The 576,716-nt window shown below is 39.5% G+C and overlaps 4 protein-coding genes and 2 long non-coding RNA genes across 10 annotated transcripts in view; 4 read left to right on the top strand and 2 right to left on the bottom strand.

Annotated features, from left to right (window-relative positions):
• rps6kc1 (ribosomal protein S6 kinase polypeptide 1) overlaps positions 1 to 6,175 on the bottom strand; it is a 170,567-nt gene extending 164,392 nt beyond the window's left edge. For both annotated transcript variants that reach the window (XM_081379221.1, XM_081379222.1), the window contains exons 1-4: positions 5,991 to 6,175; positions 4,421 to 4,456; positions 3,947 to 4,067; positions 3,595 to 3,710 (exon numbers count right to left, since the gene is read on the bottom strand). In XM_081379221.1, coding sequence (XP_081235347.1) covers positions 3,595 to 3,710; positions 3,947 to 4,067; positions 4,421 to 4,456; positions 5,991 to 6,092 — 375 coding nt within the window. In that variant the 5' untranslated portion in view covers positions 6,093 to 6,175. The remainder of the gene's footprint in view (positions 1 to 3,594; positions 3,711 to 3,946; positions 4,068 to 4,420; positions 4,457 to 5,990) is intronic.
• Positions 6,176 to 26,171: 19,996 nt separating this feature from the next.
• LOC308698600 lies at positions 26,172 to 28,729 on the top strand. The gene is made up of 4 exons (XR_014031082.1): positions 26,172 to 26,718; positions 27,466 to 27,647; positions 28,057 to 28,140; positions 28,237 to 28,729. It is a non-coding gene; the product is annotated as an uncharacterized lncRNA (long non-coding RNA).
• Positions 28,730 to 148,251: 119,522 nt separating this feature from the next.
• On the top strand, positions 148,252 to 196,948 carry ndufaf7 (NADH:ubiquinone oxidoreductase complex assembly factor 7). Of its 2 annotated transcripts, XM_081379227.1 has the most exons (11): positions 148,426 to 148,595; positions 151,614 to 151,774; positions 166,721 to 166,801; positions 167,024 to 167,134; positions 172,957 to 173,167; positions 173,258 to 173,316; positions 173,387 to 173,500; positions 174,077 to 174,220; positions 180,613 to 180,786; positions 188,337 to 188,404; positions 194,428 to 196,948. In XM_081379227.1, the coding sequence occupies exons 1-10, from the start codon at positions 148,556 to 148,558 to the stop codon at positions 188,379 to 188,381; spliced, it is 1,140 nt and encodes a 379-aa protein (XP_081235353.1). In that variant the 5' UTR covers positions 148,426 to 148,555; the 3' UTR covers positions 188,382 to 188,404; positions 194,428 to 196,948. The 2 variants fall into 2 exon arrangements, with proteins under 2 accessions (XP_081235352.1, XP_081235353.1); XM_081379226.1 differs by lacking the exon at positions 188,337 to 188,404 and having other exon boundaries at positions 148,252 to 148,595.
• Positions 196,949 to 200,574: 3,626 nt separating this feature from the next.
• Positions 200,575 to 459,168, top strand: rev3l (REV3 like, DNA directed polymerase zeta catalytic subunit). Of its 3 annotated transcripts, XM_081379520.1 has the most exons (33): positions 200,575 to 200,708; positions 200,952 to 201,097; positions 250,270 to 250,459; positions 252,016 to 252,090; positions 268,590 to 268,750; positions 283,229 to 283,343; positions 283,425 to 283,519; positions 353,855 to 353,959; positions 354,064 to 354,148; positions 354,360 to 354,484; positions 357,604 to 357,732; positions 358,161 to 358,374; positions 358,619 to 358,761; positions 358,863 to 362,724; positions 362,840 to 363,693; positions 371,752 to 371,840; positions 371,970 to 372,095; positions 372,279 to 372,471; positions 374,259 to 374,370; positions 442,720 to 442,835; positions 444,143 to 444,261; positions 444,355 to 444,473; positions 445,132 to 445,273; positions 446,935 to 447,179; positions 447,316 to 447,424; positions 448,006 to 448,212; positions 448,843 to 448,952; positions 450,812 to 450,926; positions 451,053 to 451,190; positions 452,466 to 452,656; positions 456,248 to 456,494; positions 456,913 to 457,131; positions 458,193 to 459,168. In XM_081379520.1, the coding sequence occupies exons 1-33, from the start codon at positions 200,644 to 200,646 to the stop codon at positions 458,331 to 458,333; spliced, it is 9,102 nt and encodes a 3,033-aa protein (XP_081235646.1). In that variant the 5' UTR covers positions 200,575 to 200,643; the 3' UTR covers positions 458,334 to 459,168. The 3 variants fall into 3 exon arrangements, with proteins under 3 accessions (XP_081235646.1, XP_081235647.1, XP_081235648.1); XM_081379521.1 differs by lacking the exon at positions 200,575 to 200,708 and having other exon boundaries at positions 200,919 to 201,097; positions 250,270 to 250,364; XM_081379522.1 differs by lacking the exons at positions 200,575 to 200,708; positions 200,952 to 201,097; positions 250,270 to 250,459; ... (2 more) ...; positions 283,229 to 283,343; positions 283,425 to 283,519 and adding an exon at positions 309,697 to 309,771.
• On the bottom strand, positions 459,000 to 464,625 carry mfsd4b (major facilitator superfamily domain containing 4B). Its single transcript, XM_081379523.1, has 4 exons — positions 464,026 to 464,625; positions 463,024 to 463,192; positions 462,313 to 462,429; positions 459,000 to 461,609 (listed from the first exon to the last, which is right to left on the bottom strand). The coding sequence occupies exons 1-4, from the start codon at positions 464,299 to 464,301 to the stop codon at positions 460,324 to 460,326; spliced, it is 1,848 nt and encodes a 615-aa protein (XP_081235649.1). The 5' UTR covers positions 464,302 to 464,625; the 3' UTR covers positions 459,000 to 460,323.
• An 83,258-nt stretch (positions 464,626 to 547,883) lies between these two features.
• LOC308698776 lies at positions 547,884 to 550,339 on the top strand. The gene is made up of 4 exons (XR_014031107.1): positions 547,884 to 547,914; positions 548,856 to 548,888; positions 549,559 to 549,615; positions 549,726 to 550,339. It is a non-coding gene; the product is annotated as an uncharacterized lncRNA (long non-coding RNA).
• The last annotated feature ends 26,377 nt before the right edge of the window (positions 550,340 to 576,716 follow it).

Below are 576,716 nucleotides of genomic sequence, written 5' to 3'. Positions count from 1 at the left end.
CACAACAACAAAGACGGAGAAATAAAAGTGAAGATGGAAGATAAGGTGCGGGAGAAATTGAGGTCGGGATTTTACATAATTAAAGAAAAAAAGGTGAATGATGAATTAGATGAATACAAACGCTGCTTTGTAAATATTGAAAATGTTTAAATCATTATCTTATTAATATGACCTGCTTTATGGTTCATATTCAGAAACGTCTGTTATTGCCAGTTGGCGATGTTTCCAAGCACTTTCAGGCTGAAATAAAGGCTGTTTTCATTTACATTACAATGCCTAATATGTCTATTTAATGGTCGCGGGTGCGGGGCGGGTTGTAAAAATAGATACAGTGGTGCGGGGCGGGCCGGGGCGGGCCGGGGCGGGCCAAATAATTTCATAAAAGCGGGACCCGCGGGTTGGAAAAAAAGCCGACCCGCGCATCACTAATTTCCACATCTGTTGACGATTACCGCAATTCACTAGAAATTTAATAAGAGGCGTTTGTAAACCATGTTTTCCGCCAAAATAAAAGCTTGATGCAGTTTGCGTCAAAATAAAAGATCATGTGCTTATCTCTTTCAAATATAGAAATTGGTACAACACTAATTATGAAAGTTTCCTTTATTTTTTAGTGCATTTGTTTTACAAAATTTGGCTATTACTGTCATTGGATTAATATTATAACTATTATTATGTAGTAGGTGTAATGTAAATAGACACTAATAGACCAACTAAAAGAGGTTTGAATTTTTCTTTGTTTAATTTGCACACTGAATATGGGTTGGAGCTTTTAATTTTGAACTCTCAAAGTGCACCAGATTGATGAATTTAACATTAAAATGCAAAAAAAAAACACACCACCATAGTTTTAACAAAAAATCCTGTAAGAAACACTTGTATTGCTATGCCAGAGCCACTTATAGCTTGTTTTAGGATTCACCACTGTGGAGTTATAGTTCAACTGTATTAATAAATATCAAATTTGGACTTATTTAATCTGTTAACTCTCACTCGTTCCTATACTCACTCATTACATGGCATTAGTGGTTTTAATTAATAGGAGTTGGTATGCATAATTAAGGTCGTGCAAAGATGGGTGGTGTTTATGATCATATAGTGGGCCGGTCTGGGCAAAAATGCCCGGGCCGATTTTTTGTCCCAGTCCAGCCCTGTATGGCTATATATTATACGTATAAAATATTTAAAAATGAAAACAAAAATAGTATTACATGTAATATTCACAAAGTTTAATCATTTATTGTGTGCATATATTGCACATACATGTTCCCATATAAATGTAGTTCACACATATATACACACACATTCACGGAATGAGTTACAACAGATTTCTAGTTCCCAGCATGCTTTGCTTCTGACTGTTAAAGGAGAGCAAATGTTAAAATTAAGTGTTATTTCATTTGTTTTGCTCAATATTAATATTGGGGGAGATCTGTTAGTGTTTAATGTTCTATTATTTAGGAGAGTATAGAGTAGAGTAGAGCCTGTGGTTCGGTTAACGATTGGCCAACCTCTTGAAGGCTATAATTACTGTGTTTTCAAAGTAATGGCTGTGCACTCTTCAACACAATGATAGTCTCTTGGCTAAATACTTTAGTACATGCTAAATGCTTGTGTATGCTTGTCCTTTTGTTAACTAGCTTGAAAATATGAAACATTTCTAATGTAAATAATTATCAAATATAAAAAATAGATTATACATCTCTCTATATATGTGTTTATACAGTAAATATATCTGCAATATATTAATACACATGCAGTATCATATCTTATCACATATTCATCTATAGGGATCTCCCAGTCACGTGACCCCTAGCCGCATGTCAGCCATTTTGACGGAATACTTCAGCGCACCTACATACATGAGAATGCGGATTATCACATGTTTTATGGCTGTGAATTGATTAAAATAATGAATAATGGTCACTGTATTAATTATCTTGAGCCTGCTGAAATGTTCCTATAAATATATTTTCTTTCCAACTGTGCAATCTGAATAAAAATAGGCTAAATATATTTATCCACTAAGCTGCAGCAGTCCTATGCTCGTCTTCCCATTAACAGTTTTTTTTTTCTCTTTCTGACATTTCATACCTGTTGGGTTTACATTTTTTAATTAAATTGACTATAAAAAAAGATTGCTTGTGTGTGCTGGTGTTTATTCCAGTCTTTTAAAATAGTTGAATGAATGAATGCTCGTGAGGTGCCTGTAACGATGTTAAATAGGCTAGGCTATTTAATCAATAATGTACACAGGGTAGAGGAGAATTACAGTCAACTACTTTGAATATTATAGCATTTTGGGCATAAACATGTAAATAGTGAAAAGATTGACATTGAAAAATGACACAGAATGATTAAAATGTAATATTCAAATATTTAATCCAAATAAATAAATGTTCGTGGTTCGCACTGATTTTATTCATTTGTTCTCAGTTCTCACACACTTCAGCGTCGCGGTCACTGGTTTAGACGAACACTGACCACTATCTATTATTAGTGCAGCGGCCGTCAGCTAACTCTTCACGTCATGTCATCACAAAAAGAAATATACAAGAGGAAGATAAAGGAATTAGGAATCATAGATCCATATGAAGCACCACAAGTTCTTTTTACAGGCATTTAATGTGTAGAAAAACTTCCTGACATTGAGTTCGGTGACATTTACAGCTACCTTATTCACTTCCCATCACGCTACACCGGAGCTTCATTAAAAGCATACAAAAGCTTAGCAGGCTATCGGTATCACAGCATCGCTCGGGCATGATAGAAGAATAGATGAATATTTCGTGACGAGCTGTATTATCACCAGCGGTTTAGCATTTTCTATTCCGTCAAGATGGCTGCTCCAAATGGCGTGACGTCACGCGGGACGTCCCTATATATTATGAGGTGTATTACTGAATATAAAATGACATACATTATGATATATTAGTAAATATATTGTTACATATTTTTCAATATATGAAAAGCAGCAATTGCTTATGTATTATTCAATATATTGTATTATATTAACACAATATATTATTCGGTATATTTTCAAATATACCGTTAAATCATTTAATATATTGATCCTTTATTTTTATAAGTAAATATGTTTTCTTTGAGTAGGTTGGCCTCTTCTTAGAGTTGGCTGAACAATCTGAGGAGAAGAGCCTTGGTAAGAACAAGATGGTCAGTCTGTTTGAGCTCCAGAGATCATGTGTGGAAATGCAGAAGGACACTGCAACTTTCTTTCAACGATCTGGGCTTTATAGCAGAGTGACCAGGCGGAAACCTCTATTCAGTTTTAATAAAAAAAATAAAAAAATAATAATAATAATAAAAGTTTTTTTGCAAAAGACTGCAACATAAAAAAGTGAAAAATTAAAGGGCTCTAAATACTTTCTGAATGCACTGTAGTTGACTGTGAAATAAGGCAAGTTATGCGTGATGTCCAGAGGGTGTCCTATAACTTATGAAACAGTGTTTCTCAATGAAATTCATAAAACTGCAGGCCCACAGTTAAAATGCACATGACTGTAATTGATAGATGAATAAATGTAAATATCCTCAACCTGACAGCTTTGATAGTATATTAGTTAATATACATACCTTAAAGAAATCCTGTATATATTGGCTGCCATACAGAGCAGGAATATTAGCACTGAACTGCAGCAAATCCTCTGAGCACTGTCTTCTCTTTTCAATCACAGAATCATCAAAACGACCTTAAAACACAAAAGTACAAGATATGCTGTAATGCAAACAATAAACACTTGCTTTCAGGATATTTCTGTGTTTTCAAACCTGCACAACCAGTCAAAAGTTTGGACAACTACTCAATCTATATTATTACTAATTTTTTTTACATTTTAGAATGAACATTTTATTTATTTATTTATTTATTTTTATTTAACAAATTTAAGGAATTTCCATGTATGCTGACACACACACACACACTTACCAAAGACTATAGCTTTGGCGAAGGGGGGGAAGAGCTCTGACTGGCCAAAGAGGTTTCGGTGGATCTGCCAAAGGTCTTGATGAAGCTTTTTGAAATCACTATACCTTTTCCATACTGTGATCTATTGAGAACAAGTCAGACAAATAAAGGCAGCGTGTGTTAGTAACTCAGTCCAGTGCTCAATGAACATGCTGTGCTTTGCACAGTTTCCCAAACATTGTTTCTAGTTTATAACAAAAGTCTTCTTCGGCAATGTGGCAATTTTATGAGTGAAACAAGATTTTTAAATCTATTGTTATTTTAAATTGCAAATTATTTTAATTACATTAACCTGCATTCATTACTATAAACATTCTGAGGATTTTTCCCCTAGAGGAATAATGTGCACTGATGAATCATTCACAATAAGACCGGTGACATGTATTAATATGAGTAAATAAGGTAATTTTGATTGGCTTTGTTAAGGATTCTCACCTCCTGAATGTCCTCTGGGTTTTTCCGTGAGATAACCTGGAAAGAAACAGAATAATATAGTCATCAATAGAGAGCAGCAAATAACTTTGAACTATATTATGAACAATAATGTAGCTTTAGTCAGCTCTTTATTGTGCATATGTGTGTGTTTGTGTGTAAGAAGAAAGAAGAAACAAGCAGCATCATCTAAAAACCATTCATTTGTTTTATATTAAATAACATATTTACTGTATTGACATTACATATTTTTGTTTATGTCTATTTTTGTTCAGTCACATCTGATCCGATGCTTCTATTGACATGTGTCTAAGTTTGAGGAATATAAATAAGAAAAACAAAAACAAATCACAGGTTTATGATTTTGAAATTACACTGCTGACTGTGACTGTTAAAGATGGATTAGATTTAATTGATATCAGTAAACACAACACACACACACACACACAGACATATGTATATATATGTATGTATGTATGTATATGTATATACAGTACCAGTCAAAAATTTGGAAACGTTACTATTTTTAATGTTTTTGAAAGAAGTCTCTTATGCTCATCAAGCCTGCAGTAAAACAAAAAAACAGTAATATTATGAAATATTATTACAATTTAAAATAATGGTTCTCTTTTTTAATATACTTTAAAATGTAATTTATTTTTGTGATGCAAAGCTGAATTTTCATCAGCAAGTACTCCAGTCTTTGGTGTCTTATGATCCTTCAGAAATCATTCTAATATGCTGATTTATGATCAATGTTGGAAACAGTTGTGCTGCTTAATATTTTTTTTATAACCTGAGATACTTTTTTCAGGATTATTTGATGAATAAAAAGTTAAAAAGAACTGTATTTATTTAGAATAGAAATATTTTGTAACAATATACACTACCGTTAAAAAGTTTGGGAACAATAACTATTTTTTTTTAAGAAATTAGTACTTTAATTCAACAAGGATGCGTTAAATTGATAAAAGGTGATGGTAACGATTTATATTGTTAGAAATGGTTTTATTTTGAATAAATGCTGTTTTATGAATAAATGCTGTTAACGTTTTACTCATCAATGAATCCTGAAAAAAGTATTCCAAAAAAATATATTAAACAGCACAACTGTTTCCATCATTGATAATAACTGAGTAACAAATCATCATATTAGAATGATTTCTGAAGGATCATGAGACACCAAAGACTGGAGTACTTGCTGATGAAAATTCAGCTTTGCATCACAAAAATAAATTACATTTTAAACTATATTAAAAAAGAGAACCATTATTTTAAATTGTAATAATATTTCATAATGTTACTGTTTTTTTTTTTTTTTTTTTTTTTTTTTTTTACTGCAGGCTTGATGAGCATAAGAGACTTCTTTCAAAAACATTAAAAATAGCAATGTTTCCAAACTTTTGACTGGTGCTATATATATATACATACATACATGGCATTACAGATGTGACATGACCAGTAAAATCATCCACTGACTAATGTTTTCCTAGTTTGTGTTGGTATTCCTGATAAACATTAGCGTTAGCACATGGGCACTAACGTTACACCCTGGTAAAATCCGTCGTCTTACCCGGGCCGTGACTTTATACACCGTGTAGCCTTTCTTGTGTGTCGTAGGGTCGGTGACCGTGTAGAATCGCACAATTTCGTCTTTGTTCCGCGCGGAGATCATCCTGAGACAAGCATAGCCATAGCAGAACAATTACCCGTACATGAATATGAATCAGGCCGTGCTTATGACGCTGCGTGCGTAGCAACTTTCCGGAAAGCGTCACATTTAAAGGGACAGTTCACTTCAAAATAAAAAATTCTGTCATGTACTCACCCTCATGTCTAGCCTGGTTAAAACCAGACCATTCTCAGAGCAAATCTAAATATGCCGGAAGTTTGTCTGGTTTTTCCCTGGCTTCCTTATGTCACTTCAAACCCGATAGACTTTGGTTAATCATCGAGAAAAAAAATAGAATAAAATAAGATACAGTGAGGCTAAAGGTACACCTTAAATGGATAGTTCACTCAAAAAAGAAAATTCTGTCAAGGTCAAGCTTTAGTAAGGTCTCTTATGGGCAATTTGGATGCAGCACAAATAGACACAACTGACACATACAGTACATCTGAAAAGTAATAATAATAAATTACGAATTACAAAATACAAAAGTACATAAATATATAAAAATAACATAAGACTATTTAACAATCGAATTGCACAAGGAACAAAGGAGTATTTGTATCGGTTATTTTTCATTTGTGATAATCTATACCCAGATAGCATGTAACCATTGAAACAATGTTGAGTCACGATGCGTCAAAGCTGATTACATTGAAATGACGTTAGAAAGTGATGTTGCTTTAGCATCACTCTTGCACCCTCAGTTAATATTGAAATAATGTTCAGATTTCAACCAAAAATCAATAGTGTTAATATTGCTTCAACATTACAAAGTGATGTTGTTTCAACGTAACTTTTGCACCCTCGGTTAATATTGAAATAATGTTCAGATTTCAATCACAAATCAATAGTGTTAATATGGCTTCAACATTACAAAGTGATGTTGTTTCAACGTCACTTTTGCACCCTCAGTTAATATTGAAATAATGTTAAGATTTCAATCACAAATCAATGGTGTTAATATTGCTTCAACATTACAAAGTGATGTTGTTGTTGCATCACTCTTGCACCCTCAGTTAATGGTGAAGCAATGTTGAGATTTCAACCAAAAATAAACGGTAATAGTATTGATTCAACATTACAAAGTGATATTTTATCAACATCACTTTTGCACCCTCAGTTAATATTGAAACTGTTGAACAAAAAATCAATAGTAATGCTACTGAATCAACATTACACTATGATTGATTCTACATCACCGATGCTGAATCAATACTGAAATTAACAAAAATAATCAATGGTAATATCATAGGCGTCGATTTCGGGGGGGACGGGGGGGACGTGTACCCACCAGTTTTCCTCATGAGTCATTTTGTACCCACCACTTATAACTTCCGTCCATATTAATTTGACTTTTGGTTCGATTTTTTGACAGTTTTCAGTGGTTGTGAGGAGCATGAGAGAGAAATTTGGTAATCATTGTCTGACCCAACAAAAAAACATTATAATATTCGTTTTATTTTATTTCCCATGTTCGCATTTATGAGGGAAAAAAGTTTACGGTTACGGACGTAAAGCGGTCTGAAAGCGGCACTAAAAGACTGCTTTAAAACTTTCACAGACACCTCAAACAGAACAGCTGCCTTTCTTTAAAGTGAATTTCGTTTTGTATTAATTATATCTTAATTTTAATCAGTGTTTCATGAACCAATTGCCTGGATTTAATAGCCTATATAGCTAAAAAGTAAATATAGCAGAATCATACGGTGACGCATTGCATATTATTTTTTCACCTCAATTATGTCTAATAACGAAATCTTATGTCGTTTTAAAATAACGATGCATTTTAATTGTTTATTAATGAGCTAGTCTTTTCTAAATCAGTGTAGGCTGCCTGCATACATATCTCCACATCTCCGCTGTAATGTAGCCAAGATGCGCCTTTTATACGGACAGGATTACATAATCAGATGGTAGCTACCGTATTTGCTTTCGATTGGATTTCGATTTTCGTTGGTGGACATTTTTTTATTAACTTTATTGTTATATTTCTCATGTCTGTGAGGCTTGTCTATACACTGTTTGTCAGTTCATTTTTGAGGCGCGGTCCATTTCACAGAGATCATGAAAGCGCGCCCTGTTCGTTTTCTTTTATTTTACAAAGGCACACCGTTTTATTGTTGTTGTGAGTTTACACAAGTAAACGTAGTTGCGACTGATGTATTATTATTTTCTGTATGACCAGAAATGGAGTATATTAAGTTGTTTCAACTGTTGATAGGAAAATGCGAGTGATGGCACCGGCGCCTCTATCCATGTCATATAGTGCGCGCTCCACACTCCGCACAAACACTCGGATATGCGCTTCATAACAACAAACATTTAGGTTAACGTTAGAGCGAGCGGCCATGCCAGACGGATAATCATCTTCATGTTTAACTAATCAAATTCTGTTGCATTTTCTTGCGTCTGTTTGAAAAGGGTCGTCTGAAACACTTAGCCTATAGCTACAGATAAACGCCAAACGCTGGTGTTTTTCTTTAAACAAATTCGTTTAGGCTTTAAAATAAATATTTTTTATGGGCTAATTAATGCCACAATAATTTGTTTATTTTATTGGCTAATTGTATTTTTTAATTTTTGTTTTGCATTGAATACCATTGAATATTTTCATCGAATGCATTGAATATTTGCTGTGCACCGCTATGCCATCCTCCCATAGAAAGACACGTTGAGAGCCACCTATTTTAAATAATAAAGGGTTTCTATGGAAGGAAAACGCTTAATGTATAATTAAATGCATTGCGTTCATATTCTTTATCACTGAAGCTTTTTCTTTATTATAAGGGTGTATCATTCCATTAAAAAAGGGACTGTTTATAAGGTGACAATCCGTTATAGCCTACATCTTAATTAAACAAAATAAGAATACAATGTTGTAAAAAATAAACAACTTAGTCTATGTTCTGTTAGATGTGTTTTGACTACTTTTTGTTTAATTATATCTCTAGGTAATGGAGATATAGCCTAGCCTATTAACAAAAATAAATCTTATTAGGCCTATATAATATATAATATTAAAAAAAACGTATAGGCTATATGAAATATAAAAAAGCCTATATAAAATATATTTTCAAAAAGATTAATTCATTGATTAATTTTGCATGATTGGGGGCTGATACTATTTGCTTAAGCTTTTTGAGCGTGTGATAAAGATACACATTCACATTCACGGCGTATTTAGACACATTTAGACGCATTCATAATCATTACTTTTACGAAGTGGACGAGCGGAGCGGAATATTCAGAAATGCGCTCTCCACTCTGATCGGAACAAACCCGAACCTCACTGTCTGCTGAACTTACGCAGAAACATCAAAATATAACCAGCTTTTAAAAATGTTTTTTAAAACTAAGCACTATTTTAGCACAAATTATGAGGTTATTGGCGATTTTTTTGTATAATTATTGATTATTTTTTAATCAAATTATTAATTATCAATTTTTTTTTTTATTTTTTTTTTGAAAGTTTTGGGTGGGCCTGTTGAAAAGTGGGGCCGTGTCTGAGCTACAGGACATCGTATTATAACCTGCGCGAAAGAGAGATAAAAATGAATGCGTCATTGTACCCAGCACTTCTGAAAATGCACTTCCAAATGCGTCTCTGTCCCCACCACATTTCAAACCAAACTGACGCCCATGGGTAATATTGAATCAACGTTACACTAAGATGTTGAATCTACATCACTGCTGTTGAGTCAACTCTGAAATTAACAGAAATAATCAATGGTAATATTGTTGAATCAACGTTACACTATGATGTTGAATCTTCATCACTGCTGTTGAATCAACTCTGAAATTAACAGAAATAATCTTGGGTAATATGGTTTGATCAATGTTACAATGTGATGATTCTAAATACAGTTTGTTGAAACACTGAAAATACAACTGAAAAGGAATGTCAACCAATGTTGCCATCTGATGTACCAAGTTAATGTTGAAACAACATTAATATTTCAACTACACTTCAATGATGCGTCAACAAATTCCTGACCATTTAAAAATTTGGCAAAAACCTATTAAAATATAAAATCACACCTTTTCAGCAGTTGAGGCAATTTATTTTATTCAATCAATCAATCAGGGCCGTGCACAGACCTTTTGAGGGGCATGTGCTGAAACTGAAAAAGGGCACCCCCCCTCCCTTTTTTATATCAAGATTATTTTATAAGCCTACATAAAATGAAGAAATGGTCACATCTTCATGACAAATTCAATAACACAAATTATACCATGGTATGGGTGAATACTCAATTCTGATTGGCTGCATGGTGTCCGTTAAAAAGTGATAATGGACACCTAGGAAAGGCGTCCCGTCAATTTGCCTGATGACAGTTCTAAATGATTGCGCTGGCTCAAACCAGAGACAATTTATATAAGAGACATGCCACTTCCTCAATCCTCAATAGAACGTACTCGGTTACTAACGTAACCTCGGTTCTCTCTAGAAGAGGGAACGAGTACTGCGTTCGTAGAACGCTGCGGGAAAAGTCTCTTTTCACGAAATACTGAAGCAAAATTATCCTTAATTTTCATATTTGTAAAACGCATTGCAGCAGTGCACAGCCATGGCGAGACGGCTCGCTCACTCATTGGCTGTTCTGCGGCAACTGCATGAGCCTATCGAGCGAGGGCTGATGCAATATCAGACCAATGAGAGCGCTTCGCGCGCTCCTCGTCACATCCCGCCGAAACGGGTGTGGCCATCCCCTATAAAAGGAGCTCGAGTAGGCTGATTCAACTGGTTTTCATCGCCGAAGCGAACCAGAGCGAACCGCGCGCACGGCAGGGAACGCAGTACTCGTTCCCTCTTCTAGAGAGAACCGAGGTTACGTTAGTAACCGAGTACGTTCTCTTACGAGAGTTCTCTCGTACTGCGTTCGTAGAACGCTGCGGGAACCACTTGTAAGACGCCGTGCGTGCTGGGATGAGAAAACACCGACCACTGGAAGCTAGTCCAGGTATACAGTGCATAATCACCCGGTAGACTTCGGAGAGTCTGGAGGGGGGGGGGGACAACCACCCTCAGATAGCTGCGTCCTAAGACGCGATATAACATCACATAGGCAGGGGGAGGCCTGGCTAATGTGGGAAATGTGGGTCTTACGCAAATTTTTGCCCAGATATATGCGCCCTTAGGCGCGAAACAGCGCCACATAGGCAGGGGAAAAACCTGGCTGATGTGGGAGATGTGGGTCTTACGTAATTTCGCCCAATGGATGCGCCCTTAAGCGCGATACAACGTCACATAGGCAGGGAGAGCCTGGCTAATGTGGGAAATGTGGGACTTACACACTTTCGCCCAAATAGGTGCGTTCTAGACGCGATATAACATCACATAGGCAGGAGGGAGCCTGGCTAATGTGGGAAAACATGGGTCTTACACAATTCTGCCCAGAGAACTTCGGCGGCGCTGTGCGTCTGCGATATCAGTGCCGTGTTAGACAGCTGACTCGAATACGCCGAAAACACTTGGCTTGCAAGTGCGGTGAAGTATTCGGTGGCGTTGTGCGCCTGCGAAATCAGTGTCGTGGTAGACAGCTGATACGGCTAAACCGAAAACAACCTGGCCTGCAAGGCGGGAACTTCTAGGTTGTAGAACCTTATGAATGTAGACGGCGAGGCCCAGCCCGCCGCCGTACATATTTCCTGTAAGGAAATCCCGCTAGACCAGGCCCACGATGAGGCAACGCCTCTCGTGGAATGCGCTCTAATGCCCAACGGGCACTGAAGGCCCTTGGTAGTATAAGCCATTGTTATGGCGTCAACCACCCATCTGGACAGGCTCTGTTTCGAAATAGCCGTTCCCTTGGAACGTCCACTGAACGAGACAAAGAGCTGCTCCGTCTGTCTGAAGGCAGCGGAGCGGGACACATAAGCTCTTAACGCCCTAACGGGGCAAAGACAGCTCGAGTCCCCTTCCTCGTTTGACCCCGGCAGGGCAGACAGGGAAATAACCTGAGCCCTAAACGGAGTGTTGAGGGATTTCGGCACGTAGCCGTGCTTAGGTTTGAGTATGACTTTGGAGTCATTGGGCCCAAACTCCAAGCACGTTGGACTCACAGAGAGCGCGTGCAGATCGCCTATGCGCTTCACCGAAGCGAGGGCCATCAAAAACACCGTTTTGAAAGACAGATGTTTGAGGCTAACAGATTGGATAGGCTCAAAGGGGGGGCCTTTCATGGCTGCCAAGACCGTAGAAAGGTCCCACACCGGGACTGAGGGAGGTCTGGGGGGATTCAGCCTCCTAGCTCCCCTGAGGAAGCGGATGACTAAATCATTCCTACCCAGTGACTGGCCTGGCGTTGCTGTCGAGCACGCTGCGATAGCCGCCACATAGACTTTGAGCGTGGAAGGGGATCTGCCCTTATCCAACAGCTCTTGTAGGAAGGAGAGAACCTCCGTCACCTCACAATCGAGGGGTGACAGGCCCCGAGCTGTACACCAGCTGGAGAAAACCGACCACTTCGAGGCATAAAGCCGCCTGGTGGAAGGCGCTCTAGCCTGAGTGATGGTGTTCAGCACTCCATCCGTGAGGCTAACGGGTAACCGTTGAACGTCCACGCATGAAGGGACCACAGCTCTGGGTGTGGGTGCCAAATCGAGCCCCTGGCCTGCGAGAGGAGATCTCTCCTCAATGGCACTGGCCATGGAGCGGAGTCTGCTAACTGCATCAGGACTGGAAACCAGGCTTGGTTGTCCCAGAACGGTGCTATAAGCAGTACCGGGCATTTCACTTCCCTGACTCGCTCCAGCACCTGAGGTAGGAGGGAGACTGGGGGAAACGCGTATAGCGGGCAGTGCGGCCACTTGTGGGACAGCGCGCTGTTGTTCTTTGAAAAGAACACGGGGCAATGAGCGTTTTCTGGGGACGCGAAAAGGTCCACCTCCGCTCTGCCGAATCTCCGCCACAACAGCCGGACTGTTTGTGGGTGTAGAGACCATTCGCCCGTGGGAACATTGTTCCTGGACAGCCTGTCTGGACCCAGGTTGAGTGTCCCGGGCACATGCACCGCTCTCAGCGAGCTCAGGTTGCGCTGAGCCCATATTAGGAGGCGCTCGGCCAGCCTGTAAAGGGAACTGGAACCGAGGCCGCCTTGGCGATTTATGTAGGACACCACGGCCGTGTTGTCCGAGCGGACTACGACGTGTTGGTCCTTGATGTGGGGACAAAAGCGCGTCAGCGCGTTGTGAACTGCTAGCATTTCCAGGCAGTTGATATGATGGAGCTTTTCTCGTTCTGACCAGAGGCCAAAGAACGGCCTGCCCTCGAGCAGCGCTCCCCATCCCGAGGTGGATGCGTCCGTAGACACCACTTTCACTCTCGAGGAAGTCCCCAGGCTTACACCTGAACGGTACCAATCGCCCGCCGCCCATGGTCTCAGGGCTGCTGCGCAGTCTTGATCGACTTTGAGGCGCAATCGGCTGAGTGCCCACGCTCCGCGTGGCACTCGCGCTTTCAACCAGAACTGCAGAGGGCGCATGCGAAGCAGGCCCAGCTGGAGAACTGATGATGCTGAGGCCATGAGGCCCAGCATCCTCTGAAAACGTTTGAGCGGGATAATCGCACCGCAGCGGAAGGACCTCGCTGCGTGCTGTATGCGCAGCGCGCGCTGTTGCGACAGCCGCGCCGTCATAGAACGAGAGTCCAGAACGATGCCCAGAAACGAAATAGTTTGGCTGGGGTTCAAGGAGCTCTTCGTCCAATTGATCGTGATACCAAGATTCTCGAGGTGATCGAGTAACATGGTTCTGTGCTCCACGAGCTGAGATCGTGATTGAGCTATGATCAGCCAGTCGTCCAAATAGTTCAGCACTCGCATGCCCCTGAGTCTGAGGGGGGCGAGCGCTGCGTCCATGCACTTCGTAAATGTACGGGGTGCCAGGGACAAGCCGAATGGCAGGACTGTATACTGGTATGCCCGACCCTCGAAGGCGAATCTCAAGAATCGCCTGTGGCGTGACGCTATCTGTATTTGGAAATACGCGTCCTTTAGATCTATCGACATAAACCAGTCTTCTCGGCGAATGTGCGCGAGGATTTTGCTGGTTGTGAGCATTTTGAAACTGCGTTTCACTAAAGCTCTGTTTAGTCGTCTTAGATCTAGTATGGGTCTGATACCACCGTCCTTTTTGGGGACTAGGAAGTATCTGCTGTATAGCCCCCCTTCGCTTTGAGCTTGGGATACATGTTGTATCGCCCCTTTGCTCAACAGTTTTGATATTTCGGCGCGAAGCAGGTGTGCTACTTCTGAATTCACCGTAGTTTCGACGCGCGCTGTGAAGCGTGGAGGGCGCCGACAAAACTGTAGCGAGAAGCCTCTCTTTATAATGTCTAGCACCCAGTCCGAAACCCCTGGAAGCGCGGCCCATGCGTCTGCATGGCCGGCTAGGGGTTGGATGCGAAGCGCGCTCTGTTCGCTGTGCGACGGCGGCGCTTCGGGGCGCGCTAGCATAGGCGTTACGCCTGTGACATTTGAGGCGGGGAGCGCGCATAATACAGCGGGCAACACGCTCATCCTCGACCCCGCTACAGTGTTTATCTGAACGAGGGAGGTCTGAGAAGGTCTCATGGGACTCATGCAGCCTACAAGTGAACGTGGGCGGGGACCGGGCACGTTTACTGCTTTGGCCGCGCTGTCTGCTTGAACAGAGCGGGTGCTCACAGGTCCCGTTTTTACAGGGAGCCTGTGGCTTGCCAGACATAGCGTTTGTGGGCACTGGGAAGTGGGCACTTTGACTATGTTTGTGGCGCGATCGAACTGTGTCGATCTTATGAGTACGGGCCCTGTGTGCAGGGCTGTGCTTGTGTGTAGGGATGGGCACAGGGAAGTGGGCATCAACACTACATTTATAGCACCATCGGCCTTGGCCGGGACACCAGAAAATACACTCTTTTCGGGATTTATCTGGGTAGCCGTAAAAACGGCTTTTGTGTGCAGGCAAGCGGGCAGCTGTGCGGGCTTGTGCTCTGCTGAGAACGCTGAAGCAGTCGCAATTCCTGGGACTGAGACAGCGGTGCGCTTTGGTGAGGGCCCGGTCGCAACGGGGCTTACACACCTGCGCTTTCCTAGGCGTGCTAGGACTTCTTTGGGGCTTCCGGCTTCAACACAACCCTTGGTCGCGGCCCGCGGTGAGTGGGGCGGCGGCTGGTAGAGCGAGAGCGAGGGCGTGAGCTGCGCTGCTGTCGCTGAGAGGGGGCGGCCGGAGGCTGAGGCTGTGAGCTCCGAGGGGCCTGTTTCTCACGGCCCGCTGCGGAACTGGAGCGCTTCGGTAGGAAGTGCTTGAATGCCTGTGACGCTTTCTGGGCTTCGGAAAATCTCTCCACGAACTCGGAGAGAGAAGATCCAAAGAGGCCAGCGGAGGATAGCGGGGCGTCGAGGAACGCGTTGCGCTCTGCATCAGCCATCTCCGTGAGCGTCAGCCACAAATGCCTCTCGGCTACGGTAGCGGAAGCCATACAGCGTCCCATGGCTTGTGCTGCAGCCTTGGTAGCGCGGAGGGAAAGATCCGACGCGCTTCTCAGGTCCGTGATGCAGATAGCTTCAGGTCCTATCTCGTCCAGTTTGCGGAGGAGATCGCCTTGGAACACCTGAAGCGTGGCCATGGTGTGCAGGGCCGATGCCGCCTGCCCAGCGGCGGAGAAGATCCGCGCGAGCAGCGACGACGTCATGCGGCAGGCTTTCGACGGCAGCACTGGCTTAGTCCGCCGTCCAGCAGAGGGCGGGCAAAGGTGGGCTGCTATCGCCTGTTCCACCGGCGGCAGAGTGAGGTAGCCTCGATCCTGAGCATTATCCAGGGAGGAAAATGCTGGGGGTACAGACGAACGTGTTCGTGCAGAAAAGGGAGCGTTCCAGGCCTTCGCCACTTCTTCATGAAGCTCAGGAAGAAACGGAGCGGGCTTAGACACAGGAGAAGAACGCTCACCAGGGAGGAAGCTACCATCAAGCCGGGTGCGCGAGGGGAGTTCCGGTGCAGACCACTCGAGGCCGAGGCTCGCCGCGGCCAACGCGAGTACTCGCATGAGCTCCCTCTCGATGCTAGCTCTAGCCGACGGCTTTCGGGCAGGAGGCGTGAGATCCGCAGAGCTCGCCCAGTCTTCACTGCCTGAAGCTAGCAGAGAGCAGGAATCCTTTTCGACCGACTCGACTTCAGAAACAACTTCCTCAGATGAAGCGGCGGCAGACTGCGGGCGCTGAGCATCAGGAAGTGCTTCGGGGGAAGCCGGTGAAGCTGGCGGGCGAGCCGGCGAGCTTTGTCGGGAAGAGGTGGGTTCCGGGGCCCGCTGCGAGCGGCGCTTCTTACGGCGCGGCAACGCGGCGGGGGGCGCAGGCTCGGAGAACTGTGCCAGGCGAGTCCGCAGAGTCGCCATCGGCAAAAGCTCGCAGTGAGGGCAGCCGCCGTCAGCGAGCGCGAGCGCTGCGTGTTCTTCGCCCAGACAGAAGACGCAAATAACATGGCGGTCTCCATCGATGAGCGGGGCTCGGCACGAGGATGGCATCTTGAAAAAGACGCGGCTCTTTTAGGGGTGAGTGTTCGGGAACACTGCACACACACATACACAAAACAGAGCAGATAAAGGATATGAAGCGCCGGAAAGCGCAGCAGGTACGGCAGTAGAAGGCGGCGAGGCCAGCGGCTTCGAGGGCTCGTCCCGCTGAAAAGCTTGCCTCGACGACGCTTGCTTCTCCGTGATCCAGCGATGCGTGAGCTTCGCTGAAGAGATGAAAATCAGTTGAATCAGCCTACTCGAGCTCCTTTTATAGGGGATGGCCACACCCGTTTCGGCGGGATGTGACGAGGAGCGCGCGAAGCGCTCTCATTGGTCTGATATTGCATCAGCCCTCGCTCGATAGGCTCATGCAGTTGCCGCAGAACAGCCAATGAGTGAGCGAGCCGTCTCGCCATGGCTGTGCACTGCTGCAATGCGTTTTACAAATATGAAAATTAAGGATAATTTTGCTTCAGTATTTCGTGAAAAGAGACTTTTCCCGCAGCGTTCTACGAACGCAGTACGAGAGAACTCTCGTAAGAGAACTATATAAGGAAAACCCGTAACGGCAAAGAAGGCGGTTGTATGAACATGTCCCGCCCCTCCCGCTGGAAAGCCAATCATCTGCTTTTAACAGTCAAGCCGCGAAACATTTAAACCTATCGTCTGGTTCCACTGACGCATGCGCACAGTTGAGGTTTAGCGACAGCGGAGACGATCTGGGGACAGCGAGTTGTTAGCCGTTTCTCAATATGCGTATGGCGTTCCGATCGGTTCTTTTATATGACTTTGCAACATGCAAACGTCTCAATGAACGTCTCACTCAACGTCTTATTTTTTTTTCTTTCTGCTATTTATTCCATTCATTTTAAGACGCAGACGTGACGCAGACGTCACGCTGACGTCACGTAAATCACACGTGGCAGTGAAGTGTTGAGTCAGACGTCACGCGTCATTCACGTGTGGCAGTGAAGTTATTAATTATTTTTTTCTCTAACACGTATTTAACACTCTACTCAACACGGCTCAGTGCAGTGTGCCAGCGGTTGCGATCGGTTCTTTAATATGACTGTGCAACATGCACTCGTCTCAATGAACGTGACACTTGCGTCTGTCTTATAACGTGACGTCTGCGTCTGTGATTTATATATAGGATTTTGTGTGTGTGTGTGTGTGTGTGTGTGTGTGTGTGTGTGTGTGTGTGTGTGTGTGTGTGTGTTGTTTAACCCACATTTTGAGGTCCAAATGCCCCCACAAAGATGGAAATAAGAAGAAACAAATAGGCTATTGCATTTTTATAGCTTATTGTTAGGGTTGTTATTGTGTTTTTAATTTTTTATAGTTTTAAAAGGCCTAGGCTACAGCACTTTGGTAAACTAGAAAACAGACAACTCGATAGCGCAAACACTGTTTCTGTAGATCATTTAAGAATAGAATTGAAAAATAGGCTACTATTTTTTATATATAGCCTAAGTCACCTGTGGTGAAAAAAACGACTGTAAACTTTTTTTTAAAAATAGTTTGTAAACTATTATTTGACTTTTTGTTTATGACGTTTTGCCCCTTTATTAAACATTTAAAATATTCACAAATTAATATGGATTTTTTTTTTTTTTTTTTTTTGATTTTACTGGTTTTCTAAGGCCAAATTATTTTCCCACGGTGCTGAATGAGAAGAGCCATCTCTGGAACCATACAGAGAGCTGATTTATAGGTGGTTTATAGGCTAATGATAATAAATGTGTCTGAAAAAATAACGAGGCATTTTAATTGTTTTTATTAATAAACTAGTATAGTGTCGGCTGCAAACATATCTCCATCTCCGCTGTAAAGCGGATGCGCCTTTAGATAAACAGTATTTGCTTTAGATTCAAATTTGTTCGTTTAAAATTGGACATTTCAAGCTTTATTTTGTTTCAGTTCATTTATGAGATGCGCTCCAGTTCACGGAGATCATGAAAGCGCGCCTGATTGTTTTCTTTTATTTTACGAAATCAAAACGTTTTCTTGTTATTGTGAGTTTACTCAAATAGAAGTAGTTGCAAATTATGTATTATTATTTTCTATATGACCATAAATTATGAGCATTTTAAGTTGTTTCCACTCAGGGCCGTGCACAGACATTTTGAGGGGCAGTGGCCTAAACCAAAAAAAGGGGCACTAAGGGGGTGGTTGCTTGACAAATTACACAAATTATCCAGTTATTACAAAATATACAATTAAAAGAGAAGACAGCACACGCTCAAATACATTTTAGACTTCATTGTAGATGTTTTGATAGAACATCACAATTACACATTGCTGATAATAACAGAAACTATTTGCTGTTTTACATTTTTATATTTACCTGTTCCAGTTACAGCAACACTTTTTTATTTGGTACCATGTCCTGAAAGATCTTGATAACCTATTTTTTTATGATTCACAATTACACATTGGTGATGATAATAACAGAAACTATTTACCTTTCTTGTTGGTACCATGTCCTAAAAGATCTTAATAACCTCATTTTTTATGATTGGGATGTCTTTTTCAATGGCCAGATTTGATTAGACAAGCAGCTTATTCTAAGAACATGGATATGTTGTACAAGTTGTTAGCACTAGTAGAAGACCAAGAGCAAAACATTACCGACATAAATAAATAAATAAAAATACCAAATGACTAATTTTGCAGATTCAACCACTGTCTTGCATAGCCTACCTGTTAATGCGACAGCTTTCGTGAACTGTCGTGTTCACTCTCAGTTTCAAGAGAGCGCCACAGACACATAGGGCCCTATTTTGCACCCAGCGCAATTGACTTTGTACAGCGACGCATGTGTCATTCCTATTTTGCACCCCCGCGCACAGCGGACTTTTCCCTCCACAGACGCACGTCGGTAAACTAGGAAATACACTTGCGCTCCCTGGGGCGGTTCAGCGCAAAGAGGAGGCGTGTTCCGGCGCAAACGTTCCCTGGTGCTATTTTGCAGTTTTAGAAAACAATTCCGCCACTGACCAGGAGAAACCTAGTCTAAAGTCAGTGGCACATTATTCAGATGCTATTTTAAGGGCGCATGCTTGGCCATAATGTAGCGTGTGCACAACGCAAACACACTATCCCTTTTCAAACAGTGTGATTATTATGCTAAAAAAAATGTTTTTAATTGTTTGAAATAAAGATTTCATTCATTCATTCATTCATTCATATTAACAAACGAGGGAAATCATTGTTGTGTCCATGAAGATGTGAAAAAATAGGCATAAATCTAGCTTACACATTTACCCAAATTATCATACGGCTGTTTAACCGAAGCTAATTTGGGTGGGTTTCTCCATCCCCAATGTCACTTCTCTGTGTTTTACGGCCCTGACGAGAACGTCGGTCTCCTCGGCTGTGAACCGCTCCTGGTGTGCGCCTGGCAAATCCGCCGTTATAATATCAATCCGCCATGGAACAAGCGCGCCTGCTCTTAAAGGGAATGTGAGATGATGCTCTGATTGGTTTATTTCACGTTACTCCCAAACCACACCTATGAGTAATGAAGCTACTCCAACACATTTTAGATTTGCGTCGGGCCCCGAGATCCGCCCAAAAAATTACTTGCGTTTCGCGATTGATACTTGCATTTCCAGCCTGATCTCATGGCAATTCGTACGAATTCTACGAGGTGGCTAATTCGTACGAATTCATACGACCTCACTCGTATGAATTAGTATGATTTTTGCTAAATCGTACATATTTTACGAATTGCCCAATTCGTATGAATTCATACGAATGACCTACTCCTGACCCCGCCCCTAAACCTACCCATCACGTGGGTTTAGACAAATCGTACAAATTCGTACGAGTGAGGTCGTACGAATTCGTACGAATTAGCCACCTTTTTATCACTCGTTCGAATTCGTACGAATTGGTCCCCAGCCAACATTTGTATGTGGGGCCCATATGGGTATGAAATGGGCTGAAAAATGGGCTCTGTATGGGATTGTCTGCGGGTTCCATAATGGCCACATGTTAATTGCCCAGATAGATTTCATGTAGGATTGCACTTGGTACTAGGTGGGGCCCAAGTGGGCAGCATGCACAAGACCCATCTCGGTCCCAGCTTAACCCCGCCGACATTTGTATATGGGGCCCATGTGGGTTTCGAAATAACCCACAAAAAATGGGCTCTGTATGGGATTGTCCGCGGGTTCCATAATGGCCCCATACCAACTGCCCAGATAGATTTCATGTAGGATTGCACTTGGTACTAGGTGGGGCCCAAGTGGGCAGCATGCACAAGACCCATCTCGGTCCCAGCTTGAGATAGTGTTGGCATTTCAGATCGTTAAAAACATGCGCGTAATTTGCACGGGGGTAACGGGGGTTATGACCCCCCCAAAAATCTGATCCAGCTAATATAACCCCCCCCCCCCCCATATTAAAATAAATATGAAATATTCCGAATGAATACTTTTGTTCGTTTTCTTTATTTCATTTGCCAGCAAGAAAGATAGTATCATATTTTAAATAATCTGTAATGTACTTCCCGCCCACCGCACCGCCGACTACTTGGTATTACCCAACCCGCTTTCTCTACCAAGTTTGTTCACTATATTGCGCAGTCGCTGGGATGAATGGTTGGAGAAAGCTGACGGTGCATGCTAACGGATGGAAAGATGAAAAAGGACACTGAAAGGCAGCCAGACAACGATTTTTCATTGTTGGTCGACACCATTTTTTAGTCTATGGTCGACACCAGCCAAAAAGAGGAAAAATCCTGACCAAACGGAGGTGCGTTTCTCAAAGTGTGAGGCGCGGGCGCGTGCGCGGCCCACTGCTGGGGGGGAATAGAGACATGACAAATGGGGCGCGACAAACAGGTTTTGTGCCCATCTTTTTAATTCCTTTATTTATTGACCATACACTCAAAACAAAACAAAGACACATTTAAATGTAAGCCTTGCTGAACCTTTTTACACGTAAGTTTAAAAGTAGTAGCTAGGCTATCACTTTATGGTTCCCATGGAGACGCGTCATTCATTGCTTGTCACACCGCAGCCACAATAGCGCTGAATGAATGACTGATGATCTGCTTTTATTTCTTTTTATTCAAAATTTCACAAATTTGTTAGCTATAGCAGGATATATCTGATATTCCGATTGTCAAATATGTGCAAGTGGATGTGTTTTGTTGTTTAATCACCTTTATAACGATCGCGTTAGTTGTATGCGCAACGTATTTTAGGTAAGTTATCTTAAAATACCTAAAAACAAAAATACGTAAATTATTAGGAATTTACCACCTCCGGCTCAATTTGAGATTATTATCATTATTTTTATTTTTTTATAATTTTTTTGTTCTTTTTGCAGTTTGCAAAGTGACAAAATGAATCAAAGCACAACTAGTCCACACTTTCCCAGTTTCTGAATTTGATGTTATCAGAGGCTAAATGCAAACACAATTTTTTTTTATCTACTTTTGAGTCTTATTTCATGCAAAGTGATAATATAATTGCACTTTCATTTTCTCTCTTTGAAAGTTTTTAATGCTGTTATTTGATGTTAAGTTTTTAAAATGTGATGTTAATAAAATACATTTTAACAGATAAACTTAAAGATTTTGTTAGTGGATGGTGAGTTTTGGTGATGCCCACCAATATGTGAAATCTGTTCAGAATAAAGGTGCAAGCTGCACTCCAGTGTGCCACCCTATATTGTAATATTGAGAGTTGAATTGTGCATAATACATTTGCTGCATGTAGGTGCCAATACAGTGATGCAATTGATTAATCTTTAAGTTTTTTTTTTTTTTTTAGTTTTTTTTTTATAAGATATTGAACACACAAAAAATCAATTAATTGGAAGCTGCCACTGCTGGCTAGTGCTTAAACACTGTGTCATTATGGCATAAATAGTCAAGTGAACAACTGCATTTACGTTAAGTAGCCTAAATCAGTAAAAGTATCACAATGTATTTCTAAAACAGGAACGGCAAATTACCTTTTACACAAGAAAATTATTCAATAAATAAATTAATAAATATGCAGCGAGTTTAACCCCCCCAATGGTAGACCCAAAGTTACGCCCTTGGTTAAAAATAGGGCCCATACTGTGAGTGATGCTGCGGAGCGAGCGGGAAAACCTGGAGCGGATTGCTTTTTCACAGTGGTGGGGGTGGGGAAGAGGGGCACCTCAGTCGATGAGGGCAGAGGGGCAGTGGCTCTAGCCACCGGGCCACCCCCCTGTGCACGGCCCTGGTGTTCACTCTCAGTTTCAAGAGAGCGCCACAGACACATAGGGCCCTATTTTGCACCCAGCGCAATTGACTTTGTACAGCGACGCATGTGTCATTCCTATTTTGCACCCCCGCGCACAGCGGACTTTTCCCTCCACAGACGCACGTCGGTAAACTAGGAAATACACTTGCGCTCCCTGGGGCGGTTCAGCGCAAAGAGGAGGCGTGTTCCGGCGCAAACGTTCCCTGGTGCTATTTTGCAGTTTTAGAAAACAATTCCGCCACTGACCAGGAGAAACCTAGTCTAAAGTCAGTGGCACATTATTCAGATGCTATTTTAAGGGCGCATGCTTGGCCATAATGTAGCGTGTGCACAACGCAAACACACTATCCCTTTTCAAACAGTGTGATTATTATGCTAAAAAAAATGTTTTTAATTGTTTGAAATAAAGATTTCATTCATTCATTCATTCATTCATATTAACAAACGAGGGAAATCATTGTTGTGTCCATGAAGATGTGAAAAAATAGGCATAAATCTAGCTTACACATTTACCCAAATTATCATACGGCTGTTTAACCGAAGCTAATTTGGGTGGGTTTCTCCATCCCCAATGTCACTTCTCTGTGTTTTACGGCCCTGACGAGAACGTCGGTCTCCTCGGCTGTGAACCGCTCCTGGTGTGCGCCTGGCAAATCCGCCGTTATAATATCAATCCGCCATGGAACAAGCGCGCCTGCTCTTAAAGGGAATGTGAGATGATGCTCTGATTGGTTTATTTCACGTTACTCCCAAACCACACCTATGAGTAATGAAGCTACTCCAACACATTTTAGATTTGCGTCGGGCCCCGAGATCCGCCCAAAAAATTACTTGCGTTTCGCGATTGATACTTGCATTTCCAGCCTGATCTCATGGCAATTCGTACGAATTCTACGAGGTGGCTAATTCGTACGAATTCATACGACCTCACTCGTATGAATTAGTATGATTTTTGCTAAATCGTACATATTTTACGAATTGCCCAATTCGTATGAATTCATACGAATGACCTACTCCTGACCCCGCCCCTAAACCTACCCATCACGTGGGTTTAGACAAATCGTACAAATTCGTACGAGTGAGGTCGTACGAATTCGTACGAATTAGCCACCTTTTTATCACTCGTTCGAATTCGTACGAATTGGTCCCCAGCCAACATTTGTATGTGGGGCCCATATGGGTATGAAATGGGCTGAAAAATGGGCTCTGTATGGGATTGTCTGCGGGTTCCATAATGGCCACATGTTAATTGCCCAGATAGATTTCATGTAGGATTGCACTTGGTACTAGGTGGGGCCCAAGTGGGCAGCATGCACAAGACCCATCTCGGTCCCAGCTTAACCCCGCCGACATTTGTATATGGGGCCCATGTGGGTTTCGAAATAACCCACAAAAAATGGGCTCTGTATGGGATTGTCCGCGGGTTCCATAATGGCCCCATACCAACTGCCCAGATAGATTTCATGTAGGATTGCACTTGGTACTAGGTGGGGCCCAAGTGGGCAGCATGCACAAGACCCATCTCGGTCCCAGCTTGAGATAGTGTTGGCATTTCAGATCGTTAAAAACATGCGCGTAATTTGCACGGGGGTAACGGGGGTTATGACCCCCCCAAAAATCTGATCCAGCTAATATAACCCCCCCCCCCCCCCATATTAAAATAAATATGAAATATTCCGAATGAATACTTTTGTTCGTTTTCTTTATTTCATTTGCCAGCAAGAAAGATAGTATCATATTTTAAATAATCTGTAATGTACTTCCCGCCCACCGCACCGCCGACTACTTGGTATTACCCAACCCGCTTTCTCTACCAAGTTTGTTCACTATATTGCGCAGTCGCTGGGATGAATGGTTGGAGAAAGCTGACGGTGCATGCTAACGGATGGAAAGATGAAAAAGGACACTGAAAGGCAGCCAGACAACGATTTTTCATTGTTGGTCGACACCATTTTTTAGTCTATGGTCGACACCAGCCAAAAAGAGGAAAAATCCTGACCAAACGGAGGTGCGTTTCTCAAAGTGTGAGGCGCGGGCGCGTGCGCGGCCCACTGCTGGGGGGGAATAGAGACATGACAAATGGGGCGCGACAAACAGGTTTTGTGCCCATCTTTTTAATTCCTTTATTTATTGACCATACACTCAAAACAAAACAAAGACACATTTAAATGTAAGCCTTGCTGAACCTTTTTACACGTAAGTTTAAAAGTAGTAGCTAGGCTATCACTTTATGGTTCCCATGGAGACGCGTCATTCATTGCTTGTCACACCGCAGCCACAATAGCGCTGAATGAATGACTGATGATCTGCTTTTATTTCTTTTTATTCAAAATTTCACAAATTTGTTAGCTATAGCAGGATATATCTGATATTCCGATTGTCAAATATGTGCAAGTGGATGTGTTTTGTTGTTTAATCACCTTTATAACGATCGCGTTAGTTGTATGCGCAACGTATTTTAGGTAAGTTATCTTAAAATACCTAAAAACAAAAATACGTAAATTATTAGGAATTTACCACCTCCGGCTCAATTTGAGATTATTATCATTATTTTTATTTTTTTTATAATTTTTTTGTTCTTTTTGCAGTTTGCAAAGTGACAAAATGAATCAAAGCACAACTAGTCCACACTTTCCCAGTTTCTGAATTTGATGTTATCAGAGGCTAAATGCAAACACAATTTTTTTTTATCTACTTTTGAGTCTTATTTCATGCAAAGTGATAATATAATTGCACTTTCATTTTCTCTCTTTGAAAGTTTTTAATGCTGTTATTTGATGTTAAGTTTTTAAAATGTGATGTTAATAAAATACATTTTAACAGATAAACTTAAAGATTTTGTTAGTGGATGGTGAGTTTTGGTGATGCCCACCAATATGTGAAATCTGTTCAGAATAAAGGTGCAAGCTGCACTCCAGTGTGCCACCCTATATTGTAATATTGAGAGTTGAATTGTGCATAATACATTTGCTGCATGTAGGTGCCAATACAGTGATGCAATTGATTAATCTTTAAGTTTTTTTTTTTTTTTTTAGTTTTTTTTTTATAAGATATTGAACACACAAAAAATCAATTAATTGGAAGCTGCCACTGCTGGCTAGTGCTTAAACACTGTGTCATTATGGCATAAATAGTCAAGTGAACAACTGCATTTACGTTAAGTAGCCTAAATCAGTAAAAGTATCACAATGTATTTCTAAAACAGGAACGGCAAATTACCTTTTACACAAGAAAATTATTCAATAAATAAATTAATAAATATGCAGCGAGTTTAACCCCCCCAATGGTAGACCCAAAGTTACGCCCTTGGTTAAAAATAGGGCCCATACTGTGAGTGATGCTGCGGAGCGAGCGGGAAAACCTGGAGCGGATTGCTTTTTCACAGTGGTGGGGGTGGGGAAGAGGGGCACCTCAGTCGATGAGGGCAGAGGGGCAGTGGCTCTAGCCACCGGGCCACCCCCCTGTGCACGGCCCTGGTGTTCACTCTCAGTTTCAAGAGAGCGCCAGACACATAGGGCCCTATTTTGCACCCAGCGCAATTGACTTTGTACAGCGACGCATGTGTCATTCCTATTTTGCACCCCCGCGCACAGCGGACTTTTCCCTCCACAGACGCACGTCGGTAAACTACACAGCAAATTTATGGAGTTGAAAAATCCAGAGTTAGGCAAAAAAGTGCGAAAGAGTTAGATTTGTGAGTTTATTTTTTAACTCTGACTACAGTTTGTGTTATGGGATACTCCCTGTTTGTGTTGTATTTTGGAGTTTATTCAATGGTGTTCAGAAGCGTGTTTTAACACTACATCTGGAGTTAAATATTAAGAAGTGCGCCACACGATCGAGTCACGACCCTGGTGCAGCACTAAAGGCCTAATGGATCCGCCTTGAGGTATGTAAAAACGTTTTTATTACAATATATATATATATATATATTCAAAATGTTCGATATTTTCTGACAGAAACACGTTTTGTCGTAGCTGTTGCATTATATGTGTGTGTACTAACGTCAATGACCGTGGCGAACGTGGTGTTTGAATTGAGTGGCTGTTAGCCTGTTTTGTGAGTTTTTTTCCCCTCGATTAAACGAACTAACATTAGATAGGCTAACCGTCTTTCACACCGTGTTTCTGAAAATTAGGGTTTTTTTGCCGTCAAATGGTGACTCAACTCAAGAAACCTTCTTCTGTTGAGCTTCCATACGTTAATGCCGACGAGGTAATACACTTTATACAGCCATGGAACTTTATGCCTGTTTTACAGACGTCCTAACTGCAGTGTCTACCCTGGATAATAATATATTTGAGCCGTGAAAGTGTAACGTTTGGCCTGCAACGGGTTTGAATTGTAATGATAAACGTTTTAGACTAGTGAATAGTTAAAAAGTGCGTAGTTTTTTTCAGCTTAAACATTTTTTTATTTTATTTTTTTTGCATTTTCAATCACACTAACATAACAGTTAACAAAAATTACATGTTTTCTCTTTAATGTCAGTTCACGATGTTGATAATAGTGCAACGTGAATGTAAAGCAAATTCTCTCGTCAAAGCCAGCAGGGATGACTGTGATTATGAAAATTGTATCAAAAATATTACATTACATTAGATGTCTGAATGGTTGTCTTTCCTTTTTTAATTAGATTTTGCAAGACTTCTTACTGATGTTTGGAGCAGAGGTTGCTTTAAGTTTCCTGGAAAAATGGAACACCAGTTTTAAAGAAAGTCATCCAGGAGGCCAGGAGGAACCTTAAAGAGACTGCTCTCCTAAAACAGCTTTTGAAAGCTGCACTGAATGAAGTATCTGACACTACTGATGATCCAGGTACAGTCATCATCAAAATAGTAATGTTGTTACTTGAGCCAATCAATCTTCTGGTTAAAAAGTTTTTATTGATTATTTCCCAAAAAGTCTGCTAAAAACACTTAATACACAGTTATTTCTTAATGTAATTTATTATGAAAGCTCATGAATTCATGCTTTGTGAATGCTTTTCATAAATTTTACATTAAAAAAAATCATGATGCATGTAAGAACATAGTAAGAGTAAGTCCCCTTGGCTTTGGGCATGTACAGTATCCAGTTTGCTCTCCAGCACACAATAAAAAACTACTAATAAAACTACCCCAATAATATTTCATCATTTTGATATATTATGATACACAATTCACAGGGCTAACTTAGAGATGCCCTAAACATACTTTGAAACAACTACGTTTTTTTCTGTCTCCAGAATGGGACAGCGACATGGCTTCTTTACTTGTCCTGCTGCATCTTCTCACTCCACAACTGGTGGAATCTGGTGAAATTTCACAAGGTTTGTTAAGACAACACTATCCTACTCCAAATATTGTAGTTAATGCCTATTTTTAAACAAATTGTTTATAAAGAGACATTTATGTTGTGTTTCAAGTCATTCCAAAGCCTTGATGATCATATCCTGACCACTGAAGGAAACCCTCAGCTATACCTTCTTGCCTCAGGGACTTCGAAAGCACAGGTTTTCACCTTTTACATTGTCTTGGACAAAAAACTCTTGCCTTGTCAGTCATGTACATCCTTGGGTGCTTTTGACAAGCTGTTCAAGTCCCATTTAAATGAGTTCACTGTGAAGTTGTTCATTGTTACTTCATCTGATGTATAAGTGTCTATCTCAGGTTACACAATCCTACTGCACTACATGTTTTTCTATATAATCCTGCAGTCTTGATTTTATATAATGAAGTGATGTGTTGTTGACATTGTTTTATACAATTTAATTTTTTTTAGTTGGCACTCTGTTAGCTGCATAAATGTAAATGTTTTGCTGTTAGATTTTTACAGTATTTTATTTTAAATTGTGTCCATACATGGAATTTTTAAACCAATGTATGAATTTGATCAAATAAAAGCACTGAGTTGAGAGTATGGCGTTCAGTATATCATTTTCACATAAAACATTATATTATGTTAAATATATGTTAACTCTAAGAAGTGTTAAATGCAATATTTTTTAAGCGTTGATTTTTGACACTGTTAAGGAGTTCATATTATAAATAACTAAATTTTAGAGTTACAATTACTCTCTGTATGATTTGTATTTTAACTCCAGAAAGAGTTATATTTTAAATCTGAAAAAGTGTTAAAAATTCAACACCAAGAGCGGAGTTATTTTAACTCTGCGTTGAAGTCTATTTGATGGTCACGCATGTACACTCAAATTGAGTTGATTTTAACTCGCATGGAGTTTATTCCAAAGACCAGAATTTGCTGTGTAGGAAATACACTTGCGCTCCCTGGGGCGGTTCAGCGCAAAGAGGAGGCGTGTTCCGGCGCAAACGTTCCCTGGTGCTATTTTGCAGTTTTAGAAAACAATTCCGCCACTGACCAGGAGAAACCTAGTCTAAAGTCAGTGGCACATTATTCAGATGCTATTTTAAGGGCGCATGCTTGGCCATAATGTAGCGTGTGCACAACGCAAACACACTATCCCTTTTCAAACAGTGTGATTATTATGCTAAAAAAAATGTTTTTAATTGTTTGAAATAAAGATTTCATTCATTCATTCATATTAACAAACGAGGGAAATCATTGTTGTGTCCATGAAGATGTGAAAAAATAGGCATAAATCTAGCTTACACATTTACCCAAATTATCATACGGCTGTTTAACCGAAGCTAATTTGGGTGGGTTTCTCCATCCCCAATGTCACTTCTCTGTGTTTTACGGCCCTGACGAGAACGTCGGTCTCCTCGGCTGTGAACCGCTCCTGGTGTGCGCCTGGCAAATCCGCCGTTATAATATCAATCCGCCATGGAACAAGCGCGCCTGCTCTTAAAGGGAATGTGAGATGATGCTCTGATTGGTTTATTTCACGTTACTCCCAAACCACACCTATGAGTAATGAAGCTACTCCAACACATTTTAGATTTGCGTCGGGCCCCGAGATCCGCCCAAAAAATTACTTGCGTTTCGCGATTGATACTTGCATTTCCAGCCTGATCTCATGGCAATTCGTACGAATTCTACGAGGTGGCTAATTCGTACGAATTCATACGACCTCACTCGTATGAATTAGTATGATTTTTGCTAAATCGTACATATTTTACGAATTGCCCAATTCGTATGAATTCATACGAATGACCTACTCCTGACCCCGCCCCTAAACCTACCCATCACGTGGGTTTAGACAAATCGTACAAATTCGTACGAGTGAGGTCGTACGAATTCGTACGAATTAGCCACCTTTTTATCACTCGTTCGAATTCGTACGAATTGGTCCCCAGCCAACATTTGTATGTGGGGCCCATATGGGTATGAAATGGGCTGAAAAATGGGCTCTGTATGGGATTGTCTGCGGGTTCCATAATGGCCACATGTTAATTGCCCAGATAGATTTCATGTAGGATTGCACTTGGTACTAGGTGGGGCCCAAGTGGGCAGCATGCACAAGACCCATCTCGGTCCCAGCTTAACCCCGCCGACATTTGTATATGGGGCCCATGTGGGTTTCGAAATAACCCACAAAAAATGGGCTCTGTATGGGATTGTCCGCGGGTTCCATAATGGCCCCATACCAACTGCCCAGATAGATTTCATGTAGGATTGCACTTGGTACTAGGTGGGGCCCAAGTGGGCAGCATGCACAAGACCCATCTCGGTCCCAGCTTGAGATAGTGTTGGCATTTCAGATCGTTAAAATTAAAAATAGGGCCCATACTGTGAGTGATGCTGCGGAGCGAGCGGGAAAACCTGGAGCGGATTGCTTTTTCACAGTGGTGGGGGTGGGGAAGAGGGGCACCTCAGTCGATGAGGGCAGAGGGGCACTGGCTCTAGCCACCGGGCCACCCCCCTGTGCACGGCCCTGTTTCCACTGTTGATAGGAAAATACAAGTGTTCGCTCCCGCGCCTCCGTGCCACGCAGTGCGCGCTCCACTCCGCACAAACCATTGGATATGCGTCAAAATCTTGTTTATTTGTGATAATCAAATAAAACCCTGTATTATTATTGTCTAACCTGTATTATGACTGACATATGACGAATTGCTTTGTTCCTTTTTTCGATAAAAGCGTCTTGTAAATATTGTTTGTTCTTAATTTTTCTTTATTTTTTTGTCATTGTTATAATAACAACGAAATAACATCAGAGAATCTTACAATATAAGTGCAATAAAAAGTCCGTAAAGTGCAATCCGTTATATCACTAACAATTGTATAAACAATATACTATTGATTGTGAGATGTAGTAAATAGTACAGCAATGCATTCCCAACTATTAAAGTTGTGTAGAGAGAAAATTGTGGTGTATGTGGTGGGGTGGGTATAAATTGGAGGAATATTTTTTTCGGCCCGTCCTCACTAGAACAGCAAGCGGTACGTTGTTAATTATTGTATATTGTGTATTAAGTGGAATACTTCAAATTGTCTTAGCGTGCATGCTTAAAGTGATTCTCAATTGTAGCGGGTCCAGGAAAAACGAGGCCCTTTAAAAAAGTTATATATCTTCATTACCTAGGGATCAAATTAGGGTATACAAAATACAAAAAGTAGTCAAAACGCATTACAGAACTTTTTTTAATTTTTTTTATGTGCTTATTATTTTTAACTAACGAAATGTCAATCTTCATCTTTATAACAGAAGATACAATACAACAATCTTCAAATACAGTATAATCTTCACGTATAAAGGATTGTCACCTTTAAAACAGTGTTTATCGTGTAAGAACAAGCAATGCTACAAATACATGGTTAGCATATTAATTTAATCTCTTTTTTTCGTTCATTTACTAATTAGGCTATGTTAACTCAACTAATGTAATGTAAATAACTGGATGATTACTATCCAATAAATAATAAGTAAAAAATGTCAAATAAATGTATTGATTAGAGTTGCCATATAGACTAAAGATTTTTGTAGTCAACTAGTAGTAATTTATTTAAGCAATCGACTAATCGCACGTTTATATTAATTAAATACTGGGTGCATGCATGGTATATAGCCTAGCTCAAGCGCACGCATAAATCTTGCTGCAAAGCACCAGCAAAAGTAGGCTTATTATAATAAATGTGTCTGAAAAAATAAAGAGGCATTTTAATTGTTTAACGTGTTTTTTTTTTTTTAAATCCGTGTCTGCAAACATATCTCAATCTCCGCTGCGGATGCGCCTTATAGAAATTAACCTTTACGGATTACATAATCAGACACTTTCGATTTGAACTTGTTTATTTAAAAGTAGCCATTTCAAGCTATGTACAGTATAGCCTATTCCTCAAGTCTGACTGTGAGGCAGTAGGGCCTATACACTGTTTCAGTTCATTTTTGAGACGCGCTCCAGTTCACGGAGATCATGCGGCTGATTGTTTTATTTTATTTTACAAAAGCACAATGTTTTCTTGTTATTGTGAGTTTACAGCTATTACAGGCTATTTTAAGTTGTTCCCACTGTTGATAGGAAAGTGTTCGCGCCCGCGCCTCCGTGGCATGCAGCAAGCGCGCTCCACACTTCGCACAAACACTTGGATTTGCGTCAAAATCTTGTGTTCATAGGCTATGTGATAATCTTATATTAATTTATGACTGAAATTTGACAAATTGCTTTGTTCCCATTTAGGATAAAAGCGTCTTCTAAATATGTAGCCTAGACTAGCCTGATATTAATAATGAATTATTATTATTATTTGCGTTTATACCTAACTGAGTTCAGTAGGCTAATTTTTATCATGAAATAATTTATGAATGTTTTATTTTTATATAACCTAACCTTTTACAGTTTTGAAAATGTTTAAGAAATTCAAATAATAAATAGACACACCGTTTTGTTACTGTCCAAGCAGGACGTGAACTGATCGATTATCTCTTCTAGTTACAGCATGAATGAATATCAGGATATGTTGTTTAAGTGTGATGTTAAAAATCATGGGAGAATTGAAAGAGAAACTATAGGCTCTATGTTAATTCTCTTCCGGCTTGTATGACTATTGTGCCAAAATATTTATGTACCTGTTGATACAAATCTAAATGTTTTTATGCACAAGCAAATACATTTAGGCTAGATAATAATAATAATAATAATAATAATAGCATAATAATAATAAACTGTGCTCACCTTCCTCTTAACTGTTTTTAAGTATAATTCTGATGATAACTGTCTGACCGCCTGTCAATCAAACTTCGGTGAAACTCTAAAACTAAATATTACAACTCTAAAATTAAACATTAAAAATATTACAAATTACAAATATTATTTATGTTAGTTAAATCAGCCCAAATGTTTACAACTACGTTATTTTGTGTTGGTCAAGAGACTCCTAGTGGTGAATAGTAGGCTACATACATGCTTTTTATGATTTCTTGATAAGTAGGCTATCTGTGGATATGTTGACAAGAAACAATGGCAAACAAATATTTTAACATGAACATTTGTGTAAATTCATATTTACTATTTGGAATAAAAGCTATACATAAGCAAGGTAAAATCACTTAATTGCTAATAAAATACAACTGAAGATCAGTGGGAAAAAATAATAAAGAATGAGTGTATGGAATGTGCTGGAAACCGCCCTTGCAGCAGAATATGGCAGACGCAGACGTCACGTTCGGCACACGAACCAGTCATGTGGCAGACGCAGACGAGACGTTCGGCAGACGCAGACGTCACGTTCGGCACACGAACGAGTGATGTGGCAGACGCAGACGAGACGTTCGGCAGACGCAGACGTCACGTTCGGCAGACGCAGACGTCACGTTCATTGAGACGAGTGCATGTAGCAAAGTCATAATAAAGAGCCGATCGGAACGCCATATATGCGTTCTTGTCTGTACTTGTGTTCTTGTGGACTTGTGAAACGTCATCAGTCGCTGCCCTAGTACTGTGCCAATTCAAAGTTCACATCTAGCCAAGTCCAGTTCGAATCCCCGGATGTGTTCTTGATCCGCCCCTTTTACCGAGGATGCATCAAGAGGTGACTTGTGCGGACTTGACAAGCCAGGTATCCCAGAATGCATCTCACACCACCAACCAGCAAGCGTCAATAGCAGAGGAGAAAGTTCCCGCGTAATTTAAAAATACTGCTATAAATGTGTCACAAAATGTAGTTTTAAGAGTATTTCAGGCGAGAATGTAGTTGTTTAAAGCTCAAATCTTTGGTTTATTTATAAAGATAGCGCCTATTTGAAAATTTGATCTGACGTTTTCGGAGTTGTGAGAACCAGGAAATCGGACGCTCGACGCTCGTACCCCGCCGAGAACAGCCTTTCCTCGGCTTCTGCTGCTGACTTGCCGTTGACTCGGATGTCTCTAGTCTAGTGGTATAACCTTTTACAGTCTGGGTATAACATGAGATTTAAATCGTCTTGTGTATATCCAACAGGCGATTTATTTATTTTATTTGTCTCATTAATGTATTATTTGTTCCCTGGCAAAGCGTTTTAGCTGAGGGCAAAGTGAAGTTATAGCTTTATTTAACGTTAGTCTATTAACTAGCCTAGAGAGCTGACTTATGTTTGACTGAATCGTTGGCTTTATTATTGTATAGCTTCTTATACCTTTTAGGCTACTTATACTTTTAGAATGGCTATTATTGATCATTAAAACTGACATTTAGCAAAAAAGGTTATGTCATTTTATTTTATATATTTAAAACATATAAAATATTTTATTATAATAGCCTACATGTTGCCTACATTCTCTTCACTGTATATACATATATGACACAACCCTGTCTCTTTTTGCTAAATGTTCGTTTTAATGATCAATATTATAATGTTTTTTATTCATCATATTTTTAAAATGAAAACAAAAAGAGTCAGGGTTGTGCTTTATATTTCGTGTTGTTGTAAATATGCAGTGAAGATAATCAATTGCGTTGCCTGAACCTCATTTGTGTGGCCATTATGTTAAAGATCTTTTTTAAATGAAAATGAAAAGAGGCAAAATGGTGGTTTATAACATATTTTGTTTTATTTGTAGCCTATAAAGAGATAACCGGATCCGGATAGCACACGTACGTCGGGCCGACGTTGGCCCGATGCACAAAGTTCCATCGGCACGATGTCGCTCAGAGATCGTTTGCTCATCGGCAATATGTCGCCTCGACGTCGGCCTTTGATCGCAAATGATCTCCGGCCGATGTTTGAACGATGCAAAGCTGTAAATCTTTTGGCAGCTCTGCATGGGTTTTATAGGACCTTTATTTATATAGGTCGGACCTTTCGGGCTACTCCTTACATTAGACACCATGCGCTGCTTTCATTGACGCACGCACTTACGAACACACACACACACACACACACACACACACACACATACAGAGCGGAGATCGCGCTGCAACACTCACTCAGCAGCACATAAACTGTAGTCAACATTGCCCCGAGACTTAAATTGATAAAATAGCTTTGATACTGAACACATGAAACTTTCATCCCTCTTAATGGTCATATTCAAGACAAAAAGTGGAGTAGTTTTACACTTCCATCTTACCTCGCACGCTTTCAACGTTAAACTGCTGGAATACATGCTGTTTCTGTGAACAGTAAACACCGCCTTCTATGATTTGATTGGCTATCTATTTGGATGGTCGCTGTAAGGTAGACCAGCCTAAAATGTAACTTTTAAACCTTTTTGCCATCCTAAAAACAGAGCGGAGCAAGAATTTCCCATATTGAATTTCCAGTTTGGCCATTTCTAACTATTGACATACTATTGTTATTATTGACGTATAATTATACACTGCAAAAATGCCTTTCTTACTTAGTATTTTTGTGTTGTTTCTAAAGCTAAATTATCTGCCAGTGGGGTAAGAAAAATAATCTTGTTTTCCAATTGAATCAACATTATTTTTCATACCCCACTGGCAGATAATTTAGCTTGTTTTAAGCAAAAATTACTTAAATTACTTTCTGTTCATCTGAAAACAAAATAGAATGTCTTATGTCATTTTACTTCTCTAGTAAATGCTTCTTGATTTAAGAATTTTTAGATATTTGGACTGGAAACAACACAAAAATACTAAAGAAAAGCATTTTTTGCAGTGTAGGACTTGTCCCCCTCAATGTCTATGTACATATATACAGCCCTGGAGTTACTTGACTATCCAATATGAAAAAAGTAGGCTCTACTGACATTGAAAAATATCTTCTTAATTTTTTGTGTAACTGTCTCTAGTATAATGAACAGACACAATTCAAGTTAAGACATTTTAATGACACCAGAAAGAACTCCAGGAGAAAAGGGATCAAAAAGGAACAGCAACAATGTAGAGAAGGATTCTTCCTGGCAACCTGTAACAGAGTGAAAAACATTGAGAAAAAGCAGTTAGGACTAAAGCTAAGAATAAAATTGTCATTACACTGGATAATATAATTAAACATCTAACAACAATCAAAGGTACATCAGCTGGCAAACCATTTAATAGGTTTAATAGTCTATTTAAAGGGAATGATTGTGGTGGGGAGTTTGCTCAAACTATGGCAGCGATACAGCGAATAGTTGTTCTAAAAGACGGCACCGTCCGCGGAGTGCTTTCAAAGGCCAGTGAAAGCATACTTTCAGTTAAGTTGTAAGTATTCGGATGCTAACTGTTTCTCATGGGTTCGTATGGTATTTTAAACATTTACAGGGGTAAGTCTGTGATTTTATTACCATCCGAATCCATAATGTCAGTGTTTTTTCTCACCCAACCCGCGTACATTTCTTAATTTCTTTTATAAAGAACACCGCTTTCTCACATAACGCAGTGAAGCAGCCCCTGCACGAGTGAATAAATGATTCTCGAGCCACCGATATCAGCAGATTCAGCAGCATCGCCACGGGCAGCACTGGGTAACGTCACACGTAAGAAGGAATATCTTTAGCAGCTTCCTAAGGTATGGTTCGGGGAACACGCCTATAAACGTTATACCTTTAGTTAAGTTATACCTTAAGAGTCTTCGTAGCGCGCTAAGAGACAACGTTATCGGGAAACCCAGCCCAGGTGTTTATGAATGAGACACTGAATTAATTGGTTTTAAAAGTGTTTAAATGAATGATTCAATTGAGTATCTTTTTTTTTTAATAGACTGGAACATGTTATTCTGATGTATGTTATCGTGATCTCCATTTTAAACAAAACAAAAATGATTTTAAACCAAATAGATTCTCAGTTTATCCTGAATTAGGGGCCGTTCACATATCATGTCTAAAAATGTGTGGAAAGCGCTCTCTCCTTTCTAAAAGCACTTGCGCTCCCGTCGCGTCTGTCGTTGCTATGCAAGCATGAACTGCGCTCTCCATGATGACGAGGAAGTATCAGCAAAGGATTAATTGATTTCTAGCCCTTGCATTAGCTTACTACTACTACTACTAAATATACTACTAGATATATTTATGGAGATGAGAAATAAAAACTCGCCCTGTACAGCTATGATCAGCTGTTCAGCCGAGTTTTCCATGTTGTTACGGAAAGGCCAAAGCTGATCGGTTAGTTTTTGTCACATGACCTGCGGTGCGCTTGTGGCATTCTGAAAAGTTGAGATGTTTTCATCTCGCTGTGGCATATGCATGCCTGGAAAAACGAGCACGCTGCATCGCATGCGCGTCACTTCTATTATGGTATTACCAGTGTTGTCACACTTGATTAACTGGTGGGGAAATATCCGAACGTATGACTTACAGAAGGTACAATTAACTAAGAATGTTTCAGGAAACACGTATTAACGATAAGGTACAGCTTAAGGTATAACTTAGGAACGACGTAGCGTTAAGAGGGTTTCGGGAAATCCAGCCCTTATCATAATTAATAATGTGTTTCCTGAAACGTTCTTAGTGTTGCGCTTTTATTGAGCAGGTCATGCAATAACATAAATTAGTTATTTACACCAATAATATGATGCGGCTGCTGGGCAATCTGGTGAGTTTTGGAGGTGGAGCATTGAAGAGAGGGGTGTGTTTGTTTGGGTTCATTCCAAATATCAACTATGTCCAACAGCGTTTTTGAAATATCGCTTACCCCACCTTAATATCTGGCAGTTTTTATGTCCATTTATAGTTGCCATCATCTGAAGTCTTCACAAGTGAGGCTGGATCCAAACTGGAGCTGCTATAATCTGTAGTGAACTTGCTGAGCATCCTGAGATAGAAACAGGGAAGCAACAGAAGAAAGATTAGCATAGTTGCAGTTCATATTATTTCAGGCAAAAGATGATCATGTGCACTTTTTACTATTTCATCACATATTAACTGTAAAACAAGATTATGAGATGTGTTAACAATGCTTGGCTAAAGAGATGTGTCTTTAGTCTAGATTTAAATTGGGAGAGTGTGTCTGAGCCCCGAACATTATCAGGAAGGTTATTTATGAAAGTAAAAGAGTGGCAAAACTCGAGAGCATAAAGATGTGAATTTGAGAACTTGTCCCCTGTAAAATACAAGTCCAAAGTTGAATTTAGAGATTTGCACTCGCAGAACGTGACTTAACGCACAGACAGTGATATTAAAATAAATAAATGATAACTCTGTAAACACCATACTAATTAAAAATAGACTACTATGTACAGTTAAGCGTTTTCCTCACATAGAAAACTAGTAGAAAACGCTTAAAGATCCCATGGCATGAAAATTTCACTTTATGAGGTTTTTTAACATTAATATGAGTTCCCCTAGCCTGCCTATGGTCCCCCAGTGGCTAGAAATTGTGATAGGTGTAAACCAAGCCCTGGGTATCCTGCTACACCTTTGAGAAAATGAAAGCCGGTAATAATCATAAATGTTTCTTGAGCGTCAAATCATCATATTAGAATGATTTCTGAAGGATCATATGAAGCTGTGATGCTGAAAATTCAGTTTTGATCACAGGAATTAATTACATTTTACAATATATTCACATAGAAAACAGTTATTTAAAATTTGTTATATTATTTCACAATATTATTGTTTTGAATGCTGTCTTGGTGAACATAAGAGACTTCTTTCAAAACATATTTTTTTTTACCAACACAATTAGTGTATGTTTGACATTAGTCTATGTTTGAAGTTTTACTTACTAATCATATGGTTCATAGCGCCTTAGAGATGGTGATCCGAGATGATGATCCGCCCAACTCTGCTACGGTGGAGGCCAGGGCATCAACATTGAAGGATCTAGGAACACAACAAACCATTTGTCACAGAGCCAACAATATTATTATATAATGCCAGGTTTATTACAAGTAAGAAGCTATAGCTAAGCTATATTATATATACAGGTGCTGGTCATACAATTAGAATATCATCAAAAAGTTGATTTATTTCAGTAATTCCATTAAAAAAAGTGAAACTTGTATATTATATAGACTCATTACATGCAAAGTGAGATATCTCAAGCCTTTATTTGTTATAATTTTGATGATTATAGCTTACAGCTTGTGAAAAACACAAAATCAAAATCTCAGAAAATTTGAATATTACATGAAATCACACAGTAATTACACAGTGATACCATGGTCATTGAACCAGGTTTTGGTTATTTTGGCAGTGTGGGCACGTGCAAATCCTGCTGGAAAATGAAGGAAGCATGAAGTGCTCTGGAAATGTCCTGGTAGACAGCTGCGTTGAGTGGACAGCACAGTGGACCAACACCAGCTGATGACATGGCTCCCCAAACCAACACAGACTGTGGAAACTTCAAACTGGACTTCAGGCATCTTGGATTGTGTGCCTCTCCATTCTTCCTCCAGACTCTGGGACCTTGGTTTCCAAATGAGATGCAAAATTTGCTCTCATCAGAAAAGAGGACTTTGGTCCACTGTGCTTTATTAAATCCAGAGTCAACGCAGCCGTCTACCAGGACATTTCCAGAGCACTTCATGCTTCCTTCATTTTCCAGCAGGATTTGCACCGGCCCACACTGCCAAAAGAACCAAAACCTGCTTCAATGACCATGGTATCACTGTGTGATTACTGTGTGATTTCATTTAATATTCTCATTTTCTGAGATTTTGTGGTTTTCACAAGCTGTAAGCCATAATCAAAATTATAACAAATAAAGGCTTGAGATATCTCACTTTGCATGTAATGAGTCTATATGATATACCAGTTTCACTTTTTTAACGGAATTATTGAAATAAATCAACTTTTTGATGATATTCTAATTATATGACCAGCACCTGTAAGCTACAGCAGAAGTGAAATGCTTTTCTGAGATGAGTTTCTGAATCTATTTGACCTGCATCTGGGCATGGAGTACCTATGGCCTGAGGTAAGTAGCTTGAACTGGCAGGACAAAGGATGACTAGGGTCAGCTGCCTTCTTTGCCACTCCGTTGGAGTAAATGTGTGAGAGAGGGGGAAAGTTAATGCCTGCAATCTTGCTACACGTCCTAACAATACTCTCTAATCGTTTTTTTGTAGACAAGGAACCAAACCAGCAGATAAAACAGAAGGTTAAAACAGACTCAATAAAACAAGAATAAAACATTCTCATCAAAGTGGGGTCAATGTTAAAATTCCTGTCTATGGTAAAAATGCATTTGCTGCTGGGCTTTGGCACAAACAGCATCAGTGTGTGATTCAAAACATAGCTTACTATCAATTATTGTGCCAAGGTACTTGTATTCTTGTACTATCTCAATAGGTTGGCCATCAATGATAGTGAGGGGAAAGGGGGGGGGGGGCTCTGTTTCCTAAAATCAATAATTTATTCTTTAGTTTTGGATTTCCTACCTGTAAGTTATTTCCAACTTCTCCAGCAGCAGCTTTCTTCAGAAATGTTGAAGTCGTGGAGCTTTCCCTCTGTTATGGGTTATTTTGTTGCTGCTGAAATCACAGAACATTTTTTTATCAATATTTGTTTACCATTGAGCTAGTTTCATCCAATTTCCTCACTCCATGTAAGTGACGTCACCGATTAGGTCTACATACGTTTATGTTTACGTTTGTGTAAAATAAATGAGCTCACTTCCAAGTGAAACCTTTACAAAACCTCTCATATACACATAACAGGTGATTAAAAGCCCAAACTTTCATAAACAAAAGCTCAACCGAGTTAACATTAACTTAGCTTAACTTAACGTAGCTGCTAACGTTACCTCTTCTGAAAACGGTTGATGCTAACGGACTTTTTCCGAAGACACAAAACCATGTCTATAAAAGTAAATATTCAACATAAGCGTATCAATTACAAGTAAGAGAAGTGTCAAGAACAGTTGTGTGTATTATCCGTGTGATTTTAGAGACTAAATCACCTGAAAGCAGTGAAAACAACAGCGAGAGAGAGGGAGTTTTCCTGCTTACCAGTCGCAGTGGTCCCGCGGCGTTTCCATGGCAACTCTGCGCCGCGTCCGCTCTGGACAGTGTTTGAAAGGGACTTGAAAGTTCACGCGCACAACGCGACATCGGCCTCCCGTATATTGGGCCGACCTAAAGCCGACGTAACGGAGCTGGGAAATAGAGCACTGACTGACAAGAGATCTGCCTACGCCTGGCAGTGGCCGACGCCTTTGCGATGTTATAGGGAGGGAGGCCGACGCTCGATGTTGGGCCAACGTCGGCCCGACGTACGTGTGCTATCTGGGATAGCCAGAGCGAGCTGAGTGACGCTATCAAGTACGCCGCTGTTCCATTTGCAGAATTATCGGACTTGCGTCCTCCCGTCCTCGGGAGTTCGTTCTCCTGAGTCGAACTTGACAGTCCGAACTACCAAGGACTCAAGTCCGAACTTTGCGTACTTGGTATTGAGAAACGGCTGTTGTGTGTGCAAGATCAGTGACAGGGTGCATATTTAACTGAAAGAACCATATGGAAAGGACAAGCAGAGAGGGAGAGCCCCGGTCGCGCGCGCGCACTCTCTTTCTCTCTTTCCCTCTTTCCGAAGCCAGGCGAAAGTGTAAACAAGACTTCACCGTCTCCAAATTAAGCGCTGTCTTGCTCTCTCTCCCGCACGCATATTAATCAAAATAAAACGACATGATGGTAAGAGGTCGGAAGACCAAAGTTTCATGTTGGAGCATTCGGAGATTTTTCCCCCCTGAATTACCGCTGGGTGTGAATTGTGCTAAAATACGTTGCCTATCTTCTCTGAAATGCGTTCCGCACATTCAGCTGACATAATGACTCTCTAAATAAACGAAAAAACCTATCCAGTAATGTAATGTTTTCTGTGTTGACACTAACCTTGTGGGATGTCCATGTCCTAACTGCTGGGATAATCACACAACCGTATGACACGTCCAATTTGCGAACTAATGATTCATTTGAACCGATTCATTTTAATGAATAGTTAAAACAACTGATCTATACAATACATTGTTATTACTGATAGTAATAACAAACCTGCTTATGTATGATAGTAAAAGTGCAAACCTGCTTATATTTAAATAAAGGAGAACAATATTGACATTGAATATGCACAACACCGGCATTCTGGATAGAGACGTAAATGAAGTTGGTGTCGTGAACCCTTGCGCATGCGTAGTAAAAGTATAACCTGTGGGGGAAAAGGCGTTTTAAAACTTATTTTGGGGCAAAGTCATCAAACTTTTTCAGCGATTTTTATCATATTCCACTACTGTTTCTATACATGCAGTTTTTATGTCCCAGTGACCAGTGAAAGTGCAGTTCTGACTCTCTGCCCATTCATTTAGATAGGAGCCTGGTCTTGTTAGTCCGAAATAGCTGCCCGGAGGCGTTGTCAAGATGGCGGCCGAGTGGCACGACTTGCCTAAAAGGACTTTGCCCTTACATAATAGTCTCAAAAGCTTTAGATTTATTCATGATTAATAACAACCATAATAATAATATAGATAATATAGATAAACAGGGTTTTAAGGGCTTCTTTAAACCTAATTACAACAGCAACCTTCTGTGAGCCAGCAATGAAAAAAATATATAATATAGCTGCGAGCAGCGATTACGGGCCCAAGCCGGTGGCACCGCAACCCCGGAGCCTTTAGTTACCTAAAGGCACCGGGGATGGCGGTGCCGCCGGCTTTGGCCCTCCATCGCTGCTCGCAGCTATATTTATATATATATATATATATATATATATATATATATATATATATATATATATATATATATATATACACACATATATACATTATATATAAATATATATATATATGTATATATAAATATCTATCTATCTATCTATGTATATATATATATACACACACACACACACACACATACATATACATATACATATATATATATAAGACAGAAAATATTACTTGTCTTACCTTATTCTGATTTTATGATACACTCAAAATATTCCACAACAAATCATTTAAATTTAATGTAAAAATAAAAACGAAAGTAAGCAGTGTTGGTCTCACGTCACCCTCTCATTAGAATAAAAAAATTCAATATTTGCGATGTATTTGGATGTTAAACTGTTCTTTATTATAGGCTTTGTACTTCACTCGTGTTCCAATATCGATAGAAAAAATCATCCTCTTCACACGCGCAAAAATGTGCTTGGAAACATCACAGTGGAGCTCTGCTTACTGTGAATGGTACAAATTGTACTACTGACTATTTAAACAGAGCAGTGTAATTCGTATATGTTAGGTTGACTATTTTTATTATTATATTGTATTAGGGCTATAATGAACAGGCTTGCAATTCTGGAATGTGTGTGTGTGTGTGACGCGGTTGCGGTTGAACAGTGGACACATAAAAACAAATAAAATGTTTAAGTTCATTCCTACTTCCATAGGCATACATTGAAAATGCTCGCTCTACTCAATGTCTGCGCGGACGTCTGTATTTTACTTTAGCTTTTAAGTTAGCGATTTAAAAGCCCTCAGCGGTGTCACACGTCGATTAACTGGTGGGAAAATTTTATCACAGTCACATCCCTAATATATTTATATATAAATACAATAGGCCTACCTGAAAGAGAATTTTACTTGCCAGACCAGAGTATAGCTGATTAGAACGTCAATAACAAAAAAATAACTTGGGAATCACTAAAACGAGAGATTATTCTAATTTCATTACATCCATTTTAAGTTGCAATCAGCAGTTAATAATAAATGTATTACTGATCAATGGTAACAAGGTTGCCCTGCTGAGGCTCATGCTGCTTCTCCAGGAGAATTGTAAACAAATGAGCGCAGCAAACTAAAACGCAACGCAGTTAACAACATACTGACTATAAAAATTACAAATATGGAGTTTTTATATATTTTCTAACATATGATAGAGTTAAGCAACCTCATTTGACGAGTAGGCAACTATTTCCTGAATACAATCACAATTGAAACTGTGACATTGATTTCATACAACAGGTTAATAAACAGTTACAATTAAGTCACTTACATTTTAGATGCAATATTGACTGTTTTTGTTCTGTTTCAGCAGCAAAAATAGTTAAACAAAGATCAGCAGAACCATCGCGCATCTCACAGCAACTTGTTTTCTCATTACTTAATGATTCAGCATTTTGAAACGAATCGGTTGACTCAAAGATTCAATGGTCAATCCATAAACATCTGTCTCAATCATGAATGACTCAGTCATTCGAACGAATCGTTTGAACGAATGAATCAATGACTCGCTCATTAAGATGGTCGCCTGGCGACACCTGATGGCTGTTTAGTGTTATGTTTAAAAGTATAATTTTTTCCAACGTGCACCATTATCAATGTCCGTGCGGACCTCCGTTTTTTACTTTCACTTTTATATTAGCGATTTAAAAGCACCCGCTCGTGTCACACGTCGATTAACCGATGGGAAAATATACTCACACAGTCATATACCTAATAAATTTATATTTAAATACAATAGGCCTACCTAGTAAAACGTTTTCTATACTATTTTAATATCCTTTTGGACACAAGAGGGCAGTATAGCCCTATGTTTGATTTTTTGTTGAACCAAATAGCACTAAATAGCCTGTTTTTAACTTTTTCCTACTCCTTGAATTGCAAAAACAGAATGAAATGGGTTTAGTTGTAATATTTGTATCATTTTACATAAAAATAAATGGTGTATAATTACATTTTTAGTTTCCTGCTTCCTTTTTGACATTATAATCCCTCGCCATAGCAAAACCGTTTGAGATATTCAATATCCGTTTACAATTTAGCATCATTAATATATTTTAATCATGTTGAAAAAGTTTGGTGGGAATAAAATAAACCTTTTTGGAGGAGTAACTAAAAACTCAGAGGCTGATTTAGCAAAAAATCCATATTCAGACCAAAATATCTGACACCCTGTTGGTCATAGCAAATAACTGTCAATTAGAAAGTTGTCCGGCTTGATGAGAACAATAAACCTACCAAGTTTTGTGATTCTAGGAAAAACTAAGCCCCCATTTTTGACTAAAGGTGGCGCTACTGAGGCATTTCACCACGCCCCTTTCTGAAACTTTTAACATGTCTACTGGCTAATAAGTGTTATGTGTCTGTCGAGTTTCATCCAATTTCAAGCATGCTAAGAGTCTCAAAAGCATCAAAAAAGAATATTAAAGTTTGAAGCGTTGCCACGGCAACAGTATCTAAGATATCAATCATCCTTTCACAGGTCTACATCTGCAGTGTGTCTACATTATACACATAAAGTTTGAAGCAAATCAGGTAAAAAGAAGAGGGTGATTTCAAAGCATTTTGAAAGTGACACACTTCCTGCTGCCAGTTGGTGGCGCTATAACTTTGACTCACAAAGGTCACATCCATGTGATCGGCCTCTTACAACGAATACACTGCTGAAGTTTCATCAAGATCAGTCAATGTATGCAGAAGTTATAACACACTTCCTGTGTCCCATTATTCGCCATAAATTCGTTTCCTCGCCACGGCCAAACCGTTCGAGATATCAAAAATCCGTCCGCAATTTAGCATCCTCAATGTCTTGACTTCATTCTCACCGAGTTTGGTGGCGATCGGATGAATTCCTTAGGAGGAGTATTTCACATTCCATTGTATGCGTTTTCCAAACAACGTATAATAACCGACTTCCTGTTGGGCTGGTGTAAAACTTAGAGCACGAAAGTTGTTCGGCCCGATGAGATCTATATGTGTACTGAGTTTCATATTATTACATGCAAGCGTGTTTGATTTATGGACCAATTTTTCAGACACCATTCCAGGGGGCGCTGTCGAGCCCCCGTGCCACGCCCGGGTACCAGCTTCAGTCCGGCCCTGATGGCCGCAGGTTCTGACGTGTGTGCAAAATTTCAAGAGTTTTTGAGCACGTTAAGGGCCCCAAAAGTGCCCGAGAAGCAGAAAAAAAAATTAAATATAAATATAGCTGCGAGCAGCGATTACGGGCCCAAGCCGGTGGCACCGCAACCCCAGTGCCTTTAGTTACCTAAAGGCACCGGGGTGGCGGTACCGCCGGCTTGGGCCCTCCATCGCTGCTCGCAGCTATATTTATATATATATATATATATATATATATATATATATATATATATATATATATATATATACATACATACATACATACATACACACACATACATATATATGTATATATATATATATATATTATTCAAAAGTTTGGGGTCAGTAAGATTTTTAATGTTTTTAGGAGAAGTCTCTTCTGCTCACCAAGGCTGCATTTATTGATTAAAAATACAAACAAAAACAGTAATATTGTGAAATATTATTCCAATTTAAAACAGCTGTTTTCAATTTTTAAATATTTTACATAGTAATTCATTTCTGTGATCAAAGTTGAGTTTTCAGCATCATTACTCCAGTCTTCAGTGTCACATGATCCTTCAGAAATCATACTAATATGATGATTGATGCTCAATAAATATTCATTATTATTTTCAATGTTGAAAACAGTTGTGTACAGATTTTTTTTTTCAAAATGCTTTGATGAATGTAAAGTTCAAAAGAACAGCATATATTTCAAATATATATATTTTTAACATTATAAATGTCTTTACTGTAACTGTTGATCAGTTTAACTCATCCTTCATAAATAAAAGTACTGATTTATTTTATTTATTTCCCCAAAAAATAAAATTTTAATTATTACTAACCCAAAACTTTTGAGCGGTAGTGTTTAACGTTACAAAAGCTTTAGATTTCAGATAAATGCTGTTCTTTTGAACTTTCTATTCATCAAAGACTGTACACAACTGTTTTCGACATTTAAAATAATAATGAATGTTTCTTGAGTATCAATCATCATATTAGAATAATTTCTGAAGGATCATGTGACAGTGACGACTGGAGTAATGATGCTGAAAACTCAGCTTTGATCACAGGAATAAATAACAGTTTAAAATATATTAAAATAGAAAGCAGCTGTTTTAAATTGGAATAATATTTTACAATATTACTGTTTTTGTTTGTATTTTTAATCAAATAAATGCAGCCTTGGTGAGCAGAAGAAACTTCTCTGTTATGTGCGCGCCACAGACTGCACGCACGTCCGCTTAGAGTTCCGCCTTTTGCCTTCCGTCAATATTACGTTATTAGAAAAATATTTTTTTAGAGAATCGATTTTTTGACATTTGTGAATCGATTCAGAATCGTCCACGTCCGCATCGCGATGCATCTAAGAATACATTTTTTCTCCCACCACTAGATTTCATACAACAGGTTAATAAACAGTTACAATTAAGTCACTTACATTTTAGATGCATTGTTGACTGTTTTTGTTCTGTTTCAGCAGCGAAAATAGTTAAACAAAGATCACGGCAGAACCATATATTAGCGATTTAAAAGCACCCACTCGTGTCACACGTCGATTAACCGGTGGGAAAATATCCTCAGACACATACCTAATACATGTATATTTAAATACAATATTGGCCTACCTGGTAAAAAGTTTTATATACTATTTTGATGTCCTTTTGGACACAAGAGGGCAGTATAGCCCTATGTTTGCTTTTTTGTTGAACCAAAATAGCACTAAATAGCCTGTTTTAACTTTTTCATTCTTCTTGAATTGCAAAAACAGAATAAAATGGGTTTGGTTGTGATATTTATACTTTTATATAGAAATAAATGGTATATGATTACATTTTTAGAAGATTTTTAGTGTTTCCTTTTTGGACATTATTTAATCCCTCGCCATAGCAAAACCGTTTGAGATATTTATTATCCATTCACAATTTAGCATATTTAATGTAGTTTCATCATATTGAAAAAGTTTGGTACGAATAAAATAAATAGTTTAAGAGGAGTGGCTAAAAATTCAGAGGCTGATTTTGCAAAAAAATTCACATTCAGACCAAAATATCTGACTTCCTGATGGCCAGAGCTATTGAATGTAACTTAGAAAGTTGTCCGGCTTGATGAGAACAATATACAAACTATTTTTTCTTTACTGTAGTTAAAACTAACACCCCCACTTTTGTCAAAAGCATGTTGAAAGTGACACACTTCCTGCTGCCAGTTGGTGGCGCTATAACTTTGACTCACAATAGCTACATCCATCTGATCGGCCTCTTACCACGAACACACTGCTGAAGTTTCATCAAGATCGGTTAATGTATGCAGAAGTTATTCCACTTCCGTGTTTCTCTTTTCTCGCCATAAATTCGATTCCTCGCCACAGCCAAACCGTTCGAGATATCAAAAATCCGTCCGCAATTTAGCATCCTCAAAGTCTTGACTACATGCACACCGAGTTTGAAGGGGACACGGTGAATTTTCTAGGAGGAGTATTTCACATTCCACAGCAAGCGTTTTCCAAACAACCCATAATAGCCGACTTCCTGTTGGGCTGGCGTAAAACTTGACTGGGGTAAAGTTGTTTGGCCCGATGAGATCTATATGTGTACCGAGTTTCATATTAATTCATGCGAGCGTGTTTGATATATGGATCAAGTTTTAGAACCCCGTTCAAGGGGGCGCTGTTGAGCCCCCCAGCCACGCCCGGGTACCAGCTTCAGCCCGGCCCTGATGGCCGTGGGTTCTGACCTGTGTGCAAAGTTTCAAGAGTTTTTGAGCACGTTAAGGACCCCAAAAGCCCCTGAAACCTTGATTAACAATATAAAAGCAATAGTCAAATCCCCCCCTCCCCTCACACACACACAGACACAGAGAGAGGGAGAGAAAATTCTTCAGAAAATCCACATTCAAACCAAAATATCTCTCTTCCTGTTGGTCAGAGATGGTTCATGTAAATTAGAAAGTTGTCCGTCTTGATGAGAACAATACACATACCAAGTTTTGTTGCTGTTGATAAAACTAACCCCCCCACTTATGACTAAAGGTGGCGCTACTGAGCCCCTCACCACGCCCGTTTCTGAAACTTTGCACATGTCTACTGGATAATAAATGTGATGTGTCTGTCGAGTTTCATGCAATTTCAAGTATGTTAAGAGTCTCAAAAGCATAAAAAAAGAATATTAAAGTTTGATGCGTTGCCACGGCAACAGTATCTAAGATATCAATAATCCTTTCACAGGTTTACATCTGGCGTGTGTCTACATTGTACACATAAAGTTTGAAGCAAATCTGGTAAAAATAAGACAGTGATTTCAAAGCATTTTAATAGTGATGTACTTCCTGCTGCCTGTTGGTGGCGCTATAACTTTGACTCACAATAGTCACATCTGTGCGATCGGCCTCTTACAACGAACACACTGCTGAAGTTTCATCAAGATTAGTTAATGTATGCAGAAGTTATAACACACTTCCTGTTTCATTTTTTCGCCATAAATTCGTTTCCTCGCCACGGCCAAACCGTTAGAGATATCAAAAATCCGTCCGCAATTTAGCATCCTCAATGTCTTGACTTCATGCACACCGAGTTTGGAGGCGAATCGATGAATTCCCTAGGAGGAGTACATTAAATTCCACAGCATGCGTTTCCAAACAACCCTAAATAGCCGACTTCCTGTTGGGCTGGCGTAAAACTTAGAGCACGAAAGTTGTTCGGCCCGATGAGTTCTATATGTGTACCGAGTTTCATATTATTACATGCAAGCGTGTCTGATTTATGGACAAGTGTTCGGATCCCGTTCCAGGGGGCGCTGTCGAGCCCCCCTGCCACGCCCGGGTACCAGCTTCAGTCCGGCCCTGATGGCCGCGGGTTCTGACCTGTGTGCAAAATTTCAAGAGTTTTCGAGCATGTTAAGGGCCCCAAAAGTGGCCGAAAGGTTGACAAAATAATAATAATAATAATAAATATAGCTGCGAGCAGCGATTACGGGCCCAAGCCGGTGGCACCGCAACCCCGGTGCCTTTAGTTACCTAAAGGCACCGGGGTGGCGGTACCGCCGGCTTGGGCCCTCCATCGCTGCTCGCAGCTATATTTATATATATATATATATATATATATATATATATATATATATATATATATACATATACATACATACACACACATACATATATATGTATATATATATATATATATATTATTGTTCAAAAGTTTGGGGTCAGTAAGATTTTTTATGTTTTTAGGAGAAGTCTCTTCTGCTCACCAAGGCTGCATTTATTGATTAAAAATACAAACAAAAACAGTAATATTGTGAAATATTATTCCAATTTAAAACAGCTGTTTTCAATTTTTAAATATTTTACATAGTAATTCATTTCTGTGATCAAAGTTGAGTTTTCAGCATCATTACTCCAGTCTTCAGTGTCACATGATCCTTCAGAAATCATACTAATATGATGATTGATGCTCAATAAATGTTCATTATTATTTTCAATGTTGAAAACAGTTGTGTACAGATTTTTTTTTTTTCAAAATGCTTTGATGAATGTTAGTTCAAAAGAACAGCATATATTTCAAATATATATATTTTTAACATTATAAATGTCTTTACTGTAACTGTTGATCAGTTTAACTCATCCTTCATAAATAAAAGTACTGATTTATTTTATTTATTTACCCCAAAAATAAAATTTTAATTATTACTAACCCAAAACTTTTGAGCGGTAGTGTTTAACGTTACAAAAGCTTTAGATTTCAGATAAATGCTGTTCTTTTGAACTTTCTATTCATCAAAGACTGTACACAACTGTTTTCGACATTTAAAATAATAATGAATGTTTCTTGAGTATCAATCATCATATTAGAATAATTTCTGAAGGATCATGTGACAGTGACGACTGGAGTAATGATGCTGAAAACTCAGCTTTGATCACAGGAATAAATAACAGCTGCTTTCTATTTTAATATATTTTAAACTGTTTTAAATTGGAATGATATTTTACAATATTACTGTTTTTGTTTGTATTTTTAATCAAATAAATGCAGCCTTGGTGAGCAGAAGAAACTTCTGTTATGTGCGCGCCACAGACTGCACGCACGTCCGCTTAGAGTTCCGCCTTTTGCCTTCCGTCAATATTACGTTATTAGAAAAATATTTTTTTAGAGAATCGATTTTTTGACATTTGTGAATCGATTCAGAATCGTCCACGTCCGCATCGCGATGCATCTAAGAATACATTTTTTCTCCCACCCCTAGATTTCATACAACAGGTTAATAAACAGTTACAATTAAGTCACTTACTGTACATTTTAGATGCAATGTTGACTGTTTTTGTTCTGTTTCAGCAGCGAAAATAGTTAAACAAAGATCACGGCAGAACCATCACGCATCACGTGTTTTCTCATAACTGAACGATTCAGCATTTTTAACGAATCGGTTGACTCAAAGATTGAATGATCAATCCATAAACATCTGTCTTAATCATGATCGACTCATTCGAACGAATCGTTTGAACGAATGAATCAATGACTCGCTTATTAAGATGGATGCCTGGCGACACCTAATGGCGGTTTAGTGTTGTTTAAAAGCATCATTCTTTCCCACATGTGTGTGATTTGTGTGTGCAACATTATCATTATTTTTCTTTCACTATTATATTAGCGATTTAAAAGCACCCACTCGTGTCACACGTCGATTAACCGGTGGGAAAATATCCTCAGACACATACCTAATAAATGTATATTTAAATACAATATTGGCCTACCTGGTAAAAAGTTTTATATACTATTTTGATGTCCTTTTGGACACAAGAGGGCAGTATAGCCCTATGTTTGCTTTTTTGTTGAACCAAATAGCACTAAATAGCCTGTTTTAACTTTTTCATTCTTCTTGAATTGCAAAAACAGAATAAAATGGGTTTAGTTGTGATATTTGTATTCTTTTATATAGAAATAAATGGTATATAATTACATTTTTAGAAGATTTTTAGTGTTTCCTTTTTGGACATTACTTTAATCCCTCGCCATAGCAAAACCGTTTGAGATATTTATTATCCATTCACAATTTAGCATATTTAATGTAGTTTCATCATGTTGAAAAAGTTTGGTACGAATAAAATAAATAGTTTAAGAGGAGTGGCTAAAAATTCAGAGGCTGATTTTGCAAAAAAATTCACATTCAGACCAAAATATCTGACTTCCTGATGGCCAGAGCTATTGAATGTAAATTAGAAAGTTGTCCGGCTTGATGAGAACAATATACAAACTGTTTTTTCTTTACTGTAGTTAAAACTAACCCCCCCACTTTTGTCAAAAGCATGTTGAAAGTGACACACTTCCTGCTGCCAGTTGGTGGCGCTATAACTTTGACTCACAATAGCTACATCCATCTAATCGGCCTCTTACCACGAACACACTGCTGAAGTTTCATCAAGATCAGTTAATGTATGCAGAAGTTATTCCACTTCCGTGTTTCTCTTTTCTCGCCATAAATTCGATTCCTCGCCACAGCCAAACCGTTCGAGATATCAAAAATCCGTCCGCAATTTAGTATCCTCAAAGTCTTGACTACATGCACACCGAGTTTGAAGGGGACACGGTGAATTTTCTAGGAGGAGTATTTCACATTCCACAGCAAGCGTTTTCCAAACAACCCATAATAGCCGACTTCCTGTTGGGCTGGCGTAAAACTTGACCGGGGTAAAGTTGTTCGGCCCGATGAGATCTATATGTGTACCGAGTTTCATATTAATTCATGCGAGCGTGTTTGATATATGGATCAAGTTTTAGAACCCCGTTCAAGGGGGCGCTGTTGAGCCCCCCAGCCACGCCCGGGTACCAGCTTCAGCCCGTCCCTGATGGCCGTGGGTTCTGACCTGTGTGCAAAGTTTCAAGAGTTTTTGAGCACGTTAAGGACCCCAAAAGCCCCTGAAACCTTGATTAACAATATAAAAGCAATAGTCAAATCCCCCCCTCCCCTCACACACACACAGACACAGAGAGAGGGAGAGAAAATTCTTCAGAAAATCCACATTCAAACCAAAATATCTCTCTTCCTGTTGGTCGGAGATGGTTCATGTAAATTAGAAAGTTGTCCGTCTTGATGAGAACAATACACATACCAAGTTTTGTGATTCTAGGAAAAACTAAGCCCCCATTTTTGACTAAAGGTGGCGCTACTGAGCCATTCCACCACGCCCGTTTCTGAAACTTTGCACATGTCTACGGGCTAATAAATGTGATGTGTCTGTTGAGTTTCATGCAATTTCAAGTACGTTAAGAGTCTCAAAAGCATCAAAAAATAATATTAAAGTTTGATGCGTTGCCACGGCAACAGTATCTAAGATATCAATAATCCTTTCACAGGTTTACATCTGCCGTGTGTCTACATTGTACACATAAAGTTTGAAGTAAATCGGGTAAAAATAAGACACTGATTTCAAAGCATTTTGAAAGTGATGTACTTCCTGCTGCCTGTTGGTGGCGCTATAACTTTGACTCACAATAGTCACATCCATGTGATCGGCCTCTTACAACGAACACACTGCTGAAGTTTCATCAAGATCAGTTAATGTATGCAGAAGTTATAACACACTTCCTGTTTCATTTTTTCGCCATAAATTTGTTTCCTCGCCACGGCCAAACCGTTCGAGATATCAAAAATCCGTCCGCAATTTAGCATCCTCAATGTCTTGACTTCATGCACACCGAGTTTGGAGGCGAATCGATGAATTCCCTAGGAGGAGTACATTAAATTCCACAGCATGCGTTTCCAAACAACGCTAAATAGCCAACTTCCTGTTTGGCTGGCGTAAAACTTAGAGCACGAAAGTTGTTCGGCCCGATGAGATCTATATGTGTACCGAGTTTCATATTATTACATGCAAGCGTGTTTGATTTATGGACACGTGTTTGGATCCCGTTCCAGGGGGCGCTGTCGAGCCCCCCTGCCACGCCCGGGTACCAGCTTCAGTCCGGCCCTGATGGCCGCGGGTTCTGACGTGTGTGCAAAATTTCAAGAGTTTTCGAGCATGTTAAGGGCCCCAAAAGTGCCCGAAAGGTTGACAAAATAATAATAATAATAATAAATATAGCTGCGAGCAGCGATTGCGGGCCCAAGCCGGTGGCACCGCCAACCTGGTGCCTTTAGTACACTAAAGGCACCGGGGTGGCGGTGTCACCGGCTTGGGCCCTCCATCGCTGCTCGCAGCTATATTTATATATATATATATATATATATATATATATATATATATATATATATATATATATATATATATATCAGACAAGTAATATTCTTTGTCTTGTCACTTAAAAAAAAAAAAAAAAAATATATATATATATATATAATTACCTTTTTTTGGATGCTAAACTATTGTTTATTATATGCTTTGTACTTCACTCACGTTCCAATATCGAAGGGAAAAATGATCCTCTTCACATGCGCAAAAATGTCCTTGGAAAATTCACAGTGGAGCGGTGCATACTGTGATTGTACGAATTGTACTACTGACTATTTAGAGCAGTGTAATCTTTATATGTTAGGTTGACCATTTTATTATTATATTTTATTAAGTCTATAATGAACAGGCTGCAATGTCAAGATTGCAATGCTAGTGTGTGTGTGCGTGTGTGTGTGTGTGTGTGTGTGTGTGTGTGTGTGTGTGTGTGTGTGTGTGTGTGTGTGTGTGTGTGTGTGTGTGTGTGTGTTCATGTTTTTCTGTCCCGGTGGGGACTTTAACCTGAATGCACACAGACTCATGGGGACTCGTATCACAGTGGGGACCTAAATAGAGGTCCCCATGGGTAAACAAGCTTCATTCAGAATGAGTTTTTTTGGAAATGTAAAAATGCAGAAAGTTTTCAGTGATGGGTAGGTTTAGGGGTAGGGTTAGTGTAAGGAGATAAAATATACAGTTTGTACAGTATAAAAATCATTAAATCTATGGAGAGTCCCCACAAAGATAGTAAACCGTGTGTGTGTGGGTGGGTGTGTGTGTGTGGCGTGGGCGCGTTTGAACAGTGGACACATAAAAACATACTCCGTCATTATACAGGACGACATTCAAACTGCAAAGTGTTAACTTATATTTGTGTACAGTCGCAATAAAACACAACATTGTGCTTTTGTAAAATAATTTCAAGCAATCAACCCCCGAAAGGCGCTAATTTTAAAATTAAACTAAAATGCTCATGGCTGCACGGGCATTCATAACGGTGCACATCCACGGCGAGGAACGAGCAGAACAGAGTGAATGTTTTTCAGTTAATTCCTACTTCCATAGGAATTAATTTGAAACGCTCGCTCAACCACTATCAATGTCAGTGTGGACGAACATATTTTACTTTCGTTTTTAAGTTGGCGATTCAAAAGCCCCCAGCGGTGTCACATGTCGATTAACCGGTGGTAAAATATTCTCACCGTCACATACCTAGTATATTTTTAAGTAGATACAATAGGCCTACCTGATTTTGAACACAAGAGGGCAGTATAGCCCTATGTATGACTTGACTTTTATGGGACTAAATAGTACAATTACTATTTTTAAACTTATAAATATTTATTAAATTGAAAAAAAAAGAATAAAATGGGTTTAGTTGTGATATTTTTATACTTTTATATAGAAATAAATGGTGTTTAATTACATTTTTAGAAGATGAGGCTTTAAGTGTTACTTTACTTTAGTCCCTCACTATAGCAAAACCGTTTGAGATGTTTAATATCCGTTCACAATTTAGCATCTTTAATGTATCTTTATCATTTTGAAAAAGTTTGGTGTGAATAAAATAAACCAGTTAGGAAGAGTAGCTAAAAACTCAGAGTCTGAAATATCCAAAAAATCCACATTCAAACCAAAATATCTGACTTCCTTTTGCTCTGAGCTAATAACTGTAAATTAGAAAGTTGTCCGGCTCGGTGAGACCAATATATATACTGATTTTTGTAACTGTTGGTAAAACTAACCCACCCACTTTTGTCAAACGCATGTTGAAAGTGACACACTTCCTGCTGCCAGTTGGTGGCGCTATAACTTTGACTCACGATAGTTACATCCATCTGATCTGCCTCTTACCACGAACACACTGCTAAAGTTTCATCAAGATCAGTTAATGTATGCAGAAGTTATAACACTTCGTCTCCTCTCTTTTCTCGCCATAAATTTGTTTCCTCGCCACGGCCAAACCGTTCGAGATATCAAAAATCCGTCCGCAATTTAGCATTCTCAATGTCTTGACTTCATGCTGACTGAGTTTGGAGGTGATTGAATTAATTCTCTAGGAGGAGTACATCACATTCCACAGCAAGCGTTTTCCAAACAACCCATAATAGCCGACTTCCTGTTGGGCTGGCGTGAAACTTGACAGAGGGAAAGTTGTTCAGCCCGATGAAATCTATATGTGTACCGAGTTTCATATTAATTCATGCAAGCGTGTTTGATATATGAACCAAGTTTTCAGACCCTGTTCAAGAGGGCGCTGTTGAGCCCCCCTGCCACGCCCGTTTCTGAAACTTTTCACATGTCTACTGGCTAATAAGTGTTATGTGTCTGTCGAGTTTCATCCAATTTCAAGCATGCTAAGAGTTTCAAACGCATCCGAAAAGAATATTAAAATTTGATGCGTTGCCACGGCAACAGTATCTAAGATATCAATAATCCTTTCACAGGTCTACATCTGCCGTGTGTTTACATTATACACATAAAGTTTGAAGCAAATCGGGTAAAAGTAAGAGGGTGACTTCAAAGCATTTTGAAAGTGACACACTTCCTGCTGCCAGTTGGTGGCGCTATAACTTTGACTCACAATAGTCACATCCATGTGATCGGCCTCTTACAACGAATACACTGCTGAAGTTTCATCAAGATCTGTCAATGTATGCAGAAGTTATAACACACTTCCTGTGTCCCATTATTCGCCATAAATTAGTTTCCTCGCCACGGCCAAACCGTTCGAGATATCAAAAATCTGTTCGCAAGAATTCATCCTCAATGTCTTGACTTTATTCTCACCGAGTTTGGTGGCGATCGGATGAAATCCCTAGGAGGAGTATTTCACATTCCATTGTATGCGTTTTCCAAACAACGTATAATAACCGACTTCCTGTTGGGCTTTTGTAAAACTTAGAGCACGAAAGTTGTTCGGCCCGATGAGATCTATATGTGTACTGAGTTTCATATTATTACATGCAAGCGTGTTTGATTTATGGACCAAGTTTTCGGACCCCATTCCAGGGGGCGCCGTCGAGCCCCCCTGCCACGCACCGGTACCAGCTTCAGCCCGGCCCTGATGGCCGCGGGTTCTGACGTGTGTGCAAAATTTCAAGAGTTTTTGAGCATGTTAAGGGCCCCAAAAGTGTCAAAAAGGCAAAAAAAAAAATAATGAAGAAAAAAAAAAATAATCCTTACGGAAACAATAGGGCCTTCGCCCTTTCAGGGCTTGGGCCCTAAATATAGCTGCGAGCAGCGATTACGGGCCCAAGCCGGTGGCACTGCAACCCCGGTGCCTTTAGTCACCTAAAGGCACCGGGGTGGCAGTACCGCCGGCTTTGGCCCTTCATCGCTGCTCGCAGATATATTTATATATATATATATATATATATATATATATATATATATATATATATATATATATATATATATATATATATATATATATATATATATATAAAAGACCAAAAATATTGCTTGACTTACCTTATTCTGATTTTATGATACACTCAAAATATTCCACAACAAATCCTTTAAATTTAATGTAAAAATAAAAATGAAAGAAAGCAGTGTTGGGCTCACGTAACCCTCTCATTAGAATCAAAATGTTTCAACATTTGCGATGTATTTGGATGCTAAACTATTCTTTATTATAGGCTTTGTTCTTCACTCGTGTTCCAATATCGACGCAAAAATGTGCTTGGAAACACCACAGTGGAGCGGTGCTTACTGTGAATGTATGAATTGTACTACTGACTATTTAGAGCAGTGTGATTGTTTTATGTTAGGTTGACTATTTTATTATTATATTTTATGAAGGCCATAATGAACAGGCTGCGATGTCAAGATTACAATGCTGGAATGTGTGTGTGTGTGTGTGTGTGTGTGTGTTCATGTTTTTCTATCCCGGTGGGGACTTCAACCTGAATGCATACAGACCCATTGGGGACTCGTGTCACAGTGGGGACCTAAATAGAGGTCCCCATGGGTAAACAAGCTTATAAATCATACAGAATGAGTTTTTTTGGAAATGTAAAAATGCAGAAAGTTTTCTGTGATAGGTAGGTTTAGGGGTAGGGTTAGTGTGAGGAGATAGCATATACAGTTTATGCAGTATAAAAAAAATTAAGGCTATGGAGAGTCCCCACAAAGATAGTAAACCGTGTGTGTGTGTGTGTGTGTGTGTGTGTGGCGTGGGCGCGTTTGAACAGTGGACACATAAAAACATACTCCGTCATTATACAGGACGACATTCAAACTGCAAAGTGTTAACTTATATTTGTGTACAGTCGCAATAAAACACAACATTCTGCTTTTGTAAAATAATTTCAAGCAATCCACCCCCCGAAAGGCACTAATTTTAAAATTAAACTAAAATGCTCACGGCTGCACGGGCATTCATAACGGTGCGCGTCCACGGCGAGGAATGAGCGAGGAATGTTTTTCAGTTAATTCCTACTTCCATAGGAATTCTTTTGAAATGCTTGCTCAACCACTATCAATGTCAGTGCGGACGAACATATTTTACTTTCGTTTTTAAGTTGGCGATTCAAAAGCCCCCAGTGGTGTCACACGTCGATTAACCGGTGGTAAAATATTCTCAAAGTCACATATTACCTAGTATATTTTTATATAGATACAATAGGCCTACCTTATTTTGAACACAAGAGGGCAGTATAGCCCTATGTATAAGCAGGAGTAACTAAAAACTCAGAGTCTGAAATATCCAAAAAATCCACATTCAGACCAAAATATCTGACTTCCAGATGGCCGGAGCTAATGAATGTTAATTAGAAAGTTGTCCGGCTTGATGAGTACAATATAAAACTTTTTTTTTTTTTTTACTGTAGTTAAAACTAACCCGCCCACTTTTGTCAAAAGCATGTTGAAAGTGACACACTTCCTGCTGCCAGTTGGTGGCGCTATAACTTTGACTCACAATAGTTACATCCATCTGATCGGCCTCTTACCATGAACACACTGCTGAAGTTTCATCAAGATCAGTTAATGTATGCCAGGGAACGGCAACTGGCGGCCCGCGGGCCAAAACTGGCCCGTCAGCAATATTTTCTGGCCCGCCGGATTATTTTGGCAGTCCTAAATGCTGTACAAAACTCTTCCACTACTTGAGAAAAGCCGTAGTCGTGCGGCGATTTCACCGCCGCATACTGTGTGAAACGCCCATAGGGAATAATGCGGCGCGGGATTACGTTTTAAAGTATAACTGTGCGTTCACAACGGACGTGAATAGCGCGTCAAATTCGCGCCTGCCGCGTCTAGTTATACGCTTGACCACTTTGTGTCCATTCGCGCGTCAAAAGACGGTAGCGGTCAGAACTCTGGTGTACTTTGGACGGAGCGTGCGGTCTGACTGACAATAGCCAACTCCCGACATCTTTTGACAGCGTATCCGCACTTAATTCTGACCGCCTGTACACCTAGCTCTGAGGAGCTGTTTGGTACTGAAACCATTGTCAGTCAACAACATTCTTTTTTTGCAAGGATGTTTGAAATAGTTCGACAGAAAATAGCCTACTTCATTTCGTCAGTAGGGCAATATGATTTTCGTTTATGTTGCTTAGAAACTTGAGTGATAGGCTTTGTCCTATTTAATTCATGTTATTTATATTTCATATTTTTTTTCTGTGACATTTTTTTTCTCTGCTGACAGTACAATGTTAAAATAGCCTAATATTTATACTGACACGAACACAATTTTTGTATAGCATTTATAATTATTATAGGCTACTCCAATCTCCTTCTTTCCATTAGAGACATTTGAATGTGAGATTATGGAAACGAGATCTAAATTTTGTGGACCCGTCAGGTCGGGAAATAAAGCGGGTGAACACCGAGTGTATTTTAAGCGGTTGCTGAATAGAACCTTGTGGGAGCGGGACGAAAAAAAACAGTCCCACGCAGACCTCCTTAAACCTTAGGTGTGTATGTGTGTGTCCCCGAATAAATAATAATAATAAAAAAGGAATAAAGTTCAAAAGTCGGACTGTACGGAATGAGGCATGATTGCTATTCACACCTTTATTAAAATGGCTGTAATATGTTACCACAATAGTAGCCTACTTGATCTGTTTAAAATGGTTTCCTTGATATATGCATAAGGTGTTAAATTAAAACTTAAAAATCAAAATTTAAATTTGTCTAATCCAGTAATTCATTTTTTCTATTTTTGATCTGAGCACAATCAGAAAATCAGAAAACCCGTCCTTATTTTTTTTTTTTCATTTCAGTTTAGGAAATAAATAATGGAAAAACAAGTCGTTTTTCATCTTTTTATTTTTGGTTTTAATTTGAAAAAAAAAAAAAAACGATTGAATGAATGATCCACGGACGGTGACGGACCCATCATATTCCGCAATTATAGGCCTATATAAGAGTATTTAATTTGTATCCATAGGCCTACTCTGTGTAGCTGGCCCGCCATCTACTGGCTAAAAAAAATATTGGCCCGCGGCCAAAGTTACTTGCCGACCCCTGATGTATGCATAAGTTATTCCACTTCGTGTTTCTCTTTTCTCGCCATAAATTCGTTTCCTCGCCACGGCCAAACCGTTCGAGATATCAAAAATCCGTCTGCAATTTAGAATCCTCAATGTCTTGACTTCATGCACACCGAGTTTGGTGGGGATTGGATGAATTCTCTAGGAGGAGTACTTCGCATTCCACAGCAAGCGTTTTCCAAACAACCCATAATAGCCGACTTCCTGTTGGGCTGGCGTAAAACTTGACCGGGGGAAAGTTGTTCGGCCCGATGAGATCTATATGTGTACCGAGTTTCATATTAATTCATGCAAGCGTGATTGATCTATGGACCAAGTTTTGGGACACCGTTCAAGGGGGCGCTGTTGAGCGCTGTTGGGTTCTGACTTGTGTGCAAAGTTTCAAGAGTTTTTGAGCACGTTAAGGACCCCAAAAGCCCCTGAAACCTTGATTAACAATATAAAAGCAATAGTCAAATCCCCCCCTCACACACACAGAGACACAGGGCCCTATTTTAACGATCTGAAACGCAAGTGTCAAAGCGCAAAGCGCAAGTAACTTTGTGGGCGGGTCTTGGCGCTGTTGCTATTTTCCCGGCGGGATAAATGACATTTGCGCCAGGCGCAAGTCTAAAATGGGTTGGTCTGAAGTAGCTTCATTATTCATAGGTGTGGTTTGGGCGTAACGTGAAATAAACCAATCAGAGCGTCATCTCACATTCCCTTTAAGAGCAGGCGGATTGTTCTAAAGCGGATTCCTATTATAACGGCGGATTTGCCAGGCGCGCGCCAGGAGCGGTTCACAGCCAAGGAGAGCAACGGACTCGTCAGGGACGTTGGGGATGGAGAAACCCACCCAAATTAACTTCGGTTAAAAAGGCGTATGATAATTTGGGTAAATGTGTAAGCTAGATGTATGTTTTTATAATAAATTATCTATCTATCTATCTATCTATCTATCTATCTATCTATCTATCTATCTATCTATCTATCTATCTATCTATCTATCTATCTATCTATCTATCTATCTATCTATCTATCGTAATAATGTATGATTTGCAAAAATGAAAACTGCTGCCTCTGTGTAGATGAGAGAATCAAAGTGCGCGTTGTGCACACGCTACATTGATTATGGCCAAGCATGCGCCCTTAAAATAGCATATGAATAACATGCGCAACGCGCCACTGACTTTAAACTATTTTTTCCTGGTTTGTGGCGCAATTGTTTTCTAAACCTGCAAAATAGCATGAAGGAACGTTTGCGCCGGGACACGCCTCCTTTTTTGCGCTGAACCGCCCAGGGAGCGCAAGTTCATTCCCTAGTTTAACGACGTGCTTCTGTGGAGGGAAAAACGCACTTTGCGCGGGTGCAAAATAGGAATGATACGTGCGTCGGTGTACAAAGTCAATTGCGCTGGGTGCAAGATAGGGCCCACAGAGAGAGGGAGAGAAAATTCTTCAGAAAATCCACATTCAAACCAAAATATCTCTCTTCCTGTTGGTCAGAGATCGTTAATGTAAATTAGAAAGTTGTCCGTCTTGATGAGAACAATACACATACCAAGTTTTGTTGCTGTTGATAAAACTAACCCCCCCACTTATGACTAAAGGTGGCGCTACTGAGCCCCTCACCACGCCCGTTTCTGAAACTTTGCACAAGTCTACGGGCTAATAAATGTGATGTGTCTGTCGAGTTTCATCCAATTTCAAGTATGTTAAGAGTCTCAAAAGCATCAAAAAAGAATATTAAAGTTTGAAGCGTTGCCATGGCAACAGTATTAAAGATATCAAAAATCCTTTCACAGGTCTACATCTGCCGTGTGTTTACATTATACAAATAAAGTTTGAAGCAAATCGGGTAAAAATAAGAGGGTGATTTCAAAGCATTTTGAAAGGGACACACTTCCTGCTGCCAGTTGGTGGCGCTATAACTTTGACTCACAATAGTCACATCCATGTGATCGGCCTCTTACAACGAACACACTGCTGAAGTTTAATCAAGATCAGTTAATGTATGCAGAAGTTATAACACACTTCCTGTTTCCATTATTCGCCATAAATTCGTGTCCTCGCCACGGCCAAACCGTTCGAGATATCAAAAATCCGTCCGCAATTTAGCATCCTCAATGTCTTAACTTCATGCTGACCGAGTTTGGAGGCGATTGGATGAATTCTCTAGGAGGAGTACATTAAATTCCACAGCATGCGTTTCAAAACAACCCATAATAGCCGACTTCCTGTTGGGCTGGCGTAAAAAGTAAAAGTACGAAAGTTGTTCGGCCCGATGAGATCTATATGTGTACCGAGTTTCATATTATTACATGCAAGCGTGTCTGATTTATGGACCAAGTTTTCGGACCCCGTTCAAGGGGGGCGCTGTCGAGCCCCCCTGCCACGCCCGGGTACCAGCTTCAGCCCGGCCCTGATGGCCGCGGGTTCTGACCCGTGTGCAAAGTTTCAAGAGTTTTCGAGCACGTTAAGGGTCTCAAAAGTGCCCGAAAGGTTGACAGAAAAATAATAATAATAATAATAAATATAGCTGCGAGCAGCGATTACGGGCCCAAGCCGGTGGCACCGCAACCCCGGTGCCTTTAGTTACCTAAAGGCACCGGGGATGGCGGTGCCACCGGCTTTGGCCCTCCATCGCTGCTCGCAGCTATATTATATATATATATATATATATATATATATATATATATATATATATATATATATATATATATACATACACACACACATATATATATATATATATATATATATATATATGTATATGTATGTGTGTGTGTATATAAATATCTATCTATCTATATCTATATATATAGATATAGATAGATAGATATTTATATACACACACACACATATATATATATATATATATATATATATATATATATATATATATATATATATATATATATATATAAGACAGAAAATATTACTTGTCTTACCTTATTCTGATTTTATGATACACTCAAAATATTCCACAACAAATCCTTTAAATTTAATGTAAAAATAAAAACGAAAGTAAGCAGTGTTGGTCTCACGTAACCCTCTCATTAGAATCAAAATGTTTCAATTTTTGCGATGTATTTGGATGCTAAACTATTCTTTATTATAGGCTTTGTACTTCACTCGTGTTCCAATATCGATGGAAAAAATCATCCTCTTCACACGCGCAAAAATGTTCTTGGAAACATCACAGTGGAGCTCTGCTTACTGTGAATGGTACAGATTGTACTACTGACTATTTAAACAGAGCAGTGTAATTCGTTTATGTTAGGTTGACTATTTTTATTATTATATTGTATTAGGGCTATAATGAATGTCAAGATTGCAATTCTGGAATGTGTGTGTGACGCGGTTGCGGTTGAACAGTGGACACAAAAACATAAATAAAATGTTTTAGTTAATTCCTACATCCATAGGAATACATTGAAAATGCTCGCTCTACTCCGCACCATTATCAATGTCTGTGCGGACGTCTGTATTTTACTAGTATATAGTATACTATAGTTAGCGATTTAAAAGCCCTCAGCGGTGTCACATGTCGATTAACCGGTGGGAAAATTTTATCACAGTCACATCCCTAATATATTTATATATAAATACAATAGGCCTACCTGAAAGAGAATTTTACTTGCCCGACCAGAGTATAGCCTGATTAGAACGTCAATAACAAAAAAAATAACTTGGGAATCACTAAAACGAGAGATTATTCTAATTTCATTACATTCATTTTAAGTTGCAATCAGCAGTTAATAATAAATGTATTACTGATCAATGGTAACAAGGTTGCACTGCTGAGGCTCATGCTGCTTCTCCAGGAGAATTGTAAACAAATGAGCGCAGCACACAAAAAAGCAACCCAGTTAACAACATACTGACTATAAAAATTACAAATATGGAGTTTTTATATATTTTATAACATATGATAGAGTTAAGCAACCTCACTTGACGAGTAGGCAACTATTTCCTGAATACAATCACGATTGAAACTGTGACATTGATTTCATACAACAGGTTAATAAACAGTTACAATTAAGTCACTTACATTTTAGATGCAATATTGACTGTTTTTGTTCTGTTTCAGCAGCAAAAATAGTTAAACAAAGATCACAGCAACTTGTTTTCTCATTACTGAATGATTCAGCATTTTGAAACGAATCGCTTGACTCAAAGATTCAATGGTCAATCCATAAACATCTGTCTCAATCATGAATGACTCAGTCATTGGAATGAATCGTTTGAACGAATGAATCAATGACTCGCTCATTAAGATGGTCGCCTGGCGACACCTAATGGCGGTTTAGTGTTATGTTTAAAAGTATCATTCTTTCCAACGTGCACCATTATCAATGTCCGTGCGGACGTCCGTTTTTTTACTTTCACTTTTATATTAGCGATTTAAAAGCACCCGCTCGTGTCACACGTCGCTTAACCGATGGGAAAATATCCTCACAGTCATATACCTAATAAATTTATATTTAAATACAATAGGCCTACCTTGTAAAACGTTTTATATACTATTTTGATATCCTTTTGGACACAAGAGGGCAGTATAGCCCTATGTTTGCTTTTTTTGTTGAAACAAATAGCACTAAATAGCCTGTTTTTAACTTTTTCATACTTCTTGAATTGCAAAAACAGAATAAAATAGGTTTAGTTCTAATATTTGTATAATTTTATATAAAAATAAATGGTGTATAATTAAATTTTAAGAATATATGAGATGTTTTCTGATTCCTTTTTTGACATTATTTTAATCCCTCGCCATGTCAAAACCGTTTGAAATATTTAATATCCGTTCACAATTTAGCATCTTTAATGTATTTTCATCGTGTTAAAAAAGTTTGGTGTGAATAAAAAAAAAACACTTAGCAGGAGTGGGTAAAAAGCAGAGGCTGAATTTGCAAATAAATCCACATTCAAACCAAAATATCTGACTTCCTATTGGTCGAAGCTAATAACTGTATATTAGAAAGTTGTCCGGCTCGATGAGACCAATGTACGTACTGATTTTTAAAACTGTGGGTAAAACTAACCCCCCCACTTTTGTCAAAAGCATTTTGAAAGTGACACACTTCCTGCTGCCAGTTGGTGGCGCTATAACTTTGACTCACAATAGTCACATCCATCTGATCGGCCTCTTACCACGAACACACTGGTGAAGTTTCATCAAGATCCGTTAATGTATGCAGAAGTTATACCACTTCGTGTTTCTCTTTTCTCGCCATAAATTCGTTTCCTCGCCACGGCCAAACCGTTCGAGATATCAAAAATCCGTCCGCAATTTAGAATCCTCAATGTCTTGACTTCATGCACACCGAGTTTGGTGGGGATTGGATGAATTCTCTAGGAGGAGTACTTCGCATTCCACAGCAAGCGTTCTCCAAACAACCCATAATTGCCGACTTCCTGTTGGGCTGGCGTAAAACTTAGAGCACGAAAGTTGTTCAGCCCGATGTGATCTATAGGTGTACCGAGTTTCATATCATTACATGCAAATGTGTTTGATTTATGGACAAGTGTTCGGATCCCATTCCAGGGGGCGCTGTTGAGCCCCCCTGCCACGCCCGGGTACCAGCTTCAGCCCGGCCCTGATGGCCGCGGGTTCTGACTTGTGTGCAAAGTTTCAAGAGTTTTCGAGCACGTTAAAGGCCCCAAAAGCCCCTGAAACCTTGAAAAACAGGAATTTTAAACAAATCTCACTCAAAAGACAAATCCCCCCTCCCCTCTCACACACAGAGACACAGAGAGAGGGAGAGAAAATTCTTCAGAAAATCCACATTCAAACCAAAATATCTCTCTTCCTGTTGGTCGGAGGTAGTTGATGTCAATTAGAAAGTTGTCCGTCTTGATGAGAACAATACACATACCAAGTTTTGTTGCTGTTGATAAAACTAACCCCCCCACTTATGACTAAAGGTGGCGCTACTGAGCCCCTCACCACGCCCGTTTCTGAAACTTTGCACATGTCTACTGGCTAATAAATGTGATGTGTCTGTCGAGTTTCATCCAATTTCAAGTATGTTAAGAGTCTCAAAAGCATCAAAAAAAAATATTAAAGTTTGAAGCGTTGCCACGGCAACAGTATTAAAGATATCAAAAATCCTTTCACAGGTCTACATCTGCCGTGTGTTTACATTATACACATAAAGTTTGAAGCAAATCGGGTAAAAATAAGAGGGTGATTTCAAAGCATTTTGAAAGTGACACACTTCCTGCTGCCAGTTGGTGGCGCTATAACTTTGACTCACAATAGTCACATCCATGTGATCGGCCTCTTACAACGAACACACTGCGGAAGTTTCATCAAGATCAGTTAATGTATGCAGAAGTTATAACACACTTCCTGTTTATCTTTTCTCGCTATAAATTCGTTTCATCGCCACGGCCAAACCGTTCGAGATATAAAAAATCCGTCCGCAATTTAGCATCCTCAATGTCTTGACTTCATGCTGACCGAGTTTGGTGTGGATCGGATCAATTCCCTAGGAGGAGTACATTAAATTCCACAGCATGCGTTTTTCAAACAACCCATAATAGCTGACTTCCTGTTGGGCAGAGCTAATAACTTAGAGTGCGAAAGTTGTTCGGCCCGATGAGATCTATATGTGTACCGAGTTTCATACTAATACGTTCTTGTATGTGTCCAAGATTTAAGATTGTGTTCTAGGGGGCGCTGTTGAGCCCCCCTGCCACGCCCGGGTACCAGCTTCAGCCCGGCCCTAATGGCCGCGGGTTCTGACCTGCGTGCAAAGTTTCATGAGTTTTTGAGCACGTTAAAGGCCCCAAAGCCCCCGAACCCTTGAAGAACAATAATAATAATAATAATAATAATCCTAACGAAAACAATAGGGCCTTCGCCCCTTCAGGGCTTGGGCCCTAATAATAATAATAATAATAATAATAAATAATCCTACCGAAAACAATAGGGCCTTCGCCCTTTCAGGGCTTGGGCCCTAATAAATAATCCTACCGGAAACAATAGGGCCTTCGCCCTTTCAGGGCTTGGGCCCTAATAATAATAATCCTACCGAAAACAATAGGGCCTTCGCCCTTTCAGGGCTTGGGCCCTAATAAATATATATATGTGTGTGTGTGTATGTATAGCTGCGAGCAGCGATTACGGGCCCAAGCCGGTGGCACCGCAACCCCGGTGCCTTTAGTTACCTAAAGGCACCGGGGTGGCGGTACCGCCGGCTTTGGCCCTCCATCGCTGCTCGCAGCTATACATACACACACACACACATATATATATATATATATATATATATATATATATATATATATATATATATATATATATATATATTATTATTGTTCAAAAGTTTGGGGTCAGTAAGATTTTTAATGTTTTTAGGAGAAGTCTCTTCTGCTCACCAAGGCTGCATTTATTGATTAAAAATACAAACAAAAACAGTAATATTGTGAAATATTATTCCAATTTAAAACAGCTGTTTTCAATTTTTAAATATTTTACATAGTAATTCATTTCTGTGATCAAAGTTGAGTTTTCAGCATCATTACTCCAGTCTTCAGTGTCACATGATCCTTCAGAAATCATACTAATATGATGATTGATGCTCAATAAATATTCATTATTATTTTCAATGTTGAAAACAGTTGTGTACAGATTTTGTTTTTTTCAAAATGCTTTGATGAATGTAAAGTTCAAAAGAACAGCATATATTTCAAATATATATATTTTTAACATTATAAATGTCTTTACTGTAACTGTTGATCAGTTTAACTCATCCTTCATAAATAAAAGTACTGATTTATTTTATTTATTTCCCCAAAAAATAAAATTTTAATTATTACTAACCCAAAACTTTTGAGCGGTAGTGTTTAACGTTACAAAAGCTTTAGATTTCAGATAAATGCTGTTCTTTTGAACTTTCTATTCATCAAAGACTGTACACAACTGTTTTCGACATTTAAAATAATAATGAATGTTTCTTGAGTATCAATCATCATATTAGAATAATTTCTGAAGGATCATGTGACAGTGACGACTGGAGTAATGATTCTGAAAACTCAGCTTTGATCACAGGAATAAATAACAGTTTAAAATATATTAAAATAGAAAGCAGCTGTTTTAAATTGGAATAATATTTTACAATATTACTGTTTTTGTTTGTATTTTTAATCAAATAAATGCAGCCTTGGTGAGCAGAAGAAACTTCTCTGTTATGTGCGCGCCACAGACTGCACGCACATCCGCTTAGAGTTCCGCCTTTTGCCTTCCGTCAATATTACGTTATTAGAAAAATATTTTTTTAGAGAATCGATTTTTTGACATTTGTGAATCGATTCAGAATCGTCCACGTCCGCATCGCGATGCATCTAAGAATAATTTTTTTCTCCCACCCCTAGATTTCATACAACAGGTTAATAAACAGTTACAATTAAGTCACTTACATTTTAGATGCAATGTTGACTGTTTTTGTTCTGTTTCAGCAGCGAAAATAGTTAAACAAAGATCACGGCAGAACCATCACGCATCACGTGTTTTCTCATAACTGAACGATTCAGCATTTTTAACGAATCGGTTGACTCAAAGATTGAATGATCAATCCATAAACATCTGTCTTAATCATGATCGACTCATTCGAACAAATCGTTTGAACGAATGAATCAATGACTCGCTTATTAAGTAGGATGCCTGGTGACACCTAATGGCGGTTTAGTGTTGTTTAAAAGCATCATTCTTTCCCACATGTGTGTGATTTGTGTGTGCAACATTATCATTATTTTTCTTACACTATTATATTAGCGATTTAAAAGCACCCACTCGTGTCACACGTCGATTAACCGGTGGGAAAATATCCTCAGACACATACCTAATACATGTATATTTAAATACAATATTGGCCTACCTGGTAAAAAGTTTTATATACTATTTTGATGTCCTTTTGGACACAAGAGGGCAGTATAGCCCTATGTTTGCTTTTTTGTTGAACCAAATAGCACTAAATAGCCTGTTTTAACTTTTTTATTCTGCTTGAATTGCAAAAACAGAATAAAATGGGTTTAGTTGTGATATTTGTATACTATTATATAGAAATAAATGGTATATAATTACATTTTTAGAAGATTTTTAGTGTTTCCTTTTTGGACATTATTTAATCCCTCGCCATAGCAAAACCGTTTGAGATATTTATTATCCATTCACAATTTAGCATATTTAATGTAGTTTCATCATGTTGAAAAAGTTTGGTACGAATAAAATAAATAGTTTAAGAGGAGTGGCTAAAAATTCAGAGGCTGATTTTGCAAAAAAATCCACATTCAGACCAAAATATCTGACTTCCTGATGGCCAGAGCTATTGAATGTAAATTAGAAAGTTGTCCGGCTTGATGAGAACAATATACAAACTGTTTTTTCTTTACTGTAGTTAAAACTAACCCCCCCACTTTTGTCAAAAGCATGTTGAAAGTGACACACTTCCTGCTGCCAGTTGGTGGTGCTATAACTTTGACTCACAATAGCTACATCCATCTGATCGGCCTCTTACCACGAACACACTGCTGAAGTTTCATCAAGATCAGTTAATGTATGCAGAAGTTATTCCACTTCCGTGTTTCTCTTTTCTCGCCATAAATTCGATTCCTCGCCACAGCCAAACCGTTCGAGATATCAAAAATCCGTCCGCAATTTAGCATCCTCAATGTCTTGACTACATGCACACCGAGTTTGAAGGGGACACGGTGAATTTTCTAGGAGGAGTATTTCACATTCCACAGCAAGCGTTTTCCAAACAACCCATAATAGCCGACTTCCTGTTGGGCTGGCGTAAAACTTGACCGGGGTAAAGTTGTTCGGCCCGATGAGATCTATATGTGTACCGAGTTTCATATTAATTCATGCGAGCGTGTTTGATATATGGATCAAGTTTTAGAACCCCGTCCAAGGGGGCGCTGTTGAGCCCCCCAGCCACGCCCGGGTACCAGCATCAGCCCGGCCCTGATGGCCGTGGGTTCTGACCTGTGTGCAAAGTTTCAAGAGTTTTTGAGCACGTTAAGGACCCCAAAAGCCCCTGAAACCTTGATTAACAATATAAAAGCAATAGTCAAATCCCCCCCTCCCCTCACACACACACACAGACACAGAGAGAGGGAGAGAAAATTCTTCAGAAAATACACATTCAAACCAAAATATCTCTCTTCCTGTAGGTCAGAGATGGTTCATGTAAATTAGAAAGTTGTCCGTCTTGATGAGAACAATACACATACCAAGTTTTGTTGCTGTTGATAAAACTAACCCCCCCACTTATGACTAAAGGTGGCGCTACTGAGCCCCTCACCACGCCCGTTTCTGAAACTTTGCACATGTCTACTGGATAATAAATGTGATGTGTCTGTCGAGTTTCATGCAATTTCAAGTATGTTAAGAGTCTCAAAAGCATAAAAAAAGAATATTAAAGTTTGATGCGTTGCCACGGCAACAGTATCTAAGATATCAATAATCCTTTCACAGGTTTACATCTGCCGTGTGTCTACATTGTACACATAAAGTTTGAAGCAAATCTGGTAAAAATAAGACAGTGATTTCAAAGCATTTTAATAGTGATGTACTTCCTGCTGCCTGTTGGTGGCGCTATAACTTTGACTCACAATAGTCACATCTGTGCGATTGGCCTCTTACAACGAACACACTGCTGAAGTTTCATCAAGATCAGTTAATGTATGCAGAAGTTATAACACACTTCCTGTTTCATTTTTTCGCCATAAATTCGTTTCCTCGCCACGGCCAAACCGTTCGAGATATCAAAAATCCGTCCGCAATTTAGCATCCTCAATGTCTTGACTTCATGCACACCGAGTTTGGAGGCGAATCGATGAATTCCCTAGGAGGAGTACATTAAATTCCACAGCATGCGTTTCCAAACAACCCTAAATAGCCGACTTCCTGTTGGGCTGGCGTAAAACTTAGAGGACGAAAGTTGTTCGGCCCGATGAGTTCTATATGTGTACCGAGTTTCATATTATTACATGCAAGCGTGTCTGATTTATGGACAAGTGTTCGGATCCCGTTCCAGGGGGCGCTGTCGAGCCCCCCTGCCACGCCCGGGTACCAGCTTCAGTCCGGCCCTGATGGCCGCGGGTTCTGACCTGTGTGCAAAATTTCAAGAGTTTTCGAGCATGTTAAGGGCCCCAAAAGTGGCCGAAAGGTTGACAAAATAATAATAATAATAATAATAAATATAGCTGCGAGCAGCGATTACGGGCCCAAGCCGGTGGCACCGCAACCCCGGTGCCTTTAGTTACCTAAAGGCACCGGGGTGGCGGTGCCCCCGGCTTTGGCCCTTCATCGCTGCTCGCAGCTATATTTATATATATATATATATATATATATATATATATATATATATATATATATATATATATATATATATATCTTTAATGTATTTTTATCATGTTGAAAAAGTTTGGTGTGAATAAAATAAACCACTTAGGAGGAGTAGCTAAAGTCTGACATATCCAAAAAATCCACATTCAAACCAAAATATCTGACTTCCTGTTGCTCGGAGCTAATGACTGTAAATTAGAAAGTTGTCCGGCTTGATGAGAACAATATAGGTACTGATTTTTGTAACTGTGGGTAAAAGTAACCCCCCCACTTTTGTCAAAAACATTTTTAAAGTGACACACTTCCTGCTGCCAGTTGGTGGCGCTATAACTTTGACTCACAATAGTTACATCCATCTGATCAGCCTCTTACCACGAACACACTGCTGAAGTTTCATCAAGATCAGTTAATGTGTGCAGAAGTTATACCACTTCGTGTTTCTCTTTTCTCGCCATAAATTCGTGTCCTCGCCACGGCCAAACCGTTCGAGATATCAAAAATCCGTCCGCAATTTAGCATCCTCAATGTCTTGACTTCATGCTGACCGAGTTTGGAGGTGATTGGATGAATTCTCTAGGAGGAGTACATCAAATTCCACAGCATGCGTTTTTCAAACAACCCATAATAGCCGACTTCCTGTTGGGCGGAGCTAATAACTTAGAGTGCGGAAGTTGTTCGGCCTGATGAGATCTATATGTGTACCGAGTTTCATATTAATTCATGCAAGCGTGTTTGAAATATGGAAAGTTTTCGGACCCCGTTCAAGGGGGCGCTGTCGAGCCCCCCTGCCACGCCCAGGTACCAGCTTCAGTCCGGCCCTGATGGCCGCAGGTTCTGACCTGTGTGAAAAGTTTCAAGAGTTTTTGAGCACGTTAAGGGCCCCAAAAGCCCCTGAAACCTTGAAAAACAAAGATTAAATGGAATAGACAAATCCCCCCCACCCCCTCCACACACACACACACACACACAGAGAGAGAGAGAAAATTCTCCAGAAAATCCACATTCAAACCAAAATATCTAACTTCCTGTTGGTCTGAGCTAATGACAATAAATTAGAAAGTTGTCCGGCCTGATGAGAACAATATACGTACCAAGTTTTGCGATTCTAGGAAAAACTAAGCCCCCATTTTTGGCTAAAGGTGGCGCTACTGAGCCATTCCACCACGCCCATTTCTGAAACTTTGCACATGTCTACTGGATAATAAATGTGATGTGTCTGTCGAGTTTCATGCAATTTCAAGTATGTTAAGAGTCTCAAAAGCTTAAAAAAAGAATATTAAAGTTTGAAGCATTGCCACGGCAACAGTATCTAAGATATCAATAATCCTTTCACAGGTCTACATCTGCCGTGTGTCTACATTATACACATAAAGTTTGAAGCAAATCGGGTAAAAATAAGAGAGTGATTTCAAAGCATTTTGAAAGTGACACACTTCCTGCTGCCAGTTGGTGGCGCTATAACTTTGACTCACAATAGTCACATCCATGTGATCGGCCTCTTACAACGAACACACTGCTGAAGTTTCATCAAGATCAGTTAATGTATGCAGAAGTTATAACACACTTCCTGTTTCCATTATTCGCCATAAATTCGTTTCCTCGCCACGGCCAAACCGTTCGAGATATCAAAAATCCGTTCGCAATTTAGCATCCTCAATGTCTTGACTTCATGCTGACCGAGTTTGGAGGCGAATGGATGAATTTCCTAGAAGGAGTACATCAAAATCCACAGCATGCGTTTCCAAACAACCCATAATAGCCGACTTCCTGTTGGGCTGGCGTAAAAAGTAAAAGTACGAAAGTTGTTCCGCCCGATGAGATCTATATGTGTACTGAGTTTCATATTATTACATGCAAGCGTGTCTGATTCATGGACCAAGTTTTCGGACTTCGTTCAAGGGGGCGCTGTTGAGCCCCCCTGCCACGCCCGGGTACCAGCTTCAGCCCGGCCCTGATGGCCGCGGGTTCTGACCCGTGTGCAAAGTTTCAAGAGTTTTCGAGCATGTTAAGGGCCCCAAAAGTGCCCGAAAGGTTGACAAAAAAATAATAATAAATATAGCTGCGAGCAGCGATTACGGGCCCAAGCCGGTGGTACCGCAACCCCGGTGCCTTTAGTTACCTAAAGGCACCGGGGTGGCGGTACCGCCGGCTTGGGCCCTTCATCGCTGCTCGCAGCTATATTATATATATATATATATATATATATATATATATATATATATATATATATATATATATATATACATACACACACATACATATATATGTATATATATATATATATATATATATATATATATATATATATATATATTATTGTTCAAAAGTTTGAGGTCAGTAAGATTTTTAATGTTTTTAGGAGAAGTCTCTTCTGCTCACCAAGGCTGCATTTATTGATTAAAAATACAAACAAAAACAGTAATATTGTGAAATATTATTCCAATTTAAAACAGCTGTTTTCAATTTTTAAATATTTTACATAGTAATTCATTTCTGTGATCAAAGTTGAGTTTTCAGCATCATTACTCCAGTCTTCAGTGTCACATGATCCTTCAGAAATCATACTAATATGATGATTGATGCTCAATTCATTATTATTTTCAATGTTGAAAACAGTTGTGTACAGATTTTTTTTTTTTCAAAATGCTTTGATGAATGTAAAGTTCAAAAGAACAGCATATATTTCAAATATATATATTTTTAACATTATAAATGTCTTTACTGTAACTGTTGATCAGTTTAACTCATCCTTCATAAATAAAAGTACTGATTTATTTTATTTATTTCCCCAAAAAATAAAATTTTAATTATTACTAACCCAAAACTTTTGAGCGGTAGTGTTTAACGTTACAAAAGCTTTAGATTTCAGATAAATGCTGTTCTTTTGAACTTTCTATTCATCAAAGACTGTACACAACTGTTTTCGACATTTAAAATAATAATGAATGTTTCTTGAGTATCAATCATCATATTAGAATAATTTCTGAAGGATCATGTGACAGTGACGACTGGAGTAATGATGCTGAAAACTCAGCTTTGATCACAGGAATAAATAACAGCTGCTTTCTATTTTAATATATTTTAAACTGTTTTAAATTGGAATGATATTTTACAATATTACTGTTTTTGTTTGTATTTTTAATCAAATAAATGCAGCCTTGGTGAGCAGAAGAAACTTCTGTTATGTGCGCGCCACAGACTGCACGCACGTCCGCTTAGAGTTCCGCCTTTTGCCTTCCGTCAATATTACGTTATTAGAAAAATATTTTTTTAGAGAATCGATTTTTTGACATTTGTGAATCGATTCAGAATCGTCCACGTCCGCATCGCGATGCATCTAAGAATACATTTTTTCTCCCACCCCTAGATTTCATACAACAGGTTAATAAACAGTTACAATTAAGTCACTTACTGTACATTTTAGATGCAATGTTGACTGTTTTTGTTCTGTTTCAGCAGCGAAAATAGTTAAACAAAGATCACGGCAGAACCATCACGCATCACGTGTTTTCTCATAACTGAACGATTCAGCATTTTTAACGAATCGGTTGACTCAAAGATTGAATGATCAATCCATAAACATCTGTCTTAATCATGATCGACTCATTCGAACGAATCGTTTGAACGAATGAATCAATGACTCGCTTATTAAGATGGATGCCTGGCGACACCTAATGGCGGTTTAGTGTTGTTTAAAAGCATCATTCTTTCCCACATGTGTGTGATTTGTGTGTGCAACATTATCATTATTTTTCTTTCACTATTATATTAGCGATTTAAAAGCACCCACTCGTGTCACACGTCGATTAACCGGTGGGAAAATATCCTCAGACACATACCTAATAAATGTATATTTAAATACAATATTGGCCTACCTGGTAAAAAGTTTTATATACTATTTTGATGTCCTTTTGGACACAAGAGGGCAGTATAGCCCTATGTTTGCTTTTTTGTTGAACCAAATAGCACTAAATAGCCTGTTTTAACTTTTTCATTCTTCTTGAATTGCAAAAACAGAATAAAATGGGTTTAGTTGTGATATTTGTATTCTTTTATATAGAAATAAATGGTATATAATTACATTTTTAGAAGATTTTTAGTGTTTCCTTTTTGGACATTACTTTAATCCCTCGCCATAGCAAAACCGTTTGAGATATTTATTATCCATTCACAATTTAGCATATTTAATGTAGTTTCATCATGTTGAAAAAGTTTGGTACGAATAAAATAAATAGTTTAAGAGGAGTGGCTAAAAATTCAGAGGCTGATTTTGCAAAAAAATTCACATTCAGACCAAAATATCTGACTTCCTGATGGCCAGAGCTATTGAATGTAAATTAGAAAGTTGTCCGGCTTGATGAGAACAATATACAAACTGTTTTTTCTTTACTGTAGTTAAAACTAACCCCCCCACTTTTGTCAAAAGCATGTTGAAAGTGACACACTTCCTGCTGCCAGTTGGTGGCGCTATAACTTTGACTCACAATAGCTACATCCATCTAATCGGCCTCTTACCACGAACACACTGCTGAAGTTTCATCAAGATCAGTTAATGTATGCAGAAGTTATTCCACTTCCGTGTTTCTCTTTTCTCGCCATAAATTCGATTCCTCGCCACAGCCAAACCGTTCGAGATATCAAAAATCCGTCCGCAATTTAGCATCCTCAAAGTCTTGACTACATGCACACCGAGTTTGAAGGGGACACGGTGAATTTTCTAGGAGGAGTATTTCACATTCCACAGCAAGCGTTTTCCAAACAACCCATAATAGCCGACTTCCTGTTGGGCTGGCGTAAAACTTGACCGGGGTAAAGTTGTTCGGCCCGATGAGATCTATATGTGTACCGAGTTTCATATTAATTCATGCGAGCGTGTTTGATATATGGATCAAGTTTTAGAACCCCGTTCAAGGGGGCGCTGTTGAGCCCCCCAGCCACGCCCGGGTACCAGCTTCAGCCCGTCCCTGATGGCCGTGGGTTCTGACCTGTGTGCAAAGTTTCAAGAGTTTTTGAGCACGTTAAGGACCCCAAAAGCCCCTGAAACCTTGATTAACAATATAAAAGCAATAGTCAAATCCCCCCCTCCCCTCACACACACACAGACACAGAGAGAGGGAGAGAAAATTCTTCAGAAAATCCACATTCAAACCAAAATATCTCTCTTCCTGTTGGTCGGAGATGGTTCATGTAAATTAGAAAGTTGTCCGTCTTGATGAGAACAATACACATACCAAGTTTTGTGATTCTAGGAAAAACTAAGCCCCCATTTTTGACTAAAGGTGGCGCTACTGAGCCATTCCACCACGCCCGTTTCTGAAACTTTGCACATGTCTACGGGCTAATAAATGTGATGTGTCTGTTGAGTTTCATGCAATTTCAAGTATGTTAAGAGTCTCAAAAGCATAAAAAAATAATATTAAAGTTTGATGCGTTGCCACGGCAACAGTATCTAAGATATCAATAATCCTTTCACAGGTTTACATCTGCCGTGTGTCTACATTGTACACATAATGTTTGAAGCAAATCGGGTAAAAATAAGACACTGATTTCAAAGCATTTTGAAAGTGATGTACTTCCTGCTGCCTGTTGGTGGCGCTATAACTTTGACTCACAATAGTCACATCCATGTGATCGGCCTCTTACAACGAACACACTGCTGAAGTTTCATCAAGATCAGTTAATGTATGCAGAAGTTATAACACACTTCCTGTTTCATTTTTTCGCCATAAATTTGTTTCCTCGCCACGGCCAAACCGTTCGAGATATCAAAAATCCGTCCGCAATTTAGCATCCTCAATGTCTTGACTTCATGCACACCGAGTTTGGAGGCGAATCGATGAATTCCCTAGGAGGAGTACATTAAATTCCACAGCATGCGTTTCCAAACAACGCTAAATAGCCAACTTCCTGTTTGGCTGGCGTAAAACTTAGAGCACGAAAGTTGTTCGCCCCGATGAGATCTATATGTGTACCGAGTTTCATATTATTACATGCAAGCGTGTTTGATTTATGGACACGTGTTTGGATCCCGTTCCAGGGGGCGCTGTCGAGCCCCCCTGCCACGCCCGGGTACCAGCTTCAGTCCGGCCCTGATGGCCGCGGGTTCTGACGTGTGTGCAAAATTTCAAGAGTTTTCGAGCATGTTAAGGGCCCCAAAAGTGCCCGAAAGGTTGACAAAATAATAATAATAATAATAATAATAATAATAAATATAGCTGCGAGCAGCGATTGCGGGCCCAAGCCGGTGGCACCGCCACCCCGGTGCCTTTAGTTACCTAAAGGCACCGGGGATGGCGGTGCCACCGGCTTTGGCCCTCCATCGCTGCTCGCAGCTATATTTATATATATATATACACACACACACACACACACACACATATATATATATATATATATATATATATATATATATATATATATATATATATGTATATAAATATCTATCTATCTATATCTATATCTATCTATCTAGCTATATATATATATATATATATATATATATATATATACTTATATATATACGTATATATATATATATATATATATATATATATATATATATATATAAATATAAGACAGAAAATATTACTTGTCTTACCTTATTCTGATTTTATGATACACTCAAAATATTCCACAACAAATCCTTTAAATTTAATGTAAAAATAAAAACGAAAGTAAGCAGTGTTGGTCTCACGTAACCCTCTCATTAGAATCAAAATGTTTCAATTTTTGCGATGTATTTGGATGCTAAACTATTCTTTATTATAGGCTTTGTACTTCACTCGTGTTCCAATATCGATGGAAAAAATCATCCTCTTCACACGCGCAAAAATGTTCTTGGAAACATCACAGTGGAGCTCTGCTTACTGTGAATGGTACAGATTGTACTACTGACTATTTAAACAGAGCAGTGTAATTCGTTTATGTTAGGTTGACTATTTTTATTATTATATTGTATTAGGGCTATAATGAATGTCAAGATTGCAATTCTGGAATGTGTGTGTGTGTGTGACGCGGTTGCGGTTGAACAGTGGACACAAAAACATAAATAAAATGTTTTAGTTAATTCCTACATCCATAGGAATACATTGAAAATGCTCGCTCTACTCCGCACCATTATCAATGTCTGTGCGGACGTCTCTATTTTACTAGTATATAGTATACTATAGTTAGCGATTTAAAAGCGCTCAGTGGTGTCACACGTCGATTAACCGGTGGGAAAATTTTATCACAGTCACATCCCTAATATATTTATATATAAATACAGTAGGCCTACCTGAAAGATAATTTTACTTGCCCGACCAGAGTATAGCCTGATTAGAACGTCAATAACAAAAAAATAACTTGGGAATCACTAAAACGAGAGATTATTCTAATTTCATTACATTCATTTTAAGTTGCAATCAGCAGTTAATAATAAATGTATTACTGATCAATGGTAACAAGGTTGCACTGCTGAGGCTCATGCTGCTTCTCCAGGAGAATTGTAAACAAATGAGCGCAGCACACAAAAAAGCAACCCAGTTAACAACATACTGACTATAAAAATTACAAATATGGAGTTTTTATATATTTTATAACATATGATAGAGTTAAGCAACCTCACTTGACGAGTAGGCAACTATTTCCTGAATACAATCACGATTGAAACTGTGACATTGATTTCATACAACAGGTTAATAAACAGTTACAATTAAGTCACTTACATTTTAGATGCAATATTGACTGTTTTTGTTCTGTTTCAGCAGCAAAAATAGTTAAACAAAGATCACAGCAACTTGTTTTCTCATTACTGAATGATTCAGCATTTTGAAACGAATCGCTTGACTCAAAGATTCAATGGTCAATCCATAAACATCTGTCTCAATCATGAATGACTCAGTCATTGGAACGAATCATTTGAACGAATGAATCAATGACTCGCTCATTAAGATGGTCGCCTGGCGACACCTAATGGCGGTTTAGTGTTATGTTTAAAAGTATCATTCTTTCCAACGTGCACCATTATCAATGTCCGTGCGGACGTCCGTTTTTTTACTTTCACTTTTATATTAGCGATTTAAAAGCACCCACTCGTGTCACACGTCGATTAACCGGTGGGAAAATATCCTCAGACACATACCTAATAAATGTATATTTAAATACAATATTGGCCTACCTGGTAAAAAGTTTTATATACTATTTTGATGTCCTTTTGGACACAAGAGGGCAGTATAGCCCTATGTTTGCTTTTTTGTTGAACCAAATAGCACTAAATAGCCTGTTTTTAACTTTTTCATTCTTCTTGAATTGCAAAAACAGAATAAAATGGGTTTAGTTGTGATATTTGTATACTTTTATATAGAAATAAATGGTATATAATTACATTTTTAGAAGATTTTTAGTGTTTCCTTTTTGGACATTAATCCCTCGCCATAGCAAAACCGTTTGAGATATTTATTATCCATTCACAACTTAGCATATTTAATGTAGTTTCATCATGTTGAAAAAGTTTGGTACGAATAAAATAAATAGTTTAAGAGGAGTGGCTAAAAATTCAGAGGCTGATTTTGCAAAAAAATTCACATTCAGACCAAAATATCTGACTTCCTGATGGCCAGAGCTATTGAATGTAAATTAGAAAGTTGTCCGGCTTGATGAGAACAATATAAAAACTATTTTTTCTTTACTGTAGTTAAAACTAACCCCCCCACTTTTGTCTAAAGCATGTTGAAAGTGACACACTTCCTGCTGCCAGTTGGTGGCGCTATAACTTTGAATCACAATAGCCACATCCATCTGATCGGCCTCTTACCACGAACACACTGGTGAAGTTTCATCAAGATCAGTTAATGTATGCAGCAGTTATTCCACTTCATGTTTCTCTTTTCTCGCCATAAATTCGATTCCTCGCCACGGCCAAACCGTTCGAGATATCAAAAATCCGTCCGCAATTTAGCATCCTCAAAGTCTTGACTACATGCACACCGAGTTTGGAGGGGACACGGTGAATTTTCTAGGAGGAGTATTTCACATTCCACAGCAAGCGTTTTCCAAACAACCCATAATAGCCGACTTCCTGTTGGGCTGGCGTAAAACTTGACCAGGGGAAAGTTGTTCGGCACGATGAGATCTATATGTGTACCGAGTTTCATATTAATTCATGCAAGCGTGTTTGATATATGGACCAAGTTTTAGAACCCCGTCCAAGGGGGCGCTGTTGAGCCCCCCAACCACGCCCGGGTACCAGCTTCAGCCCGGCCCTGATGGCCGTGGGTTCTGACCTGTGTGCAAAGTTTCAAGAGTTTTTGAGCACGTTAAGGACCCCAAAAGCCCCTGAAACCTTGATTAACAATATAAAAGCAATAGTCAAATCTCCCCCCTCCCCTCACACACACACAGACACAGAGAGAGGGAGAGAAAATTCTTCAGAAAATCCACATTCAAACCAAAATATCTCTCTTCCTGTTGGTCGGAGATGGTTAATGTCAATTAGAAAGTTGTCCGTCTTGATGAGAACAATACACATACCAAGTTTTGTTGCTGTTGATAAAACTAACCGCCCCATTTATGACTAAAGGTGGCGCTACTGAGCCCCTCACCACGCCCGTTTCTGAAACTTTGCACATGTCTACTGGCTAATAAATGTGATGTGTCTGTCGAGTTTCATCCAATTTCAAGTATGTTAAGAGTCTCAAAAGCATCAAAAAAGAATATTAAAGTTTGAAGCGTTGCCATGGCAACAGTATTAAAGATATCAAAAATCCTTTCACAGGTCTACATCTGCCGTGTGTTTACATTATACACATAAAGTTTGAAGCAAATTGGGTAAAAATAAGAGGGTGATTTGAAAGCATTTTGAAAGGGACACACTTCCTGCTGCCAGTTGGTGGCGCTATAACTTTGACTCACAGTAGTCACATCCCTGTGATCGGCCTCTTACAACGAACACACTGCTGAAGTTTAATCAAGATCAGTTAATGTATGCAGAAGTTATAACACACTTCCTGTTTCCATTATTCGCCATCAATTCGTGTCCTCGCCACGGCCAAACCGTTCGAGATATCAAAAATCCGTCCGCAATTTAGCATCCTCAATGTCTTGACTTCATGCTGACCGAGTTTGGAGGCGAATCGATGAATTCCCTAGGAGGAGTACATTAAATTCCACAGCATGCGTTTCCAAACAACGCTAAATAGCCAACTTCCTGTTTGGCTGGCGTAAAACTTAGAGCACGAAAGTTGTTCGGCCCGATGAGATCTATATGTGTACCGAGTTTCATATTATTACATGCAAGCGTGTTTGATTTATGGACACGTGTTCGGATCCCGTTCCAGGGGGCGCTGTCGAGCCCCCCTGCCACGCCCGGGTACCAGCTTCAGTCCGGCCCTGATGGCCGCGGGTTCTGACGTGTGTGCAAAATTTCAAGAGTTTTCGAGCATGTTAAGAGCCCCAAAAGTGCCCGAAAGGTTGACAAAATAATAATAATAATAATAATAATAATAAAATATAGCTGCGAGCAGCGATTACGGGCCCAAGCCGGTGGCACCGCAACCCCGGTGCCTTTAGTTACCTAAAGGCACCGGGGTGGCGGTACCGCCGGCTTTGGCCCTCCATCGCTGCTCGCAGCTATATTTATATATATTTATATATATATATATATATATATATATATATATATATATATATATATATATATATATATATATATATATATACATACATACATACACACACATACATATATATGTGTGTATATATATATATATTATTGTTCAAAGGTTTGGGGTCAGTAAGATTTTTAATGTTTTTAGGAGAAGTCTCTTCTGCTCACCAAGGCTGCATTTATTGATTAAAAATACAAACAAAAACAGTAATATTGTGAAATATAATTCCAATTTAAAACAGCTGTTTTCAATTTTTAAATATTTTACATAGTAATTCATTTCTGTGATCAAAGTTGAGTTTTCAGCATCATTACTCCAGTCTTCAGTGTCACATGATCCTTCAGAAATCATACTAATATGATGATTGATGCTCAATAAATATTCATTATTATTTTCAATGTTGAAAACAGTTGTGTACAGATTTTTTTTTTTCAAAATGCTTTGATGAATGTAAAGTTCAAAAGAACAGCATATATTTCAAATATATATATTTTTAACATTATAAATGTCTTTACTGTAACTGTTGATCAGTTTAACTCATCCTTCATAAATAAAAGTACTGATTTATTTTATTTATTTCCCCAAAAAATAAAATTTTAATTATTACTAACCCAAAACTTTTGAGCGGTAGTGTTTAACGTTACAAAAGCTTTAGATTTCAGATAAATGCTGTTCTTTTGAACTTTCTATTCATCAAAGACTGTACACAACTGTTTTCGACATTTAAAATAATAATGAACGTTTCTTGAGTATCAATCATCATAATAGAATAATTTCTGAAGGATCATGTGACAGTGACGACTGGAGTAATGATGCTAAAAACTCAGCTTTGATCACAGGAATACATAACAGTTTAAAATATATTCAAATAGAAAGCAGCTGTTTTAAATTGGAATACTATTTTACAATATTACTGTTTTTGTTTGTATTTTTAATCAAATAAATGCAGCCTTGGTGAGCAGAAGAAACTTCTCTGTTATGTGCGCGCCACAGACTGCACGCACGTCCGCTTAGAGTTCCGCCTTTTGCCTTCCATCAAAATTACGTTATTAGAAAAATATTTTTTAGAGAATCGATTTTTTGACATTTGTGAATCGATTCAGAATCGTCCACGTCCGCATCGCGATGCATCTAAGAATAAATTTTTTCTCCCACCCCTAGATTTCATACAACAGGTTAATAAACAGTTACAATTAAGTCACTTACATTTTAGATGCAATGTTGACTGTTTTTGTTCTGTTTCAGCAGCGAAAATAGTTAAACAAAGATCACGGCAGAACCATCACGCATCACGTGTTTTCTCATAACTGAACGATTCAGCATTTTTAACGAATCGGTTGACTCAAAGATTGAATGATCAATCCATAAACATCTGTCTTAATCATGATCGACTCATTCGAACAAATCGTTTGAACGAATGAATCAATGACTCGCTTATTAAGATGGATGCCTGGCGACACCTAATGGCGGTTTAGTGTTGTTTAAGAGCATCATTCTTTCCCACATGTGTGTGATTTGTGTGTGCAACATTATCATTATTTTTCATACACTATTATATTAGCGATTTAAAAGCACCCACTCGTGTCACACGTCGATTAACCGGTGGGAAAATATCCTCAGACACATACCTAATAAATGTATATTTAAATACAATATTGGCCTACCTGGTAAAAAGTTTTATATACTATTCTGATGTCCTTTTGGACACAAGAGGGCAGTATAGCCCTATGTTTGCTTTTTTGTTGAACCAAATAGCACTAAATAGCCTGTTTTAACTTTTTCATTCTTCTTGAATTGCAAAAACAGAATAAAATGGGTTTAGTTGTGATATTTGTATACTTTTATATAGAAATAAATGGTAATTACATTTTTAGAAGATTTTTAGTGTTTCCTTTTTGGACATTATTTAATCCCTCGCCATTGCAAAACCGTTTGAGATATTTATTATCCATTCACAATTTAGCATATTTAATGTAGTTTCATCATGTTGAAAAAGTTTGGTACGAATAAAATAAATAGTTTAAGAGGAGTGGCTAAAAATTCAGAGGCTGATTTTGCAAAAAAAATTCACATTCAGACCAAAATATCTGACTGCCTGATGGCCAGAGCTATTGAATATAAATTAGAAAGTTGTCCGGCTTGATGAGAACAATATACAAACTATTTTTTCTTTACTGTAGTTAAAACTAACCCCCCCACTTTTTTCAAAAGCATGTTGAAAGTGACACACTTCCTGCTGCCAGTTGGTGGCGCTATAACTTTGACTCACAATAGCTACATCCATCTGATCGGCCTCTTACCACGAACACACTGCTGAAGTTTCATCAAGATCAGTTAATGTATGCAGAAGTTATTCCACTTCCGTGTTTCTCTTTTCTCGCCATAAATTCGATTCCTCGCCACGGCCTTACCGTTCGAGATATCAAAAATCCGTCCGCAATTTAGCATCCTCAAAGTCTTGACTACATGCACACCGAGTTTGGAGGGGACACGGTGAATTTTCTAGGAGGAGTACTTCACATTCCACAGCAAGCGTTTTCCAAACAACCCATAATAGCCGACTTCCTGTTGGGCTGGCGTGAAACTTGACAGAGGGAAAGTTGTTCGGCCCGATGAGATCTATATGTGTACCGAGTTTCATATTATTTCATGCAAGCGTGTTTGATATATGGACCAAGTTTTCAAACCCCGTTCAAGGGGGCGCTGTTGATCCCCCCTGCCACACCCCTTTCTGAAACTTTTCACATGTCTACTGGCTAATAAGTGTTATGTTTCTATCGAGTTTCATCCAATTTCAAGCATGCTAAGAGTCTCAAAAGCATCAAAAAAGAATATTAAATTTTGAAGCGTTGCCACGGCAACAGTATCTAAGATATCAATCATCCTTTCGCAGGTCTACATCTGCAGTGTGTCTACATTATACACATAAAGTTTGAAGCAAATCGGGTAAAAATAAGAGGGTGATTTCAAATTATTTTGAAAGTGACACACTTCCTGCTGCCAGTTGGTGGCGCTATAACTTAGACTCACAATAGTCACATCAGTGTGATCGGCCTCTTACAACGAACACACTGCTGAAGTTTCATCAAGATCAGTTAATGTATGCAGAAGTTATAACACACTTCCTGTGTCCCATTATTCGCCATAAATTCGTTTCCTCGCCATGGCCAAACCGTTCGAGATATCAAAAATCCGTTCGCAATTTAGCATCCTCAATGTCTTGACTTCATTCACACCTAGTTTGGTGGCGATCGGATGAATTCCCTAGGAGGAGTATTTCACATTCCATTGTATGCATTTTCCAAACAACGTATAATAACCGACTTCCTGTTGGGCTGGTGTAAAACTTAGAGCACGAAAGTTGTTCGGCCCGATGAGATCTATATGTGTACTGAGTTTCATATTATTACATGCAAGCGTGTTTGATTTATGGACCAATTTTTCCGACATAATTCCAGGGGGCGCTGTCGAGCCCCCGTGCCACGCCCGGGTACCAGCTTTAGTGCGGCCCTGATGGCCGCAGGTTCTGACGTGTGTGCAAAATTTCAAGAGTTTTTGAGCATGTTAAGGGCCCCAAAAGTGCCAGAGAAGTAGAAAAAAAAAAAAATAATAATAATAATAATAATAAATATAGCTGCGAGCAGCGATTACGGGCCCAAGCCGATGGCACCGCAACCCCGGTGCCTTTACCTAAAGGCACCGGGGTGGCGGTACCGCCGGCTTTGGCCCTTCATCGCTGCTCGCAGCTATATTTATATATATATATATATATATATATATATATATATATATATATATATATATATATATATATATATATATATATATATATATATATATATATATATATATATACATACACATGGCTATAATGAACAGGCTGCGATGTCAAGATTGCAATGCTGGAATGTGTGTGTGTGTGTGTGTGTGTGTGTGTGTGTGTGTGTGTGTGTGTGTGTGTGTGTGTGTGTGTGTGTGTGTGTGTGTGTGTTTTTCTATCCCGGTGGGGACTTCAACCTGAATGCACACAGACTCATGGGGACTCATGTCACAGTGGGGACCTAAATAGAGGTCCCCATGGGTAAACAAGCTTAGAAATCATACACAATGAGTCTTTTTGGAAATGTAAAAATGCAGAAAGTTTTCTGTAATGGGTAGGTTTAGGGGTAGGGTTAGTGTGAGGAGATAGAATATACAGTTTGTAAAGTATAAAAAAAACCATTAAGTCTATGGAGAGTCCCCACAAAGATAGTAAACCGTGTGTGTGTGTGTGTGGCGTGGGCGCGATGGAACAGTGGACACATAAAAACATACGTCATTATACAGGAGCACATTCAAACTGCAAAGTGTTAACTTATATTTGTGTACTGTCGCAATAAGACACAACATTGTGCTTTTGTAAAATAATTTCAAGCAATCCACCCCCCGAAAGGCGCTAATTTTAAAATTAAACTAAAATGCTCATGGCTGCACGGGCATTCATGGTGCGCATCCACGACAAGGAACGAGCAGAACAAAGTGGACGTTTTTCAGTTTATTCCTACTTCCATAGGAATTCATTTGAAACGCCGCTCACCCTGTGGTCTGTGTGAGTCCTAATGCCCCAGTGTAGTGACAGGGACACTATACTGCCAAAAGAGCACCGTCCTTCGGATTAGACGTTAAACCGAGGTCCTGACTCTCTGTGGTCATTAAAAATTCCAGGATGTCCTTCGAAAAAGAGTTGGGGTGTAACCCCGGCATCCTGGCCAAATTTGCCCCTTGGCCTCTATCCATCATGGCCTCCTAATCATCCCCATGTACTGATATACTGATTGGCTTCATCACTGTCTCCTCTCCACCAGTAAGCTGGTGTGTGGTGGGCGTTCTGGCGCAATATGGCTGCCGTCGCATCATCCAAGTGGATGCTGCACATTGGTGGTGGTTGAGGAGATTCCCCCCATCTATGTAAAGCGCTTTGAGGTCTCAGAAAAAGGGCTATATAAATGTACAAATTATTATTATTATTATCAACCACTATCAATGTCAGTGCGGACGAAAATATTGTACTTTCGTTTTTAAGTTTGCGATTCAAAAGCCCCCAGCGGTGTCACACGTCGATTAACCGGTGGTAAAATATTCTCACCGTCACATACCTAGTATATTTTTATGTAAATACAATAGGCCTACCTGATTTTGAACACAAGAGGGCAGTATAGCCCTATGAATGACTTGACTTTTATGAGACTAAATGGTACAATTACTATTTTTAAACTTATAAATAATTATTAAATAAAAAAAAAGAATAAAATGAGTTTGGTTGTGATATTTGTATACTTTTATAGAAATAAATGGTGTATAATTACATTTTTAGAAGATGAGGCTTTTAGTGTTTAATTTTTGTACATTACTTCAGTCCCTCACTATAGCAAAACCATTTGAGATGTTTAATATCCGTTCACAATTTAGCATCTTTAATGTATTTTCATCATTTTGAAAAAGTTTGGTGTGAAAAAAATAAGCCAGTTTGGAAGAGTAGCTAAAAACTCAGAGTCTGAAATATCCCAAAAATCCACATTCAAACCAAAAATATCTGACTTTCTTTTGCTCTGAGCTAATGACTGTTAATTAGAAAGTTGTCCGGCTCGGTGAGACCAATATATATACTCATGTTTGTAACTGTTGGTAAAACTAACCCCCCCACTTTTGTCAAAAGCATGTTGAAAGTGACACACTTCCTGCTGCCAGTTGGTGGCGCTATAACTTTGACTCACAATAGTTACATCCATCTGATCGGCCTCTTATCACAAACACACTGCTGAAGTTTCATCAAGATCAGTTAATGTATGCAGAAGTTATAACACTTCGTGTCTCTCTTTTCTCGCCATAAATTCATTTCCTCGCCACGGCCAAACCGTTCAAGATATCAAAAATCCGTCCGCAATTTAGCATCCTCAATGCCTTGACTTCACGCTGACCGAGTTTGGAGGCGAATCGATGTATTTCCTAGGAGGAGTACATTAAATTCCACAGCAAGCGTTTCCAAACAACCCTAAATAGCCGACTTCCTGTTGGGCTGGCGTAAAACTTAGAGCACGAAAGTTGTTCGGCCCAATGAGATCTATATGTGTACCGAGTTTCAAATTAATTCATGCAAGTGTGTTTGATATATGGACCAAGTTTTAGAACCCCGTTCAAGGGGGCGCTGTCGAGCCCCCCTGCCACGCCCGGCTACCAGATTCAGCCCCGCCCTGATGGCCGCGGGTTCTGACCTGTGTGCAAAGTTTCAAGAGTTTTCAAGCACGTTTAGGGACCCAAAAGCCCCAGAAACCTTGAAAAACAAATGAAAAAGTAAAATCTCACTCAACTGACAAATCACCCCCACCCCTCACACACTCAGAGACAGAGAGAGAGAGAAAATGCTCCAAAAAAATCACATTCAAACCAAAATATCTGACTTTCTGTTGCTTTGAGCTATTAAGTGTAAATTAGAAAGTTGTCCGGCTCGATGAGAACAATATATATACCGATTTTGGTGATTCTAGGCAAAACTAAGGCCCCATTTTTGACTAAAGGTGGCGCTACTGAGCCATTCCACCACGCCCGTTTTTGAAACTTTGCACATGTCTACAGGCTAATAAGTGTGATGTGTCTGTTGAGTTTCATGCAATTTCAAGTATGTTAAGAGTCTCAAAAGCATCAAAAAAGAATAATAAAGTTTGATGCGTTGCCATGGCAACAGTATCTAAGATATCAATAATCCTTTCACAGGTCTACATCTGCCGTGTGTCTACATTATACACATAAAGTTTGAAGCAAATCGGGTAAAAATAAGAGAGTGATTTCAAAGCATTTTGAAAGTGACACACTTCCTGCTGCCAGTTGGTGGCGCTATAACTTTGACTCACAATAGTCACATCCTTGTGTTCGGCCTCTTACAACGAACACACTGCTGAAGTTTCATCAAGATCAGTTAATGTATGCAGAAGTTATAACACACTTCCTGTGTCCCATTATTCGCCATAAATTCGTTTCCTCGCCACGGCCAAACCGTTCGAGATATCAAAAATCCGTCCGCAATTTATCATCCTCAATGTCTTGACTTCATGCACACCGAGTTTGGAGGCGAATGGATGAATTTCCTAGGAGGAGTATTTCACATTCCATTGTATGCATTTTCCAAACAACGTATAATAACCGACTTCCTGTTGGGCTGGTGTAAAACTTAGAGCACGAAAGTTGTTCGGCCCGATGAGATCTATATGTGTACTGAGTTTCATATTATTACATGCAAGCGTGTTTGATTTATGGACCAATTTTTCCGACATAATTCCAGGGGGCGCTGTCGAGCCCCCGTGCCACGCCCGGGTACCAGATTCAGTCCGGCCCTGATGGCCGCGGGTTCTGACCCGTGTGCAAAGTTCCAAGAGTTTTCGAGCATGTTAAGGGCCCCAAAAGTGCCCGAGAAGTAGAAAAAAATAATAATAATAATAATAACAAATAATCCTACCGAAAACAATAGGGCCTTCGCCCTTTCAGGGCTTGGGCCCTAATAATAATAAACAATAATCCTACCGAAAACAATAGGGCCTTCGCCCTTTCAGGGCTTGGGCCCTAATAATAATAATAATCCTACCGGAAACAATAGGGCCTTCGCCCTTTCAGGGCTTGGGCCCTAATAAATAATCCTACCAAAAACAATAGGGCCTTCGCCCTTTCAGGGCTTGGGCCCTAATAATAATAATAATAATAATAATAATAATAATAATAATCCTACCGAAAACAATAGGGCCTTCGCCCTTTCAGGGCTTGGGCCCTAATAATAATAATAATCCTACCAAAAACAATAGGGCCTTCGCCCTTTCAGGGCTTGGGCCCTAATAATCCTACCGAAAACAATAGGGCTCTTCGCCCTTTCAGGGCTTGGGCCCTAATAATAATAATCCTACCGGAAACAATAGGGCCTTCGCCCTTTCAGGGCTTGGGCCCTAATAATCCTACCGAAAACAATAGGGCCTTCGCCCTTTCAGGGCTTGGGCCCTAAAAATAGTGTGAAAAGTACAGTTGCAGTGAAAAGCATTTCTTAAGGATCACGTGACACTGAAGAGTACTGGACTGGAGTAATGATGCTGAAAATTCAGCTTTGATCACAGAAATAAATTACATTTTAAAATATATTCAAATAGAAAACAGTTATTTTAAATTGTAAAAATATTTCACAATATTACTGTTTTTGCTGTATTTTGGATCAAATAAATTAAGCCTTGGAATGAATTAAATCATGAATTATATTCTGCATGATAAAATATAAAGATTTTCTGTAATCACAGTAATCTTCTGTAACGTTTTTTTTTTAGTTACTACTACAACATTACTGTAGTAAAACCATGTTTTACTACATTTTAAACATGGGAGGACTAGAGTATAGAATACTATAGATTAAAAAAATTAGCTAGATAGCGAATATGTGCATATTAACAGCCTTGAATTAACCATAATTTACTATTATTACCATAACATGATTAGCCTAAATGTTAATAAATTAAGTGTATCAGCAATCATAAATCAAAGAAGAAATTTCTTAGAAATATAATATATTTCTAAGAAATTATGTTACATAGGTGACGATGCTATTGTGGATCACTCGTTGCTTTGTGTAAGTTCCTGTACGAAACAGCGCGGGGGCGCACCAGTTATGATTTTCCGATGGTAAAAACAAATTATATGTTGTTGTATTACTTATCAATATATAGTTTTTGACCAGCGAATGTGTGCAAATGTGCATTTTTTGTCCGTCATTAAAACGGTGCGGTGTTGTGCCGAATTTTGACCCCCGCCAAATTATTACCCCCCTAGTATTGGTAGGTTTAGGATTAGTTAACTTGTGGGGGAGGGGTTAGGATTAGGGGTGGGGTTAGGATTAGGCAATCAGGTACTGACTTCAACGAGGGGGGTAACAATTTGGCAGGGGGTCGAAATTCGGCACAACACCAGCATCATTTTCATCAACAGGTTACTAGTTTGTTGTAGCTATATAAGCTGGGCGCTCAGTTTTTCCTGTTGTAAAATACATTTGGCCAAAATCGCATTTTATAAAAGATGAAATGCTACTGTATGCACAGGCTATTTAAGTGTAGGCTATCTATGTATTGGCTATGACTAACGTTAGATGGCAAATGCTAGCCTAGAGACCTCTCTCTCAGGCGACGTCCCACATGTCTCAGTCAGTGAGTCAGACATCAAATAAATAAAATATGAGTCTTTATAGACATAGTGTTTAGTAGTACTTATTCAAACAACAAGATATTTATTTACCCTTCGCAAAACTTCGTTCAGCTGCTGTCTACTGTGCGGCTGCTACGGAACTTCAGTTGATTCAGTGAATATAAAGGGGGCGGAGTTATCAGCTTACTGACAGCTTGAGGGTCGAATAAGATTCACACAAGCTCGTTTTAAGAACTTTCATTGGCTAAATATTTGTAAAACAGACACAGACGTAAAGGGTGACCAATAGCATTGATTTAAAAAAAAAAAACACCACCTAAAAAAGGGCATGTGCTCTGCACAGGTTGAGCCCTACCTGTGCACGTGCCTGCAATCAATCAATGACAAAAATATATTAAAAGATCATTCTTTAAAAAAGAAAGGGGGAGAAATAGGACAAAAGCATTTTAGTCGGGGAGCCAAAGTCTCAAAAGCTCAATAAAATGGGTTGAACCTGACATGGTCTGCCATACTTTTTATTTGTGTTTTTTCTGTTAACTTTGACCCTAAGAACCAATAATTGGAGGGTCTGCTCTGCCGGAAATATCGCGAAAAAAAATTGTGGCCATTTTAGTGTATGCACCCTTTATTTTTTATCAGAAAAATGTGAAAAAAAAATTTCCCTCAAATCCTCAGTGGGTTTGGTAGGCTGTCAATAAATGCATTCCAGATACAGAGAACACATGTGCTGACAACATCCACTGAAAAAATAACTCTTAAAACACATTTCTACATGATTTTGTATCAATTTAATGCAAAAAAATTAGGCGTTTTCTCACTTTTTTCCAATATTTTCATTTTTACTTCATTGGCAATCAACTATTCCCCCAAGTTATGACATCAGTCAATATGTCATTCTTTTCACCAAACAGTATACTCATTCCACAGAAAAAATCATAAAAATCCAACCAAAATCAATGGTTCTGTGATGATTTCACTAATAGTTGATCAGCAGGCTCAGAACCTCAATAAAATTGTAGGCTACTCTCAAAATTCCGAAAGACATACAGTCCATGAGCCAGGGGGGTTGATCGGAGTCATCGGGTGGAAAAATGCTATCATTGTTTTTTGGCAAGGTATACACCCCTAGTATTAGAAAAATCATGATAGCAGTGCAGGGGTGGTTGCGAAATCACTTTTTTCAGCTCATGAAGTTACTAACCCCCTAAGATAAATTCCATTTTTGAAATTTGGTGTATATCTGGTTTAGGCTCATGCTAGGGATATTGTCAATATTCTATAATATGGTGCTTGGTATCGCTGGAAAGGGGACCTTTTAGGCTTTCATTTAAGCCCAGTACTGAATCTGTCTGCCAAACACAGAGGTCACATGACTTCTTTAAACCAGAAATAACACACATTTTTCCACAATTTCCGCCTAAACTGTATTGTTTTCTTTTATCCCTGTGGCATGAAAGAACACCACGGACACAAAACTCAACAACTTCAATACTCAAGGCACTCTGATGACTCAGAAAATGTATAATATACTATTTATTTGTGAGAGCCTTAAATTAGACTTGTGCAGCCAGCACAAGTCTTCAAAATAGAATAGAGCCAATAGAATGGACAAATAGAATACCCTATTAGTCCAGGGCCAAATGGCCTATTTATTCATGTACAGTTGTAATAAAAAGTAATTATTTCAATAGTGTTGTCAACATAACACTTGTAATTGGTTTAACAAAATGTTTCTATCATGTATTTTGATATTCACCCACTTTCAGTTAGAATGTCAGAAAGTAGCTCATGCACGATGGATTTTGTTGATGGATTTTGACAGTTTGACGAGGTTTTGTCAGTTTTGTGAAAAGATTGTTGGTTCAGTTTACTGGTTATAACAACACTACCAACTATGCCATCTTCAATCAACTTCCACTGAGTTCTAGGGGTATTAAATGTAAGTACAAAATACTTTTTCTCTTGTGCTTGTGAATTGGTGGGGAATAGTAGCAGTAGCTAATGTAAGCTTGGTGTTTTTCACACTTAGTATACTTCTTTTAAACTTAAAATAAGAAAGTATACTTTCAGTCTACATTTTATGTACTTCTCTAGCCTGGCTAACGTCGAATGAGACTTGGTCTGGGAACCACGTTCATTTTCTCGTATTTGAGGCGTGGTTTACGAATGCCCAGAGCCGTTTATTTGGCGCTATGAATGTCTATCAAATGCGCCTGTATGTAGCTCATAGCCAATCGCTTCAATTATACCAGATGACGTATAGAGTGACAAAAATTCGACGAGGAAGAACACGTTGGGTCAGAGATTTATTTGTACACGATGGCGTTCAGCGAATATTGCCGTTTGTGCAAGATAAACATGAGGGTAGAAGGTAACTTCGCGTCTGATGCCATGTTAAATCCATAGATATAAACAAACTGCTTCGGTGTCGTCATCGTCTTGCTACTCCCTCCCCGATCTGTGATTGGTTCCCTTTTTCAGGGGAAAATCTGGTCCATGGTATCCAGGCTGCCTAGCAGCGTGAATAAAATCGCGCTGCGAGCAAGGCAGCATGGGGAAACCCAGGCTAGTACTTCTCAGAAATATACTTAAAATTACACTTCAGTGTACTTGATTTATACTGAGAGAAAAGTCCAGGGCCCGTATTCATAAAGATTCTAAGAATCCTCTCAGAAAACTCTTAATTTAGCTTAAAAACTTTTACATAGGAGTCTTAACTTAAGAGCGATTCAGGGCCGATCTGAGAGCAACTCTGAGCAAGGAAAAGACAAAAACTTTCATCTTAGTGAGGAGGCGGGGCTGACCCTGTTGCTATGTATGACACAATCTTTTGAAGACTGTGATTGGCTGGTTGTCCAAGAAGGAAAAAAAGAGTGATTTTAAGTATAGGGTCTATTCTAAGCCTTCACTTTGAAATTACATGCGACTGTGTACATTACACACTGCTGCATTGTTGCATTTTCCCAGTTGCCAAATATCGTAATGTAGTGATTACTTTAATTTCTGGCGCTATGGCATTTCTGCACTGTGTCGGAGATGTTAGCGCGTCTCTAAGATCAGTCACAAACATGATCCCTGCACGATCTAATCTATAGCGTCTTATTAACTCACTGTCATCCATTGTCTGCAACACATTTCTTCTCCTTCGTCTTTCTGCCATGTTCTCCTCTGCTAAAGAAACTCTTCAGCCTCTGAAAAGTCCTCGTCCGTACTCCTTACAATTTTGACCTTAAGACCTCTTTTAAGGGTTAAGATGCTTTCTGAATTACTTTTTTCTTTACTGGGATTTTTTCTTTAATTTTAAGAGTAAACACCCACATTTCTAAGAATTTTCTTAGAATTTTGTCACTAGGAGCTACTCTTTGCATTAAGATTCTTTATGAATACGGGCCCAGGTAACTCAATCTTTTGATCCAGATATACTTAAAAGAATAATTAAGAATTCAAAGTATACTTGTCTTGTAGTTGTGTTAACTCTTTTGATTGAGTAGTCAATTAAATAAAAATACTAAAAGTGGGCCAATTTAGTCCCAAGCAGTATTGAAATAGTACATAATTTTACTACAAGTACACATTGATATTAGTATACTTACTACATAAAGTATACCTAAAAAATATACTTGAAAATTACTTAAGTATACTTCATAAAATGAACATGAAGACATGCACTTTTATTTTTATTTTTATAAAAAAAAAAGATTTGCACTTTTATGATGAAGAGATGCACTTTTATGATGGATAGATGTACTTTTATGATGGATATATGCTCTTTTATAATGGATAGATGCACTTTTATGATGGAGAGATGGACTTTTATAATGGATAGATGCACTTTTATAATGGATAGATGGACTTTTATGATGGAGAGATGGACTTTTATAATGGATAGATGCACTTTTATAATGGATAGATGCACTTTTATGATGGATAGATGTACTTTTATAATGGATAGATGCACTTTTATAATGGATAGATGCACTTTTATGATGGAGAGATGGACTTTTATAATGGATAGATGCACTTTTATAATGGATAGATGGACTTTTATGATGGAGAGATGGACTTTTATAATGGATAGATGCACTTTTATATATGCATTATCTATCCATTATAAAAGTCCATCTCTCCATTATAAAATTGCATCTATCCATTATAAAAGTCCATCTCTCCATCATAAAAGTCCATCTATCCATCATAAAAGTCCATCTATCCATTATAAGTTCATCTCTCATCATAAAAGTCCATCTATCCATTATAAAAGTTAATCTCTCATCATAAAAGTCCATCTATCATTATAAAAGTGCATATATCCATTACAAAAGTGCATCTATCCATCATAAAAGTCCATCTATCATTATAAAAGTTCATCTCTCATCATAAAAGTTCATCTATCCATTATAAAAGTATATATATTTATTATAAAAGTGCATCTATCCATTATAAAAGTCCATCTCTCTATCATAAAAGTCCATCTATCCATTATAAAAGTGCATCTATCCATTATAAAAGTGCATCTATCCATCATAAAAGTGCATCTATCCATTATAAAAGTGCATCTATCCATCATAAAAGTGCATCTATCCATTATAAAAGTCCATCTCTCCATTATAAAAGTTCATCTCTCATCATAAAAGTCCATCTATCCATTATAAAAGTATATATATTTATTATAAAAGTGCATCTATCCATTATAAGTCCATCTATCCATTATAAAAGTGCATCTATCCATTATAAAAGTGCATCTATCCATCATAAAAGTGCATCTATCCATTATAAAAGTGCATCTATCCTTTATAAAAGTGCATCTATCCATCATAAAAGTGCATCTATCTTTTATAAAAGTACATCTATCTATTATAAAAGTCCATCTCTCCATTATAAAAGTGCATCTATCCATTATAAAAGTCCATCTCTCCATCATAAAAGTCCATCTATCCATCATAAAAGTCCATCTATCCATTATAAAAGTTCATCTCTCATCATAAAAGTCCATCTATCATTATAAAAGTGCATATATCCATTACAAAAGTGCATCTATCCATCATAAAAGTCCATCTATCATTATAAAAGTTCATCTCTCATCATAAAAGTTCATCTATCCATTATAAAAGTATATATATTTATTATAAAAGTGCATCTATCCATTATAAAAGTCCATCTCTCTATCATAAAAGTCCATCTATCCATTATAAAAGTGCATCTATCCATTATAAAAGTGCATCTATCCATCATAAAAGTGCATCTATCCATTATAAAAGTGCATCTATCCATCATAAAAGTGCATCTATCCATTATAAAAGTCCATCTCTCCATTATAAAAGTTCATCTCTCATCATAAAAGTCCATCTATCCATTATAAAAGTATATATATTTATTATAAAAGTGCATCTATCCATTATAAGTCCATCTATCCATTATAAAAGTGCATCTATCCATTATAAAAGTGCATCTATCCATCATAAAAGTGCATCTATCCATTATAAAAGTGCATCTATCCTTTATAAAAGTGCATCTATCCATCATAAAAGTGCATCTATCTTTTATAAAAGTACATCTATCTATTATAAAAGTCCATCTCTCCATTATAAAAGTGCATCTATCCATTATAAAAGTCCATCTCTCCATCATAAAAGTCCATCTATCCATCATAAAAGTCCATCTATCCATTATAAAAGTTCATCTCTCATCATAAAAGTCCATCTATCATTATAAAAGTGCATATATCCATTATAAAAGTGCATCTATCCATCATAAAAGTCCATCTATTCATTATAAAAGTTCATCTCTCATCATAAAAGTCCATCTATCCATTATTAAAGTGCATATCCATTATAAAAGTGCATCTATCCATTATAAAAGTCCATCTCTCTATCATAAAAGTCCATCTATCCATTATAAAAGTGCATCTATCCATTATAAAAGTGCATCTATCCATCATAAAAGTGCATCTATCCATTATAAAAGTGCATCTATTCATCATAAAAGTGCATCTATCCTTTATAAAAGTGCATCTATCCATCATAAAAGTGCATCTACCCTTTATAAAAGTGCATCTATCCATTATAAAAGTCCATCTCTCCATTATTAAAGTGCATCTATCCATTATAAAAGTCCATCTCTCCATCATAAAAGTCCATCTTTCCATTATAAAAGTGCATATATCCATTATAAAAGTGCATCTATCCATTATAAAAGTCCATCTCTCCATCATAAAAGTGCATCTATCCATCATAAAAGTCCATCTATCCATCATAAAAGTCCATCTATCCATTATTAAAGTGCATATCCATTATAAAAGTGCATCTATCCATTATAAAAGTCCATCTCTCTATCATAAAAGTCCATCTATCCATTATAAAAGTGCATCTATCCATCATAAAAGTGCATCTATCCATTATAAAAGTGCATCTATCCATCATAAAAGTGCATCTATCCATCATAAAAGTGCATCTATCCTTTATAAAAGTCCATCTATCCATCATAAAAGTCCATCTCTCCATCATAAAAGTCCATCTATCATCATAAAAGTCCATCTATCCATTATAAGTTCATCTCTCATCATAAAAGTCCATCTATCCATTATAAAAGTTAATCTCTCATCATAAAAGTCCATCTATCATTATAAAAGTGCATATATCCATTACAAAAGTGCATCTATCCATCATAAAAGTCCATCTATCATTATAAAAGTTCATCTCTCATCATAAAAGTCCATCTATCCATCATAAAAGTCCATCTATCCATTATAAGTTCATCTCTCATCATAAAAGTCCATCTATCCATTATAAAAGTTAATCTCTCATCATAAAAGTCCATCTATCCATTATAAGTTCATCTCTCATCATAAAAGTCCATCTATCCATTATAAAAGTTAATCTCTCATCATAAAAGTCCATCTATCATTATAAAAGTGCATATATCCATTACAAAAGTGCATCTCTCCATTATAAAATTGCATCTATCCATTATAAAAGTCCATCTCTCCATCATAAAAGTCCATCTATCCATCATAAAAGTCCATCTATCCATTATAAGTTCATCTCTCATCATAAAAGTCCATCTATCCATTATAAAAGTTAATCTCTCATCATAAAAGTCCATCTATCATTATAAAAGTGCATATATCCATTACAAAAGTGCATCTATCCATCATAAAAGTCCATCTATCATTATAAAAGTTCATCTCTCATCATAAAAGTTCATCTATCCATTATAAAAGTATATATATTTATTATAAAAGTGCATCTATCAATTATAAAAGTCCATCTCTCTATCATAAAAGTCCATCTATCCATTATAAAAGTGCATCTATCCATTATAAAAGTGCATCTATCCATCATAAAAGTGCATCTATCCATTATAAAAGTGCATCTATCCATCATAAAAGTGCATCTATCCTTTATAAAAGTGCATCTATCCATCATAAAAGTGCATCTATCCATTATAAAAGTCCATCTCTCCATTATAAAAGTTCATCTCTCATCATAAAAGTCCATCTATCCATTATAAAAGTATATATATTTATTATAAAAGTGCATCTATCCATTATAAGTCCATCTATCCATTATAAAAGTGCATCTATCCATTATAAAAGTGCATCTATCCATTATAAAAGTGCATCTATCCATTATAAAAGTGCATCTATCCATCATAAAAGTGCATCTATCTTTTATAAAAGTGCATCTATCTATTATAAAAGTCCATCTCTCCATTATAAAAGTGCATCTATCCATTATAAAAGTCCATCTCTCCATCATAAAAGTCCATCTATCCATCATAAAAGTCCATCTATCCATTATAAAAGTTCATCTCTCATCATAAAAGTCCATCTATCATTATAAAAGTGCATATATCCATTATAAAAGTGCATCTATCCATCATAAAAGTCCATCTATTCATTATAAAAGTTCATCTCTCATCATAAAAGTCCATCTATCCATTATTAAAGTGCATATCCATTATAAAAGTGCATCTATCCATTATAAAAGTGCATCTATCCATCATAAAAGTGCATCTATCCATTATAAAAGTGCATCTATCCATTATAAAAGTGCATCTATCTTTTATAAAAGTGCATCTATCTATTATAAAAGTCCATCTCTCCATTATAAAAGTGCATCTATCCATTATAAAAGTCCATCTCTCCATCATAAAAGTCCATCTATCCATCATAAAAGTCCATCTATCCATTATAAAAGTTCATCTCTCATCATAAAAGTCCATCTATCATTATAAAAGTGCATATATCCATTATAAAAGTGCATCTATCCATCATAAAAGTCCATCTATTCATTATAAAAGTTCATCTCTCATCATAAAAGTCCATCTATCCATTATTAAAGTGCATATCCATTATAAAAGTGCATCTATCCATTATAAAAGTCCATCTCTCTATCATAAAAGTCCATCTATCCATTATAAAAGTGCATCTATCCATTATAAAAGTGCATCTATCCATCATAAAAGTGCATCTATCCATTATAAAAGTGCATCTATTCATCATAAAAGTGCATCTATCCTTTATAAAAGTGCATCTATCCATCATAAAAGTGCATCTATCCTTTATAAAAGTGCATCTATCCATTATAAAAGTCCATCTCTCCATTATTAAAGTGCATCTATCCATTATAAAAGTCCATCTCTCCATCATAAAAGTCCATCTTTCCATTATAAAAGTGCATATATCCATTATAAAAGTGCATCTATCCATTATAAAAGTCCATCTCTCCATCATAAAAGTGCATCTATCCATCATAAAAGTCCATCTATCCATCATAAAAGTCCATCTATCCATTATTAAAGTGCATATCCATTATAAAAGTGCATCTATCCATTATAAAAGTCCATCTCTCTATCATAAAAGTCCATCTATCCATTATAAAAGTGCATCTATCCATTATAAAAGTGCATCTATCCATCATAAAAGTGCATCTATCCATTATAAAAGTGCATCTATCCATCATAAAAGTGCATCTATCCATCATAAAAGTGCATCTATCCTTTATAAAAGTGCATCTATCCATCATAAAAGTGCATCTATTTTCTGAGTCATCAGAGTGCCTTGAGTATTGAAGTTGTTGAGTTTTGTGTCTGTGGTGTTCTTTCATGCCACAGGGATAAAAGAAAACATACAGTTTAGGCGGAAATTGTGAAAAAATGTGTGTTATTTCTGGTTTAAAGAAGTCATGTGACCTCTGTGTTTGTCAGACATTCAGTACTGGGCTTAAATGAAACCCTAAAAGGTCCCCTTTCCAGCGATACCAAGCACCATATTATAGAATATTGACAATATCCCTAGCATGAGCCTAAACCAGATATACACCAGATTTCAAAAACGGAATTTATCTTAGGGGGTTAGTAACTTCATGAGCTGAAAAAAGTGATTTCGCTACCACCCCTGCACTGCTATCGTGATTTTTCTGATACTAGGGGTGTATACCTTGCCAAAAAACAATGATAGCATTTTTCCCCCCGATGATACCGATCAACCCCCCTGGCTCATGGACTATATGTCTTTCGGAATTTTGAGAGTAGCCTACAATTCTATTGAGGTTCTGAGCCTGCTGATCAACTATTAGTGAAATCATCACAGAACCATTGATTTTGGTTGGATTTTTATTTTTTCTGTGGAATGAGTATACTGTTTGGTGAAAAGAATGACATATTGACTAATGTCATAACTTGGGGGAATAGTTGATTGCCAATGAAGTAAAGATAAAAATATTGGAAAAAAGTGAGAAAACGCCTAATTTTTTTGCATTAAATTGATACAAAATCATGTAGAAATGTGTTTTAAGAGTTATTTTTTCAGTGGATGTTGTCAGCACCAGTGTTGCCAGATTGGGCGGGTTCCCGCCCAATTGGGCTGCTTTGAATTTGATTGTGCGGGTAAAAAAGGGTTTGGGTGGGTGGACAAAATTTGGGCTGGTTTGGGGTCAGTTCGGCGGTTTTCAAACATCTACATTTTAATGTCTAATTGGTTAAAAACTAAACTAAAGTGTGCATGTAGTCCATAAAATCAGTCATCATGACATTACACGCACGCCCATGCAGAGTCAGCTGGTGTTGGTGTTGACATCACCAACGAGCACGCACTTTTAGCCAATCAGCGATCCGCAGGCAGATGCGATTGAGCGCGATAAGTTGTAGCTGTATATTCAAGTGATCGCCAATGCCAAGTGACACAGCCTACTACTATACAGTAAGTTGTATCTACAGTAAAGAGTGAGATAGTGAGCAACTCTAAAAACGTACACATGTGGTGGGAGATGACTCAATGGTGAATATCTCTGAGAGGAGAGAGCACAGTTGACTTGAATTGAAATCAAATATGGGACGACTCCTGTCCATGGTCATGTGCACACTAGCCTAACCAGACATCTGCAACTTTTACACCATCCAGACTGCACTCTACTCTTCTCGACCCTGACAGCTGCTGAAAAAGGTTTGAATCAACAATGAATCCGTTATGACTGCTAAATTTTGCATTATGTTCTGCAAGGCTACTTCCGAGGGTTAAAGTCATCGGTTCATTTCTTGATTGCCGTTTTGACAGTGTACACCTGGACATTTTAGTCATATTGGCTAATTCTCATTAATTATTGCCCGGTTTTGATCTGTTTTCCTGGAATTTTTTTTTTATTTTTTTTTATTTTATCATCGTTATTTTGTTTTAAGGAGATACAAATTGTGCTTATCAACCTTGAATGACATGGTAACGAAATTATAATCACATTATTTTGGCAGTAAAATTTTGGGCGGTTTTTTCTTGTAGTGGGCGGGTTTTGGTGAGCTTTTGGGCTGGAAATCACCGTCCCAATCTGGCAACACTGGTCAGCACATGTGTTCTGTGTATCTGGAATGCATTTATTGACAGCCTACCAAACCCACTGAGGATTTGAGAAAAAAAAAAACATTTTTCAAATTTTTCTGATAAAAAATAAAGGGTGCATACACTAAAATGGCCACAATTTTTTTTTCGCGATATTTCCGGCAGAGCAGACCCTCCAATTATTGGTTCTTAGGGTCAAAGTTAACAATAAAAACACAAATAAAAAGTATGGCAGACCATGTCAGGTTCAAACCATTTTTGAGACTTTGGCTCCCCGACTATTTCAAACTTTAAAAATAAAATTGGCGTCAGAAGTCTGATGTCATAACTACAGCTGGTCCAACAGTTCAGGTTTTTAAAAATCTATCTTGCATCAGACTACTGCCTCTTTTCCTTTGGGTTCTCTGAAATCTGAAAAAGAAAGCATGATGTTACTCAAGAACAAGTCAATTCAGTTGTCACATTCAAGAAAGGTAATATACTAAACAATATGATTCACTTTAAAAAAAGTGATTTAATCTATTTTTCTAAAATCTATTAATGCTTCAATATCAAAAGCACTATGGCAGGGGTGTCTGATTTTATCTCCAGCCCTAATTAAACACACCTGAGGCAGCTAATCAAGCTAATCAAGGTCATTAGGATCAATGAACACTTCTATGCAGGTGTTGGAGCTAAACTCTTCATGAAGAGGAACAAACACCTCTGAGCTGTAGCCATTAACTATATCTCAGTTCATTTTCTGTCGAACTACATAGCATTCAAGTTTATCTTAGCTTAGATTTTTTCAATGAAAATTTCTTTAAAGGGATATTCAGCCCAAAATGAAAATTCTGTCATCATTTACTCACCCTCAAGTTGTTCCAAACCTGTATGAGTTTCTTTCTTCTGTTGAACACAAAAGAAGATATTTTAAAGAATGTTGGTAACCAGAAAGTTGACGGCGGCCATTGATTTCTATAGTAGAAAATAAATACCATGGAAGTCAATGGCTACCATCAACTGTCTGGATGCCAACATTCTTCACTCTATCTTCTTTTGTGTGCAGTAGAAGAAAGAAATTCATACAGGTTTGGAACAACTTGAGGGTGAATAAATGATGACAATTTTCATTTCGGGCTGAACTATCCCTTTGAAGCTGCAGATTCACCTTAGACCTGAATCTCTTTAAATATCATAAAATAGGCATGTCAGTCACTTTCTTAATAAACACAAGATGTTTTTTGTTATTGTGTTTCAGTGGAAACAAGCTAAACTGAATGGAAATCAGTTACATTTCTCAAATTTAATACAGATTCAGGAATATGAATTACCTGATTAAGCAGTGATAAGGCACAGGATATCATCAAGTCCCAGGTCAGGTGATTATGCTGTCAACAACAACTCGGTGTATAATCAATGTCAGCATTATCAGGAGGGTGCTTCTTTTTTTTTTTTTTATTGTCCATCTTCATCGGCCTTCATTCCTACTAAATGTGCAATGTGCTCTGTATGCAAGCACTGACGGATGCAAGCCATGGGCTATGTTTGCAGTGTAACTTTCTTGCTCATGTTCATGTCTCCTGCACTTCAAGAAATGTGTTAAATGACGTTAGAACTTTATTCAGGAAATTCGTAATAAACTTTACTAAAGCAATGTGCATTTTTTAAGAATGTAGATGCACCATTGTTTGAAACTGTGCTAGAGAAGTCATGTAAGTATGTCAGGTGCTTCAACAAACAAGACTTCTGTATAGGATGCACCTATGTTTTCTCTCTAATTAGACTACTGAGAAGTGCGCATGCGAAACCAAAATGGGTGTTTACCAATCAGTGGCCAATTTCAAACTACAATAAATGTTTTTCAACCATTTTTCAACAGACTTGCTAAACCACCCTACCCCTAAACCAAGCCCCCAGTGGATTAGAGCAAATCAGGTAAAGCGGTTGAAAATGTCCATTGTGGTTTGAAAATGCTCCAGAAACACCCACTACTGTTCTGCAGAGATACATGCCTGAATGATCTTGTGCTCATCAACTACAAATCACTGTTAGTTCAATGTCACTGTCTCCACTCATGTGTGCTGTTATCTTTCATCAAAATTTCAATGCTGATCCAACACACTTTAAACACTGAAATGTCAATCTCAACCAAAATTATGGTTTGGATCAAAACTCAACATTGTATCAATGTCCCCATGCTATCTGTGCGATTTATTTCAACACTTTACTTACTTTGAAAATGAATGTTTGTTAGTAGATTTAGTAACAATAAATAAAATGCAAGAAAAAAGCATGCTAAAAACAGAAATACATTATATGCACCATTGTTTGAAACTCAGAGAGATCATGCATGTCAAACACACAAGACTTCCATATACATTTACATTTAGTCATTTAGCAGACGCTTTTATCCAAAGCGACTTACAAATTAGGACTAAATTAAGCGAGTCATCATGAGGAGGCAAAAACAACGCAAGAAGTGCTCAAGATACAAAGGTCAGGCATTATTCAGAGTATCATAAGCCCGATAAGTGAGGTTTTAAAGGGAAAGGGAAGGTTTTTTTTTGTTTTTGTTTTTTTTATGTGGTTAAGTGCTCACGGAAGAGATGGGTTTTCAGCTGTCTTTTGAATGTTGTCAGGGATTCTGAATTCCGGATGAGGGTTGGGAGCGCGTTCCCCACATATAGGACACACCTTGTGTTTTCTCTCTAATAAGGAAGCATTAATTAACTACTGAGAAGCCCACATGCAAAACCAAAATGGGCGTATACCAATTAGTGCCAATTTTCAAACTACAATTGGTGTTTTTCAACCATTTTTCAAAAGACTTGCTAAAATCATGAGGGCCCACCCCTAAACCAAACCCCCTGTGTATTAGAGCAAATGAGGTAACACCATTGAAAGTGCCCATCATGAACTGAAACGCCCCACTGATTGGGAAACAACCAGTAGCGTTTTGCACAGATACATGCCTGCAAGATCTTGTGCTCATAAACTAAGACTCACTGTTAGTTCAATGTCACTGTCTTCACCCATGTGTGCTGTTTCCTTTCATCAAAATTTCAATGCCGATCCAACACACTTTACAGTTTTTTTCAATTGCTTACACACCAAAATTAAAACTTTCCCACAATTAGCAAAACCTTACACTCAAGGAGCAAAACACAAGGCTAGATTTGCACAACTGTAAGCACATTGTCAGCTTCACACTTTTTGCAAAACATTACACACAGTGATTTGCAAAACACTGAACACACTTGTATGCATTTGACACAGAAATTTATCATGATGTAATTTCCTTGCAATTTCAAAGCAAAGGCTTTCAAATGAACACACCCATGAACCAATTGGTTAAACACAGCCACCAGGTACTCACACACACTGGTGCTTAATTGTAGACACACCAATCAGGTTTTAGCACTATAAAAAGGCAACAGGTAAGTTCACCTGTCTTCAACAAAATTGTACAGTGTCAGAGGAAGAGGGAGAGTGCGGATGAGAGGGGGAATAGGGAGAGGGAGAGGGAGAGGGAGAGGGAGAGGGAGAGGGAGAGGGAGAGGGAGAGGGAGAGGGAGAGGAAGACCTGGAGGAGGGGTCTGGAGGACAACCAGATTTGGTTGTCTTCTTCATGCACAAGAAGAAGACAACCAAATCTGTGTAACGAAATTCGTTACAATTGTGGACCGTGTAATAAACCACGAACTAACACTGAGGGACGTTGGACTGAGAGTACAGCAGTGACAGCAGTGCGAAGAAGGGGAAGAAACATCATTGGCCACAGGGCTATTGTCAATGTACCAGGGCAACGTGGGGGTAACATTACCCTTTGTGCTGCCATTACACAGGATGGGGTCCTCCACTGCCATGCCATTTTGGGTCCTTACAACACTGACCTCATTCTTACATTTTTAGACAGATTGCACAATATTATCACAGCAGCAAACCAAAGGGACCAAATGCAATACTTTGTCGTCTGGGACAATGTTGCTTTCCTTCGTTCTGCTCTGGCCCAAAACTGGTTTCATCAACACCCACAATTTACAGTTCAATACCTTCCACCATACTCCCCCTTCCTAAACCCCATTGAGGAGTTCTTCTCAACATGGCGATGGAAAGGTTTATGATCTCAGGCCCTATGTCCAGATGCCCCTCATTCAAGCTATGGACAAAGCATGTGATCAAATTGAACCAGCATCCATACAAGGGTGGATTCGTCACTCAAAAAGATTCTTCCCACGTTGCCTTGCAAATGAAAATATAGCCTGTGATGTTGACGAGGCCCTGTGGCCAGATCCAGCTAGGCGGAGAGATGTTTAGTTTTTTATTTTATTTTATTTTATTTTGTACTGAACTGGATATGTCATTTATGTTACTGTATTACTGTAGGCGTACAATACAATGGTATGTTCAGTAATACTGTATGGAAACTGGAAAATGTTTTGATATGAATGTTTTGTTGAAATTTTCAGTATTGGCTGACTTGAGTACATGAAAAGAAATAAATATTTTCATTAGTATGCACAATTGGTGTCATGTGGTGTTCATCTGTGTAAATGCTAAAAGTGTTTTAGGTTGAGCACAGGAGTGTTTAACTGATTCAAACAGTCAGACCATATGATATTTGTGTTAATGTTATGACAACAAAATAAGGATTTATAAGACATTATATAGTTTTGACAAAAGTGTTCCATTTTGCAAATGATCTGAGGTGTTGTGCTACTTTGGTGTAGTGTTGTGCTAATTGTGTGTAGTGTTTTGACAAACCGGGCCCTGTTTTCAAAATTGTGCTTAAACAATTGAAAAAAACTGTAAACATTGAAATTTTGATGTCAACCAAAATGATGGTTTGGATCAAAACTCAACATTGAATCAATGTTACCATGCTGTCTGGGTAACGACGACCTGAAGGCAGCATAGAAAACTCTGGGTATAGGAAGTGGTCACTCGTCACTATCTAGAATCACAGAGTGGACTCGACTCAAAACATTTCTGTTAAACAGAAGCTCAGAACTGTCAAACTTCTTTGTTCTCTGCCTATGATCTTCCCGCTGTTTGTGATTATTTTATTGAATGCATTTTTATTTCACACTTTGTTTCACACTAGATTTCCAAACCAGCAGCTAAAGGACAGCACCGGCTCTAGGCTACATAAGACTTATAGAACAATTCCATCAATGTCTTGTCTCTATATTAAATGATCTTAATTTTCTAAGACAATATAGGTGCTGCTGTCCCTTTTTACACAAAGCCTCTGTGTTCACATCAAAACGCAATCTTTTATCAATAATTGCCCCCAGATATTTATAACTTTCCACACATTCCACCTTTTCACCCTTAATAAATGTGACTTGAGAAGAATGTGTTTGTGTTCTAAAATCAATAATCATATTTTTTTTGTCTTAGATACAATAATCGGCAGACAGGCATCATCACACCATTTTACAAAGTTATCAACCACTGGACCATGACACATTTCATTGTTTTCTAGAAGACTCACAATAATTGTGTCGTCAGCAAAAAATAAATAAAGCCTATTGTAATATTTAGTTATACAATGATTTGTATATAAAATATACAATAAGGGAGACAAAACACAGCTCTGGGGAGAACCTGTAGATGTTATCAGGGGGGCTGAAAGACTACCATTTACTCTTACTCTGAAGCTTTCAGTTAAAAAATCTAAGACCCAACCCACTAAGTTAAGATCAAGACCAAAATTAGTAATTAAATTATATCTGCTAAAATATGGGGTTATAGGCAATTAAAAGCAGATGAGAAATCAATAAATAAGAGCTTAACGTGTGTTTTACTACCCTCCATGTGCTGCAATACCATATTTAGTAGAGTTGCTGTTGCATCTTCAACACCTCGCTTTATTCTATAAGCAAACTGAAGAGGGTCTAACAGATTCTTAGTTTTAGATAACAATTCCTCTTTTAGTTTCTCAAAGCATTTCATTATAAGGGATGTTAATGCTATTGGCCTAAGGACATTTAATGTTACAACATTTGTAGTTTTCAGCACAGACACCACAGTGGCTTTCTTCTCTCTGGAGGGAAAATGATCTTTATAAAACACTGGGGCCAATTGCTCTGCACAGACCTTTATTAAATGCCCTCCAATGTTATTGACCTGGGCTTTTTCTCATATTACAAACCTTAAAAACTTTAATAAGGCTACAGACAATTCATCAAAAAAGTTATAAGCACTACCATAACTCATTTTAGATTTCATAGACTCTATCACAGGACCAAATTCAGGTGCATCAAATTGTAAATAAAACTTATGCCTATTTAAATCCTCTGTGTGTAAGGGTGGATTTCCTGCAGGGGTTCAAGCTGCAAGACTGCTGAATGACTAAAGAAAAGTTATCAGCAAGATGGTAGAAAACTGTACATTTCTTTTCTATTCCACCCACTGGAATAAGCATAGCTTAATATGTGGGAAAGTGTTGCTATTAGAGAGTGTTAATATTGTATTGCAATATGTAGCACTTCAAAATCAATACCAATCAATATCTTGGATTTTTTTCAATCCTACATGCCTGTTGACTACTTGAGTCATACCCAGGTAATTGAACTTTCTTGATCTCACACCCTTTATATGAGCGTCATCAACAGACCCTAAATTGTTCATACTCAACTCTTTCTCAAGGTGTATTTTGTAAGTTGACTTTTCTTTCCTAACTTCTATTTTTATTTCCTTCTGCAGTTCAAGTCTTATAGCCAAATTACCCTCATGAAATGCTCTACATCTCTCATTCATAAGTGCTTTGAGGGAGTTGGTGAACCATGGCTTATTGTTTGGAAATATTTTAACAGTCTTACAGGGGATAAGCATATCTTCACAAAAGGAAATATAACTACTAATAACATTTGTAAGTTTATCTATACTTGAGCAAGAGTCATAAAAAGTCATGTTATCATTTACTTGCCCTCATGTTGTTCCAAACTTGTATGAATTTCTTCATAAGACATTTTGAAGAATGTCAGTAACCAAACAGTTGATAGTAGACTTCCATTGTATTTTTTCCTTCTATGGAAGTCAGTGGGGTCCATCAACTGTCTGGTTACCCATATTCTTCAAAGTATCTTCTTATCAGTTCATAACTTGAGGGCGAGCAAACGATAACAGAATTTTCATTTTTGGGTCTTTTAAGGAAAATGTTTTTACACTACTCCCATTGAGTGTATGATTGCAGTTTTTTTTTTTGTTTTTTTTTTTTTTTTTACTGAACATTGATGGATCAACACATTTTGAGGGAAAATAAATCATTAAAGTGGTTTGTTTTGCTTAACAAATTTATAAATATATGAGGTGGCAATCAGGACAGGGCAAAAGACCAGTTTTGAATAATAGCCAACATATGCTTATTCAGAACAATCACTTAAGCAGGGTTTGTACTATTTTCTGTTTATTTTGATAAATAACCTAAAGGACCTAAACCTAAATTTATTTTTGTTTAATAAATGTAGCTGTCATTAAAATATGTTCAATAAAATGTTCTTTTATTAGATGATATGATTAATGTAATTAAAAAAAATGGTTTCATTACAAGTATTTTTTTGATTATCTCTAAGACACCCAGCTTAATACATTACATTAAACATCTGAATCTAAAGATGTAAAATCACCAAATGAAAAAGTCTGCCAGCTATATATCATCATTCTATTATAAGCCATTACTTTTATGTCACGTACACATGAAATCATTAATAATGACTTTAAGGGGTCATTTAAGGGGTAAGGGGTTAAACAGTAATTCAAAACACTTCTCTCACGTGTCAAAACTCAGCATCCCTGATCACAACGCTTTGCATGTGATCAATGCATTCAATGAAATGTGTAAAGTCAAAGGGATGTAAGATTTATTACTTGGCATTTTTCTGTTTATCATTGCCATCTGCTGGATCCAATGAGGATTCATTTTTTTTTTTTACAATTCCCATTTCAGCTGTTAAGGCTCACTGTCTTTTTTCTTTTAAATTAATATCGTTTGCAGAAAAAGAAAGCTGTTTTGCCATTTCAAGTTTATTTCCTAATACTCTCATTGTAGAACGTCTTTCATCCAATAATCTGGTTTTTTTTTATTATTTTTTTTATGCATTTTAATAAGTCCAATCATCTGGTTGTCATGAGAACAAATTGTCACTTGCTGCTGCCCTCTGCTGTCTGGTTTAAATCATGCTATGATGTCACAGAACAAAGGGTTACTTGCGTAATCCTGGTTCTCTGATAGCAAAGTGAGGTGTCTCATTAGGTGTCGCCCCTTCTGCGTATTCCTCATAAGCCCTATTACATTACGCCAGCCCAAATTGGCTGGCAGACATGACGTAGTGTCTGGGAGTGGCTACCCCACCCCTCAGTATTCACCTTATTCCGGAAGTAGCACTGGGTGGCGCCATCCGCGTAATCTCACTTCCTGGTTTAGCTACTTAGCGCTTTGTTTGCCCTGGTCCAATCTGTTATCTGTCTTAGTTTAATTTAATTGCCTTCCAATTTAAAGAAATTAGAGATGGCCAGTGTTAACTGTGCAGTCCGTGGCTGCCATAATAGCTGGAGAAAAAGAAATTTGACGCTGTCTCAGCTTTGTTATGAGCATCAAAAGAAGAGATCTGAATGTTGTGGGCCAGCATTTACTCTGCACTGACCCCCGGTGTGCACAAACACTACTACATGTAAAGTTTGAAACATTATTACACCACAGTTTGTTTGCTTAATCACCAGATACATTTGCAGTGTATAGCCAACAGATGAGAAAAAAATAGCCATGAACTGGTGTAGAAAGAAAGTAGAGCCTCAACTAGATGAACAAGAGGGTAACGTTAGCTTAGCTAACTGCTAGCTGCAATTTCTTATGGTTTAATCTCTAACACAAGTAATGGCTGTAAAATAAATCCAGCGACTGAATTCTAGAGGACCATAGCTTTCAAACAAGGTATAGCATGTGTATGTGTCCTGTGGTGAGACCATTACAACATTAGATGTTTGTGGCTAATGTAGGCTAAACACTACACATCGGCCGGGCTGCGATCAGACAGGCAGACGGGTCATATAAACACCTAAAAGTCGTTTAAAAAGTACCCCGAGAAACAGTGCATTGCTGTGCTGTTGGTACACACGTACATAGCACATTTGGCACAAATTAGCTTGCCTTATGTGACATTTTATCAGTGAGACTTCTCTGCAGTTCTCCTCGAAATTGAATGAGGGTCCGCTAAACCGGAAGTTGGTTTACAACGGAAGTACTGGAAAGAAGTAAAAGTGGGCGGGGCGGAATAAGGTGAATAAGAGGAGCAACTCTACGTCATTACAACATTCAAAATTAATTATACAGAATTGTATCGCTTCCACGGAGCCACGCGAACCGGAATTATCCCGACAACGCTTTATCTGTAGATAGGTAAAGGGAGGGGAGGGAGGCCTTCACAGGGAAGAGCCTAGTTGACATTTCAGGACTGCACTGTCGTAAAACTCAGGATAAACAGAGAGACTAATATTAGCGTAGACGCCATTCTTCTTATGATGTAACGAGTACATTAGGATTTATGGGAAGTGTTCCCGGTTCCGGCTGACCTAATCTATACAGCCTAACACTGAATTATAAAAGTCTATAATGTGTTATGTGTATGCTAGGTCAAAGAGATGTGTTTTTAGTCTAGCTTTGAACTGACAGAGTGTGTCTGCTTCCCGGACAATGTTAGGAAGACTGTTCCAAAGTTTTGGTGCTAAATAGGAAAAGGATCTACCGCCAGCAGTTGATTTTGATATTCTAGGCATTATCAACTGGCCAGATTTTTGAGATTGCAATAGACGTAAAGGACTATAATGCGTTAAGAGCTCGCTCAAGTACTGCGGAGCTAAACCATTTAGTGCTTTGTAAGTAATCAGCAATATTTAAAAATTTATACGATGTTTAATAGGGAGCCAGTGCAGTGTTGACAGAACTGGGCTAATATGGTCATACTTCCTGGTTCTGGTAAGAACTCTAGCTGCTGCATTTTGGACCAGCTGTAATTTGTTTATAAAGCGTGCAGGGCAACCACCCATAATAGCATTACAATAATCTAGCCTTGATGTCATGAACGCATGGACTAATTGTTCTGCATTTGTCAAAGAGAGCATATGACGTAATTTAGATATATTTTTAAGATGTAAAAATGCGGTTTTACAGATACTAGACATGTGACTTTCAAATGAAAGTCTCGTATCAAAGAGAACACCCAGGTTCCTAACCGACGACGAAGACTTGACAGAGCAGCCATCAAGTGTTAGACAGTATTCTAGATACGTGAGGAAGTTTTTTGTCCAATAATTAGAATCTCTGTTTTTTCAGAATTAAGTAGTAGGAAATTACTAGTCATCCATTAAAGCTGAGTATCATCGGCATAACAGTGAAAACTAATTCCATGCTTCCTAATGATATCTCCTAATGGTAGCATGTACAGAGTGAAAAGCAAAGGTCCTAGTACTGAGCCTTGTGGTACGCCATACTGAACTTGTGATAGATAATACATCTCTTCATTTACTGCTACAAACTGATAACGGTCAGATAAGTATGATTTAAACCACGTTAATGCAATTCCACTAATGCCAACATAATTTTGGAGTCTATTTAAAAGAATGTTGTGGTCAATAGTATCAAATGCAGCACTAAGATCGAGTAACACTAATAGAGAGATACAACCATGATCGGATGATAAAAGCAAATCATTTGTAACTCTAATGAGAGCAGTCTCAGTACTATACACGGGTTTCTTGTATACAAACAATACCGGATGCACGCGCATCCAGGAGGCAGAAAACCGCTAGCTGTTATGCCGAGTTCTGTAAAAGAACATTGTAATTAACGTAGATTTCACATTGTTTGTAATTTCTTGTTGACTCAATAATAAACTGCAATTTCAGAATTGGATCTGTTTGTTTGTGTTTCATATTAATATAACATTATGTAAAACGTTCAACTGTTTACGAATCAAAATCCAGACATACTGTGATGTATGTATGAATTATCATGTTAGACTAAGTTAGTAATGTAATTAGGGTGACCACCATCAAACAAACCAAATGTGGGACGATTATAAGTTTGTGTGGGACAATGTGGGACATGTTACCAACACCAAAACATAACCTGAAACTGTTATATAATGTTTATCTAATTTAATAAAAACATTTGTATTCTGCCTTTCAGCTGATAAAAATTATTTGTTCTTTAGTTCCTTTCCTTCCAGAAAACACCATTACATCACTATGTAACATAACACGTCTTTATTTTACATGTCATTTAAATTCAACATCACTGAGCCCAAAGGCAGCAGGCATCATGCATATATATATAATTATTATTTTTTTATTTTTTTTAAACAGTTCTGACCAACTCCAACTAAAACCCAACAAAATAAACAATGAACAAATAAAATATAAAACATGAAATTAGATCATTGACAGTCTTATATATTAAGAATATATTAAACCAAAAACGTTCATATTTTTTAGAAAGGATGTGAATTAAAACAACCACAGCAGGCAACAAGTTGATAAATTCTGTTAAATTTAAATTTACCAAATTATCTATTTGTTTTCTGACAGGAAACACATGGAACGAATACACCGCTCCACAGTTTGATTGACAGCCGTCACAACCTAGAGTGACCGTGTTTACTCCTTTCAACCATTTGATAGGATTTAAAAAACGGCTGTTGTATTTGTACTTCTGACGAAGCGCTGTTAAATATAGGTGAAAAACTACGCCGCAAAAAGAATAAATAAAACTTACTCTCAGCAATGGTGAGATCTTGCCGGATTCCCTACGCAATACATGACGATCTTTGGATTGTGGATGACAAGAAGTGGCCAGCAATTGTATGGCCTGATATATAGCCATAATTATCTTATTCAAGCAAGTGTGTATACAAGAGAAATGATTAGAGCGTACAAATCCCTTGATGCATACAACTACGTGCTATGTGGTCATGTGCAGCTCGTCAAATTATGAATAGAAAGAATATAGTAACATACAACTTCCTCCTTCTGTCCCACTCTTCCATTTGCGTAGATTTGGAATTACTTGCAACATGTATAATTTAAATGAGCAGATAAAACAACAGATAGACCTGCATGTAAATAAATTACGCAACAACTCCTTGGTATTTTGACTTAGCGACAACACCACCACTATCTACTAGCCTAAACCCTTTACTCCAGTACGAAGACCGCGGGTCTTTCTGCCTCCTGGTTGCGTGCGCAAGCAGTGATGACGTCGCCGAGAAATCCATGTATGGTACGGTCTAAATCAGGGGTGCCCAACCCTGCTCCCCCCGATCGACTGTCCTGGGCCCGGTTTCCCAAAGCGTTCTTATCTCTAAGTAGTTCTTAACCTATTCCTTAACCTCTCTCTTAACCTTATGGTACGGTTCCCGAAACGTTCGTACGCTAAGTATATCTTTTGTAAGTCACACTTTCGTAAGGTTGGTCTGGACCACTCTTAGCTTTACCTTATCACTGTTGCAGGTCTATATGAATATAATTCTGAAGTTTTAATACACCCAGACAGTATTAAATTAGGCTAATTCAAGTGTTTTCATGCAAAGAATAAAATTGTCATTACACTGATTGTTGTTAGATTTTTAATTATATTATTATACAATATTATTAATTTAATTAAAACGCTATTTTAAAGGCCAGTGAAAGCATAGGCTACTGTCAGTTAAGTCCTATTCGGACGCTAATATTGTTTCTCATGGGCTCGTCCGGTATTTTAAACATTTACAGGGGTAAGTCGGTGATTTTAGTGCCGTCCGAATCCATAATATCAGTGTTTTTCTCACCCAACCCGCGTACAAATCCCTGACAAAATTAGTACCTTCTGTTATTTGACAAACAGGTGGTGTGGTAATTTAATTGCCGTCTTAATCCACATCTCTGAGTTTACAAGAGATTCAAAATTCACGGTTTAAATCCTTTTTGATCACTGCCGAGCACCGTACGCAAGATGTAAACTTTTATTACTGAAATGCTGGAAAGTATTTACAAGAACAATATTTCATCGCAGCTCCACCTCAACGAACCAAAATGGGAAAGAGAAGAAGGCACGTAAATTTTTGAAAAGGTTATTGTGGCAGCAATATACACTCACCTAAAGGATTATTAGGAACACCTGTTCAATTTCTCATTAATGCAATTATTTAATCAACCAATCACATGGCAGTTGCTTCAATGCATTTAGGGGTGTGGTCCTGGTCAAGACAATCTCCTGAACTCCAAACTGAATGTCAGAATGGGAAAGAAAGGTGATTTAAGCAATTTTGAGCGTGGCATGGTTGTTGGTGCCAGACGGGCCGGTCTGAGTATTTCACAATCTGCTCAGTTACTGGGATTTTCACGCGCAACCATCTCTAGGGTTTACAAAGAATGGTGTGAAAAGGGAAAAACATCCAGTATGCGGCAGTCCTGTGGGCGAAAATGCCTTGTTGATGCTAGAGGTCAGAGGAGAATGGGCCGACTGATTCAAGCTGATAGAAGAGCAACTTTGACTGAAATAACCACTCGTTACAACCGAGGTATGCAGCAAAGCATTTGTGAAGCCACAACACGCACAACCTTGAGGCGGATGGGCTACAACAGCAGAAGACCCCACCGGGTACCACTCATCTCCACTACAAATAGGAAAAAGAGGCTACAATTTGCACGAGCTCACCAAAATTGGACAGTTGAAGACTGGAAAAATGTTGCCTGGTCTGATGAGTCTCGATTTCTGTTGAGACATTCAGATGGTAGAGTCAGAATTTGGCGTAAACAGAATGAGAACATGGATCCATCATGCCTTGTTACCACTGTGCAGGCTGGTGGTGGTGGTGTAATGGTGTGGGGGATGTTTTCTTGGCACACTTTAGGCCCTTTAGTGCCAATTGGGCATCATTTAAATGCCACGGCCTACCTGAGCGTTGTTTCTGACCATGTCCATCCCTTTATGACCACCATGTACCCATCCTCTGATGGCTACTTCCAGCAGGATAATGCACCATGTCACAAAGCTCGAATCATTTCAAATTGGTTTCTTGAACATGACAATGAGTTCACTGTACTAAAATGGCCCCCACAGTCACCAGATCTCAACCCAATAGAGCATCTTTGGGATGTGGTGGAACGGGAGCTTCGTGCCCTGGATGTGCATCCCACAAATCTCCATCAACTGCAAGATGCTATCCTATCAATATGGGCCAACATTTCTAAAGAATGATTTCAGCACCTTGTTGAATCAATGCCACGTAGAATTAAGGCAGTTCTGAAGGCGAAAGGGTCAAACACAGTTTTAGTATGGTGTTCCTAATAATCCTTTAGGTGAGTGTATGTTACAATTTTAAAATATGTAGGCTAGGCTATTATAGGCTATTATAGTTTGGATTATTTTTTATAATATCCAATAATCATAATAAATTGCAATTTCAACTATTTCTGAAGTGCTTCATTTATAAAGATCACCGCTTTCTCACATAAACAGCCCCTGCACGAGAGAATAATTGATTCTCGAGCCATCGATATCAAACAATTCAGCACCATCGCCACGGACAGCGCCGGGTAACGTCGCACGTAAGAAGGTATATCTTAAGCAGCTTCCTAAGGTATGGTTCGGGGAACACACTTTGGAACATAAACACCTTTGGTAAGATATATCTTTCGAGCTCTCTTAGTGCGCTAAGAGTGAGCGTTATCGGGAAACCGGGCCCTGCACAGTTCATCTCCAACCCTAATCAAACACACCTGCCTTTAATTTTCAAGCGATCCTGAAGACGTTAATTGGTTCCTTCAGGTGTGTTTGATTAGGGTTGGAGATAAACTGTGCAGGGCAGTCGATCGGCAGGAGCAGGGTTGGGCACCCCTGGTCTAAATACTGACTGAAAATCCTCACAGATATAATTTCTTTCTAAAAAGGAACATAGTTGTGAGGATACCGCCTTTTCTAGTATCTTTGACAGAAAAGGTAGATTCGAGATCGGCCTGTAATTAACTAATTCTGTACAATCAAGTTGCGTTTTTTTAACAAGCGGTTTAATCATAGCCAGCTTAAAAGTTTTTGGAACGTATCCTAATGACAAAGATGAATTAATGATATTAAGAAGAGGATCTATGACCTCTGGAAGCATCTCTTTCAGTAGCTTAGTCGGTATAGGGTCTAACATACATGTTGTTGATTTAGATGATTTAATGAGTTTAACGAATTCTTCCTCTTCTAGCAATAAATGAATCAAATTTTCCCTTAGGGACACTACAATGCACTGCCTGATGCGTTACTGTAGTAGACGGTTGCATAGTTATAATTTTCTCCCTGATATTATCAATCTTGTAAGTGAAGAAGTTCATAAAGTCATTACTGCTGTGCTGCTTGGAAACTTCTGGGCTTGAAGCTTTATTTTTCGTTAGTTTAGCCACTATTTCAAATAAATACCTAGGGTTTTGTTTATTTTCTTCTAATAGGGTTGAAAAATAAGAGGTCTAGCAGCTTTTAAGGCCTCTCTGTATGCAATTGAGCTCTCTTTCCATGAAATGCGAAATACCTCTAGTTGTGTTTTCTTCCAGTTGCGCTCCATTTTTCTGGCTGCTCTCTTAAGGGCCCGAGTGTGCTCGTTGTACCACGGTGTTGGACTATTTTCTTTAATCTTCTTTAAGCGCAACGGAGCAACTGTGTCTAAAGTGCTGGAAAAGAGAGAGTTAAAAGTTTCTGTCGCAATATCGAGTTCTTCTAAGCTATCTGGGATGCTGAGATGATGAAACTGATCAGAAAGACTCAAAAAAAGAATTTTTGCCTCTTGTTCAATTTAATGAATTAAAATAAGCTAAAGTAACACGATTGTTTAATATTTTGTCACAACTTAATTTAATTGTGTTCAATCAACCTAATATATTTAAAACCGAAGTTTACTTAATTAATTTGTGTGAAAACTACATGAATCATTTTTGTTGACAACTAACTGGGCAGTGGATCTGTAGTTCCCAGCATGCTTTGCAAGGGACTGCATTAAGAGGGTAAATTTAGGGATTAAAGTGTTACTTTATGTGTTTTTCTGTAAATGGAAAGATGTTGTTAGTTAATGTTAGTGTTTAATATTCAGTTATGTTAGAAACTTAGAGGACTTTTTGTAATGTTTTTGAATTTTGTGGTTACCATTATGCAGAAGAGTGGCGACTGTGTTTAGCTTAGGGCTGTGGGCACTCAGTATACGCTATATGCATTAAACCTCTTTCGCAAAGTGGTTTTAATTTAAGTGAACAAAATTAATTAATTAATCAATTAATTAATTAATTAATTTTGAACACTCAAAAGCTATACTTTGAATTAATGCAATTAAATCATGGAAAGGATTTCCACGTGATTAAATGGCTTTCTTCAGCATTAAGCACTTTTGTTAGGCTAACTTAAATTGCATAGATTGGATCAACTTTATTAACTAGTGTAATTGTACTACTGTAAAATAAGTTGGATTCAACTATATTTAATTAAGTTGAATGCAAATTAAGTAAATTAGTTGGTCCAAAATATTGCAAATTAGTTGGGCTGACACTATTAAATTAAGCTGTGCCCAACCATAGTAAATAAGTTGAATCAACCTTAATAAATTAAGTTGACCCAACGTAAGTACATTAAATTGGAATAACAGAATTGCATAATGCTGAAATAAAGCAAGTTAATCATGTGGAAATCCTTTCCATGATTTTTATGTTCATTCAAAGAGTTATTTTTTTGAGTGAAGATTATTAATAAAGCAATCTTTAGTGGCAGAAGTGATAGGTCTAACATATTTGTAACACGGAGTCGGCTTTGCAGCCTTGGCTAAATGAAGTTTACACGAGACTAGATAATGATCTGAGATGTCATCGCTCTGCTGCAGAATTTCAGCGGCATCAACATTGATTCCGTGTGATAATATTAGATCTAGGCTATGATTATGACAATGAGTAGGTCCTGACACATGTTGTCTAACTCCCATAGAGTTAAGAATGTCTTTAAATGCCAATCCCAATGCATCTTTTTCTTTATCTACATGTATATTAAAATCACCAACAATTATGACTTTATCTGCAACCAATACTAGCTCTGATAGAAAGTCAGCAAATTCTGTGATAAAGTCTGTATGGTGCCCTAATGGCCTGTATACAGTAGCCAGCACAAATCTCAAACGTGATTTATCATTTACACTATATATTGCTTGCTATATTAAGCACCAGCACTTCAAAATAATTATATTTGAAACTAGACTTCTTAGTAATTCTAAAAATATTACTATAAATTACAGCAACACCTCCCCCTTTGCCTTTCAGATGAGGTTCATTTAAAGTAATGTAATCGTTTGGTTTTAGCTAGGTTTCTATCAAACACACCACGTCTAGGTTATAGTCTGTAATCATATCATTAACAATAAGTGCTTTTGAAGTAAGGAATCTAATATTCAGCAACCCAAGCTTTATCATTTGCTCATTTGTATTATATCTGTTTTTTATGTGTTGAACATCAATTAAATTTGTACCCTTAGATGGGTTTGGAAGTTTTTTGTATGTCCTAATTTGGGGAACAGACGAATATATCTCTATATCAGGGGTGCCCAACCCTGCTCCTGCCGATCGACTGTCCTGCACAGTTCATCTCCAACCCTAATCAAACACACCTGCCTTTAATTTTCAAGTGATCTTGAAGACCTTAATTGGTTGCTTCAGGTGTGTTTGATTAGGGTTGGAGATAAACTGTGCAGGACAGTTCGATCGGCAGGAGCAGGGTTGGGCACCCCTGCTCTATGATGATATCTTGGTGAAACATGGAGTGTGATGGGATTTATCTGACCTTGGTGAGGTGAGACATCTAGCAGACGGTCGGTTTAGCCAGTCTGTCTGCTTCCTGACCTGAGCCCCAGATTGTCATGTTTGAGCTCTAAGACTATGTGCCATATTACTAGAGAGAAGAGCAGCACCATCCCAGGAGGGATGAATACCATCTCTTTTCAACAGGTCAGGTCTGCCCCAAAAACTTTTCCAATTGTCTATGAATTCTATATTATTTTGCGGACACCACTTAGACAACCAGCCATTGAGTGAGGACAATCTACTAAGTATCTCATCACTCCTGCGAACAGGAAGGGGGCCAGAGCAAATTACAGTGCCTGACATCGTACTTGCGAGTTCACACACCTCTTTAACATTAATTTTGGTGATCTCCGACTGGCAGAGTCGAACATCATTTGTGCCGACATGAATAATAATCTTAGAGAATTTACGATTAGCATTAGCCAGCTCTTTTAAATTTGCTTTGATGTCAGGCGCTCTGGCTCCCGGCAAACATGTGACTATGGTGGCTGGTGTCTCTATTTTCACGTTCCATGTAATAGAATCGCCAATAACTAGGGCACATTCAATAGGATTCACAGTGGGTGTTTCACTGAGAGGGGAGAATCTATTTGAAGTTGTAATCGGAACGGAAGAGCGGTGTTTTGTCCCGCGACTACAGCGTCTCATCGTCACCCAATTGCCCTGCTGCATGGGCTCTACTTCAGCCGGAACGAACAATGTAAAGAGTTCACTAAGCTAGTCGCATCCAAAGCAGTATTTTAAGCCCTTGCACTCTTACAATTAACCTCAATTAAAGCTTGGATGCGTGTCTCTAGTTCTGGAATCTTCCCTGTCAGCTTTACTGTCTCCCTGCATTTATCACATGTAAATCCTTTGCTGACAAAGAAGGATATGCTGAACATGTTGCATGAGGTGCAAGTAACAATAAGAGGAGAAGATGACATGACTTAACGTGTTTGTTGACTGATCTTACTCACCTAAGTTTGATGGACTCGTAAAAGGTGCGAGCGCGCGCGAGAGAAAAATAAATAAATAAAGAGCGAATTGTGTTATTACTAGCGTGTTGTGCTTGCAATAACGATTTAGATTGAAGCTAGCGATGTCAGGTTAATGTGTGATGTTGAGTAAGTTATATTTAAACAACAAGGAATGATAGTAAATAATGATTCAAAACAGAAAGATATGCGAAGCTTTCAGATGCACACCAACGCAATAGCAGCAGCAGTAGCAACAAGGCAGACCGGGGTATCAGGGTTGCAAGTAACCTATTGTTCTCTTTCAAGCATACATTTCGGTGTCTCACTATGGGATATCCTAACCCTCGTATTGCCAGATAGCCTGCCTCAAAGTCTCCTGCCAACCACAGCAGCGCCTCTAGGGCTGGATGAGTCATGAGTCATGACAATTTGAGCTGTAACATCCAGTTTATAGAACCTTGCAAATGTATGCAGTGATCACCAACTCGCCGCTTCACAAATATTCTGTATCGTGACTCCTTTAAAGAGAGCCCACGAAGTTCACATTCCCCTTGTTGAGTGTGCACGTAAACCAGCAGGGGGCGCATGACCCTTACTGGAATATGCCAATGATATCGCCTCCACTATCCAGTGCGACAAACGCTGCTTAGTAATCAGCTTCCCCGTACGTGGTTTCACCCAAGATACAAACAGCTGATCACTCTCCCTGAACACTCTGGTTCTTTCTGTGTAAATGCGTAAAGCATGCACTGGGCACAACTCATTTAGCTTTTGCTGTTTTGGTGAAGCAAAAGGTGGTGGATAGAAAGCTCTTAGCTCAAAAGGAGTGATAGAATTAACTATTTTGGGCATAAATGCAGGATTAGGCTACAGAACTACCCCTGCATCCCCGGGCATGAACTGCATACATGCTGAATGCACCGAAAGCGTGTGAATCTAACTTACATGCTTTGCAGAAGCCAAGGCTATCAGCAGCGCCGTCTTAAATGACAATATTTTTAAATCAATCCTGTCCAGTGGCTTAAATGGGGACATTGAGAGAGCATCAAGTTCCAGTGCTAGATCCCATGAAGGGGAAAGCGATTTTGAAAAAGGCAAAGCGCGAGACGCGCCCTTCATGAACCTGCACACCAAAGGATGCCCAGTGGTTTTGTAAGGACCACCCATTGGCCCAATGACGGAGTCCAACGGCCTGGGCAAAGGTATAATGCGCGTATGTCTTTTCAGCGCTCCAGTGAAGCTCACTAAATTTATTAGAATTTTAGTTTCAATATTACTTTAGCTCTACACTTAATCTGACTCCAATTTCAAATGATAATCAAATTTAGATTGTGTTTCTGATTAGAAAATAATCATAAATATTGATTATGAATTAATTTAGATCTTTGATTATTCTCAGCATCTCATAATTTCAAATATTCGTTCATTAAGGACCCGGTGTCGCTTTGAGACATAACATCGCGAATGTGCGCTCACGATCACAAACTAGCCAGTTCTGAAATAGTCAGAGGGTACAGTGCAACTATTTTACCTTAAGCGGCCACTCACTGCTGACTCATAACAAAGGTGTAATTTTTTTTAATAGTTGCGAGCTTGCAACGTGCTAAGTCAGTGATAGTCAGAAATCGGAAGGTCTCCTTAATGATGTGCCCCGTGCTCCATTCATAGTGCCTTCGGTTTGATCTATCCTGGGCAGAGATTTGCGGAAACACCAGACTTCACATAAATCTACTGGAAAATAATGATTTCTGAAAAATGCAGAATAAATCAAGATGTAACATTTATTTGTCAGGTAAAATGTATCATGTCAATTACACAAGTGATTAAAAGCCAATTCATAAATAATAAATACATGACATCAATTACTCAAAGATGACTCTAAAAGTAAGCAATGCATTCCTGACGGAGACACACAGTGGTGTGTGAGTGTTTTCCAACAGGAAAACACTGAAATAGCACAGTATGGGGGATGATCCTGGTAAAGGGTCCCAAAGACTGCTCTGTCACCTACCCTTAAATACCCAGACCAGAACAAAAGGGTTGTACCAATATTTTTGGGTCAATTCATGTACCCCAGGGGGTAGCACCTGGTTTCGGGAGATATCTTGAAGAGACATCACCCAGAGAGGAGAACAGGATTCTCCTAAGTTCTCAATCTTTCTCATTAAACCAATGACTGCAATGAAATTAAGACCATTTTACCAATCACACTGAGACACTTAAAATGATACCAAACATGAAAAGGAAAAACAATAGATTCACAAGATAGGCCTACATCATATGTGATATATAGACATTCTTAGTGAACTTTTAGTGACTTGACTCGCGAGAAGAGGAAGGGAGGAGGGAGAGGGGGATGCAGAGATAAAGAAGGAGAAAAGTTTGGACAGGACTTGTCCTGTGCTCTGTCTTTGCTATCTTCTTTCCAGGGTGCATTTTATGGCTTTATTGCAGGGTGAGTTTGGTCTTAACAGGAAAATCAGTCCTTACAGTTTTATTATCAAAATCTATGTGACAAGCAGAAACAGCGGCCAAATACACCTTTATGGTTGAAAACGCTTTCCCTTGGTCTATCAAGTCCTGTAGAAATGATAGAACGACTGCCACTGAGCACTGAAAAGGAATCTCGTGCTTAGCCTTGCACCAGCGCTCAAACACGCACCATTTGCATTCATAGAGAGACCTAGTCGACGATGCTCTAGCATTCTGTATGGGTCTGATGACACTGTCAGACAGACTGGTTGTATTCAAATTGAACCACTCACTGGCCAGGCCCATAGTGCCAAGCGTTCTGGGTGGGGATGAAAGTTTGTTTGAAAGTTGATTGCCCCTGGACAGCAGATCCATACCCCGGTTCATGACACCCTGTACGTGCGTCGCTCTCAGGGATGAAAGATTGGCATTGCTCCACAAAATCAGTTTGCGTGCCAGCATGTGCAAGGGAAGTGATCTGAGGCCTCCATTTCGATTTATATAAGCCACAACTGTAGTGTTGTCCGTTCTCACAAGAACATGATGCCCTTTCAGTAAAGGGAGAAAATGCTTTATCGTCAGAAACACGGCCAGCATTTCCAGATAGTTTATGAAAAGATTGGTCAGATGATGACCCCATCTTCCATTCACTATCCTGCCCTCGTGAATGCCCCCCCAACCGGACAACAACGCTTCCGTCGTTATGACTTTTTCTGGTTTGAACCACGCCAAAAATGAACCAAAAAAGTTGGGTGTCTCCACTGGCGCAGTGCAAAGACTGTCTCTGACGTCACTCTCACTCTCCTTCGGGAGTGCCTTAATGTCTGTTATTGACAGCTCAACTCAGAGACACTTCCCAGTGCTGAAATTTTAGGAGCACCAGTTTTAGGAGTGTAGAATGAGTGAGCATTCTGAACTTGTATTTCCTTAAGTATTTGTTCAGTGCACGAAGATCTAATATGGGACAAAGGGCACAAGTTCCTTTCTTTGGGACGAGAAAGTATCTCGAGTAATTCCATCCTGAAGAACATGCTTTAACTCTCCCCGCACCTGAGAATGAATTATCCCTTTGAAATGCAGGGGGGAAGTGGCAAACTGCAGTCTGTACCCGAATTGTATTGTCTTAATACCCAGCGGGACTGTGTGCACTCTCGCCAATTGTTAATTCACTGTTCTGGTGCCATCGTGTGGCTGAGTCATGAACGAGTTTGTGGTCTGTACTGCGCATACATGGGCACAGTGTCAGGCACTTGGGACAGTGTCTGAGTGGCTCATCACCTCTAAGGGATCGATAGCTCCCCGAGGTGATGTTATAATGTGTTCTGTGAACATGTTTTGCAACATTTTTTGGGGCATTATGTTTTGCAACATTCTCTGGGGGTACAGTGAAAACTTTATTGAATTTTGAACATGAAAAGTGCTTGTGACTAGTGGGTGGGTGTGCACCACTGCACCGTGTCTTTTCCTTTTCACCGCTCTGCTTCCCCTCGGCCCAACCAGGTGCTGTTTTCCCCACAGAACATCTGTGAACAGTGGAACTTGTGACTTGACGAACGCTGAACGACTGAGGGTCGGGAGATAGCAAACTGGGGGGCTGTTGACTCCCTTCCCTGGGGAAGACCCAGTCAAACTGTCTTCTTCTTCCTCCTCGCTCCCTGAAGATGGGTCTGAGGATGAGGTTGAGGAGCTGGCTGGACCGTCTGAGCTGCTGCAGTTGGATAGTTCTTCCTAGGCCAGGCAGATCTCTGTTCCTGTACTCCGCTCTGACCCACTGCACTCACATTAGATCTCTGCCATTTCGGAATGCGAAAGTTGGTGGGTGGGCGGGCCATAGCTTGTGTGAAGGTCTGTTGGGGTGACAGAGGTGGTGCAGTCTGCATCTTTCTCGGTATACAGAGTTGCAAGGCCTCGTCATCCCTCTTTTTTTCTTCGCATTTCTTTTGCATCAGTGTCAGAGCTGAGCCAAAAATGCCCTCTGCAACAACCGGTGCGTCCAAGATGGCTTCTTTTTCCCTGTCAGAGAGATTAGCCAGATTAAACCATTGTCCTCTCTCTTGGATAACCATTGTGGCCATGGCTTTCCCAGTGGCTTGAACCGCGCATCTCTGAAGACGCTGACAACACAGACCTCTTCCCAGTGTGTCTAACCTGGCATGGTAGACACTTCGTCCTGCAGCTCCGCTTGGTATGTGGTCATCAGAGAGATCGCATTCATAGCCCTGACAGAGAGCGCGACTGTTTTATAAGCTCGTTCCATCATGCTCGACTGGAAACGGCCAGCTTTAGATGGCAAGGTCGTATTTGCAGCTGCCGTGCGCTTCGGTTGCAAGTGCGCAGCAACTAATGGCTCCATGGGGGGCATTCGGAGAAGGCCTTCCTTTTCCATCCCCTCCACATCGAGAATGGAGTCACCCTGCACTGGCATCTTGCTGGTAAACGGCTTGTCCTTCCACGTAACCGCGACCTCCTCCAGGAGCTCTGGGAAAACAGGAAGGAACTGTCGTGCTGCCCAGTTTGCACTCGGCAACCTCTTGCCCTCATAGCGAGACTTTGCAGTCTCTGCTACCACAGTCGGCCATGGAATATTTAGTTTCACATCTTGCAGATCAACACTGACAAACGGGGAGGATGGTGCCCCGCCCGCCTCTTCCGTGGATCCCGCCGCAGCGAGGAGTTGTGCCAGGTGCACAGAGGGGAGGAATGGAGAGTCCTCAAAGTCTTCCTCTTCATCAGAGAGAAGGAAGTCTGATTGCCCCTCTTCCTTGAAATCAAGCGTGTCCTCTTCCTCGTCCGTGCTGAGCAGACTGGGCAGAGGGGCTAGGTGTTATAAGGGGATCCTGGCCCGACAGGCTAGCTTGGCGTGCTAGCCTGCGACGAAGGCTCTTCATGGTGAAGCGTGCGCAGTGTTCACATGAGCCGGGGTTCTCGATCGCCAATTGAGCATCTTTCAGCCCGAGACATGCAGAGCAGACCTGGTGTGTGTCCTTGCATGAAATTTTGTTCCCACATGAACAGAGTCGCACAGAATCTCCCTCACTAGCCGGGATAGTCTGCATTGCTGCAGCCATCGTAGTGTTGGACAATCCTTGCAGTCGGCTGGAATGCGAATCAAAGGAGCCAGGCATTACAGGCTGGTGGCCAGTAATTCGTCCAGAAGTTAGCTGAAAAGTTTGTAGGCTTCTGGTGTGAAGCAAGAAGAGGTTTTTTGAATGTCGTAATGACGTAGTGTTGCTCCTCTTATACTGAGGGGTGGGGTACCCACTCCCAGACACTACGTCATGTCTGCCAGCCAAATGGGGCTGGCATAATGTAATAGGGCTTCTGAGGAATATGCGGAAGGGGCGTATCCCATAGTGAGACACCGAAACGTATGCTTGAAAGAGAACTCTAGAACTGCAGAGGCGGGAACTGAGTGAGTCTCGTGCTGAACACTGAAGAGATGATAAGAAAGAATAGAGACAAACATGCAGGAACAAACTGAAAACTCCTTCTAACACATTTATTAGCCTAGGATTCATAGTCAGATTATTGATGTGAACAAACTTGGAAAGAGGCCTGAATCTTTTTTTGCGATTTTCAATTTCAGGTAAGAAATTTTTTAGGTTGTTAATAGAACTTAAAATAAACACTTTTTCCCCTTTTGTTAATGATATATTTCAACATCAAGCTGCAACATTTGATGAAATTAAATATTGAGATGAAATATTGAAGGAGGCTTGAATCGTTCTTCAATTTCAAATTAAGTTACACAAATACAAGATAGGCTACAATAAGTCCAATCCAATCCAATCCAATTTTATTTATATAGCACAATTTAAATAAACACAAGGTTTCCAAAGTGCTGCACACAAAAATAAAAATACAATAATAGTAAATAACCAACAGAAGCATAATAGTACAATGGACTCAATAGATAAAATAACAAAATTTAAAATTTAACAACAAAATAATATAAAAAATCCTTAAAATAAAATAAATGAAGTCAACTTCCTACTAGGTGTTAAAAGCCAAGGAAAAAAGGTGGGTCTTTAGGTGGGATTTAAAAACGGACAGAGAGGAGGCCTGTCTGATGCGCTGAGGCAGACTGTTCCAAAGTTTTGGAGCTGCAACTGCGAAGGCACGATCCCCTCTGAGCTTCCGCTTTGTTTTAGGCTCTCTCAGGAGCAGCTGATCTGCTGACCTGAGAGACCGGGAAGGAGTATAACATTGTACAAGCTCAGAGAGGTATAGCGGGGCAAGACCATTACAGGATTTATAAACAAACAGAAGAATTTTGAAATTAATTCTAAAATGAATGGGCAGCCAGTGGAGTGAGGCTAAAATGGGGGTAATGTGCTCATGTTTTCTTGTGCCAGTTAAAATTCGAGCTGCAGCGTAGCTAATGATGTGAGGAATTATGTAAATGCACTTTGATTTTCATGTGACAAAATACCAGACATTTTAGACATCATATTGTTTTTTGTTTTTTTTTTTCTATTGAAACAATAACCTGCAGCATTTGAGTTAAGGTGGAAAGAGGCCTGAATTTTTCTTGCAATGGTTTTCAATTTCAGGTAAGAAAAAGTATCTATTTTTAGGTTGTTAAAATAACTAATAATTAACAATATTTTGCCCTTTCATTATTGATATATTTCAACATCAAACTGCAACATTTGGTGAAACGCAGGAGAATAAAATAAAGAAGGAGGATTGAATCTTTCTTCATTGTCAAGTACAGATGTGAGAAATTGTGCAAATGAATGTACTTTGATTCTCATATGATAAAATGACCAAAATAGGACTTTTTTTTAAGTTATGCAATGTGCACTCAATATGACTTATAATTAACACTATTTTTTTTTTTTGTGTGTGTGTTGAAACAACAAACGGCAGCATTTAAATGAAGGTGAAAAGATGCCTGAACCTTTCTTTTGATGATTTTAAACTTCAGGTATGAAAAGTAGTGTTGGAAAGTTTTCTTTCATCGAAGCAAGACCAGGAGACGTTGGGATAAGCAGAAGTGATTTATTGGGATCTTCGCTGTGTGTCGTCTGTAGTGTTCTTCCAAGTCTGACTAAGGGAACTTTACATGGTATTTTATAGGCATTCAGTGGGCAGTTCTTAAAATGTTGACCTTAGACACAGTCTTAGATGACCACTAGATCTAATCATCTAAGGACAATAGAGGCAATTACCCCCAACTGAGATAATGGTACCCCCCAAATTGTATAAACAACAAATGGGTCACGAGAACTAAGACTATGAAACATTCACACATAGTTCAACTCTTAGTAGAAAGATCAAAGACTAACAAAACCCCTTCAAAGGAAACTGTTAAATCTAATCAGTAAATGGATGCCCTCATGTTCACCTTGAATGCCCAATACAGTATAGTTCACCTTAGTTTTTTATGTGATGTTATGTAAGGAAGTAGGATCAGCAGATCTAAAACATATTCTTAAATTTGTAACCCTACAGTAGGCTACCTATTTTTAAGTAATTAACTGTCACTATAATGTTCAGTTTGTCACAGTAGTCATTAATGTAATGTCTCTTTATTGTAGGCTAATGTCTCTTTATTTGACATGGACATACAATTACATTGGGTGAACCATATGCATTGGTTTTAGTGTTATAGCATGCATGCTAATTTTCAACACCTGTCCACGGGACTTTGTTCAATATTCCCGCCACTCCTTTGTTACCATGGTCACCGTCATTATTACTTCATTTGTACCAGCTGCCCAGATAGCAATTACATGTGGGCCACACGTGGGTATTATCTGGCACATATGGCCTAGATGTGGCATGGCTGAACAGATATGGGCCAAATCGTAGCCATATTTGTTTTGCCATAACTTTAAAATCTGCGGGAAATGCTCTCTTGGTTCACAACTGATTTTGAGGTATATGGCCCAGATAACAACGAACACATGAGGACCATATGTGGTTGAGCTATGGCACACAGTGAGAAACACCGACTTGTGGTAAACATTTGGCTTATACGTGGAAAAACACAGGAATCCTGAAATCAAGTGCGGCAAACATCCGCCGTTCCACACCTCAGGTTGCTATGCATCTTCCCTCCTATTGGTGGAGTGAGACTACGGCGCGAGTTTGACTGCGACGCTGGCCAGCTGACGCCTTTTACTCTGCTTTCCTCACGACTGTGTACATTCAGGTAAGTGATATTTTGGCATTTTAAAGTCATATAAATGAAATATGCAGCATTATGTGTCAATATTGCATGTTATTATGCATTTAGTTATTCGTTCCATCGAGGAAGGGGTTGAACTAGCTAATATTTTCCTCAGTTTACTGCTATAATTTACAATAAAGTTTAATGTAACTTAACCGTTAACTTAGGCTATAGCAGTTCGCTGGTTTGCCGTTTTAAATTAAGATGTTTTTGTTTATAAATCAACAGCTCACTGTCGTACACAATAAAATAGTATAGTTTGTCATTGTGTAGTAGCCTATTTGTGAATTAAGGCGACGCGGTCCAATGTCGGTGTTACTGTTTGTCAGAAAACCTAAATCCTAATTTGTGTTCACAATCATTCAACTAATCATAATAATATAAAAATGCCAAGAATAAACACATTAATACGTGTGCATTATTGTATGTATCTTTATTTAACTCTGAAATGATATTCAACCAAGACTTTTTCTCATGACCTTTCCCTCTTTAAATTAAAGGAAGTAATGTTAACGTTAGGCTATTAGTGTCAAGTCACAATACCAAAATTATGACTTTCGATACAATACCTGAACATTAACATGAACTAATAATGAACTGCACTTCTACTGCATATATTAATATGTGTTAATGTTAATTTCAACATTTACTAACACATTCAATATAAAAAATTGTACTTGTTAACTTTAGTGTGCACTGTGAACTAACATGAACAAACAATGAATTGCTGTATTTCTGTTAACTATCAATTAATTGAGCAGCCATTCACTGCCATTATAAAGCTTGGAGGAGGCAGGACATTTTTATAATTACTCTAATTTCTTACAATATAGTTTATATACCATGCTATGGTATACTGTCATACCACCCAGCCCTAATGTGTGGTATGGGTGGGGCAATGACAATAATTTCCATATTAAAAACCTAGAAAATATGGTTTGAGATGGAGTAAATAATAGTTTATAGTTCATTTTTGAATATAAAAGCACTTTCATTTTAGGGTGGTCTATTTAAATGCATATTTCAACCACTTACAGAATGTTTTTTTTTCCTATCAGATTACCTATCTGGGTTTGGTTGGTGGCTTTGACCTGGATAACACCATGTGGAGAGTGCTGAAAGGCACTTTTACAACTGCTGTGGCACGTTATGAATTGGAGAGAAGTCAATGGGAAGATTGGTGTCCAACGCCTGGTCGTAAAGGAAATTGTCATTGGTGAGACCATTTTTAGAAGTCACTTTTATTTGTATTGCACTTTGCACAATACACAACTTTTCAAAACCGCTTTACAGAACATTGTATTTTTATTTCTGTTATCTCAGTATCGAACCAAACAACTTTTTTTGTCATTACCTGATCACATCCGTGGCTCACTTAAGTGACTGCTTTTTTTATTTAGAAGTTTTATGTTTTGTTTTTTAAAGAAAGTTATTTTTTATATATTGCGAATCATATTGTTTCAATCATACATTTTAAAGCTGTAATCACAATATAAGATTATCATTCTGTCAAAGTCTCATACCAGCGCATGCCTACAACTATCTGTATTTAGTTCATTATCACTGTGTATTTAAAAGGTTAGTTTACCCAAAAATGAAAATTCTGTCAGTAATTACTCACCCATGTTGTTCCACCCCCGTAAGACCTTCGTTCATCTTCGGAACACAAATTAAGATATTTATGATGAAATCTGAGAGCTGTCTCACTCCTCCATAGGCTTCTCTGTTATTGAAACTTGCCAGCCCAGAAAGTTAGTAAAGACATTGTTAAAATAGTCCAAGAACTGAACCTTAAGTTTATCAAGTGTCGAAAATACTTTTTGTGCGCAAAACAAGCTAAAATAAAGACTTTATTCAACGTAGTGTAATTCAGCGCTTCTGTGTTGTACGTCAGAACGTAGGCTCACGACTGGCCAGCATCCCCCACACATGACCAGCGTCGGCCAATAGTGAGTCTACGCTCTGACTTACAACCCAAAAGTTGGAAAAACTTGAGGGTAATTACAGATAGAATTTTCATTTTTGGGCGAACTAACCCTTTATGTTCCTCCTTGCATTCAGTACTTGGCCCATTATTGTTTGTGTGTTTCTGCAAAATTGTCTCGCATCATTGCAGATTATCTTGAGTTTATTTTGTGTTAGTAAAAACACTTATTTTTGTAGACTCTGTCTTTGGACTAAAACATGACATTAATGCTATCTGTGTTGGTGTGTTTTTACATTAGAGTGTGCATGTCTTTTTTTTTTTTTAAAGAAGCAGAATACATGCAGTGCTGTAAATTTTAACCGGTTGTTGGTGCAAAAGTATTCTAAAAATCGAAATAATTTGTCATAAGGAATTACGGTATAATTCTGGCCCACATATTGAAAAATATAATTTGCAATTCCTTTTGAAAATTTACTGGAAAAACAACTTTCATACACTGTTAATTCAGAGGTGTTTAATTTGTTAATAATTGCAATTAAAATATTAAAGGATATTAATGATTTTTTTCAGTATCCTGCAGCTCTAGCTTCCAGGTTGTATTGCTGCTAACATTATTTAAATTCTTCTTTAATGCAGGTGCAGTCAGGCAGAATCCCCTTACTGGAAAAGGTCAACACATTGCCGACCCTCATTGGAGACTTCTCTGCACATCAACACACTTCTCAACTCTTTACCTTTCAAGTTTGCTTTAACTTTCTCAATTTCTCTTTAAAGTTCTCTTTACCAACTGTGATTTATTTGTATTACTCTCATTGGACTAATTAAACATAACATTAATACAAGCTTTGATCGAGTGTTTTGAACTTTGGTGTAAAAAATTAGCTTTGAATGCTATTTATATTAGTAATTTGTATTCTTGAATGTTTTCAACTGAATTCTACTTAAAAATAAGTACAACTGAGTAGCTGTAATTATGTTTTCTTAAATGTTTTCAACTAAATACTACTGTAATTATTAAATTCAACTCTGTTGCTGTAATTATATTTATTTTGATAAATGTTTTCAACTGAATACTACTGTTATTAAGTACAACACTTTAGCTGTAATTATTTAAATGCTTGTCAAAATAAATAGTTTTGAGTCCATTTGTTGTTGAGTGTTTAATTTACCTGTGAGTTAAGATTTTAAATACTGTCAGCTGCATGTGGGCCACATAAGGGCCGTTAGATTTTAACAGAACTCAACCATACTAAAGTTGCATACCAGGCCCACACATGGGCCACATGAATTTGTAGTATTTGGCTCATGCTTGGTGGAGTTATGGCAGTCCTTTGGTTCAGTTCTGGCAAAGGAGATGTGGGCCATATCTGGGCCGGCAAACACAAACTAATCTGGGCCACAGCTCAGCTGTTTATCTGGCCCACATCTGTGCCAAAGGTAATTTGCTGACTGGGTGTGTTCTGTTAATCCTCTCGTTTATGTTTGTTACTTAAGTTGTGCCCTTGCCTTAAAGTTTAAAGTAACTGTTTTCCCCCCTATTTAGCAGGGTTATGAGAAGAGAGCATTTGGAGCCATTTGAAGCGCAGTAGGATCCACAGAAGCTTATCCATGAAGACCTGCTTTGCATCCTTGATGTTACTGGGCTGCCCAGAACACAACTACAAGTGGCCATTCAGAAAACAGCATGGATTGTTACTGTACTGCCTCACGTGGGCCAGTATCTCCATCTTATGGCGTGTTGTGACCAAGATGAAAAAATTAAAATACATAGTGTTCAGTTATCATATAATTGTTTGCAATTTTATTGCTATTTTACACTGATCAGCCACAACATTAAAACCACTGACAGGTGAAGTGAATAACATTAGCTACATTTACTTTTTGTTTCAGTCAGAATAAAATGATTCTGATTGATGAATATAAACAGTGTTTACCTTGCCTCGTCCCTGCTCAAACGTCACAATGTTCATGTTGTTAAAAATAATACTAATAGTAAGACAGAGTATGTGACATATTTGTTGTCAACTATACTGAGCTTGAAATTCAACTGAATCACATGAAATTCAAGGTAAACATTTAATACAAAGACTTGTCCCAACTAATAATCAACTTAAAACAAAAACTGTTGACTCTAAGCCCACTGTATCATGGTATTTATGCAAAATGGCCTCAGTCATCCCTGAAAGCATAAGTAATATGATTAATATTAATAATATTGTTACGCTAACACCGTGTCCTAACTACACGCAACGCGATAAGATTCCAGCGACAGGCAGTGTGTCTATCCACACTAGACGCGATGCGGCTGTGAGACCCACAACGTCAATCAAAAATCACAGCCAATCAGAACAGCGTGTGGGCCGAGTCTCGCGGCAAGTGCACAGCACTAGAGAATAATCTTGACAGCACTCGCAAGAAAATGTATAACATAATCAAATTCAGAAATATTACACCATTTAAAAAATACATAGGCTACTGAGTTAGTAAAACAATCTTTGTCAGATAATACACTTGTTTGTTCACAGTTTTAACGTTCTTGTTTCCATTTGTTTAATTTCAAGATCTGAGGTGAATTATCCATTGTTGCTTTTACAGCTACAAAGCTGGGAGCATTAAATGATATTCAAAGTCACATTTCACGCTTTTAACATTACATAAAGCACATAGTACCTGAAATTATCATTGCCACACTTTGTGTTTGTTGTTCCAGTGCAACGTCGCAGAAAAATAGAAACCGTTTCTAAAATAGAATCGTTGCGTGTCACTGTCGTGCCTGGTTAGGACAAAAACTCTGATTAACATGGAAAAGATACCTTTTATCGCGGGGTTGCATCGCGTGTAGTTAGGGCACGATGTCAGGCTGAGAAACAATGACCAGAACTGAGGTAAAACTCAAACAGGTATGTAAATTTGCAGATATGGCAGGAACACAATGCATAAACAGGTAAATGATGATACTTGAGATTATTAGCAGATGAGATAGACTTGAATTGTTAACTTTTGTGTCTTACAGAACTGTTGGAGCACACACACAAGGGAATGACTGGAAGACGACTTGGATGACACAATGACTGGAAGATAACTTGGATGACTGGAGATTGATTTGGATGATGTAACAGTAGTAGTTTGCAAGGTGACCAGGAACATTAAACAGGTAAGTAGCAGGGCAAGCAGTCTGTAGCATCAGATAAGGTCAGGCCAGACCAGGTGTGTGTGGTTAGGTGTCAGGGAGGATGATGGAAAATGCAATCCATGACATTAATCCTCCCTCATGTATGGCGAATCTTGAAGCAGTGACAGGAGAAGGACAACAGAACAGTCCAAGGGAGGAGCAAGGTAGGACATGAAGGAGTGAATGGCTATAGTGTGATGCAGAGCAGTGCCAAGATAAAGGCCTACGGCAGAACCAATGGAGGCAAGAGCCAAGGTGGAGCCAGGAGCCTGCCCAAATGAGGTAGAGCCGATAGAGGTAGAGACCCCAGCAGAGCCGAGAAGCTGATCCAGGGTGACATTGATAGACTGGTGGGTCGAGGTGAAACCACAGGCTCACAGGACCAAGGTGGAGACAGGGGCTTTGCAGACCGGGGCGGAACCAGTAGGAGTGAGGATAATAGTGGAGCCTGAAGGGGTGTAGGGATGAGGCGTAGCCAGAGGACCAGAATGACAAAGGTGGAGCCAGAGGGATGAGGGAGCCTGGCGAAGCCTGAGGGATGACGGACCACAGTCAAGCAGAGAGAGCCATGGTGGAGTCAATGGGTCGGAGGGCCGAGGTGGAGTCTGGGGCTTGGAGGCTAGAGGTGCAGCTGAGGGATCCACACACCAAGGCAGAGCTGACATCTGGGTAGTCCAAGGTGGATCCGAGCAGCACATTGGAACCACTGGACGAGCCGAGAGGCTGAAGGGAGACAGGTGAGGCCAAGGAATTGGCTGTCTTTGGCACCGGAGGAGGGAGAGGGAAGCTGGGCAGGACCATCCCCAATGAAGCAGAATTGGAGATGGGCTTGATCATCGACGACTTGGAGCTGGGCAGAGCTCAGGTTAACCCCATGGTTAAGAAAACGATGGGACTGGATGGGACCAATGGTGGCAACAAGGTTGAAATGTAGCAGGGAATTATGGTATTGAGGAGTTCACATGAGGAGATACAGACTTGATGAGGGGTATGAGGATGAGAGTAAGGCAAGGCCAGGGAGGAGTTCCAAAGCAAGTGGGGTCACCGGAACGAGGATAACTGTTGACTAGATGATGGTGGGAGTGGGCTGGGGAGGGTGTGGCTGAGTGGTGATGTCCTCATCTTCTATATCTCCAACCATGAATGGGGAGCCACACAGCCGCAGTGCATAATCCAAGTGCTGTCCCAGCGTGCAGGTGCCAGGTGGGAGCTCCCACTGGCAGTAGTCGAAACAGGTGGTCATCCAGCCCACTCCAAAAACAGGTCTTTAGATTGCTGTTGCTACAGGACACCAGCTACAGGAGCTCAAAGAATTCCTTCACATGACGGCCATTTTGTGAAAGGGAGAGGAGAAGATCTTAGGGGGAATGATTGGAAAATCCTGCTTTGCTCATCTTGTTGCGTGTCACACTCTGGCTGTTAACTCTAAATACGTTAACTCTACAATAAGTAAATCAACTTCACCAGCTAATTACTCTTCGACAGCAATGCCATAGAAATATACAGAGCTACTGCAAAAACAGAAGTTCAAACTCAAAATTCTAAAGATGGCTGCACGCTTGTTTATTGGTGCATAAGGTCTATAGGAGTATCACACAAGAAAGTGTGCTATTTTTCTGAACATCAACGCAGTGTCAAATGTACCCCCGACGAAGACCTTCAAGGCTCAATTCCTGCACTTTCCTGCTCAGAGCAGCAAATCAGCCATACAGAGCACAGAGACGTTCCAGTCGCTCACTCATTCACATGATGTATGCAGTCTCCTGTATTGAAGCAGCGGTCAGGGTGTACAGAGTACAGAGAAGCTCTAATAGCTCACTCATTCACACAATATAAACAGACCGCAGCTCCAAGGCTGGGGACTGCATACATCATGTGAATGAGTGAGTGATTAGACCTCATGTACAAGCGGAAAAAAGTTCTGGCCGCTCACTCATTCACACAATATATGCAGTCCCCCACTTCAGAGTGGCGAACACTCTCTCACCCATACAGTGTGAGTAGCCCCTGTCTCGGAGCGGCAGTCTGCCTTACATAGCTCACTCACTCTCATAACGTGGTTAACCACCACACAACCCACGCAAATGCTTAGGGCCCCGCAGGTTTGAGGGGCCCCCTGCTGACCAAGCAATTAAATCAGTTGATGACCGCTGTTACAGCAGTGCTGTTAACCTCATTCATTACATATAAACATTGCTTCTGTAATCAAATTTGAATGCTGCAAACATTGTTCACTGATCAATATTTATGTGCGATTAAGCCTAAATTAATTCTGCTCCTCATTTAAAACAATTGTGTCTCTTCAGAAGACTTGTATTAAACTGCTTGATTCATGATTCTTAATGAACGTTTTGAAGCTCAGAGTTATGGGTGAATAGACTTTCAATGGTAGGACAGAAATCCGATCACCCGTTATCTTCCAACATGATCATTATAAAAGTGTTTAAAAGACAAAAAACGATCACTAACACATATTTAAGGATTGTAATATCAGATAATAGCCTATTTCTAAATATAGTTAAAGAAGACAATTGTTCAAGCTAAAACCAAGAGGTTTATTTTCTCATATTCACTTAATAATGTTGGGTTAAAAATAACTCAATGAGCTACCCACCTATGGGGTGGTATACCTTCCCAACTGTGGGTTAAAAGCCAGTTGGGTTAAAAGTAACCCAACAGTTGAATTTGCTATTTATTTTTATTTATGACATTATTTTAAAAAATAAAATACACTTTGTTTTCAAATACAGATTGTTTATTTGTATAAAACAATACATATGTTTCAACAAATATATATTTTAAATTACAAACTAAATATTGGGTAGTCTAGCATTTAAAGGGTTAGTTCACCCAAAAATGAAAATTCTGTCATTAATTACTCACCTTCATGTCGTTCCAAACCTGTAAGACCTTCATTCATCTTTGGAATACAAATGAACATATTTTTGATTAAATCTGAGAGCTTTCTGTCCCTCCATTGACAGCAACGTCATTGCAACTTTCAAGGCCCAGAAAGGTTGTAAAAACATGGTTAAAATAGTCCATGTGACTACAGTAGTTCAACCTTAATGTTATGAAGCGACGAGAATACTTTTATTTTAGAAAAAACTAAAATAACGACTTTATTCAACAATCTCTTCTCTTCCATGTCATTCTCCTACGCTGTTGACGTAGTGTAAACAGTGCAGCGCTTCTGGGTTCTACGTCAGAACGTCGGCTCATTATTGGCCGACGCTGATCATGTGTGTGATGCTGGTGTAACCCCTCCACCTGGGTCCTACTCACCCCGCTCTGTGCGGGCCTCCGTCAGTCAGGCGCTTTAACAAGGGGGCTAAAGACTGCAGTCCCTAGTGTCTGTCGCTAGAGGGCCTATTGAGATCAGAGGAGTGAGGTTTACTTGCACAGCGACTAGCTGGCCTCCATTACACTGGCTTATGTCTCACTTAATTCTATTCAATATTACTATTGTGCAATTCAGAGTAAAATGTTTCTTAATGTTGGAGAGTGAGGTGCCTGAGATCTTGACTTTGCTTGGGGCCCAAGCCCCCACAATGGTAAACCCGCCCCTGTGCTTAACTCCATTTAGAATTCGCCCTTTAAAAAATCTTACAATGGCTCTGCTGGTTGGGTGATTTTCCCTCTCCACTTCCTTTGCAGTTATATATCAATGTTCCCTTATTCCCTATACCATTCGCAGTGCCCTTTGAACTGAACATGTTCGGTCCCTTAAGTTTGTAATCTCGATCTGAAATAACTAAAATAATTTGGCGAAATGATATCCCACATAGCAACATTTTGACGTCCCAGATCCAGCCCACATCTGGCACACATGGAAAGATGATCTGGCCCACACGCAGAGTGGAACTCCTGTTTGCCAGATCTGGGCCACAAGCAGGCCATAGCAATGCCACATGTCAGCCAAGAGCAAAGAAATAAACCAGAAATGGACCTTATCTGAGCCACAAAATCTGTGTATATTAAATATGGAGTTATCTCAGCCTTAATAAGCCTGTTAACAAGCAGAATCACTGACGGAAAGAAGAGAACAGAAAAAGAGATGAGCAGAAACACAAGAACTACAACTGACTTCAACCACAGCCTTAGATTAAATCATCTGAAGAGAAAAGAAGACATTAAATCTCTGATGATCTCAGCAGAGGATTAAACAACTCCACAAACAGCATTACCAGTTTCACTTATTCCTAACCAGACTGACTTTATTTCTGTCAGACTTCTACAAAAGTTTTTATTGAGAATTAACAGAGGTTTAGCTCTAATGTGTTTCATTTGAAGTCACCATAACAGTGATTAGTGTTTCCATTAGTTGGGCTCTTAACTCTTATTATATCTTTTATCTTTTTTTGGCTGCTGTGACAGTGTGTTTGTCAAACACATTTACAGCAGCAAAGGAAGGTAAAGTGAAATGAGATCAGGTGATGATGGTTATCTGTTGATGGTTTTATAATCATCAATAATAACCTGTTTCACTGATGTCTTTGGAATCTAACAATTGTGTTGTTCCATTAATATTTTCACATCACGTGTTACTGCAGCATGAGATTTAGCAATATTATAACAGTCAGTCTAAATCTTTTAACATACATGAGATTAAAAATAAGCTTATGCTGACACACACAGATATCAACAATCAGCGTATCAATCTCAACAATGGTGACAATCACAAATATTTAGATAAACAGTTCAATTCAGAACATCACTGAAAAGCTACTGATTCACAACAAAAACAACAGCAAAAAATAAAAGCAAATATTTAGAATTAAAATAATAGGACAATTCAGCTGTATAATTTATTCATGTTGCAATGCATGCTGGGAGTTTTGTACTATGCTGGTACCCAGCATGCATTGCAGCAAGGTACTTTTGATTGTCACCATTGTTGAGATTCATACGCTGATTGTTGATGTCTGTGTGTGTGTCATAATAAACTAACTTTTTTGTGCTCATGTTTGTTAAAGTTTTCTAACTGATTGTTATAATACGGCATGCTAGATCTCATGCTGCAGTAACACAGAGATTGTGATGTGAAAATATTAATAGATCAACACAATTGTTAGATTCCAAAGACATCTGTGAAACAGATTATTTCATTATGATTATAAAACCATCAACAGTTAACCATCATCACATGATCTCATTTGACTTTAGCTTTCTTTGCTGCTGCAAATGTGTTTGACAAACACACTGTCACAGCGGCCAAAAAAAGACAGAAGATAAGAGTTAAGAGCCCAACTAATGGACGTTAAATACTATGGAGTAGGGCTGGGCGATAAAATGATAACGATAACGATAATTATCGCAATATAATTTGTTCTCGATAAAACAATATCAAGAGTTCGATAAATGTTCGATAATGTTTATGCGCCAAAAGCGAAACGAAACTCATTTGACCCACGCGCCCCACGGACCATTCATCCGTTGGCTCAAAGTCCAAACGGCAGCGCAGCGCGAGCTCACTACTAGAGCAGATGCGTTTACTCTGATCGGTCTCGGTCACGAGATCCAGTGAGAAGGGCTTGAATTCAGCGAAGAACACAAATGTCTCAGTGATATAAACCAGTTTAAAGGCAGGTGAAACAGCGCTGACAAACAGGGGAAACACTGAGCGCAACGATACAGTCAAAAGGCCTCTCCGTCTACAAATTCCCATCATTTACCATGGATTTACTGTAACGTTATCCTAGTAATATTAACTGCACCATGAAATGTGGGATACATATTGAATTGTAGTATATTAATGAATGTATTAAAGGACTAATGGGATATAATTACAGTATTTAATAATGTATTTAGGCTACTGTTTTTCATACAAATACCATAGAAACCAAAACCAAAACAAATACCATAGAAACCAAAACAAAACTGCAAACTGTGCTGAAGATACGTGCTATCAAAGTCAGGCAACACAAACTTGTTTCAAGACTTGAAACAATATCCCCCATTAGCGTAGGCCGAAACTAAGAAATACATTTTTCTATTAAGATATTTATTTTGTGAAGGAAAAATAACAAATGTTCTACCTCAGATTTGTGAAATGTTCACCTGTTTGGCAAGTGTTTGTCCTATGTTCTGACAATAAAGAGTAGTTTAAAACCATTCTGGTTTCCACAACTTTCACTTAGGAGCAAAAATCTGCCTTTAAACTTGAAAGAAATAAAGATTTGACATTTATCGTGATAATTATCGATATCGACTGATATAAAACAATTATCGCGATCATTTTTTTGGCCATATCACCCAACCCTACTAGGGAGGCTCCCAACATGCATTGCAACATGAAGCATGTAACCATTGTTGAGACACATATGCTGAATCTTGATGTCTGCATGTGTATGTAAACAAAGGTTTAAAAAAAAAACCACAATTCAGAATGTCTGATCTGCGGCCAGAAAGTATTGTTTGTGAATATTACTATTATTATTATTATTGTATTATTATCAATAAATTATGATGCTGATTTAAATGGGTTAACTTTGTTTCTAACTTTATTTGCAATAAGTTGTGTTTTAGTACAAACAGTTGCAAAGATCGCAAACTCACATAAAAAGACGAGTCAAACTGCTCAACTAAAGGATAAATTGTTAACAAACATTTAATTAAACATTTTTAATAAAACTTCAACATCTAACCCTCTGTTAATTCTCAATAAGAACTTCTGCTGAGATCTTGAGAGATGTATTGTCGTCTTTTATTTCCAGTTGATTTCAGGCTGTGTGGCTTTAAGTCAGTTATAGTTGTGTTTAATTTCTGAGAGTGTAAACATGATGTTGAATTAACATCACATTGTAACATTAATTCAATGCCATTATCATTGATTTTTGGATGAAATCTTTAAAAAATTCAACATTAATTGTGGGAGCAAAAGTGATATTGAGTAAAAAAAATATACTTTAACATTGATTTAACACTGTTTCGATGGTTGCTATCTATCTGGGACCCTAATCAAATGCACCTGAACCAGCTAATCAATGTCTAAAGGATTACTAGAAAGCTACAGGCAGGAGAGTTTATCAGGGTTGAAGCTAAACCCTGCAGAGCTGTGGCCCCCCAGGACAGAGTTTGCCCATCCCTGCTTTAGAGGAACTTGATGGGCTTTTGGCACTCCATTTTGTGCCTGCGCACTGCCATTCGATGGTGAGAGGCATTCTTTTCCATAACAAACATGCCATACAAACACAGTCACACCAACCAGAAAACTAATAATAATGTTAGGGATTATTTTTGCCCCAGGGTTACACCCCTTATTTTCTGGGGTTTATTTTTACCCTTTATTCAGTACAGTTTATGGCAACTGTACTGGGGCGTTGGATGATATGTGATATAGGGACTATTTTACACCAAGGGTACCCTTTATACAGTACATCTTATTGCGACTGTACTGGGGCATTAGGACCCACTAAGGCCACAGGTTGATCAGACCTGCTGGCCTCTCTAACACCTCTTCCAGCAGCTACCCAGTCTCCCAGGAGGTCTCCCATCCAGATAAAGACCAGGCTCAACCCTACTTAGCTTCGATGGGAGTGCATGCGAAAGCTTTAGGTTGACCACTGCTGGTTGGTATACTGCTTTCTTTGCAAGAGTTAAAAAGACCAACTAATGGAAACACTAATCACTGTTATGGTGATTTCAAATGAAACACATTAGAGTTAAACCTCTGTTAATTCTCAATAAAAAACTTCTGTAGACATCTGACAAAAATAAAGTCAGCCTGGTTAGTAATAAGTGAAGCTGGTAATGCTGTTTGTGGAGTTGTTTAATCCTCTGCTGAGATCTTCAGAGATTTAATGTCTTCTTTTATCTTCAGTTGATTTCATCTAAGGCTGTTTCTGCTCGTCTCTTTTTCTGTTCTCTTCTTTCCTTCAGTGATTCTGCTTGTTAACAGGCTTATTAAGGCTGAAATGACTCCATATTTAATATACACAGACTTTGTGGCTTAGGTAAGGTCCAGTTCTGGTTTATTTCTTTGCTCTTGGCTGACATGTGGCATTGCTATGGCCTGCTTGTTGCCCAGATCTGGCAAACAGGAGCGGTCCGCCCAAGTGGCATCATTCCACGCTGCATGTGGGCCAGATTCGCATTCCACAAGTGCCAGATGTGGGCCGGATCTGGGCTGAAACAATATTGCTATCTGGGAATGGATCGCTGGGTCTATAAAAATCTCATACAGCAATCATGAGAACAGCAACATGAAAACAAATAAGAAGAACCCGTCAAAGTCTACAACTCTTGATTAGTTTGATTGCATAATAACCCAATGGATGAATTGCAAAGCAAGTGCATATTTATTATCTGGAGGGCAGGCTACACGAATAAACAAGGTATGCAAAGTGGCGCAATGGATCGCTGGGTCCTACCACCTTGGTGAAAAGTTGCTGGGACCCGAGGGGTATATATGCCTCCAGCAAAAGCTTAAGCAGATACCATTGGGGAACAGGCTATGACCCCATAGGAGATATATTTTCCCTTCAAGGTTTAGTCACAGAGCATCACTGGAACAGAACAATACATCCACACAGAGCAAACTTGAACTAATATAAACTTCTTACGATTCATTTTCACACTTTTATCATATAGTGACCAGTGGTGTTGTAAATACCTAAAGAGTTACATATGCCAAGTAAGAAAACATTTAAGTGGCTACATGTGGGGTGATAGAACCTGAAGACCCTAGGCATAGTTGTCTATAAAAATCTCATACAGCAATCATGAGAACAGCAACATGAAAACAAATAAGAATAACCCGTCAAAGTCTACAACTCTTGATTAGTTTGATTGCATAATAACCCAATGGATAAATTGCAAAGCAAGTGCAAATTTATTAGCTGGACGGCAGGCTACACGAATAAACAAGGTATGCAAAGAGGCACAATGGATCTCTGGGTCCTACCACCTTGGTGAAAACTTGCTGGGACCTGAAGGTTATATATGTCTCTTGCAAAGGCTTCAGCAGATACCACTGGGGAACAGGATTTGACCCCATAGGTGATATATTTTCCCTTCAAGGTTTAGTCATAGAACAGTACTGGAACAGAACAATACATCCACACAGAGCAAACTTGAACTAATATAAACTTCTTACGATTCATTTTCACACTTTTATCATATAGTGACCAGTGGTGTTGTAAATACCTAAAGAGTTACATATGCCAAGTAAGAAAACATTTAAGTGGCTACATGTGGGGTGATAGAACCTGAAGACCCTAGGCATAGTTGTCTATAAAAATCTCATACAGCAATCATGAGAACAGCAACATGAAAACAAATAAGAATAACCCGTCAAAGTCTACAACTCTTGATTAGTTTGATTGCACAATAACCCAATGGATAAATTGCAAAGCAAGTGCAAATTTATTAGCTGGACGGCAGGCTACACGAATAAACAAGGTATGCAAAGAGGCACAATGGATCTCTGGGTCCTACCACCTTGGTGAAAACTTGCTGGGACCTGAAGGTTATATATGTCTCTTGCAAAGGCTTCAGCAGATACCACTGGGGAACAGGATTTGACCCCATAGGTGATATCTTTTCCCTTCAAGGTTTAGTCATAGAACAGTACTGGAACAGAACAATACATCCACACAGAGCAAACTTGAACTAATATAAACTTCTTACGATTAATTTTCACACTTTTATCATATAGTGACCAGTGGTGTTGTAAATACCTAAAGAGTTACATATGCCAAGTAAGAAAACATACAAGTGGCTACATGTGGGGTGATAGAACTTGAAGACCCTAGGCATAGTTGTCTATAGAAATCTCATACAGCAATCATGAGAAAAGTAACATGAAAGAAAATAAGAAGAACCCGTCTAGAACTCTTGATAAGTTTGATTGCATAATAACCTAATGGATGAATTGCAAAGCAAGTGCAAATTTATTAGCTGGACGGCAGGCTACACGAATAAACAAGGTATGCAAAGAGGCACAATGGATCTCTGGGTCCTACCACCTTGGTGAAAACTTGCTGGGACCCGAGGGGTATATAGGCCTCCGTCAAAGGCTGCAGCAGAGACCATTGGGGAACAGGCTATGACCCCATAGGAGATATCTTTCCCCTTCAAGGTTTAGTCACAGAGCATCACTGGAACAAAACAATACATCCACACAGAGCAAACTTGAACTAATATAAACTACTTCTTACGATTAATTTTCACAATTTTATCATATAGTGACCAGTGGTGTTGTAAATACCAAAAGAGTTACATATGCCAAGTAAGCATACATGTAAGTGACTACATGTGGTGTGATAGAACTTCAAGACCCTAGGCATAGTTGTCTATAGTAACATGAAAGCAAATAAGAAGAACCTGTCAAAGTCTAGAACTCTTGATTAGTTTGATTCCATAATAACCCAATGGAAGAAATGCTTGGCCGAGAGGTTAAGGCGATGGACTTGAAATCCTTTGGGGTCTCCCCATGCAGGTTCGAACCCTGCCGATTACGTGGATCTTTGTCTGTTTGCGACAGGAATTTTGTCGCTGTCGGGCGGAATCCTCGCATCTCCAAAACCATTATTTTTCAGGAAATTAAAAAAACGACACATTTTTTTGAATTATTAAACATTGTATCGTTAAAGTTGGTATTATACCTTATATTTCCCCAAAATCATGTTTAATTGGAGATACGAGATTTATAACTTGGGAGCAGGGAGATACGAGTTTACGCTGTCATTGATAAGAATGGTACGGACACAGACGTCGCTGCTGCCAGCAGTGTTCATCAAAGTCTGCGGTCGCGTTGAGCCTTTTGACAAGAGACAAGGCTTTAAGAGCTAATCAAAGCTAATGATTGTGGCAACATACATCTTCCTAAACTCTATTTTAAACGTTTAAGAGCTATGAGTGATGCAATACCAAAATAAAATGATAAGCTGGCTGTCTAATAGGCGTAAATTAATCTGCATGCAAAGTCGGCGGTCACGTTGAGCCTTTTGACAAGAGAAAAGGCTTCAATAGTTAAAGGAGTAGTTCACTTTAAAATGAAAATTCTGTCATCATATACTCACCCTCATGTTGTTTCAAACCTGTATGATTTTCTTTCTTCTGCTGAACAGAAAGGAAGATATTTAGAAGAATATCAGTAACCAGGCAGTTTCTGGGTCCCATTGACTTCCATAGTAGGAAAAAAATATACTATGGAAGTCAATGTCCAATGGAGTTAAGAGATTTGCTCTCAAGCTATTTTCAACTCTTTAGATTGGTTAATCATTTGTAAAAATAACTGACCAATAGCACTGATTTGTGAAAAAATATGAAATTGACAAAATTTGGACATAGGAGGTTTCCGCCCGATAGCAACGATTTGTGACATCCGGGAACTTTGTACGAGCTGCTTTTTTCTCTAACACGGAAATTGGGCAACCCACATCTCTTTTCAAGCCTGAAGTGAGCAGGTTTTCGTGCAGGCAAAGACGTCGTTGAACTCTTTTTTACCATCACAGTATTTTAGCTGAGTGCATCCTCTGCTGCTCACATGTGACTCACTGGCAGTTAAGGTGATGGACTTGAAATCCATTGGGGTCTCCCTGTGCAGGTTCGATTCCTGCCGACAATGTAGCTCCTTGTCACTTTGACTCTTTGCAACAGGAATTGTGACATATAGGAGCTTTGTACAAGCTGTTTTCTTTTTTTTTTTTTTACATGGAAATTGGGCAAGGCCCAGGCTAGTGGTTTGCTTTCTTTACTACTGCAAATGTGTTTGACAAACACACTGTCACAGCAGCCAAAAAAGACAAAATATATAATAAGAGATAAGGGCCCAATTAATGGAAACACTAGAGTTGATGTAACACATTAGAGTTAAACCTCTGTTAATTCTCAATAAGAACTTCTGTAGACGTCTGACAGAAATAAAGTCGATCTGGTTAGTAATACGTGAAGCTGGTAATGCTGTTTCTGGAGATGTTTAATCCTCTGCTGAGATCTTTAGAGATTTAATGTCTTCTTTTATTTTTCAGTTGATTTCATCTAAGACTGTGGCTGGAAGTCAGTTGTACTTCTTGTGTTTCTGCTAGTCTCTTTTTCTGTTCTCTTTGTTCCTTCAATGATTCTGCTTGTTAACAGGCTTATTAAGGTTGACATGACTCAATAGTTAATATATGCAGATTTTGTGGCTCAGATAAGGTCCAGTTCTGGTTTAATTATTTTGCTCTTGGCTGACATGTGGCACTACGTGCGCCCTGTCATTCCACGCAGCATGTGGGCCAGATAATCATTCCACATGTGCCAGATGTGGGCCGGATCTGGGCCGACACAATGTTGCTATGTGGGATGGAACTGTAATGCAATCAAGACCTGCCTGAAACGACTTTTAGATTTCCTGAAAAAACAATTGCACACCTTTTCGTCAACTAGAATCAAGCATGCAACAGACCCGTAGTATAAGTAATTAATATAATTGGTGTTCCTTCTTCCTTCTCTGAAGTGTGCAGAGCCGGAAGTAAAGCCAGAGGAGCTCAACATGACAGGTGGGGTGCTTCTCCATCGCAAAGCTGCATCCTACGGAGGCTGCAAATCTCGGCTGCCACATCATCAAACTTCGCAGAAGGCCATCTCAATTTGAAGGATCCTTGGAAGGCAGCCTTCGTTTCTCTTCTTTCTTTTCTTTTGGCCTGTTTTGAAGGATGCATGGGATGAATCCTTTGTTGTCTTAAATCACCCATAATCCTTTGCACATATTCAAATTCATTAAAATAAACTGACAGAAAATGAGTCGATCCTGAGCTCATCTGAGTTTATTACAAAATGTAAGACAAAAATAATGTTTTTGGACATGAAATCATATATGTTATCTTTTGTTTTGCTGTAATCACTTAACACTAATCTGCCAGTATTGTAAGCCACTGGGAAACCGCAGATGGTTGTCATTCACTGTACTGTATTAATAGAAAGTCAGTTAATATAAAGATTTGTAATACAAAGTATTTTTCCAAAATAAGTTTAAATTGTATTTTAGTGCCGTGAATGCGGGGCGGAAACATTTATGACGTAGTCATGTTCACTTCCTATACCGTCTCATAGCGTTTAATAATGAGGAGGACTCTAGCCTACAAGCCTCTGAAGGACTGGACTAGGAAGGACACAGCCTCAGCAGGATTCAGCGGCAGCCTTCCGTTTGAGAAACACCCCTGGTTTGTTGAGCTTTCAGCTCTGGTCAGGGAGGGTTGAAGGGCACTATTGTAAGCTACCAGGAGATGGCAGTAATACACTGATCTGAAGTGTGATCTGCCAATAAACAGAAGAAGACGACTCAGAAAAGAAGGACTTGTGACAGCGGTGTGTGTGTGTAGCACGTCAATGTTCACTCATTGATGTTTATGATTTCGGGGCATGAAATAAGGTGTTAATGAGAGAAGCATGAGGACTGTGCTGAGGCTGAAGCGGCTAATGCCAGAAGGTGAGATGAGATTATTTTGCTCAAAGTGATACACTATAACGTGTTGAACACCAAATAAACGTTTCATACTGTAGTGTGCTGCAATGTTGTCATATGATCTCACTACGTCGCGTGCTTAGCTCTTCGAGTGTCACTCAAAATAAAACTTGAGGTCTAATCAAATAAATATTAAATACTATACATGCATACGGTAAATGCACATAGTCTACTGCTTACATGTAGGCTAATAGTGTAAACAATACTGCTAATCCGAAACAGGGCTATATATATATATATATATATATATATATATATATATATATATATATATGTATATATATATGTATATATATACACACACACACATTTCCAAGTGCATTATTTCTTTTTAAAATAATTAGATAAATGAATGACGTCACTTTATTCTATAGAACATATTTAGTTTAAATTAATTTTCAATAGGCCTACATTTAAATATAACACATATGAATTTATGATTTGGTATCTTAAACCCCTAAAATATTAAGGACTAAAAATGACAGAACGAAAAATAAATAAATAAATAAATAAATAAAAGTAGAAATAAATAAATAAATGCAGAAATAATAGTAAAAATAAATACATTTTGGTAATATAAATGGCTATTTCTGTATTTTTACATGTATTTATTTATTTATTTATGCATTTCTATATGTATTTATTTATGTTTTTATACATTTTTTTATATATTTATGTATTTATATATTTATTTATTTATATATCTATATATGTATTTATTTATACATTTATTTATTCCTACATTTATTTATTTCTGTATTTCCACATTTCTACATTTATTTATTTCTGTATTTCCACATTTCTACATTTATTTTTCCCTGCGCATGTATGCTAATTGACCAATGGCTAACCACGCCCCCAAACGCGATGAGCCAATCACAGTACGCATAGCTAACCCAATACACTTGGACGTTCTCTGCTTCCTCGTCCATTGCAATGCATTGCGGTTATCAGTTTTCATTCGTTTTTATGTTTTTTTCTTGTCATTTTGGCTTTAAAACAGCGTGTGTGTGTGATTTTGGTTGGGTGACAGTTGTAGGTTACAGTTTGACAAGAGTTTACAGTTTGACAAAAGCACAATGTTGTGTTTTACACAAATATAAGTAGGCTAAACACTTTGCAGTTTTAATTATGTCCTGTATGAACAAAATGGAGTATGTTTTTATGTTTCCACTGTTCGATCGCGCCCCGGCGCCCGCTCTCTGACACACACACACACACACACACACACATTCCAGCAATGCAATCTTGACATCGCAGCCTGTCCATTATTCTGCGCTCCCACCAAACGCGAATAGGGCGTCAAATTCGCGCGTATCCGTGTCTAGTTCGACGCTTGAACATTTTGAATCCAAAGCGAATAGGACGCGCGTATAAAGCGAGCATTTGAAGCGAAATAGCACCAAACTATAACGTTTACACTGTGAACTGTAAATCTTTGTTCTGGAGCTGAAGCTTATCGACCTTCTCAACAATAAAATTATTAATATAACCCTCCGATGCATATTTAAGGCCCTTTTGGTGACATCGAGATGATATATAATCTTTCTGTCTCCAAAAAATCATCAATTGCCTCCTGTGAAATGTATCCTACTGACAGCTGCCAAAGCGCCTGTTACCGAATGTTGACTGAGTGAGTGGAGGGGGCGTGGTTAGCCATTGGTCAATTAGCATACATGCGCAGGGAAAAATAAATGTAGAAATGTGGAAATACAGAAATAAATAAATGTAGAAATGTGGAAATACAGAAATAAATAAATGTAGAAATGTGGAAATACAGAAATAAATAAATGTAGGAATAAATAAATGTATAAATAAATAAATAAATAAATATATAAATACATAAATAAATACATATAGAAATGCATAAATAAATAAATAAATACATGTAAAAATACAGAAATAGCCATTTATATTACCAAAATGCATTTATTTTTACTATTATTTCTGCATTTATTTATTTATTTCTACTTTTATTTATTTATTTATTTATTTATTTTTCGTTCTGTCATTTTTAGTCCTTCATAATACAGCATGATCAAATATGCATTGATGTAATATATTGATGTGTTCTCCTGTGTTGGCGTAGGTTTATAAATATTGTGAAATACGTTGCGTTCCCAGATGAACATTATAAGCAACCCAGACTCATAGCATATGCAGATATGGAGTTTGTTAACCGAGCTGCTGAAACATGCTATAAATATGTAAATGATAACAGTGTAACACTTCGCTATGAAACACAAAGCACGTCAGACTGCATGTTATTGGAAACCCAAAAAAGCAGCACATGCAGAGGCTGAGCTTCTGTGGAGCAGCATTTACTGTGAACAGAAACATGTAACCTGCGCATGTTAATAATTACAGCATCTTGCTTCACTCTAAAACCCGCAGTGCGTATATTTATTTAATTGAATCACAGCGTTTGTGATTTCACAATAGCACTATGCTATTACGATTTTAAATGGTGTAAAATACTGATATCATGAGACAGCTTTTCACCTCAACAAGAAATAATAACGTTGCGCACCCATATTAGTCCATATATTTTCAGCTTTAATATTTGTATTGTGTGGTAACCATTTTATAAAAGCCATAAGGTACTCGAAGCATGCTGTATTGGGAATATTTTAGATATTTGAAAGAAGTATCTTCTGCTCACCAAGGCTGCATTTATTTGATCAAAAATACAGTGAAACCGTAATATTGTGAAATATTCCAGTTAAAGTTTTATTTTTTAATATAATTTAAAATTTAATGTATTCATGTGATGGCAAAACTGCATTTTCACAAGCCATACTCCAGTCTTCAATGTCACATGATCCTTCTGAAATAATTTCTAAGATGCTGATGTTGATTTTTTCAAAAACTGAATTTCAAACAAACCAGTAAGCCTTTCTTACAAGATGTGCTTGTTAATTTTTTTTGTTCTGCATAAAACAAAAGAGCTGCATAGTAATGATACAGTTCTGTCTGTTCTAGTGCTGTGGACCATGTGTGGAAACCGATCCTGCTCAAACTCTTCCATCCGGAGACTAGAGTCAAGCACATCCATCCTTAAACATCTTATTTCCAAGATCATTGCCACAGGTCCAATCTCAGTAGCTGAGTATATGAGGGAGTCACTCACTAATCCAGTGTCGGTATGTATCATATCACAATCACTTTTTATACTGTGTTGTCTCATTACAATTAGGGCAGGGTAAAAATGTAACGATTTTATTAGGGTGCACGATACCCTTTTTCATAACCGATTCAATTCGGAGTATTGGTCCGATAATGATATGATATCTGTGCTGTTTTTTTCCTGATCATTGTAGAATATCTACCTTTGTGTGTGTAGAACTGATGATCACTATTTTTCATGTGTTAAACACTATCCACTAAATACACACTACTTAATTATTGAGAAAAAAAACACACACAAATGTATGTAAAATATAAACTTGGCTAGTGGTTAATGTAAGGCAGCAAAAGTGATTCTAGAAAAAATCTTGGGTGCAATCTTGGGTAATTTTATGAAATTTATACATTTAGTTGGAAAAGATTATTATCTAGGTCACTTACCCTCCCCCATCAAATAAAATGTAGTCTAGTTGATAGTCTAATTGACTTCCCTGAATATGTATTGTGAATTTATTCATTCATTCATTGACCACTAGGTGGCACTGTCTCGAAATATTTTGAGTACCTTCAGGGGATGGTGCTCATGGCACATTCTGAGTTTCGTAATATTAAACCAATGCATTTGTTTAGTATAGCATTTTATTTCACAAAACTGTATTGAAGTCAATGGGAATTTCATGTTTTGTTCTATTATAGCGCCACCAAGAGGCTCAGTCCCACCATTTTTTATGTGTCCTCAGAGTGAGCCCATACATATGTGTGTCGATTTTGGTGAAAATATCTCAATTTGCTTCGGAGTTATAGACATTTATATGAAAAAACACGTAAAAAATGACTGACACATGACTTTGATTGGATTTTACTACCCCTTACTATCAATATTTTCGCATTTGGGCAATGGAGTTTAGTTAACAAGCTATGATTCCAAACTTCTGACGGTGGTTTCGTCTCGATCGGAAAAACGGTTTCAAAGATATCGCCTAATGTTTTTTAAGCGCTAAATCACAATGCTACACAAACCGCAAGGCGAAACCTAGTATGTTTGGTATCGTGGGACTCGGCAACGATTCAGGAGTCTAATGAGATGAGTTTCGTGAAAATAAGTCGATCACACCCAAAGTTATAAGCATTTTGAAAAAAAAAATTCACCACTAGGTGGCGCTGTTTCGAAACTTCTCATGCTCCTTCAGGACATCGTGCTGATGACCCATACCAAGTTTCGTAACAATTCGTTCATGCATTCTTAAAATACAGCATTTTAGCACAAAATTCAAAATGGCCGACAGTCAAAATGGCCGATTTGGTAAAATTGGATATCAGTCGAATCGGCATGTTGCCCTGAACCTAACGAGACCAAATTTATGATTTTTGGACAAACTGTTCAGAAGTTATAAGCAAAAATAGCCATTTTTCATATCTCCGGACCAGTAGGTGGCGCTGCACCGAAACGCAGCATGTTGCCTCAGGTCATGCTTGTAATGACATGTACCAAGTTTGGTCTGAATCCAATAAAGCGTTGCGGAGATACAGTTTTTGCAAGCGCTACGTAAAATTTGTTCGAGCGTTTATCGAAAACGGTTTGATGAATTAATTTGAATTCCATAACTTTTGGTCAGCACTGCCTGAAGATGATCTGGTTCAATTTTCGTGCAAATTGGACAAACCGTCTAGGACGAGTTCGAAAAAGTAGGTTTTTCAAAATCGGCATGAGCTCAGGAATCAGAGGAAAAAATCATTTTGTTGATTGGCCTTACGGTTCAAAAGTTTTTAGCAAAATAAAAGTGAAACTTTGGACAGGTGGTGGCGCTAGTGGGAATGACTTAGAAACACCAAAATTAGTGTATTTAATGTTGGGACTGTCCTCTATCAGAATGTCAAACCAAAACAACTTTCCTGCAATCGGTTCTATGGGCTGCCATAGACTCCCATGGCGGAAGAAGAAGAATAAGAACGGGAACAGATACAATAGGTGCTTCCGCACCTTCGGTGCTTGGCCCCTAATAATAAGAACGGGAACAGATACAATAGGTGCCTACACACCTTCAGTGCTTGGCCCCTAATTAAAGCTGCAAGCAGCATTTATCGGGGTTCAAGCAGTTAAGGCCTTTAAGGCCTTTAAGCACACAAGCATCAAAAGACATTAAGTTTTATTTAGCAAGCATTTAACAACTGCCATCATAGATGAAAAAGTCAATTTACAGCCAATACAGGCAGTTTACCATATGAAATATATGGTTTTAAAGCGTTTTTACAGTTATAGCACCTTTTGCCTAGTCTTCTTATAGTCTTGCCTGATCTCCACCACTTTTATTAGTAGTACTCAAAGTGTGCCCATATATATGTGTCAGATTTGTTGTAAATATTTAATTTTGATAAGGAGTTTAGACAATTATATTCAGTGGCGTAACGAGCCAACAACGGGCCCTTAAGTAGGATTATCAAGGTGGGCTCCTTGATGACGCAATTGATGACATTGATGACGCAATGTCCGCGAGTAGGCTACCATGAATAGGGCAGGATATGATCATACACAGCATATAAGAGATGAGATGACTAACAAAATCAGGAGTAGCCTACGCTCACCAAAAAAAACTCAAAAAAACAACAAAAAAACAATGGGGACAGCGCACTATAAAACATGGTTAGGCCTAAGTCCAAATACATGAAAAAGATGCTCTCTTACATTATAGCGGGATTTTCCGGGCTTTCCTGTATGCAACTGCAAAGTTGTCGATTAGATCAGGATTGTGCGCACAGGCATTCTCAATTGACCCTTCGCAGGGAGTTTGATTGACAGGCGATCTGACTAATCATAATCCGCCATTTTGTCCAACAAAGCAGTCAGGAGAGTTAGTAGATTAACATAGGAGGATTTAAATTTGAAAAACAAAGTGTACTGACGTCTTAGCACTTTAAAACAACATTCCTTTTATGTTCAATCATGTTTATTTTAATGCTATAAATTAACTAGAAGGAAGAGATGATCGGTTCACAAGCAGCTTTAACTGAGCCTCGAGTCTACAGCGATCTGTCAGACACATTAAAGAGTCACAAAACGGTATTTATTGTTTAAATGTCTCTAAAAAATGACTACATTTGAAAGGTGAGACTTTGTCTTTTAGTCTTTTTTCTGATCCGTAATGTATTTTTCACTGCGTGAGAACTTGGTGTGGTGTGAGAGTGGCGTCGCTTGTCAGACATAGCAACAGTAACTAAAGTGGGCGGGTCTTTGCGACCGGTCATTGACAGTATGGACGGGGATTCGCCAGTCCCAATTCAAAACAAATTTCATCACAATCCATCATTGTTCGTTTCAAACATCTGAGAGCATCAAAATGATCCATGGGTGAAATTGATCGGATTTAATTTATTTTTTTGTCAGTTCCTATCATAATTTTAACATTTTGGCGTTATTGTTTAGCTATTTACCTATGTTTTCAAATTTCCTTTGTTTTTTTGTTGTTGTTGTCTAGATCAGACTAACGGCTTTGAAGATAACCACAATTTTTTAAAGCTCTAAATGACACTTACAAAAACCATATGGCGAAACCTGGCATGTTTGGTATTGTTGGACTCGGCAAGGATTCTTAGGAGGTCACTCCTGTGAAAAAAACACAGGCTTCCTTGAAACTTCTAAGGCTCCTTCAAGGCTTTGTGCCAATGACGTATACTGAGTTTTTTGAGATACACCAATGTTCTCATAGACTATCATGGCACCCTGGACAAAGACACTGTGTGCCAATTTTCAGTAGACTAACGGTTGGGTGCGCTTATAGCTATTTTCATGATTTTTTTCACTGTTATAGTCCCAAGTTTAGTGAAAATATCTCATTCCGTTCACAAGTTATAACCATTTTATAGCGCCAACAAGTGGCCAATTGTCATGATTTTTTTTCACGTGATCTCAGATTGAGCTCAGGAAGATGTGTCCCAAGTTTAGCAAAAAAATCTCTTTCCGTTCACAATTTATAACCGTTTTAGTAAAAGTGGCCCTGGTGCCATCAAAGATTTTGGTTCCCCTTATCGACCGTTAATTGAAATTTTGAATTTTTTGGATGATTATTGATTGTCAGACTCCAGAGAATATTCTTGCAGTGGTTTGGTTCCGATCGGGCGAAAAACCAAGGAGAAGTTCGCAAAAATAGGTTTTTCAAAAAAATGCAATTTACTCGAAATTGGCGCCTGAAGGGCGAGCAAATCGAAGATAGCCATTTTGTCCGCCTTGAGCCAAGGATTCCAACGATATGGGGCACTTGATCCTGGGACAAACGGTCTAAGAGTTATGAGCAATTTTGAACTTTTGGTTGCTGTAGCGCCACCTATGGGCCATTCGGGATCATACTCTGATAGGTTGTCCCCAAATTGAGGCCTACCATCTGGCCAGGTTTCACGTCTCTAGGCCTTACGGTTTGGCCTGCACGATGCGTTTGACGAATCCTTACAATTACAATAGGGTTTCAGCATTTCATGCTTGAACCCCTAATAAGAATGAAGGCTTTTTGCCAGTTATAGCGCCACCTATGGTCCGATCTCCATGAAACTCTGCATGCTTCCTCACCATGTTCTGACACATATGCTCATCAATTTTGGTGAAGTTCTGAGTTTTCATTTGGGATTTATAGGCTTTTTAGTGTATTTTGCCACGACCCTTTTCTAAATGACCCTGTTACAGCCACCCAAATGCAAAAGTTCAACTTTTTTCCGATAATTATTGATCTAGAGAGTCCAGAGAAATGTCCTAGACTGGTTTGGTTCCGATCGGGCGAAAAACCTAGGACTAGTTCGCAAAAGTAGGTTTCGGACAAAATTCGACATAGCAGAGAATTTTTCTGGCCTAAATCGAAATAGCCATTGGAGCCATTTTGTCCGCCTTGAGCCAGGGATCACAGTGGTGTAAGGTACTTTTGCACTAAATCTGTAGCTGTAGCACAACGTAAAATTTGTTTGCGCGGTATTCGAGAACGGTTTGACGAATCAACACGAATTCCATAACTTTTTGTCGGTACAGTGTGGAGATGATATGATTCGATTTTGGTGAAAATCAGACAAACGGTCTAGGAGGAGTTCGAAAAAGTAGGTTTTGACTGAAAATCAAGATGGCGGACAGGAAGTTCGGCCAAATATGGCAAACTTGGTATCTATGTTCTCAGCGTGACCCAGGGAATCTATTTAGACCAGTGGCATTTCAATAGGCAGATTTATTCAAAGGTTATTAGCCTTTTTGGAAATGTTGTTATAACTTTTGACCACAAGGTGGCGCTGTTTCGAAACTTCTCACGCTCCTTCAGGGCATCGTGCTGATGACCCATCCGTTCTTAAAATACAGCATTTTAGCACAAAATTCAAAATGCCCGACAGTCAAAATGGCCGATATGGTAAAATTGGATATCAGTCGACTCAGCATGTTGGCCTGAATCTAACGAGACCAATTTGATGATTTTTGGGCAAACTATTCAGAAGTTATAAGCAAAAATAGCCATTTTTCATATCTCCGGACCAGTAGGTGGCGCTGCGCCGAAACGCAGCATGTAGCCTCAGGTCATGCTTGTGATGACATGTGCCAAGTTTGGTCTGAATCCAATAAAGCGTTGCGGAGATACAGCTTTACGTCTGTTTTCGCAAGCGCTACGTAAAATTTGTTTGTGGGTTTTTTCGAAAATTGCTAAGCGAATCAACTTGAATTCCATAACTTTTTGTCGGCATGGTCTGTAGATGATCTGGTTCAATTTTCGTGAAAATCGGAGCAACGGCCTAGGAGGAGTTCGAAAAAGTAGATGTAGATTTGCAATCGAATCGTCTTGAGCTAGGGAATCAGAAGAAATGGGAATTTTGTTTCTAGCCCTTGTGGTTCAAAAGTTATTAGCATAAACATGAGTGCAAATTTGGACAGCTGGTGGCGCTAGAGGGAATGAGTTGGAGACTCCAAATTTGCTATGGTGACTGTTCAGTCTGTCCTCTATCAGTGTGCCAAATTTCATAACTTTCCCGCAAGCGGTTCTATGGGCTGCCATAGACTCCCAGAGCGGAAGAAGAAGAAGAATTATTTTTGGTACGCCAACAGATACAATAGGTGCCTACGCACATTTTGTGCTTGGCCCCTAATAAGAACGCCAACGGAAACAATAGGTGCCTCCGCACCTTCGGTGCTTGGACCCTAATAATAGGAACGGGAACAGATACAATAGGTGCCTCCGCACCTTCGGTGCTTGGCCCCTAATAATAAGAACCGGAACAAACACAATAGGTGCCTCCGCACCTTCGGTGCTTGGCCCCTAATAATAAGAACCGGAACAAACACAATAGGTGCCTCTGCACCTTCGGTGCTTGGCCCCTAATAATAGGAACGGGAACGGATACAATAGGTGCCTACGCACCTTCGGTGCTTGGCCCCTAATAATAAGAAATCTAACGGATACAATAGGTGCCTCCGCACCTTCGGTGTTTGGCCCCTAATAAATATAGCTGCAAGCAGCCATTACCGGGGCCAAGCAGAATAAGACGACAAGACATGTCGACATGTCTGAAAGTGTCAGACCAACTGCAACAATGAGCAATTAAAGACATTTAACCCTCTGGGGTCTGGGGTTTTTTTGGGGTCCTTGAGATGTTCTGACATGCCCTGACATTTGTGCTTTTTTCAGTTGCTTATAAACATATTAATGGCAAAGGTGTAAATTCACTCTATATAGCACAAACAGGACTACCATAATATGTGAACAACTTGCATGTACATGTTTGTATTTTTGAGAGAATAATGTTTATACATGGTTTTTGAAAAAAACAAAAAACTAAAGTTTCTGAAATAAGGCCACAAAACACATACTAAATATGTGTCAATAAGACTTTTGACCAATGGATGTCGTTGCCTATAGTTTTTTCTTCAAAATCATGTGAAAATCATCCTGCCTAATCATTCACATAACACAATACATTGATTTAAATCTTGTAAAACACTTTTTGTTTGGAAAGGCCATATGCGGGTGGGCGTGATTCACACCTTAGGAGACAATGGGGCCCGCATAATGAGGCTGCATACGTAATGAGCCTTTCATTCAGGTGTGTGACTGAGCCACAGGAATGCAAGGACAATATATATATATATATATAACTGATTCACAGTTGTTGTTGTTTTTTCCACAAATTGTGCTTGCAAATTGTACAATATCCAAGGTAAACATTTCTAGTAATTGTGCAGTTAATTGTTCTCATACTGTATTTTCAGATTTGGAATATATTCTCTTCCCAAATGTGTCACTAATAAAGCATAATCAAATTATTTAAAGAGAAGGCTTATAATGACCTTTTAAGATTTTGTTTACATCTATCCTATATATATATATATATATATATATATATATATATATATATATATATATATATATATATATATATATATATATATTAGGGTGCATCAAATTTGAATGGGAAATTTTAATTTAAAAATATCAATTTGGCTGGCATTGCATTTTGTTCCAATTAACATAAAAATGACTTTTGCAAAGTTTTGAGGAATTCCATTGAGATTTAGGGGTGCCACCTAACACATGAACTTTGGCGAAATTTCAAAAATGTGCAATTTTTAGTCTAATTGCCAAAAGGTTGACCTGGAAATGTTGAGTACAGTGAACTTTTATACAGTAACATGTTCTATAGGGTTATCAAAGTAAAAGTTGTTTGTTTGAACCCTTTGGGCAACTTGGGCATTTCTCAGAATTCAACTTTCAAGATTCTCCATTCATTTGTCCTATAGACAAAATGAATGGAGGTCAATGGGACATGTTCACGTGGCCTTACCCTGTTAATTTACTGTAACAATTACAATGCTACTCTCAATACACATGAGACATCTACAGTGGGGAGAACAAGTATTTGATACACTTCAGATTTATCAGGTTTTCCCACTTACAAAGCATGTAGAAGTCTGTAATTTATTATCATAGGTACTCTTCAACTGTGAGTGACGGAATCTAAAACAGAAATCCTGAAAATCACATTGTATGATTTTTAAGTAATTAATTTGCATTTTATTGCATGACATAAGTATTTGATACATCAGAAAAGCAGAACTTTGGTACAGAAACCTTTGTTTGCAATTACAGAGATCATACGTTTCCTGTAGTTCTTGACCAGGTTTGCACACACTGCAGGAATTTTGTCCCACTCCTCCATAAAGACCTTCTCCAGATCCTGCAGGTTTCGGGGCTGTCGCTGGGAAATACAGACTTTCAGCTCCCTCCAAACATTTTGTATTGGGTTCAGGTCTGGAGACTGGCTAGGCCACTCCAGGACCTTGAGATGCTTCCTACGGAGCCACTCCTTAGTTGCCCTGGCTGTGTGTTTCGGCCCATCTTCAATGCTCTTACTGAGGGAAGGAGGTAGTTGGTCAAGATCTTGCGATACATGGCCCCATCCATCCTCCCCTCAATACGGTGCAGTTGTCCTGTCCCCTTTGCAGAAAAGCATCCCCAAAGAATGATGTTTCCACCTCCATGCTTCACGGCTGGGATGGTTTTCTTGGGGTTGTACTCATCCTTCTTCTTCCTCCAAACACGGCGAGTGGAGTTTAGACCAAAAAGTTCTATTTCTGTCTCATCAGACCACATGACCTTCTCCCATTCCTCCTCTGGATCATCCAGATGGTCATTGGCAAACTTCAGATGGGCCTGGACATGCGCTGGCTTGAGCAGGGGGACCTTGTGTGCGCTGCAGGATTTTAATCCATGACGGCGTAGTGTGTTACTAATGGTTTTCTTTGAGACTGTGGTCCCAGCTCTCTTCAGGTCATTGACCAGGTCCTGCCGTGTAGTTCTGGGCTGATCCCTCACCTTCCTCATGATCATTGATGCCCCACGGGGTGAGATCTTGCATGGTGCCCCAGACCGAGGGAGATTGACCGTCACCTAGAACTTATTCCATTTTCTAATAATTGCGCCCAGCCTAGCATCCCAGCCTTGTGCAGGTCTACAATTTTATCCCTGATGTCCTTACACTGCTCTCTGGTCTTGGCCATTGTGGAGAGGTTGGAGTCTGTTTGATTGAGTGTGCGGATGGGTGTCTTTTATACAGGTTCTGAATTTTTGTTTTAGATTCCGTCTCTCACAGTTGAAGTGTACCTATGATAAAAATTACAGACCTCTACATGCTTTGTAAGTGGGAAAACCTGCAAAATCGCCAGTGTATATCAAATACGTGTTCTCCCCACTGTATACTCTGAATATGACATTGTCCACTCTAGAATACTGTTGATGTTAAGCTTAATAGCTTAGCTAACATAGATAGCTAACTGTGGTAAGCAAACTGTTGCTAGCTAACGTTAGCTAGATGTAATGAGCACCAAATACCTATAAATATGACTTAAATGACTTATGAATAATAAGTATACAAAGACAAAATTACAGATATGATAGTAATTATGTAATAATACATACCCAACACAGAAAGATCACCTCAAACTGAAAGATAATCTCAGTTTTCTTGAGCTGTAGTATTGTTTACCTCAGATCTCCATTGTGACCATTGAGCACTGTTAAGCACTTTATCCAACAAAACCAGATGTGCGGTGGCACCCCTAAATCATCATGTACTGGAAAAATATTTTGCATGTGTTGTTTCTACATATATTGGAACATTTTTAGCACCCAGCCATATAAAAATTCAAGAATTGTGTTTTTTGATGCACCCTAATATATATATATATATATATATATATATATTTTTTTTTAAAGGTTATACAATTACAACAACATTTAAAATTGTAACAATATTTCCAGTGTAATCTTTCTTTGTAAAAACTAAAGTATACATTTTATCATATGTAATTCAATTCATATGAGAAGAAATTGGCAACATTATAAGCTTATTTGATGTGGCAGTATTTTACAGTAAAAACTTTATAATCTATCCGATTTTGTAGTCGATTTTTACACATCTCAGTATAGCAATAGAGTTTGATAAAAGCTGTTCATTCATTCATACATAGAAACGCGATTCATATTTAAACAGTCTTTTTTCCAGCTGTAGTAGCTCCACAACAGCGCGCATCTGTGCGTTCATTCATTCATAGAAACGCGATTCATATTTAAACAGTATTTTTGCCAGCTGTAGTAGCTCCACAACAGCGCGCATCTGTGCGTTCATTCATTCATACACAGAAACGCGATTCATATTTAAACAGTATTTTTGCCAGCTGTAGTAGCTCCACAACAGCACGCATCTGTGCGTTCGTTCATTCATTCATACACAGAAACGCGATTCATATTAAACAGTATTTTTGCCAGCTGTAGTAGCTCCACAACAGCGCGCATCTGTGCGTTCATTCATACACAGAAACGCGATTCATATTTAAACAGTATTTTTGCCAGCTGTAGTAGCTCCACAACAGCACGCATCTGTGCGTTCGTTCATTCATTCATACACAGAAACGCGATTCATATTTAAACAGTATTTTTGCCAGCTGTAGTAGCTCCACCCACAACAGCACGCATCTGTGCGTTCATTCATTCAGATTAGAACAAAGCAAATAGAACTGACCTATTCCTCAGCGGGATCCGTTTGCTCCTCGAAATGATACTTCCAGAACTTCTGAGGTAAATTTTCCAGGATTATTATCAAGATAGTATTATTCCTCACAGCATCTTAAAGTACATAAGTCTGAAAGTGAACTCGCGGTGTGTGTTATCCAGCTGATGTGGGCGTTTCACAGGTTTGTATGGATCGCCTCACATTTGCGTTTGAATAGCGCGCGCTCTCCGTGGGTGGAGCACATTAAAACTTAATGAGCTGTGATGAGAACAACTGACATCTCTCTCTTTGCATACATATTACATAAACTGTGAATATTTGTTTTTTATAAAAATTACTTCATTTAAAAGAAGATAATTTAAGCTTCATGCCTGTGTGTCTGTATGCCTGTTTGACTGAGTATTCGCTGAGTTATGGTTCATTTTCGGACGCGTTTCAGAATGGACTACACTGACGGAGAGGAGGCAGAACTCGCATCATGTTTATTTTTCTTTATTTGGCAAAAAGCACAACACTTTGTTTTTATTGTTAGTATACACAAAAATAATACACACTTAACAGGATCGATTGATGTATAACACAAGCATATAAGATAAAAATTTATATATATATATATTTTTTTTTTGCACTGATAAGGAAAAAAACGAGCCTATCGCGCCGGCGCGATAGCCGACCTCAGGGGGTAAAAGGAGGATTTTAGGCAAAATGCCTGAAAAATCATAGAAACAATAATTAAAAATATGATTTAATGGATTATCACTTTCGACCAATAGGTGGCGCAGTTACAAAACTGATGTGATGTGGTCAGAATGAATTGACAATGACACATACAAAGTTTGGTGTCAATATGTCAAGGCATTGCAGAGATAAAGCCTGAATAGTGCTATTGGCATCATGCCTCAACTTTGCTGCTGCACTATACAAAAACGGTTTCGTCAATCGACACGAAATCCATAACTTTTAGTCGGCACGGTCTGGAGATGATACGATTCGATTTTGGTGAAAATCGGACAAACGGTCTAGGAGGAGTTAGAAAATGTAGGTTTTGAATGAAAATCAAGATGGCGGACAGGAAGTTAGGCCAAATAAGGTAAAGTTGGTATCTATGTTCTCAGCTTGACCCAAGGAATCTACTAAGATGAGTTGCATTACAATAGGCCAATTTATTCAAAAGTTATTAGCAGTTTTGGAAATTTTGTTATAACTTTTGACCACTAGGTGGCGCTGTTTCCAAATATGTTGGGTACCTTCAGGGGATGGTGCAGATGGCACATTCTGAGTTTTGTAATATTACACCAATGCATTTGTTTAGTATAGCATTTTATTTCACAAAACTGCATTGAAGTCAATGGGAATTTCATGTTTTGTTCTATTATAGCGCCACCAAGAGGCTCAGTCCAATCATTTTTTTTATGTGTCCTCAGAGTGATCCCATACATATATGTGTCGATTTTGGTGCAAAAATCTCAATTTGCTTCGGAGTTATAGACATTTATATGAAAAAACACGTAAAAAATGACTGACACATGACTTTGATTGAATATTACTACCCCTAAACATCAATATTTTCGCATTTGGGCATTGGCGTTCAGCTATCGACCTATGTTTCCAAACTTCTGACGGTGGTTTCGTCTCGATCGGACAAACGGTTTCGAAGATATAGCCTAATGTTTTTAAAGCGCTAAATCACAACGCTACACAAATCGTAAGGCAAAGCCTAGCATGTTTGGTATCGTTGGACTCGGCAACGATTCAGGAGTCTAATGAGATGAGTTTCGTGAAAATAAGTCGACCACACCCAAAGTTATAAGCATTTGAAAAAAACAAATTCACCACTAGGTGGCGCTGTTTCGAAACTTCGCACACTTCTTCAGGGCATCGTGCTGATGACCCATGCCAATTTTCGTAACAATCCGTTCATGCGTTCTTAAAATACAGCATTTTAGCACAAAATTCAAAATGGCCGACAGTCAAAATGGCTGATATGGTAAAATTTGATATCAGTCGAATCGGCATGTTGCTCTGAATCTAACGAATCAAATTTTATGATTTTTGGACAAACTGTTCAGAAGTTATAAGCAAAAATATCCATTTTTCATATCTCTGGACCAGTAGATGGCGCTGCGCCGAAACACAGCATGTCGCCTCAGGCCATGCTTGTGAGTACAAGTACCAAGTTTGGTCTGAATACGATTAACCGTTGCGGAGATACGGCCTTACGTCTGTTTTTGCAAGCGCTACATAAAATTAGTTTGTGGGTTTATCGAAAACGGTTAAGCGAATCAACTTGAATTCCATAACTTTTTGTCGGCATGGTCTGGAGATGATCTGGTTCAATTTTCGTGAAAATCGGAGAAACGGCCTAGGAGGAGTTCGAAAAAGTAGCTTTTTCGGAAAATTCAGAATGGCGGCCATATTTGTATGCCGGAAAATGACGTCATATGGTGCAATCGAACACTCATGAGCTCAGGAATCAGAGGAAAAAAGAATTTTGTTGATTGGCCGAACGGTTCAAAAGTTATTAGCGTAAATATGAGTGAAAATTTGGACAGGTGGTGGCGCTAGAGGGAATGACTTAGACACACCAAAATTGGTGTATTTAATGTTGGGACTGTCCTCTATCAGAATGTCAAACCATTACAACTTTCCCGCAATCGGTTCTATGGGCTGCCATAGACCCAGTCGGAAGAAGGAAGAATAATAAGAAGAAGAACGGGAACAGATACAATAGGTGCCTACGCACCTTCGGTGCTTGGCCCCTAATAATAAGAACGGGAACAGATACAATAGGTGCCTACGCACCTTCTGTGCTTGGCCCCTAATAATAATAATAAGAAGAAACGGAACAGATACAATAGGTGCCTCCGCACCTTCGGTGCTTGGCCCCTAATAGGAACGGGAACAGATACAATAGGTGCCTACGCACCTTCGGTGCTTGGCCCCTAATAATAATAATAATAAGAAACGGAACAGATACAATAGGTGCCTCCGCACCTTCGGTGCTTGGCCCCTAATAAGAACGGGAACAGATACAATAGGTGCCTCCGCACCTTCGGTGCTTGGCCCCTAATAAGAACCGGAACAAAAACAATAGGTGCCTCCGCACCTTCGGTGCTTGGCCCCTAATAATAATAATAAGAACGCGAACGAAAACAATAGGTGCCTACGCACCTTAGGTGCTTGGCCCCTAATAATAGGAACGGGAACGGATACAATAGGTGCCTACGCACCTTCGGTGCTTGGCCCCTAATAATAGGAACGGGAACAGATACAATAGGTGCCTCCGCACCTTCGGTGCTTGGCCCCTAATAATAGGAACGGGAACAGATACAATAGGTGCCTCCGCACCTTCGGTGCTTGGTGCTAACAGTGTTATATGATCATGCATTTTGGACTAATTATAGCTTGTTTATTGAGGATGAAGGACAACCAGCTAGTAATGCATTACAGTAATCTAGTCTAGAGGTCATGAATGTCAGTCATGTTTCTGAGGGGGGAGAAGGCAGTAACAGGTGGGTCTTGAATGTGCTTCTCGTGTATTAAACAGCAGCACACATTTGTCATACACTAAATCTTTTTTTCAGTTTTTCTTTTCAGTTGTGTAGTGTGAAATAAAAACTCTATAACATGATCTCATTCCCAACTTCATCAGTAAACTCATCTATATATGAACCAAGCGGGTTCATAGCCACCATCTTCAGAAGCAAAGAGGATGCGGTCTGTACCACTGTATCTATCCCATCTTGTTCATATGTACAGAGTTCTAACAGTACACGAGTCATTGTAAAGGCACCAAGAAAGATTTGTTCTTTCTCTTCTGCATAAGTCCACTGAATGAGAGCAACAGTGTCTGACACAAATGCAAAATGCTTGATAGTAAATGTTTTGCTGCACACTGGTGGTGGTTGAGGAGAGACACCTGACATGAGTGTATAGCACTTTGGGTATACATCAGTATATAGGAAATGCGCTATATAAATACCTTCATTCATTCATTCATTCATTTTCACATTATAGAGCCAGGAAAATCAGATTATTTGGATAAAACAGACTTCACACAATCCTAATACAGACGCTTGGATGAGAATCTGGGCTCCCCCCATGTGTGAATTGTACTGCCTGCAAGAATATCAGAATTAGCATTACACTATTTAGAAGCTCAGTAACCGGTTGTATACAACATAAAACAATTTATTATCTGTAGTTTAGAAAACATTAATAAATCTGGTCAGAAGCTGGTCATTCTGTATCCACTTTAATTTTTTTCCTCTTTTTTTTTTTTTTTTTTTTCCTCTTAATGGATTATATAAATGTCAGTCTAAAACAATAAGCATTTATGCATTAATTTTAATCTACCCACCCACTTTTAGACATTACAAGAGCTAATTAGATCGTAATTGCTCTTTCGCCAAAAATCTAAATTCTGTTTTCTGTGTTTTCAGGGATATTATGTGAAAAATGACATGCTTGGAGCAGGTGGTGATTTTATTACATCACCAGAGCTCAGTCAAATTTTTGGTGAGGTAAGCATTGTTTTTAATATTAATTGAATATAAAACCAAACATTTATTTTAAAAAAAGCGTGTGTATATATATATATATATATATATATATATATATATATATATATATATATATATATATATATATATATATATATATATATATATATATATATATATATATATATATATATATATATATATATATATATATATATATATATAATGGTCTTTCTTCCACAGCTGTTGGGTATCTGGTGTGTCAGTGAGTGGATGGCTGCGGGGAAATCCAGTGTGTTACAGTTAGTGGAGCTCGGACCAGGTAGAGGTTCATTGGCCAGTGACATCCTGAGGGTAAATACTCCAATGGATATTGTCTGGTAGGGAAAGGCAACATAAAATGCATTAATACTTAGCCTGGCTAACGTCAGACCTCGTCTCATTGAGATGTGGTCTGGGAACCACATGTTCATTTTCTCGTATTTGAGGCGTGGTTTACGAATGCCCAGAGCCGTTTATTGGGCGCTACGAATGTCTATCAAATGCGCCTGTACGTAGCTCATAGCCAATCGTTTCAATTATACCAGATGACGTATGTAGAGCGACAGAAATTCGATGAGGAAGAAGACGAAATAAACTTGCGTTCTAAACTACTTAGAACACTATCTAAAGCCCTATTCGGACGGGACTAGTTTCACAGGGGGACGTTAGAGAAATACCTGTTTCACAGACGTACTTTGAGATTTTAATCCTGTCCGAATCTGCCATGTCTGTCTTTTTCCCAAACGACCTCTGTAAAAATTCCAGAGCAAATTACCTACTGTTTTTCGTCAAACTCGGCGGTCCTCAGAGAAATCTAATCCCGTCCGAATGCGAATGTCTGTGATTACCGGACATTTTTTTTCCAAAACGCTTTTTCTTAAAGGTCCCGTTCTATGCCCCTTTTCACAAGATGTAAAATAAGTCTCTGATGTCCCCAGAGTGTGTATGTGAAGTTTGAGCTCAAAATACCCAACAGATCGTTTTTTACAGCATGTTTAAATTGACATTTTTTGGGGCTCAGAAAAACGAGCCGTTTCAGTGTGTCCCCTTTAAATGCAAATGAGGTGCTGCTGGACGACACAGGGGGCGGAGCTTCATGAGCTCGTGCTCAGTCTGTCAGGAAAAATTCATCTCACGGAATGATGATAATATCAGAAACTCTCAGTAACGGCGTTCATTTCGAGTCGGACAATAATGCCTACAGAGTCAGATTGCTGTACAGAGATGAAACAGGTATGGTTTAGTAGTTTAATTACGGTTATTATAACGTATTTGTCATCTGCTTGTAGGCTATGTATCCATTATTTATTAATAGCCTACAAGTCTGCTGTCTGAATGATGATCAAACATGTACTGATGAGTTTAATAAAGTTTATTGTACATCACACAAAAGATGAAGCGTCAGTTTTACTTAGAAAATCACCGTAAGAGCTGAGTAAACACAGTAGGGTAAGTTATAAGAAGTGCGCAAGTAGCCAGTAGAGTTGAGGGAGCATTCCTGTGGGCGGAGGTTAGTCAAGAAACGGTTCTGGTGATGTCACTAATGCAGGATGTAGAGGGGTGTAGTCCAATCGAGACGTTTTTTTGTAGTCAACTTCTGTTAAATAAAATATCTCGCTTGGCATTGAACTTTGAGCTTTATAATTTTACAGATATTATTTATACTCTAACAGCAACATTACACACTAACTAAAGTTTGAAACATGGAATCGCATGCAACGGGACCTTTAAGTGTTTTGGTCAACGTGAACTGCCATACAATCTCTCACTATCGCGCCGGTATTCAAGTTTCTGCTTTTTGCGCACCGATAATGGATGTAAATGTGTTTGGTAGCCTACACTGCGAAGAAAAAATTAAATAAAAAATGAAATCAACAAGAAGAGCCAAATCACGTAAACTGTTAAAGCTCCAGTATGTGACTTTGGTATTTGACCACAAGAGGGCGCAGTTTCCAACAATAACAAAGGCGAAGCTTGATGACGCTATGAAGGAGGTGACGATGGGAGATGTGGTTTATAATGCGTTTTCACCATCTAGCGATGTATCTAAATGGAATTAATGAATCATGATCACGGATGAGGTAATTTATTCGTTTTTGTATTACCTGTATGTCTTATCGTATTATTTTATGTCATCATAATTAATGAACTGCAAGGGACGTGAAATGTTATGCTATATTAGGCTATCCCGTTACAACATACAGCTATTTGTCAAATGATTTGTTTGGTTAATGTTGTGCAGTTTTACGTTTTTTATGGTTAATGCAGTGTTGTTTAACGTGTTCAAACCAATATCTAAAAGTAAATTTGAACGAACATTTGCAAGTAATGACTAAATATTTTTTTTAACATCATCTCCGATTGTAATTGAACTGCCATAATCTCGGTCACCACACGTGATAAAAAGCCTTACCAAAGTACAAAGAGCAATATAACTTTGTTTATAAGTGCTATTATTGACAGTTGCATGTCTTACCTGTCTCAATACACTCGCGAGAGAGTCTCTGACAAGTCCAGACGCGCAGCTCTCTCCATCTCGAAAACGCCTGCCGATATTTATCCGGGTTTTATTCCTCCGTTTGTCACACAGTCCGTGACTCCGCGTGTATCCGAATATGGACGCTTTCGTTTTGTTGGCACTTCAATACTCGCCAAAGAGTTCGTGATCCATAACAGCTATAACCATACAGTCTATGGCTATAACGCTTTAACCACCACTTCCGCATTTTACCATGCGATATTCCGGTGATGTGGGTCATATTTTTTATTTTATTCCTTTTTTTATTCTTTGTCAGATGTCTTTATTGTTTATTGTGATAAGAAAAAAACCTCAATAAAGTTGTAAAAAAAAAAAAAAAAATCCGGTGTGGTGGAATATCCTATCACATGGTCCACACCGGAAAGAAGGATAGAGAGAGCGGACATTGCGTCACTGAGGCGCGACATTTCTTTTCCGGGACGGCCAGTTATTTAAAATCGGAATTTCTCTGAAATAAAAAATCTTTGGAGACTTTTGAGATATTGTAAGTACATAACTGGAGGAAATATATCACACTGTGCAAGTTATTTTTGGAAATTTTATTACAAAATCCCTACATATTGGAGCTTTAAGACTGGCTACTGTAATATCAGTTTCAGGTAAGATTACTTTCATTTCTGCACTTAATTACATAACGTGTAAATTATATTTAACGTGTAAGTTAAAACTTTTTATTCCGGTGGGTTTATTATAAGAACCCAGTTCTATAAAATCATGATGATAAATCTATGTTTAGTTTTTTTTTTATACTACAATTTTTATAAAAGGTTTACAAAACACTAAATACGTTAGGACGTTTTACTTTATATTTCAAAGTGCTTAATTTTAAAAGTACTTAATTTCAAATGACCATACGCAATCCACGCATTCTGAACACGTGATCTTCTGCAATGCCCACATGTAAAACAGACACTCCTACCTCGGTAATAAACACGGAGATGTTAGTCCCGTCCGAATCCGTACATGAAATCACAGACGTAGGTTGATAAGAATTGTAACTCAAACGTCGTTTGGAAAACTAGTCCCGTCCGAATAGGGCTTAAGGCTGCATCAAAAGGTAACTTTGCATCTGATGCCATGTTGGATCCATAGATATAAACAAACTGCTTCGGTGTGTCGCATAGACGTCGTCATCGTCTTGCTGCTCCCTCCCCGTTCTGTGATTGGTTCCCTATTTGAGGGGAAAATCTGGTCCATGGTGTCCAGGCTGCCTAGCAACGTGAATAAAATCGTGCTGCGTGCAAGGCAGCATGGGGAAACCCAGGCTAATTAATACTGGCACTTTTGGTAAATATGAGCAAAACAGGATGTGTAAAATTGCTTCTTGGTCTTTCATTCAAAACCTTCACAAAAATCTAACTTTTAAATCCAAGTAAAATTGTGTGCCACAATGATTGCTTCTCCTATAATGCTTATTGATGTTGAAGAACACATAGCAAGGGATCTGAAAACATTCCTCCTTACAGAATCTCTCCAGGTTCTTAAGATTCAAAAACTAATCTAAATCATAAACTAAATCAGAACTCCATAAGAAACCTGTGGACTCTCCTCTTCAGTTTAGCCCTCTTCAGTTTTTTTTCAGTGCATCTTTTGTGATTTCTTAGCTGTCACTACACACGTGTTAAAAGTTCGTCTTTCAGACTTGAAATTGATCCATTGAGTTCTGTAAACCTTTTGTCAACCATGCAGTTTAGTGCACTAGTAGCAGCTCATCTGACTGTAGAGCACAGTCCCACTGAAAGCTCCAGTAACTTCTGGCAGTAAGTGTTCCTCATTAAGCATTCAATATGAATTGGAAAGAAATAATAAAATATGCGAACCAATGAAGTTCCTTCTCGTGTTACGCAGCATGTTTGAGCTTCTGCAGGAACCAATGAGGTTCATTCTCGTGTTACGCAGCATATTTAAACTTCATCAAGAACCAATGAGGTTCATTCTTGTGTTATACAGTGAGGAAAATAAGAATTTGAACACCCTGCTATTTTGCAAGTTCTCCCACTTGGAAATCATGGAGGGGTCTAAAATTGTTATCGTAGGTGCATGTCCACTGTGAGAGACATAATCTAAAAAAAAAAAAAAAAACAGAAATCACAATATATGATTTTTCAACTATTTATTTGTATGATACAGCTGCAAATAAGTATTTGAACACCTGTCTATTAGCTAGAATTCTGACCCTCAAAGACCTGTTAGTCTGCCTTTAAAATGTCCACCTCCACTCCATTTATTATCCTAAATTAGATGCACCTGTTTGAGGTTGTTAGCTGCATAAAGACACCTGTCCACCCCATACAATCAGTAAGAATCCAACTACTAACATGGCCAAAAGACCAAAGAGCTGTCCAAAGACACTAGAGACAAAATTGTACACCTCCACAAGGCTGGAAAGGGCTACGGGGAAATTGCCAAGCAGCTTGGTGAAAAAAACACTGTTGGAGCAATCATTAGAAAATGGAAGAAGCTAAACATGACTGTCAGTCTCCCTCAGACTGGGGCTCCATGCAAGATCTCACCTCATGGGGGCTCAATGATCCTAAGAAAGGTGAGAAATCAGCCCAGAACTACACGGGAGGGGCTGGTCAATGACCTGAAAAGAGCTGGGACCACTGTTTCCAAGGTTACTGTTGGTAATACACTAAGACGTCATGGTTTGAAATCATGCATGGCACGGAAGGTTCCCCTGCTTAAACCAGCACATGTCAAGGCCCGTCTTAAGTTTGCCAATGACCATTTGGATGATCCAGAGGAGTCATGGGAGAAAGTCATGTGGTCAGATGAGACCAAAATAGAACTTTTTGGTCATAATTCCACTAAACGTGTTTGGAGGAAGAAGAATGATGAGTACAATCCCATGAACACCATCCCTACTGTGAAGCATGGGGGTGGTAGCATCATGCTTTGGGGGTGTTTTTCTGCACATGGGACAGGGCGACTGCACTGTATTAAGGAGAGGATGACCGGGGCCATGTATTGCAAGATTTTGGGGAACAACCTCCTTCCCTCAGTTAGAGCATTGAAGATGGGTCGAGGCTGGGTCTTCCAACATGACAATGACCCGAAGCACACAGCCAGGATAACCAAGGAGTGGCTCTGTAAGAAGCATATCAAGGTTCTGGCGTGGCCTAGCCAGTCTCCAGACCTAAACCCAATAGAGAATCTTTGGAGGGAGCTCAAACGCCGTGTTTCTCAGCGACAGCCCAGAAACCTGACTGATCTAGAGAAGATCTGTGTGGAGGAGTGGGCCAAAATCCCTCCTGCAGTGTGTGCAAACCTGGTGAAAAACTACTGGAAACGTTTGACCTCTGTAATTGCAAACAAAGGCTACTGTACCAAATATTAACATTGATTTTCTCAGGTGTTCAAATACTTATTTGCAGCTGTATCATACAAATAAATAGTTAAAAAATCATACATTGTGATTTCTGGATTTTTTTTTTTTAGATTATGTCTCTCACAGTGGACATGCACCTACGATGACAATTTCAGACCCCTCCATGATTTCTAAGTGGGAGAACTTGCAAAATAGCAGGGTGTTCAAATACTTATTTTCCTCACTGTAAGTGTTATGAGCAAGTGTTGTGTTCTTATTTGCCAGGTTTTCAGTCAGTTAAAAGCTGTCCTGGGCGAGACTGATATCTCTGTTCATCTTGTGGAGGTCAGCCCAAAGTTAAGTCAACTTCAGGCCAAATGTCTAACTGGAGATCAGACGTGGACATGTAATGATGATCAGCTTGTTTACCGCAGTGGCACTACATTTACTGGCCTGCCTATAAACTGGTACCACAGGATAGAGGATGTCCCTAGGGGTACGGACACATCAAACTGACTCAAATTCTCTCCTTGATAAGGTAATGATGCTTTCTTGTTGTAATCCAAGTCTGTTTTCCTTTTGCCAGGTTTTAGTGTCTTCCTTGCCCATGAGTTTTTTGATGCTTTACCCATTCACAAGTTTCAGGTACAATCTTAGCATAAGTTAATTTTAAATTTTAAATATTAGCATTACATAAAAGGATTTTTTCTTTTAGAGAACAGAGAATGGCTGGCGGGAGGTGATGGTTGATATTGACCCTGAAAGTCCAGAAAAACTGAGATTTGTGGTTTCTCACAGACCCACACTGGCCTCCAGCATGCTTATACAGGTGAGTTCTCCCTCCTTCACTGAGAACATTTGTCATGTGGCCATGTAAAAGCAACATCAGTTAATTGAAATGCTTTCCAAAATAGTAAGGTTAAAAAAAAAGTATGAAATATATAATAAAAAAGAGCAAATATGTACATTCCCACAACACTTTAACAACAATTAACTTTGCTCTGCCTCAAACGGCAGACTAAAAAGATGCGTCTTTGAGCAAGACTTAAATGCTTCCAGCCTGGGCGAGAGGGTTATATTATCCCTCTATGTGCTTGTCCAAAGTCTGGCAATATATAAATAATGTTGACATAAGAGGGAAACATCCTTTTTGCATATTTACACCATTTTAATAGTAATCCACATTAATGCCTGTGTCTCTAAATAATATCAGATCAATTTAACTTTTTATGAAATGGAATGGTTAGTTCAAGTTGTCAAGAGGTAAAACCATAAAAAATGACAATATTCATGATTAAAAAAATAATTTAAAAAATACTTGGCATTTGTGTTTTGAAAAGATTTCTATGTTTTATCCTTTTATACATTTTGTTTGTCAGTGAACCCTGTCAATTGTTATTTTCAGAAAGATGAAAACAGGCAGCATGTGGAAGTGTGTCCAGAAGGTGCAGTCATTGTCCAGAAACTGGCCAATCGGATTGCAGATGACGGAGGCGCAGCATTGATTGTAGACTATGGGCATGATGGAACAAAAACTGATACTTTCAGAGTAAGTGCCATGTGATAGTCATCTCTCTCAGGCTTTCTCTGATGTGGTCAGTGCTGGATAGTTGTAGTGTTCTTATCTTGTGGAAGCTTGTTAACATGATCATTTGCAGGGCTGTGAAATGTATTAATTTGGACTAACATGGACTCTTTTAAGCAGTCATATTGTTGCTATTTTAATAGATCCTTATTTTGTTCATTGGGTGTAATATAATAGGTTAACATGCTTTAATGTTCAAAAAACATGATTTTTCAGTTGCATTTTAGCACTGTACACAAATACATCAGTCTCACCCCACTTATGATTTTTTTAAACTGTTACGTGTCTTGAAAAAGGCGGTTGCTAACAAGTGGCTAAATGGGACTAAAAGGTAAACTTAGTCCGCTTTTACAGCATCGTTATGCTTATAATTGTGTTCTTACAAACTATTCTAACTCAGACTTTCTGGAAAAATGTTTTTAGATAAAAACTGAAAGAGCTGTTGGAAGCTTAGTGATGGAGACGTAGAAGTCATGTGTAGGGCTGCAGCTATCGATTCTTTTTGTAATCGATTAATCTAGCACTTAATCGATCGATTAATCGAGTAATCGGATAAAAAAAATTAGTGTTTTTAAACAACCAAAACAAATAATGCATAACGAAAATGATGTGGCTGTAAAATGATCAAGCATTTGGCTTTTATTTCTCAAAAAAAACAAAAAACAAAAAAAAACGGTATTTATTCCAAATTCAACATTTGGCTCCAAAACTAAGCCTATTTATTGTAATTTTTACCCATTTAGTGTTTATAAGTGCCAGTGCCAACAATTATATAACAATACAGTTAAGTCAACTTACTGTAAAACATGTATAACATGTAAAACTATGAATACAAACTTAAATAGTAAAGGCCATTTGGCCTTAGTTTTGTCTTCTTAATACAACATTACAAAAAAAGGATTGCACCTTCTGCAAATTACCCACCTGAGAACAAAAAAATAATGAAATTAATATAAAATATCAAGCCAAACAGGTACACAGTGTATACAATTTATAAAAAAATAAGTAGCTTTGAAAAGGGGAATTGCAAATATGCATTTTGTTAAATAGAAAAAGAACAGCATTTTGTTTTTCACTTAGGCTAGTTGATGTATATTAGCACATTTTGTAGTATTATATTTTTTTGTTAATTGAAAATGTTCTATGCTCAATTACTTAGGTAGCCGATTATGTCTTCCCCAAAAGTACGAGTGGATTTGGAGAAGCAGGCTGGGGAGTTTCATTTTGTTGTTGTTGTCTGTAACTATTTGTCAGACGTGACATGGTCTACAAACAAGGTATCGCAAAGACTGCAATACAATATTTGTTCCTCCATCACGTCCCGGTGTATACAGTGAATGCATGCTGAAATTATTGTTGCGTGGCTACATAAAAGTTTAAGCATATGTGATGCATTGCCGCAATTGGTCTGACTGGCGCGTGAGAGAGACGAGGGTGCGTGTGTGTGTGTGTGTGTGTGTGTGAAGGGGTTCTTTTTTTAGGCTATACTCTCTTGCAATTGAACGTGAATACGTTTACTACTTAAAAACATCAAAGCTTAACATCATATCTAGTCAAACCGCATCACGACATCACTACAAATACAGTATGGGATTCAAATCAGCGAACATCAATGTATGGCTTAGGCACGGGCGGAAATATTGGCGCTGGGTCACAAAAAAAAAAAAATGCGGGGGACAGAATCGTTATCTTGTTTCAGCGACGCTGAAAGGAAGCGATCCAAAACTTTAGACATTCTCTGCCGTTTATGGACATCTTTACTCTCCGCCATCGTGCCAACTAAATTCAAAATGTATCACGCGCTATGGTGTGCTTCCTGAACATTGAACAACGGTCCGTGTGAAACAATCAGATCCCTGCGCGTATAGTGCGCGTCATAGGAATTTAACGAGGCTTCGAGGCAGAGTTTTTGCCTAGAGGAATTTTTGTAATCGAGTAAATCGAGTAACTCGATGAATCGTTTCAGCCCTAGTCATGTGACCATGGTGTAGTTAATTAATAACCTATCTTTAGCTTTTTACTTCTGGCGACTGCATTTAGGCTTCAAAATTAATAAAAGTTATGTTCATCTGCCTATGGCGAAATCCTATTGGGTTTTTGTTGAGGGAACCATTGTGATGCGAAATGCCGGTTGGCCTACAAAGTGACGTTACATCTGCACCACTCTATACCCAGTCTGTCTGAAACGCGCTGATTTCTACAAAGCCCCTCTCCTCCCGAAAAGCCCAGAGTGCTCAATTGGCCAGCTGTCCCAGTGTGTTGTGATTGGCCAAACACCAAGCGTGTGTTGAAAATGTAACGCCCCTTACCATAATCGTGAGTTTCAGATTCTTTAATGCAATTATAAACACAAACAATTAATAATGTCATCTAATTTACCATCTTAGTTAAAATCACATTCTGAAAATGTGGACGATAAAGCAAATCGATTGGAACTGACATTGCAAGCATGACTTGTGTATATCCGGCACTACACAAGCAAACTTTTGGGTTGTACTGCTCAAGAACATCATTATAATTAAATCTTAACCACAGATTCCTAATTTCATCAATTCAGATGGCAAACAATTGGGCTTTCAAATCCAAACACACAACATGGTGACAACACTACAGTTCACCTTGTCTTCTCTCGTTGTGTATGCCTTTGGGTGGGTATTATGCTAATATTTCACATTGTGACAGTAATTTCTGGACTTTGATCGAGGTGTTTTAGGCAGGTCTGGATCAGTGTTCTGATAGAATAAATCACTTTGTGGGAGACTATGAGCTGTGTAACTTTGCAAATCTTATACATGCACAAACTCATCGTCGTAATCATACTCTAGATCTAGTATTATCACATGGAATAGATGTTGATGCCGTTGAAATTCTGCAGCAGAGCGATGACATCTCAGATCATTACCTAGTCTCGTGTAAATTACATTTAGCCAAGGCTGCAAAGCCGACTCCTTGTTATAAATATGTTAGACCTATCACTTCTGCCACTAAAGATTGCTTTATCAATAATCTTCCTAATCAGTTTCATCTCAGCATCCCAGATAGAAACTTTTAACTCTCTCTTTTCCAGCACTTTAGACACAGTTGCTCCGTTGCGCTTAAAGAAGATTAAAGAAAATAGTCCAACGACGTGGTACAACGAGCACACTCAGGCCCTTAAGAGAGCAGCCAGAAAAATGGAGCGCAACTGGAAGAAAACAAAACTAGAGGTATTTCGCATTTCATGGAAGGAGAGCTCGATTACGTAGATCTGCTAGATCTGCTTATTTTTCAACCCTATTAGAAGAAAATAAACAAAACCCTAGGTATTTATTTGAAACGGTGGCTAAACTAACGAAAAAGAAAGCTTCAAGCCCAGAAGTTTCCAAGCAGCACAGCAGTAATGACTTTATGAACTTCTTCACTTATAAGATTGATAATATCAGGGACAAAATTATAACTATGCAACCGTCTACTACAGTATTGCATCAGGCAGTGCATTGTAGTGTCCCTGAGGAAAAATTTGATTCATTGATTGCTATAGGAGAGGAAGAATTTTGCAAACTCGTTAATTCATCTAAATCGACAACGTATGTTAGACCCTATACCGACTAAGCTACTGAAAGAGATGCTTCCAGAGGTCATAGATCCTCTTTTTAATATCATTAATTCGTCTTTGTCTCTAGGATACGTACCAAAAACCTTTAAGCTGGCTATGATTAAACCGCTTGTTAAAAAAACGCAACTTGATCCTACAGAATTAGTCAATTACAGGCCGATCTCGAATCTACCTTTTCTGTCAAAGATATTAGAAAAAGCAGTATCCTCATAACTGTGTTCCTTTCTTGAAAGAAATGATATCTGTGAGGATTTTCAGTCCGGATTTAGACCATACCATAGTACTGAGACAGCTCTCGTTAGAGTCACAAATGATTTGCTCTTATCATCCGATCGTGGTTGTGTCTCTCTATTAGTGTTACTTGATCTTAGTGCTGCATTTTACACCATTGACCACAACATTCTTTAAAATAGACTAGAAAACTATGTTGGCATTAGTGGAATTGCACTAGCATGGTTTAAATCATACTTATCTGACCATTATCAGTTTGTAGCAGTAAATGAAGAGATGTCTCATCGATCACAAGTTCAGTATGGCGTACCACAAGGCTCAGTACTAGGACCACTGCTGTTCACTCTTTACATGCTACCATTAGGAGATATCATTAGGAAACATGGAATTAGCCTCGAGTTCTTACCAGAACCAGGAAGTATGATTGACCATATTAGCCCGGTTCTGTCAACACTGCACTGGCTCCCTATTAAACATCCCTATTTAAAGGGATAGTTCACTTTGAAATTAAATTTTGGTATGTTTTAGCTTACCTCAAGGGCATCCAAGATGTAAGTGTCTTTTTTTCCGCAGTAGTTTCAATTTTGATATTTTTAGGTCAAACCGTTCTCGTCTGACAGTCATATCATGCAGGTCTATGGTCACCCCCTCAAAGAGCATGCACAGAGTCCAAATTAAAACAATTCCCCATCGTCCAAATTAAACAATTCCCCATCGTAAGTACACATTGATGGCCTAAGACACGAAACGAGCGGTTTGTGTGAGAAAACGAACAGTATTTATATCGTTTTTAGCTCTTATAACACAGCCACGTCCAAGTGATCTGTGGGCGCGGGCGCTTCCTGCTGTGTGCGCAGACTGGTGCATAGATATATATACACTAGATGTCGCATTAAAGACAATCGTTCCAATGAACTGCCGTAGCCAAGGCGACATCTAGTGTATATATCTATGCACCAGTCTGCGCACACGTCACACAGCAGGAAGCGCACGCGCCCTCAGATCACTTGAACTTTATAGTCCTTCACGTCTATTGCGATCTCAAAATTCCGGCCAGTTAATAATACCTAGAATATCAAAATCGACTGCTGGCGGTAGATCCTTTTCCTATTTAGCACCAAAACTTTGGAACAGTCTTCCTACCATCGTCCGGGAAGCAGACACACTCTGTCAGTTCAAAGCAAGATTAAAGACACATCTCTTTGACCTAGAATTCACATAACACATTATAGACTTCTATAATTCAATGTTAGGCTGCATAGATTAGGTCAGCCGGAACCGGGAACACTTCCCATAAATCCTGATGTACTCGTTACATCATAAGAACAATGGCATCTACGCTAATTTAAGTGTCTTTGTTTATCCCGAGGTTTTCCCGCAGCCTGCCGGATCCAGGCCGTATCCAGATCTGACGAAGGACCTTCGCCTGGACCCGATGACAACGCAGTGCTGAAGTGCCAACTAGTCTCTCCCTATGGAGGATCCCTTTACCACTCCAGATTATGCATTTTCGGGAAATTCGTTTCGCGTACCTACCCCGAAGTGATAAAACTAAAATAAAATTCTGTATCAAAATTTATAAGGAAAGCCCAGTACTTTGTTTAGGCTTGGTCTGTAGGGAATTCCAAACCTGCGCACATATATTCAAACGCACATAAATATAGAACCAATTCTTAATGCGCATGTGAATGCCATCAGCGTTTATCACAGGTTCACATTTAAAGTCTGTGTAGAGAGGATGGTGTCATCTTAGCGGCCCCTAATTTAATAACAAATGATCGTTGCGACGGAAGCGAATCAATCAAAACTAACTTTAGCTGGAAAATAACTTTTTTAAAGAACCACTATAAAGCCAAAACAATCTCTGTTACCTTAAATTATACGTTTATCTCTGTAAAGCTGCTTTGAAACAATCTACATTGTTAAAAGCGCTATATAAATGAAGATGACTTGACTTGACTTGACAAACATACATTACACACTAAAGGAAAAGGAAAACAGTAGAATACTTGAATTAACCTAATAAGCTTGATTTATCTTCGAGAAGAAGATCTAAGTAAACCCTTTAATTGTTTCTGCACTATTTGGTGTGATCAAATCCTGAGCAAATGAACTGTAGAATGGGACAGTGAGAACCATCTCAAATCAATGGGGTGTCTGTACTTCATTAACATACAGATCATGGAGGATCTTACAACAGGGGAGGTAAATTGCAACTGTATAAAAGTTTAGGATATTCGGTGTTCATCCGGAAACCAAGGTGCTTCATGCACTTTGTCACCACTATGCTGCATACTTATTATTTGCTCACATTTTTTCTCTCAAATTTCCTCAAGTACTTATTGATCTTGGTATGAGTAAGTATGGATTTGTAATGACATTAAGGTTCATTTTTATGTCCCTCCCTCGCCAAATCTGGATGTACTTCATTGGTTACATTTAGCAAGTGCCTACAACTGTCTACAAGATAATTTATTATTTACATGTTTTTTCTGCATGAATTTGTTGTTAAAGTTTATGTTTGTGGCAGGGCTTTAAAGGCCATCACCTCCACAATGTCTTGGAAGCACCTGGCATGGCAGACTTGACAGCAGACGTGGACTTCAGTTACCTGAGGAGAATGACAGGGAATCAGGTGACCTGCTTGGGACCCGTCACACAAAGATCCTTCCTGAAGAACATGGGCATTGACTCACGCCTGCAGGTGAGAATGACTGAAGTAATGTCTGTGTACTTCTTTCAAAAGCATCCTGAGCAATGTGACACACAATTATTATTATTTTTGGCCATTGACCAACTGAAACTTGGTCTAAAGTCAATGGCACAATTATTTTTGTTATTTAAAGAGCGCGTTAGTAATAGCTGCCTATAGGCGGGTCCACACATACACTTTGTCTCGTAGATCGTCTGCGCGTTTTAACCTTGCGCACAAGCAGATCAGATTCCTCACTAGAGAAGCAGTTGTCCTTCATGTAAAAAGCGAATCTGTCATGGCGCGAGCATAACTGCCTTTTAAAGGGAATGGGAGATGAGACTCTGATTGGTTTATTTCATGTTATGCTCTAAACACACCCATTTAGGGCTGGGTATTGTTCAAAATCTTTCGATCCGGTGCCAATTTCGATACCTCAGTTTCGATACTGGTTCCTAACGATACTTTTTTCGATACCAATTTTATGAAATCCATTTTAACAAGATTACATAACACATTACCTCAGAAAAACTTTGGTTTTATTTTTTCAGTTTGACTCATGCTCCTTAGCCAGTGCACAGAGGAACAAAAAATGTTTTATAAAGAGCTCATGCTCAACAAAGCTGAATTTTTTTAAATAAAAAATACAGTAAAACTTGTAATATTGTGAAATAGTATTACAATTTAAAATCTTATTTGAATATATTTTAAAATGTAATTTATTCCTGTGATGTCACAGCTGAATTTTCAAAATCATTTCTTCAGTGTCACATGATCCTTCAGAAATATGAAAACAGTTTGCTGCTTAATATTTTGGAAACTATGATACATTTTTTTCATGATTCTTTGATGAATAAAAAATTCAAAAGAACAGCATTAATTTAAAAACGAAATATTTTGTAACATTACACATGTTTTAATGTCACTTTTGATAACTTTAATGCATCCTTACTGAAAAAAGATTCTCACTAACACATTTTTGAATGGCAGTTGTAGTAAACTCAGAATCGAAGACCAGGAGACTTGGTTGTTTCTTCAGCAGGATTCTTTATTGAGAACGCGAGCTGTCGGTAGCTGCAGTCACCAAAGTCTGTCTGAGTTCTATACAGTATAGTTTTTATACATTTACAAGGAGGTGGGACTTTTGGAGGTGGAGACAAGTCAAACAAAGCAGAGGGATGATTCTTGATTCAATCAAGAATAAGCATAACACTATCATTCAAATGATCCAATCAGCCTGATGCTGATCCAATCAGCCTGATAGCATCACCCATACCTTCACATGATAATAGACAAAACTTGGAGTCATGTCACTGTTCAGGAGGTGTACACAGATACAAAGGTTAATGTCCGATGACTGGGTTGCTTGACTTAATCTTCTTTGAACTGTCAACTCACATGAACATAAATTAAACTGTCATCATCTATGCCTCACATGAACATAAATTAAACATATTCCCACATTTCCCCCTTTGAGAGTTCTAAAAACTCTCACAAAATACAAATTTAAACACATAAAGTTAATTCTTGTAACTGGTGTAAGTTACAGGCACATCGCATATGTTTATTCTTGTAACTTGTGTAAGTTACAGGCACATATAACTTGCTCTGTGTTGTTCATCTGTAATTGCATGTTGACACAGAAACAAACATGCACTTAGGGTCCGTGAAATCTTACGGGTGTGCTGGACGTGAGTCATTTGTTGGTTGACACACTTGAAACTAACAGGTTTCCGAACCATGAAAAGTTATCTTCAGTCATATTAACCAGGTGCAGCACTCAGATAATGGTGCAGGCTTGTAGTCTTGAGCATATCGATGGATGACTGAAGGTTTTGTATTTCTGCGTTGTGTATTTTTTTTTCTTCTTTTTCTTTTGTGATTGGCTCGTTCAGCAGTGGGAGTAGTTGTCTTCTTGAGGTTGTGGCTTCATATGCAGGTGAGACGTCGTTGCATATGGATTTTTGGAAAAAAACATCAAGTTTTATCTGCACACTGTAAGACAGAAAACAGAAAAACAGAGAGCAGTATTTCTTCAAAACACTACGGTTGTAGCAGTTTAAACCCAATGGTTCTATCGTTTTCAGAGTGTACTGTTGTCGTTTCATTCTTTCCCTATTTCTTAATTGATTTGACACCTATGGACCAGTGAGGTAAGGATGGACTAAATGAGGAAAGGCCTATGAGGTAGTGTCTTCACCCTGGATTGGCCCCCGACGCCTGTTGCGTCAGTTCTTTCAAGGGCCCTCACTGAACCGTGTCCTGTTCTGTCCCTGTTGTGTGCACACTGTACAGTGTGCGAGAAAATTGGCACATCTCCATTCTCCAGTGAAACATCAGTCCTAATAAACATCATTAACAGAGGATGGTTGTCTAACTGCAATATTCTGTGGTATAACATTTTAAGGCTGTGAGTTTTCTGAATGTCCCCCAAACAAAGACTGTGACAGTCACTTTCCTTTTGTTCTATTAAACAAAAATAAGTCTTTCATCTTTGTTGTAAGTTACTGGGGAGATTAAGCAATCACAGCCCAAATTGTTAACACCTCAAAAAGCTTACCCACGAGTCCAGTGACGAGGGGAGGGGTTGTTTCAAAGTAGCAAACAAATGTAGTAAGAGCTGCATAACATTGTTAACTTGTCTTAAGTTATTTTTATTTTTTCGACATTCTTTTCCAAAATGTCCGTGCTTGCCACAGTAAGAACAACTGGCTTCTCTAGGACTTTTGCGTTTCTTTGGCTTCTCTGAGTTAACCTTAAAGGATGCTGCTGCAATTTTTACTCTTGCCTTGACATCAAAGTCTCTTTCCCAAATAGCTAAACTGTCCAAGTTGTCTTGCAGGGTTCTATTTGACCATGTAAGATCTAAGAAAGGCAATGCATTTCTATGTTCTGACAAAAGACCATCGGACCATGCACGAACTAGAGGACCATTATCACCTAGCACCTTCTCTGAAGTGTCAGCAATCCCGCTGTAAGCGGCAGCGGTCTGGCAAAATCTGTCTGTGTACTCACAAACAGTTTCATCCTTCTTCTGTACACAATTAGTGAGCTTTGACCAGTCCACTTTCAGTCCAACAATGTTTTTTAACACTTTAACAACTTCCTCTCTCAATTCATCTTTACTGGCCTGTTGCAGTTCAGAATTATTTACAGCACTTTCAAAATCATTGAATTCTGACTCAGTCAAGATCTGTGATATTAGCTGGGTGACTTCAGCTAGAGTCATATCATAGAGCCGCATTTTGCTGATCAATGCTCTTCTAAACTCAGAAAAATTTCTTTGCACTGATGGCAAACTTTCAGCAATTCTCTCAATGGCCCTCATTTATCAAAAGTGCGTACACCAAATTTCCAGCGTACACCGGGCGTACACCCAAAACCACGGTGACTTTGAGATTTATCAATATGGACTTTGGCGTACGGCACGCTCAAATCCTACACCTGCTCAGGAGGTGGTGTACGCACGTTTTGAGTGCGGGAATGCGCAGAAAAACAATTCCTAACACCACAAAACGCACTGACAAACTAAAAGATATAATATATTATGACCCACTGTAAAAAAACAGCAACATAGTAATTATAAAATTAAGTGTTTATTTTTGTGCAACATGGACTTCAATGTTTAATTTGTGTGACTTTACCAAAGCATTTGAATTGTAGGCATATGTATTCCTTAAGTTGCGAGCCTGTGCGCTTTACCTGACGTTTTGTTTATACTTTCGCCTGGCTCCGCAGCGCGAGTCTCCGCAGACTGCGCGCGCACCTCCCCAAACGAACGAGGCGTTTATACTCGACGTGCTCGCCGTTGTACTATTCTTTGAAACGATGGTTAGGCCAGGGTTAGGCCCGGCAGGTATGCACGGACTGGGTTTAGAAATGAAAGGCTTTCAATGACCAAAAAAATAATTCAGACTGACAAAATAATATAAATGCCATTCTTCTTATTTTAAATAATAATAATAATACAAATAATAATAACGACATTCTTCTTCTAAATAACAATAAGCGTCATTAATAATAAAAATCTAGAAATCAATTTTGTTTCTTTCCACTTCCCTGGTTTCGCTTTCTCTTTCTCAAAGAAGTTTCTCTTTAATTTGCCGTCTTCCGTGTGTCCATGGCGTAAAATGAGGGCGTGGGGGGAGCGGAGACTTGAATATATAGGGGCGTGTTATTCTAATGACGATCGATTTCAGCCGCGGCATTTATCAAGGGCAGGTATTGCGTACACCAGAATTTCAAAGGTACGCACAGCTTCATAAATCAGGCGATGAGAGGAGTGTAAGCATAATCTTACGCCAATATATACGCCCGTTTCTACGCAAGATTGATAAATGAGGGCCAATCTCTTTAGGACCTAAAGATGTTTTGATTGCTTGTGGCTGCAATATGGGGGTTGCAAATGGAACTGTATCAACACCTTTTCCCTGAGGCTTTTGTCTAGCTACGCACACTTCAACTGCATTTACATCTGTATTGACATTGTCCTCTATACTATCAAAAAACTGTAAATCAGGATAGCTTTCCTCTGACTGTTGGTCTTCTAAATCACATTTGGTTGAGGCTTTGTTATGGCCCACGTTTGTCTTGAGACAGGACACCTGAGTCTGCAATTGTTTGATCTGTTCTTTCAACTTAGCAATACACTGTGCTTGTTCTTGTGCAATGGATAAGCTAAATTCTCGGTGACAACCGATGATGCCTTTCAGATTTTTCTTCCTGATACATGCACTCAACACTTTCTTGCAATCTTCAATTGACCACACTTTCTCTGGATCAATGCCAAATTTCTTGGTTAAATTCAATCTGACTGGCTTAGTCACGATGGAGTCCATGTGCTCTGATAACAAAGACTTGAATTCACTATCTGTCCAAAAAGGTGTAATCTGTCTAGTACTTTTCCTAAACATTTTGTGAATTTTTGTTACCACAAACAAACACTAAAAAAACTTCTCTCTACTGTCTTGCAAACAGAGGTTACAATCTTATTAGCACAAGAGGCTAAATCTAATTCTAAAGCTAATTCTCTAGCTTACAGATAGGTCTTCTCTAGCAAGAGCATACACACAATATTAACATGTAACTGTTAATCTTCCCTGTCAACAACAGAGGATCAATTTCATCTCTAAAAGAAAACTTTTTAGAGGCTTATCTTTAGTTAACCAAACTCTACAGCTGTTTGTTAACTACTTCTCTGAACGGCGCAGAGGAAAACATTTGTACTGGTCTGCATTGGTTCTTTTAATGGAGTGAAACTCACCGAGTCTTTCATTTGTAGAGAAAGATTCCGTCTGGAAAAATTCAGTCTTTGAGATTTTTTTGGAGCTTGAAGTTTCAAGATGCAGTCTGGGACTCAGTCACCTTTGTTGAGATCTTTGAGCTTGAAGTTTTCAAGGTTCCGTCTGGAAAGTTCATTCTTTGTTGAGTTTCAGTTTCTCCATCCGGGTCACGGCACCAAATTGTAGTAAACTCAGAATCGAAGACCAGGAGACTTGGTTGTTTCTTCAGCAGGATTCTTTATTGAGAACGCGAGCTGTCGGTAGCTGCAGTCACCAAAGTCTGTCTGAGTTCTATACAGTATAGTTTTTATACATTTACAAGGAGGTGGGACTTTTGGAGGTGGAGACAAGTCAAACAAAGCAGAGGGATGATTCTTGATTCAATCAAGAATAAGCATAACACTATCATTCAAATGATCCAATCAGCCTGATGCTGATCCAATCAGCCTGATAGCATCACCCATACCTTCACATGATAATAGACAAAACTTGGAGTCATGTCACTGTTCAGGAGGTGTACACAGATACAAAGGTTAATGTCCGATGACTGGGTTGCTTGACTTAATCTTCTTTGAACTGTCAACTCACATGAACATAAATTAAACTGTCATCATCTATGCCTCACATGAACATAAATTAAACATATTCCCACACAGTGTACATTCAGTAGGTTATTATTGCAATATAAACACTGTCAGAGTGATCAACAAGGTATCTCTTCATTTACCAGTCGAAGACGGAGCAACTTTCTGCTCTTATGTTTACACCGTGCACTGTCAAGTGCTTCATCATATTTGTCGTGGTACCAGTCTTTGCAGCAATTATTTTACCGCAAATACTGCATCGCGCGTCACCAATCTGTCACCAATTTTAATGTTTAAGCCATCAATGAAATAAAGGCTTTTTAACTTTTTTTCTACTTATTTCGAGTGCCTTGGAGTTTCTAAGTTCTTATACTGCATCGCGCGCTGTTGGCATCGAGCCTGGAGAAATGTAACTTTAGCCACACTTTTGATCGACTTTTCCACATCTTTAAGGTATTATGTGTGTGTGCTTGCGTCTCATATGAATATGTGCGCGCAGGGCCGGCGAGTGCACTTCTGCCGCTCTAGGCGAAAAACAATTGTGCCGCCCCTAGGGCTGGCCCGAATACCATTTTTTGAGCTTCGAAGCTTCGGTAATGAACATCGAATATTTGAAGCTTCGGGGAGAGGGGGCTGAACATATTCTTCTCTCTAATAAAGGCAGGAATCTCTATATGTCTGTCTGTCTGTTTGCATTTTGATTATTTTGAGAACCGTTCATCCAATCGACTTCACAAGGGAGTGCAGTGTCGCATTTGGTGTAATATAGATGGAGACGCGACACGTTCAGAATTTACTATAAACTTTTAGTATACAGAACAGCGCGAGCGGGAAGCGGCGCGTCTCACACGGGCAGGGCTTATTTGCTTATTTATTAAATGCACACACACGCAGGTCTGTTAACTTAAGCAATAGGCTACTTTTAAGGTAGTCTAATATTTTTCTGACTAAAAAATTACTTTACACAGTAAAGGGTAGATTTAAATAAAGAAAAACGAAATTTAAATAAAGAAAAACAAAATTTAAATAAAGAAAAAACGAAATTTAAATAAAGAAAAACGAAATTTAAATAAAGATAAAAACGAAATTTAAATAAAGAAAAAACGAAATTTAAATAAAGAAAAACGAAATTTAAATAAAGAAAAACTAAATTAAGTTAAATTAAAAACGAGATTAATTTACAGTAGATTGATAATAACGGGTAAAAAGGCTAATACATTTTGTTTCTGTTATTCTATTTTCCACAATGTCAAAGCAACGCAGCTTAACCCAAAACACATGCTCAGGCACTTCTGTCCACACACGCTGTTCTGCTCTAGCTAGAGAATACTCCCTTTGTATGAACACTTTAGTAGGCCAAGAGGAAGCAAATATATTAGGTTGGGTTCCTTCAACTGTCCATCATATTAAAATGGCTATAGGCTATATAAGATAATTGTAAAAAAAAAAGTAGACCTATTGTATTTCACCAGATGTTATAGTGTTGAACATATTCAAGCACGAATGAGAACCGTTTCGAGAGGGATGCCAGGTTTGCAACATTTTTTTTTTTTATAGAAATTCCGGTAACGTTAGCTGTGCTAGCGGTCTCGTGGTTCTGTGGTGGACTTGACGGCGTGTCATCCTTGCAAATACTCCCTGGATCAATATATTTTAACAACAAACCCCTCTGTTGTTGGTGTGCTTTCTCCTTCAGAAGTCTCGATTCATGAACGATCCGTTCATTGCGTATGTCAGGTGACAAATGAACGAAAGACTCGGAAGGTAAAGTAATTATTATGTTCCCTGTAAATTATTTTTGACTGCATTATAATGATTTCTTAATTCAGAATATGATCAACATTGCGTAGGAGGATGTGATCAGGGAATTTGGCTGTTAAAAGTATAACATTTAAAGCCACTTAAATTAACGAAATTACTCAAATAGCCTAAATATTCGTTCATTTTGATGAACGAGATCGAACAAGAGAGTCAGTAAAATGATCCGAACTTCCCATCACTCAGTCATGACTCGTGAGAGCAGGGGGCGGGGCGGGGCGGGGGAGCGGCAGCTCAGCAAATCATAATAGCCTATTTTGTGAATTGTTCATTCCCGGTTGGCACACATTTTGCCGCCCTTACAAAAGTGCCGCTCTAGGCAATTGCCTAGTTCGCCTATATGGACGCGCCGGCCCTGTGTGCGCGGAGCGTTTGTGTGTGTGTGCTCGCGTCTCATTGAGTATGTGCGCGAGTTTGTGTGTGTGCGCGCGTCTCATATAAGTATGTATGGCAAGCCAAGAGGCTCAGAAATACCCCATAGATTAATCGCGTTTAAAGCCAAACGCCGTCAAATACGGCGTTTTAAACCGTATTGGACGCCATAAAATACGCCGTTGTAATTACAAACGCCGTAAAAGATGCGCGAAATTTGTCAATGACGCCGTATTTGACGGTGTTTTAGTGTGCATGGAAAGTGCAGCTTTTTACGCGTTCATCTCGCCATATGACGCCGTAAAAAACGCCGTTTTGGTTGCACAGAGCGCGCGCTATTTTACGGCGTTTTGCTTATAGTAGACACGCCCACTGATTTCCACAGCCAGTAAGTTTGAACTGTTCTCTCCCAATCAATGATGAACTGAATCAGACCAGACGAATTCAGCACAGATCATTTGTGGTAGGCTAATCCAATTCTTATGCTCATATATGAGGAGTTATTAAACAAGGAAAAGAATCCAGGTCGTATTGGCTTAACTCGGCACATTTCCATCTAAGTGCTGAATAACACAAAATATTGATATAACCCATAGAATGCCCTATGAATTTGTGTATTTTAAATAGGCCTATTTGAAAAAAAAAAATAAGACGAATTTTTGCTATTTCTAAAAAATGTGGCAGGTTTGTTGTGTGGGAATGCAAATTTGTTAAAATGTTTAATTTAGGTTTACATTGAATTTAGCATGTTAAGGTTAGGTATAAATTATGATTATCAGAGTTTTCTAAGCAAAAGACTCTCGTCAGTCCTGTTTTACTGAAACTCTTGGAGTTTGTGTTTTAGCAAGAAAGTCCAGCCAGTCCTGTACTCGGGTCTCAGTGTTTGAATAGATATGCTGAGTGGATTAGGGTGGGCAATGCTCTCAGTCTAAAACCGGTTCCTAAACCTGTCTTTTTCGGTTCCTGCCCCTAAATGTATATAAACTGTAAGAGAACATCTCACTGATTCAGACTTGGTGACTGCAGCTACCAACAGCTTGTGTTCTCAATAAAGAATCCTGCTGAAGAAACAACCAAGTCTCCTGGTGTTTCGATTCTAAGTTCACAACAGTTGGTAGGTCTATAAGCTTCTCCTTCCAGAATTAAATAGTGTTCCGATTTTTGTAGGCTAAATAAATTCGTATTTTATTCATAGTACACTGATTATATATTCATTAAATAACATTAATACATTTCGTTATACACTGAAAAAAATTTGGAGTAGGATTTACTTGAAAAAAGCTAGGAAAGTTTTTTCGTTCAGAAAATGCTAGTAAATTTACAAAGATTTGCCAGGTAAAAACCTAAACATTTATCAGTAGCTTTAATTAGAAATCTTTAAGTTAAATTTGCTTGGAATATGGAATTAAGTAAACTTTACTTAACCTAGTTAAGTGAAAGTAACAAAGAAAATAAGTAATTTTAGCTTGGCTAGTAAAAGGTTGATTAATATCGATTTAGTTGAAATTTCCTTTGCATTACATTTCACTCAAACAATAATATTAAATTATACCAGTCATTTATAGTATGTGCTTTACTAAGATTATCTAAGTAATTTATACTACAGCATGATAGATGTTAAGCCTTATGTGAATGCAAAGACCTCAATACTTGGTAGACAATACACAATGACGGTAACATTTGATGGACGTTTGAATGTGTCATTTTGAGCAGAAAATTTACTCGAAATGTCACAAAATGGCAAGTTACTAATCCTGACAACAAAAGCAATGATAAAACAGTGTAAATACAGCTGGAAACCAGTGAAAAATTAACCTCATTAATTATTCAAGGTCCAGTGCATGATGGGAACCCCAGTATCAGAAAAGTTGAGTAATTTTTACTTAATTTTATTGAGTTGATTTTTACGCTTTCATTTCTTCTCGCTTGAATTAAGTACTGATATGGAATTTACTTCATTTTTCTAATTCTTGCCTGAACTAACTTTTTCATGTAAATTACTTTTTTTTTTCAGTAGTATTTACTTCACCAAAAAATATTTTTTACAGTGTATCCAAGATATTTTTGTAAAATGAAGATTCAAATATTTTGCCCTTTCAATCGTCCAGTTCATAGTGAAATAAACGACTTGGGGAAAAAAGTCAACCGTTTGTGGGTATAGAAGTTCAGTGAGTACAAAGCCATTTTTAAAATACGAATTTTGAAATAATTTCCGTCATTTTAAAAGATAAAACATAAGGTGCAAGGGGAGCAAACTCAGCCAATGACAATAAATAAATAAATAACATAGCCTAGTTATTTCTTTCCCACATTTGAGTCATTATTCTTAAAAGAAATGTAAATTATGCTTGCAACAATAGCTGTAGGTTAATTGGCCTGGATGAGTGTGATTGGCCTAATATTGTGTCACAGACCGGCATTAAATAATTCGTGAATATTTGTAAAAATTCGTGGCTTGACAGAGTTGGAAAATGGACAGTTCTGTCGATGTTTTGCCCAGGCAGGGTTAGTTAAGTAAAACTAAAACTATTAAAACATTCAAATGCTAATCGAAATAAACCTGAAATAAAGGAAAATATAACTATTAGTTGAAAAACTTAAACTAAACGGAAATGAGAATTTTTTTTTTTTTATCAACAAACTGGATTCATTTCGGGTTTTTTTTTTCTTGCCACCTTCAACCGACGCGATCTTCCATTCATTAACCGACAAGATCCGGCGACTCAAAATGGGGGTTGGAGGTAACGGAACAAAAAAAAAAAAGATTATACACTGCCTAAGTAGCTTCTCTGCAGGGGCGGCACCAGAGAATTTTTAACGCATGTGCTGAGGGGGTGCTAGATCATTGACAGGGGGAGCTGCGCAAAACTTGGCCACTAAATATTTAATATTCAATTATTTTAATGATCACAAATAAAGTTTTATTCAATTGAACGTGCGCAACATTCAGCATTCAGCACAATCAAATATTCTAAAAGATGTAGGCTATTATTAATAATAATGTTATATCAACTTAATATCTCGTTATTTCGACATAATATGTGTGCGTGCAACAAGCAAGATGTGCATTTGTAAATCCGGTGACGCGTGCATTGATTTTTATTAATAAACTAGTGTTTCCTGACTGTCTGCTGCAAAGATGAAGTTGACGATCGCCATCTCCATAGTGAACGCGCCTAGAGAAATGCACATAATGGATTACATAATCAGAGAGTAGCCTTTTTTTTTTTTTTTCTTTTTTTTTTTTGAATTATTTAATTTAAAGACATTTCAAGCTTTGTGTATTTGATGTATTTCTCATGTCTGTGTGAGGCATACACTGAGTTTCGTTAAGTAAGGATGATATGCACTCCAGTTAACGTGCAATGCAAGTGACCGGCGCCTCCATGATTATATTGTCCATTATATTAAATAAATAAATATATATATATATATATATATTTTATAAAATTAAGATACAATTTATACAAAACGAAATTCACTTTAAAGGGGTCATATAAGGTCATTTTTGTACAAACTAATATGATTCTTTAGGGTCTAAATTAAAAGTTTGTAATATACTTTAATTAAAAATTCTCATTAGTATTGTAAGAAAACACTAATTTTACCTGGTCAAAAACAGCTCTGTTTTCAGCACGCCGTTTCAGTGCATATGTCTTTAAATGATAATGAGCTTTGCTCACCCCGCCCCTCTGTTCTGTGCGCACACCGTTTGCAACACAATAACACAATAACCACAACGCGTCGTTCATTAAAAACGTGGGATTATGAATTATATTGATAATGTCGTACATAGAAAACATGCCATAATGTACCCTGAGTGTAAAAATAGCCACATTCATCGTGAAGCGTGCAAGCTATTTGCAAAGATTAATATAAAGATTAATATAAAGGTCAATAAAACGTTACACTCACTTGTTCTTCTGGAGGTTCAGCAGGAACACGAATAGTTGGTACTGATCCTTTTTTCAGGAGCAGCTTCTTAGCAAATCCAGCTTTATACTGACCCTCGTTTGTAAAGCAGTCATATGGCGAGATGAACGGTGTAAAACGCGGCGCTTTCCATGCACACTAAAACGCCGTCAAATACGGCGTCATTGACGCATTTCGCGCGTCTTTTACGCTGTTTGTAATTACAACGGCGTATTTTACGGCGTCCAATACGGTTTAAAACGCCGTATTTGACGGCGTTTGACTTTAAACGCGATTAATCTATGGCGTATTTCTGAGCCTCTTGGCTTGCCATAAGTATGTGCGTGGAGATTGTGAGTGCGCGCTCGCGTCTCATATGAGTATGTGTGTGGAGATTGTGAGTGCGCGCTCGCGTCTCATATGAGTCTCGTGTGTGTAGAGTTTGCGTGTATGTGCGTGAGCGACTTTATGTGTGTCGTTGTGCATTTCATATGTATTTGTTTGAGCACTGACGTTGACGAGTTAACCCCTTAGGTATCGAAATCTGGTACCGAACAACATGTCATTTTTGGATACTCGATAGTATCGAAGCAATTTGGTCGGTACCTTAAAAGTATCGAACTCGGTACCCAGCCCTACACCCTTTACTCATTAAGAGAATAGGGACAACCCTTTTAGAGCATGTGCCGGACGCACCGACCATTTTTCCCGTCGTTAAAATATCAAAAGTGGATTCGGTCACGCCATAAGTGCACTTGCGCCATGCGCTTTAGACCATGCACTTAGATCGTTAAAATAGGACCCTGAGAGTGCATGAGTTAAAGGCCAATAGAACCATTTTAAATTACTGTCGGGTACCATTCAGAAGTTTGGGATCAGCAAGATTTTTAAAAAAAGAAATTAATACTTTTATTTAGAAAGGATGCAATAGATTGATAAAAAAATGACAGTAAAGACAATGTTACAAAAAAACAGTTTTCTGTTAGGGCATGGGTTAGGGTTAGATATTTACAACTATCTGAATACAACTATTGACTTACACTAATATAAGTGTAAGTGTGTAGTGTTGGGAACTTTTTCCTTCTTCAAAGCAGACCAGGAGACGTTGGGATTGCGTTCAAACAGAAGTTATTCTTTATTGAGCGTCGCTGCGGTTCGTCCAACATTCTCTCTCAAAGTAACTTTACCTTGCAATTTTATATACAATTTAGGAGGAGGGACTTTTAGAGGTGGAGACAAACTCAAACCAAGCAGAGGGATGATTTGATTCAATCAAGTGAAAACCAGTTTGGCAGGTTATCTGGCTTGCTCAAGTGAAACAGGCCTTAATCAGCATAACACTATCATTCAATCAGCCTGACAGTATCACCCATACCTTCACATGATCACAGAGACAAAAGCACAGCTGTACACTGAGCTTAATGGTCAGGAAATGCATAAAGACAAAGGGTGAGGGTGAGAGCCTCAGCCATTGACTCATTTAGAGAACAGGACTGGCAGGAATCTCTTGATATAATCATCATAACTGCTGCTAAACTTTCTCAGTTTATATTGGAATCTAAATTAAACATTTAATAAATTTGTTATTCCAAAGTAGTATTTTGATAACTGACCCAAAACAATGAAACTTTCTCAGGGAGAATTGCTTTATCTCATGACCTTTGTATTTTCATGTTGTGTTTCAGGTCCTCCTGAGGAGCTGTCATGACCCGTCCACCAGAGCGCAGCTCATCAACAGCTACGACATGCTGATCAACCCTGAGAAGATGGGGCACAGGTTTCAGTTCTTCTCTGTGCTCGGCCGAGGTCGGCTGGCTCAAAGTCAAGGGAGTCAGAAGAACTCAACGCCGGTGCCCGTGGCGGGCTTTACTGAGCTGACTACACAATGAAAAGACTGTAAATGGACAGCAACATCCACGTGTTCTGAATAACTACACAACTAGATGTAGAGCTTGGGCTACAGATGTACATTGGACTGCACTCGTTTTTATAGTATCAAGCACATTTCTCCCTTTGTGTCTTAAATCACCCCCTAAACCCACATTTACTGGTCTCTACTTTAGCCCACTAAAAGTCCACCTAAAGGAGTGAATAAAAACGTGAGCAAAATCAAAGTTCGAAATCAAAGGCTGCATCCTCGGACTTGCCAGTCGCATACATTATGAGGCTGTCTCATTTCAGATAAGCCACCATTTTATTCCATAGTACAAAAGAAATTACAGTAATTTATGCCTTATAAGAAATAACAGTCAATTCTATAAAATTGCTTCTCTAAACGAAGACAGCTTCAATGACGTGGGCGACATGTGGAGGTTATGAAACGCCAAAAGCCTGATACTCCAAAGGTTTGACGAAACTTGCACCACTCTATCAAGTGATAAACAAAGCATATGGTATCATATACCATGATCTTACTAATACCACGTTTGAGTTCTGGATACATGCAAAAACTATGGTAAACTTTCATAAGGGCAACTATAATGGAGAATTAAGGGTGACACTGAACATTTTTCTTTCCTCTGTAAATATGCCCAGTTCTAATACATTTTATTTGATGGAAGTTAATTCAATAATTAAGAGCCTGATGAAAGATCAATATCAATGATTCTGTCAAAATGAATCATAGCCCTAGTTAAATTAGGTGTTAACTTTTTACTCTTTTTCTTTTACTTCCTTTTTTTTTTTTTTTTTTTACTTAATCAAATCAAATGCACATTCTTACGTAATCGGTCCTCAACCTCATCCCTCGGAAAACGTTCACTATGAGCTATGTAATATCACTGGTCAAAATGTTTAAGAATCATGTCATGAATCTTTTTATTTTCATATTAGTTCTGAAGCAACTGTATTTTTAGGGGTTCAAGCACAAAGTGCTGAAACCCTATTGTTATTGCCCTGATTTTTATTATTTTTCTTCCGCCGTAAAACGCATCGTGCAGCCCAAACCGTAAGTGCTGGAGACTTGAAACTTGGCCAGACGGGAGTACAAAAATCGAGGAGAGGTTCAGAGAGTATGACCCCGATTGGCCCATAGGTGGCGCTATAGCGACCAAAAGCGTGAAACTGCTCATAACTCCTAGACCATATGTCGTAGACTCAAGTGTCTTATATCATTGGAAAGCTGGACTCCCGAAGATCAAAACGTATATCTCCGGTATGCAAATTTTTTCACCATTTTTAATTTTGGCAAAAACCTACTTTTGCGAACTAGTCCTAGTTTTTTCGCCCGATCGGGACCAAACCAGTGCAGAAATGTTGTTTGGAGTATCAATAATTATCAGTAATTCTGAATATCAATAATTATCGAAAAAAAGTTGAAATTTTGATTCACGGTCACTAGGGAGCGCAAAACTAACATTGTTGGAGGAGCCTATTTTACTAAAATGGCTATAACTCGAGAAGTAAATGAGATAGCTTCACCAAACTTGGTAGACATGTGTATGAGGTTAATCTGAGGTCACAGTAAAAAAAAAAACGGGGCGATTGGCCACATGGTGGCGCTATAACATGAAAAAAAACATGAAAAGGGCTATGACCACCTGACCGTTAGTCCGATTGACTTGAAAATTGGTATGCAGTGTCTTCGTCCAAGGTGCCATTTATATATATGAGGACATTGGCGTATCTCGAAAAACATGGCCGCCATTAGAGCTTAGATTCTCTGCCCGAGCCCGAGCCCGGACTCGACCCGACCCGACCCGCGGGCCGGGTCGGGCCGATATTTCCCGCAACTGTCCTCGGGCCGGGTCGGGTCGGGCCCTTGATAAAGCACGTCACATGTCATGAGCAGCGTCTCGTCCACTCGCACTCGCAGTCTCGCACGCGTGACACATCACACCTGCTGTGCGTGCTGTAGCATATATTCTGTAGCTTAAGTGCTTGAAGAAGCAAAGAAAAAAATTAAAATAGGAGAATTAACTTTGAGCAAGTTTGGAGGAAAATCGGAGGTATGGAAACATTTTAAATAGTCGTGGGGAGTGACAACATATGTGTTGGCTTTGTCTCGTGCATTAAATGCAGCACGCTGCCATGACGGCAAAAAAAACAAAACAAAAAAAAACGGAGACTTTGACGATGAACAGACACATGAAGTGTGTCTTGCCATGACAGAAATTATGATAGTAGTCAGCCTCAGCCCTCGATGTCCTCTTTTGTTACTTTTCCGATCCATTCAATTATTTCTGAATAAACAAACAACGCAGTTTACATGCTTCTTCCTTGTCGCATTATTCATTAAGATAATAATTAATAAATGCATGCACAATTGTGAATCTGATAAATGTTACAGATATGTTTTACTATGCACAAAAAATACATTTTAACATGTGCAAAATTCAGAATTAAATGAATGTGCTGCAATTTGTTCAAAAAGAGAGTCTGTACGTGTTTTAGCCATTGAATAAGCACATTTAGTTTCAAGTTTAAGTTTTGTTTTGAAGAAAGCTTTTCTTTAAAGTGAATTTCGTTTAGTATAAATTGTATTTTAATTTTAATACATTTTTCATCAACCAATTGCCTGGATTTATAGGCCTAAAAAGCAATTTACCAGACGTCACGACATGGAGTCGCGGGCGCGCCGCGGTCACTTACACCATTTGAAACTCGCGCTTTTCAAATGCACAACTTGCTTGTTGCTCACACACACATAGGCCTATTATGTTGAAATAACAATATGTTGAAGTAACATTATTAATAATAATTAATCTTTAAGAATATTTGATTGAATGCTGAATGTTGTGCTTGTCCAATTTAATAAAATTAAAACTTTAGTTGTGATAATAAAATAATTGAATATTTAATATTGAGTGGCCAATTTTTGCTCATTTATTAATAGTATTTATATTATATAACTGCGCAGCTCCCCCCGTAGCCTAAATGAGCACAGCAGCACCTGCGTTAAAAAAATTCTGGCGCCGCCCCTGGTTATAACGGCCGACATATTAAAAATGGTCGGGTTTAAATCGGGCTCGGGCTCATAATTACAGTGAACGTGTCGGGCCGGGCCGGGCTCGGACACAACGGGCTCGGGCTCGGGTAGGGTCGGGCTTGATTTGTTGTAGCTCTACTCTGAGTAGGCGTGATTTTGCGCCGTAAGAACAACATAAACAGATAAAGGAGAGCGGGTGGAGCTTTTAGAGGCGGGTGAGGAGTATGGATGGTGATGGTAGGATGACGATCCTCTGGCGGCGACGATGGTGGTTGGCCAATGGCACAGACCCAAGAGCTCCCCATTGCGACAGTCCATGGAGGAGTCGAAGGAGGGAGGAGCCAAGATGGTGTTAAGGTGGCTGATGGCATCTGGGGGACGACCAACGGAGACAGAGCCGGTGGATCCACTGGGGCAGACCGGGGGTCAAGGGAGCTGAGCGACATCGCTGGTGCAGGAGACCCAGTTGAGCGTCGTAGGTGGAGCCAGAGCACCCGAGGGCTGGAGCAACACTGGTTCTCCTTGGATAATAGCCTACATATCTCAGGCTCACACCCCTGGTCAGATCCACGCTGGGGCACTGCTTCCAGGGCGATGGCAAGCTCTGTCCTCTTCTCCTCGGGCTCTGGCTCACTTGTTGCGGCGGGTCGTGCTGCTCGGTCTGCGGGGGGCTCACGTGACTTCTCCGTGGTCGATGGTGGTGAAACGGGCTCTGGGTCTGCTGTGCTCTGAATCGGGGCGCGACTCTCTCCAGACACCTCACGACGGCTTCCCTCCAACTCAATCCGGTGGTGTTTGGAAGGTCGATGGTGTTGTGGAAGTTCGTCCTGATCCAGAACAGGTTCTTTAAGGTCTCGTCGTCCAGGGAGCTGATGACGGCCAAACAAAGAAAATTCTTGAAAAAAGAAAAGAAATTAAGGCTCTCCTGAGCCAGGAAGATAAACTTTGCCCGTTCGTACATATTGGGCAGTCCAATCATCTGTCACACTCGTGTTCAGGCAGGAAGACAAAGACAGAAGGATCAAGATCAAAACATTCAAAGTTTAATAATTCCTGAAGCAGCAGACAGTTAATAAAAAAAAAAAAATAGAAAAAAAAACACACAACGGTGATCGGACAGAGAATGAATGTGAGGGACCAACTTGTTTCATGCGTCCTTCACAAAGACAAATCTGCCCGATTCCAGCCATGCCCCCCCAGATCATCACCAATCCTCCACCAAATTTCACAGTGGGTGCGAGACACTGTGGCTTGTAGGCCTCTCCAGGTCTCTGTCTAACCATTAGATGACCAGGTGTTGGACAAAGCTGAAAATTGATGATCTGGGGGTGCTTCAGCAAGGCTGCAAATGGGGCAGTTTTGTCTTTGTGAAGGACGCATGAATGAAGTCATGTACAAGGTTGTCCTGGAAGAAAACTTGCTTCCTTCTGCTCTGACAATGTTCCCCAACTCTGAGGATTGTTTTTTCCAGCAGGACAACATGTCACACAGCCAGGCCAATCAAGGTGTGTGGATAGAGGACCACCAGATCAAGACCCTGTCTTGGCCAGCCTAATCTCCAGACCTGAACCCCATTGAAAACCTCTGGAATGTGATCTAGAGGAAGATGGATGGTCACAAGCCATCAAACAAAGAATTACATTTTTGCACCAGGAGTGGCATAAAGTCACCCAACATCAATGTGAAAGACTGGTGGAGAGCATGCCAAGACACATGAAAGCTGTGATTGAAAATCAGGGTTATTGTATTGTGTTGTTTAAAAATGAATATGAACTTACTTTCTTTCCATTATTCAAGGTCTGACAACTCTGCATCTTTGTTTGTTATTTTGACCAGTTGTTATTTTCTGCAAATAAATGCTCTAAATGACAATATTTTTATTTGGAATTTGGGAGAAATGTGGTCAGTAGTTTATAGAATAAAACAAAAATGTTAATTTTACCCAAACACAACTAGTAAAACCAGAGAAAATTATAATTTTGCAGTGGTCTCTTAATTTTTTCCAGAGCTGTATATATATATATATATACTCATTAGTGTTTTGAATATGAACGAAAGTCTTATGGATTTGGAATGACATATATAAATGACATATAATGAAACAATATTTTCATTTTGGGGTGAACTAACCCATTTATAGTCTGATCTGATTAACCATGCTTTCCATAAACAAAACAAGCCATACATTTAATAAAATAACATATATTATAAAGCCACTTTAATGGCATTAGGTCCTTTTTTTTGTTAATTACATTTGATAAACTACACTTTCAACAAAACATTCGCAGGTATGTAAATGGTGTTTTTATACATGTTTTGCTGTGGTTTCGGATGAGCGCTCCATATACACAGTTCTGACCAGCAGGCGTCGCCAGCGCGTCGCGTTTCGAGCACTTCATTAACTTACAGAGAATCATTTCGAAAAGCTTCTTTCTCTCATTACCACTGTTACTATCACTAAATCCTTCTTTATACTTTCGCTTAACACACAACCGAGCCGAGCACCCTACGTGTTTATTGTCGACGCACTCGCCATTGTACTATTTTCCGAAACGACAAGGGGCAGTTTAGAGAAAAAATCGCCTACACCAAAAGTAGTAGTATGCTTCTCAGATCGCATCAGCATACCTGAGTAGGTAATTAAATAAATTCTGGTGTGAACCGTCGTTTATTTTATAGCTCATGTCATCGGTGTCTGTTTGACTATTTTATTAATTAATTTTGAAAAATTAATCTGAGGCTTTTAACGAATTGTAACATCCCTGTTACTTCCGCTTAACACGAGCCAATCAGCGCGCTTATCTTCTTGTAAGCCAATCAGAAGGCGATTTGTCTTTGGTTCTGACCAATTAGGGCAGAGACAGCGTGGAGCTTCCTTTTTCAGCAGCAGAAGTGAAGTGAGCCAGAGAGTGAGCTGAAACTGGTTGACCCAGCTGCTGGCTGCAAGGAATGCTGCAGTGCATTATATGTGGATATGGGCTGGATGGGAATGATTAGGGTTGCCCAACAGTGTCGTGATCGTATTACAGAGGAGGGGGAGTGAGCATTAGGTTTTCTTTTAAATCGGAATATATGTTGTATTTGAAGAGTTTGGGTAGGAATTAAAGCTGTGATCTTTGGGAATCATTTGCATCATATGATTAACGAATGTTTGAGCTCCATATTTCTGCAAATCACACTCTGCTCAAAGCCGCCTGTTTCACGCAGCTGGAACAACTAGGATCGGCTGCTGCATTTATATTTATTTGTCAGTAGCACCTCATGTTCGGCTCGGTTCTGCAGGGCAACCATGTTTTCATTGAGGATCGTCACGGCGGATTATTACATGAGCAGCCCGATCCGAGAGCTGGACGCCTGTTACTCTGAGTTCAGAGAGAGCGATGTCAAGAAAGTGCCCGTGGTGCGGATCTTTGGGGCAACACCAGCAGGTATGCATGTATACATTTGTGTGTTCATGTTGCGTGAAAACATCAAATAACTTTTGCAAACGTTATCGCACGAGTTCATGCAGTTTCTGGGCCTGTGGTCTTTGGGCATTAAATAAGTGGGGAAGGACCATATTTCTTGGTGTTCTGGAGGTTTTGCGCCATGTTGTCAACATGGTCTGACCGCCGCCATGTGGACGTGTTTACTCCGGCCGTATACCTTAAACCTAAACGCTATCTGTTGACTATCCCTATGCTATATTTGCTTACAAATCATATCTAATGATAGCAATAAATATATGATGTCTGATTTCATAATCACATGAGACTGTCTTCGCTGTGATTTAAGGTTTCACGGAGAAAGACAGACGGGGTCATTGTTCTGTGGTGGTGATGTTAGTGTTTCTACAACATGCATGCACGTTTCTTGTCTCAATACCGAGAGTTACTAATTGAAATGCTATAACGCCATGTTTCTTAAAGTCACCATAAAATCAAAATGTTCATTTCTTCTTCTTTTTTTGTTGTTGTCATGAGATTGCAGATCCAATCAATTCCCGATGGACAAAATCAAGTCCCGCCACCCCTCCTACTTTTTTTTTTTTCTTGTTCAAGAAGCCCCTTAAACTCATTATTTTCACGTGACGTCACACCAGCCATTTAACAGTTTTGTGTTAAGTATAATGTAGTAAGACAGTGACATTAAAAGACCATATTCTGTATAATTGATGCATACTGTACAGGCAATCAGATGAACCCAGAATCTAAACATAACGTACAGTTTCTCGTTAAAGGGATAGTTCACCCAAAAAAGAAAATTACCCTATGATGTACTCGCCCTCAAGCCATCATTGATTGTATTCATCTGAAAGAAGAATGTACACCAGAGTTATATAAAAAAATGTCCTGGTGGCAGTGAATGGGAGCCCAAAATTTGAAGTGCATTCATCCATTATAAAAGTAATCCACAAACTCTGGGGGGTTAATAAAGGCCTTCTGAAGCGAAGCAATGCTTTTGTGTAAGAAAAACATTTTAAATATTTAAAATGTTATTAAAGCGATATTACACGATGTAATATCCGCCTCTCGCGGTTTAAACAAATAGGGCTGTGCAACAAACTCAAGCTCCTCTTCTCTTTGATCAAAATCCTCTTACATTTCTATTTAAAATTTCTCATTTTAGACTTCTAATTTGCGACCGGTGTTTTTATTTTCTCTATCCTCTGCACTTCCGCGTTCGTCATTGTGTAATGCGTCGGGTCAGGGGTTTACTCTTTCGCCGCAAATCGTTGTGTATAACCGCCTGCCGGTAGCTAGTTATTAGCCTATAGCTAATAAAGGTTTAAATATTTCTTGCATAAACCCATCGCTTCGCTTCAGAAGGCCTTTATTAACCCCCTGAAGCAGTATTGATTATTTTTTATGATGGATGGATGTATTTTTGGGGCTTCAAAATCTCGCCGGGATATTCTTAAATATAACTCCGATTGTATTAGTCTGAAAAGAAGATAGTCACCTTGGATGGCTTGAGGGTGTGTAAATAATGATATAATTTTCATTTTTGGGTGAACTGTCCCTTTAAGCGTTTCCCCATAGAAAACCAATTTTAAAGAAAATGGTCAACCATTTGACGTGGTCCATTAATTTTATGGGGTCATTCTGTGCCAAAATCAGCTAACTTTCAGAAACTGCCCTGACTCAAATTTTCGATTTTTGTTAATATTATTTTTTTTTTTCTGTAGAAATACAAACTTAGCCTAAATAGTGGATTACCTGTAACTACATCCATGACATTTAATATTTTTGCTTTCAATACTATTTTACAGAGGTGCTCAAAATGACAAATTTGGAGAATTTACAGGGGGATACTGAGTCTGACTTTAAATGACTTTGGAAAGATGGCAGCATCATTGATTTTACACAGAAATTAGTCTAAAAACTACTAAAATCTGTTGACTTTAGCAATCTTTGCTGCATTATATACCAATGGAGACGGTTCAAAAATGGGAGCTTTTTCCCCTAAAGTTTGCATGCCTGTTACTCTAAAAGTATTAAAGATATCTTAATATTATTTTAGATTATTTCTTTTTTCTTTTTTTTCTTTTAACAAACTTTTCTTTTGGTATCCAAATTAAGGCCCTAATTGGTTCAGTCCCATAGACATGGGGATCTCAGTGCAGTTCCATGTTCAGACTGTTAAATTTACTATATGGTCAAAAAGTAAATGTGGGTCACTTTTTACACAGCTGATACTTTTTATGGGACTTAAAGAAGAAATGTCTGAAGAACAAATAATACTGGAAATGTATTATTATGATACTAAAAATTATACTAGAAATGTATTGTGTTTCCCTCTATGAAAACAATTGCATACAACATGCATCTTTGAGTGCCAAAAAATGTCCACCATAGTTTGCATGTCTAACTCTATAAGTAAATCTTTTTTAAATTCTTGTTCCTAATATGAAACTTCTCTTTTGGAATATTAATTCCTATTTGGTTAAATCCCAGAGATATTGGAATGTCAATGCAGTAACATTTGAACTCTTGGTAGCTTCAGATATGAAATTCATCCAGAATATTTTATCATGTTAATTAACATTTTTTTTTTAAATAATGACTTGTTGTGTTTGTTTGCTTGGTTTTATTGTATTTATATGATATTTGTATTTTTGTAATTGAATTTCTGCCATGAAAATAGCCTTATGCTGACATAGCATTAAATAAAACTATCTATCTATATATCTTGGTAGCTTCAGAAGTTGTTAAAATGAACAAAATCCCTTCTTCCAAATATCCCTGAAACTGATTCAAATATAGATTCTTTATAAATACACTTTTGAAAGCAAGTTAATGTACCTCAACTTGACCATTGCAGTGTATTTTTGGTACTCAGACAGGTATGCTGTATCAAATTGTTTTTGATAGAGGGAATCAAGATACATTTCTAGTTTCAGTATTATTTGTTCTTCAGACGTTCTTCCTTAAACGCAGTATTAGTTTGAAAGGTTACCCACATTTGGTTTTTGAACAATAAGGTAAAATTTAACAATTTGGACATGGAGTTGCATTGGGATCACTGTGTCTGGGATTATACAAAAAACATATAGGTATAGGATTGACTGATATTGATTTTTGTTTATTACCTATACCAATTATTTGCATGTTTATGTGCCTGATAACCTATTACACAGAACTGAAATTAATTTTTATTTCTGTTTTTGACAATCATAACAACAGCACTGAACTGAATTAGGTTTTATTTAACTTTTTAAATACTGTAATTTTTAATACTGTAATTTCACTCTCTCCTTGCATACACAACAAAACACACTTCTAGATCAATAAATTAAGTCTGGAAGAGTGCAAAAAATAAAATATAGTGCACTGTCGCTGAAGTGTCTTTTTTAAATGAAATCTTTGATCAGGTCAACAAACGGGTAATGAATTTAACATGTAAAAATAATTATATAAATGAAAAAAAAAAGCAGCTTAAAACATTTCTAAAACCGCCTGAATAAAAAAAAAAAACATGCTTCTTTAGTACAGCTTAATCCCAGTTGCATTTTATTTATAACAACAGCATTAATATTAACAACAGGCAAAATAACTAATTTACAAAGTCTGTTTTCAAATGGAGAACATAAATAAATGACGGGGGTCTATCAACTCCCCATAAATGTAAGCATTCATATATGTGTTGTTTGATGGGCTAAAGAGTGAAGAGAACGGAACACGCAGGAATATTCGCTTGAATACGCATACATGACACAAGCAATTAGCTCGAATATGCAAACATTGTCAGGAAAACTAAACAAAACATTGAGTACATCATCGCAATTGCTGAGTCTATGTTTGATGGTCTATGAAAATACCTGCTGACAGAGAGCTGTTTTTAATCCATGCGTTTGAACTTCTTTTGGAGAGATAATTAATTTCCACAGAGTTGTGATTATTTAGATATTTATTAGCTAAATAAAGGTTATATAGTAGATGTTGATATAATTTAAGGAGTTCTAAATGAGTTGATCGTGTTAAAAGCTGAATACGGTGGCCATGCTGGTGCATCTGAGAACGGCACTATGAACCCGACTAATCACACGTGTTTAGAACACTCGGTTCACGACAAGGCCAGACATTTTCAAGGGGTAACCCTTCATAAAACAGGGAGGGCAAGAATGAAAACTGCACACCAAATTACAGACAAAAAAATACAACGCTGCACAAAGTTTCAAAACGGCAAATAACAAAACAACCTATAAACTACTATGACAAACACAAAAATGCCTATTCCTATTTTCTATCAAGTATAAATAGTTATAGTATAAACATTATATGGATTACTGTTTAGATTTTTTATTTTTTTTAATCTATAGACCTTATGCACCAGAGAAACAAGCTCGCAGCCATCTTTAGAATTTTGTGTTTGAACTTCCGTTTTTGCGGTGGCTCTGTATATTTCTATGGCATTTCTGTTCGAAGAGTAATTAGTTGAAGTGGATTAACTTCTTGAGTTGACGAAAGTTATCATGAGCATTGTAACGTTTGAAGCGGATGTCATAAATGTCAGTAGACAATTTAAATACGAGCGGTACATTCATAAATCAGTAAAATCTTACCTTCATGCTGTGGAAATACAAACCGGAAGAAGGAACACAAGGAGCGTAGCGCTAAACAGGGGCGTGGGCGGCTACATAAAATCTATAGGCGTGATTTTTTTTTTTTTTCCCAAACCACTTCAGCGGAAATCCCGCCCTGCAGCCTATTTAATTGGTTCAGGTTACAGTGACGGGTAGGTTTAGGGATCAGTGTTTGGTGTAGGCAATCTGTGACGGGTAGGTTTAGGGATCAGTGATTGGTGTAGGGCAATCAGGGCGGGATTTCCGCTGAAGTGGTTTGGGAAAAAAAATCACGCGATCTATAGGTGTGTTGGTCATAGGCTGCGGCTGGATGTACCGACTGGCGAGAGTTGCTGCGTGCAGGCGGGGAGCAGCTGACAACTGAGACGTGAAGTCGGACACTTTCTGCTTCCCGTAGTGACCGCTCACATGGTGTTTGCATACTTTACCACAGCTGAAGTGAAATGAATGCAATATTTGTCAAATACACAGATGTTTCAGATACGTTTCCATTGAATACTTCATGTACTGCTTATACAGCGTCTGTTTGTGCAAGTTCAACATAAGCCTATACTATTTAAATACCAATGTAGTGGGGTATATAAGTTTTTTTAATCAGTTTTATTTTGATAAACATGACACTATATAATTTCACAACTACATGAAAAGAGATTTTACAGTTATAAAAATGCTGATTTGTGAGCATTAGTGGAATTGAAGGTGTTTGAATAAACACGAAACGCCCGTGATCGTTGTCATGCATTGGATTTGTCCAGTCGTGGATCAGCTGTTTCGTCATCAGAGCAAATGGCATGCACTGCTTCAAGTCAGCCGCCGATCGGTCTGCACAGCGCTGCATGAAGTCAAACAAGCCTAAAAACAATTGAGAAAATGTTTGGACTTGCCTTAACATGTCCTCCTTCAATATTAGTCTGTGACTGTGACGACGGGGCTTTTGGTTAAACACTGATGATCTCATCATAAAGGCCCCAATATACTTTGATAAAAAAATCAAAGAACGAACTGATGTGACGTCATTTCGAACAAAATCAGGCCAGATGAACTTCGTTTCGGTTTATTTGGTCTGTTCAGTTCAGTCGGTCGAGGTTAGACCTCCTTGAGTGAAAGCATAAACACACTGGAGGAGCTGCTTTATAGTAGAAAATGAAATTGTACTTCTGATGAAACAAGACTCTGGCACTGTTTTTCATGTTTAATACGGTAAAGCGGCTTGATTTTAAGCCGTATAAAGTGATATATGTGATGTGACTTTATTAGAGTGCCATAGAGCTTGTGCAAAGCACGTTGCTATTATCAAATGCTTTATTAAAATGCTTGCTGTTTTCTCAATGTTGTTGTGTTTTTGTCATTGAGAGAGGAAAGCCTGCAGTACATATTCATCTAACCGTTGCTCTCAGCAGTGTGGGCAACATCAGATGTTCGATAGCAGTATATTGCTGCTCACGTATTTCGAACCTCGTTTTACCCCTAAACGAAGAACAAAAAAGAACTTCGTGAGTTTATGGGGCCTAAATTGAGTGTCTGTCAGTTAACGTTCAAAGGAATCTCCTGGATTCATTTCTAGGGGGCAAATGTAACTTTGCTTTCCATTTACTACTTAAAGCACACTTCAAGTACTTCAATACAATAGCAAAACCTTCAAACATTAAGACAAGTGAACAGTCAGTAAAAAGTTAAATAAAAAGAACAAACACATAATTTACAAGCATAGATAAATACAATATAACAAAATTACAAAAAAAGTCGGGTCTAACAGTAGTTAATTCAGGTAAAGAAATGTAATTAAATGAAAAATAACTACTGTTCACTGTATGAATTAAATATAGCTGTGTTTTTTTGTTTGATTAACATTTCAGATAAACAGCAGCAGGTAGCCTATTTATAAACATGGATCCAATTTCTTTCTCATCTGTTTACTTTCACTTAAAGGTAGGGTAGGTAGGAATTTTATAAAAAACTTCTTTCCAAATTTGTTTAAACTTTCTATATATATCAATACATAATTAAAATGTAAGTACTCTGAAAAAAAAGAGTATAAAAATTTAGTGACTCTAGACCGTTTAATCTGCATTAAACACAGCTCATTATTTCCATTCGGGACGAAACAAAGGAATGGCTTAGGCGACTGTCACTCTCTCGCAACCATGACAATCACCCTTTTACCACAGGATCTGCCCACTTGCGCGAACCCGTTTGATTTGAGGAATTCAAGAGGCACGGAACCTAGGAATAGCAAAAATATGGCAGAGAAAGAGCAATCAAAATTCACATTACCGGCATATGCATTTAGCGAAGGCAAACAAGGCAAAAAAAAGGAAGACTACTAGAAAAGGTAATGGAAAAAAAAGTCTTTGGATAAACAAAGAAATAAAACGCGTGCCAATATCCTTGGACCCTAGTTGCACGGCCTCTTGCACGACCTCCTCTGCTTCGCCCTCGACCCCGGACCTGTCCTCGAGCTGACGATGCGGTACTTGTCTCTGGAGTGTAGTCCTCATCAGAGTCAACAATGCTTTCATCATGGAAACTCTTACATGCAGAACACCATATATGTTATGAATCTTACACGAAATTCATCTTCATCACAGTTTAACTGATTGTAATGGAAAAACGTGTATCAATACAACCTGTTTTTAGCTTTGCCTTATAGATATAACTAGCTCGTTAGCGAATCAAAAAAATATATATTTTAAACTTTACCAATATCAATATGCTAGCTTGATAGTGAGTACTAAAATGCATCTTATTTGTTTATATTCATAATGATATAGTTAGATTTTTTTATTACATGTGATTCTCACATGATGTCACTACATGCACTGTGCTCCTTCCTCTCCGCTCGTCTCAGGTAAATAATGCGTCTTCCAGCTCAGCGGTCGGAGTTGCGTGTTAATGTGTTTTGGGGGCGTGGCTTTGGAAGGAGCCCTGAAGGGAGGGGGTAGAGTGAATGGAAATAATGAGCTGTCTTTAAAACAGTCGTGAGAGGTCTACAGACACTCGATTTTTATACTTTCTTTTTCAGAGTACTTACATTTTAATTATGTATTGAGATATAAATAAAGTTTAAACAAATTTGGAAAATAAGTTTTTTAGACAGTTCCTACCTTTAAGACATAAACAACTGTTTATGAGAATAGGCCTACGTCTTGCCAAGACTGGTATTTTGACATAATTTTGTGTGTTCATTCAAGCGCAAGGAGACACAAAATAGGAATACATTCGTTTTTTGCACGATATCTTGTGAATGTGTAAATTGGCAAGACAAAACATATGCAAATTATAAACTTTCACACTGATGTTTAAATTGAGCAGTTCATCTGAGTCACATGCGTGCTGATCCATGGGGGTGGTAATTGTTACTGTACTAAATAATTACTAAATAAACTGCAAAAATGTAAAAATTTTCATGCACAGATTGCTCCTGACAGCGCTGCACGAGCTTGCAGCGTCAGCTTCGGGACACCATTAGCATAGCCAGGGTTCAAAGCACCACATGCGAGTTAAAATCAATTTTGATAATTTTGTTGTGAGAATTGATATGGCATCAAATCGCTGTTGTAATTAATAAATAGCTTATTGTCTGATGCTCTACATGTTTCAGGAGCTTTTATTCAGTGGAGCATTCGTTCAGTTTCAGTAAATTTTAGGGCTGGGTATCGATGAAGATGTCGATTCTCAATTTTCGGTTCAATGAATTCAATTCATTGAATCGATTAGCTAAATTTTCACCAGCCTCATCACAAAAAAGAAATGAATAAAATAGTTATTGTTTTTGACCCATGTATCCTTGTATTGTAATTAATAAGGTTGACGCAAATTTTAGATACCAGCGAAAGTTAACAATTCTCTTATACAATTTCGATACCACAGCTAAAACTACTAATTTAAATTTCAAAAATTATTGAAGACAAGTCAATGGTCATTCATAAAAAAAAAAAAAAAAAAAATTTAAAGGCAATAGCATCAATAAATAAATACAATAGAACAAAGATACAAATGAAATAATCAGTGCTTTTCAGGTAAATCTAACAGTAGTTTTCAGGTACAGAGGTTGAATAAAGTAGCCTAATCAAATTTAAAACAACACTGCTGCATATAATCTTCACTGTACAGATTAAAGGTTAATTTTTACTAAATTTACAAAAACATTATTCAGTGAAGAACAGCAAGTGATTTCTTTGTCTTTTGTAGTTTGATTAACAATAAAAACAGACAGCAGAATGAATATTAGGCTGCTGTCACTTTAAGAATAATGGACGGATCCAATATGGTACACGATTTGTCTTTCTCTACTGTTTACCTTCACTTAAGCCATAACCGGCTATGTTTACTAGGATACTAGCCAAGGCAGACATTTTGAGATAAATCTAAGTGAATTTGTCCGTTCAAGCACAAGGAGAATGTGAAAGATAATTTATTTTATTATTTGCACGCTGTCTGAAACTTGCAGCTGAAGCACACACAGAAAGTTGTGTCTCAGACAGCGTGAGCACACAAAACTTCTCACACAACGTGCGCAAGTTCTCTTCTTGTGCATGAATGCTTAAATTGGCAAGGTTGAAAACTCGTGCAAATTATGTATTTTCGTGACCATGCAGGACTGGCCCGATCGGGACAGTGACTGTTCCTTCAACTGTAACTTTAAAGGAGAACTCCGGTCAATTTTAACATTGAGCTAATTTTTTTTTACATTTGGAGTGCTGTCAATACAGAGAACAACGACAAAAATCGGTGTTGCCTACAACGTGTTATCCTCTTTTTAAAATTTGCACCCTGTTGACTTCAATGGGGCAATATTTAAACCTGCTTTCAGCCTCTTAACATCCTTGATGTGTCATTACAAATGCACAGCCAATGTGAGTGATTCCTTCAGAGTGAACGCGTGTGAATCTGACTGCAGTAGATGTGAAAGATATGGATAAAAATGATGTTAATTCAGCCAGTGCTCGTACCTGTATTTACATCCTGTTTTCGGTCGAAGTCCATAGTAATCGATTGTCGAGTTCACGCGCGTGATCATAGGTAACTAAACCTATGCGCGTGAACTTGACAATCGATTACTATGGACTTCGACCGAAAACAGAATGTAAATACAGGTACGAGCGCTGGCTGAATTATTATCATTTTTATTAATATCTTTCACATCTACTGCAGTCAGATTCACACGCGTTCACTCCGAAGGAATCACTCACATTGGCTGTGCACTTGTAATGACACATCAAGGATGTTAAGAGGCTAAAAGCAGGTTTAAATATTGCCCCATTGAAGTCAACAGGGTGCAAATTTTAAAAAGAGGATAACACGGTGTAGGCAACACCGATTTTTGTCGTTGTTCTCTGTATTGACAGCACTCCAAATGTACAAAAAAATTAGCTCAATGTTAAAATTGACCGGAGTTCTCCTTTAAGGCGCTCCTGCATTCGCCATGTTAAGCACTGAATGAATGACCGTGGCTGCATCCGAAATCGCATACTTCTCTACTATATAGGCCTAGAAGGTGAAAAACAATGTGACAAAAGAAGTCTGAATTCACAGTACTCACAAAAGAGTAGGCAAAAATTACCCGGATGACCTACTTCCGGCGAGATTCTTAAGTGTGCCCCAACTTACCATTCTTTGGCTTAGGGAGTGTTCGCTTTCTCCCTCTTTGCATGTGTGAGAGAAAAAGAGGCAGAAAGTGGGTCTTGCGTACTACGTAGAATTGACATGCCATATGTAAAATATATTATTTCTGTATTCAGCTTAGACTTAAAGGCAGAATAGTTCCAAACAAACTCAGACATTTTGACCAAAAAAAAAAAAAAATTATATTTATATATATATATATATATATATATATATATATATATATATATATATATATATATATATATATATATATATATATATATATATATATATATATACACACAAACACAAACACACACACACACACACACACACACACACACACACACACACACACACACACACACACACACACACACACACACACACACACACACACACACACACACACACACACACACACACACACACACACACACACACACGGCTGGATCCAGAGGGTAGCACATGCTCACTCAGACGCATCCCAGCAATGTGTGAGCAACTGTAGTTGCTAGGCAACCAGCCCGGTCATAGCACTGTTCTAACATAGTGTAAGCAAGTGATTCTTCCATCCCTTGGTGTGACTGCAGTGAAAAATAGTGGAAGACAGTGGCATGTTAAAATAACGAAAGAGATCCAGAAAAATGCTTATAAAAACATGATTTATATAATCAATGGAGAGCTCACATTCCCTGTGTGAGAATCGGCACTAATGTTGAGGCTTGAATACCTCTGTTTCCAACCACTAGAATGTGGAATGAACTTTTACCTTCTGATCAGACACATTGTATTCCTATGACGCTGCAGTCTCTGCTGAATAGTGTTTAAACAATACCCTAGAACTTATGTCCAAGTCCTTGAATATAATACAAGCAATCTCCATCAAACAAGGAAAAACTAAAATTTATTGATGGGTCAATGACGTATAAGGATTTTCAACAGGCCAATTTTGAAATACGAAAATTAACAATATATATTGCAATTGTTCAATCATTAAAAATGTTGTGTACATATAAATTCAAATAAAAAATTTAAAATATAGCTGCGAGCAGCGATTACGGGCCCAAGCCGGTGGCACCGCAACCCCGGAGCCTTTAGTTAGCCGGGGATGGCGGTGCCGCCGGCTTTGGCCCTCCATCGCTGCTCGCAGCTATATATCTATATATATACATCTATATATATACACACACACACACACACGTCTGGTGCACTATCTTTGTGAGGACTCTCCATAGACGTAATGGTTTTTATACTGTACAAACTGTATATTCTATCCCCTTACACTGCCCCTATCCCTAAACCTACCCATCACAGGAGACATTCTGCATTTTTACATTTTCAAAAAAACTAATTCTGTATGATTTATAAGCTTTTGTACCCATGGGGACCTCAATTTAGGTCCCCACGGTGACACGAGTCCACATGAGTCTGTGTGCATTCAGGTTTAAGTCCCCACCGGTGTAGAAAAACATGTCCACACACACACACACACACACACACACACACACACACACACACACACACACACACACACACACACACACACACACACACACACACACGGTTTACTATCTTTGTTGGGACTCTCCATAGACTTAATGGTTTTATACAGTACAAACTGTATATTCTATCTCCTCACACTAACCCTAGCCCTAAACCTACCTATCACAGAAAACTTTCTGCATTTTTACATTTCCAAAAAAACTCATTCTGTATGATTTATAAGCTTGTTTACCCATGGGGACCTCTATTTAGGTCCCCACTGTGACACGAGTCCCCATGAGTCTGTGTGCATTCAGGTTGAAGTCCCCACCGGGATAGAACAACATGAACACACACACACACACACACACACACACACACACACACACACACACACACACACACACACACACACACACACACACACACACACACATTCCAGCATTGCAATCTTGACATCGCAGCCTGTTCATTATAGCCTTCATATAATACTAAAATAGTCAAGTCAAGTCAAGTCATCTTCATTTATATAGCGCTTTTAACAATGTAGATTGTCTCAAAGCAGCTTTACAGAGATAAGCGTATAATTTAAGGTAACAGAGATTGTTTCGGCTTTACAGCAGAGTTAAGTTATTTCCATCTAAACTTAGTTTTAATTGATTTGGTTCCGTCGCAACGATCATTTGCTATTAAATTTGGGGCCGCTAAGACGACACCATTCTCTCTACACAGACTTTAAACGCGAACCTGTGAGAAACGCTGATGGCGTTCACATGCGCATTTAGAATGGGTTCTGTAGTTATGTGCGTTAGAATATACGCAGGTTTGGAATTCCCTACAAGCCAAGCCTAAACAAAATACTTGTCTTTCCTTATAAATTTTGATAAGGAATTTTATTTTATTTGTTGCTTTGGGGTAGGACCGCAAGACGAATTTTCCCGACAACGCCTTATCTGTAGAGTGGTAGTGGGATCCTCCATAGGGAGAGACTAGTTGGCACTTCAGCACTGCGTTGTCATCGGTCCAGGTGAAGGTCCTTCGTCAGATCTGGATACGGCCTGGATCCGGCAGGCTGCGGGAAAACCTTGGGATAAACACAGACACTAAAATTAGCGTAGATGCCATTCTTCTCATGATGTAACGAGTACATCAGGATTTTTGGGAAGTGTTCCCGGTTCCGGCTGACCTAATCTATGCAGCATAACATTAAATTATAGAAGTCTATAATGTATTATGTGAAAGCTAGGTCAAAGAGATGTGTCTTTAATCTGGCTTTGAACTGACAGAGTGTGTCTGCTTCCCGGACAATGGTAGGAAGACTGTTCCAGAGTTTTGGTGCTAAATAGGAAAAGGATCTACCGCCAGCAGTGGATTTAGATATTCTAGGTATAATCAACTGGCCGGAATTTTGAGATCGTAATAGACGTGACGGACTATAATGCGTTAAGAGCTCGCTCAAGTACTGCGGAGCTAAACCATTCAGTGCTTTGTAAGTAATCAGCAATATTTTAAAATTGATGCGATGTTTAATAGGGAGCCAATGCAGTTTTGACAGAACCGGGCTAATATGGTCATACTTCCTGGTTCTGGTAAGAACTCGAGCTGCTGCGTTTTGGACTAGCTGTAGTTTGTTTATTAAGCATGCAGAGCAACCACCCAGTAGAGCATTACAATAATCTAGCCTTGAGGTCATGAACGCATGAACTAATTGTTCCGCATTTGTCAATGAGAGCATATGACGTAATTTAGATATATTTTTAAGATGGAAAAATGCAGTTTTACAGATACTAGACACGTGACTTTCAAATGAAAGATTGGTATCAAAGAGCACACCCAGGTTCCTAACCGACGACGAAGACTTAACAGAGCAGCCATCAAGTGTTAGACAGTATTCTAGATTATTACGTGAGGAAGTTTTTTGTCCAATAATTAGAAACTCTGTTTTTTCAGAATTTAGAAGTAGGAAATTACAAGTCATCCAATTTTTTATATCCGCTATGCATTCCGTTAATTTTGTGAATTGATAAGTTTCGTTAGGTTTTGAAGAAATATAGAGCTGAGTATCGTCAGCATAACAGTGAAAGCTAATTCCATGTTTCCTAATGATATCTCCTAATGGTAACATGTACAGAGTGAACAGCAGCGGTCCTAATACTGAGCCTTGTGGTACGCCATACTTAACCTGTGATCGATGAGACATCTCATCATTTACTGCTACAAACTGATAACGGTCAGATAAGTATGATTTAAACCATGCTAGTGCATTTCCTGTAATGCCAACATAATGTTCTAATCTATTTAAAAGAACGTTGTGGTCGATGGTGTCAAATGCAGCGCTAAGATCGAGTAACACTAATAGAGAGATACAACCACGATCGGATGATAAGAGCAAATCATTTGTGACTCTAACGAGAGCTGTTTCGGTACTATGGTACGGTCTAAATCCGGACTGGAAATCCTCGCAGATATCATTTCTTTCAAGAAAGGAACACAGTTGTGAAGACACTGCCTTTTCTAATATCTTTGACAGAAAAGGTAGATTCGAGATCGGCCTGTGATTGACTAATTCTGTAGGATCAAGTTGCGTTTTTTTAACAAGCGGTTTAATCATAGCCAGCTTAAAGGTTTTTGGTACGTATCCTAGAGACAAAGACGAATTAATGATATTAAGAAGAGGATCTATGACCTCTGGAAGTATTTCTTTCAGTAGCTTAGTCGGTATAGGGTCTAACATACATGTTGTAGATTTAGATGATTTAATGAGTTTAGTAAATTCTTCCTCTCCTATAGCAACGAATGAATCAAATTTTTCCTCAGGGAGACTACAATGCACTGCCTGATGCGATACTGTAGTAGACGGTTGCATAGTTATAATTTTGTCCCTGATATTATCAATCTTATAAGTGAAGAAGTTCATAAAGTCATTACTGCTGTGTTGCTTGGAAACTTCGGTGCTTGAAGCTTTATTTTTCGTTAGTTTAGCCACGGTTTCAAATAAATACCTAGGATTATGTTTATTTTCTTCTAATAGGGTTGAAAAATAAGCAGATCTAGCAGCTTTTAAAGCCTCTCTGTAAGTAATTGAGCTCTCTTTCCATGAAATGCAAAATACCTCTAGTTTTGTTTTCTTCCAGTTGCGCTCCATTTTTCTGGCTGCTCTCTTAAGGGCCCGAGTGTGCTCGTTGTACCACGGCGTTGGACTATTTTCTTTAATCTTCTTTAAGCGCAACGGAGCAACTGTGTCTAAAGTGCTGGAAAAGAGAGAGTTAAACGTTTCTGTTGTAATATCTAGTTCTTCTAAGCTATCTGAGATGCTGAGATGATGAAACTGATTAGGAAGATTATTAATAAAGCAATCTTTAGTGGCAGAAGTGATAGGTCTAACATATTTGAAACACGGAGTCGGCTTTGCAGCCTTGGCTAAATGCAAATTACACGAGACTAGATAATGATCTGAGATGTCATCGCTCTGCTGCAGAATTTCAACGGCATCCACATCTATTCCGTGTGATAATATTAGATCTAGAGTATGATTACGACGATGAGTAGGTCCTGACACGTGTTGTCTAACTCCAATTGAATTTACAATGTCTTTAAATGCCAATCCCAATGCATCTTTTTCATTATCGATGTGTATATTAAAATCACCAACAATTAGGACTTTATCTGCAGCCAGTACTAACTCTGATAGAAAATCAGCAAATTCTTTGATAAAGTCTGTATGGTGCCCTGGTGGCCTGTATACAGTAGCCAGCACAAATCTCAAACGTGATTTATCGTTTACACTATATATTTTTACATTAAGCACCAATGCTTCAAAAGAATTATATTTAAAACTTGATTTCTTAGTGGTTTTGAAACTATTACTATAGATTACAGCAACACCACCCCCTTTGCGTTTCAGACGAGGCTCATGTTTATAACAGTAATCTTGCGGGGTTGATTCATTTAAAGTAATGTAATCGTTTGGTTTTAGCCAGGTTTCTGTCAAACACAGCACATCTAGGTTATTATCTGAAATCATATCATTAACAATGAGTGCTTTTGAAGTAAGCGATCGAATATTCAGCAACCCAAGCTTTAGCATTTGCTCATCTGTATTATAGCTGTTTTTTATTTGTTGAACATCAATTAAATTTTTAACCTTAGTTGGGTTTAAACGTTTTTTGGATTTCCAAATTCGGGGAACAGACACAGTCTCTATATGATGATAGCTAGGTGAAAGAGGCTCTATGTGATGGGATTTATCTGACCTTGGTGACGCGAGGCCGCTAGCAGACGGTCGGTTTAGCCAGTCTGTCTGCTTCCTGACCTGAGCCCCAGATTGTCATGTTTGAGCTCTAAGACTATGAGCCATATTACTAGAGAGAAGAGCAGCACCATCCCAGGAGGGATGAATACCATCTCTTTTCAACAGGTCAGGTTTGCCCCAAAAACTTTTCCAATTGTCTATGAATTCTATATTATTAAGCGGACACCACTTAGACAGCCAACCGTTAAGCGAACACAATCTACTAACTATCTCATCACTCCTGCGAACAGGAAGGGGGCCAGAGCAAATTACAGTCCTTGACATCGTACTTGCAAGTTCACACACCTCTTTAATATTAATTTTGGTGATCTCCGACTGGCGGAGTCGAACATCATTAGTGCCGACATGAATAATGATCTTAGAGAATTTACGATTAGCATTAGCCAGCACTTTTAAATTTGCTTTGATGTCAGGCGCTCTGGCTCCCGGCAAACATGTGACTATGGTGGTTGGTGTCTCTATTTTCACGTTCCGTGTAATAGAATCGCCAATAACTAGGGCACAATCATTCTCAGTGGGTGTTTCACTGAGAGGGGCAAATCGATTTGTTATGGTAATCGGAACGGAAGAGTGGTTTTTAGATCCGCGACTAGAGCGATCCCTCACTGTCACCCATTTGCCCGGCTGCACGGGCTCTACTTCAGCCAGAACCGACTCATGTAAAGTGTGCACTATTCTATGCGCATCCAAAACATCTAAAGCACTAGCACTCTTACTATCCTCAATTAAAGTTTGGATGCGTGTTTCTAATTCTGAAATCTTCTCTGTCAACCTAACTGTCTCCTTACATTTATCACATATAAATCCTATATTGTCGACAGAGAAGCCTATACTAAACATGTGACATGAAGTGCAAGTGACAATAACAGGACAAGACATTACTCACCGTGTTTGTTGAGTGATTCTTACTCACCTGAGCTTTTTATGAACTCAAAGGCGCGGACGCGCGAGAGAAAAATAAATAAATAAAATAGCTGAGCGCACGGGTGGCGCGTTAACAGGCTAGCGAATTACTAGCGTTTTGTGCTAGTAGTACTAATAACAAAAGCTAGCGATGTCAGGTTAATCTGAGATGTTGGGTAAAATGTAGTAGTATAAACAACTAGAAATGGTAGTAAAATGATGGTTCAGAACAAAGAAATATATGGCTAAGACGGAGCTTATCGCACCGAATCAAACAAACACACTCACAGCAGGCAGCGAGGCAGACAGGAGCAATCGATCCGCGAGCCTAGTCAACCTAACATATAAAAATTACACTGCTCTAAATAGTCAGTAGTACAATTCATACATTCACAGTAAGCACCGCTCCACTGCGATGTTTCCAAGCACATTTTTGTGCTTGTGAAGAGGATGATTTTTTCCATCGATATTGGAACACGAGTGAAGAACAAAGCATATAATAAAGAATAGTTTAGCATTCAAATACATCGCAAATGTTGAAACATTTTGATTCTAATGAGAGGGTTACGTGAGCCCAACACTGCTTTCTTTCATTTTTATTTTTACATTAAATTTAAAGGATTTGTTGTGGAATATTTTGAGTGTATCATCAAATCAGAATAAGGTAAGTCAAGTAGTATTTTCTGTCTTTTAAATATTTATATATATATATATATATATATATATATATATATATATATATATATATATATATATATATATATATATATATATAAATAAATATATAAATAAATATAAATATAAATATAGCTGCGAGCAGCGATGAAGGGCCAAAGCCGGCGGTACCGCCACCCCGGTGCCTTTAGGTAACTAAAGGCACCGGGGTTGCGGTGCCACCGGCTTGGGCCCGTAATCGCTGCTCGCAGCTATATTTAGGGCCCAAGCCCTGAAAGGGCGCAGAGCCCTATTGTTTTCGTTAGGATTATTATTATTATTATTATTGTTCTTCAAGGGTTCGGGGGCTTTGGGGCCTTTAACATGCTCAAAAACTCATGAAACTTTGCACACAGGTCAGAACCCGCGGCCATTAGGGCCGGGCTGAAGCTGGTACCCGGGCGTGGCAGGGTGCTCAACAGCGCCCCCTAGAATGCAATCTGAAATCTTGGACACATACAAGAACATATTTGTATGAAACTCGGTCAACATATAGATCTCATCGGGCCGAACAACTTCCGCACTCTATGTTATTAGCTCCGCCCAACAGGAAGTCAGCTATTATGGGTTGTTTGAAAAACGTGTGCAATGGAATTTGAAACACTCCTCCTAGAGAATTCATCCGATCACCACCAAACATGGTCAGCATGAAGTCAAGACATTGAGGATTCTAAATTGCCAGCGGATTTTTTATATCTCGAACGGTTTGTGTGTGGCGAGGAAACGAATTTATGGTGAGAAAAGAGAAACAGGAAGTGTGTTATAACTTCTGCATACATTAACTGATCTTGATGAAACTTCAGCAGTGTGTTCGTTGTAAGAGGCCGATCACATGGATGTGACTATTGTGAGTCAAAGTTATAGCGCCACCAACTGGCAGCAGGAAGTGTGTCACTTTCAAAATGCTTTGAAATCACCCTCTTATTTTTACCCGATTTGCTTCAAACTTTGTGTATAATGTAGACACACGGCAGATGTAGACCTGTGAAAGGATTTTTCATATCTTTAATACTGTTGCCGTGGCAATGCTTCAAACTTTAATATTCTTTTTTGATGCTTTTGAGACTCTTAACATACTTGAAATTGCATGAAACTCAACAGACACCTTACATTTATTATCCAGTAGACATGTGCAAAGTTTCAGAAACGGGCGTGGTGGAATGGCTCAGTAGCGCCACCTTTAGTCAAAAATGGGGGCTTAGTTTTTCCTAGAATCACAAAACTTGGTATGTATATTGTTCTCATCAAGCTGGAAAACTTTCTAATTTACAGTCATATTCTCAGACCAAGAGGAAGTCAGATATTTTGGTTTGAATGTGATTTTTTTGGGAGAATTTTCTCTCTCTCTCTCTCTGACTCTGTATGTGTGAGGGGTGGGAGGGATTTGTCTGTTGGGTGATATTTGCTTTTTTGTTTTTCAAGGTTTCAGGGGCTTTTGGGGCCCTTAACGTGCTCAAAAACTCTTGAAACTTTGCACACAGGTCAGAACCAACGTTCATCAGGGCCGGGCTGAAGCTGGTACCCGGACGTGGCAGGGGGGCTTGACAGCGCCCCCTGGAACGGGATCCGAACACGTGTCCATAAATCAAACACACTTGCATGTAATAATATGAAACTCGGTACACACATAGATCTCCTCAGGCCGAACAACTTTCGTGCTCTAAGTTTTACGCCAGCTCAACAGGAAGTTGGCTATTTAGCGTTGTTTGGAAACGCATGCTGTGGAATTTAATGTACTCCTCCTAGGGAATTCATCGATTCGCCTCCAAACTCGGTGTGCATGAAGTCAAGACATTGAGGATGCTAAATTGCGGACGGATTTTTGATATCTCGAACGGTTTGGCCGTGGCGAGGAAACAAATTTATGGCGAAAAAATGAAACAGGAAGTGTGTTATAACTTCTGCATACATTAACTAATCTTGATGAAACTTCAGCAGTGTGTTCGTTGTAAGAGGCCGATCACATGGATGTGACTATTGTGAGTCAAAGTTATAGCGCCACCAACAGGCAGCAGGAAGTACATCACTTTCAAAATGCTTTGAAATCAGTGTCTTATTTTTACCCGATTTGCTTCAAACTTTATGTGTACAATGTAGACACACGGCAGATGTAAACCTGTGAAAGGATTATTGATATCTTTAGATACTGTTGCCGTGGCAACGCATCAAACTTTAATATTATTTTTTGATGCTTTTGAGACTCTTAACATACTTGAAATTGCATGAAACTCAACAGACACATCACATTTATTAGCCCGTAGACATGTGCAAAGTTTCAGAAACGGGCGTGGTGGAATGGCTCAGTAGCGCCACCTTTAGTCAAAAATGGGGGCTTAGTTTTTCCTAGAATCACAAAACTTGGTATGTGTATTGTTCTCATCAAGACGGACAACTTTCTAATTTACATGAACCATCTCCGACCAACAGGAAGAGAGATATTTTGGTTTGAATGTGGATTTTCTGAAGAATTTTCTCTCCCTCTCTCTGTGTCTGTGTGTGTGTGAGGGGAGGGGGGGATTTGACTATTGCTTTTATATTGTTAATCAAGGTTTCAGGGGCTTTTGGGGTCCTTAACGTGCTCAAAAACTCTTGAAACTTTGCACACAGGTCAGAACCCACGGCCATCAGGGCCGGGCTGAAGCTGGTACCCGGGCGTGGCTGGGGGGCTCAACAGCGCCCCCTTGAACAGGGTTCTAAAACTTGATCCATATCTCAAACACGCTCGCATGAATTAATATGAAACTCGGTACACATATAGATCTCATCGGGCCGAACAACTTTACCCCGGTCAAGTTTTACGCCAGCCCAACAGGAAGTCGGCTATTATGGGTTGTTTGGAAAACGCTTGCTGTGGAATGTGAAATACTCCTCCTAGAAAATTCACCGTGTCCCCTTCAAACTCGGTGTGCATGTAGTCAAGACTTTGAGGATGCTAAATTGCGGACGGATTTTTGATATCTCGAACGGTTTGGCTGTGGCGAGGAATCGAATTTATGGCGAGAAAAGAGAAACACGGAAGTGGAATAACTTCTGCATACATTAACTGATCTTGATGAAACTTCAGCAGTGTGTTCGAGGTAAGAGGCCGAACAGATGGATGTAGCTATTGTGAGTCAAAGTTATAGCGCCACCAACTGGCAGCAGGAAGTGTGTCACTTTCAACATGCTTTTGACAAAAGTGGGGGGGTTAGTTTTAACTACAGTAAAGAAAAAATTGTTTGTATATTGTTCTCATCAAGCCGGACAACTTTCTAATTTACATTCAATAGCTCTGGCCATCAGGAAGTCAGATATTTTGGTCTGAATGTGATTTTTTTTGCAAAATCAGCCTCTGAATTTTTAGCCACTCCTCTTAAACTATTTATTTTATTCGTACCAAACTTTTTCAACATGATGAAACTACATTAAATATGCTAAATTGTGAATGGATAATAAATATCTCAAACGGTTTTGCTATGGCGAGGGATTAAAGTAATGTCAAAAAAGGAAAAACTAAAAATCTTCTAAAAATGTAATTATATACCATTTATTTCTATATAAAAGAATACAAATATCACAACTAAACCCATTTTATTCTGTTTTTGCAATTCAAGAAGAATGAAAAAGTTAAAACAGGCTATTTAGTGCTATTTGGTTCAACAAAAAAGCAAACATAGGGCTATACTGCCCTCTTGTGTCCAAAAGGACATCAAAATAGTATATAAAACTTTTTACCAGGTAGGCCAATATTGTATTTAAATATACATTTATTAGGTATGTGTCTGAGGATATTTTCCCACCGGTTAATCGACGTGTGACACGAGTGGGTGCTTTTAAATCGCTAATATAATAGTGAAAGAAAAATAATGATAATGTTGCACACACAAATCACACACATGTGGGAAAGAATGATGCTTTTAAACAACACTAAACCGCCATTAGGTGTCGCCAGGCATCCATCTTAATAAGCGAGTCATTGATTCATTCGTTCAAACGACTCGTTCGAATGAGTCGATCATGATTAAGACAGATGTTTATGGATTGATCATTCAATCTTTGAGTCAACCGATTCGTTAAAAATTGTCATTGGAATTTGCTGTAACACAGGCATGGAATGTTCAATCTGCCCCAAACTTCACACGTTTGATAAGAGTCATGGCCTGAACACATCTACATGAGAATATTCAGTTATAGTAATAGCGCCAACTGCTGTCGACGGGAAGTGACATGTTTAACACTGTTGTGGTCTCCTAATAACATATAAAAAAGAGCCAGCAAGTGCTAAACAGGTTAGCAACATACTAGAAACATGCTAGCAAACACTTAGCTAAGTGCTAAAGCATGCTATTACTGCAATTAAATAGGAATTTGTTGTAACTCAGGCATGGAATGTCCAATCTGCCCCAAACTTCACACGTTTGATAAGAATCATGGCCTGAACACATGTCTATGCTCAAATTCAGTTATAGTAATAGCGCCACCTACTGGCAACAAGTGACATGTTTAACACTTTGATGCCATTCTAGCAACATGTTAAAAATGCCATTGAGTTCTAAACATGCTAGAAACATATTAAAACATGTTAGCAATACTTAGCTAAGTGCTAAAGCATGCTAATTCAATGAAACAGGACTTTGTTGTTACTCAAGAAGGCAATGTACAATCTACCCCAAACTTCACACGTTTGATAAGGGTTATCTCTTGAACACATGTCCATGCTCATATTTATTTATAGTCATAGCGCAACCTGCTGACAACAGGAAGTGACGTTTAACACTGTTCTTGACTCCTAATAAAATATAAAAAAATGCCAGTAGGTGCTAAACATCATACCAACATACTAGAGACATGCTAAAACATACTAGCAAACACTTAGCTAAGTGTTAAAGAATGATATTACTGCAATTAAATATGAATTTGCTGTAACTCAGGCATGGAATGTCCAATCTGCCCCAAACTTCACACTTTTGATAAGCGTTCTGTCCTGAACACATGACCATGCTTATATTCAGTTACAGTCATAGCGCCACCTGCTGGCAACAGGAAGTGACATGTTTAACACTGTTATGGACTCCTAATAACATATAAAAAAGTTCCAGCAAGTGTTAAACATGCTAACAACTTACTAGAAACATGCTAAAACATGTTAGCAAACTCTTAGCTAAGTGCTAAAGCATGCTATTATTGCAATTAAATAGGAATTTGCTGTAACTCAGGCATGGAATGTCCAATCTGCCCCAAACTTCACACTTTTGATAAGAGTCATGGTCTGAACACATCTACATGAGAATGTTCAGTTATAGTAATAGCACCACCTACTGGCAACAGGAAGTGACATGTTTAACACGTTGATGCCGTTCTAGCAACATGTTAAAAATGCCATTGAGTTCTAAACATGCTAGAAACATGTTAAAACATGCTAACAATGCTTAGCTAAGTGCCAAAGAATGCTAATTCAATGAAACATGACTTTGTTGTTACTCAAGAAGGCAATGTCCAATTTGCACCAAACTTCACACGTTTGATAAGAGTTCTGTCCTGAACACACATCCATGCTCATATTCAGTTAGTCATAGTCATAACGCCACCTACTGGCAACAGAAACTGACATGGTTAACACAGTAATACAGTACTAACCACATAATTATTGTGTACTAAGCATGCTAGAAACATACTAAACATGCTAGCAACACTTAGCTGAGTCATGAAGCATGCTATTATCACCATTATACAAAACATTTTGTAACTGACTTTGACATACTATATATACCTCCTTAAATGTACATTTCCCAACCATGCTCTGTCTTCCTAAAGCCACCGAGTGTTGATGGCACGGGTACGAGGGCCCTTTCATCGCTGCTTGCAGCTTTAATTTTCATTATGTATCTATCTTCTTTCAACACATTTCCCGTAATGACACCAAGATATAATAATGTACAGGACTTAACCCAGAACTTTGCCTATAAGTGAACATCTTCCCAAAATGTTGCGATCTTAGGACAGAGCCAGAACACATGCGAATGATTCACGTTTACATCTCCACAGCTTCTCCAACATGGCTGTGGTAATGAAGTATGTTTATTCCTAATTTTGGGTGTTATAAAAAATCTGATTACATTTTTCCAGCAATGTAATCTCCAGACACGCGATGATGATGTTGATTGCTGTGTTTTCCAAATATATGACCATTCATCATCAGATATGTTCACTCCCAACTCTCTCTGCCACTTCAGTTTTACATACATCGTTGTATTCCCTCTTGCCTCTATTATATGTCCATAAATTGTAGAGATTATTCTAAAAATTGTGTTGTAGGCTTCAATTATGCTTTTGATTGTTGGATTTTTGTCCAGATTTACACTGCGTTTTATTTTTTAATTGAAAAAGTCCCTTATCTGCAAATATCTAAAATGGTCTTGATTACTTGGATCATATTTTTGTTTAATCTCCTGAAAGCTCATGAAATTCCCATTTTTAATTAGTGTGCATATTGCTGTTAATCCATTAGAAATCCATTGTTTAAATCTTTGGTCAAGGGAACCAGGGATGAAACCCTTGTCATAAGCTATCCACCGAAGCGGTCCGAGCTCTTTCTCTAATTTGTATTTTCGTACCAGATTAAACCATGTTTTTAACGTAAACTGAGTGATTGTATTCACCTGTTTAATTACACTCATTGCTTCTTCTCTGTGTCCAATAAGACTTTGAATTTCTTTTCCTTTTACCGATTTTTCTAAATTCTTCCATTTGGCTATATAATCTTTGTCACACCAACAAATTACATGCCTAATTTGTGCAGCATGAAAATATCCCTTAAGATATGGCAGTGCCAAACCCCCCTTATCCTTTTTTATCTGTAATGTTTCAAATTTGATTCTCGGTCTGCGGCCATTCCATATAAACCTTGACATGATTTTGTCCCACAGTCTGAATTGTTTTTCGGGTATCTCAATGGGTAGTGACTGAAAGAGGTAAAGAAGTCGGGGTAGAACACTCATTTTTATGGTCTCTATTCGTGAACCAATGTCTAACGGAAGGAGAGCCCACCTGTCAAAATCACTCTTAATTTCCTTATCTAGTTTGACATAATTATGTTCATATAGATCATCAGTGTTTTGTGTTAAAGTGACCCCAAGATATTTCATTTTTGTTGCTCTCCAGTTCAGATGATATTTTTGTTGTATGATTTTGGATGGTAAATAGTTAAATGCTAAAATCAGTTTTTTGGTCAAATTAAGTTTGTATCCAGAATAAAAGCCAAATGTCTCGAGTTGGTTGATTAGTATGGGAATGCATGTGTCTGGGTCCTCTAAAAAACAGACCACATCATCGGCGAAAAGTCCAATGATATGTTCCTCTTCCCCAACCTCTATTCCTTTAAGATTACTATTTTGCCTGATTGCTTGTGCTAGGGGCTCTATGAAGATTGCAAACAAGGTTGGAGAAAGACAGCTGCCCTGTCTGGTAGATCGTCCTAAATTTATGCTCTCAGTTAAGGCCCGTACACACCGGGACGAATATCGGCGCGCGTTATTCGCCAGCGTTTTTCAACGCGTTTTTATGTGTTCACACCCAAGCGATTTTCGCTGACGATGAGCCGAGTGAACATGCAAATTCATTCCCTGACATTAGATGGCGCTAAATACCACTCCATAACAGTTCTCTTTTATCAAGATTTTTGTAGTCGCTGTCGCGTTTGTCATAGTTCTTTATGTTCCGACACCAACGAGACCAGCAGCTCTACATTCATCTTGCCTTGCATCTTCCTTGTCTTATTTCTTCCCGGCAGTGTTTAGTCGCTACTCGGCATATATCTTCTTCGCCGTTACGTATGTGTGCTCGGCAAGACCGTTTTGTGTTTGAGCGCTATCAAGTTGTGTTTTACTGTAACTTCAGAAGCTCCAGACACGTGAGCAAAAGTGCCAATCTCATTGGTCGGATAGTTTTTGACGCGGCGCGTCAAACCAAAAAAAACGAACCCGAGGCGTTTTTTAAAAAATGACGCTATTACGCGTGGCGTTTTTCGCGTCGGTGTGCACACTCACATTGGCGCCCTTTGTTTAGTTACGAGGCGTTAAACGTTGGCGAATATCGCGCGCGAAATTCGTCCCGGTGTGAACAGGCCTTTAGACTGCCATTTATTCTTATCCTTGCGGTCGGGTTTTGGTAAAGCGTTTTAATACATCTGACAGCTTTGTCGTTCAGTCCAATTTTCTCAAGTACCTGATATAGAAAAGTCCAATTTACGCTATCAAAAGCCTTTTCTGCATCAAGGCTTATTAAGGCTGCACATTTTCCCTTTTTTAGAATATGGTTGATAACACAAGGAGAACTTTATATATTATCTTGGGCTTGTCGTCCCTTAATAAAGCCTGTCTGGTCTTCATCTATAATGTCACTGATAAAATATTCATATCTTTTTGCGATAATTGAGGTATACAATTTATAGTCAACATTGAGTAGTGATATGGGTCTATAGTCTGAACAAGTCTCACTGTTGTTTTTCTTGGGGATCACTGATATTACCGCTTCATTCCAGGAAGGGGGCATTTCACCATGTTCAAGTGTGTAGTTGAATGATTTTTCGAGTAGAGATATAAGCTGTTCATTAAATGTTTTATACCACTCGGATGGTAGACCGTCACTGCCGGGAGATTTGTTTGTTTTTAGTTTAATTTGGCTGCCCTTGGTCCCACTTCATAATAGGATTGTTTTAGAAATCTGGTCTTCTTTTCAATTTCTGTGATTAGTATTTTATCTACATTATCCCTAAATTCTTTAATTTTTGGAAGTAGTGAGGGGTCTTGTGTAGTCTTGTGTTGCTGTTCGGTTATTAATAGCTTCTCCTTCTCCTTTTTGTAGACCTCCTCTCTGTTTTTTTTTTAATTGCTGCCGTCTTAGCAACCAGTTTTCCCCTTATAACTGCTTTGAGAGCATCCCATAAAATAACTGGGTTAACCTCTCCATTGTCATTTTCATTTTGATTGGTTATGATGTCTTTAGTTCCTCCACACTTGACTTGTTATTTAACATTCCTACGTTTAGCCTCCATAACGTATTTTTCTCTTGTACTTTCAAATTAACTGTAAGGAGAACTGTAAATCTCCCTTCTTTATCACAAATTTTTTTGATACATTCAAATTTCACTGAGTTGGATATAAGTATGATCACACCTCTTCTACATCCATGACGGTATGAGCTATAAAATGAGTTGGTATATCCAAACCTCTTAAGTTTCTCGCTCTCCAGACTAGACAGGTGCGTTTCTTGTAGAAAAATAATCTGTGACTTATCCTTCTTTAATTTGGTCATTATCTTCTGACGCTTCACAGGATTATCTAGACCATTAACATTCAACGTCAGTACCATTTCTAATGAGTTTGAGCGGCAATCCAACACTGAACATAGAGAACAAAACCAAAGAACAACAGTTGAACTCTGAACAATGTGACTTCCAAAATGGAGATGTACTTATCCATCCCTTGTGGTCCCTGTTGGTGGGAGGAGGGTTTTGTGCCTCACTGTGGTGGGGGCCCTCCCTAGCTGTGAGAGAGAACCCACAAATACTAGAATTGTCCAACATTTTGTGCTTGCTGCAAAACACTCCCTCTTGTCGGTTCAACTGATCTATAAACTTAAGTCGTGAGTCATTATATCTAATTTGACCCAGATTTGTGCGTATCAGACTAATATTCTTTAGTACAAAAGTAATATTGTTTTTAACAAAAAAGATAATGATGTTCGAGTTCACCCCGCGACGTAGCCTTTATCTTTTCATCCATTGCAGTTCTCTTGGTGTGAGTCTCGTCTGAACTCCGTCAGCCTCTCCCTTGCACGCTGAGCTGCGCTGTCTGGAGTGTTGGTGGTGCGTTTCCATGGCAACGCTGCATTCAGTCGCTCCTCCGCTGCCGCTGCGGTGTTCACTTTGGTCACCACCTCCACCCTGATTCCGCGTCGATTCAGGTCCCGTGCTGCCTCATCCGCTGTGCTGTATATCACCAGACCGGAATCCCAGTACACCCGCATCTTCGTGTAGGGTGTCTGGTACCGGATCCCCTTCTCCCTCAGAGCCGCTTTGATAGGGCCGTACGTCTTGCGCCTCTCCTGTTGCATAGTCGTTATCAAAGTAAAGTCTTTTCCCGTTAATCTCGATCTTCTGTTGTCACGCTTTCCTCAGGACCAACTCTTTGACGTGAAACTCCAAAAAGTTAACGATTATTGATCTCGGGGAAGAGGCATCTGCTGGCTTTGGAATCAATGCTCTGTGTGCCCGCTGGACACGGAGCTCGAGACCCTCTGGCAGGGTCAGGTGGCGTTTAAACAACTCGTTAACAAACTCAGTGACAGATCTTCCTTTTTCCTCCGGCACCCCGTAAATCCTGATTTTATTTCTTCTTGAGCGGCTCTCAAGATCGACAACTTTGTCCCGCATCTGCGTGTTTTCTTTCACCACCGCCAGTAGCGTTTCTTTCATCTCCAAGCAGGCCGACTCCATGTCAGCTATTCGGGTTTGTGTCTCAGCTATGTTGGCGTTTTGGCTCTGAAGCTCCTGCAGAACTTCACCTTTAAACTGCGAGAGGTCGTCTTTCAAAACTTTCTTCACGTCGTTTTTAAATTCGTCCAGGTCTCATTCCTTGTTTAAAATCTTTTAGCTCTGTACGAAGCATCGTTAGAGATTGAAGCAGAGCTTTCTGGTCAGTGCTAGCTTCCCCTAGCATAGCGGTGCTAGCTTCACCTCCATTGTCGTCGTTTTCCTCGTGTTCAGTAGACTCGATCACTTCTGGGTTTTGTTGCGTATCACTCGCATTTTTATTCATCATCTGACTCCTTAGCTTTCTCCCTCCGTTCATACTTAAATTAAAACGGTCTCGGTGATATATTGACAGGAGGTACTTTATCCAAACCGACTTGAGGAGCTCGCTATTATGCGTCCATCTTGTTGTAGCACCGCACCGGAAGTCCCTCAGGTCGTTTTTTTGGTGGAAAATTTGTAGAAATGATAATTCTTTCTAAATGTGATATAAACATACTGTTCTGTGACTAAATAAACAGAAACTGATGCAGCTGAATAAGTAGGCTACACTTGTCCTCTTTCTTTTGTGAAATAATGGTAAATCACTTTATTTCTGTGTGACTAATTTGCAATCTTGACACAAATTAATTCATTATGGTCAATGCATCACTTTTTATTGTAAACCTGTGGTAAAACATTGATGCAAAAATGGCAACAAACGGTCGCTTTTATCATGTTTGTTTTGCGATCACGCTAGTTTTCAGTGATTTCTTTCTGATTTTTATTTTTTTTTTCTGATAAAACTTCCATTTGTTGGTGAAATGATGGGTTTGTGTCATGTTGTTCCAGAGAGGTGTGTTACGGTGGGTTTTAGTGAAGCGCTGCGGAGCTTCTGGCCCGCAATGGAAACGCGGCGTGGTTTTGGGTTCGTTGCTACAGGTCCAAGGCTAGTAACCCAGGACGGCCCATTTAAAGTCCTGGCTCGCACTGGCCCGACAGTGGAAACGCGGCTATTGTGCCATGAAGTTATATAGTCCACAAATCACCACCATTCACCATAATTAGTAACACTAACTGTAGCTATGTTATTGTGAATTAATATTAAGACATTATGAATGATAATAATTAAAGTAAATTTTATCTACACCTCAAATTAAGCTCTGTGCTTTATTGTCAGCCCCTCAGTGCTACCAAATACTTTCTGTAGAACTCAGTGGCTCCAGTGCCGCTGCCCTCAAAGGAGCCCTGTGAACTTAAAATAAAACTGCTGATTGTTATTTCTGTGTTAAGTTATTTATTATCAAAGCATTTGTCAGTAATAGTTATTGTGGGGCAAAAAGTGAATAATTGCACTGCAAGCGGATTTAAGGTGTGCCCCTAAATTTTCTACTTGCGCTCCTGAAGTTTTCAGTCAGGGGCTACAGCGCTCCTAGTAAAAAAAGTTAGTCTGGAGCCCTGATATGAATAAGCCATAGCCTTAATCATAATAACGAGCCTTAAATCGCCTATATAAAATACATATACCTAATCAGTGCTCAAACGCACTCATAAAGCTTGCCACAGTGCTCAGGCAAACGTAATGATTATGAATGTGTCGCGGAAAAAAAAAGAGACTGTCTAAACATTTGATTAATTTATTGGTAATGTTTTTTTTTTTTTTTCGGGCTGCAGAGATTGTCAACGATGCTGACTTGTCATCTCCACAGTTGTGGATGTGCCTATATGCACGTTTCATACAGATTACATAGTCTGAGAATATTATAGGTCTTAGTGACATATATAAATACACAGGGCAAACTAAGTTCTGAGATACAGGTGAATATAATAGGTAACCGTAGAAACAAATGAGGACATAATCAGAAACCAAGGAAATGGAAACTAAACTGAGCTGAGAAACAGGAACTAATGACACCAGAACAGAATGTCAAAACAAGACAACAAGTGAACAAGACCATTACAAATATGAAGTGTTGTATTTTTACATTTATTTAACTTCTAGTATTTCTTACTACATAAACCTACCGAAAACATAGTTTATAATGTAATTTGTATTTTTGTTCTGATAAAATAAAATAACAAAAATAACTGTATTGTGATATCATTGTGAAATAAGATTTTGGTCATATTGCCCACCCATTAGGGATGCAACGATACCATTTTTTCAGAACCGATCCGATCCGATACCAAAAATTCTGAGTATCGGCCGATACCGATCCGTACCGATACAGCGCAGTTTTTTTTTTTAAATCAAGTAGAATTTCTATAACTCTGTGTTGAACTGATAATAAGAACTGAAAAAAAGAAAAACAACAAAAAATATATGATCATAATCTGACATAAATGCTATTATAAACTAGATTAATGGATAATTCAGCAGTAAAATTTAGTCTAGAAAAATCACGAGTGCACAATAATTGTATAAAATTTGAACATTTTGTGAAAAAAAATGTTTAGTGGGGAACAAATTAGAGACAATAAGTGTAACACTAAATCTGGTAAAACTTTACACATTGCTCTTTGTATTGTTGTAAAATACATTCATGAAAAACAAGATAAAAATCAAAAATAGCAATTATTTTATATCCTACTATAAAATTGAGACATTTTTTAAATGTATAGCACAGCTGTTTAATGAGGTAGCAACATAATAGATAGGACAGAACAAGAACGGCTATTGATAATGTTTCATTGCGTCACTGTATTATGATATGAAAGGCTCCAATACAGTGCGGCACAGAGCGCTTATGCGCATCCCGAGCGCAGAATGATGCGCTTGAAGCAACATGAGTCACAGCGCGCAGCGCGTCGAGTCCGCATTGAAAGTTTAAAGCACAAAGAAAAGACATATTGATGCGTAGTGTATTATACAGTATCTATCTATGCAATAGTCTATTCAGCATTTTCTTTTAAAAGTTTTAAATTTCAGTTACTGTGCGCATGAAGAACAAATAGTACCTGACTTTACTCCAGTGTTGTGATCTAACAGACACCCGGTAGAAAGTAACATGATTAAGGTACAGCAATAAAGTCCAGCAAGATAAAGTTGTTTTATGCGAAACCATAGAACTTTATCTACAGATCAAGTATAATAATAGTAACATTGAATCATCTTGGAGAGAGTTTCATCGTGTTAACTGTCGTAACCGAACGCGACGCGCAGTTTGAATGCTGAATGAAGAATGACTGACAGCGCAGCTGAGGGAAACGAAATGTGATCTTGAATTTAACGACTTAAATATTAATTTATATCTCTTATTATACTATATAATGGCTTCAGAACACTTATAATATTGTGCACGAAAACTTATGGTGCTTTATAATGTTTGTGTGCCTTTTGTGGGGCTTAACAATAACACTGAATAGTAAACGCACATCGAATTTGGATCGGCCTTGTCTGACCGATACCCGATCCGCCAAAAATGGCAGTATCGGAGCCGATACTGAGTATCGGATCGGTGCATCCCTACCACCCATAGTAACAAACATTAAATTTGTGCTGCAAAAAAATGTCTTAAGTCTACCTTTAAACATTTCATAGTTCTGAGCTTCCCTAAGTTCAAAAGGCAGAGAATTCCAAAGGGCAGGAGCATATGAAGAGAAAGCCCTGTCACCCATAGATCTTAAGCGTGTATGAGGAACAACCAACAAGTTGGATTGTGAAGATCGCAATCTACGATTTAGGATATAGGAATGTAAAAATTCAGATAAATAATGTGGAGCCAAGCCATGCAATGTTTTATACGGTTTCTTTATTCCTTTATCCAAGGTTCCTCACTTTGAGTCTCCAAGACAGAGCCATAAATAATCAAAGTAAAGAGAACCAGCTTTGGAAATTTGATGGTGGTAACCAATTAGCATGGCTTCAGTTTTACCACTGTTCAGACACAAGAAATTATTACTCATTCATCTTTTTATCTCAGAAATAAAGCCGGAGAGAAAACCCACACCAGGGTGTTCACCAGATTTTGAGAGTATATAAATCTGCTGTAATGAATTAGCTCTATGAAATGTAGCGTTAATAGAGTGATTCTGACAATTTAATTTAGCTCAAAGGAATTATTAATCAATTTATAGGGAATTCGAAAGAATCACTTATTACGACTGAGCAAATGACTCGTTCGGGGTTCATTTGAACCGGCCGTAACCATCCGCTCTGCAGCAGATATACATTTCCAAACTATAGTGAAACACTATAGTTAGCAGGGTAACTTAGATCAGCAGTTTAAGACATTAAATTCGTAAGCACATAACTTAAGTAACACTTCTCTTTAAAATACAAACAAGACTTTATTGATTATTCTAACACATAGACTAAAACTAATATCTAACACAAACACACGCACACACATTCATACGAGTTGCAGAAAGGAAGACAGTGAGGAAAGAGTTTAAGAGTGAGATGATGAAATCTCAAGATTCTATGCACTTATAAGACATGACCTGAAGAACCATCAATCATTAATTTAACCCTTCTTAGGCGGGTTATTAAATCAATACAATACACCAGTTCAGCTTTTAGTCTGGAGGTTACTTGCTTGTGTTGCGTAGGGATTCCCTTTTTGTCAGCGTAAAAGGGGGTTTCGTTCGTTGGTTGATGTCCTCGTGCTTGAATAGATGTCTGGGGCGGCCAATCACGTGGTGTGTTGGTGGATGAATGAAAGTCTTTGTTGAAGCTGGCTTTGCAGAAGAAACGTGGACTGAAATCTTGCCGCAAAACTTAACTTAGAACCGAGACTCACAACGGAAAAAATAAAACAACTAAGAAAAGAAAGAAAATTGAGAGGAGAGTAGTTAGATGGCTTGAATGAAGCTGTTGAACCCGTTCTTCTGATCTTGATTTGGGTTCTTTGTCTCTGCGCGTCTACATGGTTACTTTTTCTTGAGAGAGAGTCCCCAAGCTTTGTTTCGGGTCTAATTTTAAACTCAAAAGTTCGTCCAACCTCCTGAAGAGATTTGACCAATTAGACACTGGCTTTATTTAGGAGGTGGCGTTCTCTTCACTTCTTACCATAAATCATTGCTAATCTGGGATCTCCTTGCTAGCAGAGAGAACAGAGGCCCCAGTTTAGACATCATTACTATTATAAGAATGCAAAACATTTTACACAGATTTCAATCAAGCCATCTTTTGAATCACGAGCATACGATCATACTGATATGAAACGCAGCACACTTTCATTCAAACATCTAACAGTTATAACCATTAAATGACTTACATGGGATCGAAGCTTATTAAACATGCATATATACACACCAAAACCTGTTAATTACTGGATTCCACACTGGATTTCAAGATGGCAGCTAGTCTAAGGTCTGCTCAGTGTCTCTCTCTGGACTGATTTCATTTAAATGGATTTCATAGTATTTTACTCCTTTTAAGTTGTAGTTTTAAGTTGTACAAGTCATTTATATGGAAATTTCATCATGAACTTTTAAGAAGATTGTGGACTACTATGAGTTTAAAAATGACACTATACCTCTGCTCTGAGCTAACTTTGCTAACCTGAGCCTGATCCAACTGATCCTATTAGCCCAGGCTTAACAGAGCTAGGCAAACGGGCTTGAGCCTGCTACATCTCCTGTAGCTTAGGCTAACCAGCCTGAGCCTGCTACATCCTCATTGGAGCTTGGGCAAACTAGCCTGAGCCTGCTACATCCTCTTGGAGCTTGGGCTAACCAGCCTGAGCCCGCTACATCTTCTTGGAGCTTGGGCTAACCAGCCTGAGCCTGCTACATTCTCTTGGAGCTTGGCCTAACCAGCCTGAGCCTGCTACATCCTCTTGGAGCTAGGCTAGCGGGCCTGGCCTGCTTCATTCTCCTGGAGCTTGGGCAAACCAGCCTGAGTCTCACCCATCATCCTGGAGGCTAGGCTAACGGGCCTGGCCTGCTACATTCTCCTGGAGCTTGGGTTAACAAGCCTAAGCCTGCAACATCATTTTGGAAGCTGGGCCATACTCTACAAGATAAACTGGTACTGTTATTAGTCAACTTTACTATTAGTAAATTAATGACGATGGCATTTTTCTTAATTTTCTTATCCCTGTTGGTCACTTGGAACTTGAAAACGGGCACTGATCCTAGGGTGAGTTGTTTTAATAATATGGTGGGAATACAGGAAACCTACTATAGTGGCACAAAAAACAGTATTGACATGCACCAGGAACCATTACACTTTTGTTGGAACCTGGACTTCTGGATGGATCAGTATTGGGATTTGCCTAAACTGCAGAATTTTTTTGCTTTGTATAATTTGTCTTTCTCAATTAATGACAGGCATTGCCTGGTTTCAGCATATGATAGGCCGGCTTCAAAATATACTGTGAAATGCAGATTGATTATTACACTACTCCTACTTCTATCTGGAAATGTGCAGCCCAATCCTGGCCCCTGTTTGCAATGTGTTTTGACCCCTGCTGATTTTAAATCAATGCCTGGACTTAAATTTGTTCATCTTAATGTTCGCAGTTTACTACCCAAAATGGACATGGTTAGAATTTGGATTGAATCTACAGATGCAGACATAGTGATAATTTCGGAAACATGGTTGACGAAATCAATTACTAATGAAGATATAAATGTGCATGGGTATAATGTTTTTCGCAGTGACAGGCCGAAGAAAGGTGGTGGCGTAGCTATCTATGTTAAGTCAAGATTTGGTGCATCAGTTGTTCTGTCTGAGTCTTTTTGTAAGCAAATGGAGTTTTTGGCCTTAAATGTTGAGATATTTAAGTCCCTTTCAATAACTGTTGTGGGGTGTTATAGTCCTCCATCGGCCTCCAGGGAGGCTTTATCATCTTTTAAAGCTTCTTTTGTCCAGATTAAACTATAGGGAACTTTTATTGGCCGGGGACTTGAATTGGGACTGGCTAAATGATGGTTCTGATGAATTTAAATCTTTCTGTGATCAGTCTTAGCCAGTTGGTAAATGTACCTACAAGGCCTAATCTCAAAAATCCAGATAAATCTACTTTAATCGACTTGATTCTAACAAATGTTCCCCATAAATTTTTATCCATGGGTGTCTTTTGTAATGATCTGAGTGATCATTGTGTTATTGCTACTTCGAGAGGCAGTAAAATACCCAAATGTAAATCGCAAATTATTAGAAAGAGGAATTTGAAAAACTTTAATGAACAAGCCTATCATCATGATCTATCTTTGATTAACTGGGGACAGCTAGGCCTGTTGCCTGACGTTGAGCTTGCCTGGACACTTTTTAAAGGATAATTTTGAGAAAATTGTAAAAAAACATGCTCCTTGGACAAAGCACAGAGTGAAGAGACGGGAAAACCCTTGGTTTTCTCCAGAGTTGTCAGACATTATCCATCAGCAAAATGTGGCATGGGCTAAAGCTAGAAATGGTGATTCTGCCACTGACTGGTCCATTTTCAGCCAACTAAGAAATAAATGTACCTCTCTTATCAAAAAGGCTAAATCAGAATATTATATATCAGTTACAAGTGAAAACCTCAATAATCCACAGAAATTCTGGAAAGTCATTAAGTCTCTTTCTGTGAATAAAAGTAATGAAGCCCTCCCAAAATTTGTCTTAAAAAACTCTCTCCCAGTCTACGACAGAGTTGATGTCTTAGATTGCTTTAATGAGCTTTTTGTATCAGTTGGTTCTCTGTCCGAGTCGACAGGAGTAGTCGCTGTCACTCCATGCACACACTCCCCAGTGTTTTCTGGAGAGCCTTTTAATTTTGTTTCTTTTACTGTGCAGCAGGTGCACGGAGCTCTTAAAGCGTTAGATCACAGAAAACCTCCTGGACCAGATTTAATAGAGCCTTACTTTTTGAAAAAGGCGGCTGATTTTGTTGCAGAGCCCCTTACAATTCTTTTTAATCTGTCAATTCAAAACAATGAAATACCATCAGTTTGGAAGTCAGCTTTTGTTACTCCCTTGTTTAAAGGAGGTGATCCAGCAGTTTTAACTAACTATCGGCCTATATCTAATTAGTGTGTTTTGTCAAAAAATGTAGAATCCCTTGTTTCAGACCAAATAAAAGAGTTTTTATACTCAAATGAACTCCTTTCTAAACTGCAATCAGGCTTCAGGAAAAAGCACAGTACCATCACTGCTGTTACAAAAGTAATTAATGACATACTTGTCGCTCTTGATAGAAAGCAATTCTGTGCATCACTTTTTCTTGATCTGTCAAAAGCTTTTGACACAGTGGACCATGCTGTTCTAAAGCATAGGCTTCTTTGTCTGGGATTGTCTGATTGTGTAGTTTTCTGGTTCAGAAATTATCTGAGTGACAGGACTCAGTGCATTAAATGTGATGGTTTATGTTCTGCATTAGTGAAGGTCCACAAGGGGGTGCCACAAGGCTCAATATTAGGTCCTCTCTTGTTTATTATGTAGCCTATATAAATGAATTAGGCCACAATGTGTCGGATGCTAATATGCATTTCTATGCTGATGACACGATTATTTATTGTTTTGGATCATCCCCAGCTAAAGCGGTTGAGTCTTTGCAGAAAGCTTTTGATGTGGTTCAACGCACGCTTATGCAGCTTAAGCTGGTTCTCAATGCTGATAAGACCAAACTGATGCTGTTTAGTAATACTTAGAAGGTTTCTCAAGCTCCTCCTCCTGTGTTCACTTTGTCTGGAAGTGTCATAGAGGTGGTTTATTCTTATAAGTACCTTGGTATCTGGCTTGATGATGCTCTCACTTTTAAGCCTCATATAGACAACCTCGTGAAGAAACTCAAACTTAAACTGTCCTTTTTCTTTCTAAATAAATTTTTAAAGCAAAAAAGCAGCAAGTCACTGCAACATTTTTATCTGTCTTAGATTATGGAGACCTGGGCCCTCATTTATCAACAGTGCGTAGAAAAGGTTCTATATTTTGTCCAACGAATGAAATTTAGAATGTGCCTAAGTACAAGAAAATCTGCATTTATCAAACGTGCGCACGCAGTTCTTACGCACATGAGTAAGCAATCATTGTTGATAAATACCACATGTGTAGTACCAAGTACCATGCTCGTTCACATTCATGGTCATTAGCATTCGGAAACGCCTCCAATTAACCATATATGGTGACAACACTTCCCTTTAAAAATTACGTGATTGTGTTTTTTCCTCACTGCAATAATGGCAAAGAGAGCAAAGAAGAGGGACTTCACAAACACAGAATTAGAGATACTTGTAAATGAAGTTGAATCCAACCAACAGATATTGTTTAGTTCATTCACTGCAGGAGGAATTACAAATAAAAGAAAAAATGCTGCATGGGAGAATGTCACCAATGCAGTTAATTCCGTTGGGTCTGAGGAGAGAACTGTCCCAGAAAAAAAAAAAAAATGGTTTGATATTAAAGTATTGGCTAAAAAACGTGTCACAGCACACATACGAGAAATGTCCGCAACTGGAGGAGGACAGACAACAATGGAACTTTCCCCATTGGACAACCGCATAGCCTGCATCATCGGAGACACGGCTCTGTCCGGGATTACTTAGAAAGGTGACACTGATGCTCTTGCGACAGAACAAATCGGGCCATCTAACACCCAAAGTGAAGGTAAAATAAACCAACTGGAATAGGATATTGTGTTTGCATACATTTTATTTCAATTTGTAAACTTTTAATGAAATCATTCATAGGATAAACTCAATTAAATTAATGTGAACATGTGTTTCCTTAATAGCGACACCCGTTGTGCCTGAGGAGCTTGAGGAGCCGGGCCCATCCATTGCCCCTTCCATGCGCCGTGCGCCAAGAGTGCTGAGTGAGGCGGTGCTACAAAATCAAGAGGAAACAACAAAATCCATTAATGACCTAAAGGATCAACTGAGCAACATAACGAATGTATTGATTCAAATCAACAAGTCTCTGAAACAGATTGCCTCTTGCGCACATACAATTGCTAATAAACCATAAACCGCTGACTAATATGATTTCAGTTATTTGTTTCCACAAAGCTGCAAAACACTAAATGAAATCGCTGTAATGTTTCTGCACTCGACCAATGGCCAGACTTACCTAAAATGTCTGTATGATCCTCTGTCTTGTCTGAATGCCAGCGGCATTAGGAGGTGGCAGGGGCACTGCATCGGGCATAGGGCCGTCTGGTCTTGGGGGTTCCTGCAGAGGGATGCCCTGTCTGATGGCCAAGTTGTGTAGCACACTGCAAGCCATGATGATTTTGCATGCTTTTTCTGGCTGATACTGCAGTGTCCCTCCCGTGCTTGACAGACACAGCCATCGTCCTTTCAGCAGGCCTATTGCGCGCTCAACTGTGCTTCTTGAGCGCGCATGGGCACGGTTGTACGCCTGTTCCTGCTCGGTCCTCGGGTTGGTTAGGGGGGTCATTAGCCATGGCTTTAGCGGGTAACCTTGATCACCTAATGATGAAATAGTTTTAAGTAATTGTACATAGCCCTACAATAGCATTTTAAACATGTTGTAGCCTTAAATTCACCAATGAGCCAGCCATCCTCAACAGCGCCTTCTTGGAGACGCACACCCACAGAGCTATTCTGCAGAACGAACGAGTCGTGTGTTCCTCCAGGCCACCGCGCAACGACGTTTAATAACAACAAATTTGCATCACAAATTATTTGCACGTTAACAGAATGAAACCCTTTTCTATTTACATAATTAAATTCGTTGGTTGATGGTGCTTTTATGGCGATGTGGGTGCAGTCTATAGCTCCAATTATGTTTGGGAATCTAGCAATGGCATGAAAGTCCCGTTTTATTGCGGCTTGTTGAGGATTTCGATAAGGGAACTGGATGTAGGTTGGGGCCAAGGAAATAATTGCATCCAACACTGCTGGCATGATCCTACTCACTGATGGCTGGGATATACCACATATGTCTCCAACCTCACGCTGAAATGTGCCAGTAGCTAAAAATCCAAGGGTGGACAGTAGTTGGATGTGCACGGGAATGGCTTTCGTGCGATTTGTTTCTCTCTCCAACACTGGTCCTAAATCACGACACAAATCCAGCAGTACATTTTTGGGAAAGCGGTACCTACTTAGAAGCCACTCTGTGCTCTCGCCAAGCAGATCAGCGCGATCTTGGAAAACGCGCTCTCTGCGGAGCGCATTGTTTGCCAAGTCTTCCAATAACGCAAGATAAGCCATTGCACTGAGACAAATATATTTCACATCTGTCTTTTATAGGGTTTGACACCAATTAAGCATCGTGTTTAAAACTAGACAAATTATAAATTGAGTGTTTTAAAGGAAACACAGGACATATGTGGATTGCTTAATGCTTACTGTGACACTCTTAAATGCTTTTTATGTGTAGTGTCGCTATTCTACCACTAGATTATCTGCGTAAGCATGCTTAGAGGTGTGCTTATATTTACACACATTTCTACGTATAAGTACAACTTGGTGAATCCCACACTTTGCGTGAAATTGTTCTTACGCACTCACTACGCACAAATCTGGCCGTACGCACCATTGATAAATGAGGGCCCTGGTGTATAGGACCGCTTCAGCACAATGTCTGCATAAGATTGACACTGTTTATCATGCATCTCTGAGATTTATTACGAATTGTAAAAACTTGACCCATCATTGTGAATTATATTCCAGAGTGGGATGGCCATCGTTGTCCAACAGGAGATCAGGGCACTGGCATATTTTTATCTATAAGGCCATGCTTGGTCTGTTGCCATTCTACATCTGTAGTTTAATCACATGGAGAAGTGTTGGTTCTTATTCATTGCGATCAAATGATCACTTGTTGCTCTTTGTTCCATTTGCCCGTACAGAACTGGGAAAAAGGGCTTTTGTCTACTCCGCTCCTTCTGCATGGAACTTTTTGCAAAAAGACTTGAAATTATCTGAACTTATTTCCTTAAATGCTTTTAAGTCCAGATTGAGAGAACCTGAAATGACCTGTTTAAATTGTAAATGTTTTTAATTATTTGTGTTGTATAACTTTTATAAATGTAATTGATTGTGTTTTTGCTGCCTCTTGGCCAGGACTCCCTTGAAAAAGAGGTTTTTAACCTCAATGGGACTTTCCTGGTTAAAGTGGTAGAAACAACATAGGATTATGTAGTTGCATGATGTTTGATTATAAGGCCATCGAAAACTGTTCTGGATGATTTTATGTATTGTTATAGGAAAAATCTCAGTTTTCTGGTTTGAAGAGAAGAGAACTCTGGTTTGGTCATTCAGAGGTCCTTAAGGGGGAGGGGGTCTGAAATGTTGTGGGGTCCAGCAACATCTGCTGTTACCTTGATCGAGCACTGAGTTGTGCCATCTCTGAACCAATCATTCTTTTCCAAACCATCTCACTTTGACAAGTTCTTCCTTTAGTTTGGCCATAAAAATGTCGTCTTGTAGCCTGGCTGGAGCCGGGCTGGGTGATTTGGAGTCTGGAATGTTGAGTTCTGTGTGGAGTTACGTTTGAACAAATCACCTGGAAGATCCATTTGTGTTTGGTTCGTACTCAGTTGCTACAGAAATATTAATAATCAATAGGGCTGGGTAAAAATATCGATTCATCAATGCATTGCAATTATTTGTTTCTCAATTCAATATCGATTCATCAAATCCTATGAATCGATTCAGCCCGCCGGCCAGTGGCGGCGCTGTGGGCAACACTCTAGAGAGAGCGTTCAGCGTTGTACAAGCGCGGCTGCAGAAGTGAGTCAAATCTGTATCTGTATCGTACGAGAGAACAACCAGAGCTGTATTTCAGTTGTTTTCCTCTGTTAACATGCACTAATGGATGTCTGACAATTTCGTTGCTTTTTGGAGTTTTCAGATTTAAAAACGTCAATAAAGGCTCGTTCGTTCTGCTCTCACGAAACAGATTGATTATAATATGCTATCGTCAGATGAAATCATGCAGGCGTCGGCGCTTTCTCCGTCCATGCAATAAATGCACATCCTTGAATGAGCGCGGATTTTCTAGCGCATTTACTTGAACTTCATAGGCAATATATCTATGGTTTAACCCATTTGAGAGGCAGCCAAAATCAGAATTTAAAATGGACTGAATAAGCTCTCTGTGAACTTGACGAGCGATGCTGCGCTGACATGTAACTTATGCACAAATCACCACACACACTCTCTCAGAGTAATATTATGTTACTGCATAATACATTTTCAACTAGCAGAATAGTACAGAATCACGATACACAGTCTCACTTGTAGCCATGTCTTTATAATATTTCGAAGGGCAAAAATAGGAACTTTTAATTGGCAGTGTTATTTATTGTGTTAACAAAATAGCACTTTGTAATGTTATAATATCTATGGTTGCACTTTTTTTATGAGTATGCACATTTTGTGCTTATGTTTACATTTATTTTATAACTTGAATGTATAGGAAGAAAGAAATATACTTTCTACTACTTACAGTTACATGCACTTTAGAGGTGTTAATAAAGCACCTGTTTGTTACTGTTGTGTTTTGTATTCAACACATGTACAATATTGTACAGTTTGTTCTGCTAAATAAACCATGACAGGAAACATACTGGGGTCAATTTGTTCTTAAACATTGTTAATACTGCACACATTATTTAAAAATATACTCAGGTACTTAATTACTTGTGTATTTACTTATTATTGAATCGATATCGAAGCTAATAAATCAATATTGAATCGAATCGAAATCGAATCGAATCGAAGCCTCAAGAATCGAAATCGAATCGAATTGTGAAATTCCTAACAATACCCAGCCCTAATAATCAATAATAACTGTAGTAAAATTAATATTACAATCAACCCACCTGTTCATCTTGTGAACACTCTGCGTTAATTGTTTATTAATTCTAAGACACATTCAATTCTGAGGAAGGGAAATGTCTTTTCATTACTGTATAGTACTTAGAGCCTGTAGTCAAAATCTAAATTGTAAAGTAAGCTTTGTTGCAAGCAGAGAATCAGAACCAAATACGTATTGTGCACAAGTTTTATTAACTAAATCACAAACATAACTAATCTAAACACATACATACATACATACATACATACATACATACATACATACATACATACATACATACATACATACATACATACATACATACATACATACATACATACATACATACATACATACATACATACATACATACATACATACATACATACATACATACATACATACATACACACCTCATTAAATTGATACTTGCATGGTCTGTGCAGTGGACACAATTCTTGAAGTTGTTGAAAAGGATGTTGATGGTTCGGTGAGTGTCAAATGTTAAAGTTGCAATAGTTTTGTTCTCCGTTGGATGAAGAAGATATGATGAACTTGCATGGTTAGTTGCAGTGCAGATTGGAGTGCAGATTGTGGCCTGCCGGCCCTGGGCCGGAGAGGACATGCAGAGCAAATGGTGGGAGTTGCGATGGACTTATTCTGCATTGAAAGAAGACGTTGTCCAAACTCCTGAGGTGGTCCTTGATTCTGTTGTGGTTAAGAGAGTCCTCTCTCTCCTCAATGAGCACATGGCTGGTTGTGAGTCGAGGCCTGCTGCCCTGGGCCTACTGAGGTCACGCTGGACAGCACGGCACCCTGAATGTACCGAGAAGGCCAAGAGAGGGAAGGGCTAGCGAAGAGGCCCTTTAAAGCTTGACAAAGGTCCCACCTTGCAGGGTTGGCTCAACCAATAAGAAAGGGGGAATTTCTAAGCGTGAGTTTCCTCTGTGGGGAGGATTTATGACTCTTTTAAGCGTGCTCCTTTGGATTTGCAGCTGGATTGGTTGCTGATGAAGAAACTATGAAAGATTCTTTTAACCTGTTAACCATTGCCAGTGCGCCCGCGCACTGAAGCGTTTTTTTATTTATTTAATTCAAAATTACTATCAGATTTAATGTTATACCTTGACAAACTATACATAATTAAAAAGATATAATACTCAAGTTTCAGTATTTGACCACTATTGTATTCTGAGAAACTCATAGTGACAGTTATGCCTTAATTTGTGTCAGGAGTTATGAAATGAAAAAATGAGTCGATACCTTTAATATGAATTATGCGCGTCAGCCGCTTTCATTCATAAAAAACTCTGTGCTGTCGTCATGACAGCGATACACAAAACAACGTCCCTCAGGGCTTTAGCTCAAAAATGTGCAGATTTGGAGAAATATTGATAGATCCTCATAGATTTACATCATATTTCTATAGACAGGAATAATATTTATTGAATTTATATCCAAATGCGTCGATGTAATCTTTATGAGCGTTTGGTACTCTGATACTGTGTTTTCAATTCATACCAATTGCCTGAGGGCGCTATATGCACAATAATAGTCCATATATAGAACATGAAGAAGAGCCATGATCATGTGACATTCCAGGACGTCACTGATACACACAAAGCTACAGAGATTGCGCTGTAACATGCAGATACAGATGTTTTGAAGACAATAAACATGATTGCAATGATATTTGAGTTACCTGTGTCTTTCAAGCCATGCCAGGTATTTTCATAATAATAGATTATATTTATAATGTAATGCTAATCTATATAGACTATCATTGTGCAGAATACTATACCAATAGTATATTTTCTGTCTGATTTTTTTATCTGAAGCCAAATTAGATCACAGAAGATTATTTAAAATACTCGACTTGCGTTATAAAGTAAGTTTGGAGCACAAACATGGTTTTAATCTCATAAATTGTCGTGTATTGATGGTGTGCTAAGCTAACATGCTAGCTAGCCCCAGGTGCACCTGCCACTAGCAGTTATACTTTTATGATTTTTTGAATGCTTACTGAAATGTTTCTTTATTCAATAAATGCATTTGATACAGTTTAAAATGTGAGGTGAACTTTGAGAAAAGAAATTAGGGACTGAAACCCTATGAATAGCCTGTGAATAGCCAGTCGTTAGTAACTATAATGCAGACAAAAGAAATGCATATTTAGAGCCATAACCAGGCTGGAGAGGTGTGAATGTGTGCATGGGGAGACTGAGACTGAATGGGGATCGTTTGCACCACAAAACAATAGAGACAATATACTGGATAGATGCTTAGAAGATGACAATAAACATCAGTAGCATTTTAGCGTCAAATCAAAATAAAGTCATTTGACATGGTCTTGAAAAACATTTAACTAAATACAGAGTTTTGGACTTATTATCTTCAGATTTTAAACATAAAATGTTTAGACATGTGGCTTTAGCTGTAGTGCATTTCTAGATTGCTACAGTGCCAACTTCAATTTTATTTTCATGAGGATGTTTCATAAAAAATTATTTCTAATAACTTTACAAAACTTTGAAGCTATTTATAAATTTTTTTTTCATTATGACAATAACTAATTCTACATTTACAATAAACTGCCAGGTGTCAGCTTTCAAATGAGATCATACTTGTGCTTTTAGTACAAAGGGTTCATGAACTGTATCTGTTTCAGTTTGGGTATGTCATTTCTGGGGATTTTTCAAAAGTGGGGTTGCAGCTTAACAGGTGCAACCTGTTAACATCTTTCATCAATACTAATATGTTGCGCAGCTATCAACATATCATACACGCAACCTTTTCGATCTTCAAAGTACCAATTTATAGAGACCAAACATGGTATAGGTGACCATTGATTCTATTGTAAAATACACAGCATCAACAAAATAATAGTATTAAAAGACATTGCACAAGACAGTAAATCATTCACAAAATGTTCTGGGATGCATGCTCATTTATAGATCAGTTCGTCTATGATTAATGCAGCAAAGTCTGTTTCTGTCTTCCCCATCGTCTCTGTCTTGATTATGTGACCACATTCTTAACAGCAATAAAACCAACTTATCTGATCGTGGTAACTAAGACCTTCTTGCCCTTGTTGGGGGGATGGGACCACAGATCCCAGAGTGAGTTTTAAATATTATTTGTTAACTCTAACAAATACTTGTGTCGGATTTGTCTCAGTCGTTACACTGCGTATCATCAGCATAAAAGTGTTAAAGGGTCATTTCACCCATTTGAACATTGTTTTTTATTTAAAGTGGGTCATATATGTAGTCGAAATGTAAAATAATTTTTGAATTTGGTGCCTTCGTGACCGAGAAAAGACAAAAAATAACTTCAGAACGCATTTGTATGAAAGACAACAACTCCCACAATGCACCACATTGCACAGCTCCGCAAGCCACTCCCACTAATCCAGAAAGCGCATATCTGCCTATAAGAGAAATCACTCTTCCGTCTACAAGGCTAGCTACCACCAGAGCTTGAAATTCATTTCACATTCACACAAAATGTCTAGTTAGTTGGCGAACTCATATAGTGCATTACTCCTCGTTTGTATTTCTTTTGAAAAGGTGAATTATTGCATGGTACCTGGATGTTCAGTCAGAACATATGCGGTGCGAAACTAGGATAGTTCACAACACAAACGTCCGTGTCCTCGTCTGATTCAGAGATTTCGTCCAGGAGAAATTGTCATCGTTGAAATTCTTTGCCGCAGACGGACTCTATCTCTGTGTTCATAGCGGTTCGTTGCTGCATAGTGAGATCACCGGCGCCACCAGTCCGCCCTAACTCGAGCCAGTCCGGGCTCCTCGTCCGCGGCAGGCAGGTCTTCTGCCTCGGCTGCTCTTCGCTATAATGCGGCTTGTAAAGGTAGCCACAAACACCTGATTCAAGCATCAGACTTCCGAAATCCTCTTCCTCTAGTCTATATCATATTGAGCACTCTCCTCCGCTATTGTCATAACTGTACATCTGTCTCCACAGCGCCTGTTAGCTTAGCTTCAAACAAGATGGAGGATATTGCTTTCAGTTTCAGAGAGTAAAGTCCCACCCACTGATCTGTAATAGGTCTGTAGCGTGAGCGCGCCCCACCCTGGGAAAGATGAGAAACTAGTGTCTGTAGTCTTAACAGAAATCCCCCCCTCTAACACTTCCTCCTACAATGACGCAAAATGACGATTTTTGCGTCATTGTAGGAGGAAGTGTAAGAGGTAAATAACAGATTTCTCCCGTCTCAGGGGAAAATGAGAGAGTGTTGCACGACCATTCAATAGAATGACTGGGTTTCTAACAATGCAAAGCTTAATGCAAATGGGTGAAGTGTCCCTTTAATGGAGGCCAAGCGATTCCAACAAGTGACCAAGTGTTGACAGAGATATATTAAATGGCAGAAGGCCCTAGACTGAGCCCTGGGGAACACCAGTGAGAACAGAGCTAATCTCAGACTTGAAACCACCCAAATAAATGGACTGAGAACGGTCCGTGAAATAGGATTTAAACCACTTCAAAGCTGTCCCCGCCACACCAAAAACTTGTTCAAAAGCTGCTCTTAAATCAAGAAGGATGAGAATGGAAATTGCACGAGTCAGAAGCTATCAAGAAATTCATTATTCTAATTAGTGCTGCAACTAACGATTATTTTGATAATCGATTAGTTGGCTGATTATTTCTTCGATTAATTGGATAAAAAGCTCAATTTTCTATTTTATTTTATAGACAAAACACACTATTCCACATCCTCCCAATGCTGTCATGTGAAAACATGTATAGGGAATATATCTTTATCTATCCTATATGTGCAAAAGAGCTATAAAGTTAAAGGACAGTTTAAATCCCTACGTTAAACATGAAGATAATAATAAAGATAATAAAGAAAAACAAAAACACAGTGTTAACAGATAAGTGGAATGTTCTCCAGGAACCAGTTACTGTGTCTAAAGTGAATGTGTGTGTTCATGCAGTTACTGTGTCCAAAGTGAATGTGTGTGTTCATGCAGAACATTCCAAGAAAATTTCTTTATCCTCTAAGAGGCACACACATCTTTCAAAGCCCCTGACAGGGAAGCCACATTCAACATTACGCTAACACATTAGCTTGAAACTTAAAATAAATAATTCTCATGTTTTGGGCAGTTTGGATCATGCACCTATCCCTCAACAGCTCACTCTAGTTTCCTCCACTATTTTTAGATGCATTTTGTTCATAGAAATGCGTTATTCAGTGCTGTGATTTGACACGACTGGCGGAAGTTTTTCCGTGCACTGTTGGCAGACGCGAATAAAGATAATGACATTTGTTGTCGATTTTTCAATCATAAAAAAAAAAAAAAAAATTAAGTAGGGCTGCACGATTAATCGCAATTTACATGAAATCACACTTAAACCGGTTTGGCTTATCGCGATTATGAAATCGTAAAGGCTGCAATTTTTTTTTTTTATGTATGGCTCTGTAAACGCTGCTCCATCTGAAAGCACTGTGAGTTTGAGTCACTTATAACGTGCATTTGAAAAAACAACACGCGTCAAACATCTTTCCAAACATACATTTATGAACCTTGTCCAGCAAAAGACATTTAACAACATTTAATAACATGCTTTTACTCAAATTCAATACAAATTCACTTCATAACGACAGTTGAGCATCCTTCTGTGAGATGATGTGATTCTTCTTACACAGAATAAGGCATTCGTGTGTTTATTAGTAATTTTTAATCAATCAAAGCATTTCAAACTTCTGTTTATTCAGCTACAGCCATAGTATGATGCCTGATAGGGATTTCCTTGAATGATGTGTGTTATTGCACTTTTGTGGCGGGGCATATTTGGCGTGTCTGCGTGAGATGCCCTCTGGTGTTCAGATGGAGCAGCATTTACTACCGATCAGCCATGCTGCACTGACAAAGCTGCGCATAAAATTATCGCAGCCTTTGCCAAATCGCGTTGGTTTCATTGCGATTAATTGTGCAGCCCTATTTTAAAGTCATATGATCATCGTTTTCACTATTGATCTTTGTGGTCCCTTTGAAGTACTCTTGAGGACTGCGTTCTGATTGACAGGGCCCCTACGTACTGCTCCCAAACTGAGCACGGGATATGTAGAAGTATGTTTTAATTCAATCAAATCATTTTCATAATGCGCATTAGGGGTGTGCGATATATATTGCCTACAGTAATATCGTAATTGTTGTTTTAATGATGTGGAATTTGACATTATGTCCCTCACTTCGCAAAAACCAAACAAAACACGCCTAAAGAGTCCACGCATACACTAACTGCATTATGCAGCTTTTCTGATTTAGGTTAGACTGCACATGTGCATTTAGAGTGCATGCTCTCATTGCATGATTTACTTCATTAAAATGCAGTAAAAATGCCCCTGTATTGAGTATTTATCTTTTAGGATATATTTATATCATGATATAGCTAAGCAATCACACAAAGAGTGCCAGTTTTCAATATCAGGACCGATGTTCAATAAACAAGTTGATATTAAGTGACTCACATTTTAGACAATATTGCAAAATTGAATTTGATTAAATGAAATAATTTGACATAATAAATCATGCATAGTCTACATTTAATTAGGTAAGAAAAATGCCCTTATAAATGTAAGAATGCATATAAAAGCTTAAAATGTATTTAAACCTATTTGAAATAAAAAAAGTCATTGCTGCGAACTGACCACCGCACAGAATATGAAGAATAACAAAAACTTTAGGAGTCATCTACCCAGCACAATAACACACTCAGCAAATATCATCTTATCATAGTTATCGACAAAATAGCAAGATATAATTTTATTGTCAATATTACACTCCCCTGATGTGTATACCCCCCCTTTTTACTGTCCTATCAAGTACTATTAAGTGAAAGGAAAAAAATGACAAAAACAATACCATATATGGTTGTATTGTTCTTGTATGCAAATTGCTTTACTTGTTGGTTTTAGTGTTTTGGTAAAACTACCGATACTTCTGTGGTCGATACTGAGATGTTAAAAACGTAACGATACCAGACTTGCTGCAGTACCATTATTGTGCTTAACACCACTCCATAACTGTATTGCAGTCACTGCAATGCTTGGCCTCTTGTGGCTTATTGCTTTCAAATTCATTGTACAGTGCAGGATATTTATCAAACAATGATGATATGGACACAAGTCTATTCTAGTGAAGTGTCGTGCTGTTGAACAGACTGCAGAAGTAGCATTTACCTTATTTGAGAAGAGAAGTGCACAAAATCTCTCAAGCACCTTAATTTCAAGAACTTTTTTCCTTTCATCACTCGTATAAGATGATGCTGATGCTTTTTCTCTTTTGTTTCTAGGCCAGAAGACATGTCTTCATCTGCATGGCGTGTTCCCATACATCTATGTGCCGTATGACGGATTTGGACAGGAAGCAGATCGTTACCTTCGACAGGTGGCCTACAGTATTGACAGAGCCCTGAATATCAGCATGGGAAACCCCTCGTCTAATGTGCAGCACATCTTTAAAGTGGTTCTGGTGTCTGGCATGTACGTGTAAAAGGCACGCAAGTGCACACTAGGGTTTGCTTGGATGGCTACTAAGAGTTGGTGATATGGCAAAAATATATCACAATTTTTTCATGCAATGTCACGGACCATGATCTTATCACGATTCTTTTTCATGTTGGTTTATTAGACAATTTTGCACGTTTTTTTGTGTGTGCAAGTTTTGCTTTTGTTATTTGATTAACATTAAGGACACAGACAGCAGCAGGTATTAGATGGGTATTAGCACCTAATGCATGGATCCAGTACTGACACACTTCGGAATCCGATTTTCTCCTAACTCTTTACATTCACTAAAAACAAAACCGATTCGGTTTACATAAATACTTGCCAAGACAGACATTTTGACACACATTTGTGTGCGTTTGACACATTTGTTTAAAAGTTTGCACCTTTAAGCGTGCACTAAATGGCCAAAGTATACTTTGACTTCTCTGCTTTCCGCTCTGTCTCGTATGTGCACAAAAACAAATTGAACTTCCAACAAATTGAACTTGACAAAGCATGTGAAAGCCCAAAGTGCAGTGAATTACGATAACTTAAGGGTCTTTCACTACGGGTAATTATAGGAACTCTGTTATAAGAACTAGCCACCTGGGCGGTCCCCCGAGAACTAAATTATTTTCTGGTTGCAGTCGCACCGCCAGTAGGAACTCTGATCACATCCTGCCACTCTGGCAGTTGTGTGGGTCTTTTATTTTGACGGCTCTGCAGACTTTATTACGAAAAATTATTATAGCGTTTGCCGTGTGGTTGATGCCCAATGTCGCTAGATGAGCAGAAAAGCATAATCATGTTTCACTTGGTCTCTTCAAAGTCGCATTGGATTTCCTCCTTAGCGTAAAGGTTGAGATGTGCGTGGACTTTGGCATCGGTCCATCGATCGCTGTTTTCCATGTTCGTGGATTTTGTTAATGAAGTAAATGTATAGGCTATAATAAACGTGTTTACATTGCTTTTTAAAAATGGTGGGTGCTGGTATTTCGCATGCATTCGACCAACCAACGTACATTTACGCCGATTTTAATTCCGATTATTAAACTTGACACATAAATGCGCACGTCAACTCGATCATTTTATCAATTGAATAAATCAATTGTGGAGCTCTGTAATTGGATTAGTTTAGTAAATCTAATGCAGTTAGATTTAGTAAAAATGAAATTACAAATGGATATTTTTAGCTTTTAATGCTCCTAAAATTAATCAAAGATATTGCATGCAGCCATGCTCATGCTTTTTGAAGGCAAAACACTCTGGGTTCACTTTTTCACTTCTGTGTAATTTTACAGAAATTAAATAAAATAATTAAATGTAAAATAACACTCTTCATTGTAAAATGAAATGCAGATTAATGCTTACAATTAAAGTTATTTAACATTAACATATTAGGCTGCGGTTACTTTAAGAGCTTACTCAACACGCGTGTTCTTTCTCAACTATTTACATTCCAAATCTGGCTGTATTTACTTGAATATTCGTTGTTTAGCCTACCTATTGAGACATCTGGACAAAGATCTGACCGTCTTATCTCTCCACAGGCCTTTCTATGGATACCATATGAAGGAAAAAACCTTTATGAAGATTTACCTATACAACCCACAGATGATCAAAAGGTGAGTCCTAGTATGTGTGTGGGTGTGTAAAAGGATATCAAAAAGTACTGGCACTTCTGTACCAGTGCAGCAGTATCATTAATGTCGGGTACAACTCAATTCTGATTGACAAGTGTTTGCTTTTGAATTCACTTGAGTGAATGTTGTCTTAGGCAACTTACATTACAGACATTGCTGTTTATTGCTCTCTCCACATCTGCAGTCCTCATGCCTCCTTGCAGCAGGACCATGGCATGTTGCGCTTTACACTTTAAGGTACAATATGTAAGATTTTTGCATTAAAATATCCCAAAATCTCAAGGCCAGTGTTATATATTTTGTTAAGTTGATTACTTACAATATCCCAAATGTTTCCATCTATTTTTAAATCGTGAGAAAATTGCGATTTTAACCAAGGAAACGGGGCGTGTGAGCAGGGGTGAGCTGGGAGTCGCCAGTCAATTACGTCATATCCGCGTTACCCTCGGTTTCCGCTCGTACTGCGTGGAGTCCTGGACAAATGCAGAAGTTGTAGTTGTAGCGTCTATCAAGCAACAAACGTTAGCTTGTTTCGTGCAGTCGTTATGGAACACAATTATTCTTTACCGATTGCATCTGGTTCTGTCGACAAAGCATGCTTAATTTTATATTTTCCAAATGTAACATTCAGTAATAGTTATGTTTATGTAAGGAAAGTATTATTGTTTTAGGTTTGTGTTTAGTTTATTGACATTGTTTATCACGTCTGGTGTTTATGGCCATGTAAATAAATATAGCATGTGTTAACTTATACATAAATTAATCAGTATTTTGGCAAATGATGTGGGTATGTTCAAATGTACTTTTACAACAATTGTTTAGAACACGTAAAACTGCTCAGCATTATCACAACAATGAATTCGACAAATACAGTAACATCTATGATAACCAATTTAGTATTAAACTTTATTTTTCTTGTGGTTAATTCATTTTAATGAAATAAAAGTGTGATGAGGTTTAAGAGTCAGGAAGGAAGAAGTCAGGGGTCGGCGTGACTGGGACTAGTACTTTATTAAAATAAAACAAAACAAACAAAAGTCGCGCACAACGCACATTCACCGTGGCAACCACGACGGTACAAAATAGTTCAAAAATGAAAGCTCAGATCCACCGGTTTTCTTTCTCAGCGTCCAATTTTCTCTCCAGTCTCTCGTACGAGTCCTCAGTCCATCTCTCTCTCTCTCTCTCGTTCCAGCGCGGCTCATAAGCGGTCTCTCCACGCCAATTATTGCAATAAGACACAGGTTTGTCATTTGCACTTGACCTACTTGCGTCCCGCTCGTCTCCTTTCTCTCTCTCCCGTTACGGACCACGCTGAACCATGCCCCCCTCGCCACAAAAAGCATGTCATTAAACGCAACATTTATAAAAATAGAACTTTACCTCATCCATGAACATGATTTTTCGATTCCTGTCTAACTGATTTACATCCACGGTGGAGTTGAAAACAACAGTTCCCATCATTCCACGCTCCTTCACATCGTCATCTATGGAATTATTCTTGTGCCAAAGTAATTAAAATATAAATTGAAACTAAATAAATTATCTCTGAAACTGAAAAAGAATAAATCACAGGCAAATTTTTTAACTTCGTTTTTAATACACTGCATGTTTTGCTAACTATTTCTTATATTTCAATCGCTGATCTGAACTTACAAATGCACTTCCAGAGTTTTCATTTATGCTTCTGAGGTTTTCGTTTACGCTGCCTGAGTTTTCGTTCGCCGCTCTGACACATTTCTCTCATGGGGGCGGGGCTAGTAGCAGTGTGTTCTCATTGGCTCTCATTAATTTTATCTGTATTTACCTGCTGCTACTACTTAGTCGGCAGAAGCTTTTAGGAGCACAAGAGATCTATTCAGTCTATTCAGGTGTAATTGTAGGCCTACATTAAAGTACTGTATATAATACTTTAAATATTGTAGTGTGTCCAATGTTTTCGGAGAATATTTGTTTATTCCTGATGATTCTTTTGCATGTTGGGCTCTGATTAGGTTGAGCTGTTACAATTTAAAGAGAATACTAGCAAACATGTGTGATATATTCAGCCGTCAAGAAAGTCAAACTTCAACCAGGTAATCAAGGTTGGCAACCATGGCCATCACACTACTCATTGTTAGCATGATATACATTTACACCATCAAAATTAATGATCACTTAAATAAGAGGAATTTAAACAATATGAAAATTACAGTCGTGGTCTGCTGTCAGATACAGACCTCAAAGGGCATTTCATTACATATGTCACACAAAGAATGTTCTTGTTGCCATTTTTTTAATTGATAATTGTATTTAGTTATTTCATTTAATTAACACTATCTTCTAACATTTAAAATTGTAAATATATTTTAACAATCATCAACCGTTTCAATTGTGACTTATACAACCAGTTAAATGAATGTAATTGAAAATATGAATTCAAATAAATTTACATTCTTTATTGTCACTAAAGCATATACACAAGTATCAGAGTGAAGGTCTTGGATGCAATTATGTTGTGACATGAAAGACCAGAATCCACAAAACATTAACTGCATACTATACATGTAATGCACAGTATTCTCATCATATACATTACTATACAAAGTGCACAATTACAAATACAGAATACATTTTAAAAATTCATTTACATTTTAAATGTTGCAATGATTCTTTGAGCAGTTCCTGTTGCAGTACAAGTAACAAAGCAGTGACTGGATACAAGCAGTACAAGGATAGTCCACCCAAACAATGAGAATTCTCTCATCATTTACTCACCTTCATGCCATCCCAGATGTATGTGACTTTCTTCTTCACATAAACATAGACAAAGATTTTTAAGGAAATAATCCATCTCTGTGAGTCCATATAATACAAGTTGATTGTAACCCATGGACGTAAGACAGTTGGTCGGAAGTGATTTTTAATAGTTAAAACAGTCATATTATTAGTATTTTTTTTTATCTAGCCTATTGCATTGATTCATCCACTGAGGTTGCATGGATTACCGTCACGCTCACTGTGTGTGGTTTTTAAAGCGTATTTATGACTCGCAGAGATGGATTACTTTCCTTACAATCTTAAATCGTGTTTATCTGTAGAAAGAAAGTAAAATGCATCTGGGAGAGCATGAGGGTGAGTAAAATAAGAGAGAATTGTATTTTTGGGTGAACTATCCCCTCAACATTCATATGCTGTTGGTATGCTAATCCAAGATCAGCATAGACTAATAAGAATAAAGTGCAACCTCTTGTGTACTTGTGAACTGTGTTTGTTTTAATCTAGAGGAAATTGAAATATTTGCTAGTTTATATTAAAATAAATCAGGTGTCTGAAGATCAAGATCCCAGTCATTCAAAGGCGATGTGTCTGAACAAAGTAAGATTATTGTCTGACAGGGACGGTGGATCTCTGGTACTATCACTCCATCCTGTGTCAGCATCAGAATTTTGTTTATGGAAAAGTTGCTCCACTCCCTGGAAAAGTTGCTCCACTCCCTGGAAAATGAGAGAGGAAATGTATTATAATCTAACAATACAAACTGCTTTGAACTCCCACATACAGTAACAAGTTGCAGACTTAAAATATTTATTATATATATATTTAAGGGATTTTACAGTACTAAATATTTACCTCAGAGTCATGCAGCATTTATCATCTGTAATACTGTTGTGTAACCAGTAGATGGCTGTATAGCCCTATATATAAACATATTTCCTAGTTGCTGGATGTATGTTTATATAATATAATAGTAGGCCTGTCACGATAACAAATTTTGCTGGACGATAAATTGTCCAAGAAATTATCGCGATAAACGATAATATTGTCGTTCTGAGACCATTTTCATTTCATATAATTATAATGGCATAATAATGCAGGTACACCTTTTCAACGATCTATAAACTTTTATTTCTAAAGAATATTAAACATTGAAAACGGAAAACATTTTAAATATCCCAAAAAATGAACAAAACAACCAAAAACAATGAAAGCAATGGACTCTTAGTGTCTGTTAACAAAATAAATGTCTGTTAATAAATAAAATGAAACAAAATTGCACTTCAAAAAATATTAAACATTAGGCTTTAGACATTATTAAATAGTGATACATTCCATAACAGGCAAAACTGACAGTTAGGACCTTTGTAAACAAATAAAAAAAAGCCTCAACAAGCCATATCGCACAATTTTGCACTGTTACTCCTGTTACTTTGTCCTCCTGTTACTTTGTCAAGTGATTGTGTACTGTCGGGAAGGCATGCTACGCACTGAAAATACTTGGTTAGGATTAGGGGTGAGGAGTGCGTGCGTATTACACGCCATAAAGAGCGTATCATATGCACGCAAAAACTATTTTTGGCGTATAAATGGCACGAGAAATAACATTCGTGGTATAGATACGCATTTTCATGTGATCGGGCTCGCTGTCGCAACTCACAACTAGCGTCTTCTCTCTCTCCCGGCAGTAGCCGCAAACACTCCCGCCGGCGCTTTCCCATACAAAGACCATGTGACTGAGCGCCGCGGCGCCGCCTTCTCACACAAAGACCATGCAACTGACAACAAGAGGGTTCACTCCTCCTATACGCTAAAGAACCGAGCGAGAGTGGTCATCCAGTCTCTTTGGTAGAGAGAGAGAGACGAGGAAAACAAACAAGCATGCAAATGGAATTATCGCGGCCGGAAAAATTATCGAGCTCGTTTTTTTTTATCGTGCGATTAATCGACTTATCGACTATCGCGACAGGCCTATATAATAGCCATATATATAACGTGTATTCCCTAGTTGCTGGATGTTTTCAGTCATAATTACTTGCATGTGTTAAGTTTTTAATTTGGACATATATTTATTATTAAAGACTATTAAAGATTAAACATTTTTCTCAGAAATGTTCATTTGAAGTGCACTTTTATTAGTCAAATATGGACACAGAAAAAGCATTTTGTTACTCATACTAGCTACATATAATACAGTAGCTTTATCAGTCATCTTTATCACACAAAAGTAATCAGAATAAATATTGCAACCAGGGCGATACTTCAAAATAATTGAGTGTTTACATATTACGAACAGAGACGTGTTCTGTGGTCAAGTTGTGTCTCTCCTTTCAAAAACTCTGCATCGCAAATTAATCAGCAATTGAGAAATTCAGGATTAAATAGCTTTATTGGCATGGTAAAAAAGGCTTTACATTGCCAAAGTTGAATCAGGCAGTGATTGACAGCGCTCTGGTCCTATGGCATCGGCCCAATGTTGTTTGGGGTGGCTGGGGGGAAATATGATCTAATCGAAGCAAATATGATCTAATCGAAGACTGTAACCGAATGTAGATAAACAAGTCATGTAATGATTGGGCTAACAGTTAAATCAAGACAACACAGCTATATAATGTTATGGGCTCTCGCTGAGCTCTAAAATGCCTCTCCACCTGAAAAAAGCCAGTACTGTATTATAAATAGTATTAGTATAGTATTAATGAAAAAAAAAAAAAATCAGACTTACCACGAGTAGGCTAACGTTATCCAGTATCTTGAATCTGATATAGTGACGATGACTAATGATAATGATATCATTCGTCTGTACTATTCCTTCTATAAGAAATCATCTCAACAATATAGTGTAGCAGCAAATAAATACAGATATAAACTTGATATCACTAAAATGAAATTGAAAGCTGCGATTACAGACGCTCACATCCACACATAAACACACCACTGACGTCTTCACTTCCAGGTCAAGAAGCTGTTAATCAAAAACTCAGTAGCCAATGAGAACACACTGCTACTAGCCCCGCCCCCACGAGAGAAATGTGTCAGAACGGCGAACGAAAACTCAGGCAGTGTAAACGAAAACCTCAGAAGCATAAATGAAAACTCTGGAAGTGCATTTGTAAGTTCAGATCAGTGATTGAAATATGAGAAATAGTTAGCAAAACATGCAGTGTATTAAAAACTAAGTCAAAAAATTTGCCTGCGATTTATTCTTTTTCAGTTTCAGAGATAATTTATTTAGTTTCAATTTATATTTTCATTAGTTTCTTGAAAAGCTACGTTCATTATTATTGGCACAAGAATAATTCCATAGTCATCAAGCTACGCCGTTGTTGTTGTTTGGAATGTAGCGCCCTCTAGCGGCAGAAAATCTTGCATATTGTTCCTTTAAGTCGAATCCGTATGTTTGTTTGTTTGGCTGGAAGCTAGTTATTTTACTTTATAAAGTTTTTTACCCCTTAAACCCTAAGCGTCCCGCCGGCGGGACGCCACCCCATGAAAAAAATTCATAATCAAATTACTAAGCAACCACTGAATGATATGATACATAATAGGTATCATTTTAAAGCTTAGAATCTCAGCTTTTCAATGCACCTATACATTTTATTCAACTCCTAAAAGGTTATGAGTTATTCCTTTAGAACGGATTATACCGCCGGAGGGCGCCACCTAGCTATGGAAAAAATTAATTGTCATATTTTTCAAAACTACTGCATTGATCAACACAAAATAGGCATCATTTGAAAGCTTAGAGTCTAAACTTTACAATGAACGTAGCCATTATGATTATCTCCAAAGTAGTGCTGAGTTATTTGCTGATAAAATGATTTTTTTTTTAATACATAATTTATGAGGAAGAGGAAATTATTATGTACTGCAATGTGTCAAAAACATCATACTGCTCAGATAGTCATGTGTCATATGTGATTTGAAAGGTCTCAATGAGTAGAATACAACAAGCATAATTGTTTCAGGCTTTTACTAAACTTGAGCAAGGTTTTTGTAAAATAAGCCCCTCAAGAGACCCATGGGTAAACCATATATGGATGCTGAATTTTAGACACATTTCCGCTTGTAACTTCATGAAACATGCTCCGATTGTGGAAAATGACACACCATTATTTACAGCAGATGCTTACAATTAAAATGAGTCCAAATTCAACGTAATCCATCACTCAGAACTAAAGATACTCCTCATGGAGTTCTAATACACAAAAAATACACAAACGCACGTAGCCAAGCGAGGTAGCTTAGACTTGGCCTTTTTACTCGTATCTTCATGAAACATACATCGATCATGAAAAATTACACATCGTTATTTACAGCAGGAGCTCACGATTAAGAAGAGCCCAAACTCATCAATCATATCTAAAGATATTTTTCATGGCGTTCTAACACAGAAAATACCAAAGACGCACCTAGCCAAATATATACTCATGAAGCACTCGCGTTTGGTTTTCAGAAAAATGCACATCATTATTTTCAGCAGACTCTCACGATTAAAAAGAGCCCAAACTCAGCATAATCCATCACTCATATCTAAAGTTATTCCTCGTGGAGTTGTAACACACAAAGCCACAAATGCGCACATAGATCTTTATTATAGATGTAGCACTTATGTCGCGTTCTAACTCATAACTCAATGAAGCATGCATCAATTGTGGAAAATGGCACATCATTATTTACAGCAGATTGTTAAGATTAAAAAGAGCCCAAACACACCATAATCCATCACTCAGATCTAAAGATATTCCTTATGGCGTTCTGACACAAAAAAATACCAGAGGCGCACCTATGAAGTAGCAATAGCAGTGATGCTATGTTGTTTTGATGTGACATTTCAGCTCATAACTCAATAAAACATGCATGGATTGTGAAAAATCGAACATCTTTATTGACAGCAGATTCTCACGATTACAAAGAGCCCAAACACAACATAATCCATTGCTTTGATCACGAGATATTCCTCACGAAGTGATGCATACTTGGCTAAAAAACAAGTCTCTCATCCTTCTGGGGAGCAAAGTGTTTTCCAATTTTCCCGGAACCGTCCGCGCTCGTTTTCAAATGTGGAATAACAAAAAATATGTATCATCTTAAAGCTTAGAATCTCAGCTTTTTAAAGAATCCAACCACTTCAATCAACTCTGAACAAGTGCTGACTAGTCTCTCTAAACCGGAGTGTACCGACCGCGTGCGCCACCCATGGCGCCACCTAGCTGCGAAAATATTCATTATCATATTTTTCAAAAATATTGCCTTGATTCAAACAAAATTGGTGTCATTTGAAACCTTAGAGTCTGAACTTTACAGTGAATGTAGCCAATTTGAAAAACTCCTAAGTATTGCTGAGTTATTTGCTGATAAATATAAAAAAAAAAAAATCATAATCTATAAAATACTTTTTTGTACTATGTACTGCAATGTGTCAAAAACATCATACATCTCATGAAACATTAAAAAAATCGTTGAAAATGGCACTTCATTTTTTACAGCATATTAATACAATTAAAATGAGCCCAAAATTAACTTTATCTATTGCTTTTATGATAAGATATTCTTCATGGTGAAACACTATCAAAAATGCCCATGAGGGGGCGTCAAGGTCTCAACAAAAAGGCTATCTTTTTTTTTCTTGCTGTAACTTTTGATTACTTAGACCAATCACCACAAAATTTTATCCAGATGCAGCTCATATGTAGAGGGACTTCCCCCCAAAAAAATTTTCCTCCTACCTTATTTCCTTCCTGAGTTATACCATGTCAAACAAGAAAGATATGCATTATCATTATAAAAAATATATATATTTTTTGTCTTTTATCAGCAGTTTCTCGGCAGCAGAATGTCCAAATGTAATGTAATTTATATTTTCAAAAAATTTGAAAAGTGTTCTTTCAAACGATACCTACCTTTTGACTCTCCTTGCTATAGTTTTGAAGTTATGAGTCTGTAGTTTTGTGTATGTCACTCAGAAAACTCTTTTTTTTTTTTTTTTTTTTTTATTGCTTTCCAAATGTGCGAGGACTAAACAAAAAGGCTACCTTTGTTCCAAATGCTGTAACGTTTGAGTACTTTATGCGATCACCACAAAATTTGATTCAGATGCAGCTCACATTTAGGGGTTCTTCCCCAAAAAAGAATTAATCTGCTACCATATTTCCTTCCCAAGTTTTTGCATGTCAAACAAGAGAGATATGCAAAATCATAATAAAAATTATGTTGTTGTTTTTTGTATTTATCAGCAGTTTCTCGGCAGGAGAATATCCAAATGTAATGTAATTTATATTTTCAAAAAATTTGAAAAGAGTTCTATCAAACGATACCTACCTTTTGACTCTCCTTGTTATAGTTTTGAAGTTATGAGTCTTTACTTTTTTGTGTGTCACTCAGACAAAACAACTCCAAAAATGGCCTCAGGGTTTAAGGGGTTAATATGAATATTTTTCTTACACAAACTCATCGTTTTATTAACCCACCAGAGCCGTTTGGAGTTCGTTTATGATGGATGGATGGATGCACTTTTTTGAGCTTCAAACTGATGGTGGCAATTCACTGCCATTATCAAGCTTGGAAGCGTCAGGGTGTTTATTAAAGGTGACATATGACCCTTTTCACAAGATGTAATATAATCTATGTTGTCCCCAGATTGTGTCTGTGAAATTTCAGCTCAAAATCCCCCCAGATAATTTATTATAGCTTGTCAAAATTGCCCATTTTTGGGTGTGAGCAAAAACGTGCCATTTTTGTGTGTGTCCCTTTAAATGCAAATGAGCTGCTGCTTACCGCCCGTTCAGAAGAAGGCCGATCCTTTACACTAGCTTTGGATACAACAACAAACAGGCCAATCTCACTCATCCAAAATCTCAGAAATAACCAATAGCAGAGTGCAGCCTTACGGAGAGATAGACTCAGGAAGAGGTTCAACTTTTAGACGCACCTGGACGTTTCTGAATGGTTAGTGGATCCATTTATGTAGATGTTGTGGAGTTACATTGATTCATCTGTTTCTGGGGGATTTTCGTTGAAAATAGAATAAATCCACTGCTCTCTTGTCTCCTCTGAGGCTGGGACTCTATAGTGTTCTGTGCTCGTCTGTCCAGCAATGACAGAACAGTTTGCATGCTTTGCTCAAACATTTGCCATTGCGTTAGGACTGGTTACACTGTTGTCGCTTGCGAAAACCAAATGGCGCTGCTGTGGGTGGAAATGTGCAGATTAAGGGGCTGTAATATTATAATAAGATTCCCTTCCTACGTCAGAAGAGGAGCGAAATCTGATCTGCTTATTTTTTGACATGCTTGCAGAGAAAGGCTTACCAAACAAAGTTACTGGGTTGTCATGACGTCACCTTTTAAAGGGCACCTATTCGCCTTTGGCTAAGCCACACCCTAGAATGTAGATTGACCAATCACAGCGCAGCCAAGAACGAGCTCCGACAGAGGTCCGACACTTTTTCACAGCGCTCCATTGACTTTAACGCAGGCGTCTCATATTTTTGGTCTCGGCAGGCTATTACCGTCGTAGTTTTATCAAAAATATGGTTAAACGTTGTGCCTGGGGCATTTGTAACACAGATACGCGTTTCCCAGAGAGGTTGGAGGGGGGTGTCCGTTTTTTTCCCTTTCCCAAAACCGAAGTCAAATCCTGACAAGGGTCGTCTTTGGATTAAACTGTGTGTGTGGACGTCCTCACAGTCAGCTAAACCCCTCAAGGATCAACAAGCACACTTTTGTGTGCTCTAAGGTAAATTTTGCTTTTAACCTTACTGTGAAGTTATACTAGTTAGACAGTTTTAGGTTATGATTTCGGTTCTCTACCCTAATTAATGAAGAATCAAGGTCCTAGTAGCATGCAAGCTTAGCGATAGTTTAGTTATCACGTAAGTTAAGTCAGGATTGTATGTTTTGACTAGCGGCTGGATGTTAGCTAACTTTGTTATTCAAGATACAAACACATAACGTTAACGTTATCCTATCTTGAATAACAAAGTATCTTGAATAACAAAGTTAGCTAAAACAAACAGCATAAAACTGTCTAACTAGTATAACTTCACAGTAAGGTTAAAAGCAAAATTTACCTTAGAGCACACAAAAGTGTGCTTGTTGATCCTTGAGGGGTTTAGCTGACTGTGAGGACGTCCACACACACAGTTTAATCCAAAGACGACACTTGTCGGGATTTGACTTCGGTTTTGGGAAGGGAAAAAAACGGACACCCCCCTCCAACCTCTTTGGGAAACGCGTATCTGTGTTACAAATGCCCCAGGCACAACGTTTAACCATATTTTTGATAAAACTACGACGGTAATAGCCTGCCGAGACCAAAAATATGAGACGCCTGCGTTAAAGTCAATGGAGCGCTGTGAAAAAGTGTCGGACCTCTGTTGGAGTTCGTTCTTGGCTGCGCTGTGATTGGTCAATCTACATTCTAGGGTGTGGCTTAGCCAAAGGCGAATTATGACTCCTTTCACAAGATGTAAAATAAGTCTCTGATGTCCCCGGAGTATGTATGTGAAGTTTTAGCTCAAAATACCCAACAGATCATTTTTTACAGCATGTTTAAATTGTAATTTTTTGGGGCTCAGAAAAATGCGCTGTTTTAGTGTGTTCCCTTTAAATGCAAATTAACTGCTGCTGCCGGCACAGGGGGCGGAGCCTCACGAGCTCACGCTTCAGTCAGGACAATCTCATCTGATAATATCAGAACAGAAACTCTCAGTTGCGGTGTTCATTTCGACTCAGAGTCGGACAATAATGCCCACAGAGCCAGATAATATATGCTGTATGGACATAGAACAGGTATAGTTTAGTTTAATTATGGTTATAACTTATTTGTCATCTGCTTTTATCCACTAATACAAGCCTGCTGTAGCAAAACCCGTTTGAATGATGACCAAAATATAGTGATGAGTTCAGTGAAGTTTATTGTACATCACACAAAAGATGAGCGTTAGTTTTACTCCAGAGAATCTCTGTGAATAAACATAGTATAAGAAGTGCGCATTAAAGTCTTATCCATAAACTCTCTCTCTCCCTTTCATTATCAACAACATACACAGCGAAGTACACAAAACACTCGTTACAACTGACAGTAAACAAATATACACACCTTTTCAGTGGGTGCTAAATAAACTGGTAAACCTTATATCCGTAAAATGACTCGAAGAGCTGTCATAAAGAGCGCGCTCGCACTTTCATTTCTTCCGTGTCCAGTCACGTTAGGCCTGTTGCTCCGGAGAGTATAAGCTTGATCACAAACAGTACAGATCCATCCTTGAGTAACAACGGGAGTAAATGAAGACTGTTATGTTCATTCTTACATCCATCAACAACACACCTCAATCGCTTAGGAGACATTCTTGTCTACAGCTGCTCAAGCGTCGAACAATGGCGGACTCTGTGTCCAGCTCACTCAGGGCGGGTCTAGGCTCAAACTGAAGTGTCACTCAACAGTCGTGGGAGGGGCTTGCTCAATTCTACGTCACATTGCGCCGAATCTGAGAACAGCTCATTCTGAGACAGTGCTTATGATTTATTGAGATTGTAAAAAAAACACTGGGTGGATTTTTATCATTCTAGGGTGGTTTTGCTCACACACTGCCAACACACATTTATGTTCAAACACCATGTAAAAGTGAATTTTGCATAATAGGTGCCCTTTAATATAACTCCGATTGTATTCGTCTGAAAGAAGAAAGTCATATACACCTAGAATGGCTTGAGGGTGTGTAAATCATGGGGTAATTTTCATTTTAAAGTGAACTACTCTTCTAAGGACTGTTCCACAGGTGCATATGCAATAGTTGTTTATGGTTCATTGAACATGCATGAAAGACATTGTTTAATAAAAATCTCTAGAACGTATTTGGATTTTACAAAATTATCTTTCTATGAATATAATTTCTATGAAATCTCACCTACAGGGAAGTGACAGAAATTAACTTTCCCATTAAGGACAACTGCATAATACTTTTAATTATGAAATTATTAGCCAATAATGAGTGAGTCATAGAAGAATTCATTCAACTGTTTTGTTCAAAATGGCTGATTCATTCTGGAGCAAAACAAGTGACTGGGTCACTAAATTACTGAACTGATTCGTTCAAAACCCTGGATTCGTTTAGTAACCTCACTATGTGTTGCTCGCCTTGGAGACGCGTGCATCTCTTTTGCTGTGGCTTGTTGTAAATTTTTATTTTTTTATAGAAATAACTATGGCCATTTTTGTTTATTTGATCTTATTTTATTAGACTGTTTGCTTGTCTTGTCTTGTTTTGTAACTTTTGCTGTTGCTTGTTTGATATTTTTTTTTGCCACTGTATTTAAAATTTTGGGTGGATTTTATTAATTTGGGCATTTTCCCCCGACCCCCTGAGAATGTCTGACCTTGCTTCAAGAGAATGAATTTCATTCATTAATTTTAATGATGAAATAGTATAGACTTTTTTTTTAAATCACAATTGTGAAGTGCATAAGCTTTCTAGCATTAATATTAGGCTACTATAGCAACATTTTAGTTGAGAACAGTCTAGTCTCAGCCTCAGAGGTCACGTATTGGCTGAACATCTGATGCCTATGGCACACAAAATTGGAAACACTTCAGGAATTCTACAGGATTTCCAGGAGATTTGTGTGTTGCATTCTTTAACGGTCAACCTGGAAACTGGTCCATCAGCTTCATCTCATCCTCGTTGACTGCAACAGATTTACTATTTCTTGCTGTGAGCAGTCTGAAGGTCTAGCTACGCAAGACTAAGGACATTCTGTTTCGCAGTCACATTTTGACTAGCACATTTGACACATTAACCTATTAACTGCCCACGCCATGAAGTAGCTCTACTGAGTAGGCTAAAGGTATGATGAAATATTTTTTCCATGTTTTAGAGGGCTAGATAATTGGTCGTAGTTAGTTGACATCACTGAATTGTTATTGTTTGTCACCAGTTGCACTTCAGGTTGTTCTAACTATTATGCATCTCTTAAAAGGGTCACAACATGTGTTTCGTGTTAGTGAAGCTGTCGCAATAATCGTGTGTTTTGCAGTAAAGCAGATACAATTAATTACTTTTGGTGATGGTGGTATCCTGCTAATTTGTGTGTATTTTTGGTAAAGCTACTGAAATTATGTATCCAAGATGCATTTATATCTGGTGGCCTAAAACGTTTATTTTATTTTTTATGAATAGAGGAGTCAAAATTTCAAATACATGTAGTTTTATGTAGGTTTAAGGTCCGACAAATACTTGAATGGGCCACATATTTTTTTCTAGCGGGGGTTACTTTGTTACATCATCGGCACCTTTCGTTTCTTCAGATGCCCCATCTTTAGTGCTTTGCTGGCTCTGCAATGAGCATGTTTATATGCACGCAGTTAACTTCCAAAAATCAGCTTATTGAAATAACCAGTTGTCCCGGTTTACATGAAAACCAATAACCAGGCAACACAAGTAAACCATGTTTACAAGACTTTATTAATAAATCAGGTTTTTTTCCCACCCGGTAGTGAAAAAAAAAAAAACATATTCATTCGTGTATCTGACTCGTGCTGTTACATTTATGATGTTGGTTGTGATGTTAAATAAAGCTTACGTTTAAAAAAAAAAGTATTCTAACGTCAGCATATTTCCTCTCATGCACTTACAGATGCAGCATTTTGACTGTACCACTTCTACTTTGACTCTTTCTTGACCTAGGAAATTATAAAAATTGTTTGTTTAAAAATAGTTGGTTATATCCGATATCGCATATTGCCAGTTTACCCAATAGTATTTCGACACCACAGGTTGCCAGTTGGCAGAAAACACAGCATATTGCAGCCATGGAAGCCAGCGAACAAATTGGGTCAGAGATCGCAGATTCTACCCAACCTAAAAAGCCTCCGCACCCTGCTAAAAATCTCTATGAACGGGAGCATATTAAAACTCATATCAACTAATAAATCAATAAATCAACTCATTAACTTATTGTGTAAGAATGCTCGCATTCTATTGTCAATTGTGCTCGTTCCTGTAACCTGTCCTTAACCCTGGAGAACCCAAGAACCCTTTTCTTCTTTGGAAAATTATGATCTATGCATTAAATTACTGCTATAAGTTCACTGAACACCAAAATATCCACTTTTTCAATTTTAACCCTTTATTCCCTAATTTAGGATTTGGGCCAAATTTGACCCATTGGGCTTTAGGCGTATTATGATTAGGGCCAAATTTGACCCATTGGGCTTTAGGCGTATCATGCCATCCTGGTACAACTCAACCTGTTCACCTTGAAAGTTCATGTCAGGCAACTCAAAGCCTTTGTTTCGCCAACTGTAAGTTTTTGCGGCACGATTTGGCTCCATCTGTGGGCTAGCAGTCTCGGCAAACGGCACATCTTCATCACTAGACGAGTCATTGGACGAGTCACCGTCTTGGGCAGAAGATTCACCACCATCACTTTCATGCGGTTGAAACAATTCATCAATTCATCGCTATCGCTGTCCAATTCAGGGCCAAAGTCACTATCATCAGTTTCAAGTTGCTCCTATACTTGTCTTACAGTGATCTTTCTCTGTTGCTTTCCCTGTCCTGAAATGGGAGCTGCCATACTCCCTAAAAAGATATACTACTTTATTAGTCTCTGGCCCTGTACTACTGAGGTAACTTATTAAAATATATTATACTAATGAAATTATTTCAAGGCTTTAGCCAAATACAGGCCTGTCACCATTCTCCATCAAAGTCACTCAAAGAACCAAAGGGTCATTTTTGACCCGACATTTTTTTAACCCATACACCCAGAGGGTCATTTTTGACCCATTGTTTTTTTAACTAGCTCAGAGTCGCTAATTTATCCAAAAAGAATATAAAACGTACTTCTAGGCATTCTGCAAGCTAATACTAAATAGATTAACAAAAAATACACAATTTTACCAACCGCTGGTTTGCTGAGAAGACGATTTTGTTTGGGTAGGTTTCCAGCTCAACAAAACAGCATGTGGTCAGCCATCTTGTAACTACCACTCTGGCACTTGTGAGTTCAATATTCATCCACTAGGTGTCTCTATGCAGGGGCCAGAAGTGGCACTCTGGGCTTTTGAAGTTAAATTAAAAAAAAAATAAAAATTGTTTGTTCATTTTGGGTAGCAGCAATTAACAGCGGACAAATTTGACCCCGTGGGTTCTCCTGGCAACCAGCGTGAGTGTTAAGTCTGAGCAAGTCTCCCAATATTTTGAATTTGGACTGCAGTACCCATTTCAGCCGCTAGCTGTCAGTCTCACATACTCCACCTTTAAATGAGAAAAGCATTGTCAAATGGCATTGTTTTCATGTAATTAACGTTGTTTAAAAATAAAATATCAATGATTTTGCTGTGCTGTTTTTGTGCTTTACTGAAATAGATTTGCATGAGATTCATGAAATTTGTCTTGTATTGGCATCTACTAATGAAAATTCGGTACCAAAGTAACCTTTTGTGATGTGGTGTGTTCTAGAATTTATGAGTGTTTGTCCTGGTAAACAAATTGTCCTCACAAAGATGGCAAGATCCAAAATCCTGGTCCTTATGGGGACATTTTTTGGTCCCCATAAGGAAAACTTAAATGTGAAAAAAAAAAAATCTGTGATGGGTAGGTTTAGGGTTACAAATAACATGGAAACATGGAAAAGAACATGGAAAGCCAGTGTGTGTGTGTTTGGTGGGTATATCATGTGTTTGGTGTTACTGATTGAATGCATGTTTTCTCTCTGTAGGGTGAGTGAACTCCTGCAGGGTGGAGCTGTAATGAATAAGAGTTTTCAGCCCCATGAAGCTCATATTCCCTTCCTGCTGCAGCTCTTTATCGATTACAACCTCTACGGCATGAACATGATCAGTCTTGCTGCTGTTAAGTTTCGAAAAAGCAGTGCAACAGGTAACGCATGCAGACATTCATACACACAAGAATTAGTCTCGCTTTGCCAGACTTTTGATTATTAAAAGTCTGATTCACATTGCCCACAGTGCCACCCACTTAGAAAGAGATTATCTGACCAACATGTAAAACAGCAGGATGGTCAACTAGCCCAAAATCCAACTAGTTTATTAGTTGAAGAGTTTGATTTGAGTTTGTATCGATTTTTTTTCCTTGTCTTTTTAGCTTTAATGTTTTAAGCAGTGATGATTTAAACGGGATTAATTTAGAGGCTCAACTTCTGAAGATTTGTAATAATACCTTTTAGTTAGGGATACACCGTTACCACACTTTTTATGCAAATGAGTCCCAGCCTCTACTTAATCTGCCATCACAGCATGTTGAGTTCGTCTGTTTTTTTTTAATATCCCGCTGCCTTTCTGCTAGTGAGTTTAGGGCAATATTTTGATTTTTCTGTCGTGATTGTGAAAAAAGTCGCCATTATAGGTCAGTCATGCTGAATCGAGACTTGCCATAGAAACTTACATCAGGGAGAAAACTGGACAGTGTTATAAGCTTTTTCGCCTTTACGTGTAAAAACACTAAGGGAAGCAGGTTGAGGAGGTGACGGAAAGACGGCGGATATCAAATCTAGTAATAATGTCAATGATTAAGCCCTATCACTCAATAAATAATCACTTTTCTGAGTGTTTTTGAAAGTTTTTGTATTTTGTTTGGTTTAATAATTAATATTACATTTGCGATAATGACTCTCACTCAGCTTGTGAATTAGCAGAACTTCCTCGCAGCCACTTCAAAATTGTTCACAAGCTTCTATGGATTTGATTTTGGTTGTCATTTGTTGAAATAAATACAAAAAAATAGTGTGTCAGTTTGTCTGCTGAATATGACCCTCTTGGATTCTCCTCTGTGGTCATATGTGAAAGTGAATATTTACAATGACAACAATAAACCTTCAGTTACATTTTAACTTTCCAACAAAGAAATGGATGAACTTCTGTCAGCTTGTTGAACACATTTTTATTTGGATATTTCTACCATATAATGGCTGAAGCAGCAACGATGGATCTGAATAGATCTTCTTTGGATAGCCCCTAACTGCAGTGAATCTTTGGAAGGCCATCAAGAAACCTTCAGTTGATTGGTTGTTAGCCAGCTCTGTGTGGATTGCTGTACTTGACATGCAGCCAAAGACAACACCCCAGGCCTTCATCGATGCTCTTTTCTTAACATCATCTTTCACAAGGTAGGGCCCAAAGATATCTACTGTTGTAAACTCAAAGGGTGCAACAGGCTGCGATCTCTCTCTGGCGGTAAATTACTCATCACTCATGACATTTCTTTGTTTTGGTCTTCCTACACTGAACGCAGCTGTCAACAACCTTTTGAGCTATTCTTCTACCCCTGATGACCCAAGCTTTCCTCCTCATCCTAAGCAGAGTTTCAGCCAATCCTCCGTGGCTTTCGCTGTGAAATCTTCTTTAAAGACCTGCACACTTCCACCACAAACCAAAAGCCCTGAGTCTGGATCCTTATAGACAGGGTTCGTACGGGTGCTTGTAATCCTTGAAAATGCTTGAATTTTGATGTTTTCAAGGTTTAAAAAGTGCTTAAATTTGGGATAAAATGCTTGAAAATGTTTGAAATTGTAACTATTTCTTTCACAACAAATACCTATCTGACTGAATAGTTCGTTTATTAAATGGAGAAATAAAATGTAGACCTTCAGATACAGAGCGATTAGCGCTACGCTGGTCTGAGCAAAAGTAGACGGAGTTTTCATTTTGATTTCCGCGCTTGTTTGGATGCCTCGTTTTTATTGGCTGCGTGGGTATTCGTCACTGAGCACAGCGGCAAAAGTTGAACTATTTTTGACCGCGGCGTGCGCGCGAGCTTGGTCGACGAAGCAACAAAACGTACTCGGTTACCTAATGTAAACTCTTTCCTCTCTAGAAGAGGAAAGAGTATTGCGTAAGTTGCTTACGCTACGGGTAAAGTCATTTTTTCTCGAGGTATGAAGAATAAAAAAATGTATCCTTAATTTTGTATTCATTGTCAACGCAGTGCAGCAGACAGCAGACCTACAGCAGGCTATCTAGCGTGCTCATAGGCTGCCCTGCGGCAACTGCAGCAGCCTACCACTGAGCCTTGCGTGACGTCACGCCCGAAGCGCCCTCACACGTCACAGCCTGCCAGAATGGGGGTGGTTTAGCCTATATAAGGACGGCTCGGAGGCTGCTTCCCTGGTTTTCATCGACTGAAGCGAAATGAGCTCGTGGCGCGAGCACGACAGGTTACGCAATACACGTTCCCTCTTCTAGAGAGAACCGAGGTTACATTAGGTAACCGAGTACGTTCTCTTACGAGAGGTTCTCACGTATTGCGTAAGTTGCTTACGCTACGGGAACCCCTTGTCAACGCCGTGCGCGCCGAGCATCCACCACATAAGTCCCAATGGAAGCCCGGGGGACACAGATAAGTGGGAATAAGGCGGCCAGCAACGCGGGCCAGCACATGTACATAAGCACCTCTTAGGGGATACAGAATGGCGCTGCTGGTCCATCATAGAGAATATCAACCCTTATAGTGCAGGTCAACCAGGAGAGCTAAGTCACGTGAGAATAGCCTGCGCACGAACAAACTGGGCAGGACATACACACGATTTAGACTGATAAAAGTCTAGCCTGCAAGGCGGGAACTTCCAGGTTATAAAACCTAACAAATGTAGAGGGGGAGGCCCAGCCTGCCGCCGTACAAATGTCATGAATAGAAATCCCGCTGGACCACGCCCACGATGAGGCCATGCCTTTAGTGGAATGAGCCCTGATGCCCAGAGGGCACTGCAGGTGTTTTGACGCATAAGCTGCCACTATCCATCTGGACAGGCTATGTTTCAAGGCGGCGAGACCCTTGGTGCGCCCACCAAACGAAACAAAGAGCTGCTTCGAGCGCCTGAAGGCGGCGGAGCGTGTGATGTAAACTCTCAGCGCCCTGACGGGGCAGAGGAGGTTATCATCGCCCTCGCTATCGGATGCTGGCAGAGCCGATAGAGAGATGACCTGCGCTCTGAAGGGAGTGCCACTCACCTTGGGGACATAACCATGTCTCGGCTTGAGGATGACTTTAGAGTCATTTGGTCCAAACTCGAGGCACGCGCCGCTAACAGACAGCGCGTGTAGATCCCCCACACGTTTGACTGATGACCGAGCTATCAGAAAAACGTTTTTGAGCGAAAGGTATTTTAGATCCACAGAATCTAACGGTTCAAAGGGATGTGTTTTCAGGGCCTCTAGGACCAAAGTAAGATCCCAGACAGGAACCGAAGGGGGCCGCGGGGGATTCATCCTCCTGGCTCCTCTAAGGAAGCGGATGATGAGCTCGTTCCTTCCTATTGACTGGCCGTGTGTAGGCACTGCGAACGCTGCAATAGCCGCAACATACACTTTGAGCGTGGAGGGGGACCTGCCCATATCCAGCAGCTCTTGAAGGAAGCGAAGCACCCACGAGACCCCACAAGTTTGTGGGTCTAGATTTTTGTCGGTACACCATTTTGTAAACACAGACCATTTAAACGCGTAAAGCCTTCTCATAGAGGGAGCTTTAGACTGCGTGATCGTGTTCACAACCCCTTCTGGCAAGGCAACTGGTATCCGTTGATTACCCACGCATGCAGAGACCAGGGGCCGGTTGCATAAATGGTTAAGACTAGTCTTACAACTTAGTCATCACATTTTTTTCTTTATGACTGTTCATAACTGTTTTGAGTCAGTTATATAAAAAACGTAGATTGGTCTAATTTGATACTAGAAAGTAATACTGATTGTCCCTTGACTCAACGCTAGGTGGTCATACTAGTACTTAAGACACAGTCTTAACATAAGGGCTATTTTTATGCAACCGGCTCCAGCGCTCTGGATGGGGATGCCAAATTGAGCCGCCGGCTTGAGAGAGAAGATCTCTCCTCACCGGAATCGGCCACGGGGCTACGTGTGAAGGCCGCATCAGCTCTGGGAACCAGGCTTGGTTCTCCCATCGCGGGGCTAAAAGGAGCACCGAGTGGCGCGCTTCCCTGATTCTCTTGATTACCTGTGGTAACAGCGAGATCGGAGGGAAAGCGTACAGTGGGCGGCTGGGCCAGATTTGGGTCCTCGTTCTTTGAAAAGAACCTTGGACAATGAGCGTTGTCTTTTGACGCGAAAAGGTCGACCTCCGCTTTGCCGAAAGGCGCCATAGTAGCTGGACTGTCTGAGGGTGCAGGGCCCATTCTCCCGGGGAATGTTGTCCCTGGACAGTCTGTCTGGGCCATCGTTCAAGTGCGCGGCTCTCAGGGAGCGAAGCGAGCGCCGAGGCCAAACGAGGAGGCGTTCTGCCAGATCGCAGAGATTACTGGATCTGACACCGCCCTGGCGGTTCACGTAGGACACCACAGACATGTTGTCTGTGCAGACTGGAACGTGGTGGCCCCATATGTATCGGTGAGGCACTCGAGCGTTCAGCCAGCGCTGCAGCGGGCGAATACGCAGTAAGCCCAGCTGGAGCACAGCTGCAGCTGACGCCATAAAACCCAACATTCTCTGAAATGTTTTCAGAGGAGCGATGCTGCCCTTCTGGAAAGACGCGGCCAGGCGTTGAACACGGCGCACGCGCGCTGTGTCGACAAGCGGGCCGTCATAGCCACAGAGTTCAGCTCTATTCCCAGAAAAGAGACTGACTGACTGGGCAGTAATGAGCTCTTGGTCCAGTTGACCGTAAGACCCAGGCTTTCCAGGTGGCTGAGAAGCACTGTTCTGTGAGATATAAGTTCTATCTCTGACTGTGCCAGAATCAGCCCATCGTCCAGATAGTTCAGAATCCGCATACCCCGATTTCTCAGGGGAGCGAGAGCTGTGTTCATGCACTTCGTAATGTACGGGGTGCTAAAGACAGGCCGAACGGAAGGACGGTGTATTGATATACCTGACCGTCGAAGGCGAATCTCAAGAATGGCCTGTGACGGGGTATTATCTGAATCTGAAAGTATGCGTCTTTCAGATCAAAAGAAATAAACCAGTCCCTTGGGCGAATTTGCGCGAGTATCTGTCTGGTTGTGAGCATTTTGAACGGTCCTTACATGAGAACTTCTGTTCAAATATCTCAGATCTAAGATAGGTCTTAGAGCTCCTTCCTTCTTGGGCACAAGGAAGTAACGGCTGTAAAAGCCTGACTCGCACAGAAAAGGAGGTACCGGTTCTATGGCCCCTTTGCACAGCAGTCTCGCTATTTCTGTGCGGAGTAGGTGTGCTACTTCTATATTCACTCTCGTCTCGGTCCGTGCTTGAAAGCGCGGGGGACGGCAAGCGAACTGCAGCGAATAGCCCTGTTTTACTGTGCTCAGCACCCATTCTGACATGCCTGGAATAGCTTCCCATGCTTCTGCATGTACAGCTAAGGGCAGAATGGCCTCCGGGTTTCGATTGCCGCACTTCGCGGGGTCGAGAACCTGAATCAGAGGTGTGGGCGCGGAGCGCACGCTCTCGGTGCTTGAATACGGCGGCTCGCTGACAGCGATAGCTCGTTGTTTTACACACGATGTCCCGGTTGCTTTGGGACGGGGAGCATTTTGTGGGAAAAATGGTTGCGCGAGCAGCGGGCAATATATGTCAATATAAAATGTTTGTCAGTAAGTGTGAGCGCTCGTGAGCGGGCACAGGACTTGCATTCATAACATGACCGGTAAGAGGTAGCCTTGGCCATGTAACAGAGCGGGCAGTGAGTAGGTGTGGGCACGGGTTTGTGGGCACATATCCTACATTTAACACTCGAGCGGCATTTGCCAGCTTTATGAGAGTGGGCTCTGTGAGAGAGACATGGGGGATTATCGTGCTTGTGTGTAAGGGTGAACACTGAGACGTGGGCACATTTTCTACACTTAAAACGCCAACGCCGTGAGCCGGATAACCAGACATTACACTCTTTTGAGATTTCTCTGGGTTGCTGTAGAAACGGTGGTTGCATCCAGGCGAGCGGGTTGTATTACCGGCTCGTTGGTTGCAAAATACACTTCTGCAGTAGCCTTTCTAAGGGACTGACAGAGTAATTCTTTGAAGGCTCATATGTTTAAACGCTTATAATACTCACGGGAGGTTGTGAGAGGCGGGTTCGCATTCTGTATGTAAGAAAGCTGGCCGCGAACTCGGAGAAGTGATCAGCATAATTTTTATCTGCCGCCAGAGCCAGGATTCGAACACTGGTCTCTGGCGCGAAAGCCTAAGTTTTTGCCACTGAGCCACAGGGGAAAACACATAAGCTTTCGGTCAGCGTGAGCATATAAGAGAGCGTCATCATGTCTGTGTTTGGCGTTTGTTTGCAGGCGTTTGTTTGCAGGCGTGCATGTATTATAACAGGCTTATTTACTGCAATATTAATATTTCCAGCCGCCTGAACTTGAGAGGGGACTGAGAAATGTGTGAGAATTGGAGGTTGGTCCGGCCTCGGTGGGACTAACAACACTCTCTCTCCTCCTTTCGCCGGTGAGTGAGGCACGCAGGGTGCTGAACATTGCTCGTGACCGTCCGCTCTGACCTCCCTTGTGAACGGCGCATATGCGTGGCACAGACAAAGGGAGAGAGCGCGGGAAGAGGTTTGTAATAGGCGAATAGCCAGAGAGCGTCAACATGACTTGTGTAGGCGTTTGTTTGCAGGCGTGCATGTACTATAACAGGCTCGCTTACTGCAATATTGATGTTTCCAGCCGCCTGGGACTAAAACACTCTTTCCTCCGTTCGCCGGTGAGTGACGCACACGAACGGGGCGAGAGAGCGGGAAGAGGCGTCATCATGTTTTGTGTCGGCGTTCGTTTGCAGGCGTGCATGTATTAAGACAGGCTCATTCACTGCAATACTGATTTTCCAGTCGCCTGAACTTAAGAGGGGACTGAGAAATGTCTGAAAAATGGAGGTTAGTCTGGCCTCGGCGGGACTAAACCACTCTCTGTCCTTCTTTTGCCGGTGAGTGACGCGAACGGGGCGTGAGGGCGGGGTAGCTTTCTTGTAACGTAAAGAAAACTAGCCCCGTGACCGTCCGCTTCTGTCATCCCTTGTGAGCGGCGCAGTTTGCGTGGCTCGAACAGAGGGAGAGTGTGTTTTCGGTGGTCTCTGGGAGCGGCTCATTTTCTTGCGCGGCTCGTCTCGACCCAGGCAGAGAGCGCAGATCACGTGGTGGTCTCCGTCACTGAGTGAGGCTCGCAAGAGCCACGGGAATTGCGAGGCATTTTTAGAAAAACGCCTTGCGCTCTTTTTAAGAAAGTGTGCGTCGCAGCGGCGAGCACACACACAGAAGCAATAAAGGATATTGTCGCCGGATAGCGCAGCAGGCATGGATGGCTGAAGGCGGCGAAGACGGCCGGCTTCCTCAGTTGCTGTCCTAGGCTTGCTAATCGCTTGCTTCGACGGCAACGGCTTCTCTTAGAGTCCAGCGATGCGTAGAGCTCGCTGAAGAGATGAAAATCGGGGAAGCAGCCTCCGAGCCATCCTTATATACGCTAAACCACCCCCATTCTGGCGGGCTTTGACGTCACGCAAGGCTCAGTGGTAGGCTGCTGCAGTTGCCGCAGGGCAGCCTATGAGCACGCTAGATAGCCTGCTGTAGGTCTGCTGGCTGCTGCACTGCATTGACAATGAATACAAAATTAAGGATAATTTTTTGGCTTTATATCTCGAGAAAAGATGACTTTACCCGTAGCGTAAGCAACTTACGCAATACGAGAGAACCTCTCGTAAGAGAACGTCCTCATGCGGCGCAAGCCATTGAAATAAATGGGTTTCATAGCACAGCGCATTCTGCGTCCTGACTGAAAGGGCCATTAGTGATTGAGAGTACTTGGTGTGATAATGTAATGTAGGTATTTCATGTCAGTTATGGCACGTTCATTTGTGGAATATGCAGTGAACATAGCCAAAGTTACAGCACAGTAACTGTAACGTTATATACCCGCAAATTAAAACCTGCAAACGTCAGCCCAGTGCATAACAACAATCGTTGATTGCTGAACAGAAATCGTGTCAGATGGAGTGCCATAAAAGTAAGTTAGCCTACTGTAAGCTTGAGGATGCAATATTTACACTGCTCTATTCCAGTAGATAACTGTATATGTCTTGGCAATGAAATACTTTTTTTTTTTGTTAAATACAATAGAGTAACATAAAGCAGACATAATAGTAATAGGGCTATGCCGGTAATCTTGACAACTGCACCACCATGGCTGAGTGCACTGGCGGTGGTCCGCCAGACCACATTTTTTTGTATGTGAATATTATGACACGAGTGAAGCACAAAGCTTTGTTTACAAAATAGAAAAATAGGTTAGCAATTAAATGTTACATCGCAGCCATGGAAACGTTTGGATTCATGACGAATGAGAGAGTTGTGCGTGAGCCCAAAAATGTAGCCTGCTTTGTCGGCTTTGAATTCTGGTTTGCGATCTGGTCACCCGATTATCAGCGAATTTAACAATATTCCATATCGAAAGCTTGAATTGTCTACTTTTAAACTAAACAATTCAAAACGAAAATAAACCGACTAGCCTACTCTCTGCTTATGTAATCCGTATGAAGTGTGCATTTCTCTCTATATAGGCGCGTTCACTGCGAAGATGACGAGTCAGCATCGCCAACTTCATTTTTGCAGAGGCGACACTGACACAGAAAACGCTAGTTTATTAATAAACAATTAAAATGCCTCCTTGCCATATTTGACACATTCATAATCATTACTTTTGCTGGTTCTTTGTGACAGCTGTTATGTGCGTTATTGGCAGCGTCGCCCTCCGGTTACATGAACAAGTCACTGCATCAGCACCAAAAACATGGAGATTTTATTTTATAGAATAATCACACAACCTATTCGATATTCTATAATTAAATAAACTACTCGAATATTCAAAAATCGTGACTTATCCCTGCATGGAATCTCTTGTTTCTTTTCCCAAATCTTCACTCACATCTCACCCATTTTCAAAGAGGATTATAAACATTTCTTCCTTGGTTCGCTTTTAATTAGGCCTATTATTTTCGTATGCTTTGCTGTGGTGAAGTATAACGCTATAGGGCAGATAGCCTACTTTTTTCCTTGTACGTCAAATTCTTTTTAACACAGTTTGTGCTTGTTATTAGACATGCGGCGTGTCAAGTTTATTTGTAAAGCGCGCTTCGCACGCTGATTTAGTTTCGATTTCTCTGACAGCGCAATATCAAACATAACCTAAATGTCTTGCCCTTGTGGAAGATAAAATTCGCTCTTCATACCTTTTACAAGAAGTAGCCTAGAAAACATGAAGATATCAGAAAAGGGATCGATGGTCTCTTTCCTGCTCGTGTCCCACGTCCCTCTCAAAGCGCAGAGCGGTAGGCTGTATCACGCGTCTTTTTTTCTTTTTTCTTTTTTTTAAATAGATTTAACTTTATTATATTATTTAATTTTGACAATATTTACTGATATTTATTTCAATGCTTTACAGGCTTTAGTGTGTTGTTTCTTTGACGGAATTGCTCAAATAAACACTTTTTGCTCAAATAAACACACATTTTTTTTATTTCAAAACCCCCCAACCACCGCACCACCGCCGGTAGTTGGTCCTGTAAGCGCACTGGGTAGTACATTAACATTAATAATTATATGTTGGGAATTTTAATAATTAATCAGGAATATGATTAATATATATATATTGCATATTACAGTTACATTAAATTATCGAAACTGAAAATAGATCGATTGTATATATGAATAACCAATCACAACGAATTATAATTCCTCATTCAGATATCAATAGTCTATTTCAGATCATTATATGAAATAACCCTTAATGGAAATTAATGTAATTATCAAACAGTGGTTTGTCCCGCAAACGGCCGTAAGATTAACTTATCAACTTCTCAAAGTTATCACTGCTTATAATTTCAGGAATTATAGTTCTGGCCATAAAACTATTCTCCTGTCCTTATAAACTTAACAAATCGTAAAGCTTTGTAGGTTAAGATCGAAACATCTCATTGACTTGGTTATATGAGCATTTTAGACAGAAACAATCAAGCATATAATGGTTTTAATAATTGAACTAATTACTACATCGAACTAAGGAATACAAATTCTACAATTTACGCGGGAGGGGCCGACATCAGACTGCGCCAAACGGAGGTTTTGAAGAAAGACTTCAGGAATCTGATCGATACGGTACGCAGCACATCGCCTGATATAACGATTATACCCCACCGCCCTGAGAGGTGATAGCGGAGAGAGAAAAACAGCAAAACAACAAAAACAACATATCCTCTGAGTATGTAACATCCCCACCCTAAAAAAAACAAACATACAACATCATGTTTGTCACAATTTCCACAAAGGGGGGGGGGGGGGGGGGGTTAGTAGCCTACTGCAAGTCCTGAAAATGTTTTAATTTTACGGTAAATTATTTTAATTTTTTTTCACTGTTATGTTTCAGTTAATAAATCTACATACACATTAAAATAACACGAAGTAAATGACAAGTAACCTATTGACATAGCCTTTCTAAATTATAGAAAAACTGGGCACACAATGTTAACGTGTGTCTACTTTGTTTAAATTTAATCAATTTGAATTCGTTTAACCACAATATTTATCTTGAATTTATCTGTGACCTCAGCTCAGATTACTGCCGCGGCAGATTACGTCATAAAGAGAATAAACTGACACTTTTCAAAGTCTGTGATTACAGCGCCACTCAGCGGTAAAAGGCAGCAAATACACATCCCAATTTTGCCACCGCGGGAACGGCGGCGGTAAAAGTCTCATTCTGGTTGTCCACCATCTGTACATGGCAAGGCCATGCTTCAGCCTTTGCATGATGAGAGGGTCTGATTATAATTTAACCAACAGTAATTCTGGATTGCGTCCACCAACAAGTAAATAGGAAATAAGCGAATCAGAACACTGCGCGCCAAACCAGCAGTATGTGCGCAAGCGTGAACCACTAGTGTTTCTGTCTCTGGATCTGCCACTGCATCACTTTTCTCTCTGCGTGGCGTGGAGTGTCCGTTTTTATGTCGGCTCTCATGTTAGCTGGTTAGAGCTTGTGTTAGAGCACAATGCCTGCGTGACACACACACAAATCGAGCCGCGCCGAAACCGCGTGCTAGAAATAGAACCGCAACCGACGCCTATTTTTCACGCGACACGCAAGAGTGTTGGAAGTTTTCAGACAAAATAGAAGGCGCAAATACATATTAATAAATTACATTTTGATGCTTGAAAGTCTCTCGGTTTTGACAAATGCATATAATTGTAATTAAAAAAATAGGCCTAATTATCGATTTTCAAACATTGCCCCTGTCAATAGGCCTACAGAACGAAATATTCTGTAGCCTATTTTGCCGTCAATACTGCCGACGTTGTCTTTGCTGTATCAGGCTATATATATTATGTTGAACATCCAAATATAGATGGTCTGTCGGCGCACAGAGCCACGCAGTCGCAGACAGCACGTGAAGTTCGTGAACACCGAATTCCCTTTTCTTTCTTATCTTTGTGTTTGAACAGACATGTGCACGAAAAAATAAGCCAGTGTCCGTCTCAACGAGTTTCCCCGTAAACGCAGTCAAAATAAAACGGATGCGTGTCATTACCGGTATTAGATACGTGCATTCGTCTTAAAGGAGAACTTGGTAGCTTTTTTAACTTAATAAAACTGTCTAGAAATCATTTGGATGGTTAAACAACCTGTTCTGGTGATATTGGTGACTTTCCCCGCTCCCCCCAGCGTTCCCAGGCGGAAAACCAACCTTGCAACTTGTTCACTACCGTCCCGGCAAGATAGAAATTGGAAGTCTCGTGAGAAGCGAAAGCGAGAACGAGAACGAGCGCGAAACACAAATTGCTTTACGGCAATTCGACATAAACACACACGCATGTATGATGTATTACCAGATTACCCACCTCGATAGACATAGCTCCACGCGATACAGTTGGCTTGCTCCGATCAAAACAAACGCACATGAGCAGCGGTAGAGAAGGGGAGGAGGCCGCCGCAAGTGAGTTTTTTACGACTGTGTTGTGAAATATACGCCCCACCACAGCTGTAGGGGGAGCTCGTGGGGAAAACATGCGACAACAAAAGGGAAAATCAGCGAAGAAGTGACTAGAGTTCGCTAGAGTTGCCGAGTTCGGCTTTAAAGGGACAGCACCCAATATACCTGCAGCTGTTTGTGTCACCAAAGTTAATCAAACAACAACAGAGAAAGAGAAAAATCACGTTTTGTCAAAAGATAAACTGTATTAATAGTTAATAGTTAATTTACCTGAAAAACATAAAGCACTGCTTTATTTCTCGTGTATTTGTTTTATTGTATTTATATTTGTATTTTGTTTATTAGTTTCTATGCAGATGCACTAGGCCTACCCTACACAATTACCCCAATCATCCTAGAATTATTAATTTTGGCAATGTAGTATCTGGATATTTGCCGCGGGACGAGGGCTTCGATTACCTCTCTCTTTTTTGACCATACATGTGTTTGCACCCCTGTCTTATACACAGTTTGAAAGCAGCTGAAATCACACTAACAAGTAGGCCTATCTTGCGGATGTCGTCGCTGGATATTGCGTATATTGCATAGCATCCTCGATGTTGAATTAATTTAGCAAGGTGATCTACAGTGAAGGTGAACATCATAACAACTAAGGGGTGAGTGGAACTTGTTTACAGGACCTGCCGTGGTCACATTTATGCCAAAGTCATTTTGCAAACAGGTTATTCGGCCCTTGATGGCATCGGAGGTGTTATATTCGCTTGTTGGACAGATCACAATTTTTGAAATTTTCTTTCTTTCTTGAAAGACTCAGGAAGTTTTCCTTCAATTGACTTCATCACTAGTGGATTTTTAATAGTGCCAGTATTACTCACTCAGTCACTCAAATCTCCAAGTGCCTTTTCTACTGCTTGTTTTAATTAAACTATTTTCCGTGGCTGGTGATTTCTGATAGCAGGTTTTTTTTTGCAAGTCCTCTAATATTTCAGTTGCAATAGCTGTCACGTTTCCATAGCAGTTTTCCAAGACATAGAAAATGTCATCAGCTGTATTATAAGTGGAGAGGCTGAGATTTCGTACAATCCTTTCATCCAGACTGTCTAGCACCTGAATCTATTTTACCTCCTTGGGACCGGTAGGCTCACCCTGCTTCTAAAGCGCTTCCCAGTCTCTCTTCCTCCTGTGAAAGTCACATTTATAACCAATGAACTTTGGAAGGGATGTGGGCTTTAACTTAATTGTTGCCACGGGGTAGTTGGAGATCATTGGTGGAGGTGTTGTTCTCTCTGCCTCTCGTCTCGCCCATATGAATTCAGCTTTTCTCAAAACTAATCTGGTAACGCAGAAGTTATTTTGATCACCTGTTGGGAAGCATTGCTGCCACTGGCTGTACAGGTCTTTTGCAGTCTTTGTTAAATTTCGAAGATGACTTAGCATGAAGTCCTATACTTTGTGATTGCCATCTGGAGCTGCTGCTACCACTGAGCGGTACGGTACAGTACAGTATGATTCGGGATGGTAAACCCTGATCTGGCTTGCGTTTCCAGCGCCAACAGTACCCTTACTTAATAGGCGTGGTGTAGCCTATGCCGGAAAGAAGCGATCGGCATGTTTCTCAATACCAAGTACACAAAGTTCGGACTTGCCAAGTCCGACTCAATAGGAATGGATCTCACAACCTGGATCAAATTTTCATAAATCTTTAGAAATAAACCACAGATTTGAGCTTTAAACAACTGCATTCATCCAGTCATTCATTAATCAGCTATGCATTCCGTTAATTTTGTGAAGTGGTAAGTTTTGTCGGGGCGCGAAGAAATATAGTACACTTAAATATATACTTTATCAGCTTATCATCAGCATAACAGTGAAAACTAACGGCATGATATTGTACCATTTTGAAATAAAATATATATCGATGTCTATTTTGCACTCTTGACAATTTAGTGTCACCTTTTTCATTTCTGTGCAATTTTTTTTCTGCACAGTGGCTGATTTGTAGTTTGTAACACCAAAAAATTCTCGAAGTTTTCGGATTTCCCATTCATTCCCTGTGTTGGTCATTTTTGACTGCGAAGGAGCCACGTGTGACTTTTTTTGTACATTCACATAGCTAATGCGACAAAAGTCTCCAAGTATCATCCCATTCCGACGAAGCAAATTTTTTTTTTAAATTCAAAACGCTAAAATTTTCGGTCATTTGACGTAAGAAGCCAGAGGTTTAAAAAGAGTGATGTACATGTCAGAATTAAGGAAATTAAACTTATTACAAATTAATACATGAGAAGAAAAGGAAATAAAACAACACAAATGTATGTTTTTTTTCTCTTGAGACTACACACACACAGGGTGTTAACGAGAGTATAAAGAAAGTTTAGAGTTTAACTCAATACATGTACTTTTTTACACTTTGCACCGCTATTACTACTTGTTTCTTTAGGAGAGCAGATGTTGGGCAGCACCAGCCCATGGAAGAATCCCTGTATGTCCAAACTCAGTGACAGCGAGCTGAGGGATACAATGTGTACTCGCTGGGAGGAGGACAACATACCAAGGTGTGTTTGTGTTGTTGCTATATGTCAATACATACCAGCATTGTATGTCATTTTTACCTTTATTTCATGTGTGTTTTGCAGTTCTCTGGTTTTAGAGGAGGTGGAACGGATGAGTGTGTGCGAGCTGGAGGTCGATGCCGTGGCTGCTGATGTTCTCAACCGTTTAGAGATTGAGAGTAAGGATTGGTTGATTTAAAAAAAAAAAAAAAAAAAAAATTTGTGTGTGAGCATGAGCGGGTCCCTGCCTACACCGGGTAATAACATCTGTGGTTGCATACATCACTAATCAGAAATCGGTGTGGTTGTGGAAAAAAAAATGGTTGGCACACTTTCAGTTTTTATTTCACTGAATATATTACTTTTTGAGCACAGACATTATGTAACAAAAATGTACTTTACATATGTTTGTGCCAAATAACTTGATTTAGATTAATTTTCTTTTTAACAGCCACACATTGCTGCAAGTTTAAAAACTATGCTTTGGTTGATTGACATGTCGGTTCTATTGTCTGGGACTTGTCACGATAGATAGCATTAAAGCCCAAAGTATACTTTGGTTTTTACATGTACGCTAGTGGTGCAACGATTCAAATTACTCACAAATCGGTTTGTATCATGGTTTTAGGGTCACTGTTTCAGTACAATTAGGTATGTTAAGGGAAAAAAAGGACTACTATCAAATAAAAATAAAGAAAATGAACAACAAATACTCTAAATACAAGCAAAGATACAAATAAAATTAAAGCTGCAAGCAGCATTTATCGGGGTTCAAGCTATTAAGGCCTTTAAGGTTTTTAAGCACAAAAGCATCAAAAGTTATTAAGTTTTATTTAGCAAGTATGTAACCACTGACATAATAGATGGAAAACACCATTTACAGCCAATACAGGCAATGTACCATAGGAAATATATGGTTTTCAAAGCTTTTTAACAGTTATAGTACCACCTATTGTCCGATCTACATGAAATTTTGCATGCTTGTTTAGAATGTTATGGCACATATGCTCACCAATTTTCGTGAAGTTCTGAGTTTTTGTTTATGATTTATAGGCTTTTTAGTGTATTTTGCCACGCCCCTTTTTTAAATGACCTTATTACAGCCATCCAAATGCAAAAGTTCAACTTTTTTTTGATAATTATTGATCTAGAGAGTCCAGAGAATTGTCCTAGACTGGTCTGGTTCCGATTGGGCGAAAAACCTAGGACTAGTTCGCAAAAGTAGGTTTTTAACGTGTTCACGAATATTTAATGAACGGTTTAATTGACAGCAATGGTTCTTAAGACAAAGTTGTTCGGCATGGGCAGATCTATCAAATGATATGCATTTTTTGAAGAAATTTGTTACACCACGTGATTACAGAGCCATAAAACTCGTTAGCGCCAGCTAGTGGCCGATTTCTTTCAAAATTCTTACAGACCTCTAGGGCCATGAGTTGAACATGCCCATCGAGTTTCGTTTCGATCGGCCTCCGTTAACCTTGTCTAATAGGTGCTCAACTTCATTGGCCGATGGCGGCCATGTTTTTTGAGATACGCCAATGTCCTCATAGACATACATGGCACCTTGGACCAAGACACTGCATGCCAATTTTCAAGTCAATCGGACTAACGGTCAGGTGGTTATAGCCTGTTTTATGTTTTTTTTTTCATGTTATAGCGCCACCATGTGGTCAATCGCCGTGATTTTTTTTTACTGTGACCTCAGATTGACCTCTTACATATGTGTACCGAGTTTGGTGAAAATATCTCATTTCGTTCACGAGTTAGCCATTTTAGTAAAATCAGCTCCGCCTCCTGCAAACGTTTTGACGCCCCTTAGCGTCCGTGAATCGAAATTTCAACTTTTTTCCGATAATTATTGATATTCAGACTCTAGAGAACATTTCTGCACTGGTTTGGTTCTGATTGGCCAAAAAAACCCTATATTAGTTCACAAAAGTAGGTTTTGGACAAAATTCAAAATGGTGGAAAAATCAGGGCAATTACAATAGGGTTTCAGCACTTCGTGCTTGAACCCCTAATAAAGTGTTTTTCAGGTAGGTCTAACATTAGTTTTCAGGTAGAGAAATTGTAAAATAACATTGCGTATTTGACTGCATAAATTGAAGATATTCCTCATTAAAGTTACTAAAGCTATTCAATCTAGAGCAGTGAGTGTTGTCCTTGTCTTTTGTTGTTTGGTTAACATTAAAAACACAGACAGCAGGAATATTAGCCTGCTGTCACTTTAAGATATAAAGCACTGATCCAGTACACCCTGATACTGATACATGTCTCGACTGTTTCATTCACTTAAGATGTAACCAACTGTCTGCTAGGATACTCACCAAGACGGGCATGTTGACATAATTAGGGCCCGAGCACCGATGGTGAGAGGACCCTATTGTTTTTGCTCCGTTTATTAGGGCCCGAGCACCGATGGTGAGAGGACCCTATTGTTTTTGCTCCGTTTATTAGGGCCCTAGCCCTGAAAGGGCGAAGGCCCTGTTGTTTTCCTAAGGATTTTTATTATTAGGGCCCAAGCCCTGAAAGGGCGAAGGCCCTATTGTTTTCGTTAGGATTATTTTTATTAGGGCCCAAGCCCTGAAAGGGCGAAGGCCCTATTGTTTTCGGTAGGATTATTTTTTTCTATTATTAGGGCCCAAGCCCTGAAAGGGCGAAGGCCCTATTGTTTTCGGTAGGATTATTTATTAGGGGTTCAAGCACGAAGTGCTGAAACCCTATTGTAATTGTGCTGATTTTTATTATTATTAGGGGTTCAAGCACGAAGTGCTGAAACCCTATTGTAATTGTGCTGATTTTTATTATTATTAGGGGTTCAAGCACGAAGTGCTGAAACCCTATTGTAATTGTGCTGATTTTTATTATTAGGGGTTCAAGCACGAAGTGCTGAAACCCTATTGTAATCGTCCTGATTTTTAGGGGTTCAAGCACGAAGTGCTGAAACCCTATTGTAATTGCTCTGATTTTTATTAGGGGTTCAAGCACTTCAGTGCTGAACACCTATTGTAATTGTTAATTTTCCCATGATGCAACATTCAGACATAAAACTGATCGGGCAGACCAAACCGTAAGTCGTGGAGACTTGAAACTTTGGGGGCTGATAGTACTCACACCGCCTACAGCGTCACCAAGGCCCGCCCCGATCGGCCTGACGGGGGCGCTACAGCGGGCAAAAGTACGAAACGGCTCATAACTCATCAACCGTGAGGCGTAGGCTCAAGTGTCTTATATCGCTGGAATCCTTGGCTCGAGGCGGACCAGATGCATGCCTCGGATTTGCTCGTCACCCTGGGAAAATTTTAGGGTATTTGGGGTTTTTCCAAAAACCTACTTTCGCGAACTAGTCCTAGGTTTTTGGCCCGACCGGAACCAAACCAGTGCGGCAAGATTCTCTGGAGTCTGATTGTCAATAATTATCAAAAAAAAGTGTAAATTTCGCTTCACGGTCCCTAAGGGCCGCCAAAATGTTCGAAGTGGGAGGAGCCCATTTTGCTTAATTGGCTATAACTCGTGAACGGAACGAGATTTTTGCACCAAACTCAGCACACGCATGTACGAGCTCATTCTGTGGTCACGTGAAAAAGGGCGCAGCGACTGGCCACTTGGTGGCGCTATAACTGTTAAAAGGGTGTCAAAATGATGTATTTCTATGGAAAAAACACATGAAATGGCTGAAAGCGGCCATCTTGCTGTCTGATTTGCATACAAGCTCACAAAATCGGGCATGCGCATGCGTCACGTGATCCTGAAGAAGCTTGAAAACTTTCATGGACGTCGGGCCATTGGTGGCGCTTTAACTGTCATAAAGGTGAGAAGGCCTCTGTATTACCCTATGCAAAATGACATTTAAATGACTGAAAAATGGGGGGAAAAGAGCAGAGCTTCACCAAATTAGCTGAGCACATGCGCCATATTATTCTAAAGAAGCGTGCAAACTTTTATGGAGATCGGGCCATCAGTGGGGGTGTCACAGTTTAAAAGGTAAAAAAAAAATGCACCACATTTCCATGATAAATGAGCTAAAAGGGCAACAAACGTTCTTTTTCCTCTCCGAGGCACATGATAGAAGGCTGGATAAAGTTTTTGGAACGCAGCAGCGCAGACGGCAAGCGCCTAGACCATATAGTTTTTTTTTTAGAGGCCTTTTTGTGGCCCTTTTTTAGCCACTTATTAGGGGTTCAAGCACTTCAGTGCTGAACACCTATTGTAATTGTTAATTTTCCCATGATGCAACATTCAGACATAAAACTGATCGGGCAGACCAAACCGTAAGTCGTGGAGACTTGAAACTTTGGGGGCTGATAGTACTCACACCGCCTACAGCGTCACCAAGGCCCGCCCCGATCGGCCTGACGGGGGCGCTACAGCGGGCAAAAGTACGAAACGGCTCATAACTCATCAACCGTGAGGCGTAGGCTCAAGTGTCTTATATCGCTGGAATCCTTGGCTCGAGGCGGACCAGATGCATGCCTCGGATTTGCTCGTCACCCTGGGAAAATTTTAGGGTATTTGGGGTTTTTCCAAAAACCTACTTTCGCGAACTAGTCCTAGGTTTTTGGCCCGACCGGAACCAAACCAGTGCGGCAAGATTCTCTGGAGTCTGATTGTCAATAATTATCAAAAAAAAGTGTAAATTTCGCTTCACGGTCCCTAAGGGCCGCCAAAATGTTCGAAGTGGGAGGAGCCCATTTTGCTTAATTGGCTATAACTCGTGAACGGAACGAGATTTTTGCACCAAACTCAGCACACGCATGTACGAGCTCATTCTGTGGTCACGTGAAAAAGGGCGCAGCGACTGGCCACTTGGTGGCGCTATAACTGTTAAAAGGGTGTCAAAATGATGTATTTCTATGGAAAAAACACATGAAATGGCTGAAAGCGGCCATCTTGCTGTCTGATTTGCATACAAGCTCACAAAATTGGGCATGCGCATGCGTCACGTGATCCTGAAGAAGCTTGAAAACTTTCATGGACGTCGGGCCATTGGTGGCGCTTTAACTGTCATAAAGGTGAGAAGGCCTCTGTATTACCCTATGCAAAATGACATTTAAATGACTGAAAAATGGGGGGAAAAGAGCAGAGCTTCACCAAATTAGCTGAGCACATGCGCCATATTATTCTAAAGAAGCGTGCAAACTTTTATGGAGATCGGGCCATCAGTGGGGGTGTCACAGTTTAAAAGGTAAAAAAAAAATGCACCACATTTCCATGATAAATGAGCTAAAAGGGCAACAAACGTTCTTTTTCCTCTCCGAGGCACATGTTAGAAGGCTGGATAAAGTTTTTGGAACGCAGCAGCGCAGACGGCAAGCGCCTAGACCATATAGTTTTTTTTTTAGAGGCCTTTTTGTGGCCCTTTTTTAGCCACTTATTAGGGGTTCAAGCACTTCAGTGCTGAACACCTATTGTAATTGTTAATTTTCCCATGATGCAACATTCAGACATAAAACTGATCGGGCAGACCAAACCGTAAGTCGTGGAGACTTGAAACTTTGGGGGCTGATAGTACTCACACCGCCTACAGCGTCACCAAGGCCCGCCCCGATCGGCCTGACGGGGGCGCTACAGCGGGCAAAAGTACGAAACGGCTCATAACTCATCAACCGTGAGGCGTAGGCTCAAGTGTCTTATATCGCTGGAATCCTTGGCTCGAGGCGGACCAGATGCATGCCTCGGATTTGCTCGTCACCCTGGGAAAATTTTAGGGTATTTGGGGTTTTTCCAAAAACCTACTTTCGCGAACTAGTCCTAGGTTTTTGGCCCGACCGGAACCAAACCAGTGCGGCAAGATTCTCTGGAGTCTGATTGTCAATAATTATCAAAAAAAAGTGTAAATTTCGCTTCACGGTCCCTAAGGGCCGCCAAAATGTTCGAAGTGGGAGGAGCCCATTTTGCTTAATTGGCTATAACTCGTGAACGGAACGAGATTTTTGCACCAAACTCAGCACACGCATGTACGAGCTCATTCTGTGGTCACGTGAAAAAGGGCGCAGCGACTGGCCACTTGGTGGTGCTATAACTGTTAAAAGGGTGTCAAAATGATGTATTTCTATGGAAAAAACACATGAAATGGCTGAAAGCGGCCATCTTGCTGTCTGATTTGCATACAAGCTCACAAAATCGGGCATGCGCATGCGTCACGTGATCCTGAAGAAGCTTGAAAACTTTCATGGACGTCGGGCCATTGGTGGCGCTTTAACTGTCATAAAGGTGAGAAGGCCTCTGTATTACCCTATGCAAAATGACATTTAAATGACTGAAAAATGGGGGGAAAAGAGCAGAGCTTCACCAAATTAGCTGAGCACATGCGCCATATTATTCTAAAGAAGCGTGCAAACTTTTATGGAGATCGGGCCATCAGTGGGGGTGTCACAGTTTAAAAGGTAAAAAAAAAATGCACCACATTTCCATGATAAATGAGCTAAAAGGGCAACAAACGTTCTTTTTCCTCTCCGAGGCACATGTTAGAAGGCTGGATAAAGTTTTTGGAACGCAGCAGCGCAGACGGCAAGCGCCTAGACCATATAGTTTTTTTTTAGAGGCCTTTTTGTGGCCCTTTTTTAGCCACTTATTAGGGGTTCAAGCACTTCAGTGCTGAACACCTATTGTAATTGTTAATTTTCCCATGATGCAACATTCAGACATAAAACTGATCGGGCAGACCAAACCGTAAGTCGTGGAGACTTGAAACTTTGGGGGCTGATAGTACTCACACCGCCTACAGCGTCACCAAGGCCCGCCCCGATCGGCCTGACGGGGGCGCTACAGCGGGCAAAAGTACGAAACGGCTCATAACTCATCAACCGTGAGGCGTAGGCTCAAGTGTCTTATATCGCTGGAATCCTTGGCTCGAGGCGGACCAGATGCATGCCTCGGATTTGCTCGTCACCCTTGGAAAATTTTAGGGTATTTGGGGTTTTTCCAAAAACCTACTTTCGCGAACTAGTCCTAGGTTTTTGGCCCGACCGGAACCAAACCAGTGCGGCAAGATTCTCTGGAGTCTGATTGTCAATAATTATCAAAAAAAAGTGTAAATTTCGCTTCACGGTCCCTAAGGGCCGCCAAAATGTTCGAAGTGGGAGGAGCCCATTTTGCTTAATTGGCTATAACTCGTGAACGGAACGAGATTTTTGCACCAAACTCAGCACACGCATGTACGAGCTCATTCTGTGGTCACGTGAAAAAGGGCGCAGCGACTGGCCACTTGGTGGCGCTATAACTGTTAAAAGGGTGTCAAAATGATGTATTTCTATGGAAAAAACACATGAAATGGCTGAAAGCGGCCATCTTGCTGTCTGATTTGCATACAAGCTCACAAAATCGGGCATGCGCATGCGTCACGTGATCCTGAAGAAGCTTGAAAACTTTCATGGACGTCGGGCCATTGGTGGCGCTTTAACTGTCATAAAGGTGAGAAGGCCTCTGTATTACCCTATGCAAAATGACATTTAAATGACTGAAAAATGGGGGGAAAAGAGCAGAGCTTCACCAAATTAGCTGAGCACATGCGCCATATTATTCTAAAGAAGCGTGCAAACTTTTATGGAGATCGGGCCATCAGTGGGGGTGTCACAGTTTAAAAGGTAAAAAAAAAAATGCACCACATTTCCATGATAAATGAGCTAAAAGGGCAACAAACGTTCTTTTTCCTCTCCGAGGCACATGTTAGAAGGCTGGATAAAGTTTTTGGAATGCAGCAGCGCAGACGGCAAGCGCCTAGACCCTATAGTTTTTTTTTAGAGGCCTTTTTGTGGCCCTTTTTTAGCCACTTATTAGGGGTTCAAGCACTTCAGTGCTGAACACCTATTGTAATTGTTAATTTTCCCATGATGCAACATTCAGACATAAAACTGATCGGGCAGACCAAACCGTAAGTCGTGGAGACTTGAAACTTTGGGGGCTGATAGTACTCACACCGCCTACAGCGTCACCAAGGCCCGCCCCGATCGGCCTGACGGGGGCGCTACAGCGGGCAAAAGTACGAAACGGCTCATAACTCATCAACCGTGAGGCGTAGGCTCAAGTGTCTTATATCGCTGGAATCCTTGGCTCGAGGCGGACCAGATGCATGCCTCGGATTTGCTCGTCACCCTGGGAAAATTTTAGGGTATTTGGGGTTTTTCCAAAAACCTACTTTCGCGAACTAGTCCTAGGTTTTTGGCCCGACCGGAACCAAACCAGTGCGGCAAGATTCTCTGGAGTCTGATTGTCAATAATTATCAAAAAAAAGTGTAAATTTCGCTTCACGGTCCCTAAGGGCCGCCAAAATGTTCGAAGTGGGAGGAGCCCATTTTGCTTAATTGGCTATAACTCGTGAACGGAACGAGATTTTTGCACCAAACTCAGCACACGCATGTACGAGCTCATTCTGTGGTCACGTGAAAAAGGGCGCAGCGACTGGCCACTTGGTGGCGCTATAACTGTTAAAAGGGTGTCAAAATGATGTATTTCTATGGAAAAAACACATGAAATGGCTGAAAGCGGCCATCTTGCTGTCTGATTTGCATACAAGCTCACAAAATCGGGCATGCGCATGCGTCACGTGATCCTGAAGAAGCTTGAAAACTTTCATGGACGTCGGGCCATTGGTGGCGCTTTAACTGTCATAAAGGTGAGAAGGCCTCTGTATTACCCTATGCAAAATGACATTTAAATGACTGAAAAATGGGGGGAAAAGAGCAGAGCTTCACCAAATTAGCTGAGCACATGCGCCATATTATTCTAAAGAAGCGTGCAAACTTTTATGGAGATCGGGCCATCAGTGGGGGTGTCACAGTTTAAAAGGTAAAAAAAAAAATGCACCACATTTCCATGATAAATGAGCTAAAAGGGCAACAAACGTTCTTTTTCCTCTCCGAGGCACATGTTAGAAGGCTGGATAAAGTTTTTGGAACGCAGCAGCGCAGACGGCAAGCGCCTAGACCCTATAGTTTTTTTTTTAGAGGCCTTTTTGTGGCCCTTTTTTAGCCACTTATTAGGGGTTCAAGCACTTCAGTGCTGAACACCTATTGTAATTGTTAATTTTCCCATGATGCAACATTCAGACATAAAACTGATCGGGCAGACCAAACCGTAAGTCGTGGAGACTTGAAACTTTGGGGGCTGATAGTACTCACACCGCCTACAGCGTCACCAAGGCCCGCCCCGATCGGCCTGACGGGGGCGCTACAGCGGGCAAAAGTACGAAACGGCTCATAACTCATCAACCGTGAGGCGTAGGCTCAAGTGTCTTATATCGCTGGAATCCTTGGCTCGAGGCGGACCAGATGCATGCCTCGGATTTGCTCGTCACCCTGGGAAAATTTTAGGGTATTTGGGGTTTTTCCAAAAACCTACTTTTGCGAACTAGTCCTAGGTTTTTTGCCCGATCGGAACCAGACCAGTCTAGGACAATTCTCTGGACTCTCTAGATCAATAATTATCAAAAAAAAGTTGAACTTTTGCATTTGGATGGCTGTAATAGGGTAATTTATAAAATGGGCGTGTCAAAATACATTAAAAAGCCTATAAATCCTAAATAAAAACTCAGAACTTCACAAACATTGGTCAGCATATGTGACATAACATCATTAACAAGCATGAAAAATTCTATGGAGATCGGACGATAGGTGGCGCTATAACTGTTAAAAAGCTTTAAAATCATATATTTCCTATGGTAAACTGCCTGTATTGGCTGTAAATGGTCTTTTCCATCTCTGATCATATAATTTTCATATCATAATGTTCAAAACTAGTGCAATACAATTCTCTGGACTCACTAGATCAATAATTGTCAGAAAAAGTTGAACTACTTCATTTGGATAGCTATAATAGGTTCACTTCAAAATCTGGCCTTTACCAAGTGTCCCCGAAAGCCTATATCTCTTTAATCAATGCTCAGACCTTCTTAAAAACAAGTCAGAACGTGTGAAATATCACCCTGAACAAGCATGAAAATTTTCAGACAGATCGGACAAAATTTGCCTCTATAACAGTTAAAAAGGTGAAAATGATATGAATTAATGGCATGTTAAGCCAATAAGTGGTATTTTACTGCCCCCTGCTGTTTAAAATAGTCATTTTCTCATATTGGTATTGGTATCAGCCATGGTAAATCATGATAAATGATGGTGTGTGTGTGTGTGTGTGTGTGTGTGTGTGTGTGTGTGTGTGTGTGTGTGTGTGTGTGTGTGTGTGTGGTACAAATATAACAAAGGTTTTATTTTCCAACATGAAAACAAACATAACAGAGTGCTAGTGCACAAACAATAACCGACAATGATAATGGATGAGAGGGGAACTTAAATACACAGATCAAGACAAGGACAACAGGTGACGGTTATGATGATGAGGAGCAGGTGATGATGAGGAGGGTGATGAGGAGCAGGTGCAGGTGATGACGACAGATGGTGAATGTGATGAAGACAGAAGGTGAATGTGATGAAGGTGAATGTGACACCAATATCACTGAAACATTTGTGTGTGTGTGTGTGTGTGTGTGTGTGTGTGTGTGTGTAGCATTATTGTGTGTAGCATATGTAGCAAGTATGCATTATTGAGTTAACATGGAAACACTGGTTTGCTTTAGTGCAGAAAACTGGTCAAAATCATGAGGTTTAAAGTGAAAGTGAGCCAATAAGTGGTCTTCTACTGCCCTCTGCTGGCCATTCTACTTAATTAAATTTTTCCACATGTGCTTGCATTTATACTTGAATACACACTAAAAATCACTTATATAGCAATAACTATTATAACATAATCATATTTTGTCAGTGTTAATCACTTTATTTGCACTGACACTTCAAATAATTGCTAGTAATGTGGTAAATCATGGTAAATCATGGTTAACTATGCTGTGTGTGTGTGTGTGTGTGTGTGTGTGTGTGTGTGTGTGTGTGTGTGTGTGTGTGTGTGTGTGTGTGTGTGTAAGCATGCATTGAGTTAACATGGATAAACTGGTTTGCTTTAGTGCAGAAAACTGGTTTAAAGTGAAAGTGAGCCAATAAGTGGTCTTCTACTGCCCTCTGCTGGCCATTCTACTTATTAATGAAATATTTCAACATGTGCTTGCATTCATACTTGAATACACACTAAAAAAATCACTTATATAGCAATAACTATTATAACACAATCATATTTTGTCAGTGTTAACCACTTTATTTGCACTGACACTTCAAATAATTGCTAGTAATGTGATAAATCAGGCTAGAAACATGGTAAATCAAAGTAAATAATCCTAGATTGCCGTTTATCTCCTGGTAAATAATACTAGAACGTGGTATATCATGGTAAATCATGGTTAACTATGCTGTGTGTGTATGTGTGTGTGTGTGTGTGTGTGTGTGTGTGTGTGTGTGTGTGTGTGTGTGTGTGTGTGTGTGTGTGTGTGTGTGTGTGTGTGTGTGTGTTGTGTGTGTGTGTGTGTGTGTGTGTGTGTGTGTGTGTGTAAGCATGCATTGAGTTAACATGGAAAAACTGGTTTGCTTTAGTGCAGAAAACTGGTTTAAAGTGAAAGTGAGCCAATAAGTGGTCTTCTACTGCCCTCTGCTGGCCATTCTACTTAATAATGAAATATTTTACATGTGCTTTTGCATTCATACTTGGACACACACTAAAAATCACGTATATAACTAACTATTATAACACAATAATATTTTGTCAGTGTTCATCACCTCATTTGCACTGACACTTCACATATTTGCTAGTAATGTGGTTAATCATGCTAGAAACATTGTAAATCATAGTAAATAATACTGAAATGAGGTGTATCAAGGTAAATCATGCTAGAATCCTAATAAATCATTCTGGAACATGGTATATGATAGTAAATCATGCTAGAATCATATTAAATAATTCTAGAATGTGGCAAATCGTTGTGGGAGGAGCCTATTTTACTCAAATGGCTATAACTCAAGAAGTAAATGAGATATCTTCACCAAACTCAGTACACATGTGTATGGGTTCAATTTGAGGTCACAGTAAACAATTCTATGGAGATCGGAGCATAGGTGGCGCTATAACTGTTAAAAAGCTTTAAAACCATATATATCCCATGGCAAATTGCCTGTATTGGCTGTAAATGGTCTTTTCCATCTATTATGTCAGTGGTTACATGCTTGCTAAATAAATCTTAATAACTTTTGATGCTTTTGTGCTTAAATGCCTTAAAGGCCTTAACTGCTTGAACCCCGATAAATGCTGCTTGCAGCTTTAATTATTATTATTTTCCCCTAAAACGCATCGTGCAGCCCAAACCGTAAATGCTGGAGACTTGAAACTCAGCCAAATGGTAGTCCTCAATTTGGGGAGAACCTATCAAAGTATGATCCCGATTGGCCAATAGGTGGCGCTATAGCAAGCAAAAGTATGAAATCAGCCATAACTCCTAGACGGTTTGTCATAGAATCAAGTGTCTTATATCACTGTAATCCTTGGCTCAAGACGATCAAAACGTATATCTCCGATTTCATTTCCGCCTGGGAAAATTTTCCGCCATTTTGAATTTTCTCAAAAACCTACTTTTGCGAACTAGTCCTAGGTTTTTCGTCCGATTGGAACCAAACCAGTGCAGAAATGTTCTCTGGAGCCTGATTATAAATAATTATCGAAAAAAAGTTGAAATTTCGATTCACGGACGCTAGGGGGCGCCAAAACGTACGTTGTAGGAGGAGCCTATTTTACTAAAACGGCTATAACTCGAGAAACAAATGAGATATCTTCACCAAACTCGGTACAGTTATGTGAGAGCTCAATATGAGGTCACAGTAAAAAAATCGCGACGATTGAGCACTAGGTGGCGCTATAACATTAAAAAACCATAAAAAGGGTTATGATCACCTGACCGTTAGTCCGATTGACTTAAAAATTGGTATGCAGTGTCTTGGTCCAAGGCCCCATGTATGTCTATGAGGACATTGGCGTATCTCAAAAAACATGGCTGCCGTCGGCCAATAAATTTTGAGCACCTATAAGGCAAGGTTAACGGAGGCCGATCAGAACGAAACTCAATGGGCATGTTCGACTCATGGCCCTAGAGGTCTGTAAGAATTTTGAAAGAAATCGGCCACTAGTTGGCGCTAACGAGGTTTACGCCCACTGTAATCACGTGGCTTTGCACACATCAACACAATAAGCATATCCTTTGATACATCTCCTCATGCTGAACAACTTTGCCTCAAGAACCATTGCTGTCAATCAAACCGTTCATTAAATATTCACGAATGTGTCTAAAACCTACTTTTGCGAACTAGTCCTAGGTTTTTCGCCCGATCGGAACCAGACCAGTCTAGGACAATTCTCTGGACTCTCTAGATCAATAATTATCAAAAAAAAGTTGAACTTTTGCATTTGTATGGCTGTAATAGGGTCATTTATAAAATGGGTGTGGCAAAATACACTCAAAAGCCTATAAATCCTAAATGAAAACTCAGAACTTCACAAAAATTGGTCAGCCTATGTGTCATAACATCATTAACAAGCATGCAAAATTTTATGGAGATCGGACGATAGGTGGCGCTATAACTGTTAAAAAGCTTTAAAACCATATATTTCCTATGGTATGTTGCCTGTATTGGCTGTAAATGGTCTTTTCCATCTCTGATCATATAATTTTCATATCATAATGTTAAAAACTAGTGCAATACAATTCTCTGGACTCACTAGATCAATAATTGTCAGAAAAAGTTGAACTACTTCATTTGGATAGCTATAATAGGGTCACTTCAAAATGTAGCCTTGACCAAGTGTCCCCGAAAGCCTATATCTATTTAATGAATGACTCAGACCTTCTTAAAAACAAGTCAGAACATGTGAAATATCACTCTGAACATGCATGAAAATTTTCAGACAGATCAGACAAAATTTGCCTCTATAACAGTTAAAAAGGTGAAAATGATATGAATATAATGGCATGTTAAGCCAATAAGTGGTATTTTACTGCCCCCTGCTGTTCAAAATAGTAATTTTGTCATATTGTTCTATAATTTATATTTAGACTTTATAAAATCACTATTTTAACCCCCCGAGGTCGGCTTGCGCGCCGGCGCGATAGGCTCGTTTTTTTCCGTATGAGTGCAAAAAAAAAAAAAAAAAAATAATAATTTTTATCTTATATGCTTGTGTTATACATCAATCGATCCTGTTTAGTGTGTATTTTTTTTGTGTATGCTCATAATAAAAACAAAGTGTTGTGCTTTTTGCCAAATAAAGAAAAATAAACATGATGCGAGTTCTGCCTACTCTCCGTCAGTGAAGTCAATTCTGAAACGCGTCTGAAAATGAACTGTAACTCAGCGAATACTCAGTCAAACAGGCATACAGTCACACAGGCATGAAGCTTGAATTTTCTTCTTTTAAATGAAGTAATTTTTATGAAAAACAAATATTCACAGTTTATGTAATATGTATGCAAAGAGAGAGATGTCAGTCGTTCTCATCTCAGCTAATTAAGTTTTAATGTGCTCCGCCCACGGAGAGCGCGCGCTATTCAAACGCAAATGTGAGGCGATCCAAACAAACCTGTGAAACGCCCACATCAGCTGGATAACACACACCGCGAGTTCACTTTCAGACTTATGTACTTTACGATGCTGTGAGGAATACTACTATCTTGATAATAATCCTGCAAAAATTTACCTCAGAAGTTCTGGAAGTATCATTTCGAGGAGCAAACGGATCCCGCTGAGGAATTAGGTCAGTTCTGTTTGCTTTGTTCTAATCTGAATGAATGAACGCACAGATGCGTGCTGTTGTGGAGCTACAGCTGGCAAAAATACTGTTTAAATATGAATTGCGTTTCTGTGTATGAATGAATGAACGAACGAACGCACAGATGCGTGCTGTTGTGGAGCTACTACAGCTGGCAAAAATACTGTTTAAATAATATGAATCGCGTTTGAATGAATGAACGCACAGATGCGCGCTGTTGTGGAGCTACTACAGCTGGCAAAAATACTGTTTAAATAATATGAATCGCGTTTGAATGAATGAACGCAGAGATGCGTGCTGTTGTGGAGCTACTACAGCTGGCAAAAATACTGTTTTAATATGAATCGCGAATACAAAGAAAGATTACACTGGAAATATTGTTACAATTTTAAATGTTGTTGTAATTGTATAACCTTAATTGTATAAAAAAAAAAAAAAGTATATATATATATATATATATATATATATATATATATATATAAGGATAGATGTAAACAAAATCTTAAAAGGTCATTATAAGCCTTCTCTTTAAATAATTTTATTATGCTTTATTAGTGACACATTTGGGAAGAGAATATATTCCAAATCTGAAAATACAGTATGAGAACAATTAACTGCACAATTACTAGAAATGTTTACCTTGGATATTGTACAATTTGCAAGCAAAATTTGTGGAAAAAAACAACAAACCAGTTATATATTGTCCTTGCATTTTTGTGGCTCATTCACACACCTGAATGAAAGGCTCATTACGTATGCAGCCTCATTATGCAGGCTCCATTGACTCCACAGGTGTGAATCACGCCCACCCGCATATGGCCTTTCCAAACAAAAAGTGTTTTACAAGATTTAAATCAATGTATTGTGTTATGTGAATGATTAGGCAGGATGATTTTCACATAATTTTGAAGAAAAAATTCTAGGCAACGTCATCCATTTGTCAAAAGTCTTATTTACATATATTTAGAATGTGTTTTATGGCCTTATTTCAGAAACTTTAGTTTTTTGTTTTTGAAAAAAACATGCATAAACATTATTCTATCAAAAATACAAACATGTACATGCAAGTTGTTCATATATTATGGTAGCCCTGTTTGTGCTAAATAGAGTGAATTTACACCTTTGCCATTAATATGTTTATAAGCAACTGAAAAAAGCACAAATGTCAGGGCATGTCAGAACATCTCAAGGACCCCAAAAACCCCTCAGACCCCAGAGGGTTAACATTTACAATTACATTTAGTCAAAATCCATCTGTTAAAGTATTAGTATTGACAGTTTGATCACATCATACATTTCAAATGTCTGCATCTACAACATAATGTGTGTGTGTAGTCTTAGGTTTCTGAATACATTCTGAATCATCTGATTAATAGCTTGCAAAGACTTTGTGAAATGTTTATAGACCATTCAAATATATTTTCATAATGACATATCCCAATAGCATTGAAAAAACGACAACAACATTTGTCTTTGTGTGTGTGTGTGTGTGTGTGTGTGTGTGTGTGTGTGTGTGTGTGTGTGTGTGTGTGTGTGTGTGTGTGTGTAAACATGCATTATGGAGTTAAAATGGAAAAACTGGTTTGCTTTAGTGCAGAAAAATGGTGAAAATCAAGAAGTTTAAAGTGAAAGTGAGCCAATAAGTGGTCTTCTACTGCCCTCTGCTGGCCATTCTACTTATTAATGAAGTCTACTCACATATGCTTTTGCATTCATTAGACACTAAATATCACTTATATAACAATAAAACACTAAAAAATCACTTATATAACAATTACTATTGTAGCACAATCATATTTTGTCAGAGTTTATCACTTCATTTTTACTGATACTTCACATAATTGCTAGCAATGTGGTAAATCATGGTAAATCACACTAAAAACATGGTAAATCATAATAAATAATACTAGAATGTGGTGTATCAAGGTAAATCATACTACAATCCTGGTACATCAATCTAGAACATGGTATATCATGGTACATCATGCTAGAACATGGTAAATCATGGTAAACTATGCTAGAACAGGGTAAATCATGGTAAGCCATGATAAATCATAATAAACTATGGTAAATCATGTTAGAATGTGGTATATCATGGTAAATCATGCTATAACATGGTAAATCATGGTAAACTATGCTAGAACAGGGTAAATCATGGTAAACTATGATGAATCATGGTAAACTATGATAAATCATGATAAACTATGGTAATCCATGCTAGAATCACAGTAAACAATGGTAAATCATACTAGAATGTAGTATATCATGGTAAATTATGCTAGAATATGGCAAATCATGCTAGAATCATAGTAAATAATACTAGAGTATGCTAAATTGTTGTGGGAGGAGCCTATTTGACTAAAATGGCTATAACTCAAGAAGTAAATGAGATATCTTCACCAAACTCAGTACACGTGTGTATGGGTTCAATTTGAGGTCACAGTAAACAATTCTATGGAGATCGGACCATAGGTGGCGCTATAACTGTTAAAAAGCTTTAAAACCATATATATCCCATGGCAAATTGCCTGTATTGGATGTAAATGGTCTATTCCATCTATTATGTCAGTGGTTACATGCTTGCTAAATAAATCTTAATAACTTTTGATGCTTTTGTGCTTAAATGCCTTAAAGGCCTTAACTGCTTGAACCCCGATAAATGCTGCTTGCAGCTTTAATTAGGGGTTCAAGCACGAAGTGCTGAAACCCTATTGTAATTGTGCTGATTTTTATTATTATTAGTGGTGCTTGCTGAAAGCAAGGCATCACTATTGTTATTGCTCATACTTATTAGTGGTGCTTGCTGAAAGCAAGGCATCACTATTGTTATTGCTCATACTTATTATTCTTATTATTATTATTATTATTATTATTATTATTATTATTATTCTGGACAAAGTTTGGCGCGTAATGCGCCCCGCACCGTTTGTCACAGACCCCTGAGTAAAGTGTCAAATCGACCGGCTCATTGAGGAGAGGTGTGCTATGACTTTTCTAAGCGATCGGGTGTACGATGTTCGCACAGCGGACGAAAAAGCGGCCAAAAAAGTCCCCATTGACTTTACATTGGGCATTCTAAAAATATTTGAATCCCAACCGACGTTTTCACACACACACCACTCCAAAGGGCCTGACAGCCCTGCGTCTCTCCCTCTCTCTCTCCCTCAGAGGATTTATATTATCAAGCAGCCAATAAGTAATGGCCTAAAATCTTCATAGCCACACCCTAGCAACCAGTTTTAGCACCCTAGCAACCACTAAGAGCTCCCTAGCAACCACCCTAAACCAAAAAAAATTTTTTTTTACATTTTTTTGTATTTTTTAACGCAATATTACACTCGTGGCCTTGCGATATTGCTCCATGCTTGTGCCTATTCAGCCATAGGCACGAGGCCGCAGGCCGAGTGCCGTACTGAAGGCACTCGTTATTAAAGATTTTAATAACTCTATAAAAACTCCATAGTAACCATCTTTGACAACTACCAACCACCTAGTAACAAAATAGCAACTACCAAAAATACCTTAGCAACCATCCTGAACACCCTAGCAACGTCTAGAAACGCTCTAGTAGATCATAGAAACACCAAGGTGGTCTCGTTTCACTCAGGGCATCAAATGGCCAATCATGAATCACCTCAACACTTCCTAGCCCCTCCCTAGCAACCATTGTCGAGCACCTTAGCAACCAAAATCCTAGAGGGATATCTTCTATTCTGAATGTCACAGAGGCATGGAAGTTGGTTTATATCATTCATAGTAACAAAAAGCCTTTGCAGTTTCATCAATGGCAGCTGTCAAGCAACTCCATAGCAACCAAACAGATTACCCTAGCAACCAAAATTCAAAGAGGGATATCTTCCATTCTGAATGTCACAGAGGCATGGGAGTTTGTTTATGTCATTCATACTGAAAAGCAGCCTTTGGAGTTCATCATTAGCAGCTGCCAAGCCACTCCATAGCAACCAAACAGAGTACCCTAGCAACTATTTAGCAAGGCCTATATCTCTGTATCAGAGCATCGTATAGAGATGGGGGAAGGTTTATATAATTCAATATTGACAAGAAGCCTTTGGAGTTTCATGATTGGCAGCTGCCAAGCCACTCCCTAGCAACCAATCATAGTACCCTAGCAACCAAAATCCAAAGAGGGATATCTTCCAGTCTGAATGTCACAGAGGCATGGGAGTTGGTTTATATCCTTCATAGTAACAAAAAGCCGTTGCAGTTTCATCAATGGCAGCTGTCAAGCAACTCCATAGCAACCAAACAGATTACCCTAGCAACCAAAATTCAAAGAGGGATATCTTCCATTCTGAATGTCACAGAGGCATGGGAGTTGGTTTATGTCATTCATACTGACAAGAAGCCTTTGGTGTTTCATGATTGGCAGCTGCCAAGCAACTCCATAACAACCAAACAGAGTACCCTAGCAACCAAAATCCAAACAGGGATCTCTTCCATTCTGAATGTCACAGAGGCATGGGAGTTGGTTTATATCATTCATACTGACAAGAAACCTTTGGAATTTCATCATTGGCAGCTGCCAAGTAACTCCATAGCAACCAAACAGAGTACCCTAGTAACCAAAATCCAAAGAGGGATATCTTCCATTCTGAAAGTCACACAGGCATGGGAGTTGGTTTATATCATTCATTATGACAAGCAGCCTTTGGAGTTTTATGATTGGCACCTGCCAAGTCACTCCCTTGCAACCAAACAGAGGACCCTAGCAACCAAATTCCAAAGAGGGATATCTTCCATTCTGAATGTCACAGAGGCATGGGAGTTGGTTTAAATCATTTATACTGACAATCAGCCTTTGGAGTTTCATCATTGGCACCTGCCAAGTCACTCCCTGGCAACCAAACAGAGGACCCTAGCAACCGTTTATCATGACCCATGTCTCTGCATCAGAACATCACATAGAGATGGGGGTTGGCTCTTTTGTTTTGGTTGGGAAACTGTCTGTAACTATCACCATGGTAACTGATTTCACACCCTAGCAACCGTTTAGAGCCACCTAGCAACCATATTGCAACATATAGAAGCCATATTTCAGCTCCACAACATTGTACAGACATGGTTGTTGGCTCGAATGCAATCATGTACAACACCCTAGCAACCAAGTGGAGAGTTTTGCCACTGCAAGCACCACTTCACATTTTCTTCAGGAAATGTACATTCTAGTTATTCTTCTTCTTCTTATTATTGTTCTGGACAAAAGTTTGGCGCGTAACTCGCCCCGCACCGTTTGTCACAGACCCATGAATGAGGTGTCAAATCGACCGGCTTATTGAGGAGAGGTGTGCTATGACTTTTATAAGCGATCGGGGGTGCGGTGTTCGCCCCAGGGGCGAAAAAGCGCCCCAAAAAGTTCCATTGACTTAACATTGCGACGAACTTTGAGCACTCATAGCTCTGAGCGAGGATTTTGCAGAAACGTGTGATTTGCCACATTTGAAGAGGCTGACAGGCTCTGTAAGAACATACCTCACAATGGGGTAAAAGTTGCACCCCTGGGGGGCAGGAGCGTCCCAAAGTTGTCCCATTGACTTACTATGGGGAAGGAATGTCCCGTGAAACACACATGCTTTTCCTACTATGGTAAATTGCATAGGGATTTTGTAATGAACGTAGCTCTGGATCACAGTGTCATAGAGACAAGGGGGAGGGCTCATCTTACTCAGATGACCAATCAGTCTCTCAGGATCATTGTGAAGCTATCAAGCCACGCCCTAGCAACCATTTAGAGCACCTTAGCAACAAGTCCCATAGACTTCCATTGAAAGAGATCAAAGGGATATCTCAGGACTGAATTGTCATAGAAACATGGGGGTGGTCTCATTTGACTCGGGGCAGCAAACAGCCAATCATGAATCACCTCAACACTTCCTAGCCCCTCCCTAGCAACCATTGTCGAGCACCTTAGCAACCAAAATTCATAGAGAGATATCTTCTATTCTGAATGTCACAGAGGCATGGGAGTTGGTTTATATCATACATACTGACAAGCAGCCTTTGGAGTTTCATGATTGGCAGCTGCCAAGCCACTCCCTAGCAACCAAACAGAGTACCCTAGCAACCATTTTGCAAGACCTATATCTCTGCATCAGAACATCATAAAGAGATGGGGTTAACACAAGTTTGACTCAGGGCAGCAAACGGCCAATCATAAATCACCTCAACACTTCCTAGCCCCTCCCTAGCAACCATTGTCGAGCACCTTAGCAACAACAATCCAAAGAGGGATATCTTCTATTCTGAATGTCACAGAGGCATGGGAGTTGGTTTATATCATACATACTGACAAGCAGCCTTTGGAGTTTCATGATTGGCAGCTGCCAAGCCACTCCCTAGCAACCAAACAGAGTACCCTAGCAACCATTTTGCAAGACCTATATCTCTGCATCAGAACATCATAAAGAGATGGGGTTAACACAAGTTTGACTCAGGGCAGCAAACGGCCAATCATAAATCACCTCAACACTTCCTAGCCCCTCCCTAGCAACCATTGTCGAGCACCTTAGCAACAACAATCCAAAGAGGGATATCTTCCATTCTGAATGTCACAGAGGCATGGGAGTTGGTTTATATCATTCATAGTGACAAGAAGCCTTTGGAATTGCATCATTGGCAGGTGCCAAGTAACTCCATAGCAACCAAAAAGAGTACCCTAGCAACCAAAATCCAAAGAGGCATATCTTACATTCTGAATGTCACAGAGGCATGGGAGTTGGATTATATAATTCATAATGACAAGAAGCCTTTGGAATTTCATCATTGACAGCTGACAAGCCACTCCCTAGCAACCAAACAGAGTACCCTAGCAACCAAAATCCAAAGAGGCATATCTTCCATTCTGAATGTCGCAGAGGCATGGAAGTTGGTTTATATCATTCATAGTGACAAGAAGCCTTTGGAGTTTCATGATTGGCAGCTGACAAGCCACTCGCTAGCAACCAAATAGAGTACCCTAGCAACCGTTTAGCAAAACGTATATCTCTGCATCAGAACATCGTATAGAGATGGGAGTTGGTTTATATCATTCATGCTAACAAGAAGCCTTTGTAGTTTCATCATTAGCAGCTGACAAGCATCTCCATAGCAACCAAACAGAGTACCCTAGCAACCATTTTACAAGACCTACATCTCTGCATCAGAATATTGTATAGAGATGGGGGTTGGCTCATTAGTTTCAGCTGTAAAACAGCCTGTAAATATCACCATGGTAACTGTGTATTCACACCCTAGCAACCATTTAGAGCCACCTAGCAACCATATTGCAACATATAGAAGCCATATTTCAGCTCCACAACATCGTACAGACATGGTTGTTGGCTCGAATGCAAACATGTACAACACCCTAGCAACCGAGTGGCGAGTTTTGCCACTGCAAGCACCACTTCACATTTTCTTCAGGAAATGTACATTCTAGTTATTATTATTATTATTATTCCGCCCTAAAACGCATTGTGCAGCCCAAACCGTAAGAGCTGGAACCTTGAAACTTGGCCAAATGGTAGTCCTCAATTTGGGGAGAACCTATCAAAATATGACCCCGATTGGCCTATAGGTGGCGCTATAATGACCAAATTTACTAAATTTGTTACGGGCAATTTTGTCCAAAACCTACTTTTGCGAACTAGTCCTAGGTTTTTGGCCCAATCCAGACCAGACCAGTCTAGCACAATTCTCTGGAGTCTCTAGATCAATAATTATTGAAAGAAAGTTGAACTTTTGCATTGGCCTGGCTGTAACAGGGTCATTTAGGGAAGGGGCGGGACAAAAAAACTCAAAAGCCTATACAACCTAAGGGAAAACCCCAAACTTCACAAAAATCGATGAGCAGGTGTGTCAGACCATGGTGAAGAAGCATGCCAAGTTTCGTGAAGATCGGACCATAGGTGGCGCTATAACTGTCCAAAACGTCTCTTCTTATTAGGGGTTCAAGCACGAAGTGCTGAAACCCTATTGTAATTGTGCTGATTTTTATTATTAGGGGTTCAAGCACGAAGTGCTGAAACCCTATTGTATTTGTGCTGATTTTTAGGGGTTCAAGCACGAAGTGCTGAAACCCTATTGTAATTGTACTGATTTTTATTATTATTATTATTATTATTATTATTATTATTATTATTTTTCTTCTGCCGTAAAACTCATCGTGCAGCCCAAACCGTAAGAGCTGGAGCTTTGAAACTTTGCCAGATGGTAGTACAAAAATCGAGGAGAGGTTCAGAGAATATGACCCCAATTGGCCCATAGGTGGCGCTATAGCAACCAAAAGCGCGAAACTGCTCATAACTCCTAGACCGTATGACGTAGACTCAAGTGTCTTATATCACTGGAAAGCTGGAAACCTGAAGGTCAAAACGTATATCTCCGATTTCATTTCCTGTATGCAAATTGTCCGCCATTTTGAATTTAGTTAAAAACCTACTTTTGCGAACTAGTCCTAGGTTTTTTGTCCAATTGGATCCAAAACAGTGCAGAAATGTTCTCTGGAGTCTGAATATCAATAATTATCGAAAAAAAGTCGAAATTTCGATTCCTGATCGCCGGGGGGTGATAAATAAATGTTGTGGGAGGAGCCTATTTTACTAAAATGGCTATAACTCGAGAATGAAATTAGATATCTTCACCAAACTTGGTGCACATGTGTATGAGTTCAATCTGGGGTCACAGTAAAAAAATCGCGACGATTGATTACTAGGTGGCGCTATAACATGAAAAAAACATGAAAACGGCTATGACCACGTGACCGTTAGTCCGATTGACTTGAAAATTGGTATGCAGTGTCTTGGTCCAAGGTACCATGTATGTCTATGAGGACATTGGCGTATCTCGAAAAACATGGCCGCCATCGACCAATGAAATTTGAGCACCTATTAGACAAGGTTAACGGAGGCCGATCGGAACGAAACTCGATGGGCATGTTCGACTCATGGCCCTAGAGGTCTCTAAGAGTTTTGAAAGAAATCGGCCACTAGTTGGCGCTAACGAGTTTTATGGCTCTGTAATCACGTGGTGTTACACTTATCGTCACAAAATGCATATCATCTGATAGATCTGCTCATGCTGAACAACTTTGCCTCAAGAACTAATGCTGTCAATTAAACCGTTTATTAAATATTCGTAATTATGTTAAAAACCTACTTTTGCAAACTAGTCCTAGGTTTTTCGCCCGATCGAAACCAGACCAGTCTAGGACAATTCTCTGGACACTCTAGATCAATAATTATCAAAAAAAGTTGAACTTTTGCATGTAGATGGCTGTAATAGGGTCATTTAGAAAAGGGGCATGGCAAAAAAACACTAAAAAGCCTATAAATCCTAAATGAAAACTCAGAACTTCACAAAAATTGGTGAGCATATGTGACATAACATCATTAACAAGCATGCCAATTTTTATGGAGATCGGACCATAGGTGGCGCTATAACTGCTAAAAAGCTTTAAAACCATATATTTCCTATGGTATTTCCTGTAAATGGTCTTTTCCATCTATTATGTCAGTAGTTACATGCTTGCTAAATAAAACTTAATCACTTTTGATGCTTTTGTGCTTAAAGGCCTTAACTGCTTGAACCCCGATAAATGCTGCTTGCAGCTTTAATTATTATTATTATTATTATTATTATTATTATTATTATTCCGCCGTAAAACGCATCGTGCAGCCCAAACCGTAAGGGCTAGAGCTTTGAAACTTTGCCAGATGGTAGTACAAAAATCGAGGAGAGGTTATCAAATTATGACCTCGATTGGCCCATAGGTGGCGCTATAACAACCAAAAGCGCGAAAGTGGTCATAACTCCTGGACCGTATGTCGTAGACACAAGTGTCTTATATCATTGGAAAGCTGGTCGTCTGACGAACAAAACGTATATCTCCGATTTCATTTCCGTCATGATAGATTTTCCGCCATTTTGAATTTTGTCGAAAACCTACTTTTGCGAACTAGTCCCTGGTTTTTTGCTCGATCGGAACCAAACCAGTGCAGAATTGTTCTCTGGAGACTGAAGATCAATAATTATCGAAAAAAAGTTGAAATTTCGATTCAGGATCGCTAGGGGGCGCAAAATTAACGTTGTGGGCGGAGCCTATTTTACTAAAATGGCTATAACTCCAGAAGTAAATGAGGTATTTTCAACAAACTTGGTTCACATATGTAAGAGGTCAATCTGAGGACACGGTAAAAAAATCGCGGCGATTGGCCACATGGTGGCGCTATAACATGAAAAAAACATAAAACAGGCTATAACCACCTGACCGTTAGTCCGATTGACTTGAAAATTGGTATGCAGTGTCTTGGTCCAAGGTGCCATGTATGTCTATGAGGACATTGGTGTATCTCAAAAAACATGGCCGCCATTGGCCAATGAAGTTGAGCACCTATTAGACAAGGTTAACGGAGGCCGATCGGAACGAAACTCGGTGGGCATGTTCGACTCATGGCCCTAGAGGTCTGTAAGAATTTTGAAAGAAATCGGCCACTAGTTGGCGCTAACGAGTTTTATGGCTCTGTAATCACGTGGTGTTAGATATATTGTCACAAAATGCATATCATTTGATAGATCTGCTCATGCTGAACAACTTTGCCTCTAGAACCATTGCTGTCAATCAAACCGTTCATTAAATATTCATGAATATGTTAAAAACCTACTTTTGCGAACTAGTCCCTGGTTTTTTGCCCGATCGGAACCAGACCAGTCTAGGACAATTCTATGGACTCTCTAGATCAATAATTATCAAAAAAAGTTGAACTTTTGTATTTGTATGGCTGTAATAGGGTCATTTATAAAATGGGTGTGGCAAAATACACTCAAAAGCCTATAAATCCTAAATGAAAACTCAGAACTTCACAAAAATTGGTGAGCATATGTGTCATAACATCACAAACAAGCTTGCAAAATTTTATGGAGATTGGACAATAGTTGGCGCTATAACTGTTAAAAAGCTTTAAAACCATATATTTCCTATGGTAAACTGCCTGTATTGGCTGTAAATGGTCTTTTCCATGTCTGATCATATAATTTTCATATCATAATGTTCAAAACTAGTGCAATACAATTCTCTGGACTCACTAGATCAATAATTGTCAGAAAAAGTTGAACTACTTCATTTGGATAGCTATAATAGGTTCACTTCAAAATCTGGCCTTTACCAAGTGTCCCCGAAAGCCTATATCTCTTTAATCAATGCTCAGACCTTCTTAAAAACAAGTCAGAACGTGTGAAATATCACCCTGAACAAGCATGAAAATTTTCAGACAGATCGGACAAAATTTGCCTCTATAACAGTTAAAAAGGTGAAAATGATATGATTTAATGGCATGTTAAGCCAATAAGTGGTATTTTACTGCCCCCTGCTGTTTAAAATAGTCATTTTCTCATATTGGTATTGGTATCAGCCATGGTAAATCATGATAAATGATGGTGTGTGTGTGTGTGTGTGTGTGTGTGTGTGTGTGTGTGTGTGTGTGTGTGTGTGTGTGTGTGGTACAAATATAACAAAGGTTTTATTTTCCAACATGAAAACAAACATAACAGAGTGCTAGTGCACAAACAATAACCGACAATGATAATGGATGAGAGGGGAACTTAAATACACAGATCAAGACAAGGACAACAGGTGACGGTTATGATGATGAGGAGCAGGTGATGATGAGGAGGGTGATGAGGAGCAGGTGCAGGTGATGACGACAGATGGTGAATGTGATGAAGACAGAAGGTGAATGTGATGAAGGTGAATGTGACACCAATATCACTGAAACATTTGTGTGTGTGTGTGTGTGTGTGTGTGTGTGTGTGTGTGTGTGTGTGTAGCATTATTGTGTGTAGCATATGTAGCAATTATGCATTATTGAGTTAACATGGAAACACTGGTTTGCTTTAGTGCAGAAAACTGGTCAAAATCATGAGGTTTAAAGTGAAAGTGAGCCAATAAGTGGTCTTCTACTGCCCTCTGCTGGCCATTCTACTTATTAATTAAATTTTTCCACATGTGCTTGCATTTATACTTGAATACACACTAAAAATCACTTATATAGCAATAACTATTATAACACAATCATATTTTGTCAGTGTTAATCACTTTATTTGCACTGACACTTCAAATAATTGCTAGTAATGTGGTAAATCATGGTAAATCATGGTTAACTATGCTCTGTGTGTGTGTGTGTGTGTGTGTGTGTGTGTGTGTGTGTGTGTGTGTAAGCATGCATTGAGTTAACATAGATAAACTGGTTTGCTTTAGTGCAGAAAACTGGTTTAAAGTGAAAGTGAGCCAATAAGTGGTCTTCTACTGCCCTCTGCTGGCCATTCTACTTATTAATGAAATATTTCAACATGTGCTTGCATTCATACTTGAATACACACAAAAAAAATCACTTATATAGCAATAACTATTATAACACAATCATATTTTGTCAGTGTTAATCACTTTATTTGCACTGACACTTCAAATAATTGCTAGTAATGTGATAAATCAGGCTAGAAACATGGTAAATCAAAGTAAATAATACTAGATTGTCGTTTATCTCCTGGTAAATAATACTAGAACGTGGTATATCATGGTAAATCACGGTTAACTATGCTGTGTGTGTGTGTGTGTGTGTGTGTGTGTTTGTGTGTGTGTGTGTGTGTGTGTGTGTGTGTGTGTGTGTGTGTTTGTGTGTGTGTGTGTGTGTGTGTGTGTGTGTGTGTGTGTGTGTGTGTGTGTGTAAGCATGCATTGAGTTAACATGGAAAAACTGGTTTGCTTTAGTGCAGAAAACTGGTTTAAAGTGAAAGTGAGCCAATAAGTGGTCTTCTACTGCCCTCTGCTGGCCATTCTACTTAATAATGAAATATTTTACATGTGCTTTTGCATTCATACTTGGACACACACTAAAAATCACGTATATAACTAACTATTATAACACAATAATATTTTGTCAGTGTTCATCACCTCATTTGCACTGACACTTCACATATTTGCTAGTAATGTGGTTAATCATGCTAGAAACATTGTAAATCATAGTAAATAATACTGAAATGAGGTGTATCAAGGTAAATCATGCTAGAATCCTAATAAATCATTCTGGAACATGGTATATGATAGTAAATCATGCTAGAATCATATTAAATAATTCTAGAATGTGGCAAATCGTTGTGGGAGGAGCCTATTTTACTCAAATGGCTATAACTCAAGAAGTAAATGAGATATCTTCACCAAACTCAGTACACATGTGTATGGGTTCAATTTGAGGTCACAGTAAACAATTCTATGGAGATCGGAGCATAGGTGGCGCTATAACTGTTAAAAAGCTTTAAAACCATATATATCCCATGGCAAATTGCCTGTATTGGCTGTAAATGGTCTTTTCCATCTATTATGTCAGTGGTTACATGCTTGCTAAATAAATCTTAATAACTTTTGATGCTTTTGTGCTTAAATGCCTTAAAGGCCTTAACTGCTTGAACCCCGATAAATGCTGCTTGCAGCTTTAATTAGGGGTTCAAGCACGAAGTGCTGAAACCCTATTGTAATTGTGCTGATTTTTATTATTAGGGGTTCAAGCACGAAGTGCTGAAACCCTATTGTAATTGTGCTGATTTTTATTATTATTATTATTATTATTATTCTGCCGTAAAACGCATCGTGCAGCCCAAACCGTAAGGGCTAGAGCTTTGAAACTTTGCCATATGGTAGTACAAAAATCGAGGAGAGGTTATCAAATTATGACCCCGATTGGCCCATAGGTGGCGCTATAGCAACCAAAAGCGCGAAACTGCTCATAACTCCTAGACCGTAAGTCATAGACTCAAGTGTCTTATATCATTGGAAAGCTGGACGCCTGACGAACAAAACGTATATCTCCGATTTTATTTCCGCCATGATAGATTTTCCGCCATTTTGAATTTTGTCGAAAATCTACTTTTGCGAACTAGTCCCTGGTTTTTTGCCCGATCGGAACCAAACCAGTGCAGAATTGTTCTCTGGAGTCTGAATATCAATAATTATCAAAAAAAAGTTGAAATTTCGATTCACGGTCGCTAGGGGGTGCAAAATTAACGTTGTGGGAGGAGCCTATTTTACTAAAATGGCTATAACTCCAGAAGTAAAAGAGGTATTTTAACCAAACCTGGTACACATGTGTAAGACGTCAATATGAGGTCACGGTAAAAAAATCGCGGCGATTGGTCACATGGTGGCGCTATAACATGAAAAAAACATAAAACAGGCTATAACCACCTGACCGTTAGTCCGATTGACTTGAAAATTGGTATGCAGTGTCTTGGTCCAAGGTGCCATGTATGTCTATGAGGACATTGGTGTATCTCAAAAAACATGGCCGCCATCGGCCAATGAAGTTTGAGCACCTATTAGACAAGGTTAACGGAGGCCTATCGGAACGAAACTCGGTGGGCATGTTCGACTCATGGCCCTAGAGGTCTGTAAGAATTTTAAAAGAAATCGGCCACTAGTTGGCGCTAACGAGTTTTATGGCTCTGTAATCACGTGGTGTTACACTTATTGTCACAAAATGCATACCATTTGATAGATCTCCTCTTGTTGAACAACTTTGCCTCAAGAACCATTGCTGTCAATCAAACCGTTCATTAAATATTCGTAATTATGTTAAAAACCTACTTTTGCGAACTAGTCCTAGGTTTTTCGCCCGATCAGAACCAAACGAGTCTAGGACAATTCTATGGACTCTCAAGATCAATAATTATCAAAAAAAAGTTGAACTTTTGCATTTTTCGCATGGGTATATTGGGTCATAAAGAAAATGGGCGTGGCAAAATGCACTCAAAAGCCTATAAATCCTAAACAAAAACTCAGAACTTCACGAAAATTGGTGAGCTTATGTGCCATAACATCATTAACAAGCATGCAAAATTTCATGGAGATCGGACTATAGATGGTGCTATAACTGTTAAAAAGCTTTAAAAAACACATATTTCCTATGGTAAATTGCCTGTATTGGCTGTAAATGGACTTTTCCATCTATTATTTCAGTGGTTAAAAGCTTTCTAAATAAATCTTAATGTCTTAAATGCTTATGTGCCTAAAGGCCTTAAATGCTTGAACCCCGATAAATGCTGCTTGCAGCTTTAATTATTATTATTATTATTATTCTGCCGTAAAACGCATCGTGCAGCCCAAACCGTAAGGGCTAGAGCTTTGAAACTTTGCCATATGGTAGTACAAAAATCGAGGAGAGGTTATCAAATTATGACCCCGATTGGCCCATAGGTGGCGCTATAGCAACCAAAAGCGCGAAACTGCTCATAACTCCTAGACCGTAAGTCATAGACTCAAGTGTCTTATATCATTGGAAAGCTGGACGCCTGACGAACAAAACGTATATCTCCGATTTTATTTCCGCCATGATAGATTTTCCGCCATTTTGAATTTTGTCGAAAATCTACTTTTGCGAACTAGTCCCTGGTTTTTTGCCCGATCGGAACCAAACCAGTGCAGAATTGTTCTCTGGAGTCTGAATATCAATAATTATCAAAAAAAGTTGAAATTTCGATTCACGGTCGCTAGGGGGTGCAAAATTAACGTTGTGGGAGGAGCCTATTTTACTAAAATGGCTATAACTCCAGAAGTAAAAGAGGTATTTTAACCAAACCTGGTACACATGTGTAAGACGTCAATATGAGGTCACGGTAAAAAAATCGCGGCGATTGGTCACATGGTGGCGCTATAACATGAAAAAAACATAAAACAGGCTATAACCACCTGACCGTTAGTCCGATTGACTTGAAAATTGGTATGCAGTGTCTTGGTCCAAGGTGCCATGTATGTCTATGAGGACATTGGTGTATCTCAAAAAACATGGCCGCCATCGGCCAATGAAGTTTGAGCACCTATTAGACAAGGTTAACGGAGGCCTATCGGAACGAAACTCGGTGGGCATGTTCGACTCATGGCCCTAGAGGTCTGTAAGAATTTTAAAAGAAATCGGCCACTAGTTGGCGCTAACGAGTTTTATGGCTCTGTAATCACGTGGTGTTACACTTATTGTCACAAAATGCATACCATTTGATAGATCTCCTCTTGTTGAACAACTTTGCCTCAAGAACCATTGCTGTCAATCAAACCGTTCATTAAATATTCGTAATTATGTTAAAAACCTACTTTTGCGAACTAGTCCTAGGTTTTTCGCCCGATCAGAACCAAACGAGTCTAGGACAATTCTATGGACTCTCAAGATCAATAATTATCAAAAAAAAGTTGAACTTTTGCATTTTTCGCATGGGTATATTGGGTCATAAAGAAAATGGGCGTGGCAAAATGCACTCAAAAGCCTATAAATCCTAAACAAAAACTCAGAACTTCACGAAAATTGGTGAGTTTATGTGCCATAACATCATTAACAAGCATGCAAAATTTCATGGAGATCGGACTATAGATGGTGCTATAACTGTTAAAAAGCTTTAAAAAACACATATTTCCTATGGTAAATTGCCTGTATTGGCTGTAAATGGACTTTTCCATCTATTATTTCAGTGGTTAAAAGCTTTCTAAATAAATCTTAATGTCTTAAATGCTTATGTGCCTAAAGGCCTTAAATGCTTGAACCCCGATAAATGCTGCTTGCAGCTTTAATTATTATTATTATTCTGCCGTAAAACGCATCGTGCAGCCCAAACCGTAAGGGCTAGAGCTTTGAAACTTTGCCATATGGTAGTACAAAAATCGAGGAGAGGTTATCAAATTATGACCCCGATTGGCCCATAGGTGGCGCTATAGCAACCAAAAGCGCGAAACTGCTCATAACTCCTAGACCGTAAGTCATAGACTCAAGTGTCTTATATCATTGGAAAGCTGGACGCCTGACGAACAAAACGTATATCTCCGATTTTATTTCCGCCATGATAGATTTTCCGCCATTTTGAATTTTGTCGAAAATCTACTTTTGCGAACTAGTCCCTGGTTTTTTGCCCGATCGGAACCAAACCAGTGCAGAATTGTTCTCTGGAGTCTGAATATCAATAATTATCAAAAAAAAGTTGAAATTTCGATTCACGGTCGCTAGGGGGTGCAAAATTAACGTTGTGGGAGGAGCCTATTTTACTAAAATGGCTATAACTCCAGAAGTAAAAGAGGTATTTTAACCAAACCTGGTACACATGTGTAAGACGTCAATATGAGGTCACGGTAAAAAAATCGCGGCGATTGGTCACATGGTGGCGCTATAACATGAAAAAAACATAAAACAGGCTATAACCACCTGACCGTTAGTCCGATTGACTTGAAAATTGGTATGCAGTGTCTTGGTCCAAGGTGCCATGTATGTCTATGAGGACATTGGTGTATCTCAAAAAACATGGCCGCCATCGGCCAATGAAGTTTGAGCACCTATTAGACAAGGTTAACGGAGGCCTATCGGAACGAAACTCGGTGGGCATGTTCGACTCATGGCCCTAGAGGTCTGTAAGAATTTTAAAAGAAATCGGCCACTAGTTGGCGCTAACGAGTTTTATGGCTCTGTAATCACGTGGTGTTACACTTATTGTCACAAAATGCATACCATTTGATAGATCTCCTCTTGTTGAACAACTTTGCCTCAAGAACCATTGCTGTCAATCAAACCGTTCATTAAATATTCGTAATTATGTTAAAAACCTACTTTTGCGAACTAGTCCTAGGTTTTTCGCCCGATCAGAACCAAACGAGTCTAGGACAATTCTATGGACTCTCAAGATCAATAATTATCAAAAAAAAGTTGAACTTTTGCATTTTTCGCATGGGTATATTGGGTCATAAAGAAAATGGGCGTGGCAAAATGCACTCAAAAGCCTATAAATCCTAAACAAAAACTCAGAACTTCACGAAAATTGGTGAGCTTATGTGCAATAACATCATTAACAAGCATGCAAAATTTCATGGAGATCGGACTATAGATGGTGCTATAACTGTTAAAAAGCTTTAAAAAACACATATTTCCTATGGTAAATTGCCTGTATTGGCTGTAAATGGACTTTTCCATCTATTATTTCAGTGGTTAAAAGCTTTCTAAATAAATCTTAATGTCTTAAATGCTTATGTGCCTAAAGGCCTTAAATGCTTGAACCCCGATAAATGCTGCTTGCAGCTTTAATTAGGGGTTCAAGCACGAAGTGCTGAAACCCTATTGTAATTGTGCTGATTTTTATTATTAGGGGTTCAAGCACGAAGTGCTGAAACCCTATTGTAATTGTAAGGATTTTTATTATTATTATTATTATTCTTCTGCCGTAAAACGCATCGTGCAGCCCAAACCGTAAGGGCTGGAGACTTGAAACTTTGCCAGATGGTAGTACAAAAATCGAGGAGAGGTTCAGAGATTATGACCCCGATTGGCCCATAGGTGGCGCTATAACAACCAAAAGCGCGAAACTGCTCATAACTCCTAGACCGTATGTCGTAGACTCAAGTGTCTTATATCATTGGAAAGCTGGAAACGTGATGAACAAAACGTATATCTCCGATTTCATTTCCGGTATGGAAATTTTTCCGCCATTTTGAATTTTGTCAAAAAACTACTTTTGCTAATTAGTCCTAGGATTTTTGTCCGATCGGAACCAAACCAGTGCAGAAATGTTCTATGGAGTCTGACGATTAATAATTATCAAAAAAAAATCGAAATTTCGATTCATGGTCGCTAGGGGGCATAAAATAAACATTGTGGGAGGAGCCTATTTTACTAAAATGGCTATAACTCAAAAAGTAAATGAGATAGCTTAACCAAACTCGGTACACATGTGTATGGGTTCAGTCTGGGGTCACAGTAAAAAAATCGCGACGATTGAACAATAGGTGGCGCTATAACATGGAAAAAACATGAAAAGGGCTATAACCACCTGACCGTTAGTCCGATTGACTTGAAAATTGGTATGCAGTGTCTTGGCCCAAGGTGCCATATATGTCTATGAGGAAATTGGCGTATCTCAAAAAACATGGCCGCCATTGGCCAATGAAGTTGAGCACCTATTAGACAAGGTTAACGGAGGCCGATCGGAACGAAACTCGATGGGCATGTTCATCTCATGGCCCTAGAGGTCTGTAAGAATTTTGAAAGAAATCGGCCACTAGTTGGCGCTAACGAGTTTTATGGCTCTGTAATCACGTGGTGTTACACTCATCCACACAATATGCATATCATTTGATAGATCTGCTCATGCTGAACAACTTTGCCTCAAGAACCATTGCTGTCAATCAAACCGTTCATTAAATATTCGCGAACATGTTAAAAACCTACTTTTGCGAACTAGTCCTAGGTTTTTCGCCCGATCGGAACCAGACCAGTCTAGAACAATTCTCTGGACTCTCTAGATCAATAATTATCGAAAAAAAGTTGAACTTTTGCATTTGGATGGCTGTAATAGGGTCATTTATAAAATGGGCGTGGCAAAATACATTAAAAATCCTATAAATCCTAAATGAAAACTCAGAACTTCACAAAAATTGGTGAGCATATGTGACATAACATCATTAACAAGCATGCAAAATTTTATGGAGATTGGACCATAGTTGGCGCTATAACTGTTAAAAAGCTTTTAAACCATATTTTTCCTATATGGTACATTGCCTGTATTGGCTGTAAATGGTCTTTTCCATTTATGATGTCAGTGGTTACATGCTTGCTAAATAAAACTTAACTTTTGATGCTTTTGTGCTTAAAAACCTTTAAAGGCCTTAAAGGCCTTAATAGCTTGAACCCCGATAAATGCTGCTTGCAGCTTTAATTATTATTATTATTATTATTCTGCCGTAAAACGCATCGTGCAGCCCAAACCGTAAGGGCTAGAGCTTTGAAACTTTGCCATATGGTAGTACAAAAATCGAGGAGAGGTTATCAAATTATGACCCCGATTGGCCCATAGGTGGCGCTATAGCAACCAAAAGCGCGAAACTGCTCATAACTCCTAGACCGTAAGTCATAGACTCAAGTGTCTTATATCATTGGAAAGCTGGACGCCTGACGAACAAAACGTATATCTCCGATTTTATTTCCGCCATGATAGATTTTCCGCCATTTTGAATTTTGTCGAAAATCTACTTTTGCGAACTAGTCCCTGGTTTTTTGCCCGATCGGAACCAAACCAGTGCAGAATTGTTCTCTGGAGTCTGAATATCAATAATTATCAAAAAAAAGTTGAAATTTCGATTCACGGTCGCTAGGGGGTGCAAAATTAACGTTGTGGGAGGAGCCTATTTTACTAAAATGGCTATAACTCCAGAAGTAAAAGAGGTATTTTAACCAAACCTGGTACACATGTGTAAGACGTCAATATGAGGTCACGGTAAAAAAATCGCGGCGATTGGTCACATGGTGGCGCTATAACATGAAAAAAACATAAAACAGGCTATAACCACCTGACCGTTAGTCCGATTGACTTGAAAATTGGTATGCAGTGTCTTGGTCCAAGGTGCCATGTATGTCTATGAGGACATTGGTGTATCTCAAAAAACATGGCCGCCATCGGCCAATGAAGTTTGAGCACCTATTAGACAAGGTTAACGGAGGCCTATCGGAACGAAACTCGGTGGGCATGTTCGACTCATGGCCCTAGAGGTCTGTAAGAATTTTAAAAGAAATCGGCCACTAGTTGGCGCTAACGAGTTTTATGGCTCTGTAATCACGTGGTGTTACACTTATTGTCACAAAATGCATACCATTTGATAGATCTTCTCTTGTTGAACAACTTTGCCTCAAGAACCATTGCTGTCAATCAAACCGTTCATTAAATATTCGTAATTATGTTAAAAACCTACTTTTGCGAACTAGTCCTAGGTTTTTTGCCCGATCAGAACCAAACGAGTCTAGGACAATTCTATGGACTCTCAAGATCAATAATTATCAAAAAAAAGTTGAACTTTTGCATTTTTCGCATGGGTATATTGGGTCATAAAGAAAATGGGCGTGGCAAAATGCACTCAAAAGCCTATAAATCCTAAACAAAAACTCAGAACTTCACGAAAATTGGTGAGCTTATGTGCCATAACATCATTAACAAGCATGCAAAATTTCATGGAGATCGGACTATAGATGGTGCTATAACTGTTAAAAAGCTTTAAAAAACACATATTTCCTATGGTAAATTGCCTGTATTGGCTGTAAATGGACTTTTCCATCTATTATTTCAGTGGTTAAAAGCTTTCTAAATAAATCTTAATGTCTTAAATGCTTATGTGCCTAAAGGCCTTAAATGCTTGAACCCCGATAAATGCTGCTTGCAGCTTTAATTATTAGGGGTTCAAGCACGAAGTGCTGAAACCCTATTGTAATTGTGCTGATTTTTATTAGGGGTTCAAGCACGAAGTGCTGAAACCCTATTGTAATTGTACTGATTTTTATTAGGGGTTCAAGCACGAAGTGCTGAAACCCTATTGTAATTGTACTGATTTTTATTATTATTATTATTATTATTATTATTATTATTATTATTTTTCTTCTGCCGTAAAACTCATCGTGCAGCCCAAACCGTAAGAGCTGGAGCTTTGAAACTTTGCCAGATGGTAGTACAAAAATCGAGGAGAGGTTCAGAGAATATGACCCCAATTGGCCCATAGGTGGCGCTATAGCAACCAAAAGCGCGAAACTGCTCATAACTCCTAGACCGTATGACGTAGACTCAAGTGTCTTATATCACTGGAAAGCTGGAAACCTGAAGGTCAAAACGTATATCTCCGATTTCATTTCCTGTATGCAAATTGTCCGCCATTTTGAATTTAGTTAAAAACCTACTTTTGCGAACTAGTCCTAGGTTTTTTGTCCAATTGGATCCAAAACAGTGCAGAAATGTTCTCTGGAGTCTGAATATCAATAATTATCGAAAAAAAGTCGAAATTTCGATTCCTGATCGCCAGGGGGTGATAAATTTATGTTGTGGGAGGAGCCTATTTTACTAAAATGGCTATAACTCGAGAATGAAATTAGATATCTTCACCAAACTTGGTGCACATGTGTATGAGTTCAATCTGGGGTCACAGTAAAAAAATCGCGACGATTGATCACTAGGTGGCGCTATAACATGAAAAAAACATGAAAACGGCTATGACCACGTGACCGTTAGTCCGATTGACTTGAAAATTGGTATGCAGTGTCTTGGTCCAAGTTACCATGTATGTCTATGAGGACATTGGCGTATCTCGAAAAACATGGCCGCCATCGACCAATGAAATTTGAGCACCTATTAGACAAGGTTAACGGAGGCCGATCGGAACGAAACTCGATGGGCATGTTCGACTCATGGCCCTAGAGGTCTCTAAGAGTTTTGAAAGAAATCGGCCACTAGTTGGCGCTAACGAGTTTTATGGCTCTGTAATCACGTGGTGTTACACTTATCGTCACAAAATGCATATCATCTGATAGATCTGCTCATGCTGAACAACTTTGCCTCAAGAACTAATGCTGTCAATTAAACCGTTTATTAAATATTCGTAATTATGTTAAAAACCTACTTTTGCAAACTAGTCCTAGGTTTTTCGCCCGATCGAAACCAGACCAGTCTAGGACAATTCTCTGGACACTCTAGATCAATAATTATCAAGAAAAAGTTGAACTTTTGCATGTAGATGGCTGTAATAGGGTCATTTAGAAAAGGGGCGTGGCAAAAAACACTAAAAAGCCTATAAATCCTAAATGAAAACTCAGAACTTCACAAAAATTGGTGAGCATATGTGACATAACATCATTAACAAGCATGCCAATTTTTATGGAGATCGGACGATAGGTGGCGCTATAACTGCTAAAAAGCTTTAAAACCATATATTTCCTATGGTATTTCCTGTAAATGGTCTTTTCCATCTATTATGTCAGTAGTTACATGCTTGCTAAATAAAACTTAATCACTTTTGATGCTTTTGTGCTTAAAGGCCTTAACTGCTTGAACCCCGATAAATGCTGCTTGCAGCTTTAATTATTATTATTATTATTATTATTCTGCCGTAAAACGCATCGTGCAGCCCAAACCGTAAGGGCTAGAGCATTGAAACTTTGCCAGATGGTAGTACAAAAATCGAGGAGAGGTTCAGAGATTATGACCCCGATTGGCCCATAGGTGGCGCTATAGCAACCAAAAGCGCGAAACTGCTCATAACTCCTAGACCGTATGTCGCAGACTCAAGTGTCTTATATCATTGGAAAGCTGGACGCCTGACGAACAAAACGTATATCTCCGATTTCATTTCCGTCATGATAGATTTTCCGCCATTTTGAATTTTGTCGAAAATCTACTTTTGCGAACTAGTCCCTGGTTTTTTGCCCGATCGGAGCCAAACCAGTGCAGAAATGTTCTCTGGAGTCTGAAGATCAATAATTATCGAAAAAATGTTGAAATTTCGATTCATGGACGCTAGGGGGCGCAAAATAATCGTTATGGGAGGAGCCTATTTTACTAAAATGGCTATAACTTAAAAAGTAAATAAGATAGCTTCACCAAACTCGGTACACATGTGTATGGGTTCATTCTGGGGTCACAGTAAAAAAATCGCGACGATTGAACACTAGGTGGCGCTATAACATGAAAAAAACATGAAAAGGGCTATAACCACCTGACCGTTAGTCCGATTGACTGGAAAATTGGTATGCAGTGTCTTGGTCCAAGGTGCCATGTATGTCTATGAGGACATTGGCGTATCTCAAAAAACATGGCCGCCATTGGCCAATGAAGTTGAGCACCTATTAGACAAGGTTAACGGAGGCCGATCGGAACGAAACTCGATGGGCATGTTCGACTCATGGCCCTAGAGGTCTGTAAGAATTTTGAAAGAAATCGGCCACTAGTTGGCGCTAACGAGTTTTTTGGCTCTGTAATCACGTGGTGTTACACTTATCGTCACAAAAAGCATATCATTTGATATATCTGCTCATGCTGAACAACTTTGCCTCAAGAACCATTTCTGTCAATCAAACCGTTCATTAAATATTCATGAATATGTTTAAAACCTACTTTTGCGAACTAGTCCTAGGTTTTTGGCCCAATCGGAACCAGACCAGTCTAGCACAGTTCTCTGGAGTCTCTAGATCAATAATTATCGGAAAAAAGTTGAACTTTTGCATTGGCCTGGCTGTAACAGGGTCATTTAGGAAAGGGGTGGGACAAAAAAACACTCAAAAGCCTATACAACCTAAGGGAAAACCCCAAACTTCACAAAAATCGATGAGCAGATGTGTCAGAACATGGTGAAGAAGCATGCCAAGTTTCGTGAAGATCGGACAATAGGTGGCGCTATAACTGTCCAAAACGTCTCTTCTTATTAGGGGTTCAAGCATGAAATGCTGAAACCCTATTGTAATTGTGCTGATTTTTATTATTATTATTATTATTATTCCGCCCTAAAACGCATCGTGCAGCCCAAAGCGTAAGAGCTGGAACCTTGAAACTTGGCCAAATGGTAGTCCTCAATTTGGGGAGAACCTATCAAAATATGACCCCGATTGGCCCATAAGTAGCGCTATAATGACCAAATTTACTACATTGCTCATAACTCCTAGACAGTTTGTCCTAGAGTCTCGATTTTAGCATCACTGTGATCCCTGGATCCAGACGGACAAAATGGCTATCTCCAAATTGCTCTACGAGCAAAAAAAAAATTCTATGGGCAATTTAGTGAAAAACCTACTTTTGCGAACTAGTCCTAGGTTTTTGGCCCAATCGGAACCAGACCAGTCTAGCACAGTTCTCTGGAGTCTCTAGATCAATAATTATCGGAAAAAAGTTGAACTTTTGCATTGGCCTGGCTGTAACAGGGTCATTTAGGAAAGGGGTGGGACAAAAAAACACTCAAAAGCCTATACAACCTAAGGGAAAACCCCAAACTTCACAAAAATCGATGAGCAGATGTGTCAGAACATGGTGAAGAAGCATGCCAAGTTTCGTGAAGATCGGACAATAGGTGGCGCTATAACTGTCCAAAACGTCTCTTCTTATTAGGGGTTCAAGCATGAAATGCTGAAACCCTATTGTAATTGTGCTGATTTTTATTATTAGGGGTTCAAGCACGAAGTGCTGAAACCCTATTGTAATTGTGCTGATTTTTATTATTATTATTATTATTATTATTCTGCCGTAAAACGCATCGTGCAGCCCAAACCGTAAGGGCTAGAGCTTTGAAACTTTGCCATATGGTAGTACAAAAATCGAGGAGAGGTTATCAAATTATGACCCCGATTGGCCCATAGGTGGCGCTATAGCAACCAAAAGCGCGAAACTGCTCATAACTCCTAGACCGTAAGTCATAGACTCAAGTGTCTTATATCATTGGAAAGCTGGACGCCTGACGAACAAAACGTATATCTCCGATTTTATTTCCGCCATGATAGATTTTCCGCCATTTTGAATTTTGTCGAAAATCTACTTTTGCGAACTAGTCCCTGGTTTTTTGCCCGATCGGAACCAAACCAGTGCAGAATTGTTCTCTGGAGTCTGAATATCAATAATTATCAAAAAAAAGTTGAAATTTCGATTCACGGTCGCTAGGGGGTGCAAAATTAACGTTGTGGGAGGAGCCTATTTTACTAAAATGGCTATAAATCCAGAAGTAAAAGAGGTATTTTAACCAAACCTGGTACACATGTGTAAGACGTCAATATGAGGTCACGGTAAAAAAATCGCGGCGATTGGCCACATGGTGGCGCTATAACATGAAAAAAACATAAAACAGGCTATAACCACCTGACCGTTAGTCCGATTGACTTGAAAATTGGTATGCAGTGTCTTGGTCCAAGGTGCCATGTATGTCTATGAGGACATTGGTGTATCTCAAAAAACATGGCCGCCATCGGCCAATGAAGTTTGAGCACCTATTAGACAAGGTTAACGGAGGCCTATCGGAACGAAACTCGGTGGGCATGTTCGACTCATGGCCCTAGAGGTCTGTAAGAATTTTAAAAGAAATCGGCCACTAGTTGGCGCTAACGAGTTTTATGGCTCTGTAATCACGTGGTGTTACACTTATTGTCACAAAATGCATACCATTTGATAGATCTCCTCTTGTTGAACAACTTTGCCTCAAGAACCATTGCTGTCAATCAAACCGTTCATTAAATATTCGTAATTATGTTAAAAACCTACTTTTGCGAACTAGTCCTAGGTTTTTCGCCCGATCAGAACCAAACGAGTCTAGGACAATTCTATGGACTCTCAAGATCAATAATTATCAAAAAAAAGTTGAACTTTTGCATTTTTCGCATGGGTATATTGGGTCATAAAGAAAATGGGCGTGGCAAAATGCACTCAAAAGCCTATAAATCCTAAACGAAAACTCAGAACTTCACGAAAATTGGTGAGCTTATGTGCCATAACATCATTAACAAGCATGCAAAATTTCATGGAGATCGGACTATAGATGGTGCTATAACTGTTAAAAAGCTTTAAAAAACACATATTTCCTATGGTAAATTGCCTGTATTGGCTGTAAATGGACTTTTCCATCTATTATTTCAGTGGTTAAAAGCTTTCTAAATAAATCTTAATGTCTTAAATGCTTATGTGCTTAAAGGCCTTAAATGCTTGAACCCCGATAAATGCTGCTTGCAGCTTTAATTATTATTATTATTATTCCGCCCTAAAACGCATCGTGCAGCCCAAACCGTAAGAGCTGGAACCTTGAAACTTGGCCAAATGGTAGTCCTCAATTTGGGGAGAACCTATCAAAATATGACCCCGATTGGCCCATAGGTGGCGCTATAATGACCAAATTTACTACATTGCTCATAACTCCTAGACAGTTTGTCCTAGAGTCTCAATTTTAGCATCACTGTGATCCCTGGATCCAGACGGACAAAATGGCTATCTCCAAATTGCTCTACGAGCAAAAAAAAAATTCTATGGGCAATTTAGTGAAAAACCTACTTTTGCGAACTAGTCCTAGGTTTTTGGCCCAATCGGAACCAGACCAGTCTAGCACAGTTCTCTGGAGTCTCTAGATCAATAATTATCGGAAAAAAGTTGAACTTTTGCATTGGCCTGGCTGTAACAGGGTCATTTAGGAAAGGGGTGGGACAAAAAAACACTCAAAAGCCTATACAACCTAAGGGAAAACCCCAAACTTCACAAAAATCGATGAGCAGATGTGTCAGAACATGGTGAAGAAGCATGCCAAGTTTCGTGAAGATCGGACAATAGGTGGCGCTATAACTGTCCAAAACGTCTCTTCTTATTAGGGGTTCAAGTATGAAATGCTGAAACCCTATTGTAATTGTGCTGATTTTTAGGGGTTCAAGCACGAAGTGCTGAAACCCTATTGTAATTGTGCTGATTTTTATTAGGGGTTCAAGCACGAAGTGCTGAAACCCTATTGTAATTGTACTGATTTTTATTATTATTATTATTATTATTCTCCCCTAAAACGCATCGTGCAGCCCAAACCGTAAGAGCTGGAACCTTGAAACTTGGCCAAATGGTAGTCCTCAATTTGGGGAGAACCTATCAAAGTATGACCCAGATTGGCCCATAGGTGGCGCTATAGCAACCAAAAGCGCGGAACTGCTCATAACTCCTAGACCGTATGTCGTAGACTCAAGTGTCCTATATCATTGGAAAGCTGGACGCCTGAAGGTCAAAACGTATATCTCCGATTTTATTTCAGGTATGCAAATTTTTCCGCCATTTTGAATTTTGTCAAAAACCTACTTTTGCGAACTAGTCCCTGGTTTTTCACCCGATCGGAACCAAAGCAGTGCAGAAATGTTCTTTGGAGTCTGAAGATCAATAATTATCGAAAAAAAGTCGAAATTTCGATTCCTGGTCGCTAGGGGGTGATAAATTAATGTTGTGGGAGGAGCCTATTTTACTAAAATGGCTATAACTCGAAAAGGAAATGAGATATCTTCACCAAACTTGGTACACATGTGTAAGAGTTCAATCTGGGGTCATAGTAAAAAAATGTCGACGATTGATCACTAGGTGGCGCTATAACATGAAAAAAAACATGAAAAGGGCTATGACCACGTGACCGTTTGTCCGATTGACTTGAAAATTGGTATGCAGTGTCTTGGTCCAAGGTGCCATGTATGTCTATGAGGACTTTGGCGTATCTCGAAAAACATGGCCGCCATCGACCAATGAAATTTGAGCACCTATTAGACAAGGTTAACGGAGGCCGATCGGAACGAAACTCGATGGGCATGTTCAACTCATGGCCCTAGAGGTCTGTAAGAATTTTGAAAGAAATCGGCCACTAGTTGGCGCTAACGAGTTTTATGGCTCTGTAATCACGTGGTGTTACACTTATTGTCACAAAATGCATATCATTTGATAGATCTGCTCATGCTGAACAACTTTGCCTCAAGAACCATTGCTGTCAATCAAACCGTTCATTAAATATTCGCAATTATGTTAAAAACCTACTTTTGCGAACTAGTCCTAGGTTTTTTGCCCGATCGGAACAAGACCAGTCTAGGGTAATTCTCTGGACTCTCTAGATCAATAATTATCAAAAAAAGTTCAACTTTAGCATTTTTCGCATGGGTATATTGGGTCATAATGAAAATGGGCGTGGCAAAATGCATTTAAAAGCCTATAAATCCTAAACGAAAACTCAGAACTTCACAAAAATTGGTGAGCATATGTACCATAACAGTCTAAACAAGCATGTAAAATTTCATGAAGATCGTACGATAGGTGGCGCTATAACTGTTAAAAAGCTTTGAAAACCATATATTTCCTATGGTAAATTGCCTGTTTTGGCTGTAAATGGTCTTTTCCATCTATTATTTCAGTGGTTAAAAGCTTTACAAATAAAACTTAATGTCTTAAATGCTTATGTGCTTAAAGGCCTTAAATGCTTGAACCCCGATAAATGCTGCTTGCAGCTTTAATTATTATTATTATTATTATTATTCTGCCGTAAAACGCATCGTGCAGCCCAAACCGTAAGGGCTAGAGCTTTGAAACTTTGCCATATGGTAGTACAAAAATCGAGGAGAGGTTATCAAATTATGACCCCGATTGGCCCATAGGTGGCGCTATAGCAACCAAAAGCGCGAAACTGCTCATAACTCCTAGACCGTAAGTCATAGACTCAAGTGTCTTATATCATTGGAAAGCTGGACGCCTGACGAACAAAATGTATATCTCCGATTTTATTTCCGCCATGATAGATTTTCCGCCATTTTGAATTTTGTCGAAAATCTACTTTTGCGAACTAGTCCCTGGTTTTTTGCCCGATCGGAACCAAACCAGTGCAGAATTGTTCTCTGGAGTCTGAATATCAATAATTATCAAAAAAATGTTGAAATTTCGATTCACGGTCGCTAGGGGGTGCAAAATTAACGTTGTGGGAGGAGCCTATTTTACTAAAATGGCTATAACTCCAGAAGTAAAAGAGGTATTTTAACCAAACCTGGTACACATGTGTAAGACGTCAATATGAGGTCACGGTAAAAAAATCGCGGCGATTGGTCACATGGTGGCGCTATAACATGAAAAAAACATAAAACAGGCTATAACCACCTGACCGTTAGTCCGATTGACTTGAAAATTGGTATGCAGTGTCTTGGTCCAAGGTGCCATGTATGTCTATGAGGACATTGGTGTATCTCAAAAAACATGGCCGCCATCGGCCAATGAAGTTTGAGCACCTATTTGACAAGGTTAACGGAGGCCTATCGGAACGAAACTCGGTGGGCATGTTCGACTCATGGCCCTAGAGGTCTGTAAGAATTTTAAAAGAAATCGGCCACTAGTTGGCGCTAACGAGTTTTATGGCTCTGTAATCACGTGGTGTTACACTTATTGTCACAAAATGCATACCATTTGATAGATCTCCTCTTGTTGAACAACTTTGCCTCAAGAACCATTGCTGTCAATCAAACCGTTCATTAAATATTCGTAATTATGTTAAAAACCTACTTTTGCGAACTAGTCCTAGGTTTTTCGCCCGATCAGAACCAAACGAGTCTAGGACAATTCTATGGACTCTCAAGATCAATAATTATCAAAAAAAAGTTGAACTTTTGCATTTTTCGCATGGGTATATTGGGTCATAAAGAAAATGGGCGTGGCAAAATGCACTCAAAAGCCTATAAATCCTAAACAAAAACTCAGAACTTCACGAAAATTGGTGAGCTTATGTGCCATAACATCATTAACAAGCATGCAAAATTTCATGGAGATCGGACTATAGATGGTGCTATAACTGTTAAAAAGCTTTAAAAACACATATTTCCTATGGTAAATTGCCTGTATTGGCTGTAAATGGACTTTTCCATCTATTATTTCAGTGGTTAAAAGCTTTCTAAATAAATCTTAATGTCTTAAATGCTTATGTGCCTAAAGGCCTTAAATGCTTGAACCCCGATAAATGCTGCTTGCAGCTTTAATTAGGGGTTCAAGCACGAAGTGCTGAAACCCTATTGTAATTGTACTGATTTTTATTATTATTATTATTATTATTCTCCCCTAAAACGCATCGTGCAGCCCAAACCGTAAGAGCTGGAACCTTGAAACTTGGCCAAATGGTAGTCCTCAATTTGGGGAGAACCTATCAAAGTATGACCCAGATTGGCCCATAGGTGGCGCTATAGCAACCAAAAGCGCGGAACTGCTCATAACTCCTAGACCGTATGTCGTAGACTCAAGTGTCCTATATCATTGAAAAGCTGGACGCCTGAAGGTCAAAACGTATATCTCCGATTTTATTTCAGGTATGCAAATTTTTCCGCCATTTTGAATTTTGTCAAAAACCTACTTTTGCGAACTAGTCCCTGGTTTTTCACCCGATCGGAACCAAAGCAGTGCAGAAATGTTCTTTGGAGTCTGAAGATCAATAATTATCGAAAAAAAGTCGAAATTTCGATTCCTGGTCGCTAGGGGGTGATAAATTAATGTTGTGGGAGGAGCCTATTTTACTAAAATGGCTATAACTCGAAAAGGAAATGAGATATCTTCACCAAACTTGGTACACATGTGTAAGAGTTCAATCTGGGGTCATAGTAAAAAAATGTCGACGATTGATCACTAGGTGGCGCTATAACATGAAAAAAAACATGAAAAGGGCTATGACCACGTGACCGTTTGTCCGATTGACTTGAAAATTGGTATGCAGTGTCTTGGTCCAAGGTGCCATGTATGTCTATGAGGACTTTGGCGTATCTCGAAAAACATGGCCGCCATCGACCAATGAAATTTGAGCACCTATTAGACAAGGTTAACGGAGGCCGATCGGAACGAAACTCGATGGGCATGTTCAACTCATGGCCCTAGAGGTCTGTAAGAATTTTGAAAGAAATCGGCCACTAGTTGGCGCTAACGAGTTTTATGGCTCTGTAATCACGTGGTGTTACACTTATTGTCACAAAATGCATATCATTTGATAGATCTGCTCATGCTGAACAACTTTGCCTCAAGAACCATTGCTGTCAATCAAACCGTTCATTAAATATTCGCAATTATGTTAAAAACCTACTTTTGCGAACTAGTCCTAGGTTTTTTGCCCGATCGGAACAAGACCAGTCTAGGGTAATTCTCTGGACTCTCTAGATCAATAATTATCAAAAAAAGTTCAACTTTAGCATTTTTCGCATGGGTATATTGGGTCATAATGAAAATGGGCGTGGCAAAATGCATTTAAAAGCCTATAAATCCTAAACGAAAACTCAGAACTTCACAAAAATTGGTGAGCATATGTACCATAACAGTCTAAACAAGCATGTAAAATTTCATGAAGATCGTACGATAGGTGGCGCTATAACTGTTAAAAAGCTTTGAAAACCATATATTTCCTATGGTAAATTGCCTGTTTTGGCTGTAAATGGTCTTTTCCATCTATTATTTCAGTGGTTAAAAGCTTTACAAATAAAACTTAATGTCTTAAATGCTTATGTGCTTAAAGGCCTTAAATGCTTGAACCCCGATAAATGCTGCTTGCAGCTTTAATTATTATTATTATTATTATTATTCTGCCGTAAAACGCATCGTGCAGCCCAAACCGTAAGAGCTGGAACTTTGAAACTTTGACAGATGGTAGTACAAAAATCGAGGAAAGGTTCAGAGATTATGACCCCGATTGGCCCATAGGTGGCGCTATAACAACCAAAAGCGCGAAACTGCTCATAACTCCTAGACCGTATGGCGTAGACTCAAGTGTCTTATATCATTGGAAAGCTGGATGCCTGAACAAAACGTATATCTCCGATTTTATTTCCGCCATGATAGATTTTCCGCCATTTTGAATTTTGTCAAAAATCTACTTTTGCGAACTAGTCCCTGGTTTTTTGCCCGATTGGAACCAAACTAGTGCAGAAATGTTCTCTGGAGACTGAATATCAATAATTATCGAAAAAAAGTGGAAATTTCGATTCACGGTCGCTAAGGGGCGCCAAAACGTACGTTGTGGGAGGGGCCTATTTTACTAAAATGGCTATAACTCCCGATGTAAATGAGGTATCTTCACCAAACTTGGTACACATGTGTATGAGCTTACTCTGGGGTCACAGTAAAAAAATCGCGACGATTGGCCTCATGGTGGCGCTATAAAATGAAAAAAACATAAAACAGGCTATAACCACCTGACCGTTAGTCCGATTGACTTGAAAATTGGTATGCAGTGTCTTGGTCCAAGGTGCCATGTATGTGTATGAGGACATTGGCGTATCTCAAAAAACATGGCCGCCATCGGCCAACGAAGTTTGAGCACCTATTAGACAAGGTTAACGGAGGCCGATCGGAACGAAACTCAATGGGCATGTTCGGCTCATGGCCCTAAAGGTCTGTAAGAATTTTGAAAGAAATCGGCCACTAGTTGGCGCTAACGAGTTTTACGGCTCTGTAATCACGTGGTGTTACAAATATCCACACAATATGCATATCATTTGATAGATCTCCTCATCCTGAACAACTTTGCCTCAAGAACCATTGCTGTCAATCAAACTGTTCATTAATTATTCATTAATATGTTAAAAACCTACTTTTGCGAACTAGTCCTAGGTTTTTTGCCCGATCGGAACCAGACCAGTGTAGGACAATTCTCTGGACTCTCTAGATCAATAATTATCAAAAAAAAGTTGAACTTTTGCATTTGGATGGCTGTAATAGGGTCATTTATAAAACGGGCGTGTCAAAATACATTAAAAAGCCTATAAATCCTAAATAAAAACTCAGAACTTCACAAAAATTGGTCAGCATATGTGACATAACATCATTAACAAGCATGAAAAATTCTATGGAGATCGGACGATAGTTGGCGCTATAACTGTTAAAACGCTTTAAAACCATATATTTCCTATGGTAAATTGCCTGTATTTGCTGTAAATGATGTCTTCTATCTTTTATCATATAATGTTCATATCATAATGTTCAAAACCAGTGCAGCACAATTCTCTGAACTCTCTAGATCAATAATTATCAGAAAAAAAGTTTAACTTCTTCAAAAGGTGATTTTATATGAATATAATGACATATTAAGCCAATAAGTGGTATTTTACTGCCCCCTGCTGTCATTTCATCATACTACTCCCTAATATTGTTATAAAATTCATATTTAGACTTTTTAAAATCATTATTTTAACATTTACAATCACATTTTGTCAAAACTCATCTATTGAGTATTACTATTGACAATTGTGTTACACTGAGATATGGAAATGGACGAAAGTAAATGAATGAAATGAAACGAAAGTATAACGGCATTTAAGCCACGCCCCCGAATACAAATCCATTCATAACTCGAAAACGGAAAGTCGTTGCGCGCTCAAATTTTGATGGTGAGGACCTCTCCGGGCTCTTGATCGAAACGTGTCGTCGCGGGCCTCGGGAGCGCGCCCCCCGCGCATCGCGAATCCGCGGGACCCCCAATTTTGAACGGCCATTACTCCCGACCCAGACCACCCCGAACATTGTGTGAGAGCTCGTTGGAAAGGGCGCGTCCTTGGCTAGCTTCGATTCAAATGTGGTGTTATTTGCCCTGGGCATTCCAGAGATAATAGCCCGAACAGATATGCCTTATAACAGTCATAACTCCCAGCCCCAATCGCCCAAAAACACATTGATGGTCTCATTCAACAGGGCTCCTCAAGCACTATCTATGCTCTGAGTTTCAGAATTTTTCGCCTTTTGGTTCCTGAGATATAAGTAAAAAAACAAATTCCCATTCATTCAAACACTTCAACTGTAAAATGTAAGCTATAATACCACTGTTGTCCACTAGAGGGAGCAGCAGGATTACGCATGATCTTTTAATTCGCTTCAGTATTGGAAATAAACAAATGCTTTAAGAAGCAATCTTTTTTATTATGATGTTTTTTTTATTATTATGATATTTGTATATATTTTTTTTTTTTTTATTATGATTATGAACGGTTTGATTGACATTAGTGATTCTTGAGGCAAAGTTGTTCAAGATGAGGAGATGAAGATATTTTCACAATATCACATCCTAAAAACATTGAAAACATATTTGTCTTTGTGTGTGTGTGTGTGTGTGTGTGTGTGTGTGTGTGTGTGTGTGTGTGTGTGTGTGTGTGTGTGTGTGTGTGGGTTTGTGTGTGTGTCTGTGTGTGTGTAAGCATGCTTAATGGAAAGAACATGAAGAAACTGCTTTGTTTTACTGGTGGATAAAAAAGTATTTCAAATGAAAGTGAGTCAATTAGTGGTCTTCTACTGCCCTCTGCAGGACATTCTACTTAATAAAATATTTTCATCTGTGCTTTTGCATTAGTTTTTGGACTATATCAAATTACTTGCATGAAAATCACCTATTATAACACAGTCATGTTTTGTCAAAGTTTATCACTTCATTTTTACTGAGCTCTCAGTTTGAACAATTCTGCCTCTCAGTGATTAATTTGAAATCTGAAAATGGTGTTATACAGAGGAGATTTGCAATTATCATTTTGTTACCTATCTTTTATTTTAAATATCTCCATCTACAACAAAATGTGTGTGCATGTGTGTGTTCAAGCATGGTTAGTGTATTAAGTATTATTGTTTAAGTATTATTGTTTTCATTTACATTTTAACCACCAGAAGAAGAACACTCATTGGTTCATTCTGCTCACTAAAATATTATTTTTAATTTTTTTTTCCATTTGAAATATTGTTTAAACTTAATAAAATCATTAAAATAACATTTCAAATCATATTTTGTCTGTTTATAAATCCCACAGACTCACATTGGCTGCAATACTAATGTTTTTGTAAAACACAGACCTGATAGTCTAATCTGTGTGTATTGTGCATATATTATTGATATTATTACTATTGCAAATCATGTTATTGTAACTCATATCTTAATAGAATATTATTTGTAATTTTAATTCTTTATTTCTTAAGTGTTTTTTTTTATGATTACTACAGATATTATCACCAAAGATATCAACTACACCTTCACTTTTAGTATTGACACGCTGCACACACAGCACAATCACACACTCACTAATGCATTCAAATAAATGTAATCTTACTGTGCTACTTTATTTGTACATGATTAGAATGAACAGAAATCTAAGACTATTTTTCTTCTTTTGTTAAAGCCATTTCAGACTCCAAGTAAGCATTATATTACTAATCATCTATTTTACAGGTGCCATACAATTGAAAACTGTATTTATCTTGGCATAGTTGAATGATAAGAGTTCTGGACATGGAACTGACATACCGTGAGCCTCAAACACCATTGTTTCCTCCTTCTTGTGTAAATCTCCTGTTTGCAAAAGACCGCTGAAAAATGAGTGAATCCCACCATAACACCGACTGTGACGTTGGAGTCAGGATCATTAATATTTATACCCCCCAAATTTGCATTTTCCAGTCCATGTTCTAGGCCAGGCAGTGTTAATGTGGACCTGCACAGCCGAATCATCAGAAGATCTGCAGGTATTGTGAAGAAGCAAGCAAGGACAATAGTGAAAATGGCAGATCATGGATATAAATGTTATGTCTGAGGCTGTGCTGTGGATTTGAGAACTTTTCATTCCCTTCCCACAAAACTGTCAACAGGCATGGTTGATGTTTACAACAGGATACCTCACCATTTTAATTCAAAGCTGTTAGTTTGCTCTTAACGGAGGCCGATCAGAACGAAACTCGATGGGCATGTTCGACTCGTGGCCCTAGAGGTCTGTAAGAATTTTGAAAAATCAGCCACTAGTTGACGCTAACAGGTTTTACGGCTATGTAATCACGTGATGCATATCATTTGATAGATCTCCTCATACTGAACAACTTTGCCTCAAGAACTACTGCTGTCAATCAATTTGTTCATTAAATACTTGCTATTATGTTAAAAACCTACTTTTGCGAACTAGTCCTAGGTTTTTCGCCCGATCGGAAATATACCAGTGCAGTACAATTCTCTGGAAGCTCTAGATTATTAATTATATAAAAAACTTTAACTTTACCCATTGGGTAGCCATAACAGGATCATTTAGAAAATGGGTATGGCAAAAAACACTCAAAAGCCTGTAAATCCTAAACAAAAACTCAGACAACTCACTAGACTGCCTTATGTGCTTAAAGACCCTAAATGCTTGAACCCCGCTAAATGCTGCTTGCAGCTTTAATTATTAGGGGTTCAAGCACGAAGTGCTGAAACCCTATTGTAATTGTACTGATTTTTATTAGGGGTTCAAGCACGAAGTGCTGAAACCCTATTGTAATTGTGCTGATTTTTATTATTATTATTATTATTATTATTCTGCCGTAAAACGCATCGTGCAGCCCAAACCGTAAGGGCTAGAGCTTTGAAACTTTGCCATATGGTAGTACAAAAATCGAGGAGAGGTTATCAAATTATGACCCCGATTGGCCCATAGGTGGCGCTATAGCAACCAAAAGCGCGAAACTGCTCATAACTCCTAGACCGTAAGTCATAGACTCAAGTGTCTTATATCATTGGAAAGCTGGACGCCTGACGAACAAAACGTATATCTCCGATTTTATTTCCGCCATGATAGATTTTCCGCCATTTTGAATTTTGTCGAAAATCTACTTTTGCGAACTAGTCCCTGGTTTTTTGCCCGATCGGAACCAAACCAGTGCAGAATTGTTCTCTGGAGTCTGAATATCAATAATTATCAAAAAAAAGTTGAAATTTCGATTCACGGTCGCTAGGGGGTGCAAAATTAACGTTGTGGGAGGAGCCTATTTTACTAAAATGGCTATAACTCCAGAAGTAAAAGAGGTATTTTAACCAAACCTGGTACACATGTGTAAGACGTCAATATGAGGTCACGGTAAAAAAATCGCGGCGATTGGTCACATGGTGGCGCTATAACATGAAAAAAACATAAAACAGGCTATAACCACCTGACCGTTAGTCCGATTGACTTGAAAATTGGTATGCAGTGTCTTGGTCCAAGGTGCCATGTATGTCTATGAGGACATTGGTGTATCTCAAAAAACATGGCCGCCATCGGCCAATGAAGTTTGAGCACCTATTAGACAAGGTTAACGGAGGCCTATCGGAACGAAACTCGGTGGGCATGTTCGACTCATGGCCCTAGAGGTCTGTAAGAATTTTAAAAGAAATCGGCCACTAGTTGGCGCTAACGAGTTTTATGGCTCTGTAATCACGTGGTGTTACACTTATTGTCACAAAATGCATACCATTTGATAGATCTCCTCTTGTTGAACAACTTTGCCTCAAGAACCATTGCTGTCAATCAAACCGTTCATTAAATATTCGTAATTATGTTAAAAACCTACTTTTGCGAACTAGTCCTAGGTTTTTCGCCCGATCAGAACCAAACGAGTCTAGGACAATTCTATGGACTCTCAAGATCAATAATTATCAAAAAAAGTTGAACTTTTGCATTTTTCGCATGGGTATATTGGGTCATAAAGAAAATGGGCGTGGCAAAATGCACTCAAAAGCCTATAAATCCTAAACAAAAACTCAGAACTTCACGAAAATTGGTGAGCTTATGTGCCATAACATCATTAACAAGCATGCAAAATTTCATGGAGATCGGACTATAGATGGTGCTATAACTGTTAAAAAGCTTTAAAAAACACATATTTCCTATGGTAAATTGCCTGTATTGGCTGTAAATGGACTTTTCCATCTATTATTTCAGTGGTTAAAAGCTTTCTAAATAAATCTTAATGTCTTAAATGCTTATGTGCCTAAAGGCCTTAAATGCTTGAACCCCGATAAATGCTGCTTGCAGCTTTAATTATTATTATTATTTTTCTTCTCCGCTAAAACGCATCGTGCAGCCCAAACCGTAAGAGCTGGAGCTTTGAAACTTTGCCAGATGGTAGTACAAAAATCGAGGAGAGGTTATCAAATTATGAGCCCGATTGGCCCATAGGTGGCGCTATAGCGACCAAAAGCGCGAAACTGCTCATAACTCCTAGACCGTAAGTCATAGACTCAAGTGTCTTATATCATTGGAAAGCTGGACGCCTGACGAACAAAACGTATATCTCCGATTTTATTTCCGCCATGATAGATTTTCCGCCATTTTGAATTTTGTTGAAAACCTACTTTTACGAACTAGTCCCTGGTTTTTCGCCCGATCGGAACCAAACCAGTGCAGAATTGTTCTCTGGTGTCTGAAGATCAATAATTATCGAAAAAATGTTGAAATTTCGATTCACGGTCGCTAGGGGGTGCAAAATTAACGTTGTGGGAGGAGCCTATTTTACTAAAATGGCTATAACTCAAGAAGTAATTCAGTAAACTTCACCAAACTTGGTACACATGTGTAGGAGGTCAATTTGAGGTCACAGTAAAAAAATTGCGTCGATTGGCCACATGGTGGGGCTATAAAACAAAAAAAACATATAGACGCCTGACCGTTAGTCCGATTGACTTGAAATTTGGTACGCAGTGTCTTGGCCCAAGGGGCCATGTATGTCTAAAAGGATATTGGCGTATCTCAAAAAACATGGCCGCCATTGGCCAATGAAATTTGAGCAACTATTAGACAAGGTTAACGGAGGCCGATCGGAACGAAACTCGATGGGCATGTTCGACTCATGGCCCAATAGGTCTGTAAGAATTTTGAAAGAAATCGGCCACTAGTTGGCGCTAACGAGTTTTATGGCTCTGTAATCACGTGGTGTTACACTTATTGTCACAAAATGCATATCATTTGATAGATCTGCTCATGCTGAACAACTTTGCCTCAAGAACCATTGCTGTCAATCAAACCGTTCATTAAATATTCACGAATATGTCTAAAACCTACTTTTGCGAACTAGTCCTAGGTTTTTTGCCCGATTGGAACCAGACCAGTCTAGGACAATTCTCTGGACTCTCTAGATCAATAATTATCAAAAAAAAGTTTAACTTTTGCATTTGGATGGCTGTAATAGGGTCATTTATAAAATGGGCGTGGCAAAATACACTCAAAAGCCTATAAATCCTAAATGAAAACTCAGAACTTCACAAAAATTGGTGAGAATATGTGACATAACATCCTTAACAAGCATGCAAAATGTCATGGAGATCGGTCCATAGGTGGCGCTATAACTGTTAAAAAGCTTTAAAACCATAGATTTCCTATGGTACATTGTATGTATTGGCTGTAAATGGTCTTTTCCATCTATTATTTCAGTGGTTACATGCTTGCTAAATAAAACTTAATAACTTTTGATGCTTTTGTGCTTAAAGGCCTTAACTGCTTGAACCCCGATAAATGCTGCTTGCAGCTTTAATTATTATTATTATTATTATTATTCTGCCGTAAAACGCATCGTGCAGCCCAAACCGTAAGAGCTGGAACTTTGAAACTTTGCCAGATGGTAGTACAAAAATCGAGGAAAGGTTCAGAGATTATGACCCCGATTGGCCCATAGGTGGCGCTATAACAACCAAAAGCGCGAAACTGCTCATAACTCCTAGACCGTATGTCGTAGACTCAAGTGTCTTGTATCATTGGAAAGCTGGATGCCTGACGAACAAAACGTATATCTCCGATTTCATTTCCGCCATGATAGATTTTCCGCCATTTTGAATTTTGTCAAAAACCTACTTTTGCGAACTAGTCCCTGGTTTTTTGCCCGATTGGAACCAAACCAGTGCAGAAATGTTCTCTGGAGTCTGAATATCAATAATTATCAAAAAAAGTTGAAATTTCGATTCACGGTCGCTAAGGGGCGGCAAAACGTATGTTGTGGGAGGGGCCTATTTTACTAAAATGGCTATAACTCCCGAAGTAAATGAGGTATCTTCACCAAACTTGGTACACATGTGTAAGAGTTCAATCTGGGGTCACAGTAAAAAAATCGCGACGATTGGCCTCATGGTGGCGCTATAACATGAAAAAAAACATAAAACAGGCTATAACCACCTGACCGTTAGTCCGATTGACTTGAAAATTGGTATGCAGTGTCTTGGTCCAAGGTGCCATGTATGTCTATGAGGACATTGGTGTATCTCAAAAAACATGGCCGCCATTGGCCAATAAAGTTGAGCACCGATTAGACAAGGTTAACGGAGGCCGATCGGAACGAAACTCGATGGGCATGTTCGTCTCATGGCTCTAGAGGTCTGTAAGAATTTTGAAAGAAATCGGCCACTAGTTGGCGCTAACGAGTTTTACGGCTCTGTAATCACGTGGTGTTACAAATATCCACACAATATGCATATCATTTGATAGATCTCCTCATCCTGAACAACTTTGCCTCAAGAACCATTGCTGTCAATCAAACTATTCATTAATTATTCATGAATATGTTTAAAACCTACTTTTGCGAACTAGTCCTAGGTTTTTCGCCCGATCGGAACCAGACCAGTCTAGGACAATTCTCTGGACTCTCTAGATCAATAATTATCAAAAAAAAGTTGAACTTTTGCATTTGGGTGGCTGTAATAGGGTAATTTATAAAATGGGCGTGGCAAAATACATTAAAAAGCCTATAAATCCTAAATGAAAACTCAGAACTTCACAAAAATTGGTGAGCATATCTGACATAACATCATTAACAAGCATGCCAAATTTTATGGAGATCGGACAATAGGTGGCGCTATAACTGTTAAACAGCTTTAAAACCATATATTTCCTATGGTAAATTGCCTGTATTGGCTGTAAATGGACTTTTCAATCTATTATTTCAGTGGTTAAAAGCTTTCTAAATAAATCTTAATGTCTTAAATGCCTAAATGCCTTAAAGGCCTTAACTGCTTGAACCCCGATAAATGCTGCTTGCAGCTTTAATTATTTTTTTTTTTTGCCTTTTTGCCACTTTTGGGGCCCTTAACATGCTCAAAAACTCTTGAAACTTTGCACACGGGTCAGAACCCGCGGCCATCAGGGCCGGACTGAAGCTGGTACCTGGGCGTGGCAGGGGGGCTCGACAGCGCCCCCTGGAATGGGGTCCGAAATCTTGGTCCATATATCAAACAAGCTTGCATGTAATATGAAGCTCAGTACACATATAGATCTCATCGGGCCGCACAACTTTCGTGCTCTGAGTTTTACAAAAGCCCAACAGGAAGTCGGTTATTATACGTTGTTTGGAAAACGCATACAATGGAATGTGAAATACTCCTCCTAGGGAATTCATCCGATCACCGCAAAACTCGGTGAGAATGAAGTCAAGACATTGAGGATGAATTCTTGCGAACAGATTTTTGATATCTCGAACGGTTTGGCCGTGGCGAGGAAACGAATTTATGGCGAATAATGGGACACAGGAAGTGTGTTATAACTTCTGCATACATTATCTGATCTTGCTGAAACTTCAGCAGTGTATTCGTTGTAAGAGGCCGATCACATGGATGTGACCTTTGTGAGTCAAAGTTATAGCGCCACCAACTGGCAACAGGAAGTGTGTCACTTTCAAAATGCTTTGAAATCACTCTCTTATTTTTACCCGATTTGCTTCAAACTTTGTGTATAATGTAGACACACGGCAGATGTAGACCTGTGAAAGGATTATTGATATCTTAAATACTGTTGCCGTGGCAACGCATCAATTTTTAATATTCTTTTCAGATGCTTTTGAGACTCTTAACATACTTGAAATTGGATGAAACTCGACAGACACATCACATTTATTAGCCGGTAGACATGTGCAAAGTTTCAGAAACGGGCGTGGTGAGGGGCTCAGTAGCGCCACCTTTAGTCAAAAATGGGGGCTTAGTTTTAAGTAGAGTCACAAAAATCGTTATGTATATTGTTCTCATCAAGCCGGACACCTTTTTTAATTTATAGTCATAAGCTGTGACCAACAGGAAGTGAGATATTTTGGTTTGAATGTGATTTTTTTGGAGAATTCTCTCCCTCTCTCTCTCTGCCTCTGCGTCTCTGTGTGTGTGAGGGGTGGGGGGATTTGTCTTTTGAGTGAGATTTGTTTAAAATTCCTGTTTTTCAAGGTTTCAGGGGCTTTTGGGGCCTTTAACGTGCTCGAAAACTCTTGAAACTTTGCACACAGGTCAGAACCCGCGGCTATCAGGGCCGGGCTGAAGCTGGTACCCGGGCGTGGCAGGGGGCTCAACAGCGCCCCCTGGAACGGGATCCGAACACTTGTCCATAAATCAAACACACTTGCATGTAATGATATGAAACTCGGTACACATATAGATCGCATCGGGCTGAACAACTTTCGTGCTCTAAGTTTTACGCCAGCCCAACAGGAAGTCGGCAATTATGGGTTGTTTGGAGAACGCTTGCTGTGGAATTTGAAACACTTCTCCTAGAGAATTAATTAAATCGCCACCAAACTCGGTGTGCATGAAGTCAAGACATTGAGGATGCAAAATTGCGGACGGATTTTTGATATCTCAAACGGTTTGGCCGTGGCGAGGACACGAATTTATGGCGAGAAAAGAGAAACACAAAGTGTTATAACTTCTGCACACATTAACTGATCTTGATGAAACTTCAGCAGTGTGTTCGTGGTAAGAGGCCGATCAGATGGATGTGACTATTGTGAGTCAAAGTTATAGCGCCACCAACTGGCAGCAGGAAGTGTGTCACTTTCAAAATGTTTTTGACAAAAGTGGGGGGGTTAGTTTTACCCACAATTACAAAAATTAGTACGTATATTGGTCTCATCGAGCCGGACAACTTTCTAATTTACAGTTATTAGCTCTGACCAAGAGGAAGTCAGATATTTTGGTTTGAATGTGGATTTATTTGCAAATTCAGCCTCTGCATTTTTACCCACTCCTGCTAAGTGGTTTATTTTATTCAAACCAAACTTTTTCAACATGATGAAAATACATTAAAGATGCTAAATTGTGAACGGATATTGAATATCTCAAACGGTTTTGATATGGCGAGGGATTAAAATAATGTCAAAAAAGGAATCAGAAAACATCTAATATCTTTTAAAAAATTAATTATACACCATTTATTTTTATATAAAATTATACAAATATCGGAACTAAACCGAAACAGAACTAGTTTTGGGTTTATTCAGTTTTTTCAATTCAAGAATTATGTACAAGTTTAAAATCAGCCAGAATGTGCTATTTAGTAAAAAAAAAAGTCATACATAGGGCTATACTGCCCTCTTGTGTTCAAAATCAGGTAGGCCCATTGTATATTGTATTTATATATAAATATATTAGCGATGTGACTGAGAATTTTTCCCCACTGGTTAATCGATATGTGACACCGCGGTGGGGGCTTTTAAATCGCTAACTTAAAGGGATACTCCACTTTAAATTGAAAATTCTGTCATCATATACTCACCCTCATGTTGTTTCAATCCTTTATGAATTTCTTTCTTCTGCTGAACAGAAAGGAAGATATTTAGAAGAATGTCAGTAACCGGACAGTTTCTGGTCTCATTGACTTCCATAGTATACATTTTTTCCTACTATGGAAGTCAATGGGATCAGAAACTGTCTGGTTACTGACATTCTTCTAAATATTTTCCTTTCTGTTCAGCAGAAGAAAGAAATTCATAAAGGATTAAAACAACATGAGGGTGAGTATATGATGACACAATTTTCATTTTAAAGTGGAGTATCCCTTTAAAAGCGAAAGTGAAATACGGACGTCCAGTAGGAATGAACTAAAAAACATTCACTCTGTTCTGCTCGTTCCTCGCTGTAGACGCGTTATTGCCCATGCAGCCGTGAGCATTTTAGTTTCATTTAAAAAACAGCGCCATTTCGGGGGTGGGATTGCTTGAATGTTTTTTTACAAAAGCACAATGTTGTGTTTTATTGCGAGTGTACATAAATATAAGTAAACACAGTGCAGTTTAAATGATGTCCTGTATGAACAAACCGACGGAGTAGCCTATGTTTTTATGTTTCCACTGTTCGATCGCGCCCACGCCTCACACACACACACACACACACACACACACACACACACACACACACACACACACACACACACTGTGCATTCCAGCATTGCAATCTTGACATCGCAGCCGGTTCATTACAGCCGTAATAAAATATAATAATAAATATAAATAGTCAACCTATTTGCAGCAAATGATAGTAGATTTTAGATCAATATATTTGTTTTCCTTACAATTTTAATTAACACTATTTTTATTCTCATCTGAATTGTAAATAATTTATTTCTGTATAAAATAATACTACCATTAAAAAATACATTTGATTGTCTTTTTTAATCAATGGAGAATGTGTGACTTAAAAATAAACAGATTAGTGCTCGGTTTGAGGACAAGAAATGAAAACCAATGCAGTATGATGAATGTCCAAAAACGTTCGCTCTTCTCTGCCCGTTCCTCGCCTCGCCATATATATATATATATATTTATTTTTGTTACATTTATTTATATATATATATATATATATATATATATATATATATATATATATATATATATATATATATATAGCTACGAGCAGCGATGGAGGGCCCAAGGCGGTGACACCGCCACCCCGGTGGCTTTAGTGTAACTAAAGGCACCAGGGTGGCGGTGCCACCGGCTTGGGGCCCGCAATCGCTGCTCGCAGCTATATTTATTATTATTTTTTTTCTACTTCTCGGGCACTTTTGGGGGGTTTAACATGCTCAAAAACTCTTGAAACTTTGCACACATGTCAGAACCCGCGGCCATCAGGGCCAGGCTGAAGCTGGTACCCGGGCGTGGCAGGGGGGCTCAACAGCGCCCCCTTGAATGGGGTCCGAAAACTTGGTCCATATATCAAACACGCTTGCATGAATTAATATGAAACTCACTACACATATAGATCTCATTGGGCCGAACAACTTTCGCACTCTTAAGTTATACGTCAGCCCAACAGGAAGTCAGCTATTATGGGTTGTTTGAAAAACGCATCCTCTGGAATGTGAAATACTCCTCCTAGAGAATTCATCCGTTCGCCATCAAACTCGATCAGCATGAAGTCAAGACATTGAGGATGCTAAATTGCGGACTGATTTTTGATATCTCGAACGGTTTGGCCGTGGCGAGGAAACAAATTTATGGCGAGAAAAGAGAAACAGGAAGTGTGTTATAACTTCTGCATACATTAACTGATCTTGATAAAACTTTAGCAGTGTGTTCGTTTTCAGAGGCCGATCACATTGATGGGACTATTGTGAGTCAAAGTTATAGCGCCACCAACTGGCAGCAGGAAGTGTGTCACTTTCAAAATTCTTTGAAGTCACCCTTTTATGTTTACCCGATTTGCTTAAAACTTTGTGTATAATGTAGACACAAGGCAGATGTAGACCTGTTATAGGTTTATTGATATCTTAGATACTGTTGCCGTGGCAACGCATCAAACTTTAATATTCTTTTCGGATGCATTTGAGACTCTTAGCATGCTTGAAATTGGATGAAACTCGACAGATACATCACATTTATTAGCCAGTAGACGTGAAAAGTTTCAGAAACAGGCGTGGCAGGGGGGCTCAACAGCGCCCCCTTGAACGGGGGTCTGAAATCTTGGTCCATATATCAAACACGCTTGCATGAATTAATATGAAACTCGGTACACATATAGATCTCATCGGGCCGGACAACTTTCCCTCCGTCAAGTTTCACGCCGGCCCAACAGGAAGTCGGCTATTATGGGTTGTTTGGAAAACGCTTGCTGTGGAATGTGAAATACTCCTCCTAGAGAATTCATCCCATCCCCACCAAACTCGGTGTGCATGGAGTCAAGACATTGAGGATGCTAAATTGCAGACGGATTTTTGATATCTCGAACGGTTTGGCCGTGGCGAGGAAACAAATTTATGGCGAGAAAAGAGAGACACGAAGTGTTATAACTTCTGCATACATTAACTGATCTTGATGAAACTTCAGCAGTGTATTCGTGGTAAGAGGCCGGTCAGATGGATGCAACTATTGTGAGTCAAAGTTATAGCGCCACCAACTGGCAACAGGAAGTGTGTCACTTTCAACATGCTTTTGACAAAAGTGGGGGGGGTTAGTTTTACCAACAGTTACAAACATCAGAATATATATTGGTCTCACCGAACCGGACAACTTTCTAATTTACAGTCATTAGCTAAGAGCAAAAGGAAGTCAGATATTTTGGTTTGAATGTGGATTTTTTGGATATTTCAGACTCTGAGTTTTTAGTTACTCCTCCTAAGTGGCTTATTTTATTCACACCAAACTTTTTCAAAATGATGAAAATACATTAAAGATGCTAAATTGTGAACAGATATTAAACATCTCAAACAGTTTTGCTATAGTGAGGGATTAAAGTAATGTACAAAAATGAAACACTAAAAGCCTCATCTTCTAAAAATGTAATTATACACCATTTATTTCAATATAAAAGTATACAAATATCACAACCAAACCCATTTTATTCTTTTTTTTTTCAATTTAATAATTATTTATAAGTTTAAAAATAGTAATTGTACTATTTAGTCCCATAAAAGTCAAGTAGGGTTATACTGCCCTCTTGTGTTCAAAATCAGGTAGGCCTATACTATATACTAGGTTTGTGACGGTGAGAATATTCTACCACCGGTTAATCGACGTGACACCGCTGTGGGCTTTTGAATCGCCAACTTAAAAACGAAAGTAAAATATGTTCGTCCGCACTGACATTGATAGTGGTTGAGCGGGCATTTCAAATGAATTCCTATTGAAGTAGGAATTAACTGAAAAACGTTCACTCTGTTCTGCTCGTTCCTCGTCGTGGATGCGCACCATTATGAATGCCCGTGCAGCCATGAGCATTTTAGTTTAATTTTAAAATTAGCGCCTTTCGGGGGGTGGATTGCTTGAAATTATTTTACAAAAGCACAATGTTGTGTTTTATTGCGACTGTACACAAATATAAGTTAACACTTTGCAGTTTGAATGTCGTCCTGTATAATGACAAAGTATGTTTTTATGTGTCCACTGTTCCATCGCGCCCACGCCACACACACACACACACACACGCACACATACACACACACGGTTTACTATCTTTGTGGGGACTCTCCATAGACTTAATGGTTTTTATACTTTACAAACTGTATATTCTATCTCCTCACACTAACCCTACCCCTAAACCTACCCATCACAGAAAACTTTCTGCATTTTTACATTTCCAACAAAACTCATTCTGTATGATTTATAAGCTTGTTTACCCATGGGGACCTCTATTTAGGTCCCCACTGTGACACGAGTCCCCATGAGTCTGTGTGCATTCAGGTTGAAGTCTCCGCCGGGATAGTAAAACATGAACACATACACACACACACACACACACACACACATTCCAGCATTGCAATCTTGACATCGCAGCCTGATCATTATAGCCTTAATAAAATATAATAATAAAATAGTCAACCTAACATATAAAAATTACACTGCTCTAAATAGTCAGTAGTACAATTCGTACATTCACAGTAAGCACCGCTCCACTGTGATGTTTCCAAGCACATTTTTGCGCATGTGAAGAGGATGATTTTTTCCATCAATATTGGAACATGAGTGAAGAACAAAGCCTATAATAAAGAATAGTTTAGCATCCAAATACATGGCAAATGTTGAAACATTTTTATTCTAATGAGAGGGTTACGTGAACCCAACACTGCTTACTTTCATTTTTATTTTTACATTAAATTTAAAGGATTTGTTGTGGAATATTTTGAGTGTATCATAAAATCAGAATAAGGTAAATCAAGTAATATTTTCTGTCTTTTATATGTTTATATATGTGTGTATATATATATATAGATATATATATATATAGATATATATATATATAGATATATATATAGATATATATATATATATATATATATATATATATATATATATATATATATATATATATATATACATACTGTATATACTGTATATATGTATATATATATAGATCGCTGTATATCGCTGTACAGTATATGTATATTACTGTATATATATACTGTATATATATATATATATATATATATAGTAATCGCTGCTCGCAGCTATATTTATTATTATTATTATTATTTTGTCAACCTTTCGGGCACTTTTGGGGCCCTTAACATGCTCGAAAACTCTTGAAATTTTGCACACAGGTCAGAACCCGCGGCCATCAGGGCCGGGCTGAAGCTGGTACCTGGGCGTGGCAGGGGGCCTCGACAGCGCCCCCTGGAACGGGATCCGAACACTTGTCCATAAATCAGACACGCTTGCATGTAATAATATGAAACTCGGTACACATATAGACCTCATAGGGCCGAACAACTTTCGTGCTCTAAGTTTTACGCCAGCCCAACAGGAAGTCAGCTATTATAGGTTGTTTGGAAACGCATGCTGTGGAATTTGATGTACTCCTCCTAGGAAATTCATCCATTCGCCTCCAAACTCGGTCGGCATGAAGTCAAGACATTGAGGATGCTAAATTGCGGACGGATTTTTGATATCTCGAACGGTTTGGCCGTGGCAAGGAAACGAATTTATGGCGAATAATTCAAACAGGAAGTGTGTTATAACTTCTGCATACATTAACTGATCTTGATGAAACTTCAGCAGTGTGTTCGTGGTAAAAGGCCGATCAGATGGATGTAACTATTGTGAGTCAAAGTTATAGCGCCACCAACTGGCAGCAGAAAGTTTGTCAGTTTCAAAATGCTTTGAAATCACCCTCTTAGTTTTACCCGATTTGCTTCAAACTTTATGTGTATAATGTAGACACACGGCAGATGTAGACCTGTGAAAGGATTATTGATATCTTAGATACTGTTGCCGTGGCAACGTATCAAACTTTAGTATTTTTTTCAGATGCTTTTGAGACTCTTAGCATGCTTGAAATTGGATGAAACTCGACAGACACATCACACTTATTAGCCAGTAGACATGTGAAAAGTTTCAGAAACGGGCGTGGCAGGGGGGCTCAACAGCGCCCCCTTGAACGGGGTCCAAAAACTTGGTCCATATATCAAACACGCTTGCATGAATTAATATGAAACTCGGTACACATATAGATCTCATCAGGCCGAACAACTTTCCCCTGGTCAAGTTTTACGCCAGCCCAACAGGAAGTCGGCTATTATGGGTTGTTTGGAAAACGCTTGCTGTGGAATGTGAAATACTCCTCCTAGAAAATTCACCGTGTCCTCTCCAAACTCGGTGTGCATGTAGTCAAGACTTTGAGGATGCTAAATTGCGGACGGATTTTTGATATCTCGAACGGTTTGGCCGTGGCGAGGAATCGAATTTATGGCGAGAAAAGAGAAACACGAAGTGGAATAACTTCTGCATACATTAACTGATCTTGATGAAACTTCAGCAGTGTGTTCGTGGTAAGAGGCCGATCAGATGGATGTAACTATTGTGAGTCAAAGTTATAGCGCCACCAACTGGCAGCAGGAAGTGTGTCACTTTCAACATGCTTTTGACAAAAGTGGGGGGGTTAGTTTTAACTACAGTAAAAAAAAAATAGTACGTATATTGTTCTCATCAAGCCGGACAACTTTCTAATTTACATTCATTAGCTCCAGCCATCAGGAAGTCAGATATTTTGGTCTGAATGTGGATTTTTTTGGTAAATTCGGTAAATTATTGCCCCCACATTTTGCCCCGGCTCTAGGTTTCACGTACAGATATGAAATTTGGTACATACATGTAATGACCCAATACCTACAAAAAAGTCTCTTGGAGCATAGCCCTAAACACAACAGGAAGTCAGCTATTTTGAACTTCCTCCTAGATTTTGTGCATTTTTCCTAATTTCCTGATGTTGTACTTTAACGAACTCCTCCTACAGTTTTGATCTGATCCTCTTCAAATTTGGTGAGTGTAATCTTAAGGCCTTTGCGACGTTAAATTGCGAAGATCTTGAGTTTTCGTCGAAGGGTGTGCCCTCGGCGGCCTGACAAATGTTCGGGGCAAAATGTAGGGGCAATAATTAAGCCATTTTGCCCCACCCAATTTTGAAAACCACATCACACGTAAATTTTCACCACTTCTGAAGCGTGTGCAAAGTGTGCAAAAGGCCCTCTAAAAAGCGATTCACTTTGGAGAAGTATAATAATAATAAACGGAGCAAAAACAATAGGGTCCTCTCACCATCGGTGCTCAGGCCCTAAATATAGCTGCGAGCAGCGATTGCGGGCCCAAGCCGGTGGCACCGCCACCCTGGTGCCTTTAGTTACACTTTTGTGATTCTTGGAAAAACTAAGTCCCCATTTTTGACTAAAGGTGGCGCTACTGAGCCCCTCACCACGCCCATTTCTGAAACTTTGCACATGTCTACTGGATAATAAATGTGATGTGTCTGTCGAGTTTCATGCATTTTCAAGCATGTGAAGAGTCTCAAAAGCATCCAAAAAGAATATTGAAGTTTGATGCGTTGCCACGGCAACAGTATCTAAGATATCAATAATCCTTTCACAGGTCTACATCTGCCGTGTGTCTACATTATACACATAAAGTTTGAAGCAAATCGGGTAAAAATAAGAGTGTGATTTCAAAGCATTTTGAAAGTGACACTTCCTGCTGCCAGTTGGTGGCGCTATAACTTTGACTCACAATAGTCACATCCTTGTGTTCGGCCTCTTACAATGAATACACTGCTGAAGTTTCATCAAGATCAGTTAATGTATGCAGAAGTTATAATACACTTCCTGTGTACCTTATTTGCCATAAATTTGTTTCCTCGCCACGGCCAAACCGTTCGAGATATCAAAAATCCGTCCGCAGTTTAGCATCCTCAATGTCTTGACTTCATGCTGACCGAGTTTGGAGGCGAATTGATGAATTTCCTAGGAGGAGTACATTTCGTTCTAATGAGTCGATCATGATTAAGACAGATGCTTATGGATTGATCATTCAATCTTTGAGTCAACCGATTCGTTAAAAATGCTGAATCGTTCAGTTATGAGAAAACACGTGGTTCGTGATGGTTCTGCTGTGATCTTTGTTTAACTATTTTCGCTGCTGAAACAGAACAAACACAGTCAATATTGCATCTAAAATGTAAGTGACTTAATTGGAACTGTTTATTAACCTGTTGTATGAAATCAATGTCACAGTTTCAACTGTGATTGTATTCAGGAAATGACACTCGTCAAGTGAGGTTGCTCCACTGTATCATATGTTATAAAATATATAAAACCTCCATATTTGTCATTTTTATAGTCAGCAGGCCTATGTTGTTAACTGATTATTTTTAAAATAAAATCTCAAACGGTTTTGCTATTGTGTTGTTTAAAAGCATCATTCTTTCCAACGTGTGTGTGATTTGTGTGTGCAACATTATCAGTTTCAGTGTGGACGTCTGTATTTTTCTTTCACTTTTATATTAGCGATTTAAAAGCACCCGCTCGTGTCACACGTCGATTAACCGGTGGGAAAATATCCTCAGGCACATACCTAATAAATGTATATTTAAATACAATATTGGCCTACCTGGTAAAAAGTTTTATATACTATTTTGATGTCCTTTTGGACACAAGAGGGCAGTATAGCCCTATGTTTGCTTTTTTGTTTAACCAAATAGCACTAAATAGCCTGTTTTTAACATTTTCATTCTTCTTGAATGGCAAAAACAGAATAAAATGGGTTTAGTTGTGATATTTGTATACTTTTATATAGAAATAAATGGTATATAATTACATTTTTAGAAGATTTGAGACTTTTAGTGTTTCCTTTTTGGACATTACTTTAATCCCTCGCCATAGCAAAACCGTTTGAGATATTTATTATCTATTCACAATTTAGCATATTTAAAGGTGCATTGCGCAAGTCTCTGAGTTTTTGCAGAACTATGCCCCCTCTGGCGACAAGCGAAACTGCAACACTGCAACTGAACGCGCATGACGTCACGCCCAGTCTCAAATTCCGGCCCGAATCCCTCTTATTTATTTTACTGTACAGGATTATAGAGGCAATCGCAGTCATCAGAGAAGGGCTCATTCAGCCCATCAGGCAATTGCTTAAGCATGTATGGGTTAGAAAAACGGGTATTTTTAACATGAAATTTTGCGCAATGCACCTTTAATGTATTTTCATCATGTTGAAAAAGTTTGGTGGGAATAAAATAAATAGTTTAAGAGGAGTGGCTAAAAATTCAGAGGCTGATTTTGCAAAAAAAATCCACATTCAGACCAAAATATCTGACTTCCTGATGGCCGGAGCTAATGAATGTAAATTAGAAAGTTGTCCGGCTTGATGAGTACAATATACAAACAAATTTTTTTTTTACTGTATTTAAAACTAACCCCCCCACTTTTGTCAAAAGCATGTTGAAAGTGACACACTTCCTGCTGCCAGTTGGTGGCACTATAACTTTGACTCACAATAGTTACATCCATATGATCGGCCTCTTACCACGAACACACTGCTGAAGTTTCATCAAGATCAGTTAATCTATGCAGAAGTTATATCACTTCGCGTTTCTCTTTTCTCGCCATAAATTCGTGTCCTCGCCACGGCCAAACCGTTCGAGATATCAAAAATCCGTCCGCAATTTAGCATCCTCAATGTCTTGACTTCATGCACACCGAGTTTGATGGGGATTGAATTAATTCTCTAGGAGGAGTGTTTCAAATTCCACAGCAAGCGTTCTTCAAATAACCCATAATAGCCGACTTCCTGTTGGGCGGAGCTAATAACTTAGAGTGCGGAAGTTGTTCGGCCCGATGAGAACTATATGTGTACCGAGTTTCATATTATTACATGCAAGCTAGTTTGATATATGGACCAAGTTTTCAGACCCTGTTCAAGGGGGCGCTGTTGAGCCCCCCTGCCACGCCCGGGTACCAGCATCAGCCCGACCCTGATGACCATGGGTTCTGAACTGTGTGAAAAGTTTCAAGAGTTTTTGAGCACGTTAAGGGCCCCAAAAGCCCCTGAAACCTTGAAAAACAAATATTAAATGGAATAGACACCCCCCCCCCCCCACAGACACACACAGACACACAGAGAGAGAGTGAAAATTCTCCAGAAAATCCACATTCAAACCAAAATATCTGACTTCCTGTTGGCCTGAGCTAATGACTGTAAATTAGAAAGTTGTCCGGCTTGATGAGAACAATATACGTACCAAGTTTTGTGATTCTAGGAAAAACTAAGCCCCCATTTTTGACTAAAGGTGGCGCTACTGAGCCATTCCACCATGCCCGTTTCTGAAACTTTGCACATGTCTACTGGATAATAAATGTGATGTGTCTGTCGAGTTTCATGCATTTTCAAGCATGTGAAGAGTCTCAAAAGCATCCGAAAAGAATATTGAAGTTTGATGCGTTGCCACGGCAACAGTGTCTAAGATATCAATAATCCTTTCACAGGTCTACATGTGCCGTGTGTCTACATTATACACCTAAAGTTTGAAGCAATTCGGGTTAAAATAAGAGGGTGATTTCAAAGCATTTTGAAAGTGACACACTTCCTGTTGCCAGTTGGTGGCGCTATAACTTTGACTCACAAAGGTCACATCCATGTGTTCGGCCTCTTACAACGAACACACTGCTGAAGTTTCATCAAGATTAGTTAATGTATGCAGAAGTTATAACACACTTCCTGTTTCCATTATTCACCATAAATTCGTTTCCTCGCCACGGCCAAACCGATCGAGATATCGCCGATCGCCCTTTCAGGGCTTGGGCCCTAATTAAAGCTGCAAGCAGCGATGAAAAGGGCCCTCGCACCCGTGCCACCGCCACCCGGCGCCTTTAGGAAAGGCCTTAAGATTACACTCACCAAATTTGAAGAGGATCAGATCAAAACTGTAGGAGGAGTTTGTTAAAGTACAACATCAGGAAATGGCAAAAACTGCACAAAATCTGAGAGGAAGTTCAAAATAGCTGACTTCCTGTTGTGTTTAGGGCTGCGCTCCAAGAGACTTTTTTGTAGGTATTGGGTCATTATATGTGTGTACCAAATTTCATACCTGTACGTGAAACGTAGAGCCGGGGCAAAATGTAGGGGCAATAATTAAGCCATTTTGCCCCACCCAATTTTGAAAACCACATCACATGTACATTTTCACCACTTCTGAAGCGTGTGCAAAGTTTCATTATTTTTCGAGCACGTTTTGTATTTGCCACACTTTCTGCTACCAGCAGGTGGCGCTATTGCTATAACCAAATATGAGCATGGTCATGTGTTCAGGACAGGACTCTTATCAAACATGTGAAGTTTGGGGCAGATTGGACATTGAATGCCTGAGTTACTGCAGGCTGTCTGTGGTTGCCTAGCAACATCGGAACTGCAAGCAATATTGACAGAGAACTTATCTGATCATGCATATATCACCAGAAGGCCGAAATTGGGTGAACATTTGTCAGGCCGCCGAGGGCACACCCTTCGACGAAAACTCAAGATCTTCGCAATTTAACGTCGCAAAGGCCTTAAGATTACACTCACCAAATTTGAAGAGGATCAGATCAAAACTGTAGGAGGAGTTTGTTAAAGTACAACATCAGGAAATTAGGAAAAATGCACAAAATCTAGGAGGAAGTTAAAAATAGCTGACTTCCTGTTGTGTTTAGGGCTATGCTCCAAGATACTTTTTTGTAGGTATTGGGTCATTACATGTATGTACCAAATTTCATATTTGTACGTGAAACCTAGAGCCGGGGCAAAATGTGGGGGCAATAATTTACCGAATTTGCCCCCCCCCCCCAATTTTGAAAATTTAGAGTTTTCGAGCATGTTAAGGCCCTCTAAAAAGCGATTCACTTTGGAGAAGAATAATAATAATAAACGGAGCAAAAACAATAGGGTCCTCTCACCATCGGTGCTCGGGCCCTAATAAACGGAGCAAAAACAATAGGGTCCTCACCATCGGTGCTCGGGCCCTAATAAACGGAGCAAAAACAATAGGGTCCTCTCACCATCGGTGCTCAAACTCATGAAACTTTGCACACGCTTCAGAAGTGGTGAAAATTTACGTGTGATATGGTTTTCAAAATAGGGGGGGGGGGGGGCAAATTCGGTAAATGTATGTACCAAATTTCATACCTGTACGTGAAACGTAGAGCCGGGGCAAAATGTAGGGGCAATAATTAAGCCATTTTGCCCCACCCATTTTTTTGTAAATGTACAATTCAGAAGATCTAACCAAAGATTTGCCAAAGTTGCAAGGTTTGTGGAATTAAATGTTTATTAGATATTCAAAAATGTATTGTTTAAATTAAATAGATGCGTATTTGCAGACAATGAGGAATTATAGCATTTGCCTTTCTTTTACTATTACTTTTTTTCATACCGTTCACTCTCACGGTTCTGCCTAGTATTCTGTCTTAATTTTTTAGACAGAACTGTGTTCTGTCTGTGTCAAAATAAACCACTTCCTACACTTGTCGTTGAAAAGGAAACACTTATCCCAAAATGCAGAATATCGGCCAATACATTGGTTGATCAATAGTCCGGACCATCTTTGCACCTGTATATAGCAGTGACCACTTTCACCCAATGCTTCTTGTGCTATCATGTATTTTTTGCTTGTTAGGAAAAGCAACGTGGCAAAATCAGACTCTGTTGGATTCGACTGTAAGCCTTAGTTGAGTCTTTCTGGAGTTGTGCTATTTGTGTGGTGAACTCATGAGCATGCTTTGTTGTTTCCAGATCAGATTGGTAGAAACCCTGGTCTCCAGGCCATCTGGGATGATGAGAAACAGCGACGACGGGAGAAAAGTGAAAGCTCTCATATTGAAATGCCTGAATCACAAGGTGAGAAAAGCTCTTGAGTGTAAAGAGCATTATTTTTGTGCAGCACCACTATTAATATTAATTTACCATGCTGCCCAACTCTGTTTCAATGGTTACTGTTTCAGATCGAGGCTTTGTAGAGTTTGCAGAGAGTGAAAGAATCTTCATGAAGAGGTTTAAGGAAATTCTCAGGGAAAATGCATTTGACGTGTGAGTGAAGTTTATCATAACTTTTTAACAAATGTTTTTCTTTCGAGTCTTGAGGGACAAAAGAGATTTCAGTGAGATGTTTTAATCACTACCCAGTCTCCTGACAGCCGTGTAGAAATCTTTCAGAAGAATGGGAGAAGGATGCTGGAAGAATTGAATTGCGTAAGAGTGCGTAGGTAGAGAGTTGATGTTGATTTTACTTGTTTTGTAGGACTCAGAGTGGGTCTGAAGTTGATTCTTTTCCTGAGCTCTCACTCTATCCTGCTGTGCTAAGCCCAGATGACTTGCCTTTCACACCTGCCAGCCAAGTGGATGTGCATCAAGATGCTATCAAAGGTGAGATGCACAGTCTTGAGAAAGATAACATACAGATTTTGTGTTCAAACTTATTAGTGGTGCTTACGAAGCAAAACATCACTTTTATTATCTCACATGCTTATTAGCGTGCATCACTGTTATATCAAATGCTTAATAGTAGCGGTGCTTGGGAAGCAAAGCTTTTAAAGGAGTCATAACCTAGTATTACCTTGGATACCCACGCTCTATTATAGTCTTTCAGGCCCTTCTAAAAAAGAAAAGTGGAAAAAAAATAAACACAGAGCTCCTCTGACCCTTATTTCTGAAGGCATTATTGTCTCGCGAGATCTGATGCGATATTTTGGCTGTTGTGGACAGTCATTTTAATAATGCAAATGAGGGGCGCGTTGATTGGTGGCAGGAAGGAGGGGGGTTGACACCGCAGGTAACGCTTTAGCATATCATTCCAAAATGATATCATGGCGCAAGTTGTGAATGAACCCGACCTGGCCGCGACCGGCTTCCCGGCCAGTGTATAAGCGTTAGGCAATCAATATACAATAGCCCAGGGGTCGGCAACCCGCGGCTCTAGAGCCGCATGCGGCTCTTAAGCGCCGCCCTAGTGGCTCCCTGGAGCTTTTTTAAAAAATATGAAAATGGAAAAAATATTTCTTGTTTTAATATAATTTCGGTAGGAGGAAAAACATGACAAACATTCTTAACCCTTTCGCACGTACGATCACATCGGTCGGTGTGATTAGAACGGTCAGTGCATGACGTGATCAACTGCTAAATTCAAATGTGCTCTCACGCGTTGGCTGGCGCTGAGCCAGAGACAGGCGCGCTCGGCTCAGAGCTGTCATATCATATATCACAACTTTTCAGTGTTTTCAACCACATAATGTTTATTTTAGGTTTCAGACATATAAATACAAAAAAAAAAAAATACATTTAGAGTTTGTAAAATACACACTGATGTTAAAGGAAGAGGCAATAATAATCCTTTTCCATTATAATTAGACACGTTTTATTCATATCAGATACACATTGTGTAAGTAACTTTAAAGTTTACTCTATTCTTCTTCCAGTTCACCAGCCACTTACTTTTATGTATTTCGGGAGAAGTGGATGAATTCACATGTTGTAAATCCAACAGATCCGATTCTCTGAACTGCGTCTGCGGCACAAACTAAGATGGCGGCGCCCATCGCGCATACAGCTCAACTAACGCGATCGTTATAAAGGTGTTTAAACAACAAAACACTTCCAATTGCATATATTTGACAATCGGAATATCAGATATTTCATGCCATATCTAACAAATTTGTGAATATTTTGAATAAAAAAGGAAAAATGACAAAAGCAGATCATCATTCATTCAGCTCTGTTGCTGCTGCGGTGTGTCACGTGACACGCAATGACGCGTCACCATGGAAACCATAAAGTGACACATTCTAAATAACGGTCGCCTTGAAAAACTCACGGGTCAGTCAGAACATTTTAAACTTACGTGTGAAAGGGTTAAAGTTTTTCAACGTTGTAAACATAATACACGAATAAATAAATCGAAACATAATACATTAAAATTATAATGGAAGTTAAACTTAAAGCACGATCGTACAGCAGAGTAGTCACGTGGTGCGTCATTCTCTCCAGGATTCGCTGCAGGGAAAATAAACATAATCATGAACGCTCACTATGTATTTGTAGCCTACTTATCATTTTGATACTAGGGGGCTAATAACGCTAATATAGACACTTGCAGCATGTGTTGCCTTCATTATAAGGCTTATAAGGCTTTTAATTTTTTGCGGCTCCATACAGATTTTTTTTTTTTTTTTTTTGTCCAATATGGCTCTTTCAACATTTTGGGTTGCCGACCCCTGCAATAGCCGAATTCATGATGATCTCAGTCATTTGTTGTTTGCAAAGTAGCAGCCATTCCCCATGTTTACCTCGAAGCTAATACTCCCGCTAGCATACAATAGCCGCATTAGCAGTTAGCTGCTGTTTGTTACACACAGTAGAGCAATAAAAACACAGTCTTACCGTTTCAATTGCAGGCAAGTCTCTGATTGTTGGAATGGCCCCTTTTTCCCGAGCTTCGACGCCAACTTCGCCTGATATTGCCTCAAATTTGTGAAGGATTCCGGCGTAAAATGTTTAGCACAGACACCTAACGTTAACGTTAAGCCAGTGGGAAGGGTTGTAGGAACCATGTCATTAAAAATGAATTTAATCCACTGGTCCCTGATAGCTAGGTCCGTTCTTGGGAGAGAAAACACATTTACATGTTGATTCTGGCAGTCAACAACAGAGCAACTCACGTGTGCACTATGTTTCTGCATCTTTCTCGACTGAACTGAATATGAGGGGGAGAGGGGCGCCAGGGCGCGCTTCCTGCGGCATAGGTCTGCGGTGTCCATATAGGGTATATCCTGCCCCGTCATGACGTCAAGTTGGGGCTGAAATTAAAATCTCGTATTTGAGTGCGCGTGCACGCGCGCTGGTTTACGAACCCAGGGGTAAACAAACGCTTCACTTTTAAATATCGGCTTCCCGGCCAGTGTATAATCGTTAGGCAATCATAACATACATTGATTCTCGTGGAAAAGTGAAAATTACAGGTTATGACTCCTTTAAAGATGTGTTCTAAGATGGTTGTAATAAAAAATAAAAATTATATCAAAATGGATAAATCATGTGATTGATTGCCCATTGCTTTTGACTGATTCATTTAAATGATTCATGAGTTGAACGGCATGCTGCACTATTATGAGTTTGGTTTCTTTTATGGTTTTTGCATGCAATGAATCAGCGTTTGGTTTCTTTTATGGTTTTTGCGTGCAATGAATCAGCAAGGCTTATGCCAACGCAAGACAACAGAGCTCTGATGATTCAGTGCAGGAAACACTGGCACACTGTATATGAGAAATTATCATGTAACACTGGATGCATGAAAATTGCTTCAAATTAAACCCTTTTACCCTTTCATTGTCACTAGACAATGCAGCTTCATGCTGATGAAAGAAAACTGCAAAAACAAAGAGACTGTACACAGTGAAAATTTGTGGTTTGGGAAGCTTTCTCTATGACTGTTTCACTTTTTGACAATATCTGATGAAATGTCTATATTTTTTTTCCTTTTCACCATATAGATACAAAAAGGCATGGTGGGAAAGATGCTGAAGTGGCAGTTGTTGATGAAGAGGCCATTTTAAGTTTGTTGGAAAACAGTCAGACCTTCCTCCCTCTCTCTCAGAGAACCAACCAATCAGCAATACTTGGTACCAAGACTATCATAACAAATATAATATCTGATTCCACAAGCAGTGTTGTCACACTGCAACTTTTTTTCTTAATCAGTATTTTAAATAAATCAATACATAAGTTCATCAAAATATATTTAAAAGATAATTTGTAATTGAGCAAGATAATACAATTGCTGTATTCAGAGATCATTTTAATATTTTATTTTTGTCTGAAGTTTGTATTACTTATCCCATTTACTTTTGGTTTATGCATAAAACAATAGATTGGCATTTCAATTATTTTTTTTAATAGATTTTTTAATTCTTTATTTGCATCTCTTTATATTTACATTCATTTCAGTTTTGCATGTGTACACATATGCATAATGCATCTGCTCTTATACATGTTCTTATTATATTTTTAAATTTACATTTACATATTCAACAATGTTTTTTTTTAACAGACAGCAATCAAGACCAGGCCATGGTTGATCTGCTAGAAGCATTGGCAGATGATGGATTTAGAACCGACAGGTCCCAGCAGCTGTCTGCTAGCTGCGGCTATAACAGTGATGATGAGGAAGCTGGGCCTGAGCTGGAGAAAAATGAGTCAGAGCTCAGTAAAATCATGTCACAAAGATGGGATAGTGACATGCCAGAACCCTCTGCCAGGAAAAGGTCACCAAATTTCACTTTTGTAATTGTCTGCTTTTAATTTTAATTTGCATTTAAATGATTAGGCAGATTCATTTGATCAGGAAACTCAATTTATTGAACCCTTTTTAACAGGCATTCAGAATAGGCCTCGTATAGCAAAACTGGCTGGTCCACAGCAGACAGATGATAGTGCGTGTGTGAGTTATGACTGTGCATTATTTAATTAATGTTGTTTAATCATAATCTGTGTTGTCTCCCTGCACAGATTATGCATGAAAGAAGCAAATGAAAGCTCCAGCGAAGAGCAGCAAGCCTCATCAGATGAAGAGGTGTATTGGAATGGAAACAGTGCTCTTCTTACTGACTTGTCCATTCCACAGTTGGATGGAGCTGCAGATGAGAATAGTGGTAAGCTCAATTTTAATTAAGTATTTTAATGAACTACAATGACAAGAATGATTGCTTTTGGTGCAGTAGTGTATACATAGTTGTTGTCTTGTTTGCTGTAGATTCATCACTAACAGACAAAGGATCAAGGACACATTCATCTCTAATAGCAACAGAAAAGATCCTTGGTAGAAGAAATGTTTTTCCACATGAAGCTGTCCGTATGGAGCCACCGTCCTCTGCTAAAATTGTTCTTGAGTACAAATGTGCAGAACATAGACTCAATCAAGAGGATTTAGCAGATAAGCATTTAAAAAGTCAAGAGGCAAACGAATGTTCAACTGGATTAAGAGTTAAAAAAGAGGTGCCATATATTCAACCAGTTAAACACCCAGTCCCTTCCAATACAGCAAATATATCTAAAATTGGTGCTGAAAAAATTGGGATGCACCCTTTGTACACTGGTGAAAACCAAGCCACTGGCTTTAATCAGCCAGATCCTGATGATTCAGTGTTTGGAAACTCTAAGCTTCCCCTGAGCTTAAAAAAATATACCAGTATTAAAAATTTGGAAAATAACCATTTATCTATCCTGGAGAATCACAGGAGCTTCTCTGTATGTTATTCTGAGCTGATGAGCTGCCCCACCAAGACTGAAATGGAACTCAGTCCAAATGATTGCAGAAGTACTGTGATAAGTTTTGACCAGACACAAAGCCCTGTGGAAGAGAGCCAAGATTTGGTCCCTCAAGAAGCTGAGACAGGACAGGGAAGAAAAGAGGAAGATGTTGGTGAACTGAAAATAAGATACGAGGACTACCAAGAGAATAAAACTGAGAGGACCATTGTGGCACAGCAGGAGGCACACTACAAATTTTTTCCCAGCGTAATTCTGTCTAATTGCCTGTCCAGACCCATCAAAAAACAGGTCTGGAGCAAGACTGGGGATGGTTGCTGTATCTTAGACAATCCTGAACAGCGAAGGTCAAGGTTAAAGTTGACCAAAAAGAGAACTACATTAGGTCAAAAACGGGTAAGTCCTGTAAGGACTCCATCTCCTATGAAAGAGGAAGCCACAGCGCTTCCTTCCATCACTCCAGACTTTCTCCCAGAAATGTATAAGGAGGTTGACATGAAAACTTCAGATCCACCAACTATTAAAGGTTTACTTGAGAGCTCAGTAGAGGAAAAACTTGCAGATATTCCCACAAAAGTCTCTTGCACAAAGGTGTCCTGTTTGCCAGGTAGCAAATATACTTTGCGGACCAAAAGAAAAAGGAGTTGCGACAGTGAAAAGGGGGATTATGCAAGTTCTGGTTCTTTCAAACAAGCTTTGGTGCAACATGAAGGCTTTAAAGGAAAAGATCATGTCTTCAGCCAAAAAAAGAGGAAACTGGCTAAAAATGAGCCACCAATCATCATCAAATATATAATCATTAACAGATTCAAAGGTCAGAAGAACATGCTAGTGAAGATTTCTAAAATTAAGGCTGAGGAAACGCACACAGTTTTAACACCAGAAAAGCTTGCCGAATACAAAAAGCTCGCTCCTCTCAAAGAATTCTGGCCCAAAGTGCCAGAGTCTATGGCAGTGAAGTACCCGCTACTTGAGCCAAAAGTAAAGAAATGTCCCAAACGAAAAACCAAGTTGAATCCAATATCAAAGAGGGCCAGCATCTCCCCAAGATCTAGATGTCCACGAGCAAATCAGACTAGGAGGGCAAAGCGTCCCAAAGCATTGTTAACTTTGCCAAAATTACCCCCTCCATGGCCTTGTTATAACGATTTCACTGATGACTGCTATACAGAGTATTCTGATGTGATGGTGGAGTTGGGTTATTTGTCAGAAAGAGCCCCCAGTCCTACTGATTTAACCCCACCAAGATGTTGGTCTCCTACTGAGCCTTTCCTGGAATCAAATTCAAATGATCATCTTATAAACCCCCATAATGATCCATGTCTAGGTTCACCCTATCAAGCACTGGCTTCAAAACCATGCCGAAGAGGTTTGTGGGATAGAAGCAGCACACCCAGGCCTAAAAAGGCTTCTGCTACCAGCCCAAAAAGACGAATTAATAACTCAACAAAGTCAGGGAATAAAGATTCTGTGAAAACTGAGGAGTCACAAATGAGAAGTATTCCAGCAGCTTCAAGGAGGCAAAAAAAACAGTGTGAAGGTATTGAAGGGACTGTTCTCGGAGATGGCACATCAACTTCTCAGAAAGGCAGGATGCTGAATGAGAAGCAATCCCTGAGAAAAAAGCAGGTCAAAGGTAAGAAGAGTAATAATTCACAGGCTTCACATTCAGTTGACACTGCACCTATTACTTCCTCATCTGATGACATGACTCCTTTCCAACATCCCAGTTTTCAAAAAAGCAGTCAAGAGGATCTTATTGTCAGTTGTTCAGACTCCCAAACAGAGCACACCAGCACTGGAAGAAAGTCAAATCAAGATGTTTTTCTCATCAATGCCATTTGCTCAAATGACTCGCAAAAAGATTCACAGATTACACCCAATACCTGTATTGAAAAACCTCTGAACAGTATTCTTTCCCCAGCCACAAATTCTGTAGGTTATCCATGTTCTGTCATCACATACAGCAGTTCCAATTCAAAATCACAAAACACTAGTCAAGATGGGACCATTGCAAAAAATCCCTATGAATTCAATTCATATGCCTCTGGCCATGAAGAGAGCCATATTATAGTACAGCATTCACAATCAAACAGAAAAGCCAACGTAAAGTCAAGAAGACTGCAAACAAGAAAGAAATATACCGTTACAACTTTATTGGAGTCTGTTGATTGTAGATCCTCCCTTATGTCCTCTGTTAAGAGTGCAATTACAGATGGATCTCACACAGGTCTCACATTGCCGTCAGAACCTAAAAATAGGGAAATGTGTGTTCCTGAGATCCCTTCTGGACTGGCTGTCTTGAAGGAGCTTCTCCAGAAGAGGCAACTCAAGGCAGGAAAGGAACCACATAAAAGTGATCAAATGACTGAGATTGTGTTTTCTACCAGTCAGTCAACTGATATTTCCAAACCAGGCAAATCTAGAAGAGCTCTTTCATCAACATCAAGAAAACCAAGGGGTGCAAGAACTAAAGTTCCAAAGGAGTTAAAGTCCAAAATCAGAAGTAAGAAAAGAAAAACGGATGATTTGAGAGTTGACTATTTTTCATCAGATGACAGTCCTGTGTTTTTGTCTGATCCTGGCTTTGACAGCTGTTGCTCTATTGAGGATAGCTTGTCTCCGGAGCTCCCAGACAATTACAGTTTTGATATCAATGCCATTGGCCAAACCGAGTTCTCCAGTCTTTATTCAAGTAACCAGTTTGTGTTAACTGACAAGCACTTGCCTCAGAAGTTCCTCAGTGATGTCAGTCAGGAGGCAATCAATGCCCTGGTTGGGTTTGGGGACAGATCACAAAAGATGTTTGACGTTGATGAGAACAGCAAGCATGAACAGGACTGGAACAAGTCTGGGGCTCTTAGTCCAGAACTCTTTGATAAGACATCTTGTGAAAATGGCAGAGTTTATACCAGTAAGGTATCTTTGTCTCTGCTTGATTCAGAAAAGATCTTTAGCAAAGATTGGGTGGGCTCTTTAGGTAAAATCCATGGCTTCAGCCACTTTCAGGACTTTCACTGTGAAAAGAGAGATGTGTTGCTTGACCCAGAACCCTTTTCCCCCATTACTTCTGCTAATTTTGTTTATAGTGGCGTTTCCCCAAATAGTGATCCCCTAGATGGCAGTTCAGCAACACCAAGCAGTTCCCCACGGTCCATCAACTCACTGTCCCTGCTGAAAAATGCTGGTCAGAGTTCAAAGAGCGGAGGAACTCACATTCTCAAACCTCTCATGTCTCCGCCTACTCGAGAAGAAATCTTAGCTACTTTGATGGATCTGGATCTCTCAGAAGCCTCCTACCAGGAACCATTCTGCAGTGACCCATCAGATGCACCATTGAAGCCCAGGTAAGAACACACAACATTTATAATGGATCCACCTGCAGGAGTTTTGTGTTTGTATATTCAAATTTTTAAATTCGATTATGAAATCATCCATACTCATTCATACTGTTTTTTTCAGGGAGGTTGGTGGTCGGAAGTTGATTTTGGAAACCAGGCTGGCAAATGAACTAGTTGAATTTCATGGAGACTTATCTCAAGACGGCTTACATTTTTGGAAAGTTGCATTTTGTGCCATGACAAATCAAGCCTCTGCACCAATCTATGGGTTTAAATCATCTGTATTTATCAAAGACCAAAACCCATCTTCTGGCAGTGATCACAAAGTAATCATGCTTCCCTGCAAGTGTGCTCCAAGCCCAGAAGAGGTGCAGCTCTGGCTGCAGGCCAAAAAACAGTATGAGTGCCTTCAAAGGGACAAGAAACAAATGTGTGGCCAGGCAGTTGCAGAGCTGATGCAGAGTACATATGACAAGATTTCATCTCATAAAAAGGACTTGAATTCATCTTGCTCAGAGCATCATGATAAAACGCTTGAAAAAGCTTCAGAGTTGCAGAGTATCAGTAGGAATGGCTTAAGTTTACCCCACCTTTTTTCACCAGTTATGGCAGCTTCATCTGACACTAGCCCTAAGAGTGTGAAATGTACCTTGGACATGGAGACAAACAAAAGTTATCAGATTATCACTTCTCCAAACTCTCCTGAGATTTCTACATGGCAACAAGGCCTAGCTGAAATTAAACAAGATGAGGACAAGGAGGATTTTACTGATGGATTGCAATCCCCTGACGTGGATCAGTCTCAAAATCTCAGTGTTACTGAAAATGTACTGCCAAAGGACCACTTGAGTCCATCACTTTTTCCCATTAAAGACCCAGATATAAAATGCTCTTACCTGCTCCATAGCACACCTGTCCACAGGAGAAGCTGCATTGACGACGATGGGTCAAGATGTAGTCCAATAAGAAATGAGGGTATGTTTTTTATGGTTTTCATTGGAGTTTAAATCTTTTAGCTAAAAGTTGTTCAATTCTGTTATCAATAATGAATGGTGGCTGAGAAGTGCAAAACAAATCACAAAACTGAAAACAAAATAAATAAACTAAAGCAAAACTACAAATTATTCAGAAAACACAACAAATTTGAAAACAAAATAAAAAGTTAGAAAACACAACAAGAAGTCATACAAAACTGAAAAGCTAGATATATTTTGCAAAAGGAATATATACAGCTGATTGGACAAGATATCTACATCTATCCCACAGGATAAGCTGAAAATGATGCAGGCAGTTGAAGGTCGATTATTTGTGTGCATGTTTTAAATATTACAGCTGTATCTATGATAAATGTTTTTTACGATGCAAGATAACGTTGACATTGTCATAAGTATGTCACTCACTTTGCAAAAAAACAACAACAGACAAAAGCATGCCTTGTTTGCGTACAATTAAAATGTCCCTACAATTATAAGATTCAGTTTTTTTGTATTTTTATATCATATGTTCTAGTTTAGCATATCACACGAGCAAGAGTGCTGTTTTTTTTCCCAAATAGCACAATTGCAAATGTGATATTGATTTTAAACAAGTTAAATAAACAAGAAGTTATTTTTGTGAATATCATTTTAGTCACAATATTGTCAATATTGATTATTTTTTCGCTATTTTGAACAACAAAAATAGATCCAAGCAAAGCCACTGCACAATTGTTGTGGCCATCTCTAAGCAACTCAGCTGTTTTGATACATTTTTTTATTTATAAATTAGATGATTCAGTGACCCATTCATAATGACTGTAGACAGTTGCTTTGTTACTGAATGAATCAGCCGTTTGAACAAATCATTGAATTGACTTAAGGACTCAAGACTGCAACTTGCTGCCACCTACTGGCGGTTTGAGTTTTTATATTTAATGTATAATTAGATTTTTTTTTTTTTTTTTTGTATTAAAAAAACATTAATCTCATAGCATTATGAATGTTATTGTAACAGCAGCATAAATGCATTCATGGGTAGAAAATGGAATTCATTGACAATTTCTTTTTGGAAACTTTTCTTAGATTGTTGACAGAGGCTATTAGCACCAAGTGCAAATAGTTTTAAGCAAATAGTTTTTTGGGTCGCTTGTGTTAAAAGCTAAACCTGCTGTTCTTTCCCTCTACCCCACTCTCACTTTTTAGACTGGTTTCTTTCAAATTTTTGTCTGACCCAACCAGACAATGGTGGGCAGATTTACTGTAAAAAGTTAATTTTTTTCCATAATTAATCGCTGTTAAATCGAAAGCTGTAATATTTACACATCCACACATGAATTCCTACTGCCAACTTCTTACTACCACAGCCTCCCTGTACTTTCTGCATATCTTGATTGACAGATGCCTCTTCCAATCAGCAGTAAGTATTCCATTTGCAAAATACCTACTCGCATTTACAGATTTGTGACAACTTTGCAAATGTCTTAAGGAAATCGCATTGCTTTAAGGACCTTTGGCAGTGATTGCAGTCTTCTGGGTATGATGCAAAATTTCTTCCATTCTCAGTGACTGAGTTCTGCACATTTCACAAATCTACTTATAAACTAAGTGTAGACATAACAAAGTGTGGATTTACTATAGTACTATAGTCACTGGACTTAAACAAAAAAAGTGTTACCAAAAACTACCAAAAGTAATCTATCAATAGCTTTGGTCACATCTGGTCAACATGGTCACAGCATACCTATTGCAGACACCCTCATAATCTGTCTTCTGTTGTTTTCAGAGGCCATAGAAATGTCTTATGTTACATAAGTTAAATAGTAATAAATATTCTGTTTAAATGGTTTTTGCAATGGTATTTCAATTAGTACAGAGAATCTTTAAAGTTTATTGGTATTAGTACAGACTACTAAAATTTTGGTATCGTTGCAACTCTAGTCCCTAATGGCTGGAATACCCTACATGACTTTTAATATCTGAACATACTAGACATTATACACTTGTCGACTTTGTAATTGTTGCAGAGAAAAACCGGGCATCATACACTAAACAACTGAGGATCATTTACTACCAGACTTTCAAACCGTTTCTTTTTAAAATCTGAAAACAGAAACCCACGCCTACTTGCTAGAAGACACATGACAGATGAAACAAACATGGATGTGCAGGAGATTACCCCAGTAGTTGTTGTAGCGACTATGCTCAGTCTCAAACGAAAAATGAGTTGGTTGGGCAGACGCAGTCAGTAAGGAACACTACAGATTACAACGGGAGTTAGTGGTGAGTGGCGAAGTCTGTTGTTTTATCTGAGCTGATGAGTCAAACATTGAGGCTAATTTGTTACACATGTTCTGTTAATTTACTTTTGTATTATTATTGTTATTGTATTTGTATTGTAACATTGGTAGACAGAGGACAGCTTCGGTTTCAGTTGCGATGCGTCATACACTACGTTGTGTGTTCTAAAATCGACTCAAGATATCAGACATGTTTTGATATCCTCCAACTAGATGGATTCATAGTCTGAAACTAAAAATTCGGAGTCTGTGCCCATCATACACTACGCAATAAGCACAGTATGACAGTAGTGTATGGTAGTCTGTGCCTATCATACACTACGCAATTTTCTGTGAAATCTGTTAACTCCGACTGCCCAAAATCTGCAGACTGGCACAACCTTTTGGCAACTATTGTCGACTCATCTAGGCAGCAGATCGGGGGGGAAATCTGAGCAAAAGTCATGTAGTGTATTCCAGCCTTAAGCCACTCTTGCATGGTCTTGGCTGTGGTCTTAGGAACATTGTCTTGTTGGAAGGTGAACTTTGTTTCTCGCAGTCGGCAACAGGTAAATCTTAGGTAAAAGTTACCTAAACATATAATTCACTGCAGTTTCTGAAAGTAACACTAGAGGCAGTATATGGTTTTACTAAAGTGCATGGTTTGTAAACTAATACTTTTTGATATTTGCATCACATAACCAGCTTCATATGTAAGACTTTTCTGATGTAGTAATCTTGCTCTGATAAAGATGTTGCCAGATCCACTTTCATTTGTTTTGGATAAAACTGAACACTTAAGCACATTTCACTTTGAAAAGTGTAATGTGACATTCTGATCTTTGGAACTCCCCTTGAGTGACCATCGGGTTCCTGGTCACCTCTCTTACCAAAGCCCATTTGCTTTGTCATTATGGGGTGTGTAGTGTAGATTGATGTAAAAAAAAAAAAAAAATACCCCATATAAAAAAATATATATATATGAAAGCATTTTATGTTGTATGACTGCACCATACCAACATATGAAAAAATAAAGGGGTCTGAATACTTCCTGAATGTACTTTACAGTTAAAGGGAGAATATATTTTTGCTTTCTTTGTGGCACAAAGTAAGAGCAACCTATTGGCTGTAAGTTGTGATGTGTACAGTCATAAGTTCAGCAAAGGATTCATCAGATTGATTCAAACTCCTGATTATGTGAATCTTTTTGTCCGCATTTTTTTGTGAATCAGGCCACACGGGCCGTGCTGTATGCTTGTTTTTGTGTACAGCCCATGAAAAGTTGTGATGTGTGACACATTTGTAATGCGTCATGTCAGAAATATGTAGATACAAATTATGCTTATCTATGAACTTGACTAAATTTGATTGATTTCTGACATGGCATAAATGGGTCACCATTCCCAAACTTGCACAACTAATTCATTTCCACTCTGCAACCCACAGTTTAAAAACCAATTTTTTTTAATGAATGATTCAGATGACATAACCAGCATTTTAAGCTCAGTATAACAATGAATCAGTCATGATTTCTTTTTCTTTTCTTTTTTTTTTTTTTTTTTTTTTTTTTAGCTTTAAGAGTCTTAGGTTTAATTCTAAAATACAGCAAAAACTGTAAATATTACTAAGGAAAAAAAAATATACACACAAAAAAAGAACAAACTTTACACCTTTTTTAAACAATCACTGCCAGCTGTCAAGAAAACCAAATACAATTTATTTTCCTTTTTTTATGTACTCTGTTAGTTTCTTAAACAAACAGGGACAAGAGAGAGGACAAAAACAGCTAGGATCAAATGCAAAGGAGTGGTTACGTAAATGGTTATTTATAGGAAAATTATTATTTTTTAAAGTGCAAAAGAAAAGGTTGCCAAATCATATGAAATTGTTCTGTTCTGCCAGTCATTGTAAATCTATTTTTTTCTATTTGAATAAACTGCAACAGGTCGTGGATCCAATGAAAGTAGCTGGGTGGAAAAGGAATTTTCCAGTTCATCAGTATAAGCCTTTTGGCAATTATTAAGCAAAAAGCTAAAGCGTTTGACTCTAAAGACGATAAGGATACCTTTGCGGGATTAAGACCATGCCACTAAAGGGCACGGTTCAACATCTAACATGAAAACATTAGAAATTGACTTGAAGATTGATGTCCAGAAAGAGGTCAACGCTGGGCAAAGCCAAAAAGTATGATAAAGAGTGGCCGGGGCTTGTCGACATCGGTCACAAGTAGGATCGAGATCCGGGTTTATTTTAAACAGTTTAGCTTTCGTCCAGTATATTCTGTGTAACATCTTAAATTGTATTAGTGAGTGACGAGCGCAAATAGAGGTGGTATGAACGCGACAAAGGGCCTTTGACCATTCTTCATAAGTAAAAACATGATTAAGATCTGATTCCCAATTTTGCTTTATTTTAGACATGGTTGAAAAATCTGAGAGTGCAGTAAATGAAAAAAATAGTTTTATAAATATTGGAGACAGCACCTTTAGAGACTTTTATTTCTAAAACTTGATCAATCTCTTGTTTCACTTGGAAAGAAGTAGTGGGCAGAGCTGGAAAGAACTTTTTTAAAAACTCTGAGGGAAAGCCATCTGGACCTGGGCATTTTCCGCTCTGCATCTGAATAATAGCTTGCAGAATTTCGGTTAGACTAATAGGATCTTCTAATTTGGTTTTTGACTCGTTACTGACTTGAGGGATGTCAAGATTTTCAAAAAAGTGATCAATAAGGTTAGAATCTTTCAGGGAGTTTGACTGATACAAAGAAGAATAAAACTGTTTAAATTGATTATTAATTTATTGAAGGAGAACTCCGGTCAATTTTTTTGTATACATTTTTTTTGTAAATTTGGAGTGCTGTCAGTACAGAAAACAACGACAAAAATCGGTGTTGCCTACACCGTGTTATCCTCTTTTTAAAATTTGCACTCTGTTGACTTAAATAGGGCAAGTTTTAAACCTGCTTTTAGCCTCTTAACATCCTTGATGTGTCATTACAAGATCTGACTGCAGTAGATGTGAAAGATATGAATAAAAATGAAGTTAATTCGGCCAGCGCACATACCTGTATTTATTTCCTGTTTTCGGTCGAAGTCCATAGTAGTCTATTGTCGAGTTCACGTGCATGATCATAGGTAACTAAGCAACAGTGGAGAACTCGACAATCGACTACTGTGGACTTCGGCCGAAAACAGGATGTAAATACAGGTATGAGCGCTGGCCGAATTAACTTCATTTTTATTCATATCTTTCACATCTACTGCAGTCAGAGTCACCGTGTTCACTCTGAAGGAATCACTCACATTGGCTGTGCACTTGTAATGACACATCAAGGATGTTAAGACGCTAAAAGCAGGTTTAAAACTTGCCCCATTGAAGTCAACAGGGTGCAAATTTTAAAAAGAGGATAACACGGTGTAGGCAACACCGATTTTTGTCGTTGTTCTCTGTACTGACAGCACTCCAAATTTACAAAAAAATTAGCTTAATGTTAAAATTGACCGGAGGTCTCCTTTAAAGGTCTGATATAATATTCCCTGCTGTGTCTTGGATTTGAGCAATAAAGCTCCTTGCAGTTTGTAGTCTAAGTTGTAATGCAAGTGCTTTACTCGGTTTATCGCTTTACTCGGTTTATCGCCAAACTCATAGAATCAGTGTCGTGACTTAAGTAGAAGGTGTTCAGCATGGCTAGTGGAAAGATTATATTCGGAAAGCAAAAAAGCCCTTTGCTTATGTGGTAATGGGGTTGGACGTTGTTCATATTTCTGGTCCAACTGGCCAATCTGTCTAGAGAGTTCTCAGAGCTTTTTATCATGCATCTTTTTGATATAAGCAGAGCGAGAAATTATTTCTCCACACAAATAAGCTTTGAGCGTGTCCCAGAAAAGAGATACAGAAATCCCTTCCGTAGAGTTAACCTCAAGAAAAGTACTGATCTTTTCGGAGATTAACTCAACAAAACGGCTATCTGATGAGAGTAACACGTTCATTCTCCAAAAATGCGAAATTATAGAACCACCAGGGAGGGCCAGTTCGAGAATTACTGGGGCATGATCAGAAATGACTATACTATCATAAGAGGAAGACTTTACTAAAGGAGTAAGTTTGCTGTCAATGATAAAATAATCGATACGTGAATAAGTATGGTGAACTGGAGAAAAAAAAGAGAATGTTTTAAAAGTGGGATTCAAATGACGCCATATCAGTTATACCGTACCACTCCAAAAAGGAGTTAAGTGTTCTAGAGGATTGAGACAAGGGAGCTGGTTTGGGAGATGACCTATCTAAAGCAGTATTCAGGACACAATTAAAGTCGCCTCCCATAATCAATTGGTAAAAATTCAGGTCCGGGAAATTAGAATAAAATAAAATAAAAGTTTTACAAAAAAGTCTGGATTATCCCAATTAGGGGCGTAAACACTTGCTAAAGCAACTTGATTACCATAAAGAGTGCCTGAAACGATCACATATCTATCATTGGGGTCTGAATAACTTTAGAAGGATTAAATGGAGTATTCTTGTTAATTAAAATGGCTGTGCCTCTAGTTTTACAATTAAATCCCGAGTGGAACACCTGTCCCACCCATGACCCCATCAAGCTTTTAAGACTAGAGTTCTTAAGATGGGTTTTCTGCAAAAAATATATATTGCCCTTCCACTTTATTAAATTGTAAAAGACTTTTATACTTTTCACTCGATTGTTTAATCCCTTTACGTTCCAACTAATTAATTTAACACTGAATATCTGGCGCTGTCCTTGGAAATCGACAAGGAGTCTGGCGGGATGCAACATTCCGTAGTTGATGCCAGCATTGCGGAGTGCTGTTTTCACATCTTTGAATTCAGCGCGGCGTCTCGCCACCTCAGCAGACATGTCCGGGAAGATACGAACAACCGCACCATTAAACTCCAAAGAGCCCAGCTCGCGACTCAGCTTCAGTATGAGTTCTTTGGTTTGGTAATGGTGGAGTCGGACCAGCATATGTCTAGGAAAAGCGCTTTGTTGAGATTTTTGGCCGACACGATGAGCTCGATCAATTTCCAGAGGTCGCTTAAAGGCGCCGTCTCCAAACAGTTCAGTAAAGAATGAGGCCATAAAAGCAATCGGACTTTGGCCCTCCGAGCCCTCTGGTATTCCAATAATCTTTAGATTTTGCCTCCGCAAACGGTTCTCCAAGTCGTCCAGCTTCTGTTTGCAGCGTGCTGCACAGCTTCTCCACCGCCATCAACCGGCCATCTGAGTCATTGAGTGCCTCTTCAATGTCCCCCGATCTTTTGAGCTTGGTATGACAGGGTTGTTTGTAATGTGGAAACGGCAGAACAAATTTCAGACAAAAATTCAGACCGTAGTGAAGAGATTTCTGAGCGGATGGTGGATGAAATTAAGTCCTTCAAGGAAGCTGGTGTGATCTCTTCCTCCACCTGTACTGAAGCGGTAGCATTAGCCTTAGCTGCCTGGTCGCTCCCCTTGTCAGTCAGCATTTCTACAATGTTTCGCCCCGATTTTCCTGGTTTTGGCATTCTTCTTTATTAATGTATCATAGAATCGATTATTTGCTAAAAAAAAAAAAAATGACAAAATAAATAACACTGCTGAAAAGAAAACGAATGAGTGTTCACGGAGTGACTTCCAACCCCGTCTATTCACCACGAGGCATACCGGAAGTCCCCCCAATCATGATTTCTTTATTAATTTTATTTTTTGTTCCAAGACAGACAATTTCTAAGCTTTGCCTTTTAGCCACTCATTGCAAAACTCTTTTGTATCTGTTCTTTTACAGACATGGAGCTCAGATCACAGTGGCTACATCGGAAGAGTAACAAAAAAAAAGATGCTTTACGGAGAGTATTGCTTACCACACAAATTAAGGTCAGATCAAAAGTTTGTGAGTTTATGAATCTCATGTAGATACAATGTTATGTGTATTATATAGTAGTAATAGTATATTGTATTATATTAATTGCAGTTTTTATAGCACAATCATTTTATCCTATTCAGAATCAGCTTACCAATGTGAATGTTCCAAAGAGAGAGAACTCCCAGATTGAGGGACCTTCAATCTGTAATTCATATGGCTTTAAAGGCAGTATGCAGAACTTGCAGGAGGCCAAAGCATTGCATGAGGTAGGAGTGGATTTTTGTCTTGTAGTAAGAATAGCTTTCATTAAACTGAGTGATTGATCAAACTTGCTTAAAAATGTAAAGTGGAGAAAGCTTTGTTGTCTTGATATCATCTCACATGTTTAGAAATTCAAGTCCATTTTCATTTCACTATTCTCATTTCAAGTTTGAATCCCCCTACTGCAGGTACAGCACCTCACACTGATAAGCATGGAGCTTCATGCAAGGACTCGCCGTGACCTTGAGCCTGACCCTGAATTTGACCCAATTTGTGCTTTATTCTACTGCCTCAGTTCTGATGTCCCTCTCCCCAAATCTGGCACTACCCAGATGACGGGGGCCATTGTCATTGATAAAGATTCTTGTGGTTCATCTGAAGGTGAGATCAGTGTTGATTTACTTACTATTACTGATGTGTAGTAGTCATGACAAACTAGACATCTCCATGTTGATGTGGCATTTGGCAGCCATCTAGGCGATAACTGAACCCTACTTGTTAGTTTCAAGGGTCATGAGGAATCAACCTTTCTGTGATCTTTTGACATATAGGTCATTATACATATAAGTCTGTATTACTGAAATACTGTAGATTTCAGACATTTCGCATTTGTTGAAACCAAGGTGTCAAAACTAAATTTTTCTACTTCACAATGGCTATATTTACATGCAAACAAATAATCCATTAGTAATTGGATTGACAACTCAATCGGACTGAAAAGCCTTCTTGTAAACACTTTAATCGATCTGATTGAGCTTGATCCGAATGAAATTTTGATCAGAAAGGGGTGGTTTATTTCTTTTCTAATCCGACCAAGAGAACATGTAAATATTTTATCAGATTGAAAACCGAAACAGGAAAGGACTGCGCATGTGCAATGATGTGGAAATGGATTAATGACGTGCGGAAGGAGCTGCAGTCGTAAATGACTCATGTTATTCAAAAATTCTCCTACCTCTCATTTTCTGTGAAGTGGAGCAGAACAACGTCCCATCAGTCCTCACTTCATACTCTCGCCTAATCCTGTCTTAATATAAACCCTGTCTGTGAAACAAGGCCTACAGGTTTATACTGTGCTATTCATTGTCACAGATAGCCTGTGACCTATGACTAAAAGGACTTTTATTTTGAAAGGACTTCTGAAGTGCATGTACACCCATAAACAGTTAACACCAATACACACACACACACACACACACACACACACACACACACAATCTACATGCCGGCAAAATAACATCATATACTAGATGTGTGGTTATTTTTCTGTTTAGGTGGTGTAATAGGCTCTCTGCTTAGTTCCATGTTTTTTTAAATATAGTTTTCTTTTCTTTTGTTGGTTGTTTGTCTTGTCTCAATGCTTAATGTTTTGTTTTGTTATATGATTTAACATTCAAAGAAACCACACCAAACGCTTTTACAAATGTAACAGTTTATTTCCCCTGTAACAAACTAACATATACACATAAAATACTTTTATACTCACAGTGTGGGTCACCTCTCTACTGGCAAACCCATGTGCATCGACGGCTGCCATTTTAAAGCTTCTATTTGCCCAGTAGGAAGGGCACTTTCATTGTCAGTGACATCACAGGGGGAAATCAGGGAAACTATCATTTCTCAGACATTTTTCTTTGCAATGTTTAGACATCATTTTGTAATTAATAATGTGATGCATAGGTTGCATGTTAATACCATTTGTTTAAAATATTTGTGTAGTTTTATCTTACTTTAAAATAATCATTTATTTATACATGGTATGTCCCTGAATTGGGAGGAGCCTAACTCTATAAAAGGGCTCCTGGTAGCCATTTTGAGGAGAGTGTTTTGGCGTGTGGGATTACTCCTTATATTTTTGGGTCTGGATATTGGCATAGCCAGAATACACATGTGAACCTCTTATGGAGATATATATATATATATATATATATATATATATATATATATATATATATATATATATATATATATATATATATATATATTTATTTTGCCTTAGTTTTTGTCACTGTATATATTTTTGCTTGGGAATCACTTTTGCACCAAAATAAACACCCTGGATTGAGAATTCTTCTCCATCGTCATTGATTTTACACCTTCACCGACGGTACACCCTAACACAATATCTCTTTGTTGCTAACTTATTGTTTGTTGTATTCTTACTGTAGCCTCCAGGAGCACAGCACCCTTTCTTTTTAGATCTGGTGTGACAGGACTGCAGGTGACCTATGCCAGTGATGAGAAGGAGCTGTTTGAAGAGATCTCCAACATAGTTAGAAAGTAGGTTAACCGTGTATCTGTTGGATTTTCATTCTGTTGTGTATGGCTGCATTTTTTAAAATGTATTAATTAGGGGCCACGCACCGACGGTGCGGAGGCACCTATTGTTTTCGTTCCCGTTCTTATTATTAGGGGCCAAGCACCGAAGGTGCGTAGGCACCTATTGTATCCGTTCCCGTTCCTATTATTATTATTATTCTTCCTTCTTCCGACTGGGAGTCTATGGCAGCCCATAGAACCGATTGCGGGAAAGTTGTAATGGTTTGACATTCTGATAGAGGACACTCCCAACATTAAATACACCAATTTTGGTGTTTCTAAGTCATTCCCTCTAGCGCCACCATCTGTCCAAAGTTTCACTTTTATTTTGTTAATAACTTTTGAACCGTAAGGCCAATCATCAAAATTCTTTTTTCCTCTGATTCCTGAGCTCATGATTCGATTGCACCCTATGATGTCATTTTCCGTCATAGAAATATGGCCGCCATTTTGAATTGTTCGAAAAACCTACTTTTTCAAACTCCGATTTGCACGAAAATTGAACCAGATCATCTTCAGGCAGTGCTGACCAAAAGTGATGGAATTCAAATTGATTCGTTAAACTGTTTTTGATAAACGCTCGAACAAATTTTACGTAGCGCCTGCAAAAACAGTCGTAGGGCTGTATCTCCGCAATGCTTTATCGGATTCAGACCAAACTTGGTACATGTCATCACAAGCATGACCTGAGGCTACATGCAGCGTTTCGGCGCAGCGCCACCTACTGGTCCGGAGATATGAAAAATGGCTATTTTTGCTTATAACTTCTGAACAGTTTGTCCAAAAATCATAAAATTGGTCTCGTTAGATTCAGGACAACATGCCGAGTCGACTGATATCCAATTTTACCATATCGGCCATTTTGACTGTCGGCCATTTTGAATTATGTGCTAAAATTCTGTATTTTAGGAACGCATGAACGGATTGTTACGAAACTTGGCATGGGTCATCAGCACGATGTCCTGAAGGAGTGTGAGAAGTTTCGAAACAGCGCCACCTAGTGGTAATTTTTTTTTTAAAATGCTTATAACTTTGGGTGTGGTCGACTTATTTTCACGAGACTCATCTAATTAGACTCCTGAAACCTTGCCGAGTCCTACGATACCAAACATGCTAGGTTTTGCCTTACGGTTTGTGTAGCGTTGTGATTTAGCGCTTAACCTGTTAAGCTGCAACCCCACTTTTGAAAAATCCCAAGAAATGACATACCCAAACTGAAACAGATACAGTTCATGAACCCTTTGTACTAAAAGCACAAGTATGATCTCATTTGAAAGCTGACACCTGGCAGTTTATTGTAAATGTAGAATTAATTATTGTCATAATGACAAAAATTGTTATAAATAGCTTCAAAGTTTTGTAAAGTTATTAGAAATTATTTTTTATGAAATATCCTCATGAAAATAAAATTGAAGTTGGCCCTGGAGCAATCTAGAAATGCACTACAGCTAATGCCACATGTCTAAACATTTGATGTTTAAAATCTTAAGATAGTAAGTCCAAAACTCTGTATTTAGTGAAATGTTTTTCAAGACCATGTCATGTGACTTTATTTTGATTTGACGCTAAGATGCTTCTGATGTTTATTGCCATCTTCTAACCATCTATCCAGTATATTGTCTTTATTGTTTTGTGGTGCAAACGAGCCCCATTCAGTCTCAGTCTCCCCCTGAACACATTCACACCTCTCCAGCCTGGTCATGGCTGTAAATATGCATTTCTTTTGTCTGCATTATAGTTACTAACGACTGGCTATTCACAGGCTATTCATATGGTTTCACTTTCAATCACCAATTTCTTTTCTCAAAGTTCACCCTTACATTTTAAACTGTATCTAATGCATTTCTTGAATAAAGAAACATTTCAGTAAGCTTTCAAAAAATAATAAAAATATAACTTCTAGGTGGCAGGTGCACCTAGGGCTAGCTAGCATGTTAGCTTAGCACACCATCAATACACGACAATTTATGAGATTAAAACCATGTTTGTGCTTATAAACTTACTTTATAAAGCAAATCGAGTATTTTAAATAATTTTCTGTGATCTAATTTGGCTTCAGATAAAAAATCAGACAGTAAATATACTATTGTCAGAGAATGTCTAATACTGTTCTGCACAACGATTCTATATAGATTAGCATTACATTATAAATATAATTTATTATTATGGAAATACCTGGCATGGATTGAAAAACACAGGTAACTCAAATATCATAGCAAAAATGTTTATTGTCTTCAAAACGACTGTTTCTCCATGTTACAGCGCGATCTGTTGTTAGCTGTGTGTGTGTTCGAGGCTTCCTGGATTGTCACATGATTGGCACTTCTTCATGTTCTAATACTGTGCACAGGGCGGCGAGGGCGCCCTCAGGCTATTGGTATGAATTGAAAACACATTAACAGAGTATGCAAACGCTCATAATGATTACATCGACGCATTTGGGTATAAATTCAATAAATATTATTCCTGTCTATAGAAATCTGATGTAAACCTATGAGAATATATCAATATTTCTCCAAATCTGCACATTTTTGAGCTAAAGCCTAGAAGGACGTTGTTTTGTGTATCGCTGTCATGACGACAGCACGGGAGTTTTTTTATGAATGAAAGCGGCTGACGCGCATAATTCATATTAAAGGTATCGACTCATTTTTTCATTTCATAACTCCTGACACAAATTAAGAAATAACTGTCGCTATAAGCTTCTCAGAATACAATAGTGGTCAAATACTGAAACTTCAGTCTTATATCTTCTTAATGATGTATAGTTTGTCAAGGTATAACATTAAATCTGATAGTAACTTTGAACTATATATAAATAAAACCGCTTCAGTGCGCCCGCGCTCTGGCAACGGTTAACAGGTTAAAAAACATTTGGCTATATCTTCGAAACCGCTTGTCCGATCGAGACGAAACCACCGTCAGAAGTTTGGAAACATAGGTCGATAGCATACGCCAATGCCCAAATGCGAAAATATTGATAGTAAGGGGTAGTAAAATTCAATCAAAGACATGTGTCAGTCATTTTTTACGTGTTTTTTCATATAAAAAGGCTATAACTGTGAAGTGAATTGAGATATCTTCACCAAAATTGACACACATATGTATGGGCTCACTCTGAAGACACATAAAAATTTTTTTGGGACTGAGCTATAATAGAACAAAACATGAAATTCCCATTGACTTGAATACAGTTTTGTGAAATAAAATGCTATACTAAACAAATGCATTAGTGTAATATTACGAAACTCAGAATGTGCCATCAACACCATCCCCTGAAGGTACTCAAAATATTTCGAAACAGCGCCACCTAGTGGTCAAAAGTTATAACAAAATTTCCAAAAAGGCTAATAACTTTTGAATAAATCTGGCTATTGAAATGCCTGTGGACTTAATAGATTCCTTGGGTCAAGCCGAGAACATGGATACCAAGTTTACCTTATTTGGCCGAACTTCCTGTCCGCCATCTTGATTTTCAGTCAAAACCTACTTTTTCAAACTCCTGCTAGACCGTTTGTCCGATTTTCACCAAAATCGAATTGTATCATCTCCAGACCGTGCCGACTAAAAGTTATGGATTTCGTGTGGATAGACCAAACCGTTTTCGTATAGCGCAGCAGCAAAGTTGAGGCATGATGCTAATAGCACTATTCAGGCTTTATCTCTGCAATGCCTTGACATATTGACACCAAACTTTGTATGTGTCATTGTCACTTCACTCTGACCACATCACATCAGTTTTGTAACTGCGCCACAGATTGGTCGAAAGTGATAATCCATTAAATCATATTTCGAATGACTTTTTATATGATTTTTCAGCCATTTCGCCTAAAATCCTCTTTAAATGTATTTAATTGCTCATTGTTGCAGTTGGTCTGACACCTTCAGCCATGTTGGCATATCCTGTCGTCTGCTTGCGCTTGGCCCCGATAATTGCTGCTTGCAGCTATATTTATTATTATTCTTCCTTCTTCCAACTGGGAGTCTATGGCAGCCCATAGAACCGAATGCGGGAAAGTTGTTTTGGTTTGACATTCTGATAGAGGACAGTCCCAACATTAAATACACCAATTTTGGTGTGTCTAAGTCATTCCCTCTAGCGCCACCACCTGTCCAAAGTTTCACTTTTATTTTGCTAATAACTTTTGAACCGTAAGGCCAATCAACAAAATTCTTTTTCTCTCTGATTCCTGAGCTCATGCCAATTCGATTGCACCCTATGACGTCATTTCCGTCATAACAATATGGCCGCCATTATGAATTTATCTAAAAAGCTACTTTTTCGAACTCGTCCTAGACGGTTTGTCCGATTTGCACGAAAATTGAACCAGATCATCTACAGACCATGCTGACAAAAAGTTATGGAATTCAAGTTGATTCGCTTAACAGTTTTCGATAAACCCACGAATAAATTTTACGTAGCGCTTGCGAAAACAGATGTAAAGCCGTATCTCCGCAACGCTTTATCAGATTCAGACCAAAGTTGGTACATGTCATCACAAGCATGACCTGAGGCTACATGCTGTGTTTCGGCGCAGCGCCACCTACTGGTCCGGAGATATGAAAAATGGCTATTTTTGCTTATAACTTCTGAACAGTTTGTCCAAAAATCATAAAATTGGTCTCGTTAGATTCAGGGTAACATGCCGAGTCGACTGATATCCAATATTACCATATCGGCCATTTTGGCTGTCGGCCATTTCGAATTTTGTGCTAAAATGCTGTATTTTAAGAACGCACGAACGGATTGTTACGGAACTTGGTATGGGTCATCAGCCCGATGTCCTGAAGGAGCGTGAGAAGTTTCGAAACAGCGCCACCTAGTGGTGAATTTTTTTTTTCAAATGCTTATAACTTTGGGTGTGGTCAACTTATTTTCACGAAACTCATCTTTTTAGACTCCTGAATCATTGCCGAGTCCTACGATACCAAACATGCTAGGTTTTGCCTTACGGTTTGTGTAGCGTTGTGATTTAGCGTTTAAAAAACATTTGGCTATATCTTCGAAACCGCTAGTCCGATCGAGACGAAACCACCGTCAGAAGTTTGAAAACATAGGTCGATAGCTATACGCCAATGCCCAAATGCGAAAATATTGATGTTTAGGGGTAGTAAATTCCAAACAAAGTCATGTGTCAGTCATTTTTTACGTGTTTTTTCATATAAATGCCTATAACTCCGAAGCGAATTGAGATATTTTCACCAAAATTGACACACATATGTATGGGCTCACTCTGAGGACACGTAAAAAAAATTGTGAGACTGAGCCTCTTGGTGGCGCTATAATTGAACAAAATATGAAATTCCCATTGACTTCAATGCAGTTTTGTGAAATAAAATGCTATACTTAACAAATGCATTGGTGTAATATTACGAAACTCAGAATGTGCCATCAGCACCATCCCCTGAACGTACCCAAAATATTTAGAGACAGCGCCACCTAGTGGTCAAAAGTTATAACAAAATTTCCAAAATTGCTAATAACTTTTGAATAAATTGGCCTATTGTAATGCAACTCATCTTAGTAGATTCCTTGGGTCAAGCTGAGAACATAGATACCAAGTTTACCTTATTTGGCCTAACTTCCTGTCCGCCATCTTGATTTTCATTCAAAACCTACTTTTTCGAACTCCTCCTAGACCGTTTGTCCGATTTTCACCAAAATCGAATCGTATCATCTCCAGACCGTGCCGACTAAAAGTTATGGATTTCGTGTCGATAGACGAAACCGTTTTCGTATAGCGCAGCAACAAAGTTGAGGCATGATGCTAATAGCACTAATTAAGGCTTTATCTCTGCAATGCCTTGACATATTGACACCAAACTTTGTATGTGTCACTGTCTCCTTACTCTGACCACATCACATCAGTTTTGTTAACTGCGCCACCTTTTGGTCAAAAGTGATAATCAATTAAATCATATTTTTAATTGCTGTTTCTATGATTTTTCAGCCATTTCGTCTAAAATCCTCTTTAAATGTCTTTAATTGCTCATTGTTGCAGTTGGTCTGACACTTTCAGACATGTTGGCATGTCTTGTCGTCTTATTCTGCTTGGCCCCGGTAATTGCTGCTTGCAGCTATATTTAGGGGCCAAGCACCGAAGGTGCGGAGGCACCTATTGTATCTGTTCCCGTTCTTATTATTATTATTCTTCCTTCTTCCAACTGGGAGTCTATGGCAGCCCATAGAACCGAATGCGGGAAAGTTGTTTTGGTTTGACATTCTGATAGAGGACAGTCCCAACATTAAATACACCAATTTTGGTGTGTCTAAGTCATTCCCTCTAGCGCCACCACCTGTCCAAAGTTTCACTTTTATTTTGCTAATAACTTTTGAACCGTAAGGCCAATCAACAAAATTCTTTTTCTCTCTGATTCCTGAGCTCATGCCAATTCGATTGCACCCTATGACGTCATTTCCGTCATAACAATATGGCCGCCATTTTGAATTTATCTAAAAAGCTACTTTTTCGAACTCGTCCTAGACGGTTTGTCCGATTTGCACGAAAATTAAACCAGATCATCTACAGACCATGCTGACAAAAAGTTATGGAATTCAAGTTGATTCGCTTAACAGTTTTCGATAAACCCACGAATAAATTTTACGTAGCACTTGCGAAAACAGATGTAAAGCCGTATCTCCGCAACGCTTTATCAGATTCAGACCAAAGTTGGTACATGTCATCACAAGCATGACCTGAGGCTACATGCTGTGTTTCGGCGCAGCGCCACCTACTGGTCCGGAGATATGAAAAATGGCTATTTTTGCTTATAACTTCTGAACAGTTTGTCCAAAAATCATAAAATTGGTCTCGTTAGATTCAGGGTAACATGCCGAGTCCACTGATATCCAATATTACCATATCGGCCATTTTGGCTGTCGGCCATTTTGAATTTTGTGCTAAAATGCTGTATTTTAAGAACACATGAACGGATTGTTACGGAACTTGGTATGGGTCATCAGCCCGATGTCCTGAAGGAGCGTGAGAAGTTTCGAAACAGCGCCACCTAGTGGTGAATTTTTTTTTTCAAATGCTTATAACTTTGGGTGTGGTCAACTTATTTTCACGAAACTCATCTTTTTAGACTCCTGAATCATTGCCGAGTCCTATGATACCAAACATGCTAGGTTTCGCCTTACGGTTTGTGTAGCGTTGTGATTTAGCGCTTAAAAAACATTTGGCTATATCTTCGAAACCGCTAGTCCGATCGAGACGAAACCACCGTCAGAAGTTTGGAAACATAGGTCGATAGCTATACACCAATGCCCAAATGCGAAAATATTGATGTTTAGGGGTAGTAAATTCCAAACAAAGTCATGTGTCAGTCATTTTTTACGTGTTTTTTCATATAAATGCCTATAACTCTGAAGCGAATTGAGATATTTTCACCAAAACTGACACACATATGTATGGGCTCACTCTGAGGACACGTAAAAAAAATTGTGGGACTGAGCCTCTTGGTGGCGCTATAATAGAACAAAACATGAAATTCCCATTGACTTCAATAGAGTTTTGTGAAATAAAATGCTATTTTCATTCAAAACCTACTTTTTCGAACTCCTCCTACACCGATTGTCCGATTTTCACCAAAATCGAATCATATCATCTCCAGACTGTGCCGACTGAAAGTTATGGATTTCGTGTCGATTGACGAAACCGTTTTCGTATAGCGCAGCAGCAAAGTTGAGGCATGATGCTAAAAGCATTATTCAGGCTTTATCTCTGCAATGCCTTGACATATTGACACCAAACTTTGTATGTGTCATTGTCACTTCACTCTGACCACATCACATCAGTTTTGTAACTGCGCCACCTATTGGTCGAAAGTGATAATCCATTAAATCATATTTTTAATTACTGTTTATATGATTTTTCAGGCATTTCGCCTAAAATCTTCTTTAAATGTCTTTAATTGCTAATTGTTGCAGTTGATCTGACACTTTCAGCAATGTTGGCATGTCTTGTCGTCTTATTCTGCTTGGCCCCGGTAATTGCTGCTTGCAGCTATATTTAGGGGCCAAGCACCGAAGGTGCGGAGGCACCTATTGTATCTGTTCCGTTTCTTATTATTATTATTATTATTATTAGGGGCCAAGCACCGAAGGTGCGGAGGCACCTATTGTTTTCGTTCCCGTTCTTATTATTATTAGGGGCCAAGCACCGAAGGTGCGGAGGCACCTATTGTATCTGTTCCCGTTCTTATTATTATTATTCTTCCTTCTTCCAACTGGGAGTCTATGGCAGCCCATAGAACCGAATGCGGGAAAGTTGTTTTGGTTTGACATTCTGATAGAGGACAGTCCCAACATTAAATACACCAATTTTGGTGTGTCTAAGTCATTCCCTCTAGCGCCACCACCTGTCCAAAGTTTCACTTTTATTTTGCTAATAACTTTTGAACCGTAAGGCCAATCAACAAAATTCTTTTTCTCTCTGATTCCTGAGCTCATGCCAATTCGATTGCACCCTATGACGTCATTTCCGTCATAACAATATGGCCGCCATTTTGAATTTATCTAAAAAGCTACTTTTTCGAACTCGTCCTAGACGGTTTGTCCGATTTGCACGAAAATTAAACCAGATCATCTACAGACCATGCTGACAAAAAGTTATGGAATTCAAGTTGATTCGCTTAACAGTTTTCGATAAACCCACGAATAAATTTTACGTAGCGCTTGCGAAAACAGATGTAAAGCCGTATCTCCGCAACGCTTTATCAGATTCAGACCAAAGTTGGTACATGTCATCACAAGCATGACCTGAGGCTACATGCTGTGTTTCGGCGCAGCGCCACCTACTGGTCCGGAGATATGAAAAATGGCTATTTTTGCTTATAACTTCTGAACAGTTTGTCCAAAAATCATAAAATTGGTCTCGTTAGATTCAGGGTAACATGCCGAGTCGACTGATATCCAATATTACCATATCGGCCATTTTGGCTGTCGGCCATTTTGAATTTTGTGCTAAAATGCTGTATTTTAAGAACACATGAACGGATTGTTACGGAACTTGGTATGGGTCATCAGCCCGATGTCCTGAAGGAGCGTGAGAAGTTTCGAAACAGCGCCACCTAGTGGTGAATTTTTTTTTTCAAATGCTTATAACTTTGGGTGTGGTCGACTTATTTTCACGAAACTCATCTTTTTAGACTCCTGAATCATTGCCGAGTCCTATGATACCAAACATGCTAGGTTTCGCCTTACGGTTTGTGTAGGGTTGTGATTTAGCGCTTAAAAAACATTTGGCTATATCTTCGAAACCGCTAGTCCGATCGAGACGAAACCACCGTCAGAAGTTTGGAAACATAGGTCGATAGCTATAAGCCAATGCCCAAATGCGAAAATATTGATGTTTAGGGGTAGTAAATTCCAAACAAAGTCATGTGTCAGTCATTTTTTACGTGTTTTTTCATATAAATGCCTATAACTCTGAAGCGAATTGAGATATTTTCACCAAAACTGACACACATATGTATGGGCTCACTCTGAGGACACGTAAAAAAAATTGTGGGACTGAGCCTCTTGGTGGCGCTATAATAGAACAAAACATGAAATTCCCATTGACTTCAATAGAGTTTTGTGAAATAAAATGCTATTTTCATTCAAAACCTACTTTTTCGAACTCCTCCTACACCGATTGTCCGATTTTCACCAAAATCGAATCATATCATCTCCAGACTGTGCCGACTGAAAGTTATGGATTTCGTGTCGATTGACGAAACCGTTTTCGTATAGCGCAGCAGCAAAGTTGAGGCATGATGCTAAAAGCATTATTCAGGCTTTATCTCTGCAATGCCTTGACATATTGACACCAAACTTTGTATGTGTCATTGTCACTTCACTCTGACCACATCACATCAGTTTTGTAACTGCGCCACCTATTGGTCGAAAGTGATAATCCATTAAATCATATTTTTAATTACTGTTTATATGATTTTTCAGGCATTTCGCCTAAAATCTTCTTTAAATGTCTTTAATTGCTAATTGTTGCAGTTGATCTGACACTTTCAGCAATGTTGGCATGTCTTGTCGTCTTTTTCTGCTTGGCCCCGGTAATTGCTGCTTGCAGCTATATTTATTCTTCTTCTTCTTCTTCCGCCATGGGAGTCTATGGCAGCCCATAGAACCGATTGCGGGAAAGTTGTTTTGGTTTGACATTCTGATAGAGGACCGTCTCAACATTAAATACACCAATTTTGGTGTTTCTAAGTCATTCCCTCTAGCGCCACCACCTGTCCAAAGTTTCACTTTTATTTTTCTAATAACTTTTGAACCGTAAGGCCAATCAGCGAAATACTTTTTTCCACTGATTCCTGAGCTCATGGCGATTCGATTGCACCCTATGACGTCATTTGCCGTCATAAAAATATGGCCGCCATCTTGAATTTTCAAAAAAAGCTACTTTTTCGAACTCGTCCTAGACGGTTTGTCCGATTTGCACGAAAATTGAACCAGATCATCTTCAGGTAGTGCTGACAAAAAGTTATGGAATTCAAATGGATTCGTCAAACCGTTTTCAATAAACGCACAAATACATTTTACGTAGCGCTAGCAAAAACAGTCGTAAGGCCGTATCTCCGCAACGGTTTATCGTATTCAGACCAAACTTGGTACTTGTACTCACAAGCATGACCTGAGGCTACATGCTGTGTTTCGGCGCAGCGCCACCTACTGGTCCGGAGATATGAAAAATGGCTATTTTTGCTTATAACTTCTGAACAGTTTGTCCAAAAATCATACAATTGGTCTCGTTAGATTCAGGGCAACATGCCGAGTCGACTGATATCCAATTTGACCATATCGGTCATTTTGGCTGTCGGCCATTTTGAATTTTGTGCTAAAATTCTGTATTTTATGAACGCATGAACGGATTGTTACGAAACGTGGTATGGGTCATCAGCACAATGCCCTGAATGAGCCTGAGAAGTTTCGAAACAGCGCCACCTAGTGGTGAATTTTTTTTTTCAAATGCTTATAACTTTGGGTGTGGTCGACTTATTTTCACGAAACTCATCTTTTTACACTCCTGAATCATTACCGAGTCCTACGATACCAAACATGCTAGGTTTTGCCTTACGGTTTGTGTAGCGTTGTGATTTAGCGCTTAAAAAACATTTGGCTATATCTTTGAAACCGCTAGTCCGATCGAGACGAAACCACCGTCAGAAGTTTGAAAACATAGGTCGATAGCTGTACGCCAATGCCCAAATGCGAAAATATTGATGTTTAGGGGTACTAATTTCCAATCAAAGTCATGTGTCAGTCATTTTTTTCGTGTTTTTTCATATAATTGTCTATAACTCCGAAGCAAATTGAGATTTTTGCACCAAAATCGACACATATATGTATGGGCTCACTCTGAGGACACATAAAAAAAATGGTGGGACTGAGCCTCTTGGTGGCGCTATAATAGAACAAAACATGAAATTCCCATTGACTTCAATGCAGTTTTGTGAAATAAAATGCTATACTAAACAAATGCATTGGTGTAATATTACGAAACTCAGAATGTGCCATCAGCACCATCCCCTGAAGGTACCCAAAATATTTAGAGACAGCGCCACCTAGTGGTCAAAAGTTATAACAACATTTCCAAAACTGCTAATAACTTTTGAATACATCGGCCTATGTAAATGCCACTGGTCTTAATAGATTCCTTGGGTCAAGCCGAGAACATAGATACCAAATTTTCCTTATTTGGTCAAACTTCTTTTCCGCCATCTTGATTTTCATTCAAAACCTACTTTTTCGAACTCCTCCTAGACCGTTTGTCCGATTTTCACCAAAATCGAATCGTATCATCTCCAGACCGTGCCGACTAAAAGTTATGGATTTCGTGTCGATAGACGAAACCGTTTTCGTATAGCGCAGCAGCAAAGTTGAGGCATGATGCTAATAGCATTAATTAAGGCTTTATCTCTGCAATGCCTTGACATATTGACACCAAACTTTGTATGTGTCATTATAACTTCACTCTGACCACATCACATCAGTTTTGTAACTGCGCCACCTATTGGTCGAAAGTGATAATCCATCAAATCATATTTTTATTTATTGTTTCTATGATTTTTCAGGCATTTTGCCTAAAATCCTCTTTAAATGTCTTTAATTGCTCATTGTTGCAGTTGGTCTGACACTTTCAGACATGTCGGCATGTCTTGTCGTCTTATTCTGCTTGGCCCCGGTAATTGCTGCTTGCAGCTATATTTAGGGGCCAAGCACCGAAGGTGCGAGGCACCTATTGTATCTGTTCCCGTTCTTATTCTTCTTCTTCTTCTTCTTCTTCTTCTTCCGCCATGGGAGTCTATGGCAGCCCATAGAACCGATTGCGGGAAAGTTGTTTTGGTTTGACATTCTGATAGAGGACAGTCCCAACATTAAATACACCAATTTTTGTGTTTTTAAGTCATTCCCTCTAGCGCCACCACCTGTCCAAAATTTCACTTTTATTTTGCTAATAACTTTTGAACCGTAAGGCCAATCAACAAAATTCTTTTTCCCTCTGATTCCTGAGCTCATGCCGATTCGATTGCACCCTATGACGTCATTTTCCGTCATAAAAATATGGCCGCCATTTTGAATTTTTCGATAAACCTACTTTTTCGAACTCGTCCTAGACGGTTTGTCCGATTTGCACGAAAATTGAACCAGATCATCTTCAGGCAGTGCTGACCAAAAGTTATGGAATTCAAATTGATTCGTCAAACCGTTTTCGATAAACGCATGAAAACATTTTATGTAGCGCTAGCAAAAACAGTCGTAAGGCTGTATCTCCGCAACGGTTTATCGTATTCAGACCAAACTTGGTACATGTACTCACAAGCATGACCTGAGGCTACATGCTGCGTTTCGGCGCAGCGCCACCTACTGGTCTGTAGATATGAAAAATGGCTATTTTTGCTTATAACTTCTGAACAGTTTGTCCAAAAATCATAAAATTGGTCTTGTTAGATTCAGGGCGACATGCCGAGTCGACTGATATCCAATTTTACCATATCGGCTATTTTGACTGTCGGCCATTTTGAATTATGTGCTAAAATGCTGTATTTTATGAACGCATTAACGAATTGTTACGAAACTTGGTGTGGGTCATCAGCACGATGCCCTGAAGGAGCCTGAGAAGTTTCGAAACAGCGCCACCTAGTGGTGAATTTTTTTTTTAAATGCTTATAACTTTGGGTGTGGTTGACATATTTTCAGGAGACTCATCTCTTTAGACTCCTGAATCCTTGCCGAGTCCAACAATACCAAACATGCTAGGTTTCGCCTTACGGTTTGTGTAGCGTTGTGATTTAGCACTTAAAAAACATTAGGCGATATCTTCGAAACCGTTTGTCCGATCGAGACGAAACCACCGTCAGAAGTTTGGAATCATAGCTTGTTAACTAAACGTCAATGCCCAAATGCGAAAATATTGATGTCTAGAGGTAGTAAATTCCAATTAAAGTCATGTGTCAGTCATTTTTTACGTGTTTTTTCATATAAATGTCTATAACTCCGAAGATAATTGAGATATTTTCACCAAAATCGACACACATATGTATGGGCTCACTCTGAGGACACATAAAAAAAATGGTTGGACTGAGCCTCTTGGTGGCGCTATAATAGAACAAAACATGAAATTCCCATTGACTTCAATACAGTTTTGTGAAATAAAATGCTATACTAAACAAATGCATTGGTGTAATATTACAAAACTCAGAATGTGCCATCTGCACCATCCCCTGAAGGTACCCAACATATTTAGAAACAGCGCCACCTAGTGGTCAAAAGTTATAACAAAATTTCCAAAATTGCTAATAACTTTTGAATAAATTGGCCTATTGTAATGCAACTCATCTTAGTAGATTCCTTGGGTCAAGCTGAGAACATAGATACCAAGTTTACCTTATTTGGCCTAACTTCCTGTCCGCCATCTTGATTTTCATTCAAAACCTACTTTTTCGAACTCCTCCTAGACCGTTTGTCCGATTTTCACCAAAATCGAATCGTATCATCTCCAGACCGTGCCGACTAAAAGTTATGGATTTCGTGTCGATTGACAAAACCGTTTTCGTATAGCGCAGCAGCAAAGTTGAGGCATGATGCTAATAGCACTATTCAGGCTTTATCTCTGCAATTCCTTGACATATTGACACCAAACTTTGTGTGTCATTGTCACTTCACTCTGACCACATCACATCAGTTTTGTAACTGCGCCACCTATTGCTCAAAAGTGATAATCCATTAAATCATATTTTTATTTACTGTTTCTCTGATTTTTCAGGCATTTTGCCTATAATCCTTTTTAAATGTCTTTAATTGCTCATTGTCGAAGTTGGTCTGACACTTTCAGCAATGTTGGCATGTCTTGTCATCTGATTGTGCTTGGCCCCGGTAATGGCTGCTTGCAGCTATATTTAGGGGCCAAGCACCGAAGGTGCGGAGGCACCTATTGTATCCGTTCGCGTTCTTATTATTATTATTCTTCTTCTTCTTCTTCTTCTTCCGCTCTTGGAGTCTATGGCAGCCCATAGAACCGATTGCGGGAAAGTTGTTTTGGTTTGACATTCTGATAGAGGACAGTCCCAACATTAAATACACCAATTTTTGTGTTTCTAAGTCATTCCCTCTAGCGCCACCACCTGTCCAAAGTTTCACTTTTATCTTGCTAATAACTTTTGAACCGTAAGGCCAATCAACAAAATTCTTTTTTCATCTGATTCCTGAGCTCATGCCGATTCGATTGCATCCTATTACTTAATTTTCCGTAATAAAAATATGGCCGCCATTTTGAATCATTCGAAAAACCTACTTTTTCGAACTCGTCCTAGACGGTTTGTCCGATTTGCACGAAAATTGAACCAGATCATCTTCAGGGAGTGCTGACAAAAAGTTATGGAATTCAAATTGATTCGTCAAACCGTTTTCGATAAACGCTCGAACAAATTTTACGTAGCACCTGCAAAAACAGTCGTAAGGCTGTATCTCCGCAACGGTTTATCGTATTCAGACCAAACTTGGTACATGTCATCACAAGCATGACCTGAGGCTACATGCTGCGTTTCGGCGCAGCGCCACCTACTGGTCCGGAGATATGAAAAATGGCTATTTTTGCTTATAACTTCTGAACTGTTTGTCCAAAAATCATAAAATTGGTCTCGTTAGATTCAGGGCAACATGCTGAGTCGACTGATATCCAATTTTACCATATCGGCCATTTTGACTGTCGGCCATTTTGAATTATGTGCTAAAATGCTGTATTTTAGGAACGCATTAACGGATTGTTACAAAACTTGGCATGGGTCATCAGCACGATGTCCTGAAGGAGCGTGAGAAGTTTCGAAACAGCGCCACCTAGTGGTGAAATTTTTTTTTCAAACGCTTATAACTTTGGGTTTGGTCGACTTATTTTCACAAGACTCATCTAATTAGACTCCTGAAACCTTGCCGAGTCCTACGATACCAAACATGCTAGGTTTCGCCTTACGGTTTGTGTAGCGTTGTGATTTAGCGCTTAAAAAACATTAGGCTATATCTTCGAAACCGCTTGTCCGATCGAGACGAAACCACCGTCAGAAGTTTGGAAACATAGGTCGATAGCTATACGCCAATGCCCAAATGCGAAAATATTGATGTTTAGGGGTAGTAAAATTCAAACAAAGTCATGTGTCAGTCATTTTTTACGTGTTTTTTCATATAAATGTTTATAACTCTAAAGCAAATTGAGATATTTTCACCAAAACTGACACACATATGTATGGGCTCACTCTGAGGACACGTAAAAAAAAATTGTGGGACTGAGCCTCTTGGTGGCGCTATAATAGAACAAAACATGAAATTCCCATTGACTTCAATACAGTTTTGTGAGATAAAATGCTATTTTCATTCAAAATCTACTTTTTCGAACTCCTCCCACACCGTTTGTCCGATTTTCACCAAAATCGAATCGTATCATCCCCAGACTGTGCCGACTAAAAGTTATGGATTTCGTGTCAATTCACGAAACCGTTTTCGTATAGCGCAGCAGCAAATTTGAGGCATGATGCTAATAGCACTATTCAGGCTTTATCTCTGCAATGCCTTGACATATTGACACCAAACTTTGTATGTGTCATTGTCTCCTCACTCTGACCACATCACATCAGTTTTGTAACTGTGCCACCTATTTGTCGAAAGTGATAATCCATTAAATCATATTTTTAATTACTGTTTCTATGATTTTTCAGCCATTTTGTCTAAAATCCTCTTTAAATGTCTTTAATTGCTCATTGTTGCAGTTGGTCTGACACTTTCAGACATGTCGAAATGTCTTGTCGTCTTATTCTGCTTGGCCCCGGTAATTGCTGCTTGCAGCTATATTTAGGGGCCAAGCACCGAAGGTGCGGAGGCACCTATTGTATCTGTTCCGTTTCTTATTATTATTAGGGGCCAAGCACCGAAGGTGCGGAGGCACCTATTGTATCTGTTCCGTTTCTTATTATTATTATTATTATTATTATTATTATTATTATTATTATTCTTCCGCCATGGGAGTCTATGGCAGCCCATAGAACCGATTGCGGGAAAGTTGTTTTGGTTTGACATTCTGATAGAGGACCGTCTCAACATTAAATACACCAATTTTGGTGTTTCTAAGTCATTCCCTCTAGCGCCACCACCTGTCCAAAGTTTCACTTTTACTTTGCTAATAACTTTTGAACCGTAAGGCCAATCAGCGAAATTCTTTTTTTCTCTGATTCCTGAGCTCATGGCGATTCGATTGCACCCTATGACGTCATTTTCCGTCATAAAAATATGGCCGCCATCTTGAATTTTCAAAAAAAGCTACTTTTTCGAACTCGTCCTAGACGGTTTGTCCGATTTGCACGAAAATTGAACCAGATCATCTTCAGGTAGTGCTGACAAAAAGTTATGGAATTCAAATGGATTCGTCAAACCGTTTTCGATAAACGCACAAATACATTTTACGTAGCGCTAGCAAAAACAGTCGTAAGGCCGTATCTCCGCAACGGTTTATCGTATTCAGACCAAACTTGGTACATGTACTCACAAGCATGACCTGAGGCTACATGCTGTGTTTCGGCGCAGCGCCACCTACTGGTCCGGAGATATGAAAAATGGCTATTTTTGCTTATAACTTCTGAACAGTTTGTCCAAAAATCATACAATTGGTCTCGTTAGATTCAGGGCAACATGCCGAGTCGACTGATATCCAATTTGACCATATCGGTCATTTTGGCTGTCGGCCATTTTGAATTTTGTGCTAAAATGCTGTATTTTAACAACGCATGAACGGATTGTTACAAATCTTGGTATGGGTCATCAGCACGATGTCTTGAAGAAGTGTGAGAAGTTTCGAAACAGCGCCACCTAGTGGTGAATTTTTTTTTTCAAATGCTTATAACTTTGGGTGTGGTCGACGTATTTTCACGAAACTCATCTCCTTAGACTCCTGAATCGTTGCCGAGTCCAACGATACCAAACATGCTAGGTTTCGCCTTACGGTTTGTGTAGCGTTGTGATTTAGCGCTTCAAAAACATTAGGCTATATCTTCGAAACCGTTTGTCCGATCGAGACGAAACCACCGTCAGAAGTTTGGAAACATAGGTCGATAGCTATACGCCAATGCCCAAATGCGAAAATATTGATGTTTAGGGGTAGTAATATTCAATCAAAGTCATGTGTCAGTCATTTTTTACGTGTTTTTTCATATAAATGTCTATAACTCCAAAGCAAATTGAGATTTTTGCACCAAAATCGACACATATATGTATGGGCTCACTCTGAGGACACATAAAAAAAATGGTGGGACTGAGCCTCTTGGTGGCGCTATAATAGAACAAAACATGAAATTCCCATTGACTTCAATGCAGTTTTGTGAAATAAAATGCTATACTTAACAAATGCATTGGTGTAATATTACGAAACTCAGAATGTGCCATCAGCACCATCCCCTGAAGGTACCCAAAATATTTAGAGACAGCGTCACCTAGTGGTCAAAAGTTATAATAGCATTTCCAAAACTGCTAATAACTTTTGAATACATCGGCCTATGTAAATACCACTGGTCTTAATAGATTCCTTGGATCAAGCCGAGAACATATATACCAAATTTTCCTTATTTGGTCAAACTTCTTGTCCGCCATCTTGATTTTCATTCAAAACCTACTTTTTCGAACTCCTCCTAGACCGTTTGTCCGATTTTCACCAAAATCGAATCGTATCATCTCCAGACTGTGCCGACTAAAAGTTATGGATTTCGTGTCGATAGACGAAACCGTTTTCGTATAGCGCAGCAGCAAAGTTGAGACATGATGCTAATAGCACTAATTAAGGCTTTATCTCTGCAATGCCTTGAAATATTGACACCAAACTTTGTATGTGTCATTGTAACTTCATTCTGACCACATCACATCAGTTTTGTAACTGCGCCACCTATTGGTCGAAAGTGATAATCCATCAAATCATATTTTTAATTATTGTTTCTATGATTTTTCAGGCATTTTGCCTAAAATCCTCTTTAAATGTCTTTATTGCTCATTGTTGCAGTTGGTCTGACACTTTCAGACATGTTGGCATGTCTTGTCGTCTTATTCTGCTTGGCCCCGGTAATGGCTGCTTGCAGCTATATTTAGGGGCCAAGCACCGAAGGTGCGGAGGCACCTATTGTATCTGTTCCCGTTCTTATTATTATTCTTCTTCTTCCGCCATGGGAGTCTATGGCAGCCCATAGAACCGATTGCGGGAAAGTTGTTTTGGTTTGACATTCTGATAGAGGACAGTCCCAACATTAAGTACACCAATTTTGGTGTTTCTAAGTCATTCCCTCTAGCGCCACCACCTGTCCAAAGTTTCACTTTTACTTTGCTAATAACTTTTGAACCGTAAGGCCAATCAGCGAAATCCTTTTTTCCTCTGATTCCTGAGCTCATGACGATTCGATTGCACCCTATATCGTCATTTTCCGTCATAAAAACATGGCCGCCATTTAGAATTTTCCTAAAAAGGTACTTTTTCGAACTCGTCCTAGACGGTTTGTCCGATTTGCACGAAAATTGAATCGGATCATCTTCAGCCAGGGGTGACAAAAAGTTATTAAAATCTTGTTGATTCGTCAAACCGTTTTCGATAAACGCTCGAACAAATTTTACGTAGCGCTTGCAAAAACAGTCGTAAGGCCGTATCTCCGCAACGGTTTATCGTATTCAGACCAAACTTGGTACATGTACTCACAAGCATGACCTGAGGCTACATGCTGCGTTTCGGCACAGCGCCACCTACAGGTCCGGAGATATGAAAAATGGCTATTTTTGCTTTTAACTTCTGAACAGTTTGTCCAAAAATCATAAAATTGGTCTTGATAGATTCAGGGCGTCATGCCGAGTCGAATGATATCCAATTTTGCCATATCGGCCAATTTGACTGTCGGCCATTTTGAATTTTGTGCTAAAATGCTGTATTTTAACAACGCATGAACGGATTGTTACGAACCTTGGTATGGGTCATCAGCACGATGTCCTGAAGGAGTGTGAGAAGTTTCGAAACAGCGCCACCTAGTGGTGAATTTTTTTTTTCAAATGCTTATAACTTTGGGTGTGATCGACTTATTTTCACGAAACTCATCTTTTTAGACTCCTGAATCGTTGCCGAGTCCTACGATACCAAACATGCTAGGTTTCGCCTTACGGTTTGTGTAGCGTTGTGATTTAGCGCTTAAAAAACATTTGGCTATATCTTCGAAACCGCTAGTCCGATCGAGACGAAACCACCGTCAGAAGTTTGGAAACATAGGTCGATAGCTATACGCCAATGCCCAAATGCGAAAATATTGATGTTTAGGGGTACTAATTTCCAATCAAAGTCATGTGTCAGTCATTTTTTTCGTGTTTTTTCATATAAATGTCTATAACTCCGAAGTGAATTGAGATATTTTCACCAAAATTGACACACATATGTATGGGCTCACTCTGAGGACATGTAAAAAAAATGGTTTGACTGAGCCTCTTGGTGGCGCTATAATAGAACAAAACATGAAATTCCCATAGACTTCAATACAGTTTTGTGAAATAAAATGCTATACTAAACAAATGCATTGGTTTAATATTATGAAACTCAGTATGTGCCATCAGCACCATACCCTGAAGGTACCCAAAATATTTCGAGACAGCGCCACCTTGTGGTCAAAAGTTATAACAAAATTTACAAAAAGGCTAATTACTTTTGATAACATCTGCCTTTTGAAATGCCATTGGTCTTCTTACATTCCTTGGGTCAAGCCGAGAACATAGATACCAAGTTTTCCTTATTTGGCCTATTTTCCTGTGCGCCATCTTGATTTTTATTCAAAACATACTTTTTCGAACTCCTCCTACACCGTTTGTCCGATTTTCACCAAAATCGAATCGTATCATCTCCAGACCGTGCCGACTAAAAGTTCTTGATTTCGTGTCGATTGACGAAACCGTTTTCGTATACCGCAGCAGCAAAGTTGAGGCATGATGCCAAAGGCACTATTCAGGCTTTATCTCTGCAATGCCTTGACATATTGACACCAAACTTTGTATGTGTCATTGTCACTTCACTCTGACCGCATCACATCAGGTTTGTAACTGCGCCACCTATTGGTTGAAAGTGATAATCCATTAAATCATATTTTTATTTACTGTTTCTATGATTTTTCAGGCATTTGGCCTAAAATACTCTTTCATGTCTTTAATTGCTCATTGTTGCAGTTGGTCTGACACTTTCAGCAATGTTGGCATGTCTTGTCATCTGATTGTGCTTGGCCCCGGTAATGGCTGCTTGCAGCTATATTTATTATTATTATTATTCTTCCTTCTTCCGACTGGGAGTCTATGGCAGCCCATAGAACCGATTGCGGGAAAGTTGTTTTGGTTTGACATTCTGATAGAGGACCGTCTCAACATTAAATACACCAATTTTGGTGTTTCTAAGTCATTCCCTCTAGCGCCACCACCTGTCCAAAATTTCACTTTTATTTTGCTAATAACTTTTGAACCGTAAGGCCAATCAGCGAAATTCTTTTTTCCACTGATTCCTGAGCTCATGGCGATTCGATTGCACCCTATGACGTCATTTGCCGTCATAAAAATATGGCCACCATCTTGAATTTTCAAAAAAAGCTACTTTTTCGAACTCGTCCTAGACGGTTTGTCCGATTTGCACGAAAATTGAACCAGATCATCTTCAGGTAGTGCTGACAAAAAGTTATGGAATTCAAATGGATTCGTCAAACCGTTTTCGATAAACGCACGAATACATTTTACGTAGCGCTAGCAAAAACAGTCGTAAGGCCGTATCTCCGCAACGGTTTATCGTATTCAGACCAAACTTGGTACTTGTACTCACAAGCATGACCTGAGGCTACATGCTGTGTTTCGGCGCAGCGCCACCTACTGGTCCGGAGATATGAAAAATGGCTATTTTTGCTTATAACTTCTGAACAGTTTGTCCAAAAATCATACAATTGGTCTCGTTAGATTCAGGGCAACATGCCGAGTCGACTGATATCCAATTTGACCATATCGGTCATTTTGGCTGTCGGCCATTTTGAATTTTGTGCTAAAATTCTGTATTTTATGAACGCATGAACGGATTGTTACGAAACGTGGTATGGGTCATCAGCACAATGCCCTGAATGAGCCTGAGAAGTTTCGAAACAGCGCCACCTAGTGGTGAATTTTTTTTTTCAAATGCTTATAACTTTGGGTGTGGTCGACTTATTTTCACGAAACTCATCTTTTTAGACTCCTGAATCATTGCCGAGTCCTACGATACCAAACATGCTAGGTTTTGCCTTACGGTTTGTGTAGCGTTGTGATTTAGCGCTTAAAAAACATTTGGCTATATCTTTGAAACCGCTAGTCCGATCGAGACGAAACCACCGTCAGAAGTTTGGAAACATAGGTCGATAGCTATACGCCAATGCCCAAATGCGAAAATATTGATGTTTAGGGGTACTAATTTCCAATCAAAGTCATGTGTCAGTCATTTTTTTCGTGTTTTTTCATATAAATGTCTATAACTCCGAAGCAAATTGAGATTTTTGCACCAAAATCGACACATATATGTATGGGCTCACTCTGAGGACACATAAAAAAAATGGTGGGACTGAGCCTCTTGGTGGCGCTATAATAGAACAAAACATGAAATTCCCATTGACTTCAATGCAGTTTTGTGAAATAAAATGCTATACTAAACAAATGCATTGGTGTAATATTACGAAACTCAGAATGTGCCATCAGCACCATCCCCTGAAGGTACCCAAAATATTTAGAGACAGCGCCACCTAGTGGTCAAAAGTTATAACAACATTTCCAAAACTGCTAATAACTTTTGAATACATCGGCCTATGTAAATGCCACTGGTCTTAATAGATTCCTTGGGTCAAGCTGAGAACATAGATACCAAATTTTCCTTATTTGGTCAAACTTCTTGTCCGCCATCTTGATTTTCATTCAAAACCTACTTTTTCGAACTCCTCCTAGACCGTTTGTCCGATTTTCACCAAAATCGAATCGTATCATCTCCAGACCGTGCCGACTAAAAGTTATGGATTTCGTGTCGATAGACGAAACCGTTTTCGTATAGCGCAGCAGCAAAGTTGAGGCATGATGCTAATAGCATTAATTAAGGCTTTATCTCTGCAATGCCTTGACATATTGACACCAAACTTTGTATGTGTCATTGTAACTTCACTCTGACCACATCACATCAGTTTTGTAACTGCGCCACCTATTGGTCGAAAGTGATAATCCATCAAATCATATTTTTATTTATTGTTTCTATGATTTTTCAGGCATTTTGCCTAAAATCCTCTTTAAATGTCTTTAATTGCTCATTGTTGCAGTTGGTCTGACACTTTCAGACATGTCGGCATGTCTTGTCGTCTTATTCAGCTTGGCCCCGGTAATGGCTGCTTGCAGCTATATTTATTATTATTATTCTTCCGCCATGGGAGTCTATGGCAGCCCATAGAACCGATTGCGGGAAAGTTGTTTTGATTTGACATTCTGATAGAGGACCGTCTCAACATTAAATACACCAATTTTGGTGTTTCTAAGTCATTCCCTCTAGCGCCACCACCTGTCCAAAGTTTCACTTTTACTTTGCTAATAACTTTTGAACCGTAAGGCCAATCAGCGAAATTCTTTTTTTCTCTGATTCCTGAGCTTATGGCGATTCGATTGCACCCTATGACGTCATTTTCCGTCATAAAAATATGGCCGCCATCTTGAATTTTCAAAAAAAGCTACTTTTTCGAACTCGTCCTAGACGGTTTGTCCGATTTGCACGAAAATTGAACCAGATCATCTTCAGGTAGTGCTGACAAAAAGTTATGGAATTCAAATGGATTCGTCAAACCGTTTTCGATAAACGCACAAATACATTTTACGTAGCGCTAGCAAAAACAGTCGTAAGGCCGTATCTCCGCAACAGTTTATCGTATTCAGACCAAACTTGGTACTTGTACTCACAAGCATGACCTGAGGCTACATGCTGTGTTTCGGCGCAGCGCCACCTACTGGTCCGGAGATATGAAAAATGGCTATTTTTGCTTATAACTTCTGAACAGTTTGTCCAAAAATCATACAATTGGTCTTGTTAGATTCAGGGCAACATGCCGAGTCGACTGATATCCAATTTGACCATATCGGTCATTTTGGCTGTCGGCCATTTTGAATTTTGTGCTAAAATTCTGTATTTTATGAACGCATGAACGGATTGTTACGAAACGTGGTATGGGTCATCAGCACAATGCCCTGAATGAGCCTGAGAAGTTTCGAAACAGCGCCACCTAGTGGTGAATTTTTTTTTTCAAATGCTTATAACTTTGGGTGTGGTCGACTTATTTTCACGAAACTCATCTTTTTAGACTCCTGAATCGTTGCCGAGTCCTACGATACCAAACATGCTAGGTTTTGCCTTACGGTTTGTGTAACGTTGTGATTTAGCGCTTAAAAAACATTTGGCTATATCTTTGAAACCGCTAGTCCGATCGAGACGAAACCACCGTCAGAAGTTTGGAAACATAGGTCGATAGCTATACGCCAATGCCCAAATGCGAAAATATTGATGTTTAGGGGTACTAATTTCCAATCAAAGTCATGTGTCAGTCATTTTTTTCGTGTTTTTTCATATAAATGTCTATAACTCCGAAGCGAATTGAGATATTTTCACCAAAATTGACACACATATGTATGGGCTCACTCTGAGGACACGTAAAAAAAATTGTGGGACTGAGCCTCTTGGTGGCGCTATAATTGAACAAAATATGAAATTCCCATTGACTTCAATACAGTTTTGTGAAATAAAATGCTATACTAAACAAATGCATTGGTGTAATATTACGAAACTCAGATTGTGTCATCAGCACCATCCCCTGAAGGCAACCAAAATATTTCAAGACAGCGCCACCTAGTGGTCAAAAGTTATAACAAAATTTCCAAAAAGGCTAATAACTTTTGAATAAATCTGGCTATTGAAATGCCACGGGTCTTAATAGATTCCTTGGGTCAAGCCGAGAACATAGATACCAAGTTTTCCTTATTTGGCCAAACTTCCTGTCCGTCATCTTGATTTTCATTCAAAACCTACTTTTTCGAACTCCTCCTAGACCGTTTGTCCGATTTTCACCAAAATCGAATCGTATCATCTCCAGACTGTGCCGACAAAAAGTTATGGATTTCGTGTCGATTGATGAAACCGTTTTCGTATAGCACAGCAGCAAAGTTGAGGCATGATGCCAAAATGACTATTCAGGCTTTATATCTGCAATGCCTCGACATATTGACACAAAACTTTGTATGTGTCACTGTCTCCTTACTCTGACCACACCACATCAATTTCGTAACAGCGCCACCTTTTGGTCAAAAGTGACAATCCATTAAATCATATTTTGAATCACTTTTTACATGATTTTTCAGCCATTTCGCCTAAAATCCTCTTTAAATGTCTTTAATTGCTCATTGTTGCAGTTGGTCTGACACTTTCAGACATGTTGGCATGTCTTGTCGTCTTATTCTGCTTGGCCCCGGTAATTGCTGCTTGCAGCTATATTTATTAGGGGCCAAGCACCGAAGGTGCGGAGGCACCTATTGTATCTGTTCCGTTTCTTATTAGGGGCCAAGCACCGAAGGTGCGGAGGCACCTATTGTATCTGTTCCGTTTCTTATTATTATTATTATTATTATTATTATTATTATTCTTCCGCCATGGGAGTCTATGGCAGCCCATAGAACCGATTGCGGGAAAGTTGTTTTGGTTTGACATTCTGATAGAGGACCGTCTCAACATTAAATACACCAATTTTGGTGTTTCTAAGTCATTCCCTCTAGCGCCACCACCTGTCCAAAATTTCACTTTTATTTTGCTAATAACTTTTGAACCGTAAGGCCAATTAGCGAAATTCTTTTTTCCTCTGATTCCTGAGCTCATGGCGATTCGATTGCACCCTATGACGTCATTTGCCGTCATAAAAATATGGCCGCCATCTTGAATTTTCAAAAAAAGCTACTTTTTCGAACTCGTCCTAGACGGTTTGTCCGATTTGCACGAAAATTGAACCAGATCATCTTCAGGTAGTGCTGACCAAAAGTTATGGAATTCAAATGGATTCGTCAAACCGTTTTCAATAAACGCACAAATACATTTTACGTAGCGCTAGCAAAAACAGTCGTAAGGCCGTATCTCCGCAACGGTTTATCGTATTCAGACCAAACTTGGTACTTGTACTCACAAGCATGACCTGAGGCTACATGCTGCGTTTCGGCGCAGCGCCACCTACTGGTCCGGAGATATGAAAAATGGCTATTTTTGCTTATAACTTCTGAACAGTTTGTCCAAAAATCATACAATTGGTCTCGTTAGATTCAGGGCAACATGCCGAGTCGACTGATATCCAATTTGACCATATCGGTCATTTTGGCTGTCGGCCATTTTGAATTTTGTGCTAAAATTCTGTATTTTATGAACGCATGAACGGATTGTTACGAAATGTGGTATGGGTCATCAGCACGATGCCCTGAATGAGCCTGAGAAGTTTCGAAACAGCGCCACCTAGTGGTGAATTTTTTTTTTCAAATGCTTATAACTTTGGGTGTGGTCGACTTATTTTCACGAAACTCATCTTTTTAGACTCCTGAATCGTTGCCGAGTCCTACGATACCAAACATGCTAGGTTTCGCCTTACGGTTTGTGTAGCGTTGTGATTTAGCGCTTAAAAAACATTTGGCTATATCTTTGAAACCGCTAGTCCGATCGAGACGAAACCACCGTCAGAAGTTTGAAAACATAGGTCGATAGCTATACGCCAATGCCCAAATGCGAAAATATTGATGTTTAGGGGTAGTAATATTCAATCAAAGTCATGTGTCAGTCATTTTTTTCGTGTTTTTTCATATAAATGTCTATAACTCCGAAGCAAATTGAGATTTTTGCACCAAAATCGACACATATATGTATGGGCTCACTCTGAGGACACATTAAAAAAATGGTGGGACTGAGCCTCTTGGTGGCGCTATAATAGAACAAAACATGAAATTCCCATTGACTTCAATGCAGTTTTGTGAAATAAAATGCTATACTAAACAAATGCATTGGTGTAATATTACGAAACTCAGAATGTGCCATCAGCACCATCCCCTGAAGGTACCCAAAATATTTAGAGACAGCGCCACCTAGTGGTCAAAAGTTATAACAACATTTCCAAAACTGCTAATAACTTTTGAATACATCGGCCTATGTAAATGTCACTGGTCTTAATAGATTCCTTGGGTCAAGCCGAGAACATAGATACCAAATTTTCCTTATTTGGTCAAACTTCTTGTCCGCCATCTTGATTTTCATTCAAAACCTACTTTTTCGAACTCCTCCTAGACCGTTTGTCCGATTTTCACCAAAATCGAATCGTATCATCTCCAGACCGTGCCGACTAAAAGTTATGGATTTCGTGTCGATAGACGAAACCGTTTTCGTATAGCGCAGCAGCAAAGTTGAGGCATGATGCTAATAGCATTAATTAAGGCTTTATCTCTGCAATGCCTTGACATATTGACACCAAACTTTGTATGTGTCATTGTAACTTCACTCTGACCACATCACATCAGTTTTGTAACTGCGCCACCTATTGGTCGAAAGTGATAATCCATCAAATCATATTTTTAATTATTGTTTCTATGATTTTTCAGGCATTTTGCCTAAAATCCTCTTTAAATGTCTTTAATTGCTCATTGTTGCAGTTGGTCTGACACTTTCAGACATGTCGGCATGTCTTGTCGTCTTATTCTGCTTGGCCCCGGTAATGGCTGCTTGCAGCTATATTTATTATTATTATTATTATTATTAGGGGCCAAGCACCGAAGGTGCGGAGGCACCTATTGTATCTGTTCCGTTTCTTATTATTATTATTATTATTATTATTATTATTATTCTTCCGCCATGGGAGTCTATGGCAGCCCATAGAACCGATTGCGGGAAAGTTGTTTTGGTTTGACATTCTGATAGAGGACCGTCTCAACATTAAATACACCAATTTTGGTGTTTCTAAGTCATTCCCTCTAGCGCCACCACCTGTCCAAAGTTTCACTTTTATTTTGCTAATAACTTTTGAACCGTAAGGCCAATTAGCGAAATTCTTTTTTCCTCTGATTCCTGAGCTCATGGCGATTCGATTGCACCCTATGACGTCATTTGCCGTCATAAAAATATGGCCGCCATCTTGAATTTTCAAAAAAAGCTACTTTTTCGAACTCGTCCTAGACGGTTTGTCCGATTTGCACGAAAATTGAACCAGATCATCTTCAGGTAGTGCTGACCAAAAGTTATGGAATTCAAATGGATTCGTCAAACCGTTTTCAATAAACGCACAAATACATTTTACGTAGCGCTAGCAAAAACAGTCGTAAGGCCGTATCTCCGCAACGGTTTATCGTATTCAGACCAAACTTGGTACTTGTACTCACAAGCATGACCTGAGGCTACATGCTGCGTTTCGGCGCAGCGCCACCTACTGGTCCGGAGATATGAAAAATGGCTATTTTTGCTTATAACTTCTGAACAGTTTGTCCAAAAATCATACAATTGGTCTCGTTAGATTCAGGGCAACATGCCGAGTCGACTGATATCCAATTTGACCATATCGGTCATTTTGGCTGTCGGCCATTTTGAATTTTGTGCTAAAATTCTGTATTTTATGAACGCATGAACGGATTGTTACGAAATGTGGTATGGGTCATCAGCACGATGCCCTGAATGAGCCTGAGAAGTTTCGAAACAGCGCCACCTAGTGGTGAATTTTTTTTTTCAAATGCTTATAACTTTGGGTGTGGTCGACTTATTTTCACGAAACTCATCTTTTTAGACTCCTGAATCGTTGCCGAGTCCTACGATACCAAACATGCTAGGTTTCGCCTTACGGTTTGTGTAGCGTTGTGATTTAGCGCTTAAAAAACATTTGGCTATATCTTTGAAACCGCTAGTCCGATCGAGACGAAACCACCGTCAGAAGTTTGGAAACATAGGTCGATAGCTATACGCCAATGCCCAAATGCGAAAATATTGATGTTTAGGGGTAGTAATATTCAATCAAAGTCATGTGTCAGTCATTTTTTTCGTGTTTTTTCATATAAATGTCTATAACTCCGAAGCAAATTGAGATTTTTGCACCAAAATCGACACATATATGTATGGGCTCACTCTGAGGACACATTAAAAAAATGGTGGGACTGAGCCTCTTGGTGGCGCTATAATAGAACAAAACATGAAATTCCCATTGACTTCAATGCAGTTTTGTGAAATAAAATGCTATACTAAACAAATGCATTGGTGTAATATTACGAAACTCAGAATGTGCCATCAGCACCATCCCCTGAAGGTACCCAAAATATTTAGAGACAGCGCCACCTAGTGGTCAAAAGTTATAACAACATTTCCAAAACTGCTAATAACTTTTGAATACATCGGCCTATGTAAATGTCACTGGTCTTAATAGATTCCTTGGGTCAAGCCGAGAACATAGATACCAAATTTTCCTTATTTGGTCAAACTTCTTGTCCGCCATCTTGATTTTCATTCAAAACCTACTTTTTCGAACTCCTCCTAGACCGTTTGTCCGATTTTCACCAAAATCGAATCGTATCATCTCCAGACCGTGCCGACTAAAAGTTATGGATTTCGTGTCGATAGACGAAACCGTTTTCGTATAGCGCAGCAGCAAAGTTGAGGCATGATGCTAATAGCATTAATTAAGGCTTTATCTCTGCAATGCCTTGACATATTGACACCAAACTTTGTATGTGTCATTGTAACTTCACTCTGACCACATCACATCAGTTTTGTAACTGCGCCACCTATTGGTCGAAAGTGATAATCCATCAAATCATATTTTTAATTATTGTTTCTATGATTTTTCAGGCATTTTGCCTAAAATCCTCTTTAAATGTCTTTAATTGCTCATTGTTGCAGTTGGTCTGACACTTTCAGACATGTCGGCATGTCTTGTCGTCTTATTCTGCTTGGCCCCGGTAATGGCTGCTTGCAGCTATATTTATTATTATTATTATTATTCTTCCGCCATGGGAGTCTATGGCAGCCCATAGAACCGATTGCGGGAAAGTTGTTTTGGTTTGACATTCTGATAGAGGACCGTCTCAACATTAAATACACCAATTTTGGTGTTTCTAAGTCATTCCCTCTAGCGCCACCACCTGTCCAAAGTTTCACTTTTACTTTGCTAATAACTTTTGAACCGTAAGGCCAATCAGCGAAATTCTTTTTTTCTCTGATTCCTGAGCTCATGGCGATTCGATTGCACCCTATGACGTCATTTTCCGTCATAAAAATATGGCCGCCATCTTGAATTTTCAAAAAAAGCTACTTTTTCGAACTCGTCCTAGACGGTTTGTCCGATTTGCACGAAAATTGAACCAGATCATCTTCAGGTAGTGCTGACAAAAAGTTATGGAATTCAAATGGATTCGTCAAACCGTTTTCGACAAACGCACAAATACATTTTACGTAGCGCTAGCAAAAACAGTCGTAAGGCCGTATCTCCGCAACGGTTTATCGTATTCAGACCAAACTTGGTACATGTACTCACAAGCATGACCTGAGGCTACATGCTGTGTTTCGGCGCAGCGCCACCTACTGGTCCGGAGATATGAAAAATGGCTATTTTTGCTTATAACTTCTGAACAGTTTGTCCAAAAATCATACAATTGGTCTCGTTAGATTCAGGGCAACATGCCGAGTCGACTGATATCCAATTTGACCATATCGGTCATTTTGGCTGTCGGCCATTTTGAATTTTGTGCTAAAATTCTGTATTTTATGAACGCATGAACGGATTGTTACGAAACGTGGTATGGGTCATCAGCACAATGCCCTGAATGAGCCTGAGAAGTTTCGAAACAGCGCCACCTAGTGGTGAATTTTTTTTTTCAAATGCTTATAACTTTGGGTGTGGTCGACTTATTTTCACGAAACTCATCTTTTTAGACTCCTGAATCGTTGCCGAGTCCTACGATACCAAACATGCTAGGTTTTGCCTTACGGTTTGTGTAACGTTGTGATTTAGCGCTTAAAAAACATTTGGCTATATCTTTGAAACCGCTAGTCCGATCGAGACGAAACCACCGTCAGAAGTTTGGAAACATAGGTCGATAGCTATACGCCAATGCCCAAATGCGAAAATATTGATGTTTAGGGGTACTAATTTCCAATCAAAGTCATGTGTCAGTCATTTTTTTCGTGTTTTTTCATATAAATGTCTATAACTCCGAAGCGAATTGAGATATTTTCACCAAAATTGACACACATATGTATGGGCTCACTCTGAGGACACGTAAAAAAAATTGTGGGACTGAGCCTCTTGGTGGCGCTATAATTGAACAAAATATGAAATTCCCATTGACTTCAATACAGTTTTGTGAAATAAAATGCTATACTAAACAAATGCATTGGTGTAATATTACGAAACTCAGATTGTGTCATCAGCACCATCCCCTGAAGGCAACCAAAATATTTCAAGACAGCGCCACCTAGTGGTCAAAAGTTATAACAAAATTTCCAAAAAGGCTAATAACTTTTGAATAAATCTGGCTATTGAAATGCCACGGGTCTTAATAGATTCCTTGGGTCAAGCCGAGAACATAGATACCAAGTTTTCCTTATTTGGCCAAACTTCCTGTCCGCCATCTTGATTTTCATTCAAAACCTACTTTTTCGAACTCCTCCTAGACCGTTTGTCCGATTTTCACCAAAATCGAATCGTATCATCTCCAGACTGTGCCGACAAAAAGTTATGGATTTCGTGTCGATTGATGAAACCGTTTTCGTATAGCACAGCAGCAAAGTTGAGGCATGATGCCAAAATGACTATTCAGGCTTTATATCTGCAATGCCTCGACATATTGACACAAAACTTTGTATGTGTCACTGTCTCCTTACTCTGACCACACCACATCAATTTCGTAACAGCGCCACCTTTTGGTCAAAAGTGACAATCCATTAAATCATATTTTGAATCACTTTTTACATGATTTTTCAGCCATTTCGCCTAAAATCCTCTTTAAATGTCTTTAATTGCTCGTTGTTGCAGTTGGTCTGACACTTTCAGACATGTTGGCATGTCTTGTCGTCTTATTCTGCTTGGCCCCGGTAATGGCTGCTTGTTATTATTAGGGGCCAAGCACCGAAGGTGCGGAGGCACCTATTGTATCCGTTCGCGTTCTTATTATTAGGGGCCAAGCACCGAAGGTGCGGAGGCACCTATTGTATCTGTTCCGTTTCTTATTATTATTATTATTATTATTATTATTATTATTCTTCCGCCATGGGAGTCTATGGCAGCCCATAGAACCGATTGCGGGAAAGTTGTTTTGGTTTGACATTCTGATAGAGGACCGTCTCAACATTAAATACACCAATTTTGGTGTTTCTAAGTCATTCCCTCTAGCGCCACCACCTGTCCAAAGTTTCACTTTTATTTTGCTAATAACTTTTGAACCGTAAGGCCAATCAGCGAAATTCTTTTTTCCTCTGATTCCTGAGCTCATGGCGATTCGATTGCACCCTATGACGTCATTTGCCGTCATAAAAATATGGCCGCCATCTTGAATTTTCAAAAAAAGCTACTTTTTCGAACTCGTCCTAGACGGTTTGTCCGATTTGCACGAAAATTGAACCAGATCATCTTCAGGTAGTGCTGACAAAAAGTTATGGAATTCAAATGGATTCGTCAAACCGTTTTCAATAAACGCACAAATACATTTTACGTAGCGCTAGCAAAAACAGTCGTAAGGCCGTATCTCCGCAACGGTTTATCGTATTCAGACCAAACTTGGTACTTGTACTCACAAGCATGACCTGAGGCTACATGCTGTGTTTCGGCGCAGCGCCACCTACTGGTCCGGAGATATGAAAAATGGCTATTTTTGCTTATAACTTCTGAACAGTTTGTCCAAAAATCATACAATTGGTCTCGTTAGATTCAGGGCAACATGCCGAGTCGACTGATATCCAATTTTGCCATATCGGTCATTTTGGCTGTCGGCCATTTTGAATTTTGTGCTAAAATTCTGTATTTTATGAACGCATGAACGGATTGTTACGAAACGTGGTATGGGTCATCAGCACGATGCCCTGAATGAGCCTGAGAAGTTTCGAAACAGCGCCACCTAGTGGTGAATTTTTTTTTCCAAATGCTTATAACTTTGGGTGTGGTCGACTTATTTTCACGAAACTCATCTTTTTAGACTCCTGAATCATTGCCGAGTCCTACGATACCAAACATGCTAGGTTTCGCCTTACGGTTTGTGTAGCGTTGTGATTTAGCGCTTAAAAAACATTTGGCTATATCTTTGAAACCGCTAGTCCGATCGAGACGAAACCACCGTCAGAAGTTTGGAAACATAGGTCGATAGCTATACGCCAATGCCCAAATGCGAAAATATTGATGTTTAGGGGTACTAATTTCCAATCAAAGTCATGTGTCAGTCATTTTTTTCGTGTTTTTTCATATAAATGTCTATAACTCCGAAGCGAATTGAGATATTTTCACCAAAATTGACACACATATGTATGGGCTCACTCTGAGGACACGTAAAAAAAATTGTGGGACTGAGCCTCTTGGTGGCGCTATAATTGAACAAAATATGAAATTCCCATTGACTTCAATACAGTTTTGTGAAATAAAATGCTATACTAAACAAATGCATTGGTGTAATATTACGAAACTCAGATTGTGTCATCAGCACCATCCCCTGAAGGCAACCAAAATATTTCAAGACAGCGCCACCTAGTGGTCAAAAGTTATAACAAAATTTCCAAAAAGGCTAATAACTTTTGAATACATCTGGCTATTGAAATGCCACTGGTCTTAATAGATTCCTTGGGTCAAGCCGAGAACATAGATACCAAGTTTTCCTTATTTGGCCAAACTTCCTGTCCGCCATCTTGATTTTCATTCAAAACCTACTTTTTCGAACTCCTCCTAGACCGTTTGTCCGATTTTCACCAAAATCGAATCGTATCATCTCCAGACTGTGCCGACAAAAAGTTATGGATTTCGTGTCGATTGATGAAACCGTTTTCGTATAGCACAGCAGCAAAGTTGAGGCATGATGCCAAAATGACTATTCAGGCTTTATATCTGCAATGCCTCGACATATTGACACAAAACTTTGTATGTGTCACTGTCTCCTTACTCTGACCACACCACATCAATTTCGTAACAGCGCCACCTTTTGGTCAAAAGTGACAATCCATTAAATCATATTTTGAATCACTTTTTACATGATTTTTCAGCCATTTCGCCTAAAATCCTCTTTAAATGTCTTTAATTGCTCATTGTTGCAGTTGGTCTGACACTTTCAGACATGTTGGCATGTCTTGTCGTCTTATTCTGCTTGGCCCCGGTAATTGCTGCTTGCAGCTATATTTATTATTCTTCTTCTTCTTCTTCTTCTTCCGCTCTTGGAGTCTATGGCAGCCCATAGAACCGATTGCGGGAAAGTTGTTTTGGTTTGACATTCTGATAGAGCACAGTCCCAACATTAAATACACCAATTTTGGTGTTTCTAAGTCATTCCCTCTAGCGCCACCACCTGTCCAAAGTTTCACTTTTATTTTGCTAATAACTTTTGAACTGTAAGGCCAATCAACAAAATTATTTTTTCCTCTGATTCCTGAGCTCATGCCGATTCGATTGCATCCTATGACTTCATTTTCTGTAATAAAAATATGGCCGCCATTTTGATTCATTCGAAAAACCTACTTTTTCGAACTCGTCCTAGACGGTTTGTCCGATTTGCACGAAAATTGAACCAGATCATCTTCAGGCAGTGCTGACCAAAAGTTATGGAATTCAAATTGATTCGTCAAACCGTTTTCAATAAACGCACGATCAAATTTTACGTAGCGCCTGCAAAAACAGTCGTAAGGCTGTATCTCTGCAACGGTTTATCGTATTCAGACCAAACTTGGTACATGTCATCACAAGCATGACCTGAGGCTACATGCTGCGTTTCGGCGCAGCGCCACCTACTGGTCCGGAGATATGAAAAATGGCTATTTTTGCTTATAACTTCTGAACAGTTTGTCCAAAAATCATAAAATTGGTCTCGTTAGATTCAGAGCAACATGCCGAGTCGACTGATATCCAATTTTACCATATCGGCCATTTTGACTGTCGGCCATTTTGAATTATGTGCTAAAATGCTGTATTTTATGAACGCATGAACGGATTGTTACGAAACTTGGCATGGGTCATCAGCACGATGTCCTGAAGGAGTGTGAGAAGTTTCGAAACAGCGCCACCTAGTGGGGAATTTTTTTTTTCAAATGCTTATAACTTTGGGTGCGGTCGACTTATTTTCACGAGACTCATCTAATTAGACTCCTGAAACCTTGCCGAGTCCTACGATACCAAACATGCTAGGTTTCGCCTTACGGTTTGTGTAGCGTTGTGATTTAGCGCTTAAAAAACATTAGGCTATATCTTCGAAACCGCTAGTCCGATCGAGACGAAACCACCGTCAGAAGTTTGGAAACATAGGTCGATAGCTATACGCCAATGCCCAAATGCGAAAATATTGATGTTTAGGGGTAGTAAAATTCAAACAAAGTCATGTGTCAGTCATTTTTTACGTGTTTTTTCATATAAATGTTTATAACTCTAAAGCAAATTGAGATATTTTCACCAAAACTGACACACATATGTATGGGCTCACTCTGAGGACACGTAAAAAAAATTGTGGGACTGAGCCTCTTGGTGGCGCTATAATAGAACAAAACATGAAATTCCCATTGACTTCAATACAGTTTTGTGAGATAAAATGCTATTTTCATTCAAAACCTACTTTTTCGAACTCCTCCCACACCGTTTGTCCGATTTTCACCAAAATCGAATCGTATCATCCCCAGACTGTGCCGACTAAAAGTTATGGATTTCGTGTCAATTGACGAAACCGTTTTCGTATAGCGCAGCAGCAAATTTGAGGCATGATGCTAATAGCACTATTCAGGCTTTATCTCTGCAATGCCTTGACATATTGACACCAAACTTTGTATGTGTCATTGTCTCCTCACTCTGACCACATCACATCAGTTTTGTAACTGCGCCACCTATTTGTCGAAAGTGATAATCCATTAAATCATATTTTTAATTACTGTTTCTATGATTTTTCAGCCATTTCGTCTAAAATCCTCTTTAAATGTCTTTAATTGCTCATTGTTGCAGTTGGTCTGACACTTTCAGACATGTCGGCATGTCTTGTCGTCTTATTCTGCTTGGCCCCGGTAATTGCTGCTTGCAGCTATATTTATTATTATTATTCTTCCGCCATGGGAGTCTATGGCAGCCCATAGAACCGATTGCGGGAAAGTTGTTTTGGTTTGACATTCTGATAGAGGACCGTCTCAACATTAAATACACCAATTTTGGTGTTTCTAAGTCATTCCCTCTAGCGCCACCACCTGTCCAAAGTTTCACTTTTATTTTGCTAATAACTTTTGAACCGTAAGGCCAATCAGCGAAATTCTTTTTTCCTCTGATTCCTGAGCTCATGGCGATTCGATTGCACCCTATGACGTCATTTGCCGTCATAAAAATATGGCCGCCATCTTGAATTTTCAAAAAAAGCTACTTTTTCGAACTCGTCCTAGACGGTTTGTCCGATTTGCACGAAAATTGAACCAGATCATCTTCAGGTAGTGCTGACAAAAAGTTATGGAATTCAAATGGATTCGTCAAACCGTTTTCAATAAACGCACAAATACATTTTACGTAGCGCTAGCAAAAACAGTCATAAGGCCGTATCTCCGCAACGGTTTATCGTATTCAGACCAAACTTGGTACTTGTACTCACAAGCATGACCTGAGGCTACATGCTGTGTTTCGGCGCAGCGCCACCTACTGGTCCGGAGATATGAAAAATGCCTATTTTTGCTTATAACTTCTGAACAGTTTGTCCAAAAATCATACAATTGGTCTCGTTAGATTCAGGGCAACATGCCGAGTCGACTGATATCCAATTTTGCCATATCGGTCATTTTGGCTGTCGGCCATTTTGAATTTTGTGCTAAAATTCTGTATTTTATGAACGCATGAACGGATTGTTACGAAACGTGGTATGGGTCATCAGCACGATGCCCTGAATGAGCCTGAGAAGTTTCGAAACAGCGCCACCTAGTGGTGATTTTTTTTTTTCAAATGCTTATAGCTTTGGGTGTGGTCAACTTATTTTCAGGAAACTCATCTTTTTAGACTCCTGAATCGTTGCCGAGTCCTACGATACCAAACATGCTAGGTTTCGCCTTACGGTTTGTGTAGCGTTGTGATTTAGCGCTTAAAAAACATTTGGCTATATCTTTGAAACCGCTAGTCCGATCGAGACGAAACCACCGTCAGAAGTTTGGAAACATAGGTCGATAGCTATACGCCAATGCCCAAATGCGAAAATATTGATGTTTAGGGGTACTAATTTCCAATCAAAGTCATGTGTCAGTCATTTTTTTCGTGTTTTTTCATATAAATGTCTATAACTCCGAAGCGAATTGAGATATTTTCACCAAAATTGACACACATATGTATGGGCTCACTCTGAGGACACGTAAAAAAAATTGTGGGACTGAGCCTCTTGGTGGCGCTATAATTGAACAAAATATGAAATTCCCATTGACTTCAATACAGTTTTGTGAAATAAAATGCTATACTAAACAAATGCATTGGTGTAATATTACGAAACTCAGATTGTGTCATCAGCACCATCCCCTGAAGGCAACCAAAATATTTCAAGACAGCGCCACCTAGTGGTCAAAAGTTATTACAACATTTCCAAAAAGGCTAATAACTTTTGAATAAATCTGGCTATTGAAATGGCACGGGTCTTAATAGATTCCTTGGGTCAAGCCGAGAACATAGATACCAAGTTTTCCTTATTTGGCCAAACTTCCTGTCCGCCATCTTGATTTTCATTCAAAACCTACTTTTTCGAACTCCTCCTAGACCGTTTGTCCGATTTTCACCAAAATCGAATCGTATCATCTCCAGACTGTGCCGACAAAAAGTTATGGATTTCGTGTCGATTGATGAAACCGTTTTCGTATAGCACAGCAGCAAAGTTGAGGCATGATGCCAAAATGACTATTCAGGCTTTATATCTGCAATGCCTCGACATATTGACACAAAACTTTGTATGTGTCACTGTCTCCTTACTCTGACCACACCACATCAATTTCGTAACAGCGCCACCTTTTGGTCAAAAGTGACAATCCATTAAATCATATTTTGAATCACTTTTTACATGATTTTTCAGCCATTTCGCCTAAAATCCTCTTTAAATGTCTTTAATTGCTCATTGTTGCAGTTGGTCTGACACTTTCAGACATGTTGGCATGTCTTGTCGTCTTATTCTGCTTGGCCCCGGTAATTGCTGCTTGCAGCTATATTTAGGGGCCAAGCACCGAAGGTGCGGAGGCACCTATTGTATCTGTTCCGTTTCTTATTATTATTATTATTAGGGGCCAAGCACCGAAGGTGCGGAGGCACCTATTGTATCTGTTCCGTTTCTTATTATTATTATTATTATTATTATTATTATTCTTCCGCCATGGGAGTCTATGGCAGCCCATAGAACCGATTGCGGGAAAGTTGTTTTGGTTTGACATTCTGATAGAGGACCGTCTCAACATTAAATACACCAATTTTGGTGTTTCTAAGTCATTCCCTCTAGCGCCACCACCTGTCCAAAGTTTCACTTTTATTTTGCTAATAACTTTTGAACCGTAAGGCCAATCAGCGAAATTCTTTTTTCCTCTGATTCCTGAGCTCATGGCGATTCGATTGCACCCTATGACGTCATTTGCCGTCATAAAAATATGGCCGCCATCTTGAATTTTCAAAAAAAGCTACTTTTTCGAACTCGTCCTAGACGGTTTGTCCGATTTGCACGAAAATTGAACCAGATCATCTTCAGGTAGTGCTGACAAAAAGTTATGGAATTCAAATGGATTCGTCAAACCGTTTTCAATAAACGCACAAATACATTTTACGTAGCGCTAGCAAAAACAGTCGTAAGGCCGTATCTCCGCAACGGTTTATCGTATTCAGACCAAACTTGGTACTTGTACTCACAAGCATGACCTGAGGCTACATGCTGTGTTTCGGCGCAGCGCCACCTACTGGTCCGGAGATATGAAAAATGCCTATTTTTGCTTATAACTTCTGAACAGTTTGTCCAAAAATCATACAATTGGTCTCGTTAGATTCAGGGCAACATGCCGAGTCGACTGATATCCAATTTTGCCATATCGGTCATTTTGGCTGTCGGCCATTTTGAATTTTGTGCTAAAATTCTGTATTTTATGAACGCATGAACGGATTGTTACGAAACGTGGTATGGGTCATCAGCACGATGCCCTGAATGAGCCTGAGAAGTTTCGAAACAGCGCCACCTAGTGGTGATTTTTTTTTTTCAAATGCTTATAGCTTTGGGTGTGGTCAACTTATTTTCAGGAAACTCATCTTTTTAGACTCCTGAATCGTTGCCGAGTCCTACGATACCAAACATGCTAGGTTTCGCCTTACGGTTTGTGTAGCGTTGTGATTTAGCGCTTAAAAAACATTTGGCTATATCTTTGAAACCGCTAGTCCGATCGAGACGAAACCACCGTCAGAAGTTTGGAAACATAGGTCGATAGCTATACGCCAATGCCCAAATGCGAAAATATTGATGTTTAGGGGTACTAATTTCCAATCAAAGTCATGTGTCAGTCATTTTTTTCGTGTTTTTTCATATAAATGTCTATAACTCCGAAGCGAATTGAGATATTTTCACCAAAATTGACACACATATGTATGGGCTCACTCTGAGGACACGTAAAAAAAATTGTGGGACTGAGCCTCTTGGTGGCGCTATAATTGAACAAAATATGAAATTCCCATTGACTTCAATACAGTTTTGTGAAATAAAATGCTATACTAAACAAATGCATTGGTGTAATATTACGAAACTCAGATTGTGTCATCAGCACCATCCCCTGAAGGCAACCAAAATATTTCAAGACAGCGCCACCTAGTGGTCAAAAGTTATTACAACATTTCCAAAAAGGCTAATAACTTTTGAATAAATCTGGCTATTGAAATGGCACGGGTCTTAATAGATTCCTTGGGTCAAGCCGAGAACATAGATACCAAGTTTTCCTTATTTGGCCAAACTTCCTGTCCGCCATCTTGATTTTCATTCAAAACCTACTTTTTCGAACTCCTCCTAGACCGTTTGTCCGATTTTCACCAAAATCGAATCGTATCATCTCCAGACTGTGCCGACAAAAAGTTATGGATTTCGTGTCGATTGATGAAACCGTTTTCGTATAGCACAGCAGCAAAGTTGAGGCATGATGCCAAAATGACTATTCAGGCTTTATATCTGCAATGCCTCGACATATTGACACAAAACTTTGTATGTGTCACTGTCTCCTTACTCTGACCACACCACATCAATTTCGTAACAGCGCCACCTTTTGGTCAAAAGTGACAATCCATTAAATCATATTTTGAATCACTTTTTACATGATTTTTCAGCCATTTCGCCTAAAATCCTCTTTAAATGTCTTTAATTGCTCATTGTTGCAGTTGGTCTGACACTTTCAGACATGTTGGCATGTCTTGTCGTCTTATTCTGCTTGGCCCCGGTAATTGCTGCTTGCAGCTATATTTAGGGGCCAAGCACCGAAGGTGCGGAGGCACCTATTGTATCTGTTCCGTTTCTTATTATTATTATTATTAGGGGCCAAGCACCGAAGGTGCGGAGGCACCTATTGTATCTGTTCCGTTTCTTATTATTATTATTATTATTATTATTATTATTCTTCCGCCATGGGAGTCTATGGCAGCCCATAGAACCGATTGCGGGAAAGTTGTTTTGGTTTGACATTCTGATAGAGGACCGTCTCAACATTAAATACACCAATTTTGGTGTTTCTAAGTCATTCCCTCTAGCGCCACCACCTGTCCAAAGTTTCACTTTTATTTTGCTAATAACTTTTGAACCGTAAGGCCAATCAGCGAAATTCTTTTTTCCTCTGATTCCTGAGCTCATGGCGATTCGATTGCACCCTATGACGTCATTTGCCGTCATAAAAATATGGCCGCCATCTTGAATTTTCAAAAAAAGCTACTTTTTCGAACTCGTCCTAGACGGTTTGTCCGATTTGCACGAAAATTGAACCAGATCATCTTCAGGTAGTGCTGACAAAAAGTTATGGAATTCAAATGGATTCGTCAAACCGTTTTCAATAAACGCACAAATACATTTTACGTAGCGCTAGCAAAAACAGTCGTAAGGCCGTATCTCCGCAACGGTTTATCGTATTCAGACCAAACTTGGTACTTGTACTCACAAGCATGACCTGAGGCTACATGCTGTGTTTCGGCGCAGCGCCACCTACTGGTCCGGAGATATGAAAAATGGCTATTTTTGCTTATAACTTCTGAACAGTTTGTCCAAAAATCATACAATTGGTCTCGTTAGATTCAGGGCAACATGCCGAGTCGACTGATATCAAATTTGACCATATCGGTCATTTTGGCTGTCGGCCATTTTGAATTTTGTGCTAAAATTCTGTATTTTATGAACGCATGAACGGATTGTTACGAAACGTGGTATGGGTCATCAGCACAATGCCCTGAATGAGCCTGAGAAGTTTCGAAACAGCGCCACCTAGTGGTGAATTTTTTTTTTCAAATGCTTATAACTTTGGGTGTGGTCGACTTATTTTCACGAAACTCATCTTTTTAGACTCCTGAATCGTTGCCGAGTCCTACGATACCAAACATGCTAGGTTTTGCCTTACGGTTTGTGTAGCGTTGTGATTTAGCGCTTAAAAAACATTTGGCTATATCTTTGAAACCGCTAGTCCGATCGAGACGAAACCACCGTCAGAAGTTTGGAAACATAGGTCGATAGCTATACGCCAATGCCCAAATGCGAAAATATTGATGTTTAGGGGTACTAATTTCCAATCAAAGTCATGTGTCAGTCATTTTTTTCGTGTTTTTTCATATAAATGTCTATAACTCCGAAGCGAATTGAGATATTTTCACCAAAATTGACACACATATGTATGGGCTCACTCTGAGGACACGTAAAAAAAATTGTGGGACTGAGCCTCTTGGTGGCGCTATAATTGAACAAAATATGAAATTCCCATTGACTTCAATACAGTTTTGTGAAATAAAATGCTATACTAAACAAATGCATTGGTGTAATATTACGAAACTCAGATTGTGTCATCAGCACCATCCCCTGAAGGCAACCAAAATATTTCAAGACAGCGCCACCTAGTGGTCAAAAGTTATAACAAAATTTCCAAAAAGGCTAATAACTTTTGAATAAATCTGGCTATTGAAATGCCACGGGTCTTAATAGATTCCTTGGGTCAAGCCGAGAACATAGATACCAAGTTTTCCTTATTTGGCCAAACTTCCTGTCCGCCATCTTGATTTTCATTCAAAACCTACTTTTTCTAACTCCTCCTAGACCGTTTGTCCGATTTTCACCAAAATCGAATCGTATCATCTCCAGACTGTGCCGACAAAAAGTTATGGATTTCGTGTCGATTGATGAAACCGTTTTTGTATAGCACAGCAGCAAAGTTGAGGCATGATGCCAAAATGACTATTCAGGCTTTATATCTGCAATGCCTCGACATATTGACACAAAACTTTGTATGTGTCACTGTCTCCTTACTCTGACCACACCACATCAATTTCGTAACAGCGCCACCTTTTGGTCAAAAGTGACAATCCATTAAATCATATTTTGAATCACTTTTTACATGATTTTTCAGCCATTTCGCCTAAAATCCTCTTTAAATGTCTTTAATTGCTCATTGTTGCAGTTGGTCTGACACTTTCAGACATGTTGGCATGTCTTGTCGTCTTATTCTGCTTGGCCCCGGTAATTGCTGCTTGCAGCTATATTTATTATTATTATTAGGGGCCAAGCACCGAAGGTGCGGAGGCACCTATTGTATCTGTTCCCGTTCTTATTATTATTCTTCTTCTTCCGCCATGGGAGTCTATGGCAGCCCATAGAACCGATTGCGGGAAAGTTGTTTTGGTTTGACATTCTGATAGAGGACAGTCCCAACATTAAGTACACCAATTTTGGTGTGTCTAAGTCATTCCCTCTAGCGCCACCACCTGTCCAAATTTTCACTTTTACTTTGCTAATAACTTTTGAACCGTAAGGCCAATCAGCGAAATCCTTTTTTCCTCTGATTCCTGAGCTCATGACGATTCGATTGCACCCTATATCGTCATTTTCCGTCATAAAAACATGGCCGCCATTTTGATTTTTCCTAAAAAGGTACTTTTTCGAACTCGTCCTAGACGGTTAGTCCGATTTGCACGAAAATTGAATCGGATCATCTTCAGGCAGGGTTGACAAAAAGTTATTAAAATCTTGTTGATTCGTCAAACCGTTTTCGATAAACGCTCGAACAAATTTTACGTAGCGCTTGCAAAAACAGTCGTAAGGCTGTATCTCCGCAACGGTTCATCGTATTCAGACCAAACTTGGTACATATACTCACAAGCATGACCTGAGGCTACATGCTGCGTTTCGGCACAGCGCCACCTACAGGTCCGGAGATATGAAAAATGGCTATTTTTGCTTATAACTTCTGAACAGTTTGTCCAAAAATCATAAAATTGGTCTTGATAGATTCAGGGCGTCATGCCGAGTCGACTGATATCCAATTTTACCATATCGGCCAATTTGACTGTCGGCCATTTTGAATTTTGTGCTAAAATGCTGTATTTTAACAACGCATGAACGGATTGTTACGAAACTTGGTATGGGTCATCAGCACGATGTCCTGAAGGAGTGTGAGAAGTTTCGAAACAGCGCCACCTAGTGGTGAATTTTTTTTTTCAAATGCTTATAACTTTGGGTGTGATCGACTTATTTTCACGAAACTCATCTCATTGGACTCCTGAATCGTTGCCGAGTCCAACGATACCAAACATGTTAGGTTTCGCCTAACGGTTTGTGTAGCATTGTGATTTAGCGCTTAAAAAACATTAGGCTATATCTTCGAAACCGTTTGTCCGATCGAGACGAAACCACCGTCAGAAGTTTGGAATCATAGCTTGTTAACTATACGCTAATGCCCAAATGTGAAAATATTGATGTTTAGGGGTAGTAATATTCAATCAAAGTCATGTGTCAGTCATTTTTTACGTGTTTTTTCATATAAATGTCTATAACTCCGAAGCAAATTGAGATTTTTGCACCAAAATCGACACATATATGTATGGGCTCACTCTGATGACACATAAAAAAAATGGTGGGACTGAGCCTCTTGGTGGCGCTATAATAGAACAAAACATGAAATTCCCATTGATTTCAATAGAGTTTTGTGAAATAAAATGCTATACTAAACAAATGCATTGGTGTAATATTACGAAACTCAGAATGTGCCTTCAGCACCATCCCCTGAAGGTACTCAAAATATTTCGAAACAGCGCCACCTAGTGGTCAAAAGTTATAACAAAATTTCCAAAAAGGCTAATAACTTTTGAATAAATCTGTCTATTGAAATGCCACTGGTCTTAATAGATTCCTTGGGTCAAGCCGAGAACATAGATACCAAGTTTTCCTTATTTGGCCGAACTTCCTGTCCGCCATCTTGATGTTCAGTCAAAACCTACTTTTTCGAACTCCTCCTAGACCGTTTGTCCGATTTTCACCAAAATCGAATCGTATCATCTCCAGACCGTGCCGACTAAAAGTTATGGATTTCGTGTCGATAGACGAAACCGTTTTCGTATAGCGCAGCAGCAAAGTTGAGGCATGATGCTAATAGCACTATTCAGGCTTTATCTCTGCAATGCCTTGACATATTGACACCAAACTTTGTATGTGTCATTGTCACTTCACTCTGACCACATCACATCAGTTTTGTAACTGCGCCACCTATTGGTCGAAAGTGATAATCCATAAAATCATATTTTTAATTATTGTTTCTATGATTTTTCAGGCATTTTGCATAAAATCCTCTTTAAAGTCTATAATTGCTCATTGTTGCAGTTGGTCTGACACTTTCAGACATGTTGGCATGTCTTGTCATCTGATTGTGCTTGGCCCCGGTAATTGCTGCTTGCAGCTATATTTATTATTATTATTATTCTTCCGCCATGGGAGTCTATGGCAGCCCATAGAACCGATTGCGGGAAAGTTGTTTTGGTTTGACATTCTGATAGAGGACCGTCTCAACATTAAATACACCAATTTTGGTGTTTCTAAGTCATTCCCTCTAGCGCCACCACCTGTCCAAAGTTTCACTTTTATTTTGCTAATAACTTTTGAACCATAAGGCCAATCAGCGAAATTCTTTTTTCCTCTGATTCCTGAGCTCATGGCGATTCGATTGCATCCTATGACGTCATTTGCCGTCATAAAAATATGGCCGCCATCTTGAATTTTCAAAAAAAGCTACTTTTTCGAACTCGTCCTAGACGGTTTGTCCGATTTGCACGAAAATTGAACCAGATCATCTTCAGGTAGTGCTGACAAAAAGTTATGGAATTCAAATGGATTCGTCAAACCGTTTTCAATAAACGCACAAATACATTTTACGTAGCGCTAGCAAAAACAGTCGTAAGGCCGTATCTCCGCAACGGTTTATCGTATTCAGACCAAACTTGGTACTTGTACTCACAAGCATGACCTGAGGCTACATGCTGTGTTTCGGCGCAGCGCCACCTACTGGTCCGGAGATATGAAAAATGGCTATTTTTGCTTATAACTTCTGAACAGTTTGTCCAAAAATCATACAATTGGTCTTGTTAGATTCAGGGCAACATGCCGAGTCGACTGATATCCAATTTGACCATATCGGTCATTTTGGCTGTCGGCCATTTTGAATTTTGTGCTAAAATTCTGTATTTTATGAACGCATGAACGGATTGTTACGAAACGTGGTATGGGTCATCAGCACAATGCCCTGAATGAGCCTGAGAAGTTTCGAAACAGCGCCACCTAGTGGTGAATTTTTTTTTTCAAATGCTTATAACTTTGGGTGTGGTCGACTTATTTTCACGAAACTCATCTTTTTAGACTCCTGAATCGTTGCCGAGTCCTACGATACCAAACATGCTAGGTTTCGCCTTACGGTTTGTGTAGCGTTGTGATTTAGCGCTTAAAAAACATTTGGCTATATCTTTGAAACCGCTAGTCCGATCGAGACGAAACCACCGTCAGAAGTTTGGAAACATAGGTCGATAGCTATACGCCAATGCCCAAATGCGAAAATATTGATGTTTAGGGGTACTAATTTCCAATCAAAGTCATGTGTCAGTCATTTTTTTCGTGTTTTTTCATATAAATGTCTATAACTCCGAAGCGAATTGAGATATTTTCACCAAAATTGACACACATATGTATGGGCTCACTCTGAGGACACGTAAAAAAAATTGTGGGACTGAGCCTCTTGGTGGCGCTATAATTGAACAAAATATGAAATTCCCATTGACTTCAATACAGTTTTGTGAAATAAAATGCTATACTAAACAAATGCATTGGTGTAATATTACGAAACTCAGATTGTGTCATCAGCACCATCCCCTGAAGGCAACCAAAATATTTCAAGACAGCGCCACCTAGTGGTCAAAAGTTATAACAAAATTTCCAAAAAGGCTAATAACTTTTGAATAAATCTGGCTATTGAAATGCCACGGGTCTTAATAGATTCCTTGGGTCAAGCCGAGAACATAGATACCAAGTTTTCCTTATTTGGCCAAACTTCCTGTCCGCCATCTTGATTTTCATTCAAAACCTACTTTTTCGAACTCCTCCTAGACCGTTTGTCCGATTTTCACTAAAATCGAATCGTATCATCTCCAGACTGTGCCGACAAAAAGTTATGGATTTCGTGTCGATTGATGAAACCGTTTTCGTATAGCACAGCAGCAAAGTTGAGGCATGATGCCAAAATGACTATTCAGGCTTTATATCTGCAATGCCTCGACATATTGACACAAAACTTTGTATGTGTCACTGTCTACTTACTCTGACCACACCACATCAATTTCGTAACAGCGCCACCTTTTGGTCAAAAGTGACAATCCATTAAATCATATTTTGAATCACTTTTTACATGATTTTTCAGCCATTTCGCCTAAAATCCTCTTTAAATGTCTTTAATTGCTCATTGTTGCAGTTGGTCTGACACTTTCAGACATGTTGGCATGTCTTGTCGTCTTATTCTGCTTGGCCCCGGTAATTGCTGCTTGCAGCTATATTTATTATTATTATTATTCTTCCGCCATGGGAGTCTATGGCAGCCCATAGAACCGATTGCGGGAAAGTTGTTTTGGTTTGACATTCTGATAGAGGACCGTCTCAACATTAAATACACCAATTTTGGTGTTTCTAAGTCATTCCCTCTAGCGCCACCACCTGTCCAAAGTTTCACTTTTATTTTGCTAATAACTTTTGAACCAAAAGGCCAATCAGCGAAATTCTTTTTTCCTCTGATTCCTGAGCTCATGGCGATTCGATTGCACCCTATGACGTCATTTGCCGTCATAAAAATATGGCCGCCATCTTGAATTTTCAAAAAAAGCTACTTTTTCGAACTCGTCCTAGACGGTTTGTCCGATTTGCACGAAAATTGAACCAGATCATCTTCAGGTAGTGCTGACAAAAAGTTATGGAATTCAAATGGATTCGTCAAACCGTTTTCAATAAACGCACAAATACATTTTACGTAGCGCTAGCAAAAACAGTCGTAAGGCCGTATCTCCGCAACGGTTTATCGTATTCAGACCAAACTTGGTACTTGTACTCACAAGCATGACCTGAGGCTACATGCTGTGTTTCGGCGCAGCGCCACCTACTGGTCCGGAGATATGAAAAATGGCTATTTTTGCTTATAACTTCTGAACAGTTTGTCCAAAAATCATACAATTGGTCTCGTTAGATTCAGGGCAACATGCCGAGTCGACTGATATCCAATTTGACCATATCGGTCATTTTGGCTGTCGGCCATTTTGAATTTTGTGCTAAAATTCTGTATTTTATGAACGCATGAACGGATTGTTACGAAACGTGGTATGGGTCATCAGCACAATGCCCTGAATGAGCCTGAGAAGTTTCGAAACAGCGCCACCTAGTGGTGAATTTTTTTTTTCAAATGCTTATAACTTTGGGTGTGGTCGACTTATTTTCACGAAACTCATCTTTTTAGACTCCTGAATCATTGCCGAGTCCTACGATACCAAACATGCTAGGTTTTGCCTTACGGTTTGTGTAGCGTTGTGATTTAGCGCTTAAAAAACATTTGGCTATATCTTCGAAACCGTTTGTCCGATCGAGACGAAACCACCGTCAGAAGTTTGGAAACATAGGTCGATAGCTATACGCCAATGCCCAAATGCGAAAATATTGATGTTTAGGGGTAGTAAATTCCAATCAAAGTCATGTGTCAGTCATTTTTTACGTGTTTTTTCATATAAATGTCTATAACTCTGAAGCAAATTGAGATATTTTCACCAAAATCGACACACATATGTATGGGCTCACTCTGAGGACACATAAAAAAAATGGTGGGACTGAGCCTCTTGGTGGCGCTATAATAGAACAAAACATGACATTCCCATTGACTTCAATACAGTTTTGTGAAATAAAATGCTATACTAAACAAATGCATTGGTGTAATATTACAAAACTCAGAATGTGCCATCAGCACCATCCCCTAAAGGTATTCAAAATATTTCGAAACAGCGCCACCTAGTGGTCAAAACTTATAATACATTTCCAAAAAGGCTAATAACTTTTGAATACATCTGGCTACTGAAATGCCACTGGTCTTAATAGATTCCTTGGGTCAAGCCGAGAACATAGATACCAAGTTTACCTTATTTGGCCAAACTTCCTGTCCGCCATCTTGATTTTCATTCAAAACCTACTTTTTCGAACTCCTCCTTGACCGTTTGTCCGATTTTCACCAAAATCGAATCGTATCATCTCAGGACCGTGCCGACTAAAAGTTATGGATTTCGTGTGGATAGACCAAACCGTTTTCGTATAGCGCAGCAGCAAAGTTGAGGCATGATGCTAATAGCACTATTCAGGCTTTATCTCTGCAATGCCTTGACATATTGACACCAAACTTTGTATGTGTCATTGTCACTTCACTCTGACCACATCACATCAGTTTTGTAACTGCGCCACCTATTGGTCGAAAGTGATAATGCATTAAATCATATTTTTATTGACTGTTTCTATGATTTTTCAGCCATTTCGTCTAAAATCCTCTTTAAATGTCTTTAATTGCTCATTGTTGCAGTTGGTCTGACACTTTCAGACATGTTGGCATGTCTTGTCGTCTGATTGTGCTTGGCCCCGATAATTGCTGCTTGCAGCTATATTTATTATTATTATTATTCTTCCGCCATGGGAGTCTATGGCAGCCCATAGAACCGATTGCGGGAAAGTTGTTTTGGTTTGACATTCTGATAGAGGACCGTCTCAACATTAAATACACCAATTTTGGTGTTTCTAAGTCATTCCCTCTAGCGCCACCACCTGTCCAAAGTTTCACTTTTATTTTGCTAATAACTTTTGAACCGTAAGGCCAATCAGCGAAATTCTTTTTTCCTCTGATTCCTGAGCTCATGGCGATTCGATTGCACCCTATGACGTCATTTTCCGTCATAAAAATATGGCCGCCATCTTGAATTTTCAAAAAAAGCTACTTTTTCGAACTCGTCCTAGACGGTTTGTCCGATTTGCACGAAAATTGAACCAGATCATCTTCAGGTAGTGCTGACAAAAAGTTATGGAATTCAAATGGATTCGTCAAACCGTTTTCGATAAACGCACAAATACATTTTACGTAGCGCTAGCAAAAACAGTCGTAAGGCCGTATCTCCGCAACGGTTTATCGTATTCAGACCAAACTTGGTACTTGTACTCACAAGCATGACCTGAGGCTACATGCTGTGTTTCGGCGCAGCGCCACCTACTGGTCCGGAGATATGAAAAATGGCTATTTTTGCTTATAACTTCTGAACAGTTTGTCCAAAAATCATACAATTGGTCTCGTTAGATTCAGGGCAACATGCCGAGTCGACTGATATCCAATTTGACCATATCGGTCATTTTGGCTGTCGGCCATTTTGAATTTTGTGCTAAAATGCTGTATTTTATGAACGCATGAACGGATTGTTACGAAATGTGGTATGGGTCATCAGCACAATGCCCTGAATGAGCCTGAGAAGTTTCGAAACAGCGCCACCTAGTGGTGAATTTTTTTTTTCAAATGCTTATAACTTTGGGTGTGGTCGACTTATTTTCACGAAACTCATCTTTTTAGACTCCTGAATCGTTGCCGAGTCCTACGATACCAAACATGCTAGGTTTCGCCTTACGGTTTGTGTAGCGTTGTGATTTAGCGCTTAAAAAACATTTGGCTATATCTTTGAAACCGCTAGTCCGATCGAGACGAAACCACCGTCAGAAGTTTGGAAACATAGGTCGATAGCTATACGCCAATGCCCAAATGCGAAAATATTGATGTTTAGGGGTACTAATTTCCAATCAAAGTCATGTGTCAGTCATTTTTTTCGTGTTTTTTCATATAAATGTCTATAACTCCGAAGCGAATTGAGATATTTTCACCAAAATTGACACACATATGTATGGGCTCACTCTGAGGACACGTAAAAAAAATTGTGGGACTGAGCCTCTTGGTGGCGCTATAATTGAACAAAATATGAAATTCCCATTGACTTCAATACAGTTTTGTGAAATAAAATGCTATACTAAACAAATGCATTGGTGTAATATTACGAAACTCAGATTGTGTCATCAGCACCATCCCCTGAAGGCAACCAAAATATTTCAAGACAGCGCCACCTAGTGGTCAAAAGTTATAACAAAATTTCCAAAAAGGCTAATAACTTTTGAATAAATCTGGCTATTGAAATGCCACGGGTCTTAATAGATTCCTTGGGTCAAGCCGAGAACATAGATACCAAGTTTTCCTTATTTGGCCAAACTTCCTGTCCGCCATCTTGATTTTCATTCAAAACCTACTTTTTCGAACTCCTCCTAGACCGTTTGTCCGATTTTCACCAAAATCGAATCGTATCATCTCCAGACTGTGCCGACAAAAAGTTATGGATTTCGTGTTGATTGATGAAACCGTTTTTGTATAGCACAGCAGCAAAGTTGAGGCATGATGCCAAAATGACTATTCAGGCTTTATATCTGCAATGCCTCGACATATTGACACAAAACTTTGTATGTGTCACTGTCTCCTTACTCTGACCACACCACATCAATTTCGTAACAGCGCCACCTTTTGGTCAAAAGTGACAATCCATTAAATCATATTTTGAATCACTTTTTACATGATTTTTCAGCCATTTCGCCTAAAATCCTCTTTAAATGTCTTTAATTGCTCATTGTTGCAGTTGGTCTGACACTTTCAGACATGTTGGCATGTCTTGTCGTCTTATTCTGCTTGGCCCCGGTAATTGCTGCTTGCAGCTATATTTATTATTATTATTCTTCCGCCATGGGAGTCTATGGCAGCCCATAGAACCGATTGCGGGAAAGTTGTTTTGGTTTGACATTCTGATAGAGGACCGTCTCAACATTAAATACACCAATTTTGGTGTTTCTAAGTCATTCCCTCTAGCGCCACCACCTGTCCAAAGTTTCACTTTTACTTTGCTAATAACTTTTGAACCGTAAGGCCAATCAGCGAAATTCTTTTTTTCTCTGATTCCTGAGCTCATGGCGATTCGATTGCACCCTATGACGTCATTTTCCGTCATAAAAATATGGCCGCCATCTTGAATTTTCAAAAAAAGCTACTTTTTCGAACTCGTCCTAGACGGTTTGTCCGATTTGCACGAAAATTGAACCAGATCATCTTCAGGTAGTGCTGACAAAAAGTTATGGAATTCAAATGGATTCGTCAAACCGTTTTCGATAAACGCACAAATACATTTTACGTAGCGCTAGCAAAAACAGTCGTAAGGCCGTATCTCCGCAACGGTTTATCGTATTCAGACCAAACTTGGTACATGTACTCACAAGCATGACCTGAGGCTACATGCTGTGTTTCGGCGCAGCGCCACCTACTGGTCTGGAGATATGAAAAATGGCTATTTTTGCTTATAACTTCTGAACAGTTTGTCCAAAAATCATACAATTGGTCTCGTTAGATTCAGGGCAACATGCCGAGTCGACTGATATCCAATTTGACCATATCGGTCATTTTGGCTGTCGGCCATTTTGAATTTTGTGCTAAAATTCTGTATTTTATGAACGCATGAACGGATTGTTACGAAACGTGGTATGGGTCATCAGCACAATGCCCTGAATGAGCCTGAGAAGTTTCGAAACAGCGCCACCTAGTGGTGAATTTTTTTTTTCAAATGCTTATAACTTTGGGTGTGGTCGACTTATTTTCACGAAACTCATCTTTTTAGACTCCTGAATCGTTGCCGAGTCCTACGATACCAAACATGCTAGGTTTTGCCTTACGGTTTGTGTAACGTTGTGATTTAGCGCTTAAAAAACATTTGGCTATATCTTTGAAACCGCTAGTCCGATCGAGACGAAACCACCGTCAGAAGTTTGGAAACATAGGTCGATAGCTATACGCCAATGCCCAAATGCGAAAATATTGATGTTTAGGGGTACTAATTTCCAATCAAAGTCATGTGTCAGTCATTTTTTTCGTGTTTTTTCATATAAATGTCTATAACTCCGAAGCGAATTGAGATATTTTCACCAAAATTGACACACATATGTATGGGCTCACTCTGAGGACACGTAAAAAAAATTGTGGGACTGAGCCTCTTGGTGGCGCTATAATTGAACAAAATATGAAATTCCCATTGACTTCAATACAGTTTTGTGAAATAAAATGCTATACTAAACAAATGCATTGGTGTAATATTACGAAACTCAGATTGTGTCATCAGCACCATCCCCTGAAGGCAACCAAAATATTTCAAGACAGCGCCACCTAGTGGTCAAAAGTTATAACAAAATTTCCAAAAAGGCTAATAACTTTTGAATAAATCTGGCTATTGAAATGCCACGGGTCTTAATAGATTCCTTGGGTCAAGCCGAGAACATAGATACCAAGTTTTCCTTATTTGGCCAAACTTCCTGTCCGCCATCTTGATTTTCATTCAAAACCTACTTTTTCGAACTCCTCCTAGACCGTTTGTCCGATTTTCACCAAAATCGAATCGTATCATCTCCAGACTGTGCCGACAAAAAGTTATGGATTTCGTGTCGATTGATGAAACCGTTTTCGTATAGCACAGCAGCAAAGTTGAGGCATGATGCCAAAATGACTATTCAGGCTTTATATCTGCAATGCCTCGACATATTGACACAAAACTTTGTATGTGTCACTGTCTCCTTACTCTGACCACACCACATCAATTTCGTAACAGCGCCACCTTTTGGTCAAAAGTGACAATCCATTAAATCATATTTTGAATCACTTTTTACATGATTTTTCAGCCATTTCGCCTAAAATCCTCTTTAAATGTCTTTAATTGCTCGTTGTTGCAGTTGGTCTGACACTTTCAGACATGTTGGCATGTCTTGTCGTCTTATTCTGCTTGGCCCCGGTAATGGCTGCTTGCAGCTATATTTATTAGGGGCCAAGCACCGAAGGTGCGGAGGCACCTATTGTATCTGTTCCGTTTCTTATTATTATTAGGGGCCAAGCACCGAAGGTGCGGAGGCACCTATTGTATCCGTTCGCGTTCTTATTATTATTATTAGGGGCCAAGCACCGAAGGTGCGGAGGCACCTATTGTTTTCGTTCCCGTTCTTATTATTATTATTATTATTATTATTCTTCCTTCTTCCGACTGGGAGTCTATGGCAGCCCATAGAACCGATTGCGGGAAAGTTGTTTTGGTTTGACATTCTGATAGAGGACCGTCTCAACATTAAATACACCAATTTTGGTGTTTCTAAGTCATTCCCTCTAGCGCCACCACCTGTCCAAAATTTCACTTTTATTTTGCTAATAACTTTTGAACCGTAAGGCCAATCAGCGAAATTCTTTTTTCCACTGATTCCTGAGCTCATGGCGATTCGATTGCACCCTATGACGTCATTTGCCGTCATAAAAATATGGCCGCCATCTTGAATTTTCAAAAAAAGCTACTTTTTCGAACTCGTCCTAGACGGTTTGTCCGATTTGCACGAAAATTGAACCAGATCATCTTCAGGTAGTGCTGACAAAAAGTTATGGAATTCAAATGGATTCGTCAAACCGTTTTCGATAAACGCACGAATACATTTTACGTAGCGCTAGCAAAAACAGTCGTAAGGCCGTATCTCCGCAACGGTTTATCGTATTCAGACCAAACTTGGTACTTGTACTCACAAGCATGACCTGAGGCTACATGCTGTGTTTCGGCGCAGCGCCACCTACTGGTCCGGAGATATGAAAAATGGCTATTTTTGCTTATAACTTCTGAACAGTTTGTCCAAAAATCATACAATTGGTCTCGTTAGATTCAGGGCAACATGCCGAGTCGACTGATATCCAATTTGACCATATCGGTCATTTTGGCTGTCGGCCATTTTGAATTTTGTGCTAAAATTCTGTATTTTATGAACGCATGAACGGATTGTTACGAAACGTGGTATGGGTCATCAGCACAATGCCCTGAATGAGCCTGAGAAGTTTCGAAACAGCGCCACCTAGTGGTGAATTTTTTTTTTCAAATGCTTATAACTTTGGGTGTGGTCGACTTATTTTCACGAAACTCATCTTTTTAGACTCCTGAATCATTGCCGAGTCCTACGATACCAAACATGCTAGGTTTTGCCTTACGGTTTGTGTAGCGTTGTGATTTAGCGCTTAAAAAACATTTGGCTATATCTTTGAAACCGCTAGTCCGATCGAGACGAAACCACCGTCAGAAGTTTGGAAACATAGGTCGATAGCTATACGCCAATGCCCAAATGCGAAAATATTGATGTTTAGGGGTACTAATTTCCAATCAAAGTCATGTGTCAGTCATTTTTTTCGTGTTTTTTCATATAAATGTCTATAACTCCGAAGCAAATTGAGATTTTTGCACCAAAATCGACACATATATGTATGGGCTCACTCTGAGGACACATAAAAAAAATGGTGGGACTGAGCCTCTTGGTGGCGCTATAATAGAACAAAACATGAAATTCCCATTGACTTCAATGCAGTTTTGTGAAATAAAATGCTATACTAAACAAATGCATTGGTGTAATATTACGAAACTCAGAATGTGCCATCAGCACCATCCCCTGAAGGTACCCAAAATATTTAGAGACAGCGCCACCTAGTGGTCAAAAGTTATAACAACATTTCCAAAACTGCTAATAACTTTTGAATACATCGGCCTATGTAAATGCCACTGGTCTTAATAGATTCCTTGGGTCAAGCCGAGAACATAGATACCAAATTTTCCTTATTTGGTAAACTTCTTGTCCGCCATCTTGATTTTCATTCAAAACCTACTTTTTCGAACTCCTCCTAGACCGTTTGTCCGATTTTCACCAAAATCGAATCGTATCATCTCCAGACCGTGCCGACTAAAAGTTATGGATTTCGTGTCGATAGACGAAACCGTTTTCGTATAGCGCAGCAGCAAAGTTGAGGCATGATGCTAATAGCATTAATTAAGGCTTTATCTCTGCAATGCCTTGACATATTGACACCAAACTTTGTATGTGTCATTGTAACTTCACTCTGACCACATCACATCAGTTTTGTAACTGCGCCACCTATTGGTCGAAAGTGATAATCCATCAAATCATATTTTTATTTATTGTTTCTATGATTTTTCAGGCATTTTGCCTAAAATCCTCTTTAAATGTCTTTAATTGCTCATTGTTGCAGTTGGTCTGACACTTTCAGACATGTCGGCATGTCTTGTCGTCTTATTCAGCTTGGCCCCGGTAATGGCTGCTTGCAGCTATATTTATTATTATTATTCTTCTTCCGCTCTTGGAGTCTATGGCAGCCCATAGAACCGATTGCGGGAAAGTTGTTTTGGTTTGACATTCTGATAGAGGACAGTCCCAACATTAAATACACCAATTTTGGTGTTTCTAAGTCATTCCCTCTAGCGCCACCACCTGTCCAAAGTTTCACTTTTATTTTGCTAATAACTTTTGAACCAAAAGGCCAATCAGCGAAATTCTTTTTTCCTCTGATTCCTGAGCTCATGGCGATTCGATTGCACCCTATGACGTCATTTGCCGTCATAAAAATATGGCCGCCATCTTGAATTTTCAAAAAAAGCTACTTTTTCGAACTCGTCCTAGACGGTTTGTCCGATTTGCACGAAAATTGAACCAGATCATCTTCAGGTAGTGCTGACAAAAAGTTATGGAATTCAAATGGATTCGTCAAACCGTTTTCAATAAACGCACAAATACATTTTACGTAGCGCTAGCAAAAACAGTCGTAAGGCCGTATCTCCGCAACGGTTTATCGTATTCAGACCAAACTTGGTACTTGTACTCACAAGCATGACCTGAGGCTACATGCTGTGTTTCGGCGCAGCGCCACCTACTGGTCCGGAGATATGAAAAATGGCTATTTTTGCTTATAACTTCTGAACAGTTTGTCCAAAAATCATACAATTGGTCTCGTTAGATTCAGGGCAACATGCCGAGTCGACTGATATTCAATTTGACCATATCGGTCATTTTGGCTGTCGGCCATTTTGAATTTTGTGCTAAAATTCTGTATTTTATGAACGCATGAACGGATTGTTACGAAACGTGGTATGGGTCATCAGCACAATGCCCTGAATGAGCCTGAGAAGTTTCGAAACAGCGCCACCTAGTGGTGAATTTTTTTTTTCAAATGCTTATAACTTTGGGTGTGGTCGACTTATTTTCACGAAACTCATCTTTTTAGACTCCTGAATCGTTGCCGAGTCCTACGATACCAAACATGCTAGGTTTCGCCTTACGGTTTGTGTAGCGTTGTGATTTAGCGCTTAAAAAACATTTGGCTATATCTTTGAAACCGCTAGTCCGATCGAGACGAAACCACCGTCAGAAGTTTGGAAACATAGGTCGATAGCTATACGCCAATGCCCAAATGCGAAAATATTGATGTTTAGGGGTACTAATTTCCAATCAAAGTCATGTGTCAGTCATTTTTTTCGTGTTTTTTCATATAAATGTCTATAACTCCGAAGCGAATTGAGATATTTTCACCAAAATTGACACACATATGTATGGGCTCACTCTGAGGACACGTAAAAAAAATTGTGGGACTGAGCCTCTTGGTGGCGCTATAATTGAACAAAACATGAAATTCCCATTGACTTCAATGCAGTTTTGTGAAATAAAATGCTATACTAAACAAATGCATTGGTGTAATATTACGAAACTCAGAATGTGCCATCAGCACCATCCCCTGAAGGTACCCAAAATATTTAGAGACAGCGCCACCTAGTGGTCAAAAGTTATAACAACATTTCCAAAACTGCTAATAACTTTTGAATACATCGGCCTATGTAAATGCCACTGGTCTTAATAGATTCCTTGGGTCAAGCCGAGAACATAGATACCAAATTTTCCTTATTTGGTAAACTTCTTGTCCGCCATCTTGATTTTCATTCAAAACCTACTTTTTCGAACTCCTCCTAGACCGTTTGTCCGATTTTCACCAAAATCGAATCGTATCATCTCCAGACCGTGCCGACTAAAAGTTATGGATTTCGTGTCGATAGACGAAACCGTTTTCGTATAGCGCAGCAGCAAAGTTGAGGCATGATGCTAATAGCATTAATTAAGGCTTTATCTCTGCAATGCCTTGACATATTGACACCAAACTTTGTATGTGTCATTGTAACTTCACTCTGACCACATCACATCAGTTTTGTAACTGCGCCACCTATTGGTCGAAAGTGATAATCCATCAAATCATATTTTTATTTATTGTTTCTATGATTTTTCAGGCATTTTGCCTAAAATCCTCTTTAAATGTCTTTAATTGCTCATTGTTGCAGTTGGTCTGACACTTTCAGACATGTCGGCATGTCTTGTCGTCTTATTCAGCTTGGCCCCGGTAATGGCTGCTTGCAGCTATATTTATTATTATTATTATTATTATTCTTCCGCCATGGGAGTCTATGGCAGCCCATAGAACCGATTGCGGGAAAGTTGTTTTGGTTTGACATTCTGATAGAGGACCGTCTCAACATTAAATACACCAATTTTGGTGTTTCTAAGTCATTCCCTCTAGCGCCACCACCTGTCCAAAGTTTCACTTTTATTTTGCTAATAACTTTTGAACCAAAAGGCCAATCAGCGAAATTCTTTTTTCCTCTGATTCCTGAGCTCATGGCGATTCGATTGCACCCTATGACGTCATTTGCCGTCATAAAAATATGGCCGCCATCTTGAATTTTCAAAAAAAGCTACTTTTTCGAACTCGTCCTAGACGGTTTGTCCGATTTGCACGAAAATTGAACCAGATCATCTTCAGGTAGTGCTGACAAAAAGTTATGGAATTCAAATGGATTCGTCAAACCGTTTTCGATAAACGCACAAATACATTTTACGTAGCGCTAGCAAAAACAGTCGTAAGGCCGTATCTCCGCAACGGTTTATCGTATTCAGACCAAACTTGGTACATGTACTCACAAGCATGACCTGAGGCTACATGCTGTGTTTCGGCGCAGCGCCACCTACTGGTCCGGAGATATGAAAAATGGCTATTTTTGCTTATAACTTCTGAACAGTTTGTCCAAAAATCATACAATTGGTCTCGTTAGATTCAGGGCAACATGCCGAGTCGACTGATATCCAATTTGACCATATCGGTCATTTTGGCTGTCGGCCATTTTGAATTTTGTGCTAAAATTCTGTATTTTATGAACGCATGAACGGATTGTTACGAAACGTGGTATGGGTCATCAGCACAATGCCCTGAATGAGCCTGAGAAGTTTCGAAACAGCGCCACCTAGTGGTGAATTTTTTTTTTCAAATGCTTATAACTTTGGGTGTGGTCGACTTATTTTCACGAAACTCATCTTTTTAGACTCCTGAATCGTTGCCGAGTCCTACGATACCAAACATGCTAGGTTTTGCCTTACGGTTTGTGTAACGTTGTGATTTAGCGCTTAAAAAACATTTGGCTATATCTTTGAAACCGCTAGTCCGATCGAGACGAAACCACCGTCAGAAGTTTGGAAACATAGGTCGATAGCTATACGCCAATGCCCAAATGCGAAAATATTGATGTTTAGGGGTACTAATTTCCAATCAAAGTCATGTGTCAGTCATTTTTTTCGTGTTTTTTCATATAAATGTCTATAACTCCGAAGCGAATTGAGATATTTTCACCAAAATTGACACACATATGTATGGGCTCACTCTGAGGACACGTAAAAAAAATTGTGGGACTGAGCCTCTTGGTGGCGCTATAATTGAACAAAATATGAAATTCCCATTGACTTCAATACAGTTTTGTGAAATAAAATGCTATACTAAACAAATGCATTGGTGTAATATTACGAAACTCAGATTGTGTCATCAGCACCATCCCCTGAAGGCAACCAAAATATTTCAAGACAGCGCCACCTAGTGGTCAAAAGTTATAACAAAATTTCCAAAAAGGCTAATAACTTTTGAATAAATCTGGCTATTGAAATGCCACGGGTCTTAATAGATTCCTTGGGTCAAGCCGAGAACATAGATACCAAGTTTTCCTTATTTGGCCAAACTTCCTGTCCGCCATCTTGATTTTCATTCAAAACCTACTTTTTCGAACTCCTCCTAGACCGTTTGTCCGATTTTCACCAAAATCGAATCGTATCATCTCCAGACTGTGCCGACAAAAAGTTATGGATTTCGTGTCGATTGATGAAACCGTTTTCGTATAGCACAGCAGCAAAGTTGAGGCATGATGCCAAAATGACTATTCAGGCTTTATATCTGCAATGCCTCGACATATTGACACAAAACTTTGTATGTGTCACTGTCTCCTTACTCTGACCACACCACATCAATTTCGTAACAGCGCCACCTTTTGGTCAAAAGTGACAATCCATTAAATCATATTTTGAATCACTTTTTACATGATTTTTCAGCCATTTCGCCTAAAATCCTCTTTAAATGTCTTTAATTGCTCGTTGTTGCAGTTGGTCTGACACTTTCAGACATGTTGGCATGTCTTGTCGTCTTATTCTGCTTGGCCCCGGTAATGGCTGCTTGCAGCTATATTTATTATTATTCTTCTTCTTCTTCTTCTTCTTCCGCTCTTGGAGTCTATGGCAGCCCATAGAACCGATTGCGGGAAAGTTGTTTTGGTTTGACATTCTGATAGAGGACAGTCCCAACATTAAATACACCAATTTTTGTGTTTCTAAGTCATTCCCTCTAGCGCCACCACCTGTCCAAAGTTTCACTTTTATTTTGCTAATAACTTTTGAACCGTAAGGCCAATCAACAAAATTCTTTTTTCCTCTTATTTCTGAGCTCATGCCGATTCGATTGCACCCTATGACGTCATTTTCCGTCATATAAATATGGCCGCCATTTTTAATTTTCTGAAAAAGCTACTTTTTCGAACTCGTCCTAGACGGTTTGTCCGATTTGCACGAAAATTGAACCAGATCATCTTCAGGCAGTGTTGACCAAAAGTTATGGAATTCAAATTGATTCGTCAAACCGTTTTTGATAAACGCACGAATACATTTTACGTAGCGCTAGCAAAAACAGTCGTAAGGCTGTATCTCCGCAAAGGTTTATCGTATTCAGACCAAACTTGGTACATGTACTCACAAGCATGACCTGAGGCTACATGCTGCGTTTCGGCGCAGCGCCACCTACTGGTCCGGAGATATGAAAAATGGCTATTTTTGCTTATAACTTCTGAACAGTTTGTCCAAAAATCATAAAATTGGTATCGTTAGATTCAGGGCAATATGCCGATTCGACTGATATCCAGTTTTACCATATCGGCCCTTTTGACTGTCGGCCATTTTGAATTTTGTGCTAAAATACTGTATTTTTAGAACGCATGAACGAATTGTTACGAAACTTGGTATGGGTCATCAGCACGTTGTCCTGAAGGAGCGTGAGAAGTTGCGAAACAGCGCCACCTAGTGGTGAATTTTTTTTTTCAAATGCTTATAACTTTGGGTGTGGTCAACTTATTTTCACGAGACTCATCTAATTAGACTCCTGAAACCTTGCCGAGTCCTACGATACCAAACATGCTAGGTTTTGCCTTACGGTTTGTGTAGCGTTGTGATTTAGCGCTTAAAAAACATTTGGCTATATCTTCGAAACCGCTAGTCCGATCGAGACGAAACCACCGTCAGAAGTTTGGAAACATAGGTCGATAGCTATACGCCAATGCCCAAATGCGAAAATATTGATGTTTAGGGGTAGTAAATTCCAAACAAAGTCATGTGTCAGTCATTTTTTACGTGTTTTTTCATATAAATGCCTATAACTCTGAAGCAAATTGAGATTTTTTCACCAAAACTGACACACATATGTATGGGCTCACTCTGAGGACACGTAAAAAAAATTGTGAGACTGAGCCTCTTGGTGGCGCTATAATAGAACAAAACATAAAATTCCCATTGACTTCAATACAGTTTTGTGAAATAAAATGCTATTTTCATTAAAAACCTACTTTTTCGAACTCCTCCTACACCGTTTGTCCGATTTTCACCAAAATCGAATCATATCATCTCCAGACTGTGCCGACTGAAAGTTATGGATTTCGTGTCGATTGACAAAACCGTTTTCGTATAGCGCAGCAGCAAATTTGAGGCATGATGCTAAAAGCATTATTCAGGCTTTATGTCTGCAATGCCTTGACATATTGACACCAAACTTTGCATGTGTCATTGTCACTTCACTCTGACCACATCACATCAGTTTTGTAACTGCGCCACCTATTGGTCGAAAGTGATAATCCATCAAATCATATTTTTATTTATTGTTTCTATGATTTTTCAGGCATTTTGCCTAAAATCCTCTTTAAATGTCTTTAATTGCTCATTGTTGCAGTTGGTCTGACACTTTCAGACATGTCGGCATGTCTTGTCGTCTTATTCAGCTTGGCCCCGGTAATGGCTGCTTGCAGCTATATTTATTATTATTCTTCTCCCGACTGGGCGTCTATGGCAGCCCATAGAACCGATTGCGGGAAAGTTGTTTTGGTTTGACATTCTGATAGAGGACAGTCCCAACATTAAATACACCAATTTTTGTGTTTCTAAGTCATTCCCTCTAGCGCCACCACCTGTCCAAAGTTTCACTTTTATTTTGCTAATAACTTTTGAACCGTAAGGCCAATCAACAAAATTCTTTTTTCCTCTTATTTCTGAGCTCATGCCGATTCGATTGCACCCTATGACGTCATTTTCCGTCATATAAATATGGCCGCCATTTTGAATTTTCTGAAAAAGCTACTTTTTCGAACTCGTCCTAGACGGTTTGTCCGATTTGCACGAAAATTGAACCAGATCATCTTCAGGCAGTGTTGACCAAAAGTTATGGAATTCAAATTGATTCGTCAAACCGTTTTCGATAAACGCACGAATACATTTTACGTAGCGCTAGCAAAAATAGTCGTAAGGCTGTATCTCCGCAAAGGTTTATCGTATTCAGACCAAACTTGGTACATGTACTCACAAGCATGACCTGAGGCTACATGCTGCGTTTCGGCGCAGCGCCACCTACTGGTCCGGAGATATGAAAAATGGCTATTTTTGCTTATAACTTCTGAACAGTTTGTCCAAAAATCATAAAATTGGTATCGTTAGATTCAGGGCAATATGCCGATTCGACTGATATCCAGTTTTACCATATCGGCCCTTTTGACTGTCGGCCATTTTGAATTTTGTGCTAAAATACTGTATTTTAAGAACGCATGAACGAATTGTTACGAAACTTGGTATGGGTCATCAGCACGTTGTCCTGAAGGAGCGTGAGAAGTTTCGAAACAGCGCCACCTAGTGGTGATTTTTTTTTTTCAAATGCTTATAACTTTGGGTGTGGTCAACTTATTTTCACGAGACTCATCTAATTAGACTCCTGAAACCTTGCCGAGTCCTACGATACCAAACATGCTAGGTTTCGCCTTACGGTTTGTGTAGCGTTGTGATTTAGCGCTTAAAAAACATTAGGCTATATCTTCGAAACCGCTTGTCCGAACGAGACGAAACCACCGTCAGAAGTTTGGAAATATAGGTCGATAGCTACACGTCAATGCCCAAATGCGAAAATATTGATGTTTAGGGGTAGTAAAATTCAAACAAAGTCATGTGTCAGTCATTTTTTACGTGTTTTTTCATATAAATGTTTATAACTCTAAAGCAAATTGAGATATTTTCACCAAAACTGACACACATATGTATGGGCTCACTCTGAGGACACGTAAAAAAAATTGTGGGACTGAGCCTCTTGGTGGCGCTATAATAGAACAAAACATGAAATTCCCATTGACTTCAATACAGTTTTGTGAGATAAAATGCTATTTTCATTCAAAACCTACTTTTTCGAACTCCTCCCACACCGTTTGTCCGATTTTCACCAAAATCGAATCGTATCATCCCCAGACTGTGCCGACTAAAAGTTATGGATTTCGTGTCAATTGACGAAACCGTTTTCGTATAGCGCAGCAGCAAATTTGAGGCATGATGCTAATAGCACTATTCAGGCTTTATCTCTGCAATGCCTTGACATATTGACACCAAACTTTGTATGTGTCATTGTCTCATCACTCTGACCACATCACATCAGTTTTGTAACTGCGCCACCTATTTGTCGAAAGTGATAATCCATTAAATCATATTTTTAATTACTGTTTCTATGATTTTTCAGCCATTTCGTCTAAAATCCTCTTTAAATGTCTTTAATTGCTCATTGTTGCAGTTGGTCTGACACTTTCAGACATGTCGGCATGTCTTGTCGTCTTATTCTGCTTGGCCCCGGTAATTGCTGCTTGCAGCTATATTTATTATTATTATTCTTCCTTCTTCCGACTGGGAGTCTATGGCAGCCCATAGAACCGATTGCGGGAAAGTTGTAATGGTTTGACATTCTGATAGAGGACAGTCCCAACATTAAACACACCAATTTTGGTGTGTCTAAGTCATTCTCTCTAGCGCCACCACCTGTCCAAAGTTGCAGTCATGTTTATGCTAATAACTTTTGAACCACAAGGGCTAGAAACAAAATTCTTTTTTCCTCTGATTCCTGAGCTCATGACGATTCGATTGCACAATATAACGTCATTTTCCGTCATAATAATTTTTCCGCCATTTTGAATTTTTCAAAAAAACTACTTTTTCGAACTCCTCCTAGGCCGTTGCTCCAATTTCCACGAAAATTTAAACAGATCATCTTCAGACCATGCCGACAAAAAGTTATGGAATTCGTGTTGATTCGTCAAACCGTTCTCGAATACCACGCAAGCAAATTTTATGTAGCGCTTGCGAAAACAGACACAAGCCTGTATCTCCGCAACGCTTTATTGTATTCAGACCAAACTAAGCACATATCCTCACAAGCATGACCTGAGCCTACATGCTGAGTTTCGGCGCAGTGCCACCTACTGGTCCGGAGATATGAAAAATGGCTGTTTTTGCTTATAACTTCTGAATGGTTTGTCCAAATATCATAAAAGTGGTCTCGTTAGATTCAGGGCATCATGCTGAGTTGACTGATATCCAATTTTCCCAGATCAGACATTTTGGCTGTCGGCCATTTTGAATTTTGTGCTAAAATGCTGTATTTCAGGAATGCATGAACGTATCGTTATGAAACTCGGTATGGGTCATCAGCACGATGTCCTGAAGGAGCCTGAGAAGTTTCGAAACAGTGCCATCTAGTGGTGAATTTTTTTCCCCAAATGCTTTCAAATGCTTATAACTTTGGGTGTGGTCAACTTATTTTCATAGGACTCATCTCTTTAGACTCCTGAATCGTTGCCGAGTCCAACAATACCAAACATGTTAGGTTTCGCCTTATGGTTTGTGTAGCGTTGTGATTTAGCGCTTAAAAAACATTTGGCTATATCTTTGAAACCGATTGTCCGATCGAGACGAAACCACCTTCAGAAGTTTGGAAACGTAGGTCGATTGAAGTACGCCAATGCCCAAATGCGAAAATATTGATAGTAAGGGGTAGTAAAATCCAATCAAAGTCATGTGTCAGTCATTTTTTACATGTTTTTTCATATAAATGTCTATAACTCCGAAGCGAATTGAGATATTTCCACCAAAATTGACACAAATATGCATGGGCTCACTCTGAGGACACTTGAAAAAAATGGTGGGGCTGAGCCTCTTGGTGGCGCTATAACATAAGAAAACATGAAATTCCCATTGACTTCAATACAGTTTTGTGAGATAAAAAGCTATTTTCATTCAAAATCTACTTTTTTGAACTCCTCCCACACCGTTTGTCCGATTTTCACCAAAATCGAATCGTATCATCTCCAGACCGTGCCGACTAAAAGTTATGGATTTCGTGTCGATTGACGAAACCGTTTTCGTATAGCGCAGCAGCAAAGTTGAGGCATGATGCTAATAGCACTATTCAGGCTTTATCTCTGCAATTCCTTGACATATTGACACCAAACTTTGTGTGTCATTGTCACTTCACTCTGACCACATCACATCAGTTTTGTAACTGCGCCACCTATTGGTCAAAAGTGATAATCCATTAAATCATATTTTTATTTACTGTTTCTCTGATTTTTCAGGCATTTTACCTATAATCCTTTTTAAATGTCTTTAATTGCTCATTGTTGCAGTTGGTCTGACACTTTCAGACATGTTGGCATGTCTTGTCGTCTTATTCTGCTTGGCCCCGGTAATTGCTGCTTGCAGCTATATTTATTATTCTTATTATTATTCAGACCAAACTTGGTACATGAAATGCGAGAATATTGATAGTAAGGGGTAGAAAAATCCAATCAAATTCACGTGTCAGTTATTTTTTACGTGTTTTTTCATACAAATGTCTATAAATCCGAAGCGAATTGAGATATCTTCACCAAAATTGACACACATATGTATGGGCTCACTCTGAGGACACATAAAAAAAATTGTGGGACTGAGCCTCTTGGTGGCGCTATAATAGAACAAAACATGAAATTCCCATTGACTTCAATACAGTTTTGTGAAATAAAATGCTATAGTAAACAAATGCATTGGTGTAATATTACGAAACTCAGAATGTGTCATCAGCACCATCCCATGAAGGAACCCAAAATATTTAGAGACAGCGCCACCTAGTGGTCAAAAGTTATAACAACATTTCTAAAAATGCTAATAACTTTTGAATACATTGGCCTATTGAAATGCCACTGGTCTTAATATATTCCTTGGGTCAAGCCGAGAACATAGATACCAAATTTACCTTATTTGGTCGAACTTCCTGTCTGCCATCTTGATTTTCATTCAAAACCTACTTTTTCGAACTGCTCCTAGACCGTTTGTCCGATTTTCACCAAAATCGAATTGTATCATCTCCAGACCGTGCCGACTAAAAGTTATGGATTTCGTGTCGATAGACGAAACCGTTTTCATATAGCGCAGCAGCAAAGTTGAGGCATGATGCCAAAAACACTTTTCAGGCTTTATCTCTGCAATGCCTTGACATTTTGACACCAAACTTTGTATGTGTCATTGTCACTTCACTCTGACCACACCACATCAGTTTTGTAACTGCGCCACCTATTGGTCGAAAGTGATAATCCATTAAATCATATTTTTAATTACTTTGTATATGATTTTTCAGCCATTTCGCCTAAAATCCTCTTTAAATGTCTTTAATTGATAATTGTTGCAGTTGGTCTGACACTTTAAGACATGTACGCATATCTTATCCTCTTCTTGCGCTTGGCCCCGATAATTGCTGCTTGCAGCTATATTTTATTATTATTTCTACAATTAATTGGATACATTCTTTAAAAATCTATATATAAAGTAAAATACAGAAGTGTAAAAAAATTTAATCCAGTTAATGTGCTTGGGAAATAATGTCTCTCATACTGAACAGCACACGTCTCAAAGCATCTGACAGGACATGTCACATTACAACTTTATGCTTACAAGTTTGTTTGAAGTTCTTAATATAAAGGACTCTCATGTTTTGGGCAACTTGGGTCATACACATATACATTTATTTATTCATTACTTATTTATAATCTTGTATATTTTCATTATCACTTTTATGGATTTCTTTTTGCAATCCTACTCGCATATACTGACATTGATAACATTTTAAATATTCAAATGGAATATTGGATGTAAATTATATATTTTATGAATATTAAATATAATGGAATTCAAATGGTAAAGGAATGGTTCACCCAAAAAATGTAAATTGCGATTTATTCTGGTTGTTCCAAACTTTTTTTTCTGCTGAACTCAAAAGGAAATGTTTTAGGTTGCTCTTTTCCATTGAGTAATGTTTCATAGTGACCATTCTATAATGCTCCAAACAGGACAAAAAAAAAATAAAATAAATAAATAAATAAATATATATATATATATATATATATATATATATATATATATATATATATATATATATATATATATATATATATATATAAATAAACCGTGTCAAAAAGTAGTCCTACAACTTGCTTTATATTTCAGATGGTCTGAAATCATGCAATTGTAACATATTCCACTAAGGGAGTTGGACTGAACACATGTGCATTTTATTGAAACTGTGAACAGATGCAAATAAACAAAAAACTTGACAAAGCGTCGCTTGACTTGACTTGACTTGAAATAACATAAACCTAGACTTGACTTAACTCATCAAACAGCGGGTTACACGAACAATACTAGATAAGATACAATGGGAACATAAGGGCTATACACATGGACTAATCACTAAACTAGGAACACCTGAACACAATGATAAAGACAATAAACCTGTGACAGCATAGGACAGATGACAAGGGGAGCACATGACAAAACCAGGAACATGACATTGGGAAAACTTCAAAATAAAGAACATGAAACCTGAACATGAAACAAAACTCAAAACCAAACGTGACACATTCCCCCTTCAAAAAAGGTGGCACCTGACGCCTTAAGTGAACATCCACACCAAAACCAAATCAGCAGAAAGTCCTGGAGGGTGGAGAAGTGGAGGCGGTCCATGGGGGAGAGATGGAGGGCCAGGCCCGTGAAGGGGAACTGGACACGAAGCATGGCCTAGCAGAGGCGGGCCTGGGCCGTGGAGCATGGGACATAGGACACATGACAACATAGGACACATGACAAGGGGAGCACATGACAGGATCAAATGACAAAAGGGGAGCAAATGATAAAACCAAGAACATGACAATGGGAAAACTTCAAAATAAAGGACATGAAACAAAACTCAAAACCAAACGTGACAGCAATGGCTTTATGAGATGAACAGGCCAAAATTGAATTCATTCACTGAATATATTTTCCTCTACTGCCATTCAGGAGTTATAATGACTCAAACTGCGTTTTTTGCTTTACACAAAGCAATCTTATGACTTCATAAGACAAAGTTCACAGATAAGGGGAGCTTCTTTTTTGCCATATGGAAAATAAATTCCTTAGTACTCTCCTTTAGTGTTCAGCAGAAACCAACAACAACATACTGGTTTGAAATACATGAGGATGAGCACTTTTTTCTTACATAATCTTAAAGGATGATAATACAGCAAAAACACTCATCATATCTCATAAAACACACAACCTTCCCGCAGGTTTGACCCAGACATTCTGGTTGGCTATGAGGTCCAGATGCACTCTTGGGGTTACCTACTGCAGCGTGCTTCAACCCTCGGTGTGGACCTGTGCCAGCAGCTCTCTCGTGTGCCAGGTAAGGTTAGCTCAGTTAGCGGTCCGCAACCTGTTTAGTGCCCTGTGCCCTCTGATGTGTTTTAACGAAGTATTGCTTTTGCTATAGAGTATATATTTGCTATAGTAATCTCTAAACTCCCATGAGTAGTTATGACGAAATACTATAGTGACATATAAGAGATTTAGGATTAGCATTTTAAGATGTCGAACAGTTGGGGTTGGTGTGTGCATCACTTTCTTGCTTGCTGCAAGTTTTTTTTTTTTTTTTTTTATATATATATACTGTATATGTTTTTACTTTTTTGCCATTTATTAACATGTAGTAATACCCTGACGTAGTGAGTGTTGTAAATAGTGGCAATCTAGACTCAAGTGAATGCATGTTCTACAAAATACTACCAGGTGTTAAATGCACTCTTATGTTGCAGTCCATGTATACACCGATACCACTGAAATGGGCTGTAACATCAAAGACCCTATACTAGTTTTGCTACAAAAGCAAGAGTGTTTACTTTACGAACTAGTAAGACAGAGTAGTGCAAGCTCAAAACCAAAAAAGAAAAGAAAGAGTCGTCTACATCAGGCTGAGTGTGGACACGTCTAACTTCAAGAGATAAAAAATAAAAGTGGGCCGTGCCAGAACGAAGTCTTCCAGTGCTCTCTGTCTAGCCTAGTGTATTTTTACCATAAACTAAAGAAAAGAAAAAGACATTGTCCATGCAACTGTTTACATTTTATCACAAGGGGTTGTGGCTTGTCTGTTGAGAGCAAGTATCATGATACGTAAGTCCTGAGCACTTTTGATCAGAACTGCCCAGATGGATGATAATACCAAGTGTGAACAGGGCCAGTGAAAACACACTTATTAAAGGGATAGTTCACCCAAAAATGAAAATTCTGTCATCATTTACTCTCCCTCAAGTTGTTCCAAACCTGTATGATTTCCTTTCTTCTGCTAAACACAAAAGAAGATATTTTAAAGAAGGTTGGTAATTAAACAGTTGCTGGTCCCCATTGACATCCATAGCATTTTTTTCCCTACTATGGAAATCAATGGGGTCCATCAGTCGTTTGGTTACCGACTTTTTTAAAAATATCTTCTTTTGTGTTCAGCAGAAGAAAGAAAGTCATACAGGTTTGGAACAACTTGGAGGAGAGTAAATGATGACAGAATTTTCATTTTTGGGTGAACTATCCCTTTAATATTTAAAAGCCGAGGTCATGTATTCACTTTGAGTTGTGGCTGGCCAGGTGTTCTGCCAAATCTGTGCCTTTTCCCCGTAGCCCATTTCTCAAATGTTGTATTTGATGTCATTACTATTACAGGAGATTCAAAGGAGAATCGGTTCATGGCAGAAAAAGATGAATATGGTGCAGACACTATGACGGAAATCCATATTATTGGACGCATTGTCCTCAACTTGTGGAGAGTTATGAAGACTGAGGTTTACTTCACATTCATTCCTCCAGAATGCCTGAGCTAACACTGTTTATCTGAGTGTTCTCCTTTTAATCAAGTGCTTCCTGTATGTTTGCAGGCTGCGTTGAATAACTACACTTTTGAGAATGTGGCTTTCCACCTCCTGCATCAGCGCTTTCCTCTCTACAGCCATCGCACACTCTCTGACTGGTTTGACCACAACACACACCTGCACAGGTGAGAATGGATCTCGCATCCGTCAGATGCCAGTTACTGGTCTTATTGCAGAGTTGTTCCTTGGAATATCATTTCTCCATTCATCTTTTAACTAAAGCTAACTTCAGAATGGAATTCCAGCATACTGATTACTGCAACTGTACCATATAAACTGTCTGCAGGGGCACAAAAATGGGGTATGCAGTATATGTGGTAAACAGGGGCGCCGCATAGGGCACTACTGTGCAAAAATCATTCTTTGAAAATCTCCTTTAAGACGTCATAATCAAAAGCGAATTTAAAGGGGATTCTGACTGGCTCAGACACCTCTGATTGGACACTGTGCAGTTGCGTCCCTGACTGAATGGTACCAGCTATTATAAAAAATAAAGTTTGTGAAATGTGTAGACAAATGACACATTTACACTGTAAGTCATTGAATGACTAAATGTCATGTTAAGGTAACATATGTCAATGTCAAGTAAATAGATGTTATAAATTACTGCTGATATTACTTGAAGCTAATTTGTCAAGTTGGGCACATTGCATTATGGGATACAATATTTGCAGTGCACGTGACATTTAATAATGTTTACTGGGCATACAAACAAAATACTGTTTTTTTTTTTTTTTTTTCCCACTCCATACTCTATCTATCTGTCGCTTTCATTTGGGTCAGGTGGAAAGTGGTGGATCATTATGTGAGCCGTGTGTGTGGTACAGTCCAGTTACTCCAGCAGCAGGACATTATTGGCAGGACAAGTGAGCTGGCACGCGTGTTTGGAATTCAGTTCTACCATGTGCTAACCAGGGGCTCACAGGTAATCATCCATCTAAAACCTGTCATAACACACAGATGCCTTTTAGCTATATATGAAATAATTGATTAAAGTGACTACACCCTCCTGAAAGATACAAAATAAAATTAAAAAGTCAATCAAAATGGTTACATAGCCATCCATTGAATCAGACTTAAAGGGATGGTTCGAAGTAATTTCAACCTAGGGTCCTTTGCCCCATTACCTCGAGCCAAGCACCCCCCAGAAGCTTTTTTTCCCTTGGTCGAACATTATTAAAGTTAGAGCGTATTTAGAGATATCAGCCGAATGGCTTAGTGCAGGCGCTAATGGATCCAAGGTGGTATCTCGTAAATTACCCCACTAATAATACCCAGAATGGTACCAAACTTCTACAGTAGTACAAGGTTCTGTACTCATAAAACGAGGGATTGGAAAGTTTGTAAGTACATCAGGAGTTTATTTAAATAACACTTACCTGATGGCTTATGCTACTGCTAACGTCGAGGTCACTTCCGTGATTTGGGAAAAGCCTGTAAAAGTCCTTTGCAAAAAAAAAAAAAAGTGTAAGGGAAAAGCTAGTGAACTTAACACTCCATAGAAATTTATTGATAACTGGATGATATTTGAAATAATTTTTAAGTGATGATCTGAAAATACAAGTATTTATAAAACTTTCAAAATTCCTGGAACTGGGTGTTGTTACGTTACATCCTTATGCATCGCTTTCTGCCAGGACTTTTACAGGCTTTTCCCAAATGATGGAAGTAACCGTCCGGGTTAGCGGTAGCATAAGCCATCAGGCAACTGTTATTTAAATAAACTCCTTATGTACTTACAAACTTTACAATGCTCGTTTTATGAGTACAGAACCTATTTGTACTACTGTAGAAGTTTGGTACCATTCTGGGCATTATTAGTGGGGTAATTTACGAGATACAACCTTGGATCAATTAGCGCCTGCTCTAAGCCATTCGGCTGATATTTCTAAATAAGCTCTAACTTTAATAATGTTCAACCAAGGGAAAAAAAGGCTTCTGGGGGGTGTTTGGCTCAAGGTCATGGTGCAATGGACCCTAGGTTGAAATTACTCTGAACCATCTCTTTAATGCTGACAACAATAGAAACAACTTGGCAGATAACTGTCAGGAAACTTTTTTTCTTTTCACAAAAGAGAACAATGGAATAGGAGGATTACCAAATCATTGTTTTAGGTATGAACAGTCATTGTCTTTATTGTAACTTTTGATCCATTTAAAGCATAATTGATGAGTAAAAGGTATTATTTTCTTAAAAAAAAAAAACAATAATAAAAAAAAACATTAAAGTTGTGAAATGTATTCCAGCCTTAAGCCTGCAGTTGTCATGCTGTATACTAGTTGCTTGCAAGCAGTGTGGACATAACAATAAAAAGACGTGTGGCCTTTCTTTCTTTTTTTTCTTTTTTTTTTTTTGCGCCATCCAGTCTTAAGTTATTCTCTTGGTTCTTGATTCCCAACCATAATTTATTTTCTGTGTGGAAAGTTATCAATTAAGTTGTATTAAAAAAAAAAAAACAGTATTCTTTTAATTCTTGAAAAGGAGAGATTCACAGATGTATATTATATTTAAGTTTTTGATTATTAGATCTATAAATACTTTTTGTAGTTTCGTGTTGGTAATTAATCTTTTTCCTCCTCTTGCAGTACCGTGTGGAATCAATGATGTTAAGGATTGCGAAGCCATTGAATTACATCCCAGTGACCCCAAGCCCACAGCAGCGCGCCCAGCAAAGAGCCCCGCAGTGCATCCCACTGGTCATGGAGCCAGAGTCGCGTTTCTATAGCAACTCAGTCATTGTGTTAGATTTCCAGTCACTGTATCCATCCATCATCATTGCCTACAATTACTGTTACTCCACCTGCCTTGGCCATGTCGAGAATCTCGGAACGTAAGCATGCTTTTGGATTTAGAGTAAAACTACATTAGGCCTAGTGTGTATTAATGCAGCATTTCCATGTATCTGCAGTATCTGTTGTGTGGTTCATAAATGTTTATCTATTCCACTCTCTCACACGGTCTCTCAGGTGCGATGAGTTCAGGTTTGGTTGTACATCTCTCAGAGTCCCTCCTGACCTCCTATACCAGCTCAGAAATGACATCACCATTTCTCCCAATGGTGTTGCATTTGTGAAGGTAGTTCTGAGATTACACCACTGTTAAACCTTTTCATTTAAATACTGAATGATCCTCACAAGATGAGCCATTTAAATAGTTTAAATAGTTGAAATGGAATACTAGCTTGCTTCTTGCTGTATGATTTATACTGTATACTGTACTGCTTACTATCTTTGAATAATAGTATGTGAAACAGGATTTCCAAAATTGTAACTGGATTGACTTTTCAGAAACTGTCACTGGTTGATGGATACGAGACCGCAATGCACAAAGTTAACCAACATTTTCTTATGGCTTATTGCTGTTATAAAACAGTGGCGACTAAAATATGACAAAAGATACCAGGGTTCAAGTAATAATTAAAATATTGTGAATAACAATCACTATATTCAATTCTGATTTTAGTTACCAAGCATCATAAAGGTCATTCTATGAACAGAAATTGATATAAAATACAACAGATGTGCAGTCACAGTCGCATAATTTCATCCAGCCAGATTTTAGAGCAAGAACTGTCGATTTTCAAGTAAATGTATTTGTAATATTTCTTACAACGGCAGTGTCAAAGTCGGTTGTGCTCACGGTTTGTGTGTGCTCAGTCATCAGTGCGGAGGGGTGTACTTCCACGTATGCTGGAGGAGATTTTGAAGACCAGGATCATGGTGAAGCAGTCCATGAAGGCGTACAAGAACGACAAAGCTCTATTGCGCCTGCTGGATGCCAGGCAGCTTGGCCTCAAACTTATTGCTAATGTCACATTCGGTTACACTGCTGCCAGCTTCTCAGGACGAATGCCCAGCGTTGAGGTACATGCTGTAACTTGGCATTTTAAATCACTGGTTCTTAACCCAAAAATGAGTTGCGTGTCTAATGTGATCACAGATCAGAAAGGAAAAACAATGCTAGATGCAAAGAATGAATTGCAACTAACCAAATAGTCCTTAATCATTATGATAGCAAAATAAATAGGCTTATCACCTTTTAAAAGGATTTTTTTTAATAAAAAATTGGTTTTGTGCAGTAAAATTCTGGATGCTGAAATTCAAGAGAATCTTACAGACTGAACGGTCAAACTGTAAAGACAGTAAAACAAATAGTGAATTCTCTTACCAGCCGTTGTCAAAAATTAGCATATAGTTAGGCCTACTGTATGTGGTTCATGGTTAATATGATTACACTTTAATGTTTGATTTGGTTTTAATCCAATTTTAGTACTGTATTAATTTTCAACTTGATGTCTAATGTAAAATCTTGCTCCTGAAGTAAAGCCACCAATTTAAATATTTTAGATTGTATTCAAATTGTGCATGCAACATTGCTCCATACCAATTAAGAAAGACTGAAAAGGCCACATTCCCAAAATTTAACAGGAGGTGTTTTGAGTTTACTATGTTGCCAAAGAAACCAGATAAAATGTGTCTCTCCTGATACTCCAGGTAGGCGACAGCATTGTGCACAAGGCCCGAGAGACTTTGGAGAGAGCCATAAAGATGGTCAATGACACCAAGAAGTGGGGAGCACGTGTGGTCTATGGAGATACAGACAGGTAAAGAAATAGAACTGGATCCATTAGTTCATTTCAATAAAGATGTGACCTCACCTACAATGTTGCAAGTGGGAGTGTTATTTTTTGTAATTAGTCCATTTCCTCCAATTTGACTCATTCAGTCTGATTTGCAGACTGTTTTCATACACTCATGGGCAAAAAAAAAAGGGCCTATCCAAAAATGGCACAATATGGCAAAATATTTAGATATATTAATCATAAATCACTTGTCAGGAAATTGACAATTACTGTGGGTAAAGTAACTTGTTACGGAATACTTCCCCAACTCATAGACAGCTTTTTACAGGAAGAAGAGTCAATATTGTTCCACTCAATGTTAATGGATTCAAACAGGTCATGAGTAGATAAAAATATAAGCCTAATGGACTTGTTCTCAAGCCACTACTTGATTGTCTTTGCAGTTTGGGCAGGAACATTGTCTCGTTGAAAAATAACATCTGATCATTCCTCTTTAGATAACCTTTCATTTGTGTGAAGCAAGCCATTCTGCAATATTCTCCTGTACTTCAAAGCATTAAATGACTTTATCACAGTGAAGCATCTCACAATACCAGCAGCTAAAAGGGCTCCAGACACAGACACTCTTTCTCCATCCTTCACTGTGCTAGAGATAATAATAATAATAATTTGTTACATTTATATAGCGCTTTTTCTGAGACCTCAAAGCGCTTGACATAGATGTGGGAATCTCCTCAACCACCACCAATGTGCAGCATCCACTTGGATGATGCGACGGCAGCCATATTGCGCCAGAACGCCCACCACACACCAGCTTACTGGTGGAGAGGAGACAGTGATGAAGCCAATCAGTATATGGGGATGATTAGGAGGCCATGATGGACAGAGGCCAAGGGGCAAATTTGGCCAGGATGCCGGGGTTACACCCCTACTCTTTTTCGAAGGACATCCTGGGATTTTTAATGACCACAGAGAGTCAGGACCTCGGTTTAACGTCTCATCCGAAGGACGGTGCTCTTTTGGCAGTATAGTGTCCCCGTCACTACACTGGGGCATTAGGACCCACACAGACCACAGGGTGAGCACCCCCTGCTGGCCTCACTAACACCTCCTCCAGCACAAACCTGGTTTTTCTCAGGAAGTCTCCCATCCAGGTACTAACCAGGCTCAGCCCTGCTTAGCTTCAGTGGGCAACCAGTCTTGGGCTACAGGGTGATATGGCTGCTGACAATGCATTTATTGCATGCATTTATTATTATACTTCTCAGCAGATTTTTTTTTCATTGTGATCCATTACTCCACACACAATTTCCCATATTCTGCCAAAAACTTCATTCTGTCTTTGAAGTTTTTCTGAGACATCAATGGCTTTTTAAGTAGTTAATTTGCTTAAATTTAGCTAATTTCCTGACCAATAATTTGTGGTTAAGACAATTAAAACCTTAGTTTTTAGCCATTTTAGGCTTGGCCCATTTTTTATTTAATTATTTATTATTATTTTTTGCCCAAGAGTGTACATGATATCATATAACCAGGTTAACTGGCCAATCATAGTGATGTGGAGGCACTGCCTCCCTCTAAAACTTTTTATCAATTGTCGTATGCTGCTCTACGATTGATTTTGATAAAGTCCCTGCCATGCCTGATTCGTGAGAGTGTTGTCTGCACAGAACTCTGTTAAAACTAAAGTAAAAATAACTCATAAGATTGCAGACAATATTAACATCAGCATCAAAATGTTCTCATTGACTGTTCCATTGTGCAGTAGTTCAGTGTCATTCAGTGTGAACAGGCAAATTGCTTGTCTGTGGAAATTTGTTTTGTGCTTGCTTGGTAAACAGTTGTATGCTGTCTCTGATACAAGTCTCTTTCTCTTTTAGTATGTTTGTGTTGTTGAAAGGAGCAACCAAGGAACAGGCATTTAAGATTGGTAATGAAATTGCAGAGGCTGTCACTGCCGCCAACCCTAAACCCATCAAATTGAAATTTGAGAAGGTTTGTGAGGTGCTTTATTAGTGGTTTGTCTAAAAGTATACTCTGTGTAAGAGCTCTTTTTAAGCCACATGATTGTTTATTGTGCTTTTTAATTTTATCTGTCTGCATTCGTGTGTGTTTGTGCAGGTGTACCTCCCATGCGTTTTACAGACGAAGAAGCGTTACGTTGGATACATGTATGAGAGTTTGGATCAGAAAAATCCAGTGTTTGATGCCAAAGGCATTGAAACTGTACGTCGAGATGGCTGCCCCGCTGTTGCCAAGGTAACTAGCATTCCAGAAGTTTTCTTTTCTTTTTGCCTACTCGCTTGATAATGTCTCTGCTCCACCTATCAGTCACACTGCAGTTATAATGGGAAGCAGAGTTTAGTAAAAAAGTTACATTCTGAAATAACAGGAAAAAAAAAATTATATTATTTGCTATTCAGTAATATAATTATAATTATGGATGCTAACCTTACACACAATTGTTATTTAATAAAACAATACATCAAAATATGTAGACCAGACAGCACAGAGTAGTCACACAGAATGCATTTTTGCATGTAATATAAAATATAAATGCAATATTTATATTTCTAATATAATATTTTATATAAAACATTTTATATATATATATGTGTGTGTGTGTGTGTGTGTGTGTGTGTGTGTGTGTGTGTGTGTGTGTGTGTGTGTGTGTGTGTTTTATTCCTTCATGTTCTGGAGTTGTCTTTGTGTTTGTCTTTGTCTTCAATATTTTTTTTTAGGACAAAATATAGCTTTTTTTTTTTTTTTTTTTTTAGAAAAAAAAACATCTTGCAGGGACAGAATCTTGCTGGAGCTGGACTAAAAAATCAATTACTACCTTTAACACGCTGTCCTATTATACTATTGTTGTTTACCTGCACTTGAAAAACTTGATTTGAGATGGACTAAAGCAATAATACGTCATGAAAACATTTTCCCAACAAAAATCGTACCATTTGTTTTTTCTGTGAAATCTGGATAATGAAATCTGGATAATGCAATTTGTTGCAGTTTCATTCACATCTACTACAAATGGACTTTGTGTTGTATGAAAACAGAGATGACATGCTGCGAACACAACAAAGCTATTGACCCAGTCTGTATCAGTATTTGATTACGCATTGTGACATGCCTGTACATTCACTTCACAAAAACCTCTTGTAGCTAGATTGTAACTGTACATGTAAATGTACTTGTTGCTTAAAGGTGCATTGCGCAACATTTCATGTTAAAAATACCCGTTTTTCTAACCCATACATGCTTAAACAATTGCCTGATGGGCTGAATGAGCCTTTCTCTGATGACTGCGATTGCCTCTATAATCCTGTACAGTAAAATAAATAAGAGGGATTCGGGTCGGAATTTGAGACTGGGCGTGACGTCATGCGCGTTCAGTTGCAGTGTTGCAGTTTCGCTTGTCGCCAGAGGGGGCATAGTTCTGCAAAAACTCAGAGACTTGCGCAATGCACCTTTAAGATGCATTGACCGTGGGAATGTCAGTTGAAGGGGTTTCATTGAGTTTTGTTTTGTTAGATTCTGGAGCGATCTCTGAAGCTGCTTTTTGAGTCGCGTGACATCAGCCAGGTGAAGCAGTATGTGCAGCGGCAGTGTGTGAAGGTGCTAGAGGCCAAAGCCAGCATGCAGGACCTCATCTTTGCCAAAGAGTACCGCGGCAGCGGATCGTATCGTCCAGGGGCCTGTGTCCCTGCTCTGGAACTGACCAGGTGAGCGAGTGTATATCTGTTTGTGGAAAGGTGGGTACATGGATCACTGCCAAATACGGATGACTGAGATTAAAACTCATTTTTGAGATGTCAACAGGTATTTACTGTTCATTGAAAACAATGATAGTACTCATGTTTATTATTAAAGGAAAAGTGGTTATTTTTTCCATCTTTATCCTTTTAGCCATTTTGTACTTAAGGGTTAATAACCAAAAGCTTGAGAAATTTCCCAAAATATGAGGTACATGAGGTACATGTCTACAAAATAACCACTAAAGAGGTCACACATTGAAACGTTAATTTTACTCACTGTGTTGCAAGTGAGTAAAGCTATATGTTATATTATAGGCGATATAATAAGGCAGTTTGCATTTTGGATCATAACTTAGGAACCACTAAGGGCTAGAAACAAAATTCTTCCCCCCTCAAGCTCATTTAATTTCAATCTATACAATTCTTTTGCCAATTTTTATTTTTTTTACCTGCGTTTTTTAACTGATCCTAATGAATAGAATGAACATCACACCTGCATGCAAATCCTTCCCAGTTTACACACAACGTATCATTTATGTAATTTATTGGTACTTTTCGGTAATTTCATAATTTACTAATTGACAACATAACTAATTGACGATGTTGCATGCTTGTAATTTTAACAACAAAAACGCATTCTGTATGACAGTTTGATCTGTGTAGTATTTCTGCATTCCAGTATTGTATTATAATTTCTACAAAAATATTACATGATTTATTTTTTGGTTTTAGTTCCAGTTCTACAAAACATTTCACATTAGAGTTTAAATACACCAAATACATGGTTTAAAAGGTTAGAGGGCTACACGCATTTTAGAAATAAATGACAAAAAAATTAAAAGGGCCTTAAGATAAATGCTTCGGATATTTTTTTTGAGCGGCAAATGATATTCACATTCATTTGAAAATATCCTGTGACTTCTTTTGACGTGATTCATCTAAATTGAAATGTTAAATATGAGTCTACATATACACCCATTATGATTGAACCTTAACTTTAAGTGAAGATTTAAAATGGCTCCTGTAAAAACTACATCATAAAATCGCTAATCATCCACATGTGCCATTGGTGCTTGGACCTTGATGATTGGCGCTAAAGTGTAATATATTTGACTTTACACGGTAATATAATTTTTACTTCACAGTAGTAAAATTACAATATGTAATATTTAAGGTCTAGGTAATTCATGGCAAATGCGACTCTTGAAAATGGGCACATTACAATTCATATACATTTAATAATTATATATTAAAAACAAACCGGCATAATCATGCCAATAATTCACAATTTAGTGGATGTGATGTCATGCTTTGAGGGCTAGTGTGGAAAATAGTGATAATAGTGGTGGGAATTGATTCATCCCAGTGACTTTTGAATCAGTTTACAAAAAATAAAAAATTGTTCAGATTGATTTGTTCGTAATATTATATATTGAGGCATTTATGAGCGTCTTTTATGCATTTTGTTGCGCTGATTTGTACAAAAATCCAACAAGCCTTATTTGGATTAAGAATTGTATGTCTACAAATCTATACTAAGAATTTCTCACAAATCTATTTTTCTGTTGAGATTTACTTTTTTATTAAAGGGTAAACTCAACCCCTGGTCAGAGCCTGACTCCACCCACTGGCAATATTTGAAAAATGCTGGAAAAATGGGCAGATCCCAGCGGAGGGGGGGGGCGTGCACCTGAGACATGTCTCTCTGTTGGCAAGGGCGTGGTTAGCTGGTACCCTCTTACATCACAGGGCACCACAACTTCCAATAGGAAAATTCAACTGCAGTAGCCACCGTTCAACCAGAAGAGGGCAGCACTTTTTTACACCATATATTGTAGAATTAAAACACTTTATACCCAAATGTCAAACAAATTAATAAAGCATTAACAAAGCCCCAGTCTTACAGATCATTAACTAAAAAAAGTTGTTTTAGGGTTTAGTTACCCTTTAAGCTATATAAAAAAGACAATAATAGCAGAGCCCGTCTACGGAGAGCCTGCCCACTCCCTATTAAGCTCTATTGTACCGAAGTTTGGTTGTAGTTCCACCAGAGTTCCACTGAGGGCGATCACCATGAGTGCAAAATGAATGGGTGTCAATGGGGCTAGACAGCTAAATTTGTCTCTTTCACCCGATTGCCGTTGAGAAATCTCAGATCTGATTGTAGATTTTGCAAGTTCAACGTGGGTTTTAGGTCGAAAGTTGAATGAACGAGTACTTATGTCCTTTTGATTTCTTACAGGCTGAGTTGTTGTTGCCCATAACACGCTAGCATTCTGCTAATGAACGCTGATTGGTCAGTGAAGGACTGATTACGACCAGAGATACCGCTTGATGGCATCGTGTCATCCGCAGCGGGACCAGAAACAAACAAATCAAAAACTCTTCTAGCACGTGTGTTTACCTGTGTCAGCTGTGTTGTCGATGCCTCGAGTGAAAAGAAAGTGCAGAGCGCGAACGCACCAGAGTGAGCGAAGGATTGCCGTGAAGCAGTATCTCTGGTCGTACATGTGTATGACGTCATTGACACTTTAAAAGACTTTTTAAAGCAAATAAGTGACTCAAAAAAATCTAACACCCAGCAATGTGTAATTTATTTGCATCTCCTCCTCCTCAAATTACTAGACAAAAAATTATATCCTGAGAAAAGTGGATTTTTATTGGTATAGCGCCATAGACCTCCATTCATTCTGCACTCGTCCTGTGAGCGCCCTCATATGGAATCAGAGAGGAACTGCAACCAGTTCAGAAGCCGGAAGTGTACTGAGAGTGAAACTTCTCGCCATATTAGACATTCTCTGATAATAGTTTTAAAAAAAAACATTTCAGTAACATCTGTCATTGTAATATATAGTCAGTGTCATTGTCACTTTGACACATTTATAATTCATCTATTCTGTCCTTGTTGTGAAAAAGATTGACTCCACATTTCCCTTACGTAGAGTCAGTCAGCAGATCCACATTCATGAAACAAGATGGCTGATTTATTTTTGTTTTTCTGTCATTAACTAATAAATACTGACGTACTTGTTCTGCTCACGAGTGCTGTTGGGACTTTGGCTATAGTTGGTCTTTAAATGCAAGACAAAGCTACACAGGCTTCACCTTCCTTCACCCACAAAACAGATTCACATGTGCATGAAAGGTACATACTTGGCAAATATTCGTGTCAACCCCATCTTGTAGCTGTGGTGATCATGTTTAAGGAGCTCTCTAATGCGTCACCTTCCCGTTTATGGCACACTTTAGTTTAGTTGGACTGATGACATTACCCTACACTACTCACTAGTCACTACATGCAGACCTTTCAGGACTCGGTTTATTTTCTGCATACATGCTGCAAGACTATTATTGTGCTAGACTAAGACTGTTGCTTAGCAACACATCCATTAACAGATGTTGAAATTAGATTTGAGGTATGGATTAGGGGGATTTCTATCTTTGTTGAAAATGCTGCTCCTTGTTCTGAATCCAGGCTGAGTCTGAATGCATTAAAATATCCCACAAAGGTTGCTGTATAAACCTTTTTTTGTGTGCTCTCTTCTGTCTGTGTCTTAGGCGTATGATGGCACATGATCGGCGGTTGGAGCCGCGTGTGGGTGAGCGTGTGCCGTATGTCATTGTGTACGGGACGCCGGGAGTGCCGCTCATACAGCTGGTTCGGCGTCCTGTAGAGGTACTGCAGGACCCCAGCCTGCGCCTCAATGCCACCTACTACATCACCAAGCAGATCTTGCCACCACTGGCACGAATTTTTAACCTGATTGGAGTAGATGTGTTCATCTGGTACCACGAGTTGCCGAGGGTTAGTTATGTCATTTTGTCTTTTAGCAAATACAGAATATAAATGATCAAGCTTGAAACATTGTTCACCTTAAATGGGTGTATCTACTAGTTCTTGTACTTTTCGGTTGGTCTTTGTCTGTTCTATGGCTATTTGAGATCTAAATCGTACTGAATTATACTAGCTATTATTGATATAAAGGCACCATCTGGTGGTGGGATAGATGTTAGAATTTCTTTTACATATTATGCAGAGACAACTATATATAACAAGCCATTAGTAGGTTGATTCTCATAAAAAAGTATAAACACTGGGTGTGGTTCTCAAACATTGTACTGTTTAAGTATCCAGACCAGTTCGACAACGCAACATCAGTTAAAACACATTGCATGCTTCACCAAAAAAATAATCATTTGTCGGTGATGTTTTCTTTGCACAGGTACAGAAGGCCTGGAGCTCTGTGGGGGGTGGAGGAGGAGATGAGGGCACAAGAAAGGGCACCATCTCTCAGTACTTTACAACACTGCATTGCCCAGTTTGTGATGAGCTGACACAGCTGGGAGTGTGTGAGCGATGCCGGGCCGAACCACAGCGTGTTGTGGTCCACCTACACCAGGACCTGCGGCTTTGGGAAAGCCAGCAAGACCAGCTCCTAAAGGTTAGAGGTCATGCTGGTTAGTCTTAGAATGCCATAGTTTGTTCAGAGCTGTTCTGATCTGATTAGCTGGCTTTACACTGCTTCCGCTGTTCTGCTATGTTGTCTACACACAGATGTTCTGCTATGTTGTCCATGTTATGTATACTTTTTGATTAAGAAAATTTTACCACCAAGTCATCACTTTTTAGATATTTTTTATACCACAATATCTGCATGGAAGCTAAATATTTGTTTTTCAGGCACGTAAAAACAAAGTTAATGTTACTGATCAATTTATAGGTCAGTAATTTTGTCTGTAAAGGTCTACATCTCTTTTTGCAACAAGTTTCTTTAATTATAAAAAGCAAATGCCAGTCAAAAGATCAAAATATTAGCAATTAATGTAATGTTTTGTTTTACTGACTAATGCATAGTCAGTTCACTTTTAAGCTAAGAAAAAGAAGAGTTGGGTTTGTGAAATGATTTGTTTGGTGTGCCGTACTGTATGTGAAACCAGACAGATGCTCTTTACTTCACTCTTCACTTACACAAAAACACATTCCATATTCTTAAAAATGAATAAAAACGCACAGGGTAATACAAACCCAGAATACTATTCAAACCTGCAATATTTCAATCAATATGTAAAATTTTGCAAATGTACTTTAATCATTTACTCTCACTTTATTTAAAAGTGTCTGCTGACCTTCAGTGATCAAATTTAACCATATGCAAATTACTCTGATTGGTGAATTGACAGAGCGAAGCACAAAATTCACAGAGCGAGTGAATTGAATGGTCTTGTCCTTTTGTTGCGAGACCTGGAATGGCAGTGCAGCGGAGAAAGGTGTCTGTGTTGTACTCTCTGTACAGGCATGCCATTTCCTTCAGCCTGACTCTTATTTTTTTAGCTTTTGGTGTGGAAGACCACTTTTTGCAACACATTTGATGTATGAAAGGGCCTTAAGCTGCAATGAGGACCAGATTTGGTGAAAAGTCTGGCTATGTGAGACTAGGGTCACATGCTTCATGTTTGTCATATATCAATCTTTTGTTCTTTTCTGTTGTGATTTGATTGACAGGTATGTAGAAGTTGCAGTGGCAGTGCAGAGCATCAGGTGCCATGTGTCTCATTGGACTGCCCTATACTCTACAAACTGTCTCGTGTCAGTCGGCATCTTTCCCGAGGACCATACCTTCGCCAGCTGCTGGAGCAGTTCTGAGAGTCCTCTTTCATTTTACTCTGGTGCTATTAACACTGTGCCATTCAGCACAATTTCTATGTGTCATAGTTTGAAAAGGTGCTTTTTTACCCTACGTGACTTTAGAGAGATTCCATCTAATGCTGTTTGACTGGTACTGCAGTGTAGGGGGACTGAAGAGGCCTTAAATACAGAAAAGAGGAAGATGATTTTGATGCACTGTGTTTGAATTTGCTTCCTGGTTGTTGTCAGAGTGTTAATTAATTTGGTACATTTCTGCAGATTGACAAGCCAAACATTTACTGCATAATCCTCTCTTAACTGAACCTCGTACTGTAGCAATTTGTAAATCAAGGAGCATCAGAACCGGCTGTAATTCTTGTGGAGCAATGATTTGACTGCAATTATTTTCCCCCTGTAAAATCAGTGTCTTGTAAATAAGCCTTGCATATGATGATCCAAAATTCTGTCTGTGAGCACTGATGAAAAAAAAAAAAAAAAAAAAACTAATATTGGAGGGTTTTTTATGCCCTGCTTATGCCTGTCCATTCTCTACAGAGGCAAGTCTGAGGAAAAGCAAGTCAGTATCAGCCTTAACTTGGACTCAGGCAACATGTTTGATAATTTATATTGTCTGTGTGCACAATTGTACTTTCTTTTTTTGTCCTTTTAAAAACTTTTCTAATGCTTTCTCTATTCTAAACCAGACATTGTTACCTACCTATGTAAAAACTCAAGAGCTTTCAGAGCTCTGTAACCTGTTTTTGTAAACTTGTAAAAACTTACGGTGCTTTGTTTTTAAAGAACATTTGTGGGTGGAGATTTAATATTGATATAATAAAAGTTGATGTATTTAACAAATGCTTGTTTCTATTGAAATGGGTCCTTTGGTTTTTACATCACTACTGTAATTCACAAACAAGTCAAATATTTATGCAGTGAAGGATTTCTTCCACATATTGGTTCTTAACAGAGCAATAAAAATGTAATACAGATCAATTCATTTCTAGGAAATAAAAATGTTAGATTTGATTTGTTGATGCAAAATTGTCAAATTGAACACAAAAAAAGTGCAGAGGTATAATGGAAACTGGCAGTTGTGGTCTCCAATCACATGCTGTGTCCAATCCAGAAGTGACTTGTCTGTCTGCACTGAAAGCAAAACTGCTGTATGATACACCAGCAGTGTATAGTGCTGTATAGTATATAGTTCAACTTCTCCACTATAGAAGATATATGATGTTTATACAATCATGTTGAGTGGGACTTCGAACAAATGAGATGTCAAGATGAACACGGCTACCCAGTACAGGCAATGGAAATGGTCCCATCACTTGTAGTTTGTTAGGACAAAAACAATTTACATGCATTAAAGTGACAAATGATAAATCTAATTTTATCCATCAAGTCTGGTTAGTATCAGCACAATTTAACCATGTGCTAATGTGCTAAATATTATGTGCTAATATTTAGTAATTACCAAGCAATCCATATGATTGAATAGAAATAATTTGTTAACATAAAAGGAGGAAGACTTCAAGAAAGACTTCATCAAAATAATACTATTAATGAAACTTTTTATACATCCAATCTAACCTCTTACAATACAAAAAAAGTCTTAATCTTCTCACAGTTCTTTAGACTAGTGTATTGTGCTGGTTACAATTTACAAAACCTTCGATTCGAGGTAAATCAATCAACAACAAATGAGGAGAGATATAGAAAGTTCCAATATCTTAATATACATTGGTGTCCAATAATAAAGCTGATCGTCATTGACAGGACAATTCTCAGTTAATGTCTAAAATGCCAATTAAACTTCTATCAGATGATCCTGTACAGTGGAAAAGGTTTGGTGGTGTTATAAGGAACGTCAAACATGCAACTGGCATTTAGAAAGTGCAAATCAACTGGCTAGTGTGATCTTTTCACCAAAGAAAAAAATGCTTCAGGTTGATGTGGAGTGCAGGATTTAGCTTCTCAGTTCAGTTCTTTGACGCAGTGCAATATATTAGTCTTTCTTCTCCCTGTTGAGGGACAATAAGAGTTTGCGTCTGGGAGAGTCTGTGGAAAAAGATGGAGTGTTAGACAGAGGTTGGGCCAGGGTTGTGGTGTCTCTCGAGGGTGCTGACAATGGAGTGGCCACTGAGTGGGCAGCAAGCGCACTGGCTGCAACATCAGGTGGCACTGAGGCTTTGGAAGGAGAGCTTAACAGGCTGGCATCGTCCATCTCTATCACCTCAAAGTCTGCATCATTCCACTGGTCAGCTTCACTTTCATTTTCTTGCTCCTCTTCCTCCACGTTTTCCAGCAGTGCTTGGCGGTACTCGCTGTCATCCGCATCCTTGGTGCGTCTCCCTGATGTTTTCCGTAAGGTGGCGTCCCCTCCTGGGGACGCTAGTTTGTACAAGACCGGGAACAGGATAGAAGTGAAGGTGGATGTGCAAAGTGCCAGGTACATCAGCAACGGCTGATTCTGCACCTTCCCTAGTAAGAAGCCCAACAGAGCTGGCAAAACCATTTCTCCAAGAGCTGCACCCACCACAAACACTGAAGCTGAGCGGCCCGTCACAGTCGTGTACTGCTCAACCCATGCAATCCCACTGGGAAAGGTGGTAGACATGGAGACACCATACAGGCCAGTGCAGGTCCAAAGCATTGGGACATTTTTGCTAAAAAGACACAGCAGGAGCGAGGAAACTGTGGTGCCCACTAGACTTATCAGGATCAGGGTGACAGGGCGCAGGCAAGTTGCAAAGAATATGGCCAGACCACGACCAGCTGCAAACGTTCCCCAGAACAGTGAGTTCAGTCCCGCTGCATGAGCCGATTCCATATGAACATAGTCCTTGCTATAGGTAAATATAAAGGAACCGTACGCCACCTCGCTTCCAACATAGAAGAAGAAGAACACGGACAGCAGGAATATTAGTATGTTATGACGTTTGGAGAACAGCTGCTTCCCTGAGGGTGTCTTTGCCCTATTTAAGTTGGGGGAACTGCAGCAGTACAGGATAAAAAAGAAGAGTGACACAAGTAAAACAAAAGCACCAATCACGACGTAGGCCCACATGGATGGTAAAGGAATGCTCTTTGGCAGGGATAATTGCACGATGGTCTTAGATGCGTGGCCAGATGCCAGAGGGGTGTTAATCGAGTCATTGAGGGAATGGTGGCCAAACAGCAGCTTGGCTATGATCGGGGAGGCAAAGGCTCCAGCAGCGAAGCTAAAGTGCAGAGCCTGCAGATGAGGCCCAGCTTGTTCTCCCCATGTGTTTAGTATGAGAACATTACCACCTGTTGACAACCAGAAACTCAAAGAGTTATAGTAGAAGCTATATGGGTCTTTTCAGGGTTCGTGCAGATACTGTAAAATGAAATTCAAGGACTTTTCAAGCACTATTTTTTTTGGTTTTCAAGGACTTCAATCAGAGATCTTACTTAAACAATATCTTTATTATCTTTCAAATTCTAAAAAATGTAAATAGATGAACAAAAATAAACCAATAAAACAAAGTGCAGCAGATTGCGATGACTGTGGTAACTTTAACCATTGAAAGGATACTATGACAAAGATATTGCTTTCCTTATTCAAACTGATTTTTTTCTCCCATGAATATATGATTGACCTAAAAAATTAAAGCTGTATCATATACTTGGATATTTATGAGCAATATCACACTCATAGCCATGCGAAATGGCTCTTTATCTATATCAGATGGCCTCCAGTGTTCATTTTGTGTGAAAAGATTGCTTTATTGATCAAATTAAACACTAATTTCACATATATTGTCTCAATAATTCAAGCGCTTTTCAAGTACCTTTTCATAAATATGGCTGTTTTCCAGGACTTAAATTTCTAATTCAAGTACTTCAAGCATTTTAAGCACCTTGTACGAACCCTGTTTTTTATATTGAGTGTCACCTAAAATTCACATTGTTAATTGGTTAATACTGGTATTATATACTATAACACTGTCTACACCAGGAGCATGCTTACCTGTATCTAAAATTCCCATTGAAACCCCCACACCGGACATCAAAACAGTGAGCAGCCAAGCCTTTTTACAGAAGGGAGTGCCAGACATCCCAAACGCTGTGATTAACATTGAGAAGCCTGCAGACAATAACCAACCGTGAGCAATGAATAACCAAGGGAATCATAATATCACATATCCACAAAACAATATAATTAAATACAAAATAAAGGGGAGAACATACTCCAGTGTACTACTGACAAATGTCTTAACTGCCGTGACTTTTCAAAAACATTTCAGTCAAATAAATATGCAACTCTGTGGGGTCCTACCACAAAACATACACCATGAGACATGGTCCCACCAACTATCATTGAACTCATGCGTGATAGTTGGTAGCAGAGTGACAGGGAATTATTTTGGGCAATTTAGCTCGCTTTTCTGTAGCCTTCCTCTTATTTTGCCCTTTCTGTGCTTTCCCCTTTCTCTTTTTGCATCATTTAAATAAATAGTGCTGCTCTAAAAATCTTTGCTTCAGATCACTGAAACCTATCAAAGGTTACTCAAATCTAAACACATTAGCTTCATCAGGTGATTACCCAGAGTCCATATCTTTAACTCCTATAATAATTAAACACACATTTTTAAAAGTAAATCATTTACTAAATTAAAGATTAAAAAGCTTCTTTCATTTAACACATTGTCCTTTTCTCTGTGGAGTTCATGGGCCTTACCAGAAAGCAGATAGGGATTCACACAGTCAAAAAGGATCCCTCCTATCAGGGAGCCTCCAATGTATCCTGATGCACGACTCACAAATATATAGGATAAGGAACTCATGTTCTTGTTGACATTCATAGCCAGGTCTTCAAAGGTAGGGCCCAAAACAGCGATGGCCATTCCCTATAAATATACCATATAAACAAATGCAGAAATATAAAAATATAGAAGATAATGTGCAGCACATTCCGACATGTGCACATAAAATGGATTGTTATCTTACAGAGATACAGTAATGACTTAAAATGGTAATTTTATATTCACATATGAGTATTTTCATGGTACTTCAAACAATACCAAGGTATTGTATTGGTAAAAAAAAAACACATATGAGGTATTTAAAAAAAAAAAGTACTTTGTGTGAATGCATACAATATGTTTAAAAACTACGACTGCTTAGGAGTTAAGATTTATAATTGCATGAGTTAGTTATTGACATTTAAATATGCAACAGAAAATATTTTTCTACTGACCAGCCACTCCAATATTCTGGGATGTGTGTAGTATTGCTTTACTAAACTAGTGAATATCAGCATAGAACCATGCTAATACCATGGTAACCAGGTACCTTGTACATACTGAGTAATATACTCCATAGCACAAGAATATGGTAACCAATTAGTATCATCTGTCAAAATATCATAATATTAACATTAACTTGTACCCAGGGCCAGATTAACCTGTCGGTCATGTTACACCACTGCAAACTTGTCAGGCATTTTCCCTTATAAATTATCCTGTTTCATGACAATACTGTAGACGAACAGGAAATTACCATAAATGATTTGAACATCTATTCCCAGTTTTTTTTTTTTTTTTTTTTTTTAAACAGCCAGAGAACACGTTCAGACATAAAATAACAGGAGATAGGACATTAAATCACAGGGTGCAAAGCCTTATGTGTTCATATGATCGTTTTCTATTTCCCACATGCAAGCTGAACATTACAGACCCACCAGTCCGAGAAACGATGCGCAAAGCGTAAGGCTGACCAACCATCGCCAGCAGGTCCCAGTATTGCTCTGGCTCCGTCCGGGTCGAATTACATTAACCTGGTCGGAGTCCGGGTTCAGGACCCCTTTACCCCCCTTCAGCGCACTTTTCAGCCCCTCTTTAATGTCTTTACGCTTGTCGAAAAGCGTGTCCTCCTCCTGCTCGTCGTGGTCAATGTCCTCTTCCATCCTGGCAAACCGAACGTGTTTCTTCTTCGGCGCTGCTTCAGCAGGTGTCATGGCAGCACGAGCTCGCGCTGTGGTGTACGTAAAAATCGTCAACGCTGAGCTGAAGCGTTTCGTGGGTTTATGGCCGACCTAAAAAAAAATTACCCACATTTGACCTGTTCGCAACTATCAACGTACTATAAATAATAGTTTTATTTTAGAAAAAAAAAAAAAAAAACACCAGTAAAACTGAACACAAAATTAGCGTCGATCATTAGTTGAGCAGAAACACCGCGTGATTATACACAGTAAATTTCAGAGACCAGTTAAGGTTCAAAACTTCCGGATACAATGTGTGCGCATGCGCAAAAACACAGACCAACGCCGACGGTCACCAGATTACTGCACGTCTCTTCTCAAACATAAATCCGATCCATGTCAATCGGCGAAACCAAGCTCTGACAGGAGTAGTAACAATCTACTATACACTTCTTAATGTGTGTTATGTTCAGTAGTTCCTATGTAACAGAAGACATAATTTATAATTTGTGGTGACAAAGTTGGTTAGGCCTACAAAATAAACAAAATAAACCCAAATCATGCAGCCATATACAGTAAATAAATCAAAACAGAACACTTAAAAAATAATTTTGGCATTAAACAGAAATTGTGTTAATCTTTTCTTCCCTGTTGTGACATATATCCAAGTGAAACAGCTTCTCAGTTGAAAAGAAAATGTATAATAATTTTGTCTATCAGGAATTGATTCAAATGTTAATTGCTGAATTTCAAAATAATAAGGTACACTGATAAATCATAATAAACACTGCAATTCTGTTAAAAAATAAGAATGGTTCCATTTGATTTAATTTGTGACTTTAAATAAGAAGTCCCATAATGTTTACTGACACTTCTGTAGTGTTTAAATTTTAAAAGTTGTGTCCCAATCCAGCATTGCTGGTCAGCAGCATGTTTTGCAGACTGGGACCAGCATGGGATGCTGGTTACTGGTTGGCCGTTCCCCAGCATGGAAAGAGTGTTAAAATAAAGGGGAGACATTAAGTATGTGTGCAAGACTGTCCCAGGTCTAAAAAAAATGCAAAACCTCAGAGCACACTAAATCCACTTCAGAATCATGTGGCCCGAAATCTTGAGATGTCGAGAAAATGTAATGTAAAGTGTTGCACATTGTATTGATGCAGAGATGATAAATGTGCATCTGTTTTTGTGTTAGGGAGTCAAAAATCCTTAAATTAAGTTATTTGTTAGAAACACTGAATCGTATACAAATGAAACAATGGACATAAATGAAACAATGTGTTCACTTATAGGGTTATGATTCATCAACAAACACTGGTTCTTTCTTGAATATAAAACACCACTAATTGACTGTAGCCTAACTGAATATATAAATGTTAAATGTTATATAAATATAACATAACAAATAAATGTTAAATTGCAGTATAGTGTTGGTGTTTCATTTAAGTCAAAGTCATGAGATGTTTCATTCAGGGGTCCTATATGTTCCCCAGATTTATATGACAAATAATAAACTCATGACAAAGGGTCCCATGTTTCCTGTGTTAGGCGTAGACTAACTTAAGTCAAGTCCCCTTAATTTATATCGCTTTTTACAATACAGATCGTTCAAAGCAGCTTTACAGTGATAACAGGAAAATAATGCAACAAAGTTTGTTTCAGCTGTACACCAGATCTAGAAGAAAACAGTGTCAAAGTCCAACTTAAGTAAGTTCAGTGATGATTCATTTCTGTTTTAAAAAAGTTATTATTTTGGTTCATTTATATATAGTCGCTCTGGAGAAAACAGTGATGTCATCATCCAGCTCAGTTCAGTTCTCATAATGGTGTCAATGCAGGCAGATCAATATTTTTGTTGAATACTGTATTATGTGTCCCCAACTAAGCAAGCCAAAAGCCAAAGGCCACAAAGGTGAACATATAGGTTTAACACGGAACATGATGAAAGACCGACATCTTCATTGCAATATTACAAATGATAGGATTCAGATGATGGGATTAAGTGTTCCTGGGTACCAGCTCATGTAGGAGTAAAATAAATTTTATATCAGATGGGAGTGCAAAGAATTTAAAAAGCAAAGACATATGGACATAATTTTTAAATATAGTAGGACTGAAATCCTACTATATTCTCGATCCTCCAAAACCATACCAAAACAATATTCATCCATCCTCCAAACCGCTTGTGCGTAAGACTGAAATGAATAGTAATTAAATAACAGATGAGGGTCAGAGGTCAAGGGTACAGGATACAGCAGGTATGGTTTTATGAAATGTAAACAATTCTCCAGACTTAAGTTCAAACATGACACAGGGAAATGAGAATTTTGCGAGGAAGAGACTGTAGAATGTGGTGATGATGTGTCACAAATATTAAAATGACAGGAAGGATGAATTCATGCAAACTTCGTGCAATTTAGTCACTGACAGAGGGAAGCAACAGAGTTATATAAGAGAATAGAGTATACAATTTATTTAATCCTGATCCACAGTCTTTACCAGATTGATGGTAAAGCACCTTGCATTAAATGCCTACCACCTCAAAAACAAAAAAGGAACAAGTACTCTGGCAACAGGTTACACTGATGCAGGAATCAAGATCAAACATCCCAGACAGTAACATATCTGCCCCATTCCAGGCAACAGGTACATGTGGATTCCATGCGTATCAGATGTGGGCCAGATCTGGGCTGACGCTATGTTACTGTATGGGATACAACACATGTTAACAGTAAAATTCTCATTTTGAAAATACAAATGTATCTAATCTCTATGGAAGCTTGTTTCCGCCACTGAATAAAACATTTTAAAAGATAATTGCGACTTTTTATCTCACAATTGCGAGTTTACATCTCGCAATTCTGACTTTATTTCTCAGAATTGCGAGATATAAAGTCAGAATTGCGTGTTTTAAAGTCGCAATTGCGTGTTATAAAGTCAGAATTCTGAGATATAAAGTCAGAATTGCGTGTTATAAAGTCAGAATTCTGACTTTTTTTCTCGCAATTGCGACTTTATATCACGCAATTCTGACTTTATATCTCAGCATTCTGACTTTATATCTCAGAATTCTGACTTTATATCACGCAATTGGGAGATATAAAGTCAGAATTGCATGATATAAAGTCGCAATTGCGTGTTATAAAGTCAGAATTCTGAGATATAAAGTCAGAATTGCGTGTTATAAAGTCAGAATTCTGACTTTTTTTCTCGCAATTGCGACTTTATATCACGCAATTCTGACTTTATATCTCAGAATTCTGACTTTATATCTCAGAATTCTGACTTTATATCACGCAATTGGGAGATATAAAGTCAGAATTGCATGATATAAAGTCGCAATTGCGTGTTATAAAGTCAGAATTGTGAGATATAAACTATTCTGAGGTAAAAAAAAAAAAGTCCGTCTTTTTTCCCCCCTTAGAATTGGACTTTATATCTCACAATTCTGAGAAAAGATGTCAGAATTGCGAGATATAAACTCGCAATTATGTGTTATAAAGTCAGAATTGCGTGATATAAAGTCAGAATTCTGAGATATAAAGTCAGAATTGCGTGATATAAAGTCAGAATTCTGAGATATAAAGTCAGAATTGCGTGATATAAAGTCGCAATTGCGAGAAAAAAAGTCAGAATTCTGACTTTATAAGACGCAATTGCGACTTTATATCTCGCAATTCTGACTTTATATCTCAGAATTCTGACTTTATATCACGCAATTCTGACTTTATATCTCAGAATTCTGACTTTATTTCACGCAATTCTGACTTTATATCTCGCAATTCTGAGAAATAAAGTCAGAATTGCGAGATGTAAACTCGCAATTGTGAGATAAAAAGTCGCAATTATCTTTTATTTTTTTTATTTTGTGGCGGAAACAAGCTTCCATAAATCTCAGCCTATTAGTATGGTAGGTTCTGTTGCATTGTTAATAAGTAAAAAAATAAAAATAATACTGTCATTACTGCTAATAATAAATAATATATTGTTTTTTATTATTGGCATAGTGAAAATTAGGATAATTTATTTTTTGGTTTCTTTTAAAAATATATACGTAAGAAAATCCTGTATATTATGAAAACCTAATAGGACTATAATTGTTTTTCTTCATTGATTTATAACAGGGAGAATGGATTGTTAGTTACATGGGGATATTCTCACAGAAGCACATAAGGTTTTGAATAGCTTACACAATTACACAAATGTTTTGTATTCTGGTTTCAGACACCTTAGTTATGAGGTCAGTGAACTTTAGCCAAACCAAGCTGTTTCAACCAGGGGACTGGGAACTTGTCAAGTGTTTTATAATTTATGTATGGAATTAAACACAATTAAAACCCTGTAAATCCCTAAACTTCTCTCAGTTAAATTAAATATATTAGCCTATATATATAATTTCAATAATTTAATAATAATTCACCTTTTTAGCAGTGTTTTTAGGGCTCATTGGATTACATAACTCATAGTGGCCAACATTATTTGGTTGTAAAGTTCCACCCTCCCACATCATCAAATGGAACATTTTTGCTATGTTAGATTGTGTGTAAGGTCTCTTTGAGGATTAAAAAAAAAAAAGAGCTCTCTTACGAGAGGTTCTCTCGTATTGCTTAAGTTGCTTACGCTACGGGTAAAGTCATCTTTTCTCGAGATATTGAAGCCAAAAATTATCCTTAATTTTGTATTTATTGTCAACGCGTTGCAGCAGCTAGCAGACCTACAGCGGGCTTACTAGCGCGCTCATTGGCTGCCCTGCGGCAACTGCAGCAGCCTATCGCTGAGCCCTATGTGACGTCACGCGCCCTCACAAAGCCCGCCAGAATGGGTGTGGCTTAGCGTATATACGGCAGGTTACGCAATACTCGTTCCCTCTTCTAGAGAGAACCGAGGTTACGTTAGTAACCTGAAACTGAAGGCGGCGGAGCGCGTGATGTAAATCCTCAGCGCTCTGACAGGGCAGAGGAGGTCAACATTGACTTCGCTACCGGAGCCCGGCAGGGCCGATAACGTAATAACCTGCGCTCTGAAAGGAGTGCCGAGCACTTTGGGGACATAACCATGTCTCGGCTTGAGGATGACTTTAGAGTCATTGGGCCCAAACTCGAGACACGCAGCGCAGCGGTGCTTCACGCGTCAAAGCCCGTCAAGCACTCACGTGTCAAAGCCCGCCAGAATGGGTGTGGCTTAGCGTATATAAGGAAGGGCTCGGGGGCTGCTTAACTGATTTTCATATCTTCAGCGAAGCTCTCCGCATGGCTGGATCCTCCAGAGAAGCTGACGCCGTCGACTCAAGCGACAAAGCATGCCTAGGACAGCGCCTGAGGAAGCCGGACGATTTTCGCCGCCTTCAGCCATCCGTGCCTTCTACGCTATCCGGCGTTATATCCTTCACTGCTTGTGTGTGCTCACTGCCGCGACACACACACTTCTCTAAAAGAGCGCGAGGCATTTTACATTATAAATGCCTCGTTTTTCCTGTGGCTCTTGACCACGCTGCAAGAAGTGTCGCTCCCAGAGGCTTCCGGAGCCTGATGTGGCCTGCAAGCGCTCGCCGGAACCTTCCCCGCGAGCCTCGCCGCCACTTTCCCCACGCTTTCTCCCAGATGCACAGATGCCGGTGGCTGCCCGCACTGTTGACGCCTCAGGGGATGAAGTGGAAGAGGACGGCATTAACGACAGCTGTTCTCTCTTGGCGTCAGGAAGCGAGGACTGGTCTGGCTCTAACCCAGACCCCTTCCCTTCGCTCCAGGAGTCCGCTGGGTCCCGGGCCAGCGTGGAGGCTGAGCTTATTTGCCTCCTCACCAAGGCAGTTGGTCAACTCGGCCTCGAGTGGTCCCCGCCTCAAGAGCCTGCGCCCAACAGACTCGACTGGTGTTTCCTGCCTGGCCGCCGCCATGTGCCCGCGTCCAGATCTGCACCCTTCCTGCTGGAGCTTCACGCCGAGCTCACTAAATTGTGGAACGCTCCATTCTCCACGAGACTTCACTCCTCTATCTCCTCGACGCTCTCCCAAGTGGACGGCGCTAGTGAGAAGGGGTACAAGTCCATTCCCCCTGTGGAAGAGGCGATAGCAGCGCACCTCAGTCCGCCGTCCTCTGGATGGTGCGCTAAGGCTGCCCTCCCGTCTAAAGCCTGCCGGGCTACTTCAGCTTTCGTTGGCCGCGCCTTCACCGCCGCGGGACAAGCTGCTTCCGCCCTCCACTCGATGGCCGTGCTACAGATCCTTCAGGCCGATCTCCTCCGTGAATGGGACGAGAAAGGCGCGGATCAGTCCATTGTGACGGATTTAAGGAACGCGACGGACCTTTCTCTTTGCGCCACAAAATCCGCGGCCCAGGCCATTGGACGTTGCATGGCCTCGCTCACTGTTACAGAGAGGCACCTATGGCTGACACTCACGGACATGAGGGAAGCTGAGCGGGCGGCATTTCTAAACGCCCCGCTCTCTCCAACCGGCCTCTTTGGCCCAGCCGTGAGCGGGATTGTGGACCGTTTCTCTGAGGTACAAAAGACCACTCAGGCCATGAAGCTCTTTTTACCTCGACGCTCGAGCTCCACCGCAGGCCACTCTCAGAAGCAGCCGCCTGCCCGTAGTTCGACTCAGCAGTCCTCCCAGCCTCCTCCTCTGCAAGGACACCAAGGCTCGCGGCAGAGATCGCGCTCGTCAAGCCGCCGCAGACCGCCTCCCTCACGGGGACCCCGGCCTAAGATTGCGCTGACACCTGAGCCAGCGAAGTCCTCCTAGCATCAAGGAGGAAAACGGTAGTTGAGTCCCGCTGCGGCCGGACTGCCATCAAAACATCTCGCTCTTTCAGTTCCCTTAGCAAAGGCGACTGCAGATGTGTATTCTGCAGCCACTGAGCGTGTCGCGCCACCCGCTCACCTGCACACAAACGCCGTTTTTACGGTGACCCAGAGAAATCTCATAAAGAGTACAATTTCTGGTTATCCGGCTCACATCGATGGTGTTTTTAAGTGTAGAAAATGTGCCCGCTTCCCAGTGTTAACCCCTACACATAAGCACGGTTTCCCCGGTGTCATTCACTCATACAGAGCCCACTCTCATGAAGCTGGCGTATGCCGCTCGAGTGTTAAATGTAGGAAATGTGCCCACAGAACAGTACCCACACCTACTCACTGCCCGCTCTGTTACACCCTTGTCCCAGGGAACAGAAAATATAAAGCCGACACACACCGGCTATGTCATAAGACCTGTGGCTGCTCGCGGGCACTCACGCTTACTGACAAACACACCACGCCCAGCGCTACACACGCGCCACAGGCTTTTTCACATGAAGCGTTCCCCATCCAAGCTGACCGGGACGTTACATGCAAACTGGCCAGCCGCCGTTCTCAGCACGCCGCTATATACAAGCACCGAGAGCGCGCTCACAGTGCCAATGCCTCAGACTCAGGTTCACGAGCCCACACTGTGCGGCGATCGGGACCGAGAGACCATTCTACCACTAGCCATGCACGCGGAGGCGTGGGAGGCTATCCCGGGAGTGTCAGAATGGGTGCTAAATACAGTGAAGCAAGGCTATTCGCTGCAATTCGCTCGTCGCCCCCCGCGCTTCCGAGCCCGGACCGAAACGAAAGTGAATCTGGAAGTAGCACACCTACTTCGCGCAGAAATAGCGAAACTGCTATGCAAAGGGGCTGTAGAACCAGTACCACCTTCTCAGAGCGAGTCAGGCTTCTACAGCCGCTATTTCCTCGTTCCAAAGAAGGATGGGGCTCTCAGACCTATTTTAGATCTGAGACACCTGAACAAAGCCCTTATGAGGCGACCGTTCAAAATGATTACGACCAGACAAATCCTCGCGCAAATTCGCCCGAGGGACTGGTTTATATCTCTCGATCTATAAGACGCATATTTTCAGATTCAGATAATACCCCGTCACAGGCCATTCTTGAGATTCGCCTTCGACGGTCAGGTATATCAATACACTGTCCTCCCATTTGGCCTGTCCCTAGCACCCCGCACATTTACGAAGTGCATGGACGCGGCTCTCGCTCCCCTCAGAAGTCAGGGCATGCGAATATTGAATTATTTGGACGATTGGCTGATTCTAGCGCAGTCAGAGATAGAATCGATATCTCACAGAACGCGGCTTCTCAGCCACCTGGAAAGTTTGGGTCTCACGGTCAACTGGATCATCTCACAGTCATTACTGCCCAGCCATACGACCTCTTTTCTGGGGATAGATCTGGACTCTGTGTCTATGACGGACCTGGCCGCTTCATTCCAGACGGGCAGCCTTGTTCCCCTAAAAACTTTTCAGAGAATGCTAGGCTGCATGGCTTCAGCCGCAGCGGATCCAGAAATCCAGAAATCTCAATGCTCTGGCGGAACGCCTCCTCGTTTGGGCTCAGCACTCCCTGCTATCGCTGAGAGTCGCGCATGTGCCTGGACGCCTAAACGACGGTCCAGACAGACTGTCCAGGGATGTTCCCCCGGGGGAATGGTCCCTGCATCCTCAGACAGTCCAGCTGCTGTGGCGCCGTTTCGGCAAAGCGAAAGTCGACCTTGTTCGCGTCGAAAGAAAACGCTCATTGCCCACGGTTCTTTTCAAAGAACAAGCTGCCTGCTGTACGCTTTTCCCCCGATCTCGCTGTTACCACAGGTAATCAGGAGAGTCAGGGAGGCGGGCCATTCGGTGCTCCTCGTGGCCCCGCGTTGGGAGAACCAAGTCTGGTTCCCAGAGCTGATGCAGCTGACCGATCTAGCCCCATGGCCAATCCCGGTGAGAAGGGATATCCTCTCTCAAGCCGGCGGTTCGATTTGGCATACTCATCCAGACCGCTGGTCTCTGCATGCATAGACAATCAACAGGTACCCGTTGCCCTGCCAGAAGGGGTGGTGAACACAATCGCGCAGTCTAGAGCTCCCTCCACGAGGAGGCTCTACGCGTCGAAATGGTCTGTGTTTACTAACTGGTGCGCGGGGAAAGACCTGGACCCACAAACCTGTGGGATCTCTGAGGTACTTGTTTTCCTTCAAGAGCTGCTGGAAAAGGGCAGGTCCCCTTCCACGCTCAAAGTTTACGTTGCGGCCATTGCGGCGTTCGCTGAGTCGAATAGGACTAGCAATAGGGAGGAATGAATTCATCATCCGCTTCCTTAGAAGAGCCAGGAGGATGAATCCCCCGCGACCCACGTCGGTTCCTATTTGGGATCTTTCTGTGGTCCTAGAGGCCATGAAAGCACATCCCTTTGAACCGTTACAGATCGTGGATCTGAAATACCTCTCGCTCAAGACCGCTTTTCTGATAGTCATCAGTTAAGCACGTGGGTGACTTACACGCGTTATCTGTTAACACTGCGTGTCTCGAGTTTGGGCCCAATGACTCTAAAGTCATCCTCAAGCCGAGACATGGTTATGTCCCCAAAGTGCTCGGCACTCCTTTCAGAGCGCAGGTTATTACGTTATCGGCCCTGCCGGGCTCCGGTAGCAAAGTCGATGTTGACCTTCTCTGCCCTGTCAGAGCGCTGAGGATTTACATCACGCGCTCTGTCGCCTTCAGTTTCAGGTTACTAACGTAACCTCGGTTCTCTCTAGAAGAGGGAACGATCATTGCGTAACCTGCCGTGCCGGCTTTGAGCTGGTATCGCTCCCGAGCCCTTCCTTATATACGCTAAGCCACACCCATTCTGGCGGGCTTTGTGAGGGCGCTTGACGTCACGCAGGGCTCAGCGAAAGGCTGCAGCAGTTGCCGCAGGGCAGCCAATGAGCGCGCTAGTAAGCCCGCTCTAGGTCTGCTAGCTGCTGCAACGCGTTGACAATAAATACAAAATTAAGGATAATTTTTGGCTTCAATATCTCGAGAAAAGATGACTTTACCCGTAGCGTAAGCAACTTACGCAATACTCGTTCCCTATTCTAGAGAGAACCGAGGTTACGTTAGTAACCGAGTACGTTTTTATTGTGGAACAAATAAGAACAAACATGAACAGGGAAAACATATTTGAATCTTGAATAAGATATTAAGAAAACAACTAAATCAAGAGCCAAATAGAATGAACACATGGGTTTATGTACATAAATTAAGAAAAGCACAATATTAAAATTAAATGCATTTAAATAGTTTTTTATAGAGCATCAATTTTTTTTTAATCATTGTCATTGAGGGATGAAATTAGAGAATTAAATTCAGTAAGAAATAGTGGAAGACACAATGGTGATTTAAACCATTTTTGTTTATGAATGAAAAATGTAGCTTGCAAAATATAGTTGGCAAGTGGCAACATATTAAAGAGAAAAATGATCAGGGTTTTCATAATACAAAATTATATCTTTGAGAACAAAAGAGTGGTTTACTACGGAAGCGTATTGCATTCACTTGAAGAAAAAAAAATCTACTCTGTTTTTCTGAATTAATGAGTTAATTATCTCAGAATTACGAGATAATTTTTCATGAAAAAAAGTTTTTGCTCTGTTTTTCTGAATTAACAAGTTAACTAGATGTACCGCAGGGCGGTACAAAATATGACCGCCGCTCAGGCCTGCACTGGCTTTCCACAAAAATAAATGACGTGGAGCAATTTGGCTGTATTGCGTGTTTATGTATATACCTAAAAAAAGTAGTAGTATGTGCATGTCTGTGTGTGTGTTTGTGTATGTGTGTGTCTGTGTGTGTGTCTGTGCGTGTATGTGTGCGTGCGTACATGTGTGTGCGCGTGTGTGTTTGTGTGTGTGTGTCTGTGCATGTGGATTTGTATGTGTGTGTATGGGTGTGTGTCTGTGCGTGTGGATGTCAGTGTGTGTCACAGTATCATCCTAAACCAGCAACCCTTCGCTCAACACCACCATCTACAGGCTGATGAGTGTACAGTCACTAAATGTGCACATAAATGAATTTATTTTATACCCCCCCATGGATGAAATTCTACGAAACTTAGCATACCCCCAGAGGATGTCAAGTTAATCATACACATGAAATATGGTGCAGTTCTGAACATCTCAACTGAAGATAGGGGCGATTAAAGTAGAATAATATTGCATTTTCATTTTTTATGGGAGGGGCGTAAATCACAAATGAGTGATTATGGGCTAGGTTGATGTGGGCCCTTAAGACCAACATACCATAAAAATTTCTTCATCCTCGGTGCCACGGTTCAGGTAGTTATGTAGGAAAAACTGCATTTTTGGGGTTTGGGGGGGCCCAGCTCGGGGGGGGAGTGGCCCCTGGGGACCAAACAAAATTTTTCCGTAAAAGTCTAGTGGGGCTACATGCCCACAAAATTTCATGTTCTCCGGTGTTTCGGTGTCCCTGGTATCGTTGACGAAAAATTCAGTAGATGACGGGAAAAAAAAAACAAAAAAACTTTGACAATCGATTATGGGCTAGATTGATGTGGGCCCTTAAGACCAACATACCATAAAAAATTGGTCATCCTCGGTGCCACGGTTCAGGTAGTTATGTAGGAAAAACTGCATTTTTGGGGTTTGGGGGGCCCCAGCTCGGGGGGGGAGTGGCCCCCGGGGACCAAACGAAATTTTTCCGTAAAAGTCTAGTGGGGCTACATGCCCACCAAATTTCATGTTCCCCGGTGCTTCGGTGTCCCTGGTATCGTTGACGAAAAATTCAGTAGATGACGGGAAAAAAAAAAAAAAAAACTTTGACAATCGATTATGGGCTAGGTTGATGTGGGCCCTTAAGACCAACATACCATAAAAAATTGGTCATCCTCGGTGCCACGGTTCAGGTAGTTATGTAGGAAAAACTGCATTTTTGGGGTTTGGGGGGCCCCAGCTCGGGGGGGGAGTGGCCCCCGGGGACCAAACGAAATTTTTCCGTAAAAGTCTAGTGGGGCTACATGCCCACCAAATTTCATGTTCCCCGGTGCTTCGGTGTCCCTGGTATCGTTGATGTTAAATTCAGTAGGTGACGGGAAAAAAAAAACAAAAAAACTTTGACAATCGATTATGGGTTAGGTTGATGTGGGCCCTTAAGACCAACATACCATAAAAAATTGGTCATCCTCGGTGCCACGGTTCAGGTAGTTATGTAGGAAAAACTGCATTTTTGGGGTTTGGGGGGCCCCAGCTCGGGGGGGGAGTGGCCCCCGGGGACCAAACGAAATTTTTCCGTAAAAGTCTAGTGGGGCTACATGCCCACCAAATTTCATGTTCCCCGGTGCTTCGGTGTCCCTGGTATCGTTGACGGAAAATTCAGTAGGTGACGGGAAAAAAAAAAAAAAAAACTTTGACAATCCCTATATGACCACTTTCGCTAGCTACGCTAGCGGCGGTCATAATTATCTCAGAATTACGAGATAATTTTTCATGAATAAAAAGTTTTTGCTCTGTTTTTCTGAATTAACGAGTTAATTATCTCATAATTACGAGATAATTTTTCATGAATAAAAAGTTTTTGCTCTGTTTTTCTGAATTAATGACTTAATTATCTCAGAATTATGAAATGATTTTTCATAAAAAAAATATTTTATTCAGTTTTTCTGAATTAACGAGTTAATTATCTCAGAATTACGAGATAATTTTTCATGAATAAAAGTTTTTGCTCTGTTTTTCTTATTTCTGAGATAATTAAGTCATTAATTCAAATTAAAATAAAAATGTGAAGTGCAAAACTGACTGAAATGTGAGGTAGTTAGGGGGGTTCGGGGGCATGCTCCCCCAAGAAAATTTGGATTTCTCTGACATAATTATGTGCAATTTAGGGCTTTTGAAGGCCAATTTATTTAATTTTTTTAAATAAGAAATAGCTTTAAAACCTTGTCATTAGATTATTTGTCAATACCTGCTCGGTCCTCACCTTCATCTTTCTTTTTCTCTGTCTCCTTATTCTGCCCTATTTCTTCCCATCCTAAAGCTGAACTTTGACTGATAGTCTTTCATTTTCGTCTGTGTCAGTGAAGAAAGTAAACAAAGGCTCAACTGATATTTATATGTTTTATGAATCATTTTCTTAGACAAGTTAATTTACTCAAGGCTACCAGGAAAGCTGTAGCCTAAGTCAGTATTGCCAATAGGAACCTTCTACAAGCTTTGGAATTTGAAAATGTCTGTTTTTAAATGTTAAAAGTAATTTTAAATAAGACAAATTATAGTCTACGTTTAACGCAGTTGGTGGAATTGGAAGACGTTCCCTTAGACATCATGCGCTGTGGAAACGCGTCAAAGCATTCTCAGGTTTAAATATAATATATAATATAATAATAAATAATAAAATATAATACAAGGGAAAACAAATGTCCGGCGAATATCGAATTTAAAACTTACTTTACCATGCTAAACCACCTGAGTGCATTTCACACATTAGTAATCGCTGGCGTTCAGCAGGGAGGGAGGAATGACTTTGTCTGCATGCATGAACCGGTAGCCTAGAAATCTAGACGCACCCTAGCGGCAGCAAAATTTATTTTGCAGCCAGGGTAGTCTAGCAACTCTCCGTTGACTTTCGGAGCTGTAAAAACCTAAATTGGGTCAGGCCAATCACGTCGTGTATAGAGTAGGTGGGGCGGGCTTAACATAATGACGACAGAGTTGCGATGGTTCCCTGCTTCTTGAAAACAAAGAAGAGCTGCTGCTACTGGCGAACAGTCTTTCGAATCGGCTTTGGCCGCGACTCTGGAGGACTTGGAGTTAAGTTTTTCTTTGAGAAAAGAGCAAAGAACGGCACTTAAGTCATTCTTAAAAAAGGAAGATGTGTTCGTAGTTTTGCCGGCCAGATTCAAAAGTTGAATCTATCAACTAAGCTCCGCTGTTGGGAAAACGCTCTGGTTGGTTGAAGCGTTGTCCTATTGCGTGCAGAGGGAATTTGAAAGACGGCCGTTTATCCCGCCCCTCGGATTGAGCCGTGTCTATGGTGAGTTGCCAAACCTAACATCTTGATGTAGGTCTGGCTTGCCAGGCTAGTGAACTGGTGTAGATGCATTTAAATCAGACAGGAGAACCTTGACTGTGAACATAACGTCGGGAAGCGTGTTTGTGAAGGCGGGGCCAGGGGGTGATATTACGTTTTGATTTGATGAATGATGAAAATCATTGAATTTGATGAAAATGATTTAATTTTAATTTATTTATTTATTTATCTGAGGTGCCGGAATGCAGTTCCGGTCCGTTCCGGCCCACTTTAACCCCTGGTTATCATAGATGTTACTGTATTTGACGAATTCAATGTTGTGATAACGCTGCACAGTTTTACGTATTCTAAACAATTGTTGTAAAAGTACATTCGAACATACCCACATCATTTGCCAAAATACTGATTAATCTTTATGTTTAACACATGCTATATTTATTTACATGGCCATAAACACCAGACGTGATAAACAATGTCAATAAACTAAACACAAACCTAAAGCAATAATACACGTACGTTGACGTTTACGTTTATGGGACTTGTCTTTGTCGACAGAACCAGCTGCAATCGGTAAAGAATAATTGTGTTCCATAACGACTGCAGTGCACGAAACAAGCTAACGTTTGTTGCTTGATAGACACTACAACTACAACTTCTGCATTTTTCCAGGACTCCGTGCAGTACGAGCGGAAACCGAGGGTAACGCGGATATGACGCCATTGACTGGCGACTCCCAGCTTACCCCTGCTCACACGCCCCGTTTCCTTGGTTAGAATCGCAATTTTCTCACGATTTAAAAATAGTTGGAAACATTTGGGATATTGTAAGTAAACAACTTAACAAAATATATAACACTGGCCTTGAGATTTTGGGATATATTAATGCAAAAATCTTACATATTGTACCTTTAACAGGATAGATTTTATGAAGGATTTTAAAGTGGACTTCCTTAACCTTAGTATTGGATGTACAAAACTTGCCCGGCAAAATCCAGGTCTTTTCCCAATCCTACAGGTGACTTCTCAGGATCCGTACTAAAAAACGGCAGTAGAATTTACACCTTTGTTTCTTTGAGGAAATGTTGGATTTGTTTAAGACAACATGATGTCACCACCTGCGCAACTCAAAACTCACTTACTGCATTGATACTATTGCTGAAATATCCCGAAACGAACAAATGGAAAACCAAAGTATGTTTAGGATGAAATACACGCCAAGCCGAAGAGAGAGATCATCATAAGAGTGGGAAGAGTAACTTCTGCAGGACATAATTTTACCCACAACATGACGGAAATAAGTTGAACCCTACGATAAGAAGCTCGAAGAATTTGTGAAATGAGCCGAAGTCGCATCTGACGTGTTGCGGTAAACACGGGCAAAAGTTGTGTAAGCATGGGCAACTTGAGCCGTCATGCTGAGATGTCTGAGGAACCCAAATTTGTGTACAACACATCATTCATAACATGATGTTGTACATACAATTGGATAGAGATTTTTTGTTGTATGTGTATCAAACGATAGATATGGGTTTCTCAGCATCTAACTGCATGACAGCTCAAGTTGCCCGTGCTTACACAACTTTTAACTCAGAAATAGTAGACAGAAATATTTTGTGAATATTCAGTTTTTCAAAAGTAAAAAAAAAAATCAAATGATCAAGATAATCTTACCATCACCTTATGAACAACATTGTGACATCCCAGATCCGGCCAACATCTGGCACATGTGGAAAGATGATCTGGCCCGCATGCAGCGTGGAATGACGGCCCTTTGGTGGCCCACTCCTGTTTGCCAGATCTGGACCACAAGCAGGCCATAGCAATGCCACATGTCTGCCAAGAGCAAAGAAATAAACCAGAATAACCTTATCTGAGCCACAAAATCTGTGTATATTAAATATGTCATTTTAGTCATTTGAGCCTGTTAACAAGCAGAATCACAAAAGAAGAGAACAGAAAAAGAGACATGTGGCATTGCTATGGCCTGCTTGTGGTCCAGATCTGGCAAACAGGAGTGAGCCACCCAAGGGCCATCATTCCACGCTGCATGTGGGCCAGATCATCTTTCCACATGTGCCAGATATGGGCCGGATCTGGGGCCTCATTTATAAAACTGTGCGTAGGAACCTTACTAAAAGTGTACGTGCACCCGAAAGCCAAAAATGGCGTACGCAAATAAATATTCAGACTTATAAAACCGTGCGTACGCCAGAACCTGCGCAGAATTCACTTTATAAATCCCAGTCAGCGGAAGATTGTGCGTACATGCGTCTCCACCCGAAATAACCATATATGGAGCTTACAACGCCTAGTTTTACTATGCAGATCCTCATCTACATATCATTTGCATATGATTATTCATCCACGTGATAACTTAAACATTATCACGTGGATGAATAATCATATGCAAATGATATAAACGGTACAAGAAACATTACATTAATACAAATCAAGTAGTTGTCTATCCTTGCCTTGTTTTTGAATAGCCTACATAAATCAAATAGTGTAAAATACATTTCAGAGAAAGTTTTTCTCAATCTTTTCCACTTGCCGAATTGTATTTTTAATTGATTTATATTTTTAATGGAAACAGATAGGCCTTGGGCATTATTTGCACAAAACTATTTTCTCAGACAATCTGGTATTATCATGATAAGCAATTATCTCTGTGGTTAAAACATTAAAGCACGCCACAGGAAAAGTGTTCAAAAACAATCGCATCCACAACAAATTTTTCTAATGATTGAATTTAAAAAAAAAATTGAAACTTCAGTAATGATTTCATGTTTAAGTGTTTAACTCCATTAATTTGAATGACATATTTAATATAAATGTTTATATCAGAAGTATTTTATTTATTTAAACTGTTATTTGCCTCAGTTTCACTAAACGGCTCAACGCGCTCGCTGCCGCGGACATTTAAGAAGGAATGGATATTTGTGACAGGCTTGGTGATTGAAATTGTATTTGTATAATCTTTCTGTATATGTTTAATTTTCTTTAGATTTTCTGTATAAAAGTGACCAAAAATACATTTAACTCCAGCTCACCATCGGTGTCGCCAAAGTGCTCCATCTCCAAAACGTTCGTACGCATGGGTCAGAGTTTGCGTGCAGGTGCGCAAATTTTCCCGTCAAGTTTTTCTTTATAAATCCCACCTTTTGCGCAGGAACTGGCGTACGCATGTTTTCAGCCCCGTTTTGTGCGTACGCAAGCTTTATAAATGAGGCCCCTGGGCCGTCACAATGTTGCTATGTGGGGAGTGAATCGTTTATCAAAAGTCACACATTTTCTTAAGTTCTGTTGCTTTTTTAGGAAAATGCATAACAGGTGATTAATACAGAAATGTTCTAAATTAACTAACACATTTTTTATTGAGTCATTTCATTTACATGTATACAGGGATGGATGTTAGCCTATATTGTGTCTGGTGGACATTTGTACAGTGTGGTGGTCAAACAAAAGCTTAAGTTTAGTGTCCAGTCGCCAGGTGTCTATGTGTCTAACAAACATGTTTAGAATGTAGGAAACAGTTATAAATGTTTGACATAAATCTAAATGTTCGCTAAAAACCATCTAGCCCTGAGAATTGTGTGGATTGATTCAATGTCTCTAGCTAAGGAGAAAAATCTGAGCACAGTGTGTTGTTGTTGAGATTTATTTTAACCCTTTAAAGGAAACCAATGTGAGAGAACAAAAGTGTGAGAAGCAGGGGACTCAAGCAAAAGTCTCCATTTGATGTTAATGTAACCTCTTTTATGTCCAGCAGAAACATTTGAGACGTGAAAGAATTTTTCTTCACTCTGAGTATATTCTATCTCATTCATCCAGACTATTTCAATGAAACACAATACCATGCACTGTAATCAGAGGTGGAAAGTAACTAATTACAAATACATTCGTTACAGTACTTGAGTAGAATAAAAATAAAGTATTCAACTTCGCTACATTTATTTTTCACCAAAAGTAGAGTACTTTGACAAAGGTGCCGACGGAGCAACAGGGCAAGCTGACAGGCACTTTTCAAACTACTGCAGTGGAGCTCTGCGCTTCGGCCAATAACAGACAGTTCTGAAGCACTTAAGCCAATAACAGACAGGACTGACTTGGGTGCAAAACCAATCAAAACTTCCAGTTCAGCTGGGGGGCGGGGCGTTTAAACCGCGCTTTAAGCTCACTGGCGCTCGTGTTTTGAATCAGTATCGCTAACGTTTCAATATTTTAGTGAATGTAAGTGAGCTATGCTCAGATTCTAATTTTAAAATTGAATTATGCCAACTCCTGAAATGGGTCATCCCATTGATAATACCAGAGCAGTTTAAGTAAATAAAAAACCTGGCTCAAAACATGGACACAGTTATTGCATGGACGGAGCAAGAACAATTAAGTGTCTTAAATACATGGACACAGTTCAATTGCATGGTAAAGCACGCCCTCTTTAACAATAGGCTACAGTTAACTTTGTACAAAGTTGAAAAAACCTCAACAACTGAAATTAAATTGCATGATTTATCTGTCAATCAGATGCATGTAAAAGTGTAGTTTGTGACGAGTGCCGTCGAGCTGTACACTCGCTCAGCACTCTAGGTGCGTGTTCCCTTGCCTATTCTCCATTGCATGGAAAACTTGGCAGTATGGTACTATGTTGGTGCTGAAATTGGTCCCAGATTTGATGATCAAAATATAGATCAGTCGTGGCGCAGGTCCTCAGCCAGACGATGTCCACCTTGGTGGTCCAGAAGCACCCCCTGGCTGGCCTTGCAGAGGTGCGAGAGGTCGTCAAAGTGTGCTTTCTCGATACTCCCGTCTCACAAAGTGGCCTTTTGGACAACACTGTAGAAGACTGGCCCAGCAGTTCTCCGCAGTCAGTAGCAGACCGAGAAGCTTCCCCCGATGTACAATCAGAGTCCCTCGTAGGCAACCCCTCAATCACACCGGCGTTCCGCCAAACCTTTGGCCCGTGGTCAGACGCTTCCCTTCTTCAGGCGGGAGTGCCCCTGGAACAAGTGTCCAGGCATGCTATGATTTTCACGGATGCCTCCGCCACCAGCTGGGGGACCTGCAATGGGCATGCAGTTGCTGGGGGTTGCTTCGAGTTGCTTGCAGAACGTCTTGCTTGGAGCCGTCTAAATTGGCCGCTACAAGTCAAAGATATGCCTGTCTGCGCGGACAACACTGCGACCGTGGTGTACATCATTTACATATAATCATTTAGCAGACGCTTTTATCCAAAGTGACTTACAAGTGAGGAGAACAATAGAAGCAATCAGACCAACAGTATACAAGTACTGTAACAAGTCTCAGTTAGTCTATAACAGCTAGGTTTTTTTGTGTGTTTTTTTTTTAAATCAGAAAAACAAAACAAATATAGAATAGAAAAGGTAAGGTAAGTGCTAGTATTAATTGGTCAGGTGCTGACGAAAAAGATGTGTCTTAAATTTTTTTTTAAAATGGCTAAAGACTCAGCTGTTCGAATTGAGATAGGCAGGTCATTCCACCAGCTGGGAACAGTCCAGGAAAAGGCCCGTGAGAGTGATTTCATGCCTCTTTGGGATGGCACCACGAGGTGTCGTTCATAGCTTCTGGAAGGCGCGTAAGTCTGAACTAACTCTGCAGGACCAGGCCGTTGTAGTAATACGGTCTGTGAAGCTTAACTGATCATCAGTAACAACTCCAAGATTGCCTTGCTGTCCTGGATGGAGTTATGGATGATGAACCTAGCTGAATGGAGAAGTTGTGCGAAGTGTTGGGTTGGCTGAGATGACAAGCAGCTCTGTCTTAGCAAGGTTGAGTTGAAGGTGATGGTCCTTCATCCAGCAAGAAATGTCTGTCAGACAGGCTGCAATGCGAACAGGTACCATTGGATCATCTGGTTGGAATGAGAAGTAGAGTTGTGTATATTAAATATGGAATCATCTCAGCCTTAATAAGCCTGTTAACAAGCAGAATCACTGAAGGAAAGAAGAGAACAGAAAAAGAGACAAACAGAAACACAAGAACTACAACTGACTTCCAGCCACAGTCTTAGATGAAATCAACTGAAGACATTAAATCTTTCAAGATCTCAGCAGAGGAGGATTAAACAACTCCACAAACAGCATTACCAGCTTCAATTATTACTAACCAGATTTACTTTATTTCTGTCAGACGTCTACAAAAGTTTTTATTGAGAAATAACAGGGGTTTAACTCTAATGTGTTTCATTCATAACATTGATTAGTGTGTCCATTAGTTGGGCTCTTAACTCTTATTATTTCTTTATTTTTATTTTATTTTTTTATTATCTTTTTTGGCCGCTGTAACAGTGAGTTTGTCAAACACATTTGCTGCAGCAAAGAAAGTTAAAGTGAAATGAGAGCAGGTAATGATGGTTACCTGTTGATAGTTTTATAATCATCATGAAATAGCATGATTCAGTGATGTCTTTAGAATCTAACAATTGTGTTGTACCATTGATATATTCACATCACAAACCCTGTGTTACTGCAGCATGTGATCCAGCAGTATTATAAAAATCAGTTAATATACACACATGATGACACACACAGATATCAACAATCAGCACATGAATCTCAACAAGTCAAGGTTCCTTCCACTCCCTTCAGGGACCAGATGGTGAACCTTCAAGCGCTGCCCTTGGAGGAGGCAGACCCAGCCCTGGCTTTGCTCTGTCCTGTCCACACTCTGTGACGGTACGTAAACAGAACTCAAAGCTTCAGGACCTCAGACCAGGTCTTTGTCAAGTCAAGTCAAGTCACCTTTATTTATAGATTTGCAGATTGTATCAAAGCAGCTTCACAGTGATAACATGAAAATAATACAACAAAGTTTGTTTCTAGAAGAAAATTGGGTCATCGTCCACCTTAAGTAAGGCAGATCAATAATATTGTTGAATATTAAATGTCCCCAACAAAGCAAGCCAAAAGCCAAGGCAACAGTGGCAAGAAACCAAAACTCCATCAGGAGACAGAATGGAGAAAAAAACCTTGGGAGAACCCAGACTTCTCCTCTGGACAACGGACGAACAGTGGATGATTATGATTCAGGCAGCATTACAGGTCAGAAGTGATATTGCATCAGAACATTCAGAATATTTATCCAGTTCCATCTGGTTGGAAATCAGAGTCATCACACTGGTATGGAGACGAGTTTGTTGAGGATCAGTGCCGATGGCTGTCGTGTCGATGAGGCCTTCACAGGGCTGATGAGGCTGGCACTTCAGGGATGCGTTGTGGATGGGTCCAGGTGCAGGCCCACCATCTGATCTGGATACGGCCCGGATCCGGCTGACTTCAGTAAACCTCGGAATAAACAGAAAGGCTTACATTAGCGTAGATGACATTCTTCTTATGATGTAACAAGTACATCAGGAGAGAGAATAGAGGGCCCCTTCCATCAAACTTTTGACAGTTTTATTGCTTTATGGCCCTCAAAGCCCCGCCCCCTTTTGAGTGTGGGAATTTCCCACGCTAGCTCCTCCCACTTATGGGCTGTACGTACACACCGTGGGAAAATCGGACTTACGCCACACCTCCTTATGGGTTGAACATCTTAACCGTGGGAAAATTTCCCACGCTCAGTAGTTCTAAACAGTGTATGTTAAAACTTTTTTAAGAAATGTACAATAAGAACATAGTCAGAGATGAGATCAGTGTTTTTATTAAAGAAGACAGATGTACATTAATCACTTTTAAAACATTAAAAGAGCAGTGGAATAAGTTAAAATTACGTTTTTCTCTAAAATAGTTATTAAAAAATGAGTTAGTGTTATTTCAAGATGTTAAAACATTAAAACAACTTTTTTTTTTACAAAAATATACTTTTTCTCTAAAAACAGTTATTTAAAAATGAGTTAGTGTTATTTCAAGATGTTAAAACATTAAAACAACTTTTTTTTATTTACAAAAAGATCATTTTTCTCTAAAAGAGTTATTAAAAAATTAGTTAATGTTATTTCAAGATGTTAAAACATTAAAACAACTTTTTTCATTTACAAAAAGATAATTTTTTAAAATGTTGACTTGTAAGCATTTAGCTTTCACATAGTATTTTGTAAAACTTTTACATAAAACACAAACACTGTTAAAAAGCCTTACGTTTTTACATACCCAATTGTTAAAGGACTCAGAGTTTAAAGATATATAAGTGTTTCCTTATGCTGGAGTAGAGTGGAGAGCGTCCACTCACTCCGGAGGTCTGAGAGGAATGAAAGTTTCTGAAGGTAGCAGAGAGACACATGCAAGCTCCGCCCCTACCCCCTCCCACAACAGATGTCACCGTGGGAAAAAACAACAGTCCCTTCAAGCTCCCAAACAGAAAAACACGACCAGTCAGTTCATTGTCCGAAGTTAAATGACCATAGAAAACACTGTGTAATGGGTCAAAGAGACCACACCCCCTAAAACACCCCTCTCAAAGCTGAGAGGTCAATTTCGATTTAAGGGTGTGTGTAAAAAATGACATCATGTGGGAATCCCCCCTCCCTCCCTCTGTGAAAGTCACATGAGCTGTTTTAAAAAGGAGCGCAAACACGTCTAGGAGATACTTGTGATTTTTACAAATCAGATAATCTACAATGGCAACGGCTGCACCCCCGAAAACGCCTGAGAGGAACATTGATGGCGCTATGGAGGATTTGTCTTTAGCTCCGCGAAAAAAACGAGAAACGCATGGACCATGCTTAACGCGATTTCTTCACGAGCCGGCAGATTCTTTGAAATATACTTTTCACTTGTCTGAAGGACGTGTGTGTACATATGATTATGACAAAATCAACAGAGAAGTCAGATTTTTTAACGTGGATAATGACGAGCGATTCACCACAAATTCCACGGATGATCCTGCTTTAAAATTCACTGAAAGGGATTGGTTTTTATTCTACTCAAAAGTATGGAGAGATTTGCAAGACGGTATGGACATGCCTCTTTTTATTCTTTCTTTCTTTCTTTCTTTCTTTCTTTCTTTCTTTCTTTCTTTCTTTCTTTCTTTCTTTCTTTCTTTCTTTCTTTCTTTCTTTCTTTCTTTCTTTCTTTCTTTATATAGCACAAGTAAACACAACCAACGTTGACCACTGTGCTTTACATAAAATACACAGAAAACAGAAAGACAGAAACATAATATAATATAAAACCTCGTCAAAAAAAAAATCAAGGAAATGCCTGTTCGAGAAGATATAACTTTAGTTTGTGTTTAAACTCAAGTAAGGAGGTCAGTGTTCTCAGGGAAATTGGGAGGGTATTCCACAGCCTAGGACCCACAACAGCAAAAGCACGATCACCTCGCGACTTCAATCGAGAATGAGGCTGGGACAGATTTCGACTGCTGGAGGAACGTAAACACCTAACAGACACGTTTGCTGTCAAAAGTTCAGATAAATATGAAGGGGCGAGACCATTTAAGGTTTTAAAAACAAACAGTAATATTTTAAAATCGACCCTATAACCAGGGCAGGACTTAGGGTGGTGGGGGCCCCTGGGCTTGAGTCACTCTCGGGCCCTACCTTCTATACATTACTTTAAATAGAACAAAATGATACATACACAAGCTGTGTATTAGAGCTACACAATTCTGGATAAACTGAGAATAAAAATAAAGATCACGATTCTGAAAAAACAACTAAACAAAATAACATAATTTTTTTAAGTTAATTTTAAGTTAATTGCTGAAGTATATTAAAAATGTTTAATTAATCTGAATTATTAAAAAATTATTCATTCGGGTTTGAATGAATGATTCAATTCCTCAATCAAATGCACTTGTTTCATAGATGAATCAGCATTTTTGAACTAATCTCCTGAATGAACGATTCAATGACAAATGTTTTTTAAAAGTCATTTGTCGTCATCTGGTGGCGTAACAATATAATTGATCCAATCGTTATTTGAAGTGCAAAGCTACTTTCAAAAGGTGACTGGTACCATAGACAGTGTTACATGTTAAAAAAACGTAATAATTTATTTATATGACCACTGATTGAAGTAATAAATAAATAAAAATAAATAATGATTAAAAAAGTTCAAAGTGATCATAAGTTTATTGCAATGCACAAATGTCTTGGTCAGAATGAGAATAAAACACGTATTTACCTGGAAAACATATGTTTTGATTGTGGCATTTTTTTGAGATTTAGAATCCAGTATTCCTATAGGTTAATTATTGTTTCTTTTATGAATTTAATAAAGAACTCTGTCTCGTATTCTGTCCAAACTATCCATGTAGGCTACTTTTGTGTCCATTCGTTTTTCCTTTTTTAACCCGTAATTGAAAAACGAAAAATGAACGGTTGTTGTCTTTTTAAAACGCAAAGTTGAACACCAACATTTTAATTTGAACTGGCTACACCAACTGCTGCGCAAAAAAAGTAAATATCGACGAATTTTCTGATTTTTGTTTATGACTTTTTGCCCCTTTAGGCCTATTAAACATTTAAAATATTCACAAATTAATATGGAAAACATGTCGATTTTTCTGGTTTTCAAAGGCCAAATTAGAACCTGGAATTGATGTTTTTCCCGCAGTGCTGAATGAGAAGGGCCATTAATATTTTTAATAAACTAGCCTATTGCTTTGGCTAAAATCACATCTCCATCTCCGCTGTTAAGCAGATGCGCCTTTAGAGAGAAATGCACATCAGAAGGTATTAGCTTTCGATTCGAATTTGTTTGTTTTAAAGTGGACATTTCAAGCTTTAGCCTACATAGGCTATATTTTGTTTCAGTTCTCGCGCTCCAGTTTACGGAGATCATGCAAGTGCGTCTGATTGTTTTCATTTATTTTACAAAAGCACAACGTTTTCTTGTTATTGTGAGTTTACACAAATAAAAGTAGTTGGGAATAATGTATTATTATTTTCTGTATGACCAGAAATGGTCAAAGTATTTTAAGTTGTTTCCACTGTTGATAGGAAAATGCAAGTGTTCGCAGCCGCGCCTCCGTGCCATGCAGCGCGCGCTCCACACTCAGCATTGTTCCTTTTTTGCATAAAAGCGTCTTCTAAATATAGCCTATTAAATGTTATAATTAAATAATATAAAATTATTATTATTTGCGTAGCTATACATGGACCTCAAACACACCGCGTCTTCTAACTCAGGTGACTGTAAATGCGCAAAAATGCGTAAATGCTTTTCCATTGCAGTTTTGCGAAATATTCCTTTTTTTCGAATTGCCCGAAAAACCACCTCATGCGAGCGTATTTTCATTTCGCAATTTCAATTTGCGCAATTTGAAGGGTAATGGAAATGCGGCTACTGTCTAATGCAGACAGGTTTTTTCAACGGTTCGGCAGTAAACAAGGCACTAAGTAACTGATAACCAATCAGCAAACCTCAAGATGAATGACATTTAATTTAGCTAATTAAAAAACATTTTTCATTGCAGGGCAGGGCCAATAACAATGCTAGACCAATCAACAAACTTTAAATGAAAAATTAAATGACTGACATATTATTGAAAAAATCAAACGTAAACGGACGGGGCCCCCTATTGGACGGGGCCCATGGGCTTGAGCCCAGTCAAGCCCAATGGTAAGTCCGGCCTTGCCTATAACGCACCGGTAGCCAGTTTAGCGACCGTAAAATTTGCGTGATGTGTTCACGTTTGCGGAGCCCGGTTAAGAATCTGGCAGCAGCGTTTTGGACCATTTGCAGTCTAGTAATAGAAAACTGCGGCAATCCCACATATAAGGAATTGCAATAATCAAGGCGGGATAGCACGAAGGCATTTAGTACTCTTTCAAGCTCGTTCGACGATAGAAAAGACTTGGCCCTGGATAACAACTTTAGGTGGTAAAAACAGGATTTAACCACTGTGTTAATATGTTTATCAAGCTTAAGGGCGGAATCTAGGGTAATTCCTAAACTCTTAACAGTAGGTTTGATCTCAAAATAAATATTTTCCGCATTAAGCAATGTTTTCTCATTTTCTACTGGAGGCCCAAATACAATAGCTTCCGTTTTACTAGCATTTAAGAGTAGAAAATTAGTAGACATCCAGGACTTTATCTTATTTAAACACAAATAAAGGTTTTCTAGACCCTTTGTGTCAGTACGTTTAAAAGGCAGATAGATTTGAGTGTCGTCTGCATATAGATGAAAAGACACTCCGTGTTTCCTAAAAATAGAGCCAAGTGGCAACATGTATAATGAGAACAGAGTAGGTGCCAAAATGGAGCCTTGTGGAACACCACAGGTAAGAGGTGCTACAGACGAAAGAGAGCTTCCAATGCCAACAGAGAAAGTTCTATTTGTGAGGTACGACTTAAACCACCTGAGAGCACTTCCACGTGTGGCAAAGTGGGCGTGGTTTGACTCAAATTGATGTAATTTCCGACTACGCCACCTGGGGAATTTCACCCCAAGAATTTAATATAATCTCTAAGCTAAGGCACGCACAGGTCCCAATCACCGTTGGAGTCAGAGACATAAGTAATCGTACAAAAGTATTTTATTTAAACAACATTCATCATTAAAAGAGGCATTGACCAGCAATCACACTCATCTCAATTGTAAGTTCCATCATTAGTGGCAAAGGAACCCAGGCTTACCAACGGGGGCAGTCTCAGAATATCACCCTTAATGGAAATCACTCAAATCACCGTGCCCACACACACACTAGCACACACACAGCGACCAAGGTCAGAGAAGACCACGACAAACAGTGAAGGATGCCACCACCAAAAGGTCACTCGTCTGCCCCCGGGTGCCCAGGTCCTGGCAACAACCAGAAAGAAAAAAACGTTAAGAGAGTAGAGATATGCATAAACAAAATAACAAAGTACTCAATGCAGTTCCGGGAAGGAACCAACTTCTCAGTTCCAATGGGATTGTCACAAATTAAGATCAAAAATAACAAAAGGGAACATACTCAATTTAAATAAATTATTACATAAATTGGCAATATAGGTCAACTGTAAAAAATGGTTAGATACAAACAATATTCAATAATCACAATAAATGAATTGAAACCAAAATACAAATTCAAAAATACCCAACCATTAAAATCAAAGTAGTAAACAAAATAAAGAAAACAAAAACGACTCAAAACATATGACTTAGACACAGCTTAGGAAGCACGAAAGAGATGAAAATCCGTTAAGAACGTCTCAGTCTCGTGAAAACAGGTGAAAAATCGTTGAGAGCGTCTCGTAGAAACAGAATCCGATGGAAACAGAACAGCAACTATGATGTGAGACGGAGCGTCGAAGCGAACAGCAACTCTATGATGAAGCACGGGACATTGGAGTGAACCGCAACTCTATGATGAAGCACGGAGCGTCGGAGCGACCAGCATCTCTGTGATAAGGCACAGAGCTTATAACAATTAACCAGAACGCCACCATTGCTCTTGTCACGCGCCTATAAGCAAAACAGAAAGTGTTACACTGCCATTCATTCTCCCTATGGCTTCCGGCTCGAGCAAACATACTCACAATAACAGATGCTGCACTGGGATTAATATCCCGAATTCCTAGCGATGCATGGAGCCAGATCTCATCGGCAGAGAGCGCGGATGAACTTTAGACTACATAAAGCATACAGATTAGTACCCACTCGATTAAAACCCACAGGAATCTCGTTACACAAATGTCGTCATACATATTTTCCTTACCGCATCAAATGTTTACATTTGATTCTCCAGCACAAGCAGCAGGGCGCGTAGGTGACGTCACGGCCCCGAAAAGTGACGCACGCCTACGACTGGCAGCCCGTGGTCTTATACACCCATGGTCCCAGCCCATTGGCCGAACCTCAAATTAAAAAATTAGGAGGGGTAACAACCCATCCTGCCACAATCTTCTCCTCCCTTTTGCATCGGCGCCCCGACGATGGACTCGATACGGAGCAACCAACACCACTGATGACCGAGGCCTAAACAAAACTGACATACCAGCGGTGGTTACCTCAGAGCCAACTGTGACCCTGCTTCCCAACTCTCCCACTACCCGGGGAGGATGGTACAAGTTCCCATGCCGACCAACTCCAACTCGACCTGTTCGCTGAGGGGCGACCACCCGATCACCCTGGGAGCTAGAAGACAACATGCTTAAAATCACATTACAGGTGCTATTATCTAAACAGCACCTCATGCCTAATAATAAAACAGTGAACTTCAAGGGCTAATGACAGACCAGAAAGAACAGGGCCATATTGTCCAATCCCAAATGACCATAAGGAATTAACGGCCCATAACCAGCCGGCAGCTACAACCACTGACACGGCTTACGTCTTTCCAGCCCCCATAGTTCCAAAGCTTTCAGATACAACTCTCAGTAACAATAGAAACCACAGAGCTAATATCGACCACACACGGTACTCAAAATCCACCCATCTATCTGACAAGATAGGGAACAGGGCAACCTAAACGGGACATGTTACAAGACCCGAACCAGCCACTTACCTACCCGTGCATTGACTCAACACAGAGCTCGTGTCGGTCACGCACAGTACTTAAAATCCACCTATCTATCTGACAAGATAGGGAACAGGGCAACCTAAACGGGACATGTTACAAGACCCGAACCAGCCACTTACCTACCCGTGCATTGACTCAACACAGAGCTCGTGTCGGTCACGCACAGTACTTAAAATCCACCTATCTATCTGACAAGATAGGGAACAGGGCAACCTAAACGGGACATGCAACTAAGCGACCCTGCAGCTCTTGCAACGCTTTAGTAATTTTACTGGGGTCTCCGCGCTCCGCCTCAGGACGATATCGAATCGCTTCTCGGGCCTCCCCCTCTAGGTGGTCAAATAAAAAGACTTGTTCAGCGATTCCCCTATGTCGTGCTCTCATGCACATTCGTGCCTCCTCGACCCATTCATCAATACTTAACCCAGATTCACAGTTAAATTTTGGGCACCGACACACGAAACCCAAACGTTCCGGTGCACTAGCACCAGAAGGCCGGGGCACAACAGGTGGAGCACCGGAGGCACCAGGCAAGGCTGCATCATCCCCGGGTACACCAGCCACTGGCGCCTGTAGCTGCTGCATCCCGGCACTATCAGCCTTCCACTGAGCTCCCAACTCCCGTAATTCTTCCTCAGTTTCGAACAAAAAGAAATGGACTTACCACCCCAGAGAAGGAGCCACCTACACTTACACCACGCTGCTGTTCTGTTTCCAAAAATGAAAAATCAAAAACACACAATGTACCACCGACAGCCTATTGTCTCTGACCCAATCTGGCAATAATCCTGCCGACTACGCCAAAAATGTGGCAAAGTGGGCGTGGTTTGACTCAAATTGATGTAATTTCCGACTACGCCACCTGGGGAATTTCACCCCAAGAATTTAATATAATCTCTAAGCTAAGGCACGCACAGGTCCCAATCACCGTTGGAGTCAGAGACATAAGTAATCGTACAAAAGTATTTTATTTAAACAACATTCATCATTAAAAGAGGCATTGACCAGCAATCACACTCATCTCAATTGTAAGTTCAATCATTAGTGGCAAAGGAACCCAGGCTTACCAACGGGGGCAGTCTCAGAATATCACCCTTAATGGAAATCACTCAAATCACCGTGCCCACACACACACTAGCACACACACAGCGACCAAGGTCAGAGAAGACCACGACAAACAGTGAAGGATGCCACCACCAAAAGGTCACTCGTCTGCCCCCGGGTGCCCAGGTCCTGGCAACAACCAGAAAGAAAAAAACGTTAAGAGAGTAGAGATATGCATAAACAAAATAACAAAGTACTCAATGCAGTTCCGGGAAGGAACCAACTTCTCAGTTCCAATGGGATTGTCACAAATTAAGATCAAAAATAACAAAAGGGAACATACTCAATTTAAATAAATTATTACATAAATTGGCAATATAGGTCAACTGTAAAAAATGGTTAGATACAAACAATATTCAATAATCACAATAAATGAATTGAAACCAAAATACAAATTCAAAAATACCCAACCATTAAAATCAAAGTAGTAAACAAAATAAAGAAAACAAAAACGACTCAAAACATATGACTTAGACACAGCTTAGGAAGCACGAAAGAGATGAAAATCCGTTAAGAACGTCTCAGTCTCGTGAAAACAGGTGAAAAATTGTTGAGAGCGTCTCGTAGAAACAGAATCCGATGGAAACAGAACAGCAACTATGATGTGAGACGGAGCGTCGAAGCGAACAGCAACTCTATGATGAAGCACGGGACATTGGAGTGAACCGCAACTCTATGATGAAGCACGGAGCGTCGGAGCGACCAGCATCTCTGTGATAAGGCACAGAGCTTATAACAATTAACCAGAACGCCACCATTGCTCTTGTCACGCGCCTATAAGCAAAACAGAAAGTGTTACACTGCCATTCATTCTCCCTATGGCTTCCGGCTCGAGCAAACATACTCACAATAACAGATGCTGCACTGGGATTAATATCCCGAATTCCTAGCGATGCATGGAGCCAGATCTCATCGGCAGAGAGCGCGGATGAACTTTAGACTACATAAAGCATACAGATTAGTACCCACTCGATTAAAACCCACAGGAATCTCGTTACACAAATGTCGTCATACATATTTTCCTTACCGCATCAAATGTTTACATTTGATTCTCCAGCACAAGCAGCAGGGCGCGTAGGTGACGTCACGGCCCCGAAAAGTGACGCACGCCTACGACTGGCAGCCCGTGGTCTTATACACCCATGGTCCCAGCCCATTGGCCGAACCTCAAATTAAAAAATTAGGAGGGGTAACAACCCATCCTGCCACAATCTTCTCCTCCCTTTTGCATCGGCGCCCCGACGATGGACTCGATACGGAGCCACCAACACCACTGATGACCGAGGCCTAAACAAAACTGACATACCAGCGGTGGTTACCTCAGAGCCAACTGTGACCCTGCTTCCCAACTCTCCCACTACCCGGGGAGGATGGTACAAGTTCCCATGCCGACCAACTCCAACTCGACCTGTTCGCTGAGGGGCGACCACCCGATCACCCTGGGAGCTAGAAGACAACATGCTTAAAATCACATTACAGGTGCTATTATCTAAACAGCACCTCATGCCTAATAATAAAACAGTGAACTTCAAGGGCTAATGACAGACCAGAAAGAACAGGGCCATATTGTCCAATCCCAAATGACCATAAGGAATTAACGGCCCATAACCAGCCGGCAGCTACAACCACTGACACGGCTGACGTCTTTCCAGCCCCCATAGTTCCAAAGCTTTCAGATACAACTCTCAGTAACAATAGAAACCACAGAGCTAATATCGACCACACACGGTACTCAAAATCCACCCATCTATCTGACAAGATAGGGAACAGGGCAACCTAAACGGGACATGTTACAAGACCCGAACCAGCCACTTACCTACCCGTGCATTGACTCAACACAGAGCTCGTGTCGGTCACGCACAGTACTTAAAATCCACCTATCTATCTGACAAGATAGGGAACAGGGCAACCTAAACGGGACATGTTACAAGACCCGAACCAGCCACTTACCTACCCGTGCATTGACTCAACACAGAGCTCGTGTCGGTCACGCACAGTACTTAAAATCCACCTATCTATCTGACAAGATAGGGAACAGGGCAACCTAAACGGGACATGCAACTAAGCGACCCTGCAGCTCTTGCAACGCTTTAGTAATTTTACTGGGGTCTCCGCGCTCCGCCTCAGGACGATATCGAATCGCTTCTCGGGCCTCCCCCTCTAGGTGGTCAAATAAAAAGACTTGTTCAGCGATTCCCCTATGTCGTGCTCTCATGCACATTCGTGCCTCCTCGACCCATTCATCAATACTTAACCCAGATTCACAGTTAAATTTTGGGCACCGACACACGAAACCCAAACGTTCCGGTGCACTAGCACCAGAAGGCCGGGGCACAACAGGTGGAGCACCGGAGGCACCAGGCAAGGCTGCATCATCCCCGGGTACACCAGCCACTGGCGCCTGTAGCTGCTGCATCCCGGCACTATCAGCCTTCCACTGAGCTCCCAACTCCCGTAATTCTTCCTCAGTTTCGAACAAAAAGAAATGGACTTACCACCCCAGAGAAGGAGCCACCTACACTTACACCACGCTGCTGTTCTGTTTCCAAAAATGAAAAATCAAAAACACACAATGTACCACCGACAGCCTATTGTCTCTGACCCAATCTGGCAATAATCCTGCCGACTACGCCAAAAATGTGGCAAAGTGGGCGTGGTTTGACTCAAATTGATGTAATTTCCGACTACGCCACCTGGGGAATTTCACCCCAAGAATTTAATATAATCTCTAAGCTAAGGCACGCACAGGTCCCAATCACCGTTGGAGTCAGAGACATAAGTAATCGTACAAAAGTATTTTATTTAAACAACATTCATCATTAAAAGAGGCATTGACCAGCAATCACACTCATCTCAATTGTAAGTTCAATCATTAGTGGCAAAGGAACCCAGGCTTACCAACGGGGGCAGTCTCAGAATATCACCCTTAATGGAAATCACTCAAATCACCGTGCCCACACACACACTAGCACACACACAGCGACCAAGGTCAGAGAAGACCACGACAAACAGTGAAGGATGCCACCACCAAAAGGTCACTCGTCTGCCCCCGGGTGCCCAGGTCCTGGCAACAACCAGAAAGAAAAAAACGTTAAGAGAGTAGAGATATGCATAAACAAAATAACAAAGTACTCAATGCAGTTCCGGGAAGGAACCAACTTCTCAGTTCCAATGGGATTGTCACAAATTAAGATCAAAAATAACAAAAGGGAACATACTCAATTTAAATAAATTATTACATAAATTGGCAATATAGGTCAACTGTAAAAAATGGTTAGATACAAACAATATTCAATAATCACAATAAATGAATTGAAACCAAAATACAAATTCAAAAATACCCAACCATTAAAATCAAAGTAGTAAACAAAATAAAGAAAACAAAAACGACTCAAAACATATGACTTAGACACAGCTTAGGAAGCACGAAAGAGATGAAAATCCGTTAAGAACGTCTCAGTCTCGTGAAAACAGGTGAAAAATCGTTGAGAGCGTCTCGTAGAAACAGAATCCGATGGAAACAGAACAGCAACTATGATGTGAGACGGAGCGTCGAAGCGAACAGCAACTCTATGATGAAGCACGGGACATTGGAGTGAACCGCAACTCTATGATGAAGCACGGAGCGTCGGAGCGACCAGCATCTCTGTGATAAGGCACAGAGCTTATAACAATTAACCAGAACGCCACCATTGCTCTTGTCACGCGCCTATAAGCAAAACAGAAAGTGTTACACTGCCATTCATTCTCCCTATGGCTTCCGGCTCGAGCAAACATACTCACAATAACAGATGCTGCACTGGGATTAATATCCCGAATTCCTAGCGATGCATGGAGCCAGATCTCATCGGCAGAGAGCGCGGATGAACTTTAGACTACATAAAGCATACAGATTAGTACCCACTCGATTAAAACCCACAGGAATCTCGTTACACAAATGTCGTCATACATATTTTCCTTACCGCATCAAATGTTTACATTTGATTCTCCAGCACAAGCAGCAGGGCGCGTAGGTGACGTCACGGCCCCGAAAAGTGACGCACGCCTACGACTGGCAGCCCGTGGTCTTATACACCCATGGTCCCAGCCCATTGGCCGAACCTCAAATTAAAAAATTAGGAGGGGTAACAACCCATCCTGCCACACACGGATGCCAACAATTTGTTCAAGACGTGATAATAAAATTCTATGGTCAACAGTATCAAACGCTGCACTCAAATCTAGAAGAATTAAAATAACAGAATCCCCTGAGACAAGAGAAAGTAAAATATCATTCAAGACTCTTAATAAAGCAGATTCCGTACTGTGGAGCAACCTAAAGCCAGACTGGAATTTTTCAAGAATACTGTTCTCATCAAGAAAACTCTGCAGCTGCATTAACACAGTTTTCTCTAGGATCTTGGATATAAAAGATAGATTTGAAATGGGTCTGAAATTTGATGAATCATTAATGTCCGAGTTTGGGTTTTTCAATACAGATTTCACTGTAGCATGTTTGCAGAGGGCAGGAACGGAACCTGAGAGAAGACACTTATTTATAATGGACAAAATCCAAGGCCCAATTTTATCAAATATTTGTTTAAAAAACCATGTAGGCACAATATCATGAGATGAGACAGTAGGCTTGAGCCTAAGAACTATATCTGTCAAACTGGACATAGTAATAGGCTCAAGAGAATTTAAGAACTTGGTGGCTGTAGGAGTATCCACGAGGACAGGAGTAGCAGATACTATAGATTGTCTAATTATAACTAATTTCTCCACAAAAAAATTTTTCTCCACAAAAAATTATTGGCGAGTGGGCTGGATTAACCATGGGTACAAGATACCGAATTTTGGCGGACCAGATAAATAAACACCCAGACGACTACATTTACATTCTGTGCAGTGATTTTGGAAAGAACGCAGAATACAGTCGTGGCCGATATCTGAAAAAGACCATTTAAAATTATATGATCTCAAATTCATGTTCCAATGGAAAGATCTAGCGGTTATGCAAAATATTTTTTCCAAGATCAATCAGCTTTTCCAGTGGACCAGTGCGTATGAACACTACACCAACATTAAAGTGAAGCTTTTCCACCCCGAGTGGGCAACCCCAAGTAGGCGTGGTACCTATATAACTCCTCCCACTCTCTACAAGCATTAAAAGGCGGCCTCTTGAAAGCTTACCTCATTCACGCATCATGTCTCAAGGAAGTGACTCTTCTTCATCATCTCAACTGCTTGGAACTACTGATGGATTACCGGCTGGAGCACACGGATTACCGATTATGACAAATGGATTACCTCAGAAAAGCAACGAATGGATAAATAATTTCTGTACTGAACTTGGTTATCACAATCTGGCTTTCCTCACAAACTACGGAGTTTCAACACCTGTCGCAGGTGCTGAGACCCCAGACACAACCGTCGATGAGACTGACGGATGCCTAGGGGAGACAGGCCACCGGATCATCAAGGCTATTTTGGCTGTAATTTTAGAAATTTTGCTGGATAAACAGATGAAAAATTCCTGCGCTGACCATTCCTGACCATCCATCTCAGACAAGACACAGCTGTTTGTTTGAACCCTCTGCTTATTATTTCTTCGGATGCTTTGAAGAGATCAGACTGGAGCTTCTCACACCTGAGTTAAAAAACATATTAGCTCAGGCCTTGAGCCAGTTCGGAGCCACCCCGAATCTACAGAGAATCCTGGGGGCTGTTGAGGCCATTTTATTTGAGCTCCGGGACGAGATGTAAATAGTGGAGAAATTATCTTCAATACGTGACAAGCTGATTGATGAAACATGCGAGGAAATAATCTACACAGCCGTGGACAAGTGGAAATTCGACGTATCTGAAGATCCAGAGATCACTCTCGTTTGAAAATGGGAAACTTCTTCTACGTCTCTTGGATTACAAAATATTTACTTAATTCACGTGTTAAATGTGGAATATCTAACCTGCTTCACAAGATTATCCTGAATAATTGGACTACAAATACCGACGTGGGTCCGAATGAAAAACGACTAATGGAATTAATGAAAGGCGTACGTGGATTATCGGACGAATGGAATCATATGGTAAACATGTCTCTTACCTGTGACAAGACCCCGTGTGTGGTTATTAAAAACATTCTCGATCTAATGTCTGATGATCAAAAAGCTGTTAGAATAGGAGATATATTATGTATTTGTACGTATGTAACTGATGTGTGCACTTTAAGTAGCGAAAACCCAGATGTATGTAATATTATTGATTTTTTAGTCGATTACATTATGGAGAAGAATTTTGAAATGTCTGTGAAATTTTATTTTTTTGTTTGTGTGATATAATTCACATTATACATGTTTGTAACTTTCTACTTCTTACATTCTAATAAAAGAAAAAAAAACATTTTTGTTGTTTGGAAATGTTTTTGTAACGTTATATTGTAAAATAAAAAAAAGTTTGTGACTTTTTATATTGTCAAATAAAAAATGTTTGTGACTTTTATATTGTGAAATAAAAAAATGTTTGTGACTTTTATATTGTGAAAAATAAAATAAAAAAAATAAATAAATACTGAACAAAATTTGCAACTCGATTCATTATGACCGAAATCTCATAGCGTTGACATGGCAGAACTTATGAAAAAAATCTATTACAACCCCGCTAATTCTGGAGCTTTTGGGGGTAAAGATAGATTAAAACAAGCTGTATTAGAACAACACAGTGTAAGACTATATGATAATGAAGTGTCCAAATGGCTCGCTAGTCAGGACACATACGCTCTTCATAGAACTGCGCCAATAAATTATAAGCGGAATCGCGTAGTGGTGTATGGGAAAGACCAACAATTTCAGGCCGATTTAGTCGATATGTCCGCATACGCAAAAGAGAACGACAATATCAAGTTTATAATTACCATTATAGACGTTTTTAGCAAGTACGCGTGGACACGGGTGTTGCGAAATAAATCCGCGTGTGAAGTAACTAAAGCATTTTTGTCAGTTTTGAAAGAGGGACGAATTCCCATCAAGTTACAGACAGATAAGGGTACAGAGTTTTTCAACAAGCCTTTTCAACAGATGATGAAAAAATATAATATAACACATTTTTCAACAGCTTCTGAATTAAAAGCGAGTGTAGTCGAAAGGTTTAATAAAACTTTAAAAGGACGAATGTGGAGGTATCTTACATCGATAAATTCCAGACGCTACTGTGATATTCTGCAAGATTTGACAGAGGGGTATAACTCCAGTTCCCTTACGAGAACGTTCTCTCGTACTGCGTTGCAAATGCTGTGGGAAAACTCCTTTTCTCGAGAATATTGAAGCCTTTATTTTAAAACGCATTGCTGCAGCACATGCGAGAGCTAGAAGCTCGCGTGAGCGTGCTGATTGGCTTGTGCAAAGCAACTGCACGAACCAATGGCGGATCAGCAGAGGAGCGCGGACCAATCAGGGCGCTTGGCACTCTGCCAGAGTGAAGCGCGCGAAACTGCACGTGACAGAAGAGTATAAATATACAGAGAATCCGCCATTTGACAGATTTTATCTCCTTCAGCTTTCGACTCACCTCGTCGCTGATCCTCTCCGGATAGAAGCCGCTCGTCGTTGAACAGCCGTCCAGCGGAACAGCTTCGCATCCCGGCATCTGCCAGCTGAGCGTTTCCCTGTGGCATCCGACGAGTATCCTTTTTCTCTTTCTCTCTATCCTAAAAGAGCAAATTCGCTGTTTTCACAGCGCGCGGTGTTGATTCAAATGCCGCTCTCTATCTGTGAATACTGCGGGTTTCCCCTGCTTGTGTTTACAGACACACACTCTGTGTGCTGCCTGTCTCGGCCCTGAGCACGCCGAGTCAGCGCTCACTATAGGCGGCTGCCTTCTCTGCGACGGGATGCCTGTTTCTACTCTCCGCTCGACACTCGCTCTCGCTTCGTCGGTGAGTTATCCCGCCCATCTTCCGTCTTCGGCGCCCCGCGAGCCCCGTAGGAAGAAGCGGCGCGATCATGAGGCGTCCTGAACGCGGTGAGTTTAGCGGATGCACGCTGGGCTTTTCTCCACGTGCTTCCCCCACGCTCTTCTCTCAGAGCGACCAATGCCCCTTGTCTGAAGCGGCGGGATTCGTCTCTTTTGACGGTTCTGCTGATGTTAATGCATGGCGCAGTTCCGTGGCGGCATCTGAGAACGAGGATTGGTCGGGCTCCGCGGACCCCTCCCCCCCGTCTCAGTTAGACCCTTCTGACACTCGAGCGAACATCGACGCCGAACTCTTCCGCGTCATGTCTAGCGCTGTCAACAAACTGGGACTCTACTGGTTTTTCTCCAGCTGAGCCTGCCAGAAGCCGCCTCGACGAGTGGTACCTGCCGGGGCGCCAACAGGCCCCTCGTCAGCGCGCCGCTCCATTTCTGCCTGAGGTCCACGAAGAGCTCACTAAAAGCTGGCGCGCGCCCTTTTCAGCGCGAACGCGCTCATCTGCTTCTTCAACGCCCTCCACTGTTGACGGCGCTGAAGAAAAAGGTTATGTGTGTCTCCCCCCACTGGAGGAAGCGGTCGCTGCACACTTATGCCCTCCCACTGCAGGAAGTTGGAGGTCTAAGACTGTGCACCCATCTAAGCCGTGCAGAACTACTTCGGCCATTGCCAGCCGCGCTTATGCTGCCGCCGGTCAAGCCGCCTCTGCTCTCCACACCATGGCGACCCTCCAAGTGTTTCAGGCGAAGCTCCTCCGCTACATGGATGAGTCAGGCCCTGACCCAGACACTTTTAAGGACTTCAGAAGTGCGACAGATCTAGCGCTACGGGCCACTAAGACCACCGCTCAAGCACTGGGCCGCAACATGGCCAGCCTAGTAGTTTTAGAGCGCCACCTATGGCTGACATTGACCGAAATCAGGGACGCAGACAAAACCGCCTTCCTCGATTCTCCGGTCACAGCATCTGGTCTCTTCGGCCCATCTGTCAGCGGCTTCGCAGAACGCTTCACTGAGGCTCAGAAAGCCTCCAGCGCCATGAAGCATTTCCTCCCTAAACGCTCCAGTTCGGTCCAACGGCGCCCCAAGAGCACGCTGCGACCTGAGAGGGTAGCTTCACAAGTCCTCCAGCCCTGCCCAGTGGCTGAGACTAGCCAGCGCATGAAGCCTGCAAAACGGTTCCTGTTCCCTAAGCGCCAGGGCCCGCGGCCGAAGCTCACGCTCGATCACGAGCCCAAGAAGCCGTCCTAACCGGCTTAAAGAGGGGTCATTGTCCCGCCGCGGCCGGACCAGCCCCGAAGATCGCTCGAGTGCTACTCTCAGCCCCCTCTTCGGTTCAGGCGGTTGGAGCAGTATTAAATTCAGAACATGGGCCCGTCACCTGTCACGCACCCCTGCACACAAACGCTGTTTTAACAGCGACCCACAAAAAGCACAAATCGAGCAAAATTTCTCCCTCACATACATGTCAGTTCGAACCCCCAACACTGGGCGTTCCAGATATGATAATGTCTCTGTCTCTGCGGGCTCTAGCTTGGCAAGCTATCCCCGGAGTTTCAGAATGGGTAATGAACATCATAAAGCGCGGTTACTCGCTTCAGTTCGCCCGCAGACCACCGCGTTTCCGTGCGGTTATACAAACCACGGTAAGGAGCACACTGAGTCATGTCCTCCGCACCGAAGTGTTAAGTCTGCTGGCCAAAGGGGCCATCGAAAAGATCCCCCTTTCTCAGAGCGAGTCAGGTTTTTACAGCCGTTACTTTCTTGTTCCAAAGAAAGACGGCGGCCTGAGACCCATTTTAGATCTGAGACATCTGAACAAGGCTCTCATGTCACGGCCGTTCAGAATGCTCACGACCAGACACATCCTGGCGCAAATTCGCCCAGGCGACTGGTTTTTCTCAATAGATCTAAAAGACGCTTACTTTCACATTCAAGTGAACCCCCACCACAGGCCATTCTTGAGATTCGCCTTCGAGGGGCAGACATACCAGTACACAGTCCTACCATTTGGACTGGCACTGGCACCTCGTACATTCACGAAGTGCATGGATGCAGCTCTCTCCCCCCTGAGACAGCGGGGAATGCGCATCCTGAACTACCTCAGCGATTGGCTCATATTGACCCAGTCAGAGGCGGAGTCACATACTCACAGAGCCTGGCTCCTCAGACATCTAGAATGTCTAGGGCTCAAGGTCAAATTTGCCAAGAGTATTCTGTTGCCCAGCCAACGTATCACGTTCCTGGGAACAGTTCTCGACTCCGTACTTATGAGAGCATGGCCCAAACCGGCCCGTGCTCTAACGATTCAGCAGCTCGCAGCATCGCTCACAGAGGGCTCTTATGTACCCCTCAGAACGTTCCAGAGGATCCTTGGCCTCATGGCCTCCGCATCATCAGTACTCCAACTCGGCCTACTGCGTATGCGTCCTCTTCAGCTGTGGCTAGCACCTCTGGTGCCACCCCACGCCTGGCATTCAGGCCACTTGGTTATCAAGGTAAACCAGCGCTGTGTTCAAGCCCTGGCCCCTTGGAAAGACGCCAGCTGGTACCAGCAGGGCATAAGCATGGGGGTGGTCTCAGAGAGGAGGGTGATTTCAACAGACGCTTCCAACTCAGGTTGGGGAGCGCTGTACGAGGGCAGGCCTACCTCCGGCCTCTGGTCGAGCTCGGAGAAACGCCTACACATCAACTGCCTCGAAATGAGAGCAGTTTTTCTAGCCCTAAAAACCTTCCTCCCTCACCTGGCTGGACACCACGTTCTGGTCCGAACGGACAATATGTCAGTGGTCTCCTATATAAATCGCCAGGGCGGCCTCAGGTCCCACAACTTGCTTGCCATAGCCACGCAGCTCCTGCTATGGGTTCACACCAACCTGCGCTCGCTCAGGGCAGCTCACGTGCCAGGCACGTTGAACACAGGAGCAGACATGCTCTCTCGGGGCAGAGTTCCCCCAGAGGAATGGTCTCTCCACCCTCAGACGGTTCTATTAAAAACATTCTCGATCTAATGTCTGATGATCAAAAAGCTGTTAGAATAGGAGATATATTATGTATTTGTACGTATGTAACTGATGTGTGCACTTTGTTAAGTAGCGAAAACCCAGATGTATGTAATATTATTGATTTTTTAGTCGATTACATCATGGAGAAGAATTTTGAAATGTCTGTGAAATTTTATTTTTTTGTTTGTGTGATATAATTCACATTATACATGTTTGTAACTTTCTACTTCTTACATTCTAATAAAAGAAAAAAAAACATTTTTGTTGTTTGGAAATGTTTTTTTAACGTTATATTGTAAAATAAAAAAAAGTTTGTGACTTTTTATATTGTCAAATAAAAAATGTTTGTGACTTTTATATTGTGAAATAAAAAATGTTTGTGACTTTTATATTGTGAAAAATAAAATAAAAAAAATAAATAAATACTGAACAAAATTTGCAACTCGATTCATTATGACCGAAATCTCATAGCGTTGACATGGCAGAACTTATGAAAAAAATCTATTACAACCCCGCTAATTCTGGAGCTTTTGGGGGTAAAGATAGATTAAAACAAGCTGTATTAGAACAACACGGTGTAAGACTATCTGATAATGAAGTGTCCAAATGGCTCGCTAGTCAGGACACATACGCTCTTCATAGAACTGCGCCAATAAATTATAAGCGGAATCGCGTAGTGGTGTATGGGAAAGACCAACAATTTCAGGCCGATTTAGTCGATATGTCCGCATACGCAAAAGAGAATGACAATATCAAGTTTATAAATATAGCTGCAAGCAGCAATACGGGGCCAAGCCCTGCAAGGCACAGCAAGCAGACAAAATACAGCAATCTACAAGTACTGTAAGCACAGCAGCGCAGCAAGCATTTAAGCAACAACAGCAGTGCGGAGCCAGAAGAACAAAAAGAGCAGAAATTGAATATACATGTAAATGTACACCAAGCACAGCAGTGCAGGAAGCATTTAAGCACCAACAGCAGTGCAGAGCCAGAAGGAATTGAAATGACAACTTTATACAAAATTTTTAAGTTGCCCTACACAGGACTCGAACCCATAACCATATTGGTTAAGGATTCATGACACATGGTTTAGCACATTGCGCCACTCAGAGGATGTACAATCACAGACTGCAGAGGAGAGGCTTCAGTGTAAGAATGAGCACACAAAAGCAAGTTAACCAGATTAGCATGCTAAGCTAACTTAATGCTAATGTAGCTTATGATGTGGTACATCCAATCCTGGCAAAATAGATATCCTCAGATTCGACATGATGCAAGAAATCAATAGACACCAATTTTATGATTTTGTGACAAACTGTTCACAAGTTACCGCCTCTGAACCAATTATGGGTCGACCTCATTAAGTTTGCGACATCATAACTTTTTTTTTCAGTATAGCAAAAAAAACGGGGACAGTACTTTTATGTGGCTCAGTCTGAAGATCATTTGAGTACATCTTTGGACAAAATTAGACCAATTTTGAAGGAGGAGTAGCGAAAAAACTGTTTTACATTCGCTCCAATATGGCGGCCAGTCACATTGTTGAAAAATAACATATGAGATATCGTTGAAATCGGCATAAGCCAAGGAATATATTGACATAAATAAATCAAATTTCAAGTAATGTTAGCAAAAGTTATAAGCGTTTTTTCAAAAAACAATGATATCTATGGAACACTAGGTGGCGCTGTGATCAAACTTCTCAGGTACCTTCGGGCCATGCTAATGACGATCCATACCAAATTTGGTGAAGAAATTTCAAATAGTTTAAAAGATATTGCAAATTATGACAAAATTTAAAATGGCGGACACGTGGTACTTCCCATCATGGCAAAATCGATATCCACGGATTCGTTATGATCCAAGGAATCGATAGACACCAAGTTTATAATTTTCTGACAAACCGTTCACAAGTTATTGGCCAAAATATGCATTTTCCATATCTCATGACCCGTAGGTGGCGCTGTTCCCAACTTTGGCATGGAACCTCAGATCATGCTTCCGATGAAGTGTACCAATTTTCGTTTCGATTGATCAAAGTTTGGCCGAACTATAGCTTCTGAACCAATTTTGGGTCGACCTCATTAAGTTTGCGACATCATAACTTTTTTTTTCCAGTATAGCAAAAAAATCGGGGACAGTACTTTTATGCGGCTCAGTCCGAAGATCATTTGAGCATATGTTTGGACAAAATTAGACCAATTTTGAAGGGGGAGTAGCAAAAAAACTTCATACTGTACTTTTCAAAATGGCCACTACTGTAATGGGCGGAGTCTTGATGTAAGATATTGGTTCTGATCAGCATGATGAGATGAATCAGGTGTACTAAGTTTCATTTTTCTAGATCAAAGGGTTCAAAAGTTATAACCATTTCAATGTTGAATTTTTGAACTGCTGGTGGCGCTATAGAGTTGGTCCTAGAGACTCAAAAATTGCTACAATTACTTTTCATTACCATCACTACAAGTGTGCCAAATTTCATCATTTTCCTATGTACGGTTCATAGGGCTGCCATAGACTTCCATTGGCGGAAGAAGAAGAAGAAGAAGAAGAAGAAGAAGAATAAATATAGCTGCAAGCAGCAATACGGGGCCAAGCCCTGCAAGGCACAGCAAGCAGACAAAATACAGCAATCTACAAGTACTGTAAGCACAGCAGCGCAGCAAGCATTTAAGCAACAACAGCAGTGCGGAGCCAGAAGAACAAAAAGAGCAGAAATTGAATATACATGTAAATGTACACCAAGCACAGCAGTGCAGGAAGCATTTAAGCACCAACAGCAGTGCAGAGCCAGAAGGAATTGAAATGACAACTTTATACAAAATTTTTAAGTTGCCCTACACAGGACTCGAACCCATAACCATATTGGTTAAGGATTCATGACACATGGTTTAGCACATTGCGCCACTCAGAGGATGTACAATCACAGACTGCAGAGGAGAGGCTTCAGTGTAAGAATGAGCACACAAAAGCAAGTTAACCAGATTAGCATGCTAAGCTAACTTAATGCTAATGTAGCTTATGATGTGGTACATCCAATCCTGGCAAAATAGATATCCTCAGATTCGACATGATGCAAGAAATCAATAGACACCAATTTTATGATTTTGTGACAAACTGTTCACAAGTTACCGCCTCTGAACCAATTATGGGTCGACCTCATTAAGTTTGCGACATCATAACTTTTTTTTTTCAGTATAGCAAAAAAAACGGGGACAGTACTTTTATGTGGCTCAGTCTGAAGATCATTTGAGTACATCTTTGGACAAAATTAGACCAATTTTGAAGGAGGAGTAGCGAAAAAACTGTTTTACATTCGCTCCAATATGGCGGCCAGTCACATTGTTGAAAAATAACATATGAGATATCGTTGAAATCGGCATAAGCCAAGGAATATATTGACATAAATAAATCAAATTTCAAGTAATGTTAGCAAAAGTTATAAGCGTTTTTTCAAAAAACAATGATATCTATGGAACACTAGGTGGCGCTGTGATCAAACTTCTCAGGTACCTTCGGGCCATGCTAATGACGATCCATACCAAATTTGGTGAAGAAATTTCAAATAGTTTAAAAGATATTGCAAATTATGACAAAATTTAAAATGGCGGACACGTGGTACTTCCCATCATGGCAAAATCGATATCCACGGATTCGTTATGATCCAAGGAATCGATAGACACCAAGTTTATAATTTTCTGACAAACCGTTCACAAGTTATTGGCCAAAATATGCATTTTCCATATCTCATGACCCATAGGTGGCGCTGTTCCCAACTTTGGCATGGAACCTCAGATCATGCTTCCGATGAAGTGTACCAATTTTCGTTTCGATTGATCAAAGTTTGGCCGAACTATAGCTTCTGAACCAATTTTGGGTCGACCTCATTAAGTTTGCGACATCATAACTTTTTTTTTCCAGTATAGCAAAAAATCGGGGACAGTACTTTTATGCGGCTCAGTCCGAAGATCATTTGAGCATATGTTTGGACAAAATTAGACCAATTTTGAAGGGGGAGTAGCAAAAAAACTTCATACTGTACTTTTCAAAATGGCCACTACTGTAATGGGCGGAGTCTTGATGTAAGATATTGGTTCTGATCAGCATGATGAGATGAATCAGGTGTACTAAGTTTCATTTTTCTAGATCAAAGGGTTCAAAAGTTATAACCATTTCAATGTTGAATTTTTGAACTGCTGGTGGCGCTATAGAGTTGGTCCTAGAGACTCAAAAATTGCTACAATTACTTTTCATTACCATCACTACAAGTGTGCCAAATTTCATCATTTTCCTATGTACGGTTCATAGGGCTGCCATAGACTTCCATTGGCGGAAGAAGAAGAAGAATAATAATAATAATAATAATAAATATAGCTGCAAGCAGCAATACAGGGGCCAAGCCCTTAAACGCACCGCAAGCAGAACAAGTATGGCGCACAGCAAGCACAGCCAGCACATCATGTACATGAAGCACAGCAAGTACTGTAAGCACTGCAGCGCAGCATATATTTAAGCACCAACAGCAGTGCGGAGCCAGAAGAACAAAAAGAGCAGAAATTGAATATACATGTAAATGTACATCAAGCACAGCAGCGCAGCAAGCATTTAAGCACCAAAAGCAGTGCAAAGCCGGAAGGAATTGAAATGACAACTTTATACAAAGTTTTAATGTTGTTCCACACAGGACTCGAACCCACGACCGGAATGATTCGAGATTCATGACATGTGGTTTAGCAACTTCCGCCACTCAGAGGACGTGAATTGGTTAGCAAGGCAACAAACACAGGCTAGCTCAACTTTGCAGACGAATATCTCGGGAATGGTAGCGAATATCAAAAATCTGTTCAGTAATTTCTGTGCGGCTCAGTCCAAAGATCATTTGATAAAATTTCTGTTCAAACTGTTCAAAAGTTATTGGCCAAAATAGCCATTTTCCAGATCTCATGACCCGTAGGTGGCGCTGTTCCCAACTTTGGCATGGAACCTCAGATCATGCTTCCGATGAAGTGTACCAATTTTCGTTTTGATTGATCAAAGTTTGGCAGAGCTATAGCTTCTGAACCAATTTTGAGTCGACCATGTTAAGTTTGCCACATCATAACTTTTTTTTTCCAGTATAGCAAAAAATTCTGTTCAGTCATTTCTATGCGGATCAGTCCGAAGATCATTTGAGCACATGTTTGGACAAAATTGGACAAAATTTGAAGGAGGAGTAGCGAAAAAAACTGTTTTTCATTTGTCCCAATATGGCGGATAGTCACATTGTTGGAAAATGACAAATGAGATATCGACGGAATCGGCATAATCCAAGGAAAATAATGAAGCAAAGAACTCAAAATTTGAACAATTTTTTCAAAAGTTATAAGCGTTTTTGCAAAAGACCTTATATCTCTGGAACACTAGGTGGCGCTGTGTTCAGTCTTCTCATGTACCTTCAGGGAATTGTGTCAATCATCCATACTAAATTTTGTGAAGATATGTCAAATAGTTTAAAAGTTATTGCAAATTATGACAAAATTCAAAATGGCGGCCACGTGGTTCATCCGATCTTGACAAAATTGGCATCCACTGATTTGGCATGATGCAAGGAATCCATAGATACCACATTTATGATTTTCTGACAAACTGTTCAAAAGTTATTGACCAAAGTAGCAATTTTTCATATCTCATGACCCGTAGGTGGCGCTGTTCCCAACTTTGGCATGGACCCTCAGAACATCCTTCCAATGAATTGTACCAATTTTCGTTTCGATTGATCAAACTTTTGCCGAGATACAGCCTCTTAGCCAATTTTGGGTCAACCTCGTTAAGTTTGCAACACCATAACTTTTGAACAAAGATGAATAAAAAAAATCGGTTCAGTCATTTCTGTGCGACTCAGTCCGAAGATCATTTGAGCACATGTTTGGACAAAATTGGACAAAATTTGAAGGAGGAGTAGCGAAAAAACTGAATTCTGTACTTTTCTAAATGGCCACTACTGTAATGGGCGGAGTCTTAATGTAAGGTATTGGTTGTGATCAGCATGATGAGAGCAATCAGGTGTACTATGTCTCATTTCTGTGGATCAAACGGTTCAAAAGTTATAACCATTTCAATGTTGAATTTTTGAACTGGTGGTGGCGCTATAGAGTTGGTCCTAGAGACACAAAAATTGCTACATTTACTATTCATGGTCATCAATACAAGTGTGCCAAATTTCATCATTTTCCTATGTACGGTTCATAGGGCTGCCATAGACTCCCATTTGCGGAAGAAGAAGAATTGTTATTTTGACAATAACAATTGCTAATATAGCTGCAAGCAGCAATACGGGGCCAAGCCCTGCAAGGCACAGCAAGGAAAAGCCGCTGTAGCGCAATGAGGAGCCAGAAGAGCAAAACATCAGAAATTTAATGTACATCAAGCACAGCAAGTACTGTAAGCACATCAATTACAGCAGCACAGCAAGCATTTAAGCACCAACAGCAGTGCGGAGCCAGAAGAACAAAAAGAGCAGAAATTGAATATACATGTAAATGTACATCAAGTACAGCAGCACAGCAAGCATTTAAGCACCAACAGCAGTGCAGAGCCGCAAGAACAAAAACAGCAGAAATTAAATATAAATGAAGCACAGCGAGCATTTAAGCACCAACAGCAGTGCAGAGCCGAAAGGAATTTAAATGACAACTTTATACACATCCCACATGGGACTCGAACCCACAACCAGAACGGTTCAGGATTCTAGATACATGGTTTAGCAGATTGTGCCACTCAGAGGATGTACAATCACAAACTGCAGAGGAGAGGGTTCAGTGTAAGAATGAGCACACAAAAGCAAGTTAACCAGATTAGCAAGTTATAAGCGTTTTTTTAAAAAACAATGATATCTCTGGAACACTAGGTGGCGCTGTGATCAAACTTCTCATGTACCTTAGGGCCATGCTAATGAAGATCCATACCAAATTTGGTGAAGAAATCTCAAATAGTTTAAAAGATATTGCAAATTATGTCAAAATTCAAAATGGCGGACACGTGGTACATCCCATCATAGCAAAATCGATATCCACGGATTCGACATGATCCAAGGAATCGATAGACACCAAGTTTATAATTTTCTGACAATTCGTTCACAAGTTATTGGCCAAAATATGCATTTTCCATATCTCATGACCCATAGGTGGCGCTGTTCCCAACTTTTGCATGGACCCTCAGATCAAGCTTTCGATGAAGCGTACCAATTTTCGTTTCGATTGATCAAAGTTTGGCCGAGCTATAGCTTCTGAACCAATTTTGGGTCGACCTTGTTATGTTTGCAACATCATAACTTTAGAACAAAGATGAATAAAAAAAATCAGGGACAGTACTTTTATGCGGCTCGGTCCGAAGATCATTTGAGCATATATTTGGACAAAATCAGACCAATTTTGAAGGAGGAGTAGCAAAAAAACGCAATACTGTACTTTTCAAAATGGCTACTACTGTAATGGGCGGAGTCTTAATGTATGATATTGTTTGTGATCAACATGATTAGAGCAATCAGGTGTACTGTGTCCCTTTTCTGTGGATCAAAGGGTTCAAAAGTTATAACCATTTCAATGTTGAATTTTTGAACTGCTGGTGGCGCTATAGAGTTGGTCCTAGAGACTCAAAAATTGCTACATTTACTATTCATGGCCATCACTACAAGTGTGCCAAATTTCATAATTTTCCTATGTACGGTTCATAGGGCTGCCATAGACTCCCATTTGCGGAAGAAGAATTGTTATTCTGACAATAACAATTGCTAATATAGCTGCAAGCAGCAATACAGGGGCCAAGCCGCTGTAGCACAGTAGGGCTGTAGCGCAATGCGGAGCCAGAAGAGCAAAAACAGCAGAAATAGAATGTACATGAAGAACAGATGGGTTCAGAGGTACATATAGGATGAAATCAAAATTAACAAAAGTTCTGATGAGAACAAACACAGAATGTATAAAAAATCCCAGTGTTAGAAACATTAGTACAGCTTTTACCCAGATGATATAGGAGTTCAAATGACAATTTTATAGTTGGCCCACACTGGTCTCGAACCCACGACCAGAATGGTTCGGGATTCATGACGCATGGTTGAACAGATTGCGCCACCCAGAGGACTTGTTTTACAAAGCTTCAGAGCACAGGCTTCAGTGTAAGAATAAGCACACAAAATCATGTTAACGAGATTAGCATGCTAAGCTAGCTTAATGCTAATGTAGCTTATGGTTATCCTGATAGCTGAAGAGCCACATTAGAAAGAATGGCATCTGGTTAGCATGCTAACCAATTATTATGCTAAGTTAACTTGCATAAGGCAAAAAACACAGGCTAGGTCAACTTTGAAGATGAATATCTCGGGAACGGTAGCGAATATCAGAAATCTGTTCAGTCATTTCTGTGCGGCTTAGTCCGAAGATCATCTGATCAAATTTTGGACAAAATTGAGCAAGATTTGAAGGAGGAGTAGCGAAAAAACTGTTTTTCATTTGTTCCAATATGGCGGATAGTCACATTGTTGGTAAATGACAAATGAGATATCAACGGAATCGGCATAAGCCAAGGAACATAATGCCGTAAAAAAATCAAAATTTGAACAATGTTTTCAAAAGTTATAAGCGTTTTTGCAAAAGACCTTATATCTATGGAACACTAGGTGGCGCTGTGTTCAATCTTCTCATGTACCTTCAGGACATTGTGTCGATGATCAATGCTAATTTTTGTGAAGATATGTCAAATAGTTTAAAAGTTATTGCAAATTATGACAAAATTCAAAATGGCGGACACGTGGTAGATCCCATCCTGGCAAAATTGGTATGCATGGATTTGGCATGATGCAAGGAATCCATAGATACCACATTTATGATTTTCTGACAAACTGTCCAAAAGTTATTGGCCAAAATAGCAATTTTTCATATCTCATGACCCGTAGGTGGCGCTGTTCCCAACTTTGGCATGGAACCTCAGACCAAGCTTCTGATGAAGTGTACCAATTTTTGTTTCGATTGATCAAACTTTGGCCGAGATACAGCCTCTTAGCCAATTTTGGGTGGACCTTGTCAAGTTTGTGACACCATAACTTTTGAACAAAGATGAATAAAAAAAATCTGTTCAGTCATTTCTGTGCGGCTCAGTCCAAAGATTATTTGAGCAAAGTTTGGACAAAATTGGAGAAATTTTGAAGGAGGAGTAGCGAAAAAACTGAATACTTTACTTTTCAAAATGGCTACTACTGTAATGGGCGGAGTCTTAATGGACTATATTGGTTTTGATCAGCATGATGAGAGGAATCATGTGTACTAAGTTTTATTTTTCTAGATCAAATGGTTCAAAAGTTATAAACATTTCAAAGTTGAATTTTTGAACTGGTGGTGGCGCTATAGAGTTGACCCTAGAGACACCAAATTTGGTCCAATTACTATTCATGGCCATCTCTACAACTGTGCCAAATTTCATCATTTTCCTATGTACGGTTCATAGGGCTGCCATAGACTTCCATTGGCGGAAGAAGAAGAATAATAATAATAATAATAATAATAATAAGAAAACTAACAGATACAATAGGGGCTATCCCCTTCGGGGCTTGGCCCCTAAATATAGCTGCAAGCAGCAATACAGGGGCCAAGCCGCTGTAGCACAGTAGGGCTGTAGCGCAATGCGGAGCCAGAAGAGCAAAAACAGCAGAAATAGAATGTACATGAAGAACAGATGGGTTCAGAGGTACATATAGGATGAAATCAAAATTAACAAAAGTTCTGATGAGAACAAACACAGAATGTATAAAAAATCCCAGTGTTAGAAACATTAGTACAGCTTTTACCCAGATGATATAGGAGTTCAAATGACAATTTTATAGTTGGCCCACACTGGTCTCGAACCCACGACCAGAATGGTTCGGGATTCATGACACATGGTTGAACAGATTGCGCCACCCAGAGGACTTGTTTTACAAAGCTTCAGAGCACAGGCTTCAGTGTAAGAATAAGCACACAAAATCATGTTAACGAGATTAGCATGCTAAGCTAGCTTAATGCTAATGTAGCTTATGGTTATCCTGATAGCTGAAGAGCCACATTAGAAAGAATGGCATCTGGTTAGCATGCTAACCAATTATTATGCTAAGTTAACTTGCATAAGGCAAAAAACACAGGCTAGGTCAACTTTGAAGATGAATATCTCGGGAACGGTAGCGAATATCAGAAATCTGTTCAGTCATTTCTGTGCGGCTTAGTCCGAAGATCATCTGATCAAATTTTGGACAAAATTGAGCAAGATTTGAAGGAGGAGTAGCGAAAAAACTGTTTTTCATTTGTTCCAATATGGCGGATAGTCACATTGTTGGTAAATGACAAATGAGATATCAACGGAATCGGCATAAGCCAAGGAACATAATGCCGTAAAAAAATCAAAATTTGAACAATGTTTTCAAAAGTTATAAGCGTTTTTGCAAAAGACCTTATATCTATGGAACACTAGGTGGCGCTGTGTTCAATCTTCTCATGTACCTTCAGGACATTGTGTCGATGATCAATGCTAATTTTTGTGAAGATATGTCAAATAGTTTAAAAGTTATTGCAAATTATGACAAAATTCAAAATGGCGGACACGTGGTAGATCCCATCCTGGCAAAATTGGTATGCATGGATTTGGCATGATGCAAGGAATCCATAGATACCACATTTATGATTTTCTGACAAACTGTCCAAAAGTTATTGGCCAAAATAGCAATTTTTCATATCTCATGACCCGTAGGTGGCGCTGTTCCCAACTTTGGCATGGAACCTCAGACCAAGCTTCTGATGAAGTGTACCAATTTTTGTTTCGATTGATCAAACTTTGGCCGAGATACAGCCTCTTAGCCAATTTTGGGTGGACCTTGTCAAGTTTGTGACACCATAACTTTTGAACAAAGATGAATAAAAAAAATCTGTTCAGTCATTTCTGTGCGGCTCAGTCCAAAGATTATTTGAGCAAAGTTTGGACAAAATTGGAGAAATTTTGAAGGAGGAGTAGCGAAAAAACTGAATACTTTACTTTTCAAAATGGCTACTACTGTAATGGGCGGAGTCTTAATGGACTATATTGGTTTTGATCAGCATGATGAGAGGAATCATGTGTACTAAGTTTTATTTTTCTAGATCAAATGGTTCAAAAGTTATAAACATTTCAAAGTTGAATTTTTGAACTGGTGGTGGCGCTATAGAGTTGACCCTAGAGACACCAAATTTGGTCCAATTACTATTCATGGCCATCTCTACAACTGTGCCAAATTTCATCATTTTCCTATGTACGGTTCATAGGGCTGCCATAGACTTCCATTGGCGGAAGAAGAAGAATAATAATAATAATAATAATAATAATAAGAAAACTAACAGATACAATAGGGGCTATCCCCTTCGGGGCTTGGCCCCTAAATATAGCTGCAAGCAGCAATACAGGGGCCAAGCCGCTGTAGCACAGTAGGGCTGTAGCGCAATGCGGAGCCAGAAGAGCAAAAACAGCAGAAATAGAATGTACATGAAGAACAGATGGGTTCAGAGGTACATATAGGATGAAATCAAAATTAACAAAAGTTCTGATGAGAACAAACACAGAATGTATAAAAAATCCCAGTGTTAGAAACATTAGTACAGCTTTTACCCAGATGATATAGGAGTTCAAATGACAATTTTATAGTTGGCCCACACTGGTCTCGAACCCACGACCAGAATGGTTCGGGATTCATGACGCATGGTTGAACAGATTGCGCCACCCAGAGGACTTGTTTTACAAAGCTTCAGAGCACAGGCTTCAGTGTAAGAATAAGCACACAAAATCATGTTAACGAGATTAGCATGCTAAGCTAGCTTAATGCTAATGTAGCTTATGGTTATCCTGATAGCTGAAGAGCCACATTAGAAAGAATGGCATCTGGTTAGCATGCTAACCAATTATTATGCTAAGTTAACTTGCATAAGGCAAAAAACACAGGCTAGGTCAACTTTGAAGATGAATATCTCGGGAACGGTAGCGAATATCAGAAATCTGTTCAGTCATTTCTGTGCGGCTTAGTCCGAAGATCATCTGATCAAATTTTGGACAAAATTGAGCAAGATTTGAAGGAGGAGTAGCGAAAAAACTGTTTTTCATTTGTTCCAATATGGCGGATAGTCACATTGTTGGTAAATGACAAATGAGATATCAACGGAATCGGCATAAGCCAAGGAACATAATGCCGTAAAAAAATCAAAATTTGAACAATGTTTTCAAAAGTTATAAGCGTTTTTGCAAAAGACCTTATATCTATGGAACACTAGGTGGCGCTGTGTTCAATCTTCTCATGTACCTTCAGGACATTGTGTCGATGATCAATGCTAATTTTTGTGAAGATATGTCAAATAGTTTAAAAGTTATTGCAAATTATGACAAAATTCAAAATGGCGGACACGTGGTAGATCCCATCCTGGCAAAATTGGTATGCATGGATTTGGCATGATGCAAGGAATCCATAGATACCACATTTATGATTTTCTGACAAACTGTCCAAAAGTTATTGGCCAAAATAGCAATTTTTCATATCTCATGACCCGTAGGTGGCGCTGTTCCCAACTTTGGCATGGAACCTCAGACCAAGCTTCTGATGAAGTGTACCAATTTTTGTTTCGATTGATCAAACTTTGGCCGAGATACAGCCTCTTAGCCAATTTTGGGTGGACCTTGTCAAGTTTGTGACACCATAACTTTTGAACAAAGATGAATAAAAAAAATCTGTTCAGTCATTTCTGTGCGGCTCAGTCCAAAGATTATTTGAGCAAAGTTTGGACAAAATTGGAGAAATTTTGAAGGAGGAGTAGCGAAAAAACTGAATACTTTACTTTTCAAAATGGCTACTACTGTAATGGGCGGAGTCTTAATGGACTATATTGGTTTTGATCAGCATGATGAGAGGAATCATGTGTACTAAGTTTTATTTTTCTAGATCAAATGGTTCAAAAGTTATAAACATTTCAAAGTTGAATTTTTGAACTGGTGGTGGCGCTATAGAGTTGACCCTAGAGACACCAAATTTGGTCCAATTACTATTCATGGCCATCTCTACAACTGTGCCAAATTTCATCATTTTCCTATGTACGGTTCATAGGGCTGCCATAGACTTCCATTGGCGGAAGAAGAAGAATAATAATAATAATAATAAATATAGCTGCAAGCAGCAATACAGGGGCCAAGCCGCTGTAGCACAGTAGGGCTGTAGCGCAATGCGGAGCCAGAAGAGCAAAAACAGCAGAAATAGAATGTACATGAAGAACAGATGGGTTCAGAGGTACAGATAGGATGAAATCAAAATGAACAAAAGTTCTGATGAGAACAAACACAGAATGTAGAAAAAATCCCAGTGTTAGAAACATTAGTATAGCTTTTACCCAGATAATAAAGGAGTTCAACTGACAATTTTATAGTTGCCCCACACTGGTCTCGAACCCACGACCGGAATGGTTCGGGATTCATGACGCATGGTTGAACAGATTGCGCCACCCAGAGGACTTGTTTTACAAAGCTTCAGAGCACAGGCTTCAGTGTAAGAATAAGCACACAAAATCATGTTAACGAGATTAGCATGCTAAGCTAGCTTAATGCTAATGTAGCTTATGGTTATCCTGATAGCTGAAGAGCCACATTAGAAAGAATGGCATCTGGTTAGCATGCTAACCAATTATTATGCTAAGTTAACTTGCATAAGGCAAAAAACACAGGCTAGGTCAACTTTGAAGATGAATATCTCGGGAACGGTAGCGAATATCAGAAATCTGTTCAGTCATTTCTGTGCGGCTTAGTCCGAAGATCATCTGATCAAATTTTGGACAAAATTGAGCAAGATTTGAAGGAGGAGTAGCGAAAAAACTGTTTTTCATTTGTTCCAATATGGTGGATAGTCACATTGTTGGTAAATGACAAATGAGATATCAACGGAATCGGCATAAGCCAAGGAACATAATGCCGTAAAAAAATCAAAATTTGAACAATGTTTTCAAAAGTTATAAGCGTTTTTGCAAAAGACCTTATATCTATGGAACACTAGGTGGCGCTGTGTTCAATCTTCTCATGTACCTTCAGGACATTGTGTCGATGATCAATGCTAATTTTTGTGAAGATATGTCAAATAGTTTAAAAGTTATTGCAAATTATGACAAAATTCAAAATGGCGGACACGTGGTAGATCCCATCCTGGCAAAATTGGTATGCATGGATTTGGCATGATGCAAGGAATCCATAGATACCACATTTATGATTTTCTGACAAACTGTCCAAAAGTTATTGGCCAAAATAGCAATTTTTCATATCTCATGACCCGTAGGTGGCGCTGTTCCCAACTTTGGCATGGAACCTCAGACCAAGCTTCTGATGAAGTGTACCAATTTTTGTTTCGATTGATCAAACTTTGGCCGAGATACAGCCTCTTAGCCAATTTTGGGTGGACCTTGTCAAGTTTGTGACACCATAACTTTTGAACAAAGATGAATAAAAAAAATCTGTTCAGTCATTTCTGTGCGGCTCAGTCCAAAGATTATTTGAGCAAAGTTTGGACAAAATTGGAGAAATTTTGAAGGAGGAGTAGCGAAAAAACTGAATACTTTACTTTTCAAAATGGCTACTACTGTAATGGGCGGAGTCTTAATGGACTATATTGGTTTTGATCAGCATGATGAGAGGAATCATGTGTACTAAGTTTTATTTTTCTAGATCAAATGGTTCAAAAGTTATAAACATTTCAAAGTTGAATTTTTGAACTGGTGGTGGCGCTATAGAGTTGACCCTAGAGACACCAAATTTGGTCCAATTACTATTCATGGCCATCTCTACAACTGTGCCAAATTTCATCATTTTCCTATGTACGGTTCATAGGGCTGCCATAGACTTCCATTGGCGGAAGAAGAAGAATAATAATAAATATAGCTGCAAGCAGCAATACAGGGGCCAAGCCGCTGTAGCACAGTAGGGCTGTAGCGCAATGCGGAGCCAGAAGAGCAAAAACAGCAGAAATAGAATGTACATGAAGAACAGATGGGTTCAGAGGTACATATAGGATGAAATCAAAATTAACAAAAGTTCTGATGAGAACAAACACAGAATGTATAAAAAATCCCAGTGTTAGAAACATTAGTACAGCTTTTACCCAGATGATATAGGAGTTCAAATGACAATTTTATAGTTGGCCCACACTGGTCTCGAACCCACGACCAGAATGGTTCGGGATTCATGACGCATGGTTGAACAGATTGCGCCACCCAGAGGACTTGTTTTACAAAGCTTCAGAGCACAGGCTTCAGTGTAAGAATAAGCACACAAAATCATGTTAACGAGATTAGCATGCTAAGCTAGCTTAATGCTAATGTAGCTTATGGTTATCCTGATAGCTGAAGAGCCACATTAGAAAGAATGGCATCTGGTTAGCATGCTAACCAATTATTATGCTAAGTTAACTTGCATAAGGCAAAAAACACAGGCTAGGTCAACTTTGAAGATGAATATCTCGGGAACGGTAGCGAATATCAGAAATCTGTTCAGTCATTTCTGTGCGGCTTAGTCCGAAGATCATCTGATCAAATTTTGGACAAAATTGAGCAAGATTTGAAGGAGGAGTAGCGAAAAAACTGTTTTTCATTTGTTCCAATATGGCGGATAGTCACATTGTTGGTAAATGACAAATGAGATATCAACGGAATCGGCATAAGCCAAGGAACATAATGCCGTAAAAAAATCAAAATTTGAACAATGTTTTCAAAAGTTATAAGCGTTTTTGCAAAAGACCTTATATCTATGGAACACTAGGTGGCGCTGTGTTCAATCTTCTCATGTACCTTCAGGACATTGTGTCGATGATCAATGCTAATTTTTGTGAAGATATGTCAAATAGTTTAAAAGTTATTGCAAATTATGACAAAATTCAAAATGGCGGACACGTGGTAGATCCCATCCTGGCAAAATTGGTATGCATGGATTTGGCATGATGCAAGGAATCCATAGATACCACATTTATGATTTTCTGACAAACTGTCCAAAAGTTATTGGCCAAAATAGCAATTTTTCATATCTCATGACCCGTAGGTGGCGCTGTTCCCAACTTTGGCATGGAACCTCAGACCAAGCTTCTGATGAAGTGTACCAATTTTTGTTTCGATTGATCAAACTTTGGCCGAGATACAGCCTCTTAGCCAATTTTGGGTGGACCTTGTCAAGTTTGTGACACCATAACTTTTGAACAAAGATGAATAAAAAAAATCTGTTCAGTCATTTCTGTGCGGCTCAGTCCAAAGATTATTTGAGCAAAGTTTGGACAAAATTGGAGAAATTTTGAAGGAGGAGTAGCGAAAAAACTGAATACTTTACTTTTCAAAATGGCTACTACTGTAATGGGCGGAGTCTTAATGGACTATATTGGTTTTGATCAGCATGATGAGAGGAATCATGTGTACTAAGTTTTATTTTTCTAGATCAAATGGTTCAAAAGTTATAAACATTTCAAAGTTGAATTTTTGAACTGGTGGTGGCGCTATAGAGTTGACCCTAGAGACACCAAATTTGGTCCAATTACTATTCATGGCCATCTCTACAACTGTGCCAAATTTCATCATTTTCCTATGTACGGTTCATAGGGCTGCCATAGACTTCCATTGGCGGAAGAAGAAGAATAATAATAATAATAATAATAATAATAAGAAAACTAACAGATACAATAGGGGCTATCCCCTTCGGGGCTTGGCCCCTAATAATAATAATAATAATAAGAAAACTAACAGATACAATAGGGGCTATCCCCTTCGGGGCTTGGCCCCTAAATATAGCTGCAAGCAGCAATACAGGGGCCAAGCCGCTGTAGCACAGTAGGGCTGTAGCGCAATGCGGAGCCAGAAGAGCAAAAACAGCAGAAATAGAATGTACATGAAGAACAGATGGGTTCAGAGGTACATATAGGATGAAATCAAAATTAACAAAAGTTCTGATGAGAACAAACACAGAATGTATAAAAAATCCCAGTGTTAGAAACATTAGTACAGCTTTTACCCAGATGATATAGGAGTTCAAATGACAATTTTATAGTTGGCCCACACTGGTCTCGAACCCACGACCAGAATGGTTCGGGATTCATGACGCATGGTTGAACAGATTGCGCCACCCAGAGGACTTGTTTTACAAAGCTTCAGAGCACAGGCTTCAGTGTAAGAATAAGCACACAAAATCATGTTAACGAGATTAGCATGCTAAGCTAGCTTAATGCTAATGTAGCTTATGGTTATCCTGATAGCTGAAGAGCCACATTAGAAAGAATGGCATCTGGTTAGCATGCTAACCAATTATTATGCTAAGTTAACTTGCATAAGGCAAAAAACACAGGCTAGGTCAACTTTGAAGATGAATATCTCGGGAACGGTAGCGAATATCAGAAATCTGTTCAGTCATTTCTGTGCGGCTTAGTCCGAAGATCATCTGATCAAATTTTGGACAAAATTGAGCAAGATTTGAAGGAGGAGTAGCGAAAAAACTGTTTTTCATTTGTTCCAATATGGCGGATAGTCACATTGTTGGTAAATGACAAATGAGATATCAACGGAATCGGCATAAGCCAAGGAACATAATGCCGTAAAAAAATCAAAATTTGAACAATGTTTTCAAAAGTTATAAGCGTTTTTGCAAAAGACCTTATATCTATGGAACACTAGGTGGCGCTGTGTTCAATCTTCTCATGTACCTTCAGGACATTGTGTCGATGATCAATGCTAATTTTTGTGAAGATATGTCAAATAGTTTAAAAGTTATTGCAAATTATGACAAAATTCAAAATGGCGGACACGTGGTAGATCCCATCCTGGCAAAATTGGTATGCATGGATTTGGCATGATGCAAGGAATCCATAGATACCACATTTATGATTTTCTGACAAACTGTCCAAAAGTTATTGGCCAAAATAGCAATTTTTCATATCTCATGACCCGTAGGTGGCGCTGTTCCCAACTTTGGCATGGAACCTCAGACCAAGCTTCTGATGAAGTGTACCAATTTTTGTTTCGATTGATCAAACTTTGGCCGAGATACAGCCTCTTAGCCAATTTTGGGTGGACCTTGTCAAGTTTGTGACACCATAACTTTTGAACAAAGATGAATAAAAAAAATCTGTTCAGTCATTTCTGTGCGGCTCAGTCCAAAGATTATTTGAGCAAAGTTTGGACAAAATTGGAGAAATTTTGAAGGAGGAGTAGCGAAAAAACTGAATACTTTACTTTTCAAAATGGCTACTACTGTAATGGGCGGAGTCTTAATGGACTATATTGGTTTTGATCAGCATGATGAGAGGAATCATGTGTACTAAGTTTTATTTTTCTAGATCAAATGGTTCAAAAGTTATAAACATTTCAAAGTTGAATTTTTGAACTGGTGGTGGCGCTATAGAGTTGACCCTAGAGACACCAAATTTGGTCCAATTACTATTCATGGCCATCTCTACAACTGTGCCAAATTTCATCATTTTCCTATGTACGGTTCATAGGGCTGCCATAGACTTCCATTGGCGGAAGAAGAAGAATAATAATAATAATAATAATAATAATAAGAAAACTAACAGATACAATAGGGGCTATCCCCTTCGGGGCTTGGCCCCTAATAATAATAAGAAAACTAACAGATACAATAGGGGCTATCCCCTTCGGGGCTTGGCCCCTAATAAGAAAACTAACAGATACAATAGGTGCCTTAGCCCCTTCGGGGCTTGGCCCCTAATAATAATAATAATAATAAGAAAACTAACAGATACAATAGGTGCCTTAACCCCTTCGGGGCTTGGCCCCTAATTACCATTATAGACGTTTTTAGCAAGTACGCGTGGACACGGGTGTTGCGAAATAAATCCGCGTGTGAAGTAACTAAAGCATTTTTGTCAGTTTTGAAAGAGGGACGAATTCCCATCAAGTTACAGACAGATAAGGGTACAGAGTTTTTCAACAAGCCTTTTCAACAGATGATGAAAAAATATAATATAACACATTTTTCAACAGCTTCTGAATTAAAAGCGAGTGTAGTCGAAAGGTTTAATAAAACTTTAAAAGGACGAATGTGGAGGTATCTTACATCGATAAATTCCAGACGCTACTGTGATATTCTGCAAGATTTGACAGAGGGGTATAACTCCAGTTCCCTTACGAGAACGTTCTCTCGTACTGCGTTGCAAACGCTGTGGGAAAACTCCTTTTCTCGAGAATATTGAAGCCTTTATTTTAAAACGCATTGCTCCAGCACATGCGAGAGCTAGAAGCTTGCGTGAGCGTGCTGATTGGCTTCTGCAAAGCAACTGCACGAACCAATGGCGGATCAGCAGAGGAGCGCGGACCAATCAGGGCGCTTGGCACTCTGCCAGAGTGAAGCGCGCGAAACTGCACGTGACAGAAGAGTATAAATATACAGAGAATCCGCCATTTGACAGATTTTATCTCCTTCAGCTTTCGACTCACCTCGTCGCTGATCCTCTCCGGATAGAAGCCGCTCGTCGTTGAACAGCCGTCCAGCGGAACAGCTTCGCATCCCGGCATCTGCCAGCTGAGCGTTTCCCTGTGGCATTCGACGAGTATCCTTTTTCTCTTTCTCTCTATCCTAAAAGAGCAAATTCGCTGTTTTCACAGCGCGCGGTGTTGATTCAAATGCCGCTCTCTATCTGTGAATACTGCGGGTTTCCCCTGCTTGTGTTTACAGACACACACTCTGTGTGCTGCCTGTCTCGGCCCTGAGCACGCCGAGTCAGCGCTCACTATAGGCGGCTGCCTTCTCTGCGACGGGATGCCTGTTTCTACTCTCCGCTCGAGACTCGCTCTCGCTTCGTCTGTGAGTTATCCCGCCCATCTTCCGTCTTCGGAGCCCCGCGAGCCCCGTAGGAAGAAGCGGCGCGATCATGAGGCGTCCTGAACGCGGTGAGTTTAAACGAGCTGGGACTCTACTGGTTTTTCTCCAGCTGAGCCTGCCAGAAGCCGCCTCGACGAGTGGTACCTGCCGGGGCGCCAACAGGCCCCTCGTCAGCGCGCCGCTCCATTTCTGCCTGAGGTCCACGAAGAGCTCACTAAAAGCTGGCGCGCGCCCTTTTCAGCGCGAACGCGCTCATCTGCTTCTTCAACGCCCTCCACTGTTGACGGCGCTGAAGAAAAAGGTTATGTGTGTCTCCCCCCACTGGAGGAAGCGGTCGCTGCACACTTATGCCCTCCCACTGCAGGAAGTTGGAGGTCTAAGACTGTGCACCCATCTAAGCCGTGCAGAACTACTTCGGCCATTGCCAGCCGCGCTTATGCTGCCGCCGGTCAAGCCGCCTCTGCTCTCCACACCATGGCGACCCTCCAAGTGTTTCAGGCGAAGCTCCTCCGCTACATGGATGAGTCAGGCCCTGACCCAGACACTTTTAAGGACTTCAGAAGTGCGACAGATCTAGCGCTACGGGCCACTAAGACCACCGCTCAAGCACTGGGCCGCAACATGGCCAGCCTAGTAGTTTTAGAGCGCCACCTATGGCTGACATTGACCGAAATCAGGGACGCAGACAAAACCGCCTTCCTCGATTCTCCGGTCACAGCATCTGGTCTCTTCGGCCCATCTGTCAGCGGCTTCGCAGAACGCTTCACTGAGGCTCAGAAAGCCTCCAGCGCCATGAAGCATTTCCTCCCTAAACGCTCCAGTTCGGTCCAACGGCGCCCCAAGAGCACGCCGCGACCTGAGAGGGTAGCTTCACAAGTCCTCCAGCCCCGCCCAGTGGCTGAGACTAGCCAGCGCATGAAGCCTGCAAAACGGTTCCTGTTCCCTAAGCGCCAGGGCCCGCGGCCGAAGCTCACGCTCGATCACGAGCCCAAGAAGCCGTCCTAACCTGCTTAAAGAGGGGTCATTGTCCCGCCGCGGCCGGACCAGCCCCGAAGATCGCTCGAGTGCTACTCTCAGCCCCCTCTTCGGTTCAGGCGGTTGGAGCAGTATTAAATTCAGAACATGGGCCCGTCACCTGTCACGCACCCCTGCACACAAACGCTGTTTTAACAGCGACCCACAAAAAGCACAAATCGAGCAAAATTTCTCCCTCACATACATGTCAGTTCGAACCCCCAACACTGGGCGTTCCAGATATGATAATGTCTCTGTCTCTGCGGGCTCTAGCTTGGCAAGCTATCCCCGGAGTTTCAGAATGGGTAATGAACATCATAAAGCGCGGTTACTCGCTTCAGTTCGCCCGCAGACCACCGCGTTTCCGTGCGGTTATACAAACCACGGTAAGGAGCACACTGAGTCATGTCCTCCGCACCGAAGTGTTAAGTCTGCTGGCCAAAGGGGCCATCGAAAAGATCCCCCTTTCTCAGAGCGAGTCAGGTTTTTACAGCCGATACTTTCTTGTTCCAAAGAAAGACGGCGGCCTGAGACCCATTTTAGATCTGAGACATCTGAACAAGGCTCTCATGTCACGGCCGTTCAGAATGCTCACGACCAGACACATCCTGGCGCAAATTCGCCCAGGCGACTGGTTTTTCTCAATAGATCTAAAAGACGCTTACTTTCACATTCAAGTGAACCCCTACCACAGGCCATTCTTGAGATTCGCCTTCAAGGGGCAGACATACCAGTACACAGTCCTACCATTTGGACTGGCACTGGCACCTCGTACATTCACGAAGTGCATGGATGCAGCTCTCTCCCCCCTGAGACAGCGGGGAATGCGCATCCTGAACTACCTCGGCGATTGGCTCATATTGACCCAGTCAGAGGCGGAGTCACATACTCACAGAGCCTGGCTCCTCAGACATCTAGAATGTCTAGGGCTCAAGGTCAAATTTGCCAAGAGTATTCTGTTGCCCAGCCAACATATCACGTTCCTGGGAACAGTTCTCGACTCGTACTTATGAGAGCATGGCCCACACCGGCCCGTGCTCTAACGATTCAGCAGCTCGCAGCATCGCTCACAGAGGGCTCTTATGTACCCCTCAGAACGTTCCAGAGGATCCTTGGCCTCATGGCCTCCGCATCATCAGTACTCCAACTCGGCCTACTGCGTATGCGTCCTCTTCAGCTGTGGCTAGCACCTCTGGTGCCACCCCACGCCTGGCATTCAGGCCACTTGGTTATCAAGTTAAACCAGCGCTGTGTTCAAGCCCTGGCCCCTTGGAAAGACGCCAGCTGGTACCAGCAGGGCGTAAGCACGGGGGTGGTCTCAGAGAGGAGGGTGATTTCAACAGACGCTTCCAACTCAGGTTGGGGAGCGCTGTACGAGGGCAGGCCTGCCTCCGGCCTCTGGTCGAGCTCGGAGAAACGCCTACACATCAACTGCCTCGAAATGAGAGCAGTTTTTCTAGCCCTAAAAACCTTCCTCCCTCACCTGGCTGGACACCACGTTCTGGTCCGAACGGACAATATGTCAGTGGTCTCCTGCATAAATCGCCAGGGCGGCCTCAGGTCCCACAACCTGCTTGCCATAGCCACGCAGCTCCTGCTATGGGCTCACACCAACCTGCGCTCGCTCAGGGCAGCTCACGTGCCAGGCACGTTGAACACAGGAGCAGACATGCTCTCTCGGGGCAGAGTTCCCCCAGAGGAATGGTCTCTCCACCCTCAGACCGTTCTCCTGCTTTGGGAGGTCTTCGGGAAGGCAGAAGTAGATCTTTTCGCCTCAGAAGACAACTGTCACTGCCCAATATTCTTTTCAAAGAACAGGGATGCGTTGGCCCACGACTGACCCAACCTCCCTCTCTATGCGTTTCCTCCGGTCTCGATGCTCCCTCAGGTCATCGAACGGATCAGGAACACCAAAAGCGCGGTCCTCTTGGTGGCTCCTCTCTGGCGGACCCAGATTTGGTTCCCAGAGTTGATGCAACTGTCTGTAACAGCCCCTTGGCCAATTCCACTGAGGTGCGACCTTCTGGCTCAGGCCAACAGGACAATCTGGCATCCTCGTCCCAACTTGTGGGCCCTACATGTATGGCCACTCAACGGGTACCCCAGGATCTCCCAGAAGATGTCCTAAACACTATTATGGAGGCTAGAGCTCCGTCTACTAGACGCCTCTATCTCCTAAAATGGTCAGTGTTTTCCAGCTGGTGTTTAGCTCGAAACCTCGACCCACACACTTGTGAAGTACCAAGAGTGCTATCCTTTCTCCAAGAGATGCTGGATGCGGGTCGTTCCCCCTCCACTCTCAAGGTGTATGTAGCAGCCATTGCTGCACATCACGTATTGGAAGCCGGAGCCTCCTTAGGAAAATGCGACCTTATAGTTCGCTTCCTTAAGGGCGCCAGAAGGCTTAACCCGCCTCGGCCGCCATCTGTCCCAGCCTGGGACCTTTCTTTGGTTCTACGGGCTCTTAAGGGACCTCCCTTTGAACCACTTCAGTCAGCCGACATAAAACCTCTCTCCCTGAAAACCGCCCTGCTTTTGGCACTGGCGTCAGTCAAAAGAGTAGGTGACTTACAGGCGCTCTCTACTAGCGCTTCCTGTCTGGAGTTCGGCCCCAATGACTCTAAGGTCATCCTTAGGCCAAGACATGGATATATTCCTAAGGTGCTCTCAACTCCGTTCAGAGCCCAGGTTATTTCTCTGTCAACTCTTTCCGCTTCGGAAGAGTTCAGTGATGCTCTCACACTCTGCCCTGTCAGAGCTTTGAGAATTTATTTCGAGCGTTCAGCCTCTTTCAGACAGTCTGAACAGCTTTTTGTTTGTTTCGGGGGCCGAACCAAAGGTCTTCCCGTCACGAAGCTCACGCTGTCTAGATGGATAGTGGATGCCATTGCTCTGGCTTACACCTCACTGGGCCTTACATGTCGTCTCGAGGCGTCGCCTCCTCGTGGGCCTGGTCGAGTGGTGTTCCTATCGAAGACATTTGTGCGGCGGCCGGATGGTCCGTCCCGTCCACATTTGTGAGATTTTACAACCTAGAAGTTCCTGCTCTGCAGGCACGAGTTCTCTCTATCTAAGCTCTGGCTCTGCGGACCCAGACTAGTTTTGACATTCCTTCTGGCACATTCGTGCGATGACCGGCTAGTCCGTTTCGTCCACATCTGTGAGACATTACAACCCAGAAGTCCCTGCTCCGCAGGTACGAATTCTCTCTATCTAGGCCCTGGCTCTATGGACCCAGACTAGTTATTGCAGTACCTATACAGGATATTTATGCGCCGGCCGGCTGGTCCGTTCCGTTCGCATTTGTAAACCTTTATAACTTATAGTACCTGCCTTGCAGGCATAAGTTATCTCTATCTAACGCTGGCTCTGTGGACCCAGACTAGTTTGTGACTCAGACACTGGTTGTCATTCTGTGTTGTGGGACTCTTAAGACTGGCCTTTGCCCAGCTCTTGTCTGTTTGGATATCTAAGGGCCCGAAGATTCGGTCTCTTTATCCTAGGCTATTCTGTACTTCCTGGAGCTCCCGGTGAGTCAGATTGGCCAAAGATTGACAAGCACGGCGTTTTAAATAGTGTTCCCACAGCGTTTGCAACGCAGTACGAGAGAACGTCCTCGTAAGGGAACGTACTTGGTTACTTACATAACCTCGGTTCCCTTAGAGATAAGGGAACGAGTGCTGCGTTGCCTTGCCGTGCTATTGTCTCTTATGGCAGGTGTCTTTTCGCTTCAGTCGATTTAAACCTGTCAAATGGCGGATTCTCTGTATATTTATACTCTTCTGTCACGTGCAGTTTCGCGCGCTTGACTCTGGCAGAGTGCCAAGCGCCCTGATTGGTCCGCGCTCCTCTGCTGATCCGCCATTGGTTCGTGCAGTTGCTTTACACAAGCCAATCAGCACGCTCACGCGAGCTTCTAGCTCTCACATGTGCTGCAGCAATGCGTTTTAAAATAAAGGCTTCAATATTCTCGAGAAAAGGAGTTTTCCCACAGCGTTTGCAACGCAGTACTCGTTCCCTTATCTCTAAGGGAACCGAGGTTACGTAAGTAACCAAGTACGTTATCACAAGTCCATTAAAATGCGACCGTTGGATGTAAATAAAGAAAACGAATCCATGGTATTCAGCAATTTATACGGGAAAATGCGTAAAGAGACACCCGTCTTTAAATTCTCAGTGGGTGACGTGGTCAGAATATCTAAAGTCCGGAATATATTTGCCAAAGGCTATGAGCAGAACTATACCGAAGAATATTTTACAATAGCATCTTGTATACCCAGGGAGGTACCTGTGTATAAATTACAGGACTATGATGGCGAGATAATACAGGGCTTTTTCTACGAAAAAGAACTCCAAAAAATTATTGTGAGCGATGATAAATCATTTAAGGTCGAAAAAATTTTGGATAAAAAGCGACGTGGAAAAGCCATGTACGTTTTGGTGAAATGGTTTGGATGGCCATCGAAATTCAATAGCTGGATTCCTGAAAAACAGGTGATCGATCTTCACTCTCCTTTAAACCCCTAGGGAGAGTCGCTCGCGTTCTCATTCAACCAAAAACATGTCAGAGGAGGAGGGGTTTTACGTCACCCTACCGTGCAATGCATCAGGTCATGTTTACCCTGAAAATCAGATAGCTAATTACAGAACTAGACTGGCAAGAGCAATACATTTTAAAGGATTATGGGAAGTGGCGCTGGTAGAGTTTCACTATCCAAAAACTTGGTATACTTTCAGCGAGGAAGACGCTACTTTTATTATTGAATGCAAACCATGTTTGAACGACGATGAACGTAGCAAAGTGCGAGGGGATAGTATTCAAACTTTTCGGAAAGACCTCAAAATAAAACATGGGTATTTTGAGGATATTTCAGTATTACTCAAGGAAATAAACGCACCTCTTCCACCGCGGGTGCAGCTCAGGTACGATAATATAAAGAATAAGATATCTCTGAAATCAAATCAGAGAGCATCGCTAACGTTTTACGGAAAGCTGGCCATTATTCTAGGATTAAAACCAGGTGTTCCTATAGAAAATTTAAACAGTTCGGATGAACACGAAGACGCGCGCACATACGCACCACACCAGGCTGATATAAGCGGAGGATTTTACACTCTATTTGTATACATAGATATAATAGAATATCAAGCAGTCGGTGAGGCGTATGTTCCATTATTAGAGACGATACATATTGAACCGACCACTAACAAAGCAGTCTGTGTCAGGTACAACAAGTCTCATTACGTGCATCTTAATAAAAACATCATATCAGATATCGGGATCGAGATTAAAGACGATCAAAATAAAGACGTACGATTCACCTATGGCAAAGTTGTGACGAAGCTGCACTTTAGACCAGTGAGAAAACATTTGTTTTAAAAATGGCTTATCTCCACCCCTACCAAGAAGACCCCCACCGTTACATATCATATTATCAGGCCCAGACAGGACACGTGTAGCAGGTTTATTTGTGTACTTATGAATTCCACCAAAAATATTTATTTTTGTATTACTGGGAGTTTCGTTTTGGGTTCATTCTGCCTGCGCGTCGGGTTAGTGCAGTGCGTGCGTGTGACGTCATCAGACCGGGGACTTGCGCCGCGCAAGGTTGACCTCAGTCAGAGCAATGCTGAATTTGACTGAGGTGAGTTCACGTCAGGTCTCTCTGATAATAAAACGGATATATAAGTTGCTATTATCACTTATTTGTTGACTTATCACCGTGTAAGAGTGTCTATGATGATGAGTGAATCTTGCAGTAGTCTTAATAAACTACGAGCCGCGATATTGTGTTTTTTATATGTTAAATGCAGTTCGGTGGCTGCTGCAGCACGTGGTGAGCTAACTGTTCGGCAGGCCATTAACATTGTATTGACATGATGTTATTTTTTTTTAGATGCTAACCTGATGTCACGCAACACTTATTGCTATATTGTTTATGACCGCAGGTATGTTTTTTGTGTGTTTGTGCATATTTGTTCGAGATGACTCAATGAATATATGTGTAGTTTATATAATGGAATTAATGTATGACTAAGGGGAATTTACAATGTGTTTTTCTATTGGGAATATCTTTGATTTTTTTTTGTATTTGTTTTGATTACAAATGTATGTAGTTTTTCTTTATGAAAAGAGGTTAAATGTGATTAATGTGAATACAGGAGAGCAATGCTGAATTTGACTGAGATGCTAACCTGATGTCACGCAACACTCATTGCTATATTGTTTGTGACCACAGCTAATAAACTGCATTGTGACAGCCCGTGCCTCTGTGTCTAGTTGAGAACAACCCAGAACACAACGCAGACAGACAAGACGGGTTACACACGCCCTCCCGGGCTATGCCGGAAGCGGAGTCATGTACGGTTCCGGTTTTGCGTCAGGGATCGGGGGTCTATTTCGTGGATTATACCGTATGGCAATCCCGTTTCTAAGAAGGGGTTTCAGTATTGCAAAGCCGCACATAAAAGCTGCGGCAAAAAATATAGTAAGTGATGTAGTTACCAGTGCCTTGTCAAAGTCATTTAATAATAATGACAACACGGAGGGACAGAGCGGTCACGGTCTTATGGTCATGCGTAGAGGGTTGAAGCCCCCTGGGACCCGTATGAGGAGGGGGCGTGGTCACGGTTAGAGCCCGACCGATATGGATTTTTGGGCGCCGATGCCGATACCGATAAAAAAAAAGCCAGATACCGATATATCGACCGATATTATTTATGTGTATATTATAATACAGTAGCAATATTATTTATGTGTATTATAGTACAGTAAGTTTGGACACACTTTACAATTGGTGTGTACAAACTTTTGATGGGTACTAGAGCCCGACTGATAAAGGATTTTGAAGGCTGATACCGGTACAAATATTTGTTGGTTTTAAAATCCGATATTCCGATATATCGGACGATATTATTATTTTTTTTTCAGAAACGCGCAACAAAACATTAACAAATTTCCCTAACATTAGTTATTTGTAGTTATTTATGAGTTTTAACTAAAATAATATGATAATGCATTTTAAAAAGAAACTTGTTCCTTGTATTGTCACAACAGAACAGAGGAACATCAAAATATATTAAAGTTCTGATAAATAAAATGTATAAAAATACAAACTTAAGATTTTTTTTAAGACTAAACGTTTAATCCTTTGAACAAAAACAACAATTTCACATTCAAATTGACAACAAATTCAAATTGTCATAATTTACTCTCTCAAGTTGTTTTTTTCTTCTGTTGAAAATAAGTTATTTGGATGAATGTGGGTAACCAAACAGTTGATGTACCCCAGTGACTTCCATAGTATATTTTTCTCCTTTGGAAGTCAATGGGGACCAGCTACTGTTTGGTTACCCACATTCTTCAAACTATTAATATTAGAAAAATATTAGAAGGAAATTAATACAGTTGGAACAACATTAGAGTGCCTGTAAATAATGAGATCATTTTTATTATAGGCTCTATGCACGAACGCTGCTGACATATTTCCGGTAGGATCTCAGCCGGCGTCTTTACTTCCGCATAGCGCATTCTATAGGACAATTCACTTTAATAAAATTCATTTTCTCAGAAACGGAGACAACGATTTTAGAAACTGATTCGCTAGTCGGATTTCGCGTGATATGAGAGAATACTCACCCTCAAAGTTGTAGATGTAGCTCGAAATTTTTAATTTAAAGAACTTCTCTTTCTTACTCATGTGTGACAGTTAACTGCCTCACAATATTGTTTACATCATTCACGTTAACCGCTGGAAGTTCTTGTAAACAGAGAGTGTAATTTGCCATTATCTCCACCGAATGCAAAAAACGGCTTCTGACGCAGCACCGGATATAACTGGGCGGGCTGAGACAAAACACGGAAGCGATCGTGCATAGAGCATATTGGGTGAACTATCCCTTTAAGGACAAGCGGCAATGTGTTTACAATTGCTACTGTCTGTTTAAGAGCTGAGCATGACACGTCTAATGTACACGCATTTGACAAGCAGATTTTCTCTCAATTTTGCCTTCACTTTAGACAACCGACATTGTTTATGTAAATCTTGTGTGTATTTAACAGTATTAGCACAATAATACTCGAAAGATAACTTAGTCCAGTATTCTCTTGGTCGGCGTTACGTCACAAATCATGTGACCTGCGTAGCAACAAGCCGCCGCAATGTTTGAAGGGTAAAACAAACCGATGGCAAAGCCCGAGGCAAATCAAAAAGGTATCTATTCACGGAAGTTTTGCTGTGGACTATGTCAATTATGGATACTAACGGACTACTTTGTATTAATGATATCTTTGTATTAATGATGAATGATATCTTTGTATGCGAATGTATATCGGTGGTGAGAAGTGAATGTAATAAAACACTCATGTAAAGTGCTTTGTGACTAACTACATGTCTGTGAAAGGCGCTAACGTTATATGAATACAGATCTTCTTCTATTACAAAATGTCTTATCAGTAACAGTCTCCTAGCGTCTGTAAAAAATAAATAAATATTGCATCACATTAAGTGTATTTTGAATGTCAAAACATTTTAGTAACTAAACTGAATTTGATTAGGTTTAGTGACAACATGTTACAATGTTTACATGGTACAATTTCTGGTAAGCTAACGTTACACTTTTTTATTATTTCAGTTCAATTATTGGGATTTGATTTAATATTGACTCATTTGGATAAATATTAGGTAGGCTACGCAAGATAGGCATTAATTTTTCTCAAGAAAAAAACAACTCGCCTAATGCTGAAAACATGATACAGAGAGCCCCATCAGCTGGAAGTATTATTCATATTTAGCAAAATACTCCCTATAGCTCTTTTTTTCTAGCCAACTACGTGCTTTAGCCTATATTATGGTCATCAAAGGGATTTCCGGGTAAATGTAATGTGACAAAATTGTTCTCCAGCTGTTTTATTGACCCCTTTGTTTGATTGATTGGACGATATTATGTATGAGGAATATACATTTCGGTAACTTGTACTGTATCTTTCAACATTGTTCATTCGTGTTTATTTACTGTTAGCTAGTAGAGAAGATCGGTTGGTTCACGTGCCGCTAGGGATCTGTCGCGTCCTTATACTGTCTATGGTCGCGTCACATTTACAAGCGCCAAAACGCTATTTATTGTCTGAATTTCGTAATAAAAGTGACAGAATCTGAGAGTTGAGATTGGTGTTGGTGCAACCAACAACAAAACAGTTTTTCAGCATGATTTGCAACCAAAGGAAAAGAGTTAGGCGCTCGTTTGTCTTCCGCTTCGTGTGTTGCTTAATGGCAGGCGCTTGTTTGTTTTACCCTTCGCCGTGGTTGCTATGCGTGCGCAGTGCATTATGGGAGCACAAGTCCCGGATGTCCGACCTCGAGAATCCAGGCGCTGGTAGAAAGGCTTTTAGTGCATGTGAGCTTCACATACGCGCTGAGAAACGCACACGTTAGAACAGCGCATCAGCATTTAAAATTAAATGTTTAACCGACAAAGCATTTAAGCACATGCACATTATGAACTTTTGTGAACTGCAGTGTTAACATTTTATGTGAATATAGCCTACGTCGCGTTGTTCCGCTTCACTCTCGGCTTATTTAACCGCAGCAAAACTGGACATGAGTCACGAATTTTGTCATCCTTATTTGAGTTAAGAGAACTGATAGGGATGTTCTTTTAATTGTTATTCAAGCAATGTATGTCTCGTGAGTCGTTACCAACTCACCATGAACACAATTCACCAATGATCTCACTCGCGGTTCTCTCTGCCCGACTCTGGCTGGATCAACAGGTTGCTGAATGTGTGGCGCGTTATACACGAGTGTTGCCAACAGGGACGGTGTAGAGTGCCCTCTGGTGGACAAACTATACAACGGCAACACTCATAACATGGTTGAAGGGTGTTTCATCCGTTTTTATTTTATTTTTGAAATATTAATTTATCGGCCGTTATAAATGCCGATACCGATAGTTTTGAAAATGCCTAATATCGGCCGATAATATCGGCCTGCCGATATATCGGTCGGGCTCTAGTCACGGTATAAAGAAGACTAGACGCGTCACTAAGAAACGCCCAGTTGCAAAAAGGAGATGAAGAGGCCGGACGAAACATGTAAAAAAATCTACAAGTTTGAAAAGACGAAGCAAGACTATATTCTAAATCATGTCGTTGATTCATTCAATGTCAGACGAATGTATTAAATCCGAACTGGATATTTTTACCCTTCCTTTAACTCAGACAGCTATTGAGAAAAACACTTATGTGGAAATCCCGCCTATGTCAGCTATTAATGATGCTTCTCCGATTGAGTTCTTCATTGCAGGGACTGGCGAGGATTACACTGATCTGAATAACACATTATTATATACTCACGTTAAAATAACTCTGCCAAATGGAGATGATGCGCCACAAGGAGCTCCGGTGGGACTTGTTAATTATCCATCCGGAAGTATTTTCTCTCAGGTGGATGTGTCCCTAGGAGATCGGTTGGTATCACAGTCGTCCAACACGTATCATTACAGATGCATTCTGGAGATACTTTTTAATTATGGAAAAGATACCCTAGAGAACAACTTTTCAGCAGGATTGTTTTACAAAGATACAGCTGGTCATATGGATGCAACAGACCCTGCTGGAGCGAATGCAGGTTTAACAAAGAGCTGCGTTTACAGACGGGAGCAATATTGTCGAGCTACTGGTTCCGATACATAGCGATATATTTTTTCAGCCGAAATTACTATTGAACGGTGTAGATATTCGTATTCGTTTAACTAGAGCAAAAGACGCGTTCTGTCTCATGCGAGGGGACGCGATCGATTATAAACTAAAAATAATCTCTGCATCTCTTTTTATCAAAAGAGTGTCTGTCTCACCCTCGCTCCTTTTAGGACGTTTTAGAGAGCCTCTACAAAACACAGTAAATATTTTAATTTATGCGACCTATGATTCTCTGCTTGAGATATCAAACAGAAGACAGGTGTTGGCAGAACATTACTGAAGTGAATGAAATGAACACTGTGGAGCTAACAGAGGTTATGGATAACATTACGTGTAATGTAAATTTTTTAGGAGTACTTGCTAGCGATCATCTTCCCAAAGAACCATTGATAGACGTTCCAGCTCAATTAATTTGTAATACGGATCGATCGGACGAACCGGGACGCCACTGGTTAGGCATATACATAGATCGAAACGGGTACGGATGTTTTTTTGACAGCTTTGGGAATCCCCCGGATTTAGATTTTTTTCCACCATCCATTCTCGACTTTCTAAAAAACAATTCTACACAAGTTCATCATTCTACCAGACAAGTCCAAGATTTTACATCAGTCACGTGTGGACAGCATTGTGTCTTTTTTCTGTATCATATTTCACGGGGTGTTGAGTATGAGGATATAATGAAATTTGACCATAACGATAATCTATTAAGAAATGATACTATGGTGTCTCTTTTTGTGAAAAAATTGAAACCCATGGTCTGTGTTAGTAAAATATTTAAATGTATCCAGTGTGTACAGTCTGGTAAAATGTTCCAGTCTTATGAATACCTGTGTAACGAATAAATAAAGAATATGTAATGAATAAAAACGAGTCGTAAACAAACAAATAATTTCATTTTCTTTCTTTTATTGGACATCAAAAAACAATAACACAATATGTTGTACAATAACATACATAGTTTTAAAAAATAAACACAGATACAAAATCCCATACATGATAATATTTGTAAAAAAACACATAGCTATGTCATTACATATATTTGTTAAAAATTCATCCATTGGTCTGCATCTACACTGGGTGAGTTAAATACGTTTTCATCAGAGTCGTGTGCGTGTGTGTGTGTGTGTGTGTGTGGCGTTTTTTCAAAGACTTCGTAGGTACAGCACCAAAGTCATCCGCGTGTGTTTTTCTTTTAAACGATTCAATCATCCGTCTTACATTATGGTTGGTCACAGTCGAATAAGGAATCTTTAATCCCGCAAATGCATCCAAAAACTCGTACCAACCTACAGGGCGGCGATTGTCTTGCATCATTTGTGGTGATGTTACACTCTTTACCAGGTCAAATATATGGGACCCTGGAATGATTCTCCCTTTATAAACAAATTCTCCATCAACTGTCCATGAAGACAAGTGTTTGGCTGTGGACATTTTATCCATAATATATTTTACATTTTTTAAGCTTCTCTGAGGAATATTGTTTAAAACTTCTGAGACGATTGGGTCCTCACTGATGTCATCATGCCTAACATCCGGGGTATGGGGGGTGACAGGTGTCTTGTGTTCCGGTAATGTAAGACTTAAGCCCCATTCACACAGCGCTTTGAACCCGGCAAATTGCCGGCAAATTGCCGGAACGCCTTCTGTGTGAACGCAAACACGACCCGGGTTTAATGCCGGGATCGATGCCGGGTTGGGGACCTAGTAACATTGCCGTGTTCAGTCCCGGAACGCGCGCTGTGTGAACAAAAGCCGTAATAATGCCGTGTCGTAGTGATGACGCTGAAGCCGGGATCGTTCGCCAGCTGTGAAACGGTACGAAATGCGCAATTTTATGATCGAATCAGAGAAATAAATGCACAAGCGTGGTTTCTCGAGAGAGAAATCGCAGCTCATAAGCAAACTGAAGACGCTGCTGAGACATTACAAGTCACATCGATGTCACGTGTCTTTCCGGGACATACACGGGTTGTGTGTGAACGCGCTCTCTGATTCCGGAAAATCACTGGCAGTGTGAATGAACCAAAATCAAATGAACCCGGGTCAAATCCCGGGTCACTTTATCCGTGTATTTTCCGGAATCTCTGTGTGAAAGGGGCTTTAGAGTGTTACTTTCCATATCACCGTGTTTTACCACACTTAAGAATCGTTGTAAAACATTAGTGTAGAGCTTTGATTTTTCGTAAGTGTTCAAATCATGCTTCTGTAATATTTCTCTAATAGATGAATCTAAGTCATTCTCCACAACCGTATGAATATTTTCACGAGGCGGTGCAGTTCTTAGTCTATCCAGCTGATGTTTTGGCACGAGATACAATTTCTCGGTATGTTGCATTTTTCTCTTCAGATTCAGTTTCTAGTTATTAGACTGCTTATGAAAGGAAGTGCTACGCTAAGAAGGGGAAGCAGAAAACCCCCTTTTTGATTGATCATACGTCTCTTTCTGCTGATATTGATTTTTTTATTTGCAACGTACTTTAATTCATTTTTCTTTCTTTTTAAAGTCCCGTGCTGTTTCGCAGTTAGAGGGATCTTGCCATGAATAATATTGAGAGCCACTTCACATAGAGCTAATATTAACTCGTCGGGTGACGATTGGAGAATAACACGTCGCTGCTTAGGTGAGCTCTTGTATAATAGCTTTAAGAGGTAGAGATTTCTGGAAAGCCTCGTGCTCATTTTCACCTCGGGACGTACACCACCGGATAGTCTGACAGTAAATCCGTTCTGAGTCGTAATTTTTCTGGTGTCTGTGGTTTATAATCTATGAGCAAGTAACTGTAAGGACGTTCAGTTGCATCGTGATACGCTTCGATAAAGAATCTTGCATTACCCGGATACATTTGACGACCCAAAATACCTATCTGTTGCTTGTCGCGAGGATTTTTAAATATAATTAACCCTCTGATGGTCCGCGGGGTCTTTTTGACCCGCAAATGACTTTTGCTCAAATAAAAAAAAATATTCCCTTTGTCCAAATGGTATGAAACCTTTTACGGCTCTTAACACTTTCTAGATCTACAAAAAAAAATAAAAAATTGGAATGATATCTGTTTTTATGTTAGCGTGACAAAATTTGTGACACTCGTGGTCTTCAGAGACCCCGCAATCAAAATAGACAAAATTCATCATCAAAATCAGAAACAACGCAGAACACATCGACAGAAATGACAGAAATAAAGTGGCACACTTCCACCAATTCAAAAAGCATCCACAATTCTGAATTATTTTGCTCACAACAAGCGCACACACACACACACACACATATAGAGGAATACATTTTTGAGACTATAAAAACTGTTCTCTTATCATTTGTAAAATAAAATCATCCAAAATGCAGTACCACCACAAAAATAAATTGGTGACACTGACACATTGAAAAATGTGCACACACACACACACACACACACACACACACACACACACACACACACACACGCATACACACACAGGAACATTTGTAAGGCTATAATTTGTCAAATAAAATCATCCAAAATGCAGAACCACTACAAATATAAAGTGGTGTGGTGACACTGGCACATCGACAATGTGTATTCACACACTCTCTCTCTTTATCTCTCAGACACACACACACGCACACACACACACACACACACACACACACACACACAATTGTGTGTGTCTAGAATCTAGAATTAGATTAAAAATAAATGATTGAAATAAATGATAAAATCTTAAGACTCCAACATTTCTCTTTGTAACATTTTGTTCAGGTTTGATTCTAATCATAATGTAACATTATTGAAAAACTGGGGGGTTTTTTTGGTACAAAAAAATGCTAAACTTTGAAAAAAATATTTTATTTTTGTTATAATTGTGATTTTATAATATTTAGATATGAATCCAACTGAATCCAACTTGTGAAAAGATATCTTTCAGGTAGTCTAATAGCAAATAGCATATACTGGAGCTCTATAGCCATCTAGTGGTTAAAATTATAATTTTTTATTTTAAAACGTACTCGGTTACTAACGTAACCTCGGTTCTCTCTAGAAGAGGGAACGAGTACTGCGTTTTTGTAAAAACGCTACGGGAAAACTCTCTTTTCACGAAATACTGAAGCAAAAAATTATCCTTAATTTTCATACATGTAAAGCGCGTTGCAGCAGTGCACAGCTATGGCGAGACGGCTTGCTCGCTCATTGGCTGCTCTGCGGCAACTGCATAAGCCTATCGAGCGAGGCCTAAAGTGACGTCAGGCCAATGAGGGCGCTTCACGCCCTCCTCGCCATTTTCCGCCGAGACGGGCGTGGCTAACCTCTATAAAAGGAGCTCGAAAAGGCTGATTCACTTGATTTTGATCGCCGAAGCGAACCAGAGTGAACCGTACGCACGGCAGAGAAGGCAGTACTCGTTCCCTCTTCTAGAGAGAACCGAGGTTACGTTAGTAACTGAGTACGTTCTCTTACGAGAGTCCTCTCATACTGCGTTTTTGTAAAAACGCTACCGGAACCCCTTGTAAAACGCCGTGCGTGCTGGGATAAATCATTATCACCAGATAGACTCACACAGAGTCAGGGAATAAGGGAGGGGAAACCTTAATTCCCTATACTGTAGTTATATGGCCACGTCCGCAGACGCGAATATGACATCACATAGACAGGGTAGGGAGCCTGAACTAAATGTGGGAAATGTGGGTCTTACACAATTCTGCCCAAAGATAGTCGGTAGCGCGTTGCGCCTGCGATTTCAGAGATCTAGTTAGACAGCTGAATCGACTACACCGATAAAAGCTTAGCCTGTAAGGCGGGAACCTCTAGGTTATAAAACCTGATAAATGTAGACGGTGAGGCCCAGCCTGCCGCCGTACATATATCCTGTAGGGAAATCCCGCTAGACCAAGCCCACGAGGAGGCAACGCCTCTCGTGGAGTGCGCTCTAACTCCCAACGGGCACTGGATGCCCTTGACAGTATAAGCCAGCGCTATGGCGTCAACTATCCATCTGGATAGACTCTGTTTCGAAACAGCCATTCCCTTGGAACGTCCACTGAACGAAACAAAGAGCTGCTCTGTCTGTCTGAAGACAGCAGAGCGGGACACATAAGCTCTTAAAGTCCTAATGGGGCAAAGAAAACTCGAGTCCCCTTCCTCACTTGATCCCGGTAGGGCAGACAGGGAAATAACCTGAGCCCGAAACGGCGTGTTGAGGGATTTTGGCACATAGCCATGCTTAGGTTTGAGTATGACTTTAGAGTCATTAGGGCCAAACTCTAAGCACGCTGGGCTCACGGAGAGCGCGTGCAGATCGCCTATGCGCTTCACTGAAGCGAGAGCCATCAAAAACACTGTTTTGAAAGACAAATGTTTGAGGCTAATAGACTGGATAGGCTCGAAAGGGGCACCTTTCATGGCCGCCAAAACCGTAGAAAGGTCCCACTGAAGGAGGTCTGGGTGGATTCAGCCTCCTAGCTCCCCTGAGGAAGCGGATGACTAAGTCGTTCCTTCCTAGTGACTGACCCAGCGTTGATCCAGAGAACGCTGAAATAGCCGCCACATAAACTTTGAGCGTGGAAGGGGATCTGCCCTTATCCAACAGCTCCTGTAGGAAGGAGAGAACCTCCGTTACCTCACAATCAAGGGGTGATAGGCTCCGAGCTGTCCGAGCTGTACACCAGCCGGAGAAAACCGACCACTTTGAGGCATAAAGCCGTCGAGTCGACGGTGCTCTAGCCTGAGTGATGGTATTCATCACTCCCTCTGCGAGACCAACGGATATCCGTTAAGCGCCCACACATGAAGGGACCACAGCTCCGGGTGTGGGTGCCAAATCGAGCCCCCGGCCTGCGAGAGGAGATCTCTCCTCAACGGCACTGGCCATGGAGCGATGTCTGCTAACTGCATCAGGACTGGGAACCATGCTTGGTTCTTCCAGAACGGTGCTACAAGCAGCACTGGGCATTTTGTTTCCCTGACCCGCTCTAACACCTGTGGCAGGAGGGAGACGGGGGGAAAAGCGTATAGCGGGCAGCGCGGCCATCTCCGGGACAGCGCGCTGTCGCTCTTGGAAAAGAACGCGGGGCAATGAGCGTTTTCGTGGGACGCGAATAGGTCCACCTCCGCTCTGCCGAATCTCTCCCACAACAGCCGGACTGTTTGTGGGTGTAGAGACCATTCGCCCGGGGGAATGTTGTTCCTGGACAGTCTGTCTGGGCCCACATTCTGAAGCCCAGGCACGTGCACTGCTCTCAGCGAGCGTAAGTTGTGCTGAGCCCATATTAGGAGGCGTTTCGCCAGCCTGTACAGGGATGTGGATTCATTTCTAGGCAGTTGATGTGTTGGAGCTTTTCTCGTTCCGACCACAGGCCGAAGAACAGTCTGCCCTCGAGCAGCGCTCCCCATCCCGAGGTGGATGCGTCTGTCGACACCATCCTCACTCCTGAGGAAGTCCCCAGGCTTACACCTGATCGGTACCAGTCGTCCGCCAGCCAAGGTATCAGGGCTGTCACACAGTTCTGATTGATCTTGAGGCGTAACCGACCGGACACCCACTCTCCGCGCGGTACTCGCGCTTTCAACCAGAACTGCAGCGGGCGCATGCGGAGCAAGCCCAGCTGGAGAACTGGTGATGCTGAGGCTATGAGACCTAGCATCCTTTGAAACTTCCTGAGCGGGGTGGTCGCGCCGCAGCGGAATGATCTCGCCGCGCGCTGAATGTGCAGCACGCGCTGTGGCGACAGCCGCGCTGTCATAGACTGTGAGTCCAGAACGGTACCCAGAAACGAAATCGTTTGACTGGGGTTCAGTGAACTCTTTGCCCAATTGACCGTGATACCAAGATTCTAAAGGAGATCGAGTAAAATGGTTCTGTGCTCCACGAGCTGTGATTGTGATTGAGCTAGGATCAGCCAGTCGTCCAAATAGTTCAGCACTCGCATGCCTCTGAGTCTGAGAGGAGCGAGCGCTGCGTCCATGCATTTCGTAAATGTACGAGGTGCCAGGGACAAGCCAAAGGGCAGGACTGTATACTGGTATGTCTGACCCTCAAAGGGGAATCTCAAGTATCGCCTGTGATGTGACGCTATCTGTATTTGAAAATACGCGTCCTTCAGATCTATCGACATGAACCAGTCTTCTCGGCGAACATGCGCGAGGATTTTCCTGGTAGTGAGCATTTTGAAACTGCGTTTCACTAATACTCTGTTCAGCCGTCTTAGATCCAGTATGGGTCTGATACCGCCGTCCTTTTTGGGGACTAGAAAGTATCTGCTGTATAGCCCCCCTTCGCTTTGAGCTCGGGGTACACGCCCTTTTGCTTATCAGTTTTGATATTTCGGCGCGAAGTATGTGTGCTACTTCCAAAGACACCGTAGTTTCGACGCGCGCTGTGAAGCGGGGAGGGCGTCGACAAAACTGTAGCGAGAAGCCTCTCTTTATAATGCCTAGCACCCAGTCCGAAACCCCTGGAAGCGCTGCCCATGCTTCTGCATGGTTGGCTAAGGGCCGGATACGGAGCGCGCTCTGTTCGCCGTGCGACAGAGGCGCTTCGGGGCTCAATAACATAGGCGTTATGCCTGTGGCATTTGAGGCGGGGAGCGCGCTTAATACAGCGGGCGGAACTCTCGTCCTCGACCTTACTACAGTGCTTAACTGAGTGAGGGAGGACTGAGAAAGTCTCGTGGGACTCATGTGTGCGAGTAAATGTGGGCGGGGAGCGGGCACATTCACTGCTTTGGGCGCGCTGTCTGCCTGAGCAGAGCGCGTGCTCACAGGTCTCGTTTTTACAGAGAGCCTGTGATCTGTTAGACATAGTGTTCGTGGGCACTGGGAAGTGGGCACTTTTACTATGTTGGAAGCGCAATCGACCTGAGTCGATTTTATGTGCGCGAGCCCTAAGTGTAGGGCTGTGCTTGTGTGTAGGGATGGGCACTGAGGAGTGGGCATCGACACTACATTTATAGCACCATCGGCCGTGGCCGGGACACCAGAAAATACACTCTTCTCGGGATATATCTGGGTAGCCGTGAGAACGGCTTTTGTGTGCAGGCAAGCGGGCAACTGTGCGGGCTTGCGCCTTGCAGAAAACGCTGGAACAGCCGCAAATCTTGGGACTGAAACAGCGGCGCGCTTGGGTGAGAGGCCGGCCGCAACGGGACTCACACACCTGCGCTTTCCTAGGCGTGCTAGGACTTCTTCGGGGCTTCTGGTTTCACCACAATCCTCAACCGCGGCCCGTGCATAGTGGGGCGTCGGGCGCTTGAGCGAGAGCGGGGCCTCGAGCTGCGCTGCTGTGGCTGCTGTGAAGAGGCAGCCGGAGGCGGGGGCTGAGGCTGAGAGCTCCGCGGGGTCCGTTTATCACGACTCGCTGCAGAACCGGAGCGCTTCGGTAGGAAGTGCTTGAAGGCTTGAGACGCTTTCTGGGCTTCGGTAAATCTCTCCACGAACTCGGAGAGAGAGGAACCAAAAAGGCCAGGGGAAGACAGTGGGGCGTCGAGAAACGCGGTGCGCTCGGAATCGGCCATCTCCGTGAGCGTCAGCCATAAATGCCTCTCAGCAACAGTGGCAGAAGCCATACACCGTCCCATGGCTTGTGCAGCAGCCTTGGTGGCTCGGAGCGTGAGATCAGAAGCACTCCTCAAATCCGCGATGCAGATAGCGTCAGGTCCCATCTTGTCCAACTTACGGAGGACATCACCCTGGAATATCTGCAGCGTAGCCATGGTGTGTAGCGCTGACGCGGCCTGCCCAGCGGCGGAGAAAATTCGCGCGAGCAGCGTCGACGTCATGCGGCAGCCTCTTGAAGGCAACACCGGTTTAGTCCGCCGTCCAGCAGAGGGCGGGCAAAGGTGGGTCGCTATCGCCTGTTCCACCGGCGGAAGTGAAAGGTAGCCTCGGTCTTTGGCATTATCCAGCGAGGAAAATGCAGGCGACACAGATGAGCGCGTTCGCGCAGAGTAGGGCGCGTTCCAGGCCTTCGCAACTTCTTCATGTAACTCAGGAAGAAAAGGAGCGGGCTTTGATTCCGGAGAAGTGCGCTCACCAGGGAGGAAGCTACCATCCAGCCGGGTGCGAGAGGGGGGCTCCGGTGCAGACCACTCGAGGCCGAGGCTCGCCGCGGCCAGCGCGAGTACTCGCATGAGCTCCGTCTCAATGTTGGCTCTCGTCGTGGGCTTGCGGGCAGGAGGCGCGAGATCCTCGGAGCTCGCCCAGTCCTCGCTGCCTGAAGCCAGCAGAGAGCAGGAATCCTTTTCCCCCGACGCGGCCTCTGAAACAACTTCCTCTGATGAAGCGGCGGCAGACTGCGGGCGCTGAGCATCAGGAAGTGATTCGGGAGAAGCCGGCGAAGCTGGCGGGCGAACCGGCGAGCTTGGTCAGGCTGGAGCGGGTTCCGGGACCCGCTGCGAGCGGCGCTTCTTACGGCGCGGCATCGCGGCGGTGAATGCAGGCTTCGAGAAGGATGCCAGGCGAGTCCTCAGAGTCACCATCGGCAAAAGCTCGCAGTGAGGGCAGCCGCCGTCAGCGAGCGCGAGCCCTGCATGGTCCTCACCCAAACAGAAGACACAGATGACATGACGGTCTCCCTCGGTGAGTGGGGCTCGGCACGAGCCGCAGGATGGCATCTTTAAAAAGACGCAGCTCTTTTAGGGGGTGAGTGTTACAAGTGAACACACACACACACACACACAAAACAGAGCAATATGCAATAAAGGATATGGGCGTCGGAAAGCGCACTTTAGGCCTCGCTCGATAGGCTTATGCAGTTGCCGCAGAGCAGCCAATGAGCGAGCAAACCGTCTCGCCATAGCTGTGCACTGCTGCAACGCGCTTTACATGTATGAAAATTAAGGATAATTTTTTGCTTCAGTATTTCGTGAAAAGAGAGTTTTCCCGTAGCATTTTTACAAAAACGCAGTACGAGAGGACTCTCGTAAGAGAACTGCATTTTCCAAAAAATGGGCATAAATGTTACATTAAACCATTTAAAATTATCCATGTTATCCCCATGAATGAAAGTTAGAAATCTGGGTCTTTTATAAAGTGAATTTTACATCAAATGCTGTTTTTTTGTAAAAAGGCTATTTAAATATTTATTTATTTATTTATTTATAGAAATTTAAAAAATATCATAAATTCTCCAAAAACTGCACAAATGTTGAGTAAAAACATTAACAAACAGAATAAAATTACATTTGTAAAAAAAAAAAAACTATTATCTTGTTACAAAAATTAAATGTTATTGTCTGGGGTCTCTAGAGACCCCAAAAAACTCGAGTGTAGACATAAATAAAGACCATCAGAGGGTTAAATAATTTGTATTTAGGCCGATTGTTCCGGTAGATTTACCCTGGAAAAACAGATTCTGTATCAGTAGCAAACAGCTAATCTTCATATGATGCACTAGTCGTGTAAAAACGTTTTCGACCTCAGAATTAGACGCAGCTTGACTCATAACGTCATCCATGATAAGGATCGATGTTTTACTAGGAGGAAATAATGCCGTCATCCAATTTCTTTGGTATACCTTCAATGAATTTAATATCAAAAGCATGTAACATTTCATCATACAATGATTGCCAGGATGTATACACATACACAAAATTGTCAAACTTGACAGAGGACATTTTCTCTGAATTATACATTAGATTCTTCACAAAAAAAGTCTTCCCAGAACCACTTGGACCTGCTACGATTGCCGAGAACGGATGCTCCATTCTACAGTCAAACACATCTGTTTCACACATTTTTAAATATATTACTAGAATCCGTAAGGCAGAGTTGTATAATCTCGTTGGAGTACCCTCTTATCATACACCACGAAATTTTTTTTCACATTTGACCTGTTGTGTAATGTGAATCTCCTCTTATTTCGTGTGATGGTGTTTATTTTTGCTGACAGGTGTAATCTGACACCTCTTTCGACATAGCCGCTCACAATATCGGTCAGACTCTGTAGTGAAACTATTTCAGCATTCTCTGCTGTTAACGTGATGCCTTTAACTTTGAGACATGAACGACCATCGGACGTCTTAAATGCATAAGATTTAGGACCCGACGAAACGAATTGAATTAAATGCTGACCAGAATCTAACTCGCTCGTCAGCTGACCGAGATAAGATCCTGTCTCAGGAATCCAATCACCGGTTTTTGATAAAAAAATCACAGAATCTGTATCGGCATAAATCACACGCTCCCGTAATTTATCCAGAAAATTATACAGCTCGAGTCGCCCATAGCAAGTCGTGAAAGCGCCCACGAAAATATTTTCATCACGCGTGGGAGATGGGTCTTGTGTCGCACTACTCGACTGAATCAAAGCCACTGAATCAGATACGAAAGAGAAATGACGTATTACGTGGGCGTGGCTAAAGAGACGCTGAGTGAATTCTTCTGGGTCTGCCAGGAGTTCACTGTGTGCAAAGTGAGATCTCAGACAAAACCTACCCCAAAGTGTATTCAAGATGAGCTTAGCAATGGATCTTTTTGCTGGATTTTTTATTATTTTAGACGGATCTAACTGCACTGAAAAAAGTGCATATGGCTTGTCATTAGTTTAAAGAACTTTTTATACTTGATCTGACTCAATAAATTCACTTTTCTGGCTTATCGTTGGTCTAATGTAATTGAGTTTAGTTGTCTTGAAGTAAAAACAAATTTTTGGGTATAATTTAAACTAATTGCTTTAAATCAAATTACAATTTTACGTCCACGTCCAAACCACGTGACTACTGACGTCATCAAGCTTGGGTCGAGAATTTTCTGTTCGGCCGCCATCTTGTTTTGCTGTATGACGACGTTGAGGATACGCAATTTCCACAGTTGGTGAGTAATCCTAAAAATAAGTTTTATCGCCGTTGATATGCATTTTTATAATATTAAAGTAAAATTCAATGCATTATGTATGTGTTTTGTTGAATATCTGTTTTATTTTGGTCAGAGTCATCTGATATTTCAAGTGTAGCTATAACTGTTAGGCCTAGTAACGATGGATAGCCATTAATAAATACTTAAGTAGTTAGATAATTTGTGGACTTTTAATTACATTATTTATTTGGGTTTTTCCTGCATCGAGAATTACAAGGCGACCGCCTCCGTCTAATGTCGTGCCCGATCCGGCTGTCCTCAAAACTCAGACAGGCTCAGATTAGGCCTGTCGCGATAATTAAATAATTAGAAATATCTTTGTTACGCAATCCTTTACACATCCTAATATACTGATTTAAGTGTTGTAAAGCCATTTCATATCTTGTTGTGAGGGACAGAATCAATTTTACATCGTTAAATTAAAGTTTACGCAAACTCGTCTTCCCTCCGCTGCAGCTGATCATTCTCCATTCAGCATTCAAACAGCGCGTCGCAGTAAAACAACTCCTCCACCAAATTTAATAATCGTGACAGCCCAAGCTCAGATACCTATTTTCCAAGCAAGATTTTACCACCTTCAACTCATTTTGATCCAGGAAAAACCCTAAAATAGTATATATTATTGTTACTATCGGTAGAGATTGTATACATTGCGTATATATCTGCATTTCGTTCATTGAGTGGATTGCATAAAGTTTCTGACATTTGATTGATGTAGAAACATTGGTGAATGAGAAAAATAAAGTAGTAAGAGTGGTTAATACTTTAAAATTAGTCAAGCAACAGTTAAGTTGGTGTGATGATGATTATGCTTCAAATCAAATGACAAGTTTGCATTCTGTTTAAGCCACGTGACCACGGAGAAAATTATTATCGACCATCATCATCTTTTGCTGCAGGATTACCTCATGGTGGACACAAAATTACATATGGTGAGTAATCTTACAAATTATGTTAAGTTTGTTTCTATCATACATTTATAATCATATAAGGATCAGTTAACTGATTAATGCAACTGTTTTATCAAATAATTCAAAGTGGATCAGAGAATGTACACTTTATCAATAAATTGCACAGCACTGAACTGAGTTCTTTTTAGTGTCATATGGCGTTTGAATGGTCACAGATATTTTATTTTAATTGAAAATGTCTACCTTGCCATTCACTTTAACACATTTGGTTGTGTTAAACATTTGCCAAAATTTGCCATTCTTAAAGTGACAGTAGCCTCATATATACATACTGTATAAACTTAAAAGAATAAATATATGGTAAATTCTTGATTGATCAATTACGTTGTTGACGGTTTAACACACTGCAGTAGGTTCCGATTACGTCATAAAATTTTAAACATGCATGCACGCAATGACCTATTACATTATACGTTACACAAAATACATTATTTTATGGAATTTGTATGACATGACATCTTTGCAACTTTGAAAATAATTATTGATAAACCTTCAAATTACACCAATTTATTTAATTAATGTATTATTTATAAACTTGCAAAATGATTGGCTCTTAGGTGCAAAAGCATATCCATGCATTTTAATTTTCTTTATGAAAGTTGGTGATTGCTGTGTTTGTCTTTTTTTTAAGATACAGATGTTGAAAGACAACAGTTTGGAGTCATTGTAGTCCAGTCAGAAGATAACGGTAAGTAATTGGTCTCTTTTGGTCTCTCTGGTAAGAGCAGTTGAATTTATGAATTAGCTCTCGGAGTAAGAATTGTTTCTTTTTTTTTTTTTTGCTTGTGTGTCTTTCAGATTGGCCAGAAAGTTGAAGCACAGAGAGAACTTGGACTTGTGGTCTGTGAAAGTGATGGTCTAAGCACTCCCCTGGACATCAGCATTGTCATTGATGGTATTGAGGTTTTACATGAGTTGTCCTCGGTTGCATCTGCTCGTGCCATGATGTTTGGAATCACGTACTGAGAACTTGAGGTATCCTGAAGTACTTAAATATACCTTTGAGGCATATTTAAAAAAAATTGTCATGGACATAGCGAAGATGCAAATGGATTTTAAAGGGTTAGTTCATCCAAAAATGAAAATTCTGTCAATATTTACTCACCCTCATGTTGTTCCAACCCCGTAAGACTTTCGTTCATCTTCTTGACGTGTTCACGAGAGTAACACGACACATGCGCAAGAACTGAGAAGATGTCGCAGATGGGTCTCGATGTAGTATTTAAAGGGTTAGTTCACCCAAAAATGTAAATTCTGTCAGTAATTACTCACCCTCATGTTGTTCCAACCCCGTAAGACTTTCGTTCATCTTCGGAGCAAAAATTAAGATATTTTTGATGAAATCTGAGAGCTGTCTCACTCGTCCATAGGCTTCTTAAGGGACTGAAACTTGCTGGCCCAGAATAGTTATTAAAGACATCGTTAAAATAGTCCAAATGACTACAGTGGCTCAACCATATGTTTATCAAGCGACGAGAATACTTTTTGTGCGCAAAAAACAAACAAAACTAACGACTTTATTCCACTATTCATTATGTTCTCCGTGGGCCTGAGTGTCTTTACTTAGTAAAACTGCGCAGCGCGTCTGTGTTGCACGTCACCACATAGGCTCACTATTGGCCGACGCTGATCATGTGTGTGATGCGTGCGACGTGCAACACAGACGCGCTGCGCAGTTTTACTAAGTAAAGACACTCAGGCCCACGGAGAACATAATGAATAGTGGAATAAAGTCGTTAGTTTTGTTTGTTTTTTGCGCACAAAAAGTATTCTCGTCGCTTGATAAACATATGGTTGAGCCACTGTAGTCATTTGGACTATTTTAACGATGTCTTTAATAACTATTCTGGGCCGGCAAGTTTCAGTCCCTTAGAAGCCTATGGAGGAGTGATCCAGCTCTCAGATTTCATCAAAAATATCTTAATTTGTGCTCCGAAGATGAACGAAAGTCTTACGGGGCTGGAACAACATGAGGGTGAGTAATTACTGACAGAATTTTCATTTTTGGGTGAACTATCCCTTTAAAATGGTTCTAAAGTGTGCATTCACTGGATGTACGAATCGTGAGAAACCAACGAGAAAACGTATAAGTGCCTTGCCAATGCCGCTAAATGAATGGCTTACCTTTCACCCTTTCCCATCAAATAATCAGGAGTGTCATCTTCTCATTTCTCACTCATGTGTCATGGCGCTCTCGTGAACTCACTCAGACCCAAACTGAAGAAAATTAATAGTTGAATAAAGTCGTAATTTTTGTTTGTTTTTTGTGCACAAAAAGTATTCTTGTCGCTTGATAAACTAAAGGTTGAGCCACTTCACTTGGACTATTTTAACAATGTCTTTACTAACTTGTCTTGGCCGGCAGAATGAAATTACCTATCAACCTATGAAGGAGTGAGACAGCTCTCAGATTTCATCAATAATATTTTAATTTGGTGAACTAACCCTTTAAATGTTCCTGCATGTCGTGTCTTTTAAGGAGCTTTCAATGGTGATTTGTTTCAATGTTTTTTTTTCAATGAATTGATGTTACACTGGATGATTTAGCAATGCCATATTAAGGGCTTTTCAATGTTTTCTGTTACAATCCTAAATTTAATGCAAGATAATCTGAAATGTTGAGTGACAATTTTACTGTAGCAAATGGAATTGATGTATACATTTATTGATGTATTTCTTTTTTTTTTTGGTACAAAATGATATTGTTGACAGTTTTATTATTGAATGTATTTTTTTAATGTATTAAGTCATGCACTAAAACGGTTTCAGTATTGACTTTTGTAAATCAAATGAATTCTTCCTCAAATGTTTTTAGAACAAGTGGAAATTTTGGTTTCTGTGAGTTTGTTGGAAGATTGCACTAAATAAACAGTTAAATGTTTGATTCCAGAGTGTAAAAGGCTTATTTTTTCAGAAAAAATTCGGTGATATTTCATGTTTGTAATTTTGTTTTGTATTTATTTTGATAATAATAGTAAAATATGATAAAATTAATATATAAAAGGTTTAAAAATTAAGTTAATCCAAGTAATATTTTATAATTTATTGCTAATTAAACAAATCTCTTTGGTTGAAATAGTATTTTTACTTTCAACTGACTATAGAAATGTGATTTGTGTAAATTATTTTTTTTAAGTTGAGCTAAAGTAAACCGATTACGTGTAACAAGTTGACGTAATTTTTTTACTTTGATCCAACGACTCATTTTTTACAGTGTGGATCCCTTCTTTATCCAGGTAATCAGCCAGGTAAGATTGTTTTTCTGTCTCTGTCAATATATCGGACGGATACCCCGACGCTTCCTGTTTCAGTTTGAGGAATGTTTTAACATATTCAGTGAATAATGTATCGGACGTGTCTGGGAAATGCCAGACTTCATGTATTTTGATTACGCAATACCCGTGTTAAATAGCTTTCTGGAGCTCAACGGTTACCCAGCATTGTGCATCCTGAATCTGATTCTCTACACAAGTCTTACATAGAGGAAACATTAGCTTACCCCCGCACCTGTAAGGTAGCACGGGATGATACAATCCACGCGGGGGAAGAACTTCCGCCTTTATGAGGCCAAAATAATTCTCTATCGGTTCAAAATCCTTGAAAATAATTTTAGGATGACCGATAGGATACGTTTTAGTAGCCTGGACAAAAGGGTATAACAATGTAAAATCATAATAGTCAATTCTCTCATTTTCAGCTGTTTTGTGATACAACTTGTACGCATTTGTTCTTCCGCCGTATAATCCATCTCGAGGTCTCAGCCTCTCGTGTGTTTCGTAAGATGACATGAACCGAATGACATCAGGATCTGTCTGTTTCAGCCCCTCCCATTCGCATTCCCACATAACAATAACGCGTAATCCATAAACTTTTCGCAGGGTTTCTAGTTTTGCATCCGACTGCCTTCTGAGATCACCAAAAGACACTTTCGATAAAGGTTGAATTTCTTCTGCCTTAAATCTGCAGTCGTGGCCGTGAAAAAAGCACCCTAGGAATTCCAAGGCTGTCTTTGTCCCATTATCATCCTCATAATAACCATCTAGGTGATATGGCCCTACCGCACGCTCGCCATAGTTTAGTGCATGTTCTTTCTCCACGTTTTGACTCAGTTTGACAAATTCAAGCCATTGGATAGATGCGTTTGAAAACGTGTTGTTTAATATAGGCGTGGCTGTGTGTTAGAGCCAGCGTGTCGCGCGAGAGAAAATTTGTTTTGAAAGTTTTCATACACACACCTGGTAATGTGATTGATTTGAATGGGTCGATGTTTGTGAAATTTATAAATTCGCCTCTGTAACGTTTGCATGCTTCTCGTAGAATAATTACGTCATTCCTACAGTAGAAAGCGAGTTCTTTTTTGAAGTCAAAGATATCACCCCATACATGTGAATACCATGTGTCGAATCTGACACGCTCGGCTTCACTCATTGTCTCATAACCGTAAAACTCTTTTGCAGGATAGGTACTGATATATTCTGCATTTTGTGGTTTATTGAAAAGGTGTGGAAAATACCCCTTCTCCTGTACATCTAAGTTAAGGGCTGCTGGTATTTTGGCAAGTTTAAACGGGATAAATTGCCATGAGTCAATGAAACGCTGCTTAAAGACAGTATCATACATGTATAGAATTCTACAGCCCTGCATAATAACTTTTGGAGTCAAGCCCTCCCCTACAAGATAATTGAGCAGTAAATATGCATCAAAGGCGGACGAATTATGCGCTATGAACATGTATCCTCTATATTTAGGACGCCTGAAGTGCCTAATCAGAAGTGCCACACAATCCATCCCTCCGGCTTCAAACGTCTCTCCTCCATGTGTGATGGCACAAACATAATTTGCTATGTGTCTCCCATCTTGAACGAATGTTTCAAAATCATAATAAATGTATTTATCGTCCTTTGGTTCAGGTTTTAGAGGCTGAATATAACATTCGTGATTACCTCCATACGTCAAAATCTCGTAACAATGCACACAATGCTCTGGAGAGCATTTGTGAGGTTTTATTTTTTCACCACCAGGTGGCGTTCTATAAACGACATGGCATTTTGAGCAAAATCTCACAGATTTACATAGAGATCTTTCGCCAGGGGTCTGTGATTTTTTATGTGACTCGTAACAGAAGTTGTTTTTACAGAATCTCAGACACTCAGCACACTGTCTTGTTCTTCTCGTATACGCATGACATTCGGATCTCATGCATATTTTACAAACAAACTGACATTTGTGTGTTTTTCTGTCTTTATGCCCTTTGAAACAGTACTCACATACGTACGAAGCTCCTATAAACCCAGCTAAATTTTTTATTAGATGAAAATGCCCCTCGTGCAGAAATAGATGGACTGTCTTTAGGTGTAATTCGTCTGTGTTTTTGTAGACCTGCAGTTTCCCAGAGCAGTCTCTGTGAAAAACTACGATATTTATGCCTAATTTATTTTCTAAAAAAGACAAATTGTGGAGACCTATCTCCTCGTCTGTCTTAAAACCGCATCCTGTATGAATCTCCATCGCAGGTGTCTGTAATTCTTGATCTGTGGCTTTTGGATTGAGGAAATATGCTAGACAGTAACTCAAACACATTTCATTATCGATATTAATAGGGCTAAATAAATGCATTTTATTCCGAAAGATTACTCTAACTTATAGCCAGGTCACTAATCTTTCTGCGTCCTCCTCCTGTTTTATCTCGCACAATTGAGATTTGTAATGTTAAGGTCGAATCACTGGTTACATCAGTATTACTCTGAGTAACTTGTTCAATCTGATTTATGAATAATGAGGGGTCGTGGTTGTTATCAGGTGTTAATACTGTATTTATTGATCCAGGCAGACTTTCTCCGGCCAGAGCTATGTTTATGAAGCCTGTTTGACCAGCTAGCTGTTGTGAAAACTCAACCACCTCGTTTAGAATATTATGGAGATGTGAATTATATTCTACAAAATCGGTGGTCTGTATTTGTCTGAGATCTAACGATCTTTGTAACTCTACACCATTAAAATGCGGTCGTGGTGTTATTGTGAAATCCCCAACAATACCCCCGTCAGCCATCAGAGAATCTATCTCCGCACGACTTAACTCCGTGCGAGTTTGAGATGACCCTACAGCACCACCCATCTGTGCACTCTCATTTCCATCATCCACGATCGGCTCTATCCAACCGTGTTGGTCGATTATAATATTATTCAATCTTTCCGTATTAGACAAATCATTACTATTTAGACCTCTTAACTGTTCATGTATTAAAAGATTGAGTCCCTCGTTATTCTCAGACCTAGGTCTTATTTCATCACACTCTGACTCGGTTTGCTGTCTTTTAGGAAACATTTTGATATGTTTTTTATTTTTAAAATTGTGTGAAACAGAAGCGGACCATCAAATATAGGCCACAATGTTAATGGTATACATCATAACTAGCAGTAAAACATAATCACACACACACCTAGATAAAAAAACAATAACAGAGAAATAGATTTTAAAAACTAAAAACACAAAGACAAAATCTCACACAGCTAGATAAAAACAATAACAGGCATACGATTTTCAAACAATAACAGTGAAATGGATTAAAAAAAAATAGTCAAGCATTATCTCATGTATCCCTCGATTGTCTCTGGATAACATTTAACCTTTCAGAGATTAGAGACAGTAGAGTAATAAGCAAGGAATGGTCGTTCCTCACCTCCACCAGGTCTTGCTGGAGTGATAAGACCGTGTTATGCAATTGTCTGTTTTCTTCCAAAACGCGGTCTTGGGAAACAGCGAAAAATTCCACCGTACTTCTTAAATCGGCTGTGTTGATTCTGTGTATCATTGAGTCTATGCAGCAGGTCCACAATACCGCTCTGGGCTCCTGAAACTATTTCCACTGTCTGGTGGTAAGTGAGCGGTAATGTGGCGATTTCCAGAACACGCTGGAAGCTTCTGTTAGCCGTGCTTAAAGTTGCATAACTCAAGCCAGGGAGATCTCCCGCGTTGAATAGGGGACTGAAGCTCCGCTCATCTTCATCACTGCTCTCTAATGAATTCGGTTCAGAATTGATGGTGTTCAGTACGGATTGTTGAGATTCAGCGGCGGTTTCTTCATTAGGGCGATCGGGCGACGCACCACTAAAGTGTGAAAGGGACTTTTTCAATCACTATCTCATTCAACCACAGAGTTACGCTAGCAGTCACTCACTGTTGTTCTGCCTCTGGATATAGTCCAATCAGCGCCGAGTCATGTTCTGTGGAGTACCGCCTCTTTTTGGGCGATTTCACTCTGGCTGAGAATCGCCCAGAGTCTTCCCATAGACTTACATTCAAAGATTTTTTTTTTTCGAACTGCAGGCACTGCAATGCATTCTCTATGGGTTCCGGGAGGGCTCGCACTAACGTGCTTTCGTCATCATACGTAACCTTAACTTGTGCAGCGATTGGTGGAAACAAATGTACCTCTAATAGTATTTAGCCATAAGCTGAAGTGACATCCAATAATTTCCTCAGTGCATAACTTACATTTCACGGACATATTCTCCATCTGTAAATGTTAGAAAGTCCAGTTTGCTGTCATGAGTGGGCAAGCTTTCTGCAAGCTATACTTCCGTGAACGAGCGCCCCCGCGTGCATGCGCGCCGAACAGACGGAGCGCAATGAATAGGAGCGCAATTATTCTGACTAAAATATACATTAGCACTAAATTATAAATATATTTAGCTAAAACATTTGTTGTTGAATATTTGTTGTTGTTGGTGAACATAAATGTGCTAGAGAATTTCAAACCTACATTTTTTTTTTTTTTTTTTTTTGGTTTAGTAAATTTAACTACTTCTTTAAAAAGCATTATTTTGTTTTTAGATTGTAATGTTGCAATGTTAGAATGTAAATGTGATTTGACCCCTTTTTGGATAGACTGCAGATAGACAGCAACACTATGTTTGTTTTTATAACCTTCAATATGAACATTGTTTGTAGGACAATATCGATCAGGATATTAATTTTTTTTTTAAATTAAATACAGGTTTTTTTTATTTAAATAGAAAAATAATAATTAAATACTCAGATTATACCATACATCGCCATTTAGCCCAAAAATTCAGATTTATTTGGCAATTGGCTACCCTACCGGCTGAAGTTTTAGCTAAACTTTAGGCTAATGATAGCTACATTATTATCACTGTTAAATTGTTATTTAACAATAAGCCTACATTCAGTCCTGAATTAAAAATTCAGTTTGTTGTGCCCCCCCAAAATTTTTTAGCACCAGCCGCCACTGTTGGGATTCAAAAAACACTTGGGCCTCTCTTTCGTCTGGGATTTCTTCTAGAGCAAAATATATATATATATATTATACGATTTATTTAATATAGATAAAATATAATGAAACAAGAAATATATCTTACCTTCTCCCGAAGAATTCGGACTCTCATGAGCATATTTCCCAAATCGTTTTTTTCCTCGAGTTGTGGATGAAACAGATGGACTTTCACTGTTTTCTTCTAAAAAACAATATTATGTTATTTAAAAAAATCAAACGCATAAAAATTATAATTGGACATAAATAGTTTTCTTTTTCCCTTACCTCTCTCCGGATAGATTAATTCTTCTCCATAAATTTCCCTAAGACGTTTTATCCCTTTGTGTGGACCGCCAATGATATTAGGAGTTCCGGTAATTCCCGATGCCAGAGACGGGGACGGAGGGAAAGAATCCTCGCCTTCGACTACAGGTGAGACTTGACATTTGGTACTCTCTGTCCCTCCGCAGGCTTTGTGTAGAGGTGTTGTCTCTGGGGTGACGTCTTCGTATGTCTGATTGGACGGGTTTGAATCAACACCCAATGGGAGCTTAGCTGGCTCCGGTGGATGGGCGGAGTTATAAGTCGATGTATCCTCCGTGAGTTCTGTTGAAATAGGCCTATGAGTTGATTTTTTCTTTAAAACAAATATTAAAATAGTAAATATTAAAAAGACATAACAAAAATTGTTACCTTGTAAAAAATCATTTGGCGAAACCCCATGTGGGAATGATGAGTCATCTGTAAATAAAAGCATTCGTTGAGATATCTTTGCAATTTTGTAGGTTATAATTTATGATAAAAAATAAAATAAAATAAAAAACTCACATAGGTCGTTAAGAATTTCTCGTAATTCCAAATCAAGATAGTGATGCGACGAGACCTCGTCTCCTTCTGGTCCATAATAATGATTTGCAGCCATTTCCCAGACTCGATGTTGTGTCTCCTTCGCCGACTTGGTACGCGAATGAATTAGTTAGGTCCTTTTAAAGATTACGATACGACGCGTTTTAAAAACACTTTTTTCCTACTTCATTTTCAAAGAAAGCCTTTATCTCTGCATGTGGTAGGGAATCTGATACCTGATTTGTATAAGTAGGAAAACATATGTCGAATTTGACCCCCTCTCTTCAAATAAGCTCTGCAATAAAACTAATTCATACATATCCGTCAAAAAAAAAGAGAAAAATAAAATATGCAGGATGTTATCACAGGCCATAACACCTTGTGTAGACATTATGACGCCGTGTGTGTGTGTGTGTGTGTGTGTCTTTGTGTCGTGTGACAGTTGAGAGAACCTTTAAAAAAAAAACTCTATGGTCTACACTTTAAAATATACGATAATTTTGTGACAATTAGGCAATGGAAAGCATGGTATTTACCCCATTTTCATTATCGATGTTCAAAGTGGTTTACAAAAAAGTGTACAAAAAGCACAGATAAAACAAGTAGTGTTAAAACATTTAGAAAAGGAAATAAAAAATATCTAAATGATACAGAAATAATCTGAATTAGTGTGTGTGTGTGTGTGTGTGTGTGTGTGTGTGTGTGTGTGCGTGTATGTGTGCGTGTATGTATGGATGAGTGAAATATTGCCTATGGAATAGTTTTTATAAAAGAATAAAATCAACTGTTAAAGATCTCATGTGACTTTCACAGAGGGAGGGAAGGGAGATTCCCACATGATGTCATTTTTTACACACACCCTTAAATCGAAATTGACCTCTCAGCTTTGAGAGGGGTGTGTTAGGGGGTGTGGTCTCTTTGACCCATTACACAGTGTTTTCTATGGCTATTTAACTTCGGACAATGAACTGACCGGTCGTGTTTTTCTGTTTGGGAGCTTGAAGGGACTGTTGTTTTTTTCCCACGGTGACATCTGTTGTGGGAGGGGGTAGGGGCGGAGCTTGCGTGTGTCTCTCTGCTACCTTCAGAAACTTTCATTCCTCTCAGACCTCCGGAGTGAGTGGACGCTCTCCACTCTACTCCAGCATAAGGAAACACTTATATATCTTTAAACTCTGAGTCCTTTAACAATTGGGTATGTAAAAACGTAAGGCTTTTTAACAGTGTTTGTGTTTTATGTAAAAGTTTTACAAAATACTATGTGAAAGCTAAATGCTTACAAGTCAACATTTTAAAAAATTATCTTTTTGTAAATGAAAAAAGTTGTTTTAATGTTTTGACATCTTGAAATAACATTAACTCATTTTTTAATAACTCTTTTAGAGAAAATGATCTTTTTGTAAATAAAAAAAGTTGTTTTAATGTTTTAAAATCTTGAAATAACACTAACTCATTTTTAAATAACTGTTTTTAGAAAAAAATGATCTTTTTGTAAATAAAAAAAGTTGTTTTAATGTTTTAACATCTTGAAATAACACTAACTCATTTTTTAATAACTATTTTAGAGAAAAACGTAATTTTAACTTATTCCACTGCTGTTTTAATGTTTTAAAAGTGATTAATGTACATCTGTCTTCTTTAATAAAAACACTGATCTCATCTCTGACTGTTCTTATTGTACATTTCTTAAAAAAAGTTTTAATATACACTGTTTAGAACTACTGAGCGTGGGAAATTTTCCCACGGTTAACCTGTTAAGCTGCAACGCCACTTTTGAAAAATCTCCAGAAATGACATACCCAAACTTAAACAGATACAGTTCATGAACCCTTTGCACTAAAAGCACAAGTATGATCTCATTTGAAAGCTGACACCTGGCAGTTTATTGTAAATGTAGAATTAATTATTGTCATAATGAAAAAAAATTGTTATAAATAGCTTCAAAGTTTTGTAAAGTTATTAGAAATTAATTTTTATGAAACATCCTCATGAAAATAAAATTGAAGTTGGCACTGGAGCAATCTAGAAATGCACTATAGCTAAAGCCACATGTCTAAACATTTTATGTTTAAAATCTGAAGATAATAAGTCCAAAACTCTGTATTTAGTTACATGTTTTTCAAGACCATGTCAGTTGACTTTATTTTGATTTGACGTTAAAGATGCTTCTGATGTTTATTGCCATCTTCTAACCATCTATCCAGTATATTTTCTCTATTGTTTTGTGGTGCAAACGAGCCCCATTCAGTCTCAGTCTCCCCCTGCACACATTAACACCTCTCCAGACTGGTTATGGCTCGAAATATGCATTTCTTTTGTCTGCATTATAGTTACTAACGACTGGCTATTCATAGGGTTTCAATCCCTAATTTCTTTTATCAAAGTTCTTACTTAACATTTAAAAACTGGATCAAATGCCCTGCTTGAATAATGAAACATTTTAGTAAGCATATTTAGAAAAAAATTATAAAAGGATAACTGCAACATGTGGCAGGTGCACCTAGAGCTAGCTAGCATGTTAGCTTAGCACACCATCAATACACGACAATTAATGAGATTAAAACCATTTTTGTGCTTCAAACTTAATTTATAACGCAAGTAGAGTGTTTTAAATAATCTTCTGTGATATAATTTCGCTTCAGATTAAAAAATCAGACATAAAATATATATTTTTTATTATTCTGCACAATGATAAAGTCTATATCGATTAGCAATACATTATAAATATAATCTATTATTATGGAAATACCTGACATTATTTGAAGAACACAGGTAAACCAAATATCATTTCAATCATGTTTATTGTCTTCAGAAAGTCTTTTTTCTGCATGTAACAACGATCTCTGATAGCTGTGTGTGTGTTCGAGACTTCCTGGATTGTCACATGATCATGGTTCTTCTTCATGTTACATAAATGGACTATTATTGTGAATGTAGCGCCCTCAGGCTGTTGGTATGGATTGAAAACACAATACATCACAGCGTCCAGCGCTCATAATGATTACATCGACGCATTTGGGCATAAATTCAATAAATATTATTCCTGTCTATAGAAATCTGATGAAAACTTATGAAAATATATCAATATTTCTCTAAATCTGCACATTTTGAGCTAAAGCCCTGAGGGACGTTGTTTTGTGTATCGCTGTCATGACGACAGCACGGGAGTTTTTTTATGAATGAAAGCGGCTGACGGTCATAATTCATATTAAAGGTATCGACTCATTTTTTCATTTCATAACTCCTGACACAAATTAAGACATAACTGTCACTATAAGTTTTTCAGAATACAATAGTGGTCAAATACTGAAACTTGAGTCTTGTATCTTTTTAATGATGTATAGTTTGTCAATGTATAACATTAAATCTGATAGTAATTTTTAACTAAATAAAAAAAAAAACGCTTCAGTGCGCCGACGCACTGGTGAAGCTTAACAGGTTAAGATGTTCAACCCATAAGGAGGTGTGGCGTAAGTCCGATTTTCCCACGGTGTGTACGTACAGCCCATAAGTGGGAGGAGCTAGCGTGGGAAATTCCCACGCTCAAAAGGGGGCGGGGCTTTGAGGGCCATAAAGCAATAAAACTGTCAAAAGTTTGATGGAAGGGGCCCTCTGTTCTCTCTATCAGGTGTTATAGGAAATGTCCCCGGTTCTGGCTGACCTAATTTGTGCAGCTTAATAATAATTTAACTGATTTGAATAATAAAAATGTATAATGGTCTATATGAATGCCAGAAAAAGAGATGCGTTTTTAGTCTAGATTTAAACTGACAGAGTGTGTATGCATCCCGGACAATGTTACTGACTGTTCCATAGTTTAGGTGCTAAATAGGAGAAGGATCTACAGCCTGCAGTTGATTTTGATTATCAACTGGCCAGAATTTTGAGATTGCAGTAGACGTGAAGGACTATAATGCATTAAGAGCTCGCTCAAGTAAGCTAAACCATTTAGTGCTTTGTAAGTAGTCAGCAATATTAAAAAATGTATACAATGTTTAATAGGGAGCCAATACAGTGTTGACAGAACGGGGCTAATACGGTCATACTTTCTGGTTCTAGTGAGAACTCTAGCTGTTGCGTTTTGGACCAACTGGACTTTGTTTATTAAGCGTGCAGGGCAACCAACCAGTAGATAATCTAGCCTTGAGGTCATGAACGCATGAACTAACTGTTCCGCATTTTTCATTGAAAGCATATGTCGTAATTTAGATATATTTTTAAGATGAAAGAATGCGGTTTTACAGATGCTAGAAAGACGTGGCTTTCAAATGAAAGATTGGTATCAAAGAGCACACCCAGGTTCCTAACCGATGACGAAGACTTGACAGAGCAGCCATCAGTTGTTAGACAGTATTCTGGGTTAATACGTGCAGAGTTTTTTGCCCAATAATTAGAAACTCTGTTTTTTCAGAATTAAGTAGAAGAAATTACTAGTCATCCAAATTTTTATATCAGCTATGCATTCCGTTAATTTGGTGAATTAGTGCATTTCGTTCGGGCGCGAAGAAATATAGAGCTGCATATCATCAGCATAACAGTGAAAACTAATGCCATGCTTCCTAATGATATCTCCCAAGGGTAGCATGTACAGGGTGAACAGCAATGGTCCTAGTACTGAGCATTGTGGTACTCCATACTGAACTTTTGATTGATATGATATCTCTTCATTTACTGCTACAAACTGATAGTGGTCAGATAAGTATGATTTGAACCATGCTAGTGCAATTCCGCTAATACCAACATCATTTTCGAGTCTATTCAAAAGAATGTTGTGGTGGATGGTATCAAATGCAGCACTAAGATCCAGTAACACTAATAGAGATATACAACCACGTTTGGATGATAAGAGCAAATCATTTGTGACTCTAATGAGAGCTGTCTCAGTACTATGATATGGTCTCCTCGCAGATACCATTTCTTTCTAAAAAGGAACATAGTTGTGAGGATACTGCCTTTTCTATTAATTTTAACAGAAAGGTAGATTCGAGATATTCTTTAAATAAGAGGTTTAATAATAGCCAGCTTAAAAGTTTTCAGTACATATCCTAGTGACAAAGATGAATTAATGATATTAAGAAGGGGATCTATGACCTCTGGAAGCATCTCTTTCAATAGCTTAGTCCGTATAGGGTCTAACATACATGTTGTTGATATAGATGATTTAACAATATTCCTCTCCTATAGCAATGAATGAATGAAATTTTTCCTCAGGGAGACTACAAAGCACTGTCTGATGCAATACTGTAGTAGACGGTTGCATAGTTATAATTTTCTCTCTAATATTATCAATCTTGTAAGTAAAGAAGTTGATAAAGTCATTACTGCTGTGCTGTTTGGAAACGTCTGGTGTTGGAGCTTTATTTTTCATTAGTTTAGCCACTGTTTCGAATAAATACCTAGGGTTGTGTTTGTTTTCTTCTAAAAGTGTTGAAAAATAAGCAGATCTAGCAGTTTTTAAGGCCTTTCTGTACACAATCGTGCTCTCTCTCTCTCCACCTCCACGAAATGCGAAAATCTTCTAATTTTGTCTTCTTCCAACTGCGCTACATTTTTCTGGCTGCTCTCTTTAGGGCCCGAGTGTGCTCATTGTACCATGGCGTTGGACTATTTCCTTTAATCTTCTTTAAAGTGTAAGTTGCAGGTAAAATTTTTCACGAAGAAAATGCAATAAACATAAAGATAAGAACCGCCCACCACTGTTTTGTATGTTTTTCACACCAAAATGCTTATTATAATATGAAAAGTTGGTACTTTTTAGTGGTTTTAAGCACTCCCTCTCCCTTCCACTAGGCTGTGCGTGACGTCATAAGAGGAACTCCAAGCCTAGAGTTACTGTAGTCTAATGGCAAGTAGGCTAGCAGTTATATTGAAATAACTCAATTGTAAACATAATTGTGTGTGCTGGCTTCAAGAGGACCGTGATCCTGGCTGAAATGAGAGTAAGCTATTCGCAAAACAAACGAATTCAGGCAGCATGCACACAAAGTTAAACCGAACTTTTATTTTGACGGGTTGCCGCTAAGACCTTTGAGTTTCTGTGTGTGTAGCTATGATATGACGATAGTTTTTCTCAAATGAAACGGTAAAATGACTAAGAGTGGTTCTGTAGATGAATTTCATCATGTCATCATATCGTGAGTGGCAGCAGCTAGACTGAAAACAGCGCGCGCATCACTCGTGCTTCAGTGTGTGTGTGTGTGTGTGTGAGGTAAATGACACCGCGCCTCTGCGCCATTCATTCACACAGAGACAAACAGAACATGCGAGGTTAATATTTAAATAGTATTTCTGTAGTTTAATATACACATACACTCGTGGTATATATCGGCTACAGTGCTCATAGTAATAAAAGTTAGTCTGGAGCCCCGTGCTTAGATAAACATGGAAGCGACTGAACGCAGCTATTACTGGTTACCGAATATACCCGGTGCTACAGAAATGCTGGTAACGTCACATTTTCAGTATAGTACCGGTATTTTGACAACACTAGTTTCCCAGCTCCTCAGTCTCCCAGTCGTTCTCCATAATCAAGCCACAAACACTAGGAGTCTAGCGGAGTATGGCTGCAACTTCCTTCTATGACGTCATCGCCCAGTTGCTGTAAAAACGCGCTACCTTTGAAAAAACCCTAATAAATGTTATTTTAACGCATTTTAAGATAGAAATGTTTACATATATACATATTGAGCACTTCATTTACACATTAATTGGTTGTGGTGGTTAACCTGCAACTTACACTTTAAGTGCAACTGTGTCAAAAGTGCTGGAAAAGAGAGAGTCAATCATTTCTGTTGCAACATCGAGTTCTTCTAAGCTATCTGGGATGATCAGGAAGATTATTTATAAAGCAGTCTTTAGTGGCAGAAATGATAGTTCTACCATATTTATAACAGAGTCGGCTTTGCAGCCTTGGCTAAATTAAGTATACATGAGATTAAATAATGATCTGAGATGTCATCGCTCTGCTGCAGAATTTCAACGACATCAACACTGATTCCATGTGACAATATTAGATCTGAAGTATGATTACGACAATGAGAAGGTCCTGACACGTGTCTAACTCCAATATAGTGTTGTAAAGTTTTTCTTTCTTCAAAGTCGCGTTGACGTGGCTGCAGGAATCCAACATTATCTAACGTACATAAATTTACATGGTGTCTTATAGGCATTTTAGGAGGAGGGACTTTTGAAGGTGGAGACAAATTCAAACAAAGCATGTAAATGAGTATACAGGTTGCGTGTTACCAGTCTCAATTTAATCAGCATACCTATTCAAATGCTGATACTGGCCAGGAACTCTGGTTCCTAGGGCCATCCCAGAGCCATTAAAGACAAAAGGTGCGTCTTGGGGCTACTGGCTCGAGCCATTAAAGACTCATTTAAAACACAATAGAGAAAACAGGACTGGCAGGAAAAGAGACTTTTGCTGGAGACTCAATAATCATCTGAAATCAGTCTACTAAACTTTATCAGTTTATATACTATTGCAGTGGCAACCTAAATTAAAACATTTAATAAATTTGTAACGCAACAATAGTTTAGAATGTCTGTAAATGCAAATCCCAATGCGTCTTTTTCATTATCTACAAGGATATTAAAATCACCAACAATTAGGACTTTATCTGCAGCCAGTACTAACTCTGACTCTGAGTAGCAAATTCTTTGATACAATCTGTATGGTGCCCTGGTGGTCTGTATACAGTAGCCATCACAAATGTCAAACAGGATTTATCACTTACGCTAGATAACGTTACAGAAAGCACCATCACTTCAAAAGAATTATATTTGAAAATAGTCTTCTGAGTAATACTGAAGATATTTCTATAAATTAAAGCAATACCTCCCCCTTTTCCTTTTATACGAGCCTCGTGTTTATAGCAGTAATCTTGCGGGGTGGACTCATTTAAAGGGGACCTATTATGCAAAATTCACTTTTGTATGGTGTTTGGACATAAATGTGTGTTGGCAGTGTGTGTACACAACCACCCTACAGTGATAAAAATCCACTCACTCCTTTTTTTTTAATCCCCATAAATCATAAGCAGTCTCTCCAAACGACCTGTTTTCAGAATGTGGCTTTAGTGACATCACTAAAGCCACAGGCCCCGCCCACGAGTGTTGACTGACACTGCCGTTATAACTTAGACCCGCCCTGATCGAGTTCACTGTGAGTTGTACACATCAGCCATTGCTGCAGCAATGCACTCATGAGAAGCGTTGAAGCATCTCCCAAGCATTGAAGGTGTTGTATCTGGGTGTATTCATTCACATAGCTCTCTCTATTTACTCTTGAAATCTGCCAGCCAGTGAAGACGAGGTGGATTAATTTTGTTTTCAAAGAAAATGCTCCCTCAACTCTACAGAAATTTATGTAAATTACTTACTTCTTATACTCTTTACTCAGCTCTAACAGTGATTTTCTGAAGAAAAACTGATGCTTCATCTTTTGTGTGACATACAGTAAACTTTATTAAACTCATCAGTATATTTTGTGTCATTCAGACAATTCAGATCGTCAGACGGAGTCCTACAGCAGGCTTGCATTAATAGTGTATAAGCAATGCCAAATAGTTTATAATCGTAATTAAACTAAACTATACCTGTTCCAACTCCATACAGCATATATTCTCTGACTCTGTAGGCATTTTTATGGTCGAAATGAACACCATTATTGTGACTGTCTGTTTTATTATTATCATCTTCCCTGTTCTGGCTCTGATCGCGGCTGCTTAGGCTCCGCCCCCTGTGCCGTGAACCAGCAGCTCATTAGCATTAAAGGAGAAGCACTAAAACAGTGCGTTTTTCACAGACCCAAAAAAATGATGATTTAAACGTACTGTAAATAAAATTCTGTTGGGTATTTTGAGCTAAAACTTCACATACACACTCTGGGGACATCAGAGACTTATTTTACATCTTGTGAAAAGGGGCATAATAGGTCCCCTTTAAAGTAATGTAATTGTCTGGTTTTACCAAAGTTTCTGTCAAACACAGCACATCTAGGCTATGGTCTGTAATCATTTCATTAAAGGTACCGTATGTAGGATTGTGGACAAAACTGGTACTGCAATCACTTTAAAAATACTGTAGAGCCGTGTATCCCCTCCCCCCTGACTCGAGGTTGCCAGATAAGCTGCAGGATTCAGCAGAAACGTAGGCTGCTTCAATGAGCTTCCAATGGCAAGTGATGACGAGACGTACACAGTAAGTTTTTTTTTCTGTTAATTGTGTTTATGCTTTATGAGAGATATTTTGATGAGTAATTACTTATTTTAAAAAATTACTAATTGTTGAGGTGCTGGGGCCATAATAGCTGAAGAGATAAGCGTTTTTGATTTGATATTTAATTTGATTTGATTTCTTTATTTTGAACATATAAATACAATTACAATTCAAAAAAAAATCTGAGAAAAAAAAAAGGATAATAGTAAAAGAAAACAAAAAAACATATAGACTTAAACAACAAAATAATACTTCCTTAATTTTCAATACGAAAAAAAAACCTTGATTTACAAGTGCTAAAGTTTTTGTCATATTATAGGCTAAAAACAGAATAAACATTTGCCACAGAAATTATAACACGGGACAAATTCAATATCACCAATGGCTATCACAGGGTTGTTTTCAGTCCCATCAGAAAATATTGTTAGAGTAACTAAATTACATTAGCAATGGTCATACAGGTCAACTTGCAGCATGTGTAACTTAGTCCACGATATACGTGAAGAACGAATGACGAATATTTTTTTCTGAGGTAAAGTTAGGCTTGTCTCAATTACGTTTCAAATTGCCATAATGGTCGTGCTAATGTTTTCATCAGCGTCTCAGCATAATGACAGAGAAACGGGCTCCTATAATGCATTGCAAATGCATACGTCCATGTGAGCTAACGTTACGTTGCTTGAACACGCATAACTTTGTTCGACTGTCATGAATATATGAAATGTCCATTGACATCCAGTACAAGTTAGCCAAGCATAGATGAATCTTACCTGTCTAGGAGAAAATTAGCAACGTTGGCGTCTGTGTTCAAATTCTTCTCCGTTTTCAGCCGTCTCCATCTTTCAAAAGCATCTCCTATACAAATTCTGGTTTTATTTCGGACTTTGTCACAACGAATTTCTGAATTATAACGAGGTCTTTTTGATTTAGTAACGTTAGACATTTTTATCCGACTAGAGTTAGGGTAGGTTAGGTTAGAGCAAAGCTGGCAACCCGGATCCCGAAACACTACTGACTTCGTGATTGGTCGATAGGTGGAGGGAGGCGCTCAGGCCAAAACACAAAATGACAACATCAACATCAGTTGAGGGCTGCAAGTCCACTTTTTAAATGACAATATCCTAGCCATACTACTGTTGTCAGTGATATAAGTATTTGAAATGAACATGATTTCTTAATGTCTAGTGACACATCAGGGCAATTTTATGATTAATTGAAATAGATTTCTTACATACAGCTCCTTTAACCCTCTGAGGTCGACAAACGCGCGGGCGCGTTTTGCTGGATTTTCTCCACATTGTAGCACTATAAACTTAAATTACTCAGTCATTTATAGTCATACAGAAAAAAGAAATATAAAAAAAGAATCTGTGATATTTCTCCTTTTGTATGTGTCCACTTACAATCAAACCAAAACATTGTGCTTTTGTAAAATAAAGAAAATAAACAGGGTGTGCGTTCTGCCTCTCTGTCGCGGTGAACTTTTTTTTCTTGAGCACATCTATAAACTGAAACAAAACTCAGCGAATACTTGTCACACATTTATGAGCCATATACCTTTATAAACATTTAAAGGGATAGTTCACTTTGAAATTAATTTTTGATATGTTTTAGCTTACCTCAAGGCCATCCAAGATGTAGGTGTCTTTGTTTCCGCAGTAGTTTCAATTTTGATATTTTTAGGTCAAACCGTTCTTGTCTGTCAGTCATATAATGCAGGTCGATGGTCACTGTTTCAAAACACAAGCACAGAGTCCAAATTAAAACAATTCCCCATCGTCCAAATGAAACAGTTCCCCATCATAAGTACACATTGATGGCCTAAGACACGAAACGAGCGGTTTGTGTGAGAAAACGAACAGTATTTATATCGTTGTTATTTCTTGAAAACAACACACGTCCAAATGATCTGACGGCGCGGGCGGGTATAGATATATTCATAGATGTCGCCTTGGCTACTGCAGTTCATTGGAACGAAACCGTAGCCAAGCGACATCTAGTGTATACATCTATACCCGCGCGCGGGCGGGTATAGATGTATACACTAGATGTCGCCTTCGCTACTGCAGTTCATTGGAACGAAACCGTAGCCAAGGCGACATCTATGAATATATCTATACCCGCCCGCGCCGTCAGATCATTTGGACGTGTGTTGTTTTCAAGAGATAACAACGATATAAATACTGTTCGTTTTCTCACACAAACCGCTCGTTTCGTGTCTTAGGCCATCAATGTGTACTTATGATGGGGAATTGTTTTAATTTGGACTCTGTGCTTGTGTTTTGAAACAGTGACCATCGACCTGCATTATATGACTGACAGACAAGAACGGTTTGACCTAAAATATCAAAATTGAAACTACTGCGGAAACAAAGACACCTACATCTTGGATGGCCTTGAGGTAAGCTAAAACATATCAAAAATTAATTTCAAAGTGAACTATCCCTTTAAGTGTGTACTTTTAAATGATCGGATTCAAAACGAAAACAAATATTCTCTGTTTAAGTAATTTGTATAAAACCAACAAGATGTCCAGCTTCTCAAACGCTTCCTAATTATTTTTAATTTGGCCACGCCCACTCGCGCAAAAGATATTCATATGCAAATCTCCACATGGAACACGGACTCGCTCATTACCTCAACAACAAAACACTTCACTTCACTTTTCGTCGAGTTTGAAAGACGTGCCTGAGCTTACATTGGATTTAGGCTACCTCAGAAGAAGAAGAACGCGATTTGAAGACAAGAAAGATGTAAGGTAAGAAATTCTTACATATTAGTTTGTTATTGTTGCATAAATGTCACATTGTAGTTGAACTGTTGCTAGATATATGGGGAATATTATAATATTTAGACCCGTGTTTACTGTTACTGTGTTTGTGGATATCTGCTCAAACGTAGATATGTATATGGTAACCATAATGTTTTATATTTGAGCGCGATCGCGTTTGAATGTATCATATTTTTGATAGCGATCGCGTTTGAATGTATCATATTTTTGATAGCGATCGCGTTTGAATGTACTGTATCATATTTTGGATGAAAGCAAAACGCACCAAACGGCTTCATGTTTTTATTAGTATCTCATTTCATATCATCATAACGGATGGAAACATTTGAAGTAACATGATAATCAATATATTTTTCTCTAGCATAGTTGTTACTGAAATCTTTTGGAAGATTTATACTGCTATAGGTTATTGATAGTTATTATTATTTTATCCGGCACTGCGCATATACCTTATGCCTACAAGGCACAACAAACCTGGTGTTCATTATATTATATATTGTTGGAAACATTTGTGTGTGTGTGTGTGTGTGTGTATTCTGTGAATTTTAAAAAGGAATTTTAAAAAGCAATTTTAACCAGAAAAATCTAATATTTATTTCCAAAATCGTGCAGGCCTTTCTCTTGATATCAGTATGTTCACTTTTTTTTTCAGGCCCCAGATGCCACTGAGTACTTCAACATTCACATGAGTCTCTGTACGTGAACACGGTAAAGTGAAAATCTTGGAAATGAAAGGTATGTACAATGTTTTTAGGAATGGCACAAAAGTCTCTGTCTTTGAAGTGCTTTTTTGGCATTTGTTGTGCATCTTTGGATTATGTTTTGTTGTAAATAAATCCATTCTTTTTTAAATCTCCTCATTTACAGTATTGTGCAAGGTTGCTCAGAATGAAAGGGCCTGATAGCTCCTAATAGGGCCGTTAGGGGAGGTTCTTTGTCTTTCTCATGTGAGAAAAGCTTACATATTAATGAGCTCCCGCATAAAGCTTTCTAACACAAAACACGTCGTAAAATTTTTAAATCAATATATTGTCTTATCTGAATCAGCAGTCAGGGTGATTTTCACATAGTTTTGCAGCAAATATTCTAGGCTACGTCATACAATTTTCAAAAGTCTTGTGAAAAAATAATCAGTATGGGTTTCATTGCCTTATTTCAGTGAGAATTTTTTTTTGTATTTTCACAAACTACGCATAAATGTCATTATCTCAAAACTACAAACTTTTACATACATGCTGCTGATATATTATTGTAGCAGAGTTTGTGCTGAATACAGTGTAATTAGACTTTAGCCATGAAAATGTCACAAGTAACAGAAATAACCAGAAATGTCAGAGCATGTCAGAACACCTCCAGGGCCCAGAAAACAGCTCAGACCTCAGAGGGTTAACAATAAGTGCTTTTGAAGAAAGGGATTGAATATTCAGCAACCCGAGCTTTATCGTTTGTTCATCTGCATTATATTTGTTTTTTATTTGTTGAACATCAATCAAATTTTTACCCTTAAATGGGTTTGGGAGTTTTTTGTATTTCCTAGTTCGGGGAACAGACACAGTCTCTATGTGATGATATCTTGGTGAAAGAGTCTCTATGTGATGGGATTTATCTGACCTCAGTGACGTGAGACAGCTGGCAGACGGTCAGTTTAGCCAGTCTGTCTGCTTCCTGACCTGAACCCGAGATTGTCATGTTTGAGCTCTAAGACTATGTGCCATATTACTAGAGAGAAGAGCAACACCATCCCAGGAGTGATGAATACCATCTCTTTTCAACAGGTGAGGTCTGCCCCAAAAGACACTTAGACAGCCAGCAATTGAGTGAGGACAGTCTACTAAGTATCTCATCACTCCTTCGAACAGGAAGGGGGCCAGAGCAAATTACAGTGCCTGACATCTTGCAAGTTCACACACCTCTTTAATGTTAATTTTAGTGATCTCCGACTGGCGAAGTCGAACATCATTAGTGCCAACGTGAATAATAATCTTAGAGAATTTACGATTAACATTAACCAGCACTTTTAATTTGCTTTGATGTCAGGCGCTCTGGCTCCCGGCAAACATGTGACTATAGTGGCTGGTATCTCTATTTTCACATTCTGTGTAATAGAATTGCCAATAACTAGGGCACTTTCAACAGGATTCTCAGTGGGTGCTTCACTGAGTCGAGAGAACCTGTTTAATGTTGTTATCGGAACGGAAGAGCGGTGTTTTGTCCGGCGGCTGACTACAGCGTCTCACGGTGACCCAGTTGCCCTGCTACATGGGCTCTACTACAGCCGGAACTGAACAATGTACAGAGTTCACTAAGCTAGTCGCATCCAAAGCAGTATCTAAAGCCCATGCATTCTTACTATCCTCGATTAAAGTTTGAATGCATGTCTCTAGTTGGATGCGTGTCTCTGAAATCTTCTCCGTCAGCCTGACTATCTCCCTGCATTTATTGCATGTAAAGCCCTCGGCGCTGACAGAGAAGGCAATACTTTACATGTGACATGAAGTGCAAGTTACAATAATAGGAGAAGACATGACTCACCATGTTTGTTGACTGATTCTACTCACCACAGTTGTTTGATGGACTCAAAAAGGCGCGAGCACGCGCAAGAAAAAAAGACGGCAAACACGGATGGCAGATTAACAGACTAGTGCATTTTGCGAGCGATAGTGGCTTAGATTAAAGCTAGCGAAGTCAGATCAATGTGACAGACAAAATTAGATAAAATCAGATATCTGGTTGATGAGTAATGACAACAACAACAAGGAATGAGAGTGAATAGAGATTCAAAACGGAAAGCTATACGGACCTTACAGACACAAATTACACGGCAGTAATACAGCTGCCTGTAAGACCTTTGTCTTTTACGGAGGCCAGCAGAAGGGAAAGGCAGTCTTCAAGCAGAGGATGGCCCACTGGATAGTGGATGCCATCGCCTTGGCCGCTCAGGCTGCAAGCTCCTTCAGCAAGAAGTGTTGCATCCTCCTTGGTGATGGCACGTGGCACCTCGCTAACATATATTTGTAGAGCTGCAGGCTTAGCAACACCCAAAACGTTCACTAGGTTCTATATCCTACGTGTAGAGCCGGTTCCCTCTTGTGTTCTCACCTCAACGGGTAGAAGTAGGCCCATCTCTTGTTGGCTACGTGGCAGAGCGTTTGGCGCCAGGCCTATATCCTGCTGAATCCTTGAGAACTGGGTCTAGGCTGGGTGCCTTATGTGTGACCCTGCGGGGATCCCATATGTAGCTTTTTTTCAAAGTTGCTCCTAAACGGAAGCCCCTGTCTTTCCCTTGGGAGAACCCCTCCCTTAGGAGATTGGTGTCACCTCAGTAATTCCATTTGCAAACAACCCCACAAGGTTAGTACAAGGTTAGTATGTTATCTCAGCATGAATTCTCCGGGGAAGGATGTGGCTTCCACAGCGTCGCTTTTACAATGGAAAGGGCACGCATTCCCAGTGTTATCCCCGTGTTATCGCTTGCCAGTGTTATCCCTGTGTTTCCCAGTGTTATCGCTTTCCCAGTGTTATAGTCTCACTGAGTCAGAACAGCAGTGATGGACTTCTCTGTGCAAGCCCTGTCCCATCAGGTAAGAGGGAGTAGGAGGTTTACACAGGGCGCTGGATGGGGTCAGCAGCTGTGGTGCTTTGGTAGGGGATTCCTTTTCGTGGGTCACCGACTTGACGTTGAGAGTGACCAACTGAAAGGGAATGTCTCGGCTACATATGTAACCCTCGGAACGGAGACGTCATGTCCCGTCACCACATCTGCTGTGCCCCGCTGGGGCAGCCAGGTCACCAGCTCGGCTCCTCAACGAAAACCTGAAGATGCGATGCACCTGCTGCTCATTATATGTGCGAGCCGCGATGCAGCGCTGCTGATGCAATTATCGAATGCCAATGTTTATTGCCTCGTTTTAGTTACACTCGAAGTAGATTGGCCTCTCTAGCGAGAATCCTATTCGTCGGTCATCGACGTGATGTCTCCGTTCCCTCCTTCAGGGAACGAGGGTTACGCTTCAGTATTTACAATATTAAAAATGTATATAAATACAGTATATATATAAATGTAACATGTTTCTCCTAAAATAAAATTGAAGACATCTGAAGACAAAGTTGATACCTAAATGAGACATAAGAGAATCACCCTTAGTATCCTGAGCTTAGAGAGCCATAGCCTTGTGAGCAGCACATCGACAGGATAAAGGTACTTTCCTGCTCATGTTCCCTTCTCATCTCTCCTCCTACTGTCCTGTCCAATAAAGGTGAAAAACCCCAATGGCATGAAATAATAATAAAAAAAAGAGCAACCTCTGCAAAACAATAAAGAGATCTTCCATGACTCCTTTTTTCTCAGAACTTTCTCATGTCAAGTCAAGTCAATGTAGATTGTTTCAAAGCAGCTTTACAGAGATAAGCATATAATTTAAGGTAACATAAATTGTTTTGGCTTTATAGCGGTTCTTTAATAAAGTTATTTTCCAGCTAAAGTTAGTTTTGATTGATTTGCTTCCGTCGCAACGATCATTTGTTATTAAATTAGGGGCCGCTAAGACGACACCATTCTCTCTACACAGACTTTAAACGCGAACCTGTGAGAAACGCTGATGGCGTTCACATGCGCATTTAGAATTGGTTCTATAGTTACGTGCGTTTTAATATATGTGCGCAGGTTTGGAAATCCCTACAAGCCAAGCCTAAACAAAGAACTTGTCTTTCCTTATAAATTTTGATAAATAATTGTATTTTATTTTGTCACTTCGGGGTAGGAACGCGAAACGAATTTTCCCGACAACGCCTTATCTGTAGAGTGCTAAAGGGATCCTCCATAGGGAGAGACTAGTTGGCACTTTAGCACTGTGTTGTCATCGGGTCCAGGCGAAAGTCCTTCATCAGATCTGGATACGGCCTGGATCCGGCAGGCTGCGGGAAAACCTCGGGATAAACACAGAGACTAAAATTAGCGTAGATGCCATTCTTCTCATGATGTAACGAGTACATCAGGATTTATGGGAAGTGTTCCCGGTTCTGGCTGACCTAATCTATGCAGCCTAACATTGAATTATAGAAGTCTATAATGTATTATGTGAATGCTAGGTCAAAGAGATGTGTCTGTAATCTGGCTTTGAACGGACAGAGTGTGTCTGCTTCCCGGACAATGTTAGGAAGACTGTTCCAAAGTTTTGGTGCTAAATAGGAGAAGGATCTACCGCCAGCAGCCGATTTTGATATTCTAGGTATTTTAAGATCGCAGTAAACGTGAAGGACTATAATGCGTTAAGAGCTCGCTCAAGTACTGCGGAGCTAAACCATTTAGTGCTTTGTAAGTAATCAGCAATATTTTAAAATGTATGCGATGTTTAATAGGCAGCCAATGCAGTGTTGACAGAACCGGGCTAATATGGTCATACTTCCTGGTTCTGGTAAGAACTCGAGCTGCTGCGTTTTGGACTAGCTGTAGTTTGTTTATTAAGCGTGCAGGGCAACCACCCAGTAGAGCATTACAATAATCTAGCCTTGAGGTCATGAAAGCATGAACTAATTGTTCCACATTTGTCAATGAGAGCATATGGCGTAATTTAGATATATTTTTAAGATAAAAAAATGCGGTTTTACAGATACTAGACACGTGACTTTCAAATGAAAGATTGGTATCAAAGAGCACACCCAGGTTCCTAACCGATGACGAAGACTTTACAGAGCAGCCATCAAGTGTTAGACAGTATTCTAGGTTATTATGTGAGGAAGTTTTTTTGTCCAATAATTAGAATCTCTGTTTTTTCAGAATTTAGTAGTAGGAAATTACGAGTCATCCAATTTTTTATATCAGCTATGCATTCCGTTAATTTTGTGAATTGATAAGTTTCGTTAGGTTTTGAAGAAATATAGAGCTGAGTATCGTCAGCATAACAGTGAAAGCTAATTCCATGTTTCCTAATGATATCTCCTAATGGTAGCATGTACAGAGTGAACAGCAGCGGTCCTAGTACTGAGCCTTGTGGTACGCCATACTGAACTTGTGATCGATGAGACATCTCTTCATTTACTGCTACAAACTGATAACGGTCAGATAAGTATGATTTAAACCATGCTAGTGCAATTCCACTAATGCCAACATAATGTTCGAGTCTATTTAAAAGAATGTTGTGGTCAATGGTGTCAAATGCAGCACTAAGATCGAGTAACACTAATAGAGAGATACTGTAACGATAACCAGCTGGATTGCCCTCGAGAGCCACCAGAGGGCGCTCCACAATAGACTATGATCACTTCCTCACAAACTACATTTCCCATAACTCACTGCCCGGACTCATCAGCACTCATCTCATTCACCTGTGTCTTATCACCTTGTTTCACTCACACCATAAATACCTGGTTTTCACATTCACTCAGTGCGAAGTCTTGTTTTACTGTTACTACATTTCTGAGCGTTATTTACCCGTGTTTGATTTTTGTTTTGCTGACCTTGGACTGTTTCACCGTTTCCTGATCGTTTCTCTGCCTGGCCTGATTCGGATTGTTTATTGGACTCTGATTATTGTTGCCTGCCCTGACCTCTGCCTGTTATTTGGATATTCTCTGTGTTTCCTCCTTTGATCTGTTCGCTATTGATGACCCTGCCTGTACGACTACTCTGTAAATAAACTGCATTTGGATCTTCACCTT

This window comes from Scardinius erythrophthalmus (genome assembly GCF_964197995.2).
Source record: "Scardinius erythrophthalmus genome assembly, chromosome: 11".
Lineage (NCBI taxonomy): Eukaryota > Metazoa > Chordata > Actinopteri > Cypriniformes > Leuciscidae > Scardinius > Scardinius erythrophthalmus.
Note: the sequence above shows the minus strand (reverse complement) of the source record. Positions and strands in the feature narration are given on the sequence as shown.

What these genes read in the sequence shown, in the direction of transcription:
- ndufaf7 (XM_081379226.1), top strand. Translation starts at nt 148,556, where the DNA reads ATGAGGACTGTGCTGAGGCTGAAGCGGCTAATGCCAGAAG. An exon ending in TCAGTCAAATTTTTGGTGAG is followed by an intron (nt 166,802 to 167,023) that starts GTAAGCATTGTT and finishes TTTCTTCCACAG; the next exon opens with CTGTTGGGTATCTGGTGTGT. An exon ending in TACCCATTCACAAGTTTCAG is followed by an intron (nt 173,317 to 173,386) that starts GTACAATCTTAG and finishes TTTTTCTTTTAG; the next exon opens with AGAACAGAGAATGGCTGGCG.
- rev3l (XM_081379520.1), top strand. Translation starts at nt 200,644, where the DNA reads ATGGGCTGGATGGGAATGATTAGGGTTGCCCAACAGTGTCGTGATCGT. An exon ending in TTCTTGTGGTTCATCTGAAG is followed by an intron (nt 372,472 to 374,258) that starts GTGAGATCAGTG and finishes TTCTTACTGTAG; the next exon opens with CCTCCAGGAGCACAGCACCC. An exon ending in ATGGTGTTGCATTTGTGAAG is followed by an intron (nt 447,425 to 448,005) that starts GTAGTTCTGAGA and finishes GTGTGTGCTCAG; the next exon opens with TCATCAGTGCGGAGGGGTGT.
- mfsd4b (XM_081379523.1), bottom strand. Translation starts at nt 464,301, where the DNA reads ATGACACCTGCTGAAGCAGCGCCGAAGAAGAAACACGTTCGGTTTGCC. An exon ending in GCGCATCGTTTCTCGGACTG is followed by an intron (nt 463,193 to 464,025) that starts GTGGGTCTGTAA and finishes GTATATTTATAG; the next exon opens with GGAATGGCCATCGCTGTTTT. An exon ending in GAATCCCTATCTGCTTTCTG is followed by an intron (nt 462,430 to 463,023) that starts GTAAGGCCCATG and finishes TATTGTCTGCAG; the next exon opens with GCTTCTCAATGTTAATCACA.